The sequence below is a fragment of the Lissotriton vulgaris genome, chromosome 5 (assembly GCF_964263255.1).
Source record: "Lissotriton vulgaris chromosome 5, aLisVul1.2, whole genome shotgun sequence".
Lineage (NCBI taxonomy): Eukaryota > Metazoa > Chordata > Amphibia > Caudata > Salamandridae > Lissotriton > Lissotriton vulgaris.
Genome location: NC_141693.1, coordinates 95,468,639 through 96,045,354, shown reverse-complemented (window position 1 = coordinate 96,045,354; position 576,716 = coordinate 95,468,639). Strand labels below are relative to the sequence as shown.

Sequence of the window (576,716 nt, the reverse complement as noted above, 5' to 3'; positions counted from 1 at the left end):
CCCCCGGAAAGGGAGAGAGGAGACAACCACCACTGTAGATCCGCCCGAATCCCCGGAGTGACAGGGATCAGAGTCTGGTAGTCCAAGGAGGCGGGATCCCAGTGAGACAGGACATGATGCAACAGGGGGTACAGATGCAGTCTGGCCCAAGGAAGCAGATGTAGAGTGGACGCCATCTCCCCCTGACTCCGCAACCAGAGACGGGCAGACACCTGCGACTGGGAAAGAAGCCAAGAAAGGTGGCGAAACAAAGTCAACTGGCGCTCCTGGGAGAGGAACACCATGCCCAGGTCCATCCGGAAGAAAGCCCCCAGGAACTTCAGGGACTGAGAGGGCACCAGGGAGGACTTCCGGTGGATGATAAGGAAGCCAAAGAAACCCAGTAGATGACACACCTGGGCCACATCCGACAGAGCCTGCGAAAAAGAGGGAGAGACAATCAACCAGTCAGCCAGATATGGAAACACCAGCAGCCCCCTGGAATGAAGAATACCCACCAGAGGGGCCAGGAGCTTGGTGAACACCCTGGGCGCAGAGGACAGGCCGAAAGGCAGCACCCGGAACTGGTAGTGATGGGTCTCCACAGCAAAGAGCAGAAAACGCTGGTCGGCAGGATGGACAGGAACATGCAGGTACGCAGCCATCAAATCCAGGGACGCCAGGAAGCCACCCGGAAGGACCAGAGGTAGGATGGACTGGAGGGTCAACATCTTGAAAGGTCGATGGACGACGAAGCGGTTGACACGCTTCAGATCCAGAACAGGACGAAGATCCGAAGTGTTCTTCTTGGAAACCAGAAAGAGGATTGAGTAGCAACCCTCGCCCCTTTCCAGCTGTGGAACCTCCACAATAGCATTTTTCTCCAACAGGAGTCGAACACCTGCCAACAAAGACACTCTTCGCAAAGGAAGATGGGGCAGGGGAGTCCGAACAAAACCCGGAGGAGGAGGAGAGGAAAACTCTATCCGGCAACCTTCCGAAACAGTCTGAACCGCCCAGGCATCCGGAACCGACAACCACTGGGCGCAGAAGCACTGGAGTCGACCACCAACGGGTAAAGGCAGACAGTCATTGTGAAGAGGAGGAAGCAGGGGTGGCAACACCGGCAGCGGCCCGGGGCTTGGCATTTCCAGGGCCCCCCCGGCCACGACCCCTGCCTCGAAAGGGCTGAGAAGCGCCACGAGCAGGAGGCCCAAAAGCGCGACGATAACCAAACCCACGCCCCCGAGCAGGAGGACGGATCGGAGCCACCAGCTTGCGGTTCTCCGCGGACTGCTTGACCATGCCCTCCAGCTGAGGACCGAACACCTTAGAACCTTCAAAAGGCAACTTAAGGAGGACCGACTTCAGTGAAGAGTCCGCCTTCCAGGAACTCATCCAAATATGACGCCGGGCAGCAATGGAAGCACCAGAAGCGGCGGCCGCCGCCCCCAAATTGTCGAAGGAAATGTCCGACAGGTAACGCACCTGCATCTCCATCAAAGACAGAAGAGGAGTGGCATCCTCGCCGTCGTTCAGCAGAACAGACAGAGACTGGAAGTCCTTAAGGAGCGACTGAACCATATAGTTGGAATACGCAGTCGCCCGGACAGAGAAATTAGAAGCAGCATAGAAACGCTTCACTGCCCCTTCAACACGCTTATCCACAGCGTCCGAAGGAAGGGCGTCTTCAGAAACAACCAAACCCTGAGAGGAAAGGCCAGCCATCAAATTGTACACTTTCACAGCCTGAGGGAACTCATCAGCAAAACCCTCAAGAGGGTAACGTCTGGACAGGAAACGAGGAAAAGAAGACTTGTCCACCTCCTTCCATTCGTGAGACAGTACATTGCGCACTGCACCATGCAAAGGCAAAGTATCCGGAGCAGGCTGGACATACTGCGTGAAAAAGTCATCCTCAACAACAGTATCCGCAGGAGGAGAAAAACCCAAGTTGGACCTCACATGGGCAAACAGGTCAGCGAGCTCAGCACCCTGAACAAAACGACCACGGACACCCTCATCCTCACCAGGATCAACGTCATTCTCAGGAGCATCTTGTGGATCTAAAGACACACGAGGCACCTTGGGAGGAGGCCCAGCCGCGTCCCTAGCCAGGAAAGCAGCAGCCACAGCCTCATTAATAATGAGGCGCAGGGCATCAAGAGGAGCCGCAGAAGAAGAAGCATCCGATTCCATAGCGGAAGCAAAAAGTCCAAACAACACTCCCAACAGGCATAAACAAGGACAAAAAACATCCCAACCAGGACCCCAGATATAGCCGAGGACCCGAACACCTGTGGGAGGAGAAAAAAACCAGGCCGGTATAAAAAGCCAAGCCAGCCGCCAAAATCGCCCCCTTAAAAGATGCAGGACACCAAACTCCACAGAAAAGCCCCTGTCCGCTAGAGCAGGGCGAAAAATGGACCGGAGAATGCCCAGGAACGGCCGCTGGAGCAGGCCAACCCAAGCACCATGAAGCACAAACAACAAAAACGGCCGCTAACGCGAGCCGCGTGTAAATAAGTGCCCCCAAACAGAGCCGGCTGCTAACGGGAGCCGCGTGAAAGAAAGAAGCCCCAAAACGGAGCCAGCGCGGGGGAAACGGCAGCGCATCAAGCACAGGCGGCCGCTAGAGCAGGCCGCCGTAAAAACAAAAGAAAACAGCAAGGAGACTTACCAGGACACAGGAAGCCTCCAAACAGCACAGCCAGGAACGCGGTCGTAGATTGCAGAAAAGAAAAAACAGGATGATTCTTCCGGCACTTCCCCCTTTTGTAGTCACGTGATGGTGACGTCATCCTAGGGGGAAGTGCCAACAGCTCAGCTAGGTAGGGGTTCTGTAGAGCAGACTAGCTGCTCATGTATCAGGAATGGGACGGGGAGACCAGGACGAGGAGGTAATGCTCTTCTTATCTCTTTACGTTTCAATTACATCTTGCACTTAACGGTGTACTGAGCATGTACGCACAATACTAATATAAATAACGCCACATTACAGTTATTACCCCGAAAACAGTAATGGGCAGTATGCTAACCTTCTGCTACCAGGTGGCAAGCACGCACTACAATTCCGACCAGCCGTCAATAATTACGCGGCGTCTTGTTATCAGCACACGTTGCCTGTGGATCACTATCCCAGGAGGGTGGATTCACGGGTAGGCGTGACCTCCTTCCCTACCATGATAGCAAGTTCTTTGCAAACGGAATGCCGGAAGGTCCGATCCTAACGCAGTTCCAAATGAGATGTGCAAAATCAGCATGTGGAGCCCCACATTTCAGGCAGGTGTGTTGCCTATCTGGGTCAATGCTGTGAATTCTTTCTGAAGACATATAAACCCTCTGCAGGAATTTAAAATGCAGTAACCTATGACGACTGTTTAAGGAGATTTCTTTGGTTTCTGCACAGCTAAATTCCCAATGCGGGTCTGATACTGGGTGCCCCAGATCCTGCTGCCATGCCTCCCGAATCTTAGCGTCTTTGCTAGGGACTATGGCCACGCATTCCCGGTGCATTTTAGAAACTATCCGTGCACTGTCAGCCACAGTGATCACAGTGGTCAGTGGGCTAAAGCTGGCTAGCTCCTGGGGGAATTCAGCAATGGTGGCTCTGAGGGCAGAGTGGACCCTGTTCAGAATGAAATGGTCCATGAATGTGGCCTCGCTGAATCTATTCTCCTCAGTACCTGAAAAGGCATGGCCCCCAGTAAAAAGGTCCCCAATCTTGCATACCGAGAATTTAGTTAGTGTGCATTGCAGGAGCTTTTCTTGTATTATGGGGATCCATGGGTCATTGAGAATTGGAATGTCTGGTGAGTAAAGTGTGGCTGCCGCAGTAACCCGGACCAGTTTCCGCCATGCCCAACTGGTGGTAGAAACCGCCTGGATGTCACAGGGGTCTCTGGGAAACCCCTTAGGCAATATGGTCGGTAGCACCTCTTGGGAGAACAAGGTCTGCTTCGGGTCTAATATAAGGAAGTCGAGAATCTGGATGATACCAAGCATGCGCGAAGCTGCACTGTGCCAAGTAATACATTTGAAGATTCGGCACTCCATATCCCTCTCTCCCGTAAGGCAGTGGTATGGCATCCCAGCTGACCCTGGGCCTCTTACCGCCCCATGTTAGGCGGATCATTTGAGGATGGAGTGTGAGGAAAAAGCTATTAGGAAGTGGGATCGAAATATAGTTGAAGAGATACAGAAATCTTGGGAGTACAATAGTTTTAATCAAAGCCACCCGACCAGCGAGGGGGAAGGCGAATCCATTTGTCTACCTGTAGCTCGAGGTTATGTGTTGCGAGACCATAATTTAAACGGACAATTTGATCTGTATCCATGTGAATATGGATCCCTAAGTATCGTGTGGAGTCCGCACACCAGGCAAGTTGGAACTCACAGTCCCATTTCTTGGTGCATGGAGTGACTGGGAGTATTACTGACTTGCCCCAATTGATCCCCAGTCCTGAATACCCTCAAAATTGTATTCCTCTGTGTAAGTGGCACTCTTGAAGGTGTCGAACCAGGGGGTCCATTGCTAATATAAACAGCAACGGGGATAGCGGGCAGCCCTGCCTGATGCCCCTAGAAAGGCTAAAGGACCGTGATATTGTACCGTTCAACCTGAGTTGGGCTGTGGGGTTCCGATATAATGGTGATAAATCCCTTTAGCATGCCCATCCTACACATCACTGCCAAAAAGGATGGCCACTCAAGAGAATCAAATGCTTTTTCCGTGTCAAGTAATATAGCCACTGCCGGCACTTCGGGTGATATTCTGTGCAAGACCGCAAATAAAGACCTGAAGTTGAGTGCCGTCAATCCTTGAGGGACAAAGCCCAATTGAGCCGGGGACATTATTCAGTCCAGCAGCAGGGCCAAGCGCATCGCTATCATTTTCACTAGGATGTTATAATCCAAGTTAAGTAGGGAAAGGGGTCTATATGAACCGCATGACAATGGATCTTTGCCAGGTTTAGGGAGTAGTATGATTACCGCTTCAAGCAATGTAGGTGGTAGCTCCCCACACTCCATGGCCTCATGATACACTTCAAGCAAGCGTGGGGCGAACAGATCTTTATATGCCTTAAAAAAGTCACCTGAGAAGCCATCAAGTCCAGGAGCAGTGGAGCAATTTATGGCATCTATGGCGCTGGATATCTCCTCCGCCGAAAATGGTTCAGCGAGGAATTCTTGCATGAATTTTTCGAGCCAAACTAAGGCGATCTTTGATAAATATCCTTGTTGCTCAGAACTGTTGCTATCCCCCATATATGTGTACAAATTAGCGTAATATGACAGAAATTTGTCCCGGATGTCGGAGGTGATAGTGAGGGTTTGATCTGTTGACGAGCGGATCTCAGTGATGTAAGCCCGGGCAGAAGAGGGGCCTCAAGAGGCGGGCCAACGTCCGCCCCGGTCTTTCACCCTCCCCATAGCGGCGGGTGGCATTATATTTGGATAGGTAGGGAGTTTCTCGCACTGCAGCCTCCCTGAAATCGGTTTACAAGGCCAATCGTGTGTTATATCTAGTAGTATCTGGTCACGCCATCTGTTCCCTGTCTAGCACATCTAAACTCCTTTTCACGCTAGCTATCGAGGTTCTAAGATCTTTCAGAATCCCAGCATGCTTTGAAATACAGACGCCATGTATGTAGGCCTTGAAGGACTTCCATAGAGTAGCCCAACTGGTCACGGACCCTGTGTTTATGTCAAAGCAATCTACAATGGCTTCTCTAATCTCCGTTCGAAACAGAGTGTCCAGTAAGGCGCGACAAGGGAATCGCCACTGCCTCTCAACGCCTTCCGGTTGGGGCCTGTGAGGACAGATGTGGAGAAATCCAGTGGCTTTCGTCACCAGGAATCATGCGTGTGCGCACTACAGCTTGTCTTGAGGCCTCATAGAACCAAACCCAGATCGATATCAGGGAAGTGCCTACTTTCACTATGCCCTCTGAGCAGCATAAGACTCCGCCCTGTCAGGCCTACAAATCCACACTTGGCCGTGTCTTGGTTGGTATCAAAGGGCCCACGTCCACTATGCACCCAATGCAGCCCCGTTAGAGCAGAGTTTCCATGAGGCCAGAAGTTCAAGTGCAGCCCTGTCTTGAATGTGCTCATCAGGATTGGTCCAGCCGTGAACAATGGTGCTGTGGCACAGGCACTCCATGGGAGAGCACCCGCCCTGCTCTGTGGCCCACTCTACCGGCCGGATGGCCTCGTCCCAGGCTCACCCGCGGTTCCTGTTGTCGCGGGGCCTCCGGGACTCTAGAACGGCCAGGACACTGCGGCAGTAGCGGGATGCACCCCAATGATGGGTGCCATGACTGCCAATGGGAGGATGAGGGGGGAGGGTCAGAATTCGATCCCACTCACCTCGCATTACTCCTGCACCAGATGGAGCGAGACTCTGCAGCCTCAATGCAGGGGTCGCGGGGGTACCAACTCATGGTGGTCGCGGCAAACCTGGCTACGTTGAGCCGCAAACCAGAGCCTGGCTTCAGCTATGCACCAGGCTCCACCTAGGCCAACTTCTTGGGCGAAAATAGGTCAAGGAGAGCGGCTTTGATGGTGCAGCTGCGGGACTCCAGGTCGGCGATCGTTCGCTCCATGCAGTGGTCACATCTTCAGTAGCCCCCAGGGAATCATTGGGCAGGATGTCCGGAAGTTATCAGGGTGATCTGGTGGTGCTTCAATGCTGTGTAGCCATTTTGGTTGGCGGTTTGGCCATGCCCCTTTCAGAAGTTTTACTTGGATGAAGGCTGAACTCGTGCTTTCGATGGTACTGTGTGCAATGCAGAGTGGAACGAAGGAGGAAACACTTCAAGATGTGGTCACATAGGCATAGGTCATGTGGTTGTCTGGCTGCTAAAGTTTGGATTATTTAAAGTCTATGGAGTAGAAAGAGTGGTACTTCTAGATGGAGTATCTTTGCGTATCCCAGGCAAGATACAACTAGGGGGACGGGAGCCTATAATTTATGTGAGAAACCTAGAAGCCAAAAAGAGTTTGCATTCTTCAGAATATCCTTTTTGTGATGGCTTTCACTTGAGGGACAAGTGATGACCCCTGTAGCCTCACAGGGATCTTAATTCATTAGGAATCACTGAAAGAGGAACATGCTCCTGGTGCGAGTAGTTGGATGGTAGTTCTTTCTCCATGAGTTGGGATTTCATCGTCAGATGAGTTGAGCTTCATGTGGTGCCTTAGATTCAGTTAGCTGATGGTTTAGAGGAAATGGTCTAGTCCCGTGCTGTCTACATCGTTTGGGGTTTTCAGTAACAAGATGATCCATGCCTTGTTGGGGTACTTGTAGCAAGTTAAGGTAACAGGAATGATGAGATTTGGTAAGAACTGAGGCAATCATTGAAGAGGAGTGGAGAGATGACGGAGCCTTTAGGTACACCAGAGTTGGGAAGAAAGGGCAAGTTTTGAAATGGAGAGTAAGATGATAATTGATCTGCAGAGAGATGGCCCGTGATGCACTCTGGGATGGTTGCAGGATTATAAGTTCTTTGAGCCTAGTAAAAAGGTGGTGGGCAGTGCAAAGTGGTAGGGATGTCCAGCAGCAATAGAGAAACATATCCGCCTGACCACAGCTTCAATAGTTCCTCCAAAACATGAACATCTCAGGTCTCACATTCTGATGGATCAAATCATTTCTCATAGACCAAACTCTGTTAATCAAAATTTGGTTCCATTAAATTGAAAGCCAAGAAAATCACTCATAATGCCCCAAATGGCTCAATATTATCACCCCTCCATTTTCACAAACGCTTACACCCTAAAGGACATCATAGTCTGAGATTGAGAGATTCTTCCTGTGGCAAATATAATAACTAGTCTTTCCCGTTTTCAGCTTCTATTTATAGTAAATTCTGGTGGGGTTTTTTCAGTGTTTTCAAGTGAATTCAATACCTTAAAAAGCAGTGGTTATCAGTGGTTACACATTTTTACAAATGAAACTTACCGTAGTACACCATACAATACTTCTTTAGTGAGTCTTTGGTCATGCACTCTCGCTCTTTCCTTCCCATGTAAACTTTTATCTGTGAAAAGGCCCTCTCAACATTGAGACAGGCAATGCCAACATAGCCTGTATACAATTTGCAACTCAGGCCACTGACATAGCTATCCATGCCAATACTGGTGCACCTGAAGATTGTGATTCTCTGTGACAGGTTCTGCAACATATGCAAAAACTACAGTTGATGGACAGAATGTAGAACAATGTCATACATTCACCCCAGTACAGAGATCTGGGCCTAAATCCATCGTTTTTTTGCACTCCACACCACCCCAGTTCAGATATGGCCATATGCAAATCAGTCTGACCCTGTGCCCTGGGCCCAGATCTCTGTACTGGGGTGAATGTATGACATTGTTCTGCATTCTGTCCATCAACTGTGGTTTTTGCATTTGTCACCCCAAGTGGGATGGGTATGCTCAGACGTGAGTCCCATGCTCTCCACACCACTGGATTCAAGCAAGCCGGGCTGAAGATGGCTGGAATGCCAGAAACTGGTCCTCGGAAGCTTGTTTTCGGTCCAGGAAAGGCATGGGTTGGCAGTCGGGCTGGACTGTTCCCATGAGGCACAGAGTCAGACTGATTTGCATATGGCCATGTCTGAACTGGGGTGGTGTGGAGTGCAAAAAACAATGGATTTGGGCCCAGATCCCTGTACTGGGGTGAATGTATGACATTGTTCTGCATTCTGTCCATCAACTGTGGTTTTTGCATTTGTCACCCCGAGTGGGATGGGTATGCTCAGACGTGAGTCCCATGCTCTCCACACCACTGGATTCAAGCAAGCCAGGCTGAAGACGGCTGGAATGCCAGAAACCGGTCCTCGAAGCTTGTTTCCGGTCCAGGAAAGGCATGGCTTGGCAGTTCGGGCTGGACTGTTCCCATGAGGCACAGGGACAGACTGATTTGCATATGGCCATGTCTGAACTGGGGTGGTGTGGAGTGCAAACAAACTATGGATTTGGGCCCAGATCTCTGTACTGGGGTGAATGTATGACATGTTCTGCATTCTGTCCATCAACTGTGGTTTTTGCATTTGTCACCCCGAGTGGGATGGGTATGCTCAGACGTGAGTCCCATGCTCTCCAGACCACTGGATTCAAGCAAGCCGGGCTGAAGATGGCTGGAATGCCAGAAACCGGTCCTCGGAAGCTTGTTTGCGGTCCAGGAAAGGCATGGCTTGACAGTTCGGGCTGGACTGTTCGCATGAGGCACAGGGTCTGACTGATTTGCATATGGCCATGTCTGAACTGGGGTGGTGTGGACTACAAAAAAACGATGGATTTGGGCCCAGATCCCTGTACTGGGGTGAATGTATGACATTGTTCTGCATTCTGTCCATCAACTGTGGTTTTTGCATTTGTCATCCCGAGTGGGATGGGTATGCTCAGACGCGAGTCCCATGCTCTCCACACCACTGGATTCAAGCAAGCCGGGCTGAAGATGGCTGGAATGCCAGAAACCGGTCCTCAGAAGCTTGTTTCTGGTCCAGGAAAGGCATGGCTTGGCAGTTCGGGCTGGACTGTTCCCATGAGGCACAGGGTCAGACTGATTTGCATATGGCCATGTCTGAACTCGGGTGGTGTGGAGTGCAAAAAATTATGGATTTGGGCCCAGATCTCTGTACTGGGGTGAATGTATAACATTGTTCTGCATTCTGTCCATCAACTGTTGTTTTTGCAAGGTTCTGCAACATATGCGTTGAACTGGGCGCATGTGCCCTCAGAGTTATTGAATCTGTCAAAAATGAGGTAGCACTTTTGAAACTCCTGAGAAAATTTCCCTTTACTGAAGAGTTTTATAACTTGTGCAGAGTACCACGTTGACTTCAAATGCCATGGTTGGTGAATGGCTATTTCTCATACATTGGAAAATAAAAGTTCCTGAATTGCTCCTCAACATTTCTTTGCTTACCAAGTGGCAAGCACTATAAAATGGAATATGTTGCAGTTCCAAAGTCACTAAAAGTATCGCCCAGCCTACTCTCAAGGAGATCTTTCGCATCTACACCAATTATGCCAAACACTTGGTAGGCAAGGGTGTTTTCAGACTCTAGTTGTTTTATCATGTCTACTACAGCAGTCATGATTTCCTGTAAAAATCTAAGAATGCAGGAGAGTGTACTTTTTTCAAATCACTATCAAGATGTGACCAAAGATGCTCACATAATCACTCAGCAAAAGTTCTGTAAACGGTTGCCACATGGATAATATAGCATTCATGGCCTCTAGGACTGAGAACCACCAGCTGAGTGACACAATTGGGATGACTCTTTCTTTGATGCCACACAAAGCACAACATGTGCGTTATACTTTCCGTGCATAACAAAACAGTGCACCAGAATGGACTAAAAAGTCAATAGTATTCTTCATTAACTCCGAAGATTGTAAAGAAGCTTTCAACATACCAACTAACAAGTGGCAAGGATCTCTTATAGAGAAGCACTTCAGCTCAGATATCGATTTTGAGTGTCAAACCAAACTTTTTCATATACATAGCTAAATCACTGCAAATACAAACAAAATTACTCAAATCTTTGTTAAAATTTGTAACAACTTTTTGCAGCAGCTTTCCAAGTGACACTGCGTTCTATGTTTTCCAAAAGTCTGGTGTCATGTTTTCATCAGTATCCCAGATGCTTTGTGACTGCCCTCTTTCACATATACCTGTCACTATACCTTGCATTGAATGTTTAAAGCCTGGGGTGTTTGGCAATTCACCTACTATCAATACTGATTCACTAGAAAAGGGGGCTGATCTATCAAGGGTTTTTGCCCATTCTCTGTGGGTAAATGTGATGTTACATATTGGGAAAGACTCTTACAAAACCTAAATGTTTCCTATAAGTGAAAGACTCAAACTTTGCAAAAAATCAAATAATATTTTATAAAATGAATAAACAACACCTAAAATATGCTTCTAACCCCTGTATCTTTAGACCAAAGACCACAAAACTGAAAAAAGGAAGAAGAAACAATATTTTAGTGACAGCCCTAAACAACAAAACTCGAGAAAAATAATGTTAGCACAGTCTTTCTTACTGCTACCTTATATAACACAGTTACATTGTATTGGCCCCTTCAGGAAGAAATAGAAATGACTCTTTCACTCTCCTTTTCCTTTCTTTGAATGGCATTTAGTTTGTGGTTGTGCAGGTTTTTTTCCAGTGTTTATATGTTTACACTGGTGAGGGCTATTTCCCTTCCGGTGGGGTTTTATCAGTTATTATAGGTTTAAACCTAAAACTGGACACACTAATCATAACTAACTGAGATGAACTCAATACTGACAGTTCTGCTCTATATTGCTATTACTCCCTGCTTCCAGTGAACAACAAGTCATCTCTAGAGGAATTTACATGACATCAATTTTTAGGTCCATGTAACAATTCTACATCTTTAAGGTGTTTGAACTGGCTTCTGATTATCTGTTTTATGAGTCTGTCTCTTGATCAAACGGTAACATTAATGGCTGCTCCTTCTTGTCCCATGATCTAATTTCTCCGTTCACTCCACATCGAGAGAAGGATGGGTGGTGTGGAATTCAAGTTGGCTTGTGACGGTGCCCCTGCTACAGCGTCATATGGCTCACTGAATGCACATTGCTGCACACTCTTATGGAGTGTTGCATACAGAGCTCTAAGCATGGAATGTGTAGTGGGGGTTCCCGGTTGGTTTCTGGCTGGCTGCAAAAGGGAAAAAATGCAAATTGGTTTGGGAGTTTGAGGTAACACTTTACCTCTGTTGGAACTTTCATAAGTCGTAGGATCTTAAATGGAAGTGGAGTGTCCCCTTTGCATTCTGCAAGAGAGATGGCAAGGAGAAATAAAAAAAAACATACACTAGGCATACATTTTTTAAGGGAACACCAGACATCCTTGCACTTGTTAGCAATCACCAACACTGGAGTGTGGATATTATCATTTCTTGAGATCACTGTTATGCGTAAAACCCAATTGTCTATTAAAGGAGTGATTTGTGACGCCTATGCTTTTAAAATCAGTTTTATGGCCACAATTAAGGTGTGAGTGACCCACCGCAGTTGCCCAACCAACCAAGAGCCTACAAATCAGTTTGACAGCATGGAAGGAGGCAGAAGGTTTGCCAATGCAAACTAAGGACCCAACTATTATTCTGCCAGTTGCCCAATTCCTATGTGATACATTGAAACATACAGTTAGTGTTTCCTGCAGGAACCAATTTACAGATATATGTCCTGAGGGAAGTAATCGTCCAGTGTCAGGGGCTGTTATAGATATAGAGCCTGCAGGAAGTGATGGTGCAGGGTTGTCAGAGATAAGTACTGCATGAAATAATGGTCCTGGGGTGTTTTAGATGATATGCCCTGCTTCACGTGATGGTGCAGGGTCATGGAATGTTACAGAGAAATTTCATGCAGGAAGTGATATCCCAGGGCTATGGGGTGATAAAGGGGTGCGTCTTGCAGGAAGTAATGTCTAGGGTCATCGGATGTTACAGATATACCGAGCCAGGATGTGCCATAGACATTCGTCTTACGAGAAGTGGTGGACCAGGGCTATAGCATGTTGCAGAGATTAGTCCTGCAGGAAGTGACAGAGATATGTCCTGCAGGATGCGGTGGTTTGGTGTCATGGAGAGCTATAAAGATACTTCTTGGAGAAAGGGATGCTCTGTGGTCATGGGCTGCAGAAGGATTGGGACTTTTTGGTGGATGCTGAGAGGCACATGTGGGGAATGTTACCTTGGGAGGACATTGTTTTCTTGCCTATTTGTGTAGAGGAGGGAGTGATATATGAAATCAATGTCATTGCAGATTTTATTTATTGTCTGCGCGTATTTATTAATCTATATTTTAAGTAATACAGGGGTTGCTTCTACCTTTTCTACTATTACTTCTTTGTATGCTGGATTGTCTGTTGTACATGGGATGCTGCTCTCTGAGAGGCGGCACATCCTGTGAGAATATATGATTTCTCCCACTCAGAGTGATCTGTAATTAGCTTCTTTTCGTCGAACAGGGCATCTCCACCAATGCACACTCTCCCAGACATCTTCCCTTTCTCCCACTCCACAATCATATCAGCTCACCATCTACTTAAACATTGTGTAAGGCCGCATACATGATCATTTAGCTATTATACTCAATAAAGATGCATTTTAATTACTCTGCCTGCTTTCGCCTACATTCTCTGGTTCATGTATGTGCCCTTTCAATTGCAATCCTTGTTCAGCTGCAGTGCTTTAAAAGCTTTTAAAGCGCTGCACATCACATGTCCCAGACCCGTGCTCACCGAACCACTTTTCCCATGAGATTGCATGCCCTGCACATGTAATGACATGCAAAACTCTCAAACTTCTCCTGTACAGCTTTGAGAGGGAACCATGTCATCAAGTTCAGCTCATCCGTGTCTCTGCCAATGAAACTTTCAATCTGCATATCCGGTGACGCTGAAGATTGGTTCGATGGATGTGTTATTTAGTGAGCGCCTTCTCGCCTGGAAACAGAAGCTTGGGCTGAGAAGACCCTCAGAACATCTGACCAGCACCTGGTCACCTGCCACTACATCAGATACTCATGAATAGAACATTTTCTTGACTCAAAGAACTGGCCCATGGTAGGAGCTGTTTAACGCTGTCAAAAACATGGGAGCTGTCGGGATTGCAAGCGGCGCAAATACAGTTGCGCGCCACTAACCTGAGGAATCGGGCCAGCAGGAACGATGAGACGAAAGTCCCCTCGACTTGTCTAAACACCACCCCCAGAGGTGACGTGGGAATCACCTTCTGAGGGAGTATTACGAGAAGCCGGGAGGTGAGAAGGGTTTTGGAAGAGCCGGAGGTTTGAATTGGATGTGGCCTTCTGGGTCGGGGTGATCCACAAGACTCGGTTGAGGGACGGACTGCAGCGTGGAGAGACAATGAACAGGTATAAGTATCTTGTCTTTTCGAGGTCACTTCCCTCCCCTGGCCCTAAGTAATAACACTTACCAGAGATACAACTCTCTCGTCTTTGAATGCTAACAAGCAGTTCTTCACTCCGAGATAACCGGATAGGTGAAGAGAAAGTTATCGTCACTATCTCCAAATGGCGTAGTATCCAATGAGGCTCGACGACTCTCAGTAAACAGAAAAGTATTTGTACCTTGTAGACTCTTGTTCTCAATAACTCTTGAGAACAACCATGTCGTTTATAGGTTACAATAACAATGATCTCAAAGAAGAAGAACTCCGTATTACTGAACGTGAGATCTTCTGGGGAACAAATCAGAATGCGTATGACGCAGGAACTCAGAAAGAAAAGAAAATACGGGGGAAGAAGAACGATCCCGTTCTTCTTTCGTAATACTTGCGACTTATCGGAAGTTATCTCCACTCCTCTGACCGCGCAGGCTTTTCTTCGGCGTAGACTTGGAAATACTCTGGCCACGCAGGCTCTTCTTCGGCGTAGACTTGGAAATACTCTGACCGCGCAGGCTCTTCGTCTGCGCTGGGTTTCTTCTCGGTATATCTCCGGCGGGGACAACACCATCCGCCAATACCTAAACCACCATAACAATTGTCAAGCGCCGATCTGTTGCAGAGGAGGAGCTTATATAGGCTCAGCCTTCTTTCTTGCTCTCCATAGCCACTTTGCCTTCTGGGACATGTAGTCCGTTTGGAGAGATCGCGTTACTTTGCCTTTTCTTCCTTTCCTCGCCGTGTTGGCGAGAGCGATCGCGACAGGAGCTTATTATACCCTTTTGCTGTTTCTTCTTTTCCTCCCCCCCTTTCCCCTTTTTCTCTTATTTCAATAAAATCAAACTAAAAGAAAAAAAAAAAAGCATGGGAGCGATGGCCTTAGATGACACAGACACTATTTCAAGCCTTGGTCTCTTTAAAACCAGTGTTTAAACAAATAATCAGGGACCTTTTATCCAGAAACGATAAACTCACACTGGAGCTGTAGCTTTGCATGATATATGTATTAGTACTCCATATATCACCTAGGAGACATCTAACTCTCTCAGCCCCCTTCTGTCATCAAAAGGAAGTTCTTTCCTTAGAACCAAATAGAAATTCTTCTTTAAAGTTTTGTCTTCACTAAAGACAGTTGCTTTCAACTCCCTCTGTCCATCTGACAGGTAAGAGTATATACTTTGCTATTTTGCGAGTTGACCTTTCCTACTTGATATTAAAGGATGTAATGGTCTCTCCCATATGTACACAACTCTGCACCAGCGAGTCGTGGGGCATTGCATCGAGATATCCCAGGCGATCTCATAAATGTGCTTGAAGTGACAGAATAGACATCAGGGAAGAAGACAGACTATACACCAGGGAAGACAACAGACTATACAACAGGGAAGAAGCCAGACTATACACCAGCGAAATAGAAAGACTACACACCATGGAAGAAGACAGACTATACACCTGAGAAATAGAAAGACTACACACCATGGAAGAAGACAGACTATACACCAGAAAAATAGAAAGACTACACACCATAGAAGAAGATAGATTATACACCAGAGAAATAGAAAGACTACACACCAGGGAAGAAGACAGACTATACACTAGCGAAATAGGCAGACTATACACCAGGGTAGTGGGCAGTCTACAGCTGCCCTGCTAGAGCCAACTCTTCTCAGCTCTCTCTCTCACTTCTGATGCACTAACCTCTCAGGTGGATCACAGTGGGTGGATGCTGGCCCGCATATCTCAGCCTGGTGTGGTCTTGCGCTGCTCTTGCACATTAGCACATAGGTCAGCAAGTGCAAAAGCAATGCACTGGGCATGCGGAAAATCTAACATGCCGCATTCATCTAGGAATGGGCAAGTCAAGGTGATGAGTGGGAAGTCAAAGCAGGAGCAAGGATTCAGGCAAAAAGAACCCAGCAGCCTCCTGACACTAGGGGTAATGCTGTGCAACTCTGACGGCTGAACTTATATGTAATCAGTCATGTAACAGGTGCAATGTATTTGCACTAGGTTCAAATCATGTTCTATAAGTGTTTTCAGCCACAGGTTTAGCCTGCCTAAGACACAAATCCAACAGTAAATACAAGCTATGGAAAAGACAATTGGTCTTGCCTTTTGGCTGCGTCAATGCAGACTTCTCGCCCTGTGAAAGAGTGCATATTATTTTTGTAAATTACTACGCTTTAGAAGGTGATTGGTTTATAGTGGGAATTTGTCATCACATTTCAGTGCAAATTGACATGCCGCTACCTGCTCCATTGTGGAGACCTACAAAAGCATTACATATGCTGTTTATGTAATCCAAGGGTAGTCGCAGTGGATAGTGGATGAAATAGCTCCAAGATCCTGATCATGAAGGCATTTCTGGTGAAACTATCAATAGCACATCACAAAACAATTAAAGGACACATCAGTATGCAACCTGTTCTCAAGCCATGGTCCTGGAGTTCCACTTCTCAACCTTAGTCCTCAAATTTAATCTTGCAAAATTCTGAGTGACACAGCCTGTTCTGATAGTGATTGGACAAAAACCCTTTGCAGTACCTCATTTGGAGAAAAAAACACTAGGTGCAGGGGCCCAAAGTTTTTCTCAGTAGCCTAATACCCAGACATCCAAATGCTTGGGTTGCCAAATCCCAAAGCTGCTAGTCTTGATTCCACCTAATGCCTCTTTCTTCCACTGCCCTTCACTTCCTGCCTTGTTATCTCAGTCTTGTAGGCTTTTCTTCAGCCTTCTTTTCCGGTTTGGCACTGTTTTCCTATACTGCAATTCCCCCTTCTTTTCTCTATTCTGTCTATCTCTCTCTTGCTCAGACAGAACAAGCTGTCTGGTTGCAAAAGATCTTTTGTCAGATGCTATAATTTTACAGCGGCTTCAAGCCCGCCCACTGCCTACCAATTATTGACTTTATTGTCAGTCTCCTTTACTTGCTTCTTTATAAGATTGCTTGCCTTGTCCCTCTTGTGTATATGCCTCATTTGGAGTAGAGTTTCCTTTTAGGGAACTACTTTTTTCTTTTTGCTGAAGTACTCCTCAAGAGTGCGTGTGTTTTCCAGCTATCTCTCTTGTGTGCTTCACCTCCTAGTCCATGTTTCTCTTTGTTTTCTGTCTGCTGCCCTCCACAATGCTTCTCTCTCTCCTCTGTGTTGTTCTCTCCCGTCCATGTGCCTTTCTTGCTCAGGGCTGTTCTCTCTCATCTTTGTGCTTTCTCTCATCTGGCCCGCACTCTGTGTTTCTCTATCTTACCTATGTGCCTATGTGGTGTTCTTTCCCTCTTGCGCTTCCACCACAGCTCTCTTTATGCCACGCTTCCCTTTCTTCCCACCCCCCTCTCCTCTGTTACCCTCCATCCCAACATCCACAGTCTTATTTTAGTAATTAGATATCAAGACTATAAAAAAAATCCTTTTTTTTGCATCCTGTGATGTCTGCTATCTTCAATTGGTAAGTAAAAAATTAAAGCACACGACAAATGTGTCATTCCACTGGTGAACATGCATTCTGACACTGGCAAGAATCAGCGTAATGATGCAACAACCGTCATTTTGTTTTATATTGTCGATACTTCGCAGTGCAAAGCCAATAGGCCCCAATGGAGTGACATAGTGGCTTTTCCAATGCTTGTTTTTCATGGAGGCTGTGATGGGTTTGAAGACACAAGGACAGTCTGCGCAGAGGATGCTATGTGCTCAAAAATGCGAGAAGAGGAAAGAGGACATAGCAACAGAAGACTAAAACCCTGCAAAAATGAGATAATATGTAATTTCAGGTAAAATAAAAAAATGGAACATCGGACAAGGAAAAAGATGTAGGAGTGGAAACATGGTCATGGCCACCTGGAAGCAGCAACATTAAGGTATATGGGTGGTAGCTGGGGGTGTATCATTTTCGATGTGTAATTGTTCTTGACTTATTGTATGTGCTAATGTGTAAACAATATACTGTGGCTGAAAGATCCAACAAAATTTAAGAAAAATGAGGTAAAGGTTGAAGTAAGTTGAATTTATTAAGCAGTAAGAAAATCCCATCCATCAGGACAGAGTAGTCAGGTGCAACTGACTTCTCATCATTCCTAGAATTCTATCACCAAGGTGAAGCTCCATGGAGCTGATTTAAAGAACACAATAACGGGGCGTGGCTTCGGCGCCAGACAGGATGGCTGCCTAGTGCGGGACCTCTCCGATGCCGGGACGAACTTTCTTCCATTTGGATGTTCATTTTACTCCTTCGTCGATGAAGGACGACGAAATGCGCAACCGGAGTCTCTGCTGCTCATTTTGAGACCTTTTTCATACACCGATGAGCCTGCTTCGCAATTATATTTGCGCGACCAATTTTTCCTCAGAAACGGAGAAACGGAGCTCCGCCATTTTACGCGCTCTTCCTGACCGCGCTGCCTATTGAAGTGTCGATGTCTGGGACTCCTCACAAGGCTGGTGCGCCTCTCTATCCTGAGTGTTGGCATTCTTTTTGAGGCTTTTCAGGGTTCTTTCAGCAATTTGCCTCTACTTATGGGAATTTTTACCAGCAACTTCAGATGCTGCAGAATAACGTCTCCTGTCATGGTCCTTGCATGAATGCTTGTGGTCTCTTATGTCAACGGGGGATTATTCTCATTTACCCTCTGGCTACATATCATGCTGTATCACTAGCGCAATGTCAGGGTCACACAATATTTCTTCCTCTTGAGCGAGCCAATGCCATTTTGCGCCCCACCTCTACATAGCTTCCTGTGACCTCTTTATGCTGCCTCTACTTGATTCTACATGCTGGTGAGCCCTCTCGGCCTATGTATTTCTCCTTCTGTGCCACGCTACCAGCAAAATACCACTTTCTACTGGATTGATCTGTGTTTCCCCCGGAATCCAGTATATAGTTTCTTTGTAGTTCTTTTCACTACAGCAAATGACTTTCTCTACCTTTCAGACCTGTTTTTTGAACTATCCTGCTTGCTGCCTTGTCTATCTCAACTGATGATGTGGATGATCAAGCTCTTTTGCTGTTATTTATTACGCCATTTGACTCTTTGACCTCTTGAAGCCATTCCTTACTCCTCACACTTGGAATTTTCTCAAGAATACGACGCTTCCTGAGTTCCTTTGTTGGTTCTCTACCTTACCGGTGATTTCAGTGCTGCACTCTCCTCAGGTAAACGCATTTTATTGCTCACCTCACACAGCTTTCAGGAACTTCTCTCCATCGTGTTCATATGGTCAGACTCCGTAAGCCAAAGTTTATCTTTGTACCTTCCAAATCTCCTTTACCGTCATCTTCAGACCCACTGTGTGTTCCAGTCTCAACACCAAAAATGGCTGGTTCAACGCCCCATCGATCTTCAGTCACACAGTTTGTCTCCAATAAATCCTCACCTCCTGCATCCTCTTCCAAACGCCTCAAGCAAGACTCTCCTCTCCTGGACAAACCTTCATCATCCTCTTCCACAGACTAAACTCTGTTGCGTTGCGCCCATTTATCAAAGAGACAAGTAAGGACATGCAACTTTTGAAGGAGAAATGGTCAGTCATGGATGCCCGAATTACCTTAGTTGAACAACAAACTCCTGAGATCCAGTCTAATTCGCAACATATCTCTTCCTTAGAGAAAACCGTTCTCTCTCTCCAGCAGCACACGGAGGATTTGGAAAATCGAAATAGGAGGAACAACCTTCGTATTTATGGCTTACCGGAATCTTTGGAGGGAGATGACCCGGTGACTTTTTTTTACATCCTTCCTCCCTAAGCTTTTAGACATGTTACCGTCTACTGCCCTCAGTATTCAAAGAGCCCATAGACTTGGCCCTTGTTCAACGACATCTACAAAACCCAGTGGAGTTATTATTCTTTTCCTGAAATTCACAGATTTGCTTGCTGCCCTCTAAGCTGCCAGAGCCAAACGTCAAGTCTCCTGGTTGGGTCAGCGTGTCTTCCTGGCTCAAGATGTTTCCAATGCCACCGCAGCACGATGGAAGGAATTTCTCTCTCTTCGTCCATCTTTGCGCTCCCTTGGAGCACGATATGGCCTGTTTCATCCCTGCATTTTTAGGGCTACACATCAAAATAAAACTTGGTCCTTCCAAGATCCCGGAGAACTGAGGAATTTTATTCTTCTACAAAATGGTAGCGGCATGGACACCTCTGCTTCTGCATCAAATGGCTGATTAGATTGAAATGTTTCTGATATCATATAATTGTTTTCATGTTTTCATGTTTTCTATCTCTGCTGTTTCTCTTCTCTCTTTTATATCTTCTTTGAGACTGTTCTTGTTTCTTACCTGATGGTGGTGGTTTTTTATTTACGTCTGTACTCACCTTATGTAGTATCGCTGTGGCGATTTTTCTGCTTGTATTTTGTTGTCCTGATCTTGTCTTTAATCATTTTTCTCCCTTCCACAGATCTGTTGTTCCTATCCCAATTGTCCTGTGATTTCCCCTCCTGTGGCTCTATGATGTCCCGGTTCGGCTAGGTTCCTGCTCCCTGGCTGGTTCATCTTGTTGAGTGTCGCCATCCCCCCTTCTCCCTTTTGTATTTCCCCTTCAGGTATGTTGTTTACAGTCATCCTTTTGGATTTGTATTGTCTTTTATGGCTATCTTTCTTCCCATGTCTCTTTTCCTTTCCTTTCCCTTTTCTACCTCTTTTCTCTCTCTTTTTCTTAATTACCTCTTCTTTTCTTCTCCTTCCCCCCCCTTCTCTTCATGCTCCACTTTGTTCATGATTGCTAGTTTTCTTTTATATCTTGTATTTAACATGTGTATGCAGTTTATAATTTAGAGTTGTTTCATGGAATGTGAAAGGTTTTAACAATCCCATCAAACAGCAGAGAGTACTCTCTCATTTATCTACTTATAACCCCGATATTGTCCTTCTCAAGGAAACCCATCTTAATGATCTAGAATCTTTAAAATTGAAAAAAAGTTGGGTGGGTACTGTTTTATTTTCCCCATCAACTCATAAAAAAAATGGTAGTTGATCCCTTTTTGGATCGCAAATCCTCTGCCCGGTTTGTCCCACATAAACCTCATAAACAGTTTTTGGACACCATCTCACAAGCTCACCTTTCTGACTCTTGGAGACTTACTCACCCGGACACGTTGGATTTTTCTTTTTTCTCTCTCCCTTATGCCTCTTTTTCTCGTCTTGATTATGTTTTTCTCTCATCTGCTTTAACTCAAAACCTTCTGGCTTCCTCTATTGAACCTATTGTAATTTTAGACCATGCCCCTGTTGTCACGACATTTGATTTACTCCCTCCTCCTCCCAAATCCTCTCGCTGGCATTTCAATTCCTCTCCGTTAACCGACCCTACTTTTTACTCTTCCTTCCGTTCCTTCATTGATGAACTTTTTTCAACTCAATTCGGATCCTCACATCTCCCCTCATATCCTTTGGGATTCATTTAAGGCCACAGCGCGGGGTTTCATTATGGATTTTGTTTCAAAGAAAAAGAAGCAATTTCTTGAAAAACGGAGGTTGCTTTAGCTCATATTAAGACTTTGGAGCATCAATTTTACACCTCTTCTCCAAACCACATGTCCTCTGAACTTCTTCAAGCTAAGATGCATTTAATAAACTTACTACTGATTCGGCCGCCTCCATCCTTTTCCGCAGTAGTGCACGTTACTATGGCGGACGTAATAAATCTGGCAAACTCCTGGCTAACTATCTTAAATCCCGCAAAGAGCGTACTTTTATCGAATCTATTTACTCCCCTACTAATACTGTCCTTCATACGGACAAGGACATTCTTGATCAATTCCATGCTTTTTATGAATCCTTGTACACCCCAGAAGCCCCCCTACGCCGCCCCTTCTTCAATCCTATTTTGATAATCTATCCAAACCCGATACTTCTCAGCTTCCCCACTCGGACATTGAAACAGACTTTTCCCTACGTGAACTTTCCACTGCCTTATCTTCTCTTACTAAAGGCAAAACATCGGGCCCTGACGGTTTTCCTGTTGAATTTTATTTGCTTTTTTCTGATCTCCTATTGCCCAAGCTCCTAGCCCTCTTTCCATCGTTTTGCTCTTCTGGTCTTGCCCAAGGTTCTTTTCAGGATGCCACTATCTGCCTTATTCCCAAAGAGGGCCGATATCCTAAATTTTGTAAAAACTACCGCCCAATTTCATTAGTTAGTGTGGACTACAAACTTTTCGCCAAGTTGCTCGCTCTTCGCCTTGACCCCTTTATGCCGCATCTCATCGGGAAAGAACAGTGTGGTTTTATTAAAGGCCGTCTTACCTCGGACAACTCTAGACTTCTCCTCAATGTTTTAAATAAGGCTTCTTCTCTCTCTATTCCCCTAGCAGCTATTTCTGTGGATGCGGAAAAAGCTTTTGACCGGGTTGATTGGTCTTTTTTACTTGCTTCCTTGAAATGGCACGGTTTTGGTCCTAAATTTATCTCCTTTATTTCTTTGATATATTCTATGCCCAAAGCTTCAGTCCTTGTTAATGGCCAACTTACCTCCCCTTTTACACTTCACCGTGGAGTTCGGCAGGGCTGCCCTCTCTCCCCTCTTCTTTTTGTGTTAGCTCTTGAACCTTTTCTGTCTTCTATTCACAATAATCCCTCTATCTCTGGTTTCCCGTACGGAGAGCAACAGCTCAAACTTTCGGCATATGCTGATGATATTCTTTTATTTATTTCAGACCCGGAAGTCTCTGTTCCTTCTTTATTGGCCGAATTTGAAAAGTTTTCTCTTGTTTCGGGTTATAAAATCAACTCTGACAAAACCGAAATTCTCCCTCTAACTAAATTTTGTTTTCCACATTTTTTCTCTTCCACGGGTTTTGCATGGACTAATACTAACATAAAATATCTTGGTGTTCTTTTTTCCAACTCCATTTCATCCTCTGTTAAATTGAACATGTTCACTGTTATCTCTAGAATTGACCATCTTTTTACTTCTTGGAATCCTTTATTCCTTTCTTGGTGGGGTCGCCTTGACCTTGTCAAAATGATGATTGCTCCTATTCTGATTTATTTGTTCTCTATGCTTCCTGCCCATATTCCCGCTCTTTATTTTAACCGTATTGACTCTCTTTTATCCAAATTTCTTTGGAAAGGGAAAAAAGCTCGTATATCCTTGTCCGCTCGTCGCAAAGGGAAATCAAATGGGGTTGTCAACTTTCCGGACTTCTGTCTATACCATAAATCTGTTTTCTCTGGTTGTCGAATGAGCTCTCTCCTCTTTCCCCCCTCTGGCTACATATTGAGCGCTCCTTGTTATCGCCTTTTGCTTTTCAGGATGTCATTAGGTTTACTTCTCAATCTCCTCATACTACTCCTCCATTGTTTAAACACACTTCTTCTCTCTTGAAGCGCTTACTATCCCCGTTGACTGTGTCCCGTGATTCTTTTCTACTCTCACCCATTTGGTATAATTTGCTTATATTATTAAAAAATAGACCTCTTGCTTGGTCCTCTTGGCGGTCGAAGGGTATTACTTGGGTTCACCAACTCTTCGATGGTTCTTCCCCATGCCCCTTTCCCCAATTTCAAAAGCAGTTTTCTTGCCCTCTGTCTTTTTCCCAGAAATATTATATTTTGATGGAAATCATATTAGATCGTTATTACTCTCTACCACCTTCTGAGTCCCCTCTTTCTCCTTCCCCTCTTCTTGCCATCCTGGCCACTCTTCCTAAGGCTTCTCTTATATATCGTCTCTTTTCTGCTCCTAACCCTTTACGTTCCAAGACTAAATTGGAGCTATCATGGGAAACGGACCTTGGTTGTTCGTGGCCTGTTTCTACTTGGGATCAGACATGGTCTAGAACTCTGAAGATTTCCCGCTCTGCCTCCCTCACCCAATCTATCTTTTTCCTTTATCATAGACTTTATCTCACCCCCCTTTCTCTCTCTCACTTCCTCTCTTCGTCTACTTCTCACTTTTGGACATGTAATATGCCTGACGCTGATCTTCTTCATCTTATCTTTTTCTGTCCCTCTGTAGTACCTTTCTGGAAACAGGTCTGGTCTCTCCTTGCACGCATTTTTACACTCTCTATTCCTTACTCCAACACACTTATGTTTCTGGGGAGCCTTTCTGATTCTTTACACCTTCCGCCATACTCCCGGAGTCTTTTTGACCTCATGATAGCTCTGGCATTCCAACATATTGCCTCTAATTGGAAATCCCTCACCAAACTTTCCATCCGTTGTTGGTGGAATTTATTGTGTAACTTCCATAGACTTGATGTTGCTTATGCCTCCTCTTGTAAACCTCCTCGCAATGTCGAACTATATTGGTTACCTTTTACCTTATATCTCGATCAATCTGCCAAAAAGACCTATACTCCCCTCTCCTCTGAGAACTTTAAACCTCCTTGAATGATTTGTACTCTCGCTTGTAATGTTATTTCTTGAAATTCACAGTTTACGCTATATCATATTGTTTTTTCTAGATATTATGTATTCCTTTATGTTGTTATATATCTGCTTTATATGCCGTTAAGTTTATATAAGCATAACTTCTACTAGCATAGTTACTATTTCCCCACCCTCCCCTGTTTTTCCTCCCCACCTGCATCCCCCCCTTAAAAATTAGAAAATGCGTTTAATCCTTAGGTTCATCAGTAGTCTGTAGATTTTTCTTTGGATGTTTTCCACATATTTGAGTCTGATATGCTACTAGTGTCATATTATTGTCATGTACTTATATCCATAATAAAGCTTTCAAACTTAAAAAAAAAGAACACAATAACACTTAGAAAGAGCCCTACATCTATATACAGTCTAACATACAAGTACACATCATATAGTGTAAAGGACATTCAGCCAGATTCATGAAGGTGAATTGCGCTCGCAAAGGGCCAGATTCTCAGAATCTGGCCCTTTGCGAGCGCAATTTTTGCATTTGGGATTCATCATCCCAAATGCAAAAATCGGTAATAGCGAATTCGCAAATTTGCGAGGAATTACATTTAAGGAATCTCTATTTGAGATTCCTTAAATGCAATTCACCATCCATTTTCAAATTGCGAAATCGCAATTTCGGGCCGCTATTTACCGCGAGGTCAAACCTCGCGGTAAATAGCGAAAACTAAGAAAAATGCTTTTAAAAGCATTTTTCTAAGTTGCATGTTGCACACACACATGTCCTTTGGACATGTGTGTGCGCAACACCAATGTAGATTACCTTTCAGGGGTGCTACAGGGTGTCCTTTGGACACCCCTAGCACCCTTGAAATCGCATCCTTATTTGCGATTAGCAAATTGCTAATCGCAAATAAGGAATAACTCCCCATTCATTCCTATGGGCCTTTTGGCCCATAGGATTGAATGGGGAGTTATTCCTTATTTGCGATTAGCAATTTGCTAATCGCAAATAAGGAATGTGTAGGAATCGCAATTTATTTAGCGATTCCTACATGAATCCCGTGTTGCCAGTCTGTAATAGCGATTCCTTATGAATCGCTATTACAGACTCGCAAAACGGGTCTTTGATGAATCTGGCAGTATATGACACATCTTCCTCCTTTAAAACGCAAAACAATGAGAATAAACTTGTTAATTAAGAATATCATTCCATAACATAGTCACCAAATTTTGCTGGTAATTTGACAGATCTGTTAGGTTTAACTTTAGTATATAGCTTACTTTCAACTTTGGGAAGAAGATTTACAGGATCTTGATCAATCAAACAATTCTTGATGACAACTACTCTATTGAGGTTCCAAATTCTTCCATCCTCTGTCTTGATAGCATTAGAAAAACCTTTTATAACTCTATGCACCTTTTTAAATATGTCAGAGGATTTGCGCCCCAAGGGATCTCTTATCATGTCGCGATCACCTACATGCACATGAGTTTTCTTAACTTTTTTAGTTTCATCAAACCTTGACTTACCTTCGATGATCTTGAGTTCTTCTCTAGACCGCCAATTCTCCTCTCGTTTGTCACAATCATTAACGGTGTGAATAAGGTTAGTAACCCAGAAAGGTGCAATATGCGTATTTGCTGGCAGATGCATCAACGTAGCCTTTTGCTATTCCTTAATAGCAATTTTTAAGGAATCGCTATTTAGGAATAGCAAAAGCCTATGCATGTAGGAATCGCTATTAAAATAGCAATTCCTTAACATTCCTTAATTGCTACTCGCAAATTGCTTGTCGCAATTAAGGAATGCTGTGCCATTCATTCCTATGGGCCTACAGGCCCATAGGAATGTGTTGGAGATTGCATGAGCAATTTGCGAGTACCCGTAGAAACTCCCAAATTGCTCATGCAATTTCAAGTGTGCAAGGGTTTCAAAATGACACCCTGTTGCACCCCTGAAATTGATCTATGCACATATGTTGCACACAAACATGCCCTAAGGGCATGTATGTGTGCAACATGAAACTTTGAAAAATGCACAAAAGTGCTTTTTTCTAAAGTTTTAGCAAATTACCATGAAGTTCAACTTCATGGTACTTTGCTCCCCCTATTAGCGAATTAGCTATTTTTTTGACTTTCATGCATTGCATTTAAGGAATATCAATTTGGGATTCCTTAAATGCAATTGCAATTTAAGGAATCTCAATTTAGAGATTCCTTAAATTGCAATTTTTGCATTTGGGATGATGCATCCCAAATGCAAAAATACCGGGAGCAAAGGGGCAGATTCTGAGAATCTGCCCCTTTGCTCCCGGTATTTACTTTGATGCATATGCCTGTTGGTCGTCTACCTTTGAGCAGCGTAAAAGGTGTACAACCTGTCATACTATGAGGAGTAATCCTGTAGATTGCAACTATTTCCTCAACACCTTTTTTCCAATCAATATTATTTTGTTTTGAGAGAGAAATAGATTCTTTGAGAACTCTAACAAAACGCTCAACCATTCTGTTACTCTCTGGATGATATAAAGCACAGCGTTTATGCCTAATTGAGCATTTACCTAAGAAATCTTCCATTTTTTTGGAAACAAATTGAACGCCATTGTCCGTGAGTAATTACCCAGGAAAACCCTCCCTTGCAAAGACTTCCTTTAAAAAAGTTACAGTATTCTTGGTATCAATACTTTTGATTATTTTAATTTCTGGCCACCTAGAGAATATGTCTATGAGCACAGAGACATATAAATCTCTCTCATTGTTTTTTACCGGTCCTAAAATGTCAAGTGCTAACTCCTCCCAAGGTCCTTTTGGTCTTTCACGTATAACCATGGGTTGTACTCTTAAACTTTAAAGATTTTTCACTCAAAGTACAAGATATACATTCTCTCACTATGCGCTCAATTTCAGTGTCCATTCCAGCCCACCAGTAACTTTGCCTGATTCTCTCTTTCGTTTTTGAAATACCTTGGTGTCCTGATGTGCCAGATCAATTAGTTCAAGATCATTCTCACACTCTTCACGCCAGTTTTTCTCCTTAATACCATTGCTCTCAATTGCACAGACCCATTCTAGCTCATCCACATCTTGATTCTCATCTCCTCCAACATGAGGTGTGACCAATCTTGACAACGTATCAGCCGTACAATTGCATATTCCAGGCAAATACTCCACTTTGAAATCATACCCTTGAAGATCAGTCACCCACCTAGAAATCCTACAGGAGATCGCGTCAAACCCTTTCTTATTGAATCCTTCAACTAACGGTTTATGATCTGTACGAACAATGAATCTAGTTTAACTTTTTAGTATCCCAATGCACCGCTAAACCTCCCTCTTAATCACTGAATAACGGACCTCAGCTCCTCTGAGACTCCTAGAGAAGAAAAGAATCACTTTTGTTTCTCCATTGCACTCTTGTTGCAAAACTCCCCCCAACCCTTTTAAACTTGCAACAGTAACAAGACAAGTATAGCCTTGAGGGTCAAAACTCCTAAGCTTGGGGCATCCTCCAGTAACCTCTTGATCTCAATAAACTCTTTTTCGCACTCTTGACTCCAAATAAAATGTATTCCTTTACAAAGGAGAGTCTGCATGTTGATACATTTTTCCGCAAACCCTTTGACAAACTTGCTGTAATATTAAGCCATTCCTAAGAATTTTATCAAATCCTCTTTATTATCCGGCAAAGCTAAACTATCAATAGAATCAACCAAATCCACACATTTCCCTGAGATGGAGTGTCCAAGATAAACAATTGACGATCTCCTGAATTTCCACTTGTCCAGTCTAACAGTAAAGTTATGCAGATTAAACTTCTCCAAGACTTCTTTAAATCTAAGATCATGCTTCTCATTATCCGTCCCAAAAATCAAGACATCATCTTGGTAAAGTTTTACACCTTTCTGGTTTTTCAAAACTCTTTCTAACGCCCTCTGAAAAACAGAGGCCACCGAGACCAATCCAAAAGGCAAACGTTTAAATCTAAAGGTCCCATAAGGCGTTATGAATAATGTATAATCTCTTGACTCTTCATCAAGCATAATGTGATGATACGCCGATTTTAAATCGACCGTCGAGAATACATTGGCGCCTTCCAAAAACATGAGCATCTCTGAAATCTTGGGAAGCGGGTATTTATCTACAATAACCTGTTTATTTAATTCTCTGAGATCAATGCAGAGACAAAGGGATCCATCAGATTTGCGTGCGGCAACAACCAGAGCCAACCACTGAGTACCTTCAATTTCCTCAATGATCCCATCGGATTTTAATTTTCCTAATTGTACTCTCATTTCCTCTCTCACGGAAAGTGGAACTCCTCTCACCTTACTGGCATAGGGGATGGCTCCCGAGATCAACGTAATTTTATGAGAATAGTCCTTTAACCCCTTGGGTACTCATGATGAGGTCAGCTCGTCATGAGCTCCGGCGCTCCGGTGCTCATGACGAGCTGAGCTCGTCATGACCTCGCCCGTTCCGTGGAACGCTCGCACGCTGGGCTGATTCCCCTGCTGTGCTGAACGTTCCATTGGAACGGTGTGGCCATGACGAGCTCAGCTCGTCAGGAGCACCGGAGCGCCGGAGCTCATGACGAGCTGACCTCGTCATGAGCACCGGGGCGCTGTACGCGCCCCCTGCCCCACCAGCACAGCGGGGGGGGAAACAGCCCCGCACGGAAGGGGTTAAGCATCCTAATTCATCACGAAAAGCCTTAGAATTTTTTTTTAAGACCTGACATGGGCTCATCACTACTTTCTTGTGACTTAATCTTATTGATTTTCCTTTAAAATAATCGGTGGATCACTGTTGGGATCCAGCATTACTCCCTATTCTCCTTGATGTATCCAACTCAAAATACTGTCACCTTTGAGAGACACATACACTTTCCCAGATACACACCTGCCCTTATACTCAATAAGACCATTGAAGTATCCCATGAGTTTTATCGGTTCCCCACCACAGGCATAAGGATTTATGTCAGGTTTGTGAAGTGTAACCTTGTCTTTCAAACAATTAATGAAAAACCTTCTTGAAATACAATTTACCACAAATATTTCATCAAAAGGTCCTTCTTTTTCTGTCTTGCTAGAGATTTGTGAAACAATTTGTCCACAGTCACTATCAGAGTCTGAAAAGTTTTCATTTTCAACAGTTTAAAAACCATGTTAACTCTTTTTTTGAACCCTTTAGCCTTGCAAGAAGCAGTAAAATTGTCAATTTTTTTGCATATAACACACTTTGTAACTGCTTAACTTTAGGATGAATCTTAACTTCCTAAACAGATTCACTTTTATTTTCTTGTTTACTTATGACTTCAACGCACTTAAGAGAGTGTTCAAGTTGTTTGGCGATGTTAACTACCTCATCAAGTGAAGGTTCATCTTTTTGCCAGATTCATCCCTCACCTTATGTATGTTGCAAACCAACATAAACTGATCTCTTATTCTTTCTTCTAAGAGTGAACCAAATTTGCAAGAGGAGCCTAATTTCCTGAGTGCAGTAATATCATTTTCAATTGATTCACCCTCATTTTGGCTGCGCCTCCCAAAGTGGTAACGTTCTAGTGTAGTAGTGTAGTACTGGCCTTTGGGAGATAATGTAAATCTAGTTTCAAAATGCAGATTTCATACTCATTTAGAGATTAATCATCAATCTCGGGCAAGTGATCGAAAACCTCTTGGCCCTCAGATCCTAGGCAGTGTAACAACAGTGCAGGTCTCCTTTCAGCACTTAAATTTGTCCCACATACCTTAGCATAGCGCTCAAACACCTTCCATTTCTGCCACTTAATGGGTGGATCACCCGGATCAGAAAGGAAGAAAGGTGGCTTAGCTACATTTTCCATGGTGACAAATAGGGACACAATATGATATAATAGAATGAAATATGATGAAAGTCCTAGAATGATATTAATATGAGCAAAGTAAATGTATAAATAAATACCTGTATAAATAAACATTAAGAAAGTGGAAATACTCAAGAAAACATCATGTCTGAGGTGACTTAGAATAAACATGTGATAAATAGAATGCATCAGCAAGAGAATAAATATGGACCTTTATACTATATTGCTATAAAATTATAAACACACTCACCTGAAACTCGCACAAAAGAAGTAAATCTAAGTAATGAAATTCAAATAATGAAATAAGTTAGCGAAGCGTTAATTTTGTTTTACGAACTTCTCAGACAGAACTAAACCCAAACGCTTCCGAAATAAAGAATAAAAGTTTCACTCGATAATGGTGAAATCAAAATGGCCTCCATGCTGCGTGAAAGGTCACGTAGTGTGATGACGTCACACGTCTACGGTGTCTCGAAGAAGTCCGTTGCTGAAGTGAAGAGCCAGGATGAGAACAACGCCATGAGTCAACAATCTTCAAGACGTGGAATCCAGGGAAGCCTCGCGGATGTAGAATAAGACGGTGAGTTGATCTTCAAACGTAAGCGGACCACGAGGATCATGTCAATGCTGTTGAGCCAAATGTTAAATGAAGACACATAACCGCCAGTGATGGGAAACTGTGAGGAAACATTGCCACTCACCAGAATAAAACACTGGCAAATGATGTACAGCGCATCCACAGAAAACAGAAAAGATCAATGCTCAAAAATGTCTACACCAGCCAGAAATACAACAGTACAAATGGATGAAGAAAAACTTGGCCAAAATTCAAATCTGAGAGCGACCGGCAAAGCTGAAATCCGAGAGCGACTTCTTCAAATCCTTTATTGTTCAGAGCATGAGTCTTTCAGAAACACGTACAGTACATCCAGGCGAGGCACTATTAATTTATAGTCAAATGTGAGAACATCATATTAGTTCATAAGTTCGTTCCCAATACAAATGTTGACGCGAAAATAATTTCTATGAAATTCTTGTGTGAGGAATTGCTATTTAAATATGAATTTTAGCTAATACCTCAGTAGGATCCGAGGTGAAGCAATCCAAAGTTTCAGAAATCAATTACTAAATATTTTGTGAGCACATATTTATGTACTAGCTCCCAACAAAATGTTCTGAGTAACCAGCCCACATCGAGATCTCCCAACCCTAATAAAAGAAATATTTCATAAGGGCGAGTAATGTGGCGAAAGCTGTTGACTTCTTTAATATTAGCAAACCTCAAAGGAGTAGTAGAATTTCTTACTTGTATCTTGAGTCTCCTTTAGATGTGAAGACAAATCGTTTGAAAAATGTTCCTCAAAATTAATTAATTTTCAAATCTTGACTTTGATGTTGAGATTTTCTTCCTATATGTTGTCCTTCCCTCAAAAATTGTTGTGTGAAGGTAATATATCCAACATGTGGTGATAACGCCCTCGTCGTCAGTGAAAGATCCAACAAAATTTAAGAAAAATGATGTAAAGGTTGAAGTAAGTTGAATTTATTAAGCAGTAAGAAAATCCCATCCATCAGGAAAGAGTAGTCAGGTGCAACTGACTTCTCCCAGAATTCTATCACCAAGGTGAAGCTCCATGGAGCCGCTTAAAAGAACACAATAACACTTAGAAAGAGCCCTACATCTATATACAGTCTAACATACAAGTACACATCATAAAGTTTAAAGGACATTATTACAGTGGCTTTTAGCAAATGTCCAATAGCTGAACATTTTGGAATTTCCTGCTATCATACAGGTAAAACTCTTTCCTTATTCACCCAGGGCTAGATGTAGGTAGAATAGATTTACCGATTTTAAATTACCGAATTTTACCGATTCGGTAATTGAAAATCAGTAAATCTATGGTGTCGACATGTAGGTATTCCAGATGTGCTGGAATACCGAATCGGATGATTTCGGTATTTACCGATTCGGTAAATACCGAATCGGTAATGCCTATTCATTCCTATGGGCTTTGAAGCCCATAGGAATGAATGGGCATTACCGATTCGGTATTTACCGAATCGGTAAATACCGATTTTCACAAGGGTGCAGGGGGTGTCACTTTGACACCCTCTGGCACCCCCAAAACAGGCTCGGGTGCCATGTGGCAGGCATACATGCCCTAAGGGCAGGTCTGCCTGTCACATGGCATAGGTGTGCATGCACACATGTGCATGCACACCGGAATCGGTATTTTACCATTAAATTGGATTTGATGGTAAAATACCGATTCGGTAAGGCTCCTGGGACTCTGAAGAGTTCCACCTACATATGGGTGGCTCAGAATCGGTAAATTTACCGATTTTTTATTTTACCGAATCGGTAAAATTACCGAATCGGTAATTTTACCGATTCGGTAAAATAATGCCCCCTACATGTCTATCACCTATTTACCGATCGGTAACGGCCGAAAATACCAATTTTCGGCCGTTACCGACCGACCTACATCGGGCCCCCAATGTCTAGGCATTATATACATGGTCACAGCATCACCTTCTCACATACTGCTTAAATCATTCGTGCCTTGCTATTTCAAATGAATGAGATAGTGTGACTGTAGATATGAAGAATAAAAGCAGAATCTGTAGTGCACAATTAAATACATCAAAAAGCAGTTAGTATTTGACAGCAAAAAGATATTAGACTCATTTGCAGTAAGCCAGATTATAAAATGTTGTATGCAAAGAGATCCTATCATTCCTGTAATGACCTCTACAAAAATTAACTTGTTGGCATAAATATTTCCATCCTGCTGATCACTGTTCAATTTAAAAAAAAGAATACAAATGAAAATGATTACCTGTGACCTGCATTTCTGGTTGGCCTGGGGATCTGGCAGGAGGCTTTACAACCTCACAAGTCATCTGTAATAACTTACTACAGTTGAGCAGCTATGTCATTTCATTATAACAGAGACTGGAGACATGAGAACTCACTTGTAGAAATGAAATTAGAGATGCATATTTTAACAGGAATTGCAGCTTCTGTATATTAAAAGATTTGCATGCAGTGATTTAAAAATGCATTGCAATCTCATAGAAGGTTGCACTGTGTGTCCTTGCCCTTCCTGGCTAATGGATGCAAATCCTGCTAAACCGTGAACAGAATATAAAGCAGCGAGGATTGGTGTTCACGGTGCCTCAACTAAGGCATGACAAAAATGTATTAGTAGAAGTCTGCTGCAGCTGATCTTGACATTTCAATGGTAAAAGGCAGTCACAAAAACATTCACAGGATGATACTGTTTTCAAAAGGGGGATACAGCCAGGCCTGGGTCTTATATGCAGATGTCAACAGGGGAGACTCATCACAGATGCATAGAGAACAAACTGCCTGTAGGTCGTGAGTGGGTTAGGGGCCTCCCTTCACTCATTTCATCTACGAGTCATAAATATTTATTTAATTAAATTGCATCTGTTCCTCACTGATTAACTCGTTGGGTGCGCGCGTCGGCCAACGGCTGTCGCGCGCACTGCCTCGGTAGTGCTGTGCACGTCCGTTGGCCGACTTAAAACCGCCCACTCAATAAAACTCTCGCACCGTGGTGGAATTTGCGCTGCGGTTGAGGAGCAAAAGGGCTGAGGACCATCCAGCATCCCAGTTTGTCTGACTCAGGCTGACTGGAGGACCAATAGTTGGCATGGGGAGAAGGAAAGATCTCATTGGATCTGCTTTGTATGCTTTCATTTCCATCTCATGCCCCATTAGTATCCAGACTGCCCTGTCTCTTTGCCCCACACACCTGTCAAAAGTACATATCAGTTAGAATAGAAAAGAAAAATCCTCAGGTGTCTCAATGGTAAAATGGGTGGCAAGTCAGAGAAGACCAGAGCAAAATTAGAAACATTTTAGAATGAAGGGCTGCTGGAAAGTGGGTTATTAGTAGTGGTAAATATGCATCTACCACTGTCAATAACTCCACTAACACGGTCTAGGGCTCAGTATAGGTCTCAGTAAATTATTCCCATTATTCCCACTCAACTCTAACTCACTTGGCTGCAAGTAGGGAGGCTTAACTTAGGAGGCAGGTATGTAAAAAATGTAAAAACACAATTTCAGTAAATAATTAAGACACAACACACAATAAAAATCCCACACCAATTTATAAAAACAGGACATATTTATATCTTGAAAATAAAATCTAAACGACAAACATCCATTGTAGGTAAATTGAGATATTAATTTTTAAAGCTGAAGCACTTTCTGGCACTTAGAAACCTATAGCCCCACTCTGGGACAAAGTGAAACATTCAGGCTGACCGTAATGGAGCCCTGCGTGGATAGACTGAGTGGAAGGCCCTAGTCATAATTTTACCATGGGACTTGTCAGAATGCAGGGCCTGGTGGTGCAAATCAGGTTTCCAGCAGCTCTCTATCCTCTAACATCTGCAGATTCCAGCAGTTCTCTTAGTTTCAAGCAGCAGTTCTGAGAGGCTTTGCTTGGGGTCAAGCGGAAGAGCAATCCTGTCCAATGAGGTGTAAGGCAACACCCCAGAGCATGACCACTTCCTCTAAAGTGTGGCATAATCTTCTCTCAGAAAGCACTATTCCTCCAAAATTCAACATGGCTGAAATCTCAGTAGAGCATTAAGAGCTAACTAAACCAGCTCTCAGTATGGCTCATTTCCATAGCTCTCCACCTTCTAAAATCTGCAGTTTCCTTCCTTAAGCCTCCCATCTGGCAGGGTGAGAGGGGATGGGGTAGATGGACCTGGCATTCCTCCTTTGAAACGTCATGCTTTGCAGCCCCTCCCCCTTGCTCTGGCATGTTTTTTGTAGCAGAGCTCTCTCCAGCAGATGGCCTCTCCCTGGGTGAGCAACTTATCACTTCATCAAAGCCGCCTGGCTAATCCTGTTCATTCTGACCAATCAGGGAAGAATGCAGGAAAACCGAATTCAGGCTTACATACAAGAAACTAGTATAACTTATTTTCTGTACTAGTTAGGATAAATTCAACACTAGCATATTGTTGGATTTGGATTTATGGATACCATTCTCCTAAGTCTTTGACTTACATTTTTATTGAACTCCTAGCAATATTTATGCATTCATAAACTATTGTAATGTTATCCTGTGGGGCTAGGTACCTACAATGTGAAAATTGAAATGTGCAACTTCTCAATCATCAGGGCATATAAAACATCTTTTATATGGTCCCTGCTTATAGTTATTTGGGGACAGCTTGGGGAGACCCTGAGGTCCGTGAACATGCAAAGATAGCGTAGATCCTCACTCCACAGTGCTGATAGCACCAAAGTCGATTTTGGGAGGCACATTACTACAATGTAGGAAGTGAAATGTGCACTTTTTCTGTCCCAAGGGCATATAAAACATATTGTAGAAGGACCCTGCTCATGATTACATGAGCCCCCACCCCTGGGACAACTGGGGGGACCCTGAATGTACTGAACATGCAACAAAATTGTAGATTATCACGTTTTCAGTGCCCCTACCGCCAAAGCGAGTTTGCAGTTAATTTACTCTTAAAAACAGTGCTGCAAGTCAGGGCTTCTTTTAAAATGACCTCAGACGCCCAGCAGTGCACACATGCAAGTGCAGAAAGGGCTGCTAGCCTTAAACTGTCCTGCCCTACTATATAATAGGGACTTAGAGATAGCTTTAATCCCCCTGCCCTATTATCTACTAGCGATTTATAGATTAGGTCATGCCAATTGTTAGTGTACCCTAATACGTAGTGTATCCTCCTAATGCAGGTGTGTGTTTTCACTGTGTTTTCAACATAGCCCTGGCACTGGGACAGTCAGTTACCATCAAAAACAGTCAGCAAAAAATGGAGATGCGCAGGGCACACAGGATGTCTTATCAACAAGGGCCCAAAAAGGTGATGCATAAGAGACATTTTCAATAAGAAACATATAGCTTAAGGATCTCTATTTTATAAAAGCAGAGAGGAATGTATGTCTAGAGAAAGCAATATTTTTCCAACTTGTGCGTGGACGGTTGGACAAATTTTTCCTACAGAAATCCGATTTACCAAGACCCAAAATACAGACATATCTTTGTTTCTTTTCTGATCTCCTAATTCAAAATGGTTGAAGTCTTCCGATTTGTTTATATTCCGATCTCATGACTTTGTTGGTGAAATCTTTTGTTTGTTTCTCCTATGGTCTCCTGATTTTAAAATGGCTGAGGGCTTGTTACAGTTGGTAGCAGGTACGCTGTCACAAACGTGATGGATATCATGCCTGCCTTATTAGAAGCGCATTAGGATACAATGAGCTTCTGATAAGGTAGTCGGCATGTCCGTCATCTTTATGACGGATATCCCGCTCACTTTATTCCAATCGCCTTAAGATATAATGCACATGTAATATGGTAGATGGGATATCTGTCACGGTTGTGATAGAGTACCAGTTATTACAAGTGCATTAGTACGTAATGGTTTTTAGGCACATGTGTAACAAAGTACCTGTCTGCCAAATTGTAAATCGGCCTCAAATCTATTGCTTGTTTTCGATCCAGCCTCTAGCATATCTTGAGTGCACCACCATATAGAGGTGTTTTCAGGTCTCTTTAAAGCACACTCAGTTCAAGGCCTGAATGCATGGCTATCACATTCATGCCTATTCAGAACCTACACTTGCTGCATTTTTAGATCTTCAATTTAAAACCCATACATTTGCTTTCAAATCACGATACTAAATTTTAGCTTATTTGTTAATTATACAATGGTGTTGTTTTTCAACTATTTTTATACTCATGTTCACATTAGTACGATCCCACTTTCTGAAATCTGTTACAAAACAATTAGTATTAAAATATGCATTAAACACACAGAGTTTAATATGCTATTTATTGGCTTAATATGCTATTATTTACTGACTGTGAGGCAGGGCCTTGACTCAATAGAGGCGAAGTCTCAAGTGGGTCATGATGTCTCTGTCCTCCCTCAACAATGGTAATAAATTACATATTACAATTTGCACCTCTGCGTATATGGTTTATTCCTTGGCTTTTTTTCTTGTGTATTTGTGGCGGCAATTCCGCCGCAGTGCTAGGGGGTGGTGGGGGCCGCGCGGCTCACCTGCGCTTGTGACGGAACCGCTCCGTCACGCGCCTCGGGTGAGCTGTGCTAGTGACGGAACGGTTCCGTCACGAACGCGCCCGCTCAATAGAACGTGCCGCGCAGGCGCGTTCTCAGCGCTGCGCAGGCGCGGCGAGCGGGCCGTGACGGAACCGTTCCGTCACTAGCACAGCTCACCCGAGGCGCGTGACGGAACGGTTCCGTCATAAGCGCCGAACGGGTTAACTAAAGGTATTAAACGAAAAGCAACATGATTGGGATTACATTTGTGCAATAACATAAAATTACACTGAAGGCACCTCCTGAATATTTTGAGAGTTTTTCTCTGTATAAATTAATTGTTGAATGCATCATGTGATGTAGTAAACAATGTTTTTCTCCTGCCAGTTTTGCCGTACTGTGATAAAAAACAACAACATTTTTTGGCCTTAAAGCTCTTTGCCCAGTTGAATTCTAAGGCTAAAGCAGCAGGGGGGATGGAGATGGAGAGGTTGATCTGCAAAACCCAGGTGCAGATTGATAACATCACAGATGAAAGAGAACAGAGCAGGCTCATTAGGATCATGGAGTTTCAGGTAAATGCAGGTCACCATTTGGCTCAGGTGTGTACTGTGTTTTTGTTGCTGTTTTGTGAGAACGGAGAAGGTAAAGAAGCATTTCCAAAGCTTGAAATGGGTCATTCGTCCAAGCACTTAAGATCTCAGATGCGTTTGGGTCTCACAATAAAGGAAAGAGGTGGCCGTGATGTCATTGTCTAGGACTGAGAGATGTGTCCAGGGAGCAATGCCGTAGCTAGGCCTTTTGCCTTTTGGTGGTCCCAGTGTTTGCCACCCCGCAGCCGCATCTAAGAGGGGGTGCTGGTGATTCCTGCGTTTGCCGGCCCCGTCGGCCGCGGGTAAGAGCTGCTGTCCCCAAAACTCGTGCTGCCTGGGGCAAACCTCCCCCCCACTTGCTATACCACTGCCAAGGGGCGTCTACATGGCACACTGACACTTGTCAGATGATCCGGGGAGGGGAGGGTAGTAAACTGTGTGCCCCATTCTCTGTGTGTCTGAGTGGAAGGATGTGATAGCATGATGGTGTGTGGTGTGGTGTGGACGCTAGGAGATAGGGACAGTTGGAGGGAGGATGGGGGCCCTGACAGGACCTGTTCCTTTCTCCATTGCTGTGTAAGAAAGCCAGTGAGGCTAGTGGGGCTCCCTGAGGAGCGATAGAGGTGTGTGGGGCCGCTGTGGTTTTAGAATCTCCTTCTCAGAGCAGACAACGCACCAGATGTAAAGCCATTTTTCTTGCCTCTAAAGCCTGTGTTGGAAAGGTTGGGGTTGTGTGTTAGAGCCTTTCCCAGTCACCAAGATAAGAGACACTTTCAATAAGAAACATATAGCTTAAGGGTCTCTATTTATAAAAGCAGAAAGGAATGTATGTCTAGAGAAAGCAATATTTTTCCCAACTTGTGCGTGGACGGTTGGACAACTTTTTCCTACTGAATTCTGATTTACCCAGACCCAAAATAGAGACAGATCTTTGTTTCTCTTTGGATGTCCTATTTCATTCCTGGTTGCTGCTCTGACGTGTGCAGGAGTTTCTCAGCAAAACACTCCCACAGTCCTTATATATGTGTTTTTTGGGAAAACTGTGCACACGTGTAAAATAATCATGTCACGAATCTAATAAAACATGTGGGATTCGTTGGTACCCCCACGTCAACCGAGAATCCCTGCTGTATATGACTTTGATTGGAGCGTGGTGGTCGTGTCAGGGGTTGGAGGTCGCACCACTCGTGTATATCAAATGGTGATGACACTTCCTTAATGTAATTTTGTTTGTCAAAGTTAACCCACTATCGTCCTCAACTTTCTACCAAGTATTTGTTCACGGTTCTACTGTAAACATGCAATGTTACTCTTTTTATCCCAGCCCTTCAAAGTTTAGCAAAAAAAAACATGTTTATTGTTTTCCGAGGGCTTCCTGCTAAAGTTGCTAATTATTTGCCTCAGAATGGTAACTATATTGGAAATAACAACTGTCAGTTCAAATTCTTTTTTATGTACATTTTGATCTGAAATATCTGGAATTATCTGTGCGAACTGCCCAACTATCCAGGAACAAACAATGTGCGTTCCAGTTACGCGATTATTCAGTTAGGAGTCGTTCAGTCGGTTGAAGTTGCCAAATGTGTCATCATCTCCATTGAAAGAGAAATGTTTGACAATGCTGTTTTTAAGAGAAATGGTTAATGTTGCTGTATTTTATAATCCTAAAAAGCAATGCCCATATATTGGGATGTTTTTTTTTTTTACAAGTTCCTCTCAGCTCACACACAGCCTTTGTGCAGAGGGCTCCTCATAGCAGGGTAGTCTCCACCCTGGAGTGCCCACAACAGAGGCACAAAGATGTTTTATTTATTTATTTTATGCGTTTTTATATAGCGCCGACTTTACCCGAAGGTGTCAGAGCGCTTCACAATAGGAACAGAACTGATACATGAGGAGAACATTACAAGTGAACAAATTACAAAAGCAAACGTTGAGTTACATGAGGCAAAAGTGTCAATTGTGAGCAAACAAAATACAAGAGATAGAAAATGGTGCATTACAGGAGGAAAAAGTGACATGTGTGCAGGTTACAAAAGCGTACAAAGTACAAGTAGAGGTATAGTACTGCAATATATGGCAGACACTCAAACACAAGAACAAACGTTACGCAATGGTGGCACTTGTGCAAGTATCGTAAGCAAACAAAATGTAAGAGGTAGCAAACCGTGTGTTACAGGGGAAAAGTGGTGTGTGCATGTTACAAACGAGTGCCAAACACAGGTAGAAGGGTAATACTGCAATAAATGGCAGACTCTCAAACCACAAGAACACACTGGGAAGGCACTTCCTTAGCCATAGAGAATAGCATTTTCTATAATGAAAGGTCTTCCTATAGAGAATAGAATTATCTATAATGAAAGGTCTTTCTTCAGAGAATAGAGAGGGCGTGAATTAAATTTGGAAGTGTCTTTGAAGGAGGAGAACTTTGAGGTCAGTTTTGAAGGCCTGGGAGGAGGAGGTGTGTTCTTTCATCTCCTGGCTAGCAACAGCCACTCAGTCACTAGGAAAAGATAAATGTCTGACCTCACCTAAAGGACCGACCGAGTCATACATCTTCTCAACTCATGCTCCTGGTCTCCTGCTTCTGGCAGGAAGAGGAAGCAGGCAGCCTCCCCCCCTCACCTAAGCCAATCACAATGCTTCAGAGGAGTGTTGTGATTGGTCGGGACGCTACCCAGCCAGGGGTTTACGGGGAGGCCATGTTCTCCTTGTAGGCTGCATTGCAGCTTGCATGGAGAACCATAGAGTGCACATGACTGGTTTGGGCGGCCCAAGAGAACCGACCAAACAGTCATTGCACCCTCAGGAGTGGGCACTCCATGCCCTACAGCAGCCCCGCCCACCCGCTCGCCCCTAACAAAACCCTTCTGCTTTCTCACAGTGCGAGAAGCAGAGCCATAAAATTGTAGTTATTACCATTTTATGTTTCTGCTTCTGGCACTGCGATAAAGCAGCGGGCGACGCTCCTCCGCCCTAGTGGAGGAGCCGCCCCTGCTGTGCCCAGTTTGGGATTCTCGAGACTATGCTTTAAAGGACTGCCTTTTCATGGCCTACAGAAGTCTTGGGGTCTTAAGGTTGAAATTATCTGTACACTGAGATTCCCAATCAGGGCCGGACTGGGAACCAAAACCAGCCCTGGCAAAGTGCTCGACCGCCCCCACCTCCCGGAGGGTATGAGGTGCCGCCAAACTCTTTGCCGGGGCCGGATTTCGGCCGATTTTGTTACAGGGCCGTTTTTGCAGCATCGCTGCAAAAACGGCCCTGTAACAAAAACAGCCCCCAGGGGCCCAAAACCGGCCCCTACCCTTGCAGCGCACCGGGGGATTGCCCAGTGCCCGCAACGGCCAGTCTGGGCCTGTTCCCAATTTTAAGTTGTCCCAGACATGGAGCACTATATAAAATAATGTTATTTTTTTCCTACAGATTAAATCCAGAGATTGCTGAATACCTCAGAAACTGTCAACTAGCTATATGCCTAAAACGCTTATGGAAAAATTAATCTTGATTCCTCTTCTTTCTTTCTTCAGAGTGACCCTCTCCTCACCTTCCACCCTCTAGTTCTGAGTATAGCATTCTCTCTTATTCCTGTCTGTCTTAATCTCCCTGATTGTAATTCTGCACATGTCTGACACCTCATTTTATAGATCACAACCTCCCTCTTGAAACCATGCAACCTAACAATATGTAATGTCTGCCAGCCTATTCAGTTCTGGGCAGGGAATCAAACACAGCCTTGGAAAAATGTCCAGACCAGCCAGCTCTCTTCCACCTCTGTCTCTCTTTTTGTGGCTAGTAGAATTTTAAAGTGCTAAATCAGTCAGTCATCATACTTTATTATCGGCCATAGGCCATAAAAGCAATACATGAATAAAACAACATTAGACTGGTCACAGCATGCAAGAGTATGTAGTAATACGTTTTTAGCATAAAACACTGAGGTTAAAACTAGAAGGATATCCGATAAAATACCTTAAAATTGATTTTAAAATATTGGTTAAAGTAAATATTCACAGAGCAGTTCTATTACTAAAAAAATGGGACTTTAGATGCTGGGTTGGGGGACTAAACTTATAAATCTGACCGCTAGCGGACCCCCTTCTCTCTTGGTAAGAAATAAGAGCCGCCTAGGCGCTAGGAACAATTTCGAGTGCCTTAAGCTTAGCACTTCTATGGCACCACATGGAAAATAAAAACCTAGAGGTCACAAATACCAACAAAGGGGAGGAATCATACTTTAAAATACGATACACTTCCTGATAGTTCCTGATGCCTAGGTTTTTACAGAGTTGAATGATCCATTTGGCTCTTACTTTGTGCTAAATGAATGAGCGAGCGTGAATGAAGTTGAGGCTGATATACACTTTTCTCTGGGATTCCTAAGAGTCTGATTCTGGTATTAAAACATCCAATAATTTCTACCTCTTTGAGAATATCGAAAAGGCGCGTCTTCATTAGAGACTTGATTATTGCCCCTTCCACTAGCATATCAACTAACAATTTCCGGTGGATGTGAGCTGTATGGAAAACGACTTGGTGTAAATTCGCCCTAAGGAAATCTTATCAGAATAATGGTATTACTCAATCATTGAATCTGTTTTTTTTAATCTGTTCCATCTCGAAAATTCACTTTCAGTAACTCTATCAGTCACATAAGTAAATTTTTCCTCTTACAGGAAGCTATTTCCCCTTTCTCTAATCTCTGTTAAGTCTTTGTTCTTACAAAGAGAAGAACATCCCAACCCTCTTTTGTTTTCAATTTGTGTTCTGTATTTTAACTCTCTTACACCTCCTACCTCCCTCAGTAACTCTCCTCAATTACCCTTACCTCACTCCTAATCCTTCAAGCCTTTTTCCTTCTGACTTTCTTCTTGTCTCCTGGTCCAGTGTTCTCTGCTGCTTTCCCTTCCTGATTTGGTAATAGGGGCAACAACCTCAACAACACGGTCATTACATCGCGTTACCTTTACAACGCGGTTGTTACAACAACTGCGTTGTTACATCGCAGGACCTTTAAAGCACAAGTCGTTACAACGATCTGCTCTAGATGGCGCTCTAAACTAAGGAATAGTAGAATTTACTATTCCAACACCCTCCTTACTGTTGCACACACTGGAGTTGGAATAGTAAATTCTATTCCTAAGTCCAGTGCGCTATCTAGATCAAGTCGTTGTAACGACTTGCGTTGTAATGGTACTGCGATGTAACAACGTGGTTGTTGTAATGACTGCATTGTAATCGCATGCGTTGTAAATGCATGCGATGTAATGGTATATACTCAGTAATAGCAGACAGTAAAATGCAGATCACAGAGACCCATTTTTTCTTTTAAATGGAAAATCCTCTTATACTTTATTTATACCAAAGGTCCTATTCTAACATTTTAGTTTTGTATGAATTACAATAAAGTTTAGTTTATTCGTTTTTTCCATTAGACCAAGTATTCAACTCTTTGTTCAGTATTTCTTTATTTAAAATAACCAGATTTTCAAAGAAATAAATCATACATCATCACGTCATTAGACCTGTATTCATCATTCTGGGTTTTCACCACCGTAAAACATTGGATTAATTAAAGTTATCACCAATTAAAAAATCACCAGGCCCACTTCTACGTAGTACACAACTTGTAAATCTGAGGCACCAGTAAACTTTTTAAAAAACCCACAATAAATGCACCCACAGTGTTTCATTCTTGGTGCTGACTGGAGAGATGTTACACATGTCTACCAGTTCCGACTCCTATTCAGAACACCGGAAATCAATCTATGAGGGCAAATCTTCAACAAATAGGTTAGTGGGGCCAATATTGATCCAATGTGTCAGAGCCTTGCCAGATTTGGAAGATATTCACTTGAGATAAATGTAAAACAATGAGTCATATGGGAATCATTCACCTAGCCATTGTTTTGTCCGGATATGTTTGGCATGGCTCCATCCCTTGTTGACATACGTTTCACAATGCGGTATCAAAGCTATTCCAAGTATAGTTAAGAGTGCCTCTTGTGCACTACTAAGCATAAGTCATGATTGATTTATTGATTTATTGGGCTTTTGTAAGGTGGAATGTACGCTCCAAAGGAGTGCCTTGGTGTCTGCGTTTCATTGATGCAAGAAACTGCTGGACCATGGACAAACCTAAAAGCAAACCTGCAGGTTCATCAACGCAGTCCAGGCGAGAATTGTGCATCAGTCATGATGGCATTTACTCCTATGGACCGCCGTTTCACCCTTTACCTTTCTGACTTTCACAATAACCCCTTTTCTAAAACTGGTAAGCCACCAAAATGAGAGATTTACATATGAGATTGGGAAATATTATCTTATTAAAAGTGAGAAATCTAAGATAGTTATCTAGCAATATCACTAAGATGTGTCCCAATTTGTGAATCAGCTTAATTTATCAACTGGCCTGAAGTTAAAAGTTCACCAGTGTGCCCTGCTTGTGCCTATATATAGATGACATGGACATGAGATAAACATTTGAATAGATGTGCCCCTCATATATATGCAAACATAGGAGAACACAATATCTGACACATGAGTGTGCAGACAACGGGGAAGTCAACAGTTTAACATAAAATAACATGCTGTTTTGAGGTAAGACTTTAAAAAAATACATGTGTTAGGAATGTGGCCAAAAATGTGCCTCATTCAAAATTTTCCTTGTAGAGGCATACAGGACCCTACCAGTTGTGGCATTCCTTCCGGTGAGAGGAGGTCGGTGTTGGTTATAGCATCTTACTACTCAGTCCTCTGTGCTTAGGGTTAATGTATCCATCTGGCGATCTGGAACTTTTGTCCCTTGATGAATAGAACTAGAAACCTATTACTCTTGTTGGAAAAGTTCATATTAGATTGAATGCCCTCTACAGCACACTTCCAGGTTAACACAGCCAAGGTCCGCATAGATAGGTGCTTGACATTGCTATCTGCTGCACAGTCACATTGCAGGTTCATAAGTTTGCATTACTGTTGTCCGTGCCTGACCATTAGATACTTGCATAAATGTTATTTTGGTCCTTTGCGTTTGTCTCATGGTATTCAACTTGCCAAATCAAATGTTAGGTTCTACTGAATTCCACATTTTAATTTGCTCTGGACTTAGAATTCTTCTTGGAGATCTCTGAACTTCTGGGTCTTGCTGTGTTGTCTCTGCTATGAAATGTACACTTCAGAAAAAAGGGCCAAAGCCTTTAAAGGTTATGAAAACTGCTTGCTTACTTGATGATTTTTCCATTCATTGATGTCCTTTCCATCTATGACATGTCTCCAAGGTTGAATCCTGAGTTCCAATCTGAGTTTCCTAATCCTCATATATCCCCACTATTTTGTTCCCAGGTGTGTTCTTACCCCAGTCTATGTTCAACTTCAAGATCACATTGATGTTAACCGTCCCCCTGCACGACCACCAGCCTGGCTTCAGATCACACTGCAGCATGGAGACTGCTACCTTACACATCATAGACAATGGCCACCTAGCCACAGATGAAGATGACACCTTCCTCCTGATATTGCTGGACATCTCGGCTGCCTTCAAAAGAGTCGAACATCCCATCCTCATATGGACTCTGAAATGTAAAGGACATATACCAGCAATGCCCTCTAATGGTTCTCTTTCTACCTTTCCAGGTCTAAAAAGATCTTTAACACCTTCGGAGTCTCCCTTGCCATCTTCAACCTCTATGTGGAATTGGTTGTTGCTCTTCTCACAGATAACATCAGCAAAATGTACCATAATGCTGTTCATACAGGCCTCTACTTGAAACCCTCCTCTGCTTCAGCTATCCAGTGTCTCAAATACTGTCTGCACATCATCCAGACTAGATCTACTAGATTATTGATGCTCAATCCAACTATGACAGCATTCCTGCTATTTGCTAAGAACAACAAACAAGAACCGATGCAAACCCAGCTCAAGGACATGAACATTGATGGTTTTGTATACTTGCTTTAACTGAATGCCAAGTCACTGGGATTCACCCTGGACACCAACGTCACCCTCAAGGAACACACTGCAGAAAAACAAATTTGGCCTGGTATGAGCTCTCTCTTCTAAAGAAAGTGAAACAGTGTCTTCCTGAAAGCGACTTCAGAACTGCTGTTCAAACCCTCATACTCTCGCATTTGGATGGTGCTAGCGCTCAGCTCATTTACCTACTTGAACTAAACACTGTGCAAAGGAACAGCCGTGGCCACTGCAGGTAAGACAGGTGAGGCCAGGTGAGGGGAGCTGCAAGAGACGACTATGAGGGAATATGAAATAAATCATTAATTTTCCCACATGGTCGTCTCTCGAAATCCACCCTCACCTGGCCCCAAAGCCCCACCACTCTTACCTGCAGCGGCCGCGTCTGCAAAGGAATCCTACACGCCCAGCATGTTTCATCCATGACCTTAAGAAATATAACCACAGCACCTGCTTCCTAATGGACCTCTACTGGCTCTCTTTGCCTCCCCACATTCCCAAAACCAGCTGCGTCTTTAACAAAGGCAACATGATTGTCTTCCGGGCAGTAGGACTTTTCCATCTATTCACCCTGGGTCTAGAACAAACTCCCCATATCCAGTAGAACTGTCTAACGCTGCTCCAGTTCAGTAAAGAGCTGTAGATGAATCTCTTTAATGAACAATACATCACAGTGCATTGACTATCCACAGACCAGCGACCTCTCCTATCAGCCACTGTCTTTATGTTGAGCTTTGACCACGTACAGCGCTCAACTGCCTTTGGGCCAGGTTTGCACTACTGAAATACCACATACATACATAAGTACATACAAACATATGTACAAGTGTGTTGGTGCTATCATTCAGTGCCAATATATAGGAGATGTTTCGGGATCGATTTTGGTATGTAGTCCTGAATCCTTCCAACATAAATTTAATAAGATATCTGGTTCATTTGATCAACTTGGCTCCATGTTGTCTTAATGTCAAACTGATTGCAACAGATGAGTTTGAATGAACGTCAATTCACCAAAATGCCAGGGCGGCAGAGGTAACATCACATGCCATTTAAATTTTACTTTCACCCACACATGCATGCTTACACATACACACTCATTCACACTCTCACTCACTTGAACACGCTCTCACCTGCAAGCAGGCGCACAACATACATTTAAAAGTATTTTTAACTTACCTCAGTTGCTTCCTCCAGCTACCTCCAGCGAATTGAAATTCATTCGTTATTACAGTAAGAGTGAATAATTAAATATTCAGTATTAGTGTAATAACAAATTGACAGAAAATAAGGCAAGTTGGACTCCCAACAGAAGTTTCTAAGGACGAGCTGCCCTTGTATTTCTGGCACTTATTTCACTACCTCTAATGCCAGAGGTTGCAAAGACAATGCCAGGGGTCGCAGCTGTGACCCCAGGCGACCCCCTAAATGATGTCCATGGTTACTCATAGGACTTTCCCGGGAAGGGCAAGGAGTGCCTTCTATTTCTGGCACTGATTTTGCAACTTCTGAGTCCAGAGTACGCAAAGGCAGTGAAGATGAATATCAAGGAGAGAGGTAGGGAGAGTATCTGACACTCTTGTTCCCCGGTCAATTATCAATAAACAAAAGAAGAGTGTCTGGGAGGAAAATGAACCATTCTAGGAGCACAATAACAACCACACTAGGATGTTTAGGAAGGCCCTCACTCACCACCTAGTGATGACATGCTTCATCATCGGGCCCCACCAAAGAGACCGAATGTCTCTTTGGTGTGCTGCAACGCCAGGATTACTGCGGAGCTGGTTGGTGAGTTTAGGGCGTGTTGAGTGAAAATGAACATATAGTGAGTGATGATGAAGCATGTCATCACTAGGTGGTGAGTGAGGGCCTTCCTAAGCATCCTAGTGTGGTTGTTATTGTGCTCCTAGAATGGTTCATTTACGCAAAGGCAGTGCCAGGGGTTGCAGCTGCAACCCATGGCGACCGTTAAATGCCATCCCTGTGAGGCTGCCTCTGCCAATCATGAAATATGTACTTTTTGGTGAAAGTAAATGTTAAATAAGAGACATGGATTTCATTAGTCACATGTTCAACATCTGTTATGCAGCACGGTTCAGTGAAATCGACAATGGACAGTAGACCTGTATACAAAATTATATTTTAATTAATTAATATAACTCTCTTTGTTCTCCTTTACTATTACTAGCTGAGCACACTTGGTGTGGTATTACCCTGTAGTTCTCAGAATATCGCCTTACAAAATGATTGTGTCCTAAACATCGATTGCTTAAATATCGCCCCATTGAAGTTCACAAGATCACATTTTCGTAAATGATTTTAAAACACACCTTTATGTCAGTCGGTATTTCTGTATATGATATTCTGACATTCTACCCGGTACAATTAATTTACAATGTCACCATGATGTCTGTTTCTCTTATGTTTTGATTGTTTACATTTAAGTAAGAAGAGCACGGAGAAAGGAACAAATTGAATCTGCCGGTAAAAGCTTGAAACAAAATTACAAAGGGCGGAAGAAAAACCGGGCCAGATTGTCACAAAAACGCAACTCTTACATGTTTCAGATACAACAGCGCTTCTCATGTGCAGTTTCCCCACCCCCCACGTTTTCCCTGGGATATCGGAGTCGTGTGAAGGGTTTTTTCATAAAACATGCGGTGCCATTATGGTACATTTAACCTTCTATCTCCTGATATGCTTTAATGGCATCTACAAACGGAAGCAATAAACGATGTATGCCTGGAGAATGAGCCATTAGCCTCCATTATTTGACGTGTCATTCCCGTGTTCTTATGTACATTAGCACTAAACCCAAAGGACTCCACAGATGGGTTACAGAAAGGCACCTGCACCTTTCATCTCAAGTGTTCATTTTTATTCTTTTTTTTTTCTTTTAGTGCCTTATTATTTCCATATCAGGTTTGCATAGCGGCGCTAGGAGCCTCTTCCTTTGAGAATGTCGGTGTGTTCTCGGGAGGGCTGACATTTGCATTACATTGTATTGGAATTGCATTTATATTGCATGTATTAGCTCTGACAAGGCACTGGAGCGCTCTATGGCGAGTAGCACCCTGTTCCGGAAGAAAAGGTTACTGGTTACCATTGGGGCATATTATCAAGAACGGCGTTACAATTATTGCCGCTTTAGCGGCAGGAAACTGCTGCTAAAGCGGTGATGATGGGCTTGATGATATGCCCTTGAGAATTCCAATAGAAGCTCATTTTCAGACCAGAACATGGGCTTCCATGGGAATTCACAAGGGCATATTATCAAGCCCATTATCGCCGCTTTAGCAGCAGTTTCCTGCCGCTAAAGCGGTGATAATTTTAACGCCATTTCTTGATTTAGTTTCTGATTAGAGAGTTTAATATTGTGTTCTCAGGAGAAGAGGATCATAGAGAAAGCTTAGTTAAAAATAAGGGGGCATATTAGCAAGGAACCTCGTTAAAATTATCGCTGTTTTATCAGCGGGAAACTGCAGATAAAACGGCGATAATGGGCTTGCTAATATGCGTTATAGAATTCCTATAGAATCCCAGGTTAGATGTGCAGGACATCTAACCTGGGATTCTATAGGAATTCTATAACGCATATTAGCAAGCCCATTATCGGCGTTTTATCAGCAGTTTCCCGCCGTTAAAACGGCGATAATTTTAACAAGGTTCCTTGCTAATATGCCCCATACATTGCAAACAAGTGTTGAGCAGTTTATGGGCTTTGGGTCGAGAAAGGAACAATTACACAAGTTCATATAGAAAAGTAAGCCAGAGGTTGCAACTAATACATCTCGACCAAAATCTCCAATCCATGGTACGACGGGAGTCTCAATGAGGATAGACGAGACGTGCGAATGGCAGAGCGCACCTGGAGATCAGCTCCCTCTGCACTGCACTTAAAAACCCTGAAGAAAAAGAGAAACGCCTATTTCAGGAAAATTAAACGCTCAAAATCAGAGTTATTCAGCCTCCAGCTCGACCAAGCAAAAAACCGTCCGAGGAAACTGTTTGAGCTAATCAGAACACAAGCCAAGGAGCAACCCCAACCACCTAGCACGGTGCGCGAAGCACCCTCCTGTGAAGACTTCTCCGCCTTCTTTATCCAAAAAACTGATAGCATAAAGAGCGATCTCCTCATTGACGCAAGCCTCTACCCCAGACCCCACTGCACAGCATCAGCTGAACCAAAAAACAATGCTTCATGGTCATCCTTTGACACCTACTCCGAAGAAGAAATTAGTAAACTACTCAGCACCTTGAAACCATCCAATCACCTCTCAGACCCCCTTCCAGCTGCCGCGGTAAAATACTTTACCCCTTTGATTCTCCCACTCTGGACTAAAATTATCAACAGCTCACTTCAACAAGGAATCATACCTGACTCCCTCAAAGTTGGACAAGTCACACCCTTACTTAAAAAACCTACAGCCGACCCATCTGATTTGAACAATTACCGTCCCATTACCAATATTCCCACCCTCGCTAAACTGCTGGAAAAATGCGCACAGCTACAATTGACTAAACACATTGATCAGTTTGAGCTACTCAACCCTCATCAATCAGGCTTCCGAGCTGGGCACAGCACAGAAACTGCTATGACTCACATAATTGACGACGCACTTCAAATCCTAGACCAAAACAACACCTGCCTCCTCATCCTGCTTGATCTCTCTTCAGCATTCGACACCGTTAAACATGAGAAGCTACTCGAACTCCTAAACACAAGAATGGGTATATCTGGAACTGTTCTCAAATGGTTCACGTCCTTCCTACACAACAGATCGCAGAAATTCAAGAGCAACAACATGATGTCCTCGCCAATACCTGTATCGCTAGGCGTCCCCCAAGGATCCTCTTTATCCCCGACTCTGTTCAATCTAGTTATGGAACCTCTCACCACGCTACTACAAACATCCAATGTTCTCTTTCACATGTACGCCGACGACACCCAACTCTATCTCAAACTACAATCCCCCAAAGACATTTTGCTCCTGAACTCAACGATCAGAAGCACCCAATCCTGGCTTGCCGATAATCACCTCAAACTCAATGCTCTGAAAACAGAGTTCCTTTTGATCGCACTTCCAGCAAAGATCTCTACCACTCAAACTTGGCTTAAACACTTAACCGCACTCAATGTCCAACCACCATCGTGACTCAGCTAAATCTCTAGGCATAACACTTGACACCAATCTCAACATGCAGCAACATATCAGCAAGGCAACTAAGGGAGCGAACTTCCAAATCAATACCTTGAGGAAACTCAAGCCCTTCCTCCCAGCTAAAGACTTCCAAACTGCAGTACAAGCACTAGTCATCCCTCGAATAGAATATGGCAGCATCGCACTCTGCGGTCTCCCCCTTACCACTACGGCACCCCTAAGAGCTTCCCTAAACGCTGCAGCGAGACTCATCACGGGGTCAAAAAAGCACTCATATTTCCCCTGACCTGAAATCCCTGAACTGGCTGCCTTTTGAAGCCAGAATACACCTGAAAATTGCCTGCATGACACACAAGGCGGTTCACCTTAACTCCCCCAGCTACCTCACTCAGAAGCTTACAATCTCTGGCGGCTCCAGAAACACCAGAGGCACAAACAATCTTCTGCTGAAGCCTAGGAGATTCCGGAAGGAAAAAACTTATAAACGCTCCTTTTCAGGAATGGCACCCAGAATCTGGAACTCACTCCCTCCTGAAATCAGGCTCATCTCCTCCACTATTCGTTTTAAGAAAGAAGTAAAAGCTATCCTCATGGCTAAATACACCTGAACTACCACTTCGGACTCTTAAAGAATCTGCACAGATCTTTTATACCTGTTCGACCTCTCTGCTTATTTGTATTATTTGTTTTATTGCCTTACACCTATTTGTACTGTTAGCTCTACCGACTTACCTGTTTGCTATGATCATGTACCCTCTCTTTGTAAAGCGCTCTGATATCTGCAAAGATCTTGTTCGCGCTATATAAAACTTTCAAATAAATAAATAAATAAGCCATCTCTTCCGCTCTAACTTTTTCTTCTTCTCAGTTCTTTTTCACATCCATCCTTTTATTACCTTGTAGTTGCATCAATGTACTGAGGGATACACACCCATGGGAGGGTTTTGTGGACAAGAAGACTAGGCACATTTATTCGAAGCAAGCACGTGCCCAAAAACAATGCGGAAGAGGCATGTTGTTATGATATTTGGTACGTATGGCTTCCATTGAAAGTCTGTAGCATGAATTGACAGTTACTAAATCTGTTTTTTCACTGCTTTGATGTAGTAAAAGGGGGAAACAGAGTTGTTTACCACTGTTGCAACAAAGCGGAGGGATTAGAGGCTGTGTTGCCAGGGCTCTCAGAGAGACTGTCTCCACAGCGCTGGAGAGCGGGGGGAGTACAGCTTCATGTGGAAGGGGGGATGTAAGGCACAGAGGGTGGTAGGGGTGGGTAGCAACAGACCAGGGCTTTTTAATCTTAGGGAGGGGATGCCATGGTACTTATGCCTCCTCCTTCACTCCTCTACCCCTGCATAGATGATGAAAGCAGGTACAGATGCTTTGTGGACCATACACATTGTCAAATTACAGCTTTACTCTTGTTGTCTATTTGATGTCACTCAGAGCTCCTCAGTAAAGAAATCTCCCCATTTTACCAATCTATAACTCTAAAATTCATTCCAATGGAAAATAGTTTCCATATTATGCAATGAAATCCTATGATACAATGTGGAACAATTCAATAATCTGTGCTTTTTGATGTGTTGCTTTTCGTTGCAAATAAGTGCTCATGGTCATAAACCGCTACATGCAACACCAAAATATTGTGGCCAAAATGGTGATGTACTGCTGTGGGAAGCAATGTAGTTCTTCCTCCATACATCTCGTAGCCTCTTCCTAATGAAGAAGCTTTCACATGTATCAGCTGGTACTTCTCAATGAGTGAATAAAATGAGCCCTAATGAATATAGCTTCTCCCATCGATCATGGAAAATGGATGTGATATTACATTTGGAATGTTGGGGTTGCCTCTCTCTGGTTAGCTTTCTATTCTTTCTCTCAATGATTTTGTCAATACTTGATTTTCTCTGTGGCCCTCTCTACAAGATTGGTGAAATTCCCTTTTTGGTTTGTTTCCGGCCAAAAAAGGAATGACCAAATTTTGTAATAATTCGGGTTGCATATCCATTTGCTGAAAGCAGCAAGAGATGTGGCTGGAAAACGGTAAGGAATTGGGAAAAACTAATCAAGCAGAAATCAAGCCAGTAACACCAATTTATGCTTGTTGTTTACCAGCCCCCTGTTGGCCGTTAGGGGGATAATTCCCACTCCCACATTGTACGGGCCCCAATATTACTCATACCCTTGGCATCAATAGTTATGAGCCTGACATTACTAAGGTGGGGTGAAGAATTCCACTCTTCCGGCAGAGTTCGAGGAGTTTTGCCCACTTTGTGCTCCGCGCGAAGTCTGGTGTCCTGAAAAATTCCACAATGTGACATGGAGCGGAGTTATTTTTCTTGAGTTGCTCGCCATCGGTAAGTGGCGAGCGCTCGTGAGAAAAAATTACTTGCTAGACCTTCTCCCGGCGAGATTTCTCATTGCGGGCGGTCGTGGCAGGTCGCGATTGCTCGTGTTGAGAAATCTGCCATTTGAGTTGAGAAAGTTGCCGCTTGAGTAGAATGGCTACTTAAGCAGCAGAAAACAGCTGCGTTCTATGGCGCGACATGTAGTGCCGTTCGTACTGATTTTAAAGTGTGAGACAAACTCCCGGCGCTAAAAATCAGCGCGACTTAACAAAGTTAGCTGCTGGCGGAATTCTGCAGAGTTCAGCAGAGTTTTTCTTGCACAGAGTAAACAGGGCACAAGTCCTAAAAAAATAAGTAGGGGGCGCTCCAAGCTATGTGGTGTCACCAGAAGTGACCTCACGACAGGAAGCTGGTAGGACTGATTGTTTTTTTGTCGGCCGTCCTGCACAGGTGTCCGAGTCTACGGCAGTGCATGTCCCCTCTTCAGTTTCCTGCCTGTGCCCCAGCCCGGCCCCCTGGAATTGTTACTGTTGCCTGGCAACATTAGCGCTTGGGAGCAAGGGCTGATCATCTTCAAATGCCAGGGTAAGCAAGCTTCTCTCCAAACAGCCGCACAGTGCCGCCACCAGTTCTGAGAGCTCCTCTAACTGTCCAGCTTGCATCCTGATTTGAGACAGACTGACTTGGGAGATCGACGGGGCGGCTGTGCGGGCAAGTAACGCCATAATTGAAAGTCCAGCTTTTGGGCAGGGGGGACGGCGTCCACCCGCGTGGTACCCTGACTCAAGCCCAGGGAGTAAAACTCCCTGAACTCCGCCCATGGTTTAGACATTACCACTCAGGCATGAGGGCCAGTTGTTAAGAGGCCCTATGTCTATTTTGTAATTCTGTCTTGATAGCAGAGCTGTCGCCAGACCTTATGTGATCAACCTAAAAAGAGCTTTCAGTAGTACTACAGAGAGGGGCTTTCGCTCCGCCCACATGTTGGTGGACAGGAATACATATTTTGATTGAGCAAACATTCTGTGCTTCCACAGAAAGTGCTTACCCTCCAAGATCTGTGATCATTGTTCATCAAGTTAGATGAGTCAGAGACCTTTATAAAGACAAGGTATTGTGTTACAAGAGAGCATAACCTTTAAATCAAACTCTTGTCAGTGTAATGCTATATGTCTTCTAGACCCTTAGATAATTATGCGGTTTGTTTTTCTCTGGCAGTAGCACATATAGGGGGAATGACATTAAGGAGGAATGTGTTTGTTACTTAATATACTGTCATTTTATATTATCCATCCTTAAACCCTAAAAGCCCCATATTGCTCCTTAACACTATCCTTACCTGAACGCTTAAAACTTCTTCCTATCCCTTAACTCTACCCTTCCCAGAACCATAAAATTGCTTCACTACATCTTGAAGCTACCTTCTCTGAACCATAAAAACCCCTTACTACCCATTAACAATACCCATCCCTGATCTCCAAAACTCCCTTACTACCCCTTAACACTACCTTTCCCTGAGCCAGAAAAACCCTTTATACTGCTTAACGAGCACTGAATTCTCCTTGCTACCCCTTCATGCTACCCATCCCTGAACTGCAAAAACAGTCACTAAATCTGAATGCTACCCATCCCTAAACCTTAAAGTACCATTACTGGACCTTAACACTACCCTTCCCTGAATCCTAAAAACTATTTATGACTCCCTAACATTACCCTTCCCTGAACCCAGAAATCCCCTTAGTACCCATTAATACTAGCTTTCCTGAACCCTACATGCCTCTTAATGTTGCACTTCCCTGAACCCTACAAAGTTTTTACTGTCCCTTAATCATACCCATACTTGAACCCTAAACAAACCCTCATCACCCCTTAGAGCTACCCACCATGAACCCTAAAAACCCCTACCACCTTTCAAAGCTACCCACCCTAACCCTAAAAACCCCTACTACTCTTTAACGTTACCCTTCCTTGAACTCCACAAACCATTTTGATCCTTTAACGCTTCCCACCGCTAAACCCTAAAGGCACTTAATACCCATAATGCAACCCATTCCTGAACATTAAAAAATAATTACTACCCCTTAATGCAACCCTTACCTGAATTCTACAAAAATTCTTACTACCCCCTAAAATTAGCCTTCCCTGAACCCTATTAACCCCTTAATGTGACCCTTCCCTGAAGCCTACCAATTCATTACTATCCTTTAATGATACACATTGTTGAACCCTGAAGACCATTCTTACACCTAAATGAGATTTTCCTTCAACCCTAAAAGCAAATATGACCCCTTAACGATACCCATCCTGTCACAATTTGCTCCCTGCATTCTTGTGCCCACCACCAGGGGGCTGAATTGTGGGGCTCTCCAGTGTTCTAATAAGATCCAGACCCTCCCCTTCATACACATACTGACTTCCAGCCATTTGGACACTATTTGGGAATTGACATCCATTCGCAATTCATGCCGGGTTTTGTGAAAGCCAGTCTACTCATACTTGAAGACAGCCTGCTCATGTTTGGAACTCCACTACCTAGAATTCCCTGTTTACTGCTCCGTTTCCACCCCTGCAGGCCAAGGATGGGTGGAGGAATTCAGTTCACCTGTGACTGGCTGATGCTAGCCTGCTCACGCCTGATGCCTGTGATTACTGTGAGCTCTTTTAAACCCCAGCTCCCTTCAGTCCAGCATTGGTCACTGTAGCTGTTTACCGGTGAGACCGAGACTTGTTCCAGTGTTTCCTGAGCCTTTGATATCCTTGTTTCCAGTGTTTCCTGAAATTTAGTTTTTGCTTGTTCCTGAACTCCTGCTGTTTTCCTTCTCCTGAACTAGCACTGCCTGCAGTGCTACCCTGATCCAGAGCTTTAGTAATTCCCCTGTTCCTGAACTAGCACTGCCTGCAGTGCTACCTTGATCATGAGCTTTAGTAATTCCAGGTTTCTGAACTAGCACTGCCTGCAGTGCTACCTTGACGCCTGAGCCTTAGCTCAATTCTTGTTCCTGCCCCAGCACTGCTTTCAATGCTACTTTGTTTTCTTGATTCCTGAACCTGGACTATTCTAGTATACCTTTGTAGCCTCCCCTTCTATATATCCTTTTCCAGTCTTTCTTCCCATTTCCTTGATTACAGTTCCTAGTTTGCTGTCTTGCTACTGTTGCCTTGTATGTTTGTTACCTTCTTTCTTCCAAGTGTGCACTGTGATTTCCTTCTTTTCCTGTTAAGCACTCCTCCTTGCTAGCGTCTTGTCTATTGTGCTTGTCTTTAGTTCTACCCCTTTGCTGTCACTGCCTGGTGTGTTTCTGTTTGATCGCTAGGATCCTCCGTGGGCACAGCTGACTACCTAGGTGATGTTTATTGTTCACTGTGAGTATTGTCTTTGAGTTGCATCAGGGGCGGCCTTAGGCATGTGCAAGCTGTGCACCTGCACAGGGCCGCCAAACCCCAGGGGCCGCCACTCCAATATATATCCTTAATATAATAATCCTCAGAGGATGGATTTGGCGGCCTCCGGCTCTGTTCCACTTCCAAACACCCTGACCCCGCCCCCCCCCCTTCACTGGCCTCCGCGCCTGCGATCCTCCTGGTTCCAGCCTAAATCTCCTCTTCCGGGGCCCACTACCTACGCTACCTGCCCAGGGCCGCCATGAGCCTAGTGCCGCCCCTGGTTGCATTTATAACACACCTGTGCGGGATCAAGAACAGGAGAGGTGGGAGGGAGCGAGTCTGACACGTTAAATACAGTTTTCAAAGAAGGTTTTATTTTTAAGTAGGCTTTTCTCCGTTTACTAGTTTGTCTAATGCGAGCAAACTCGTCGGGTTCCGTCCTGACTCCTTTGGGGAAAGAGGAGAGTTCCAGGGCATTTCATCCACGCAGGGGCCGATAGTTCTCCAGACCGGAAGTGGTCAGTGGTCGTCGGGGGCCAAGGTCCTCAACTCCAGTCGTGCGTAGAAAGAAAAGAGACAACAAGGGGTCAGGTTGACTACCTCGCAGGATGATAGGGACCAGGGAGTGAGGGACACCGAGTGAAGGAGTGCGACTAAACGTACGCTCTAGTGTCTATTAGTGCTCGTGAAGGAAAAGGGACAAAGAGGCTACACTTTCTGCGGTGTCACTCGTTTACTGTACTATTCCGATTCACCCAGCCCGCTACTTTGCCCCGTACCTTAGCAAGCCACACTCCTCCCGCGGGAGTGTGGCGGGGCGAGTCGCCGGATCGTTGGCCTCCTGGCTCGTTGTCCACTGCTGGGCTTGTCAGGGCTTCGTCTCTGCAGGGCTCCGGTTCCGCACTTCGTCTCCAGCCTCGTCCATCTTCTCCTTGGGAAACGCCGTCCGCCGCTTTCCATGTTCCGCCTTCTTTTGAGCCTGTGACACTGCCGGTGGGCGGGGCCTTTTCTCCCTCAACGGCAAAGTTAAAGGAGCCGTGTTCGTTTTCGGCTTCGGGTCCCCAGGTTGCTTCTGAGCCTGCGCGAGTCCATTCGTCCAACCAGGCTGAGTCCGGCTGTTTGTCAGAAACAGAAAGGGGAACAGCTGACCACCAGTCTTTTACGATATCTGGACTGCATTCTCCAATATTGTCGGATACGAGTCCCACCCCATCACAACACCATAATGATAAGCTCCACAGACCCTGCCTTTGCATGCATATCCTATAGGTGGGTATTTGCAGTCAGTATCTGTAACAGCAATGGTGGGTAAAAAACTTACTGAGCTTCAGACTTACTGTGTGGAACTCCTCAGTGCTTTACCCCACACTCCCCTTTATTGTTAATGTTGTTTCATATATATGTTTTGCAAATTGGTCCTGGGTGTAGTTTTTCTGAATGCTAAATCACCTCTTGAGTGCCTATCCTTTCTGAGTTCTAGCTACCCTTGTCCACTTGTACCGGCTTCCCCTTTGGATCCCTTTTCCTCCTCTGATTTCATGTGTGATCCTGGGCAGCGCTGTACTCCTCTCTGTGTGCGTTTTCTACCTCGTTCCCAGTCCTTGCCCAAGTCCCTGACTGTCTTCCTGACATAGTCCCAGACAGTTCCTGACACATTCCTGAAGAATAAAGCACTTACTATCCCTTAATGGACACCCCCTGAATCCTAATAACCCCTTACTACCACTTAACTTTACTCTTCCCTGAACGCCATAAACCCTTTGTAGTGCTTAACGCTATTTTTTCATGCACCCATAATACTTCTTGCTATCCCTCCATGCTACCCTTACAAGAACTGTAAACTCATTCACTACCCCTGAATGGTACTCATACATAAACCCTAAAAAAACTTTACTACGCCTTACATCTACTGTTTCCTAAACCCAAACCCTTACTGGTCCATAACACTAGCCATCCATGAACCATAAAAACGACTAACATCTCCTTAACAACACGCTTTTCTGTACCTAATATTCCTGTTGGGCCCACAATGAGGGGGGGGCAGCACATACCACAGACCAGCTTGTTGGTGTGAAAAGGCCGCTTTATTGGAAACAGGTGCACCTTACAAATAAATTCCCTTGGCCTGTGCCGTACAAAACTAAACCTCACTAAATATATACATCCTAAAATACCCCCACCCCCTCCCCATAACATGTTTCCCCCCTGCAACAATTATAAACACCAACTTGCAATTTCCAACTTTCCTAACTACCTGACTATATAACTTCTTGTATCTACCCCAACTGTAAACCAGACCTCATAAAATTCCCCCAGTACTTAGGAAAAACGCCACCACAAAGTGAGGAACCGGAATTGATTTTCAGTTCCAGGAGCCACAAAGAACGACATTGCCAGACTTATGCGAAAAATGTATTTGTAGAGATGCTTCATCAAACACACAGCGCTACCAATATCACTGACTGTTGGGTTTGTGGGCTCTTGCCATCTGTTATGCATAAACATGACCTGTTTCTCTCATTGCCCTTGTCCCATTTAGGAAGTTTTGAAGCATGGTTTAAAATGTTTTCTGCGATGTACAATCATTATTTAGAAAATCCCAAACAGTACACCGAGAAAGACTATAACATGATTTTAGCATATATTGAAAAACATCAGGGATTTGACCCAGAAGGGAATGGGGGATGGGGATCATTGGATCCAGAAGCCTGTATGAATTTATATACGGAGAATGAGAATAGTACCTGGTTAAAAGATGAACTGTATGACTTTGCCAATTTTAATGATTCACAGTATTTCCAACACTTTGTGGTCAGAAATGTTACCAGTGACGCAAATACTAATATACACACAAAAAGCAGTAAATTAGAATTTAGCATGAACTGCATTGCACATTTTTTTTGTATTTGCTTGACTCGACCGACGCCATTTTGTGGCCTCACTCGATCCCTGTGCTAGCAAGCCCTATCCTTGTATTTTACCAAAGCTGCTCCCCTGTGAAATAAGCCAACTGTTGCAAACTGCTGTCTCTGCTCGTTAGGCCTGTCAAGGTTATAGGTAGAAGGAGGAGGCCGGATAAGCACATTCCGAAGGGTGTTGAACGGACTCTCTCGGAGTTAGCAGAAGGGAGTAACCCTCCTGACCTTGCTATAACGAGATGAGCTAAACCAAGAGCGCTTTGTCTCCCATATATGGTCTTTCCCTTTGCACCAACCTGTACCAACTTGTATTTTTCCATCTTGGGTAACGGTTTCGAAATGTAACGGTATATATGTGATAGAATTAGTTGTAGGTAGGTGGCTGTGTTTATAGTGCGCAACATTACTTACTTTTATCTTTTCTACCTCAAATCTGTGGCTCTAGGCAACAAGGGAAAAACGGCCACTAGCGTCCCCACGATTTCTCTGTAAACAGAGAATACAAGAAAATTTATGCTGTCCCCGAGCACAATCACACAATACACAGTATATTATAAAGAAAAAGAAGAAAGTCAAATCCAAGTATTCGTTTTTCAAGATATTCAACAGTCTTTTTTATTTTATTTTTCTTGTTTTATCTTCTTCTTCAAAATTTCATCATTCCATAGTTCATAGACAATATATTGTACAGCGAGCGTAGCCAAAAAACCAAAGCCAACACGTGTTTCGTCACGGGAACAGTCTCCCAATGACTTCCTCAGGGCAATAAAATCGATTTTCTCACAATTATCCCAACATCCATCCAATGTATTATCACTCTTCACAGGGTAATTTAAAATACTCAAACAGGCTCCATAAGTCAAGTTCTCACAGTAGATAAAAAAGTAGATTATCAATGTATCGGGAGAGTGCTCCCATCGTCTCTGCTCCTAATGCGTCCGGTATAAAAACCGGACACATTAGGAGTGAGAACTTGACTTATGGAGCCTGTTTGAGTATTTTAAATTACCCTGTGAAGAGTGATAATACATTGGATGGATGTTGGGATAATTGTGAGAAAACCGATTTTATTGCCCTGAGGAAGTCATTGGGAGACTGTTCCCGTGAGGAAACACGTGTTGGCTTTGGTTTTTTGGCTACGCTCGCTGTACAATATTTTGTCTATGAACTATGGAATGATGAAATTTTGAAGAAGAAGATAAAACAAGAAAAATAAAATAAAAAAGACTGTTGAATATCTTGAAAAACGAATACGTGGATTTGACTTTCTTCTTTTTCTTTATAATATACTGTGTATGGTATATATGTGATGTTCTGACAATGTGTCAGCAGTCTTCTTGGCGGACCTCGTGGGGTTAGGTCGCAAGGAGCTCCTCTGGCAGAGTTTGTTTGTTTTATTAAACGATTGGACCTTCTACACTGCCATCTGACTGATTATTCAGATTGGGATTGGGCTATTTGTAAGTATGGCTCTAGGTGGGTTGTAATAATATTTCCGGTACTTCAGTTTGGCGACTCCGCCGGGACTCCACGTTGGGGTCGTCCCTCTGTACTCAGAAAAAGAACGGGACATTGGAAGGGGTGATTTTGATCGGGGGGGTTGAAGAATAGACCAAACGAATTTGGGGTCTGCTCCGCTCTCCCGATCGCGAGAACCTCAGCTGCTAGTGACCCCACGCCGGAGTCCTTCGGGTGTAACCCGAGAACCAGCCAAAGTTGGCATTAACGGGAATTGGCAGTGAAGAACGTACAATCAGACCTGCGTGCACCAGGTGAGTGTCTTGTCTTGTCTTGTGTTGGACATCTTTCGAATTCTGGATTTGAGACTTGGCATTTGACGGCCTTTGGCCACGGAGAACTTTGAGAAAGGGGGTCTGACGGGGCAGCATTGAAACTGCACGTGCGGACGCCCCTGTTTTGGATTGTGCAAGTCACTAGAAATAGAGACCAGATGCCTGGGTGTGAACTGCGGTTTTCACCAGGCCGGACTGCTCTCGGGAACGCTGGCAGCTGAGATTGGGTAGCGCTCGGACAAATCTGGAGCGGCGCTTGAAAAAGCAGGCTTAGCCAGAATAGTTCGGGAGGTGAACCATGAATGCTGTCGAATTGCCCGTAGATCGGTCCGTGGTTTAAAAACCTGTGTGGCTATCTCTAGGCAGTCTAAGGACGAGACTGTTGTACGGAGGCATTTTTGAGCATTGAAGGTTTTGGAAAAGGGTTCTCCATAGGTGGGAGTCGACGGGCTCCACCTCTTGTTTGCAAATATCTGCGTTTTTGTTTTCGTCTTTTATGCTGGTGTAAATTGAAGGTTTGTTTCTGCGTTGTGAATACTTGATGTGTGTAAGAGTGAAAATTGAATGAAGACATGGCCATGTGTATGAGACTGTGGTGATTAATCATTTTGATTCCTTTTTAGCTCAATTTAGATAGAAAGGGGCAATGCCGTGCTTCAGCAAACTATGCTTTGGCTGTGTTCACCGAGTGAGCACGGGGTTGGATGAAAGCCAGCCAGCCCCTCCGGAGGGAACTCCCAGCCATGATATGTATTGTAAGCACGGGATAGGACTCCTCCTCTTTAATACTTTGTGGCACAAGTATACCAAGGACAATGTAGAACTGCAATGGCCAAAAACGGGGTCTTTTGATGAGAAAAAGATCCAGTATCTGCAAGAGCGCCTATTTGCTAAACGTAGTAGGCAGGCCATGTTTGATACCCTTAATAAATGGCAGTAAGAGGCAAAGCGGAGACGCATCCGATCTGAAAAACTCCGGAAAATACAGCAAGGGCAGACTGTAACTCAGAAAGCCATTGCTCATGACAAAAATAAGACCGAGAAGAATATCGAGTATGCGGACAGACAGTTTAGGTTGCAGGTAGACAAGAGTTATGTGACACGAAATGAGACAGAAGATGAAATAGAGGATTTATTGGACAAAAGGCCTCCCCCACCGTATGCACCGCAACGCATATATCCCGCGGTACCCCTTCAGATGGTGGCTGCGCCCCAAGCCTCTGCACCAGAGGAACATGTGCCTCTCACCTCTTTGGGGACTACCCGTGCCCCACCTACCTCAGTGAGAGATCTGGCTACCCTCATCCCCGATCCCAGACAACCCTCGGGAACACCTCATATGGTGTTAGCCGCTCCGAGCCCCGTATGGACTTCCCAGTCAGCCAGTACCACACCCGGAGATCTGGGGCAAACACTGAAGGGAGAGCCGGGAGGCCTGAGTAATAAGCGCCTATTCACAAGAGGCTCTGTAGGGTATGGTGAAAATGAAGCAGTAGCAGATCAGGCAGCTAAATGGATGCGGAACGATATATACACTGTAGGTGATGTATGGAGCACTATTAAAGATTTGGAACCAGTGATGCAGCAGCATGCCTTATATCAGATGTCTTGCTACCTCATCGGTGCCTGGGAACTATGTTTCCGGGATAGGAGGGCCCCTCAAGTACTGTATACCATCCGAGACTGGACCCATAAGTTTAACATGGATCCACAGGAGGTACATAAGAATGTCGACACATTGGTAAAATATCGAGGCAGAATGTTCATAAAAAGTCCAAATTGGACTTCCCAGCATCCCATGCGAGAAGTACACCCTATTTTTCATCCCGAAATTCCTGAAGCACGCGATGGTGCTGACCAAGTAATAAGAGCTCGAGTAGACGCCCGGTTCCAGGAACAATGGGTGTACACTCCGTGGAAACGAAGTGAGGTTCTTGCCCTTAAATCCTAACTGCCTGATCCCTGCAAGAATCCCACCGCCTATTACAAGGAACTAACCAAAGCTGCCGCCTCACCGGTAATGACACTGGCAGATGTCGAGCTGTTCTTTGGGTTACTAGTTCCGGTTGATATATGGCGGCAGGTGCATGACACCAACCATACTGCGGAACTAGGAGGAACTTGGGACAAATTGAAGGATTGGGATCGAGATCGAAAACCTGGGGATAAGCCTAGAAATTAAATCCCCTCTTTGCCAGCAAAAATAATAGCGTACATGCATACTCTGATTCCTTCACGAAAAGTTGACTGGGACAAATTGACAGCTTGTAGGCAGAAAAAGGATGAAAGTGTGTCCGATTTCTTTACCAGGTTTGAAGGGGTTTTTATTGACTTTAGTGGACAGGATCTGGCCACGGAAGGTGGAATTAGGTTGTTCGTGAATAGATTTGTTACTAATTTGGCACCGGAAATTTCTGCACGATTGCAGGCCGCAGAAAGCACCTGGACTACCTCCACTCCCTCCGTGATTTTGAGCATGGCCCAATATTATGAGCATAGGGAGAACGAAAGCAAGGATAAAGTAGAGAAAAAGGCCAAGGACCTTAAAACACGGGTGCTGCTTCAGCAAGTTGTCCGAGGACAAGGAGGGGGGAGAGGAGCCAGAGGGCCCGTGTCCAGAGGGGCGGGAGCAGGCAGAGGCGCAGGCGGGGCTCCGATGGTAGGGATAAACCAGTGCTCATATTGTAAACAGGAGGGACATTGGAAAGCACAGTGTCCGTTATTACTTGCCCAGAACGGGGCAGTCAGAGGGCGAGTACGCGGACGAGGTGGCCCAGACTGGAGTGATATGCACAGGGAGGAAGCATCAGGCAAGTCTGAACGGAATCACTTTGATGGTCATCAAGGCAGGCAATATTATCAAGATGATTATTCATTTGAGGATCAGGATGGGTATGTCCACCCATAGGACAGCCAGGGACAGAGTAGGGGCCAAGTGTCGATCCCAGTCAATCAACAAGGACCCTATGTGAAGGGGGAATTGATGGGGACTTCTGAGAATTTCCTAATTGACACGGGGGCAATGAATAGTTCAGTTGCTCGATCATTGGTTCCAGGGGCGGCTCTGTCCGGGCAGAATAATGTATCAGTGGGGTTTTCAGGAGTCCCTGTAGTCAGTCCCATCTCTAAGCCAATCTCCTTCACGATCGGTCCCGCTACTGTTGAATCACCTTTTCTGTTAACTTCGCATTGTGGGGAAAATTTGTTGGGCTTGGATATGCTGAAAAGGTTGAATGCCAAAATATACTGCTCCCCTGATGGGGTTTATTTAACGATACAACCCCACACTGACCGCGTGAAACAATGTTTCGCTAAAAATGAACCTCTTCCCCCTGAGTTTAACGGCATTCCCGCTGCTTTAAGGGCAACTGGGGATGCGGACGTGGGTAAGTTAGACATTCCCCCCATCCATAGCACGTTGAAAACTGGTGCAAAATTACCACGCATACCGCAGTATTAGATCTCACCAGTCGGTGAACGGGCTCTGCTTTCGATCATCCAAGATCTCATTGACAAAGGGGTGGTGGAAGAAACAGCTGCTAATATTTGTAATAGCCCGATTCTCCCAATTTTAATGAAGAGTTCTGATTCTGACACACAGGGACACGGTGATGCTTATTGTTTTGTGATTGACCTGAGAGCCGTTAATAAGATTGTCGTACCGCAATACCCTATGGTAACGGACATCACCACTATCCTTATGATGATTCCGCCCACTGCTCAGTATTTTTCGGTCATAGATCTGAAGAATGCTTTCTTCAGTATTCCTATCCATCCCGATAGCAGACAGATCTTCGGATTCTCGTTATCTGGCCGAAGCTTCAGATTCTGTCGTGCACTTCAAGGCTATACTGAAAGTCCGAGCATATATAGCCAGGCCCTTAAGGCTCTGTTGGACGACCTAGCCTTGCCAGAGGGCAATGTGCTTTTGCAATACGTGGATGACCTGTTGATCGCCTCTGACACAGAAGAGGGTTGCAAGGCTGCCACTGTTAAATTATTGCACCATTTGGCAGCGAAGAGGAATAAGGTGTCCTTGTCTAAGTTCCAATACTGTCGACAGGAGGTAACCTACCTAGGTCATCTACTGTCGAAGGAGGGTAGGCAATTAACCCCTGAACGCATTACTACCATCTCTAATATGTCTGTCCCTTGCACTCAGCGCGAAGTTCGTGCTTTCCTTGGCACCACCTCTTACTGTCGCCAATGGATACCTAATTTTTCTCTTCTCGCTAAACCTTTGTTGCATCTGACTATTAAGGACGTGCATGAACCCCTCCCCTGGACGGATGAATGTCAGCACTCTTTTGACTCTTTAAAAACTGCTCTATGTTCTGCTCCTGTCTTGGGTACTCCTGACTACCGTAAACCTTTTGTACTATACGTGCATGAGGTCGACGGTTTCTCGCTCTCAGTGTTAACACAGGAATTTGGTGGTAAGCAAAGACCTTGCGCCTATTTGTCAGCCACATTGGATAATGTCACCAGAGCACTTCCTAGCTGTCTGAGGGCCACTGCAGCTGTTGCGGTGTCCATCCGGCAGTCGGAAGGACTCGTTCTAAATTCCAACCTAACAGTGATGGTGCCGCATGCTGTGGACACATTACTAAACAAAACTAAGACACAGCATCTTACAAGTGCACGCCTCACTGGGTATGAATTGACACTATTTGCTCCGCACATCACGATTACACGATGTGCTACTTTAAATCCAGCTACATTGCTACCACTCCCTACGAGTGAAATTACCAATGATATACATGATTGCATATTTCGAACCGAAGAAGAAACGAAGGGAAGGGTTGACCTTACCGACATTCCTCTATCTGACCCGCAGGGGGAGTTATCTGTGGATGGTCCTGTTTTAAATTAGCAGATGGAACGACAACTGCTGCATACGCAATTACGACTTTGAAGACAGTAGTTGAAACATTTTGAGTGCCCCACCGGTCAGCCCAAGCTGCTGAACTAGTGGCTTTGCTACAAGCCTGTGAATTGAGTGAAGGACTCGAAGTTAACATCTACACAGACAGCCAATACGCCTTTGGCGTGGCCCATAGTTTTGGGCGGCTGTGGAGGGAACGGGGTTTCCTTACTTCTCATAGTCAGAAAATACAGAACGGCCCCCTGGTATTACGGTTGTTGGATGCCCTCACACTACCCAAGAAATTGACCATAATAAAATGCAGTGCACATAAGGCAGTGGTGGATGAAGTAGGAGAAGGGAATGCTTTCGCAGACCAGGTGGCCAAACAGACAGCCAAAGTCCAATGTCTGTTATGTTTGTAATGTCCTCTGCAAGATGGGTGGAGGAATCTGAATGGTTCGACAATACTATGGAAAGTGTGAAAGAATTCCAGAAGGAGGCCACCCCAGCTGAATTAGAGAGATGGGAAAAGGAAGTGGGAAGACTGGACGAGAATAACTGTTGGGTTGATTTGACAGAAAAACAGAGATGGTTGCTACCTAATGCATTGGTGCAGGCCGTTGTAACTATGGCTCATGGTCCTGCCCATGTAGGAGCAAAAGGTATTTGTGGCCTGTTAGACCCAGTATGGAATAACCCTAACATACAAAGGACTGCTGTCCATTTGGTTCAATACTGTATGGTCTGTTTACAACACAATCCGGGGAAGGGAGAGAATGTTCTGAGTGGGAACTTTGCACCTCCGACGTTACCCTTTGAAGTGCTCCAGATGGATTACATCCACATGGAACGCGTCAACAATTTGAAATATGTGCTCGTAGTGGTTTGTGCTTTTAGCAAATGGGTTGAGGCTTACCCCACGAAAGAGAATACTGCCCTGGCTACAGCAAAGGCCCTTCTTAAGGAGTTTATACCACGCTACGGTTTGCCCCGCTTGATTTGGTCAGACAATGGGGGGCATTTCCATGGGGCCCTTGTTAAGCATATTTGTGATGGATTACAGATAAGACAAAAATTCCATGCAGCCCGACACCCCCAGTCAGCAGGGCTAGTGGAGAAATACAATGGGATTTTGAAACTAAAAATGGCTAAGATTCAGGAAAGTACAGGTTTGAGATGGCTTGACACTCTGCCATTGGCCCTCATGTCATTACGAGTTACCCCTCATTCCCGCACTGGTCTTTCTCCTTATGAGATAACATTCGGGCGACCAGCTAATATATGGGGGGTACCCAGACCACGGTCTTTCTCTGATATTGAATATCCTATGCGGATCGATTATCTGTATGCCTTGACTAAAGATCTCCGTTCTATTCACCAGCAGGTAGCATCTGTACTGCAGCCTCTGCCAGAGGGCCCAGGACATCGACTGGAACCCGGCCAGTGGGTCCTGGTCAAGAAGTTCGAACGAGACTCCAGCCTGGCTCCAAGGTGGTCCGAGCCGGATCAGATTTTGCTTACAACCCGGACGGCTGTCAAGGTGGATGGGAGAAAGCACTGGATACATATCTCCCATCTGAAAAGGCTGCCGCTCCCGCTTCCTTATGATCAGCGACGCTCTGGGGGAATTTTGACACAGGAAACCGAGAGAGCCACTGCATTTGTACCCTTTTCCGACGCCTGCGAGATCGAACAAAGGCAAGAGGAGGGAGTGACGAGATCGGATGAACCGGTCTCTGCTGAATCCGCAATTGCTCTGAAACTGGTTATTGATACCCCAGCAAGCGAAAGCTCTAATGAAGGAGAGATACCTTCTGTGCTGTTTTCTGATCAGGAAATTCCGGGTCATGTGCGATACAACCTGCGGCCAAGAAAGCTTCACGGCACCTCAGATTTCACTGTTAGGAGATAAGGAAAGACTTAATTGAACAGACAGGGTTTGCTAGATCGCAGATCTGGGTACTGAGCGAGACACTGGACTGAACCCGTTGAGAGCTGGAATTTTGGTGGTTACCGTGCTCTGTTCAGAAAGAAAGACTATCACTTGTCAACGGCCAGGTTGTACACCAGGATCCCTTTGACCCCAACATTTTGGTTTTCTTGAGATGAACGATAGGAGTCTGCCTGTGAGACTCTGACGGACACAGGGAGAAGAACCCTCTGGCAGGACGGACTGCTAGGCCCGAGTTTAGTTTTGGACTTTTAGCTAGGAATGTACCCTTTTGGTCGTATTGTACTTGAAGAAGAACTTCCCATTGCACTACAATATTTGCCATTTTATGAACCAATGTTTTCTACATGGACCACAAGGGTCAAGAAAGCTTTCGTGTTGGTTATAACTGTTATATTAGCTATTTTTATGAGCCTATTCATATATTTAGAATATAAATACCCCTTGCAGACTCTTCTGCCTTCTACTGCTACCCCACCTGAGCATTTCATGTTCACCTTAGCACCCCACAAAGAACGACATTGCCAGACTTATGCGAAAAATGTATTTGTAGAGATGCTTCATCAAACACACAGCGCTACCAATATCACTGACTGTTGGGTTTGTGGGCTCTTGCCATCTGTTATGCATAAACATGACCTGTTTCTCTCATTACCCTTGTCCCATTTAGGAAATTGTGAAGCATGGTTTAAAATGTTTTCTGCGATGTAAAATCATTATTTAGAAAATCCCACACAGTACACGAGAAAGACTATAACATGATTTTAGCATATATTGAAAAACATCAGGGATTTGACCCAGAAGGGAATGGGGGATGGGGATCGTTGGATCCAGAAGCCTGTATGAATTTATATACGGAGAATGAGAATAGTACCTGGTTAAAAGATGACCTGTATGACTTTGCCAATTTTAATGATTCGCAGTATTTCCAACACTTTGTGGTCAGAAATGTTACCAGTGAACGGATTGTACCCATTCCCATTTTGAATACTTCTTCTGATTTCTGTGTACAGGGGATGGGGCATGTACAGGTTGGTGACAGTGTCTGTAATTATACCTATCGCATGAAAATATTTAGTAGCCCACCATTGTTGACACCTCCAAATGTGTACTTTGTATGTGGGGAAAATGCTTACACTTGGTTGCCCCGAGGTTTGGCAGGCCAGTGTTATCTGTCCTTCTTGTACCCGCCTGTATACATTGCACCATCAGACTACCATAGAACACACCAACTCTATACCGCTATAGAACAGTACCCAATAGGCATCGTAGACAGCTCATAGCCACAGAAGTCGATCAGACTGACACCTCCCTACAACAGTTTACTGACTTTAGTAAGGGATTGGTCCCATTCTGGGGACCAATATTCAATAGCAGAGAAATAAGGCGGTTGTCCAGAATAGTGGAAAATGTCATCAATATCACCACCTATATAATGACCAATATTACAGTAGAGCTTCAGGCGACAAGACTTGTTTCGCTCCAAAACCGGATGGTTTTGGACGTTATCTTGGCTGATCGAGGGGGGGCGTGCCGGGTGATCGGAAGCTCCTGCTGCATATATATTCCAGACTCCGCCCCCACTGTTCATTTGGCTATTCAAAAGCTACACCGCATAGCGGCTGAAATGCATACCAAAAATGGGTCCTGGTCACTGTCTGGGTGGTTCTGGGGGCTTCTGACAACGTGGGGTAGGAAATTGTTGTTGATACTGGCTGGAGCAGCCGGTGTCATTTTCACCTGTTGCATCCTTGTACAATGTGGCCTGGCTTGTTGCTCATATTGTGCCTCCAGGGTGACTGCCATGTGCGTCCCTGCTCCTGTCCCCGCCAAAATTCAGATGCTCCAGCAGGAGATTCATGAACAAAATGGCCATCGATGAGGAGGTTTTCCAAGACTAGGATTCCCTCCTTGTTAGCTACATCACGCTAATAGGAGGGTTTGAGGAACCGGAATTGATTTTCGGTTCCAGGAGCCATATAGCCACTATTTGTAATTAGCGCAATGCATCTAGAATAATAACGAATAAAACGCAAATACTAATATACACACAAAAAGCAGTAAATTAGGATTTAGCATGAACTGCATTGCACGTTTTTTTTGTATTTGCTTGACTCGACCGACGCCATTTTGTGGCCTCACTCGATCCCTGTGCTAGCAAGCCCTATCCTTGTATTTTACCAAAGCTGCTCCCCTGTGAAATAAGCCAACTGTTGCAAACTGCTGTCTCTGCTCGTTAGGCCTGTCAAGGTTATAGGTAGAAGGAGGAGGCCGGATAAGCACATTCCGAGGGGTGCTGCACGGACTCTCTCGGAGTAAGCAGAAGGGAGTAACCCTCCTGACCTTGCTATAACGAGATGAGCTAAACCAAGACCGCTTTGTCTCCCATATATGGTCTTTCCCTTTGCACCAACCTGTACCAACTTGTATTTTTCCATCTTGGGTAACGGTTTCGAAATGTAACCGTATATATGTGATGTTCTGACAATGTGCCAGCAGTCTTCTTGGCGGACCTCGTGGGGTTAGGTCGCAAGGAGCTCCTCTGGCAGAGTTTGTTTGTTTTAATAAACGATTGGACCTTCTACACTGCCAACTGACTGATTATTCAGATTGGGATTGGGCTATTTGTAAGTATGGCTCTAGGTGGGTTGTGATAATATTTTCGGTACTTCAAAAGGCCTGTACAAACACACTAGCACCTGCTCCAGCGACAAAAAACCCCATACAATGTACTCCCCCGATGCATCAGTTCCCAAAAGGACCACCTCGCCATGCCACAGGTTGCAAAATCCAATAATTAGTCACAGCCCCAAAGAAAATGTAAAAGAAATATAAAAGAAAAAGGGGCGGGAGGGAGGGAAATTCAAGAAGCCCCCAGGAAACCTACAACCGGCTGCTGGGTCACTACCTTCTCGCAAGGTTCAATGCGGCGTTCTGCAAGGTTCCTCCCTGTCTCCCCTGCTGTTTAATTTGTACATTTTCCCTCTGGTTTTTCCGTTACAGCAAATGGAGGTCACGGTGTATAACTATGCCGATGACCTCCAGCTTATTTTTGATTTGTCCTCTTCTTCAGACCCCATTCATAATTTCCAATCCATTATGATTTTCATCAGGGACTGGATGAATAACAACCACCTGAAGTTAAACCCAGACAAAACCGAATTGGTCCAGTCCCTGCAACCCCTCATTTTGGCCTTCCGCCTTGGGCTCTCCCCCTATCCCCTCTTCCTCAGTAAAGACTTTAGGGATAAAACTGAATGATCATCTTACATTGCACTCCCAGATTAGTTCTTTTGTTTCTTCTTGCTTTTTGGTTCTCCTCACCATTCGTAAGATCTCCCGTTTTTTCTCCCTTTCTGCTCTTAAACTCATTCTTTTAGCCATGGTCATCTCTCGTATTGACTATGGCAACGCTTTATACTCTGGTATCCCAGCTTATGAATTACCTTGACTTCAGCTGGTTCAAAACCAGGCCGCCCAACTTGTATGTAACCTCCCTAAATCCCTCCATGTTACCCCGTTACTTAAAGCCTTACATTGGCTCCCTATTCGGGAACGCTCCCTCTTCAAGATGGGTTGTATCACCTTTCAGGCCTGGGCAGGGACGGCCCTCGCATTCATCAACTCGGAAATTAAGGCCTATCTCCCCTGCAGAGAGCTGCGCTCTTCCTCCCAATTCCTCCTCTCTGTCCCTCGATTTAGGAGAAAGAAACTGGGAGGCATGAAATTCTCCACCCTCGCCCCTGTATTCTGGAACTCTCTTCCTTTTTCCCTTAGGTCCTCTTCCCACTATTTAGAGTTCTGGAAAGCCCTCAAAACCTTCCTCTTCTCCCAAGCCTTCTCACATTAGCGGCTTACCTCCTGCCCTGACCACGGGTCTGCATCCCTAGCGCCAAGAAACCGCTTGGTAAACGTGCGCTTTATAAATATTTTTAAAATTCAAAAATTAAAATTCAAATACCACCAAAATGGTGGGTAGTTCCCTAAAATGGCTGGCTAAATATGCCCCAAGCCCAAAGATAGCCCACCCAGCCCAAAAGAAGCCCACAAAGCCTAACCAGCCCAACTGAGGTGCTGGCTGCCCTCCCCCCGGCCCAAAATCCCCCGGGAGGAGCAGGCCTCCCAAACCTCCCGCTGGTCGGCCGCCCCTCCCAAAGCCCTATTGGGCCCACAATGAGGGGGGCAGCACATACTACAGACCAGCTTGTTGGTGTAAAAAAGGCCGCTTTATTGGAAACAGGTGCACCTTACTAATAAGTTCCCTTGGCCTGTGCCGTACAAAACTAAACCTCACTAAATATATACATCCTAACATACCCCCACCCCTCCCTTAAACATGCTTCCCCCCTGCAACAATTATAAACACCAACTTGCAATTTACAACTTTCCTAACTACCTGACTACATAACTTCTTGTATCTACCCCAACTGTAAACCAGACCTCATAAAATCCCCCCAGTACTTAGGAAAAAAGCCACTCGAAAGTCGTCCTGACGGCTTTCGACTCCCACTTAGGCAGCCTGTCTCTTTGGATATCTGCATACCCCTATGACCTTATCCAGAGCCTCCTTCAATTGCACAGTGTACAATTCCATCTTATACCGAGAGAGGTGGACCCCGTCCTCCCTAAAAAAGTACACTGCCCCATAGCGCAGTTCCGGATATTCCATCCTACCCAAACCTTCCCTCTCACAAAAACTCCTCATCTCCCTGTTGATCTTCCTGCGTGCCCTAACTATGGCCGCTGACCACTCCGCTCCTCTCCAAGTCCGCCTAGGTATGAACTCTGACCATATAATAGGGCAGCCTGAACACTGGCGCCATACCTCCAACAAATCCCTCTTCATCTGCTTCACCAATGCCAGGCCCTTGCACTGAACTAAATAGTTCTCCCCAGGTGGATAACTAGCACATCCGGACACACTCCCCTCCTGATCACCTTATCCAACGCTGGCAACAGTTCATGCCACCTCATGCCCCCCTTTCCTTGCCAATGACATACAAACAACCCAGGATCCAATCCCAAATTCAAACTCCGGTTCTTATCCCACTCTGCACGTTTCCACCCCCTTCACGAATGAATGTCCCATAATGAGGATAGACAGGACAGCCTCGTCCGGCCCCGCCACCGCACCTGCAAATACACACATGTAAGCCACAGGAAAAAACACCATCAAGCCTGGTCCTCATCCCGACCCCCCACAACCTGATGTATGTCTTATAGCAATCTGACTTCCAACGCCCCAAATGCATGAGCTCCCCCAACCCTCTTGCTGCATCCGTCGCTGCCCCTATGCGCAATGAGTGTGTTCCAAAAACCCTCGGGTCCTCACCTATGGCACGTAGGCCGTGCCGTAGAACCCATAACAGCTGAGCCTCCCTCACCCTGCCCTTGTCAACCCGGCAAAAAACTTCCCCCGTCCCCACTCGCCGTTCGGACGCCATAAGCCCCATCTTAATTTCTATGCAGGTAAGTACTTAATCAATAATAACTCAATCGGAAAGAAAGAAAACAGAGTCCGTGGTGTTAGAGTTCTTAGGGGTTTTATTCCTTAAAAAGGAATCGTTCCGGAACTGGATATCTGATTCCTGGCACCACACAGGGTCCAGGAAGGGATAGAGCAATATTTTATTGACAATACATAGCTTATATACTTAATTCATGTCATAGAAAGCAATAGAGTAGGCGTAACAGCTGAGAGAAACAAGATAACAGTATTCACGTGTTGCTAGTACATAATCAGAAGGCGTGAACTAGGCGTGAACTAGAGGTGTGCGCTAGAAACGTCACAGATAGGTGTCACAAAAGGGGTGGCACAAAACAGAATGTTGCAATGTCAGCAGAAATCTGAAGCTTGGATGCGCGCGCAGCTGCATGACGTGTGATTGACGTGGAAACTGGAGGGTGCAGGGGACTTGACATTTACACTAGCGGAAAGAGACAGAAGTCTGGCATGTCAGATCAATTCGTACTTCTATCATATCTGGTATCTGATGTTTGGGAACCATATTATCTAGAGGGAAAGGTCTCTGGGGCAGAAGCTATTCTATACTGACTGAGAGTGCGTGTATAAGCGCCTAAGTGTCTGCATGAGAAGCGTGGGGGCATGGGCCTTCTCTGGGAGCATGGTAACAGAGGCTATGAATTACTTGCATGGAGACAGTAGGCCAGCCCTCGTGCTCTGCAGCTGGGAGAATGTTTACTTAAACTAGTAAGCAGGAATGTATTCTCGGGAAGCGGAACAGATAATTCGAAGGTTGTAGTCAGTCTTGGCAGGCAGCAGGCTGAGCTAAGCGCCATGGGCCGCACAGGGAGTAGGACAGAGGTCATGAACACAGAGGCTGCCTGGGCTGATGCTTTTCTGAGTCAGAAAGCAACGAAAAAAGGCTCGATGGCAGAAATTCAGGGCCTACTTTGCCAGAGCTGAAAAACGTGTAAAGTACACTACAAAAAGACGTTGGCATGGCATACTTAGGAACGGACTATTTAGCCCATTCAGAGTGGGTCTGAAAGAGGACATGTTAACGGTGGACGCAAATGTATTTGCGTCTTCATAGCTGGCACAGGAGGGAAGTTACATGCACTTTACGCTGGTACATGGAGTCGGTGGGGTACACGCTAGGGAACATTACTTGACCATAAAATTTATATTTCCTCATTCCCTCCTTGTTCCCTACGGACCCTTCATGATATATCGATCCTCATGAATCGATCAGTCTGTTCTTGTAACATTATTCGCTCATCTTTCTTTCTTTCACGTTTTGAGAAAAAACTGGAATGTTCAATGCATGATGTGGCACACAGTCCACAAATCGCTGGCCCACACTGTAGGCACAGACAACAACTGAATACTATGACGAGGGCAATGCCTAGGAAGGATAGGATCTTCCATCCCCAAGCGGTTAACGTTGTCCAGAACCAACCGGACCAAGTCCAGGTGCCTGGATTCTGATGTATCAGATTTGCAATTTTATGAAGACGTGTAATGGCTTGATATACTGTTGGCGCGTTTTCTGGAATGAAAATACAGCAACTTGACCCGATGACCTTACAAGCTCCGCCTCTGTCTGCCAAGATGACGTCAATAACAAGACGATTCTGAAGGACAACAACCCGCATGGCGGACTGCTCTTCTGTTAAGTTACCTAAGGCGGAGGCAGTTTCATTCACTACTGCTTCAAGTGTTCTAGTTAATCTGCGGATTAGCTTACTATTTTGGACGGGGCCTAAGAAGAAAAAGAATCCTTTATTGAAGTCTGTATACTGTTCCCATGCCGTTTCTGTGTAGTCGACAAGCGAGAGACCTCTTCGGAGTCTATTCTTTACTAGATTTGTATTTCTGTGATAATCAGGAGGAGCTAGAAAAACAGGTGGCAGAAGGAATGCAATGTAACAGGTACCATCCCAATCTGGAGGTAAGCGTATGTATGCGGTATGACCACAAACAAAATAGGAATGACGGGTAGCTCTAAAAGAAGACTTGCCTTGATCACTGAATTCGACCACAGTAGTACATTTACTATGACCTAAGTGTACTGAACCTTTCTTACTGACACATAATTCACCAGTGACTGGTAGTACTGACATGGCGGGCAGAACTGGTGCAGCTTCGGACTCGACAGTAAGAATCATAAGGTTAATTGTATAATTACCTAATCCATATACTTCATTTTCTAGATCAGTTCCTATTCTAATGGGGAGTCCCTTCTTGTCAGGATAACAGGATTTAAGCAGAACTAAGTTCAAGTTTCCCCAAACCCAGCTCCCTTTGTAAACAGCAATATCAGGATCTACGGAATTTATTATTCTAAACCAGGCTCCACAGGAGCCATTGTGGGTGAACGGATACGGAAAGAGGGGCAGAGCTCCCTTGTATTTCTGGTAGGGAGGGAGTCGGCCACATATCCAGCAGTTTGTAGCATTATTAGTCTGATGGGAATGATGTAACATACTAATGAATGTGTTGTTGCGCAGCGCGAGTCTGTAAGAAAGTTCATGTGGAGGTAATTTGCTAAAAGAATGTTCAGCAGAAACATTGTAAGCAGATTGTTCACGCTTGAAAATAGGGTAGTACAGAGAAAGCAGTACACCTGTAATAATGATCAGAATACTTAGAAAAAACATAATTAATAATGTCACTATACAGTGACTGCGGAGCGATTTACAATATGTATGCTTCTTGAATTGTCTCTCTCTCTCTCTATCTCGATCTAGGGGATACATGTCAGAAACTATTTAACCGATTCACCTAGGGGAGGACTTAAACAATTAAACTGTCTGACTTGCTAGATCGGAGCTTTAACTTATATTCTTCTTGAGGAGTTTTTTCTCGTTCTGAAGCTGTAAAGTCACTAGATTCGATACAGTCTTTGGGAGGGGTGGACGAGTCTGGATCTGGTTTCAGTTCGTTGTATTTTTTAATGTGGCTCGTGTGGATCCACCCCTTTCTTCCCTCCACTTTCACTGCGGTCCTTGTAGTAAGAAGGACGGTCTTCGGCGCTTTCCAGCGGGGCTCCAGCGGACTTTTCCTGTCAAAGTTCCTTATGAGGATTAGGTCACCAGGACGGACATCATGCGGCTTTACATCGGTGTTGTCAGGGAAAGCTGCGGCAACCTGTGAACGACATGATTGGAGTGCAGACATCAAGGAGGCAAGGTAATCTGTCAACATATTACAATCAACATCAGTAATTTTCTTAGGAATGGGCGTCCCCCACATATTCGGTGGTCTGCCAAAAACCACTTCGTACGGGGATAGTCCTGATCTCGAATGGGCAACCATTCGCATATAGAATAGTGCCACTGGCAGGGCGACTATCCAGTCGACCCCTTTCTCTTGACATATTTTAGCAAGGCGGATCTTTAATGTCTGATTATGCCTCTCTACAAGGCCTGCGGCTTCGGGGTGTCGGACACAATGGAATTTCCACTGATATCCTAGCAGAAGTGAAACCTGCTTCATCAATTCGGATGAGAATGGCTGTCCGTTATCTGAGTACACGACACGAGGCAAGCCGTACCGTGGGAAGAATTCACGAACCAGCTGCCTGGCAGTGGTCGGAGCAGTATAATCTGGGACTGGATACGCTTCGGTCCAACGGGAAAGTGCACAAACAACTACGAGGACATATTTGAATCCTCGACAACGGTCCATCTGGATATAATCCATCTGGAGGACTTCAAAAGGGTGATCAGGAGGATGAAATCCACCTTGCTCTACAGGGACACTTTTACCTGGATTGAACTGACAACAGATCATGCAAGTACGCACTTTCTGTTTTGCTGCTGCTCGTAAGTGTTTATTGTGCCAGAGATTATGTAAACTGTCTAACATCGCTTTCTCTCCTAGATGTGCTGGACTATGTGCTGTATTTATTATGACTTGAACCATAGAGTCGGGGAGAAACCATGTAGATTTTCCCTTCGTCATCCAACCTTGATCTGTCTGGATCCCTCCTAGTTCAGTCCATTTCTTTATTTCATCTGAGGTGGCATGTGTCTGAATATCAATTACATCTAGTGCGGGATCCCTGACTGTCATACAATGTGTCGGTACTATTGTCTTTGTCACATCAGCTGTCTGAGTGTGAGTCAATGCTGTATGTTTTGCTGTCTGGTCTGCCAGGTCGTTACCCTGGGAAACAGAATCTGTAACTTTAGTATGTGCTTTACACTTCATGACTGATATGCCTGAAGGCAGATGTATTGCTTCTAACAGTGCTTGAATGAGGGGACCATGTTGGATCTTGGCACCATGAGAGGTCAAGAAACCTCGTTCTTGCCATAACATTCCGAAGTCGTGTACAACTCCGAACGCATAACGGGAGTCAGTGTATATGTTAACATTTCTGTTCTTGGCTAGTATACAGGCTCGGGTCAGAGCAATAAGCTCTGCCGCTTGAGCGGACAGTGTGTCAATACGATATGTTTCTTTAACTTCAGTTTCAGTGGTCACGGCATACGCGGCCACTAATTCTCCTGTACTTGTTCTCATACATGAACCATCCACATAAAGTGTCAGGTCTGGATTTGTCAATGGAACATCTGTTAAGTCTCGTCGAGGCTTTGTTACTGCATTAATGATCTCTATACAATCATGCGGAACTGAATCTGTCATAATTGAAGGTAACAATGTTGCGGGGTTCAGAATACTGCAGCGTCTGATTTCTATGTGTGGTTGGAATAGCGTCAATTCATAACCTGTCAGTCGTGCTATAGTCAGGTGCTGGGTCTGGGTTCTGTTTAAAAGAACCTCTACAGAATGTGGAACTTGTACTGTTAATTGATGTCCTAAAACAATTGAGTCACTCTGTCTGATTGCTAAAGCGGTCGCTGCTACGGACTTCAAGCACGCAGGGAGTGCCTGGGCTACTGAATCCAATGTACTTGAAAAATAAGCACAAGGCTTATATGAACCTGCTTGATCTTGGGTGAGGACAGACAACGCTGTACCATCACGTTCTGTAACGAAAAGTGTAAAAGGTTTGCTGTAACATGGTGTCGCTAAAACTGGTGCTTGGCATAAAACTTTCTTTAATTCTTCAAAGGCTTGTGTGTGTTCCTGAGTCCAAGGGAGGACAGTCGAAGTTGCTGCCTCCTGTGTTGTTAACTGAATGAGTGGTTTGGCTAGAAATGCATATTGAGGAATCCATTGTCTGCAGTACGAGGTGAGGCCTATAAAAGCCCGCACTTCCTTTTGTGTCTGGGGTCGTGGCATATTTACAATTAACTGAATGCGATCGGGAGTGAGCTGTCTCCCCACTTTGGACAGCAAGTGACCCAAGTACACAACTTGCTGAACACAGAATTGTAGCTTCGAAGGAGACACCTTGTGTCCCTTGTCGGCCAGAAAATGTAAAACTGTCAGTGATGCTTGTTCACATTCGGGCTCACTTCGTGCGGTGATCAGCAGATCATCGACGTATTGCAGTAAAGCGGTGTTGACTGGCATTTGAATACAATCTAGTTGTCTTTTCAGTGCTTGGCTATAGATGCTGGGGCTTTCTGTGAATCCTTGAGGTGCGCGGGAAAATTTGAAACTTCGTCCATTTAAACTGAATCCGAAGAGATATTGGCTCTCTGGATCAATCGGTACACTAAAGAAGGCGTTCTTGAGGTCAATTACAGTAAAGAACGTTGCTTCAGAATCAATAGCAGTCAATAAGGAAGAGATATCGGGAACCACGGGGTACTGTGGAATGATGCATTTATTCAGTTCTCTCAGATCAATCACCAGCCGATATACTGGCGGTGCATTGGGATCAGTACGTTTAAGAATCGGAATGATAGGGGAATTGCAGATATTTGAGTCGGTCTCTACGACCACTCCTTGGGCAATGAGCTCTTCAATGATTTTCAGTAAAGCCACTACAGCATCGGGTGGTAACTTGTATTGTCTGATTCGGGGTAACACAGCACCTGATTTCAGTGTAACACGGTATGGTGTGATATGCATACAACCTACATCAGTTGGGCCTTTTGCCCACAAGTGATCTGGTACATTTTTTAATCTGACATCAAACTGTCGCAGTACATAATGGCCCTTGAAATCCCGCAGGAAGAGTCTAACTCCCTCCGGGGAGCAGCATATTATGGCTCCTAGAGCCTTCAGCGTTTTGATACCTAACAGATTTTCTGGACATGATTTCGTAAGTAACAAGTCTGTAATACGTGATAATGGACCCACAGCCAGGGGAACTGGTTCTGATACTTCATTTACAATAGGCTGTCCTGAAAAACCAAGGGAAACATTCTGCGAGCCTGAGAGGGGTGCCCCTGGGACTTCGTTATGGCTGATTGTTGTGCGGCTTGCCCCTGTATCTATTAAAAACTTTCTATCTTTTCCCAATACTTGACTGTGTACATAAGGACCCTCTTGATCTACAGAAATCTCAATAAGAGGCAAGCCGAATTCCCTCTCTAGGCTGTTTCATGTGTATCGTGGGTAATCGGGGTAAGCAGATTGGGCATACTGATACATCTGTTGGGAAACTTGCTGAGTCGCGGCAATGGGCTGTGGCTGTGGTACCGCTACCGTTTGTGCTGTATGAGATGAAGCATGCGTGTGCTGTGGATTCTGTGAAGTCTGTTGTTGGGCCTGGTCTTGTCTTGGTGGATGCGGTCTTTCTTTAGTTTTACCTGTTGCTATATTGTGTTTCAGAACTGGGCATTCATGTACGTAATGGCCTGGCTGCTTGCAATAGTTGCATGTCCCTTTAACGGGAGCTGTGGCGTGACCTGTCTGGGTCGTACCCTTTCTCTGGCTGTCTGCTGGAACTGTTTGGGCCACTAACATTTTCATTTTCGTGTCTTTCATACGTTTCTGTTCATGGTCCTGTTCTTCTCTAATTCTGTTCTGATGATACTGTAACATTTGCAACATCTGTGATGGCGTATTTGCTTGCCATGTACTCTCGACTTTGTATACACGGTTTTTAACTGCTAACAGGGAATTCTCGACTAACTTTGATACAAAAAGATGCGGGTACGACTCGCTACTTGGTTTAAGACCACTGTTAATAATGAAACATTTCTCGAATCTCGAATAGAAGTCACTAGTATCTTCATCTGGTTTCTGTTTACATGCTGAGATTGCATCCCAGTCTTCTTTTCTAGTTGTCAGTAATCTTGGCAGAACCTGTACTATTAAACCTGGTAATGCTTTAGTTTTATCCCCAAGGCCTACCCCTGGGACACGTTTGTTCTCTTCGTCTTCTATTTCTGCCCATACAATCTTTTTGTCTCCTACCTCCCATTCTTTTTCCTTGAGTTTCTCGTAGATGCCCGTGGGCAGCAGTACTTTTAACATTTTCATGATATCTTCATATGTGTAATCCCCCATCAGTAACATGTCTTTAAGCTCTCTGTGAAAACCTGCAGGGTCTTTATCATGGCACGGTACTAGTTTCTTCATTTCTAACAGTTCTAACTTGGTCAGAGGCGTGTGTACATACACACGTTTCAAGGTATGATCCTCACCCATAACTGGGTGTACTTCTCGCAAGGGGTTCTGACTTTCAAGACCATGCAGACACTCCATATGATACATTTTTCTTTCTGGGGGCGGAGCGGGAACATATTCGGAGCTTACGGAAGTGTTATATCTCTGTCGTTGTTCTAGAATTATTTGTATTAACTTGGTACTTAGACCTCTCCATCTATCCGTGAGTAGTGCTTCTAATGTATCGTGTAAGGGACCTGGATCAGAATGTTTGTTTCTGTATAACGTGAGAAGGTGCTGCATCATGTATACACCTGCTAATTTCTGCTCGTCTGGGGAAAGGTTCAAGAATGTCTGTGCTACGGTGTCATCATTGTACATGTCTGCATTGTCAGCCCATAATATCGCTGACCGGGCTAGTTCTTGCTCATCCATAGAATTGAGTACGTGGTACCCCATTCGGTCTCGGAGTCTTTTATCAGTCTCCTGGAACCGATGTTCAGGAGAATTCGGGTTTGTTAAGCCAGAGAAAAAAACCCTCTTGCTTTCTGGACGAATGCCTTTCCTCAGGTAAGTTCCCTTACCTACATATGCTATCGTATCTGTAGTCCTTTCCGATTCTTCGGGTTCTCCTTCCTCCTCCTCGGAGGCCTTATCTTTCTCTTTTTCGTGTATTTCTATCACTGTTTTTCTTATTTTCTTGTACATACTGGCTATGCAAGTTCCCTTATCATGTTTTCCATCAGATATATTTTGACCCCACTTGTTGAGTGCATTTAATTCATCCTGTTCTGTTTCAGGCCTGTCTCGTTCTCTTATTAGGCAGTTTATAAAAAAACGTAGTATATGTGCTTGAGTGTCAACTTTCTGATGCGCCATGGCATCCTTAATACTTTCAGGGTCTTTCCCAGTCTGAACAAAGTGATATATTCTATCTAGGTGCTCTTTCATTCCTGCAAATAGCAGCAGGTAGTCAGTGGCGGATCGTAACCGTAGTGATGCCATCATCATTCTATCGTTTTTACCGGGTACTGGATCATATCTGCAAACTGCAAGTGGTTCTTTGAGTATGTCGAGACGGGGTGATTTGAACGTGAGAGGACTCTGTATATCCCTAAGGTGTAATCTGTGTGTTAATGGCGGCGTCCGAAGACCCCCCATCGCACTTCCTGAGGCGGAAGCTTGAACATTATCTCTCTGTGGAGTCTGTATCTGTACTTGAATTTGTCTGTGAGTAGGGTCAGGTAGAAGCGGTTTCGGTAGATCAACTTTGAGTACGGGAAGTGGTGGAGGTGGAGGAATAGTCGGTCGAACGGGGAAACCTGGTTGCAGTTGTGGCGCGTTGCCACCTCCGTCACCGTCAGTAGGCGGGACACGGACAGGCAGGTTGGTATAAGCGGGTGCTACATCCTCTAGATAGGAATTCAGGAATATATCTTTAGTGGTCTTGTGATTTACTTTAGTTGGAACCAATGGTGGCGGCAGATTTTTCGGTATTTCTGATGTGGTCTCAGGCGATACCTCGGCCACGAGATACATACCGTTTACGAGATTGTTTCGTGCGCGGTCTACTTGCTCTGTTTTTACTCGGATCCCTTCATTAACTAATTCGTTTTCTTGGGCTTTATCTGATTCTTTGAGTCTGTCTTCTCTACGGAGTGCTCTTTCAGCACGCTTATGTGATTCCTTACGCCAAAATTCTATGGCGTCTTTCTGAGATTGTCTGGCTTTCTTTTTCCATAGTGCTTCCTCTACCTTCATGATGCACTCGGCATCCCACGTTCGGTAACAGGCCATCTGTGTCTCTCGTCTAGATGTTTGGTATAATCGGCCCATAAATCTAGATACAATATGGCGTCTAGGCCATGCTTGTTATACATAAAATTGCCTGGAGTGTCCCTAGGGGGGATAGGAATTTCTTCCTCGAGTATCCCTTTCCTAGTTCCTATCTGCTTTAACTTGTTGAAGAACGGCATCTTGTTTACTTAATAATGAATGCTCAATCCTAACTACTTAACACTGAATTCCGCTAGTTATACAAGAACACAATAATGCACATAAAAAAACGGTCACACTCATACCACGACATTAATCACATGAAAAGACATTTGAGACATATATGACTACCCCTTATACCAGATGTACTGCTAAACAGCACAGATACACTGTCAGAGACAATGCAAAAACTTTAATAACTGATATACTGCTAAACAGTACAGATACACTGTCTAAAAACAGTGCAGACCGGACTTGTGTACCCAAACCCGTCTTGATACGTCCCAGCAATGGTACTCACCGGGAAGCACGGAAACTGAAGGCCTCGGAAAACTCGACTGGACTCGACCGGACTCGACTCGACTCGACACGTGGATACTTCGGAAAACTGGTGGGCCTCTTAACACCTCGGACCTTGCTTCTTTCGGCTAGGCTCTGGTCGGGATCCTCCGCACTCCTCACCGCCTCGTCTGGGCGCTGATTGCAGTCTTCGTCACCTCCGTGGGTCAGAGGGAGATACAGGAAATCCTGCCGGTACGCGTAGTTTCCATCTAACTGATGGCAGGGGACAGAGCTTGCAACGCACCAACCGGCGCGTGGGGTGGGGGAGGGGTCCCTATTCGGGCGCCAAAATGTTGTAAATATTTAATTTACCATCTTAATTTCTATGCAGGTAAGTACTTAATCAATAATAACTCAATCGGAAAGAAAGAAAACAGAGTCCGTGGTGTTAGAGTTCTTAGGGGTTTTATTCCTTAAAAAGGAATCGTTCCGGAACTGGATATCTGATTCCTGGCACCACACAGGGTCCAGGAAGGGATAGAGCAATATTTTATTGACAATACATAGCTTATATACTTAATTCATGTCATAGAAAGCAATAGAGTAGGCGTAACAGCTGAGAGAAACAAGATAACAGTATTCACGTGTTGCTAGTACGTAATCAGAAGGCGTGAACTAGGCGTGAACTAGAGGTGTGCGCTAGAAACGTCACAGATAGGTGTCACAAAAGGGGTGGCACAAAACAGAATGTTGCAATGTCAGCAGAAATCTGAAGCTTGGATGCGCGCGCAGCTGCATGACGTGTGATTGACGTGGAAACTGGAGGGTGCAGGGGACTTGACATTTACACTAGCGGAAAGAGACAGAAGTCTGGCATGTCAGATCAATTCGTACTTCTATCATATCTGGTATCTGATGTTTGGGAACCATATTATCTAGAGGGAAAGGTCTCTGGGGCAGAAGCTATTCTATACTGACTGAGAGTGCGTGTATAAGCGCCTAAGTGTCTGCATGAGAAGCGTGGGGGCATGGGCCTTCTCTGGGAGCATGGTAACAGAGGCTATGAATTACTTGCATGGAGACAGTAGGCCAGCCCTCGTGCTCTGCAGCTGGGAGAATGTTTACTTAAACTAGTAAGCAGGAATGTATTCTCGGGAAGCGGAACAGATAATTCGAAGGTTGTAGTCAGTCTTGGCAGGCAGCAGGCTGAGCTAAGCGCCATGGGCCGCACAGGGAGTAGGACAGAGGTCATGAACACAGAGGCTGCCTGGGCTGATGCTTTTCTGAGTCAGAAAGCAACGAAAAAAGGCTCGATGGCAGAAATTCAGGGCCTACTTTGCCAGAGCTGAAAAACATGTAAAGTACACTACAAAAAGACGTTGGCATGGCATACTTAGGAACGGACTATTTAGCCCATTCAGAGTGGGTCTGAAAGAGGACATGTTAACGGTGGACGCAAATGTATTTGCGTCTTCATAGCTGGCACAGGAGGGAAGTTACATGCACTTTACGCTGGTACATGGAGTCGGTGGGGTACACGCTAGGGAACATTACTTGACCATAAAATTTATATTTCCTCATAAAAAAGGCCGCTTTATTGGAAACAGGTGCACCTTACTAATAAGTTCCCTTGGCCTGTGCCGTACAAAACTAAACCTCACTAAATATATACATCCTAACATACCCCCACCCCTCCCTTAAACATGCTTCCCCCCTGCAACAATTATAAACACCAACTTGCAATTTACAACTTTCCTAACTACCTGACTACATAACTTCTTGTATCTACCCCAACTGTAAACCAGACCTCATAAAATCCCCCCAGTACTTAGGAAAAAAGCCACTCGAAAGTCGTCCTGACGGCTTTCGACTCCCACTTAGGCAGCCTGTCTCTTTGGATATCTGCATACCCCTATGACCTTATCCAGAGCCTCCTTCAATTGCACAGTGTACAATTCCATCTTATACCGAGAGAGGTGGACCCCGTCCTCCCTAAAAAAGTACACTGCCCCATAGCGCAGTTCCGGATATTCCATCCTACCCAAACCTTCCCTCTCACAAAAACTCCTCATCTCCCTGTTGATCTTCCTGCGTGCCCTAACTATGGCCGCTGACCACTCCGCTCCTCTCCAAGTCCGCCTAGGTTTGAACTCTGACCATATAATAGGGCAGCCTGACCACTGGCGCCATGCCTCCAACAAATCCCTCTTCATCTGCTTCACCAATGCCAGGCCCTTGCACTGAACTAAATAGTTCTCCCCAGGTGGATAACTAGCACATCCGGACACACTCCCCTCCTGATCACCTTATCCAACGCTGGCAACAGTTCATGCCACCTCATGCCCCCCTTTCCTTGCCAATGACATACAAACAACCCAGGATCCAATCCCAAATTCAAACTCCGGTTCTTATCCCACTCTGCACGTTTCCGCCCCCTTCACGAATGAATGTCCCATAATGAGGATAGACAGGACAGCCTCGTCCGGCCCCGCCACCGCACCTGCAAATACACACATGTAAGCCACAGGAAAAAACACCATCAAGCCTGGTCCTCATCCCGACCCCCCACAACCTGATGTATGTCTTATAGCAATCTGACTTCCAACGCCCCAAATGCATGAGCTCCCCCAACCCTCTTGCTGCATCCGTCGCTGCCCCTATGCGCAATGAGTGTGTTCCAAAAACCCTCGGGTCCTCACCTATGGCACGTAGGCCGTGCCGTAGAACCCATAACAGCTGAGCCTCCCTCACCCTGCCCTTGTCAACCCGGCAAAAAACTTCCCCCGTCCCCACTCGCCGTTCGGACGCCATAAGCCCCCCCCACCCCGCTGGGCATGTTGGTCGGTCTTAGAACGCCGTAACAGCACCACCACCTCCCGAGCCCTCAGTTCCACCTACCCCCAAAAGACCCCGGGCCCCCCTTGAGCCCCACCAGTTCCGAAACTCGAAAAGCCCCAAAATACATCCACAACATGAGCGTGGAAAACAGAATGGCCTCCCCTCGTTGTGGCAAATTGTCGGCAAAAGCTGTATCAAACCTACGAGCATACCTGCTGTTATGGGCCGGAGCTGACTAACCCTGGCACCCCTCTCCTGCACACAACCTTCCAATAAACGCGTTCCCAGTTCGCCTGCAGGCGGCGCGTAACCCCACCACAACTTACCCATGAAAGCGACTGCTGACAACTTGCCGGCAATCGCCGCTTTCGACATCCCCTTGTCCATCATCCGCAGCATAAACTGCACCACCTATTCGCCCCGAATCCAGCGATCGTCCTGCCGCACTGGCCCACCTTTCAAAAATTCCTGCCATGCTTGCTCGTACGCTCTCCAGGTAGAAACAGCCACTGACGCTCTTACCAGTTGTACGACCCGGTCTCTCCCACTGACCACAGCCCCAACGGCACCGGCGTCTTGTGTTCGTCCACCTCCGTGGCTAGCCCATGGAACCTCTGCCACCGTGAAAGTAGACAAAGCATCCGCAATGTCATTGTCCACCCCTGGCACATGCCGGGCTTGAAACAAAATGTCATGTTCCAAACATCGCAGTATAAACACCCTCATCAACTTGAGTACCTGTGGGTCCCTGGCTGACTGTCTGTTGACGACCTGCACTACCGACATGTTGTTCACTTTGAAAATCACCCGCTTGTGTGCTAGCTCTCGCGCCCACACCGTCACCGCTACCACCAGCGGGAAGAGCTCCAAGAACGCAATGCTCCGCCCCCGCCCTGCCAATGCGCCGGCCATTTCTCCGCACACCACCTCCCCCGCCAGTACAGAACGAAACCGCCCACCCCACCACATCCGACGAGATGGTTACGTCCCATTCCCAGTCCTCGGGCGCCATGGGCACACCTTTGAAGCTCTCCAAGAAGGCCCGCCACATGCGCAGGTCCTCCCTCGTCCCCGCCAACAATCAGAGGTGATGATGCGGCAACGTTAGTCCGGACAGCGCCAGACCCAGCGGTCTGCAAAAAGTACGGCCAGCCCGCACGACATGGCACGCAAAGTTCAAATGCCCCAGAAGAACCTGGACCTCCCGAACCGTCACCTTCTGTCTCCTCAACATGTTGTCCACCAATGCCATCATATGCACCTTCTTGTCCTCGGGCAGGCGTGCTTCCATGGCCACGGAGTCGAGCTCTATTCCCAGAAATGACAGAACTGTACTGGGACCCTGCGTCTTCTCTGGTACCCGGGGCACACCCAGGTAGCCCATGAGTGCCGTAAAACCGTTCAGCTGCTGCAGGCAGTCCGCCGAACCAGGCTATCCCACCAAGAAGAAGTCATCCAGGTAGTGCCTCACCGTCTCATTGCCTGTGTGCCAGGAAAAAGCCCACTGCAAGAAGGTACTGACGCGTTCAAACAAAGCGCACAAGATCGAACACCCCATGGGCAACGCCTTGTCCAACAAATTTGACCCCTTCAAACTGGATCCCCAACAGCTGGGGATCCTCTGGATGTACCGGTAGCAGTCTAAATTCCGACTTAATGTGGCATTTCCGGTCTGTACCCTTGACGTCGCGGGCTGCTGACCCTGATTACCGCCCCCAACTCCCCAGCATTGGACCACTGGGTGTCGTTTCCTGCACTTGGAGCACTAATGCCGGAATCAGCCCTACTGTCTGCCACACGTGCCCTTGTTGTTGTCCCAACAGGCTCCAACTGTGGTGTTCGCGACACCCTCTCCCTGCCCCACCCGCCCACGGGTGGGGCGGGCCAGAAAGGGACGAGGCGCCAGCGGTAGGCCGCTAGCCGTGTAGATTGTCTTACCGAACTTCACCCCCCCATGGTCTGTTGATACAAGTCTAAATCGAGCTCCCCCCACTTAGCCTCCAGGTCCGCCGCCAAGCGTGCTTGAAACTCCTCATCATAGTGTGACCTCGCGTAACCCCCATACATGACCTGCGCCCTCCGAATCACGTCCATATATTTAAAAAGCACGACTGTCCGCTCTGGGTACTTCTCACAGTACACACTGGCGAATATAAAAAACCCAGCCGACCAGTTTTCTATGGTCAAAGGAATCTTTGGTCGCTTAGCCAGCTCCTGTTCCTCGCCCTTCGACCCCTCTTTCGCAGTCAGGTCATGGTGCAAAAGCTTCAAAATATCCACATAGTCCCCTTTCCAAATCTTCTCCTTGGTGGCCAGAGACAGGTGCGCCCCCAGGGGTTTTGTGATGCCCATATAAGGTAGCTTGTGCACCAGTATATCGTGACTCTCCTTCCCTTCATTATCCCCCTTGCTCCCCCCGTCCGGCTTAGCGTCCCCGGCCCCGCCAACACCCAACTCATCTGGGCCCATCCCAGTGTCCCTCACGTATGTTCCTTTATTGAGACGCCCCCCTTTCTTCCCCTCCTTTAGCATCTGTTCCCATTGACACCGTACCCCATTGGGCCCCGCCCGACCCACTCCTTGCTCTGCAACCTTCCTTACCTGGCGTCAAGGTCGGCGCCCGCACTGGATCCCGCCTCCTAACCAGTAGAGCAGGGGGGGCACCACTCTCTCCGCTCTGCACCTCTTTTGGGCCTGCAAAACACTAGGAACAACATTACTCTGCTCCCCCCATCCTGTCCCACCCCTGCTCCTCTCGAATTTCCCCCTGTCCTCATCATAATCCAGCTGGGACCTCCCCTCCTCCAGATCCCAACCTGCGATACCCTCCAAACCTTGCCATCGGCCGCCCTCCATGGGCTACAGCCGGCTGAGTCCTGCCCTCTCCCTACAAGTACGCAGCAGTTCCCCCAATTCCACACTGTCCCTTCTCCTCTCCTCCTGCTCCTCTTCAGGGTCCTGATCAGCACTGACGGACCTCCGCCCCCGTCCCCCAGCGGCCATCTCGACCCTTCGGGGTGGGGCTGGCAGGGACTTACCGCCCCGCCTCCCGTAGGACGCTATCGCCCGGTTCTCGTGGGAGAGCGACCGCATGCATAAGGCAGAGCCGACCCATCCCCTCAGCGGAGTGGAGCCGCATGCTGCTCTCCTGAGCACCTCGCCACACGTTCCTGTCGGGAAAAATAAGTGGAGTCCAGCATGCAGGGGTTAAAAGGTCCCCCCACCCCGCCAGATCCACCCACATCCTCCCATGCCCCCTGCACTCCTCCCCACCCACGATGAATGACCCCCCCGATGCAAAGGGATATCCGGCCATGCCCCTAAATCCCCCGTGTCCCGCCAGCCCCACCTCCCTTCCCCCAGCCGCCCCCCTCCTCCTCCCCCTCGCTCCACACCAGAGACTCTAACTCCCGACGCACGGAAACCCCTCCACCCCTTCCCCCAATAGCCCGCACCCCTTCTCTGCCCCAGACGCTCCCCCGATCTCCCCCATCCCCCCCTACTGGCCCCAGGCCTCCCCAGCCCTCCCACGCCCCCACAGGCCTAGAGATCCGCCAACCCAGAGCCACTCCCTGCCCCCTTCCACAAAGCCTCCACCCACGCCCCACGCTCCTTGCTCGCTGCCTCCCGCCCCCCCAGGGTCTGCGGCCTACTCGCCCCCCCAGATTCTCAACCCCCACTGTGAATATCCTGCAACCTCCCCAGCCCCTCCCTCCCCTACCCCCCTCCTCCTCTTCCCCCCGAGCGGTCAATCAAGAGGGGAGATGCCCCCGTCGCTCTCCTGTGTGGGGCATCCCCCCACCTGCTCTCGCTCTCGTACCTTGTCTCGCCCTTTCGTGCACCGCCTGTCCCTCCTGCACCAATTCTCCCGTTTGTGTCTCCACTCACGTTGCCCCCTCAGCCCCTTCCACGAACTGCGAAGTAGGCCTCGGGCCCCGCCCGCCTCCCCCTCTCTGCTGCATACTCGGCGCTGCCGCTCCTGCCATGCGGCGATGCCTGGGACCATCCCCGCCCTCCGGCCGTGCCCCCCTCCCTCAATCCCCAGCCGCTGCCTCACTCGCGGCCGCTCCACAGCAAGTACCGCCGCCACGGCGCCGCGCAACGCGGCGGCCTCAACTTTACTCTGGGCCACAGGATGTCCGTGCGGCCCGCATCTTCAAGGAGGCTGAGGGCCTCCACCACCCTGGGATCCTCCATAGGCGCCATCCTGCCCGGGGAGACAAACGAGCGAACAGGTACTCTGCCGCACACCATCCGCTATACCACCAGCCCCACAGCCACACAATAGGCCCCAAGGCAAGAAAGCAATATGCCCAAAAGCAATAGGCCCAAATCCAAAAGCCAGAAATTCAAGAAGTCCCCAGGACACCTAAAACCGGCTGCTGGGTGACTACCACCAAAATGGTGGGTAGTTCCCTAAAATTGCCTGCTAAATAGGCCCCAAGCCCAAAGCAGGCCCAACGATAGCCCACCCAACCCAACCCAAAAGAAGCCCATGAAGCCCAACCAGCCCAACTAAGGTGCTGGCTGCCCCCCCCCCACCCCAAACCCCCCCGGGAGGAGCAGGCCCCCTGCTGGTCGGCCGCCCCTCCCAAAGCCCTATACTGCCCTGTAATGCTAACTTTCCCTTAACGCTACAAGCCCCTTAATTCTACTCTTCCCTGAACACTAAAAACTCTTTACTATCCCTTCATGCTACCCACCATTGAACCCTGAAAACCTTAACTCCTATTAACGCTACCTTCCTTAAACTGTAAAAAAAACATTTTAGCCCTTAGCTCTAACCCCAAAAAAAGTCCCCCTCACAGCTACCCACCACTAACCCTAATAGCCCCTTACTACCCCTTAATGCTAAGCTTCCCTAATCTCTAAAGGCATCTAATATTCATTAATGCTACTCATTCTGGAGCACTATGCACTAAACAAATCTGTACTAGCCCTTAACACAACTATTCCCTGAACGCTAAAATAATCCCTTACTGCCCTTTACTGCTACCCTTCTCTAAACCCTTCAAACCCCTTGATACCACCCTTCAGAACCTTACAAATTCATTACTATCATTTAATGCTACTTATCCTTGAACCCTGAAAACTCTAACTAGCCCTTATTGTTACTTTCATTTAACCCTAAAAATCCTAAACTACCCCTCAACAATACCCATCACTGGTCCATAAACCCCTTACTATCCCTTAATGCTACCCTTCCCTAAAATTCATTTGCTGCCACTTAACACTACTCTTCCCTGGACCATATAAACCTCGTTGCCCCTTCTTTCCACCCATCTGTGGACATAAGAAAACCTACTACCCAATTCAATTCAAAACAGTCTTTATTGCGATTATTCATCTTAAAAGACAGGCCAGTCAATTAATTACAACGGGTTTCAACCATAAATACACCATGAATTTACATAAAGCTGGCTTTACAAAATATATCAATATGTATATTACAAAATATATCAATAAAATTAAGAAATAAATACATATATTTACAATTAAAAATCAATTCTTAAAAAGAGATTAAATATATCACACGCACAAGACTTAAGACACATCACAACATACTACCCATTAACACTACTCTTCCGTGAAACCTAAAAACACATACTACCCCTTAATGCTACCCATGCATACCTGTGAACACTGCAACACCCTAACTTCCTCTTACAGGAACTATACCTGAACCCTAAAATACCCTTGATGCTACCCTTCCTTCAACCCTATAAACCCTTATATCACTGAACACTGCCCATCCCTGAACCCTAAAAATTCCCTACTGCATTTTAATGCAACCCTTAATGCAACTCTATAAACTCCTTAATACTACCTTTTCCAGAAACCCTCAAACTCCTTACTGTGACCATCCCTGAACGCAAAAAAAACCCTTACTACCCTTTAATGCTACCCTTTCCAGAACCATAAGAACCACTAAACGCTACCCTTCCTGGAACCCTAAAATTGCCTCACTGCCACTTAACACTAACTTCTCTGAAACATAAAAAACACTTATTATTCATTAACAATACCCATTCCTGAATCCTAAAAAGCCCCTATTACCTCTTAACACCACCATTCCCTGAATTTTAGAGACGCTTTGTACAGTGTAACGCTGCCTTTCCATGAACCCAAAACTCCTTGCTATACCTTTACGCTACCCTTCCCTGAACTGCAAAAAACAGTCACTACCCTGCATCCTACCCATATTTAAACCCTGAAAACTCTTAATGGTCCTTAACACTACCTTTCCCAGAACCCAAAAAACTACTTACAAATGCTAAGACTGCACTTCTTTGAACCCTAAAATCCCCGTACTATCTCTTAATGCTGGCTTTACCTGAACCCTACTACAAATCTCTTAAAGCTACCCCTCCCTGAATCCCACAAAACCCTTACAATCACTTAATACTTACCATCCCTGAAACCTAAAAACTCCTACCTAACCCTAAAAACCCATTACTACCCCTTAACACTACCCTCTCATGAAACCTAAAAACTCCTTACTCACTCTTATCACTAACCTTCTTTGAACCTTTAACACCCCTTCTACACCTTAATGCTACTCTTTCCTGAACCCTAAAAACCCCTTGACGCTACCCTTCCTGAAGTCTAAAACATGCCTAACTACCCTTTAATAATATTTTTCCTTGAACAGTAAAAACACTTTACTACATCTTGCAGCTACACCTACATAAACCCTAAAACCCATACTACCTCCTACTGGTATTTTTATCTGAACAGGAAAAACAAAGTACCCCTTAATGCTACCCATTCTTGAACCTGACAACTTGTTTACTAGTTCTTAATGCTACCTTTCTCTACATCATACAAACCCTTACCCCTTAATGCTACCCATCCCTGAGCCATAAAACCTTCTACCTCTTAATGCTACCTGAACTTTAAAAAACCCTAGTACCACTTAATGCCACCCTTCCCTGAACCATAATAAATATGTACTAACCCTTAATACTAACCTACTCTAACCTTGAAACCTTTTACTACTCCTTAATGCTTCCCTTCCCTAAACCTTAAAAAACCCTTCTTACTACTTACCACTACTCTTTCCTGAGCCCTGCAAACCACTTCCTGGAACCCTAAAGCTGCCTCACTACCCCTTAACACTATCTCCAGTGAACCATAATACCCCCTAATTATCTCTTAAAAATACCCATTCCTTAGAACCCTAACAAGTCCCTATCACACCTTAAGACTACCCTTCCCTGAACCCTAAACACCCTTTGTACCACTTAATGCCACCCTTCCCTAAACCCTAATAAATATGTACAAACCCTTAATACTAACCTACTCTAACCGTGAAACCCTTTACTACTCATTAATGCTACCCTTCCCTAAACCCTTAAAACCCCTTGCTACTACTTACCACTACTCTTTCCTGAGCCCTGCAAACCTCTTCCTGGAACCCTAAAATTGCCTCACTACCCCTTAACACTATCTTCAGTGAACCATAATACCCCCTAATTATCTCTTTAAAATACCCATTCCCTAGAACTCTAACAAGTCAATATCACACCTTAAGACTACCCTTCCCTGAACCCTAAACACCCTTTCCACTGCTTAACGCTGCCCTTCTATGAACCCTAAAATTCCTTGCTATCCCTTCATACTACTTTTCTCTGAACTTCAAAAACAGTCACTACCCCTGAATGCTACTTATCCCTAAATCCTAAAAAAACAAAAGTTGTCCTTAACACTACCCTTCCTTGTATCTTAAAAACTCTTTTTGATCCCTTAATACTATCTTTCAGTGAACCCTAAAATCCCCTTAATTATTGTTTTCTTTGATCTCTACAACCCCTTACAATCCCTCAATGGTACCCATCCATGAACCATAAAAACTGTAACTAATCCTTAACGATAACCTTTTTTGAACACTCAAAAAAGCCATCATTACCTGTTAATGGCACCCTTCCATTTACCATAAAAACTCCTTACTGCCCCATAAAACTAACATTCCCTGAAGCCTATAAGCCTCTAGCTAACCCTTAATGGTACTCTTTCTGAACCCTGCAAATTCCCTTAACGCACACTCATTGTCTCTAACCTGCTGAAAGCAGGGGGGGCCTGTGAGTTCAGAAATTGGAAAGAATTGGTAATCAAATTACAGATTCCCCAAGTTATGGCTCATTTTTACAGTGACCCTCAGAGTTCCTCTTATGATCCCTGTTGTCTCTTTCTCCTCCTCTTGAGGTTCTTCTTTCTCTGTCCTGGTTACCCAGGCTTGTACTCATCTTTCTTTTTAGCTTAGGAACTTTTCTAATGAGGAGTGTTTTCATAAGCTGTTAAAAACCCACCTGTTTAGCATGCATGCTCTGATTCCTTGATTAGGCTCTGCCCGCAGCACAGGGACACGCTCTACAAGTTCGGACATTCTATTCCTCCCAGCAGTTTACACTGTCCCCATGTGACAAACTAGAGGGCGACATGGATGACTTACCTGGTTTTCTGCCCGCTGTCTATGGGAAAACGTGACAGTTTCGACCTGGAAAAGAGAAAACAAACATGAAAATAGAGGATGGACTTAAAAGGACATCAAAGAGAATAGTGGGGTAAAAACAAAACAAGGTCCAATAGGCCCTGCATTTGTGAAAAGATTTTCCCTTAAAATGATGCCAGCAGTAGCATAATAATAAGAAAAGAGATTCCACTAATGAAGGAAATGGTACAGTAACAGGCTGTTACTAGTTGTCCCTGTGACACCTGGTAACAGCCTGTGGTACTGCACCCTTTCTTAAGACCTAATATATGATTTCCATTACCCAGTGGCTTAAGGAACGACCGTAAGCATTCTTTCCTTCATCAGTGGAATTTATTTTCTTATTGCAGAGGTTGCAAAAGCCTAAAACAAAAATGGTTACAAATGCACGTGCTTGTTTCTTAAGCCACTGGGTAATGGAATTCCTATATTAGGTCTTAAGGACAGGGTGCAGTCCGAGAGGCTGTTACTAGGTGTCTCTGGGACACCTAATAACAGCCTATTGGACTGCACCCTGTCCTTAAGACCTAATATTTAAATTCCACTACCCAGTGGCTCAAGGAAGGCGCTCGAGCATTTGCTAGCATTTTGCTATTAGGCTTTTGTAGCCTTTGCAGTATGCTGAGCTTTAACTTCATATATTTAAAGTTAAAGTGTGTCGTGCCGTCAATGCTAGAGAAGTCAATAAATAGAAATTAAAGGTGGGCGTCCGCCATGTTAAAAGGTAATGCCGAAAATTATGTAAAGGCAGTGACCTGCCTTTGTTGTGTATTTATTTACTTTTCTTTGACGACATGGTGCACTTTAACTTTAAACATTTAAAGTTAAAGTGCAGTATACCAAAAAGGCCATAAAAGCCTAACAACAAATGCTCGCAAATGCTGTGAATCCAAAGCATGGCGTTCAGTGACTGGTAGAAAAGTAAATAAATATGGTCATGTAGGAGAAATGTGGCGCGCTGTGCCATTATTTCAATTGATTGAATCCTGAGGCTAAGAGGTGCTTTTGCAGGAGAGTGTGTCCTGCCTGTGCCTGCAACAGCAGGCAGGAGAAAGTCATTTAAGAAAATAATACTCGCAAACTGCACTTTAAACATCCAGAGAAACAACACGTAACTGGGGCTGTCCTCATGGCAGGTTACACCAGGAGAAAAGGAGGGACTACTAAGCCTATTGACAAATCAAATGCCACCATTTACAAAGGACAGTAACAGAGCCAATTAAAAAGATAGATGGAGAAAGGGCGGAGCTCAAAGTCCATACCTGAATACAACATGTCTCAACGAGACAGCGCAAGCTCTGCCTAGGCGAGACCTAAAAAAGGACTTGCGTTCTCTTTACAGGACGTGGCTCCATGATATAAGAAAGAGGATGAGTGTAGAAGGGGAGGAGTCAAAATGGCTGTCGGGAGGCAGAACGAAAACCAGAATTATAGGGAACAGGCTGGAAAGGAAGCTGCCGAATCAGTTGAGAGAACATTTTCGAGATGGAGGTTGTCTGCACAGCGTTGTGCCTCCCAAATCCAAGAGAGACCAGAGAGACGCTAGGCTCTCGCCATGCTCACCAAGGAGCATGGCTATCCCAGGTAAATGGACTCCTACGTGGCTAGAAGCAGCGTTATAGAGTAAGGGGAGGGTGGCAAGGAGACAACAAGGAGGACTAATAATAACTAGGTGAAGTGCCAAGAGAAAAATGCATTCTTTACAGTACATGAGTAAAGAGGCAGGGAAGCCTTGCAAGATAGTAAAACTTACTAACTGCAGGAAAAGGAGTTGAGCTACCAGATGCCTAATTAGCATTCCGAAGTACATTTTTAGTTGGTTTTACCACTTCACTTTAGTTTTTTAAACTTTACCTTTGAAGCAAATCCGCTATGAGAGTAGAAAAGAAAAATATATAAAGGTAGAGAGAAGAGGAAACAGATTTCATAGTATAAGGGTCATCTTGGAGCTGACTATATTAAAGAACCCTCTATTTACCTGTTACCTATTTTCTTTCTTTCTGAGCCACTCCGGTCCATAAGAGGCTTACCTGGAGAAAAGAAGAGAAGAGAGGATGACTAAGAAGATGCACTGAACGACTCATATAAAGGACGTTTGTGAATGAAATACAAGGGAAAATAAATAAAGAAGCAGAAAACAAATGTTTATACCTAGCCTATGGTTTCTTTTTCCCTTAGTGATAACAAAACACTAGGCCAGTCACACCCCAGCATCAGTAATTATGAGGAATAGTTACTAGGGGATATCAGTGGCATTGCTATAGAGCCCCCAGTAGAATTGAGCAAGATGGAAAGGCTTATCTCTTTAAAGAATTAGAAAAATGTTTTTAGGACATCAGTAGAAGCACTTTTTTAGGGCTCGCCTGCTGTGCGCATGCGCACAGCTGGTGAAGCTCTATAGGGGCTTAAACAGCGTTTAACCAAGCACGATTCCACTGGCGATTTCTTGCAGTGCATGTGCTTTTTAGGTCATTGCGCAAGCGCAAGCCCTAAAAAGCGCGTGCACAATGCCACCAGCCGCCTGCCTGCCTGCCTCGCATTACCACATCAAAGGCAGCTTCTCAGCGTGCGCTCATCCCCTAATTATTCACGGCCGGCCGGCCGTACTTTCAGTTTCACGGCCGCCGGCCGTGTCTCCTTTTATGCATCTACTTTGGTTTGCATTTCTCTTCTCGTGTTTCCCTTTGCTCCCCCTTTTCATCTGTAGATAACCTGCACACCTTTTTTTACCTTATTTTGCGATTAATTATATGTTAATCCAAACTTTTTTACAATCGGTGTAACCCTTTCTATGGCCGCGGCGTCTACACGCCAGTACTGGCGTTTCATTTTTGATGGCGGCAGCGGAAATACTGAAGGGAAAAGATAACAGGATTACCAGCTGTTCCTTAAGGTATGAGAAAGCAACAAGGGGAGGGCACCGGGGCATTGACGTTATCACGGTTGGACGCCTTTACTGAGAAGGCTTTTATTTATTTACTTGCAGCTTGGATCAATATCGGCGAGTTTTAATTATCTCTACACTGAAACACCACCTTGTAACATTCAGCAACAAGTAAGTCGCTTTGGAATTTAGGCGCTTTGTTAAAAGATTGCACAAAGATTCCACACAGCATCATTGATGTAATGTGCATATTTTTACAGATCCCTCGGTTCCTTGGTTAATTGACAAGCTGGGTTAGTGCAAGCAGCATGTAACACTTACTGCGAGCCATAGAGGTAAAGACATGCATTTGTCTATCCTAATATGCATGGGGTATACGCTGAGAGTACGTGGTTTTAACCAGGATGTAAGGTCGCACTACACACACATAAGCACACGATGTCCTGCTGAGAGCACTAGTTGCACTTTGGTGGCATGTATAAGTTTAGGTCCTACATGAATGTTCAAACGTTTTTAAAGCTGGTGAGGCCGAGATATAAACTAATATTCAAAGCACAGAAGGCAATATATGAAACAGCACTGTATGCACAGGTGGAGAAATGAAAAGGTGATTCAATAGTTTTAAGGATACAAAGAATATAGATACATATCAGCATTATGTTCATGTTTTGCTTTTTAACAGAATTCCCCTGATGAAGGTGCGAGGCACCGAAATACATTGGGAAGATATGAGAATATGAGAAGACCTTTTCTATGTTGTTTTCGGATCGTATTTGAAACTGAAGCACGTGACTTGTGCAATTTATATGATTTGTAAATTGAAGCACGTATTTTGTATTCTATAAATTGAACAAATTTCTGTTTTTTTAATGAAGCATTGAATTAAGCAACTGGTTTTTGAAAATTGTTTTATTTCATGATACATGGTCAATTGGCATGACCTTTAAGTAAGAGTATGGAATGACTAATTTTTGACACCATTTGATGAAGAATTGAAAGAACAGTGTAATTAATGTGATAGAAGGCTAAAAAATTGAGCATTTGGTTTAAAGTTTATTGCACCTGACAGGGCAAGGTGAACAGTGCATCCCAGCACTACACACATCTGTGTTTAGAAACCTTTGCTCCCCCTCCCACGGAGCCTTGTCCCTCTCCTCATTCTCCACCTCGTCTCTCCTTTCCTCCCGCTGGTCTGGGTGAACTTTCAACGTTACTATCATTAACTCCCTCTGTACCTCTCCTTGCATCCTCCTCTTTACTTCGATTCCTGACGTTTTCTCTCTTCTCCAGCTGTTTGCTTTGCTTCCTTGAGTGAAGGCTTGTCGTGAGCTAATCGTCTTTACTACCCCTCTTTGCTTCCATTCCCGTCATGTTCTAGCCCAGTTTTGCAAAGTTTATGACTCTTTAAATGGCCGATGTAGACGCTGTATGAATATGCGCAACTAACGAGAACGAGTGAACTCGCAGAGGGAGAAAGCAAGGCTCAGACAATATGCGAATGACTGAAAATTGCAGAATATTAATTGTGCAAGACTTGCAGAAGAACTATACATCTAAAACTATGTAATTTACATATGTAGGCTATAACATTTGGCTGAAAAGTTGTTTTCTAAGATTTGTAATATCATAGGTCGACATTTTTTGTATTCAATGTCCCGTCGCCTCTGCTATGAAATCCCACCATGATGCATACCATCTTTGCGTTATCGCTGATAATAAGACAAAATATTAAAAAATAAAAAATTGGTGACCATGTACAGCCATGTCACTAGGCCACAACGCAAATGACAAAGCTATTAATTTAGCTATTTTACAAAATAACGCATAAATAAAAAAAAATTCATTTATAATACCAATAGCTCAAACTTTCCTAATGCGAGCCCTATTGCATTTCCAATGCTTGTTGTAATTCTGCTGCTGTGCTGCATTGTTAATTGGGAGAAATAAAGTAGCGGTGGTCAGTAAACTCTGCCCCTCTGACGGAGTTTGCAGAGTTTTGCCCACTCCGATCTCCATTCGAGTTCCCAAAAAACTCAGCCAACCGCCTCATGGCAGAGTTTTTTCTTGCATGTGGCTCGCCGACTGTAAGTTGGTGAACAAAAAAATCGAGCACTAGACCACATTCCGGCAAGATTTCATGAACGTGGGCAGCTGTGGCAGGTTGCTACCGCTCACGTTGAGAAAGCGTCCACTCGTGTTGTGAAAGCTGCTGCTCGAGTTGGAAATATACTTGAGAGGCAGAAAGAAGCAGTGCCTTCTTCCGTGCCGCGTGGTGCTGTTCGCGCAGATTTTACAGCGTGGGTCAAGCTCCTTGCACTAAAAATCAGTGTCAACAGCACAATGTACCGAAATGTTGTGGAGTTTTAGGTAACTCTGCGAGTTCCGCCCACAACTAAAATAAACACCACTCCACTGCTGGGTTGATTTACCATATGTTGGATGTTTTGCTTTTATACCACAATTTCATCATAGTTTTACTACAACCATTTATCATGACATTACATTATTAAATACATGTGTAAGCATTGTTTCTGTCTCTATTGCTGCAATTATTGGTGTAAAATTAATACCAACTTTTTGTGAGTGCTCTGGTGCTAAAAGTCATGGAATGCAGGACTTTTCTCTTAATGCCATGAAAGGGTTAAATGAACTGAAAACCACTTTTCACACATTTCACCAGTTTTTTTTTACATCTTTCTACATATTCTAAATGACTCCTAAATTAGTATGTCAGTGATTGACAAACTCCATCGACTGTTGGTACATGCCAATTCTAAATGTTTTATAATAATAGTATCTCTTGGTAAGGTGCACTTCCCTTTCTGGTCTGGCTTGATAGCTCAGCTGTCTCGAAGACATCATTTTTAGCAATTCTTTTAAATATGCATCGAGTGGGCTTCAGTTTAGCGCCACCCAGAGGAGTGTTACTCTCTCATTTCAAGCTTTCAGCTGGTGATGTATCAATCTGCCTTTCATTAATTGCTTCCATTGACTGCACAAAAGAGTTTTCTAAACCTGAAAAATAAACTCAACTATGCTGATTGCCACATTCTGTTATTTTTCTTCTATGCACATTCTCTTCAACAATCAGTATGTTTTGCTACTTTTTCTTAGGATTGGCAAAGACAGTAGGGCAGGTTTTAATATGATAACATTTATGCACACATTGCAAGCAAACAGCATTTGTCAATGCCCGTATTTACATTTGTTGGTACGTTAAAGCCAGACCAATTTGCCTGCTGATGAATATCATTTGCACTTTACCTCTTATCAGTTTTCTTTCTGTGGTTCTTTATTGCTATCATCTTCTATCTCGCGTCCTTTGACTGCTGTCTCCTCCCATTGCGTTCTCCTCCTTCATTTTCCTTATCCTGTTCTCCGTTTAGCTCTTTCTTCCTCTATTGGAAGTGTATCTATTTTGAAATACTATCTTGCGCATACTCCTCCCATGTAAACAATGGCTTTCATCGCAGCCATAGTGCTTCACCAATATTTGTACGTTTTCCGGAGTATCTTCTGCCAAATGACAAAACTACTCTTTATACAATGGGAAACCTGTTTTTGAACTTCTTTGCTTGGAAAAGTAAGACACCTAGACCCTTCCTAAACCTTAAAAATATTATTTGAACAGCAGGGAAAACAGCACTAGCGTATTTTTTTAAACAATAATCCTCTCTACCTTTGGGATTGTGGTGATGAACATTTATGCATGTTTATACTTTGGAAACTGTATCAGCCAATTTGCTGGATAAAATGCATTGCGTCGAGAAAGTATGGAAACCCTACACATCTTATGAAGGCTAGTTGAGGGGAGGAGGAGGGCGCAGCACATGCCGCCCTAATAAGGAAAGAGGCTTGAACAGGAAACAGACTTGGGAGATGAATCCCCTGAATCGACCCCACCTTACTGGGGCCCACTAGTTTGAGGCCAACAACCGAATATTTGGTAACTCAAGTGTGAGATAAGAGACCAGAATATTAACAATTTGGGTGCTCATGACGAGCTGAGCTCGGCATGACTGCTGCGGAACGCCCACGCGGGGATAACTCCCCTCCTGTGCAGGGCGTTCCATTGAGTGGGCGGAGTCATGACAAGCTCAGCTCGTCATGAGCACAGCTCCACCGTGCTGCACAATGAGCCAAGCTCGTCACAAGCACCGCGGCGCCGCGCGCGTCCCCCGTCCCCCGTGTTGCGGGGAATTAGCCCCACGGCAAAGGGGTTCATTCTAGTAACTAAAGAGAGGCAAAACTAGATAGAGCAACGTTTCTAAAGCACACATATGCCAAGTACAACACATTATTCAATCCTGCGACCCTTATCCTTAACGTAAACTTAGAACATTGCTCTCCAACTGCCTTCCCTAAAGGTTAAAACTTTATCTTTCTGGTTGAGAATCACACCAGATTCCCCCACCTGCACCTCAATTTAGGTTTTAGTTTTTTCTTTCCCTTTACATTGTTTATTCTCTTCATCTGTCATCTTAATTGTGCATTGTTTTGTGATAGAAAACACAATGGCAACATCTGGTCTTCCATAACTGATTTAGAAGGTAATTACCAGCTTCACATGCCTAGAGCCTGGCAAGGACTGATGGCAGAGTACACAAAACAAAGAAAACATTTTTAAGACAACTGCCAAAGGGCAGAAAGGGCATCAGAGGAGAAAAGAGATCCAATGAGAAAGCTCTGAACACATTAACAAGAAGGTTAAAGCTCAGAAGGAACAGACACTCAAGAAGCAATTCAGCGTTCAGAATAACTAACACTCTGGGTGTGCAAGGCACACAGACAACATTATTAGTAAAGGTGACGTGGGCTAAAGTACCTGGGAGTTCTACAGGGTAAGAATTGATCTCAGTAAGACCCTCACTCACAATTGCTGTTTCACATACTGACTGTAAATATTCACATGTAGGATATACAGCAAGGTCTGTGTCGCTGATACCTTTGGTAATGTTATAGAAATATTAAGACAATGCTCACAGCAGATGAAAACACCATGTAGGTTGTCAGCTGTGCCAATGAATCATGGCGATCACACAGGAACATGCAAAGTGAAAACAGCAAGGGAAGAGAACCAAATATTCAATCACAATATACAAGGATCTAGAGGAGAGTAGATCTTAACAAGAAAGAAGGGAAAACAAAGAGAACATCTAGCAGAAAACAAGCAGGGAAATCATACTAGGGAGCTTGGAACTAAACCTGCTGGGGTGGGAAAGCAGAATATTCGTAACTATAAAAGCAGGAAAAGGAAGAGAAGACTGAGAAAGGGAAACTACACAATAAGTGAAGGTTTCTGGAATCAAGAGATTTTAAATAGTGTAAACTCAAGAAGCTAGAGATACAGCATAATAATGTTTGCTCTGGAAATAGAGGTGCACTATAAATAGTTCAGGTTAAGGAAATAACAGTAGCCCAGGAATCAGAAAACCCAGCAACCAATGTTCAGCAAAATCTCTGGGATAAGGAAGTCTGGAAATAAAGGGTCAACCAAACAGGAAAGCTACTACAATGACCAACCCTGGACTGACGGAAGCAGAGGGTTTGGATTAGCTCATGCTGTTCACATTCATCAGATGTGATCTAGACTCGAGGACACCTGCCAGCCTCGGATGCCTTGGTCTGTAAAAACGGAGACGAAGCAGCGAAGACGAGGAATTAGTGGTTTTGGGGGAAGAGCATAAAGGTTGCCACAAAACCCGCATGTATCAGGAATTTAAGCTAATTGCAGACCGTCTTCCAGGACCCTGTAAATTAGGGTTGTTATATGCTACAATGTCAGGGATTTTAGAAAATGCAGTCTTTGTAAGGAAAATGATCTGGATATCATAAAACCCGGCATGAATCTGCAAATGCAATGCAAAGAAATTTCCATAGTGGCGAAAGGGTTTTTGATCACGCAATTTAGCTGACGCATCTCTGCTAATATGCAGAGATGCACCCGTTCTTGTAAATCTGTCCCTAGGTTGTTTAACATGGCATGGCTGTTTTTCAGTGTATTTTACCTTGCCATGCTCCTCCAGGTGCCACATAACACCCTACAAAGACTCAAGCCACTATGCCGTCCGTGCCACACACTTGTTGGCTTTAGGTGGAATCGTGGCTGTGCTATAGCCCCAGTGCCCATAGGGGGTAACTTCGGTCAACACAGGGCCTGTTCTAAAGCTGATTTCCCACAATTCCTTCGCTTTTTTGCTGATATGAATTGTTTTGTTACCATTTAGGTAGTACTTGAACAGGAATGACCTGGTAACACCAAGAGGACACGTGATGAGGTCGTGCTGGTCAGGCCACAAGCTGACTTATAATGAAAAAGAGCAAGAGCTAAACCAGTGTCTAGAATGGATAAATAAAACTACAGGCAGCCCTTGAAAGACCTGCACTCCACATAAGGAGTACTTTCTCTTTCAAATGGAAGACGTTAAGGTACTCCGCTGAGGTTCAGTCAACACAGGGTAGCTGTGGAGGATCAATATGTGACACCACAACATTGAAAGGCCCACGTATAAAGAATGGCCTGCCATCCTCCTTCCCACCTCTGGCAACTGAATCCAAGGCCACCCTCCAACCAGGCTCAACACAGATCTCCAGACAACTGAAGTGTGCTGTGGATTGCAGGGCTTCCCAACTCCTACAATCAGCCGCACATAACCTCTCCAGGGCATCCAATCTGGGTGTGCAGGTAAAGTGCATAAGGTAAGGTTAAGGATGGGTCCCAGTCGTGTCTTCCCACTCTCAAGACCGGGTAGGGCCTTCCTTCTCTGGCTGGTCTCACTCTTAGGTGCCTCTAATGGGTGGGTTCTTTGTCCCTCCTGAGTGTGCACACCATTGTACCTCCCTGGTGATTTAACAATGCCTCCCTGCAGCCGGCCCTTTGTCGCTCCTGGCTAGGCCTCTTATAGTACCAGGATCTTACAACTCTCTTTGTATTTTAACAGTGCTTTGAATCAGAAGGTCCTCTGCCAGTCTGGGTAGACCTGATGAAGTACTTCATAGGTGTTTAAAATATGCCACCTAACACTCTCCAGGGTGGATTCTCAGAGTATGCCTTTGGTGGTTTAACAGCACTTGCAATGAATGAGTGCTTAGTCTCTTCTGGACGGACACCATATGGTGCACTCTTAATGATTTAACTTCAAATGTTATGTCACCTCTGAGTGAACGCAAATATGTGGGGAGCGCTTGATACACGCTCCACTCCCAGATGCACTGCGTTTGATGGATACGAGATCCACATATTAATCCATTTGATCTTACTCAAAGATCATCCAATGATGTTCACAATGCTTTTCCAAAATTAGTTTTCCAATCCACATATAAAACGTATTGTATTTTAGGAACTAAGCATATTAACGAGCGCCCATCCGGACTTCTTCAGGAAATACGATCCAAATACACTGAGTAGTTCGGGGGAGCACTTCTTTATTTAAAACCCAATGCATTTCGGGCTTCAGTCCAGCCCTTCGTCAGGGGTAACTGTAAAAGTGACAATGGCAAATGTTGCGTCATTTTGAATTATACCAAAAACTACTATATGTGTGTAAAATGGCAAAAGCAGATATTACATCATTTTTAAAAATTCCAAAAGCTCAAATAATAACAGAATCTATGCTGCATCTTCCGCACGTGCCATTTTCTACTCTAACAATCCATGATTATTAAATGGCGGCGAATAAATTGCATGAAACTTCACAAAACCCATTTTTTGTATATTCCTGTTATCTGTATTTATAGCCCACTCTGCAGCGGAATTGAAGACAAACATGATTGAACGGGAAAAAGACTGCGGGACCAACCGAACACATCCTACTTTCCCTCTGATTACAATCTTTACAACTTTCCCTCGTACTACAATTCCTTTGCATAAACTCCCACCCGTCTGCAGAACCTCAACCTCTTTCCCTTCTCCAAAGAACTGATCTAACTTTCCTCCATTTACATGTACGAGCTAGCACTAGCTTTCCTCCACTCTTGACACTTTCATGTATGATTTTTCCCGACGGGTACACACTTATACTTTTCTCTTTATACAATCCTCAGCCTTAATATAACGTACGTTGACATAAGAAACAGAAAACGATCAAGACACCCGCTTCAATGTATACCAGGGCCTGAACAGCTCAGGTGGCCTACAAAGAACTCCTGCATATACTGACTACTCCTGTTTTAAGGGGTTCCTTCCTTACCTTCAAGTATGCAACTTTTGGAGGACACACATGTTCTGGGTGCAACAGTGTTCAGCATTCTTCGAGTGAAACAGCTGGTGAAAGGCCTTTTCCTTAACACTAAAGTAATGTGATTGGTTTCCAATTAAAGAAAACTGGGAGCGAGCGAACGCCTGTGCGTGTTGTGCATTGCACTTGTTTCAGTGCCTTTTCAAGCTGTCTGCCAGTGGAGGAGTCATGTTGACTTGTTCTTTTCCAGTGCAAGAGTAGGAACATAATTACAAATGTTTAGGCATTGATATCCGGGCATTTTTCAGAATGCTGTCCCGACTATTTTAGACAAGACTAAAGCAAGGCTCACATTTGCTGAGTGAATTTCGGTTGTAATAAGTCAGAGCTGAAGCAGCGCAAGCCTCCAAACAGATATGGATCTACGACCAAGGTCAGACATCACATGGCAGCTGTTGAGTTGGTATTTACATATTCAATGTACACAGCAATTGTTTTTCTCTGGGCGCTGTGGGGTCAGTTGAACACTGACCAATAAATGACCATGTTAAGTTGTAATGGGGCCTACGCTGTTGAATAGATGACACTTCAAAGCATGGGTGTGGTGCAAGCCACTGATCACAGAGTAAGGAGACGTGTGGACAATTCCATTCAAATGAGGGATTTGTGAACATGCAAAGTGTTGTGGGAAACTTCAGGAAGGTTGTAAACTTTTTCTGTTTTAGCCCGTTCAGGTACAAAGTGTGGCTTTTTGAAAATGTAGGTGTCAGATATCTTGATTATTTTTTAATTTTTTTCACAAGTGGTTCTTAATTTACATTTTTAGCATCCAACAGCATAGATGGCACAGGTAGGTAATGAATGGCAAAGAAGTTGTTCAGGGGAGTTGAATGACATACAAATAAGGACTGCACCTTTGGAGACATAATCAACTGTACAACAGTGCATTGTGTTCACATCATCCATGTTAAGCGCCATAAACAGCGTATGTCGTGAAGCCCCACTGGCGGAAGCGAGTCTATTGGGGCTCTTTGTCAACACGCCTTTGCTATTTATCTGTGATGGTGCCTAGCCAGGGCTCAAACTTTGTAACTCTGGTTCCGCGGGATTTAACTAGCATCTCCTATGGTGTGGACAGCAAGCCTCCACTATTCCCAGTGTCTGGCCAAACATAGGGGTCAATCAGGATGGTAAGTAGACGGATAATAGAGCCAAGGCCCTGGTAGAGTGTCCGAGGATGAAAGTAAGTAAGGGGAAAGACATATGCCACAAATTATGTGGTGTGTGCCTTGTCGGTCCGAAGCGTGGCGAGGAAGGAGGACTTGTCGCAGGGGGAGGAGGGGGGGATTGAGGAAGTCACATCTTTCAGATATCTTGATTGAACACTAACAAAATGGTTCTGCCGAAGATGGGCAGCGCTCCATGGACTAAAAGTTTGTGTTCATCGGGTAGTTAGTTTGTAAAAAAGATAAGTGTTGGGGCTCTTGCCAGGATGCAGTTTGCACCAGCCCATTCCTCCTGTTAGCGCCGCATAAAAGAGGACCTACTAACCACGAAAGTGTTGAGAGGATATGGCTTAATGGGCAGAGCTGCTGACTTTGGAGCTGAGGAACCAGGTTTGTGTCCTGGCATCGGCTCAACTTCCTGTGATTCTGTACAAATCACTTAATTTCCCTGTCATTAAATATGTCTTCAACTTGTGCTCATTAAAAGCGCCAGTGTTGATGATTAAGTGAGTTGCTGCGCACCGGAAACCACCAGGCCCTTCTATACTGCCACTTGCAGAGGTGGTTCGCTCAAAACTTTTACCATCAATCACCTATGGCAGCGAGGCACATAAAGGCAAGGACGCAGAAATACTCGATGCCACTGTAACTTACTGCATACAGGGTTATCTTTGGGCTTCCGAAATACACCTCACCTGCTCAAATCAGACTTGAGTTTGGCGTCTCGAAGCGAAGAATTGCTAGACAAGGAGCCTTTGTCATCGCATGGGATATAGTGCGAAAAATGCCTTGGGGAACGTTAAACGATCAGCTGTGGAAAGCGCTACAAATGCACATCACATTACCAGCTGCAAAATATCTGCATAGCAGCCTATTTACATTAGGGCTAAACCAACTTTGGGAAACATCGACAACCACCGTAATTTTTAAACAAGCATTGGAAATGCAATAGGTCTCGCATTAGAAAAGTTGGAGCTATTGGTCTTGTAAATGACAAATATTTTATTTATTTGTTGGTTTTTAAAATAGCTAAATTGATAGCTTTGTCATTTACAATGCCAATAGTTATAACTTTTGCGAATGTGACACCTATAGCATTTGGAATGCAACATTGCTAGCCATAAGTGAAGGACTCTAAAGGAGTGCAGGAGTAAGGGACCGTGAGAGAGGCTTACCGGTGGAATGAAGCTGAGAGGAGTTCAGCGCTGTATGCAAAGTATAACAAGTGTCTAAGGGGAAAGGAATTAGACAGTTAATTACGGTCATATTGCCCAAAAAAGGGGCTGCCATTATTGCGGAAAAAACTTACCACGAGGTGGGGCCAAGGGGAGTATTGAAGACGTCTGTGGGGAGAGAGGGGAGAGTGAACTGGGGTATCAATTACCGAGTGTGCAGTGAAAAAAGGGTGCTCTAATAAACGAGCTTACCAGCGGGAACAGTGCCCTTGATGGATAATCTGCGGGAAGGGAAAGTGCACATAAACAATTGACACATAAAAATTGAAGGCGGGTTCAAATAAATAAAGCATGTCTGGAGCCTCGAATATGTCGCGCATCTATAAGGGCTTACCCCACAGGAAGAATTGCAGGTCCGCAATGGGGGTCCTTGCTAGGCGTGAGAGATCTTCACGATACGCCCTCAGCAATGTGTTGTCATAATAAGAAAGCCGCTCGCGGTCACATGGAAGCAAATGACCAATGGGCGCGCGGCAGAAAGTGTCGGCCATTTTGGGTTGGGAGTGTAATGAAACAATATATGGACAGACCAAAGGTGCATGCAGAGCGTCTGCGGCGGCCCTCTTGAGGGAACTGGAGCCAAGGGGTCCACAATATGGATTGAGGGCATACGAGGTCCAGTCTTCGGTACAATTCAGGCCAGTGTGCAGGGGGCGGAGCGGGGAGAGGGGAGAGGTGCGACACGGCAGGCAGAGTAGGAGGAGGAGGGGGGAGGAGAGTAGGGGAGGCACGGCCTAGCGGCCGTGCAATCAAGAAGTGAAGGGGCGGAGCTGGGGAGGGGAGCTGGGGAGGAGAAATGCGACGTGCGGATGAGGGAACTGATGTGCACGCGCTTTTAAGCTCAATGCGCATGCGCATTGAGCTTAAAAGTCACGGGCACTGCAAGGAATCGCCACGATTCCTTGCAAGTTGGTTCAAGAGTGGATAAGCCCCCATAGTCTCGCAAGCTCGATGTGCATGCGCATCGACAGGCGAGACCTAAAAATGCCTGTGTTGTGGGGTTATCAAGGTTGGATCTGCTCCCGCTGTGAGGACTACTTCCTGGACAAAGGACAGAACAGAGGAGGGGGCACTTCAAAAGGAAGTAACACCCACCACACAAATTTCAAATAGAAACAAACTAAATCACATCTTTGTCTGAAAATGAATTCTAAAATGGGGAGCTTGAGTCTCCCAAACTATCAACTGTCAAGCATCCATCTGGGGCTGTAGATCAACTTGAGAAGCTTAGCAAGACTTCTGTCTGTTAGTCTCCAGGCCTGGGAACAAGGACTGCACGACTCCATGCGGAGTGATGGACATCAACCCGGAGAATCATGATCACCTGCCCTGGAGCCTGTTGGCAACCCCATATGACGGCAGGGCCACCATGAAAAGCAAAAGCCCTTGCCCGGTACGAAGAGTGAGGGCTGTCATCCAGGTGCAGTGTGCCCCTGAAGTGCCACAGGTTCTGAGCCGCACACCAGTGCACCGACCAGGGGATTACATGCAGACCATGAAGCTGCCCAAGACCTGTTGCTGGGATGAGAGGAGCTTACTGCATCACCAGACGAACGCCATTTCCAAGTGTACCTTGATGTTTGCAAGGCATGCTTGGTAAGAAAGTGTAGTGGGATCAATGCACATCACATAACCATAGCCGCCCCATGGTGTCTAATTTTCAGGAATGTCTGGAGTGGAGAGGCTGTTGTCAGAGCGGGTGAACCCTGGTCCAATTACTATTACATTGCCAGAATTGGTGAATTTGAAAGGAAGAATCTGAACAGCTCTTTGTGGTTTTCTGTGGCCTCTCCCGTGACAGGCAATAGGCCCAGCCACCCATGTGGCGTACCAGAACTATAAAACGTGTAGGACTATAGAATGGTAGAACATTTATTATCATCAAATGAATTCCGGAGACCAGAAGAGTGCGACAGCCATAACTGTATATTACTTTTGTTAATCTGCAATCAGGGCAAAAAAATTGCAATTAAAAACGCTCACCAATTGTTACTTTTTTTTTTTACTTAGTTTCATCTCAATAGTTTGAGAAAACCATCAGTAATCTACGCAAATGACACCTTCCGTATTTCTGAATTGTGCCTACTTTTCATAAATGCAGTGCTCTCCAGGATCACCGTGGCTTTGGCACTGGTTTCCAAGATAAACTGCGAGTTACTAAAAAAAAGAAGAAAAACACGACAACTTCTTTGAAAACAGGATCAGGAGTCCTCGGCACTTATGGGGTTAAGCACCCAAAGAGCCAAAACACATGTGGCGTTGCAGCTGGAAGGCTCCTTCAGAGTGGGCGTGCCCTCGGATAACCACAGCAACAGGAACTGTTGCACCAGGGCCAGTCAATGTTCCACCGCTGAGCACTGATACCTGTATTAAATGACCGACAGAAAGGGTGTCGCACAGGTCTTTGGTTCATATGTCCAGCCCAAAACAGCTTTGGAACCAGTACGACACTGTTACAATGTATGAGTTTTGGTCTAACATCTTAAAGCGTAACAAATTAAAATATTATAATAAACTAGACTGCATTCCGTTACAATAAAACAAAGTGCTTTAACGTGCCAGTTAACGTGTTTTAAAAAAAAAACAATCCAACTCCTGGGGCCTGAATCAAACAGCAAAAGTCTGTTTATTTAAAACCCGTTCAGTCGGAGGAGGTGCACAAAGCAGAATTCTGTAGCGCGCAGCGAGAAGAGAGCGACCGAGGGCTATCTGATTGGCTTTTGGTAAGAACTGCAGCTGTGTGGGAGGGACCGAGGGGAATAGATGAAGAATGGGAAAGAAAGATGGAGATCAAATGAGGGTGTGGCAGAGGGCGCGGCACGGAGGAAAGAGTGGCATTTTAGAAGCGTCAAAGTGCCCTGCAGTGAAGCTAATTTGCGCTTTAAGGTCACCTCAGTAGTTTCCAAATTAGAAACAGTTGTGTGGCTTTAATCTTCCTACTCAGCAGAAACGCGAAGTGTTAGTTTTGCCAAAAACATACTTTTTTCACACATGGAAATAAAAAAAAAGTCAATGCCAGATGTTCCGTTACTGGTTACATTCACCCTTTTAACAAGTTAGTAACAAGGAGGAGGCAGCGAGTCAAAATGGAGGGCATTGCTGTGGGGAGGGGGGAGGAGAAATGCGACACGACATGGCAGGCAGGGGAGGGGGCGGAGCGGGGGTGTGGGAGGAGTGCGGGAACAGACGGCGAGGGGAGGAGAGTAGGAGGAGGAGAGTAGGGGAGCTGTGGGGAGGGGGGAGGAGAAATGCGACGCGACATGGCAGGCAGGGGAGGGGGCGGAGCGGGGGTGTGGGAGGAGTGCGGGAACAGACGGCGAGGGGAGTAGAGTAGGAGGAGGAGAGTAGGGAAGGCACAGCCTAGCAGCCGTGCAATCAAGAAGTGAGGGGGCGGGAGAGTAGGCAAGGCAGGCGGCTGGGGGCATGTGCACGCGCTTTTAAGCTCAATGCGCATGCGCATTGAGCTTAAAAGTCACGGGCACTGCAAGGAATCGCCACGATTCCTTGCAAGTTGGATAAAGAGTGGATAAGCCACCATAGTCTTGCTTGCTCGATGCGCATGCGCATCGACAGGCGAGACCTAAAAAACAGTGTGGAAACTACTGTCATGGTTGGAGGATAAGGCTACACTTTCACAGAGAGCTCACGGATGGATGACTCTGAATACATACTCGAAGATAGGAATGCAACTGTACTTTAATCTGGGATATGACAAAAATCTAAAAATTGCATTTATGAAATACAGATTCGGCCTGCTTCCTTGTATCCAGCACCTTCCACCATGGCTACGGAAAAAAGCAGGTCTGGTGTGCCAATTATGCGGAACAGCTCAGGAAGATCTACAGCATCCACTATGTTCTTGTAAAGAACTTCTCAAAGAAAGAAATAACTTGTTGAAACAACTATTTAATCAATGAGGAATTCGAACAAGGAGGCAAGCCCTGATTGCATGCTTTCCACCTAGCGATCCGCAACTGAACTGCAGATCAGTAAAATATTTGAGACTGTGCGAAAGCAAAATGCCAGAAATAGAAACATCAGGAACCCCATCAGAAATTACAAGCTAACATTAAGACGGGCCTGCTTTGACATTTTGAATTTTTATTTCTGAAGACAAAAAAAACGAAAAAATCTTTATGCTACTAAAGCCAAAAAACAGTAAATGTATTAAACATGGTTTTAAGATTTTAAAAAGTATTCTTAAGGAATACGTTTTATGCATGTATGTAACAGTTTTATTAATTATATATGTATATATGTTTGTATTGCAACTGTTTTAATTAACTATGCAAATAAAGATTTACATACTTACTTACCAGCTGATATTAGGCACTGTGTTCATCTCCTGTACAACACTATACTACACTTCAACACATAATGAAAGGAAATAATTCACCTCTTTCCTTGCTGTGATCATGTTACCAGATATTTATGATATACAGTTGGGTACTTTATGCCATATATAATAAATGGGAATCTGCAATCTCAGATAAAAAGACTGTCATCGCAGCATGAAAACCAGTCACACATTTCCTTATTACATTTGGGTTGTGATTTATCTTGCCAACTATCATAAGAAAATAAAGTAGCTGACCAACTGTACTAACTTATTACAGTTGAGTTATGCTGTTGCCTTCAGCCAGAGCCAGTTACCAAGGTGAAAGGCAGCCCATCATAACAACTGCAGTTTCAACAAGCAATAGGTCTCGCATTTACGCTTGTTTAAGCTATTGGCATTGTAATGACAATGCCTTTTATTTATACTTTAAAAACGAAAACAAAAATAAAAGGCTTTGTAATTTTCAATGTCAATAACTCAAACTCGCGTAAATGCGAGACCTATTGCATTGCAAATGTTTGTTATTTATTGCTAACAACTTGTATTTATATGTGGCGATTCACAAACACTGCCATTTCTGAGCGTTGCAAACTATAGGTTCATAATCATTTTGACAGAACTGAGTTTACTAGTTACAGGAGGATGGTAAACGGCGTTAGTTGTTTTGGGATTCGAAGTCTAAGACCAGAGGTCGCAGTAGTGAGAGGAGGGAGTCTAATTCACTAATCTATTTTGCTCTCGTTGTCCTTTAAGTAACATGGATAATTGGTTGAATAATTTTGCCGTTTCAGGCTCCTCGCTTCTCAATTTCTGGGGCATCTCTTAAGCATGCTTTGAAACCTAACTTGAAGGGCAGCCTAACTGGAGCTCTGCTAGTTCGATTGGTTTATTTAATCCAAGCGGTACAGTATTACGCGGTCTTCCAGCCTTATCTGCATAGGTAATTAAACAGACTGATCAGATATGGCCGTAAACCCTTGTGTGTAGTCCGCTTTCGTGGTCTATAACCCTTATAGGCTGTCGTACACAGTACGCACGTGGTAACAGGACCGGTTCGACCGCGGCCACGTTCAAGTCAGGCGAAGTGTAACATTAAGAGCAAAGCGTCGACATGAGTGGCGCCGCCTTCACCGTCCAAACACAGAGACGCCCTGGTGCCTGGGCATGCCATGGCCTCCTATGTGACGTTGTCCTGCGCTTGCTTATAGTATTTTTAGAGGATCTCTTGAGACCCGCCCTCAAGCCCGGGGCGCGTGTTTCCGCTCTGGTCACGCCCAATGTGCTGGGCAGCGCGCGGCGGTAGCCAATTGCCGTTCCCTGTGCACAGAGGGGCGTTGTTGGAGCTGCTCCAAGTTGTTACATTGGAGGGGCTGCAGCTTCTGTCCCCACGCGCAGTAGAACGAGCAGCGCGAGCCTCTGTCTACCACTACGCGGGCACTACTCAGCATGCTGCAACTCAGGTCAGACCCGGGCCGTGGGATGGGCAGTGGCTGTCCGAATCAGACCTGGGTGGGGGCAGTTTAGCTACATTGCAGGGAGGGTCACTGCACGGACTCCGATTTCCATGCTGCAGATAAGATCACACCAGGGCAAAGAGAAGGATGCAGTTCAAGGAGGAGGCACTGAAAAGGGCCAGCTCTGCATGACATGCAGCAGTTCGTGTCAGTCTGTGTGGTGGGACAGAGAATAGGAAGGGATTCGCTGTATGGGGAGCAGTGCTTATGTCTAGTACTAGTGCATTGAAGACTACGCGTTCTACTTATGGGTCATTGGAGAAAGGCCAAGGGCCACATGACATTAATAGTACTCTGAGTCTACGCAGGGTACTAGAGATGATGTAGCGTGAAGGTGTTAAGAGCCCAAGGATAACTACCACACACTGTCGTACGTTCACTGTTTCCAGCCCTGGACTTGAATTTGTCAACATACTGCATTGTGGGTGTTGTAGTGTTGGTTTGCTTCCATTGACCTATTTTCACTAACGGAACTGATAGCAGCGGTTTGCGTGTTGAAAGATGAGGCCTGGAAACCTGGTGTGCGAGGATATGGAGTGAGGTGAGTGATATGGAAATGAGCAACGAGTCAAAATGCATGTCGTGTTGGATTCCCCGAGAACAAAATAGTGACATTTGAAGTTGAGGAGGCAGCGTAGCTTTCGGGTGCACCCCATTCCTCTCCCCGCGAAGCACGTGCTTCTTTAGACAGTTCAGTGTTCTAATGTTTTACAAGCGCTGAAGCCCAGCCCTTGTAGCGCGCAGATGAAGCTGGAGGCACTTTCCAGGGGAGAAGCGTGGCCGGCGGCTTGCAGGACAGCTACACGGCTTTTGAAGGCGACTGTGCTAGGCAGGGACAAACTGGAGCCCTTGGTGTCCCCACGTGTCTGCCAGTGCCTGCTTCTAGGAAGGGGTGGGAGGGATTGTGTGCTCTGAACGCTTCCCCCTTCCCTTGCAGAGCTTTGTGGGTGGGGGTATTTGTAATGCCTGCCCCTTCTACTTCCCATAAACCTTTTGTTGGAACATACTCTCTCCGCCCCCACACAGGAGCCCCCAACCCTATTAAACCTTAGGTGCAAGCTGTTAACCTGTCGTTTGATGGGCTCCGTGCGCAGATCTCTTCCGCTACACCTGTTGTTGAAGGGGCTGGTGTGCACGGGTCACGGGGCCCCCTGAGTGTTATCAGACCCTCGCAGAATGTCCGTGGTGGCCTCGCAGTAGCACGTGGGGGCTGCGTATCGCTACAGTATGTGAAACTTTCTTTGTAGATACGTCTTTGAGGAGTTTGGGGGCTAGGAGGGGAGGGAGGTAACGCTTGTGCTGTCGAGTTTCGATATGCAGCTTGTAGCTTGTACTGCAAAACGTTCTTTTCGACAGCCCTTGTCTACCAGACACAGATCGTGCTAAGGCGCGCCGCTACGTATGGAATACTTTATTTATATTTCTAATTTTTTTCCATATCTGGTATTTAACAGAGGTGTAAACTTGAGTGCCATAAAAAACATTTCTCTAACAGGCCGGGCATTTCACTACGGGAATAGGAAGAAGTGCAGCTCTTTGTATGCGGCGGCGGCCGGGGGGGGGCGAGGGGGGGGGGGTTCTATGTATGCGGCGGCCGGGGGCGCTTCTATGTATGCGGCGGCGGGGGGGGGGGGTAGGGGGTGGTGTCTCTGTATGTGTGTGTGCGCGTGCGTGTGTGTAGGTGCGCTCCTGCGTGTGTGCGGCGGGGGGGGGGGTGCGCGCACGTGTCTGTGTGTGTGTGTGGGCCTTCCTGCCTGCGTGTGCATGTGTGTGTCTGTGGCAGGGGACGTGCACGGCGCCGGGCTGGGCGTGCGCGCTCACGAGGTCAAATCTCCGGCAGGAGAAGCTCGTGACAGTCTGCTATCCACATTCCCCCAAAAGTGATTACATAAGTTGTCTCGCCCTAGACAGCAAAAGCTTTCGCTTTTGCTTTCGTCTAGGCCAGACCTAAAAAGGAAAACATGAACCTTCTAAAATGAACAATAGTGAGCAGAAAGCAGTGGGATAACATTAAATGATGTGCTCCCCCCTGCTAAATGTGGTGAGTGTCCCCATAAACGCCTATACCCAACAGAACAACATACACCTTAGGTTAGCTGGGGCCACCTGAAGGGTGGGGGCACACCCTTCATGTGTCCTATGCAACACAGTAAGAGGAGTCATGAAATGGAAACTTTAAACATTTCTGGTCACTGCATTGCTGGGTTTGATTTTGAAACCAATTTCCCCTGAGGGTGCCCTGGTGCTGAACCCTGCGTGCTGTCACTGTGGAGCCTAGACTCTGAAACATCTACTGGGTGTTATAGACAAATGGCCAAGCTTCAGTGCCAGCTCTTCAGTAGGCGTGGCCTTTTTGCCTAAGGTGGGGGCCTAATAGAACATGTGAACTAGAACCCCATGGTTGACAAATTAATAGTCTTACTTGTGAAACAATAAATGAAATCGGCACAGAAATGGGTATTTATTAGCAATGCATTAATCGTAAGCAAGGTACAAGTAAAATTGCCCTGGTATATTTCTAAGCAGCATGCCAAGGAACTTGTAAATCAAGTACATACATGTAGTCATGCAACCCTCTTTTATACTGTAGGTGTCCATATCTCTTTCCATTTCCGCATATCTAAACTTCACCTGCTTTATATGCAAACAGCAAGGTGGGTTGGGGCGAACAGGGTTGTCTGAGGGAGTATGCGACCCATTTCTCTCTTTGAAGTGCTACTTACTACCTCCCCCGCTGATTCTGGAATTAGTGGTGACTCTGTACGGTGCTACGAATCGTGTGTACCTTCAAGAGAAGGCCGCAGTTTCCTTAACCAGGTTGTAGTGATCGAGTCTCTGCAGCACAGGTGGTGTGACCATAAAAATATAGGTTCCCCTAATGCTGCCTTTTGTAAAAGACCTTTGCAGCCGATCCTTGCTCACCAGTGCCTTGGGAAGAAGTGATGTGCTTTGCTGTTCAAGGGAAGTCGGGATCACTGCCTCATTTGAGGATTTCAGTTGTCTCGCCATGATTCAACACATGATTTATTCATTGTTTTCTTGTATGTTACTGACATGAACAATTGGCTTATTGAGACCTGGTTCAATGTTTTTTTCCTTTTTTTTAGATCAGAGCCTACCAGAAAGTACAGCTGTTGGCCTGCTAACAACATCTTGGGGACTGTTGGAACTGGTCAACTTTGAAGGGTCATCTCAGAACTTTTTGCCTTCCTCCTGTATTTTTTCAGATCTGTTTTTGTTGGTTTTAAGACTCTGGGCACTTTACCACTGCTGATCAGTGCTAAAGTGCATGTGTTCTCTCATGTAAACTTGGTAAGATTGGTCTACACCTGTTTGGCATAGTTAATTTACCTGTATGTCCCTTGTACAGTGGCACCCCATATACCCAGGTCCTGCAAATTAAATGCTACTAGTGGGCCTTCAGTGCTGCATGCGCCACCCACCAAAGTAGCCTTTCAAACTTGTATCAGGCCTCTGCCGCTGCAGAGCCTGCATGTGTAGTTTATTGCCGCAGTGATGTGGCATGTCTAAAACTCCCCTTTTACTACATATAAGTCACCCCTAAGGTAGGCACTAGCTAGCCCTATGGGCAGGGTGCTGTGTAGGTAAAAGGTAGGACATGTGCCTTAACGGTGTGGCATGTCCTGGTAGTGACAACAGCCTTTTTCATTTCTCAGTGCTGTGAGGCTGCCCTCTCATAGGTTTGCATTGGGAATCCCATACTATGTGCTTCAGTGGTAATTTCTGATATGAAAGGGGTAGTGTGGCCATGTTTGGTATGTTTGGAATAGTAGTGATAAATCCTGCTTATTGGTGAAAGTGGATTTGTCATTACTATTTTAGAAATGCCACTTTTAGAAGTGGGCATTTCTGTGTGCTTATGAGTCTTTGTGCCCTGCCTGGATGTGTGTTCACAGTCTGGGTTAGACTGACAGGAGAAAGGGGATGTGCATTCACTTTAGACAGTCACAAGGGGGGTTGAGGTGTGTCCTGCCTTTCCTTGGGGACTCAGCGCTAGGCTGAATAGACCTTGCCTGCATTTAGAGTGGCGGGAGGAGTTTACCTTGCACCTGAATAGACCTGGTCTGCATTTAGAATTGTTGGAGGAGTTGCACCTGCACCTGAATAGGGCTGTGCCTGCCATCTACAATGCTGTATCTGCCCCCAGGTAGTGTGTCTGGGACCACGGCTTGGGATGCGAATAGGAGTGTTGTGCACTTCTGGAAAATGTGTGAAGTGCCCCCAGAACAAAGACTTTTGAACTATAAGTACAGGGGCTATGACCCCATGAAAGGAGTCACTGCGTGGATTTCAAACCGGAAGGCTGCTGTACTGCCAGGAGGTAATGCCTTGGGACTTGATTATTCTGGACCGCTGACCTGCTGTCCTTTGGCTGAAATAAGGACTGACACTGTGCACTGAGGACCCTTGTGCTGGCCTGGCTGCCTGCACCTTTTTGGTGTGCCCCAGTGCTATCCCAGGAGTGCTGTTATGCCCATGGTCATTGCAAACTCCAGCGCCTGGAGGAGCACTTCATCTTTTTTTCAATCTCCTGATAAGTCACTGGCGTCCTTTACCGCTAGGGAGGCTGTCTGCTGCACCTCCGTGGGCCCGAATTTGAGGCTGAGCCCTTATACACCATAGCGGAAGAGACCAAAGAAAGGTGAAAGCGGTCGCTCACCAGGAAACCGGATGCGGCAGGATTCCAAGCGTTGCCTGGCAACCGAGCAGAGAAGCCAGGAAAGCGGCCGAAGGAGAATGGCTGCACGTTGCCATCCACCCCTCTCCAAAGGGCAGACTTCTCAGGGACACTTCCAGAGCAGTAAGATGGCAGCTGCACCAGGTCTACGTGCTGCAGCCCCATGGGCTGCAGGAGGGGCCGCTTGAAACTGGAGGGGGTCTTCAGGATCAACGTCCTCAGGCGCTGACGGATGCCTAACACTGTGTGATGGGATCTGTACCGTGTGCTTGCAGGCAGCCCTCTCTGGTAAGTTCTGCCTACGGCGGACCCAGCGAGACCTCCCCGTCCATGGTGGGAGGGCTTGTCTGCCCACGTGTCCCTTTGTTTTTCTTCATGCCTGCATACTGAGAGGGCGGAGCCCGGCATATTGTTGAGGAGTACGGGAAGAGCCTGCAAGAAGGCCCCAAGTATTCTGCTTGGGAGGCAAAAATGCTGCATTGGTATCAGCAGCTGCTCCGCATGATCGCGGGCAGCTACCTGTGGTGACACCTACCTGGTGGTACATATTCTTGGGTGGCATTGCGGGGTGAGCCCGAGATAGGGCCCCCTCTGAGGAACCTGCCACCTTGGGAAAACCTTATTAGGAGTACCGTCATTCCAGTTATTGGCATGCAGATGCTGCTGCGCCCGATCTCCCTGTGAGGAGGACTGTGGAAAATGTAAAATGAGCGCAGGAGCGCTGTAATAGGTTTCTGCTGCATTTCATGCCCTAATGTTGCGGTATGTATTGTTTTATTCCTTAACGTACCCTAATGTAAATGTAAATGTAGTTGAGCTTATATAGCGCACAGCTACCCGCAGTGGGTGTCCCGGCGCTTGCTTAGGGAACCCGTCCTGATATTCCCCTGTGTGATAGCCCCAGCAGGGTATCCACAAGGTGAAAGTCAGGCATCCCGCCGCGAGGGGCCGTTGTGGAGATTAAGCAAGCTATTGCCCAGAGTCGCAGAGTGTGAACCCGTGAGTCGAGAAGGCACCGGATCGAGAATTATCGAGTCCGTGGAATTTTTAGCCCAAGACCCGCCGAGTCCAGGACCGATCTCAGCTTCCGGGTCTGCCGCCTCTAACCCCTGAGCCACACTTCTCCTTCATATTCATGCCCTGATGTGAAGATGTATATTGTGGTAATGCCTTGCAATGACAGGAAAACAAGTGTTCTTTCAGGATCTGCTTAATATGTACAGTGTTGGTGTAGGGGTTTTTTGTAATATGTGCAACCTATAAAGTGTTTACTTGATTGCAGTATGTTAGACCTGGCTTTTTCAGCTGATCTTTCCCTAGACTTTTTGCTTTTTGGCCTCCTGTTCCGACCTGTTTTTTTTGGTTTTATGACTCTGGGCACTTTACAACTGCTGATCAGTGCTAAAGTGCATATGCCCTTCCTGTAAATTGGTATTATGGATTGGTGATTCCATGATTGGCATATTTGACTTACTAGCCAGTCCCTAGTAAAGTGCACTGAGAGTGACCAGGGCCTGTAACTCAAATGCTGCTAGTGGGCCTGCAGCACTGGTTGTGCCACCCACATAAGCAGCCCGTAAATTTAACTCAGGCCTGCCATTGGGGTGCCTGTGGGCAGTCTCCTATTGCCATGTCGACTTGGCAAGTGTACCCACTTGCCAGGCCCATAACCTTCCCTTTTCTTACATGTTAGACCCCCCCTAAGGTAGGCCCAAGTTACCCTGTGGGCAGGGTGCAATGTAAGTGAAAAGTCGACATACCCTGATGTGTGTGACATGTCCTGATAGTGAAATACTGCCAATTTCGTTTTTCACTATTGCAAGGCTATCTGTTCCCATAGGCCAGAATGGGGAGTTTGCTTATAACATTTCATAAACATAACTAGCCATGGGAACAAGATAGGAAAATAAAGTTTGATATTACTGAACTCAGAATGTTCAGATGCATCTTTTAGTGAGGGTGATTTTTACATTCTGTGTTTGAAAATACCACTTTTAGAAAGTAGGTATTTTCTTGCTTAGCCACAGTGCACCTCTGCCAGGATGTGTATTGACTGTCTGGCTTTTGGTTTGACAGGTTCTAGGGAGGTGCAGTGGCTCTGCAGTGTCTGATGAGTCCGGGCTTGGCTGAAGAGAACTGTGTTCTATTTAGAGTAGGGGGAGGAGATTTCCTTTCACCTGAATGGGCCTGGTCTGCATTCCACAATGCTGTCTCCATCTCCTGCCAGGAAGCTGCACCGGTGAGAACAGAACTAGTTCTGGCTGGGCGCAGACACTCTCTGCCTACAGAGAACAAAGGATTTTGTACTAGAAAAAGAGGGGCCCAGACTCCTAAACTTTAGATCACTTCTGGGAAATCAAGAGGAACCTTTGCCAAGGAGAAGAGCCGGAGAAGCTGAGGAGGAATACTGCCCCTGTGCTGTTTGCTGTCTGGGGTTGGCCTGCAGTGGCTATTTGCTGCCAAGGAAAGGGAAAAGGGCTTTGCTGTTTGGTGTGTCCCCTGCTTGAAAGAAGATCTCCAAGGGTTTGAAACTCAGCTTGCCTCCTGTTCTGAAGTCTCAGAGAGACAAATACTTCACCACCAACTCCTCTGAACTTCCTTTCTGGGAGTTCTGAACTGCTAAGAGACACCTGCTGTTGTTTTGGAACTGTGGGTGCTGTTTGCTGCTGGGAGCTGGAAAAGTAACGCAACTTCGAGTAGCGTGCCGCATCAGCACCTATTTCCGACACATCGTCAAAGAAATCGTCGCAGCGCCTGCTAGCGGCTCGAGAACTCGCTACACGCCGCTTCGAGTGCACCGATCTCCAAAGTCCACGGTCACCGCATCGATCTTGATGCATGGCCTGCTGTGCGGCTGAATGAACCCACGCATCGTCTCAGATCGGCACATCGCATTGAGGCGCCAAGTCTGTTGCATTGCTGTGGGTCTCAATAAGAAACCGATGCATCACCTCCTCATGCAGTACGAAACCGACGCATCACCTCCTCTCCGGTAAGGAACCGATGCATCACCTCCCCTGCGTAGCAGTAAGGAACCGACGCATCACCTCCAATGGACCAAGGAACTGATAAATCACCTTCCCTGAGTGTAAGGAACCAACACATCACCTTCCCTGTGACCCTTTTTGTTTGTGTGTGCGACGCATCTTAGGTACTTTGTGTGAAAAGTGTTGCATCTGCAATTTGCTTTGAACTGAACTATTTCTACCATTTGAAAGTCATATTTTTATTACAATATTGTGGATTTTTGTTGTTTGGTCTTGTTTTGGTTTAGATCAAGATTACTTATTTTTCTAAACTGGTGTGGTGTCATTTGTAGTGTTTTCACTGTATTACTGTATGTGTTCACAAATGCTTTATACACTGCCTCTGAGATAAGCCTGTCTGCTTGTGCCAAGCTACCAAGGGGGTGAACAGAGGTTCTTCTAGGAGTGTATTCCCCTTACCCTGACTAGAAGCAAGGGTTCCTATTTGGACAAAGGTACCTACCTCTGCCAAGTAGACACCGCCATTTCTAACACACTACCTATACGGTTATGACCATTGCCTTATGGCAAAGTGATTTATGTTCTAAGTGATGTCAAGACAAGTGTCTAGTGGCACAGTGATTTATGTGATTGCGGGCTGTGTTTATGAACAACACAAATATGGATAATACAAAGGCTATTTTTTAAATAACCTTGTCTGAAGTCGCTTTTTGTGATGTGCCTAGTGTGTTATTGGTCTGTGTGTGCTTGGAGCAAATGCTTTACACAATGCCTCTGGGATAAGCCTGACTGCTCTGCCAAGCTACCAAGCGGGTGAGCAGGAGTTATCTTGTGTGTGTAACTCCCTTGCTGTGACTAGAGTGGTGGGTTCTTCCTGGCTTAGGTGTATACCCTAGCCAACTGGAAACCCCATTTCTAACAGGAACATTCGGAAAGCTTCCCTGGAATGCATTCCACCCATTGCTTATCATTGGTTTTGTGTTTTATAACCCACATTTGCTTGCTTTCTATTTGCTGACTTTATTTGTTTTAGACTGTTCCGCTTGAGTTTGCCCCTTCGGTGGCCCATACCCTGTTTATGGTATTCTTCTACCAATGTTCGATATCTGTAAACAGGCCTTTAAATCATGTTCTAATCTTCTCACATTTGCTGTGCATTCAAATACAGAGGTCAAATGTCAGGCTCTGTCTTCCGAGGGAGCTTGTGTAGTTCGTAATGGCAGTGCGCTACCACACCATGCATACTCTACTCTATTCCATTCCACTCTACCCTGCACCACTCCACACTAAGCCACTTCACTCTATGCCTCTTTACACGACGCCTCTCTACTCTTCTCTGCACCACTCTACTCTTTGCCAATGCACTCTACTCCACTTAACTATGCACCCCTGCACTCCTCAACACTGCATTCTACAGCACTCTGCGCTACTCTGTACCACTCCACTCTACACCACTCTGTTCTGCAACACTTCACTCTATGCTACTGCACTCTACTCTGTACCACTCCACTTTATTCCAGTGCACTCTATGCCAATCCACTCTACACCATTCTAATCTACTCTGCACTACTGAACTCAATGCCACTGCACTTTACTCTAATCTTTGTCACTGCACTCCACTCTAAAGCACGATACACCACTTTACTCAAAACCAATGCACTCTAAGCCAATCTACTCTGCACCACTGCACTCTCCACCACTATACTCTTCTCTGAAACACTCTACTCCATGCCACTGCACTCTACGGCACTCTACATCATTGTACTCTATGTCACTGCACTCTACACCACTTTATTTTACTCTGCACCCCTGTACTTCATGCCACTGCTCACTATGCCTCTCTACTCCACAACACTCTAAAACACTGCACTCTCCACCACTAAACTCTCCACTGCGCTACTCTGAGCCAATGTGCTCAAAGTCAATGCACTCTATGCCACTACACTCTACACCACTACATCTACGCCTCTCTACTCTTCACCACTCAACTCTATGCCAATGCACTCTACTCTACTATGCACCACTGCACTCTACACCACTCCGGTCTAGGCCACTCCACTCTACGGCACTCCACTATATGCCAATATGCTCTGCAAAACTGCACTCTTTGCCACTGCACTCTGCACCAATGCACTCTATCCTGCACCACTTTTCTTTAACCTGCACCACTCTGGGGCACTTCACTCTACTCTAAAACAATCTACTCTACACCACTGCACTCTATGCTACTCCACTCTAAACCATGGAACTCTCCACCAATGAACTATACTCCAATTTACTCAAACCTAATGCACTCTAGGCCACTGCCCTCTACTCCAACTACTCTGCACCACTGCACTCAATGCCACTATACTCTACAACGCTCTACTCTAGTTGTGTAGAGCATCATAGAGTGGGGTAATGTTGTAGAGAGGCATAGAGCATCATAAAGAGGAGTAGAGTGTTTTTGTAACATAGAGTAGAGTACAGTGTCAATGGGCCCGATTCACAGAACTAACTTAAGACAAAATCCTAAACTTACTACCATTTTGGAATTCACAGAAGGCACTTACTCATTTTGGTATTCACAGAAGGCACTTACTCATTTTGGTATTCACAGAAGTTAGGACTCCTAACTTTAGGACTCCTAAATGCTTTCTGTGAATACCAAAAGTCTTAAAGTTAGGATTTTTCTCAGTTTAGGAGTAGTAAAGTTAGGACTCCTAACTTTAGGACTCCTAAACTGAGAAAAATCCTAACTTAACGACTTAAAGTTAGGATTTTTCTTAGTTTAGGAGTAATAAAGTTAGGACTCCTAACTTTAGGACTCCTAAACTGAGAAAAATCCTATTTTTAAGACTTTCGGTATTCACAGAAGGCTTTTAAGAGTCCTAAAGTTAGGACTCCTAACTTCTGTGAATACCGAAATGAGTAAGTGCCTTCTGTGAATATCAAAATGAGTAAGTGCCTTCTGTGAATACCAAAATGGTAGTAAGTTTAGGATTTTGTCTTAAGTTAGTTCTGTGAATCGGGCCCATTGACACTGTACTCTACTCTATGTTACAAAAACACTCTACTCCCCTTTATGTTGCTCTATGCCTCTCTACAACACTACCCCACTCTATGATGCTCTACGCAACTATCCCTAAGCCACTCCATTCCACTTTACTGTATTCTATGACACACTACTGCACTTCACTACTCCATTTTATGTCACTCTACAGTACTCCACCCTACAACACTCTACGCCATTCTACTCTACTCCTCTATAAGCAACACTCTCTATGCCACTCCACTCTATTCTGTCACTCCACTTTAAGACACTCTACTTCACTCTACACACTTCCAACCTATGACACTCTACTTACTCAATGACACTCCACAACACAACATTCTAAGCCACTCACGCCACTCCATAACACTCCATTCTATTCCACAACACTCTACTTTATAACACTCCACTCCACGCCACTCTCCTTCATGCCACTAAGCCATGCTGAAATGCAGCCACACTGGTGTGTAACATGGCTAAAAGATATTGGCAAAACTAATAGCACATGCACAGGCGAGACCTATTGGCTTTGCCAATGCTTGTTTTAACTGCCAGTGCTGAGCACTGACAGGGCCGAACCACGTTAATTGCAAGATAATCACCCTTCAAGATTGATGATGCTTTTCTTGTTGACGGAGGTCAACGGGCCAGGTGTGAATATAGATCTAATCCTACTTTTCACATAAAATGGTCTATTTTTATTTTTTAATGCCAGATAAATGCAGAACTTCATGAACATCAATTTAAAGAATTCAAAAGATTGCAGAGTGGTACATTACTCCAGTTGTCTTCTTCAACTACGTGTCATAAAGTGTCACTTAACATGTCATACATTAGGCATGCACATGTCATGCATCAGCAGGTGGTAAACATAGAAATGCCATACTGAAAGCTAGGCTGCTGTGGGATCGGTATTGGGTTGTTGTGGCTTTTGGGGTGGATCAGATGTTGGTATTTGGTGTGGTGATTTTGCATGTACTGCATTGTTCAAGTGTTTTGGTGTTTTGCTTGCCATGAGTTTGTAGTGGATCTTAGCCAGAGTGTTACTGTTGTGTGAGGAGGGATGTTGTACAAGTGGGTTGTGTTGTGCGGATATTTAGTGTGGTGATTAGTCAGGTGCTGCATTGATCAGGTGTTTTGCTTGTCAGGTGTTTGTTGTGGATCTTAGCCAGGGTTTTGGTGTTGTGTGAGAAGTGTATTCATTGGATGATGTTGTACAAGTGGTTTGTGTTGTGCAGTTATTTGGTGTGGTGATTTGGCAGGTGCTGCATTGGACAGGTGTCTGCTGTTCAAGCGTTTGGCTTGGCAGGTGTATGTTCTGGAGCTTGGCAGGGGTTTGTGTCGAGTGGGAAAGGTGTTCAGTGTAGAATGTGTACAAGTAGTGGTTTGTTTTGAGCAGGTGTTTGGTGCGGTAATTTGGCAGGTGCTGCATTAGACAGGTGTCTGTTGTTGCTGGGGTGTTTGGCTTGGCAGGTGTATGTTCTGGAGCTTGGCAGGGGTTTGTGTATAGTGGGAATGGTGTTCAGTGTAGGATATGTACGATTCGTGATTTGTGTTAGGCACGTGTTTGGTGTGATGATTTGGCAGGTTCTGCACCGTGCAGGAGTCTGCTATTGTTGTTCAGATGTTTTTTGTGGATGATAGCCATGGTTTTGGTGTTGTGTGAGAAGATTATTTATAGTATGGTGTTGTACAAGTGGTATGATTGTGCAGGCATTGGGTGTGTACTGTTGCTGAGGTGTTTGGCTTGGCAGGTGTATGTTCTGGAGCTTGGCAGGGGTCTGTGTAGAGTGTAAAGGTTGTTCATCATAGGATGTGTACAAGTTGTGGTTTGTGTTGGGCAGGTGTTTGGTTTGGGGCAGCAGCTGTTTGTTAAAGGCTGATAGACAAACACTGGGTGTGGTGCAGGTGTTTGGTTCTGGCGCTCTGACTAGAGGGCGAGTGTTTTGTGTTTGCCCCGGGTGGAGGCTAGAGGTGATGCTTCAAGGTTGGTAAAGAGAAGCAGGGGATGCTGCGGGCAGTCCATGCGGCCCCCCTTCTGGTCACCCCCGCCACTGCACGTCTCGCGCTGCTGCTCCCAGGGGCGGGCGCGCGTGGGATCCATCCACGTGATCAGGCTGCTCATTCAATCTGGTCTGGGAAGAGGCTCGGCTGGTGGCGGAAGGAAGCGGAGAGCTCGTCCCCGGAGCTCCCGGGTGGAAGCCGAATGTGGAGCTTCAGGGGGAGGAGCGTTCATGCCCGGGGAACCCCGGGAGCTGCCTCTAGACTCGGAGAGCCACCGGGGGCTGCTGCGCTCTGATCCGGGGAGCTGCGCCCCTTGGAGACTGGGAGCCGCACCGGGCTCCACTGACAGCGGCCGGGGTTCCTTAGCGGGTTCTGGAGCGGCGCCTGGGCGGAGCCCCGGTGCCTCGGGAGCCCCCAGGGGCTGAGTCTGTGTTTCCACCGGGAGCGGGCTGCGCCTGATTCCGCGCCCCCGGCGGGGATGCGCCGCCTTCTCCCTGGGATCGGTCCTCGCCCCACCCGCTGCTGGGGGGCCGCAGCCGGGGAGTGAAGGGGGCCAGGGGGGCCCATGCCTCCGGGAAAGATGCCGGTGCGGAGCACGTACAGCCCCGTGGAGGACAACAGCGACTCCCGGGTGCCGCTGCACAACGAGGAAGCCTTCGAGCACGGGATCCACTTCCAGGCCAAGGTAACGCGGGGTACTCGCAGGGCACCGGGGCAGGAAGGGCGGGCAGAAACAAAGAGGAGGGGGCGTACAAGGGGCAACCGGCGCTGGCGGGGCACAAGCTTCTAAACAGACGAGAGCAAAGGGCCCCCTGGCTGGGAGGGGGGGCAGACAGGACGAGCCATGTCCGTGGGGTTCTCCGAAGTGAGTGGGCCGGAGACGGGGGTTTCTTTGCAGATGAGGGGGCATCAGGAATGGCGGGCATGGGCCACCAGACATAGACTAAGAAGGGAAGTGGATCCCACCTGCAGTCTGTGCTTCGAGTGACGGGGTCTGGGGTGCCTTACTGACTGTGCACGGACACTGACTTGAAAGTCAGCTGAGGACAGGTGCAGGCAAGAGCTAAGGGTACTAGATGAGTACACACCTCACTGAGGATGCAGCGCTTCCTTCTCAGAGCTTTATTTTTCAGATGTTAGTTCAGTAGAACACATTAGAACAAAACAGGACTGCAACTTCCAGAATTAATGTATTGTTAAACCCGAGTCTGGGACACTGTTTCCTTGGGATATGGAGTCCTCTGCGTTTATTTATTTTACGGATGAGACCCCTGCCCCCCTTGCAATGAACTGCATAAAGTAGGTATTGTTGCCTGAGATAACCTATTCTAGCACGGAGTCCTGTGTCGTGGGTTCTTAGTCTGTAGCATTCAGGGGGTCTGTGCAGTGGGCTGGACAAGATGGGCCAGGCCTAAGACCCCACCGGTGACACTGTTACACCATTTTTAGGCCAGAATAGCATTAGACATGGCTCGTGACGTCGCCGAGCATGAGATGCTGTCCATACAGTGAAAGTATGCCATGATGGCCAGGTCCTGGTAACTAACTGGAGGGTAGTGCTTATGAGATGAAAATACAAACCAGGAGCTTTCGGCACTAGGGACAGTTTTCGAGGCACATCCACGGCCCCACCTCAAGGTCACTTGTTAATGGATGGGGCGTGTGGATCTGTGGTTGGGTGTATGTTGTCCAGGCATGCATGAAGGTCAGTTGTTGATGGGAGAACACATGGAACCATGGGGGATGTAGAGAACATGTATGGTGGTTCAAGCACGCACCAAGAGCCTACTTAAAGAGCATATGTGATGTTACTTGGAGGTGGAGAACTGGACATGAAATACAAGTGCTGGATGGAGGGCTGTGTCCTACCGTAGACTCCTGAGCTTGGCTCTCCATGGGCATCATACAAATGGGAGGGAAGAGGGCCCAAGGGGATGTTTAAAGACCCCACACTACTATAGCCCCTTATTACAAACTTTCACAACAAAGAATAGTAGTGGGTCTATCAAGCAGTCGGCTCGAGTATGTGTCTAGAGGTAGGCTGTGAACTACGTCAAAAGTGGAGCATCTTTCCTGTGTGGAAAAATACCCATCAGCTGTCGATCCTGGGCGCCCTGTTCATCATATGGGTTTCCTTCACACCAGGAAGGTAAATTTTAAACCAATTGAGATTGTGAAGATGAAAACCTATTATATGTTTTCAAGTGTCAGGGTAAGGAAGGACAACTCAAGAGCAGTGCATGATGTGAAGTGAAAAGAAGTGTAGACTGTGATGTGATCAGATAAAATTGGGTAATAGAATGGAAAACTAACTTTAATAACCACCTTTCTATTCCCAAAAATAAAAAAGCGTGCGATGCTGGAGGTTTTAACAAATAGCCTCTAGACTTAATATGTGGTCAACATGTTTCTGCAGACTAATTTATGGATCATCATAGGTATCCTGCTGCTTTCTTCAGGACCTTTTGTCGCTACTGCTCATTTTAAAAAGTGAATAGATGAAGAAAATATCACCTGGGTATTTCAGTAGTAAAACATTCTCCTACCAAGGTTGTAGGAGAGAAATGCTCCACCCCACCTGGCCACAGCTCAGGTACATGGAGCCCCGCACGTCCGGACGGTACTCCAGACGTCCTTCTGGGCTGTCTCCATGGGCATCACCAGTGAGTTTCTGGCTGTGCAGAAGCTCTAATGGAATGTTGTATAGAATCTTTTTATAGGGTGCTTTCCACCTCACGGCGGGCTTCAAGGCACTGTTAGCGATGAGGTGGAATGTGTTTTTGGTTGAATATTTTTAAAACTTCAGATGTCCTGATTAAACGGGACAAGAGGGCAGAGACTTTTAGAGGAGGAGGCCTCCGGTACTCAAGGCCTGACACAGGGATGTATGCTTATGCCAAGCAGCTCCTTCGATCGGGATCACAGCTTTTGTACATTTAGTTCAGTGTTTTTATAATTTGTGCCTTAGAAGTAGCGGCTCCAGTCGTAGACGGCCCTCCGAAGAATGAAGAATATAGAAGCTCATTTATTTGTGAATTGGTAGTCCTTGGAAAGGGTTTAAGGCTAAAAAGATGTAATCATGGACATTTTATTTATTTATTTATTTATTTATTGTATTTTTCTGCTTTTAGTTTGAATGAAACTCCCAGTGCAACCTTCAGGACACTTGCAGTTGAGCTAAATAAATCCAATATTTATAGTCGATGGTAGATTAAACAAAAGTATTGATTGTGAAGCGCTGGTAGGTAAAGATCTGGAAGGCTATAGACTGCGACAGCAGGTTGCGAGTGTTTTCCACTAGAACAGCTTGGGCTTACAGCTACTCGTCGGAGTTGCCAAAAATGCCCAGATTTCCTAAACTTGGAGCAGATTCTGGGTTGGGCACCGACCCATGGTGTTTTGGTGAAACGAGGGGAACCCACGGGTCTTAATATAATGATCAAACTTAATAGATTTAAATTCCAGATGGCTGAGTGACATAGACAATCTGTTAGTGATGAGTGCTGGTCTGGTCTCCGCACCGGAGCGGCTTCTCAGCTTATCTTTTACGCGAGGAACAAGTTGTGATACATACCTGTACATAAAGTATCCGCTCTTAAGTCCATGGAACATGCAGGTCAGAGGTCTCTGGTATTAATTAAAGAATAAATGTGATACAGCCAAAGACTGAGGGCTTCATTTAGAGTTTGGTGAGCAGTCCTCAGTCTGCCAGGGTGGTGGAGGTCATTAACTCCGCCACCCTGATGAACTACCATCAGCCATATTTAAAGACCTCCGCCGGCCTGGCTGGGATCACTGTGCTTTCCGAAGGGACCACCACCACTGCAATGCTTCTGAAGGCCCCTTAAAGTTTGCTGAGCAGCACAAACTCTCAAAGCGGGAGTTAGTGTTTGTAAAATGAAAACGATCCTGACACTCTGGAAGTTTTTTCATACGTTGTGGGGGTCATTTTTCTTTTTGTGTGTTTGGCACCGCCAGGCTTTCCCTGGTGTTTCGTACAAGCAAAAAAGTGCATCCGAATGGCCTGTAGAAATAGGGCAGGTAGTCTTATGTATTTTGTACCAATGGCCCAGGTACGTTGGGCTGTCGGTTTAAGGTTTCCAGCAGAGCTACCGTGCCCAAAAAATGCCCACATGGCTAACTCTTAATAGAGGTGACGGACAGGCTACTCTGCCACATTTGTAGCGGATGACCCTGTACGCCAAACTCTAAATAAGGACCTGAGTACCGTAGAGATGAGTCATGTAAAGACAGTGCAGCCTGGTGCATGCTTTGGATTTGGCTTTTTTGGTAAGAGCCTTAAATGCAGCATTGGTGTGTAGACCGATGGTCTGAAGTGGCTGATGCACCTGACCGGCTTAGTTGAGAGGTGGTGGTGCTATGCCAGCAGGGTGTTGCAGCTCCGATGAGGATAAAGAAGCTCACCGTGGGGCTCGGCCACCTACGCCCAAGACATGGACAGAGCAATGGGGGTGCCAGTGATGGTAATGAAAACAGTGATCAACTTACTATCTTCCTTGGGTAGCGTAAGGTGAGCGGAGGGTTGCGAGAGGTGAAGTAGTCCATGTGGTCCAGGAAGGGACTGCATTGTGTCCTGTTAGTGGGAGAGTAGAAGAGTCAGTCGTAGTTAGGTTGGGGCATGGATGCCCGCTGCCGTGCACAGGCAGGGCACATTGAGGGTTTGGTGGGAGTATAAGGAGTCCAGGGCATTGGTAACTTTTGCTTTGCTTTGCCAAAGAGGCAAGAAGTCCCCTGGGCTGGCGCGTGGCTGTCCATTGCCAGTCCGTTGGCAGAGCAGTGGAGTGAAGGAGAGGCGTGTACTGGGGGGGCAATGAGATGGATTTGTAGAAGTCTGAGACATCGATGGCCACTTCCAACCATGAGAAGGACGGTGAAGAGTGTGCAGCATTTTAGGGTTACGTTACGGGTATCTTAGCTGGGCTGTGAGGAGAAACAATAAGGGTGAATGGTCCTAAGATTCTTGTTGCATCTTTTCACTAGTAAGCCATGGGGGCAGCTGGGTGTCCTAGCTGTCCACTTTAGAGCCTTGGGAGGGAGGACATGAAGCTCATGACTGGCTTTTGTTGGGCCGTGGGGTTCTTGGCTGTCCGCACCCAGGCCATGGCTGGATTAATGGCTGTTCACGGCCTGGTCATGGCAGCAGGTAAGGTTCAATGGTGTCTGAAGCATGTGGATTAATGTGTCATGGTTGTCCACTGATGAGGAGACAGATGACCACCGTGTGTATCGGGGTGATCTTTCCTGTGCTAGTATTCGCAGAAAGCGCCGGATGCAAAAGGCTTCCCAATGCCCTGTAGAACTTTTGAGGCCACGGTGGTGTGGAGGCGGATGGATGGTCCACTCATCCTAGGAGTAGAAGCTTTATCTTTAGTTTGAGAATCAATCAATCAATCAGGAGTTTGTTAAAGCGCAACTACTCACCCGTAAGGGTCTCAAGGCGCTAGGGGTGGGGGGGGTTGCAGGTTCCATTCCATCAAGGAGGGGGTCTGTCGAAGAGCCAGGTTTTGAGGTTTCTTGCGAAGATGGGGAGCGATGTTGTCCGTCTGAGGTGGAGCGGAAGGGCGTTCCATGCTTTGGCCGTGAGGAAGGAGAAGGAGCGGCCTCCCGATCTGGTCTTTCTGGTGCGAGGACCTCGGCGTAGGAGAGCTGGGCTGATCATAGGGTCCTTTGGGGTGCGTTGAATTTGAGCCGGCTGTTCAGGTATGCTGGTCTGGTGCCGTGGAGGGCCTTGTGTGCGTGGGTGAGCATCTTAAAGGTGATTCTCGCCTCGACGGGGAGCCACTGGAGTGTGCGCAGGTGCTGGGAGATGTGGCAGTGTTTTGGCAGGTTGAGGACCAGTCTTGCGGCGGCGTTCTGGATGTTCTGTAGCTTGCGGATGAGGTTTTTGTTTATTCCGGCGTAGAGTGCGTTGCCGTAGTCGAGTCTGCTGGTGACCAGGACGTGAGTGACTGTCTTTCGGTGTTTGAGGGGGATCCATTTGAAGGTCTTACGAAGGAGGCGGAGGGTGTGGAAGCAGGAAGATGAGACCGAGTTGATCTGGCGGTCCATTTTGAGCTCGGAGTCCAGGATGATACCCAGGTTGCGTGCATGGTCTGTGGGGGTGAGGCACATCCATTACGCTGCATCTGGCTCTAGATGTTTGAAGCTGGATCCCTGCGCCAGCCATGTCTATTCCCCCTGAGGTGGTATGGGATGGGAGGAAATGGGTGCGCACTCTACAACAACGAGTTGTGCCCATAATATGTCTGATATCGTTGTCGAGGTGCATTACACAGGCTAGAATACCAGAGGATGCACGCAGCCTTCCATTCTTCCAAGGTCGATGAAATAATGTCCCAGTATACTTTCTTTCTATATGGGCAAATAAACGGTCTGGTGCGGCATGAATTCTGGAGGATAAAAACCATTACCACGTGTGCTTCAAGGGAAAGAGACCACGGAAAAGCCTGTCGTTTGTGTGTTTTCAAACTATATACCATACCGCTTCAAGCAGTACATTTATGTTGTGGTTGTCTTCATTTTCTGGTGAGGGCAGTTATCCAGATATTGCTTATGTCTCCGGTACCCCAGTTTTGTTTTTTATTATGAGCAGCTTTTATCCTTGGGGACCTTTTACCAAATGATGCCAAACACGGTGACGCGTCCTTCAGACGACTTTCAAACACAGACCCGTAAACAAAAACGAGATGGAGAATTGCCCAAAAACATAGGATCGACCTTAAAAGGTCTCTTAATTTTAAATCTTTGCATTGCGCATCTTCACAAAATGTACACCAATGTTCTGTAAGGTGTGTCGTATTTTCCTCTTCGATATGTACTCATTCAGCAGCTGAACAACACTAATGCAAGAGCTTTCTTGTGCCTTTTTTATTCTGCATGTGTTAGTTAGGTTTTAGAAATGGTCTTCATATTTCTCAGAACCCCGCTTCTCTTACAATCACTGACTGACTCTATCCTTGCCTTTCAACCCTGTGCAGTGTTGCGCTGCCTTTTGACCAGGTGGGCGGTATTTTGTAGTATCTGCTCTTGTAACCTAGAAATGCAAGAACAACGATGCTGCACACCGTTCTTGGCACAGGAGGAATCATTGTTTCTGACCTATTAGAATTACATTAAAATAAACCTGCATTTATTTCATTAATTCTGAAGACGAAATCCCTTCCCAGGGCCATCAAATTGAGAGGTGGAAAGTTAATATTTATTTATCGAGTTTTAGCGTAAACTTTGTTAAAAGGTATCGGAGCGCTTCACAGAGTTAGCATGGTATCAATTACATGAGATACACATGGAGTACATAAAATGGAGTGCATAGTGACAATATATAAAAGAGGAATACAATAGACAATAGAGTATATGGGGGATATAGTTCGGAGGTAGGTCTGGTGGCACAGCTGCAGCTCCATGAGGTGCATATGGAGTAAATAAAATGTATATAATACAGGGTGACAATATATAAAAGAAGTATGCAATGGACAATAGGATATGTGGGTGATATCGGTCAGAGGTAGTTATGGTAGGGTGTTTCAGTAGGAAGGGCTGAGGAGGCCTAGTTTTTCCCAGAATAGTGATGTTCAGGCTCATTGGATGGTTTGGGGGATGAGCGTCAGAAAATACAGTTTATTTAAGGGGGAGGCTTTAGGTATGTGTTGAGAAGAAGTAGTTTAGCCCCTTCGCTGCGGGGGTTATTCCCCCGCTGTGCTGGGGAGGCGCGCACAGCGCCCACATGCTCATGACGAGCTGAGCTCGTCATGAGCTACAGTGCTCCTGTGCTCATGACGAGCTCAGCTCGTCACAGGTGCATTGGCTCCCTGGAACGTTCAGCACAGCAAGGGAATTATCCCCGCGTGTGAGCCTTCCACGGGCCATGACGTTCTGAGCACGTCATGAGCACCGGAGCACCGTGGCTCATGACGAACTCAGCTCGTCATGAGCATGGAAGAGGTTAAGTTCTTTTCTGAAGTGAAGGAACGAATAATCGTCACGTAAATTCTGTGGCTGCGAATTCCAGATTCTTGGGGCATTCCCGGAGAAGGAGCAAGTGCATTGTTTTTCTTTCTTAAATTTGAGCGGATTCAGGAGTAGAGTGTTAGAGCTTTGAAGAGGTCTCTTTTGGCCAGCTTTTGATAGTTTGTTAGCAAGGTAGAATGGTGTTTCAGTGCAGAGAGCTTTGTGTGTTATGCAGCAGCCTTGAATATATGCATCTTGCCTCGATCTGAAGCCAGTTGAGTGGCTGGAGTGAGGGGTTGATGTGGTCAATGCGACTCTCCCCAGAGAGTGGTCTTCCCGCTGCTTTGTGTGGCTATCGTTGGAATGAGGTGTGATTTCGGGGGAGCCTGTGCTCGTTGGGTTTCCGTAGTCCAGCGAGGACTAATGACTGTATTTGTAAAGTGCATGACGCGCACGGAAGGGTATCCTGGCTCTGAAGCAGAAGCTGTATGGTCTGAAGTTGGGTGAAGAGCCTGGTCTTCAGTTTCTTGCAGTGGTAAAGGACTGAGGTGGTGGCTCTGATGTGCAGGGGCGGGTCGTTCCACGGTTTAGGAATGAGGTAGGAGAAGGCATGTCGCCCACATCTGGTTCTGCATATGTGTGGAGGGTTGGTGGGGTGTGCGAATAGGAGACCAGCAAGCGGAGGCGTCTGGTACGTTTGTGGAAGCTATGCGGTTTTTGAGGTACAGGAGCCAATGTTGTGTAAAGCTTTGTATGTGTGTGTGAGGAGTGTGAAGAGTGCTCGTTTGTGGATTGGAAGCCAGTGGACCTCTTTGTGCTGCAGGATGACTCAGCAAAGGGTGCACTTGATTCATACCAGTTTAATTCGGCAACCAACAGCTGGGCGGTGGTCAATTACCATCTGAAAAGTGTCTCCCCTTACTCTTCAGCAAGAGGGGGCATGGGCGCATTTCTATTTGCATTTGTAGCCTATTTGAGAAAGAGCCTACGTTTTGGTCAGATCCTGTGACTTATGCAGAACAGGGTGGAATATGTGGCATGTGTTGTAGAGCCATGATTGTGAAGAAAACAACAGCCTTGTGCAGTGTCTTGTGTGTTGTTCGTCAGGTTGATGTACCTGGTGCAGTCAACATGACAATCAATCCAGCACAAGTTGAGGACCATCACTTCACCTCCTGAACTGGAAGTCTATATGTCCGTCATCGAGAGTGGAAGTTGTAACATCTGTTGTGGGTGTTGTGATGGTTTACTGTGATTTCATGGTAAATAGAAAGTATTTGTGGGAAATGGTCGAAGAAATCTCCACATTTCCCTCCCTAAAATGTTGATGTGCACCATGCAGCATATAGAACCAATTGTATTGTGATAATGTTGTTTCTGGTAGTGCATAGAGGTCCACATAGTGGCGGCTGGTGCTATTTGAAAATGGTGAGGAGTAAAAGTTGTGCATGAGAATTGTGGCAAGCCAGCGACGAAGCCCAGTGGACAAAAGGGGTGTTTGAGAGCCTTCTTCCCCCAAGAAAAGATTTGAAAAAGGTGTAGCAATGATGCATTTTAAAGGACATTTGAGAAAGCAGGTGGTTAGAAAGCAATAATGAACATATAGCCTTGCAAAATGTAAGCCGGATAAAAACTGTCCCATATTTTATGCATTAAATATGTACGATAGTTAGTGTAGTGTGAAAAGAAAAAGGATTTAATTTTCACTGCTCTTCCACTCTATTCGGCCTCTAATGTATGCAAACAAAACAGCGTGCACTACTATGCAAAATTCTGCTTCCACCCATGGCATCCATTTAGCCTGTCTGTGCCTGGACTGGATGAAACCCCCAGTGGGCCTTTCACAGCTAATATATCTTGTTAGGACCTCGCTCTGCCTCTCACTGACTCCGGCATTGGCAGAGCCGGCCTCTGATTGATGGTACCTTTGTGATAAATAATGCACGGCAGGCACACAACACGCACACCACACGCAGAACACGCGTCTGCCTGGAGCCAGATCAGTGGAGATTTCATTTATATGTGGCTCTAGAAAACCAAATACTGGGGTGTCTGTAGATCATCATTACAGCACTTCCTCTATGTGTGGGCAATTGTATTAAACTTTTTTTTTAAATACGGTGATAATGGGATAAACCAATGATATTTACAAAAGTGCACTTTATCAATTCTGTATCGATTGAGGCTATTAAGGGAAAAGACTATCTGGAAAGATAACACGGATCAGATCAGCACTGACCGCACCACATGAGGTTCCTGTGCTAAAGGGAACTTTTATTGTGTTTGCCCAATTAAAGTACACAATTATGCCAAAGAAATGTCATAGTTGGAATGGCACCAACTGGAAAGATGTGATCCATTCTTGCTACGGTGGGATCGTTTCCCTTTATTTTCATTTTAAGCTCAAACGAGGGCTTCTAAGACCAGGGCCATTTTTAGGTGTTTTGCCGCCCTAGGCGAGAATTGAAAAATGCAGCTCCCTCCCTTTTACTACCATCACTCTCGCCCCCTGTCATCCAGGCTAGAAGAATTAATGCATTAGATATTCTCAAACTCATGTTTTTTGCTGCCCTAGGCGGCCGCCTAGTCTTGCCTAATGGTAGAAACGGCCTTGTCTAAGACTGAGGCATCTGTGCAACTAAACAGAGGCCTATTCTGGTGTGAGCTCGCCTGGGCTTTACTAATCGAAAGCAGACTTTAATATACACTTCCATCCATACCCTCCACCTCAACGCGTGCATTCTTTTCATTCTACTAACGCTCTCTGGCTCAGAGGGGCCTGGTACCTTCCAAGGGTGATGCTGGATCCGGCCCCGTGTGTACCGTATTCATGTTGTAGGTGGTCCCCTGTGGACAAGGCAGTATTGGAGAAGCGGCCAAGCCCATTAGTTAATTAGATTCCATTACAGGCATCACTATACTTGCCCCTGAAGCCAGCCCGGCCAAGGCCCATAAAATCATATATGAGATGCTAAAAAATAAGCGGTAAGCTGCGACAGGAATTTGTCACATTGAGCGGCAGTGACAATCGGAGTGGGTGGGCGCGAAAAGTGAAATGCAATCTGAAGAGACCCACATTGCCTGACAATTATTAATAAAGCAATCAAAACGTCATTGATATATTAGAACCTCGCCATACAAACAGAATCCCCCCAAGACAGAATAGGAGAAAAGATATTTGGAAAAATATATTAATTTTATTTATGACATTCTATCAAAATTCTATGAAAGGCATTTAAGATAATGAAATTCCAACATAAGTAAACACATGAACACTCAAAAGTGCCCAGGGCATGTCATGTTTCGTAGATAACCCCGTGAAGGCCAGCGATTGTAGAGTGCGCCTGCAATGCATGCACAGGTTCATATTGTACACTGAGTGTTTTTCAGGATTTTAGAAATACCATGACATGTCTGTGTTCATAGACCGCTCCTTGTTAGTCAAGGTCCGTGGTGTGCCCAGGTGCAAAGAGCATCTTGTCACAATTAAATTTCCCAGTAAAGAGCGGTTGGTGGAGAAATCCCATTGTGGGATGTGGAGCAAAATATCGCCACTCAGGTTCTCATGCAGTGCTGCACAATGGATGGTAACTCAAGCGCAGAGAATATTTACAAAAAAAGTTACCAACACTTACTAAGTCATCATGTGGGTCTCTTGGGACCAGGCCGGACAACTGCAATGGAGATCAAAGATTATAGATCAGTCTCAGGCGGCGGCCTCACTCTCGTCTTATCCACTCTCTGGCCATGGTGATGAGGGAGCAGTAGCAACTACAAGGAAAGGCTGCAAGGGAGAGAACATGACCAATCACTGCATGGCTTCATATTCGAGCCATTCAGTGATTGGCCATGTTCTCCTGTAAGCCAAACCTGCCTCCTAGACTAAGCCTACTTAGCCAATCCTGGCGCTGCACAGCATAAGAGCCGCATCAGGATTGGCTTGAGAAGGTAAAATTGGTGCTCCTTAGGAGACCAAGGAGGCTGCGGCTATGATTCCAGCTCACTAACGATGTGCTGGTAGGCGAGGCCAGAGGAGCAACAAATACAGGAGAGTGACACCCCCAAAGAGAAACATACTCTGGTTCCACTGATGTTTTTAAATGTTTCATTGGAAGAGTACACAAAGGAAATGGGTGACCTCCTACCCTCTCCTTTCAAGGACTTGATGCTACAACAATTGCTTTTACAAAGACTGCTACTGGCCCTGTGTACGCAAGGAATATGAGCTCCCCACTCCCTGGTTCTGTAACAAAAGACAGCCATAGGTGGGGTGTATTGAGCTCCTTATTGTTGTTGTGGTGTTATCGCCTTTGCCGCGGAGGACATTCTGCCGCGGTGCTGAAAAAAATGAAGCATTCGCGGTTTGAACGGTCCCTGGCCGTCTGACGCACACGACCACCGTGACGTCGGACAGCCCTCGGTCGTCTGACGCATGGAAGGGGTTAAACATCCTTTAGATAAGTACATTAGTGACCAGGTAGTGGGTAACAGCATACGGGGAGGGGGAATTTTGGGTTCAAAAACACTCCTCTATGGTACACCTATCAATTCATCAATAGATATCTCTCATATATATATCTCAAAACAATACCCTTTCAGGCATAGAGTGATGCATAAATTATGCATGAAAGAAGCAGACAACTGGGCAGTTCTCAAGTTGAGGTGGAAATCATCTCCTGTATAGAGCACTCTCAACACCAGGGACACTCTAGATCTGCTCACCTCAAATGTCTGCTTTTCTATGAAAGTCTTTAATGTCTGCTAGCCTCAAATGTCTGCTAGCAGAGATTTGAGGTGAGCAATTCTAGAGTGTTGAGGGAGCTGCTTTCTACCTAAACTGGAGAACTACCCAGTGTACTCTGCTTCTTTTTTTTTTTGCATAATTTGTGTCACTCTATGCCTGCAAGGGTATTGTTCTGAGAGCGAGAGAGATTGCGAGAGATGCGCGCGTGCCGGAAGACTCGTTCCACCACTCCCGCTGCCCCCTCGTGCCCGGGAATCAACAGGAAAAGAAACGAGAGCCGACCCAAACGTGCCTTGATTGGCTTTCTTCAGTGCCGGTTGCATAGGCCCCTCATTGTTTTTGGCAGCTAAACCAAATCAACGATGTTGTACTGTCCACTCCCACTTGGGTGATTATACCCCTCCTCCATCTCAAGGGTGTGTCAACATCTCTCGTTTATCCTGCCAGGCATACAGCATGCTGGTAGTTGGAGTCCTCTAGGGTTGCCGATTGAGTAATTAGGACAAACCCAACACTTAGTGATGTCCCAATAGATATTGGATATCGGGCCCCACACCAGCTCGAGTGCCCAGATGGATACAAACGCTGCTTTCGAACTCCTTCTCAGGCACCCCAATTTGCCTCCTCTCTCCCCTTGCAGGAATCAAACCTTAGTAGTATAAATATATATATATATATATATATATATATATGACCCTGTCCCAGAGCAACTCAACACAACACTCAAAAAGGACTTTTTGAGTGTACTGCACCTCACTGTAGGCCTTGAGCCTGCCCGTCTCCGTTATCTGTTTTATGCAGAGCTGTTAGCTCATATGGTGTGCATTACCACTGCCCCTGTTGCTCCCAAGAGGCAAATATTTTGTCCAAGACAAATGAAAAATTCCACCCACTGTGGATTGCACCACCAAAATTCGAATAATGTCAATATCAATAAAGAATGTCCAGAAATGTTATATCTTTCTTTTGTTTCTTCTTTATTCAATTTTCTTTTAAGCAGCCAACGCGTTTCGTTCAACAGAACTTCATCAGGGCTGTAAAACCATTTAAAAACCTCACTTGTAATAATAGCTAATTAAAATCATGTCATACTTCAGTCATCAATTTCATCATTTTGCAACAGAAGAAAATCTTTTTAACAAAATAAATCTCTAATCCTAAGGACTTACTCTAGACTTGTGGGTTTGTGAACTATATGTCAAAGCACATAGATGTATCATTAATAAAATGCAACAACCTTAACCGAAAACCATATTAGATTATATATATATATATATATATATATATATATATATATATATACATTTCTAAAAACTCTCCATATTGGAGGGAATCCATTTTGTACTCTCATTTTTGCACTATGTCACTATTTACAACATACATTCAGATTGAAAACATATCTTTATATGGTTCATGATATTTAGGGAGGAGACAAGTTACGGTGTTCATTACTTTTCCACATTATATTCCATTTCAAGTGCAATATTTTCTACATATTTCAGATCTTTATAAATATGTAGCCTATACAAACTTTCTTTTTTCTTTTTTCACACTGAGTTTCTTTAGGAACAGCATCGTTAAAACATCATTTTGTCCTCTGGGCATGATTATTGGGGTCCCTCACCTCTCTTCATTGTTAAAAGAATGGGGGGATAGGGGGGGCGCGCAGGTGAGGTTTGGGAAACAGAGAACTTTGTTAAAAGATGAAGTTCTGTTGAACGAAACGCGTTGGCTGCTTAAAAGAAAAAAAAAATATATATATATATATATATATATATTATATTAGAGGCAACTCTTTGTGTGAAATTATGAGCGGCAAGCCTGGCCGCGATGAAAGCCCTGCCGCTGTTGCGGACCCTGGCGATACCGACTGGGCTGTCGCCGCGCTGGGACGAGGTGCTGCGTTGAAGTCTGGTAATTACAACAAAGCTATTTTCATCGTACATAGTTCACCCACTTGGCTGTTTTATTAACTTTAAGTAAAGCATATACTCCCACTCACACGAGGAATACTGAATGGAGCACTACGAAGACCATGATGCTGTAGGTGCCAGCCACGCCCACTGAGGCAGGGACTTTTTAGTAATGAGTGCTCACTGATGGCGTTTGGCTCAGTTGTTGAAGTCAGCCCCATGACGAAGGGCGGGAGCCCGAAATGCGTCGGCGTTTGACTTTGGAGATAAACTTTGTGCTGCTGGCGGTGCATATACTGTGCTGCAGTCTTCAATAAATCAGCAGAAATACTCACTCGTGTGGGCTTCATCATTGGAGGCAACTCTTTGTGTGAAATATATATACCCACACACTTCCCCTTCTTGTTTCATTTTATTTCTCTACCGTGGCACAAAGGGTCATCTTTCCAAGTATGGCTCTCTAGGCTGCTGCAGTCAGGGTGAAGCTGCTTTCATGATCTTTCCTGAACAGAAGGTGCCATCTGTGGTTCACTTCCAGCAGCAAGCCCAGTCTCAGTCGCCTCATCCCCTGTGTGTTGCTCTTTCCGATGGAGCCTGTTTTTAATTGTAACTTGCACACCCTTCAGCTGATGTGTATTTCCTGTCTTCCTGGTACCCATTAAATATTAACGCCAACATCCTCAATGAGTTCAGATGCCGGAGATTGATACTGCTGAGCAGTCAAATCTGAAAAGTTTATACAGATGCTCGGTTTTGTTTTCATGGTTAGTGGACCGTGACAACCTGTCTCTTACCTAGTCTGATTATCGATATAGGCAAAATTTCTAATCCACCAGAGCATGGTTTGGTACCTACCAGACTTTAATGGAAGTTAAAAAAAAAATCACATGCACAGAGTCCAGTGAGAACAGACCGACAGCTTGTCTCTGTTCATGGGACTAATCTCACCAGGGACCTTTCCAAAGACCTGAATTAATAATTTAGACAAATCATAGAACTGACCTGTTTACTTGAGTAAACAGGTCAGTTCTACTCTGTTTACTTGAGTTCTCTGCATTGCATGGAAAGCTATAATTTTACCTCTTTCGTCGCTGGATGTAGAATGCAGGTAGAAACCACAATAAACTTTGAATTACAGAAGATTTCTGCCTTTTCTTGTTTTGTCCTTTTATCAGACTTGTACAACGCTCTTACACCATATAGTGTTCTTCATGTGGCTTTCAACTGCTCGCTGCAGCCCTCTCCAGAAAACATAAGCTTAATAGAAACTAGTAAGCATAATCGGTTAACAAGTGATTTACTCAGTGCTTAATTTGAGCTGGTGGTTTCCGGTGCTCGTCCACCAGCTTTTAATTGTGAACACCAGTTTTTGTGACAGTCTGCCACAAGGTGGCGCTGTCTGGCTAATTTAGCGATGACCACAACAACAGTTAATGATTAATTCAATTTACAATGTAAATAACTATCACCTGCCGCCCAAGCCATTCTTATAGCTTTGGGGGCCTTAAATAGTTAGAACTGTCACACTTGTAGGAGTGTGATTGTTAGTAGTTGTGTTGTTCTATCATTGACAGTATAGCAGGTGCAATGTGGGGTGCAAGCTGCAGGTGGTTCCTGACGAGAGCCCTGGCACACACAACAGCCACTTTGCATTTAGTAAAGCCAGTACTTCATTTGTAAATATATATATATGTATATAACTGTATTTACTAAATGCAAAGTGGCTGTGTGTGCCATTTTGCATTTAGTAAATCTAGTACGTAATTTGTGTATATATATACAAATTAAGGACTGGATTTACTAAATATATATATACTACTGGATTTACTAAATGCAAAGTGGCACACACAGCCACTTTGCATTTAGTAAATCCAGTTTATATATATTTACAAATTAAGTACTGGATTTAGTAAATGCAAAGTGGCTGTGAAATGTTGGTAACAGGATTGGGAAACCTTTCTCGACATCTACGCCCACCAATGAGAAAGTTGTTTCTCCAAAATGCTCCTTCTTGGTTAAACAAAGATACTATACTGTGTTGAACTCTCTTTACTGTCTACCGATCAACTAGAGTCTAGTTCAGTCTTGGAACATTCACAAGCCTGGCACGACTGGGGTGCCAAATTGCCTTGATGCTGCTTCTTTCATACTGTCCTACCAGACGCATGAGGTCAGCCACCTAAAAGTAGACTTCTCTTGCCCGGCCAGACACAAATATTTTGAGTGAAGATTGCCTATATTATACCCAATTGCACTCCCTCCACTTGCTTCTACAGCACAAAATTGACTGTACAAGATTCTGGAAAGACTTAGCCAATTTGACAGCCCCACCCCTCCCCCCACCGATGCCAAGTGCAGACAGTGGTGTCCAATCGAGGTCCAGGAGAGCTGGTTCCACAGACAATTTTTCATAATATCCACACAAGATAACATTTACATAGAATAAATCCAAGTAAATGCTTACATAGTTGGTGGTTGACTTGAAAACCCGGCATGGATCAGGCCTCCTCTAGACTGGATGCTGCATAACCTTAAGTGGATCCCACCCACATCCTCCCACTGTGGAAACGTCACCACTCCCTAGTCTCAAAGCTCCCTGAAGCTGACAAAAAGTTCCTGAACCTTGTGCAAAAAACAAACTAAATTCCTCTCTGCCTTTTTAATTAACAAATGTGTGGTTCTTTTGGTCTTCAGACTTTATTTTTCTACTTTTCTCAGACGTTTCACGGCTCTTTGAGTCCCAGGGTGTACAGTGGATCCAGCTAAGGTGCTCTTGCGAGTGTCATGGGAACACTGGAATCAGGTGCTAACAATGTTTGTACCAAATATTAGCATTCCAAATTGTGCAATTTCAGTTTACATCTGGGCATTTTCCTCCATTCATATTCCGCCATGTTACCCTTAAAAAAATTGGTACGGGAAAGAGGAAAAATGTACAGGAACTGGGTGCGCAAGTCATATTCTGTCGGTCATCTGTCATTCTGATCTCTGAAACTCAGAAAATTGCCTTGTGTGCTATTGTTAATTACTTTAGGTTAGTTCTGTACTGCAATACGTTCGAGTTTAGGATGAGGACGGAGGTACAGCATTATTTTTGACGCTCACAATCTCGCTCCTCTTTTTAGGTCTGTCTCTTGGAAACCTTTTAGTTTTTTAACAGTGGACTTGGAAGCCTCTTCTTGCTTACCATTTGTTGGTTTCATTGTCACTCCCATTTGCTTGTTTTTTATTGGCCAGCTGCTCTAGTCTTCCTTTATTTTCGTTTATTTGCCCTTCCCCTGGAGCATGGACGCATTACTTGTCCTGTCACTGCTCCATTTATTTTTAGGCAATCCTTTTTTGCTTTGTGTTTAATCCCTCTAGCAGAGTGTGTCTTTCTGGGCTGGCACCTTCGTGTACATCTTCCTCTTCTGAGTTCTCCCTTCGTCTCTTGTGTGCCCCCACTTGCCTCTCCCTCGCCTGTCATGTTTGCTCCATGTTCTTACTCCTTCTGTTGCTCTCAGTGTTGCTGCTTTCTCTATCCCACTGCCACCCTCCATAGTCCAACACCTTGCTCCATGTGCCACAGTCTGTTGTCTGTGTGCATACTCCCAGCCTATACACAAACACAAAGGTGGGGGTGGTAAAACAGATCAGCTTTCACATCATAGGTATAGGGTAAGTAAAAATTCAATACGGGTAACGTGTGCTCAAATGGGTAAGCGAACACTATGCCCCCCCAGCTAATGTTGGAATACACATTCAAAGAGAAACTTCTTTATATATTAAAAAGTAAATTGATATGCCCAGAGCACTACACAGTTATTGTTACATGGTCTGCCGGTGTCGCAGGCCCAAGGCTTTATTATCAAGACATCAAGAGGTCAATCTGGTTAGTGTCAAAAGATGAAACTGCCGACACGTGTTTCAACTTTGACGACTTTCTCAAGGCTGAGTAGTATCACTGGAAAGAGCGATCCACCTTCAGACAAGTCTTATTAGAAATCGTAAAAGTCCTTGGAGCCCCAAAGACATGAAGAGACAGCTGTTCAATCAGCTCCCAGTCTAGAAAAAAATATGTTTCCAAATAATCTGTAAGTGACGTTAAAGTGACTACGAGGAGTGGAATAGAAGATGTTGAACCTGTGTGTGCTCTTAATTTAGAGCGTCAATCACGCTTAGTAGGCAAAGCCCTCCAAGCGTCGGAGAGCAGGCTGTCTTGCAGAGGGCTACAATAGGCCCATATCACAGTAATCTCAGTAACGGCACAGTCTATTGTGTCAATTCGCATCCAACCCTCCCTCCCACTCCTGTTGTCTGTATTGCCCACCCCCCAATTCGCCCTGCCTCCATGCTGCATAACGCCCTCTTGCCTCTTAATAAATACAAAAAATGCCGAGAGGCGGTCAGGGTTGGCCGCCTCACTATGCTTTTACCCCCACACCCTCCATTTTCTGTTTTGCTCCGCTTCCACATGCCCGAAATCCAACTTTGTTGCCTTCCTTCCCTTCTTCTTCTTCAAAAAAAATGCTATGCTGTGGCTAGTGCTGGCTGGACCGTTGTGCTTTTTTTAATTGTGTGGTGGGAGGCTGGTACTCCCTACTGTGTTGTTGATTTCCCCCATCCACTCCTTCCGTTGCTGTTCATTTTGTTGCTTTGCCGCAACCCCTCCGATCCTGTATTGTTCAACAGCTTGCCCCCTTCCATTCTTTGTCAGTGTGATGGCTCCCAGTCACTCCCGCCAGCTCATGTTGTGTTGTCCCCCTCCTGATTTGACCTACCTCGCTCCATGCTGCCTATCACCACCCTCCATGTTGCCTTCCGCCTCCAACCCCGCAATAAACCAAAACAAAAAACCCCACTATGATGTGGCCAATGCTGTCTGCGCCTTAGAGCTTTCTTCCCCCACCCTCTGGTGTCCGTGTTGCTACCCCACATACCTTCCCTCCACGCTGCCTCATGTCCCACCAACAATAAAATGCTAGGGCGTGGAAAATGCTGGCCGTGCCTTACAGTAACTATTCTGCTGAATTACTGGCTAAAAGACATTGACTAAACTAATAGCTCTCTTGTGGGTGATACCTATTGGCTATGCCAATGCTGGTTCCTAATAGGGTTTCTTAAATTGAACTTCTCTTTTGTTACCTTCATAAAGCGTGTCGTTAACCTCGTTTCGGGCTGCATGGTTGCTCCACAAATTAAATAAATGCAGAACTTTTCTGTTGTGGAGAGAGGATCGTTAAGTATATTTCCTGCCAGAACAGACTGTGCCCAGACTCACTGTTCAGCCAGTGGAACTTGGCCAATTAAGGCAACTGCAGCACAGAGCGACTTTCATACAAGATAGTGTAGTGTGGGCAGCAGTGCTCCGGTTAAGGATGCTTCAAAACTGAAGACCGTGCTAGGAAGTACTTAAGAGAAGTACTTAAGAGAAGTACTAGAGCAATATGATGCATGGGGATCCCTGTATAAAAAGCAGTCCCTTGTGTCCTTATTAAAGGTGACCTGTGATACACCTAGTCGCTTATAATAAGAAACAGACTTGGCTATCCATCTGTAGTAACTTATTATAGTTAAGCACTAATGTCGCAATGCCTGCTGCCAAAGCCAGCTGCCCAAGGAATGCCAGGCCACGGAGCATAATTAAAGCTGCAGGTTAAAAAAACAAAAGAAAGCCTGACTTTTTCTCCTCCTGCTGTGTTTTTCTAGATGAACAGAGATAAGCAGAAAAGAGATATTGTTGGCAGCATGTTTATTTTTCCACGCTTCGGTATTTATAGGAACGATACGATCTCTCTGCCTGTTTCTATTCTTTCTGCGCAACAGAAGGGTTTCTTTAAACTCTGACTTGTATTAAACTGATCCAGATATTTATTTTTTGCAACAAATATCTGTTAGAAATTGGGGTGCTGGTTGACTGGGGTGTGAGCCCTGGTCAAGCAGCAACCACAATTCTTGCCTAAGTTGGCCTGTGCTCAACCTTCTGGTAACTTTGCACAGAGAAGCTGAGCTTCATTCAGAGGCGACGTGTAAAGCGTTTGTGCAACACTTCAAACAGCAATAAAGTGAAAAACACCACACAAAAGGAATCCCACACCAGATTTGAAAAATAGAGGTATTTTTAATTAATTAAACAAGACCAAAGCGACAAAAATCCAATCAGTGGAACCGGAGATATGCAATTTTAAACATTTTAGGGAAAATTGCGCCAAAAAGCACAAAGTGCCAGCTGTGGATATCTGGTCAAGCCACACTGGGAGAGAGTCACAAATTAAGCCCAACCATGAAGTAGAGTGGGCTGGCTACAGGGACCTAGTTAGGCCAGCTGGACAAAGATCCTTAAATCAAGGATTGCGGAGCAATGTGAGTGTGTCGACAAAGCATCGCACAATTGAAGCGATGCGTCAGTTCTGCAATGCGGCAACTCTGTAATGTGAGGGCTGCGCCATCGTCGAGGACCCCATCGACGAGTGCTTGCGTCATGCAGTTGGGGTGATGTCTGTTCCGAGAAGCTTCAAGGCTGCGATGTGGAGGTCTAGCATCATCGTCCTTGACAAGGGGTGCAAGGGCCTGTGCAGAGGATCCATCACGCCAATGAGGCTGCAGGTGCGATGTGATGCGGGTCTTTATGACGGTGAAGATCCACGCAGTGGTTATGATGTATAGGTTCTTCGCGGAGTAGCGTCATGCAGCAGAGACCATGCATCTGTTCCACTGGATCCAAAGAGGCTGGCAGAACACCTTAGGCCCTCTTCCAAGGATTCAGGACTGTGGGTGGCAGCAGTTGGCAGGAGATACTCGCAGATGGTAGTGTCCAGCTGCTGGGTTTGAGCATGTAGGAGCTTCTGTCCCTGAGACTCAAGTCAGGAGGCCAGCCAACTAGCCGTTGGTGTCACTCTGGGTTCCTGGGGTTTACATGGGCAGTCCCAGTACTTCTCCCCAGGCAAGGGGGTAGCAGGTCAGCACAATAGGGCTGAGATCATTCAGAGCCGCAGTGATCCTTCAGAGTGGCAGTCCTTTTAGTGGCACTGTAGTCATTTGTCCTGGTAGAGTATCCACAGGTGCAGAATGTACTGAAGAGCTGGTGTCTGGGTTCCAATAGTTATACCTTGGCCTCCCGTAAAGTGGAATAAGCTTCTAGAGGTTTCCCTTTGAAGTACCCAGACATCTTGTGTTGCCTGTTTTGGCTCCAGACTAACCATAGGGCGTATGCAGTCCTTTGTGTGGAGGCAGGACACAGCCTAATCAAGTGTAAGGACTGTGCCCAGCTCCACCCTTTGATCCTGCTACTGATGGCCCATCCTGGCACACCTAAGCCTCCTGTTGTGTTTGTCTGTCTAGACAACATTTTCAAAGCCCTTCATTCAACTACACCTAGTCATGTGACCTAGAGAGAGGATGCAGGCACTAAATGGCTAATGAAGGAAAATACCAACTTTCCAAAAGTTGCATTTCCAAAATTGTAATTTAAAATCCAACTTCACCATGAACGAGGATGTTTCATTACAGTTCCAAAGAAACCAAACCTGAAATAGGTACCTGCTTTGATTTGGAAATTATCACTTATTAAATGTAATACATCAACTCCAATATTACCTATGGGAGAGGTAGGCTTTGCAATAGTGAAAAACAAATGTAAGGGTTTTCGACTACCAGGACATGTAAAACTGAAAAGTACATGTCCCAATTTTTAAATACACTGCACCCTGCCCTCCAGTCTGTCCACGGCCTATCCTAGGGGTGACATATTATTAAGAAGGAAACGTTGGGCCTGGTACAAAGTTTATTTTACCAGCTTGAAATTGAGATTTAAAAACTGCACACATAGGCTGCAGTAGCAGACCTGAGACGTGTTTAAAGTGCTACTAAAGTAGTTGGCACAATCAGAGCTGCAGGACCACTCGTAGCATTTAATATAGGGCACAGGTACTACGGGCCCGATTCACAGAATGAATTTAAGACTCAATCCTAAACTTACTACTGTTTCGGTATTCACAGAATGAACTTACTACTTTTGGTATTCACAGAATGAACTTACTCATTTCGGTATTCACAGAAGTTAGGACTTCTAACTTTAGGACTCCTAAACTGAGATAAATCCTAATGTTAAGGCTTTCAGTATTCACAGAAGGCATTTAAGAGTCCTAAAGTTAGGAGTCCTAACTTCTGTGAATACCAAAACAGTAGTAAGTTTAGGATTGAGTCTTAAGTTCATTCTGTGAATCGGGCCCTACAATTAAGTAGGGACTTACAAATAAATTAAATATGCCAATTGGATATAAGTCAATACTACCATCTTTATGGGAGATAGCACAAGCACTTTTAGCTCTGGTCAGTGGTGATAAACTGCACAGAGTCCTCAAGCCAGCAGAAACGAAATCAGCAAAACAGGAGCGTTGAAGGCAAAAAGGTAGGTGTAAAACCACAGCAAGGTTGCCAGGTCTAACAATATCAAACTCTTTTTTTATGTTTATTTTTTACCCCAACATTCTAATGTTATTACTAGTGTTTGAAAACATCCCATCCCTTTCATGTGAAAGAGCAACAAACCAAGGTCTGGTTGGGAAAGGTGATGGTGTGGCCACTTCTAAGGAAAAACATCCCCCCTCCGTACATTATAAGGATATTGCAATTCACCTTGATGTTACATACACTTATAAAGGAACAAAGCCTTCGGCGTTATTCCTCCATATAAACACGGAATCTCCACAGTGATTTGCAATATCCTTCTAATGCACAGCAGGGGTACTTTTCCCCCCCATATATAAGTTGACAAATGAAAAAGGGAGTTCAGTGAAGGATCACATGAGGGTTGGAAAGTGTTCCCTAAACTGAACAGTCTTTATGCACCCCAGTTGTACGAGTGTCCACCACGCTGTCCGCCGGGAGCCCCTGTTCATAGGTAGAAGTCGGCCCGATGAAGGCCACCATGGCTACCTATTGCCGTCGAAAGAATTCTGCTGCAGGAGCTCTTAGGCCGGCTGCAGCTTGGAAGTAACGATGCAATGCTTTGATTGATCTTGAAGCTGCATCCTGGAAGCCCTAATCGATACTGACTGTCCAGATTAATGCACTTGCATTGATTACTGGAAAGAAGGAATGTTTGGTCTATTGGATAAGCTATGAGTTGCGCAAAGCTGCGGTTTTGACTAGGATGGTGAATATTTGCAAGTTACATCTATTAGGAGAGTTCCTCTTCCTACATGGGAGGCAACCACAGGTCATCATTGTGACCTGCAGATTGTGTGAGGTCAGGCATTGACTGGGCCACTAATCAGTGCATTATCACCCATTCTGAGGTCTGAAACTCCGAATGATGCTCAAATAGTGATTGTTTCCCCATTTTGCCCGTCTGCAGGAATGCACAGGGTTTGCTTTCCTGATTTGGGCCAGGTTGCATGTTGTATCCAGTGCTTGATTTCTAAAAGAATGAGCGCTGGTGCCCGAAGCTCAACTCTGAAACCCGCAGCCGGTGCATCGAACACCAAGGCTGCGTAGTCTGGAATCCACCTCAAGCCTCTTCAGACACTCCCTGCCCCTTTATCTCCCTCTTGCAGGTCCCCCCTTTCTCCCTCTGTGACCTTTTTCTTCCTTTTTTTCCCCTTACTGTTTCTCCCTCTCTTGCTCTTGCAAATGTCTGGTGAGAAATAGAAGTGTCAGTGAGCCCCACCAGCTACCACCGGCTCAAATTAAGCACTGCTTGTTTGTATCCGGCACAAATCATGCAGGTGAAAACCCATCCGGCGTGGCATTAGGACAGCAGTTCTAATCCTATTGCAGGCTAAGCAGAAGTTTACGTCCACATAGGGATTTGCGCGCCGTTTGTGTTGCGGATTCTCTCGGCACAGCCCGTGGTGCAGGCTGCGGCGGGGCCGTCCTTCCAGTGAGAATCCGCTCTGTGCCGTAAAGACCTGCCCCTCTGAGCGCTACCCTCCCCGCGCGATGCTGCGAAGCTGCGACGCGGCAGCTGTCAAGATGACCGGCGCTCTCCTTGACATCCGAGTGAAACCAGAAGATATTTCTAAACTCGAATGTCCAGCAGAGTCTGCCCCCCCCCCCTCACCTTCCCTCGAATTCTTCAAAGACGCGCGTGCCTAGAATAGTTGTTGTTGTTTTTTCTGCAGTGCCCTCGACAGCTGCCACATATTCACACGCGCCGCCTTCTATCTATATATGTCCATTACCCACCCAGACTGCCTTGACGACCCCAACATACGTCCCAGCGCTCCTCTCCGTATGATTGCCGAAGATTTTCGAAGTGGAAGAATGTCTTGTGAGCCTCTTTTAGAGGTGTGCCAGCTAACCACTTAACAGGAAGAGCCGAGCCATGTGTCAGGCTCGGCTCTTAGAGCTTGCACACCAGGTTAGTATGTAAAGTATACAGCAAGCATCACATACAATATTATAAAGCCTCTTTAAAATATGTTGCTTCAGTTGTTGCATATTACTTGTTTGGAGAGTTTGCAGCTCTGTGGTACTGGCTGGTGGAGATGGTGTCAGCCTGTAGGGACTTATTGTAGTGTGTGGTTGGTTTTTTTCATAACGATTGAAAGATGCAAAGAAAACCTGCCTCTCTGAAGTGCGATGGATGAAGAACTCCATTAGCCCGGCCTACCTTTTGTGGGCGTTCTTATTGTAAGAAGAGGCTGAGCGAGGGCGCCGTGGTTGTATGAAGACTTTACCGCCACACTGGTCTGGGAGGTGAGTGCATAGTGTGGCTGTGATGGAGCCTGGAATCAGTCAGATCTGTTCCCATCACTCATCTACAGCCCATCAACAACCCTGGTTTTCTGTAAAACAGCTGGAAGACCAACTCAACGATGGCTTGTCACAACCAGAGACGAAAGCTGTGGGCTAGAAAGGAACAGTCCAGCTAATGTGCAATATGGAAAAGGTGTTCCTGGTCCACGTGCACTCAAAGTGCAGATTGGTACATTCCTGGAAACTCCAAGATGGAGTACCTTCAACTAACACATGTTCGCAACGCTCCCGCAACACTGTGCTTCTGGGCCTGCACCCGTTAGTCAAACAGAATGACAGCGTTTCACCAACCACATCCGATGGGAGAGTGGATAGGATGTCGGAGCTCCTTACGCTATGTACTACCTAATAATTATGAGCTGTCCGTCTTCATGTATGTTGGAAATTTTCTTTAATTTGGCATGCTTTTGAGACTGTAATAGTTCTCGTTTTCCTACAAATTCTTCTGGGCTTCAACCCAGATGTGACAAAAGAGTTTGCGTACTGGTCAGATGCACGGTAATGCTAATAGACCACATGTCTGCAGCTGCTGTCTGTTTGTAGCGAATTAGTCTTTTTGTAGCATTTGGTTTGCTTCCCAATTTTAGTTATTTTCAATCTCGCGAAATCCAAATGATTCACATGCACAAGCTGGGATCTTTATAAACTCTATTTATTGCTTTTAAATGTGTGTGTATATATAATATTTTACATTTTTGAATACAATCCTTACCCATCTGGCCGCCATCTGTTATAATGTTATATGGTTTTTGTAGAGGGCACCTCCTCCATGCTGTGGCACCTGCCAGGGTGATCCGAGTCATATGTTATGTGTTGATGTCATGTTACCTGAGTGAGACCGGCTAAAGGACTGCAGGTTTTAAGCGTTGACTGTAGGAAGCTTCCTCTAGTGAAGGGTGCAGTGCTTATTCTTTCTGCTTCTGTCGGCACTTTCTATTGGCATCTCTTGTGGATGCCCTTCTGCTTAAAATAGAAAACTGTACTGTTTTATATCCTGTGGCTGCTGTGATGCCAATCTTCTGTATCCAGAGCCAGATGTGGTGACTGCAGTTTGTGTGTGACCTCATAACTTACACTGCAATTGATACATTTGAGAGAAGATGGATCTCAAATGGCCTACTCGATGGTCTACTGCTAGTTGACTGCTTGGTGTGCCAGGACATCTCTGAACATTAACGCACATTCTCACTATTGGACATTTACCAACCATGGTGCTGTGTAGTGGGATAGTGTCAGAACAGGAAAACAGCACATATTCTACAGGTGAAGAAAGAGAGCGGTGGTTGGGTCACAAAATACAGTATGCAAACAACAAGGAGCTACAGAGGGAAAAGAACCAACCAGGTCGCCTTCCACTCAATAGTCAATATCAATACAAGAAGGCCTGGGCTACAAGGCACCTCTCTCGAGATCAAACATACAAGCGGAGGTAGGGATTCACAGCATTTATTTCCCATATAGGCCTCTCTTTTCCATTACGAGGTAGTAACCACCCGCTTTATTGCCTTCAATTTTTAAATAAAAAACGTTTTTACAGATGGCAGTCACCACACTCTATTACCCCTGACCAACTTACTGGAGTGTTAATGTGAAAGGCGCATAAATATTGAACATCACAATCAGAAAAATCGTGAAAGGGCAAAATGACACCTCACGTGCGCACCACCAATCGAGTTGCTGGTTGGAACTCACCAGCTGTGCCCACTTTTCTCATCATTGGTAGCCATCTTGCCTTGAAAAATAATAAGTGTAGTGCCCAAAACAAACAAAAATGGTGCTGAGAAAGAAGTGTAGTGGATAAATCACATCTCACAAATGCGACCATGTGAGACTAAAATTGAAATAAGTTGCACTTTACTCGATACCAACTTTATTATTCACTGTTCACCTATTCAAATTAAAATCGGTTGCCTATCATACATACCGCTTCATACTGAGCCAACAATTTCAAGGCAATTTCTTCAGGGCAGTAAGGTCGCCTGGCACCAGTACTGGACACTTTTTTTTCTTTTTGCAGGGACTACCAAATGTAAAAACAGGACAAATACACAACCTATCACTCTCATATATTCCTTTCAAGCAGAATGTCTGTGAATCTCTATTTACAACTGTAGCATTTATATTACCATAAGTGAGCTTCAGTTCTTCATAGCAGCTCTATTCTTTATGTCACGCATGAGACAAACTCCATCTGTGGTCCTCTCAGTGGATTAACACTCAACCGTAATGCCAATCTACAAAGTGATAAGATTATTGTTAATCGAATACAAAGAGGATAGCTCACGACACGCTCCTTTCATACAGAGATCACCCCCATATGAGGTACTGTAAACTGGGACCCGCATCGATCTGCGGGTCGCCATTTGGCGTTAACCGGCGGTACACCATCAATGAAATGCTAAATATTAGCGGTCTGCGTGTGGGTGATTTTAACAGTGCTTGATATTTTAGAATGATGTTTTCTGTGTGACCCTTGCACAGGGAATTCGTATCAATGCGGGTCCCAGTTTAAAGTACCTCATATTGGGGTGATCTCTGTATGAAAGAAGCGTGTCGTGAGCTATTCTGTTTGCATTCGATTAACAATAATCTTATCACTTTGTAGATTGGCATTACGGTTGAGTGTTAATCCACTGAGAGGACTCACAGATGGAGTTTTTTGCTAAGAAAAGAGTTAAATGCTGGGTTATGTTGTTTGCGTAAATGTGCATAATATTTCTGTAATTTCGCATAAAGACACTACAGCAAACTATGTGAGCGACACCCACACGTACTAATAAATCTGTGTAAAGAATGGAGTATCTGTCGCATCAGAAACAGCCAGAGTGTTTCACCTACGAACACCTTCTCACAGTTTTGGTCCCAAGTTGCAATGTTGGTTTGATGATGAGAAACCATGTGTGCCCTAGCGATAGTAAGGGGCACAGGAGTATGTATGTCTGAGAGTGGTTCCTAGTGATTGCAGCCTGTTTTGCGGGAATTTGAGATTTACTCCCATAGAATTTGGTATCTTTGGCAGTAACAACTGCAAAAGAGCTTTGAAAACTTGTGACTTTGATCACAGTATCTGCATAAACTTGACAAAGGTCCAACCTCGATGAGCTGATCCATCATCCTTCCTAAGCTGGAGACTGTTTTTTAGGTCTCGGCCTGATCCAGCGCATGCGGTGATCTGGCTGAGACATTTAGAAGCTGCTTGGGAAAGTGCTACTTTCCCAGCGACCAGCTTACTATCACGCGCAAAAGCTTGCGCGCATGATGTGCAAAGCTGTCATCGGGTGCTCTCACTTTCACGGCACAAGCGCGCGCTCTTGCTGCCCTTGATCACAATGGCGATCAATTTCACTTTCGCGGAAAAGCCAATGCTTGTTTTTTTTCTTAAAGGCAAGCGTTATTGTCCGTTTCAGTTTCTCCAGGTGGCTCATTACATTAGCAGACTTGAAATGTTTGCGGCTGTCGTTTTGTCATGAATCTTTAAGATTTGTTTATTGAATATGTCTGGAGGCGCATGTTAACAATGTTTATGGGACATTGTTGGTAGGTGTTTGTGACTTTCTTTTCTCCCGGGCCCTGTGTTTATTTATGATCGTAATTTTCATATACTTAAGAAATGTTGAGCCATGCCGAGGCTCGAACACTGGCTCCCAGGTCTCGCATCCGCAGCTCTAACAGCTAAACCACCGCTTCTCCATCTTGTGATAGCATCTTAGAAATGGGCGAACTGATTACGTGTTTTATTTTACTGCCCTGTTTACTTACTTTTGATACAATGGGGCACCTGCGCGGGTGCCTCAACAAAAGTAAATAAATAAAAGGAAAAAAACGTCTGCCCGCCACTTTTTCCCCTCTTTGTTTACTTTTGGTTTCAATTACTGTAACAGTGCCTTAGCTTGAAAGATCTGAAGCTGAAGCACGAGTGCCGGGATTACTTCAAAAGTAAAGAAAGGAAAAAAATGCACATTTTCTTTTTCCTTACTGATGAAGCAATCCTGGCACTCGTGCTTTAACTTCAGATGTTTAAAGCCAAAGCATGCATGCCGCAATCCGCATTAGGATAGTGGGGTGCTGCGTAATGCTTGTTTTTACTGCTATGGGAAAAACATTCTTATTGACAGGCTTTTCTGGGTGCAGTGTACTTTGCATCTCTACAGCGCAAGCTCAAACGCTGTTATTCAGAGATCCTTAAATACTCTTTGCTGCAGGGTGGAGAGAGACACCACGGGGTCCTGGAGCGAAAAGGGCCTCGGGTGGGCTCGGCTAGGTGAGTAAACAAGTGCATGAAAGCGAAGGGATGAAGGAGTAAACATTTGAACAGTGATCTTTTCGATCAAGCATACTTCTATGTGCTGTAAATGCGTAATTTCAATGAGAAGAAAGGGATTATTTCATTTTATTTTTCATTTATTTCTAGTATATAACATGCTGCCCTGGGGGCTGGGGTCCGGGGTCCGTTTTGGGAAGTGAAGATTACAGAAAACAGGGTCAGGGATGGCGCGGTCAACGCAAGTTTCTTAGCACCCTTGGCTTGTGGGTGTTTTGGATGCACTTTAAGTAACTGTTTAACCCACCACACCAAAAATGTTGCAACACTGTCTGTTGCCCTTTGTCCGGTCAATGTACGGTTAACACAATGCCATGCCAAAACCTTCACAAATGCGTCCAAAAACCCTCACGGTGCTTGCACGAACTGTAAAATGACCATGACGGCAGCATAAAGAAAACTTTACAACAACATGACATTTTCTTTGTGCCAGTTTGAAATCGCTGCACATTCGACTGAAAAAGGACCACCATGGATCTTCAGACGTCCCTCTCATCTGTCATGTGCTTGCATCTACAATCAGCTCAGAAGTTCACACTGGCTAGTATAATGGGCTCCCTTTCGATTACAACTGCCCACATGTGCATTAAATTGTTTTTATCTACATGAAATCACCCACACTAGGACTCATGAAAGTTTTTCCACTGAGACATGAGACCGGCCTGATATGTAACTCTTTTCAGGTCTTATTTCCTCAAACAATATGGTGTGTAAATCGTTTTTGGAAACTGATTCTATGAGTGAAGAAGGTTCTATACATTGAAATTGGTAGTAAAAACATCGACTTTAAGTATTCATTTTTATTATGTTTTCACTATGTTTAGAAACTTCTTGAAATTTTTGGGTAGGGGCAACAGGGCGGAAGCACCTGGGATTAGTAGAGCGCATTAGACCTGCAGAACACTCACTAGAAAGACAACTATTATATGCTTTGTTTGACCCCAATTTCTTCATTTTTTGTTAAAACTTTATTATTTTCAAAAAAAGATGCAGAGAGAATAAACTGGTCAGATTGTGGATATATCTATACATCATTATTTGGAATTCTTTCAGAGCTCAGCAGTTCAGGTATGACAGTAGGTGCCAAAAAAAACCATGGATTTAACATTGGGGCAGGACAATAGAGAAATGAAAACAAGCATTGGCATAGCCAATAGGTCTCGCTTTAGGGACTTCTAAGTATTTACTTATGTAGTACAATATCCTTGGTGCAACAACATCAACTGTTGCATGGCTAAAAACGTATAAGATCCCAAAGGCGAGACCTATTGGCTATGCCAATGCTTGTTTTTTTGTTGGTTGGGTTAGCTCGTGTTTTTTGTCCTGTTGGTGGCAAGTTGAATCCTTCTTTTTGTTTAGCCGAGCCTCACTCACTTGGCATACATCGCATTAAATGCAGTAAGGCAGATGTTATAGATCTGGAAAACGTCCTTCCTGTTTTAGGTGAAGGGAGGCACTGTAGGTCAAGAGATTTGCCCCCTTCACAAATGTTGCCAAGATGGGAAACTAGCATTATAACTCTAGTCTTCTGTCTGCACAGTCAGCAGTTTGCTAGTAGATCCTTTTTACCCACCAATCAAGTGTCCAATGGAGGATCCTTTTGTAGATGAAGAAAGATGATGGCAGGGAGGGCAAAGAGTAATATGGAAAAAATGCATTTTGTATTCTTTACAAGCACTATTTCTCTTTTGTGCATAAAAAAGGGAGTCTTTTGCTCAGCTTGTCTGATGGGAAAGCCACATCTTTTCCAGTGCTCTGTCTCCTCCTCAAGCAAAGATCACCACGTGACTTACTGCCCCCCACTCACTGGATGACATTCTGATCTTTGAAACTGATCTCTTTTAACTGAGATCAAGTTCCACCCTCCCACTTCAGCTCATGTCTTCACTCATACAGCTGGTCCCCTGATCTCCTGCAGCCTCTGACCTGGTTCAGAAATCTGTTTGTACTATTCGGCTCTCCCATCATAGCGGTGTTAACTATTGAACACTAGGAAAATGTGCACTGTCGAGTCAAAACACTAATTCTTCCCTTGTCCTAGACAAACATGGCCACCGCATCATCCTTTTGTTGGGTTTCCTCTTTTTAACTCCTATCCCCATCCCCCACCCCTACCCCCTAGAGACAAGGTACTTAACTTTGCCCCAAGGATCCTCTATAATCTTCCCAAGCAAATCTCTTCCTCAGGTTGCCAGTCACCAAGAGTTACACGGCTCTGTATACGCTACAGAAACAAGTCTTCAAAACCATAAATGGCTCTTCCTCAAACTCCCTCTTGGCTATCCTGTACAGATGTTACACCGGTGCTCAGTGATGCTTAGCCTCGTGGTCACGCCCAGACCTCCCTGCGCAGCTTCAAAATTGAGCACCTTCCATCCACTGGGACTTTCGCATAGTTAAGAGGTGCGCTCGAGGTGCGCTCTTCCATCACTAACTTCTTTCAGGACCGCTCTGAAAGATCACTCCGTATCTGAACCATCCTTATCACATACTGTACTACATTCAACAGATATCAATGCAATGGCTTTTGTAAATATGCTTTTTAGATCGTCTATTTATATTGCTGGTTTACATTAACCACTGATTACCCATCCAAGACGCTCATATACATGTTCCCATCATATCAACTGGCTATGTTCTGTGTAGTGCTTGCCGTGCTCAACATTTGTAATCGCATTTATTATGCTGAAGTGTATCCATAAATAGCTTACGCTCAGGTAATGTTTATGTTTAAAGTATCTTTTAATTTGGCAATGGAAGTCAGTGTTAGATTAATTGACTCATTCTGTATTCGAGTGGGCTCCTCTTTCTACGCTTAGCAACTCTGCAGCAGTTACATTGCTGTTTCCCATCACAATTGCCTGCTAAATCGAGTGTCACTTTCATCCCAGTTTGAACATCTGGGCTAGACTATCTTCCTGTATCTTCATTTAATCCAATCGGAGGTATTTGTGGTGACGTTTCATCCAGTGAGAGATGTATAGATCTTCTTAGAACTATGTGTATTTTACACACACAGGTAACCTTTTCCTGAGTGATATTTAGTTTAAACATCTTACTACATTGTGGCTGCGTCAATATATTCTGTGTGAGGATGAATCTTTTTATATTATTCGCACATGCTTCCTCATGGCACACCTATAGGCATGGTTTCACTGGGATAGCATCTCTGTCATTGAGGTTGAGACTATGGGGGAAACATTTATTGATTGGTAATAACTTTTGGTCTATTTGAGAACACTGCAGGATTTTCCCACCTGAGAGTAAAGTTTCTTACTGACTGATGAATGTGTATGAAAATGTGTATGGGACTGGGGGGCGTGGCTTGGACGGCAATGGGAAGAGTTGCCTAAGTCGAGAGCTCCGCTACACCACGGGACCCAGCCAAGAAAAACGGCGTGATATCACGGGCCAAACTTAGAACCAGCTGGCGCAGGTTCAATCGGAACCCGAGCAGCTCTGAATGAGGTGACCAGAGCAGAAATTAGATCAACCAAACGTCAAAAAAAGAAAGATAGAAGCATCCTACCCGAAAAGACCCGAGCCAACAAGATGGTGGCGGCGAGATGAGATCACCGACTACAGCACCCTAAGAAAGCGAAGACCGAGGACTTGGCAAGAACCGAGTACAACAAGGTCAGTGCCTGCGCTCCCCCGGCTCATTGGACCCCCCTAAGCGACAACAGATCACCTGCTAGAAACGATCGACACCCTCCCGGTCTCTGCCACTGCACCGGGGATAACGAAAGCGATACCGCCCAATACGGAGGCAGCCATCTTAGCAGACTAACGGGGGGTGGAGGACAAGGAAAAAACATAATAAACAAAAAGAAAGATCGAAACCTTGAGGCGCAAGGCTAAGCAGGAAAAGCAACCGAACAACCCTGTACCCTCAGCACCTGAGCCAGCAAATACGGACAAGGCGGGGAAATAGCCCAGATCCCCGCTACCGCTGCAGAGCAAAAGCGAAATCGCTGACTTAATACCAAGGGGGCAGCCATCTTTCTTTTTAACGCAGAAGAAGGGCGGAGGCAAAGTGGGAGGAACAGAATTGAAAGCCACCCGACCGGGGGTAAGAAGAGACACAAAGCTAACACGTAATAGCCAATAAAGCCGGGCGGACAACGAATTACCGAGGGAAAGCTCAGAGATCCCTACAACTAATACGGGGGAAGGAGATGTCACCAAGGCAGCTGCTGTTGCCTCAGACCGAGCGATCACCGCCAAGGCAAACACCATTTTAACAGAGAAAAGAAGGAGCGAAGTACAATCTTACACCAGGTGGTCTCGATACTCGTGCGGAGAAAGGGAGAACTAAGAACCCGGCGAGAGAGGGGTTAAGACAAACGCGTGAAGGCAGAAAGTGGCAAAGAGCAAAGCGAGAAGGCACAGAGAAGACCAACAAGCAAAATTGAACTGCCCATTAAAACTAAACGAATGACAACACAGCAAAGAACTTAGAGAGTGCGAAAAGAGAGATCAAAACACCAGAAGCACATCAAACACACCACATAAGCAAGACAAACGGCAAGGCAACAGGGGTTAAGAGCAGAAAGGAGTGAATGACCAACAGTAAAGTGGAAAAAAAAGAAGAGCGACAATTCACGAACTACAATACCAACACCAGAAGCAATTACGACGGAGAAAAGGTATACGATAAACACTGCACAACAGACCAAATAGAACATCAGATACAACAATCAGCAAAGAAAAGAGCCTAAGCCCAAGAGCTAATCTAAGGTCAAATGAAGAGAGTGAAACCAGTCAAAAAGAGAAAGCAACTTTGCTAACACCGCTGGGCAATAACAAGAGATTCAAGCTCATACAAGTCAAAAGAGGACTAGGAAAAATGGCAGGGATTGATGGAAAGCCGACACAACAACCGAAGAAAACCAAACCTGAAGGTATCCCAGATTCCCCCTTCAAACAGAAATCGGACATTAGCAGCACGCTAGACAGCATACTCAAAAAACTTGCCGAAGTCCACGACTTGGCCAAATCAATGAAAAACACTACTGATGCCATACAACTCGAACTAGCAGCAGTCAGAGCAGGCATCCACACAGCAAACACTAGAATATCAAAAATAGAGCAAAGAGTCCGTGACATAGAAGATAGGTCACAGCTCACGGACTAGGCAATTGGTAACATTGCCAAAGCAACAATAGACCTATGCAAGCAGGCAGCAGAATTTGAAGATCGACAAAGAAAGGGGAACATTAGAATTCTGGGTATACCAGAGGGAGAAGAGGACAAAGCTGGCTCATGCGTAGCAATGCTACAAAACCTCATGCCCAAACTAACAAATCTCAAATTCTAAAATCCCTTCGAGCTAGACAATGCCTACAGAGTACCGGCCGTCAAACAAACCAACAGATCAGGACCAAGACCGATAATATGCAAACCACTGCGCTCGTACCAAACAGAGGCCATCTTCGGGGTAGCGAGAAAGAACCCGAACCTGCAATAGAATGGCAACAAGATCATCCTTATGCAGGACTACTCGAAAACAGTAGACATCAGGAAAGGATTCCTGACACAAAGAGATAAGCTAAGGAAAGAAAACATCAACTACTCCTTCACCGGCCCAGCAAGATTCAGGGTAAACAACAAGGGAACCATGATAACCTTCGAAGACCTAGCTGAACTATCACAAAACCTAGCTTTGCCCACATTACAAGAAATGGAAACGACAGCCACGTCGAGTAAAAGAAGAGCATCACTGGACCTCCACAATGAAAGGGAAATGACTAGAACCAGACTAGAATACCCGACTGTCACCAACAAAAAAGAAAACTTCCCGCAGACTAGCGCAAGGCTACACCTCGCGAAAGAGACAATGTTATGGAACACAAGGCAATAGATCGTCTAAAGGGTCAAGAGCACAAGTGCTCAACCATAACCTGCAATGCAGCCTACCTCATAGATGGACTAGACGAACTACCTCAACGAAAAAAAAAAACCAAAAACCCAAAGAAAACCTACCACAAGAACTTGCAAGCTGAAATACCGCCTACAACAGCTCCTACCTCACAGAAAGATAAGAAGAAGCTCAAGATCAAAACCTGAGAGGGAGAGCCTACTCGCACCAACCAAGAACTAAATATATCCTTTAAACATCTATGCAATAGAACTGCTATGATCGGGGGGGCTACCCTTCAAAAACGTACGCTAAATAACTAAGACTAATCAGAGTATTAACCGAAGAAGGGCCTTATGTATGCCCACCAATCTAATGTAATAAGAGAAATATAACTAGACTATACTAAAGTATGGAGCTGTCCCGGGGGATGGTGGGGCGGGAGGGACCTTGCTGTTGCACGCCTACAGTACGACACATAAGCAGGGGGGAGGGGTGGGAGGGGAGGGGAGGGGCGGGAGGGAGAGGGGGAAAACATTTTGTCCTGTACGCCATGTTCATCTTGTTTGTCAAGTTTGTCCAGTAAGTCAAATCCAGGTCCTTATCATAGCCTTGGACAGGAAACAAGGATCAATATGCAGACTATCATCAACTCACACAGATAGACCGCACACAATCAATGATCTCTGTAATTATAAGCTGGTAAGACCGCGACATGAACACAGTCACAATGAATAATAAAACCACACTGCTGACTGACCTAAAGATTATCTCTCTCAATGTCAAGGGCCTGAACCACCCAATCAAAAGGAAAAAAATATTAGATTACCTAGCAAAGACTAAGGCAATATTATCCTTATGCAAGAAACAAAACTCTCTATGGATACGCGAATAAGCTTAAAGCGAGATGGATAGGCCAGCTAGCCTGCTCACCAGCTGTAGGCAAAAAAGAGGAGTAATCACCATAGTTAACTCTAAGTCTAAGATAACCATTGAGAGCGCTGAGCATGACAACGAAGACAGGCTTCTGTGCACCCAACTCAAAAGGGCAGATTAAACAATATTTGTAACTAACACATATGCACCAAACAGAGATGACATAACCTACTGGAAGGTGGTGACAAGAAAACTGGAGGCAAACCAGATGAACGACATGAGCATTGTAGCCGGTGATTTCAACCTAGTCCTAGACCATACCCTTGACAGACAATCAGGCTCCCAAACAAGACCTCTAGCCTCCTACAACGTTCTTAAAAACATATGTAACAGGTTTGACCTGCAAGACTCATGACGCCTACAATACCCAGACACTAGGGACTACACTTTCTACTCCAATCCACACAACTCATACAGCAGAATTGACTACATCCTTATCTCAGGATCACACACACACCTGATAGAGCATACAGATATTGCAGCAAGAACGATCTCAGACCACTCTTGCATTAGTCTACACCTAGCGGACCGGCATAACGACCACACCACCCACAGATGGCGGTTCAACAACATAACAATGCAAAACAAGAAGACAAAAACAAAATTGAGAAAGCAATCGAGGACTACATAAAAGAAAACGACACACCAGACATTGATCCTAATTGCCTATGGGACGCCCTCAATCCGACCATCAGAGGGACTCTGATAGAAGTCAAGGCCAGAAGAGACAGGGAAGCTAGAGGGCAGCTAGACAACTTAGAAACAGACATTAAACAACTGAAAACTCAGAGATCCTAATAGAACTTACAGGAAAGAAATACGAATTAAACAGGATTCTTAGCGAAAGAGCAGGTCTGTGGATAAGGAAATACAAACAAGTCAACCTCTGCGAAGCTAACAAGGCAGGAAAAATACTAGCATCATACCTCAAACACAAACAAAGACAACACTGCATCTCCACAATCACAGATCCGAACAACAAGACACACACCTGGCACAAAGAAATCCTACACACGTTCATGGAATTCTACAAAGACCTCTACACAAGAGATGACAGCATTGAACTGGAGGGCAGCTCAGCCTACCTAGACAGACTAAACCTACCCAAGATAACGGAAGAGGAAGCCAAAATACTAGGCCAAGATATAAAAGTGACTGAGATGGCCTTAGCTATAAAATCACTAAAAGACAACAAAGCTCCAGGCCCAGATGGATACACAGCACCCTTCTACAAAACGTTCCAAGAACATCTCCTCCCAGCCTAAACCAAAACCTTCAATTATTGCGCCAAGGAAGGGATAGTAACCGAAACCATGTCACAAGCCAACATAATTGTCATACCCAAAGAAGGTAAAAACCCACAATGGCCCAAAAACTACTGCCCCATATCACTAATAAACCTAGACTGTTTAGTCTTGTGGCTAGTACTTTGGCATATAACTTGCAAACTACTACCTCAACTGATTGGAAATACACAAGTAGGCTACATGAAAACACACATGTCCCACGACAACACAAGACTCATATGCCAAGTCATAGAACACTCTTCAAATTCGCTCGACCCTGCTGTAGCAATCACTCTAGACGCAGAAAGGTGTTCAACAGAGTATCCTGGCACTTCCTCGAGAAGTGCATGCAGGCATATAACCAAGGAGACGATTACACGAAGAAAGTCATGGCACTGTTCAAAAACCCCAAAGCACAGATAGCCACTAATGGAGGGTCCTCGACCCAATTCAACCTTGATGGGACAAGGCAAGGTTGCCCGTTATCCCCGCTACTGTTCCTACTAGCACTCAAACCCCTGATTAGAGACACTCTGGCTAACCGCGACATAACAGGCGTAACAATCAACAATACCACAGCCAAACTTGCTGCCTACACGGATGATCTACTCATAATAACGGACAACCCAGACCATTCCATACCGGCACTCATGCAAACAATTGAAACATACGCCAGCCACTCAGGCTACAAACTCAATAGAGACAAATCAGAATGCATGCCCCTCAACATACACACAACCAGAGAAGGGATGGAGTCCTCGGGCCTAGCATGGCAACCCGAGGCTGTCAAATACCTGGGCATCCAATTTAGTAGAAGCCTAAGAAGTACCCTAGAACTGAATGAGAAAACAACGCTGGGAAAGATAAAGGAGCTACTAGACACTTGGTCACCCAAGTTCATCACATGGTGCGGCGAATAGACACTGTAAAGATGATGGTAACTCCTATAGTTAACTATCTGGCAGATATGCTACCCCTGGCTCTTACAGAAGATTTCCACAGGAAGATAGACCAAATGCTTAACAAATGTATATGGAGAGGAAAAAAAGCCAGAATAGGTCTCCAAAAACGGAGACTAGGGAAGAAAATGGGGGGACTCAACGTTGCGGATCTGAGAACATTTCAACTAACCTTCATAGCCAGACAGGGGATGCACTGGTTGCTCCCGAAACAGCAATACACGCCGACAAGTCTCTCCATAGAGAAAGCCATTCTAAACAACACAGACCCACTGACACTCCTCACATCCAACAAACAAGCACTCAAAAACAACCCGATCCTCAGGATCAAAAAGTACGCCCTGCTCTAGGTAGATCGGAAACTCGAAGTCAGCATCAAGAATGCGCAGTCGGAAACACTCTGGTCAAACCCCAAGATTAAATACAGAGGAAAACCACTCGACATAGTCATGGAGGAAACTAGGAATCCTGTACCCAGCTCATCTGGAAGCAGAAGGGAAACTACACACTTAACAGTTTGAAAACAAGACATGACCTCCCTGACATAGAACTATACAATTTCCTGGCAATCAAAACAGCCTTAACAAAGTAAAAACTACACAAACAGGGACCATCAATCTTTCAGTTTATGGAATGTATAAATGAGACCGGGCACCAAGTCTCGCTCCTATACAAACTTCTCTGACCTGTCTCTACCAAACTTAATGCTAAAAACAGCGACTACTGGGAAACCCAAATAGGATCCAAACTTACAGAGCAGGAACTACAAATGCTCTGGGCATCCTCATCGAAAAATATGATATCCCCAGTGCTGGCACAGACTAAATTCTGGATACTCCACCAAGCACACTGGACACCAGCCCGCCTCGTTTCGATAGGCCTAAGGGATAACGATACCTGCTGGAACTGCAGCACAGAAAGGGGGGACCTAGAGCACCTCATCTTTTGCTGCACTAAGGTCAAAAACCTCTGGAAGAAGGTGCTTGACTTCACAAACAGAACTTTAGGTTGCAGTTTAAAACAAACATTTGCCACAACTGTCACAGCACACATTACATCAGACATCACCACTCAAGAGGAAAGATACCTCCTAGACTTCCTCCTCACATCAGCAGTCAAAACAGTACTAACCAAATGGAAGGACACCTCCAAAGCCACCTTCAAGGGGTGGCTGAACTGGGTGACCTTCCTTAGAGGAGCCGATAATACTGCACTCAGACACACACCCTGGAGGCACCCCTACAGAGGAATGTGGTCAAAACTAGACAAATTTCTAAACACCTACAAACCCCCATAGCCAACGACCAATCCAGCTCAACTCAACCTCAAAGATTGAGCCAGGGCTCTGTCACAAAAACAACCGCCACTCACATTTATGTTTTATTTACTAACCAAACACTCGCCAATCGCAACAGACTATGTGTTTTATGTTGTACGTGGGCCAGTCTATCTGGGGCGAGCAAACAAAGACTGATAAATGAACCACTCCTGCCCTACATGACCATCGACGTTATGTTATTCGTATGTATTTTATTGTATGTAACTTGTAAATACCAATAAAAACACTTTAAAAAATGTGTATGGGATGAGGCTGTAGGGCAAATGTCTTTCCTCTCGTGAATGCCCCATAGGAGTGTTAACAGGCGCATACGGAAGCAATCAATGCCACACAGTAAGGTCTAGGTTTAGTGCATGGAGAATCCGTGTTAGCTCATTAAAGCTAGGCACATTTGAAAGAGGAAAACCATGCTACCTCGAAAACTCCTTTGACTTTATTACAGTCCTGGTTTAGTTTCTATGTGAAATGAGGCAACAGAATTGTGGAAAATCATCAGTGGTTGAAGGAGGTGGGCATAAAGCCGACTTTAAATATATAAATAATAGATCTCTTTGACAGCTGTGCTTTGGAAACCCAAACCTCAAACCAGCTCAACAGAATTACATCAGATGTGGTCAGAATAAGGGCTAGGCTCAGTGCAAAACTATTTCTGATGTTAATAAATCTGTTTGAATAGTTTTGAACCAGATCACATACCTCGTTCAGGGAAAGAATAATTGTGTGGTTGAGGTGAGCACACTCCACTCGGAGGGAATCCGAGCACAAGTCCAGGCACTTGAATTGTGAACTTCCTCACCCATCACAAATTGGTCTGCACCTTTTTAAAAGCCACTTATCACTTTGGGTAACCAAAAGAGTTATGACGCCCTTTTAGAGGAAGTAGAATTCACATTACATAAATCTGCATGAAGACTACAAAAAGACTTAGTCACACACTATGTTTCTAGCCAACTTGGCATTGCCAAATCCATGGCCTTGGAGACCCAGCAATAAAAGGTCTTGGCATGGGCTACAGATGACTGATTCAGACAGTCAGTCGTACCAGTGGGCTCAAAAGTTAGAGTTTTGAGCCGAGGACAACGTTAGAGGTGTCGCCCTGTGATCAGAGTCATCTGGGAATGAATAACAGCTGTGTCCATCCAGTATCTGTGCCAGCACAACATTGCATAAGCCACTAGCTGTGAGAATCACAAGTAGGGGCAACACTACATAATTAAACAAGCATTTACAATGCAATGGTTTCGCCTTTGGAAAAGTTTGAGCTATTGGCATTGTAAATGACAAAGTTTGTATTTATGTGTTGGTTTAAGAAATAGAGAAGTAAATGGCATTGTTATTTACATTGCCATTTGCTTAATTTCTCTCAAATGTGAGACTTATTGTATCCTACGGACGAGTTTAGCAGACAGCAATTACTACCACACACACACCTAGAGCCACACACACACACAATGCGGCCACACATACACAGACACCCAGAGAAACACACACACACATACACACCCAGAGTCCCCCCCACACACACACACCTAGAGCCACATACACACACCCAGAGCCACACACATACAGACACACATCCAGAGCCACACAAACACACACCCCGAGAGCCATACACACACTCAAAGTCACACATAGACCCAGAGCTACACACACCTAAAGATACACAAACACACACACCCAGAGCCACACAGACATCTAGAGCCACACATACACTTAGAGCCACATACACACACTCAGAGCTAGCCACACATACACACCCATAGCCAGCCACACACACACACACTAAGACTCACACACTCACCCAGAGCCACACACACACATACACTCAGAGCCACACACACACACCCAGAGCCACACACATATACACACCGAGAGCCACACACACACACACACCCAGAGCCACACACACACATACACCCAGAGCCATACAAACACACATACTCAGAGCTACACACTTACACCTAGAGCCGCACACACACTCAGAGCCACACACACACACTCAGAGCCAGCCACACACACACACCCAGAGCTAGCTACACACACACACACTAAGAGCCACACACACACACACCTAGAGACACACACACACACACCCAGAGACAGCCACACACATACTAAGACCCACACATACCCCCAGAGCTATACACACACACACCCATAGCCACACACACACACACCAGAGCCACACACACCCATAGCCACAGACACACACTAGAGCCACACACACACACACTCACTCAGAGCCACACAGACACACACATCTAGAGCCACAAAAACACACACACACATACCTAGAGCCACACATACAACCTGAGTCACACACACATACCCAGAGCCACTCATACACATACCCCGAGCCAGCCACAAACACACACCTAGAGCCATACACACCCAGAGCTACACATACACTCAGAGCCACACACACACTCAGAGCCACACACACACTCAGAGCCACACACACACCAGAGCCACACACACACCAGAGCCACACACACACATACACACCCAGAGCCACACACATACACACACCCACTGCTTCACACACATACACACCCAGAGCCACACTTACACCTAGAGCAACGCAAACACACATACCCAGAGCCACACACACACTCAGAGCCACACACACACCCAGAGCTACACACACACACACACACACACACACCCATAGCCACACACACCAGAGCCACACACACCCATAGCCACACACACACACACATGAGACTCAAGCGAGGGGAGAGCTTCTGGTATGTGTTCGCCGGGAGCCCTTCCTCGTGCCCTCAGTATGCAGCCAACCAGAAGAACTACTGGAAGCAGATCGCGTGCGCTTTGAAGAAACAGAAGAACCTGTGTCAAGACCCCAAGGCGGTCTTAAAGTCAAAGGAGTGCAAAAAGGGGCCCAAGGAGGCGCTCCTCAGCTTCTCCAGCTCCAGCCTTATAGAAGCTGATCCTGGGAAGGAGAAAGTAATTCACCCCGGTAAAAAGCCCTCCCGCCCTTCTAACGCGACTGCTGAGGTGAAGCAGGACGCTGAGACGAGCAGCAAAGAATGCGTGGAAGACGAGAGCGTCGACCAGAAAAAGGTCGCGGAGGAGTACTGCGGGGAGTCGTGGGGCTCGCTCTGCGCATTCTTCTTCTCCATGGTGCAGGATAAAAAGTGCTGAAGAAGTACTAACTTTTCCATAGGCGCCTGTTGGCCCCTGTGTGACGTTTGTGATACTTTCTGCTGCTTGGGTCTCGTTTTTTTTAGACAACTGAATGATGCATTCTGGGACTTGTAATTTCACTTTTAATATCGCATTTATAGACTCAAAATATCCAGCGAGCAAATAATGTAGACTTAAAATCAGGGCAGACATACGATGCCACGTGTGCTATAGGGCGATGTAACAGCTATACTTCTTCACTGGGGAAGTATACTGTGGTTTACTAGCAACTGTGTATTTACTACACAGTACCGTGTGCTATGCGCAGGGTGCTCGATGTAAATACTGTAATTATAAAAACAGAGCTGTGTATTTAAACATCTCTAACAGTCTTGTAAAAAACGTGTTTCTTTTCTATGTTGATATACCGTAAATTTTATTCTGTACATATTTTTTATCTGTGAACACTGGTGCAAAGTGCACAGCCAAATACTTGCTTAGTGTTCTTTGAGCGATTTTTAAAACGGAACAAATTTAATACCTTCAGTGCTATGCACTTGTGTAGTGTCTATGATTTTAATTGGTCAATTAGAATAAACGCTTTTGAGACTCTTTGAAATAAATGCATCGGTGCATTCGTCTTTGGGCGTGGGGTATATGTGGAATGTGTAAATGCTAAATTACAAATGGTTGCGTGGACAAGCGTCACTGGGAGCTCAGTGCTGCATTTTTTAACGAGACCCTGCACGTTGAGATCCGAGCTACCGCGGGCACTTTAGTTTCGTTTGAAGACCAATTAGGGAGAGAGTTGCAGCATTCTCACTGCATGTAGTACACCACGGTTCAAATGAATGACCTCTGCTTCTCATGCTCACAGGCAGCTCAGCTGAAAGACGGTCTGGTTGACCAATGCCATTTAAAAGCGTACCCGTACTTAAGAGCATTTCTCGCAGAAAAAAACAACAAATTAAATGTAGTGTTCCTAAATGGTAATTACATTCGCCTCGAGGGTAGGGGCAACATAAAAGCCACTCACACTTAACATTGTATTCGCTTTATTAACATGAGAATCACTTATAAAGTCCCTGTCTCCGGGCGTTCAGCGCGCACTTCTCTCCCACACAGGGTCAAATTGCAGCTTCCGAGTTCCTCACAGCCCTCTGTAGGCAGCCAGGGCTCCATGTTTTAGCCCATTTATTGGGGCGGCCACTTCCTTCATAAACCGCACGTTATGCCGTCATGCACCAGCACATATCCTTTTACCACCTCCTTAGTTCTGGTTACAGGGAGCACCCCACTGGCAGGGACCCACTCACACTGGGACATCAACAATTAGCGCCACAGACTGCCTGATGTGGGCGTGGCGAAAACAGACAACAGCAACAAGACACAGAAATACGTGATACAAACATGAACAAGTAGACGTCACCAACAGCAGAGCTGACGCTCCCCCCTGGGTCGGTAGGTACTCACACGGGTCAGCGTGAGAGGCACAGCCTTGCAAGCGCTATGTTACACAGTCTAACTAACTACAAAACAAAGCGCTATGTTACAAAGTCCAACTAAATACAAAACAAAGCGCTATGTTACATGGTCTAACTAAATACAAAAGTAAGCGCTATGTTACACAATCTAATTAAATAGAAAACAAAGCGCTATGTTACACAGTCTAGCCAAATAAGAAACAAAGCGCTATGTTACAAAGTTGGGATCTCTCTGGGGGCAGTGGATAAATAGAGGTTCGGATGGGGGCATCCTTTAGAAGGGTTTCTAGCACCGGGAAGGGGCGTGAGATAGAGCCTCGAATCGAGATGCGACATGACTGGGGGGTAAGACCTGGGCCATGGGTGAGGGGAATAATACTTAAAAGAAATCTCAGCCTGTGGAGGAGAAAAACTGTAAGAGTTGGGAGGGTAGAGGAAAGGGCGCATGGCAGAGCTTGTCACTTGAGGCCGTGGTATATGGTTCCAGAAAATCGGGGTTCACCGTAGAGATTTTTGCTTTCGGCAGAAAGGGTAAGACACGCCAGGCCTGGGGTGGCCAGAAACCCTTTCTGATGTTTCATAGTTCTAGAGGGAAAGGTGCTCTGGGAAGAGCAGGGAGTGCACGGACGCAGCCCCTGGTGGCTTGGTTCCCTCGCTGGCTCTGCTGGGGGAATGGGATATGTGCAGATGTGGGTATGAAAAGGTGGCATTATCCACGCGGCCACGGAATATACGTGCAGTGGGATTTATTGAGCTGTCTTGTGACATATCGGGTGTTACATAGTTGTGGAGGGGGGCGGATTGTGGTTCGGGGGAGGGTGCTGCCGAGTTCCTAGACTCGGGCTTGTGCTTTCTATTAGAAACTGCAGCTTTCCAAGGGTTCCAGGTCCGTATGCTGGTGTTTTTAGCAGTGCTCGTCATACAGGGGAAAGTGCCAATTCTGAAGCCCCACACACACTCATGCCCGATGTGCCTACCTTCACTTCCAGCAGTTACCCGAGTGGGGAAGCTTGTTTTCCATGCGCAGCGCAGACTTCCAGCGCTCGCCGTGGCTCCTCTTCTCGCGCTGGGCGGCGGGGGGGGGGGGGGGGGCGGGCACTTCCGGCCGGCCGCGCTGGGATTGGCCGGCCGGCTGAAGAAACCCCCGGGCGGGACGGGATACCAATATTTGTTTGTGAGGACAGGGGGGGGCGGGCGGGAGTTCCTAGACTCGGGCTTGTGCTTTCTATTAGAAACTGCAGCTTTCCAAGGGTTCCAGGTCCGTATGCTGGTGTTTTTAGCAGTGCTCGTCATACAGGGGAAAGTGCCGATTCTGAAGCCCCACACACACTCATGCCCGATGTGCCTACCTTCACTTCCAGCAGTTACCCGAGTGGGGAAGCTTGTTTTCCATGCGCAGCGCAGACTTCCAGCGCTCGCCGTGGCTCCTCTTCTCGCGCTGGGCGGCGGGGGGGGGGGGGGGGGGCGGGCACTTCCGGCCGGCCGCGCTGGGATTGGCCGGCCGGCTGAAGAAACCCCCGGGCGGGACGGGATACCAATATTTGTTTGTGAGGACAGGGGGGGGCGGGCGGGAGTTCCTAGACTCGGGCTTGTGCTTTCTATTAGAAACTGCAGCTTTCCAAGGGTTCCAGGTCCGTATGCTGGTGTTTTTAGCAGTGCTCGTCATACAGGGGAAAGTGCCAATTCTGAAGCCCCACACACACTCATGCCCGATGTGCCTACCTTCACTTCCAGCAGTTACCCGAGTGGGGAAGCTTGTTTTCCATGCGCAGCGCAGACTTCCAGCGCTCGCCGTGGCGCCTCTTCTCGCGCTGGGCGGCGGGGGGGGGGGTGGGGGTGGGCACTTCCGGCCGGCCGCGCTGGGATTGGCCGGCCGGCTGAAGAAACCCCCGGGCGGGACGGGATACCAATATTTGTTTGTGAGGACAGGGGGGGGCGGGAGAGGACGAGGGGGGCGGGCGGGAGAGGACGAGGGGGGCGGGAAAGGACACGGACGTCGGGAGGGAGGAGGGAAACGTGGGGACGGCGGGAGGAGGGACACAAGGCAGGACAGCAGCAAACACGGCCCGGCCGGACCAGACACGGGGGCGTTCCCGGCGTCGCGTGACGTCGGCAAAAGCCAAAGAATCTCGGGAACGCCCCCGTGTCTGGTCCAGCATTGACGGACGCCTCTCTGTTCCAATGGCTAGCCTCCATTTATGGAGCTAGCCAATGAAGCAGAGAGGCGTCTTCAAGTCACCCATACTAGAAACTACAGATTTCGCTGGAGGAGGAGCCTGACGGCTCCGCCCCCCAGCGAAACCTAAAAATAAAGTAATTGAAGCATGTTGTTAAACTGGTCGGTTTATTGGTACGAATACCAAAATCTCACTTATTAGAAAAACTAGCAGCCCGTCCCGACGTTGTCCGGTAGCAATTAGGCTTCAGGGCCCCCGCCTGCCCCGACGTCAGTGGGTCCCCCGAGCCTTCCTCCATATATTGCAGTATTATACCTCTGTTTACTTTGTACGCTTTTGTAACCTGCACACGTAACCTTTTCCTCCTGTAATGCACCATTTGGCTCACTTTTTTAATGCTCCGTTTGCTTCCTCTTGCTACCTGCACACGTAGCTTTTTCCTCCTGTAATGCACCGTTTGGCTCACATTTGTAATGCTCCATTTGCTTCCTCTTGCTCACGATGTATGCTTTTGTAACCTGCACACGTAACTTTTTCCTCCTGTAATGCACCGTTTGGCTCACTTTTGTAATGCTCCATTTGCTACCTCTTGCTCATGATGTACGCTTTTGTAACCTGCACACGCAACTTTTTCCTCCTGTAATGCACCGTTTGGCTCCCTTTTGTAATGCTCCATTTGCTTCCTCTTGCTCACGATGTACGCTTTTGTAACCTGCACACATAACTTTTACCTCCTGTAATGCACCGTTTGGCTCACTTTTGTAATGCTCCGTTTGCTTCCTTTTGCTCACGATTTTCATTTTTGCTTCATTTTTCCGCCGCTTACCGCTCCTAAATAAATAACCTACCTCATCCGCTGCTTACCGCTCCTCCCCGCCTGTCCACCGCTCCTCACCGCCTGTCCGCCGCTCCTCCCCGCACCATGTCCGCCGGTCTTCCTCTCGCTCCTGGACGCTGCTCCTCACCGCGCTCCTCACGTCGGGCAGGCACGTCGCGGCCGGCGCTTCTTCCAAGGGACTACTTTTTTTTTTCAGTACATTTTTTAAATAACGTATATTTATTACGTTTATATTGCCTATGTCCATCTGCACACCCTGACGATTACAACGATGTATAGGGTGTGTGGATTGGCGCTGTGGTTCCCGAGTTTACCCGCCTCAAAGGTTCAAAGTTCTTCCTTTATAATAGTAATATAGGTAGGCTTTAAGTTAAAGGAACATATTTACTAGGATCCATAATCTAAAATCCAACTAGTATTCACTACTTACGGTTAACCATGAATCTCTGGAACTAGCCCGTCAACTGCATATGACCTACATGCGGTTCATTTCACACACTCTACCGCGATGAGAGAATCTATGACCTAGCTGGTGGCATCACATTTTACTACACCAGTGAGTACATTAATACCTTAAGTGCAGTTGCAAAGGTTAAGGAGTAGTTGCTGCAAATGTCCTTGTAACGAATATACAGAAAATAAAGTTTGCTGCAGCTGCTTGTAATGCACATCCCAACAGACCCTAGTTGTAGCTGAAACACTGCATTAACACGAACACTATACAGACGTCCCTGAAAGGGGTTGTAGGTCAGAATATTGAGGACCAACATAACATATTGTCCTTTAAAAAGTATTGTGGTCAAAATATGGGTAACCAAACTATTGTGAGGATAAGTATATTTGTAAGCCCAAACTTAGTGTAATCAACTCCTCATCCATGTACCTTGGAGAGTATGTAAGTTCATGGTACATATATGTGTACTTACCTATAAGTAGTTAACTTCATGATATTGTGGTAGCCTGCATTTATGTGAATTACAATTGTTTTAACAATATTTTGTCCTTCATATTCTGGAACTATACATTGCATAGGATGTAAACACACACCACTATATTTGCCCTTTCTGCAACAGGCATATGTGGTATAGAGCAGTCTTTTGCAAACTTAGTATGATGGTGATATGACGAATTATACATATTGAGACAAGCTTGATGTCCATTCTGGAGTAAACTAATGAGAAAAAGACCTGTTTGCAACTTCAGTGATGCAATTGATAATCAAGTAGTATGGGAAGTCCCCCCATAGCACCCTGTCTGATGTCACCTGTGCTTACAGAGACTATAGAGAATGCATATCCTCATGGGCATTAAATGCATTTGAAAAACCACAGTAAAACTGACAATGTAAAGATGACCTCTCGGTGGATGCCGATAGAGACGCCTGAATCTCCAGTATCCTAAACAAATGTGTAAAAGAGCAATAACTTGTGGCTTCGGATGATGAGGAGCAGGAATGGCTCGACACTGCTCACCTTGACCAAGAGTGAGGTGGTGTTAACAGCCCCCTTCGCCTTTTCCTAAGGGGAATTTACCAAACGTAGGTGAGCTGTCACACACTCCTGCCTCTTTAAGGTCTGACTTGTCAGTGGAGCTGTGGCGAGACAGTTCTGTGAGCATCACTAGAGAGGGGCTTTGGCTCCACCCAAATGTTGGGAGTCAGCAGTACATGTTTTGGGCAGAAGTTGTGTGATTCCACAAAACATGTTTAGCCCTCCAGACAGCTGAAATCGTTTTGTGTATATATCCAGCTGCCTAATCTTAGACTTTCAGAGGCACACGCATGACCTTGTAAAGCTAACTAGATAATTCATGGCGGTCTCCGACAGCAGCACAGATGGGAGGTAGGGCTGTCTTTATACTATATGGATGTTGAGGTCTTGCTTCATAGTGCAACTGTCACCTGACCTTTTAACCTACAACCATATCATTCTACAGGTCTTTGTTTGGATAGAAATACATTTCACTTCCCATCCTATTTACTTATAATACTTCACATTACCATGCAACAATTCTTTGGAGGCATTGGCCTTGCCAATGCTTGTTTCCAAATTAGGGCAGGAGATGCACAACTGGTTACCAGCTCACTTACTCCTCTGTGCCCCATGACATTGTATGGGCATAGAGGATCTTTTTCATAATCCACCAACATGCATATTTTGCAAATTTGAGCAAAAAAAATTAGTTTCTAGCTCAAGCGAATCAAAAGTTACAAAAAAACACAGCAATGAGTTGCTGTACAGTGAAAGACCATTTGCGGAGGTTGATTAGTCATTTGTATGCAAGTAACTGCTGTATTTCAGTGTTAAAGTGTTTATTAATAAAGTGAAAACTTGGCTAAGACCGTGTTAACCCCTTAAGTGCTGCTGACGGCCAATGGTCGTCAGCAGCGCTACCTCCCCAGTGCTGCGCACGACCATTGAACGTCCATTCAGCACTAGTTCTAATGGACAGCGCAGCACTGGGGAGGAATGTGTAATAGCAGCTATGAGGTTAACGTGGGCAAAATGATAAAATAATGACGTAACACTGTCACAAAATGTGACACATTATGCAGCATAATTAGCCTTTGCTTGCCACAAAATTTAGTCAACACTGCCACATAATTTAATTCTTTCCTTTAACATAATTCGGCTGGCCCTGCCTATGGTCAACCTTAAAAGGGCCGTGATCTTCAAATAACAGAAAAGAAAAACCCGGAATGCTTCAGTGGTAGCATTTAAGATTTGGAACAAGCTACTTTCAGTCTAAAACTAGACCAGAATGTGGAACATTCAGAAATAACTTTAAAGTCTATCTGAATTCGAAGTTCTCAAGGTGTAATGCAAAAGGCATGTTTTGGGTATTTGTAAAGCGTGCTATCGTCCGCGAGGGGATCCTGGCACTGAGAAGGTATGTCTTAGAATGGTCTCTGCGATACTAGCAGATTTGACTGTATCTATCACCTTTCATTGCTTGGCAATTTAATACCACAATATAACTTGCCAGTGTGTCTCAGCCACGCTTGGCACATGCTGCGAGCAACAAAGATGCATGCATTTTGTGGGTTCGTGTTGAAACGTGAACTATTTTTATGAGGTTCTTGTGGTTTGAGCGAGTCAGACCAAATTTGGACTGGTTGACCACTTCTTCCACAACGCGGCACGCCTCTGGCGACTCCTGTTTTTTATTTTCTTCTGTGTTTTCTAATGTTACACTAGAATGAAATGCAGATGTTATATTCTTTTATAATACGGCATTAGCCGTCTAATGGATCACAATTCATGAAGAAATAGAACATCTTAATTTCTTCATCCAGGGTTACAGTTTGGCCATTTAGGAATCCATGCAAAAACTCTGGCGTTCTGATCCCATATCCGCTAGTAGACCTGCATATAGTGCACCCGCTGTAGGGAAGTGGGTATGTGTGGACCTTTTCCAACAGTATACCCCCTAATAAAGTGTGAATGGCTCGGTGGGATGCTTTCTGTCATACTCCTCAGCCATGTGTGGAATTTTGAAAACTGTAGTGCGGTCACACTTGTGAGGGCGCTGCAGAGTGGCCTGTGCCCCCGGACACATTGGCAGTCCTACCCACCCATTTATCAATGTGTAGAGTTGACTCCTGGGGTTTAATGGGTGACCTGCATGTCCCTATGTGGGTAGGGAAGAGTCTAACCCCACTCTTTCCCCCTTTGCAGTTTCATCTCTAATGGAGAATTGTAGAGTTCTAGCTTTTTTGTTGTAGGTATCTTAGTGCATTTCTGTGGTGCAACATTGATAGTTTGAGACCTGACGTGGTGGCTAGGTGGACATTAGCTCTCACTTGGATTACAATGATGTACTAGAAAGGAGCTTGTCGGTTGCTCCTCGGCGTAGCCATGGTCACAGCACCCTTCACCCTTAATGCAGTTGATAGGTTTTGCACTCGACAGGTTGATATGGCTGCTGTTTCCCATAAATGGTTATGCAGCATCTCGCTTCGTCTGTAGTTTGAATTGTTTGCTCGGCAATGACTTTCTGTAGTCAAAAGTGTCCTCTGTCCACAAATACTCACTATCTTCACCTTAAAACTAAGAGCTCATGATACAAAAAACGTCTCAGGTAGATTGTTTGTGATACAATCTTTTCACCATGAATTTTTGCACGCTTGATCACATACTATGTACAGTTTCGCTTGTGAGGCTTCCCTCATTAAAAAGTAATTTGGAATTCACAGACTAATTTGATAACTACTCCTGGAACGCTGTGACAGTACTACTAAAATTACATTTTTTTTAATTTTGCCCCAAATGTAGGTGCTAACCTACCAAATTAAATTGCTGACTTTTTAAAGAAATCGTCTAAGTAGTAGTGTGGGGCAGGAGACGAAGAAAGGAGTTGTAAGATGAAGACTGTTTCGCAGGGATCGTATCTAAACTTATAGACATTTTATAGTAACATAACTAACACATATTATGAATTAAGACCGAACGCTAATGGAAATGAAAGACTTCTACCCAAAGGAGGAACAGCAGACCATCCGTGGAACATAACTGAGTAATGTACAGGGATTGAAAATATCCGAAGGGAACAACATTGAATTTACAGTAACCAGCTTCATACCCCGCCACATATGTATAGATTTCAAGTTCTTGTTGACTTTTTGTAGGGAGAGATCATGTGTTGCAAGGGCTGTTTTGGATGTGGTGCACAAGTTACCCCAGATGTTTAGGTCTGGGAGTTGTTATATACAGAGTAAAGAGAGTTAGAAAGCTTATTTTGTCTTGGAAAGGTTTTTCTATGCAGAACAGAAAGAATGAATGCGTTTTACAGTGGGTGGTTGGAGCGTTGGAGTAGCACTAGAGACAATAGTCTGCTGCAAATTTAGAACCAGACCAGTTGAACATTCTTTTAATGTGTTTAACTGAAGAAGCATTATGCATAAGTTGGATTAGCGATCAGTATGAAAAGCTCCTGTTCGAAGACCGGGGGTGTTTAATTGAGAGTAAGCGCACCTGTTTTGTGTTAATATGCCAAATGGCACATTCCTGCTTAAAGTTTTTAAAAAGGCTATAAGGATAATAGATATCCCTGACACGTTTTGAATGTGCGGCCCATTCAAGAGAATGTCAAATGTAAGATTTTAAATGAAATGCGAGATGCCCCATTGTATTGGCAGACAAAGGACACGCTGTCATGCTGCCCCTGGGCACTCTGGAAAGAAACCTGCTTTTTGTGGTCGTCTGTGTAAAGGCACGCATCTTGATGACGCTTTAAGCACTACTTTACATTGAGTTGTGGTGTCTCTTGTTACTCACAGTGTGAAAAACTGGTTTACCAGGTGCCAGCTAGTAAAAGGAAAATTCACTTGAGTTGAACAAACATATCAACTCTTTTTAAGCTGTTCAATCTCTCTAAAAAGGTAAATAAAGTGAGTATTATAAAAACAGGTGAGCTGTTGGGATACAGAATGAAAATTGGCACGCCCTGCCAATGGAGTTTTGAAAAAAAAATTTTTTTGTTTTATTGGAATCTCTGACATTAAGAAATAAAAACTGCATATTAAAGTGCTTTCTGAATTCCATGACAAAATGCTTCTGGGCCCTCTGCCCACCATTTCGAGGCTAAGGGTGGAAAAGGGTCTTCTAATGGTGGGCGGGTCCGAACTGGGTGTTATTGCTAATAGAAAACAGCTTCTTATGAGAAACTGGCATACCGCCAAAAATTATAATCCGTAGTTTTGCGTTTGATGGACAACCCACAAGGTGTGATATTGCATTGAAATCATTGTCCAATTTGTGTGATCAGATGGGCACTGGAAAAAAAGTTCAAAACCTATTTACTGTTAGGTGACTGTGGCTGTAAACTGTAGTCTTCAGTTTCTTTAAAACAATGCAAAAAAAAATCAAAAGGCATTTAATAATATTGTGTCTTGTGTCTAGAGGAGATGGGGGTGCGGGTGGTATCCCACTAAGGCAATGGCTAAGATTCTTCAAAAACCTTCTTTATCCAGACTTTCCCTCAGATTCCAAATCTCTAGGCATGGACTGCAAAAAGAACAATTACAATTCTAAAGTCTTGCACAGGTGGCAGTCGTCTGATCTTTTTACTAGTAGTTCACCTCCTCTGTGTACATCAGCCGGCTCGGGGCGGACGGTATTCATGGGACGCTTTAAAAGAGACTGCCGATAACAGGCCGCGGCGCCCTAGGTGTTTATATCAGTCAAGAAGAATGAGGTCTTCTTTGGCCCCCGGTATCTGGCTCATCCGATCCATTTCCACAGGCGACTGACATATATTCCTGATGAAGGCTCAATAGCAGCCGAAATGCATTGGATTATGGATATGTTATAAGGATGTGAATCAATATAATTCGTTTGGATTTGAAAATGAAATACATTTATGAGAATGAAGGAATTCTTGAAAATAAGAAAAATAAACGAATGTGAACTCCATAACATTGTGATTAATTGGAACTCATTATCAATTGAGGATACACCTTTGGGGGAATAAGAGCTATGACTAGGGGACGTCTCCCAGATGGGACACGCTGTTGAATTTTAAAAATGCAAGTTGTGCATTTCAATGCACAACATGAATGGCACCGCGCGTTGCCTGCCACGTTGTACATTGAAATGCAGGGGGGTACCATAGGTTCGTCCCATGTGCACCTCCCACCCCCAGAATCACCGGGGGCCCGCTACAGGCCCCCAATGTTGAAGACCATATACCTTTCCGTGGCGGCAACCGCATGCATTCTAATATGGAGGCCGGTACCACCACCATATTAACAACTTTTCAGCCGGGTCGACTCATCGACCGGGCAGAAAACCGAGGACGGTCTTTCAGTCCGCCGGGGTCCCCCCCTCCATAGTAATGTGGCGGGGGAATATGTATGCGGGCATGGGGAAATTGTCAGGCGGATCGCCACCGCCATGCGGGCGGTGGCGATCCGCCCGACATACTAATGGGCCCCTAAGTAGGCGTGGGCGGAAAATCCGTTCCGCTCGCGGATTTTGCGGATTTTCGGGAAATCCGCAATCCGCGAGATTTGCGAATTTCCCGCAAAATCCGCGAGCAGCGGATTTTGCTCGCACTGCTCGCACTGTTCGCGTGAGTTCGCGCCCCGCGAATAAGTGCAAAATTGCAGAAATACGATTTTAGCAAAACTGAAAGTAACTACTTACCAGGTTCAAAAGTTCAGGCTCATCATTAGTAGCCATTTCCTGGAGTGCTTCCTGAGGGGCCCCTCCAGAGTTCAGTTGCCAGTTGAAACTAGTATGTGACCCTGCTCTGAACCTCAGAATAGTTACACATATGCCACAAAGGTCCTGAATTACAGCTAAGGGAGACAAGCAGGAGCCAGGCTGGAAGTTAAAATCCATTAATCAGCCCCTAATTCATTATTGTCAGTTGGGGCAGGGCAGGTGTTGTAACTAATTTTGCAACAATGAAAGCACTTAGCAAGTGCAAAAGATCACTAATCAGGGCGCACTAAGGAAGCAGGTGCCAGCTAAAAAAATATTCTGTGACACATGAATCAGCCCCAAATTAATTCAGGTCACTTGAGGCAGGGAAGGTGTGCTTTGCTTTGCCGAAAATAATGTACACTGGACAACCAGAGGGTGTGGTGATGAAACAGAGGGTGGCATGGGTGGGCCAGAGGGTGGCATGAGTAGTCAGAGAGTGGCAGTGGTGACAGAGAGTGGCAGTGATGAAGAAGAGTGTCCCAAACAGGCTGGACACGTAGAAACAACAAGTTCGCGAAACTTGCGACCCGACAGGTAAGTTCGCAATTTGCGAAAGTGTACAAAACCCTCGCGAACTGGCAGAAACACGGGCGAACACAAAAAAAAAAAAATCCGCAAATTCGCGGGAATTCGCGGATTTTGCGGATTGCGAATCCGCAAATCCGCAAAATTCGCGAACGCGAGATCCGCAAAATTCGCTCATGCTTACCCCTAAGTTACAGCACACCATTCAGAGGGATCCTCCTAGACCGGTGGTTCTTAACCTGTGGTCCAGGGCCCCCCGGGGTCTGCAAAGCCTGCTCAGGGGGGTCTGGGACTGCTTAGACAATTACATTAGATTAATAAAGCAGATATAAATAAAGAAGTAAAATGTAAAACGAAAAAACAATTAAGACATTCTGTAAAATGTGAAGGAGTCTGAAATTAGAGGCAAAAAATGATGTTAATTTGCTCAGATTGATTTGTGAGAGCCGTGGAAGTGCATCAAACAAACATAGCGTGTCACTGCTTTTATTGCATAATTATTGATTTGCCACATAATCCATATTCTGCAGCTTTTAACAAAGAAATTTCGTTTTTAGCCAAAGTGGATAAAAAAATTACTAAAAGCATGGCAACATGTGTTCACGCGGAGTGGAAGGCGATTTGTAAAGGTTACCTATTCACTTTTCAGTTGCTTAATTCAGTATTTGGTTGTTAAACTGGTACTAACGAGGGAAAACCTTTGCCCAGGCATTATTAACATGTGAAAAAATTACAAAATAATAAAGTAATACTAGCAAAAAATATGCTGCAAAATATTGCTATTTTTGCCACATAATTTTGTCAACCCTGCCCATTGCTTAATTTGAGGCGGTGCTTGGCACTGGCACTTAATTGCCAACACCAGAACTTGTGACAGCCACCTGAGGTTCCGTGACGGTTCCGTGACGACTTGAACCCGTGTTTTCAAGTTTGTCGGAAATACATAAAATTAGTATCAGCGAACCGCAAATGATCCATTTAGTATATCCTAGTGTTTTCGCTACGCTACGAGCAAGAGCACTCCTTCCACTGACACATTTCTGATATACACACGGCATCCATCTTAGATCGTGGCCGCCATTTTTGTGGTTCCTTGCCCTCACATATGCAATAGCCTCTGATCATTTCATTCACTTCACTTTGATTAAAGACACGTAGCCTTAGCCGGAGATTCACCTCTTACATGACACGTGCACCTTAAACCAGATCACGCTGAAGCTGCATGACTCGACAAAGGCTGCCTCCTCTGCCCGAGGCCAGCCCACCTGAACTGGTTTTCCTGTCCATTGTACCTGATCATGATTAGGCGGCCGAAGCCGGTAGCCTTGCCCATTTACAACCCACAAACATCTCTTATCCCGTTTTCTATCTTCTGCACCTGGCTCTGCTCCTTTTCCTTCTGGGCCTTTATTAGGGGGAGGTAACGAACTTTACGATGAGGCGGTCCGGGTCTTGAATGCAATATTGACAAGGGATTGTGATGGACTGGTGGGAACCCCTCTTCGTGATGTTTGGTATCAGATATTATCGACAGTTCCTGTGTAACGCCAAATATTTATTGTTTAGAGACACAAAAGGTTTGGGAATGTACCGACATGTGAAATATTTGCCTAGAGCACAATTTTTGGTATATAAGGAGCAACCCTCAATGTACAAATCGAACAGTCTCCTAGATTCTGCCCGTGTGTAGATTCTGTGACTTCTGTGTCCCTGCAGTAATAAACCTTTGGTCTTTGACGCCACCATCGAGAAGCCTGTGTTTCTGTTCATTTGTGCACCAAGGCAGGTGGGACTCCGGGGTCTTTGGGTGTTGTACCCTGACACCTCTGGACGGAACCAAAAAGTCCAGAACTCCAATTGGCGCCCAACGTGGGGCGACGTCATTCGGTACCGGTCCAAAAGCCTGAAGAGTTCGAGAAGCTTCGTGTGAAGATTCCTGAGGGAGGCGCCCCACTTCATCGATCCCGGCATATCGCAAAAGTGGCCCTGAAGTTCTCTTCCACGAGGGTTCCCGTTCAGGACGGCTGCAGTGGGCCGTTGCCTTGACCGTCGCCCTGTCTTGGACCCGAAGTGGTGCAGTCCTTAGTACAGCGAAACGTGACGGGTTTCTCCTTGGTGACGTCTTCAGTGACTCAGTTAAGTATTTAGTGATAGCTAGCTGGTTACTTTTGTGAGGATTGTTAAAAATCCTTGATCGGTTCTTGGTTTGGTTTGGTTTCGTAAGATTATCACTAGTTGTTCTGGTTACGATAATCTATTTGGTTCAGTTTTGGGTATCGATACATCAGTTCGTTTTTGGTAGGCCTAAGTTCTTGGTTCAAGTGCACAATTTGTTCCGTGTTTGTTTGTTTTGTGTTCCGGACTGAGAATGGTAAGTCGGAAAATGTTGTCTTGTTTTAGTTGCAACAGTGACTCACAATTAGAGGATTCCTGTCTGGTTCCTCCGATTGGGACTCCCCTATATGACCTATATTGTAAGTATGGTGTGGGTCCTATAACTTATAATGAGATATGGGTCCGTTATTGTAAGAAGGATGGTGTCCTTAGCTGGCCACTGCATGGTAGTTTTGAACAAGAGATTCTCGACAATTTAGAAGCGAAATTGTTTAGGAAGAAAGCCCGGCCGGCAATGTTTGACTCTTTTCGTTATTGGCGGAAAGAATCCAAACAGAGAGAAATGAAAAGGTTGAAAAAAGAGCAAAAAGAACTAGAAGAGTTAACTCTAGAGCAAGCGACTAAGCAGTTGCAGGCTGACGAGTGTGAGAAAGCCATAGATGTAGCCATTAGAGAGCGTAACTTAGCGATTGACAAGTGCTATCCTGCCTTGCCATCGAAAATGGCTAAGATACTGGAGGATTCCGAAAACGATCCTCTGCTATCTTATCTGTTACGGTCGCCTCCACCGTACGCACAAGGTGCTGCGGCTCCACTTATACCGGATGTTCAATTGCCGGTTGCTGGACAACCTGGTGTTCTTGTTCCTCAGAATCAAGTTCCTATACCTCCTGTGGTGAATGTAAATGTTCCTACAGCTCCTCCTCTTCCCGCACTGCCCGCTCCTATACCTACCACTGTACCTATTGGTCCTCAAACTATTTTCCTCGATACTCCTACTGTTTCGTCATCTATTCCTACCTCTACTGCGTTCTCTATGTCTGCGAGTGTACTAACTCCACTTTCTGTTCGTCGAAGAATTACTGATTCTGTTACTAATATGCTGTCGCCTATATATAAAACCTTGATTAAGACTCCTACTCCTGACTCTGTTCAGAGACGGAGTCAGCTTCCAAGTACTGAGGAACGGGGAGTTTTAGACTCCACAGCTCTCAGATGGATTACAAAAGTTAGAAGATATAGTACGAAAGATGTGTTAGAGACATTTATGCAATGGGGAGAGCCAACGCAGCGATACGTCTTCGACGAGATATGCTCGTTGTTGCGTGAGGAAATAGAAGAAGACGATGTCGAATCAGATTTGGAAGATTTAATTAAAATTCAAAAAGAGTTTGCTGCTGGAATGATAGTGGGCGATAATATAAAGGAAGCGATGGAACTCATTTTGAGTTTTAGGATTGATCCATCTCTTCGTTCCCCGAGAGATTTAGAGAAAGGTAGAATGAAGCCAAGTCGCCAATATCCTATGAGGGAAGTTCCTCCAATTTGGCGCGAGGCAGTACAACGTGATGATAATGCGGGTATTGCAGCTGCTCCAGCACAGTTCCAAAGAGTATGGATACATATTCCGTGGAAGCAAGCAGAAGTGTTAGCAGTGAAACAGGCCTTGCCAGATCCACGTAAGAATCCAGCCGGATATTACAAGGAATTGACACAGACAGTTGAGGCTTGTATAATGAACTTAGCCGACATTGATATGTTGTTTGGTAATGTAGTTCCACAACCAGTGTGGGCTAAAATTCGTAGAGAGGATCATCAGGCTGCTTTAGGTGGTGATTGGGCAGCTATCACTGCAGCAGATGCTCAACAAACAGGTGGTGCGAAACCCGAACCCCTAATTGCTAATCTTCCTGGCAGAATAATAGATTTAATGAAGACTCTGATGCCAGCATTGCGTGTTAATTGGGATAAATTATCCGCATGCAAGCAGAAGAAAGACGAAAGTGTCTCCGACTTCTTCACGAGGTTCGAAGAGACTTTTGTAGACCATAGTGGTCAGGATATGAGCACTGAAGGAGGACAGAGATTGTTTGTCGATAAATTTGTGCATAATTTGTTACCCGAATTATGCAATAAATTGAAAGACTCAGAAAGTGCGTGGGCTGTATCTACGACAGCGCAAATACTTGCGACTGCACAGTACTATGAAAATAGGGATAAAGAGGAAAAGGAGAAATCAGAGAAGAAAACGAAAGATTTAAAGACTAAAGTTCTTTTACAGCAGGCGTATCCGCCTCGCACGAATCAGACTAATATGCAACAGAATTCGTATCAAAAGACAGATTATAATTCGACCAGGCCTCAATACCAGTGGAATCAGTGTGCGTACTGTAAGAAAGAGGGTCACTATAAAAATGATTGTCAGATTTTAGCGCAAAATAATGCGGCAGCAGCTCAGAGAGGTCGTGGTGGTTTTGCACAGAATTCTAGAGGTCGGGGACGAGGTGCTATGCCTCCACAAACGAATGATCGTCCTTCTAATCACTTTGATCAACAAAATGTACAGTCAGCTCAACAGAATAGATCTCAGCAATATCTTGTTGAGGATTATTGTGAAGTTGAAGAGGGATTTCAACAAAATGGGTACTAGGACAGCCATGGACAGAGAGAGGGAGTAGTATCAGTTCCAGTGGATCAGAGTGGGCCTTATGTCGCAGTAGCAACATCAGGTGTAGTCGAACCGTTTCTGTTGGATACTGGTGCCGCAAAAAGTTCTATCATGCATGCGAAACTCCCTGGCGCACCTTTGTCTGGCTCAACAAATGTTTCCGTAGGTTTTTCAGGCGCCCCTGTGTACAACCCGATATCTGGTCCTTTGTCTATTTCTGTTGGACCGTGTCAATTGAAAGCACCCTTAATTTTGACGACAGGTTGTAATGAAAATCTGCTTGGTTTAGATTTGTTAAAACGACTATATGCGACATTGTACTGTTCTCCGGAAGGAGTACAGCTTACTTTGGGTAAAAGACTCACCTCTCCGATGTACTTGTCAATGGACAAACTCCCGCCGGAGCTACGTTCACTCCCTGATTCTCTTTGGGCGACTGGTCCCAATGATGTAGGTCTACTAGAGATTCCACTGTATGTAGTAACTTTGAAAGCGAATGTGAAATTTCCAAGAATTCCTCAATATAAAATATCGAATGAAGGTGAGCGTGCACTCTTATTGATTGTGCAAGATTTGATTAAAAAAGGTGTGGTTGAAGAAACGCGAGGAAATGTTTGTAATAGTCCTGTATTGCCGATTTTGAAACGAACAGATCCTACAAAGCCTCCAGTCTATAGGTTTGTCATAGACCTTAGAGAAGTTAATAAGATTGTAATTCCGCAGTTTCCTGTAGTGCCAGACATTACTGCCTTGCTAACATTGATTCCCGCTACAGCCAATTGGTTCTCAGTCATCGACTTGAAGAATGCCTTTTTCAGCATTCCGATAGCCGAGGAAAGCAGAGATATTTTTGGCTTCTGTTTAGGAGGTCGCAGTTTCAGATTTAAACGCGCTCCACAAGGCTACTGTGAAAGTCCATCTATTTACAGTCAAGCTTTAAAAAGCCAGTTAGATTCTTTTGTCCTTCCTCCAGGTTCTGCCCTAGTACAGTACGTAGACGATCTTTTGGTGGCTGCCGATGACAAGGAAACTTGCAAGGCAGCTACAATTTCACTATTGCATCATTTGTCTAATTTGAATCATAAGGTGTCACCTTCCAAAATGCAATATTGCTGCCAAGAAGTAACCTACTTAGGTCATCTCTTGTCAAAGGAGGGAAGGAAGTTGACCCCAGAAAGAATAAAAGCAATTACGCAGATGAGTGTTCCACGCACACAGAGGGAAGTACGTGCCTTTCTAGGTATTACCTCTTACTGTAGGCAATGGATCCCAAATTTTTCACTTTTAGCAAAGCCATTGGTAGCTTTGACTGGGAAAAATGTTCCGAGTCCGGTGCCATGGTCTGATGAATGTCAAAAGAGTTTTGCTGAATTACGAAAAGCTTTGTGTTCAGCTCCTGTATTGGGCACACCTGATTACAGTAAGCCATTCACGCTCTACGTTCACGAAAGAGAAGGTTGCGCGTTGAGTGTCTTGACACAGAAGTTTGGTGATAAACAACGCCCTTGTGCGTATTTCTCATCAACATTAGATCCGGTAGCTAGAGCATTGCCTAGTTGTTTGAGGGCTACAGCGGCAGCTGCAGCTTCCATTCGACAATCTGCTGGTTTGGTGATGAACAATATGCTAGTGGTCATGGTTCCTCATGCAGTGGACACACTCATGAACCGAACGAAGACACAACACCTTACTAGTGCGAGATTATCTGGTTACGAGCTGACGTTATTAGCGAGTCATATTCAGATCAAAAGATGCAATGTATTGAACCCAGCAACATTGTTGCCGACTGATCAAGAGTCGAGTGATTCTGAGCCACATGACTGTTATTTCAAAACGGAGGAAGAGACAAAAGGTCGTATCGACTTGAGAGATACTCCTCTATCCGACCCAGATGGTACGCTGTATGTGGACGGGTCATGTTTTAAATTGGAGAATGGTGATGTGACTGCTGCCTACGCGGTAACGACTTTGAAGACGATTGTGGAGACTGCAAGAGTGAGTCAGAATTCTGCCCAAGCTGCAGAGTTAATAGCTCTTACGAGAGCGTGTGTTTTAGCTGAGGGAAAGAGAGTGAATGTGTTTACAGATAGTCAGTACGCATTTGGCGTGGCCCATAGTTTTGGCCGGTTGTGGAGAGAAAGGGGTTTCATTACGTCCCATGGGACTAAGATTCAACATGGTCAGCTAGTTAACGACTTGTTAGAATCTCTAACCTTACCGACTGAAGTTGCGATTGTGAAGTGCAGTGCTCATAAAGCAATCACGGATGATGTTGGTCGGGGAAATGCCTTTGCTGATGAAACCGCTAAACAGACAGCTAGAGACATGATGAGTAGAATGTATGTTGCTACGTCTGCAAGATGGATTGCTGAGTCTGGAATGTGTGAGGACACAATGGAAAGTGTGAAAGAGATTCAGAAAGAAGCGACTGAGGAAGAGAAACGCGTATGGAGAGAAAGTACGGGCAAATTGGACTCGAATGGATGTTGGATCGATTTGACAGAACAGCAGCGTTGGATGTTGCCTGATGCGTATGTGCTTGCAGTAGTGACGATGGCGCATGGAGTGGCGCACATAAGTTCTAAAGGGATATGTAAGATGTTAGCTCCGGTTTGGAAGAATGAGGGAATCAGTAAGTGTGCAGAGAGAGTGGTGAAAAATTGTATGGTGTGCTTGATGCATAATCCTGGCAAGGGAACTCCAACTCCAGCTGGTCATTTTGCTCCTCCTTCCTGTCCCTTTGAAGTAATACAGTTAGACTTCATTCACATGGAACGCTGCAACAATTTAAAATACGTCCTGGTGGTAGTTTGTGCTTTTTCCAGGTGGATAGAAGCATACCCACTAAAGGACAACACTGCTTTATCAACTGCCAAAATTCTTCTCAAAGAATTTTTCCCTAGGTATGGAATGCCACGGATTGTATGGTCAGATAACGGAAGTGAGTTTATAGGGAAAGTTATGCAGAGTGTGTGTGCTGGTCTAGGATTGAAACAAAAATTTCATAGTGCGAACCATCCCCAGTCTGCTGGTTTAGTCGAGGGTTACAATGGCACCCTCAAGCTTAAAATAGCCAAAATTCAAGCATCCACAGGTTTGGCTTGGCCAGACGCACTTCCTTTGGCCTTGTTATCAACGAGAGCAACAGTGCATTCTAGAATAGGGCTTTCTCCATATGAGATTGTATTTGGCCGCCCGGCAAATGTCTGGGGTGTGCCAAGGCCTAAACAATTCTGCTCCATTGAATATCCTATGTTGATAGACTATCTTTATGACTTGACTGCTAAATTAAGTCTTATTCATCAACAGGTTTTTGATGCTTTGCCAAAGCCTCCGGAGAGTCCAGGGCATCAACTGAAACCGGGTGACTTCATAGTGGTCCGGAACTTCGCGAGGACAAAGAATCTTCAGCCTCGCTACATCGGCCCCTTCCAAATCCTGCTGGCAACGAGGACAGCTGTACGTGTTGCTGGCCGGAAGAACTGGATCCACGCTTCTCACGTAAAGCGTGTTCCACTGCCGCTGCCCTACGACGACTGGGTGAAGAAGGGAATTGGTGCCTCCGAATCTGAAATAACTCCAAAATTTGTCCCTTTCAGCGATGCCGATTTGATTTCTGACACTTTGAAACGTGACTCTCCTCTTGAAAAGACTACTTTGAACATTGAACATTTGTCTCCAGCATCAGAAGAAACTTTGCCATCTGCGAACGTAAACTCTGCAACAGCTGCTAGTGATACACTATTTTCCGATCAAACAGTACCAGCAAGGAAAAGATACAACCTTAGAAGCCATAAAACGAACTAATAAAGCAGGCAACTGCATATTGTGATTTTGATATTTATATACATTGGACTTTTTTGCTTTTCAGCCAGGAAGTTTGCTATTGTTTATTGTTTTTAATAAATTGCCTTGCCGTCTGGGTAGCCGTAGGGTCGTGGCTGTGTGCCTAGTTTGAATTTGCAGGGGTCTGACACAAGGTCGATCTTTCTGTTAGTACTGGGAACTCCCAGGGCTGACAGAGGCATTTTCATCTACGTACACATCATCAGTGGTCGCGAGCGGATTGTAGAAGATGGAACTTCCTGCGCTGCAACGAGAAAATGTGATTTACGTTCGCAGAAACAGACTAAATAGAATTCTTCATAGCAAATGTTTCTTGATGCAATGTGCCATTACATTTTTGATTGTTTTAGCAACACTGGTGGGTGGAATTGTCTTTAGCATAAATTTGATTTTTGTGCCAGTATCTACAGTACCTCCCCTTGATCCTGCTATTTCTACTGTTTCTTCTATACACTCTTTTCACTCGTTTCCGGAACATGAGCAAGCTCGACGCTCAGAATTCATTAATAATACTTTTGTACAGCTCTTGCACCAACACCAACTGGTAGTTAACACGACAGACTGTTGGGTGTGTGGCTTGATACCCCACACTATGGATAAAGGTATTCCCTATCTGGTTTTGCCTTTCAGCTACAATGGATCATTTCAGGCCCTTCAAACCATCTTTGCTTATGCTCTTGAGACCTATCCTCCACGCCCACCACGCTCCACTAAATATAACTCTGCCAACAAAGCTTTAGTCCAGGGAATTATTGACATGATCAAAGACGTCAATAATACTCCATCTTACCCTAGAGACGAATTGCGAGTATATTTAAGTTGGAATACTTCAGAGTATCGCCTTAGTTTAGGAGAAAGCAAGCGTAAAAGCTCAACTCCAATCTGGGTCGTACCTCACCGAGGTCAGGTCTGTTTGCAAGGTAATGGGAGAAATCCGAGAGCTCAGCTAGGGAGGAGTGAGTGCGTAGAGACTTATGTGTTTCCGGCTAACTCTTCCCCTGCCTTCCTTACTGCCAGGGGTACCTACTTCATCTGTCGAGACAGAGCTTATACATGGTTGCCTGCTGACTTTTCAGGTTCATGTTATATTGCTCGATTGTTGCCTCCGACATACACTGCTTCACCGGATTACCACAGAATAAGAGTAGCTAGAGGTGTTTTCAGTAAGGAAGATACCGCTGGTCAGGAAGCTGGAGACTTCTTCAAAGGCTTCCTTCCGTTCTGGGGGCCTATGGCCAATAGTAGAAACATACGTCAGCTAACACGGGTAGTTGAATCTACTATTACCGAAACTGCTGGTGCCCTTAGCAATCTGACAGCTGAGCTTCAAGCGGATAGGCTCATGACATTGCAGAACCGTATGGTTCTAGATGTTATACTTGCAGATCGAGGTGGGGTATGCAGAATGATCCAATCGAGCTGCTGTGTCTTTATTCCTAATAATGCTCCAACAGTTTACGAGGCGATCTCTAAGTTGCACAAGATTTCGGACTCCATACATGTAGATGAGGGAAACTGGTCCTTTATGGAGTGGGTTTGGACTCTGATCTCAGCGTGGGGATGGAAGGTTCTAATGGTCATTGGTGTCATCTTAATATTACTATTCTCATGTTGTCTGATTATCCAGTGTGGTCCTGCTCTGTGTAGTCTTTGTGCTACAACCTGTTTTAGGAAACCACCTGCATTTGGAGAAAAGACACGAGAAAGGATGATGATACAACAACATGTCACTGACCTGATGAGCATAGAACTAGATTCAGACATAGATTGAGTAATTGCCTATGTAAGGGCAAAAGGAGGGTCTGAGGTTCCGTGACGGTTCCGTGACGACTTGAACCCGTGTTTTCAAGTTTGTCGGAAATACATAAAATTAGTATCAGCGAACCGCAAATGATCCATTTAGTATATCCTAGTGTTTTCGCTACGCTACGAGCAAGAGCACTCCTTCCACTGACACATTTCTGATATACACACGGCATCCATCTTAGATCGTGGCCGCCATTTTTGTGGTTCCTTGCCCTCACATATGCAATAGCCTCTGATCATTTCATTCACTTCACTTTGATTAAAGACACGTAGCCTTAGCCGGAGATTCACCTCTTACATGACACGTGCACCTTAAACCAGATCACGCTGAAGCTGCATGACTCGACAAAGGCTGCCTCCTCTGCCCGAGGCCAGCCCACCTGAACTGGTTTTCCTGTCCATTGTACCTGATCATGATTAGGCGGCCGAAGCCGGTAGCCTTGCCCATTTACAACCCACAAACATCTCTTATCCCGTTTTCTATCTTCTGCACCTGGCTCTGCTCCTTTTCCTTCTGGGCCTTTATTAGGGGGAGGTAACGAACTTTACGATGAGGCGGTCCGGGTCTTGAATGCAATATTGACAAGGGATTGTGATGGACTGGTGGGAACCCCTCTTCGTGATGTTTGGTATCAGATATTATCGACAGTTCCTGTGTAACGCCAAATATTTATTGTTTAGAGACACAAAAGGTTTGGGAATGTACCGACATGTGAAATATTTGCCTAGAGCACAATTTTTGGTATATAAGGAGCAACCCTCAATGTACAAATCGAACAGTCTCCTAGATTCTGCCCGTGTGTAGATTCTGTGACTTCTGTGTCCCTGCAGTAATAAACCTTTGGTCTTTGACGCCACCATCGAGAAGCCTGTGTTTCTGTTCATTTGTGCACCAAGGCAGGTGGGACTCCGGGGTCTTTGGGTGTTGTACCCTGACACCTCTGGACGGAACCAAAAAGTCCAGAACTCCACACCTGCTGTTCGTGTAATTTAGAGATGAATAGGACAACAGTTGATTTAATCATGGAAAAGAACTTCTGCATGTCGCTTATACCATTCTTTGAGCTTTCAGGGCCTCTAACAGTCTGAAATGCCTCAGTTGTAGCAGTGTGATGGTTAGTGGTTGTGTAGGTACTTACTTTGGCACGTGCTATGGGTGGTGCGAGCTGCAGCGGCCCCCTGACAAGGGCCCTGAATTTTCTTTTCATATTAAGGATGACGGCTCCTTCACTCTGGGGCAGACATAATTCTGCCATCTGACTGACACAGGAGTCCGCTGGACACCCTTTCTGTGAGGTACTGGCCTGTATCTTAGCAGAGGGCTTTTCTTTTTGGCTAGGGACTTTGTTTCCTAATGCCTGTTTCTTATATATCTTTTTCCTTTTATGGAAAGAAATCATTGTTTTCAGTTTGTTTTTTCTACATTTTTTTTCTACGCTTGGAGGAGGAGAGTACATGGTGTTTTTTATTTTTATTTTATTTTTAAATGATCTCATTAATTGCGCTAGTCACATCTCTTGAAAGCTTACCAAGTTCTTGGGTTGTTGCCAGTGGGTTTGCATATGAATATAGACAACGCATACTGTTTTTCCCATGAGTATGCAAGCCAGAACAGCTGCTGGATTTTCAGTGCATTCTACATGTCTTCTAATCAGAATATGACCCAGTTGAATTTGTTGCAGGATAGTATCTGTAATTGATTTTTTACTTTTTTTATTTCAGTACATTGGCTGCTTGGATGTGCCCCGTCCGAGCAGTCGGGTGGAGATTGTGGCTGCGATGAGAAGGATTAGGGTAAGTCTTCCTTGTTTATATTTTTTGTGTGGCATCTCTCAAAAATAGCAGTGCAGGGAATGACTTTATATGTGTTCATCAAAAAACTATTTTCTCCACATTTGTTCGTTCGTTGTGTCAATTTGTCTGCAAGACGCAGAATGGAACACCTTCTTCATATGAGCCAGTAACGGTGCAATATCGTCATTAACTCCAAAAGGATCCTACGGCCCTGTAACAAAAGAGGCCCTCGGGGCCCAAAACCGGCCCCCACCCGTGCGGCCCACCGGGGGATTGCCCGGTGCCGGCTAAGGCCAGTCCGGCCCTGATCGTTTTCATTGATTTTTACTTACAAAAGTGGAGATCAGGAAATGGAGATGCTACTGACGCATGCAAATTAGTACGCACTCCTTGGTGACCTTAGACTTGGGTACGTGTCTTGGAGCCATGGGTAAGTTACATAGTAGACATGGATCCAATGTACACATTTTAAAACACAGACGCTATTTAAAACCTGCAAAAAAAAAAAAAATGTCCTGTGTTAGACAGTAAGCAGCGTTTGCAGTAATCTGCCCATAGCAGACAGGTCTCTTCATTTGGCAGGTGACTCCTTCCTCCGCTCTGGTCTGGTCATCCAGGCACCTCCGCTCTGCCGGACTCTCACTAGCACACAACCCATGTATACACAGAAGCAGATGGCTACCCTCTTGGGTTATTAATGCACTATACAAATCAATATAACATAACGTATCAGGAGGTCGTGCCTGCTCGTAGATCACTCCTAAATCCTGGAACGACCTCCTACAACACATCAGAGCCTCGTCCTCTCTTCTTGAATTCTGCAAGAAGCTGAAAAACTGGCTATTCCAGTAAGACCTCCCGGGGCTAGCCTCACCCACCAGAGAGAGCTGAGATACTCTCACGGGTGAGCGAGAGTTATAAAAATGCAGATCATATAACAAACCTGCATGCTGGGATGTTTGACCCAAATCATGCCATGTTGAAAACAGAACTATAAGCCCCAGAATGCAACAGGCTCTTTGTGCAAAAGCCGGGCCTGATTGAAAAGTGTTATACCCAGCAGCTTATTATGCACTGTGAGTACTTGATGTCTCCAGCATTGTTGTTCTCGGGTAAATTAAGCATTTTTCCACAAATGCAGGGAGTGGCAAAGTAAGTGCAAAAGTTACTGATAATCTTGAGCATATTTTGCAGGACAATTGTCTCTGCAGTCAATGTGCTGCTGCCGGTATTTAAGTATTATCTCGCTGAGCCATTCTGGAAGCCTTAAGCGGTGGTGCTCCCAATTTTTTTTACGAGCTCCTAAGAATGTACAGGTAGGCTGTGTATGTTTCAAAATTTCATCCACTAGATAACGGCGCATCTATTATAGCTACACAGCTTCACATAGGATTAAGAAAATAATGCAGTTCTTTTGGTGAAAATTAACTTTGAAACATGAATACTCCATTTTGCCAAGATAGATATGCAAATTCCTTGAATGTATTCATTTTAAGCAGTGTAAACATTGGTTCTAATTGTGGTTTCTGTATAGCTTTGAAAAAACGCTTACTGCTGTTTTCAAGAACATTCACCTCCTGGCTCTAAGGGGTTTGGCATCTACAAGACAAATTAACTTATTTAAAGGGGGCGTCAGGCTCTTGTGTACAGTCAGTTCTTATTTAGGGCCTTCAGCAGGCTCATGAAGTGGGGTGTTCTTCTGTCTGTGGTTTGCAGGAGAATAACTGTTGAACTCCAGGTGTCTCCCCGGCAGCCTTCATACACACAACTTGCACATAGAATGGAAAACATTGTTAGGGATTGAAATGTGAAGCAAGTGTTGCACAATTCAAGAAAGCCACCAATATAATCCTATTTCTAATTTCCTATTGTAGACTTTTGTGCGATCACTACTCAACAGTGATAAAAATGATGCAGCTAATTTGGTGAAATAAGTCATTACAATTTAGTAGTGACACCCCAATGCTCGTTATCTAAACCTGCTCACAATGTGAAAGGAAGCTCACAGAAGAATTACACAATATTTTGTGTACTGCTAAAGTTCATTGTACCAAACAAGAAAATCTCGGTGCATATTACCACATGTTCTGAAATTGAGCCATTTTTGAAAGGTACTTTTCTTTAAATACTTATGTATTTGTAGAATATTAGTAGCTGCAAACTAATTTGATGTCTCTATTTATTTCTTTGAGAGTTTTATATAGCGCTAGCTCGGCCGAAGGCATCAGTGAGCTTTATTTACAGCAGTAAATGTTCACATCAAAGATAACAAATCTATACAGAGCAGTTGAGTCTAGCATGAGCCCCACACTATTCAACCACCAGGTTTATTGGCAAGTTCACTTTGACAAAGAAATATAGTTTGTAACACAGAAATATTTTGTGCCTTCAGTGCTTGGGGGTGGAATAGGTTTGCGCACTTGTCATCTGATGCACGAATCGTCTAGTTGTTTCTTAATTGGACACAAAGCCATAACCTTTCGATCACAAGGAGTATATGGTTTTTTTAGCGCAAATATTGATCTCTTGCTTGTCAACAAATGTGGTTTGGGTTTAAGGCCTAGGTAGATCAGAATGTTTGGTTTCGTATAATATTAAAGTTTGATTTTTTGGTGTTACTTCAATTTCTAAGGTTTTTGCTAGAAAGGATATGTACAGAAGTGCGTGTGCGTCCTATAGTTTCAAGCCAGAACCATCGGTTTTACTGCACGTATTGTTCTAATCCATTCGACTAGGGGGCACACCTCATGATTATTATATTGTAAATCACATGGCTACCCGAAGGGTTTCCAAGCGCTAAGATGTGTAGGGGTGCTGTGCAGAGGAGGCAAGATTTGTGTATCATGGTCATATATGGCTGTTGGACGTTGGGATGTATGGAAATTAGTGACGCCTTGCAAAGATTGAATAAAAAAAGAAATCATCTCACACTTCTATTGCATATTTTAAGATAGAAAGCGTTGGTTTAATGAGACTGAACTTATCTAGTTGTGAATAATCAATTTATTTGAAAACAGTTTAATAAAGACGTTGATTTTTTTGTTGTTGTTGGGTAAAGTAAATTTTACTTTCCATAATTCTTTGGCAAAGCAGTTGCAATGTTTAACCCTATTCAAAGTTGTGCTGTCGTTGTTTATTGTACTTTTTGTTCTGTGCAGAACAACCAGTCTCCGTCCATGCATTTGGCTTGGCCTCTAGCCGCTGTATGTGGTGGCACAAACATTGAGGCACCCTTTGAATGAAGATGGTGGTGACGAAAGCGACTGGTAACACAGGATCCTAATGATTCGTTCACAGGGGCTTAGGTTCAGGCGAAGGTGTTTGGGGTGCTACACTCCCTAATAAATGTATTCTGTAGTTGGATACAGTCCGTTATGGTGAGGTGTTTGCCAGAGTTCACTTGGAATTTTTTCATACTAGACAAAACACACACACTCCCTCTTCTCTGTTTTAAAGATGTTAAATGGTTATTATACAAATTATTGAGTTTTAACCACATGGCTGCTGCGGGGATTTTTGCCCTGTGCTGCAAATTTGTTATTTCCATTATTCATGACGAGCTCAGCTCGTCATCAGCACACGACACCCGTGGGTGATGACGAGCTGAGCTCGTCATCAGCAGCGAAAGGGTTAAGTACCCGTCACAATTCACACTCCTCTCCCTTCCTACCATGGCTGGACTGGGAACAGCAACGAGCCCTGGCAGATTTCTGCTCCACCTGCCCGGCGAGTGGGGCAAGGTGTTGGTTGAGTTGGGGTGGCAGGGGTGGTGCTCCCCCTTTTGTTACAGGTAACCAATATTGCGGTAAAAAAAACCAGCCCCCACGGCCACAAAATCGTTCACCACGACTCTGGCCCACCAGAGAAACAACCAGTGCCCTCCACGGCCAGTCCAGCTCCACTTCCTTCTCCTTCAGTCCCCCCCCCCCCCCCCACCCCCTCCCTCCTGCCTTGCGTCCCAATGTATTTTGACCATCATGATTGTTGGGAAATCTGAAACTCACCTCTCCCCCCAATCTTACTGACCAAGCTACACCCCTGTTTGTTCATATGATAAACGTTATCCAAAGGTTGTAGAGTGGCCATCAATATTTTGTTTGTACCTGGCAAGGCCTTGGACTTGCATTTTCTTTGGGTGCCTCTTTCCTTCAGATGGAGGCCCTCCCTCACGCAGCCTTGATATGACTTGAAGACCTGACCTGGGACTGTGCTAATCCGTCAACAAAGCACTTCCCCTCAAAGGATCTCAACAAAGCACTTCCCCTCAAAGGAACTCTTGCCAAATGATCGAGCCTCTTCCCTCTCTTAATGGGATTAGCCCGGAGTAATTTGCCTGAGTTTGAAACCTCGCTGTGAACACTTAGCAGTGTGATTGCAAAATTTATAAAAGTTAACCACCTTGAAAAAATCGGTTGGAAATGACTCTTTTTGCAGGGCTACCACAAACTGTTTGCCTTCCTCCTCCTATTTTTGCGACCACCTTTTTGTTGGATTTGTGACTTTGGGCACCTTGCCAATGCTAACTAGCGCTAATGTTCATGTGCTGTCTCCCTAAAACATGGTATAATTGGTTTACACCGGTGTGGCATATCTGATTTACATGGAAGTCCCTTGTTAAGTCGTATACCATACACCCAGGGCCTGTAAGTTAAATGCTACTAGTCCGCTGCAGCAGTTATTGTGCCACCTACATTATTAGCTGTTCAAACCTGTCTCAGGCCTGCAATTGCAGGGCTTAGGTGTGCAGTTTATTGCCACTCCGACTTGGTATTTAAGACTACTTGCCAAGCCTTAAGCTCCCCTTTTATTACTCATAAGTCACTCCTAAGATAGGCCAAAGTAGCCCACCTGATACCAGCCGCTACTACTAATTTACATACACAGGAAAACTTGTGATTTAACACTTTCAGTTGTGCAAAAAGTTGAAGGGACAGAATCGGTGACAGAGAATCTATAACGCTACGCATATCTTGTGTAAAGCATTTACAGGGATCGGAATGGACGGACCCGCGTTAAGAGTATTATACATGTTCTTAGAAATGACCTCCTCCCTGCAGGTGGTCCAACTTCCATCGGGTAGTACAACTATATTAGAATATTACTGGTAAATGACTGGTTCCTCGGATCCCTTCTGGTGAATACTAATCACTTAATACTCTTAGCAGTCTAATGATGCCCCGCAAGGCCAGCTGCCAACCCTTCTGAAGCACAGCTTAATTACTGAGTCCAAACTGCTTAGTCTGACCTCCTAAATACAGCGTTCGTTTAATTAAGGAGAATGCCCGAAGTCTATTTAATGAGCGTTAAAACCGAGGGTACTCTTGTGTTGTGTGCTATGATACTTACCATCTCTGTTCTGGTTTACACCAGTACACGTCCGAGTAAAGGTATAAAATGCTCATAGAAATCTGGATCCAAATATTGTGTGAATTAATAAAGTAAACTTGCGAGAAACTTCCTGGGGTGTCCTAACAGCAGACCCTTGTTGAGTAAATAGAGAAGGATAACTACCCTGGATCATTGGGATAACTCGGGGCACGCTCCTTCTAGTTGTCCCACTAATTTGGTCATTCATGCTTTCTCGATTATACTTTACCCTTGACTTGGGAAACTTTCTTCACTTCCCCCAACCCCTCCATCCAAGTGTCTAGCACGACACGGATTTAAAACGTTATTACATTTGTTGAGTTCTGTGCAGTACCTTGAAGCATTCTCTAACTGATATAGCTCCTAGTAACAGAACAAACTCACCACCCAAACAAGTCCCACTCTCCTGCAGCGTGTGGCCTGATGGATAGCAAGTTCATCATGCATTTAAGTGGCAATAAGTCTCCCTTGAAGTGCACAAAACCATATTCAGGTGTCTTAAACAAGCCCTATACTCCTAACACTGTGCTTTACCCCATGTGTCCAAGGCATCTTAATTGCAACACCATACCCCTGGAGTAGTGTTGGCCAAGATAACTAGATGACTGCTGTGTGAAGATGAGGCACCATTCCTGGTGCTGCTTGGCATGGAAGCTTGTCCACTCCTTCATGGTGTGTTGCATCCATAATTAAGGCTTCCTGTTTTCCGTTTTTACTGATTTTTACAGATTAATACAGACAGATAACATTTCTTGTCTGTATTTATTTTTAAATGTGGATAAAAACGGAAACTGGGTTGCTTGATGAGTAATTCCAATAATGACTGCCAGGCCAATAGCTGTGTAGATTGATAGGTAAGGCGGTTAAAAAAAGAAAGGAATTTTAGTAAAGAGGATTTAACAGCAGTAGATATGCACAAGGTTGATCCTGAAATTTACATATTTTAATATAAGTGCATTGATTTATCTTCTGTGGATGTTCACAACATTGAAACCCGGCAGGCATTCAAGCATGAATGCATATTTATCGGTTAAATAAATGAGGAAATATACTAAATTCAGCTTCAGTTCTCCACAAAACCCTAAATAAATATGGATAAATGCAGAACAAATTGGCAAAAAAAAGATAAATACAGATGGAAATGTCAAAAAATAAATACCATAAGACTGGGAGCCCTATTCATAATATTGTCTTGATATCCCTATAAATTGGGTTAAACTTATAGCTCAATTAAGTGCACTGTGGACATCCGTACTGTATTCTTATCAGTTTAACACCCAAGTTTGCTGTAAGTGGGGTTCAGTGAGCTCCACATCTCCTTAAAAGCTATCTAAGTAATCTGTTTCTTTAACTAGCCCTTTAGCAGCAGACGACACGCTCCGCCCCTTCCTCCGCATCACCCCCACAACTGGCGTTCATCACCATAGACTATAGTGGATCTGTGCCGTCATCAAGAGAGCCGCTGGTCTCCCGCCTAAGTGTTTTGCTATGCAGATTTCTAGAATTCACTGTCGCCCAGGAGGGTATCCTGGCGTTGAGCAGGTGTGAGTCTAGCCAAACCTACGGTCTAGTGGGACTACTCGGAACGCCAGGTCTTCAGCTTCCTGTGGAATTTTAGGAAGTGAGGTGAGGCTCTCATGTGCAGTGGCAGGTCCTTCCACACTTAAGAAGCGATGTAGGAAAAGGGTTGACCGTCAAATCTGATGGAATGTGTGCAACTAGGAATCTTCATGAGCTGAGATCACAGTAGGTTTTATGAAAGCAGGTGCCCTTGTTTAGGTTTGCTGGGCCAATGTTATGCAGTGCCTTGAAAGTGTAGGTCAGGAGCTTGAATTGTGCTTCTTTATGAATGTGGACCCAGTGGAGCGCCTTCAGTTTTGGTGTGATTTGAGTGCGGTGTGGGAGGTTAACCGTGATTCTGGCTGTTGAGTTCTGAATGGCCTGCATCCTTCTGGTGGGATTTTGTTGATCCAGGCATAGAGGGTGTTCCCATTGGTCAGCTTGCTTGTGACCAGGGCACAGATGACTATTTTCCGGGTGCTCTTTGGGAGCCTTTTGAAAATCTTATTCCGCATCTTCGGGGTATGTAAGCATTAGGTGATGACTGCATTGACTTGGCAATGTGCAATTGTAGCATCTGTAGCGCTCTGTGAGTGGGAGTAGCACTGTTTTGCTTTTCTCCTTGTGGGTTCCCACGTCCTTTTCTGAACTAGATTAAATGTTTGCTAATGTAAGTGGTTCCTACTTGTAAACCTTTCCCTTGGACGCTGGTCTCCTCATTTTGCCATTATCTTATCATTGTTTTTAACTTTATCCTTGCACATTGTCCTCAAGAAGGTTTATCTGGGGGCTAGTACTTTGGTAACTCAACGACCATGGAACCAGGAAGTGTCCATGGCCCATCACTCGTGCATTTCAAGCATTGGCATAGTCTCTCATGTATTGGCAACAACGCTCATGACCCACATGTGCCTAACATCTGCATTTATGGGTATCCTGATAGTTGACTTTCTTCTTTCCTGTAGAGGGGTGTGGAATTTTATAAACCATCTATGTTTTCCAAGGGACGGGATGCATCATGAATCTAATTACCCAATAAAAAATATTTTGTGTATTCCGATGCTATGCAGCGAGGGGACGTAGTATGGCAGTGCAGTTACATCAGAGCTCTGATAATAGGCTCTCTCCTTCTGCCACGGCTCATATTTTGTTTATTCCTACGGAGTTTGGGTTCTTACAAGGCTTTGATTGGCCACCTTTCCATAAATCTCATTTCAGGGACTGGATTTAAGTGGTAAGCTATAGTACCAGGGTTGGCATGCACTGTGAGACGACGCACACTCGCATAGGTACATATTTACGGGTATTTATTTACTAACTTCTCTTAAATTTCTGCCCATTCTGGAAAGGTTTGGAAATGTACTTCTGACAAGTGCAGGACAAAAAAGTTCCCTATTGTGTGAATAAAAATAGTGCATATAGGAAGTGAATTTGCAATCGCTCGGAGTGTAGGCCGTAATGTGCAGCCCAAAAGGTAACCTTTGATGTTGGCGTGCATCTGCAGTGTCACTGCTGTCCTAGCCTCTTCCTCTTTTTCCTCCTGCTCCTATAACTAGATTCTTGTCCGAGCCATCCGTGGATCCCTGTACAAAATCATGTCTCCATCAATGATCTAGAAAACCCGAGATGGACCTCCTTTTATGGAGTGCTACTTGCTGTGATCTAGTCTGGGCTGGGCGTCCCTGCAGATTAAAAAATGTCTGTTTGACATGGTCTTCTTGGCTCAGTGATAGGTCACTCGTCACTGTGGCAATTGTAGCGGTATCTTACTGGCCACTGTAGGCCATATGATTGCAAAGCCAAAGCTGCTGCTGGTCACTAATGAGGACTTTGCTTTTTCTACAAAATAGTTGTTGTCGGACACTTGCATAGCTTCGTGTGGGCAGCTGATGCTCGCCTTGCATCGGACCAGGCGTTCTCCCTGAGGCGGTCATGCTTGATAACCAGTTGGCAATGTTAGTCGATTTGCTCTGGCTGGTTATGACTTGAGCCTTTCCTGGCTGCTCATAGAAGGTTGTGCTTATAGAATAGTTCTCCTGATGTGTTCCACTGCCCACCTCTTGCTGTATGTAGGGTGTTGATTTGAAGGAGCGAGGAGGTGTGGGGCTCAGCCTGATGTGCACAATCCCCTTGTCCTGGTTTGCCGCGTTTAATCGGGCTATATTGGGCAGGTTTTAGATGGCCTTGTTTTTTCAAGAACTGATATTTATTGGTGTAGAAAGCAAAATAACCACTCGCCATCAACACAAAACCCACATTTCTGTCACTTTTTCAATAAAATCGTCTTCCAGGTACTCTTTGCTAAAAGTGTTTATTTTTTTCTGGTGACAACATAAGATAGATGCTCAATTGTGGTGCACAGTGTGTATTACCTTGAAGGTTGTATGAACATCTTTTGAATGAAATGTGAATAGTATTTTTTCGCAGAGGTTGACTGTAGATCTACGTGCTCTGGGGGTTGCTTGCATGTATGATAGCCGTTGGGCTAAAATTGTCCACAAATGGTATCTACTTGAGTTGGTTTTAGCACAGCTAAATTGGATGTCTGTTTTTCTGTTTTCCCCACCCTAGCTCTGCTGGAATCTTTCTAATGTAGCATGTTTGGACCAATGGACAGCTGGATAGTTAATTAAAAGATTCTGTTTATTTTTCATGTGCACATTGGTTTAGTAAATGTGCCTTGCTGTAGGTTTCTGGTGTGGTGTTGTTTTCCATGCGGTTCTAGCAGCCTACTTGTATTTGCTGCAGTTGTAGAGTGTTCTTCTAGGCTCTACCTGTCGAAATCCACAGCTTGGGAGCACTCTCTCTCTCTCTCTCTCCCTTAAATTGTAGTGCAAAAAAAACAGCAGCTGTTTCTTATAACCTTTCCACTAGTGTTTAATTTGAGCCAGGGGAAATGGGGGGGGGGGGGGAGGGCTGTGGATTATAATTTATTTCTCTTCATTAGACTTTCATCCAGAGCAAGTGAGAGAAAAACACAAAAGGGGGGAATGGAAGAGAACGATGGAAAAATAGTGACAAAGAGAGAAAGCCGGGACGAGAGACCCAGCAAAAGTGAGAAAAAGGGACATGGAGTGGATGGTGGTGGGTGAAAGAGGCATGAGGTGGACTCCAGATTATACAGCCTCAATATTTGCAGCACAGGCTCCAGGCTCCTGAGTGGCCCGAGAGTTATTGTTTTACAATGGAAGCATTGCTTTCCACTAATACCTTTTGATTTTTTGCCTTTTGACTGAGCAACCGATGCAAAAATTGATGACTGAACACAATATCTTGTTTGGAAGGTTGAATTGTGAAGTTAGTGTCGTTTCGAGTGCAGTTGTCTTTCAGCTTTAATGCTGTTCAATGTCAACTTTTGTTCTACCCAATGAGGCAGTAAATCCTACTGCCTTAAGAGAATTTTCTTTACGATTTCCAAAATTAAGTACCTACCACTAACGAATGGCATTTTCTGAATCTGTCTCACTGCAGACCTATAAATTCGTTTTTATATTTCTGACACATTTTCGGTCCCTACTGAATGCAACATGTCTTAGATCGGACTTGATTCACAAAATGCTAATTTGACAATGTGTAATGTTACTATAGTACTCAACACCCCAATTCCACCTCCCCCCCCCACCCGTTAGAAGTAAGTATGTGAGTTTCACAGAGAATCCCAGGGCTATCCTTGAAATCAGTGATGATTAGAACTACTCAAAGTTTTCAAAATGGGCTTGCATTTTCTCTTGGTTGAGAATCTGCATTCTTAAAAAAGATAAATATGTACATTTTCACTAGTCACTCGTTTTCCAATCCAGGTAAAAAAAAAATTATGTTTAGAAAGCACTTCCGTTCACACCCATTATTTATAGTCCATAAACCCTGCTTTTAAGAAGAGTAAATTGGTGAGCATTTGCAGAAGCTACACATCTTGTGAGTTGGGAGTTTTCGCTCCTTGTAATCCTCAATTTCCTGCTCCTGATAGTCACGGATGCGAAATGCATCATATTGTCTGGTAACCATAGTTTTAAGTTGAAGTTGGAATGTTTATGAGAATTGGGGTGATTTAAATTTTTTTTTTTAAAGCAAATTGCTCTTTTTATCCCTTCAGTAACATGTGGGCAAACAAAATGCACTCGTGGTGTTTGTTCACTTTTGTTTTTGGCAAGTACTCTTTTTGAGCTTCACCCACACCTCATGGGAAATTGCGGCCTGAAAAACAATATTTGCTGAACGTGTCGCTAAGGAGCAGACAGGGCGACAACCTCAGACGAGACCTTATCAGCCTCTTAATACCGTCTGATCCATTTTCCACCGAGAAGTGTCTGAGCAGCACACTGAATCCGTGGACATACAACCGTTTAATCTAGTAATTAACGCCTCTTCTTGTCTGTTATGACAGCTGAGACTTACCGCATAACACCCTAGATCGCTGCCTGCGCTCCATCTTTAGTGTAATTGGCCCAGAAGACTCATGGGCCACCTGCTGGTGGGACTGTATGGGAAAAGGTTATTTGCCCACCTGAGAAAAGCAGATACATGTGACTACAATATCTTGTAGAGAGAGAACTGCACAAACCATATAGTATCTGTCCATGCGGACGCCATTACTTATTGACCTTTAAACTCTTGCTTAAAGGTATTTTACCTTGCAGATTTGGAAAGGGGGAGATGGCTAGTTCCAACAAAGACCATTTAACACAACCCTTTATGTAAAGGTTCTGTTATGTCAACTGGTCAGAGGATAGTTACATGACTTGAATGAATGAATGAATGAATTTAAATTTATATAGCGCGTACCTACCCTAAGGCTTTCTAGCGCTTTCAGTTTCTAATGCTCATAGTTTTCCTTTGCAGGAGAAATATTTAAAATCTGTTCCAAGTTGGTTTTCATGTAGTTTGCTAAGCAGCTTCCTTCTGTAATTGTTTTTTGATGAGTGTTACAAACTGGTATGCAGTTTACTCAGTTTCTTTTAATATTGCATCAACATGTCACCATTTTCTAATGACCTTCACAGAGGTAAAAGCAATGGTTAAAGATATGTTTGTACCTTGTATGTGGGCTGCTAACTGCATTGAATTTTGTTCACAAGTAGGATTATGTATTTGTGGAAAATAGTTCCATTTGTATACGCTCTGTAAGAATAGCTTAGAATAGAGTGAACAAAATATACCTGGGAGACTAAACCATGTACCCAGATTTAAAAGTCTGCTTTTATGAAAGGTAATCTAGTGTTAGCTTTCACTTCCACTACAGTGTGTCCCTCTCGCCAGTTCATGCGCCTGTTAAATATTTCTAGGGTGCGGGGTGAATACCCGTCATTGTGTGACCACATACTCTAACCTACCAATAAAGTGAACTCTTTCATAAAGTTTCTTCTCACAGTAGAAATATCTAAAGCCCTTGGTTTTCTCATCAACATGGTCTTGTTTTCCTTAACAAATTTCTGTGTGAGAATATAGGGTGTGTTTTAATTTTTTTTTTTTCAGTGGAACACTTTTGCTTGTTGAGAGAAATGTCTGAATATTGCTGTGATAAGTACTGATGGAGTCCTGGGGGTGCCTGTAATCCTTGCTAAGACCTGACGCGACTTGCTGAGAGTGGTTACATCAATTCTGAATTACTGAGCAGACACTGTTCCCTCAAGCATTGTTTTACCAGTCACGCAGGTTTTAAATGTTACAAAATGTAATTTCTTCTTAAACTGTTTTTGAACAATTACCCTTCCTCAAGTTACAAAGTGTCAAACAACATCACTGATGAGTGGCAAGAAAGAACATCTGACAATTATGGCTACTTATCACATCGTCAAAGGTACTTACTTGGTGGTACTTACTGAGGTGACGAGAGAAAAGTAGGCTTATTTTGGCCTATTGCGAAAGGTGCTGCTGGCTGGAAGCCTGAGAGTTTGGTTTCCTAAGTCAGAACTTAACGAACATGAGGCATAGAATTCTTTAAAAGGGCAGCAAGCAAAGTATTTTTTTCTCCAAATAAGTCATTTATGAATTGACAAATCCCACACTGGTGAAAAGTGGCTTGAAATATGTTCTTAAAGCAAGAGTTAACTTAAAAATCAGTCAGTCATAAGCTTTTATTCGATACGCAGAGATATCTTATAAGCACATACATAGTACAATCAATACAAATATACAAAAAGTTTTATGCCATAAGAAGTCAGTGGAAATGTTAGAATATTTAAAAGTGATAAAAAGGTGTAAGGTCCATTAATAAATTAGCTAAAACAAGTATTAAACAGCTACTGACAATCTCTTAGATCGAATGAGCCAAAACTGTTTTAAAAATTTAGCTATTCCACAGACTATGGGAGGGGAAGTGTCCGTACTTAGGATTCGCAAGGCTACTAAGTGACTGCGTGTGCCCATGTTACGGCAGAGTGGTTTCAGCCAAAAACTCCTAGGCCTTGCATAGTCCGGGCATTCGAATAAGACGTGCGCAATAGACTCAATCTTACTCGGGCAACATGCACAGTTGGGAGAAGTGCGATCCGCTGTAGACCATTTCGATACCAGGGCACCTAACGGAAGGGAACCAACTCTAAATTTAAAATAAAGAGCACGGTCAAAGGGGAGAGTGATCAGGTCGAGATAAGGTTCAATGGCCACAGTGTCTTTAATTTGTAAAAAGGTGGCAGTGGACCTGCAGTGATTGGAACTGGAGATTAGACGCTCTGCAGTCCATTTCCAAAAAAGCGCCTTGACAACTTCTTTTGGGGGCGCTGAGCGGGATGACCAACAATCCCCTAGTCCAATGTTCTCCAACAGCTTTTTAGTGTCCTTTAACCATTTTATCTTGGCCCAACCCCCCTGGCTCATTATGTCTCTCAGGGCATCAGCATAGGATTTTAATTCTTCGCACCTCCAGATCCGTGTCCACAACAGGAGCGGGCGAAGCTGGGCCTGATCTTTAATGTTTTTACATCCCGTGTCCATCCTCACAGGTACTGACGGTGTACTCAGAGGAACAGCAATGAAGGATTTCAGTAGCTTGCTCTCAGCCGTAACTAGGGCATCCAGACGGCAATGGCCCCACAGTTCTGCCCCATACAAGGCTGATGACACTACTTTGGCCTTGTAGATGTCGAGTACTGGGGTAAGTGATCTCCTGGCTGAGGCCCTGTATTCCCTCATGAGAGCTCCTCCTACTCTCCTGTGGTTAAGGACCATCTTTTCAATGTGATTTGCCCAAGTCATCCTGTCTGTAATCCGAACGCCAAGGTATTCGAATTCGGCTACTTTCTCCAGGGGAATAGAGTTGAGTGTAGGCGGGCGGCCCAATTTTTTAGGTGGGTTAACAACTAGGTATTTTGTTTTGTCCACATTTATTATTAGCCCTTTTGCAACACAGAACTCCTGAAATCGTGTTAGAAGTTTCTGTAGTCCTTGTGGGGTCTTCGAAATCAGGAGAGTGTCGTCCGCAAAAAGCAGGGTTGGGATACGGACACCTCCAAGACAGGGGGCGTCGGCTGGTTCTTGTTGAAGGTGTTTTACCACCCCGTTCAGATATAACGAGAATAGGGTGGGTGCCAAGACGCAACCCTGTCTTACGCCCCTAGACACTGGTATTTTTTCCGTGAGCTCTCCGTTACTACCCCAGCGGACCTGTGCAAAAGTTTGGGCGTGAAGGCTTATAAGAAGGGACAAGATGTAAGGTGGTAGCCCCAACTCACAAAGGACCCTCCATAGCTCTTCCCGGGGAACTAGGTCAAAGGCAGTCTTCAAGTCTATAAAGGCTAAGTAAAGACTACCCTTGCCTAGTTCCACCACCTTCCACCCCAAAAGGGACAACCTAAACACCTGCTCTATAGTCCCCATACCAGCCCGGAAACCTGCCTGAAAGTCTGATAGGATTTTATTCTCCTCCACCCAATGGAGGATCCTACCAAGGATAGCTTTGCCAGCTATCTTTTGGGTGGAGTCTATCAGACTTATTGGGCGATAGTTACCCGGGGTTTCCCTACACCCTTTTTTATAAATGGGGACAACCACCGCCCCCTTCCAGGATTCTGGTACAACTCCTCCCCTCATGATATCATTTAGGAGAGCTGCTATAATCCTTCCCCATTCCGCCGGGTAAGCCCTCATCAAATCATCCGGAAGGCCGTCCGGGCCCGGTGCCTTACGTGGTGCCACCCAGCCTATAACACCCTCAATCTCTAAGGGAGTGAAGAGGTCATAGGCATGAGGTTCGATTGCTAGTGGGAAATCCATCCCCACAGACAGTTCCCCGTCTGGTGGGAGGTATAAAGACCCAAAGTGTTTTGCCCAACTTTGAGGCGGGATGCTGCAGGGTCTCACAACTGCATCGGATTTGCTCCGTTTTCTTATGAGATTCCAAAACACACCAGAATCCCTAATTTTGCTAGCCTGGAGTAGGTCTTCCCAGTAGTTTTCTTCCCACTCCCTTCTAGCCAAACTAAGGGTCTTTTTGTAAGCCTTCCTAGCTTCCTGGATCGCACTTTGGGATTTAGATTTAACTGACTCAACTAGCTTTGCCTTATGAATCCTGCATGCTTGGGTATACCACCCCTCAACAGATTTTTTAGCTCCTGTATTGCCTGACTTTTTAGAATTCAGGGTAAAGACGTTGGTTAGGGCTTCAGTCAGGGAGAGAAATAACCCACTCACTTTACCCACCCCTTCTAGCGAGGATTCCAGAGATGTTAGTGCGTGGTTTAAATGGGATTGGATTTCCCCAACCTTCGCCTCGGATAGGACCAGTTTCGCCCATTTGATTCTTCTACCACATGGGGAGACTTCAGATTCATCGAGTGGTACGAGTGCCTCTTTAATGTTGGCCTTCCTTAGGGGTTGCCACCATTGTTCCATTTCTAGGGAGAGAGGGTTGTGGTCGCTTTCTGTCGAAGGGACCACCTGCATGTCCCTTACGTAGGGCCATAAGCACATGTCTATTAGGACATAATCCAGTCTAGAGGTGTGCCCTGGTCTGTTGTAGGTATGTGCACCCCCCCTATCCGAGGAAGTCCTCCCATTCGCTGCCCTTAAAAAGGTAATCTAGTGTTAGCTTTCACTTCCACTACAGTGTGTCCCTCTCGCCAGTTCATGCGCCTGTTAAATATTTCTAGGGTGCGGGGTGAATACCCGTCATTGTGTGACCACATACTCTAACCTACCAATAAAGTGAACTCTTTCATAAAGTTTCTTCTCACAGTAGAAATATCTAAAGCCCTTGGTTTTCTCATCAACATGGTCTTGTTTTCCTTAACAAATTTCTGTGTGAGAATATAGGGTGTGTTTTAATTTTTTTTTTTTCAGTGGAACACTTTTGCTTGTTGAGAGAAATGTCTGAATATTGCTGTGATAAGTACTGATGGAGTCCTGGGGGTGCCTGTAATCCTTGCTAAGACCTGACGCGACTTGCTGAGAGTGGTTACATCAATTCTGAATTACTGAGCAGACACTGTTCCCTCAAGCATTGTTTTACCAGTCACGCAGGTTTTAAATGTTACAAAATGTAATTTCTTCTTAAACTGTTTTTGAACAATTACCCTTCCTCAAGTTACAAAGTGTCAAACAACATCACTGATGAGTGGCAAGAAAGAACATCTGACAATTATGGCTACTTATCACATCGTCAAAGGTACTTACTTGGTGGTACTTACTGAGGTGACGAGAGAAAAGTAGGCTTATTTTGGCCTATTGCGAAAGGTGCTGCTGGCTGGAAGCCTGAGAGTTTGGTTTCCTAAGTCAGAACTTAACGAACATGAGGCATAGAATTCTTTAAAAGGGCAGCAAGCAAAGTATTTTTTTCTCCAAATAAGTCATTTATGAATTGACAAATCCCACACTGGTGAAAAGTGGCTTGAAATATGTTCTTAAAGCAAGAGTTAACTTAAAAATGCTACTGGTGCTACTCAGAATTCTACGCTGTACCTGCTGGGGATGTAAAAATACATCAGAAAATTAGTTTTAATCATTGTCTCGGACTAGTTTGATATGTTTCACAATCCATATATTCCTTTTCTTCTACCCAAAAAGCCTTCATATCAGTTTGTAAAGGTGAACTTTACCTGGCACACCTGTAGGCACATGATGCATTTCATGACCCTATGTTGTTTCTTAAATCATTGTCTATATTGCAGGGTTGTTCTCAAAGACTTTGCTGATCTGCGGAATGGGCTTACAATGTATTAGTTGGCATTGATGCACCAAACACAGGACTCTGAAGGAAGGCCAGAGTGAGGATCTGCTAAGTTTCAAATAAAGGTTCAGGAGTAACACATGTACTGGTGTTCTGGTGGGAGCAGGTGGCGATCTTCAGCAAAGGAATGCCCGACACTGACTCTGAAAGGTTTTCCAATTGGATAAAAAGAGCTAATAGTTCTGATGTGTTTTGGGTACAGTGGGTCTTGGAAGGCTGTACGTCCATGTGCATCTAGACATGGCCTGTGAAGGTGACATCAGGTGAGATGTGAGGATGCCGTCACTGGTACCATGGGAGTAGGCGGAAGAGCCAGATTTGTGAAAATGGGGAGCATGAAGGAAACTTGGCTAGTCTCAAGAATTCCACACCTGCCTCTCCTAATGTACGGAACAACGTGTCCCTAGAAGTCCCTAACTGAGACAGGAAAGGTTCAAGAATAAGGAGACGCAGTTTAGATCGACGCTGCACCTTTCTTCCTAGGGAGATGGTAGCCACAATCCTGACACCCAAAAATGACTCCTAAAACGGAGTGTTGTCATTATCAGACCTGCAACATTGCATGGATGTGCTTGAACCCGCATTTTTGTCTTTGGGTTCTCTCCAGACGTGCTCCTGTACCTCTAGATCCAAAAGTGAACAGAGGCCATACTACGGAGTGGTATTTTCGGTTCAGCAGGAAGGTGAAGTGGAGATGGCTCTTTTCCCATCAGTGGAAAGGAAGACTGTCTGCATGGCCCATTTTTTCTCCAATCTTGATTTCTGTGCACTTATGAGTGCTGGATTATGACTATCTGGACCTTTGCCCGGTGTTAACACGCAGCGTAGTAATAAAGGAACGTTTGGGCTGGTCGGGAAAACAAGGGAGTGTTTGAAGCGTGCCGCTCATTGTAGCTTCTCCATTTGGAGTTATTATGGAACATAGGACAACTGAGTCTGCTGGCTGGTATTGACTGACTCAACCTGGGCTTGACGGATGTCTGGTGATCTGTCTCCTTTAAGTAAATTACTGAAACTGGTAGACATAGCACCACTTAACTGCTTACAGATGCAATGGCGCAGTTGGCGGCCCTTCTACCCGCACCTACCATTTTATTTGCTCTTTGTCTCCCTTGAAGGATCTCTGAACCTTAATGTTCAGTTTTCATGGGTGCTGTAGGTGTCTATGCACAGATGCTCCTAGTTTGTCTCTGAATCAGCAACCCAGCCCTAGAGTTCTTTTCAAGGGTTTTTATCGCAACGATAAAACCTCAGCAGTTTTCTGGTGGCACCGACGCATGGATGTCTGTTGTGTAGCAGTCTACTGTGTCTCGTTGGAAAATCAGTCCGAGGCTCAGCTGGACTTATTGTTTTCTTTTGCACTGAGGCCAGCTCAATGTCAAAGCATTGGCAGATCTGCTGCCTATGCCTTTCAATCAAGGAAAAAGCATTCTACTAGTTTTCAGAATTGCATCATGTTAGAAATTAAGTATATTTCCTCTATGGCATTGGGACAAAAAATTCTCATATTTCACGATTTTGTACATCCCCACATTGAGATTATTTTGAAACAGTCTGTGCGAGTAAGTGGAATATTTGTTGAAGTGCATGGTATCTCTCTTCAAGTAATAATGAGACTATTCCTTGCTAGGTCCAGTTACGTCTCAACAACTTAAACCAGAGCTCAACCTAGGGTAGCTGTAGCACAGAGTAGATCGGCTTACATTAGGAGAAATGTGTGAAGCATTTATCAGTATTAAGACAGTTGAAAAGCAGAAAACACAGCGCTATAAAAAGCCCACTACAATTTAGAAAAATAGAGAAAATCTTAATAAACAAATGCACCAAAACAACAAAAATCAATGTAAGGAACCACTGATATGATTTTTTTTAAAGTTTTAGATGTTTCTAGCACCAAACACCTGCAGGTATCTGATGGCACCTGAGTGGGTCAAGGGCAAAGGTTAAGGCCGACCATGATGAGGTGTGGGCCGGGTGCAGCGACCAGGCTTGGTCAGGTGGAAAGTTTTCCTTCTGACTTTGTCTTTTTCTTTGAAAAAAATCTTTGTCGGTGATGCTCTTGGTGGGTCTCTGTGTCAGCTGGGTCTGAAGAGGAGGGCATCAACGTCAACTGGCTGAAGCACAGGACCTTGGTAGGAGGATCAGCTATGGCAGGAAGCACAAGGCTTTTGACAATAGTAAAATGCTGAACAGGTGCAGTCTGAAGATCAGACTAAGGAAGCTGGTCATGGTGAAGTCCTCTGTGGTCTGACTTAGAAACTATTCTGGATCTCAGGATCCTTTTAGTGGGATGAACCAGCAAATAGAATCCGATCATCAGTTCTATGTCGGCGGCCGTCTGGTGGTAGTTTGTGGTTATTTTTGTGAAAAGTTCAGAAAGTGTCTAGTGCATCAATTGTTGATGGGGAGAGAGTCCACTCTAACACCAGCTGGACATTTTGGGCACCACTTGGGGGATAGGACTTAATCTCTCAGAAGCCAACTGTAGGGTCCAGAGCAAATCTGGTCAGCTGGTTGCAGCAGAGTCTTTGGCTTCTTGCAGCTTTTGTGTTCGTACAGCTTAACAGGAGGTTAGCCAACTATCCCCTGGAATCCACTCTTACGTCTTAGTTACAAGTGGGAGCAGGACCGGCCCTTGTGGTTCTCCACCAGTTACAAAAGCTGCAGTTCTTCCTGAAGTCCAAAACGGTTTAGCAGGTGCAGTCCTTTTTTGTCTTTTACAGGTCCAGAGCTGTTCTGAAGAAGGTACCCTGAATGCCACTTTTCGTCCTGCCTCTAGGTTGTGAGTTTAACTCGCTAAACAATAAGGAAAACGTTACCAGGGGCAACACTACCCACTTTGAAATAATTTCCTGCCAGTTAGGCCCTAAATAATCCAACAGTGCCCTGCTCTGCAAAAATACAACATGGTAGAATTTTTCTTTCCATGGTCAGAGCTCTGTGCACACCCCTTGGTGTGTCTAGGGAAATGAGGAACTTCCTTTGCAAAACCAGCTCTGGCACAAAGGTTCCTCCACTGGGATTGGTGTCACTCTGGCTTCCTGGACAATGGCTTGGGCAGGCCTAGAAGTGAGTGACATCAGCCTGTGATAGGAGCTGACCCATTGAAGCTTGTACAGTTGGTGGGCACATCCCCCAAGCAATCCTGCCAGGAGACGGTTATACTGTCTCCTAGCCCCAGCCCATTTGTTTCCTTTTTTGGGCGCAATTCACACCTCCCAACAAGGCTGTGAGGTGATCTTTGGGGATTCTCTGTAAGGACTACTAGAGGCTTTATACAAGACAGTGCCATTTTTCTATAGGTTGCATTTTAAAGAAACTGTAATCAAAATCAAACTTTACTATCAGATTGGATTTTAACCCCTTCACTGCGGCGGCTATTTCGCCGCAGTGCTAAGGGGTGGAGAGGCCGCGCGGCGGGCGCATGCTGGTGACTGAACCGCTCCGTCACCAGCCGCGGTTGCGCTGTGCTCATGACGGAATGGTTCTGTCACGGCCTCGCCCGCTCAATAGAACGTTCAGCGCAGGCGTAGAATCCGCGCCGCGCAGGCGTTCCGAGCGGGCCGTGACGGAACCGCTCCGTCATCAGCACAGCACGATCGCGGCTGATGACGGAGTGGTTCCGTCACCAGCAGGGGAGGGGTTAAATTCCTATTAAGTCATTGGAACAGTCTTTAAGCTATTCCCAAACTGAAGATATGCATTACAAGGTGTTATAATGTAATGTGATGCTTTTCTATGGGATAGCTAGCCTTGCCACAGTAAAAAATGACTTTCGGGATTGTTCACTGCCAGGACATGTAAACTATCACTGCACATGTTCTTCTTTTTAAATACTATCTACCCGGCCATTGGGTTGATTATGACCTAACTTAGGGGTGAATTGTAGGCATTAAAAATGCAGATCTAGGCCTGACAAATGTTTATTTTACCATGTCAGATTTGCAGTTTCAACACTGCACACTCAGGCTGCAGGGGCAGGTCTGAAGACAAGACATGCTTTGCGTTGTCACATTCAGGTGGCACAATCGGTGCTGCCATTCACTATTGCCATTTAACTTACAGGCCCAAAGTACACAGAGTACCATCTACTAAGGTATTACAGGTAGTTAAATATGCAAATCTGGGATGGCCAATACCATTTATTTTAGGGCCAGAGCACATTGTGGCGTTTGCTAATTGCGCCATGCAGTTAATTAGCGCGCTAGTAATCACAGGAGCCGGCAGATTAGTTTTAAACGCACTGTTTAGCTGAGGCCACGCCCCTTTATATCCGCGAACGACTGACGTCACGCGCCAGCGTTCGCTCGTCCCGATTGCGTGGGTAGGCTGGAACGCCACCTCGCGCGTCTGAACACTACACACATATACTGGACAGCAGCTCCCCTAAATCTATGCATCAGCAATACAATGTAGCAAATAGTAGTGGGTGACCGCACAAAGAGGGCCTTTTGTTTATAGTCTGCAATTTATATTTTCATTAAAAGACTGTTGCTTGAAATGACCTCGAGGTTTATGAGCAAGTCTTCGTTTTTGAAGTTATGTGGAATTAAACCGCTCTGATGGCTGTCTTTATTCATGCTCTGTTGTTACACATCTTACTCTTTCAGTGATTTTCCTTTCTTTCACTCTGCTACATCTTCTCATGAAACAAATGCAGCTGAAATGTCCTTCTCAGTCTTCTCGATAAGTCTGTAATATAATTTGAGTTCATGAAACCATGTATCAAAGACATGCTCCTTGTATAATTGGATAAAATCCAGCAGTTTGATCTATGATATGCATAATTGCAGCATAAATCATTCGGCACTAAACCAAATTATTTGGAAGCCATTCCTTTTTTCATCGATTGAGGGAAATTTTACTCTTTAATATTCTGTGGTTATAACCACGTGTCCAACCTCTTGATAAATGCATCGTTTTACCAGACTTGTAGTTTTGTACCTGCCAAGCAACATTACGGACTAACAAGGCCTCTGTAGACGCTGGAAGGGGGCTGCTCTGAGTCCCACCCAAAACATTATTTATTAACTTTAGAAGAGGTTTATAGATTGCAGTACTGCATCCTTGCAGAAATTCTGCTTTCATACGTTTTCATTTAACAACCTAATGCATTTTGGGAGTAGTAGTCCAAATGAACGTACACTTGAAAAACGTGATTTGCAGAAGAGGAAAGGTCTGGACTGAATCTATGTGTCCTTGTGACAAGTCCTCTTGTAACCTTATTCAAAGGTCTGCAACCTCTTCACGGGTAGACAATATCTGTCTTATTGTTGAGTCTGCAATGGCCTCCTAGTCCAATGAAAATATAACATTTATGAATGTTTGTGAGGGCATTAGCGTGAAACAATTACCATCCACCCAAATTAAAGATCTCAGTGAGTTGAAATTAAATCTATGATAGACTTCCACAGTGCAAATAGTTGCTATTAGAACATGCTGCTGGGAACAGCAGGAGATTCGAGAATTTCTTCTAGGGCTTTAGTTTGAAAAAGCTTACTTGATCTCCCTGATTTTAGCCACTCTATTTGCCAGACGATGTTGAATTCATGGGCATAGTTGTGACATCATAATGTTGTATTTGTGAAGAGTTCAGCAGAAGAAGTGCAGAGTCACAATCTGACTATTGGTGCATTGTTCTATCACAAGCTTCTGAGATGTGGGAAGCAGGCGTCTTGTACCGGCTGGGGGCCTCTCTCTGAGCATTCTGATTGGTCAGTTCATGGACTGCTTTTGAACACCTACTTAGCCTCGTTGGCACTTAAACCATGTTTGCTTCGGACTGTTTATAGTGCCCATGGTGACCAGCTGGCTTCCTCGTAATATTTGGTCTACAGAATCCTTTGGCTAGTTTTGCCTATATGTACTCAGCTACGTTTTGAGGACATGCTAAAATCTTTCCTGGGAATGCATTCCGCCCATGGTTGTGTGTTTTGTCCCTCATTTGCTTGTTTTCTATTTGCAGACGTTTGTTTTTCCCATCATCTTGTCTTTGTCCCTCCCATGGAGCAAAGCCTGTTTACCACTTCTCTAATAGGCTCATTCTAGTCTTGCATAAGTGTTAAGTGTTCTGTTTCTTTTCTTTGTCGTGAAGCACTCTGTGAGAGTGCATATGTTTTCCAGCTGTCTGTCTGGTGTGCTTCTCTGTCCACCCCATCGTTCCACATTGTGCTATCACCTGTGTGCTTCTCTCCCAACCTCCCAGTTTCTAGATATTGTCCTCTTGCCATTGCTCTCCCCCACCCAGCGTGCCACCTTGTCCTCTCCACCCGTGCCCTTTTCTCTCGCCCACTTTCCATGTTGTTTCACCCCCCACCTACTTCCTGCCTCCAAGCCCAAACCCACTCCCCAGTTTTTTTTATTTTTAAATCACTTGTGATACTATTATTTACCAACCCATCTCGATTAGTGAATTAAAAGAAAAACATTCCCACTTCTTTTTGTGAACATGCGTGTTGGCTCGTGCCTACAAAATGATGCGGTGGCTGTATATAACACTTCCAAAAAATAGCCATGCTGCAAAGGATTTGTGCTGCTGTACAGTATGGCTAGTTCTCATTAGGATAGCCAATCAGTCTCATTGGCTTTTTTCATTTATTTAGTCCTTTGTTTTATCATGCTTGTCCCGATTTCCGAACGTGTATATTGGGTTGCTATTTCCTGTGCATTCACGGTGTATGCTCCTGTATTATGTTTTGTTGTTCTGTCGGAGCCACTAGACATGACATGGTGCAGGAGGACCCCAAAGGTGCAGAAGTGATCCCTGTCTCCCCCCCTCCTCCAAGACTGCTGCTATTACGGTCATCGCAATGCATAGAGTTGCGGCATAGGGTGCAGTGCCTTTGTTGCTCCCTTTGTTGCTCCTTGCCTGTGTCGTGTGCAGCCTCCACCCCGTAGTCATCTGTTCCATTTTGTTTCTCATGTCACTCCTTGGAGTAGGAGGCCCTGAAACACTGGTACCCCACAGCTGAACCCTTGTCCCTCTTCCATCCCTGCAAGGTTCTCCTCTTACTCTGAAGTGGCAATGGGAAGTCTGGCGCGGTGTACATACCCTCGGATAACTGTATACATTTTCATCTTTCAGTGTGTGACCCTGTTTATATGGGAATGTTAGAAATGGGGGTCTCTAGTTGGCAAGGGTTGGCACCTAGTCAGGATAAGGGAGTTACACTCCTAAAATAACCCCTGCTCGCCCCTTGGTAGCTTGGCACGAGCAGTCAGGCTTATCTTGGAGGCAGTGTGTAAAGCATTTTCACATAACCAACAGTAACACAGTGTAAGCACTACAAAAGGACACCACACCAGTTTAGAAAAATATCCAATATTTTTATATACTTAAGACAACCCCAAGAATGATAAAAATCCACAATACAGTACTTAAAATCTTCAGTCATCAGAATAGACTTGAAATAAAGTCCATTGAAGTAGACCGCTCCATCTGGAGCTATCACGGCGTCGTGAACAACAAATCCAAACAGTTGTGGCTGACCGCGGGCCAGCTATGGTGTCGGGAAGACTCACAAAACAGTACTTCTAGAAATGCAGGTTGTCTGCGACCTCTCATTGCGCTCCGAAAGCATGGTGTCTGCAGATGTCGGTTCCGGAGGTCGGTGCAGGAGTCGTCGGCCCCTTGAAGTCACACGTGTTGCAGATCGAACTACTCAGCGTTGAAGTCCGGAGCGCCAGCGTCGGGTGCTGCGGTGCGAAGTGCAGCGATGGAGCATGCGGTGCCCTCATGTCGCGGTGCAGGCAGCGGCTCGGTGACTGTCGTTCAGTGGTGTCGGTGAGACCAGGGCTGCGGTGCCTAGTGATGCGGTGCTCGTCGCGGTGTTGGCAGGTCACAGTTCCAGCAGCGTCATCGTCGTTGCTGACGCGCTGTCGTCTGGTGATGAACGTGCCTTTAGGACACGGAGTTGGCAGCGATGCTGTAGATGGCGATGGGTTGCTTTTCTTTTGTTGCAGCACAAAACTCACAGTCCCCTGTGCTGATGGCAGAAGAACTTGAAGTCTTTGCTGTTCTCGAGACTTCTTCAACATGGGGCAAGCTCTAACTCAAGCCCTTGGAGAAACTCAATAAAGAAGTTTGTAGAAAGTTCAGTCCAGTCCTTTCAATGCGCAAGACAGAAGCAGCCACTGCAGGCCAACACAGCAAAGCACCTAGCAAAGTTGTTGTTCCTCCTCACAGCTTCTCCAGCTCTTTTTCTTGGTCCAAAAGAGTTCTAAAGTTTAGGGGTTTGGGCCCCACTTTTTATAGCCCAAAATCCTTGGTTCTCTGGGGGCAGAGAGTGTCTGTGCCCATCCAGTCTGTCCTCTCTGGTGCAGCTTTCTGACAGGAGGTGAAGACAGCATTGTCAGGGGCAGACCAGGACCAATCAGGTGAAAGGAAATCTCCTCTGGTTACTCTAAATGCAGCCCAGGTCTATTCAGCCCATCCCTGACCCATCTAGACTCTCTAGAGCCACTGCTCCTCCCCAGACCCTGTCCTCCCAAAGCCAGACAGTCAATCCACAAACCCAGCAGAGGCACATTGGATGGCTGAGCAAGAAAATACCTACTTTCTAAAAGTATTATTTTCAAACACAGAATGCAAAAATCACCTTCACTGAGAGAAGCATCTTTAGATTCTGAGTTCAGGCATACTAAACTTTATTTTCCTACCTTGTTCCCAGGGGTAGTTATGTTTATAAAATGTTATAAGCAAGCTTCCCATTCTGTCCATTGGGAATAGGTAGCATTACAGCAGTGAAAAACGAAATTGGAAGTAATTTACTTTCCGAACATGCCACACCCATCAGGCCATGTTCTACCTTTCACATACACGGCGCCCTGCCCACAGGGGTACCTTGGGCCTACCGTAGGGGTGACTGATATATAAGAAAAGGCAAGGTTAGGTCCTGGCAAGTTGGTACACTTGCTAAGTCGACATGGCAGTACCAGACTGCACACAGGCTCTGCAATGGCAGGTAAGAGTTGCATTTACAGGCTGCTTGTGTGGGTGGCACAACCAGTGTTGCAAACCCACTAGCAGCATTTGATTTACAGGCCCTGGGCACACACAGTGCACTGTACTAGGGACTGACTAGTAAATCAAACAAACCAATCCTGAAAACACCAATCCATAACCCAATTTACCACAGGAGCACTTGCACTTTAACACTGAATGGCAGTTAGAAAGTGCGCAGAGAAACTAAACCACTGAAAACAGAGTCAAAACTGGGAGGTCAGAAAGCAAAAAGACGGGGGAAACAAGCAAAAAGATGCCAAGTCTAACATATGGGCACCCTAAACGATGGCCAGTTTTCCACTATGGCCCCCAATGCTTACCCAGCAGCCTGATCCTGCCGGTCCCTGGCCCAGGGTCTGCCCTTCAGGATTGGACCTTGGGAACCAGACCACACATCGTAGAGCAGTGAGTACTGGGCCGACCCAAAAAAACATTGTTACCTTCCTAACCCGAAGGCTGGACCTCTAGATAAATGTATCTGAGTCTTGGACTCACTGTTGCCAGTGAGGCAACACCTCTCCCAGCCGCAGGCCGCTGCCTGCTCATCCATTGTAAGGCAACCTTTTAAAATGTGCACAGCTTTGACAGCTTTGACCCCCAGGGATCACGGGGTTGTGCATCCTTCGCGACCGGGCTGCCGCATTTAACATCTCGCTCCAAGTTACCCACAGGCAAGGACGCTCGCCGATCTGGCTTTTACCTCCTGAAGGTTGCTGCAGTGGATGTTTCAGTGCCTCTCCAACAGGTGGGAACCTTGGAGCTTTGATTTATATGCGGCCTCCCAGCCGCGGGAGATGCACCCCCCGGTAATTTGGGGCCACGGAGCTCCGTATCACGGAGTCTCAATGTGGAGGCATCCATGGAGGATTGACAAGCCGGAGGTGCGAGTGGAGGCCCATTGGTGGGCTTGAAACAGCTCAGACAGCGGCACATAACTGAAGAACACACTACAAGACCCACAAACCAACGCAGACTCATTCGAGTCGCCCATTGGAGGGCTCATATTTTTAAGTGGGAGGTGTGGCTTCTATGCCAAAATGACTGTTGCGCCGCTGAAGAGTGCAATGAGCACGAAGCGCGTCCGGCGTGAATCGACAGGCATGCTGTAAACTGGATCCACTCGCAGATCTGGCCTGGTATCGTTACATTGTATTTGGGATTTTGAGACAGTTGCGCTGCATTGCTTTTTATTCATTTGAGCCTCATCATTGTGTTCGTGCCCCAGTTTCACTTTCTGTCCTTCCATTTTGTTGTGCTCGTGGCCCGTGTCTCCTCCCCGCTCCCGCCTCCCAGCTGCCCCTCCCACCCACTAGTAGAGTAAGCTCGCTCCTCCCTGTGCTCCTTGTGACCAGCTGGACTCGCTCCGTGGCGGTCGCTCCTCCTCACTCCCTGCCTCACCTCCCTACCTTACCTGCACCCCTCCTGCTGATCTGAGATTGCATTGGCCATTGTTGCGCCTGACATCGCCTGCAGCTCCAGCGCCTCGACGCTGACATAGCGCCCATTGCCTGCCTCTGTGAGAGCACCTCAACGGTGACACAGCGCCTGGTATCGTTACATTGTATTTTTGATTTTGAGACAGTTGCGCTGCATTGCTTTTTATTCATTTGAGCCTCATCATTGTGTTCGTGCCCCAGTTTCACTTTCTGTCCTTCCATTTTGTTGTGCTCGTGGCCCGTGTCTCCTCCCCGCTCCCGCCTCCCAGCTGCCCCTCCCACCCACTAGTAGAGTAAGCTCGCTCCTCCCTGTGCTCCTTGTGACCAGCTGGACTCGCTCCGTGGCGGTCGCTCCTCCTCACTCCCTGCCTCACCTCCCTACCTTACCTGCACCCCTCCTGCTGATCTGAGATTGCATTGGCCATTGTTGCGCCTGACATCGCCTGCAGCTCCAGCGCCTCGACGCTGACATAGCGCCCATTGCCTGCCTCTGTGAGAGCACCTCAACGGTGACACAGCGCCTGGTATCGTTACATTGTATTTTTGATTTTGAGACAGTTGCGCTGCATTGCTTTTTATTCATTTGAGCCTCATCATTGTGTTCGTGCCCCAGTTTCACTTTCTGTCCTTCCATTTTGTTGTGCTCGTGGCCCGTGTCTCCTCCCCGCTCCCGCCTCCCAGCTGACCCTCCCACGCTCCGCCCCCCTCCACTCTCCATTTAAGACAGATGGACCTACGCGCAGCGTCCACGCGCTGCGGTCGCGCCGAAGGTGCGCCAAAGGTAAGCCCGTCTACTCCCGTCCGCGCCTGGACCGCGCCCAGCGCCAAACCCCCTGGTCCCCACAAAACCCACTCCCCCGCATTACATACGACGCCGCAACCCTCTCAGCACTCAACACCGACCGACCCCTTAACTGCTTCCAAGCCGCCCCAGGACACACCCACGGACCATTCACCTGCTAGTCCTGCAAGTATGCCTGCGTCCGGACCCTCACCAAATCCACAAACACCATTCAGATCCCCGACTCCAACCTCCTGAAATGTATCCTTCTCAACATCCGTTCAATCCACAGACACACCATCCAACTTTGGAATCTACTTGACACCACAGCTCCGGACATCGCCTTTCTCACAGAAACCTGGATGAACGCCTCATCAACGCCCGACATCGCCATAGCCGTCCCTGACGACTACAAGATTATCCGTAAGGACCGCACCAACCAAATAGAAAGAGGCATTGCCATTGTTCATAAAAACACCATCCGCATCACGACCAGTTCCGACGACAACCTCGCAACAGCCGAACACCTCCACTTCCAGATCCACACTGACCCTAAGACCACACTCAGAGGCACCCTCATCTACAGACCTCCAGGACCTCGCACACAATTTTGCGAAGACATCATTGACTTCATCAGCCCACACGCCCTCCCCTCCGAGGAATATATTCTACTAGGCGACCTCGACTTCCACATGGAAAAGAACAACGACAACAACACTTCTACCCTTTTGGACAACCTCGCAAATCTTGGACTTAAACAACTTGTCGACACCCCCACCCACTGTGCAGGACACACGCTCGACCCAATCTTCTCATCTAGCAAATACATCTCCTTCAATCACACCACAGCTCTCCATTGGACAGACCACAGCTGCGTGCACTTCAACTACCGTAAAACTACGACCCATAACAACCCACAACCAATTCCCCGCAGAAACTGGAACAAAATCACCACCGACCAGCTTCTTTCATCGCTCGACCAAAACCCTCCTGCCAATTCATCAGACACAAACCAAGCAGCCACCAACCTTGCCAAATGGATCACCCGCAGCGCTGACAAATCAGCACCCATGAAAAACAATCCAACCAAACAAGGCCACAAAAAAGCCCCCTGGTTCAATGATGATCTTAAGAAATCCAAGAAGACATGCCGAACCCTCGAGAAAGCTTGGAAAAAAGACCCATCCACCGAAAAGCTAACCACTTTCAAGAACACCACCTGTAAACACCACCAACTGATCCGTTCCACCAAGAAATCAGCATTCAAGGATCGAATCGACAACAACGCCCACAGCAGCAAGGAACTATTCAACATCGTAAAAGAATTTACCAACCCCTCAGCCGGCACCAACGACATCACTCCCTCCCAAGACCTCTGCGACTCCCTAGCATCTTTCTTTCACAACAAAATTGCCGACATACACAACCGCTTCGTAAGCCAGCCAAGCGATCAGTCCACCCCACCCACCTCTGAACCTAAACGCTCCCCCAACATCCTCTGCACCTGGAACCCAGTCACCACTGAAGACACTATCCGCCTGATGAACTCCATCCACTCAGGATCGCCTACCGACCCATGTCCCCACTACATTTTCAACAAAGCAGACTCCATCTTCGCACCCCATCTCCGAGACGTCATCAACTGCTCCTTCAACTCCGCTACCTTCCCTGAGAGCTGGAAACACGCCGAACTCGGCGCCCTCTTGAAGAAACCCACAGCAGACCCCACTGAACTTAAGAACTACCGCCCTATCTCGCTCCTCCCATTCCCTGCCAAAGTCATTGAGAAAGCTGTCAACAGTCAACTCGCCGCCTTCCTCGAATCCAACAAATGCCTCGACCCATCTCACTCCGGAGTCCGAGCCAAACACAGCACCGAAACCGCCCTCATCGCAGCAACAGACGACATCCGAGCGCTGCTGGACAACGGAGAAACTGTCGCCCTCATCCTACTTGACCTCTCCGCAGCCTTCGATACAGTCTGTCACAGCACCCTTATACAACGCCTAAGCAACATCGGAATACAAGGAAAAGCTTTGGAATGGATCATCTCGTTCCTCTCCGGAAGAACCCAGAGAGTCCACCTTCCATGTTGCTTCGGTCATTTGAAGGAGAGACTGTTCTACTACTGACTCCATGTGCTGCCATTTTGGATAGGGGTGTTATGCAAAATGGTGCGCCCTGTTAAATACTGTTTGGACTGGCTGTGTTGCAGTTGCTTATAGTAGACCAGTTGTCTGGTGTGGGTGAAGGAGGCTTGTTTTGCCCAGGGCTATGATTTGCCTGCTCTGTGTCTTGAAGAGGTTATATTTCTATACACTGGTGGGTAGCACAATTACCTTTATAGTTAAATGTAGCTTGAAATAAATATTATAAGCCTAATGTACCATTGCTTTAAAATTAACTTCCTGGTAATGATTTAAAATGGCGCACAGCTCTTAGAAGAAGAAGATTCACATAGTAACTAAGTGGCACTTGTGATAATGGGCGCTTAAAATCCAGGACACTTCTGACTCCAGCGTTTACGCCCCATCCTATCAGAATATTTCACTCCATCACTCGACAACCGGCCTGAGCCAATAATATGATTTCCAGAGTGTCAGAAGTCCATGAGCATCATATAATCTTTATTTAATGAGGACAGCTGTTTGATGTGAAAAGAAGTCCCTCTGACAGAAGCTCTGGGATTTGTATCGGTCGCTGACATCTCCCCGCTCATTTAAAATCCGGATCCAGCTTATTTCCTGCCATTGACCCAGTTTAGCTAGTTTCAGGCAGATTTCGTATTTCATGTGGGTTATTGATTGCATGTGAAGTACGTTAAAAACAAACATTGGCAAAGCCAATAAGCCTAACCTGGTCATGTTGCTATGCTTAAGTTATTTACATTATGTCATAAAAGTATATGCTTGCCATCACCAAGTGAAGACCTCAAATTGCAGTAAGCTACAGCATCACAAATTCTCTTTAGAAACTTTATGGCAACAACATTAAAGAGGAGACTAAAGCGCCATCTAAGGTGTTTGCAGAAGTGAACACACATTACATAGACTTTTATAGATTTCACCTCATAGGCAGACGCTGTCTGTTGCAAGACATATTGAGGGTTTTCCAGGAACATACAGGGGCTTAGAGCCCACCCAGTCCCTAATAATGGTTTTCTGTCACTCATTTGCCTGATTCTTATTCATGGCCCATCTTTTCAATCTCGTGTTTAGTCCTCTCTCGGAACATTGCTTCTTTACCATTACTTTTGATTGGCCGGCTGCTTAGCTTCCACTGCTTGCTTTCCAGCACTACTTTTTCTTTTCGGTCAAACACTCCAAGCGGACATGTTTTTATCCCAGAAGTGTCCATCATGTACTTATTTCCTCTGCACTCTGTGTTGCTGGCGCTTGTGTGCTTCTACCTGGCCTCTTCCACGTTGCGCTTGGTTACGTGTCCTCCCCTACTGCTTTCTCATCCATTTACTTCCCCCTGTCTACTCTGCGTTGTTCACTCACCCTTTGCCTTTCCTCCCCACCCTCTTCCATGTTGCTTCTTCACACCCGCGCCCTCCTCTCTCGCCTGTTGCTTTTCCTCCCCACCCCATAGTCTTCCATTGTCTGCGTGCTTCTTCCACACCCATTCTATGTTGCGCTCATCCATTGCTTCTCATCCACCCACCTGCCCCCGGTGTTGCTCCTGACCCCCAATGTTGTGTCCTCACCCTGAATGTTGTGTCCTCACCCTCAATGTTGTGTCCTCAGCCTCAATGTTGCGTCGTCATCCATGTTTTGCCTCTACATCCACATTGCTTCCCCCACCTGCTATTTTTCCTTTTTAACGCTTTTGTGTGTTTTCTTTTTTTCTTTTTTTCAGACTCTACTAGGTTCGGTAAATAAAATGTGCCTGAATATTTTTTCGCACACACTCCTGCGTGATGGAGACACCTACAAAATGTACAAAATGATGCAGGCTACCATATGGCCGGCTGTATGGTTATCTGGATGATTTTCAGGAAACCACTGGCAAAGTCAATAGGTCCCATAGGTGAACTCTATTGCCTTTGCCAGCACTTGCATTAAGATGATCTATAAAAATCAAATTGAAAAACACACTATGAAAAAGGTTTGGCACTGATGATAAAGGACCAAAGTTTCACCTCCATGATACCACGGGACCTAGCAACCTGGAGTACCGCTGTACCTCAATGGAGGACCATGCTGAGTAGCAGGAATACTGCTGTACCCGTTTTATGAAAAATTTAGTTTTTGGCTTGAAGGGGGAACTCTGATTCTTAACCTCCCCATGAGGACAGGTAGATCATGGTGCCCTAACCGGTCCTCATGACCTATAATGGTGGCCACAAACCTTTTCTTCACGTTTGGCCAGCCAGTTTAATCGTACGGTCCGGTGGGACTGAAAAGGCCGATGGTAGAAAAAGCTCTTTGCCAGTCCGAAGCTCTCATTTAACCCCTTCCACGCTCATGACGAGCTGGGCTCGTCATGGCGTAGCCTCCTCGCACGCTGATGACGAGCCCAGCTCGTCACGTAAAGTGCGGTTTTAAAAAACTCAGCACAGGAGCGGAATTGCGCTAGCGCGCATGCGGTTAAAAAATATGTATTTAAATTTACAGTATTGCAGCAGACCTGTGGGACAAGCCACCCTGATATTCCTTTTTTTTAACTCATTTTTGACCACCCAGAGAACCTCCTTCAAAGGCTAATTTCTCAAATGTATGAACAGATTTACACCAAATACGAAAAAGGTACACTTTCTGGGCAAAGATCTACATTTCCGTCAATTTTGGTGCAAGTTTATCTAGCAGTTTTTTTCTGAATCACTACCCAAAATTTCCTATGCTTAGTAGCATTATAAAACAAAGTTTTGGGCCCTCCGTCCCCTATTTTCTTATTCCCTGCTTTGCAAATCACCCCAAATCTTTCCAGGAAGGATTTGAGGCAGATGAACAATTAAAAAAAAAATGTTTCAAGAAGATTCACTAAACGGCATCAAAGTTATTAGCAAAACAAAATACGCTCTTCCAATGGAAACTCTGACCTAAATATAGCTACACAGTGGTGACTGCCACTGTGTAATAGATATAGCTAGAATATGCATATATTATATAATATATATTTAAAGTTAATTCTTTAATCTTTTGCTAGTTCTAATACCGTCTGGTAAAGAAATCGAGACTTTAAAAGCTATTGCATTGTACCATCTACATTGAATGTTCATCCTAACAATTTTTGTATTTTGTTTTAAATTTCTTCATAAGCTTACATTATGTTTACCATGCTATCCGTAGAGGGTAGCAAATTCAAAGTAGAGTGATCTTGTGAAGTGTCTACAATTCTACAACTGAAATCCCCTTCAGCTGACCGCATGAAGGAAAACCTGGACATGTTCCAGTTCCAGAATAATGCACTCAACCCAAAGTGGCTGAAAGCATCAACATGTGTTACATCTTTTCATGTGAATTAATGTCAACTGGCTGCTGGGGAGTCATTAACCAGCTTCAACCTCTAAAACACTGCCTTAAATGCACTATTCATAAGCAAATCAGTTATTGATGAGTATTGCAGCTACTAAGTGAAACTGCATCAACAAAGTGGCAGGAGACTCCAGAAAGACGAAATTGCTTTTCTGAACTTGATACATCATGTGGACATTGTTAATTTTCGAACTCCTGCATTACAGAGAAGCAAGCACTAAAGTTGTATATGGAAACTTGATATTGCTAGTGCAATTATGGGCAGGGAAATATAGCTAGAGAATGGATTTGAAGTTCTGAACCGTAAACATAGGGGATAAATTCAAGTGGTTTTAATCTCTCTTGGGCTTCTCCTGTGTAAACGTCTTAAGGCGGCACCTGCTGGACTGTTAAGCCTTTACTGGGGAAGCTCTCCATCAGAGCTCGAAGTCTTATCACTAATGATGCCTACAGTTTTGGACGAAGATATTAACCTGTTTGAGGAAGTGCTGGGCCATGAATAATTTGTCAGGAGTGTCCATCATACATACTGAGGATGAAGAATCCACATCAAATTTGCAAGATGCTCTCACAAGACAAATTGGTATCTGAAAAAAAATCAGTTTGTTTAGTAAGTGGTTGTTGTGTAGATTTAGCAAATATCGAGGCCTTCATGCAATGGAGAAACTTACCTTAAAATATGGAAATCCACATAAACAACCCTAGAATGAAATATGGATAGGGATAAAACAAATATCACAGATATGTCTAGTAATTGCATTTTAGTATTTTCAATTTAGTTTGAAATCTCACTGACACATTAGTCTAGATACATAGCAGTGTAAGTCGCCTCATTCATAAGTCACCTATGCCACTGAGAGCGTGGGGAATGTCAAGAGAATGGTTCGAATTTAAGGTTTATTAGGAGTACCCCCACTTAACGCAGCAGGACCTACTATTTATTTTCTTATTTATTTGTTTGATGTTGCCAAGCATCCTGTGCAAGATGACAGAGAAGCAGAGCACTTTCCATAGGAAACAGACCGTAAAAAATCGGATGAAATCATACATAGCACAAAGTCAATATCCGAATAATGGCAGGGTTAATATAGAGAAAGAAATTGTTTTAAAGAAACAAAAGAAGGACAGTGTGGCAGAAGTAGTCTTAGAGTGGGAGAAATAGACTTTCCAGGAACCTCACAGTGGTGCTGAAGTGTCCACTTCTCCAGGTATCAAACTTCAACAAATTTGAGAATAGCGTTCGAGGACCTAGAGAGTCAAGGCCATCACAATTAAATGGGGATGAAGTGAAGCATTGATCAAGGAGAAAGCATTTACGTTCACTTTGAAGATGGGTGAAAAGGCAATTGGGTGAACTGATGGTGGAATAACATTCCAAACTCTGAACACTTATCCAAAGAATTGCTTATTCAGTGCAATTTAATGTAACCATTGAAATTTGTATTGAGGACTGTTGTTTCATGCAGTAGAGCGAGCATCGTAGTTGGTGAGAACCTTTAGAAATCTTCAACTTGGTCGTCTGATAAAGAGGGTTATGCAAGTGTAAAAGTTTGTGCATTACACATGCCTGTTTATAAATTGCTCTGTCAGGATAGAGTGAGAAATACAGAGGTGATGTTATCACAGTGGCAGTCCCCGAGATCGGTCATGTGGCGACTTGCAGAGAAGCTGAATGGAGCAAGGTGACATTTCGGTTACTTGCAAGAATTGTATTATCATCATCGATGCGCAATGGTTCCAATACTTGGATCGTCTCGTTCAGGCTTTGTTCTCGAAAGAGGGGTTCGATTCCACTAAGCAGTGAAAGCTGATGATTAGCATCGCTGGACATGATGTTGGTGTATTTCTGAAGGTTTAGGCATGATTCTAGTGTACTGCATATATTTAAGTTTATCAATGGAGGACAGATTGCAGCCTAGAATCATTGGGAGCAAACATGGATACTCTGATTTGGATGGAAGCCGTTTATGAGATTAGGAGTTGTTTAATGTTGGTGTCATGGCGTTTGAGATGGTGCACTGTCATCCAAACGTGAATTTTCAAGAGTCCAAGCTACGAAAGAGAGGACCTCGGGGGCGATGACTTTCAGAAAGCTGTGTGTCATCAGTGTCCTGTGGTATGAGAGGCCAGAGTCTCGCATAATTTTGCCCAAAAGGTCCAAGGGAGAGGATAAAGTGCAGGGGCTAGGCCTGACCCTTCAGGTACACCTTCTGGAACTGGCGCGGTGGAGAAGATGAATTGCTAATAAAGTTGGTAGTTTAGAGTGGAAGTGAACCAATTGGGGAGCTTGTCTTTGAAGCCCGTGTGTTCCTTTACAGTTTGCATAAAGTTGAAGTGTTTGACGGTTTCAAAAGCTGATTTCAGGTCCAGTAAGATCATCAGGCAGGAGTTCTTTGTCTACAATAAGCACAGCATCTTTGCTGATTTGTAAAGTGGTGGTTTCACTACTACATCCAGACCTAAAATCAGATTGGAAGATGTCAAGGAGCTTATTGTTTTTGAGAAATAGTTTTAGTTGTTGAGCTAGGAAGGGTATTCCCAAGATCCGACTGATGTATTTAGGTTGTCTGGCTTGAAAGACTGTTTCTTTAGAAGGGATATATCTTTGAAAACATTACGAAAAAGCCCTTGAGAGAATGAGAGGTGAACCAGAAGGAAACAAGGGTGCTGTATTTCTATTTTGTGATGTTTACTCGTAGGTCACCAAAAGCATGATTGGAAGACGTGATTTTGGAGATGTCTTCGAGGGGTTGAAACTACAGAACCATTTTGAAGCAGGCCCATTTATTAGAGAGTTTTCTGTGTAGCAGAAGGGGAAAATGAAGGGACTTGAGTCATGTTTTGGTACTTTGTCCTTTGAATTGAAGAAGAGACTGAATGAATGTTTCTTTTCTCGGATTGGGGTGAAGGACTGGTCACAGATTTGACTATCTCGAAAAGCTTCCTAGGGCTGTTATTGGTCAATTGGATTTCTGATTTTGATCAACGAGGATTTTCTGACATATTTATATGATTTTCTAACTGCACTGAAGTGATCCAGGTTTGTCAGGGAAGGATTGGTGACACATGGTCTTTAAGGCAATATCAGAACAGCATTTGGGAAGGAACTTGATATATATTCAGCCCAGTTCATGGCATAAGTAAGTGAGGCGAAAAAGGACTTACTCCTAGAAATTAAGGAGCAAGACAGAAGTTATGAATGAACTTGAGTCTTGCTATTGAATTTCAAGGAGTAAGTTACTCTTTGTGCAGCTACTAATTCACGCTCAGGAGTTGCAGTCGTTCAACTGACGCAGAATGCAAATTTCTGACAGATGATGGTTATTGGTGAATGCATGTAATGAAATTGATATATATCACTGCTTTGTAGTGAGTTGAGGAGCCCCCTGAAACTTTTAAAAACTTGTTGTTCCTTACAAAGAAGTGTAAAGCTGGCCAGGAAACCTAGCTGAGGTGCGGAATGCATGGATCATATTGAATAGCAACAGTTAGTTCTAAAAGAATGTAAGCTCACTTGCTTGCATAATTTTTGTGGTGCTGTTTCTGTGACCTGAAAATACAATGACTAGTGCCTCACAGCCGCCACCCCCCAAATTATTGTCTTTCATTGCAGATTTGTGTATGTTGATTGAGGAGTTGTACCACGTCTATTACATTTTTAAGGATGTGGCGGTGCGAAATAAGGGTGTAGGGAGAGAGATGGGCTGAGCATAATTAGAGGAGAAGGAAGTTGATCTGGTGATAAATACAGTGTTTTAGTAACCGCGGTAACCTAAAACAAGCAACCTGACTGGATCAGTTTTTGCGGTCCATGAATGCTGTCTTGTTTTCATCGGCAACCTTTGCTTGCATTGTAAGTACGGGCCTGTTCATAATTTTCCACTGTGGCGTTATTTGAACTCAGTTGTCTAAGAAAGCTTGCTACAAGCATTAAACTAGATAATAATGCAAACTTTGCCCTAATCCTGGGCTAGGATTCTGCATTGTCTTGTGAAACCTGACTGTCAGAAGATGAAAAAATGAATGTGGCTGTGTGTTGGTGATGCATGCAATATGTACAGGGCGGGAACTGTGCTGAAACTTTAGAAGGAGCTGCCCTAACATAGCTCCAGGAAGGTGGATCCATATCAGAACATCAAGATATCCACAAAATGAATTCACATAAAGTGAATCTAAATGGAACTCATTCGCACAATCAGTGGCTAGCTTCAAATTCTTCTATGAAACTGGTCGTCTTTGACCCGAGTTGTGCAACTCTGCCTTCGATTAGTTTACTATAAATATAGAGAGAGTGAAGATCTTTCCACCAATTTAGGTCCCAGCGCTGCAGGAAATCCATTGCATTTTTACAGTTTCAGAATGTGTGCGTTTCCCAACTCTTTCTCTTTGGATAAAGAGATCTATAAAGCATCTGTTTTTGAAGTAAGCGAAACATTAGAAAACTTGTGGTAGACCACAGGCAGTGTTACAGATACGAGTCATGGATTTACATGAGAAATAGAGCAACCGATATTTGCACTAGGACAAACCATGTCCACACTGACTTCAGCTTCTATATAAACAGAATCACAGAATGTCGTCGCCAGTTTTCCATTTTGAAAGAAGGGACTATCCTTGAAGCAAATTTAATTATTTGTCGGCTTTCCTGTTTTCAGTTTCTATTTTTGGTAAATTCTGGTGGGGTGTTTTCAGTTTTTTCCATACCTTAAAAAAACTGTGGTTATCAGTGGTTACACATTTTTGTGCCATTAAAAACATAGAAACAGTGTTTTTCCGGTGTTTATGGAATTTTAGTTTAATTTTAATTATTGCTTGCTTTCAGCACTGATAGTGCATGTGCACAGAGTATATGAGATCCAAATAAATGTTTACTGCGCCAGAATCGACTACAAAGTCAATAGCATTCTTCATTAACTCTGAAGATTGTAAAGATTCTTTCTTTCAGCATCCCATCTAGCAAGGGACAATGATCTCTTAGAGGGATGCACTTCAGCTCAGGTATTGATTTTGACAGACCATCATACAACTTTTTCACATACGTAGCTGAATTACTGGAAATACAAACTATATCACTCTAATCTTTATTGAGCTTGGTAGGAACTTTTTTCAGCAACATTCCAAGAGACACTGCTTTCCGTTTTTTCCAAACATCTGGTGTCATGTTTTCACCACTATCTCAGGTGCTTGGTGACAACATTCTTTTCATATATACCTGTCAATACATCTTGCACTGAATGTTTAAAGCTTGGGGTGCTTGACAGTTCACTTGCAATCAATACTGACTCACTAGAAAAGGGGGCGGATGTATCAAAGGACTTTACCCATTCTCTGTCTGTGGGTAAATGTGATGGTACATATTAGGAAAGATTCTTATGAAACCTATCATTTTACCCATTAGTAAAATCAAATGTAGCCATAATTCCAAATATGATTTTGATATTCCCCCGATTCTCTACAGTTTATAAAATAACTAAATAAGACCTAAAACATGCTTCTAAAGACTGCATCTTTAGACCAAAGACCAAATTTTTAGACCAAAGACCACAAAACTGAAAAAGCAGAAGGAAGAAGAAATTTTTTTTAGTGACATCCCTAAACAACAAAACTCAAGCAGAGTAATGTTAGCCCAGTCTTTCTTGATGCTACCTTGAATAACAAAGTTACATTGTATTGACCTCTTCAGGAAGAAATAAAAATGACTCTTTCGCTCATCTTTTCCTTTCTTTGAATGGCACTTAGTTTGTGGTTGCAAAGGTGTTTTTTCAGTGTTTATATGTTTACACCGGTGTTTGCTATTTTCCTTTGGGGGGGGTTTTACCAGTTAATATAGGTTTAAACCTAAACCCAGATAGCCTAATTATTTGCAACATTGAGTATCCACCATGAGCAAGAATTATTAATGAGTAAAAGTGATTTATAAGCAACACTTTGTTGTATATTGTGAGACTCATTTCTAGGCGCTAGTTGTGACATTTGGAGTTGCTTTCTGTTGGTCTCCTCGGGTCAAAGGACTGGACCTCAATCTCTATTACCCAATACTCACTTTTGGCACTTAACTCACCCAGGATAGTGATGCATAGCAGTCCAAGACGTGCTCAAAGAGGGGGTGATGAGGAGGCACCGGGACTATTATAAAGCACTACAGGCACCCCATTAATGTATCAATACAGGAGAAAAGTAACTATACATGCCTTGAGAATTAAAAAATAAAATCAGATCTCTGGCTCTGTAGATGGGGCCGCAATTGCGAGTCTAGTGGTGTGAACATTTCACATGGGGCCAGTGCTATTCAGTGGTGTTTGCACAACCTGTGAAACTCTGGCAGGTCAAAGGGCAACACCCACATCTCTGTCTCTCTTTTCTTTTTTTAAGTTTGATTTTATTAGAGAAAAAGAAGAAAAATCAGAAGGGAAAGGGAGGGAGGGGTGAAGAAACAGGAAATGGGATATAAAAAACAGTATACATCGTACAGGAAAAGCAAACGCCATTGCAAGGGAAGAGTATACAATGAGGAAATTTCACTGAGGAATGTACAATAACAGAGGTGTCAATGAGAAAAATGTTTACAGCAAGCATAATAATTTCAAATCAAGAAAATAAACAATCTAATGATATACAATAACATAATAAGAAAAAATATACTTATGATGGGAAAAAAGGCAAAGGGGTATTCAGGGTGGTTTACGTACTTCAGTTGAAGCAGGATCTGGGGAAGCATCATTGGAAGTGGGTGTGGAAAGATAATTTACCAGGGGAACTGTCTCTCTTTTCTTAACATTTAAAAACAACCACCAGCTCTGTTTGCTACAATTCAACGTAAAATGTATTACTACGAACACACAGATTTGTGTTCGAGGCGAGGATTTCTTTTACAATGTTTTGTGCTCTGGTGCTAGCAGTTTTACAAAATTATATTAAGGGGTGGCTTTAGGGGGGTGCGACTGGTGCAGCCGCACCTGGTGCTGACCTCAGAGGGCACTGAATTTAAAGAGAACTTCTGGGTTTAAAAGCACCTGCTGCAGAGTTCCTTGTGTGTTCAGCAGTTTTAAAACACCAATAAAAATGGCAAGATAACTGGTGAATATTGTTCTTGCTGTAGATCTGAGTTTTGTCTAGTGGTGGTTTTGACTCATCATAAAGTGGTTCAGAGGGTTAATGCACTTGCTACAAAGAATGTGTATCATGCAGATCACAGAACTGAGTCTTAGTGAACTAAGAATAGCACAATAGCAAAAAAAAAGTATGTGAGAGAGAGAGTCTATGGAGAGATGAGGGGAAGTGTTGGAGGATGATAGTGAGGGAATCCATGGAGAAGGAGGTCATTGTGGCCTGGTGTGCCAAAAAAGATTGTCACACCGGGCACCACCAGCGCTAACGCCCGGCCTGATCTTAATATCTCTTCCTTTAAGGTTAGTCTTACCGCAGTGCCTGGCCTCCCAAAAGAGTTTGAAGTGTCTCCCAAATTCTTCTAAATAGTGCTTGCTTTTAGGGGTGTTTGAGTACCTTCCAGGAACTGGGCTGAATCTACTTGCACCCAGTAGCCTCTTGACTAGTCCTTTGTAGATTGTGGTTGGCTATGGGGCAGTTCACCAGAAACCCTCCTGTTGAGTGCATAGGAAGTTTCAACTCCTATATCTTGGGAGCTGCTTGTTGCTGGTGACATTTTATGGTGCTTTTGGTGCCAACCGCTCCTAAGGCATGCATTCTAGACAACACTACCATAAGTACAAAGCTGGGGAAAACTGATTGGTGGGTCAAATGTGAATATCTCCAGAATCTCTTTACTCATTTTGAAGCGGTCAATGAATCTGGGTGCGGGCGGCCTCCTCCAGCTTCCTCTCCAACTCTCTGGGTTGGAGATGAAGCCAATGGCAATCTCTAGACCTCTGGAGGTGATTGGAAGGTGTGTTCCGGCGCCTGTTGGAAGGGGTAAAGGATGGAGCTATATCATCAAGGACTTTTTGAACATTCCCTTCTGAAAAAAGACTGTGGCTATATACTTTTGTTCCATTCTCTTTTATAAAAGGATCAAAATATTGGCAAATGGATTTGCTGCCCTTTTTTTCATCAGTGCCAATTTTCTCAATTCTAGCGTTCGAGCCAAAGTGATTTTTCTATCCTATCATTGGAGTACATTTGTGGAAGTGAGATCTCTCAGGAAATTCAGGACTGAAAGAATGTAACTTTTTCCACGGTTAATCGTAAATTCATTGAATAACTTCACTATCTTTTCCAGTCTTTTGTAAAATGCCATACGTCATCAGAGCACTTTGACACCTGTAGACCTACATTGCTACAGAATCCTCAAAAAAATTCTTTGCAGAACATGCTCGCGAGTCCCTGGTTCGAGTCTGTCATTTCACTCTTCGTTGCACCTCCTTGAGGACATCAGACGTCCATCATGACGTGAACCACGTGGTATTGGGAATCCTGGGCAAGTAGAGAGAGCAGATTCCTTGAACGACCGATCAGTCTCGAGCCATGAACCATCTATGTTGGCATCACCCAAGTCTATGACGTCCCTTTTTGCCAGGGGGGTTGGGAGGAATTGCAAAAAATGTACCAAGCAGCATGAAACCTCGTTGGCGCGTGTATGGCATGGCCCCTGCTCGATCACATTTTCACTTTTTTCACAATTTTGTGCTCCGGCGGATCATGCACGTCAACCGAGAGAGTTTATTCTGCACAGAACAGCCCTTAATAAAAGAAGCAAGTAGGTCGCAGATGGTTCCCCCCTCTGTTTACGTGATTATCATATAGGCGAGCATGATTCGATTAATACTTTGATTCCATCCTTAATCCAATAATCATTATGGAAAGCTTTAAAATCGTGTAAATCTGCTCTGTGTTCCCAAGAAAATTGGATTGAGCAGATGGCACGAGTTTGCCATAAACGTATGAAATGGCCTGGTCAGAGCAGATTGAAGGCCAACAACATGGGTGTGTTAATGAAAAACATGATCCCTTCGCTTGTTTAAAGCCCTTTCTCATATACATGCTTTACAGTCGTGGAAAAATCATAAAAAACTGAAAATCTCCTGCATGTAGGTGTGCCCGTGTCAAGGTAGACACAGTACATGAGCTGCAGTTATCAACTGTATGTTCAGTGCAATAACCTGTCCACCTACAATGTTTTTGTGGCCGTTTACACAGTGCATGCCGTAAATATGGGACATGGCTCTTCTCTGTGCGACATACATAGTGCATTCGTGGCATCCTCTAGCAATGTACTGTGTGCACACTATATAGTGTGCTCAATGCACAAGGTAAAGCCATAGGAAGCCCTTGTCGCCACCACACAATGCACAGCACACACACAGCAGAAGCGTCATCCATTCACAATGCATACTGCCACTCTTTGTCGTCCATATGCGCACCTTGCTAATGTATGTATGCACGTTGGTTCTGATGCAGAATACCCTTTTATGGCCAGCGCAGCAGTATAATGCTGAGCAGTAGAATCATCTGCTCTATACCCTACACCCTCCTTCTGAGCAAGTACAGCCTTGTGCCGCATCATAATGCACAGATGGAGACACTTATGTATAGTGTGTTCTCATAATGCACAATTCATCTGTACTGCTTCTCTGCATCCCTTTGTTCTAGGGTATCGGCCAACGTGCGCAGAGCAGCCCTGAGAGTGTAAGTGAAGCCTCATGTTACTTTAAAAGCAACAAGTTGCAAAATGCACGGTAAACGGTTCAGTCTTTCCACCATAGTTCAACATAAAAACAGAAAAAAATGAAAAGTGCACTGAAATGTGCTTGTGCAAGCATGGACCTGTGTTTGAGCTGCCTGGAGAGCAGGCGGAGACGTGCACATGCGGCAGAACCTGCACTGTGAGCCAGATTACTTGTGTGGGAGGCCCAGCATGGACTCCTTTAACACCTGGGCCGGAGGATGAGGTTGGAGACTTCATTTGGGAGCTGATGGGTGATGTCCATGGAGTTTGACCGAACTCATCCCACTGCATGGGGAGTAGAGCGTCTGGTCAGTTCCTCATGCCAGTTTCGTTGATATCTTTGCAAATCTCCAAATGGTGACCCTCCTGGTTTGCAATAATCCGAGCACTATTGAGAGGGGAACCAGCTGTTTTTCTGATATTTTTTTCTGCTTACTTTAGCCCGATATCACTTTGCTTTAAGCTTGTTGAGGGTAGGGCTGGAATAGGTGCAGAAATGTGAATTTGCATGAAAGCAGAGGACAACTTCACATTGGTTTATGTAAAGGTCTGTGCTCTTTTTTTACGTTTCCCAGGGCTACAGGTCCCAGAGGTCTTCCATAGGATCATTGAATCCTCACTGGGCTCTGCATACCACTCCTTCTCTGCACCTGTAACAGTTTGTTGCCATTTGCCATCTTCTCAGCCCGAGCTGCTTTGTTTGGGTGCAAGTGTGGGTAGGGAAGGGGTACTGGCTTCTGCTCAACACTCCAAGTGTCATGGAGTGGTGAGGTGCCCTGGTTCTGCAAGTCTTTCCATCATCAGTGGTTTATGTGAAAGTTCTGTTTGCTATATTACTTGCCATCACCCGCTGTCCCTTTCTTGTACTTGGCGGGTGAGTACAACTGGTAGAAAGGGCTGGGGAGTGTGATATACATTTTTTCTTCCATCACTTTTCCAGTCCTCCTTGTTAGTTTTCCTGTAAACGTGGACTATGCCAGCCTTGGGCCAGATATTTTTATATGTAAATTGGACCATGGATGGCCTGCCCACCTCGGAAGGGAGCCGCTCTGAGATTGGGAGTGTGGGAAAGCTCCTTATTAAGTCCGCTGCCTGCCCTGGTTACGTTGAACCATGATGCTGTGAATATCAAATAATGGAGCATTCACGCGGGGTTTGCCAGTGTTGAACCGCAGGACGCCGGCTCCCACAGGGAAGTACAGACGACACATTCAGTCGTCCCTACTAGCAACGAGCCGTGTCCGCGATTCTGTCACCATTGAGTGCGCTTCGAAGACTGATCCTTTGTTTATGGAGTTGTCTGTCGTGAGAGAAGCCAGTCTGATTAGCTCTAACCTCTATCTGATTAAATTAATTGGCAGTTTTGAATATGGACTGGAATTTCTCTGATGTTTTAGAATTTAATTCATTCCCTATTTTTTTGTATCAACAACGAAAAGTGTTTGTGGTAAGAATTCTAAACAAAGGATCATTTTAGTAAACATTTAATTAACCAATTACAGCAGATATTTACCGATAGTAAACCTCAGATTTGGAAATTTTATAATTAATCTACACTTTAATATTCAACTTCCATCTATTTCTAAATTTAAATCAATGTGCATTCTTGATCAAATATCTTTCTAGATTTGTTACTTTCATCAGTATATAGGTATATATGCGTATACATAAATAATGCACATAGATAGACGTTCATGTCTCTATTTTTATTACTGAATTTTTATTATTCACACTTAGAACTTGCTCTCTATCAACAAGGATTTTGTCTGACGTAGAGCACCTGCAAACTTTAAGTCCATAGTCTGTCCGAACATGTTGAATCATTGCTTAATTTCTAGTTAACCACTAGCTGTGTGAATAATATCCATTTCTGACATTTGTATGTTATTTGAACACCAGTGGCTATCATGAAATCTGGCATGGATCCGCCACTGTGGACCAAGCATCCGTGAATGTTTCTGGCTTTCACTATATTGGATGTGCGCAGGGGAGGTCGGGTGGGAGCAGTGGGGGAAGGGCATTGGTGAGAAGGTTTAGAGGAGTTCACCAGGATGGGGGATGGAGTTACACACCTTTTGTATTTAAGGACCAGAATATTTTGACAGATTTTGTTGAAAATATGAAGGGCAAGATGGAATTTGTCAGGTGGGTTGCCCATGAGTTTAAGGTTACAACGGGGTATTATGTAACTGAATGTGTGGTTTGACCCGTGGTGCCTACAACAATGTTAGGTGAACCATTCGTAGGCGTTTTGAAGCTGGTCTGGGCCTTTCCAACTATTACATGTGCCACGTGGAATGAGTGACAGTAGGGATTGGTGAGCAATGTACAGCTCATACCTTTTTACCAATCCATGACAACCTACCTAGTATAATTTACCTTTTGCTTATAGAAGCATCTTTTTGGTCTTTAGTGCTACACAATTGTTGATTATTTTATTGGAATGTTTTGATTAATATTCCTTGTTGAATGTGCTTGTGAAGTGTGACCTAGCGTAAATGAGGCCTATAGTGTTAGAATCCGAAAGGTGGGACAAAAATTGCCCAAATGTACACTTGAGCTTGGGCCATTTCGTGGCAGAGCTCGCTCACACAGCTTTGTGATTATGGTCCATTGTGTTTAGGATCATAGCCAACGATTATGGAGAACCATGGATACACCCTTATACCGTCTATGACATTAGGGGCCTCTTTTTTTTCATGGCATTGGCTTGTGCAAGACATTTTATTTCTTAACCATTTTAATGCTACATTGCAGTACCTTTGAAACCCTGTACATAGTCACAGTTTAATGATAAAAGCAATATAAAATTATTGGTGGTCACAGGCTTTTTGGAAGTTTGTGCTAACCCACACACTTGCACATTTATGGAAATTCACAAGTGCCTGTCTGAGCCCTTCTTGCCTTGGAACGGTTGCAGATGTATTACCGACACACAGGAGTGAATCTCTTTCCAGGGTGGACAGGGACCACCCACTGAATTCAAGAGGTGTAGGGGAAGGAAGAGGGTCTCATGGGATGCAGGGTCGAGATGTTTGCCAAATGCTCCCATATGTCATAGTGCTGCAAGGACTTCACCACCTCGAAAATGTTTATTTGATTAAAAAACGTTAAATGTGACTATTCACCATGATGCTAAATGTACCTCTGCAGAAGTTCTATCCAGTGGCAGGAGTAAAGGTAGAGGAAGAGGAGTCCTAAAGAAAATCTGCAACTTGTGTAAATTTCCGTGCCAGAATACTTCTGAATTTGCAAAATCTGAGAAATCTATGCATATACTGGGCATTTCCATAAAAAAATAGATATATTTGAGTAGCCCAAAGTTTTAATAAATCCACCTTCTAAGCTAGCTCTTGTTTTGCTTTTAAATAAATCCTAACGGCTTCAATGCACATAACATTTATGGTTTGATTATTCACAATTAGAGGGGGTGAATCTTCATACTTTTGAAAAATATTTGGGCATCAAAAGTAAAAGCGTAAAACTTTGCTCCTGATATTCTAAGAACAGCACAGGCAATGACTCCTCTACACTAAGGTGTACGCCGCCTGCTCCCGTCTCTCTTGCGTACATCAACTGGCTACCCGAAAAGCTTACTTGCAAGTGTTTCTTGGAAAGAGGTATGTATGGACATTTTCAACAGCTAAATTAATGTGGGTGAGTACAACTCACTACCTCAAGAGTACCTCCACTTGCTCCAAAAGAGATACATGTTGTAGAAATCCCTAATATATGATTAATATTAACAAAGAAGGGGGTCCACAGTTGGAATATTAGACTACTAGTTCTCCCGGCTTGAGGCCGACTATCAAAATCTGCAAAGTGGGCAACTAAAGTCAGTAGTAATGAGGGGGAGTTCATTTTCAAGAATCATTCATTATGGGGCAAAAGCCTTTATTATGAGCGAGGCTAACAGCACAACATTTTGAAACAATTTTTGATTTGTGCTACATCCTGATTAAATTATACAGGTGGGGAAGATGCCCAAGCTCGGAGTGTCCAAGATGTGGCAACGCCAAGGCCAATATTGTGCACATGTTCACTACGTGTCTTACATTAACTCTATTTTTAGAAAAGTTTGGGGAGTTTTTATTATTTAGCATGGATACTTGAATGAAGGGGACCCCTTTTAATACTCTTAGGTTTGGATAGCCAGACTGCTTCAAGTTCAGTTATTAGTTTTCCTTGATTTGTGGCTATGACTATTGGCAGACATCCCATAGCAAGGGAATGGCTAAGCCCAGATCCACCATTATTTCACCAGTGGATGGCATGGTATCTCGCATGCTATCATAGAGAAATGAGCCTCTTTAAATGTGGAAAGAGGACTAGGAAGTGAGCTCGCTGCTATTTAATCATTCTGTCTCCTTGATTGTTCATTATGTATTGGAGTGATAAACGCACTATATGTGTTTTTGCTATTATTGAAAAATGGCCCTCTCTGAAGGGTCACCCAAAACTTTTTGCCTTTCTACTCCTCTTTTTAGGTCTTGGACTTGCGTCGCACTGCGCAGCAGTGTGGGCGGAGCTCCGAGATTTAATGTTTCTTAGTAGGGGGCTTGAACCCGCCCCTCTTCTCCCTTGGCTGGCTTCCTAAACGGAGGCCAGCCATTGGAGGAGAGGGGCATCACTCGGTTCAAGCCCCGTCTTTTCCAGATTCGAGGGCTTGTTTTTCCTCTTCTTTCTTGTTTTCGTTCTCTCCTCTTCCCATTGGCTGGAATTTTACCTTCCAGCCAATGGGAAGAGGAGAGAACGAAAACCACGCCCCCGAATTGGAAAATGTTGGTGCTTTGCTGAAGCCATTTCAGCCCGACCGCCGCCGGAAGAAGTCCTCCTCAGGTTCCTACTTGCTGTCCTGTCCCCCTCGGTGTTCGTGCTTGCTGTCCTGCCCCCCCAGCCCCCTCGTTGTTTGTGCTTGCAGTCCTGCCCCGAATTACTTGTTGAACCACGGTCATGGATAGCCCCTTCCGAAACCCGTGCCCCCTATCCTTTAGCATAGCGCTTCGAAGTGGCATAGGAATGCTGTAAGCTGGGACTAGTTTCGGGAAGGCGCAGTGCTGCGGGGTTTGTAAGGCCGTGCTGCTCCAGGCAAGACTGGTCCTGCTCCGGAGCGATCCGCCACCTTGGCGCTGTGTGAAAGGTAACAAGGGCTGGTTATTAATGCAGCGTCCGCGGCGCTCAGACAAGCGCCCGTCTGCCTGCAGCTCCTCCGACGCAAAGGTCGTCCATCTCCAGCCTGCTCGCCGATGACACTGCTCTTCAAGTGGACACGAGCGCGTGGAAGGATCCCAACTGCGCTAGGCAACGCAAGTTTAGTTTTAGCCTTTTATTACTACTAATGCGAGTAACTGGCAAAACGATGCTCGTAATTTCTCACGTAACCATGCGTTTGAGTGCGCCCTTAGCTCTAAATTGCAACATTACGCGGCACATTTGCAGTGTTTCGTAACCTTCCGGTAGCTTCGAGGTGCTAAGTGCAGTATTGTAACCACTTTAAACGTTTCTTAGTCACCAGTCACTGCCGTGTAAACAGTGTAACATTAAAACGCGTACACTCATGACGTTGTGATCGTTGCAGATATATTTTACATCTTATACGATCTGTGTGGCGCAAGAAACTACCCATACGTTATTAAAAGTGCGTTCCTGACACAATGGAAGACTGGCTGCTGAAGTAAAGGCCTAGCGGTACCAGAGCAGAGCCTGCGCTCTTGAGCAGTGAACTGCACTTTGAATGGCTGAGGAGGAGTGCTCCCGCTGGGATACACTCCGGAGCTGGAGGTAATGCCGCGATGAGAGAGGAGCCCGCCGCCTGCCCTCAGCCCCTGCGCCCAGAGTCCGCAGGGAGGTAGGAGCCACCGGAGAGGGGAACGGGGCACCTCCAGCCGCCCGCGGGCACCATAGCAGAGGAGAGGAACAAGAGAGCCCTGCAAGAGCTCATCCAGAGGCCGGGGAACAATGTGTGTGCCGACTACCAAGCCCCCGGTAAGTCACCCATTCCCAGCGTGCCCGGCCAGGGTGTCCTGACTGTGTGATCTGCTGCTCCTGCCTGGGCGTGTCCTGCGGATGGCTGAGCTGCCACTGTCTGGGGGGGTCCCGCTGCACCTGCCCGGGTGTGTGCCCTGCTCTGCCCGGCCTTGTGTCCTGCCAATGCCCCTGCTGGTGTGTGTGTCCTGGCACAACCCCTGTGGGTGCTTCTGGGGAGCGGGCACCCTGCCTCCTCTTCTTCAGTCTTTCCTGGTGTTTGCGGCTTGTTCCCTTTATCTCAGGGTGTACTGCTGCCTCGACCTTTTCCTCCTCTATCCTGTCTTGTCCGTCCTGTGGCTCACTGTCTGTCTGTCCTGTCACCTCCTCCCTGATGTCTACCTGTAAGTGTAAACCCTCCTCTGACTTGCTTCCTCATAATTCTCTCCTCTTTGGCAGTGTGTTTTGTCCTGCCTGCTTGTTCCTGACTCCAGACATTGGGGTTCTCATGCATGCCTCCTCATGCGTGCTGTCTGTGCCCTCATGCCCGCTGTCTGTGCCCTCATGCCCGCTGTCTGTGCCCTCAAGCCCGCTGTCTGTGCCCTCATGCCCACTGTCTGTGCCCTCATGCCCACTGTCTGTGCCCTCATGCCCGCTGTCTGTGCCCTCATGCCCGCTGTCTGTGCCCTCATGCCCGCTGTCTGTGCCCTCATGCCCGCTGTCTGTGCCCTCATGCCCGCTGTCTGTGCCCTCATGCCCGCTGTCTGTGCCCTCAAGCCCACTGTCTGTGCGCTCATGCCCACTGTCTGTGCCCTCATGCCCGCTGTCTGTGCCCTCATGCCCGCTGTCTGTGCCCTCATGCCCGCTGTCTGTGCCCTCATGCCCGCTGTCTGTGCCCTCATGCTTTGTCTGTGCCTTCATGCCTCCTGTCTGTGCCTTCATGCCTCCTGTCTGTGTCCTCATGCCTCCTGTCTGTGTCCTCATGCCTCCTGTCTGTGCCCTCTGCCTGTGCCCTCTTGCTTCCAGTCTGTGCCGCCATGCCTCCAGTCTGTGCCGCCATGCCTCCAGTCTGTGCCGCCATGCCTCCAGTCTGTGCCGCCATGCCTCCAGTCTGTGCCGCCATGCCTCCTGTCTGTGCCGCCATGCCTCCTGTCTGTGCCGCCATGCCTCCTGTCTGTGCCGCCATGCCTCCTGTCTGTGCCGCCATGCCTCCTGTCTGTGCCGCCATGCCTCCTGTCTGTGCCGCCATGCCTCCTGTCTGTGCCGCCATGCCTCCTGTCTGTGCCGCCATGCCTCCTGTCTGTGCCGCCATGCCTCCTGTCTGTGCCGCCATGCCTCCTGTCTGTGCCGCCATGCCTCCTGTCTGTGCCGCCATGCCTCCTGTCTGTGCTCTCATGCTTCTTGTTTTGCCCTCATGCCTCCTGTCTGTGCCCTCATGCCTCCTGTCGCTTCCCTCATCCTTGAAGCCTCATGTGTGGACACTCATGCCTGATGTCACTGTTGTCACTCATTGTCTACGCCGAATCTTCTGTCTGCTCTCTCCTGCACCCCCTCGTCTTTTAGTCCGTGAGCTCCCTGACCGCTCCTCCTCCCTCGTCCTGTCTGTGTTAACCAGCCCCCCACCCACCATGTGTGCATCTAGTGTCTCCTGTCTGCATGTCTCGGTGCCCGGGTGCATCGGGACACATGGCAAAGCTGCAGCAGGGAGCGGCGCCGCTGCATTTCTTGGGCGTACCTTGCCCCCCAAGCAGAGAGTGTGAGTGGGAAGAGCCTGGTACCAGCCAGGACAGCCACGGCCTCCCTTTAATGGTGCCGCTCCCAGTTGCCAATAATGCCCTCTCCGCATCTTCCTGGGGTCTGAGGTGGCAGCAGCGGCTGCCTGCGCAGTTCCGAGATGACAATGACATCAGCGCTGTGCCAGCCCCTCCCGGGCTCCCAGATGCGCCCCTCCCATGTCTCTCCCACCACACTCGCTGCTTTTACCAATGTTTCAGCAGTCACCTTTGTTTGGGAACATTTTTGATTCTTTCGGTTTGGGCCTCCCACGTTCTATTGTATCTGTGGTATAAGTTTATGTTCATTTGTCCTGACCTTTGACCTATATTTTTTACCCTTTAGGCTCCGACCTTTGAATTTGACTACTTGTGCTTCTAACCAACCAATGCCATTTGCTTTCTGTTATCTGGTTCTGATTTGTGACAGGTGCCTACGTTGTCCTAGTCGCGACTGCTCTGTGTGTGTGGCTCTGTGTATATGTGTGTGTGGCTCTGTATGTATGTGTGTGTGGCTCTGTGTGTATGTGTGTGGGGCTCTGTGTGTGTGGCTCTGTGTGTATGTGTGTGTGGCTCTGTGTGTATGTGTGTGTGGCTCTGTGTGTATGTGTGTGTGGCTCTGTGTGTATGTGTGTGGGGCTCTGTGTGTATGTGTGTGGGGCTCTGTGTGTATGTGTGTGGGGCTCTGTGTGTGTGTGGCTCTGTGTGTGTGGGGGGCTCTGTGTGTGTGTGGCTCTGTGTGTGTGTGGCTCTGTGTGTGTGGGGGGCTTTGTGTGTGTGTGGGGCTCTGTGTGTATGTGTGTGGGTCTCTGTGCGTATGTGTGTGGGGCTCTGTGTGTGTGGGGCTCTGTGTGTGTGTGGCTCTGTGTGTGTGTGGCTCTGTGTGTGTGGGGGCTTTGTGTGTGTGTGGGGCTCTGTGTGTGTGTGTGTGTGGGGCGCTCTGTGTGTGTGTGGGGGGCTCCGTGTGTGTGTGTGTGGGGGGCTCTGTGTGTGTGTGTGTGGGGGGGGGGCTCTGTGTGTGTGTGGGGGGCTCTGTGTGTGTGTGTGTGTGTGGGGGGGGCTCTTTGTGTGTGGCTGTGTGTGTGTGTGGCTCGCTGTGTGTGTGTGTGTGGGGCACGCTGTGTGTGTGTGTGGGGGGCTCGCTGTGTGTGTGCGTGCGTGGGGGGGCTCGCTGTGTGTGTGTGTGGGGGGGCTCGCTGTGTGTGTGTGTGTGGGGCTCTGTGTGTGTGTGTGTGGGGCTCTGTGTGTGTGTGTGGGGGGCTCTGTGTGTGTGTGTGGGGGGCTCTGTGTGTGTGGGGGGCTCTGTGTGTGTGTGGGGCTCTGTGTGTGTGTGTGGGGCTCTGTGTGTGTGTGGGGGGCTCTGTGTGTGTGTGTGTGTGTAGGGGGCTCTGTGTGTGTGTGTGGGGGGCTCTGTGTGTGTGTGTGTGTGGGGGGCTCTGTGTGTGTGTGGGGGGCTCTGTGTGTGTGGGGCTCTGTGTGTGTGGGGCTCTGTGTGTGTGGGGCTCTGTGTGTGTGGGGCTCTGTGTGTGGGGGGCTCTGTGTGTGGGGGGCTCTGTGTGGGGGGGCTGTGTGTGTGTGGGGGGCTCTGTGTGTGTGTGTGTGGGGGGCTCTGTGTGTGTGTGGGGGGCTCTGTGTGTGTGTGTGTGTGTGTGTGTGTGTAGGGGGCTCTGTGTGTGTGTGTGGGGGGCTCTGTGTGTGTGTGTGGGGCTCTGTGTGTGTGTGTGGGGCTCTGTGTGTGTGGGGCTCTGTGTGTGTGGGGCTCTGTGTGTGTGGGGCTCTGTGTGTGGGGGGCTCTGTGTGTGTGGGGCTCTGTGTGTGTGGGGCTCTGTGTGTGGGGGGCTCTGTGTGTGGGGGGCTCTGTGTGTGGGGGGCTCTGTGTGTGGGGGGCTCTGTGTGTGGGGGGGCTGTGTGTGTGGGGGGGGGCTCTGTGTGTGTGTGTGGGGGGCTCTGTGTGTGTGTGTGGGGCTCTGTGTGTGTGTGTGGGGCTCTGTGTGTGTGTGTGGGGTTCTGTGTGTGTGTGTGGGGCTCTGTGTGTGTGTGGGGGGCTCTGTGTGTGTGGGGGGAGGGCTGTGTGTGTGTGTGGGGGGGCTCTGTGTGTGTGTGGGGGGCTCTGTGTGTGTGTTGGGGCTCTGTGTGTGTGTGTGGGGGCTCTGTGTGTGTGTGGGGGCTCTGTGTGTGTGGGGGGGGGGGCTCTGTGTGTGTGGGGGGGGGCTCTGTGTACGTGTGGGGGCTCTCTGTGTGTGTGGGGGCTCTGTGTGTGTGTGGGGGCTCTGTGTGTGTGCCGCTACGGTTAATGGGAAGAGACGATTGGAGCAGGGATCACCAGATTGCAGGATGGAGGACCGAATCGCGCCGGTCTGACCGGCGTGATTCGGCCCTCCAGACGACTGCGGTAGTTCCACTGTGAACTCAAGGTGCCTCATTGCAGGCTTCCACCACCATGCGGAAATATTCCCTTAATTCATCCCCTTCCATCCGGGATCATCCTGCAATCTGGTGATCCCTGCTCCAATCGTCTCTTCCCATTCACCGTAGCGGCCACCGCTGCCAACGAATCCCGCGATACCGAGGCTCCTGAGCCCGGCACCTCCACTTTCTTATAATAACCCTCAGCATTTTCTCGAGGCACGACGGTTGCCTCCTCGTATTTTCACCCAAGGCTTGCATATTCATGCAATACATTGGTTGTCCTGATGATGATCCTTGATTCTTACTGGATCGAAACGCCGTCGACAGTTGATGTAGTCTAAACACCAGTTCACTATTATGTGCTAAAATTGCATTTTTTCTACATGAGCGAAGCTAATTGATTCTATCTTAATTCTAGCTGCTCACTTTTTGTAAATTGCCTGAGAAACTTCCTACCCGTGTGTATTGTAAATTGTTTGTCTAGCCTTGCTGGATACAGGATTGTGTCCCACTGCTTATATGTTGTTCTGAAATTCTGCTCATCGCATTATCGATTAAAATTTGAGGTCCGGCTGGACTTCCTGTTCATTATAGCGCAGATTGTGGCCTATAAGTATTCAAGAGTGTATCTCCCTTCTGCCAAGGACCGTTATTAGTGAGCCTGTAGCACTGATTGTGCCATCCACACAAGTTGCCTTTCAAATCTGTCTCAAGCATGCCCATGCAAGTTCTATGTATGGAGTTTTCTACCACTTCATCTTGGCATTGAAAACTCTTTGCCATGCCATAAACATCTCTTTTACTAAACATAAGTCACCTTAAAGTAGGCCCAAGGTAACCGGTAGGGCAGGGTGCTGTGTAAGTAAAAGGAAGGAAATGTTCTTTTAGGTTTTGCATGTCCTGGTAGTGACAAACAGCTAAAGTAGTTTATTATTGTGAGACCTGTCCTCTCATAGGTTAACATTACGAAATCCTGAATACACTTTTAAGCTGTAATTTCTGATTAGAAAGGAATAGCGGTGACATCCTTTATATCTTTGGAATAGTAATGATAAATCCTCTTCACTGGTAAAGTTGGAATTAACATAACTGTTTTAGAAATGCCACTTCTAGAAAGTGTAGAGAACAAGCTCTGTCTCCGGTTAGAGAAGCGTTCCCAAGTTGCACACCTTGAAAGGATTTAAAAAAAATTCTGCATGAATTGTTCATGAGGTTTTTGTTTATTTTATTTCATCTTGATACTATAATTTTCATAGTTTACATTGCTTGAATGATTGTATTATCATTTCTGCCCAATGTATTTCAGGCTTAACCCTTCTTCAGGGGCCTTTGTATCTGAAAACATAATTAGGGACATTCAAAACTTTACAGAATAGACTGTTGCAGATATACATACTTTTTTAAAAATGGTTGTGACAAGAACCGTATCGAAACAAGAGAAATTAGTTGACCTGTTGGCTCAGATGAAGGCGTTCGTAAATGAACCACTTAATGGTCAAGCGAATTTTTGCTTCTCAAGTGATACGAGTCCATGAAAAAGTGATCACGAATAACGAACGGTTGAAACTTATGCATCTCCTGTATGCTGGAAGCAGAATCAGTGCATCGACCCTGTTTCGGGTGCAGAAATTGGCGCATCGCAGTTGGGGCCCAGCAGCTTTGACCACTGCATCGCCATCACCACAGGTCGAGCGACGCATCTCTTCGACAAGCTTGGAGAAACCCGCTGCATCAGATTTGGAATCAATGTGTCACGGCTATGACGCACCTCTTCAGTACCCGGTCCTCACTCAATCACAGTCATCTTGAACTGTGACTTTGCGCCGGTCCATCGCGCCCTCAAATAACCTTTAAAGTGCTAAAGCTTCTAAGCGCTATTTTTACACCTATTCTTTTAAAATTCATATCTCAACTTGTACCTATTGAATTTTTGTCATGGAGTCTCTGTCGTTCATTGTGGTACTGTGTGTGTGTGTGTGTGTGTGTGTGTGTTGCACAAATACTTTACACATTGCCTCTTTAGATAAGCCTGACTGCTCTGTGCCAAGCTGACGGAGAATAAGCACGTTTTCTTTTAGTGTGTATTTAGCTTTCCCTCAATATAGTGGTGGTTACTGCTTGGACAGGGTGAATACCTCTGCAAAACCTGGGGCATAGCCCAGGCCCCCACAGCCCCCGCATTGGGAGGGTGTGGGGGGCCCAAGCGCCAGGGTGCCCCCTCAGCACAGCACTCTGGCTGCAGAGCCCCTGATTGAACCCGGAGAGGGCCCCCTCATTGTGCCTTGCAGGGAGGCCCCATCAGGGTAGTTATGCCAGTGTGTAGCCAAACAGAAACTCAATTTCTAACAGCAATGTCTTGATTATACCTCCCATGAGGGCAACATATTAAAACTAATTTCCCAAAAACAAACAAGCACAAAGCAGTACACATGCTTCGAAATTGATCTTTTACGTACAATTATTTTCTCCATATTTTGTTTGTATTCTTACTATGTTTGGCATGGCTGGAATTATATGGACTTTAATTAAAATGTATGTGCTTATTTGTGGGTGAGGGATATATGGTTTGTTAAGGTATGGGACCGTCTCCGGAACAATTCTTTCAGGATGGTGAACCGCAGGTTAAGTAAGCGAAGCACATGGTTTCTCTCAGAGAACATTTGTTACCAAGAACATTTTCTGAAATGAAGCATCTTTTTCCTCAAATATGTCGTTTTTTGGAGTAAACTTTCACAATTTAGCACTGGCTTTGCTTTAACAAAACTTGTTTCTGGGTAAGTTCACCTCCCTGTGTTCAAATGCAACAAGCAGACCTTCCAAAACATGGTTTAATTATGTAAACCCCCCTGGAGTTTACAGGTCAGATTTTACTGCCTCGATGTAACCGAGCTAATTTGCATCATTGTTCTGGGAAGTTGAAATATTATACAAATGCTAGCTATTAATGACGCGCCGTTTCCACGGATAACGGCATTGCGCCCTGCAGCCCAGATTAATCATTTGCCAGGCCCTGTTATGTGGCTGCGATTCTGCCCTTTGTGCTTGCTTGCACAGGCTGATAACCATCAGCTGCAGGCACAGGCCAGCTCGTGCCTGCTTCTGTTCCTAGAACGTTGGGATGAATTATGCATCGCAGGGCACCAGGGACATTTTGATTTTAAATAGTTTTGCTCTTAACCAAGTTAATCACTGTCGTGTGACGAAGTCCCTGTGGGCTTTCCCTAGCTCAGCACCTCCCGGTTGTACAGGATGGGACATCTTTCTACCCGAGAGCCTGAACCGATACCTTACTTTACCCTTCCAAGCTCCTGCTGAGGACATAGCATCTACCTCCTATGTCCACACTGGGAAAGGACCGCTGGGCTCCCACCAGTTCATGCAGACAGTGGAAGCTCCAGCGGTTCCTTGGGCCGGAGGGTACCACTTTCACACTCTTAGTGTGAGCCAGTGCTGATTGTAAGAAAAACTTAAGTGCATGTACCCTGAATATTTCTGAGGAGCCCGGCAGTAGCGGCTGGCGTCCATGGGTAGGGGGGGGGGACCGGGCAGGCGTGTGCAAAAATAAATAAATACATTTAAAAAAACTTACCAGGCAAACACGATATCCTCTGCTCTAGACCTCCACGGGAACTGGAAGCTGGAGCTTGGAACTTCCTTGACCAATCAGGATTCTGCTGTCATTGTGTGAGAGCAGCGGCCTGATTGGAGGGAGTGGCCCTACTCTGCGCTCCACAGTGCCCTGAAGGCCTGCACTGACTCTAACCCAGCTGGGTTAGAGATGTTTAAAGTGTGTATGTGTGGCTGGCCGGCTGACCAAAAAGACATTGGCACTTTAAATGTAAGTGCATTGAAAGCCCACCTTTCGCCCTGCTGCTGTCACTCAGCAGCGACCCGCCTCCGTCTTGATGCTTAGCTTGGGACGAGGCAGAAAAATAAAGTGATAATAAATTACCTTTTTATTTTTCAATGGGACGTGGGAGGGATTTTAAGTGGGGGTGACGCTCTTCCGCTCCAACGAAAGAGCTGCCCCTGTAGCCCAGGCTCTGCGGAATCAGTGGTGTAGCAAGGTCAGGTGGTAACCGGTGCAGAAAATGTCTGGTCACCCCCGGCTTGACAAATTGTCAAAAATGTGTTTAAAACACATATGTTTTCCATTTTGTCACCCCCCTCAGTGATGACACTTGTCACCCCGGCTTGCCAAAAAGGCAAAATATGGGGTTAAAACACATATTTTTGCCAGTTTGTCACCCCCCTCAGTGATGACAACTGGGGCGGCCCGCTCCCACCGCACCCCCTGCCTATGCCACTGTGCCAAATGCCATGTTGCCAAAGCTACCTACTCTTGATTCCACCTCGAGCTTCTTTCTTCCACCAAAGGACACTTCCCGTCTCTTTATCTCACTCTTGCAGGTTCTTTTCCTTTCATGTTTTCTCCCTTTGGCTATTTTCTCATATCTTCTTCTTACACATTTTAATAACACTATGCTATATTTATCTCTCATTTACCGGGTAAACATTTGATGCTGAAAAATACGTCCAGCACCCTAAAAACGTGTGCCGCCTCTGACCACATGAAAACAGAAGCACAAAAAGAAACACTACTTGGTGCTTCCTATGCTTGGTGCTGTATTTGCATTTATATAGCGCTTTATACCACTGACAAGGCACTGAATCTCATTTGTGGATGGGTAGCATGCTACTCTGGGTGTGCTTGGATGAAGAGTATGGGTTTCTGATCTGGCCTGTGTCGTATAAGTCACCAGTGTTTCCCTGCATAGGTGTGTGAATGCACTGTGACCTGTCTGTGCCATTCATGTATGGAAGAGGCTGCTCATGCCCTGCTGCTATGAACATGTAGCTGCACTTATGTGTGAAGTGAAGCAAAGGAGAGTGAGAAATAGCTGCACATGTGGCTGCAAAAAGCATCCACGGGGTGATTTGGTGTGGTTCCCAGCTCACCTCAAACAGTTGCTCCAAATAAAGCATACCTGGAGAATGGTCTCAAAGCCCATTTAACCAGGCTGGGTACAGGTAAAACTGCCTGGAACTAAGGAAACCAATATCTCCTAAGGTTTAAAAACGTTTGAGGATCCTACCATGTCCCAACCACATCAACTAAAGTTGACTCGAGGATGCAAGTCAAAGGTCATCTCAAGATGCCCAAAGCCAGGTTAAAGATGCTCCTTGCAGGCAAAGGTTAGGCTATGTGCTTATATAGTGCAGCGTGCACCCTTCATAGGGTATCTTGGCACTGAACAACCAAAAACTCATATCGTCGTGAAAAGACAATTTAGAGAAACAGTAATGCGTTAGAAAAGGGCAACTTATCCCAGCACAGAGATATAAACAGCCAGATCTTCAGCAGCCTGGAATTATAAGGCCAGATATCATCAAGGAATGAGATCACAGCTTATCAAAAACAATAAAAAAAAATAAGATTCAGTCTGACTGCTGAATGTGCTTTAGCTTCGAAAAGCACAGAACACTTGTGTCATTCTCTTTTCTCCAGCAGTAGGCTCACGCACAGTCTCTCTCCAGCAGCAGCCCAGTTTAGGAACTGCTCCCAGTCAGGGCCGGACAGGGAGCACAAGCAGCCTTGGCAATACAGCTGCACCGAACCCGGGGTTCGGGGGAGTGGTGCTAGTGAGAAGCACTACTGGCCCGCTTTAGCACTACAGCAGTTGGCCGCTTTAGCACTGCTGCCATTTTTAGGTTTTGGCTATAGCGCGCTGAAAGCGTGTTCTCGCCGAGAACTATTGTCGGCGTCTCAGCAGTCTGAGAACGCCGAAGTGAGACAAGACCTGGCCGCGCGCAGCGTTTCCCCATAGAATAACGTTGTGCGCGCGGCCAGGTCTTGTCTGTACAGCATGCATGCAGAGCGGATCGCGTCGTGCGCCTCTCTGGAATGCAGGGGGAGTCTGCAGAGAGGCGCGCGGCGCTGATAAGCGTCGAAGCTTGTTGTTTCCTGTTGTGCAGCTGGCAGATGCCAGCATGCACGCAAGACCTCCCTTTAGAAAATTTCACTCTCGCCGCATCTGCTTTGGACCAGAACACGTGGAGGCTACTGGCGACCGCATCACCGGGACAGCCCCAGAAATCCTCTTGCTAGCCAAGTGACACGTCTCGAGTGTGGGGGCAGGCAGGCGGGGACTTCTGGGCATCTGGGCAGCATCTTTGCATACTCAGCAGTCAAAATATAGTGCTGGGTGGCGAGAGATGGAAGGGGGATGACCTGCCTCGGCACATGTGTGGAGCCAAAGGAGTCAAATGTGGCGCGACTGGTTACAGTGGTGTTAGCGTCCCCCGTGCACATAATACAGCGCCCACTACCCAAACTGGGACTGCACAGGAGTCAGTACAAAGGGTAGCAGCAGCTATAGGGCAAGCTCCGTTCGACGGCACTGAAGGGGTACGGGCAAAAATACAACAGCATTGCATGCTTATATCGCATGTGCAGCAGCACTGTAAGCCCCCCACCAACAGTATCTCCCAGACCGCAGTAAAAGTGCAGGCTTCTTTAATATACAACCGGTTTAACGTCCGAAGCAGAAATACACGTTATCAAATTGGTACTTTCAGTGGTTAATGTTGCAGTGTGTAATCAATCATAATGGATTAATCCTATCCTTGGAGTGCTCAAATACACTTTGGGAAAGCTTTCTTCAGGGAACTACACTTACAAGTCCACATTTGCTTTCAACCTCTGTGTGCAGTATGACGACCTTCCTAGTTTAGCTTCCTCTGCGGTTCTGTTCTCTTTGACAGTGAGTTATCACAGCTACCACATTCACATAGCATTGTCAGTCTCTGACTTGGAGACAGTCACAGAAGCATGCAGGATTTACAAAACGAAGGACCGCAGCCCCACTCGTAATGCAGTGCTTCTTTCAGACCATGTCCCATCTAGGCGCCCCAAGCCTGCCCAAATGTAGGGACAACGTCCGCCTCTTCTGGTTGATATATATTGAATTAATAATGTACTGTTGTTGTGGTCATCTCTAAATTGGCCAGACAGCGACGCCAGACAGCGCCACCATGTGGCAGACTGTCACAAGCACCAGTGCTGACAATTAAGTGTTGCGTTGAGCACCGGAAACCACTGGCTCAAATTAAGCAGGGTTGGCAAGACTAAGTCAGAGGGGTCTCTAGAAATACCACAGGCACAAGTGGATGTAAGATTTCGATGCGTTAACAAGACCGACCACATCCCTCTTCTGGTTCTTGCTTGTTCGCCCATTTCTCTTGTACTTACCTTTCACTTTAATCACGCATTGTCTGTCTCCCATTCTCTATCCTTTCATACCCTGTATAGTCTAGTTTTTTCTTTCCTCGGTTACACTACCTGTCTCTTTCCGTTTTGGGCACTATGTGCTTCTTTTCCAAAACATTCTGTGCTGGACTAGTTGCATATTACATCTAATTTAACCACTCTCAGGTAGTGGAGCCGAATCCACCGCAAGTACACTTTAGCACCGTTTAACCACAACTGACATAATAGCTGACACTGCAAGAGTGCAATGGTCCACAACAGTTAATTAAATTTGTAGTTGCCAACATTTGAAAACAAGCATTTGCAATGTAATAGGTCTTGCATTTACGCGACTTTGAGCTATTGGCATTGTAAATGACAATGACTTTTATTTATGTTTTGGTTTTTAAAACATAAATAAAAGACCTTGTCATTTACAATGTCAAGACCTTAAACTCGCGTTCATTTACAATGCTAATAGCTCTAACTTTTGCAATGCCGAGACCGTTGCATTGTAAATGCTTGTTGTTACACAGCGCGGATATTGCAGCACTGCTGCAAAACCGGCCCCCAGTAACAAAACCGGTCTCCACCCTTCTGGCCCACCGGGAAAACCCACGGTGCCCGCTATGGCCAGTCCGGCCCTCCTCCCAATGCTGTTAAGAGTGTAGCGCCTGCACTTGTTTACCACAGCAATCTGCAGTGGCAGCCGATACAAATAAAAAGTGGTGGGTGGGGGGATTGGGCACGAGAGGGGAGCTTTGGAGGGGAGAGTGGGAGCAGAGTGCGGGGGGGGGGGGGTTTATAAATAAATAAAATTTACCTGATGCTACCAGCCGCCTCATGCCTCGGTGCTTCTCTGCTCTCCTGCTCCTAGCAGTCCCTGGGATACATCACAGATTCCCCATCCAATCCAGATGCTGCTCTCATTCTATACCTAGCATGAGAACAGTGTGGGGATTGGCCTGAGCGGGCTGGTTTGATGCTCGCTCAGGCACAGGGAGTCTGTGCTGTTAAGTGCACGTCTGTTCAACTGGCCTAAGACGGCTAGCCAAAGAAGACATCCGCACTTGCAGCAGCGCGTACAACTCCTCTTCCTAGCCTTCCAGTGTCGATCAGGATAGCCCAGCCCTGTCCTCGAATCGTAATACCGGGCATAGCACGAAAAATAAAATGATAATATGTTTTATTGTAATTTTATTTTTCCTTTATTCACTGCTCAGAAAGCAGTGGGACGGCCCTCCTCCACCTTAACTGAGGAGCCGCCACTGGGAATCCGTTCAGCACTCGATCAGATCAGATCCATACCTGGAGAAGGATTGTCAGATGACTGCTCAGCAGCCTATGCTAGATTGCTCTCCGTGCTCTGTCTGCTGTGGTCTAAAGGGTGACAAATGAGTGTTTCCCTTCTTGGCACACAGTGCTTTTGCAGTGTCACTTTTTAGGTCAGGATTGACTGTGCAGCTATCGCCAGCCTTATGTGATCAACAGAAAAAGAGCTTTAGGAAGTTTCACTGAAAGAGGGACTTGGGCTCCACCCACATGTCGATCCTTCTCTGAGTTTTGATTGATAAAAGCTGTGTGCCTCCACTGAAAACAGTGCTTGTATTCTACATTTTGCCTTGTGGGAGTGGCTTTGCTCAGTACAAAAGGCCTGAGTAGATTACAGTGAAAAGCCAATATCAAGGCCTATCTGTTTATTTTTAAACAATAACAAACCATAGGTCTGTTTTATTTACTGTGAACAACATAAGTTTAAAACCGTTTGCATGTAAGGATGGATTGTTGCACTGTGCTTAGGCCTGTAGGCAGGTATTTATTTACGTGGAATCTTTCTCGCTATTATGGTAGGTAATGAGGCTGTGATTAAGGCTAATCTGTTTATTATGAAATGTTACGGCAAAGGAAGGTGTCCTAATTTTTAAAAAATTGTAAAACCCACATGCTCAAGGCAAATATGGTGGATGATTTGCACAATGATAATCCTTGTTAGACCCACCGTAATGAACAGAAAGAAGTCCATTTGATGTTGGTAACTTCAGGTGTATTTATTGAAGGTTGAAGTTACAGGTAATTTGAAGTTACAGGTAAGAAAGTATATAAATAACGAGCCCCACCAGGAGCAGCCTGTATGCTGCTCAGCCCATGGACCAACTGACTCAAACCATTCAAACATTCTAACTCCCAACATTCTACATTGCAAGCATCCTGGCTGAGCAGCATACTACACCCACTTAGAAGAGATTGTATATTGTTTTACCGAATGTTAATGACCGGATGCATTATAGGAAACACTGAGGCTGAACACAGTTGACATGAACTGGTTATGGTGAAAAGCTAATAGTAAAAGCTCTAAGATCAAACCATCCATCAGGGAAAGTCATGCTAGATGCCATGCATCTGGTCTGTTTATTATGAAAACTTGCAAGAAAGTCATTTAGCCTGACTTATTTTGTTGGTTTGGCCCATTTATGAGGGTTTATATATTGTTTTGCCGATTATAATTTTGTCTGTGTGTATATATATATATATATATAATCACAGCTTCTAACATCCACGAACCGTCTGTTCGTAAGGAAAGCAGCACACGCAGGGGGTAGTTCCACAAAGATTTATTAGGGAACTTTACAGCATACGACGCGTTTCGCCAGAGGGCTTTGTCAAAATATGCACAGAGCGAAGGCGCTCAACTCATTTAAAACAAATCTTACTTCCGTGATTAACAATAGAAAGCAAAAGGGGACTATGTACAAGGTGGATAATGGATCGGCCATCTTTGGATGGTAAAATACAATTGTATCACATACATAAACGAAGCATGTACAAGGTGAATGTATCCACAAAGCAAATCGCAAGCCCCACAATGATGAGGGGACTGCAAAAGTTATCACGCCCATGATGGGCACCAATAGTCCAATAGTCCTTCTTTTACATAGACGCCCTGGATGGGCATGTCCTCGAACAGGTGAAAGTACTGTAACAAGAGTGCAAGCACGCTAAATTAAACACTGAGCAATGTGTAAAAACCAATATCAGAGCATATAGATACATGATCATGGTATGCCAAACCCGGGTAAGAATACTCCTAATACAAAGGCTTACAGTATCACATCTCCTAATATAGTGTGTGAAAGCACCCGTAATGTGGCTGAGCATAGCAACCTCAAATAATGCCCAGGATGGGCATGCAGTACTGCACCTGTACAGAGGAATAAATTAACAAGGGATGTAAGAGCTAACAATCAACACAAAAGTATATGATGAAATATCCTGAAACCAGATGTGCAAAATGCATGTACGGACAAGAAAAGATGCTCATCAAGAATACAGTACTAATGCCATTATGGGTGTCCATCATAAAAGTAATGCAGAAGAATCAACCCAAATGAACCGAAAGTTCTTCGTGCATGTTGAGGCCATTCGGGTGTTTGCTCTGCAAATCGATTATGTATCTGGACTCAAGCCTTCTGAGCTTGAGAAGGCGGTCACCACCTCTGATGTTGGCTGCTACACTATCGAGACAGATGTATGATAACAGATCCCTGTTACTATTATGTTTCTTTTCGAAGTGTCTCGCTACGGGGTAGGTGACATCTTTTTTGGCAATGGCACGCATGTGCTCTAATATTCTCAATTTTACCGCATTGGTGGTACTGCCGATATAATTCAGGCCACAAGGGCAGGTGAGACAGTAGATGACATATGCAGTTGAGCACGTAAGGAATTTAGTGATCTTTTTTGGGTGCGGGAAGACCTGGAACTTTATAAGCAAGCGTCCGCTTGCTGTGTTTACAGGCCTTACACCGGCCACAAGGATAAAAACCATTCAACACAGGAAGTTTGGATTTACTATCAGGAGCAGTATAGTGACTAGATACTAACTGGTCTCTGAGTGATCTGGCCTTCCTGAATGTAACAAGAGGATTACTCGGCAAGTCAGCTTTGATGATATTATCGGACATAAGAATATTCCAATTCTTTTTGAGTATCTTTTTAATTTGCCCAGCATTACGTGAGAAAGTGGTAATTAGACGGAATGCCCCATTGTTAGATTTGACAGTTTTCTTGGGTTCTAACAAGGCTTTTCTCTGCATCTTGTTAGCTCTGTCAAGGGCGCGAGCTAACACTTTCTCACTGTAGCCTCTTATACGAAATCTCTGAAGACTGGCCTCCGCCGCCTTCTTGAAGTCATCAGGGCTGGAGTTATTGCGCCTGAGCCTCAAAAGTTCGCCATAAGGGATACTTTCAACCAATGGGCGTGGATTGGTGGCAAAAAGGGTGGAGTTGCCAGTCGTCTCTTTCCTGAATAGTTTGGTTTGCACCATTCCTTTGTCATCTATATATACTGTTAGATCAAGGTAGTTGACTGAGGTCCTACTTATGTGACCTGAGAATTTTAAATTCCTGTCATTGTTATTGAGTACGTCTATGAACTCACTGGCAGTTTCTGTGGGGCTATCAAGGATGATGAACAAATCGTCAATGTAACGATGCCATCCTATGATGCTGTTATTCCACTCTGGATTAGTTATTTTCCAAGGGGCCTGCTCCTCCCACCAACCTACAAAGAGGTTGGCAAAACTTGGAGCGGAGCAAGACCCCATGGCAACTCCAGAGATCTGCCTGTATAACTGTTTGCTGAAAAGAAAGATGTTATTTTTCAAACCAAAATTCATAAAGTCAAGCAACATCTTATTGTGTTATGTACATCTTATGTGACCAAGAGCCCGTGAGCTCGAAACGCGTCGATTGTTTATGCCCAAATAAACAACCCTTGAAGTACCTGATGGTGTGGCTTGTCTTCCTTGATCGTGATCGTGAGGATTCTGTTGATATATATATATATATATATATATATATATATATGTATATGTGTGTGTATGTATATTCACTAAAAAAACAAAGGTTAAAGTAACTTTATGGTTACTTATGGTTAGGTGAATATGTCGGTGACAACATTAACATTTCACAGAAATTCACCTGTTCTAGTTAGCATAGCTAACTATAACGTGGACCCACTCCATGAATGCATTTGTCACCCCGAGTCGGACGGGTATGCTCAGACGTGAGTCCCGTGCTCTCAACACCACTGGAGTCAAGCTATCCTGGCTGATGACGGCTGATAGCCAGAAACCGGTCCTAGGATGCTTGATTCCAGTCCAGGGAAGACATGGCTTGGCAGTTCGGGCTGGACTGTTCCCATGAGGCACAGGGTCAAGGCTGATTTGCATATGGCCATGTCTGAACTGGGGTGGTGTGGAGTGCAAAAAAACGATGGATTTAGGCTCAGATCTCTGTACTGGGGTGAATGTATGACATTGTTCTGCATTCTGTCCATCAACTGTTGTTTTTGCATTTGTCACCCCGAGTGGGACAGGTATGCTCAGACGTGAGTCCCGTGCTCTCCACACCACTGGAGTCAAGCTATCCTGGCTGATGACGACTGATAGCCAGAAACCGGTCCTAGGATGCTTGATTCCGGTCCAGGGAAGACATGGCTTGGCAGTTCGGGCTGGACTGTTCACATGAGGCACAGGGTCAAGGCTGATTTGCATATGGCCATGTCTGAACTGGGGTGGTGTGGAGTGCAAAGAACCAATGGATTTAGGCCCAGATCTCTGTACTGGGGTGAATGTATGACATTGTTCTGCATTCTGTCCATCAACTGTTGTTTTTGCATAAGACCTCACATATACATCACTTATGACAAGTTCCATGACATCATTGATGACATCATCCAATGAGTGTGTTAGTTTGTTTTATAGTTTAAATAGTGGCGGGTTACTGCTATATTACTTTTCTTTTGGAGTTTCTACAGCCTATATCCAGCTAATCGGTCTAAGTGTTTTAAATACGCTTGTGCACCGTAGATGTGTAGAAGTATTGAACATTATATAAATCTTTTTATTGAGGAGTAACTCTGTGTGCAGGTGACACTTGACGGCTTGTGTTCATTATATTCCAGACATGTTTTTTGGTTTTGCAGAAAAAAGTTTCCAGCAGGGCAAAGATTCACCCTAGGTATTGTAATCCACCTTGAGTTATTAAGCTGAACCATCCCACCATGACAATATCTACTTAACATAGAAGACTCTGTGCATAAGGTACTAATCTATGTACCTGTGCTTGTTTTTCACCATAGTATGAAGGCTGCAGGTTGTATAATCTTTAGCACCTTCAGACCTTGGTTATTTTAAGTGAATAGTCGCTCATCGGACAAGTTTTGTATATAATGTACACTGTTCTTAGTAGATACTTTGTGATACTCTGTGGTGTATTTGTCATGAGTTTCGCTGTTTACAAACAGTGTGGTACAGAGAAAACTCTCTCCACAGAGTAAACAGTATAAACCGTATTCACTCAATTTCTCAATGTAGGTTCAGTGACTGTCAGGGGTTTGATACAGATAAAGACTGCCCGTAGTAGGACATTATGTAACAGGGCTTGAATATCTGGAGGGAGTTGGTTTTCCCTGAACAGTTGTATACAGATTGAGCACCATGTGCAGTATAGGCTACCCTTTCATATGTGGTTCACAGTCAACGTGAACTCTGCTACCCATAAATTGAATGGTATAGGGTCAATGTTGAACATAACACAAGCTTGCTTTACCTATGGGGGTTGTACGTATGATCGCAGTAAAGATGCCTCATATTATTCTGAGCAATTTTTTCTTACTTTCATAGTTCTAATGCCGTACCTGTTTATAGAGCAATGTGTACAAGAAAAGCTTGGATGATGTCATCCGTTATACGCAAATGGTGTCATGGAACATGTCATGAGCGATGTAATGTGTGAGGTCATAAGTGGTTCATGGCAGGGGTGCAATGTATAGTTGGCTCTGCTAACTATAACTGTTGAATTGTTATGTTTTTTCTTTTTGTTCAAAACTTTAATGTCACTGACAAATTCACCTAATTTGAACGTTCCTTTCACCTTCATTTTTATCAGTGAATTTTCAGGGTTTTTAAACATAAAGAATATATTTCATTACCATACATAAAACAAACCCACCCCCGCCTTTCACTACCTTTGGCCATGTGTAGCGGGGGGGGGTTAGCCACAGTGAATTGTGTTTTTTACTGGAGAAGGGGCCCCTCTCCCCAATCCAAATTGAGCTAATTAGGCCCTGGGGAGCCCAGTAACTTATGTCTTTTAAAGAATGTGGGGCAAGTGGCCCCCTCCCTGAGCGTTAGTAGATCCTGGGGACCCCAGAGTCTTTTATTATATAAAAGGAGCTGGGGACCACTCCCCAGAGCAATTACTAAAATTAAAGGGGAAGAGTGCCTGCGCGGCCCCCACCCCAACCTTTGTTAGGCCATGTGGCCCCTATCCCCCAAAGCAATTACTAAAATAAAGAGGAGGGGGCCACCCAGCCCTCTCCCCATGCTGCTATTGGCCCCACATTTTTAAAAGCTTGGTGCCACCCAGGGCACCCACCATACACATGTTGGGGTCTGCGGGGGTAGCCCCAAGACTCCGTGGCCCCAGCTGACCCTGCATGCAGCAGAGCCAGGATTGCTCCCACCTGGAAGGAGTAGTGACTAATACTGCTCCTTCTGGGTGTGATCAATAATTTGATCTGGTGCCCTGCCCGCATCAGTGTGGGCAGGAAATCAGATCAAAAGTCTGCTCTCAGCTGGCGTAAGCTATTTTAAAGCTCCTTCCTGCTAGGAGCAGACTTTGTGTTTGCTGCCGCCTGCAGTTTGGCAGGAGATTAAAAAACACTCCAGCCAGGTGGGAGCAAACATAGGTGTGGGCAGGGAAACTATGTCGGGGGGGGGGCACATGGGCCCCTCACTTAAAGTAAGGCTTTAATCCCTTAGGGAGAGAGTCTATGTGGCCTGCTCTCCCCTCATTTAATGATTTTGGCATAGGGCTGGGCTTCAAGGAGCCTTGAAAAAACCAAACTAAGAGAGGGCATAGCATGCCTCCATCCCGTTATTAAAACAAAGTGGCCATGGCTGCCTTTTTCTTATGGCTCCTGTGGGATCACTGCAATTTTTGCATCCCCCCTCTTTCTCCCCTCCCATCCCCATGTTTTTGGCTCCTGGGAGAGTCTCTTTAGGTGTCCCCCATGGGGCCAAGGAGGTCCGGGTATCCCTACCCTGCCCCCACATATGTATATATATATATATTTTACATGTTCTGACAGGGCACCACGTCCCAGAGTCCTGTAATGGTTGCCAGCAACATTTCTCTAATGCTCCCATTGGAGTCTGATTCCCTGTGGGCGGGATGGCCCAAGGGAAAATTAATTCCCTGGGCCTTCCTGCGGAAGGCTCCCTAAACTCTTGCAGACCCACCAATCATGATATATATGATTAAATTCTGAATGGATTTACACCAAATCACAAAAGGCACAATCTGCGGACCAAGATCTGGCTTCTTTCCAAATGTGGTGTAATTCCATTCAGCAGTTTTTGCTGTAGCTCTTCTTAAATTAGTCTATGGAAAATGCATAGGGATTTTGCATTTTGGGACCCTCTTTTTTTCTCAACCCCGCATGGACAGATCACCCTGTAAGTTTCCATGCTCAAACTAGGCAAAAGAATTAGCGCCTTTTGGAAAGGTTTGTGGAGATTCGTCTAACTCAACTTTTCTAAGAAACAGCTAATCTAACTATAACTACCGAGTGGCGACCACCACTGTATGCCTGAATGTTGCCTTGAGGACCAATCTATGGTCAATAGAGTAGGCCTGAGTTGGTGACTGCGATAAGCCAATAATAAAGCCTGTGGCAAAAGTTATGTCAGACTTCATGGGTCTGAACTGTCGATAATGAAAAAACTGCCTCAGTTGAAGTAGGGCTGTCCTATTTATTGTGAAAAACATATGTTCAAGTCAGTAGGTCTTAAAGGGCGGATTAATATTACATGACCTAAACCTTACCAGAAAGTCTGCCCACTTCTGTGTTTCATTTTCTATTTATTAATTTTTTATTGCAAGCAGGTCTCCAAGGATTGGCATTCCCATCTATAAGTACCTGGACTGAGTTCAGTTCACCATCTCTTGTGGGAAATTCCAGGGTATTGTAGCCCAATAAAAACACACGGAGCATATCAACTGGTGTGGTGTCCGTGCTTTCTGTGTTACAAAATGTCCCATAATTGGGCCAGGGATGCAATGGTAATACTCAGCTTTGTTCTTTAGAATAGTACACACAAGCACTAAGAAAAAACATATATGTTAAAAAGTGTTTGTCAGCACCCTCACCCCTGTGCTTAGTACATGAGTAATAGCCACACAGAATATAATTCAAGCATGCTGCTAGCAGCAAGACAACTTTGACCAGTTCTAACATGATTAGAATGTTCCTAAAAACGTAGGATCCTAAAGACTACTTCTATGTTCTAGAAAATGACAGCATGGAGCATCTAACTAGTCTCTAGAGTTTCTTTAGGCTCAGCGCAATGCATACTTGTTCAAAGCGGGTAAACTATGGTTATCAGACTTTGACTGAGAGAAAGTGTTTCCTCAGAAGGAAAACACACATCAGCTGGGCTCAACTCCTCTGCTCTCTGTATAGGCTGTCAGCCTAAGAATGGATACAGCAGAAGTTTGGCAGGACCTCTAGTGATAACCTGGTGCTACACCTCTCTAATTCAGTAGTACATTCATGTGATTTATACAGGGTTGACCACTGACTTTTTTTTTTACTACACTGGGGAATTTCACTTTAATCCGAGATATAACCGGTTTGAACCAGCATGATGAAACTGCTTAGACTACATGTTTATTTTACACATCTATAGTCCGACCTTGAAATGTAACAATCATGTAGCTTAAGCAGACTTGTGTTTCCTTATGTGTTAGCAAAGTCATTGTTTAGATGAATTGACACTTCCAATTGTTCTGCAAAAGATAATGACCTGCTGAATGTGGAACAAAGGCAGACAGGCTAACTTAACATGCTCAAAATGGAGTCTGGCTTTGGATTTTTGACAAAGCCTTTACAAATTCTTTCAGCTTCATTGTGCACCCCATATTTCTGTTAGTGATGCTACATTTGCATTGTACATTTGAGAGTCCTACATTGTCATGCAGCACTCCCTAAAGTATTTCTCCCTAAAGTATTTCTTGTAGCTCTATAGCAAATGTTTACCTGAATGGTACTCATTTTATCAGCCTTAGGGTGATGAGAGGCTGAGTGAGATTTGGATCTGAGACCATGGAGTCAAACAGATCCCAGCAATAGATAGATTGGTCCACTGAAGGTTGAGACCCTTCTGTTATGCTAGGCTTACATTGCACATTTCCTTTGAACTGAGTATTCTCCATTTTCAATATAGATTTACGCCCAACTACTATACAAACACAAGACGTCAACAAGGCTGGCAAAATTCATATACATTTAAATGCAGAATGTCGTATTAAGCTTGTTTTCCAATTGGGATTCACTTACATGAAACATTTACTTGGAGTTCACTAAGATTCCATTACTCATTTGAAGGTTACTATAGATAGATATATATATATATATATATATATATATATATATATATATATATATATATATATATATATATATATATATATATATATATATATATATATATATATATATATATATATATATATATATATATATAATTTTCTATGATTACTGCATTCTCGTCACACCTTGATTTAGAGATTACCACATTTATATTACTTGTTTCGTTTGTACTGTTGGGTAGCCGCCATTGCTGAATAAATTATACATCCAATTTAGCTAAATTATGCAGCAAAGGAAAGGCAATGTATGCAAAAGAGAAATGTAGTTATGTAGCCTAGTGTGCGATTAAATGCAAATGAGGCCACATTCTGTGACCTTATCTAGTTCTTTTGACATTGTGTCACACATTAATTTGGAAAGGATGCCCAGGCTTAAAAAGTTATTAGATTCCTTAATTAAGAAAACTGTGCACATCAGCAGATATTGTGCTAAATGCTATTGACAGTAATTGCTGATGTCCTGTGTCACACATGAATGCCATTGTGTTAACATTGCGCTTCCTACCTTTGAGGCTACGGTGGTGTGTTTACAACATGTACAATGTTACATTCATAAAAAACACACACACACACACACACACACACACACACACACACACACACACACACACACACACACACACACACACACACACACACACACACACACACACACACACACACACACACACACACACACACACACACACACACACACACACACACACACACACACACACACACACACACACACACACACACACACACACACACACACACACACACACACACACACACACACACACACACACACACACACACACACACACACACACACACACACACACACACACACACACACACACACACACACACACACACACACACACACACACACACACGTATACAGTAATAAAAGGGGGGGGCATATATTAATCTGTGCCTCTCGGTTGCATCTTTATCTGGCCATTAGTGCCACGTTTTCTCTGAGAACACAACACAGTCCCAAGCACCATCTCTTAATATTAAGAAATTGATGGTGTGTCTCACTAGAGCAGTGCTTCCCAAAGGTTTTACGACTCGATTTTTACAGGAAAAAGGCTCCCGACCCGGCTAGCCTTAATGGACAGGAGGCGGGTTATTTATTGTTTTAATTTAACTGAAGCACCGTGTGGTAGCACACTGTCATTTACAGAAAGCACATTTTCCATTTAAAAGGCCACTAAATTTGAACAAACCTGCAGTTTTACTGATAAAACTGTATTACACTCAAATGAGACTGTGGTGTAAACTGTTTTCAGTGAATATTTATCATTTGAGCATCACTAAGTAAAGTGTATTGATTTGTTTTGTTCCTATTAAAATCTTTGTTTCCATTACACTTCAAATTTACCAAATAAAGTGCTTAAGTTTTTCTTCATGAACTGCTGAATGCGTACAGTTTATTTACAGGTCAAAACAATACCCTTTCAGGCTTAGAGTTCCACAAAAATGGTTTAGTTTTATGAGGACATGCCATGGAAGAGTGACTTTGTACCTCAGTTGAACATTTTTGCCTAATTGTACTGAATAAGCCATTAGGATATTGTCTTGCCAGACTGCTGGCTCATTTGGGCATAATGATATGCTATCATATAATGTGGTCTGCCTAATGTACTGCCAATATTCAGTTAATTATGAATTATTCAATTAGGGATACACTTTAGGTGCATTGACATATGGCATTTTAGAATAAAACACATTAAAATTGTTACCTAGTTAGAAGAATCCAAGATGACGTCTTTGTTTACAGGCTATGATTTAGTCCTTTATCTCTGTCAATCTCTTTCGCACTGTATATACTGAACACAAGCACTTTGTAACTATAGCATGAACAAGACCCGTAATTGTCGAAATACATGGGGGATTTAGCCGAAACTTTTTCTGCACTGCAAAACTGGAGTGCAAGTTTCTGTACTTAAAAAAAGAAGTAAACTTGCACTCAGGTTTTGCTGTGCAGTGCTGTGCTCTACCGATAAACGTGCCACCTGAATGTGGGCAGGGAGGTTTGGAGTCCATTTGGGTTATATATAGCTATATATATATTTATATTTTCCTGTTTTTTTGGGCCTTCATTAGCCTGTAGTCAGGCCATATAGCTCGTCATATTGCATCTTTCCTCCCTCACCCTTCTTATGGGATTTTGAATATCTTGAAATGAAGATGGTTAGCCCCTTCAAAACCCATGAACTCAAAATCTATTTGCCCATAGGAAGCTAAAGTATCTGTCTAAAATAGGAGTTGTCCACTTGATTCGTTTCTCAATTGGCCATTGTAAGAATTGTGACAATTTCCCTGGCTAGTAGAGGGAACCACTGTAAGCTGGTCCTATTAGGAACAATATACTCATGGCTTTTGATTTGCAGTTACACGAACAATCTCATTCTGCATATGTTGCAACCATCTCATGGTATTCTTTGGCCAGCCAATATACAACGAATTGTGGTAATCCAAAAGATTATCATAAAAATGAATTTTAATGACTTGTCTCATTACTAACAACCGTTTTTAACCAGCTGCAAGTCTTTACCACTGTTATAACGGCAACATTTGGATACAAACAAAACTCAGGGCGCTCCTCTTACTATCAGGGAAAAGTATTAGCTATATACATAATCGGGGATGGTGCATCTAGGGGAAGGGCGTGTATCCGACACCCTTATCTTTCTGTAACACACAGAAATAAAACAGTACCAATTGCCCCTGAGCACACAATTATTAATATATAAGTCCAGATATCCTGATGCTTGAATTAGTCTGCAAACCACAAAAAATTAAGTAAAGAAAAAGTCCTTGGATTGTCCTTCAGATTTTAATTCCAAATGTTCCAATATTGATCAGAATCCAATGCATAATCTTCAGTACATCAATTCAGGTCAAGATGCCTTCCTCAGGGCTTCAAATTATAGATATATAATTCTCTCACAACTTCCGTTCTTCTAACACGTGTTTCGTCGTGTGTGCATTTCACACATAGACAACACGTGTTTCGTCGTGTGTGCATTTCACACATAGACTTCCTCAGGGCTGAAAACACAATATACAGAAGCCCTGTATTAAAATCATTCATATTAATAGCTTTCGGGAAATATAGGTATAGTCCCCATCACCACCGAAACTATTTCGTGCAAAAGATGTGTGGGCTCAAGGTCGGAAAAAGATAGGAAAGAAGAATTACACCATAAAAGATCACCAACAAAAAGGTGCGTACCCTAAAGCCAATAACACAAGAGAGATTGAGGTCTCATATTCACCTTCAAATTATAGATATATAATTCTCTCACAACTTCCGTTCTTCTATCCAGCAGAATTGCGAATGTCTGAATAATATAAGAGACAGACATCACTACAATATCCTCTATACTTGTTATACTTCTCCCTATGTTCCTAGCAGAGGTCTACATATTGAGAGTTACTCCACAAGTTTAAATAGTATATCCACTGAAGGGAACTCAATCATTCTAACCTTAATCTCATTTATGCAAATTAACCAGTGATGGCCTCGTCTTAGGTCTGCCTGTGTGAAACCACATTGCGGTACAAACTAGTGACTCACCCAATGTCTCGTGGTGATCACTCCACAAGAAATACCTTATCGTCTCTGTCACAATCGTTCTGTAATAAATATCCATATAACAGAACAAACATAAGAAAATCTGCAAATCACATATTGTAAACTCAAAATTAGCGTAAGGACTACACTCACCGGTTCCAGCAATGTAAATCTCTTTATGCTGGGGCGCTAGAAATTAGAAACGTACATATTCACTATACACGTAAAAATGACTTAGAAATTATATCAATTGCAAACTGCGCGTTTGTGCTCACCTATATCATGCAAAATAACCGCCCGGTCCCCAGGCTAATCCGTATAATTCAATATGTCTGTTGAGCTAATCAACTTCAAGTATTAAAGGACCTTTGGGGAAACGGTAAATAAAAAGCAAAAACAGTTGTCAGTGATGGAGTTCTAAGTATCGTTTACAGATACTCTCACAACCTACACCCCCGCGTATATATCTTACCGAGGGTTGTCATAGCAGGCGGAACATCAGTTAAGTCCCCACCTAAAAACACGAAGGAAACCATTAGGTACTGGTTTCATGAGCGATTATCTCATTATTTTAAGCCAAAATCAGAAAGCGGGCGCTGAGCACAGAATCACTCACCCGTCGTGCAGCGGCAAGTGTCCTCGCTGAACTCCGGCGTTTGCTGTAAGCGCCATCTTGGAATGTCTAGATATAGTATCTACTGCAGTCGCCATCTTGTAATGGTGTGCTAGTAATAATGTTTTACTTACTATCTTTACTGCCACTGCGAACCAATATGTACCCATAGCTTAATGTTTAAATGTTATACACCCTCCGTGTTAAATAATTTAAATCTGGCGTCAGGCGGCTTATACCAGATAACGTATCGCCGCAATATTCTACTCATTCTCAAAGGAATAATAAAGTGCTATTAGAGTTTATCACTATCACCTCCAATCTGTAGTTACTTAACACTGCTGAATATGGTTAGTGCAGAACAGAGTTACCATATATAACTCACTTAAGTCTAAATAATACTACTGTCACTCCATTGGATGACATAAGAGCCAATAAACTTGTGTGGAAATCACTGACGCGTTCCATAGACAAGACCCACAGAAGTAAAGTACAGTCACCCTGTGTGGCTGGGTGTGTTGTATGTAATTCCTCAGAAATAAAGAAGGAAGAGGTGTACAGATAGATTACACACCAACGGAGAGAAAGACAGCCCAATATTTCGTGTATAAGAGCATAGTCTATAACCCTGTACATATCCTGTGTGTAAGAGCACGATTTGTAACTCTCACATAATACAATATTTGTACACAAAGTTCGGAGGAAAAAAGAGAAGAACCAAAAGGCAGTATATGTATATACGGTTGACAAAATCGTACATCAAATACATCACAAAGATACATCATTTCTCAACCGTAATTACTGATACGTAGAAACAGACACTGTTCAATATTACTTCTCTTTACATATCATATACACATTGTTTCATGAGAGCCAAGGTCATCATCATAGACATCTTTAATCCTGACCCAAGTAGTATTGATACTCATTATCAATGTTCAAACCCCTACTTACAGCCCGAAGCTTCATAATCCAGATTACTTCCCTTCTTCTAAGCTTAAGTTGTCTGTTGCCACCCCTGGGGTCGGCTGTGACATGATCTATTGCATGATAGCTAAATTGGTGTTGTTCCTGTTTATCATGATGCTGTACACTATGGGCTGCAATCGGGTATCTGGTATCACCATTTTTCCATGCACGGAAATGCTCTAACATTCTATCTCTCAGTCTTCTAATGGTGCTACCCACATATATCTGACCACATGAGCAGGCAATGACATATACAACATGAGTGGTGTCACAGTTAATGAATACATCTATGGCATATGTCTCTGAGCCATTGTAACTGAAACGAAGTACTTTCTTCTCTGCCCATCTACATGAGTTACAACGCCCACATTTATGAAAGCCCTTCCTAAAGTCATCAAACCAAACTTCTCTCCTCGTTTTGATGGGATAACTTGGGCTTAAATCGTTGGCTAGTGTCCTGCCCTTCCTGTACGCAATTGAAGGTTTCGTGGTTATGAATGGCAGTAAATCTTTATCCGCCTTCAATAAGTGCCAGTGTCTGTTGATGATAGAGTAAAGCGTATTCGATTCTGTATTGTATTGTGTGATCAGCCTCACTTTATCTGGACGATCACTAGTAACCACTTTACTCGCTAAGGTCTGCTGTCTTTGTAGGTTCTTGGCCCTCCTTCTTGCTCTGAAGATGAGGATTTTGAGCATAACCTACAAGATATGTCAAATAGATTTATGGCAAGAGGTTATAACAGAGATGTAATCAGCAAAGCCAGGAGGAGGGCCAAGAACCTACAAAGACAGCAGACCTTAGCGAGTAAAGTGGTTACTAGTGATCGTCCAGATAAAGTGAGGCTGATCACACAATACAATACAGAATGGAATACGCTTTACTCTATCATCAACAGACACTGGCACTTATTGAAGGCGGATAAAGATTTACTGCCATTCATAACCATGAAACCTTCAATTGCGTACAGGAAGGGCAGGACACTAGCCAACGATTTAAGCCCAAGTTATCCCATCAAAACCAGGAGAGAAGTTTGGTTTGATGACTTTAGGAAGGGCTTTCATAAATGTGGGCGTTGTAACTCATGTAGATGGGCAGAGAAGAAAGTACTTCGTTTCAGTTACAATGGCTCAGAGACATATGCCATAGATGTATTCATCAACTGTGACACCACTCATGTTGTATATGTCATTGCCTGCTCATGTGGTCAGATATATGTGGGTAGCACCATTAGAAGACTGAGAGATAGAATGTTAGAGCATTTCCGTGCATGGAAAAATGGTGATACCAGATACCCGATTGCAGCCCATAGTGTACAGCATCATGATAAACAGGAACAACACCAATTTAGCTATCATGCAATAGATCATGTCACAGCCGACCCCAGGGGTGGCAACAGACAACTTAAGTTTAGAAGAAGGGAAGTAATCTGGATTATGAAGCTTCGGGCTGTAAGTAGGGGTTTGAACATTGATAATGAGTATCAATACTACTTGGGTCAGGATTAAAGATGTCTATGATGATGACCTTGGCTCTCATGAAACAATGTGTATATGATATGTAAAGAGAAGTAATATTGAACAGTGTCTGTTTCTACGTATCAGTAATTACGGTTGAGAAATGATGTATCTTTGTGATGTATTTGATGTACGATTTTGTCAACCGTATATACATATACTGCCTTTTGGTTCTTCTCTTTTTTCCTCCGAACTTTGTGTACAAATATTGTATTATGTGAGAGTTACAAATCGTGCTCTTACACACAGGATATGTACAGGGTTATAGACTATGCTCTTATACACGAAATATTGGGCTGTCTTTCCCTCCGTTGGTGTGTAATCTATCTGTACACCTCTTCCTTCTTTATTTCTGAGGAATTACATACAACACACCCAGCCACACAGGGTGACTGTACTTTACTTCTGTGGGTCTTGTCTATGGAACGCGTCGGTGATTTCCACACAAGTTTATTGGCTCTTATGTCATCCAATGGAGTGACAGTAGTATTATTTAGACTTAAGTGAGTTATATATGGTAACTCTGTTCTGCACTAACCATATTCAGCAGTGTTAAGTAACTACAGATTGGAGGTGATAGTGATAAACTCTAATAGCACTTTATTATTCCTTCGAGAATGAGTAGAATATTGCGGCGATACGTTATCTGGTATAAGCCGCCTGACGCCAGATTTAAATTATTTAACACGGAGGGTGTATAACATTTAAACATTAAGCTATGGGTACATATTGGTTCGCAGTGGCAGTAAAGATAGTAAGTAAAACATTATTACTAGCACACCATTACAAGATGGCGACTGCAGTAGATACTATATCTAGACATTCCAAGATGGCGCTTACAGCAAACGCCGGAGTTCAGCGAGGACACTTGCCGCTGCACGACGGGTGAGTGATTCTGTGCTCAGCGCCCGCTTTCTGATTTTGGCTTAAAATAATGAGATAATCGCTCATGAAACCAGTACCTAATGGTTTCCTTCGTGTTTTTAGGTGGGGACTTAACTGATGTTCCGCCTGCTATGACAACCCTCGGTAAGATATATACGCGGGGGTGTAGGTTGTGAGAGTATCTGTAAACGATACTTAGAACTCCATCACTGACAACTGTTTTTGCTTTTTATTTACCGTTTCCCCAAAGGTCCTTTAATACTTGAAGTTGATTAGCTCAACAGACATATTGAATTATACGGATTAGCCTGGGGACTGGGCGGTTATTTTGCATGATATAGGTGAGCACAAACGCGCAGTTTGCAATTGATATAATTTCTAAGTCATTTTTACGTGTATAGTGAATATGTACGTTTCTAATTTCTAGCGCCCCAGCATTAAGAGATTTACATTGCTGGAACCGGTGAGTGTAGTCCTTACGCTAATTTTGAGTTTACAATATGTGATTTGCAGATTTTCTTATGTTTGTTCTGTTATATGGATATTTATTACAGAACGATTGTGACAGAGACGATAAGGTATTTCTTGTGGAGTGATCACCACGAGACATTGGGTGAGTCACTAGTTTGTACCGCAATGTGGTTTCACACAGGCAGACCTAAGACGAGGCCATCACTGGTTAATTTGCATAAATGAGATTAAGGTTAGAATGATTGAGTTCCCTTCAGTGGATATACTATTTAAACTTGTGGAGTAACTCTCAATATGTAGAGCTTTGCTAGGAACATAGGGAGAAGTATAACAAGTATAGAGGATATTGTAGTGATGTCTGTCTCTTATATTATTCAGACATTCGCAATTCTGCTGGATAGAAGAACGGAAGTTGTGAGAGAATTATATATCTATAATTTGAAGGTGAATATGAGACCTCAATCTCTCTTGTGTTATTGGCTTTAGGGTACGCACCTTTTTGTTGGTGATCTTTTATGGTGTAATTCTTCTTTCCTATCTTTTTCCGACCTTGAGCCCACACATCTTTTGCACGAAATAGTTTCGGTGGTGATGGGGACTATACCTATATTTCCCGAAAGCTATTAATATGAATGATTTTAATACAGGGCTTCTGTATATTGTGTTTTCAGCCCTGAGGAAGTCTATGTGTGAAATGCACACACGACGAAACACGTGTTAGAAGAACGGAAGTTGTGAGAGAATTATATATCTATAATTTGAAGCCCTGAGGAAGGCATCTTGACCTGAATTGATGTACTGAAGATTATGCATTGGATTCTGATCAATATTGGAACATTTGGAATTAAAATCTGAAGGACAATCCAAGGACTTTTTCTTTACTTAATTTTTTGTGGTTTGCAGACTAATTCAAGCATCAGGATATCTGGACTTATATATTAATAATTGTGTGCTCAGGGGCAATTGGCACTGTTATAACGGGTTTGTCTTTGTGCCAAAAAATTTAGTTATTTGGCTCTACCACTTCTCCACAGAAATGGTGCCAAGAAGAGACTCTTTATGAACGTGACCAGGACAATGCACTACACCGTCTTTGCCAATAAACATGCCTTCAAATGTTGAAGGGGATCATTGGAAGGAGACCCCAGACTCTAGAGTGGCCATTTCTAAACCCCAGGCTACAAAGTGCAGGACTTTACTTAAGACCAGGAACTGCTCCTTCAGTGGGCAATAGGCGGGTCGATGCTCATATCAACTACATAGAGTTTCTAGGCGGATGATTCTGCTGAGATGGTCCCATGTTTTTCAGGCTCTTCATCAAAACAAACCATATAGGAAAGATAGCAAAAATGTTTACATTGAGTTTAGGAGGCAAAATTCAAGCGATCTCACCATCGCCCATGGAGACTTTCTGATGAACTGTTTCAGACGTACATGTTAATCTCCCTCTCTGTTGTTGTCTCTCTTTCTGAATATCTTCATTCAGAATAACTTGTGTTAGATCATTCAGCCCCAGGGGTTGTTTCACTTTGTCTGGACAAACATGCCTTGATTACATAGGCTTGGTAAGTCTGTTACACATGTTGACTATTTGACTGTAAGTGCATTTGGAAGCTGTTCAAGATCGAGGAATGTGTTTTAGATTATCTATGAACTTTCCTTCCAATGGGTTTTTGGTATAAAGTGTTAGGAATTTGACTTTAGTCAGATGATATATTCTTACATTTACTTAACCCACATTTACGCTCCCTCCAAATTTGTGTGTCTGTAGACTGGCAGCACAACAGCTGCACGTGACCTTTATGTCTAGCCATGTTTGGTGCCAAGAGCATAAGTTTGCTCTAGGAAAAGGATGGGCGCTCCATGTTAAAGCGCCAAGGTGTCAATAACATCCCTCGTAAATGAGAACACAAATATGAAAACACTTTCCCCATTGCACTGAGCCAGGGAAAAAGCATAAGTTTATAAAATAATATTAGTATTTATGCATTTAATGAAGGTCTCAGCTTGATTCAAAGATGGTCCTGAGAGCTATACCGTCCGGCCCTTAGGGAGCCCTCCCACAACCTACTCCCCCACCACTTAGGATACTGCTACTTGTAAAGGCCATTATTACTCCCAGTCAACTCCCCATATTCACACTAGATTTACATTTAAACCTTCAAGTCCCAAACTAAGAAACTTTGCAATCGAAAATCCGAAATATTGCAAATTCTCCTTAAAACGTAATTCTGCGGAGATACGCCCTCATTGGGGCACAGAGTAGCACTTTTCTTCTTGGCCCAGGTATTAATTTAAAGCGGCGCCTCCTGATCTGCAGCTATTCTGATTCAATGCGCCTCATCTCCAGCAGAGCCCACTGGACGTGCAACCATTAAAGTCAAAGGAGGTCTTTAAATTCACAGTGATTAACTAATGACATAAACTAGTTATGATAGTTGAACAGCACTGTTTTTGTAGGGGAGCAGTAATTTTCTATCTTTACAGGAGGATTATTTGTAAAGAGGGAATATATTTCCTTTTGAATGAACTGGTATTGTTTATTTCTCACAGCTTGCACTTCATGAAAGAAAGATACATTTTTGCATCAATGGCACATCTCCTTATGACACCTTGTAATTGATTAAATAGCCAAAGAGATACACAGAAAGTGATTGTTCATTCTGAGGCTCTAGTTAGTGCCAGCACATCAGAGCCCATTGTGTATTTATTGGCCTCTGCCAATTCCAGAGAGAAGCCAATCATATGCAAACCTCTCTTGGCCACTCCTCACAACGTAATAGAGCTACCCGAACTGCTAGCCAGGTGTCTCCTGGGAGGGGGCACAAACTTCCCCAGACGCGTTCTGCCCGATTTGCACCATAGCTATTACAATTCAAAAATTGGTTCTGCTGGTGATACCAAGCAGATTACGGAGCAATCGGCCCCTATACTTCACCGACATTATCTAAGATTCAGATTCATTTTGTTAATATAGAAATTTAAATATACACAGCAGCCATTTCAAACATATTATGAAATAACATTTGGATAAGAAACCTATCTGATTATGTTTATGGGTAATGTCTGTCAAGGCAGTTAAACAACTGCATGTTGTTTCTTTCTGTGGTTTAAACTTTTCTGTCTTCAGTTGACCATACTAGGCAGTACTGAATTGGTCTATTATTGCAATTTTCTCCTGAGAAGCTGGACAGCATAGAATTATTTTCTTGCATTTACTAAACTAAAATCTTTTTCTTTTTTTCAGTACGAATTTAAAGCCAAGAATATCAAGAAAAAGAAAGTGAGCATCATTGTGTCTGTGGAAGGTGTGAAAGTTGTCTTAAGGAAGAAACAAAAGGTACACCTGTTTTCCATATTCTTGACCTGGAGTTTTGGACTCAGTTTGATCAGTTTCTAATTCATGCAATGCCAGGAAGCTAGCTCACTCGGAGTTTGCACATGTTGGGAGAAAAAAGGTCATTTTCATTCTTTCAATACACCAATGAGTTCCCACATATTTATTGGGCTTCTTTTATTCGTAGCGATAATGGTAAGCGCGCTATCCTTAGAAATAGACAATCATTTTCCCCAACCGCGCTGTTTGCAACAGTTGATTATATGCACAACGTTAAAAAGACTGATTTATTTTGGGGCACATTCATATTCCTGGATTCATAAGAAACCCATTGGTAGCTTTTATTCTGTTAGAGTTGGGCATGCAGTGAGTTGGGCATGCAGTGTTTTTGTAGGTATAATACCGGTTATGCACTTCACACACCTTTCTGTAGTCCCAAACTCGTTTAGCCTTCTTGCGCTCTTTCACAATCCTTCCTTTCTCTTGTCTGCTTCCTCCTCTGTTCTCTCATTTCCCCCACCCAACTCTAGCGCACTGCATTTTACTGACACTTTTCTAAGTCTGTCTCCCTTTCTGTTACTTCTATTTCCCTTTTGTCTCCAGCGTTCCCTGCATGATCATCCGTTCCACGTACCCTTCCGTCCTGCCGCTGCTCCCTCCCATTGCATGGGGCTCTCCCCACTATGGGCAGGTTCTTGTACCACTCTACTCTGGTGGTACCTGAGCTCACTGAAGCTTCCTGGCCATACCACTAGTTGTAGGGTTTCTTCTCCGACAGCAGTCAGAGTGAACATAACTCATGCCTCCGCCATGCACAGTGTTGTCATCCATGATGTCATGAACGATGATATGAATGATCTTATAGAACATATCTTGAGTGATGTAATATGTGCGGTCTTAAGCAATGCATGGAAACAGCGCAACTTATAGTTGCTTCATTTAACTAAAAGTAATACATTTCAGGGATTGTTTTTGTTGTTGAAAAGGTGACATTTAAATAGACATGTTAATCTAACTACAACATCACTTAAACCTTCGTGTTATCATTTTTTTTAATGTAACGTAAGATACCATACCTACCTACAATATTACTTTGGTTGATTTTTCAAGGAAATTTCTCAGATTTCTAGTTTTTGTGAATGAAAAGTTTTTTCTTACATACGTAACTTTACCCACTCCCGCCCCACTTGACCTTCAGCTATGTGCACTGCACCGTGAGGGTTGGCTGCAGGGCCTGGCCTGCATCCCGGCACTGCACCCAGTCCTGCATGAGCAGCCTCCCCACATTGCACAGTCTTTAACTGCGTGCAGTGTGGGGTTGGCTGCAAGGGCAAAATGTGGCCAGGTCCTGCACCCAACTCCACACTGTGCAAAGCCTTTGGCCATATGCGGCACAGTCCCTGTGTCGAACCCCAGCAAGTGGCCACCCCCCACAGCTCACGGCCTTTGACTGTGTGAAGCATGGATTAGCCACGAGAGCCAACTCACCTCAGACACTAATGCCCCCTTTTTATAAAAAAACAAATCTTTTTATATTCCACAGGACTCTCATAGGGGCCAGGGCAGGATTTACAGGAGAAAGGGAATCCCACTAAAATCTGACAACCCCTAAAAATGTTTTGTAAAAAGTTTTCATCAGGAGGTCATGGTACACCTACACAGTGTTGTCATCAGTAATGTCATTTCCGATGTTGCAGTCATGTCAATGATGTCTTAGAATGTGTCATAGGTGATGTAATATGAGAAGTAATTAGCATTGCATGGTGAGGGGACGAGTCATAGTTACTTTAGGACACAAGTTATAGTTACTTGAGAGAACTCTAACTGGTGAATTTCAGTGGGTTTGCTCATTAAAATGGTATATTTTAACTGACATTTTCACTTATCTGACATCCCTTTAATATGTGTTTTTTTGAGTGACTTTCTAAGGTTTTTTAAATGTAATGTAAGATGCCCATCACTGTGCGTTGCGTGGAGTTGGGCACAGGAGACTGTTCTTTTTCTTTCAATACTGCAGCACTCCCCGGCATAAAAAAAAGATTTGTTGTGCCCCTGCCTCTTCTAGCAGCACCAGGACGAAAATATGTAATTTAAAAAAAACAGTGGGGCCAATAATTTTATTATGAAGTGGATGCCCCCGTGCCCTCATGTGGCAACCCCAACATGCCCAAATGTTGGAAGCCATGGGGAACCCCGGGCCGCCGTGACCCACTGTTGGCTCCCTAACTAGCGCCTATTCTGGGTGATGCAGTGAGCCAGCAATTTATTGTGTTAAACTGGGTGCCCAGTTGCCTGCCTACCTGGGGCACCCACAACATATCCAAATGTTGAGTGCAGCAGCGCCTTCCGGCTCTCCAGCCAACCCGTATCCCTGGTGAGGCGGGAGCTGGCTTTATTACTTCTATTTTCTGTGCTCCTGTGTAGGTGGGAGTAGTTATGTTCCCTTCCCATGAGACTGCAGGCAGGGAATAAAGATATATGAGGAGATGTATACACATGGACACTGCATTAATATTCATGCCTTATGGTATCGGTTCCCTGGGGCATCTAAGAGTCTGAGGGAGTGCCTCCCTTAAAATCAAAATCGACCCTGGGATTGGGACCCTGGATCCTTCTTAAAGCTTGGGGAGGAGTGGGGCATATGCAGCCCTCCCCTAAATATGTATAAGCCCATCTGAACCCAGAAGGCCTGGGGATGGGGGGCTCCACATCTCCCCTCCCAATAAATAAAAAACTCCAGACCCTGGCCCAACCGAGGGGCTTATTTTTAAAAAGCAAAGTAGGCTATTCTTTTGTAAGCAGGACCGCTGGATCTGCTGTCCCTTAAACAAAAAAAAATGGCGGCCTAAGTGGACCCCCTCATACTCAAAACCTAAGGGGGCTGGATTTCCCTACCTTGCCCACCTATATTGCTTTTTTACATTTTTTTCAGTACATTTGAATGAGTCTCTAAGTATTAAAGATGTGGCTGCTGCCACATCTTTGTTGATATGGTGGCAACCAATCAGATCTTATCTTTTAAATTTGTTAGTGACTCTTCTGTGTCATGAAATATAACATTTTCCACATCTTTATTTCTCAAACTGCTGAGCGAATTAACAGAAAGTCCCAAAAAGCCTGCTTTCTGGGCCAACATCAATCAGCCTGCTAAATTTGGTGCAATTGCGATGAGACGTTTTTGAAGTATAGGTTTTCAATTTTCCTATGGAAAATTGTAGAAAACGCTTTTTGGGATTAGTCTTTTTCTTAGCCCCAGCTTGATGGATCATCTCACTTTCCAGGAAAGAGCTGAGGTGGATGAATGTGTTCTAACTATAACTACCCAGTGGTGACTGCCACTGAGTTATACATATCTATTTCTATCTATCGAGCGAGCTATATATCTAATATATATATATATATATATATATATATATATATATATATATATATATATATATATATAGCTCGCTCGATAGATTGGCTATTCTGGTTGTTAAATGTATTATTAAAAATATTAAACAAGCTTTAGACATCATCATGGAATGCAATTTTGTCAGTATATTAGGCTAATATAGAATTGTTCATTTTTTAAAGTATAATACTTAAAATAATGTGTCTCCCTTGGCCAAGTTTAACATGTTTGACTTTTGTTGAAGTTTATTTTATAATGCAGACAACAGATATGGGGTATCGGGGCGATATGAAATTCAGAGGCAATTACTTTTTTGTTTCATTCTGTTTACAGAGGAAGGAATGGACCTGGGATGAGAGCAAGATGTTGGTGATGCATGACCCTGTGTACAGGTGGGTGTTCTCAGTCTTTCCCTTGTTTCAGTGGGCAGTTTCAGTTCAGTCTATCCACAATACGTAAGCATCCTTATCAATTCAAAATGTTAATTTCTGTAAATGTATTTAACTTTATGACAATTGTGGAAGATCCGTCATGTGAGTCACTCTAGGTGCCCATTGGAAAAAGCATAAATAGAAGTTGTACCCATTCGTGTCTTTGTCCTCGATGACATTGGGCATTATGTCCTGCATTTCAATGTCCTCGCTTCAGTTGTATTGCTATTTTTGGTTTACATTGGAGGACTTCTGTACAATGTCTTAATACTGGGTATGTAAGTCTCGCTAATGCTTTGAAGGCCTGTTTCTCTATATTTCAATTGTATTCATATAATGTTTACTACTCCTGATGAGGTGTTGAAGCGCTTTTCAGTGAGCAGCCTCTACTCCTGAATCCAAAATTGGTTAGTGGTGGATTAGTATAGGGAAATATACGTTGGTATTTCGAGCAGTGGACATGTGAGTCTGTTAGTTGGATTTAATAGGATAAAGGAGCGAAAGGTCTAGAAAGTGTTATTTGGGAGATCATAGTAGTAGTATGACATTTGGGATCAATCAAAGGAGGGATATAGAGATGGAAGAGTCTAGAAAGAATTAATTTGGGAGATCATAGTAGTAAAAGGATGTTTGCGATGATTCAAAGGCCGAATATTGGAAAGTAGAGTGTAGAAGGGGGTGTTAGGGAAATTATAGTAGTACATGTTTGGGATGACCCAAAGTGAAATAGAGGATATATTGAGAGGTATATAATGAGATATAGAATAGTGCATTGGGGAGAGGTATTTCTACAGTGAGAGTAAAGTAAAAAAAAAAGATACATAACTACATAGAAAGGTATACATGTATATGGAAAATAATAAAGGGATATAAAGCTGTATTATATAAAGTCCCATAGTGCATATATGGATAAATAGTTGGAAACACAGACTTTGAAGTGTTGCTGTCCATAAAGCTAATTTATTTGTGTATTTGTATTACTATTTCTTTTTTTTTGGGGGGGGGGGGGGATTTTATGTATTTTTTGTCTAGTATAATTTATTTTTATTGTATATTTTCCTCAATATTTAAATAGTGAAGCGCTTAAAGATAATATTATGATTATATTTACACAGTGATGGATAAAACAAAATTGGAGACCCAAAATCATATAATCAAATAACTTTTATGTAGTGACCTAAATACATGTTGGGCATAAACAAAAACTATATATATATATATATATATATATATATGTCCCGACGTTGTCCGGGTATGCATTGCTGCCACCAGTAGTATATTGTTTTGTAGGATTTCGTTTTGATAGCATTTGTAATCTGTGAAACGCTCCGATTCACAGTGCACTGCTGATGCACTTAAGAGTGCGCGTTCAGTAGTGTGTGCACCCGAGCTTCCCTACTTTATTTTTCCTTGCAATATTATATAGCGCCAACTCGACACCATGGCATGAGCACAATTTGCATTACAGAAGAAGAACACATTCATTTGTGGTAGGCACGGGGAGACAAATCGATTTGCCTGGAATCACAGAATGTTGAGCTGATGCCGAAATTCGAACGTAGCTCTAAAGTTCGCAAATCTAGAACTTGTGGCGGGAGGTGTGTCTAAAAGTGTATGTCGGTGCTGGCCATCAATGAGAGAGACCTGTGCATTTTTCAAATCGGTGGTGAAATAATATGAGTATGTTGCTGGAGATGTGGGCCGCTGTGCCTCCAATGTACTTACCGGGGGAGGGTAAACACCCATTATTCCGCAACTTTCTTTCCGCATACCATCACTCCGCATACTTTCATTACGAAAGTACCATGACTCCGCAATGCCATTATAATGCATGGCATTACATTTTATCTGCTTTTACCAGGCATACATTTACAACGAAATTCGTTGTAAATGCATGAATGGTAAAAGCATGTTTTTTTTTGTTAATGCTTGGATAAGGTAAGTATGGATATAGGAGTATATTTTTTGGGGTACTGAGGTATATGTTTTGGAGTGTTTGGGTATTTAAAGGGTTCAGATATAGTTTTGGGTTATGGGGTACAGGGATAGTTTTAGTGTTTAGGGATAGGTATGGGTTTTGGGGTACAGGGGTATTTTTAGGGTTCAGTGCTAGACTTTGGTTTTGGGATATATGGGTATTTTTTGGGTTTAGGAGTAGGTTTGGGTTTTGGGGTACAGGGGTATTTTAAGGGTTCAGGACTAGGTTTGGGTTTTGGGGTACAGTGGTATTTTTAGGGTTCAGGGCTAGGTTTGGGTTTTGGGGTACAGGAGTATTTTAGGGTTCAGGGCTAGGTTCGGGTTTTGGGGGTACAGGGATATTTTAGGATTATAGGGTAGGTTTGGGTTTTGGGGTAGAGAGGTATTTTTAGGGTTCACGGCTAGGTTTGGGTTTTGGGGTACAGGGGTATTTTTAGGGTTAGGGGTAGCTTTGGGTGTTGGGGTACAGGGGTATTTATAGGGTTCAGGGCTAGGTTTGGGTTTTGGGGTACAGGTGTATTTTTAGGGTTTAGGGATAGGTTTGGGTTTTGGGGTACAGGGTATATTTATAGGGTTAAGATGGGTTAGTGTTTAAGGGTGTTGGGGCATTTTAAGGAGTAAGGGTGGGTTATGATTATGGGGTGCAGGGGTATTTAAAGTGAGCAGGGTGGAATTAGTTTTTAGGGTGTAAAGGGGAGCGCGGGGCAACCACACCCGAGCTGGAATGTATAGAACCTGGCAAGGAAAAAACAATGAAATATTGGGCACAACGCTCGCTTTCTTTTTCCGTAATCCCGCTCCCCGCACACACCAACATTCTCAGCACAGGCCCACAGCACACGATATGAGACATGGCATGAAGGGCGGAACGTACCACACGCCCCCAGCGTTTGTCACGCCCCCAGCACACGCCCCCAGCACAACGCAGACACACCCACAAGGGACTACTTTGCTGGCACGGTTCTTTTACCTTTTAAATGTATATGGTGGGCGTCTGCATATCCTATGTCCTTCTGCTGCAACTTCCCTTTCCAACGCTGTATTGGGTGTTGTGATTGGTGCTGTGGTTCCTGAGATTACCCGCTTCAAAGGTTTGGGCTCTCTTTATTATATTAGTATGGATATATATTTATATATATATATATTTTTTATTTTTATTTTTTTTTAACCATAAGTAATGCATACATTTGTTAAGCAGACCGATAAGAATATCAATATATTTTTAAAACATAAGTAGTACATTTGGCATGGATTTAGGCTGATGCATAGCACAGAATCTGTACTTCTTGCCGTTACAGAACAACTCCGTAGCACCTTAGATTTAAATTAAATTTAATTTAAAGCCATTTGTAAAGCGCCTGGTTACTCAAGAACAGAGTGTCCCTGCTGAAAACTGCATTGACGCTAAAGGAAGGAGCCCAGAGGGCCAACTCAAGGGGATAGGAAGGAAAGGGCTTAAGTGCGTGGGAATAGGAAAGTTTTAAGTTTTCCCCGAAACCTGGTTTCAGAGGGCTCCATACGGATCTAAAGTGGGAGTTCGTTCCAGCACTTAGAAGCCAGAAATCTAAACGAGCCGCCGCCCATCCTGGCTCTGGTGACTTTGGGGATTTTGAACAACATTGCTCCAGAGGATCTTAAATTTCTGGTGGGGCGGTGTGATGTAAGAAGGCCTTTTAGATACTCTGGCCCCGTGCCTTGAGCGATGCGATGGGCAAAGCATAATGCTTTGAATTTAATTCGCTCCTCAATGGGGAGCCAGTGGAGTTTAGACAGGGCAGCTTTCCCTGAGGCTCTGCGAGGAAGCTTGAGCACAAGACGTGCCGCGGCATTCTGGACACACTGGACACACTGGAGTTGAAGTCCCTTTTTGCTGAAGCCTAGCAACAGGACGTTCCCATAGTCCAAATGGGGGTTACTAGGGCATGAACAATGGTCTTCCTGGAGTCCATAGGGAGGAGGTCTAGTACCTTTCGGAGAACCTTCAATACACTGAAGCATCTGGCCGAGATTTTACTGACATGAGGCAAGTATGAGAGATTAGAGTCGAGCGTTATGCCCAAGTTGCGTACCGAGACCGCAGGACAAGGCAGTCTACCTAATTCCGCAGGCCACCACATGTGGGACCATGCGGAAGAAGATTTTCCTACCACCAATAGCTCGGTTTTATCGCCATTAAGGCGAAGGCAGTTCTTATTCATCCACGCTGCCACAGAGGAGAGACAGTGGGAAAAATTAGTGGCATCCTCTCTGTGGTCAGGTGTGAGCTTAAACATCAGCTGGGTGTCATCAGCGTAGCTGACAATGCCCACCCCGTAAGTCTCCACTATGCGAGCCAGAGGTTCCATGTAGATATTAAATAAAGTAGGGCCCTGAGGAACCCCATGGCTCGCCTTCCTAAGGGAAGACTTAAAGGGGGGACAGTGCATCTGAAAGTTCCTGTTAACCAAGAAGGACTCCATCCATGCAAGTGCATGCCCTGTTACTCCCATGTCAGATAGCCGAGACAGCAGCGTTGAGTGCAGCACGGTGTCGAAGGCTGCACTCAGATCTAAAAGTACCAACGCTGCTGTCTCTCCATCATCCACTATATGCCTCAAACTTTCGGTGGAGAAAAGCAGGGCGGACTCAGTGGAGTGCCTTGCTCTGAAACCAGATTGTGTAGGGTGCAGGAGAGAGTGTTCTTTTAGATAGCTCATAAGCTGTCTATTAACTACCTTTTCCACAAGTTTAGCGCAAAAGGGGAGGAGGGAGATAGAACGAAGGTTTTGAAATTCGGTGATATGAATGTTGGCCTTCTTTTTAAGGGGGATTACTTGAGCAGTTTTCCAAGCATCCAAGACCTGGCATTCTTGAAAGGAGAGTGACACCATAAGGCTGATGTAGTCGATTAATGTGGTCTCCATGACTCCCTTACATCTAGTCGGTGGACACACATCGCTCGGAGAGCCCGCTTGTATGCTATTTGCGATGCTCAGTAGCTCTTGTTTCTCAGGAGTATTAAAACACGTGAGACCGGAAGTCCCCGTGTTGCTGGTCTTAGCTATTACGAGTTTACTCGTACTGGCATCATCCACTGTAAAAGTGGCATAGATATTATCTATCTTATTTACGAAGAAGTCAGCCATAGAGTCACATAGTTGTTTCGAGTGAGTGTCTTGAGCTTCCAACCTCATTGGGATTGTAAGTTCCTTATAGATGGAAAAGAGTTCTTTTGTGGGGTTGTCTGCTGAGTCAATTCTGCTTTTAAGATGGCAACTTTTTTCAAATCTCACTAGTTTATGGTATTTATTTAATTCACACTTATATAAGAGTTTGTCCTCAGGTTTGTAAGATTTCCTCCAGCTCCGTTCTAGCGTTTTGCATCTTGCTCTGGCCAGATGAGGCAGATATGCAGTTCTGATTATGCTCGGCTTAAGCTCCACATTTGATATGGTGTCCCATAAAATCCTGCTCCAGTACCTCCAGGATATTAGCATTGCCGGATCTGCACTGTCTTGGTTAGCCTCCTTCCATTCAGAGTGATATTTCCAGGTTATCTCTTGGATGTTATGACCCATCCGTCAAATCATCATTCAGACAGCTGTTTTATCTCAGTTAGATTATTGCAATATTCTGTACTTGGGAGTCAAAAAGTCAATCAGTGGTTTGAAGACTCCAGTGGGCTCAGAATGTCATGGGTCGTCTGTTGTTTGTCCACCCTAAGCGTGGAAGGGTATACTCAGATGTGAGTCCCTTGCTCATTGCACCATCAGGATTCAAGCAAGCCGGGCCGAAGACGGCTGAAATGCCAGAAACCGGTCCCCGGTAGCTTGTTTCCTTCCCAGTGTAAGAATTGGCTTTTGTAGTTTGGTTTGCCCTGTTCCCATCATGCACTGGGACAGGAACAGACTAATTTGCATACAGCCAGGTTCTGAAACTGGGATGGTGCAGTGAGCTAAAAAACGGTGTTGGATCTAGCCCTGATCTCTTGACTGGGTGAGAGTATTCTGTTTAATTCAGAGACTCTGTCCCTCACCACCCCTTGTTGTAAATATTTTTGTCCACCCTAAGCGTGGAAGGGTATACTCAGATGTGAGTCCCTTGCTCATTGCACCATCAGGATTCAAGCAAGCCGGGCCGAAGACGGCTGAAATGCCAGAAACCGGTCCCCGGTAGCTTGTTTCCTTCCCAGTGTAAGAATTGGCTTTTGTAGTTTGGTTTGCCCTGTTCCCATCATGCACTGGGACAGGAACAGACTAATTTGCATACAGCCAGGTTCTGAAACTGGGATGGTGCAGTGAGCTAAAAAACGGTGTTGGATCTAGCCCTGATCTCTTGACTGGGTGAGAGTATTCTGTTTAATTCAGAGACTCTGTCCCTCACCACCCCTTGTTGTAAATATTTTTGTCCACCCTAAGCGTGGAAGGGTATACTCAGATGTGAGTCCCTTGCTCATTGCACCATCAGGATTCAAGCAAGCCGGGCCGAAGACGGCTGAAATGCCAGAAACCGGTCCCCGGTAGCTTGTTTCCTTCCCAGTGTAAGAATTGGCTTTTGTAGTTTGGTTTGCCCTGTTCCCATCATGCACTGGGACAGGAACAGACTAATTTGCATACAGCCAGGTTCTGAAACTGGGATGGTGCAGTGAGCTAAAAAACGGTGTTGGATCTAGCCCTGATCTCTTGACTGGGTGAGAGTATTCTGTTTAATTCAGAGACTCTGTCCCTCACCACCCCTTGTTGTAAATATTTTTGTCCACCCTAAGCGTGGAAGGGTATACTCAGATGTGAGTCCCTTGCTCATTGCACCATCAGGATTCAAGCAAGCCGGGCCGAAGACGGCTGAAATGCCAGAAACCGGTCCCCGGTAGCTTGTTTCCTTCCCAGTGTAAGAATTGGCTTTTGTAGTTTGGTTTGCCCTGTTCCCATCATGCACTGGGACAGGAACAGACTAATTTGCATACAGCCAGGTTCTGAAACTGGGATGGTGCAGTGAGCTAAAAAACGGTGTTGGATCTAGCCCTGATCTCTTGACTGGGTGAGAGTATTCTGTTTAATTCAGAGACTCTGTCCCTCACCACCCCTTGTTGTAAATATTTTTGTCCACCCTAAGCGTGGAAGGGTATACTCAGATGTGAGTCCCTTGCTCATTGCACCATCAGGATTCAAGCAAGCCGGGCCGAAGACGGCTGAAATGCCAGAAACCGGTCCCCGGTAGCTTGTTTCCTTCCCAGTGTAAGAATTGGCTTTTGTAGTTTGGTTTGCCCTGTTCCCATCATGCACTGGGACAGGAACAGACTAATTTGCATACAGCCAGGTTCTGAAACTGGGATGGTGCAGTGAGCTAAAAAACGGTGTTGGATCTAGCCCTGATCTCTTGACTGGGTGAGAGTATTCTGTTTAATTCAGAGACTCTGTCCCTCACCACCCCTTGTTGTAAATATTTTTGTCCACCCTAAGCGTGGAAGGGTATACTCAGATGTGAGTCCCTTGCTCATTGCACCATCAGGATTCAAGCAAGCCGGGCCGAAGACGGCTGAAATGCCAGAAACCGGTCCCCGGTAGCTTGTTTCCTTCCCAGTGTAAGAATTGGCTTTTGTAGTTTGGTTTGCCCTGTTCCCATCATGCACTGGGACAGGAACAGACTAATTTGCATACAGCCAGGTTCTGAAACTGGGATGGTGCAGTGAGCTAAAAAACGGTGTTGGATCTAGCCCTGATCTCTTGACTGGGTGAGAGTATTCTGTTTAATTCAGAGACTCTGTCCCTCACCACCCCTTGTTGTAAATAATTCTGTACTTGGGAGTCAAAAAGTCAATCAGTGGTTTGAAGACTCCAGTGGGCTCAGAATGTCATGGGTCGTCTGTTGTTTCTTTTCCAAAATGGCTCAGGTCTCCTTCGTAAACTGCATTGGCTCCCTTTGGAGAAGCGTGTGCACTTAAAGACCCTGTCTACCGCTCATAAGATCTCACCTTTCCAGGGCGGCCCCCATTTTATCTAACCTGCCTCGTCCTTCTTGCCCCCTAATCTCAGCTGACCTTAACCTGGCCACTGTCCCTCGTGTCAAGAGAGTAAGAGTTGGAGACCGCTCGTTTTGTGCAAAAGCCCTATCTCTCGTGAATATATCTTTATTATTTTCCATATACATTGTTTGTAGTTATGTATCTATTTATTTTTTAGTTCACTCTCACTGTGGAAATAACTTGCATCTGGGTAATCCAGAGCCACTTGCCATTCAGGAAGACTCTAAAGACCTGGCTTTCCTCCTTTTAGGATTGTTTTCTTTTGGGTTTCCTCTATTCCTGACATTGCTGCAGTTGATTTTTACTTCTGGACTAGCGCTGGGTAGCCCCATCTCTGAGGCAGCTATGCGGTTTATACATTTTATAACATAACATATATTTGTGCAAAGAGATGCACATATCAAAATACATACATATAATCAAATTATACATGTTTACATACACAGGCATATGCTGTACATTTGTGTTTGGAATATGGTGGTCATGTAGGTAAGAGCCAGCTGTTGAGTAGTTTTCTGAAGATAAAATAGTTATCAGTGGATCTTATGTTTGGGGGTAATTAATTCCATAGTTTGGCTGCTTGAACAGAGAAAGATGTGCCACCTATTTTTTTTAGGTCGAGCTTAGGCTGCGCGAATGCACTGTCTGCAAGACCTGTTGTTATCTCCTCTTTTGACTTTTGGAATGCCCTTGAATTGCCATTCATTCGTTGTTGTGCCATTTAGAAATACAGCTTTTTATTGCTGCATTCGGTCTGATTCTCCCACCTTTGCGTGCTTGGATCACGCCCAGGTCATTTCACTCATTGCTTGCTTGCGTAGGCCATCCCAATAAGTCAGCTGTTGCTCCTGGTCACCCCGATCTGCCTTTTTATTTTGTAGGCTTATCAACATTGTTTTAGGCTTTCGGGCCTTTTCACAGAGCAATGGTCTGTTCGGCACCTTCAAAATGGCAATTTCTGTCCGAAAGCTGTTGAGCTATGCTAATAGCGATAACTCAAAAATATGTGAGACCTATTGCATTTCTAATGCTTGTTCTTGTATGCTGGGGTTTTGAGGCAAGGTGCCAATCTGGAGCAGAGGTTCCTTTGTTGTATGCATTGTATGATTTTATTCCTGATGAAAAGTGGTCCTGTTCCATGTATTGCTTTGTGGTTGATGTAAGAAGGTTGAAGGTGGATTTTCTGGTAATCAGTAACCAATGTAGGCCATCAAGGCAGGGGAGATGTGGGTTTGTGGCTTTACATGTAGGAGAAGTCTCTAAGCAAAGGTCTGAATTTGTTTTAGTCTTTTCATAGTCAACAAAAATGATCCGTGGAAGAGGCCATTGGCATGATCGAGTTTAGACCACACAAGAGAGATAGTAGCGTGTACTTTGTGTGGAAATCCTAGGCGGGGTAAGATGTGACTCAGAGTTTTCATAGTAATGGAGCTGGATCTTGCTAACTTATCCACTTGCAAAAAGGACATCTGATGGACATAATGCAGAACAATGTCATACATTCACCCCAGTACAGAGATCGGGGCCTAAATCCATCGTTTTTTTGCTCACCATGCCATTCCAGTTTGGACCCAGCCATATGCAAATCAGTCTTGACCCTGTGCCCAATGGGAACAGTCCAGTCCTAACTGCCAGGCCAGGTCCCTCCCTGGACTGGAATCAAATATCTTAGGACCTGTTGCGGGCCTTCAGCCCTCATCTCAGTCCATCACCACCCCCTTTTGTACCGCTTTTGGCCGCCATAAGTGTGACAGGGTATGCTCAGACGTGAGTCCCTTGCTCACTTTGCCACTGGATTCAAGCAAGCCGGGCTGAAGACGGCTGGAATGCCAGAAACCGGTCCTCGGAAGCTAGTTTCCGGTCCAGGGAAGACATGGCTTGGCAGTTCGGGCTGGACTGTTCCCATGAGGCACAGGGTCAGACTGATTTGCATATAGCCATGTCTGAACTGGGGTGGCAGAGTGGGCTAAAGAACGGTGATGGATTAAACCCAGATCTTTTGACACGGTGTGAGTGTTTGATTGATTCAGATGCGGAGTCCATCACCACCACCCCCTTTTGTACCGCTTCAGCCCTCATCTGCCAGGATAGGGTGACTCCAGTGGCATGGAGAGCACGGGACCCACGTCTGGGCATACAGGGCGTACAGATCAGTTGACTGGGGGTGAGTGCTTGCAATGTTCAACACTCCGTCCAACATCCCCTTTGGTTTTGCTTTGTTCGCCCTAAGTTGGCAGCGTATGCCCAGATGTGGGTCCCTTGCTCACTTTGCCACTGGATTCAAGATAGCCTGGCTGATGACTGCTGATTAGCCCGAAACCGATCACAGGATGCTTGTTTCCGGTCCAGGAAAGACTTGGCTTGGCAGTTCGGGCTGGACTGTTCCCATGAGGCGCAGGGTCAGACTGATTTGCATTTGGCCATGTCTGAACTGGAATGGCGGAGTGAGCTAAAGAATGATGATGGATTAAACCCAGATCAGTGGGGGAGTGCTTGCAATGTTAAACACTCCGCCCATCATCCCCTTTGGTTTAACTTATCCACTCAGGCATTCATCGATAGCTTGGAGTCCATGGTTTTTCCAAGATTTATGGTATTTCCAAGGTTTCTTACTTCGTATATGAAGCCCTTAGTGCATTGGTTTCTCATTTCTTTTGTGCAAAGAATATTTTATGGTACTGAAATTGGATATTTTCGGAGTTTACCATTGGAATTGTCCTCCTTTGAGTATTCACATGTGGATAAACTCGTTTCTCCAAGGAGTCTTGTTTCAATAGTACATTGCTGCACACGTTTAAGTGAGTGCTTTACTGGTTTCCTCAATTAAAATGGAAACACTTGTATATTTGCATACCTTGCCATCCTTTAACACAGGATGTCTCCAATTCCACCCATCTTATGAAGATTTGGTATTTGACTGTGATGCTTTTAGGATCCAGTCCGTTGTATTATAACCACTTCTTTAAGAGAACACATTATCATATGATACAGGCAGCTTGTTGTAAACTTGAACCCAAAGCTGTCTGGAAAAAGCTGGGTCCAGATAGCTAAAATGGGTAAAAGCACAAAACAAATGCTACTCTGAATCTCTGACCTCTGCTATGGTGTGATTGATATGGACTCTTGAAGTTTCATTTGGTTTGCGGAGTCCATTAGATTGGTTAATATTGAATGATACTGAGGCGATGTGGTGAAATCACACACTTTCAATATTGAATTCATATTATGTTACAATCTTTTGGGTCATTATAGTGTTGTGGCCCAAAGACAAATTGAATTATTAACAGTATTGAAATAGTTTTAGCAATTGCATATGCACCTAATTCTTAATATTGTTTCTTTCTGTAGAATTTTTTATGTCTCGCATGATTCGCAAGACCTCAAAATATTTAGCTACATAGCGAGAGATGGGCCGAGCAACACATTTCGATGCAATGTCTTCAAATCCAAGAAAAAGGTAAGTGCCCTGTTATGTACAGTCAAGTTATCCTATGATGTTTCTAAAATCTTTCTTCTCACAGTTTGGACATGTGGTTTTGATAAGCTAGTGTCTTTAAAAGATGGTTTGGGAGATCAATGAAAAGTAATCTCCTTAGTTTTACTATCAAGCTATGCAGTTCTTTTCTTTGATTTTTTTAAATTCCATGTTTATGCTATACAGATGACTATTTGTATTTATTTGGACACTGAAGTAAACTCAAATAGACAAAGTATTGACATACTGCGTCTACATCTGGTATGTTCATCAGGGCAGAGCTTCCACCACATGACAGTATTTTGCAAGGAACATATTCTGGAAGTGAAACTGGTGACATTAAAATTTACCTTTTTGTCCTTGTCCTAGAGCATATTTTATTCAGTAGTAGGGTACGCAGAGTAAAACAGGAATTAATTCCAGTAGTTTAGTTATATGAGCTGATGGGGTGTTGAATTTTACCCTTCCATTGTCTGCAGTAGCATGTCCACTTTCTTGCATTATGCGCTTGTGAGACAGTCTTCAGGGTCACATTTTACTCCATAATGTACGTGGCTCTGATTATAATACATTGCTTTTAAATACAGCGTTTTGGAAGAAAAACAAAATTAAGATGTAGTCTACTACGATGTTTGAACAGAAGAATGATGTTCTTGTTCATTAGTCTTTTTTTTTTACCATGTTCAATGTCTGTTAGCCTCTTAACCTTAATCATACTTTTCCAAATTTCTTAATTCCCAGTTTTTCATATAAATTGATCTGTTAATTTCTTCTGTCTTTGTTAATAGTGAAGTGTAAGTTCAACTTTTTACCATTTGATAAATGAGATTTAAGGAATTCAAATCATATTTACGAATTTCAGTAATGGGGTCCATCCTAAATGTGCACATTTTTAATATTGTCCTAATTATTCTACCAAGAGTATCGCACCAGATTGTCTGATATACCATTTGCTTATCTGATATACCATTTGCTTTTATGCACCGTGGGACCTAGACCTAAGGCTAATGATGTGCTCACCAATACCAACCCCTTTAAAAGTTTACGAAATTTTACCCCAAGTGAGAAGCAATGTACTTGAGTGCAGGATGTTTAAACAGAAAAGACAAAATTTGTTGAGCTGTAAAAAAAGAAAAAAAGTACTTCACAGTGTCGAAAATCAAGGGTTGGAACTTGTTGGTGATCCCAGCTCCACTTTATATACTTATGTTTTGTCACATTGAACTGCTTTGATGACCAGACGTAGCGTTTTGAAAAGGTTTCTAAACCAGATTGAAAACTACATAGCTACATGCGCCTTGAGACCCTTATGGGTTAGTAGTCGCGCATTACAAGCCACTTAATTGATTGACATATACCCCAGCCTTGTTGCTTCATCTTCAAGAAATATTAGACAAAACTATGTACCTGAACTGTGAATAGCCACTAGATGAATACCTCGCTTCTGCAGACCATGACACTTACTGATGTAATGTCCAGTTCAGTGGAAAGTATTGACTTTGTGTCGGAGACTTGTATATCCAGTAAATTTTCAGTTGACGATCATTTAATTAAGTTTCTGGTGTTAAGTTTCCTTCTCCTGTGGTGAATCTACTTAGGGCCATTTGTTGCTCCGTTCAGAGGTCAGCTCCCATAGAGCCATTTTGTAATACATGAAAAATGTTGACTTGTTCATGTTCATATGGTAGTGACCTGTGACAACTGAATTTTGTTGTCATAGAAATTAAACCTTGTGCTGGTGACTGTAGGAGTCACACGCGGTGGAGTATCAAACATTGCATATTATATGTGCATATCATTTTTTTATAAGATTAATAGGACTATTGTTCCCTAGAATGACTTCAAAAATATAAATATTTGGTTGGCAATCCTGTCCTTCCAGTGCATGTTGTTTTCTGAGCCTTATCACAGACACAGCCTTTTCTTTAAGACATTGTTCACTTTTCGCTTTCTGAAATTTTGATAGATAGCAGCAATGAGGTCCATGGTTTTGACCATTAATGCCTTATGTTTTACAGAGCCAGGCCATGAGAATTGTTCGGACGGTAGGGCAGGCCTTTGAGGTGTGTCACAAGATGAGCCTACAGTACGCCCAGCAGAATGCAGATGAGCAAGCGGATGGTGCAAGTGATAAATCTTTGGAGGAGCAGCCATTAAAAGGTGACTTGACCTCTTGGAGAACATGAAGGCTGGATGTTTGGTGAAAAGATTAAGGTTACACTGGAAATGTAATAGTTACAGATGAACAATGACACTTTAGAACTTTTTGAGTACACTGTCAATAGCAGAAATCATTTTACATGAACAGAAAGCCACTCAGTTAATATAATGTTCTTTTAAGTTTCTAATTATGAATCTTTAATTTGCTCTGTATCAATTACCTGTTTCAGTTCATTCTGTCGACAAAATTCATGTGTCTAGGAAAAACTCTGCGAGAGACTCACTTGGAATATCCAACTAGACCAAGTCATTGAAAGAGTGATTGATATGTAGGTTGTGAGCAACACTGTATGATTCTCAAGAAATAACTTAAAATAATAACTTTTTAACTATGACTGAAGTAGAAAAAATCTTGAACATATGATGCAAAAAACAAGATAGTCGCCTGCCAAGTTTGGTATGGCCTATGTGGACTCTATCATTCTGACCTTTTTTGTATTGGATTTCTTTCCGTTTTCCCGGCTTACCAATCTCTAGTATTGCAGAAGCTTTTTGTATCAAACATATTTTCAGGTGATGGAGGCTGTCCTCACCTCTCTAGTGACTTTGCAGTCAGTTGGCACCAGCTACTTTTTAGGTTGTTTGTGTCCTGCATGGCCCACGTCATCTTCTATCCTGCAGCCCTTCTGTAAACAACTTATCGCCTGTTACAGTGACCATACACCTCTCTTTCTCCAAGTCTCTCTCGCTTTAGTTGCAGATAAAAAGGTTCTGTTTTCTGAATGTGAGGAGCTGTAGCTAACCAGCTCCTTTCCACGTCATTGGTGGTGAGCTGGCAACCCATCTCCTCAGTCATTGTACACCCAGAGACCATCCTTATGCCTGCAGACTTACCATTGGCACCTCATGGGTAATTCTGCACGTGCTAAGGTCCATCTCTGCTTGGAGAATGCCATAGTTGCTGACCTCCAATGTTGCTCTCATGAGAACACTTGGTCTAGCTGATGGCTTTTGATTCATAAGCTACACTATTAAATCTCTATTGAAACTTTCTCTATGGCTGTTCTGCTGTCTACCTGTAGAGGCAGTATCCCTCGGATAATCCCCGCTTCTCTGGCTGCCTTCTTATTGCTTGTGAGATTTCCTTGCTTCAGTTGGTGTGTGGTTAGTTCATGATTGCCCGCTGTGGCTCTTTCTTAGCTGCAAGAGTATAAAGAAGGGGATGGTCCTGGACTATGAATTGGTACCAAACTTATATCATTACTCAATAGTGCGATTAGATCTGCATATGTTGATTAAAGCAACACGTGGGAGATATATTTAAGAACTATTGGTTGTATGCACATTAATTGCAATCATAGACAGTACCCAAAATATAGCGAAATCAATTTGTTAAAGAAAACATTGATTATAACAACACTCTGATTTCTCGTTATATCAAAATTCACGTATTTATTTACAGTATCATAAAACAGTTCTAAACGGCGCAAAGGACTGTCAAAGTATAGTCCGTGAAAAAGGGAAAGGGGGTGCTCTTAGTGAGGAAAGGGGAAAGAAGGAGTGTAATATACAATTGTACTATTTACAAAAACCAAAGCGGGACAGCTTCCGCTATCATAACAACCTGTCCACACTAATTGAAAGGGAGAGGAACTTAAACTAGACTGGGTACAGGCATTCAAAATGATAAGCATCGACGTTTTGACCCTAATGCTCTTGGGGTATTTGGAACCTCAGCTGCGGGTCTTCTTCAGGACAAAGTGATGGGATGGGGGCGGAAGGGAGGGGAAGGCTTGGCCGTATTCCAACGGGTGATCTGGGTTGAACACCACTAGTACTGCTCAGGGTGGACCTCCGTCCAAACTTATAGGGGGTTGGTCACCTAGTATCTTCTTGGTTGTTTAATGGTTCAACTTAAAAATCAATCGGATTGATCTTGCATGTAGGGCCCCTAGAAAGTAGCTGGTAGGGAAGTCCTACCGGTGCCCCCACGGGCCTGCCGGTGGATGTAGCAAACAAGATTGCCAATATTGCCTCTGTTGTGTAAAGGAAGGTATTTACATCGATTGTTAATATCGAGTCCTCAAGTAACTTTCGGAAGACTTGGGCAAAAAGTTAATTGCCAGGGCAACGTCCTTCGCCGGTGTCTGTTTAGTATCGAGACCGCGTCCGCGCTAGACCAGCTCTTTACTAGACCCTGTTCAGTGACACTTTTGAGACACTGTCTATTATGATCAGACTGCAGATATTCCTTTATTAACTTTGACTTCTATTTATTGTCTTCAGCCCATTGTGCTGTACTCCACACCGGTATGCACCTGTTACAACGCAATTTTTACTCCGCACTACCACTACAACGCAGGCATTACAACGCATACCGTTACAACGCATTGCGCTGGGGGGCGCTCTAGGATAAGAGGTAAGTTTAATTTACTATCCAACACCTTCCCTAGGGTCCACGGGGACTGGAGTTAGAATAGTAAATTATACTTACCACTATCCAGCACCCCAAAGCGCTATGCGTTGTAGCGGTATGCGTTGTAAATACCGCGTTGTAATGGTATGCGGAGTAAAAGTATGCGTTGTAACGACATACATCCCTCCACACCCATTGCTGGGCTTCTGTGTAGCCTCCTTTTGGAAGTAAATCCAGTGTATTTATTGTATACTTTAACCCTTGATGATAGGAGTATTGGTTTCAGCATTGATCGTTTGGCTGCAGGTTTTGTGCAAATTCTCAATGGTTATGTCCTATGGTTTTGTGTTAGAATTTTTTTTAATGATGCATCTGCTGCTACATTTTGCACCACTGCTAGCTTACGGATCGGTGAGGTGCATATGTTTTTACCTATACCATTTTGAAGCAACAATTATGACATAAGGTCAATATTGGCATCAGAGCACAGGGTGCAGAATAGGTCATAATGAATCAATCGCATGGTAGAATTCAAACACCTGCTGGACTAGGAATTTCAATGTTTTGACGCAGTTCACAACATCTGAGAAGAAGAATGAAAAGAGATATAGGCTATGGGAGCATTCCACTAAAGGTTTGTCACTGTTTATTCCACTCCAGGTACACTAACCAAGCATAAGAAAGACTAAAACAGGAGCTCTAGGTGCAGTATTTTTTTTGAGGGCCTAGGAATGTTCACTCAATCAAATTATTTTTTTAAAGGGTCCCAAATCTCCTCCAAGGTTTGTAACTGATCAATCGGTTAGTGTGTCAGTTGTTCATGTACCTCTGTTGTCGCCATGCGCTCTAGCCATTCCTCTAGGGTGGGTGATGTTGGTTTTGACCGGTTCAGATGAAGGCCATTTTTTTCTGATGTAAGTGCTGTAGCCATTCATTGTTTTGTTGAATGGTTTTTAAATAGTTCTGCTTTTATCAATTCCTTGCCCTCTTTTGCACTGCAGTTACAGACAAATAGGTAACATTTGACCTTCCCACGTTCTGTGCACCCTTTCCAGCCTTGTTGCTTTTGTTCATTTTACCTTTGTATTTTTTATGTGTTCATTGTACCAAGGACCAACACATCATGAGTTGATCTTGCTTGTATGTCATGGCCCTTCTGCCATTGGCATATAGATATTTCAAGGCCGTCGCAAAGATGTGTCAAGCCTCTCTTACATGTGGCCTGCCTAAATGAAGATTCAGTTCTTAAGGAGGAGGAGAGGGCTTTATTTTCCTCCATTCACACTCTTGGAATTAGTCTAGGAGCCTATGCGTGTTTGAGAATAATTTTTTAAATGTACATCTTCTATTACATGTCTTCATCAAAGGCAAATCCTACAGCTATTTTTAAGTGTGTATTGATGGCTCAGCACAGTCTTCCCCAACTATTCAACAGAAAAGCAGTCAGTAGTTGAATGGCCAGAAGGCAGGGCAGGTGGGCAGCCAGAGGAGCAACAGGAATTGGAGGAAATGGACTGGAGATGGAGGTGGTAGAGACTGACCAAGACTTGCAAAGGACCAATGGCAAGGAAGGAATACGTTCTGAAAAAGAAGAAAGATGGGTAAAAGACAAGCCCAATGATTGGAAAGGTATGGAAAAATGTCAGGCTCTGAGGGAAGGTTAGGGATGTTATAAGCAAAGCGCCTCTGTCAGTCTTCTTGTTGGCCGCCTTTCTTCTGGCCTCCATCTTGTTCCTCTCATCTCTCGCTTTCTTTCAGTCCCATTCTGATCAGTGATACTGTAGGAGGCTGGCTTAGTATATGGTGCTCACTTATCTAAGTGTAGCACCCTGCACTAATCCAGACAACCCTTAGGGTGATTTTAGTGGTCTTAGACAACCTTAGAAAGCTAAGTGGTAGCTATGGAGAGCAGCCTTTAGGCTTAGTCCAGAAGGACTGTAAAGCAGCTTGTTTTACCGGTACTTAATCTGATGGTGTAGGTTAAGTGAAAAAAAATCACACAGTGTAGTTATAAAAATAGGTATTTATTATAAACCCTCACTAACACATTGCAGTAGCTCCTACCCGAAGACATAACAACAATACTTTGATAATAAAACATGTAAGTAGCACAAATACACAGTGGGGGGTGGGGGGACTCAGCGGGAGACCAAACCATATACTAAAATAGTGGAATGCGAACCACGACCTAAGTCGAGACCGAACCCAGAAGATTGACAGTCGGGGACCCAAGGAACCACCCAAGGTGTGTACTCAGGAATGCCATGGAGGCCGTGTGCAGAGTGGGAAACGACCGCAGACTCAATACAAGTCAATGGGTAAGTTGCAGTTGTAGGTTTTAAGCAGGACCCTCCCCAGTGGGCCCTGAAGACACCCCTGGGAAGATGAAAGGTTGGAGAGTCACCTCACCCGTGGATACCCCAGGAACCAGGATACCTATACCAGGGAAGCTGGGTGCAAAGGTGCGAGGTGATGTCAGAAACCACCGTAGACCACAATGGAGGACTTCAGTGAAGATGCACTGGCGAAGAAGGTGAAAGAGTTTGGTGGAACCCAAAGGTGGATTCAAGATGAGAAGTACCTTCAAGCAGAGGGGACTGATTCTATGCCACTCAGGAGTGGCCAGGAGGTAGGAAGACGGATGCCCACTGATGTTGGAGCTGCAGGTGAGTTGATGGTGTCCTTGAAGTTGCAGCTGTGTGGACCAGGCGACGCTGTGGAAGACTAGGAGCTGTTCATGAGCTGTCCCATGTCTGATGTCCAGAGCCAGGGGATCAGTGTCCGGCAGGGGCTCCAACAGGCCTTTGCAACAGCAACCAATGTAGTAGTCAAAAAAGGGGCTGTGTCGGGACCAGCAAGGTCCAAGTGACTCCCCATGGGCAGTAAGTCAGAGCAGGCCCTGAGCAAGCAGGGGAGACCACTGGAGCCAAAGCAAACCTTCGAGGACCCACGGGCCGAAGGCACAGAGTCTCAAGAGGACCTCGAGCAGCTCACCACGGGATAAAGGCCACAGTGCAGAGGATGCAGTGCAGGTGAAGATCTTGGCTGCAGGAGATGTTTGAGGCTGGAGCTTCTTGGAGTCCGAAGATCTCTGTTGAAGAGAGTCAAAAAGCCTCAGCAACAGCAAGTTGACGCGGTGCACAGGGGTACAGCTCCAGCAATTCTGCCGAGGGATATTGGTTTCAAACTTGCTGTGAAGACAGTGCAAGCCTTGAGGTAGTTGTTGAACCACCAGCTGTGTTGCTGAACCTTTCGGAGTCTGTAGGAGCTCAGGAACCGCAGACCAGTCTGCTTTGTTGTGGTGCCTGCAGATGCAGGGAAGTGACTCCTTCACTTCAAGGGAGATTCCTTTGTTTGTCATAGATGTCCACAGGCCTGTAAAATAACCTGTATGCAGCACAGGGACAGATGACACAGAAGACTGGCAGGACGACAAGACCAGGAGCAGTACGAGTCTTCACAGTTGCAGTCTTCGTTCCCAAAGCGAAGTCAAAAGTGCACAGATGGTTGAAGATTAAGTGGTTTCGGATCTGAATTTTGTCTCGCAACGAATCTAAGGAACCAGCCACAGATAAGCCCTTAAGTACCCTAACAAAAGGGTTGGGATGATACAAGGGACCCTCCCACAGGAGAGGCTGGACAGTGTGGAGGATACTACCATATCCTTTGCCCGGTTTCGCGCCAGAGTGGGAGCCAACAGCTCCCTGAACTAGTTCCAACTTGAGTGTGCAAGGAGGTCACCAAATGTGCTCTGCAAAGCAGTCTGGTGGTGCTGGCAAGCACCCCCACCCAGCCCAATACATTAAGTCCTGTCTGGGAGGTGGTCACATCTCCCTGTGATAGAAAACCTATTGTCCTGCCTGCCCCTGCTTGAGCCTGGTTCAGCCACAGGAGGGCAGAATCGTGTCTCTAGTCAGCAGCAGCCATAGTTTGCTGTCTGGGTCTAGAATACTGGTACCAGGAGCACTGAGGGCCTCCTAGAGGAGCTTACAGTGCAGGTTATTATACGTCCAACACTGTTTGATACCAAACATTACCGGGTTTGTTTCAGCCAGTTTAGAGTTAGTCATCACGTAATGACGCATGGCCACTCTATTTATCGTAATGGCTGATTAACTTACAACCCAGGAAAGTAGACTCTGTAGATTGTAGGGGTGTCCTGCTCATGCTGGGGGGGCCTCAGACTTCTTACCTAGCTCCCTGCCTTCAGGTTTGAAAGGCCTGCCTTGGGTGTGACTTATATGTTTTAGGGTGACTGACTCCGGAATCTGGGGATCACTGTTCGATCCCCGGGGCTGGTGGCAGATTAGCCCAGCACCATGTGACTCTGGGCAATAGCTTGCATAATCTTCCCGATGGCCCCCAGCGCCTAGAAACCCTAACGGGTGATGGTTTGCGCTTTACAAATGTGGATTATTATTATTATTATTATAAGTGCAGTGACCTCAGATATAAGGAAAGGTATATCTGTTGTAAGTGGTGCTAGCACCAGTTTACACAGGCTGCAATGGCAGGCCTGTAGTTACAATGTAAGTGGTCTCCCATGGGTGGCATAATACATGCTTCAGGCCATGGGGGACCCCTGGTGTTCCTATGCCTTGGGTACCTTAGTACCATATACTATATGTGGTATACCCAAGTTCTCACCATGTACAATTTAGGGGAGAATCACAGAGACTGGGGTCCTGATTACCAGGATCCCAGTCAGACTAGTCAGAAAAACATAATGACACCAGCAAAAAGTGGGGGTGACCATGAAAGCAGATCCTACTTTCCCACAGATACCCATTGATGGGATGGACTGAATGAAGGTGGGAGATGAGAAGAACAAGATGGGGGACAAGGGAAGCGCGGCCAACAAGGAGACTGAAAGAAATTTGATGTAGAGAGGGAAATCGGGGCATCGGAGGTGCACCACATGGAGGGTAAGGGCCGACTCTGGAAAAGAGGCAAGAAATCAAAATACAAGGAGGAAAGCGGCCGAGATGCGAAGAAGAGACTGCATTTCTCAAGAATATTAAACACACAAGGTAGTACCTTGTGCAATGTTGCATAACATTTTTATTTTTTTTATTTGAAGGCTACGTTCATTTCTCTGTTTTGACATTGGCATGAAGTAAATCCTATATGTAATTGTTTCCTGTGAATGTTTACTATTTGCAATTGCTAAGTGTAAAAAGGAGAATGGGGATGTCATAGGAATGTATACAAATACGTCTATGAACAGGATACATTTCGTATTGTTTTATCTTTAAATGTTGCCATGGATGATTATTCCACAGTTTCCTTGATTTGTTTTAATATATTTTTTTCTTTGCATTTCTTAAAGTTCGTCAGTTGATGGGAGCAGACATTGAAGACTCAAACCACGTTGACGTTGAGTGCAATACCGTGTGCTTGTCTGACAAGGGAAACCTACAGCCTTCGTCTTCCATTTCTGACCTGGACATCCTGAAAACGGTGCAGCTGCTGAAAGAGAGGACCGGCCCGGTAAGGACCGACACTGCGCATGCTCCCAGACTAGTGGGCACTACACTTCTTTGGCCCTCATTGGGAGTCTCCCCGAGCAGTATCACCCACAGGAATAACGCTTTGGTTGATTCTGAATTACCCAGTGTTCCCACGCTTGGGATTACCGGAAGTGGGAACATATCGGTAGCAGAAACACACCCAGTATAACCAGCGTTCTCACCTGCTCGAAGCAAGTGTAAAATATCTGATTCAATCGATTAGCAATCAGGAAATCTGCAATTTTGCCCTGGTCAGTCCGTGGCCTGCAGGTTATTCCCCATTCTGGGGCTGGTGATTATGGTGCATAGATTGGCTGGAATGGTTCATTCCATCCCTGGCTTCCCCAAGTACAGTTCCTGGCCGTTTCATAAGTGAGGGTCTTTGAGTTATCAAGGTTGAACTAATCCTCTTTTATCCCATAAACGGTGAGGTTCAGTGCTGAAGGATTAAGCTGTAATAATAATACAGAGGCTTGGGTGGTAGAATCTACCTCTTCACTGCCCACCCGCTAACCAGATTTTGCGAGTGAACCTGTACATTCTGCCCCTGCGTCCTTATCTGCCTAAACTTCAGAGCAGTTTAAAAAAACAGAATTTTCAAAACACGAAATCGCTTGCCAAGTATTTGTTCACTTAACAAACACGGTTGCTTACTTTGGGGTTTTAAAGGCCATTCTTCGCTGACAACCTAAAGCAAAGACCTCGACGGTTCCTGCTACCTGGGTTTCTGTTCCTTTCTTTCATGAGAACCGGAGAGCTTTTGCTTGTTCACATCCTTTGTAAATAGGATTGAGGGCTGGCTTATGGAAGGAAACATTTTGTCCCACTTTCAGGCTGGATTCAGAAACAATGTTGGGGCCATTGACCAAGTCTTCAGATTTTGTGCAGTTTTCTGGAAAACAGTGTCAATAGCCAGAGGGAGCCTTTACCTGGCTTTTATTGACCTCAAAACGGCTTTTGATGTAATACCCCGTGTTAAACTTTGGAATGTCCTACTGGATATGGGTTTCCCATCCTATCTGCTAAATCTTATCATTAAACTCCATGAGGGTACTTATGCGAAGATACGCTGGGGGGCGCAGGGGCAACTCACTAAGAGTATACCTGTTAACAGAGGGGTGCGGCAGGGGTGTGTGATGGCTCCTACTTTATTTTCCCTCTTTATAAATGGGGTGGTGAAACATCTGCAAGATACACCGGCCGATGCCCCCATTGTGGCTGGGGAGAAAACGCCATCCCTCCTCTTTGCCGACGACACCCTCCTCTTATCAAAAACCCCCACAGGTCTCCAAACCCTTCTTGATCAGTTCAGTGTTTTTTGTCAGGAACGGGGACTTACAATAAACACAACCAAAACTAAACTAATGGTTATGACCGCCAAGAGGAAATATAGGAATATCCACTTGACCTTGAATGGATCTCCTTTAGAGGTGGTCGATGAGTTTGACTACCTTGGTGTTAGGATTAATAATCATTTGAAATGGGAACCCCATATATGTAAAATGATTTTAAATCTTAAAAGGGTTTCCAGCACTATTTTAAAAAACCAACGTCTCTCTGTAAGCAGGCCAGTTGCCCCTGCCTTATCAGTCTATGAGGGAAAAGCAATTGCCTCAGCTGTTTATGGCTCGGAATTGTGGGGCAATGAGAATACCAACGACCACGTCCGATCAGAGAACAAGTTTATGAGGGACTTGGTGTCGCTTCCATCCTCTACCCCACTTAAACCTTTATTCTTAGACCTGGGTAGAAAGTCCATTCGAGACATCCTCCAGCTCCGTCCCCTCTTATATTGGGTTCGTTTGAGGAGGACCCCCGAACTAGCTAACTATGCCCTTGTGTTAGATGAAATGCTAAAATTAAACACTACAGGCAAAATCAAGTGGCTAAATGCTTTAAAAAAGCTTGTAGTAAGTGTGGGTTTAAGCGACGCTTGGGTATCCCAATCACCTCCACCAAAACAAGTGGTGAAAAAATTATATTGGGATTGGATAGAGGCCAAGGCGCTACAGAACCCAAACTGGGGACATTTGACCGAGACTTTTTTGACCCATAAATGCACCCTAAAATTGGAATTGTTTTTGGATTTTATTCAGATTCCTCGGGAAAGGACTTTATATCTTAAATTTAGACATGGAACATTGCCCCTCAAAACCTTTACATCTAGATGGAACAATAGGAGGGAAGAGGATACAATGTGTCCAGGGTGTATAAATCCCGAAGAATCATTGGGCCACTTTTTCTTTGCCTGTAAGGCATACATCTTACCTAGGAAGAAATGGTTAAAACCAGTACTAAAGAATCTTGGTGTTAGAGATTACAAATCAGCTTTGCGTATTCTTATCTCCGACACCTCTTCTATGGTTACTATTTGTGGGGTTGCAAAGTTCTTATCATGTGCCTGGATCATTAGGACTAAGATTTAAAAAAATGCTCATCAAGTCAATTTTTGCACATAACTCTTAATGTATTTTTGTAAATAATGAACTGTTTTTATAATTATGTGTGTACTTTATGTTTGTACTTTTTATGATACATGTGTCGAATAAAAGTATAATGACTTGACTTGAATCTGCAATTTTGCCCTGGTCAGTCCGTGGCCTGCAGGTTATTCCCCATTCTGGGGCTGGTGATTATGGTGCATAGATTGGCTGGAATGGTTCATTCCATCCCTGGCTTCCCCAAGTACAGTTCCTGGCCGTTTCATAAGTGAGGGTCTTTGAGTTATCAAGGTTGAACTAATCCTCTTTTATCCCATAAACGGTGAGGTTCAGTGCTGAAGGATTAAGCTGTAATAATAATACAGAGGCTTGGGTGGTAGAATCTACCTCTTCACTGCCCACCCGCTAACCAGATTTTGAGAGTGAACCTGTACATTCTGCCCCTGCGTCCTTATCTGCCTAAACTTCAGAGCAGTTTAAAAAAACAGAATTTTCAAAACACGAAATCGCTTGCCAAGTATTTGTTCACTTAACAAACACGGTTGCTTACTTTGGGGTTTTAAAGGTCATTCTTCGCTGAAGCAAAGACCTCGACGGTTCCTGCTACCTGGGTTTCTGTTCCTTTCTTTCATGAGAACCGGAGAGCTTTTGCTTGTTCACATCCTTTGCTTCCACATTTGTGCTTTTGTGGTTCACCTGACTATAAATAATGGCAAGATTTGCATCCTGAGTGACAGAACGCGCCCACATACCCTGGCATCATGGCGCCTGTTGTGTCTCTTCATTCATTTGGGAAGTAGCAGGCACCAGGTGCAGGAAGTGGTAGTTCATACTGTCCTACCTTACACCTGTAGATGTAATATACTTACATTCACTAGAATTTATCAACAAGTGTGCACTGTGAGAAAGAAGCCCCTTAGCATAACTGAACACACTACAGAATGTTACACGCTCATTGCTGACATCTGTCGGCTGAGGTTCCTAGATGAATTCATATCATCAGGAACACAATTGTGGTCCTGGCCAATTGTTTATCAGAACTACAGATTTTTTAGGGATTGTAGTCCTCATTCATCTTAATTGAACAAATTGGACTAAATTTCTTAATAACATCGTTTTGTTGAAAACTATATTATGGTGACCGTGAGGACAGGGGCAAGCTTGGTAAATATTTCAGTCCATGGGTTTCATTCCGTGCAGGGTCAACTCCGCGTTTTGTCCTTAAAAGATATAGGATTGAGTACCTTTAAATTTGGTCATACAGCTCTTAACAGCACTCGGAAATAGCAAATCAGCAATTGCCTTATAAAAATGGACTATTAATCAAAGATAAATTATTGAACATACTATCCCGCTTGCATATCTGTGACATATCAGAACTGGACAATTGTGGCACAATTATATAATTGTGACGCGTTGCATGCTTATGCAGCACATAGAAAGTTACTCCACCTAAAACACTATTTTAAAAAAATATATTTTTATTGCTATTTTACAATACAGTATATAGCACAAATAACATGAAAGGACAGTTCGCTTGCTAGGAGCAAAAGGATCGCTGATTATTTTTTTCAAAGACGACTGAAGTGTCCAGTGCATTTTACTGTCCACAGGCAGAGATACCGACCACACCACCCTGCTTCCCATGACCCCCCACCCCCGCGTGAATCCCCACCGCTCCTCTTTTCTCCTAATAACATACTGAAGTCCAAACCATTCTCTAGTGATGTATTGACGGTAACTAGTGTGCAAGTTTTCCAAAGGACAGCTGCACCCTCAAAAGCCACACCCCATCCTTTGTAAATGATGCCAGATTCTGTCGTCTTCTAGTGTCTAATAATTACTTCAAAGGGCGAATAATAATGCCTTTTGATGTATAATTTACACCTATTAAGTAAGACTGTGATGTCACTTTAGCATTCTGGGACGCGTGCTTGATAGAACCAAGAACTCGCGTGTGACTTGCATCAAGATAATTCTCAGTTGATGGCATGCTAATCTATATATAATGACTTGGTTTTTATGTACTTATTAATACTGCAGTTTTGCCATTTCAAAGTGCTGTGAATAAGATGTGCCATTAAATACTAATGGGATTCTCCCAGAGAACGTTTCAGGACCTGGGAATCTAAACAGGATAAACAATACTTTGTCTTGGTGTATCTCAACAGCCCTCCCCGGGTACACAGGAGTGGAGAAATCAATTCCAACGGCCATACCTCGAACATAAATTCTTGTGCAGAGAGAAGGGCCAAAGGAAACAGTGTTTCGAAGAAAAAACCTTTCTTCATATAATCTTCATGAACAAGCAATATTTAACCAATCATTATGACAAATAGACAGTTGTCAGAAAGAAAGTAAAAAGCAAGGGTTCATGTGCAATGTGAAAGTGAAAGGAGAAATCAGGAAAAATGAGAAACACAAAAACCTTGTTTTATATACTCAACGGTGTCTGGATTAAGTTATTAGTTGACCGAACCAATGTTGAGTCTGTATACATTGACATTCCAATATCTTATTACTTGGAAGACCTCTTGGATATTAAACAAGGGTAAAAAGGTAGTAATGCAGGTCAAAGAAGGAATTGGAATTGTCGATGTTTCGACTGGTCTTCAGAGATAAGGGTATTTTCTACCTCCTCATGCCGGTCTTCATCAGGACAAAAGGACAACTGTTGTGTTAGCCTGGACATTCCATTATGCCAGGGATCAGCCTGGCTGGAGAGATTGTACAGTGTGTAGCTTGCTCACCAACCCTACATGTATGCCCTCTTGGAAGGCACTGCATTAGTCCAATTTTACCAAGAAAAGGATTTGGAAGGTTGTGGCCTGAATCTCTGTATTATGAAAAAATATTAACCATTGCAGACGAATGAGGCTAAAAACACCTGCTGCTGTTCTGATATTTCTCTTTCGGTACCACCTGCAGTGAAGCCGTGGGGAAGATTCTGGAGCGATTTACTTTAGCTTGGAGATCTCTGAATTGCAACAATAGAGGGTCTAAGGGAGAGGAGTGCTAAGGAGGGCGCAGGGAGGGAGCAGAACCCATCTAAGATGCTGGGCACGAAGTTGCTGGGCAAGCCCCAATTGTAAGAAATAGACCTGCATGCCTTCTAAGAACATATGATGTCCTTCTCTGGATGTTTGTCGTGTTATCATGTACATATTGAAAATTCCTGGGCACTTTGCCTGGGCAAATGAATGAGCTGAAGATAGGAATGATATGATCAATTTGCATTCCGATTTGGGCAGTCTGGCTGTTAAAGTGCTCCACGGAGGCAGAAGTTGTCACTTTATAAAAGGCATCAGAAAGTGATGGGTACCATTGTGTCAAGATGCATGTAAATATCTCAGAATCCAAGCAGGGTAGCTGCTTGATCCGGTGCATGGTTACACCCTATTTAGTGCATCATCCAAAATGTCTTCTCTGTGTCGGTGTTATTCTATTTATCCCAGACGTTTGGTAAGAAGCAAGAATTGTGACACTGGTCAGTAGTTGTGTAGGTTCTTCTGCATCTAGGGTTTTGCAGATTTGTGTCCGACAGCTGTCTTTTAAGCTGTGTGGGAAGATGACTGTGGAAAGGAGACATATTTAGTGAGGGTCAGGGTTTCCTTTGTGTCTGCTTAAGTGTGGATGCTGGTCTGTTAAAATGAATGGGTTGACCTTTCCTAGAATGGTTAGCGTCTCCTTGACTGAGATGGGGTTAAATCAAAGTTGGTTTGGCTGGGTACCTGGGGTGGGATTAACTGTTCATTGTTTTCAGAGGGTTTCACTTTGAAATGTTTCTCTCTTTTTTGTCTTTGAAGTTAAATATGGATGTGCGTTGCATATGTGATTGGTTTGAGCGCTGAGACTTCTCTAAAAGTGACCGTTTTTTTCCCAATTTGGCTTCTTTTAGACTCTATGTATTGCACTTTCTATTTTCCTAGTTTGGGGTGAGTTGGATTTGACAGTGCAATTTGAGCATTTAAAAACTTTATAGGGGTATCCCCAAGTGTTTGTGCACCTGTCCGCATTTTTAGGCTTGTTGAGCCTGATTGGCTGTGTTCCAGTGCTGGCAAAACATGCAGTGGGAGACCGAGCACACAGTGATTGGAGGAATACTTGCAGTGTTTCTAACCACTGACAATCGCTCAGAGTAGCGGCCCAACCCATCATTCATTTTCTCACCATGCCTCCTCAGTTTGGACCCAGCCTATGAATATCAGTCTTGACCCTTCTCCAATAAGGACAGTCCAGCTCGAACTGCCAGGCCAGGTCCTCCCTGAACCAGAAAACAGGCAATCCAAGACCGGCTCCATCCTGATTAGGGCTCATCTGAACGATGGGTTGGAATGCTGCCACGAGTGATTGACAGTGGTTAGCAAGATGGCAAGCAGTCCTTCTGCCACCTTATGTGTGTTTCCAGAGGCATCCTATGTCCAGTGGGTTTTGGAAATTGAGATTGTCACTGGCATCTCTGCTCCTTGGTTCTCGTGCGCTGCAGTACTTGTCTGAGTTATGCGTCTCCACATCTTTCAGTACTTTCATGTCAGAAGCCTATTAAAGTAAGAAGAAACGAGATTTAAATGTAGTTATTCCTGTTTCCTCCACCTTTCATGTCACTCCTTTTGATGTACAGAGAATAAACTAAAATGATGATGTAATGCCTGACGTAAGAGCAGTGATGCTTCAAATGGGGAAGGAATATTGGGAAGGATTTATTTATTTGTAAAACATTGTTTGCCTTCTTTCCGGAGCTCTCAAGACAAGGACTTGTAGTGTCCTCCCTTGTGTGTGTTCTTTACTTTTAGAACTTTTATAGTCTCAAAAGCCTCTTTACAATATTTGGGGTCTCTCCATAAATCTCTCTGCTGGCTGGGAGTTGTTCTCTGGTCGACCAGATCTGCAAATCTTTACTTCAGTCTTTTATTCAGCATACTTGATGCTAATATTTAAATTGTGGTTGCTGAATCATTTCTTTACTAAACGTATTAACAGACACTGCCCTGCCCTAACTCGGGGACCCGCTGTCCTCTATTTGAAGACTCTGGTATTGTGGCCCCAGGAACCTTCTCTGTTAAAATCCATGTCTACTTGCTGTTGTGCTGCATAGGATTCTCCTTTTAGAGATGCTCAAATGCTTTGGTAGGTTTTCTTGTGGTTCGGTGCATAAACGCATTAGGAAGTGGATTATGAATGTTTTGGGGAGTCCTTATGCTCTGTGAATCCAAAATAGCTACCCAGGAACATGTTCAGTCTTTTGAACTCTTGCAGTATTAGAACACATTAATCCCATGAATGTGTTGCCTTCTATCACGTTTAAGAGCTTTTTCTGCATGGAGGGGTATTGCTTCTGTTTATAGCAAGTTATGATTGTGAGCCTTTCACTGTGATTTTCTTAACCCCCCCCCAAAAATGCAGTAGTGCAACATTTTAGGACCTATCCCTTTTTTTTGTATTTAAGATACAGCCACTAATATTTCTAAAGTTCTTGTTCCTGGTCATATGCGTTGACGTAAGACTGACAACATTCATCCAGACAATCCAGATCAAAAATCTTCTGTGAGAAACTACAACATGGAGTTTTGTTCTAAGCTGCTCTAATGGTTGAGCTTTAGGTTTCCTTAAATGTGAGATTGTGTTGTATTTTGAGATGGCTATTAGGGTCTGTTTTTGTGTCCTGCTTTGGGTAGTATGAAGCAATTGAGCTATGACCCTATCTGCGTAAAGAATCCTTGTTGAATGGTCGTGATATAAACAACTCTTTTCTAGTTGTAGAACACAGGGGTAGTGACATGATGTTGGTAGCTGGTATCAACTGGATGGCCACAGTTATGTTTTTGTACTATTGTGGTTAAACCTATCCAAACTAAAAAAATGTGATCTATACTCAAATATTTCATCATATGGGTGGAGTTGTAGAGAATGGTGGTGGCAAGAGGTACTTGTCACTGAAGATCTTTAAATGCTTTATACAGGTTATTTAAAAAATGATGTCCGGAGCACCCATTATGTAGCCACATTTAAATCTCCTGTATAAGAATATTGTAGACATGAATTTATAAGTGCTTTTAGTTGGTCACATTATAGGTGAACAAAATATATTCCATTATAAAAATCTTAATGTAAGCATGGTGAAGTACATGCAGATACAAACTTAGTAGCTGCTTTGGCACATGAATCCTGCTAATTTCTGTCCACATGTTAGTGGGACTTCTTTTTCATAGTTAGCCTTTAAAAGTTAATGCCTCTTAGTGATTTTTATCTTGTCTGTACCCAATAACTTCTGGTAACAGTATCCTCTTTCTAAAAATAATTTGGCCTTGGTAAGCAGTTCTATCTCGAAAGCTTTTTCTGCACTGCATTGTGCCCTATCCAGTTCTCCATATGGAGCGATATTAATTTCTCTAGTAGGGTGTGGAGTGCAGTGCAATATTGGTTGATATTGGTTTCCTGAATAGTCTAATTTAAAGTCTAGCCTGTTCAACACACATGTCTATATCCAAAAAAGTATTGCTCTTGTTGCTGTAATCCAAAGCAAGTCTGATAGTCATATCATTTGCATTCAGATAATTATGAAAGGCTTGTAAACCCTCAGTAGTTTAATTCCATATTAACAAGGGGTCACCTATATAGCTACCCCACTGTATAATGTTTTCCAGGGAGGTAATTTGGAGCTCTTGACCAAGTGGTAAACAGGTCGGGCTTAAGAGGGAGCCCATTGCAGTGCCCCTGATCTGGCGATTAGGTTCTTGGCACAAAAAGTACTTGGGTGTTAGAAAAACCTTTGTATTTACCAACAACATAGCTGAGTGACTGCTAAAGGTTGCTTATTTGATTGACCAAATATTTCATAGATCTAAGGCCCTGTTTGCTTGCCATCCATCGTGACCTAAGAGTGAAAATCGAACCATTAGAAATCATATAATTGACATAAAAGATCTCTGATGTGGGAGTTAAGAAGGTAAGGTTGCTACCATGGAGGCTTGTTCAACGTTCACATATTCTTAACTGTACTGAGATTAATCCCATATATTGTAACTTTACCAGAGGGATCCTGCTACCGTTGTGAATTTTAGGTAAGAAATATGTTATAGGTTTCATAGTATTATCTACATTCAAATACCTATATGTATCCTCATCAATGAGATTAAGATAGCTATAGCATCATAAAATGGTTTTCAGGTCTGGCCTCTTAAAGGCTGTTGTGCTGTAGGGCAATGCAACTATCCCCACATGTTGGTTGTTGTAGGGCTTCTTGTATACACCTGTCAACATTCAAAGCCACTACATCGTTACCCTTGCCAGCTTGCCAAATGAGTATACTACAACCATTCCTCAGATTCAGAAATGCTTGACTTTCATTTCTATTCAGATTATTTTTGGATCTACATTTGTGTATATTGTTAAAATCATTGAGTATCAAATTGAAGGAAACGTTGATAACATTATCATGAGGTATCACTGGAGTAGTATTGTTTAATTTAAAAGTGGTTTGCATCCCATATCCAGTATCGCCTACAGTTGAATGTCTCAGTGTGAGGAAAGTGGATCATTATATTGTGTAGTTGTGCAATCTCACTGTGTAATAAACTGAAAGTTGGCTTCGGTCCAGTCAGGCTTGTTTGCAAAACCTTAGCTCATACATGGGTAGCAGTGGCTTTTTAGCAGTCGGGCTTTTGCAAATGAACAAGTGTAAAGCATTTAGAAGTACCAAAGCTGAAAAAAGAAAGAAATGTAATACAAAGAAAAACTGACACCAATTTATAAAATAGTCCATATTATAATGAATTTGTAGACCTCAAAAAGAACTAAATCCACCACAGGGTACCAAGGACATAAATTAAGCAAATAATAAATCACTGATTTTTATTCAAATCACAAACTAGCATTGGCTACTACCAACGTTAGTGGTTACTTGAAAAATTTTGGAAAGTTGTGTTCAGTTACTCTGGCCCGCTTTGGCTGACCAACTCCAGCAGGAACAAGTTACAATGGCAAATAAGGCTTGGCAGCACAGTTACCTTGCTGTCATAGCAGCCTCCAGTCCCAGATCTACGGATGAGCCGTCTTAGACCTCAATGTGGCTCCAATACAACCGACATAGGATGCCGAGGGTTCTGATCAGGTGAAGGGGTCTTTATAGAGCAACCACTTGTTCCACAAACACAGTGGGAAGACTGTAACCACTTCAGAGGTTAAGGTCCCTCGAAGTCCGCTTTAAGTCCAGCCAAAAACCAGTTGCTACTGGTCTCCGGTTTCAGAGAAACCAGCGGTTCTCTTTAACTGAAGCTAGTGTCCGTCTTGGCTGACAGACTGCACTCTGGTGACTCTCCTGGGTGCACATTTTGAGCATCAAAACTATCTCCCAGGTTGGGATTCAGAGGTCAGTAGCGATCAAGCTATTGTGGCTACCAACTTGTGAAGGCAGTGTTCTTCAGCTTTTGTGGCCTGGGAGCTGTACCAGGAAGTCAACAAAGCTGACTCTTGTTGTCACTTTTTCTTCAGCTTGTGGGTCAGGTGCAATCTTTCCGTGAGCAAGGCACCACAGGCACAGTCCTCTCTTTGCCGGCCCAAGGATCTTTGGTGCAGCCTCTCCTTGCCGGGGTCAGGGAACAGCAGGGTAGTCCTGCCTCATTCCTCTCTCCAGTGCAGATGTGATCTGAGGTCTGGGTGCCAGGGGTGCCACTTTTTTGCCCAGATCTTACCCTTGGGATGCAAATACTACTAAATAATCAGCTACCAGGTCCCCCTCCGCCTTTTGATGACTTCCTGCATAGTGTGGAATCTAGCTATCCCAAAATGCAATATTTTTCCACTGCCAAGATGGCAGAACTCCTCACTTGGTGTGTGGAGCTTGGTGACCCGGTCTAGAGGTAGGATATCTGAGGGCTATACACACACTGGAAAACTTGTTTGGCATCTGTTTCCCCCTCTTTTTCCCTGACACCAACCTGAACAAAAGAGCTGCCCTTGTTGTGTCCCTGTTTTGTGTGTCCGGGAGAGGTAACACCACTTCCAATGGCAGGCCTTTTGTGTTCAATCTTGAGTCATTCACAGTCACCCCCTCCTCCCCCTCTTCCCCCCTCCCCTTCTCCCCCACCCTCCCTAGCCCCCCCCCCCAGGAGGGCAGACGGCTGCCTCATGGCCGGCAACAGTAAACAGTCACTGGAAAAATTGGGCAACAGAGTGGCACATTTCTAAAGGTGCTTTTAACTGAAAAGTTGCATTAAATTCGACTAAAGGCACAGAGCCAGTTTTATTGTAACGATTCCTTGAAGTGACAACACGTAGTCTCATTCAGAAGCTAGCGCAGCTGAGTTGTCAGTGTGTAACCCTGTACTCGCCAATGGAGCTACTAAACTTTCTACAGTAAAATAATAATTAGGGTTTTTACTGTTGGGGCATATAAAAACTAATGTCCAACGTACTATTATATAGCACCTTGCCTGATGGCTTGATACGCCTGCATTGGATGTGACATTTATTAACAAGCATTGGCAATGCCAGTAGTTTCTGGCTTTAGAAGAATGCTGTATGGTAATGTGGAGCTATTTTGGGAATGGATAAGTATTTGTTTGGAATCAAAGATCTGTGGATTAATATTAGTGGAGATTAAAAGGTCAGATTATAGTTGCACTGTCAAGCCAGACCTAAACATCCATGTAGGTTAATGATTGCCTTCCTCCTAATTGTGCTGCTGTCAGACAAAACCGCCAAAAATGATCTAGTTATCTAGACCCTTTAATAGCTTTACAATGTCTTTTGTATACCCCAGAAAGTTCAAGTGCATATAGCTGGATAAATAACAAAATGACCACAGCTGTGCGGAGAGCATGCACTTTTTTGTGGAAGCACATAACTTCTGCCAAACACGTGTACTCCTGGCTCCTAACATGTGGCGGTAGCCAAAACTCCTCTCTGATGATACATAATTGTCTGGCGACAGCTGCACTGTGAAGCCAGACCATAAAAAGGAAGGTCATTAGTTTAAATAGCAAAGGTGAGTTAGCAGTTTGAAAACAGCTCTGCCTGCCAGCAATGGCAGGCTGGGAGCTTTGCTGTGCTTTGTCACATTAATGGTGGCACAATTAGTGCTGCAGTCCATGAGGGACACTTTAACGTACAGGCCCTGGTCCCATATGCTAGGGACTTATAAACGTAGGGCTTATAAAAGTTAACATGCCAACTGTGGATAAACCAATCCGGCATACATGTTTAAAGGGTCTGAGCACTGCACTTAGTTCTGGTTAGCAGTCCTCAATGTACTCTCAGAGTTGAAAAAAATCCAGAGCATCCGTCCAAAACTGTAGGGTGATCCTTCTAAAAGAGGCACTTCCTTACACTTGGTATATGAGACACCATGACGGGGTTCATTCACATAGCTGACTTATCCAATGGCTTTAATATCCTGTTTTATCTTCAAAGAGATGGTTACAATCTTAGTTATCACTAGAGATTTGGTGGGTTAATTGGTGAAGTTTTCCTTCAAATTAAGTCTAGTTGCCAACATAGGATGTCTACTTTCAACTCCCGTTTATCAGACGTATAGTAGATTTGTAGAGGAGACCTTTACGGAGAACAGAAATTTCATCAGATGTATGTTCCCTATTTGATAAGCTGGTTAAAAAGTTTATTTATTCTGATCTACTGTGCAATGATGTAGGAGGTGCTCTTCATGTCACCGAAATCAAGCTAGCCTTGCTTATGAGGTGTGATAGCCCGAAACCGGTTCCAGGATGCTTGTTTCTAGTCCAGGGAGGACCTGGCCGGGCAGTTCGGCTGAGCTGTTACCATGGGGAACAGGGTCAAGACTTATTAGCGTATGGCTGGGTTTAAACTGGAATGGCATGGGGAGCTAACAAATGCTGGATTTAGGCCCAGATCTCAGTTCTGGGGTGAATGTTTGACATTGTTCAGCTTTCTGTCCATCTTTTGCATATTCCTATCTGCATCATCAGACTTGTCTGCATAAGTGTACATCCTGCCGGTATTGTAACCTTTTTATCGCACATGAATTTGACAGCTTTTTAATTTCTCATCTCACTATGCGTTCATTATGCCCTCTGAAATGTCATAATTCTTATTTTTGACTTCTTACCGATTCAAATTCTTAATCTCTGTTCTGACTTCCTCAATTTCCATTAGTAATTTCCTCATATGATATTATATATGTTCTATCAACATGCCAGTAAGATCTCTAGAATATCCCCTAAGCTTCCGCTACCATTTTGCTGTGCATCCTCATTAGTATCATTAACTGACGGAAAGATGCTGATGTGTAATGGAAAGATGCTGATGTGTAATTCTCTCTAGATTCACTGTTGTGGACATGTTCCAATTCAATGAACAAACCTCTTGGTTTTGACTTTGCGGCTTTGCCACTCTTGTTGACCCGTTCCTGGGGTGCCACATACATTATTGGTTAGCTCTTTCCTGTTGTGTGTGTTTAGCAATAATGTGATATATGGGCACATACAAAGCATTGCAAGTACATTCTTAGAGTGAGGGTCTAATAATAAGGTACTGAATCAGAGAAGAATAAACAACACTACGAGATTAACTTTTACAGGCTAAACCTAAAGAAGCCCCACTAACCTATGGACAGGACTGAACAGGGTTCATTTGCCAAAGAAGCTACTAATTTTGTATCGGATGGACTATGCTTATACTTTGTCATAATAGAATGTGTTCTGTTGACGATGTGTCAAATAAAAGGACTTCTTTGACTTATAATTTCAAGTTTTGAGTTATTCTTATTTCAGAAGTTTTAAAAGCGGATATATATAGGGTGCCCCTAAGGTCAATTAAAAAATAAAATTATGCATCACACTAGTGGGTAACAGGTGCCTCAGAGTTTACATTTAGGCGATGGGCCATATTACCTACCTACCACATATTAGACATAATTTATACTGGTATTGACCTGTATGAGGATATATCTCTTCTTGTTGAGGCAAAGCAATAAAATCTCCCATGTTCATTGGGAAAGTGAGGTCACGGTATGGAGAGGGTATATGGTAGCAAAGTATAGGGTAAGCTAGAGTCATGTGGTATTCGGTTTGTTGAAATTGCGCTTTGAGGTGTTGACACTTTTTGAGTCTAAATGACCATTGGATGTTTCAGACTGGTGCCTCTAGTTTTCTTGAGTCTATTTTCTGTGATGAGTTTCTCCTGTTTGGTGTGAAGTCATTTATGGTGGCAGGACTCAAAGAATGGTTTTGGTTAAAGGTCAAGGCTGTGCTCCAGGAAGAGGCCATTAAAGAAGATGACTTCAGAACTTCTCTTCGAAGTTGTGGTTGAGTGGGATATAGCGGATTCTGTGTTTGTATCTTAGGGGTGACTATAGACCTACCTGTGTCCCTGAAAGGAAAATGTTTTTGTTGAGGGCTTCTGTCTCTGATCTGTTGTGCCTGTTAATGTGACACAGACTTTACTAATTGTTCGGGTTAGTGGCGCTTTAAGATTTTTCAGATAACGCCTTTCTGCAGATGGTGTAGTTGGCCATTGGTTTGGTCTCTGTAGGCGTCAGGTTTTCACTTGTCCGTTTGGACCATGCCTTTTTTAGGTCGAGCCTAGCGCAGCGCGCATGCGCTACTCTGACAGGCTTCTTATGATCACTCCAAACTTCCCCAAGACTTCTCTGTGTGTGTCTGGCAACTCCCACACATTCCATTGGCCTTTGAGTGTGGCTATCAATAATGAAAGCATGCAAATGGCCAAAGACGGGTGCAAGTCCCGCCTTATCTCTAAACGTTCACTCCCATGGCGTTTGGGTCTTGGGAGCGAGCTCCGGCGCGCAAGGTGGCAGCTGCATTTGTCCCTTGTTGTGGTGGATCATGTTACTAATTAACACAGCGCAGTAGCTTTCACTTTCGCAGCAGCGCTTGTTTTCTGTTTCCATGATTTTTGTCCTTGTGCATATATTGCAAACGCACGCGTTTCATTAAGAAATCGCATGGAGTAAACAAATGTATTATTTATTTATGAGTTATTCAAATAATGTGCTTGAGTACCGCGATGCTTACAATGGTGCCTGTTTTTATGTATTTTTTTTGGGGGGGGCGAGCAGCCCCAGGTGGAACTGTGGGCTTGCTACAGGGCAGGGGCATCTCTTTTCCTCCTCGTGCTAGAGGCGCGCAATGCCTATTTGCGGAGGCTGCAGACAACTGCTATGGGGCATGCAGCGTTCTCCTCCTGAGTGCAAGGGCGGCAAACTTTCACTAGGGGGCAGGCAGCGATCTCCCTGGCAGTCTTTGCTTTAACCTACAGCCGCGGTCTCTGCTACAGCATGGGAGACGGGGAGCTGTACATGCCACTAAATACATCTGGTGAGTTTGTGCGGGTCAATGTGGTTACAGTTCAGGTTTGTTTTTACTTTTCCATTTGACATTCTTCTAGTCTCAGCCGTTCCGGGCAGAGGCATGAGCCTGGAGCTTCACTCCCGGACCCCGCTTGCCTGCTGGTTCTGCTGTTGCAGGCAATGTGTGACAGCGCGGTGGGCCTCTATCACTGTCTCTGTGTTTTTAACTGCCTAGGTTGAGGGGTACTGCAGGCTCTGCGATATACAGGGTGCCAGGCCAGCTTATATTTACAAAGGTGTTTTAAACTCTGTCGGGGACTGCCTCTTTGCAAGTCACTGTCACCATGATGACTGAGTGGGTTGAATCGAGCGACTGCTGGGTGGCGCTGCAGTCACTACTGCTCCCAAAGCAGGGCAGTCTCCCTGATTCTGAGGGACAGCAGGCACTGGAGATTCCGGGGCGGGTTTTATTCAATGCCGGTGCGGCCTCTGTCTGTTCCCCTGCTGGTGGGGTGCTGTAGTAGACTGTTGCCAGAAAACCTGTACGCCGGAGCGCCTCTCGTAGTGCCTCTGACTACATGTGGGCCTCGTGGTGTTTTGCAAGACCTCATTCCGTGGGCGATCCTCTCTCCTCCTCTAACCGAGGAGATGGTGGCAGGTGAGGGCAGCTTACTGGTGCCTCATTAGGTAGGGGGCATGGCATGTTGTGGGCCCCATCATATCGTGAAGGGCCAAAGTGCGTCGGTCATCAGTGTTGTGTCGATAACGCTGTAGGTGTTTCTTGTGCTGCCCGCCATCTAACGCAGCCTCTCAGAAGACAGACAGCAGCTGTTGTGGGGAGTTGATGGAGGCAAACAGGCACTAATTCCTCCCTTAGGCGAGGAAAAGGTTCACCCTCTTCTTGGGGCAATGTGACTTCTTCACCGAACAGGCAATCGCTGCAGTACCGATGTATATATCCTCCTACTGCATGGCAGTTAGCAGTCGGGCAGCACGATGGGGACCTGTCTCAGCGCCTACTTTTAAAAACTGCAGGTTACTGAGCACTGGCAGGACCAGGCCTGCTTAAAGCTCTGCCCCGGAGTATCCGTAACGCTAAGTTTCATCAATTAAACAGGCATGTTGTCAAACTGGATCTTCCGCTCCCGTTGGACGAAACTGCAAAGTAGGACAAAATCTTTTATTATTAATTTCAAATAAACATGCTCACTCTATCCTTCATAGTTTAAAAGAACTTCTACTGTCTTTTTTTAATCTTAAAACTCACCCTGTGGCAGGTTTTCTGCCAACTCCTATGCGTGGCCTTGTTTTGCTGCGCCATAGGTGCCTCACTAATAAACTGGCTTCTTAGGTCGAGCCTAGAGTCAGACTAGCTCTTGCCAAACACTTATAAGGTCCCAAAGGCGAGACCTATTGGCTCTGCCAATGCTTGTCTGGTCCCTTCCCTTGTGTGGGATGGTCATCCTGGCTCATGCTGCCCACAGCTGGGGTGGTGGCACGCTTGGTCGCGGTTGGAGGAGTGTGGGCATGGATACCTTCCCCTGTAATCATGTAATCCAAAAATAAAAATAAACCTAGTTTCTTTTGGACAAGCACATAAATTATGTTATTTTCGAAGCACACAATCCTTGTGATCCATAATTTAGGAAACATGCTGTCAACGGAGATGTCCCGGGTAATTTCAGACTGTTGCCATCTCTGGCATTGAGCAGTGCTTTTAAACTTATTTTCAAATCCTGGCGAACATTATCATTAAATATTAAATGAATTTGAAGGGAAGCTCTGGGGGTGAGTGGGGGTCTTGATTATGTTAAAAAGTGGAGGAGTGCAAGTCGGTCGGTCTCCGGGGATATCTGGAAACGAGTTTGTGCTTTTTTTTAAATGTTAATTGTGTCAGAGTTGTGTGTGTACAGGGTATTTGCATGTGTGCGGCTGGCGCCGAGCCATCTGCGAGCTGTCGCCGTCTCATTTCGAGACGGCTGAGCCCTGGGGCCGCCACCGACCCTGGGCGTGCTTCCGGTCTGCAGAGCTCCCAGGACGCTGCTCGACATTAGTATGCAGAACAATGTTGTTGTGAGCTTTACTGGGTCCAGGAACAGGGGGGATTCTCGACTGACGATCAACTTTAACATTAACAGTCTTAACATCCAGGAATGCTCAATCGAATTGACTCGGTGCTTTTCACAGCGTCAACATTATTACAAACGCTGGCAGAGCAAGTAGGTCTGTCCTTGGCAACCCAGCAATATTTTTAGATTTATTTATTTCCTCTTTGTGCAAAGAAGTCATGCAAACTGCATAAAATAAATTTAAAGTAATAAAAATTCTGCAGTCAAAACTTTGAGCACATGTTTTGAGCAGTTTGAAAAAAACAAAATTAGAAAGTGACTCAATTCAGGAAATTTGATTTTGGGTAGTTATAACCATACAAGTACATATAAGAACTCATTTAAACAAGGACTCATCTTAATAAGCAGTGGAAAATCAACTAGAGCAGCGTGAAGAACTGAATATGACCGTGTTTGATTATATCCGGTACTTGAATAACAAGGCATTAACGCACTTTTTACTATGAATGCTTTGGGACATTAAAACCACAGTGAATGAATATAAGAACATTTGTCATACTATTTACATAATTCAAGATGTATTATAAAGTGCAATGTGCAGGGCATGGAACACAAAGAGAAAGTGATATGGACACTCTGTATAAGGAAAAAAAAAAACAAGTTGACTACACAGATGGGTTAACCTCTTCACCACGGTAGACATTCCGCCGCGGTGCTGAAAAAATGTTGTATGCGCAGTTTGGACGGCCCCTGGTCGTCCCATGCCCACCGTGATGTCGGACGGCCGGGTGGCCGTCCAGACACATCGAAGAGGTAAAATCAATCACAAACAGGTCCACAAAAACCTCAATATTTTGGGTCCGCAAGTGGATAGAGGCCTCTCTTTGGAGCCAATGAATGTGTACAGGTCATCGAGTGATAGCAGCTTTATTCCTTCCCAAGGAAGTGCGTTCAATAGTTAATTCTTCTACGATGCACTATTCATGAATGAGACTTTTTAGGAGCATCATAAACACAAAATAACTGAACATAAATGAAAATAAGGCTTCATTTTTTCATAACTTCCTCCTCAACCTCCATGCAGTTTCTTTAAACTTTGAAATCGAGTATGTAAGGCGTGGGTTGGCATCGGTTTTGCAAATGCCAAATGCACTTTTGTGATCACTTATCACAAGAAGTGTTCTTCTGTCTCAGGGAAAACGTTGCAGGTAGGAAGCCTATATAATACTGTAAGTGGATTGGTCCACTTTTCAGTAAAAGCCACTATGTGAAGTGTCCCTAGTCTAAATTTAACGTAAAGCGCCCTTCTGCTTGTGAATCTTATTTGATCGAAAAATTGTTTGTATTCAAACTGTGCTTCCACAAGTAAGAAGTGTTTGTCAAAGTTCACTCTCTCCAGTGATCTGCGTGATGAGAACAAATTCCCAGTATCTATTTTTTTAATACTAACTTTGCATTTTGGGGAGCGCGTGATGGATCTTCCCAGTAATTATTTAAGCCTTCCCTCCTGCACCAAGTAATTACATGAGTCACCCATGCCAACATACTAGCCTCGATGGAGGAGGCCAACTCCCGAAGAGCAGTGCGATGATGAGCCAGTTCCTCGGTCATCCAGATCCTTATCCAACATACGATTGGTCTTAAGTTGGCTAAACTAGCAATGGGGTTCAGGGCAAGGGCTAACTAGACTGGTGTGTTGGCAGAACTCAGTGGCATGGCAATAATTATTTAAGGAATCTGTTTTCTCTTGTTTGCATGATGTCAGCCTTGCGGTAACCCTAGAGTTAATCTCCTTACAAGGCAGCGCTGAACGCCTTTGATGTATATATCTGGAGTATGGGGCTTATTGGTGATTTGCTTTTTTTTGGATGTTTGTTAACTGCTGATGATCTGTGGGACAATAGTAGTTTTCTTTTTCCTAATTGGGAACCCCAGGTAATTTGATCAAATAGGCATATTCCTAGATATTCAAATTCGTGAATTCTTTCTAGGTTGAAGTTAGCGGTTAGAATTATTTTCGCATGGAAGCCGTTATTAGGGTTAAGTGCCATAAATTTCGATTTCCCTTTATTTATTTCCAAACCATAGTTGCTAAAAAAAACTCGTATGATCTTTTGAATAACACACTGAGGCCCATCGGGGTCTTAGATATTAATAATACATCATCTGCAAAAAATAAAGCAGGCACTTTACTTCTTGCGATGGGGGGTGAATCGTTTTCTGCAGTCTAACAAACACTGTAATGATACATGGGTATTTAAGAAGAAAAGTTTTGGTGCAAGAACTCACCCCTGGCGCACACCTCTACTAACTTCCATTTTTTCAGAAAAATTGGCATGCTGTCCCCAGCGCGCTTGGGCAAAATGGTTTGTGTGAAGTTTTATTATAACAGCAAGACGGTCAGTTGGAATGCTCTGTCTCCGTAGAACCTCCCACAGTTTTATTTGTGCAACCAAATCAAAGGCAGATCCCGTGTCAATGAATGCCACGTAAAGACCTGCTGACATAAGGTCGAGTGTTCTCCATTTCAAAATAGCGAAGCGGAATACCTGGTCAATCGTGCTCAACCGAGGCCTGAAGCCCACTGGCACGTGGGAAAGAATGATGGTCTCATCAATCTATTTATTAGGTTTGTCGAGTACCTTCTTACCGAAAATATTCTGCAAGCTGTCAAGGAGACTTATTGAGTGGTAGTTTCCTGGATAAAAGGGAGCACCCTTTTTGTATACGGGAATGATCTCTGCACTCCGCCATGTGTCTGGGATTGGGCCACCGGTAAAAAGTGACTCACTGCAAAAGTAAATATTGACACAGTCATGTAAAAAAAAAATCATAAACAATACATGAGTATGTAACCAGAGGAATGTTTGTTCAGCTCTCTGCATCCATTAGTCTCTTCAGCTGTCATTCGTGTTTTGCTTAATCCCAACACTAAGTGTATCATGGGGCAGTTGGTCAGCCTGCTTCAGCTATTAGCTCTCTTCCACTGTGGGTGATTGCAGTTTGCCTGATTGCATGTGTACAGCACCCTCTGTACTTACATGCACGCTCATCGCTGGGGACCCCAAGGACATCTTTCAGTTCTTCCCATTTCCTTCCATTCTTTCCGTTTCTTTATCGCTTTTAGGTCTCACCTGCGACAGCTTATGTACTCGCGCTTGCAAGAGATGTGATTTTCTACAAACAGCTTGAAGCCCACTCCCTGCTTACCCTTCATTGGCTTCATTGTTACTGATATTTGCTGCCTCGCAATTGGCCCTTCCTCTTCTTTAGTGTGGTGCATGGACCGAGTACGGATTGCTTCATCTTGATTAGGGTCCTTCTACAGCTATGATTAAGATTCCCTTTTTTTCCAATGTACCGTCTTGTTGCTTCTTTCCTCCTACCTGCCTTGTCCTTGCACCTTCTTCACGTTCACCCTCCTGTTGCTTCTACCATCTCCCCTCCTGCTGTCCATCTTGCTTTGTCCCTCCCATCCCCCACTGTCCTTGTTGCTTATTCCCTCTGCCCCCATCGTCTGTTTTGCTTATTCCCACCCAACGCCAACCCTCTTGTTTGCCGTGTTGCTTATTCCCTACCAACCCCCAACATCCCATTATCTGTTGTTTGTCACCCCACCTGCCATAAGAAAACAAAAGCACTATGACCTGGCAAGCGCTTCCCCTCCCCCCCGTCTTGTTGCCTGTTCCTGCCACCTTCCCTCCTCTTGTCCGTGTGCCTTTTACATCGCATCTTCCCTCCCGTTATCTGTGTTGCCACCCCCACTCTAAGGAACAAAAAAGTGCTATGACGCGGCCAGCACGGTCTGTGACATAGCACTATTTTTCTAATATTTCGCTATGCTGCTGTATAACCTGGTTAAAAGACATTGGCAAAGCCAATAAATCTTGCGTTGGTGAGGCTTATTGGCTTTGTCAGTGCTTGTTTCGGTATTTTTAGACCTCGTTGTGTGTTTAGACCATGTTCTCAGATTTCAATAATTCAACTCCAGGAATACATTTTCTTTGCACAAATAAAATAAGGTTTCTATACCAGGCCTATGTGCACCTGCTTGCTGAGAAGCTTATGTACAGTGTAATTACACAAGCGCTGACAAAGCAGTAGAGAGCACTCTAGAGCATGAATGTTTCTACCCCAGTAGGTGGTGCTAACATTGCCAGGCTGTTTGGCAGCGGCGGCGGCCATAAGCAAAGGGTAGTGGGGCGTATGGGGTCACTCGGGGGTGGGGTGGTAATACAATATAAATTAAAATAAAACTTACCTTCAGCCGCCGGCCGCCTCCAGCGTTGTGATGCTTCTCCTCCTCTTACTGGGTGACGTCCCAGCAGCCTCTGGGACGGACTCCCATCCAATCCCCGTACTGCAGAGCAGCGCGGGCATTGGTCTGAGCAGGCAGGAATGACGCCCTGCTCAGACCAATGAGTCTGTGAGGTTTCTCCAGCCCGGCTGCTCAATGCGACCGCTCCCCAGGTCCTGGTGGGGGAAGTGTAGCTTGACCCTGGCGGACCTACTGCGGCGGCGACCAAAGCACTAGGGCTGTGGCTCGCCGAGGCATGCGCCCTCCAGTTTGTCCCTGTGTTCGACTGCAGCTGAGGCGGTTGCAGCCCGACGTACTGACCGACCCAGCCGAGTGAGGTCAAGGGAAGGTGGCGGAGCGATGTGCCCGCACCAGGCTCGAGGTACCCGGCTGTGAGGCGATCAGCGCTACCAGAGGCGAATTCCCACACCGGCATCGCTCACTCTCTGACTGACCAAGTGCATAGGTGAGGGGAATCGGGAGTGACCCTGTCCAGCCGGATGGTTGGCCGCCCCAAGAAGCGGACACGGCATGGCCACGCAAGGTCCCGGCCCTCATACCTGCCCTGGCGCGAATGAACTCCCCGCTCGCTGCCAGCCACTCCTGGAAGGAAGCATTGCCGATAGTGGGAACCTGATAACGGCTCAGATGCCCTCCAAGCCCCGTAGAAGAGAAGGTGTCGTGGGGTTCGTGGCGCGAAGGGGAGATGTGTCCCGAATGCCAGAGATCCGCGGGAGCCCACCCGCATCAGTGCCAGAAGACGATCTGAAAGCAGGACGACGTAGAGTGGAGTTGCTAACCACTCCCCGGCCTCGCGAGGAACACAAGCTGTGCCCATCCCCCACCCTCGCGAGTAAGAGTGCAACCAGGCAAGCGGTCAGGGGATCCCAGCTCAGGCGATATTAGGCAAAGGCCCCACACAGCCCTGGGGTGAAGGTGCAAGCTACAGCGAAGGAGTGGAGGCCAGCCATCCGTAGAGCTTTGTCGAGGGGTGATAGTTCCTGGACCTAAGCCTGCATGTTTGCACTCTCTCTCTCCCTGCATCGAGAGCAGCTGGAGGCACCAGCGCCCCGCCCGCACGCAGAAACCCGGCTGCGCCAGCTTGAGGCTCGTGTCCAGCGCAGCCAGGCAAAATGACGCTGAACAGTGCTGGTCAGTGAGGACCATGCACACCACCCGGCACTCACCTCTGCACTCTCCTGTGAGCTAACCACATGCAACAAGGCGCCATGGCATGGTGTGGCGGGAAGCGCTCTAAGGCACGGCAGTACGGCCGCTGCAGATCACCGTCGTGGCAGGCATGAATCTCCTGCAGCGCCATCTGGTGTCCGTGGGCAGCTGCGCGTCTGCTCAAAGAGAGAGTGAAAAGAGCACCTGCAGGTGTCACCGTGTTACGAGGGAGAGCACTGTCCTGAGCCCTGCCGCATTGAGAGAGACTCTGCATCTGAGTTCCCACCCGCACCGAAGCCCAGCACCGGCAGCGAAGGTAATGGCCCACAATAAACTTAAAGACTGCTGGTGCCTGTGAAAAGCGCTACACTGCCACCTACTGTCCATTGGAAAGTACTGCACAGAAAAAGACTGACATGTTAAGAGGAAAATAACAGCAAGCAGCAGCCCCATAGCTACCCGGCAGTAGCCTATACTGCACCTGAATATCCTCCCTAAGCAGAGGAGTCTGTCATATCTCCCCAAAGGCCCTGTGGAAAACTCCAGCAAAGGTGAAAGACACCGCCCGGACACCTTGAGCCCCACTGAATAGCCAAGCAAGCACCACATGCTCCAGGTCAGCTACCCACTGTTCGCTGCAAGAGGGAGGGACCGATATCCCCAGCACAGACTCCCCAAGAAGCACAGATACCCCAGCGAAGAGAAGCAGCAAGAGGACAAGCAAGGTCCAGAGAAGGAGATAGGACCGAGAAGCACGGCCCATGAAGGCACAAGGAGAACATGCACTGTGCACACACCGCCAGCAAGGACAATGTGTCACAAGTCCCGAGTGCCGAACAGCCACCACTACAAGTAACCCCAAACACAAGCAGCAACGCCAACGACCGCTACCACCAGCAAGGATAGAAGATCCACAAGACACCGTCTCAAGGTGGCTATCCCTACAAAAGGGAAAAGAAAAGACTGGTGCAGAGCATGCACCACACGTGGCTGCCCAACGCCAGCACCAGAGAAGAGATCGCACTACCCGATCCTACTAGTGAACAGGCACAACCGCAAGCGGCACCACAGGCACCCTAAGTGCCATAAAGAAAGTGTCCAGAAGAAGACGAAGCGCACTGCTCCAGATGTGCGCAGAAGCCAGCGCCAGCGACCTGACGCACGAGCGAGCGCCCAGGAGATGGACATCTCCACAAAGAAGCACTGCTGAACGCAGGTAGGAGAGCATCCACGTCTCCACCGCCCGAGCGAAACCCCGCAGTGGGCCAAAGGCATCCCAGAGTGTACTCCCTCACACTGCCTCAAGACTGAGTCAGCTGTGACCTACGACAGGCAAGTGAGGAGTTGCACACCTCACATGGCAGGCCGCCACAGCAACAGATGCTCCGATAGCACAGTGACACTTGACCGGATGCCACAGCGCACAGCAACAAAGGAACCTGTCATGCAGAGTGACCAATCCGGACACGCGCACAGGAAGAAAGGAAGAAGCAGCCACCAAGACGGCGCAGCCTCCAGGCGCAAGAGGTACATGCAAGTCTGACTGACAAGACAGCCTGCAACAAGTCCGCAAAAGAAGAGAAAAGACCGTCCTAGGAACGACGCGACCAGTGAGACGTCCATGTGGAGCAAACATGAGACAGGTATCCGGATGCCACAGCCAAGGAAAAACCTGCTCGGAAGAAGAAGAGCGTGGCACGATAACATTCAGCAAGGGAGGAAAGAAGAGTGGCATGACGCCACAGGGCAGACAACCATCACAGGCGCTCAAGATGGAACAGAGAAGAGCGACAGGACCAAGGACTCGCACCAGCACTGAGGAAGGTGCTCATCCACACAAGCCAGCCATCGGGGTACAGAGACGTCACTTGAGACAGCTCCGCGGGAGGACCTACCGTAAGCCGCTAGCAGTGCCATCTGTGTTCTGGCCCCACGCTTCGCAGTTTGACTGTCCTCTCACCTGTGACCGGCTGCTGTATCGATAGCACTACACTTCGCAGTGCACCTGCCTGCAGACAACAGAGCAGTGCCACGAAGTCCCTCAACCCCTCCTCACTCCCGAAGGTCATCCCGACAGAAGATCGCCGGCTGTCTGCCCCATAAGAAACGAAAATCCTGTTACCACCTTCCAGGTGCATCATCACTAAGGAGCTTCGCACCCCCCGAGTGAATCCACACACACCCCGAACAACCGTAGCTCAAAGAGGCGAATCACCCAGGAACAGTCTGTGCACCCCAGTCAACCTACAGCCTGCCGAATTCGAGCACACCCGGCCATTGGAAGATCCGCCCTTGGGGACTACACAAGACTTGGCCGTGGCCCTGTTGGGAGTTCTGCAGCGACCCCTAAGCGTGGCCTGCGAGATGGCCCGCACAGCCCACGCAGTCATGTGGCAGTCCAGGGGACAAGGGCCTCAGCGGAGTTCCCGTGGAAAGGGAGGCTGCAGCTCCACGTCAGGCGCTGGAAAAACGAAGGTCACGGCGGAAGACTGGTCACCCACATGATCGCAAGAGGAAGGAGCAGAACCCGAGTCCAAACGGCAAGCACGCCCAGACAACAACACCGCCCTAAGAGGCTACATGAGCGACTTGGCTGTGAGGCCGTTGGCAGTCCCCCAGCGACGCCTTCGCGCGGCTCACACAAAGCCCCGCATGGTCCACACGGTCCCATGGCAGCCAGCAGGATAAGCCCTCCAAGAGGCTCCAGTGGCAGAGGCGAGAGAGGCAAGTCGAATGTCGCTCAGCAGTCAGGAGTAAGGAGAGTCACCAAGCACGCCACCTCCGAAGGAAGGCCTCACTCACAAAGATCGTCTCCGACACCAAAGTGGATTTCACTGCAGCTCCAAATGCACCAACACTGAAACTCTGTACACAGACTTCAACACCACTAGACCAGACCGATTTGAACTACACCACTGAGGTGGAGTTGAGCGTCTTCACCTTGCGTCCTAGAACTTTAACACTACTCAGCAGACGGCCTGAAGAGACTCATTTGGTGGTGTTTTTTGCTCATTCGTTTTGTTACAGGTTGGACTTTTGTTTGTTTCTTTTTGTTAAAATTTGGGAGGGATGTAGTATCCGGCTGTTTACAGTCTAGTGTTTGGCATGTGATGTAAGACCTCCCCGATCGGCTCAGACGCCGATGAGAAGTACCGACGGAGAGAGCGTTGCTTCCCCTTTACCCTGAGCCGTGGCCATGTGGGGTGAGGTCCATACATCTTCCGAGTGGGAAAACCCTAACTTGGAAAGGTGAAGCTACCGATGTGGACACCTAGTGGATACAGGTTATCTTCGTTTCGGTTTTGAAATTTATTCAAAGTTTTGAGCACAAATTTTTTTGTTTCAAGAGCACTTGTTCGTAGTAGCAAACATTTTATTGTGGTCCTGATGAAAGCAATGACAATCTGCGTCATAAATTGCTGAAACATGTTGACCCTGGAATACATCTAGACGATCCAAAAATACTTTGGTTGTCTCTGACTACTTTTTAACATTGGTAGAGAGGGTAGCAATAGAATAAAGATTACGTCCAGTACTCCCTCATCCAATTTTATTTCACACACTTTCTCTTTTGTTTTCTCACCATTTTTTGCACTGCGACATCAGTCCCTTTTTTCAACACTCAAGCATCCTCCTAGTGGAGAAGTAAGACCACGGAAAATCTATCTGATCATGTGAGGGTTTTTAACAACCTTAGCCCTCCATGTGAAAGATAATAGATAACACCAAGAGTGGTCTTAAGAGGAACCCAAATGATGAAGGGCGGTTCTGTGTGGTGACTGATGGGCATCCTTATCTGATCACTTGGTGGGTTCAATGTAAGGCTAACCTATATTTCCAACGTACACACATGGCATGGCATTAGAGTCCTCTGTAGGTGCATATCCGGCATTCTTGTTCTTGTTAATCCTAGACCCTCTGATATTTTTTGTCTTTTAAGTACATGTAGGGGCCGCATCAGAGCTTGGTCTTTAAAATCCCCTTTGACCCTCCTTAAATGTTTGTTGTTCATGTAAGACACTCTACACCCACCCACCACAGGCGTCACCAGTCAGGTGACCCTGTTAATAAAAGGGGCCGGGCGCACGTGCCGGGGCCCAGATACTGCACCGGAATACTGTGTGTTTGTGTCCCTCATTTATCAGTATGTATGGGGGCCTGAGGCCCCAACCTTACAGTCACCTCCAAAAAGACCTCACAGTTCTTCTCCTTTTCGATTGTCATTTCGGGTTACCGACCGGAATTTTTTCTCTCTCAGAACCTGCGCTGCTGCTTCTCGTGAGGGTACTCGTCGTTCTCACTCTAGAGAAGTAATCCCTTAATTTATCCAACGGTTACTGTTATAGGTTGCTTCTATTTTAAAGTGCTCCTAACCCCCATTACCTAGTCCGCACTGCATAAAATAACCAAGAAATAAATAAAGTAGATTTTGCAGCTGTGCACAAAATACTTCGCATGCAAACGAAACTGTACCAGCAACGGAGATGCCTCCACAACAATTTTGTTAACCCCTCCACAGAGGAGCTGAATGAAGAGAGGCTGTTTTGATCTCCTGGACTTTTTTATTTAGAAATAAATCCTTCTTTTTATGGAGCCGGCTGGCATCAAATAGCCACCAGTTAAAAGTAAAAGATGAACACACAAAAACGGTTTGCACTAATGTAGTCCTTAACGTACATAAACTTTCAGAATTGTTGCAGGCTTTCTTATGCTCGGACTCCCTCCAGTGGCTGAATTTCCTAATGCAACCAATTTAGACTGCGTTTTAGCAAAAAGTACAATATTGATTTACTGCTCTCGACGGTAATCTGTGCTTTCCTTTAATCTGTTATAATCAACTAAAGTGAGCTATGTCACAAAACTCGCCGCACAGTGACCACAACAGCTTAGCCACAAGTGTCGTCAAATAAAATAATATGGTACCTTTGTATAACTTGTTTGGAGCGCACTGGTATGTAGAGTGGGTGGGTGTCCGATTGTTGCATGTGTATAATAAGTAGGAAGGGTGAAATAACCAAACCAAAAATCTGTCAAATGTTTTATAAAGGAGAACAACTGTGGGCGCCATCTTGTAATGGTTCTTCCATATGGCGAAATGGTTTATATTGCTACTGAAATATGTACATTTTGGTGTCCTGAAGGGTGGTGCTGAAAGAGCAATGGTAGGAAAAGGCATCATTATACCTTTGGTTCAGAAAGAGACGGACTTAAGATAGCATTCCTTGTAGTGCTTCCACTGTAGTGGACAACATGTTAGGCAGATATGAACATTGTGCACAAGCAGAATGGCATTGCTCCTTGTGGGAGCCAGTGGCTAAAGTAGGCTTACCTGTTGTCCCTAACTATGTGTGTGGGTGGAAGCAAAGAATGAATGACAGTTGAACAGACCAGTGAATGAAGAGGGCTCACACAAATATCCTATATGGGTATAACATACTTTTTTCTCTTAAAAACAATAGTTTGTCAAGAAGTTTAAAGATGTTTCAATGCCCGGACTAGAAGAAAAAAATAAAAACCACACAGGCTTGTACTTGCAAGTACTCCTTTGATCATAATCCTTCTTTTCAGGTAATGCCTCCCACCCCTTCAGTAAGTAACTTGCATCTTCCTGTGCTCTGGATTCTCTTTTGCGGTCGGCATGAGCCACTGCTTGCAGTCTACACAGAGTGCGCTTTATGGCAGCCCCTTTCAACCACTGGCTTAGTGTTTTCAGCCTTAGGCTTGACACATTATAAAACGTGCCTTGAGACCCTCACAGGTGAGTAGCGTGCTTACAATTTCCTGATTGATTGATTGATTGATTGGATCAGCCCAGAGTAGTGTCTCGCCGTCATGCTAATGGCTATTTGGGTGTATTATCCTGCTTGCCAGGGAGTGCTTTAATTAGATTGCTTGAGGGTGTGTCTTACCTCTGAAGCTACACTCATTCATCACACTTTTTTTTCTCATATCTCCATTCTAAATGGAAATCAATTCCATTATTATGCTTACTATACAATACAATACATTTCCAAAGCGCACTGCTTCCTCACAAGGTGTCCCTCTGCTAGCGGAGGGATCGCCACCATGTCAGAATACGATAACCAGAGTGAGGAAGAAATTAAAGCTGAGTCGAAGTGAAGAGTTTTTAGTCCTTTACTAAAAGTCATTTCAGAAGGACAACTACTCAAAGCCAGAGACCGTGCATTCCAAAGTCTGGCTGTCAAGTAGGTGAAGGAAATACCTCCTCTTCTGGTCTTATATATGCAGGTAATTTGAAACCACTTGATGTTGTTAGAACATAATGAGTGGACATTAAAGGACAAATTAAACCTATGCCTAAGATATAAAAGGTCCCTTTAGGTTAAATATTCTAACGGCATGAGTGAGGGCCTCGAACTAGATCATTCTGTTGATCAGTAGCCAATGAAGCCAGCGCAAATGACTTCCGATCGAAACTGAGGGAGGGATTTTAAGGATCAAATGGGCAGCAGCGTTTCGAATAATTTGGAGATGCTGCATAAGAAAAATAGGAAGACTGAGGTCCAACTAGTAGAGTAATCCAGTTTGGAAGTGATCAAAGCATGCACAATTGTTTTTTGGTGTTCCAAGGCAAGAAGATGCAGCATACATCTCCAGAATCTCAGGGTCAGAAAACAAGAACCAGACTGTACTCCGAAGGTGAGCTCAGAATCAAATTTGGTCCCAAGGTTCCTTACCGCTGCGGAGAGGTTGCGGGAGAGTGTATCTCAGATGGCCACCAGGTGTTATGATCGGGGATAGATTTAGCACCAAAAAAAAGAATCTCGGTTTTGCCTGAGTTCAAATTTTTTTTAAATTGGCATTCACTGAGTCCATAACAGATCAGTGGCAGGACTTGAAAGAACCGAGAGGGAGGGTTTTCATGAATAGGGCCAGAAGAAGTTGAGTGCCGTCCACATAGGAAACTATTCTTACTCCCAAGGACTCAACAATATTGGTCAGAGGTGACATATATACATTAAAAAGGGTATTTGATATTTATTAATTTATATAGTGCCCAAATCGCCCCGTTAGGAGTATCTCAGATCTTAGGAAGGTATGCTACAGCCAAACGAAAAGGCCTCAGAAAAGATAGGTTTTTAAAAGCTTACTGAAATGAGGAAGGCTCTCACAGTCACAAAGCTGGCTGGGAAGTTCGCTCCAGAAAGTCGGGGCAAGGTAAGGCTAAGAACCAAACCCTGAGGAACTCCTGAATCAAGAGTTTTGCTGCAGAGGTGACGGGGAGGGAAAAAACTGCCGGACTATGGTCGCTGATTAATGATTTAAACCATAACAGGGTGTGATCAGTAATACCCATCACTTTCCGCCTCTCAAGCAAAGTAGCATGAGAGACCATATCAAACACCGTAAAAAGATCCAACAGCATTACCATAACCGGGAAGTTTAAATCAAAATTAGCTTTGATATCTTCGGAGACCTCAAGAAGAGCGGTCTCTGTGCTATACCCAGAGCGAAAACCGGATTAAGAGTCATGAAGTAGATGGTTTTCTTCTAAAAAATGGTGTAATCTCTCCATTTACATTTTTTTTTACACCAGCTTTGCTTTAATGGGGAGGAGAGAAATTGACCTAAAATTACTCTGAATCTTTGGGTCATCAGAGGGCTTCTTGAGTAGAGGGAGTAAGCGTGTCTGCTTACACCCAGACGGAGCAACAACCTGAGCAAGGGAAACAGTAGGTACACTGTTCATAATGGGATTGACTCTGAAATTGCCATTTTAAGAATGGCTGGAGACACAGGTTGAGTGGAGATCCCCACTTACATTTGACAAGTTCCTTGGAAGATTCTTCAAGGGAGATGGGGGCAAAACAGGACAGCAGAAGAGGGAACTCAGAGGTAATAGAAGGTTTTGGGAAAAGATGATAAATAGCTTGAATCTTATTATGAAACATATCTGAGAGGCCTTTGCAAAGCCCCATCGAGATATTTGTAGTCGCCTTAGGGAGAAAAAGGTACTAACCACCTTAAACAGTTGCCTTGGATAATTATCTGCCTCAGAAATAGACCGGGCAATAAGCTTTTCGAGCCACATGAGTTGCTCCTTGGTATTTCTTGAGGGCAGACTGATGAATCACTTTGGCATCCTCAACACAATTGGTTTCCCATCACCTTTCAAGCCTCGAACAGCTGGATTTTTGTAAAAAAAAAATACAAATTGAGCTCTGGGGCAATAGAGTAGGTGCAGTAGAGTAGGAGTAGGTATTGCCTAGGCACCAATCAAGAGGGGCATTATGCTTAAAACAGTTCTATATAGTGAGTGGAAAAAAGAGTGGTTGAGCCACTCTCTAGTGGGGCACCACATTCCCCTTTATCACTCATGTCATGGGTGGGAGTTTGGTGTCAAACGCAAGGGGGAGATTCCAAATAACCCTCAAAGCCCTGACATTCGGTATGGGCTCAGAGATATTTTTATTTTTTATTTTATTTCACATGAGAGAGGAAGCTTCATTACAAAGTCTGAAGACCACTGGTATAGAGAAAGATTTCTTTAAAATAAAAAGGCAGAGAGATGGATTGAGGCAAAGAAGGAAGGAGAAATCGCGTTCAATAAAGGGTAAGTATATGACTGAGGGAGAGTGTTTTGGAAAAAGACTGGCGGAGGCCACGGACACATGGAGAGATAGGAGACTCAGGGAAGGCATGATAATGAGCCCAGCGAGAATCTGAATGCATTGTTTATCCAATATTGCCATCTAGTGGTAAAATGTAATTTCACATCATGATTTCTCATTTTTGTGCCAGATCTCCAGCTTTGAACAATAGCTGTGAGAAATGGAGTTAGCGGATTAACTTTGTTTAACGTGTGGAATGGGGTTACTCAATTACTTTAACATTTGTCATTAACACCTAAAACATTTCCTTCCACATTTATCATAAGGCTGAATGAGTTTTTACATATTGCTTTTTTCCCCTGCGGTGTGCGAAATTTGTGCAGTTTCTGTAAATACGTGGGTTTTGGGGCCTACGAAAAGTTATGCGTAATTACGCAAAAATGAAAATCGGTCATTTAGTGCTATATACTAGCACAAAATGCATCCTCGCGTTAATTTCTGATGCGAGGACGCATTTTGCTGAATAAAAGAAAGGAAAACACGTAAGCAACAGCGGCTCCCTTTCTAGTTATTGTGGTAAAACACGCGGAATTATGTAATCATCAATTCAAAACATGTTCTTGGAAGAATATTTAAGTTGTTTAGCACCTTTCTGCAGCTCTAATGTATTCAAGAAGTGTTTGGTGGCAGCTCCACGCGCCTGTTTCCCATCATGCTTCCTGTGGTCACGTTAATGTTTGTCCCCTACTGCCACCACTGTTGCGTGACAACGATGTGTGCCTTCACGTATTTCAAGGACTTGAAGCGTCGCTTGCAGCGGTTTTACCCTGGGTTATAAATGGCAGAAGAGACTTTGCCATTCTTCAAGGCAGCTAATTCGACTCCTTCTCGTAGCCTTCCGGGGATATTTTTGCGTCTGTTTTGTTCGATATTATTTCTGAACACTTCTGCGGGGAATGAGATTTTGATATCAATTTATGATTATGATAAATTTAATAAAGAATCCCATTCATCTGGTTTGGACCGCTTGTATCTGTCATTGAGGAAAAGACAACCCCACATAGGTTAGACAAACCCCATTAACTGACGCCACTCTGAAGAACCACTTACAACCGATAAAGTTTTTAAGAGTTTATATAAGGTTGAATTTGAATGCGATACAATCCACTCAGGATAAAATCTCAAAGTATACAAAATACAAAATCAATTACAATATCAGCCGCTTAAGCTTCGGTGTGAAGTGGTTCCTTCTGCGTCATCTGCAGTAAGATAAAAAATATCATCAAGTTAATCTGTCCCTACTCTATGCTATGTGACAATCCTACTTCGCAAGTTTCTTCCCTAAAAAGGTGTCAGCAGTTTGACTTCCAAAGAAGTTCAAACTCTCTTTAGCCTCTAAAGGAAATCTTTAAGTTTCAGAAGCAGTACCCTATCTGCCTACCCATCCGCTCTCTAAGGGTCCTCGGCCTACTGCTCCCTTGCGCTTCTGATGTCTCAGCGCATCTGCTCAAGGCATCTACCCTTCGCCCTTGCTCTGAGCAATTCGTCCCGCTGTTCCTAATCTCCCAATTGCTAATTGCTACCTCCTCCCCGGGGTGCTGTCCCTAAAATACACAATCACAGTGTGGGTGGAACGCCCCTTGACGCCCACCACAGACTTTCCCCGATGATGTCAACTTCCTGCTTCTTCCATTGGTCCACTCCTCGCGTCGTCCGTTAAGTTGACCCTTCTCCTTTGGATGTCATCTTCATCATTTCATCGTCGACATTTATCGATCCTTTCAGATCATGTAACATATGAATTTAGACAAGGCCTTAACTCTATGTCTCTTAACTTGACCCTGCTAGGTCCTGTGAATGGTCTTGTCAAAACATAGTCTACATTCAAAGTGTCTCTCCTCACGTTCGAGCAATAAGCTCCGTCCGGCATTGTCACCTTAAATTTAACAAGTGCTAGACTTCTCGGCTCTCACGTCCACATCAAACTATTTACGACCTTCACAAGCTCTCTAAATTACATTCATGTGACTATGTTCCTTCGAACTCTTGACCAGTTAGGTTACAAACACAAATGACCTAAACTCTTCCAGCATTCCTACAGAAACCCTCTATACAGTATAACCTTTGGCATACATTTATATATTCGAACTTCAGCAAAAGCCCTAGTTATACTTAAATACATTCTACATCAAATATATGAAATACATAGAATACGACTGCATAGAATATAACTTATGCATTTTCCTTGGTTACATCTTTATGTGAGTTCTCTTATACATTTATCCACGTTTCTCCGTTTAAAGTTACACATGTTTAAAGTTACACACGTACACGAATTCTACTGTGCACGTTCGATATTTCCTAAGCATTTCTACACATTTCTATATATTTCCATCATGTATACGGGTCTTCTAAATCTAATGCATTTTAACGTGTGAATACATTTACATTTCCTATACCATGTTATCACATTCATTGGCCTTTATGCTATAATCGCCAACTTTATATTACGATATGCGTTTCATTCCTACGTTTATAACATATACGTCTAGATATGGTTACTATATACTATATATTCAAATTGCGCTCTCTCAGTTCCCCCTTTGATGACTTTTAGGAGTCATCACTAAAAGCAATTTGAATATCTCTTATACCGAACTAGTTACATCAGTTCCTCTTTTTATCGATTCAAGTGTTCTCAAACTTTTATACTGTTGATCTTGTAGAACAGCTAGTCTCCTTTCTTGGTCTCTCATCGATCTTTGTAACTGGTTCGACCTATACCACTTATACAATTTTACTAATCCTAATAATGTAATTATACAAATTACTACTATTAATACAGGCTTTAAAATGTACCAAACTATACTTTTGCCTAGATTAGCAAACCAACTTCCAACCTTTCCCACTCCATTTCCTACTTTTTCCCAAACATTTACTTTTGATAAATCTTCAATTTCTTGATGAATCTGTGTAATGTTCTGTATGACTTTTTCAAGAGGTTTTGAATTATCAGGAATATAAGTACAACATTCCTGAACTTTCAAAGCTTTACAAACTCCGCCTTCTTTTGCTAATATTACATCTAAAGCAAGTCTGTTCTGTAAAACCATTGCTCTAATCGACTGCATCTCACCCTCTACTAACATTAATGATCTTGCAGTGCTGGCAGACAATCTATCCACGACTGTCGCTAACCTTCTAATCTTAACATCGTTAAGAATCAAACCTAACAATGGAAACATCGCTCCAAATACATCTCCTACTACTTCTGCATCTCCTACTTCCCTTTTCGTTCTCCTCGAAGCCTTTCCTTCTATTATCGCCAAATCCTTTGCATGATATATTTTGGGGAAGACAATTGCCAAGTAACACGAACCATACCAATTGTCTGGAAGTTTTACATAGGCATTTCTCCCACATACAAAATATACATTCGGAATAGCTTGCATCCCTTTCATAAAATCCTTCGTGTAGTACTCCAGTCTAAAAGAGTGCTCACAACTAACTTCACCTACAAATTCACTCTCATAATACGTTTTGCTTCGAGTTAAACATAACTTTCCTTTCTGCGTTTTATCCAATGCTATTGGACCATTGCTACCTTTCTTTTTATGTGCCTTCTCTTCTTCTGTCCAGTCTATTTTCCATTGCCCTGACATTTTTAGAATCTTCTGCCGTCTGCATCGATCATCTACTTGTGCTATAAACCTTTTCTCTACTTCCGATACTTTGCAAGTCAGATTATTTCTACGTGCATATGATGTATCTAATGTATCCCAAGGAAGAAAGAATTTAGCCAGTCTATCTTCCTTTTTGTAGTAGTCCCACTTATTCATTTGCTTATAATTCGGAACTTCAGGCAGTACCGAATCATAATTTGAAAAGTAGTACTCAAACCCTTCTCTACCGTAGAATATACTAAGCAGTATACTACATGTGATCCCATAAGTCAATGGGAGATGGTGATATCTAATGCCTTCGTCTACAGAAGCCGGCAATTGCATACAAACGTAGCAATCTTTGGCCTCCATGGCATCGATATATTCATACAATAATTTGGCATATGCATTCGACCTAAAGTTTCCCTGTGACTCGTCTATATGTAATCTACGAGCTTCATCTGCAAGTAACGCCTTTTCACGTGTAACAGTGCTCTCCTCCTTCTTTCCCACAAGAGCAGGTTTCAAAGTCGTTACAATTTTTACATTTGCTATTCTTTTATCGTTTTCATGTCCTGTCATGTAAGATATCGTTACTACTATGATTATGAGAAATATCACTATTGCTATAAGTGCACCTACTATACATCTAGCTCTTCTGTTTGGGTTGCCATTCTCCATGTTATCAAAACAGCGTACCTCGTTCTCCAGCGAAAGTTCTCTTTCCAGTCTTTGGTTGCTTGTTTGCTTTCACAGTCTTTTAAAGTGCTTTTTATCAACAGGTATCTTTTACAACAATGTCTTTTTCTTTTCTTAGCAGCAGACAACCCTAGCCCTTCTCCGTCCTCTAAATGTAATCCCTAATTTTATTCTTCTTTCCACTCGGCGCTAGGTTATCTTCTTCTTTATAACATAAGTACAAAAGTCTTTTATGCATCAACAATTATTTTCGGACCTGCAGCTTTCACAACAATAATTAACAGTTCAAAACGAATTACTTTTTCTTCTTCCTCTGTCATTTGCTGACCAACTGTTGGAAATTGTAGTCTTTTTAGCACTAAATCTTGAATTTTACTCAAACGTGGGGGTCTGGGAAGTGTGAAAGTCAGTAACCCCTCAGTCTCGAGCCCAGGCGCCAACATCCATATTTCCACTGTCACAACTGGATCGAGAGTGGTTACTTTCACACTCTTCACTCTCCCAGATTTCTGTCCCCAATACATCTGCTAGATAAGTCCACTCTGGGGTGGCGTACCTTCTGCAGGGCACACGTACCCTTCTTGATCTTCGTGGACTCTCAGTTCCGGAGTCTGTCGTCTCTTCCTCCTGATCCGATTCCTCAGCGATCGGGGCAAGAGTTCTTTCCTTTTTCCTTTCCGAACTTGGCCTTTTCCTTCTCTCCGGCCAACTGACTTCGTTACTCTTTGTCTTTCCGCTCCTTGTTCTAGGAACTGTCTCTTGGTCACTCTCAATTTGTTCGATATCTGTGTCGGATTCCCAATTACTTTCTTCTCCTGAGGCAACTTCGGTCCCACTCGTGTCCTGACCTTCGTCGCCCTGTTCCAACACAGTTTCAGTTTCTTCGATCACCTCCACAGCTTGGCTTTCCCCCTCTATGGCTTCTCCGCTTCCCGCCGGATTCTCATCCGAGAGAGGAGCTGTGTCTTCTGGAGGTGTTGGCACTCTTCGGGTGTGTGAGGCATGTATCCAGTTTGGCAGCCCTCCACACTTCACTGCGGTATTCGTTACAAGTATGACTTGAAACGGCCCTCGCCAACGCACGTCTAAGCAGTTCTTCCTGACATGTTTCTTCACCAGGACCCAGTCTCCTGGACTCAGGTCATGGCACAAGTCTTGTACTGATGGAACCTCTGCAGCCTGGACCTGGAGGGACACAGAATTAACGGCATCAGATAGTCCCTTGCAGTAGTCCAAGATCAAATCGTCTGTGATGTTCACTAGCGCTGCAGTCGGAACCGATGGCAATCTCATAGCTCTCCCCATTAGCACTTCATGTGGAGAGAGGCCTGTTCTTCTATCAGGTGTGCTACGTATACTCATGAGAACTACTGGAAGTGCGTCTGGCCAACTCAGGGATGTCGATGAACAAACTTTTGCCAGTCTGGACTTGATAGTACTGTTAATTTGTTCTACGATCCCTGAAGCTTCTGGTCGATAGCTGCAGTGTAACTTCTGATCAATATTTAAAGCTGAACACAGCATCTTCACCACTTCGCTATTGAAATGAGTTCCTCTGTCCGATTCCAAAGAGGATGGCACCCCAAACCTCGGTATCAACTCTCTAAGTAACAATTTTGCTACTGTAAGTGTATCGCACCTACGTGTAGGGTAAGCCTCAACCCATCTAGAAAAGATGCAAACAATCACTAGCACGTATCTAAGTCTGTTGCATGGAGGCATTTCTATGAAGTCAATCTGCATCCTATTGAAAGGCCCCCCAGACCTTCCTATGTGACTCAAAGTAACTGGTGTTCTCTTACCCACATTTAGTTGCTGACAGATCGTACATCGCTGACACACTGCTTCTGCCGCTACTCTAAATTTAGGGTTAAACCATGTTTGTCTGAATACTCTCACCATAGCATCTCTTCCTATGTGAGCTGATCCATGCAATTTCCTTGCCATTGGACTAATGAGTTCATTTGGTAATACTGCCCTTCCGTCGGCAGACACCCAGAAATTCATCTCACTTTTTTCGCACCCTGCTGTTTCCCAGCCCTTTTTCTCATCATCTGGTGCGTTTTCCTGTACTGCTCTCAATTCATCCCACGTATCTACAGTGTCTAACAACATGGTCAATTCAGTCATTTCCTGGATTCCCCCCACTTTTGCATCAGTGTGAGAATATCCCTGCTCTGCGCAGTAACGCGCTACCTCATCTGCATATTTATTTCCTAGTGATACAAAATCCGTATTTTTGGTATGTGCTACACATTTGACCACAGCTATGGCCAAAGGTTTTTGCAAAGCTTCTAACAGAAGTTTCACGAATTCTCCATTCCTAATAGGAGAACCCGAGGAGGTCATGTAACCTCTTTGAGACCACAACTGCCCGTAATCATGAACTACGCCGAATCCATACTGGCTATCGGTGTATATGGTGACTCGAAGTCTATCGCCTGCTAAGCAAGCACGAGTCAAAGCCACAATTTCAGCTACCTGTGCGGAGTGTACTCCTTCCAGGCAAGCGGCTTCTATAACTCTGGTGATCGTGCATACTGCATAAGCTGCTCTCAGCTGACCGACATCGTTTCTTACGCATGAACCATCGACGAAGAAAATTTCGTCTGGGTCTGTCAATGGCTCATCTACGATATCAGGTCTCGGTTTGGTACATAGTTCAGTCACATCGAGGCAGTCATGTTCTGTACAATTGTCGTCGTCCACTTCATTCGGAAGTGGCATCAATGTTGCAGGATTCAAGACAGAGCATCTCTTTAGGGTCACATTCTCGGCAGCCAGTATGACCTGCTCGTAGCGTGTGAGCCTGCTATTCGTCAGATGCTGAGTCTTCGTCCTTGTCATTAACAGTTCTACAGAATGTGGTACATACACCTCTAACGGATGACCCATAACTACGCTTTCAGATCTTTCAATGCTGACACCCGTTGCAGCTACGGATTTGAGACATCCGGGCAACGCTGCGGCTACTGGATCTAATGTAGCCGAAAAGTACGCCACTGGCCTGCGCGCATCTCCATGGACCTGTGCTAATACCGCTAAAGCGCATCCCTCTCTCTCGCAGCAGTAAAGCAAAAAAGGTTTCTTATAATCTGGCATTCCTAAAGCCGGGGCGCGACATAAGTCCTCCCTCAGCTGCAAAAACGCCATCAAACAATCCTTGTCCCATGGTACCGGATCACTTACTCCTTTGTGCGTCAGTTGTAATAGCGGTTTTGCCTTCAGTGAGAAGTTTGCTATCCACTGTCGACAATAACCAACCATGCCTAGAAACATCCTGACCTCTCTTTGTGTCGTAGGCGCATTCATTTTCATAATCGCCTCTATTCTGTCTGGAGACACCTTCCGCTTTCCCTTTTCAATCCTATGGCCCAAGTATTGCACCTCAGTCTTACAATATTGCAACTTACTTGGAGACACCTTGTGTCCGTTCTCAGCCAAGTGATTTAACAAGGTGATGGTGTCTTCTTTGCAAGCTTCCTCAGTTTCTGACGCAACCAGGAGGTCGTCTATGTACTGGACCAGAACTGAATTCTTGGGCAGTACTAGACTCTCGAGATTTCGTTTCAATAACTGGTTAAAGATCGACGGGCTTTCTGTATACCCCTGAGGGATCCGACACCATGTTAAGACGCGATCTTCCAGCTTGAAAGCGAAAAGATATTGGCTCTCTTCGTCTAACGGTATCGAAAAGAAAGCCTGGCACAAATCTATCACGGTAAACCATTCGGCTTGGAACGGTATCTGAAACAATATGACGGATGGATTCGGTACCACTGGACAACATGAGACAACAATGTTATTAATCTTTCGAAGATCCTGCACTATTCTGTATTTTCCACTAGGTTTCTGCAAACCCATGATCGGGGAGTTACATGGACTTCCCACGATCTCCTTCAGTATTCCCTGCTTAATCATGGATTCGATCACAGGCTTAATCCCTGCAATCGTCTCTGGCGTTAGCTTATACTGTGGTGTTCTTGGATACTCAGCATGGGGTCTAACCAAGATTTTTACCGGTTCCACTCCTTTGATCAATCCTATTTCTTCCCCAGTAAAATCCCATACCTCAGCTGAGACTTTCTCTCTCAAGTCTTGCGGAAGCTCCTCCACTGTTAAGGTAGGATAAAGTTCCACACATTCCCTTGAGTTTACAACTTTAAAATCAGCGTCCTCATCATTGGTCTGCACTTCTACTCCTTCTGGTGTGCAATGTATCGTGCAATTCAGTTTGCACAGCAAATCTCTCCCTAATAAGCACACAGGACTAGAATCGCAAATCACAAACTGATGTTCGTCACTGTAATTCCCTATCCTTACCGACACTGGTTCGGTCAAGGGATTTGTCATCCTTTTGTTCGCGACTCCCACCACCTGAACCGTTTCTCCTGATATTGGCAGACCCGGGACTACTGCAGATCTTAACGTGGATCGAGTGGCCCCTGTATCCACCAAAAAGGTCGTAGGACATCCCGCTATCTCCGCTTCTACGTATGGTCCTCTCTGATCTACTTCCAAGGCGGCTCCTAGAGTACAGTCTTCCTCCCTACTCGCCCGCTGCCCTGTAAGAGGATCAACGTAGTAACATTCCTCTCCTCCTACAAACAATGGCATCTGTCTGTAGGTTTTCCCTCCGTTTGAGATGCGAGGTGGTTGAGGAAACGGGGCTCGAGGAGTCTGAGTCCCCCCTTTGACAAACTTGCCCTTCGGGACTGTGGCTCCTTTGACCACGTTGTTCTGAACCTCTTCCTCCTCCTGCTCTAATTCCCCTGACTCAACATTGTAAGGACACTCGCGTCGCCAGTGTCCCACCTCATTACACTGATGGCATCTCGTCGTCTTTTTCAGTGTCGCGATATCCATTCTCGGTCTCGGTCTTTCTTCCTCGTCTCTGCTCTGATTATTCTGTTTCTTTGTCTGCGTTCCTGTTCCCTGCTGCCGCGGTTTATCCTTTCCAGCAGCTTGCATTTGCACTAACATTAACTTTTCCTTAAGCTTCTTTGCCTTCGAGTCTATCTCGTCACTACAGTACCTTGCATACCTCAGAATCTCGTCTAAAGGTTTGTTCTGCCAACAGATCAGGTGCTGTTGGATCATTAGGCATATTTCCGGTCTTAATCCTAAGACAAACTTTGAAACGAACTGTCCTATGTCCTTGGGATCCATCACATCTAACCCGCTGTATTGCTTGAATGCTTTCAGCAATCTTTCGTAAAACTCATGCACTGTCTCTTTCGGCTCCTGAGTAGTTCGATCTATCTTTACCCAGTCTATGTCTTGCACCGGCACTTTCTCTTTTAGCCATGTTATTACTCTCTCGTACTTTTCCATGACTCTATCAGATGGACCATTCGTCCGGGTATCTCTTGATGGCTCAGAAGTGGGCCATTCAACACTAAGCTTGCACGCCGTCCACAAGTCTCCGGGTACTACGATATCGAACAGTGTGTTCAAATCGATCCACAGTACCTTCGAGATCTTCACGAATCTCTCTACCTGCTTATACCACTCGACAGGATTATCCCTAAGCTTTGGGAAGGAATTGGTGAATGCCGCCAAATCCCCCCTACTCCAAGGCACATGAACGTAACTTCCATTCGCGATTTCTCGCAAAGGGAAGGCTTCCATTCGCATCAAACCTGTGTCCTGGGAGCCCTCAAGTACACTCCGTCTAACGGAGCCCTTTCTGGACCATCTTTCCTCCCATCTATCTAGATCTCTCCATATTCTGATACTTACGATCAATTCCCTTATATGTACTTTCAGCGCGATCGTTCTGCGATCATCCAAATCCTGATCTGTGCAAGTTAGCCTGTGGTTACTCTGTAAAGCCTTAGTTCGTGACAGGTCTACCATGTACCTGTTTGCTAAATTAGATAAGTTCTCATGAACTGACCTCGCTCTTCGAGTAATATCTTTGGATAGAAACAGTATCTCATCTGGTGTATACGAGTTTAATCTCTCTAGTGGCACTGTACCATCAATCAATTCATCCAGATCTGCCTTCAAACTCATCACGTCAAGCCGTTTTGCTTTTATTTCAGCTTTCAGCATTTCAGTTCTATGTTCCTCTCTCATATCCCTCTCACCTCCACTATGCGCCCTACGCCTGAGCACAGGTGAGTTATGAGGAGTCTTCCTTCCATCTCTTCGTTCCCACCCTTCTAGATCCCAAGCCTTTCCATCTCCACGTGGGGTATGGTGGAATAATGCTCCTTCCCCCAACCCTACGTTCCGATTTTTCGGCTCGGTTTCTCCAGATGTGAGATAGGATCCACCGTTCGGTTCTAACCCATTATAACTTGCTTGTTGTCTGGTGTCACTTAACAAAATGAAAGGCCCTCGCCGGTCTTCCGTGTTCCCGTGATCTCTTTCGTGATCACCGGATACATGGCGAGATGTTTCGCGACTCCCTAAATTCCCATGACTCCTTCCACTGTCCCCGGATGTATGTCGAGACGCTTCGCGACTCTCCATATTTCCGTGACTCCAATGTCTTGCATTCTCACCTGGGGCATGGTGTGTGCACCTAAAGGTATTCTGGTACTCCTGTGTCCTACGTTCCCCTTCACTGAAGGTGACGCGAGGCACTTCGCCACACCCTGCACTCCTGTCTTCGCACATTAGCCTATTGCTGTTATCAGTAGGATAAGTATCTCTTCTGCTCTCTTGGCTTCCTCCCTCCCACTCGGGGCTGCTTTCGCCAGCTCCACAATGAGAGAGAATCCTGTTATCCTGCTCTCTCCACTCGGATCCCGTTTCTAAACTTTTATTCCGAGCCTCTTCGGCCGCGTCCCATTCTCTCAGGTATTCCCTTAATTCCTTATGGGTTTTTGGTTTGGGACCCCTCAAATCCATCAGCCCTCTTCGACCTCCCTGTTCTACTCTGGGACCTGTTGCAGAATTGAATGGGGTACTCCGACTTATTGGTGCTCGTATCTGCCTGTGGGAATTCATTGTGGCATTCCTATTGTCCTCTTCTGCTCTTTCATTATCCCAGCGTGCCTGTTCCTCCTGCTGGACCCCTTCCGGGTTGTAGATTGACACAATAGGGCCTATGGTGACCGGGACTTGCAAAGCGTCCGGCATTTGGTATGACCTAGCGCATTGCGTCTCCGGCACCTTCTGAACCACAAATCTTCCCACTACTCTCTGTTCCGGACTAGTTTGGGGTATCTCTACAGTCTTAGTAGCGTCCCACTCTGTTACTGGGATCGACCTATATTCCCCCCACCTAGTTCCGTCTACTTGCGGTAATATGGGACTTGCAAGTTCACCGCTATATGGAGGTGGTTTATCTGTTAACAGCCTCTCTATCAGATCCTCCTCCGACTCGCTTTCCTCATCCTCTTGTTCTAGAGGTTTCCTTTCTCCCGTAGCCTCTATCATGGTGAACAGTTTGTCCGCTTCTATCTTTTGTACCCTCCATTTCTTAGCTTCCTCGTCCCATTTAGCATCCTGCACTGCTTTTACCGATCTTCTCACTCTTTCTTGGCGCCTCTTTACGCCCCTTTCGTGTGCTGTTCTAAACCACACACCAAGAGCTTCGAATTGTGTTGGCCTCGGTAGAGGTCTCATTGAAAGCATCGTCGCCTTCAGTTGGTTCAACACTTCTAATTTAAACGTTCCAAATCTTGGAAACGCTAGTTCTTTTTGCCCTTCAGTTAGCCTGTGCCACTCGGAAATCCATAATATCGAGTGTAGGCCTACATTTACTGCCATATGATATGCAGGTGTGCCTTCTGGTGGAGCTTCTTCTCCGGCATATAAATTTCTCCTTTTCTTTTTAAAGATTTTTCCTAAACCCTTAAAGCACTTCATTTTGATAACGTACGATATTTCTTACTTATTTGCGTCTTGATAACAACCACCAATCCCTGTACGACTCTCGCTAATCAGCCTATCTCAGCACAGTTCTACACTAACCGACCAATCTCAGCGCGGCTCTACGCTGACGTCACTTGTCTCTTCTTTAGCAGCTTCTCTCGTTTCTCGACTCGTCTCACGATCTCATATGCGTTTTCATTCATACACTGAAAAATGACTACTTCCGTCCAAGCGATCACTTTTCTCTGACTGTACGGCCACAGTCTAACTGTAATTGCTACCTCAACTGGCACAGCGTCTTTCCTCTTACGGTCGGACACTTGCCTTAACTGATAGGTTACTTACACACAGTAAACGTACGACCAGCGTCCGCTACTCATTCACTCACACATACGCTCCCCCTATCATCGGTCTGTCGGGAAATCAATGGTACCTCATGACCCCCTTTCAATGGTAGACAAATTACTCTGGGTGTTCGATACACCCGAACCACTTAAGTCCTCTGGACATAAGATTTCATCCAGTTGCGCGCGCTCACAACTTTCCCTCAATCACACTACAGGCATTCAACTCCGCTTGACATTACAACACAGGAACAACATAAAACACCGCAATCTTGCAACGCATGACCCTTATACTCACTCTCGACCGACTCTGCTGCTTTTCTCTCGACGCACCGTCAGCACCGTCTTCGGCTGCAATTCTTCTTCTGGTCGACGATGACTAGGGACCTTGGGGTAAACTAACCTGGCCTAGGTCGTCTTCCTCAAGAAGATAACCATCAAATTCTGCTACCAACTGCGGGGAATGAGATTTTGATATCAATTTATGATTATGATAAATTTAATAAAGAATCCCATTCATCTGGTTTGGACCGCTTGTATCTGTCATTGAGGAAAAGACAACCCCACATAGGTTAGACAAACCCCATTAACTGACGCCACTCTGAAGAACCACTTACAACCGATAAAGTTTTTAAGAGTTTATATAAGGTTGAATTTGAATGCGATACAATCCACTCAGGATAAAATCTCAAAGTATACAAAATACAAAATCAATTACAATATCAGCCGCTTAAGCTTCGGTGTGAAGTGGTTCCTTCTGCGTCATCTGCAGTAAGATAAAAAATATCATCAAGTTAATCTGTCCCTACTCTATGCTATGTGACAATCCTACTTCGCAAGTTTCTTCCCTAAAAAGGTGTCAGCAGTTTGACTTCCAAAGAAGTTCAAACTCTCTTTAGCCTCTAAAGGAAATCTTTAAGTTTCAGAAGCAGTACCCTATCTGCCTACCCATCCGCTCTCTAAGGGTCCTCGGCCTACTGCTCCCTTGCGCTTCTGATGTCTCAGCGCATCTGCTCAAGGCATCTACCCTTCGCCCTTGCTCTGAGCAATTCGTCCCGCTGTTCCTAATCTCCCAATTGCTAATTGCTACCTCCTCCCCGGGGTGCTGTCCCTAAAATACACAATCACAGTGTGGGTGGAACGCCCCTTGACGCCCACCACAGACTTTCCCCGATGATGTCAACTTCCTGCTTCTTCCATTGGTCCACTCCTCGCGTCGTCCGTTAAGTTGACCCTTCTCCTTTGGATGTCATCTTCATCATTTCATCGTCGACATTTATCGATCCTTTCAGATCATGTAACATATGAATTTAGACAAGGCCTTAACTCTGTCTCTTAACTTGACCCTGCTAGGTCCTGTGAATGGTCTTGTCAAAACATAGTCTACATTCAAAGTGTCTCTCCTCACGTTCGAGCAATAAGCTCCGTCCGGCATTGTCACCTTAAATCTAACAAGTGCTAGACTTCTCGGCTCTCACGTCCACATCAAACTATTTACGACCTTCACAAGCTCTCTAAATTACATTCATGTGACTATGTTCCTTCGAACTCTTGACCAGTTAGGTTACAAACACAAATGACCTAAACTCTTCCAGCATTCCTACAGAAACCCTCTATACAGTATAACCTTTGGCATACATTTATATATTCGAACTTCAGCAAAAGCCCTAGTTATACTTAAATACATTCTACATCAAATATATGAAATACATAGAATACGACTGCATAGAATATAACTTATGCATTTTCCTTGGTTACATCTTTATGTGAGTTCTCTTATACATTTATCCACGTTTCTCCGTTTAAAGTTACACATGTTTAAAGTTACACACGTACACGAATTCTACTGTGCACGTTCGATATTTCCTAAGCATTTCTACACATTTCTATATATTTCCATCATGTATACGGGTCTTCTAAATCTAATGCATTTTAACGTGTGAATACATTTACATTTCCTATACCATGTTATCACATTCATTGGCCTTTATGCTATAATCGCCAACTTTATATTACGATATGCGTTTCATTCCTACGTTTATAACATATACGTCTAGATATGGTTACTATATACTATATATTCAAATTGCGCTCTCTCAGTTCCTCTATCTGGCACAACTTTATATGATACGTGTTCACATGACGTAGATTAAAGAGCTCCTCTGATTTTACGACGTTCATGTCCTTTCTTCATGCGAATCGTCATTGACTCGTTTCTTCTTAGCACGCCAATAGTATTGATAATGTTCTTTTATGCACAGGTCCTAAAGCACTGCTCCTTTTGCGTTTTTCGTAGGACAGCCCTTACTTTGCAGACTAATAGGTCTGCCACTTCTAGGTGGCCTTTTCAGCTGTGGCCTTTACATGTGAAATAAACTTCAACACTGCCTGGCCGGATAACTGAATTGCCTAATTAAGCAGTTTAGCAGTACAGCGTTCTAACTTTTGTCTTCATAACGCCTGCATATTGTTTCATAGAAGTTACTTGCTGGTCTCCCTTCTGTAGATTTAAAAGGGGGGGGGGGGGAGAGGGGGGTGTTTGAATGAGCAGGCAGCATTTGGCATCAAATGATGGGGGTCTAACACGGCCTTCTAGAATGTATACGTACATCACATGCACAGATGTGGATACTATAGACGTGCGCAAAAGGGGCTCATCACTTGTGCTGTGTCTATACCGGATCTGTCTGAAGGCACTTACATGAAAACCAGAATCTCTGGAGCCCTCGTGAGTGTGTAAACCATTGGTGGCCGGCACTGGGTTGGGGGGGGGGGGGGGGGGGGGGCGGAGGGGTTTAAAAAAGAATAAAACACATTTAACTGATAGCTGCATCTCTCCTCCATCTCTCCCCTGGGGCCGGAATTTGATGCACTCAGGCTCCCCTGAGCCATGTGATTGGTCTGAGCGCCGGTGTACGGCGCTCTGTAAGGGAATGGAAGCTGGACATGATCTCCACGCAGACTGTAATGCAGCCTGGGTGGAGAACATTCAAAGGGTGCATGAATGTTTGTCCGAATCAAGAGTGCCGGCTAAACATTCATGCGCACTTGGAGTGGGCAAACCACTCCTCCCCCTGCTTCTCTGTCATCTGAGCAGCTCCGCCCCACCCGCAAACCTGCTGCAGCAGGAAAACATAAAATGATAATCTCGAGTTAATACCGTTTTGTTTACTTTCTTTCGCTGCTTTAAAGCAGTGAAGCAACGCTCCTCAGCCTTCGCGGAAAAGCCGCAGCTGGCATGAACACCGCCCTCACTGACCCACATCCTTGAACGGGCCCTCGTCGCTTTCTGTGTCCCCCCCCCCCAACCCCCTCCACCTTTATGGAAATTATCTCGTAAAATAGTGGTAAACTGCACTCACACCTGCCTCTGCTTAGGCCATGGACTATTGGCAGGTCTGGAAATACGGACTCTGCTTTTTGTAAAGTCCACATGAGGGCAGTAAATTACTGCACTTGAAAATATTATTGTAGTGCATCCACCCCCTTCAAGCTAAGCTTCCGTTATTGCGCCTGCGCCCAACCATGGAAACGTATGAATGCTTACTTTAAAGGCAATATGCTCGCGACATTACTTTCAAATGTTACTCTAATTAGTTTGCATCATTAACTACAAGTGATCAAAGTTTACTGTTCGGCTTTATACATTCCACTGCTATGTTTTATAAACCTATTTCTATCTATCTATCTATCTATCTATCTATCTATCTATCTATCTATCTATCTATCTATCTATCTTATATTTTCAAATGAAACCTCGATCAGGCATATGCCTTTACCAATCATGCTATTACAACGAAATTCGTTGTAAAGGCATGCGTTTTAAAGGGATATGCGTTGTAGAAGTTTGCGTTGTAGTGGAAATGCATTGTAACGGCACTTGCGTTGTTTGAACCTCTTTTCAATTGCACAGGTTGTGCTGTCATACATTTGTATGTACCTAGTAATAGTTGCTTTGCAGTGTCACATTTGTTTTCTAGAACATTGATTTGTGTTGATACATCCCTGAAACAGTACACAGAAGACATATACAAGGGTGTGAGGGTGAAGCACCTTTGGGCCTGGCACTGTCGGGCTATTACCGCTCTTTTTTCAATGTCTTAAAATGTCACCCCTTTTGGAACCCTGCTAAGAACTCAGTCTCTCCATTGATAGGATCTCAAAATAAACCCAGCGATAAGAAAAAGGCTACATCGTGGGAATGGGAGATCTAATTGCAGTGAATTATTAGCCAACTTGTGGTGCAACTTTATTTCCTTACAGAGACTGGTAATATAAAAACCCCACCAGACGTCTGGTGTCTTGACTCTATCCAGATTGCCATTGCAGTCCTCTGTTCATGCATTAAGCAGTTATGTATGTGCACACTGTTTGTATTGTTACACAATGGTTGCTATACATTGATCTTCAGTCCATTGTGTGGCTTGGACTAACTCCAGGGTTTTTGCTTCCTAGGATCTGGACCACGACTCTCTGTATACGATTGTATCCCAACAACTCCAGCCGGCAGGCAGCCCCAGCTCCTGCTCTTCGTTGACCCCGCTGGCTTCTCGACACCGCCTGAAGCTGATCCAGCACCAGCTACTACAGCAGCAGCAGCAAACCCAGGTTGCCGTGGCACAGGTAACATTCACTTGTACAACAAGTGCACACATGATGTCAAAAGATGTAGTTTCCAATTTATAGAGTTTCATAGAACTTTGACGTCTAGACCGATTGATACCCGAAAATGTACTTTTCTGATTTAACCCCACCTCCCAAGCTAATGTAGACGTGTATGTTGAGAAAAATCTCAATAGTCCAAAATCTCCAGACAAGCAATTATATTATCCATGAACCTCCCACAAACCAGTGCCATCCCACCACCCCACACTGAACTACGCCTCACCACGTAATACCATGCAACACCTTCTCCCACCATTTCCAAACACTCCACGTTAACGCCCACATATATCGTATGACTCCCCATCCCCCAGGTCTCCCATTCCGCTGCACTGGTGAACGCCACACCATAACTCACCACACACAACTGCCAACCATTCTAATACAACACAAAATAATACTGCCATCATATCACCCGCTGCAGCTCAAAACCGTAGAGAATTATTGCAGAAATGTCTCTGTGGGGTAGGAAAGGACAATCCTGATGGCTGGGAAAAGTACACAGATTCCCAGCACTTTTTGGAAAAAGGCATCTTACCTGCTGTATCACTTCCATATACTGATAAATCGCGTTCTCATGGTTATGCTGTTATTTGGAGCCATCCCTAGATAAAGACCATAAGGCTGCAGTCTTGATTTATGGAAGTTCTAGTACTGCGGATGGGATGACCTTCAAGAGTCCATTTATCTACTGTGAACTGTCAAATTCTTGTCTGGTGTCATCTTAATGCGTGTAGACTTTTATGAGAGGCTTCTAATGTTATCTCGGTATCTCAGAATATGTCTAGTCACTCATCCTAATGTGTGCCAAAAATGCAAACAAAGTACCACTTTGGTCAATGGTGTTCACCTAGAGGTAAGTGGAAAAAAATCTGGGTCCGTGTTACTAATGGGACGGACTTTCCCAGTTTGCGCCGCGACGCACCTTTAAACTGGGGCGTCAGAAGCATATGGGGAAAATGCACTCTGTTATGATAGATGTGCTGCTCTAAGGGCAGTCTCGACCTCGCACTGCTCTGGGGCCGGTGCATTCAGGCGATATACGGAGTGGCTGCGTCAAAGATTCTTCATGTTTCACAGTGCAGGTAGAAATCCACCTGCACTTTGAAGAAGGATGGGTGATCCTCTTGCAGGCGGGTGCAGTGAGTGACAGCACCTGCCTGCATGGCGATGTTGGGGGAGTAGAGGGGTCAGAGGGATCCTGTTTAGCCCTCAAGCGCATACTTTCAGTGTGAGTCCTAAGCGCAGGTTTGACTCTGTGCCCCGCATCTGTGATAAGGTGCAGGCACAGAGGCAAAGGGATTCACATATTGTGGGAATGCACTCTCACAGTAGTGCTGCAGCTACATGTGCACCAGCACTATCAGTATTACAGAAGGGGTCGCACAAGTGTCCGCGGCCACTTGTAATACCAAAGGGCTACAGGGGTGCACAAAGTGGGCGCACATGCCTGCTGCACCCCAGGACTCTTTCTGTAATACGGCCCCTGAAGCTCATATGTCACAAGCACAGAAAGACTGAAACCCATCTCCATATATTCACAAGGTTTGCTCACAAGTGACAAGACAATGTATCCTACCTATGCACCCTTGAGAATTTTGGTGGTGGTAACCTTGAACCAGATTTCACGCGAGAAGGATGCAATCACACAGAATGAGAGCAAGAACAATTGGAGAAAGAAATACTCACCAACTGGGACTGGCACTCTCCTTATTAAGACTAGTCTACAAACTCATGAGCTGAAGGTCTTGATACATAATCTCAGTGAGGCCAGCCTCTAGTTGTGAACAACCATCACTACACTGAAAAACACCTATCCACGCCATATTGCTATCGGAAACTAAGTGCAGAACTTGAGCTGTACATAAATATTGTATACATACCTTATTTAAAATGTTTCTCTTACTTCCTTGTCAAAGTGGTAGTAACTTCACCATGTGGCAATTATGGCAAAGTGCCCGTTTTACACAACAGAAGACCAACTAGAGAATGAAACCTCCACACACTGCTCCACCATCTCAACACACACACACACACACACATACACACACACATCATTACTCAGCCGCTCCCCATGATTGCATCCCCTGCATTCCTTGCCTTCAAAGTTGTTTTTTTTTTTTTGCTGAAGCGTGCAGGCAGGAATTGAAATAGTTCCAGTTACCAGACTGCTTACATGACACCGTTTTCCCTTAGTTATTTTTCAGGAGCTCGAAGGTCTAGACCTGCAAATCGGGTTTTTGGCTACCAGCCTTATACGGGGGCATCTAGCGTTGCAAGAGCTGGACCACCCATTACTCCGCACCTGCCCTTCCCCGGCTTCACCTAGAATCAACGCGGACTCTGATGCCTCTTGCCAAAGATGTTCACTCTTCCTGCTCATGCCAGGGGCAAAGTGGAAAAGTCAGAAATTTCCTACTGTGATGTGAGGGACTGAATGGCATATATGAACAATTCAGTGCCCATATTTAAAGCCTGCCCTTGAGGACACACTTTGCCAATGGATGAGAGGGAAGCTTCCTCTCACATCTCACCTTCCCTGAAAGCCCCCCGCATTGAATAAGTAGCTCAAGAATTACCAGCCCCTTCACTGAGGCTTTTGAGAGGAATACATTCAGGTAAATGAGCTCCGCAGCCTGGTCAGCAGGTGCCATAACTTGAAGATCTGCCACATCGGAGCAGGGACTGATTGCAGCCACCTTTGACCATAACTCCTTGGACGCTCATGACGAGCTCAGCTCGTCATGATGTACACCTCCATACACTCATGACGAGCTGAGCTCGTCATGAACAATGGAAAACTCAATAAACCAGCACAGGAGGAAAATAACACTAGCATCGATGGTGTTAAGCACCTCCTTCTTGCTGTTATTGAGTCAAGCCAATGTCACAGAAGAAGCCAATGACTGGTGGCAGATAGTTTCAAATTGGCATCCAGGGGCCAAGAGAGGAGTAGGTCACCCTATTTCAAGTATGGCCATGTCAATCTCCCATATGTTTCGTCATGTAATAGTTGGGCATTAGCCACTCTCTTAAAAAAAAAAAAAGGGGAAAAAAAAGCACCTTGTACAGAATGGGCATCACAATTTGACTAGCAAATATTCGTATGAGAGGGAAGTTCCTGTTGCAGCCTCTTCTGTGTCAATGTTTGAAATCTGGGTTGGTGTTGATGTTCTAGAAAAATCACACAGAAGGGAGCCCCTGAGAGGATGCCTAGGCAGGAGAGCAGGGGAAATGACAGAACAATCCAATAGGAGAAACCCACTGCCTGAAATGTATTTAAGTAAAAAAGCTATACATCATGGATGAAGCCAAAAAACAGCAGTGTCGCTTTCCCCCAACGGAGAAGTACAGTTTGCTCAAAACCAAAAAAATAAATATTAGAACAAATATATCAAATTTATTACAACATTCCTCAAGATACAAAAAATATGAATAATATACAGTTGATAAATCTGTTACGTACAATATACAGTCTAAGAAACCCCAGGCGCAGCACTCATTTTTCAGGACCAACTCTTACTCACAGCCCAATTCAAACTCATTCATATACCAAAATCACACACGCTCCACTGCATTGGAACACATCGGTCTCCCCCATAGCATTTTTCACAATATAGTAAATACAATCGAGCACAGTTTACTATATAGTATGTATGAACAAGCATTCACCCTTTAACTTTGTTCCTTCATAGGGTGAAAATAAGTGAACATTATTCATACAATATCCTAGAAGCCTCACGAAAGGCTTCAACTAAATAGTGTAGAAGGAGATATGATGACCAGAGGACTCCAGCACCAATGCTCGTTTCGGTGCCCAACCAACATGTAGGTCATACCTTCTTCAGGGCGCAGTAGAAAATGGATGCAGGGCAAAACAGAGCGCCTGGGTAACCTATTATGAAACAATAATACAGCTAAGGGTATCATAGTTGGGGTAAGGCGCCACACTACCAACCACGGGGGTGTGGAGGAGCACAATATGCAGTGGCAAGATATGCCGGGGCAGAGACATGCATGGAATAAAACAAGATCAACCTTATATGCCATATCTTGAGTTCCAGAATAGAATTGTGGTGGACCAACATGCAGCCCAGGGTGAGATGTTGGAAAGACCCAAACCAACACACAAACACCCTCGGATCCAAAGAGACCTGAAGAATTCTAAATATAATATACCTGAGGTAGTTATAATTCAGTCAACAGTTTTAATGATTGTCCAATAACGTCCAAATGGAGAGTAAGATTAAAAAGTGGAACAAATATGGGGAAAGATGTCGGATATCCAGAAGGTATGGCAAATGCCATCCAGTGAAGGGCCCGGGATATGTTTTGTCATGCAATAGTTAGGCATTATCCAGTCTCTAAAAAAAGGAAAAAAAGCAACTTGTACAGAATGGGCATCATATAGGGATTTCACAATTTTACTGGCAAATGTTTGTATGAGAGGGCAGTTCCCATTATGGCCTCTTCTGTGTCAAATATTTGAAATCTGGCTTGGTATTGGTGTTCGATAATGTTTGATTCTCGGTGTCTGGAAGCTGCTGCAGCTCCTGGTTTATATACTACATTTGCAAGTTAATGTGGTCTTAGTTGTTGTTAAAAGTTGTGCTGTTGTGAATGTTTAAGTTCAAAGATACTGTGTCTTTGACATTCAAACTTCCAACACTGAGCACTGATATACCTATGTGAAATGTTCTTCTAACTGTAATTACCAAAAAAGTGAAATTTTAGTAAATTCCTTAATTGTGGATTACGTAAGATTGCACTCCAGTTAAAATACAATTAGTCCCGGATAGCAGTAAATTCGCATCCCTTAATCGAACCTGGAGAGAGCACTAACGTTCTTGTACATTTTTAATAATCAATTATTTTCTTTTCTATTGGACTATTGTCCACCAGATGCAAAGTCACCTATCTCTGTAATAACGGAGAAGGCATCGCGACTCATTCATTGCCTCAACTATCTACTCTTACCTGGATCACATGAACCTTTCGCTCCAGTCACTCCCAAGTGGATTGGGAAAATCCTTGTTAGGTGATCTGGATACTTTGCATTATAGTAACTGGAGTATCTCGGTTCCCCTGAGGGTACAACAGATGACACAATTCTTGTGCAGACACTTCAGGTAATAAAAAAATGCAGAAACAAGGTCTCTTACATGCTTTACTTCGATGACCTCATTTGCAGAATAGGAAGTGAAAATTAATTTACTGCGTAGTGTTAATACATTCAATGCCCTAGAATTGGGCATCTACACATAAGTAGTTTTGGGGACTGAAAAAAATCTGGTCGGCCAAGAAATGTTTTATTCAGTCTGAGTTCTGGCAGCATAAGACACTTTCAAAGAACTCTTAAGGGCTCTCAGTAGCCTAAAGACTCCAGTGGAGGACTCCAAATCCCTCTAGAAATACCTGTGATGGACTGTGTGACTCTTCTGTTGACAAACGTTCATGGTATTGGATATAGAGGGTATAACCGGACTTGTCAGAATCTGTTGAGGGGTCCTGGTCCCTAACTTCATGGGTGCTTTGTCTGCCCTTCTTTGGTACATTCTCCACAAGGAAAGCAATGCCTATGAACACGAGGATGCGCCAGTATATGGTGCCATCTTGTAATGGCTGGCGTTAATTGCCTCTTCAGGAATAGATCGTAGAACACTGCTAGGCCCCCCTTTTGTGTATCTAAATACATTTATCATTGGCAGTGTGGGGCGCCGCAAACCACGCGGTATGGGGCAAACCGCTCTGGCTGCACCCCACAAATGCGACAGGCATGCTCTGGCTGCTCCCTACACGCGACAACTATTGGTGAAACTTTCCTAGGTCTGCCGAAGGCCATACACTGGGTGGCCAGCCACATATTTGTCCCACATGTGAGTTGACTGTCTCTTTACTCCGAGCCAACTGGTTAGGAATTGTAAATGTCCCACTTCCTGGTGCTCACAGGACAAGATAAACACTTCTAAGGAGTATTCGAGCTGCTCTTCACCTCAAGTGGCTTGGAACAGAGTGCATCCTCACTAATTCATCCCTGTATGAGCTGTGAAAGTGATGCTGGTGTGTGTCTTGGAGAGATGAGCTCCTGCACAATGCCGCTGCAGGGACCCGCTGTGTTTAGGGGTGCCACTGAGGAATAGTGACACCTGCAATTAAATAACCCTAAATAATCTGGACGCCTGCCCTGGAAATATGCCCTTGGTGTTCATTTCTTTGATTTAGCCTTTTTCAAATAGCTCCCACATTGACAGATCCAGAGACACAGCCACAGGGAAGAGTATGATTTACCCAAGATCTAACAGTCCGGTAAAGCTGGAGACCCCAGATTGTAAGCGATACAGCTGTTCGAAAGGTTGTTTACTACTATATTTCGTTGCAGTGTAGATAGTGAAAGTGGGAACTGCCCCTCTTCTACAGAGAATATCCACACATTTTTTTCTTTTTATAAACACCAACATACTAGTAGATTTTAAATGGATTGTAAATATTCCTAATCTCAGAAAAATGGGAGGTAAGGAATAAGTTTAAAATATGATTGTTCAAGAGCACACGATTTTGGCAAAATTTAGAGGCTGGAATCAAAAGCTAAGTCTTCCATGGTTCCCAACCTGCCTGCTTGACCACAACTGGAATGACAATGATTCTGATGGATACACCAATTGTCTGCCGTTCCCATGGAAATGGAAATTGTAAATATATTGTGGGCGCTGCCTAGCTCTAGAAATCAGTATTTATTTCTGGCAGTATAGATACAACTGGGATTAGATGTTAAGATTTGTAGTCATATATGCCTACCGCAGTGATTTATTGTTAGCCATCCAATCAAGGTGTTTTTTGTTAGTAGCACTTTCTACCTCTATTGAGGCATTTTCGAAACTTCACTTCTCCTAATGTTTTCATGGATGGAAAAGACATAAGGAGATTGCGAGTACTGCTCTTGGGGCCGGTGGCTGTAGGTGGTTACTGAGTAGGATCTGAGGTGGATATTATCTTTACCATTGATGTTCTAGATTTTACGACGTTTCATCCATTGGGATGAGAGATTCGTTTTGTAAACTTGTCTCTGCAAAGGTGCTAATAGACAGCAGTCCTGGCTTACTCCAGGAGGTGGTGGAAGGATTGGAAATCCTATGCAGCAGGTCAGGAATCACACTCTGAACCTGGCCGAGTTCAAGCTTTTAAAATGGCTGCCTCAATGCAGAGTAGGCTTCGGGGGTGAAGTTCTAAAAATGTGCATCACGGCTTATAGTCCTCCAACTCCTCAACAAACGTCTCTGGATCCACAAAATATCTATATACATGCAACATGTCCTGCAAGGTGATAGTGGGAAGTTGGACTCTCTTGACATGCATGAAACTGGAAGTGTCTCCTGCCTCTTTTTTCCAGCATGAAGCTCTGGTGTTGGATATGCTGCTAGCTTCAACAACCACCACTCCTGCATCTGATTCACTCCATGAGCTTCCCCTCCAGAGGTCTTGAGTCTGGTGATGACAGTTCATGGAGAGTCCTGCTGTTAAAAGTGCAAATCATGCAAAAATGCGGTGCACACCTGTAAACGTTTGCCTTTGTAACTAGCCTTGCTGCTTTCTGTTCGCTCTGCCTCTTCCCAGCCTCTGAACTTGTGATTGGTTGATTTATTTGCACGCAGCTTGCCCTTGATTTTCAACATGTTTCTAGGTCAATTGCACTTCTTTTTGCTAAGTAACTAGAAGTACAGACCACATGGGGAAAGCGTGCACACATATGCAATTAAAAAAGAGTGGCTGGGAACAGTGCTTATGGGTAGCCGTACATTCACTCCTCTCCTCCCTAATGGGCAGACCAATGAATATAACTGCTCGGAGTGTTGGCCCAGGAGCGGCTCCTCCTTGAGAGCGGGGGCGCATCGCCCCCACAAAAAAATGACCCCAGAGTTGACAATAAAACTTCTTTCTTACCATTGTATTCTCCAGCAACCCGTCCCGAACAGTGTCTCAGGACGGACCGGGTAGGGCAATTGCTACTGAGTGGCAGCAGGGAGTTGTGCACTTATGTTTAAAGTGCGCATGTACCTTTGGCCAGCCGTCTTGGGACGACCAGCCCGACATCCACATTTTAAACTTCTCTAACCTAACTGTTTTACACAGCAGGGTTAGAGAAAGCACAGATCACCGGCGCTCTTAGGAGTGCCGAAAGAGGCCACTCCTTCTGATTCTGATTCTTCCCTCATGCTGTTTAACAGTATGAGCACAGAACCAGGATTGGGTAGTGCGGTTTCCTCTGTCCCGGAGCTTCGAGGGGTGATGCGGACCACCTTGTGTGGCAAACCAGGAAGGTACGTGAAATTGTTTAGGTTGAGCATTCGAGACCTCTTGTATATACTTTAGTATATACTTATTATATACTTATATGTGTATGTACTTTGTGGGCTCTGGAGATCAGCCCTAGGACGTGTCTGCTTCCGCTTAGGGACTTTTTTCTGTTCAACTGCCTCTATTTACCTGTCTTGATAGAAAACGACCAGCAGAGTTCAGTAAAATACCAGAATTGCTTTTTCCTGAGTGACTTTTTTATTTTTATTTTTCTGACAACTGCCTCTATTTAACTTTCTTGATAGAAAACGACCAGCAGAGGTCAGAAAAATAACAGAATCACTTTAGCATTCTCTAGATTCTAGTCCATTGTAATTTTCTTCCACGAGCACCTGTAGACAATAATATTTTTTTCAAATCTTGTATTTTCAGTGAAATGACCACCGAAGGCCCTGATTTTATATTAAAAACAGAGCTTTGGACTATAAAATTTCCTGCTGAAAGGCAATATTTCTCTCCATGTGTTCCCATACATGTCACCCAGTTTGGTGCTTACTTTCCCTCCATGTCAACGCCTTCCATCCGCCTGACGTCATGCGGGGCGTGTGCGTCAGACGGCTGGGGGCCGTCCGATTTCGGCACGCGCAACATCTGCCCGCACGGCGGGGAAATTTGCGCCGCAGCGAACGGGTTAAAGAACAGTAGATGTTTTAGCCCCAGTCTAATGTGCTGCATAGTTAAATACATATAAGGGCCCAAAGGCGAGACAGATTGCATTGCAAATGATTGTTTTTATTTTTATTTTTTAGTTCCACTGGCTCACCACTCTAAATCCTTCCGGCCGCCACTGGGTGTGCCATATATTGAGAGGAGATATACTAAGAGGAGTTATGTCAGAATATGACTAAACTCCGCATTGGTAGGAATGAAGGCCGACCCAGACAAGGTCACAAAGAGAGCATACGGAGATAGAGCAAAGCGATAAGGTATAGGTTTGCACGCGAATCTATGGTAGGCCGAGTTTATATTCCGAGCATACACATATTTGTTGTTTTAGTGTGCACTTCTACTAAGTTTCTGACGCCCAGATAAATCGAATTTGCATGTCGCACAATAGCTGCAGGAACATTCGTTCTATTAGATTTTATTTTTGTGAAAAACAGTCACGTAAACAAAAAACACGACACGCAGCTGTTTCTACTGTGGTTTTGTTTTTCTCTTCTCAAACACTGGCTAATGGCCGCTAGGAGGCGCTCGGGGTCCATGACATTACTGTATTTGATGTCACACAGGGCAGATGCCAATTTCGAAAAAAACTCCGATATTGAAATCCGTCCAGGTTATGTCATCTGTTGTCGCCCAGCAATAATGTAAAATTGGAGCGTTATTCTTTGAATAAACGAGAGTTAACTTGAAACTAACTTTGATGTACTCATACTATATCTGGTAACAGAGTAAATTACGATCGTCAGTATAGCATAGCAAGACAAACAGAAGCCCTTATTTGGAACTTAAAAACATTCTTAAAGTAAGATAAGCGACCTCAGGCGTGTATGGCGTTCTCATTTTTTTGGAGCTAATATGGGATGTTGAAATATATATACTTTTTGCATGGTTTTTGCAAGTCTTACTTATGCGTTTTTATTATCCTGCTTAAAATGTCTTTGTTTGCCTCTTCACATTTAAGTTTTCGCACCTTTTTTCCTGGGTGATGACCGTAAGATTCGAGTTTATGGCTGTAATGTTCTCTCTTTCCCTCTTCAAGTACACGCTGAGCCAGTGGAAGGTGAGTAACTCTCGTTTATTTAATTGTATAAATCACTACAGAGCTTAGGGCGCCGAGCGTCTAACTATCACCGCTCCGGTCGCCAACTGCCGCTTTTCTCCTTCGCGCCTTTCACCCCCGACACACTGCGCATGCGTGCGCCTCCTGCTCTAGTCTATGGCGTGACGCGTCATCGCGCACACGCTCATAGACTAGAGCGCATACCACATATCTCCCCCCTTTAATATAAACAACAAAACATTCCCCCCAGCAGGTTAAGAGTCCCTCACAGGCGTATGAGTCTATGGTGGGGCACCTAGGGAGGTGGCACCAAAAGCTAGTGTCCCTCCATCACAAAGTCTCTATAGCGAGAGGGCACAGTGACTGCCCTTCCGCTGCGGGTGTGTCTTACCGGCATGTTCTCTCTTCCTTCTGTCTCTCCTTGGGACCTCTCATCTTCTCTCCCATCAGCTCTCTGCTCTGCATTCACCGGTGCGCCATCTCCGTCAGTAGGCACTGCTCCCGGGCCATCCATCTCAGTGTCCTCACCTACACTTTCCCCACAGTCTCCTGTGTTGTGCCCCACTTGGGGTCTTGCTTCCTGTAAGTCCATCCGTCTCTCGTCCTCTTCAGACTTGGGCCATACTATTATTTTATTGACTCTGGCCATGCGGTCTTGCGACCAGACCTTGCCGTCACTGAGAAGAGCCGCCCTGCCTCGTACCTCCTGAACTTGTAGGGGCCGGCTGAACTTGCTTTCGCCTTTCTTTTGTAGGGTAGGGAGTTTAACCCTGACCCATTCCCCTTCTTCCAGCACGGTTTCCTTTGTGTTGCGTCGCTTGTCATAGTGTGCTGCGTAGATCTTCTGGGCCTTCTCCAGATTGTGCTGCACCACCGCTGGGGACCACTTGCTGGTGATGGTCTTCTCCCTCCATGCAACGTTGTCCCGGGTGAAGGGATGCCGTCCTCTTAGCACTTGGAACGGACTGTACCCCACCACTGAGGGCGTGATCCGGTAGGCCCATAGCATGCTCATTACTTCCACTTCCCAGTCCTTTCCTTGTGATATGGCTGCCTGAATGGAGCCCATGAGCACCCGATTGAACCTTTCGACCTGGCCGTTGCATGCCGGATGATAAACGGCCGTGTGTTTCACCTCAATCCCATTCCTTTTCATATATCGACCCCACTTGTCTGATACAAATTGTGGTCCGTTGTCACTGAGAATGGACTTGGGTATACCCTCTCGTAGGAACACCGATGTCAGGAATCTCAATATAGTGTCAGTGTCCATTGACTCTTGTATGTCCACTTCAGGCCATTTGGAATACTTGTCCATTATCACACATATGTATTTATTCACCCCTCTACTGTCTAGGACGGGTCCCAGAATGTCTATAGCCACATCCTCCCAGGGGCCTTGCGGGGTGTCAAACTTCCCCAATGCAGGTCTGAGTGGGCGGAGCACCTTGTCCGCTCCTTGACACTGCCCGCACTCCCGCACTTGTCTCTCTATGTGGGCATCCATTCCTGGCCACCAGTACATCTGCTTGACCAACGCCTTGGTCTTCACTATGCCCAAATGTCCCTCGTGCAGTAACTTCAACAGCCTGGGTATCAGTGTCACTGGGGGCACAACACGTTCTCCTCTGTACAAGAATATTCCCGAATCGCTCAGGGACAATTCCTCTCTCATCTCATAGAATCGTCGCACTCCCTCCGTGAGCTTCTTTTTGTCCGGCCAGCCCGACGTGAGGTGTCTCCTTACTTCCACCTTCTCCTCATCTAGCTCGTAGGCCGCCTTCCATTCCTGTGCACTAATCGACATCTCGTGATCCTCCATGCTGGCCACCATCTCCTCTTTGTCTGGGGCCTCCTCCGGCGCTTCCTCCATCGCAGCAGCCCGGCTGAGAAAATCAGCCACCTTGTTTTGCGTGCCTGGAAGATATTCTACGTCGTAGGTGTAATCCAGCAGCTTCAAGGTCATTTTGGCGATTCTTGGGGTCGCTGTGTCATGGCCCGAGGACGTCAACACTTTGATAAGCGGCTTGTGATCCGTTTGAAGCTTGAATCTTGTGCCCCATATGAACTGCCGAAACTTGTTTAGGGCCCACGTGACCGCCAGCATCTCCTTTTCGATTACGCTGTACCTTTGTTCCGTCGGAGAGAGCGCACGGGACGCAAAACTGATCGTTTCCTTGGATCCATCATCTCTTTCCTGCGCCAACACCGCCCCTAAGCCCTTGTCGCTTGCATCTGTCGTCACTATGGTCTTGCCGGTGGGGACGTACCCTTGCAGTGGGATGGCTTGGCTGATGCAGTCTTTTACTGTCTCAAATTCGGATTGAGCCTCTGCGTCCCATTCGAATTTTGCATTGTTTCTGATTAGTTGTCTCATCCTGTAGGTCCGAGTGGCAAAATGTCTGACAAACTTGCTGTAATACTCGGCCATTCCAAGGAATGACCGCACTTCCTCTTTGGTTGCTGGGGCTTTGGCATCCCTTATCGCCTTCACATTTTGTTCTTTCGGCGAGATGCCGTATGTTCCTATTTCGTGTCCTAAGTAGGTCACTGAGTGAGTCCCAATTCTACATTTGCTCCATTCCGCTGTTAAGCCCTTCCCTTGCAACACTCCTAGGACTCGATGCAGTTTCTTGTCGTGCTCTCCCTTGTCGGAGCCCATCACTAAAATGTCATCTTGAAAATACTGCACCCCCGAGATGTCCTTAAACAGCCTGTGCATGAGCTTCTGGAAAACGGCCGCGACGGATGCCAAGCCAAAGGGCATTCTCCGGAATTGGTAGCATCCGAAGGGTGTTATGAAGGATGTGTACTTCCTACTTGACGGATGCAGTTCTATTTGGTAATATGCTGACGTGAGGTCTATTGTGGAAAAGTGGGTTATGCCTTTCGTTCTCACCAGCATCTCCTTGATCCTGGGGAGCGGGAATCTCTCCACGATGAGGTTTTTGTTGAGCTCTCTGAGGTCCACACAGAGCCGGACCTTACCATTCAGTTTCTTGACCACCACCAAGGGCGATAGCCATTCCGCACTGTCCACTGGCTCGATGATGCCTTGTTCTTCCAACATCAGCAATTCCTGTTGCACCGCTTCACTCGTGGATATGGGTATGTTCCGGACCTTGTGGACAACTGGTACTGCCCCCTCCTTAAGGACTATTTTATGTACGAATTTGTCCAGTTTGCCGACCGTGCCCTCAAAGACCTTGGGGTATGCCGCTTTCCAGTCCTCATCTTTCGAGAGGGGCCATTCATCTGTTAACAGTATTTGCTCTTTCCCTCCTGGATTGAGTATGATGCCGAGATCTCCTGCATCTCTCCATCCCAACACCGATGGGCCCTTCTCCGCTACGTATAGGGTGCACGTGGCCGACCGTCCTCTGAATTCGAACACGAAGTCCCGGCACCCCACCAGGGGGATGGAATCCTCTGTATACGAGATGGGTCTGATGTCCGGCGGCATTAGATCGGGCCCCACAACCGGTGCGAAGTCCTCTTCCCATATCGATCTTTGCACGATGGTCCAGGGGGACCCTGAATCGACGGCCACATGTACCTTCACACCCCCGATGAGCATGTCCGTGCGGGGCTTATCTCTTCGCTTCCCTGCTACATCCAGTACCTGGTCCTCTATGCACAGAACCAAATCATCTTCTTCCGGGTCTTCTTCCTCACTCAAGTTCGCTGTGGCAGAGTCGATACACTTGACGGTGGACTTCGACCCTTTCTTCCGACACACCTTTTCGAAATGGCCGGTCAGACCACAGAACGAGCACCGGGCGCGGAACGCGGGACAACGTCTGTCCTGCGCCGAGTGCGCTGCACTGCCGCATCTGTAACACGCAAATTTGTTACCAGGACTGGAGCGGGCCATCTGTTTTCCAGTTCCTCTTGTGTCCTTCCTCTGGTCTCCATAAGTGCTTTTGGGCTTGCTGGACTGTGGTGCCTCGTCAATCTTGTTGATCATCTGCCTCGGCCCACTTTCCCTTTTTGCCGCGTCGGCACCTCGCTTAGACATTTCTGCCTTCTTGACCATCGCCACCACTTCTTTAAGGGACGTCTCGTTCATCGCCCATAACTTGTCCTGGACCGCTCTGCTGGTGGTGTGCATCGCGATTTGGTCTTTAATGTATTCATCCTGCAGGGCCCCATACCGACACGTGATAGCTAGGCGTCGGAGTGCCGCCACGTAGTCATCAATGGATTCTCCCGCCTCTTGTTTTCTCTGTTGGAAATTATAGCGGTCTATGGAGACACAAACTGCCGGGCGGTAGTGGCTGTCCAGGTCGTCCAGTGCATTTATAAAGACATCTGTCTCCGCTGCGCCTCTCTCCTTGGGTACCAGATTCTTGAACACCCTTACCCCTTCTGGGCCTAAGTTGTGGAGCAACAGTCTCTTTTTCCTTTCCGGCGTGTATTCCCCTTCACTTTCATCTCCGAGGGCCTCTATGTAGTTGAGAAAGTACTCTTTCCAGTCCTTCCATTTTAATTGGGGTTCTCCCGGCCTGGGTAGGAAAGGGACGGGTGCCATCAGGGCTGAAGCTTGATTCGCCATTCTGACGTCGCCTCTAGGGTCTCCCTCCTGGGCCCTTCGTTGGGTAGGCTCACCGGATGCTCCTGCGCTCTCTGCCGTGTCGCCTTGGCCCCTTGGACTACCTGGGGTATTGTCCCTCGCACTTTGCGCGGTTTGCTCGGTCTTCCCCCCGTCCTCTAGCTTGGGGGTGTCTCCCTTGGTTGCCAGGGTGCTGGCTGAGGGCCCCTGGTGTCTTGGGCAGCACTAACCTGACTATGGAGTCGGTGTTAGGGTCTGTACCGTGCTGCTGCGCTGCTGCCACGCCCTTAGCTCTTCCTGTAGGTGTCCTGCCTTGCTGGCTCGTGCGTGGGGTTTGCAGGGGGTGATTGTTGTTGTCTTCTGCGCCTGGTGGTGTTCAGATGCCAGCCTCGTCGCCACTGTAATGTTCTCTCTTTCCCTCTTCAAGTACACGCTGAGCCAGTGGAAGGTGAGTAACTCTCGTTTATTTAATTGTATAAATCACTACAGAGCTTAGGGCGCCGAGCGTCTAACTATCACCGCTCCGGTCGCCAACTGCCGCTTTTCTCCTTCGCGCCTTTCACCCCCGACACACTGCGCATGCGTGCGCCTCCTGCTCTAGTCTATGGCGTGACGCGTCATCGCGCACACGCTCATAGACTAGAGCGCATACCACAATGGCGCATGTTAATATGTTACTGATAGCTGCCGATTGGTCCTGGTTGTGTGTGACATCCGCAGCCTGCCCTGGATCTTTGGCTCACCCTGCTGTGAAGCCTGGGAACTTTAGTTTCACTTTTGGCATTGTAGGTACACGAATCCCGGCCTGAAAATAGTTTCATGAGGAAGAGGCGGTTCTGGCGGAAGATGTCACAAATGAATTGAATCCTCTTGTTGATACTTAAGAAGCCTGCATTGACTCTTGTCGTGGGATTGACTATCACTATCCTCTTTCGGACTTCTGCAGCTCTGAACTTTTAAAAAGACATCTGATACGGCATTCCAAAACACTTTAATACTTGGAATTTTTTTTACCGTGCTTGCGTCATCAGGCACAGACTCATTTCATTCTTTTTTTCATAGTCTGAGGCATCTGCCTTTATTAGAAGTGCTTCATAGGGTCGTAGTGTTATTTGCCGTTTCACGAATTGCAATTTTTTTACTGATTCAATTTAGGTGAAGCTGGCAATCTTAAAACTCTATTTTCATTGTTTGATTTTCGAATTCCCTATTCCTCAGTGCTTTCCCTTCTCTGGTGCTCATCAGATAAAAAAATTAAATAGGTGGGAACGGCAGCTCGTGCAAGAGACACTTAAGTCCCAAATCACAAACTTTGTCCCGCGCTACTCATTCAGGAAAAACGATGTAAGCATGACATACATAAGGATTTCTAACAGCTGTGCAGTTCTGTCAATGGAAGAACAGGTTGATGTGATATTTACAGTGTATCACACTGTTATGGAGTTAACAGTCTAGTAGTTGGGGTGGGAGGAGCTAGGTGGGCAGAGGGGAAGAGGTGGGGTCCAGACAGGAAAGGGTCAGATAGTGTAGGGACGGGGACCGAGCCTGTTGTGAAATAAAGAGCTCGTTAAGATTCAGTCTGTGTCCGTGTGTATACTTAGAAGGGGACACGACAGCTGGCGACGAGGGTGGGATGCAACTATAAACCCACCAGAACGAGCCCCGTCCCGCAGCGTAGAGCGCCCAGAGCTCCGCTGTGACCGTGGTCCCGAGGCGCCACGGAAGAGCCCCGACGTGACGAAGGGAAGTCTGAGTGTGACCAGGCGGTCCTCAGAGCGTGGGAAGGAGAACAGACGGTGCGCCGAACGAGGGCGCCGAAAAATAGGACAGATCGCGCTGGACGCGCGAAGCCCGCCAGGATCGTAGGCAGGGCGCCAGAGGAAAGGTGCCGGTCGCGCTGGAGGCGCGAGACCCGCCCGACGACGCGACGAACCGTGAGTGAAAGTCGGGAGCCCACTCCGACAGTGCCCCAACTCACCGTGTGACATTGTGCAGGAAGCTGACGCGCGAAGCATAGCGCCAGGTCGGCGCGCGCGTAACAAGGAAGCAGCGCCCCCCCCCACCGCGTGAACTTACCTAAAAGCGGCAACCGGCAGCCACCTGCAGGCGCGAGCTCAGTGGTACAGCGACGCATGAATGCCCTGAGAGAGAGCAAGAGAGAGCCACGTGTCTTGCCGAAGGGAGCGGCCATTTTAAGGTCAGGCAGCTCTAAGGACAGGCTCCATCAGAATTGAGGGCGGCCATCTTTGGGTCAGGCGGACCATTCAAATAAGCACTGGCAGCCCCAAATTGTTACAGTAGAGAGTGGACAGTGAGCAATCAGTGCCACGTGAGCGCAGCAAGGGACCAACAAGCATTGGCACCTACCGTAAAAAGTAAAGGGAGCGGACACCAGCAGCTGCGATCAAGGTCAAGCATCAGGACTGAAACCTCACCACCAAGATGTCCGACCCTCCCGCGCAAGCCGCGCAAGACGCTCCCGCCAAAAAGGAGATCAAAGGCACGCACCTGCGAGCGCCAGAACCCCTAACAATCACGACAGGGAGCAGCATGGGCCTCAAATGGCAGGAATGGCTGGAGGACTTTGAGGATTACGTTGTAGGCTCTAGAATCGAGACAGACGAGGACAAAATAATAACCCTTCGCAATCTAGGAGGGCGCGAGATCAGTAAGATAGTGCGAGAGATCCCAACCGCCGACAGTGACACCTACATCAAAGTAAAAGACATACTGAACAACCGTTTCCTGCACAAAAGAAATGTTGATTATGAGCGACACAAGTTCCACCAACAGCGCCAGGACAAGGATGAGCCACTAACGTCCTTCATACACCGACTGAGGTGCCAGTCCCAGTACTGTGACTTCGCAAACTTCTCGCCGGATGCGGCCATCAAGTCCCAAATATTCTCAGGATGCCATTCAGAATCACTGAGGCGAAGACTACTAAGGAAGCCACAAGAGTTGGCGGAAATCGAGGAGAACTCACGAATATATGACCAAGCCGAAGAGAATGCGGCGGACATCGAAGTGAAGCCCAGCACTAGCCGAGAACACGCCAACCGTGTCTCCGACCGACGACATGGACGACAGGACTACAGAAGCAACCCGCGTGACAGATCACGCCGATCCAGATTCTCACCCAGACGCCGAACAGACCACCGGCCAAGAGATTCCGAGAGGAGAGACCGACGACCCGAACGCACAAGACGGTGCTACAGGTGCGGGTATGACTACCCTCACATCGACTCATGCCCTGCCATGGGCCAACGCTGCCGAAAATGCGGACGATCCAATCATTTCGAGGCCATGTGCAGTGACTACCACCGAGAGAAACGTGGCGGCAATGACCGACGCGCCAGCCAGCAAAGATCTTCAAGGACAGAGACCACACGGCACCACGTCAGAGCCATTCAGGGTGAACCCGACCGATCCCCGGCGTCATCTCACTCCAGTCGCGAATCCAGACGTTCCAGATGGGATCGCCGATCTCCCTCGAGAGAGTCCAGGTCTTCCTCATCCAGGCGATCGGTCTACACCACCGAGTATGTCAACATTGCTGACAACGATCAGCTCAAACGCTACCCACGGCTTGATATCATGGTGGGCAACCATGCAGCGAAATTCGTCATGGACAGTGGCGCATCCCTTAACTACATCTCCGTTGCTGAACACGAGCGCATGGTTCCTAAACCTCATCTGCGCTTTGCACCCGTCCGGGTATACACCTGGATGTCAAGAAAACCACTCCTGTGCCTAGGAAAGTTCGACACCACCCTCACGCACGGCGGCATCACCATCCCAGCCGTCATACACGTCATCAAAGGACCCGATGCCGACTGCTTACTAAGCCTTCCGACTGCCGAGCGCCTGCGCCTCGTGCACATCCTCTTCAATGTGAACGACAGCTCCAACCACGCCGCAAAATTTCCATCTCTGTTCCAGGGCCTGGGCAAACTAAAAGGTCGGCAAGTACATCTACATATCAACGAGCGTGTCACACCGATTGCTCAACATCCGCGGCGAGTGCCGTTTCATCTGCAATCCGCAGTGGCTCAAGAGCTGCAAGACCTCCTGGATGCTGACATCATTGAACGCACCGAAGGACCCACTCCCTGGGCGTCACCGGTGGTCATCGTGCCAAAAAAGGGAACCACCGGCAAAGTCCGCCTCTGTGTAGACATGCGCCTGCCGAACACGGCAATCGAGAGGGAAAGACACCCCGGCCCACACCTGAGCGACATGATTGCGGCACTCAACGGAGCGACGGTCTTTTCCAAGCTGGACCTCAACAAGGGCTACCACCAGCTGGAGCTGGATGACAGCTCTCGCCCCATTACCACTTTTGCCACGCATCTTGGCCTCTTCCGATATAAGCGCCTCAGCTTTGGCGTCTCCTCGGCACCCGAAATTTTCCAAGAAACAATACGCCTGATCATCCACCATATCCCAAATTCACTCAACTACAGTGATGACATTCTGGTGTACGGCACAAACCTCCGAGAACATGACATTGCCCTTGATCGTGTCTGCCAGGCTCTGATGGACGCAAACCTGACTCTTAATAAGGACAAATGCGAGTTCCACCAGTCAACTCTGAAATTCTTCGGGCACATTTTTTCGTCCAACGGCATGAAACCCGATCCAGACAAGGTAGCTGTACTCAACAACACCAAAAGCCCAGCTGATGTAAACGATCTACGCTCCTTTCTCGGGATGGCGAGCTATTGTGCTCGGTACATTCGCGACTACGCCACCATAAGTCACCCACTGCGGCTCCTCACGAAGGCCAACCAGCCCTTCAACTGGACCCCGGACTGCGAGCGCGCCTTCAGAGACATCAAACAGGCGGTGGAATCGTCTGACTGTTTGTCCTACTTCAACCCCAGACGGAAGACAGAGATCACCGTTGATGCCAGTCCGGTGGGCTTAGGGGCGATCCTGGCTCAGTACGACGACGATTCGGAACAACGGAGGATCATCGCCTACGCCAGCCGCAGCCTCACCGATCCGGAAAGGAAGTATTCCCAGCCTGAAAAGGAGAGCCTGGCGGTCGTGTGGGCGTGCGAGCATTTCCACATCTTCATCTATGGGAAGCACTTCACGCTCATTACTGACCACCAGGCACTCGTGACCATCTACGGGAATCCAAAAAGCAAGATGCCCCCCAGGATCGAGCGGTGGGGCCTCCGACTGCAGGAGTACACGTTTACCATCATTCACAAACCGGGGAAGGGAGAAAACCCGGCTGATTACATGTCCCGCCACCCCCGGGACTCTGCAGTGACAACTTCATCCATAGCAGAGGAATACATTCATTTCGTGTCAAGTCATGCCCGCCCTCCAGCCGTACCAATGCACACCATCCGGGAAGCAACCAACAAGGACGCTGTTCTACAGACCGTGATGAAACGCATACTATCCAACAAGTGGAGACATAATCCGCAAGATGAAGAAGAGAATCCAGATGTTAGGAGTGAGCTCCGGGCTTTCCGACACATCTCTGATGAACTCTCAATAACCGAAGATGGCCTCCTTCTAAGGGACCACCGGATAGTCATCCCAGCCATCCTGAGACAAGGAGTAGTCGACCTAGCACATGAGGGTCATCGAGGGGTCGTATGCACCAAGAGAGCACTTGGAGAGCGTGTCTGGTTCCCCGCTCTAGACCAGATAGTCGAGAACACTCTGAAGGATTGTCATCCCTATCAGCTAACCAGCCCCAGCCCTCCGCCTGCACCACTTCAGATGACCCCACTACCTGACGGAGTGTGGCAAGAAGTCGCAATGGATTTCTACGGGCCTCTACAGTCAGGGAAGTATGTGGTCGTCATCGTGGATGAATATTCCCGATTCCCAGTGGCTCAGTTTATCTCCTCCACCAACGCCACCTGTACTCTCAAAGTACTGGAGGAGGTTTTCGCAACCTGGGGTGTTCCCAGAATCGTCAAAACGGACAATGGACCCCCGTTCAACGGGCATGAATTCAGTGACTTCGCGAAACAGATGGACTTCCAGCACCGCAGGGTCACCCCACTCTGGCCGCAAGCCAACGGGACCGTTGAACGATTCATGTCTACCATCAAGAAAACCTTCCAACAGGCCACTGCCGAAAAAAGGGATCTGCAAGCGGCACTGAATGAAGTCCTCTGTGCTTACAGAACCACTCCTCACTCCACGACGGGCGTCTGCCCTGCCACTCTCATGCTTGGGAGGACACCGAGAACTCGGATCCCAACCTGGGAGGGAGCGCTAAAGAAACCTCTATCAGACCACCAGATCAAGGACATGGCTGCCACAGATCAGTACCACAAGGAGAAGATGAAAGACCATGCTGATCTCAAACGGAGGGCACGGTCACCCTCCCTCAAGGAAGGTGAAAGGGTCTTTGTTAAACAAGAGCAGCGCCAGAAAACTGACTGTCGTTTCAAAGACGAGCCCCTCACGATCGTGCAGCAAAAGGGCACCATGGTGACCGCTAAATCAGAGAATAGGCGAGTCACCCGAAATGCATCCCACTTTAAGAAGTGCCCTCCTGAAAGACATGACTGCACACCTGCAGCTTCCACACTGGAGAACCCCAGTGTCCCAGAGGCTGGTGCACCTGACTCTGCACCTCCCGTGGCGCAGGAACCAGTGGTAGAGAACATTGTGTCTACACCGGCTCGACCCCGACGCCAAGTGCAGCCTCCAAAGAGATTGATCGTAGAAATGGACTAAGTTCCACTTTCGCTGTTGTTTGTTAAGAAGGGGGGAGATGTTATGGAGTTAACAGTCTAGTAGTTGGGGTGGGAGGAGCTAGGTGGGCAGAGGGGAAGAGGTGGGGTCCAGACAGGAAAGGGTCAGATAGTGTAGGGACGGGGACCGAGCCTGTTGTGAAATAAAGAGCTTGTTAAGATTCAGTCTGTGTCCGTGTGTATACTTAGAAGGGGACACGACACACACCAATCAGTTGGACTTTTTTTTTAGGTTTAGCTACAAACACCTTTAACCTTCTGGGAACCACGTGTTCTAAATTCTTTAAAAAACTACAAGAAGCATAGAGCGGGGGAGGGCTTTCTGGCAGCCTTATTCAGCCATTGGGGTTCTTGTATTTCTCATGGTTTACCATTGCTTGGATGCGCTGTCTATCAAGGCTATTCGACTCCCATTTGGTTTTGGCAATGAGACAGTTGGTAGTTGTTTTGTTAGACTGCAGATGAGACATGACATGCAGGTGGTAATTGAGACCCAGTATGTCATATTAATTGTATTTGCTTTGCTGACAAAACATTTTAATTGCGGATCTATGGTTTTTTTGTTGGGTCTTGCCTGCTGACTGCTTTAGCTGTCTGCTGTCGAAAAACGTATTGTGGGCAATACCAATATTTACAGTGGGGTTTGAGTCAGCCCATTGCTTACCTCTCATTTGCTTTCATGTCAATTTCATTGTATCTGATGGGTTGGCTTGTTCTTGTGTTTTCCCTTCCCGAATAAACCCTTCGCCATCTTTTTGAATAAATAAATGTCTTGTAGCCTTCCACTGCTTACATTTATAGAATTGTTATTGTCTTTTGCTTTTAGAACTTTGTGGCCGCAAATTATTTTTCCTGCTCTTGCCTTAGCGTCCTGACGCACATGAGTGTTGGTGTGATGACCCATGTACGTTTATACATCATCATGCTTTTTTTCCTGCCTTATGCTGTTGGACATCTGTAATAACCATTTTGTTTTATGATGTTCAACGTTATTAGCTAAACATATTGGTAAACCCAATTGATTTGCATTGGAAAAACCCAATTTTATGTTTTTGTGCCTTTACTAATGCGTGTTTAGAATACAGTGATTGGATTTATTAGGCTGTCATAAAGCCACAATGCTATTCAATATTCACCCTGCTGCTTCATTTGCCTGAATTTCCTGTTGTAATAGCATGTTGGATTTCTGCCTTTTTTTTGTTTACAAATTGAAGACATTAATGCGCAGAGGGTTTCATAAAGATGCAAAATACGTCCTGCCCCTTTGGCAATAGCAAAAACAACAGTTGATGGACAGAATGCAGAACAATGTCATACATTCACCCCAGTACAGAGATCTGGGCCTAAAACCATCGTTTTTTGCTCACCATGCTATTCCAGTTTGAACCGAGCCATACGCAAATCAGTCTGACCCTGCGCCCAATGGGAACAGTCCAGTCTGAACTGCCAGGCCAGGTCCTCCCTGGACTGGTAACAAGCATCCTAGGACTAGTTTCGATGTTTGGCAATAGCATCAACTATACAATATTATCCTGTGTAAGTCTTTTAAGTTCATCATTTACAATGCAAACTACATCTTTGACTCCTTTTCATAATACTCTTATTTGAGGGTACAACCGGACTCTAATACTCCCGGCTTCCATATGGTTTTTGCCTTTGCATCTTTATGGGACTTTCTTTCTGGAGCAACATATTTGCTTAACTATTACCAAATATTTCCCATAATCACAAGCCAGATTTATTGGCTTAGCTAGTGCTTATTTGCTGTTTTTGCTTGCGTACTTAACATAAAAGTAGCCTTTATAATTCTCTTTTCAACTACCTGTCTGAGCAAGAAATGCTGCCAACTTGTTCCTCATCACATAGTTACACTTTAGAAACGTTGCTGACAGGAACAGTGCACCAGAGTACCAGGCAGACCCTGAGAGAACATCCCATTTTTGTGGAACATGAAGGATCCTTACTCCATGGGCGATACTTAACTGGGATTTCGGCTAAATTGACGTGGTTTGGGGAGCATGTCTCCGCATATGCATCCGGTGCATCTCAACACAATTTGTCTACTCTTCAGACAATGACAAGACCTGTCATCTTGATAGTAACTCCTTCTTCTACCATGGTTTAAGATCTTTATTCTCTTAAGGACTGTACTTCACATGTTGCATGTTTTTTGCAGATCTGAAAACCAGGGTCTACATTCACCAGAGATGGTACTTGAATGACATTCACATCTTTGTGTATCTTTCAGAGTTGGCCTCAATATTCGATGTAATGTAAAATGCTTTCCCTACTGATGCAGAACACAAATGCAAATTCATATCCAGAGTATGTAATTAAGTACTATGTGTCCTAAAATATCGAATTGTGTTCTACCTACAGGTACAGTTGCTGAAAGACCAGCTGGCTGCGGAAACGTCTGCGCGTATTGAGGCTCAGGCCCGCGTACGTCAGCTGCTGTTGACCAACCGAGACTTGTTGCAACACATTTCCGTGCTAGTAAAGCAACTGAAAGAGATGGAAATTAAAGCTGAGATCAAGCAGGCAGGTAAGACTGAGCTGTGCCTAGTACAGCTACAAGACTGAATCTTAAATTGTGTAGAGAATGAGGGTTGTAGAGTAGTGAACAGAAACCCCAGAATACTAGAAGTTATCATGTGTAAGTCCATCTCTCATTTATTCATTTAATTCTCATGTTATTACTGCAAGGCCCTCAAATGGCCAAGTGAAGCTACAAATCAGTGTAAGTACAGTTATATATTGCATAATATGCTGTAAATGAAGTAATTGGAATCCAAATTCTTGATAGAAGAGGTTGGGGATTCATGTGTTTGTGGGATGGTAGAAAATTGGGTTCTTGTTGGACATGTAATGGGAGTGAGTTGTAGAGAGTGTAGTGTTGATGGCGCAGTGAGCTCCATCAACCCATAAACATTTCAGTTTTGTTGTGATTGTTGAAAGACTATGTTGGGAGGCCGACCATAAGTGTGACGTCATACCGTGCATAATAAAAGATTTAGGAAGGTGATCAGTCGTTTTGGGTTTGAGAACCAACAATGGGTTTCCATTCATGCCTTTATCTGCCATGAAGTTAGTGAAGGGATTTTAGAGTAGGGGTGATGTGACCTTAAGGTCGTAGTTGAGGTGGGTAGAGTAGTTTTCAGCTCTTTGTAATTTGTTCAAAGTTATAGACTCCATGCAAATTATCGACACAACAGAGAACATTTGCTCTAAATTTTATTAACGGGTGGATCACATTTAGTCAACCAGGGTGGAGTACAACTCTTTTTGCTGCTTCTCGTTGGAGGTTCTGCTCCGTATCGGTCCAGTGAGCACTTTGTTGCCTATCAAAGTACTTTGATTTAGCAAAAACCATAACTAGACTCTGTCACAAGTCATCCAGCCTGCAGAGACCATATGTTGGAAAATACATTAGTACCTTATATGCATTTATGGCTGTATGTTTGGAAAACATAGGGAATAAAGATTTAGAGGCAACGTCTGGCTAAGACTCTTTATTAGAAATGTCACAGTTAAATGGGATAAATCAAATATTTAAATCCTGTTCAAAATTTGTTTAAACAAGATTGTATTCCCTAATTTTTTCCCTCAGGATTTGACTAAAGTATTCAAGTGTTTTTCAGGTTTTAGTTTAATTCATTCCATATCTTTGGAGAGGAGCCAAGCTTTCAGCAATGCATAATCTCAGAGAAAATGTGACCCCTCTACTTTGTTCAGTGAATGTCTTCTTTTAAGGTCCTGGTCATGATTGGGTCTCAAAAACTGGGTTCAATTTACACACCTGTGAATTTATGATTGTGTGTTTTTTTGCAAATTAGAAGGTGCAGAGTTTGAGTCCAATTACGTGAACACACTGGAATGCGCTACAAAGTGTTAATAGAACATGTTAACACTTATTCTAAGGTGCGCAAACCAGGCTTTTAGGCAGCATGGTCCTGTAATTAGAGCCTGCTTTTGCATGCCACGTTTCGATTGAGCAAACATCTCTAATTTGATCCCAAAATGAACCTTGTTTTGGGCGCAAGTAGAGGTTTGCTTCCAACATGGGATTAACACCTGTATCACAATCAGAAGCAAACTGTAACTCTAATGATATATTTTTAATTTCAAGCCTCCATCACTCATTCGTGCGCTGGGAGTTCCTTGAACATTTACTTTGTCATACAAAGGATAATTTGCTGGGGTTCTGTTCTTAATTTGGCACCATCCCAATTCTCTGCAGAGCTCGCTTCCATCTGGGAGCTGCAAGACAACACCATGGCAACATTCTCCCACATTTCTCCTACATCAAAGGATGGGCACCAGCCATGCATTAGAAATTCTTTACTTCTGTTGCTGGCACCCACATACTTACAGCTGTAGAGTGTGGTCAGCTGAAAATTGCTGCCCCAAAGTCCAACAAGGAAGGAGCTGTGTAGGCATGCCTTCATAGTGGCTATCTGGAAAAACATTGCCACCAACTCCAGCTCTGTTTCTCATACCCAGGACAACTCTGAAAAATAAAGACAGTCAGGAAGGGGACTGCCTGATAAATATATACACGCATTATGAGAATTCCCCAGTTCCCCTTTAAATACATTAAAGGGTGTGCTAAGCACTCCTGTGCCTAACTGGTTCCAGAATATTTAAGTGGATTTAAATGCCCTTTGGCATCCTCACTTGTTACACGTCTGTGTGTCCTGCGGTTTGACCGCTGCTACACTCGGTGATTTGACATTTAATTGGCTCTTACTTTCTGTTTTAACTTCTTTTTCTCAGATGACAAGAAGTGTTCCCAGAATGTCACCATAGCCCAGTCAATCTCTCTGAACCTGAAGAACCTCTACAGCCTGGACTTGAAGCTCCCGGTGACTTCCACTCCTGCGAGCCTCCCGAACGGCTCCCTTAATGCTGGTTCACTGAGGGGGGACAGCATCGGTGAGTCGTACCTGAATCTCATGAACCTGGACAAAGGCAATAACCGAGCCAGTGCCAAGGACGACTGCCACACCTGGCCATCCAAAGACCGGCGAAACGGCTATGTTCGAAAGGTGGAGGGCTCGGAAGCCCCTGAACACATCACAAGCAACGGAAGTGGGCCACCAAAGGTGGACGACCTGAGCCCTTCTGCTGAAGAAAGGTAGGAATCTGTCCTATTCTTTTCTACAAATTAATAGGTATGCAGTGATAACTTTGTTAAAACAAGTGCTCCTTCGAACTCCTTTGTGATGTAGTCATGCTGGTGTAGTAGGTACACTAAGCAGTCTAGATTTCGAGATCTCACATTCCTGTAAAGTTGGCAGGGATAGTTTATGTGAAGAAGATTGCTTGAAGCCCTAGAACATCTGTGTTAGAGGTTGTGTCTGAACCTTGGCTCCTAAACAGCCTCTGATTTGTAACTGAGGAGCTCCCAGAAGGGCAACAAATGGAAATTACAGTAAGTGAACTGAGCTCTCTTACTTTCTGTCCCTGCTGTTCATTTCGTGGCCCCTAAGACAAGGGAACACCAGGGATCTGAAAGGGCAAGGCAGGTGGCAGCAGCTCCTTCTACTAATTGACTTTCATGAAGTTGAATACTTAAAGAACAGTAAGGCAATAATTCATGTGAATTCTTGTTTGATCAGTGCCTGCCCTTTCATTTCCATAAGTTTTATTACAGAAGGGACAGGATTACATAATTGTACATCTCAACAGTTTAATCCCATGTATCACTTCTAACAGCACCCCTATGTGTTCGAGTCTGCGTGTACAGGAAGTTATAATACTAAGAAAAGAGAACCAAGCAATTATTTTACAAAGCACTCTCTTGCTGGAGTTATAATAGGTTGAGGTTAATTTTCTTTATTGAAAACCCATAATTTAAATGTGTGAGAGTGGTTGCGAGGTGGTGGGACATGACTAACTTTTACCATGAGTTTTGTGCAGCACTTAAGGTGTTAATGTGGCTAGCACATATATTTCCATTTTTGTTCTATGATTGAAGAATTCTGAGGCACACACTCATGCATATTTGTTCTCCAACAATAGGACGCGGACTTACTTACTTACTGCATGTTATGCCAGCTGGCATGTAGGGCGTCAAAGAAGGACCTCCAGGTCTGTCTGTCTTGGGCAAGTTTCTGTAGGTGCTCCATTTGTGGTTCAGGGCTTCCTTTTCTGTTATATGGTTCACTTCCAGGTGTTCTTTGGCCTGCCTGCCTTCTGTTTACGTTCTGAGGTCAAGTGGAGAGCTATTCTTGTAATGGAGTTTTCTTATCTTCTGATGAGGGTTTCCTATCCATCTCAATCATCTTCTCATGATGATGGCGCTGATGCTCTCTGGCTTGCATCTAGTGAGCAGTTTCTGGTTGAAGATGGGATGTGGCCTGAAAACGTGCAAAATGTCTTTCAGGTTACTGGCGTGGAAGGCTGACAGTTTGGCGACTAGCGTCATCCACTATCATCCTGGTCCATACACGAGTGCGGAGAGAACTCGGCTCTGGTAAAGCCTCAGCTTGGAGTTGGTGCTGCACTCAGATGTCCGTGTCATTTACTAGGACACAGACATCCAATAGTAAATGTTTGCTGGCAAGCCCCATTCTCTTCTGTGAACAGTCCTGTCTAGCCCTGCATGGTACTACCACCTTCAACAGTCTCCTTCCTGCTTGTGAAAGAGAAAGCAGACTCTTTTCCCCTCTGGATGTGGTTTTCTTATATGTACTTTGGGTTTTCAGACCATTGTCCAGCTGTGACTTGTGTCTAAAACCCACGCCCATCCACAAGTGAGTTCCAGTGGTTGCTCCCAACCACTCTATGCATCCTACCAGGTCCTACTCAAGGCCACATGCCTGATGACTTTATCCATTTTCTTTTTAATGAAACAAATTGACAAACTTGTGAATTCATGAAAATGGCACCAGTTCCCAAAATGAAAATGATGTCTCTGTGCTTTTGATTTGTGGTGGAATTCTCAAGTTTAGTGTGCAATTTTCCCATGGGCAATTTTCCGACTGTGTCAACACTCTCACCCCGCTCAAGACACCATCCAACAGCCACACCCGCAAGAAAGCCACTTGGTTCACTGAAGACCTCCAGGCCTCCAAGCATGCATGCCGGAAACTGGAGAAAAACTGGCTCCGCGACGGATCACCAAACAACTATACGGCCCTCAAGAACCCCATCCGCAGACACCATCAACTCATCAGAACCGCCAAGAAGACCACTTTCAAGGACCGCCTGGATAACAACACACACAACAGCTAAGAGCTCTTCAACATCGTGAAGGAACTCTCCAACCCCAGCTCCAACACCAACGACATCCCCCCTTCACAGGACTTATGCGACTCACTGGCCACCTACTTCCACTGCAAGTTCGCAGGCATCCACGACCGCTTCAACGCCACGACCGCCCCGCCAACCACCGAGACCTCCACCCCACGCCCACCAGCCGCCTGATCGCATGGGCCAACGTCCACGACGATGACACCATCAAAATCATGAACTCCGTCCACTCCGGATCCCTGTCTGACCCTTGCCCACACCACATCTTCAACAAAGCCAGCAGAATCATCGCCTCCCATCTCCGGAAAACTATCAACATCTCCTTCGAGACAGCAACCTTCCCGGAGAGCTGGAAGTACGCCGAGATCAACGCCCTACTTAAGAAGCCCAAGGCGGACCCCAAGGACCTCCAGAACATCCGTCCCATCTCCCTGCTCCCGTTCCCGGCGAAGGTCACTGATAAAATCGCTAACAAACAACTGACCCTCTACCTCGAGGACACCAACAACCTGGACTCATCCCAGTCTGGCTTTCGCAGCAACCAAAGCACCGAAACCGCCCTCATCGCCGCCACAGACGACATCAGGACCCTGCTCGACAATGGAGAAACAGCGGCCCTCATCCTCCTGGACCTGTCAGCCGCCTTCGACACGGTCTGCCACCACACACTATGAACATGCCTACACGACGCCGGGATCCAAGAGAAGGCCCAGGACTGGACCACATCCTTCCTCTCCGGCAGAACTCAGAGCGTCCGCCTCCCACCCTTCCGCTCCACCACCACTGAGATCATCTGCGACGTACCCCGGGGCTCTTCCCTCGGCAAAACGCTGTTCAACATCTACATGGCACCCCACGCTGCCCGACAGCATGACCTCAACATCATCTCCTATGCCGACGACACTCAGCTGATCATCTCCCTCACCAAAGACATTCACACCGCCAAAACCAACCTCCATGAAGGACTGAAGGCCGTCGCTGAATGGATGAGGAACAGCCGACTGAAGCTGAACTCTGACAAGACGGAGGTCCTCATCCTCTGCTTCGCCCCTTCAGCCTGGGACGACTCCTGGTGGCCGACCCCACTGGGAACAGCCCCGACTCCCACTGACCACGCACGCAACCTGGGGGTCATCCTCGACTCCACCCTCTCCATGACTAAACATGTCAACGCCGTCTCCTCATCCTGCTTCAAAATCCTACGAATGCTCCGCAGGATCTTCAAGTGGATTCCCACCGAAACGAGAAGAACAGTCACCCAGTCCCTCGTCTCCAGCAGGCTGGACTACGGAAACGCCCTCTACGCAGGAACATCAACCAAGCTCAGGAGACGTCTGCAACGCATCCAGAACGCCTCGGCACGACTGATCCTTGACATCCCCCGCCGCAGCCACATCACACGCCACCTGAGAGACTTACACTGGCTCCCCATCAACAAGAGGATAACCTTCAAGCTCCTCATCCACGCACACAAGGCCCTTCACAATGCCGGCCCAGCTTACCTCAACCGAGGACTGAGCCTCCACGCCCTACCCGCAAGCTCCGCTCCGCCTGCTTCGCCCTAGCCACAGTCCCCCGCATCAGAAGAATGACTGCCGGCGGCAGATCCTTCTCCCACCTCACCTTCAAGACCTGGAAAACCCTCCCCACCAACTTACGGCAGACCGAAGACCTACTGGCCTTCAGAAGACTCCTCAAGACCTGGCTCTTCGATCAGTAGCAGCAACCCCTCCCCACCTCCTTCCCCCACACCCCCAGCGCCTTGAGACTCTCACGGGTATGTAGCGCGCTTAACAAATGTCCTGATTGATTGATTGATTGATGGGTACATGTCTATTCGCCTTTTGTGACCAGAATTGGTCCTTGTGTCCCCCCTTTTTCTTTCTGATTTTTGTTTTCAGTGGCTAAAACTCATGGGGTTGGATGCATTCACAAAATCCAAGCTGGAAGAAAATGAATTGAGCCTTTGTTTAGCTAACACGTTTCATGAAAAGTTGAAGTGTGATTGACGGGTTGCAAGTTGTGAGCTCGCTAGTTTAAAAGCCATGCTAATTCAAATTTGTATCTCTTTGATGAAAGCCTGGCATCTTTTACAAATGCAAATGCTTCAAGAACTACAACATGTCAGCTGTTGTTGTCAAATCTGGGCCCCGCGACCCACAACCCTACCCAAAAGCTTTTTATATAACCAAGAGTGGTTTGCTTTTCTAATAAAGTGTTGGAATAGATGCTTAAGTTGGAAGTGGTTGGTGGCGGCTGCCCAAAGTGTGCCCTGAGGCCGGTTCTGATCTTAACTGCCTGAGTTGCAACTTTCCCTCGGACTATGTATCCATCTAACCAGCCACAACCACCACCTAGTCACTGGAAAACTGCAAGCTACTTGAAGGGGGCCAACCGTAACTCTAAAATGTAAGTGTATGGAAATGCGGCAGCCTGTGGGTGACTCGTTTTCCTAAAATGGCTTACGTTCTGGGAGGGAGAGAGGGAGGGTGGGTGAGTGAGCTGCTTGGCCTGATGAACCTGGTTGTGAAAGAGGTGTATGGGTTGGATAAGTGAGTGGAGGAGCTCTTGTGGCGTAGGATCGATGGATCTTTGTATCATCCCACAGAGACCTGTCTGTATCGTAAACAAATGCAAAGGGTTTTGTGCTCCTTCCACTGGAGGACATTGTGCTGTGGGCCGTGGGAAGGATGATTTATTTTATTTTATTTTATTTTCAAAGTTTTATATAGCGCGAACAAGATCTTCGCAGATATCAGAGCGCTGGACTGACTGGAAGTTCTTTAAGTTTGTGATCCCCATAGTTGTAGAAACACAGTTCATGGAATTCAAGCCCAGGCTCTTTTCAAGTTGAAGTTAGTGATGAGGAAGCACACTCACGGATCACTTAATAAAAGCAAAGTTGCACCGATTTGCCAAGTTAATTCAGTGATGATCGAAAACATCCTTTCTGTGCACCACGCCATTCAGAAGAGATGATCTCTGCACTCAATGACCTGTTGAGCTGAAACCGGTGACCCAAAGGGTGGGAGGTTGGAGTTCTTTGTCGGTGGTACTCTAGAAGCATTATATTAAAGGTGCCTCTCTTGAAGGACAATGATTCTGTGTACACGCGAGTCCTTGTTGAAGCAAGGACCTCATCCAAGCCAGTGGTTGCGTTTCAATAGTAATGCTTTGCAGATAAGTTTAATATTGCAACTAAATCATTTATTTTGCTGTCACCAGTGAGCCTCTTTGGCTTGTCACCTCTTGTATGTCTGCTTTTCTTGCTGGAAGCGCCACGCCGTTATGTTGGCTTCATCCTGTTTAATTTGTACGGCATGAGTGAGCTAGAGTCTCTCTGAAAAATTGATGTGCCCAGAAGCCCTTAAACAATTAACGGGAAAATGGCAGCCAGCCAGACAGACCCATGCAACCAGCTGGACCCAGGAGTACCATCATATCTAAGAGATTGTCTTTCAGGCTTTATTTTGGAGATTCCATTTTCCATCTAGATTTGGAAATAACCCTTCATCTGCATCTGTTTCTCTGCCTGCTGCTGCAGCCAGGATGTTTCTTCAGTTAGATTCCAGAGGCAGCCGAGGTCTCCAGATAACACTGTTGTGTGTCAGTTTCAACTGGTCTCTCTAAGTATGTAGTAGAACAAAGTAGCCATTACTAAAGGAATGAGTCATGTTTGCTACAAATAAAATGTTTTCAAAGCTAAGGCTCTGCTTTCTGAATGTCGTGGAAAGATGTTTCATGGGCACCCGATAGCTACCAAATAGATTACTCATGCATTTCCTCAAATATGGATATTTCACCTATGCTAAGGACCCTAGGCGGGTCCACTCAGTCTTTGATCCTTCTGAGGTTCATAAAATGAGTACCATTGGGTCGGGTAACAATAAACATCTGTTATTCATCGCCAAGATACCCTTGTGTGAACGAGCGTGTTACACATGTTCCCAAACATTAGTAATAATATAGAGCTTGCATCCACAGTCTTGCGGGTACATAGCACTTGAAACAGGTGACTACTGACAGCCAACTCAGTGTAACTCTTATTATTCAATATGAGAGACTAAAACAGGGGTCTCCAAACCGGTCCTGGAGTGCTGGATCCATGCCAGATTTTTTGGATATCCCCATTGAGATGCATGTAGTTATTTTAAAAATCTGGCATGGATCCGGCCCTCAAGGACCGGTTTGGAGACCCCTGGACTAAAACAATGGGTCTAAAGTCCTTGACCTGCCTGATGCTTTTAATTTTCGGCTTTGAGTACATGGAGGTCTTGTTTGTGCTGCATCATCTACTACCAGGTGTTGATAAGAGTAACAAAACCATGAGCAGGCAAGCGGCTCTACAGAAATGCATGATGGAATCGAATGACTGTGTAAGGGATTTTTATTATTTACCATTGAGAACCTTGGTGGGGAAGTAATGTTTGGTGCATCACAGAGGCCGCTGTCTTCTTTTCTTTTTTTATCTATCTATCTATCTATCTATCTATCTATCTATCTATCTATCTATCTATCTATCTATCTATCTATCTATCTATCCATCCTCGAGGCATATGAGCTGTAGATCGTAGACTTTTGCAAAGATCGTCATCTGGTGTTCCTCATCAATGGTTGGGCGTGACACTGAGGTGATGTTGCTAATTTACCAATGAGTACACCATGCACAAACCTTCTGAAGCAAACCCCTCCAAATTTCTTCCAAACATTTCTCCTCTCTACATGCATAGTGACCAGGACCCTCTGGTCCAGCTATTACCTCCGCAGCGCCATGGCCACATTCTAAAGTTTCAAACAAGGAAGCAAGTCAGGGATGTCCAGAGGCTTTCATCTTGTATCTGAACAAAACTTTACAATCTTCATGACTATTCTGAAGAGTTAGGTTTGCACAAGCTCCTCACATTAAAACAGACACTCCCTTGCACTACACTCTTTCAGGGGTTCATCTCCCCATGCTGAACTACACTCCTGCCTGCCTTCCAGAGTGTCTCGAGGCAACTGAATGATGGTCCCAATGAGGCACCATCAGTACTAGTTGACTGAAGGTTTCGAACCAAAGTTCCTCTTTCCTCCCATATACTACCAGACCTCTTACATGTGATGGGTACAACATTTAGGTTTGTTCCCCGGAGTGGGGAAAGGTGGCGTGGTGGCACTCATCTTCACAATTAAAACATGAAATGGTCATGTTTATGCATTAGTAGCTTCGACATAGACTGTTGCACAACCCAAGTGTAAAACAACAAGCGCGTGTACCAGACTCCTGCTGAGCTGTTGCAGGATGGGCCCTTGTTTTACCCTTTGGGTACAGGGCACTCAGGATACTTTTGTAAAACTTCAGGCAAATCCATAATGATACTGCAGACCTTCTAGGAGATTTTTCTCAACAAACTGTTGCTTTCCAAGGCCCCCTGACTAAAAAAGCTATAGACTGAAATCACAGGACGAAATTGTCAAAGTCCATCAAAATTATAGGACAAAGCGACAGAATATTAGTAGTCTTTCAAAACTTAGTTTGCATGTCTGTTTTATGTTACTGTTCTAGGTGCATATCAAATAACAACTAGAGAGAAAAGGCATGAGCAGGCACTCCTGTAACCCAATCAATATATTAACAACAACTAAGGAGTGACTAAGTGCAAACGAATAAAGAATATATAAACAAACAAGCATTTACAATGCAATGGTCCCGGCATTATTAAAGGTAGAGCTATTGGCATTGCTCATGACATTTTTTTTCATTTAAAAAAAAAAAAAAAAAATGTTATTGTCATTTACAATGGCAATAGGTGAGCATTAGAGAGTAGTAGAGTATTCGCGGACACAGAGCCATACACCGAGCCCCACACACACACACACACACACAGAGCCCCACACACACACACACAGAGCCCCACACACACACACACACAGCCCCCCCCGCACACACACACAGAGCCCCACACACACACAGAGCCCCCCCCCCCCCACACACACACAGAGGCCCACACACAGAGCCCCGCACACACACACACAGAGCGGTCGTGACTAGGACAACGCAGGCCCTTGTCACAAATCAGAACGAGATAACAGAAAGCAAATGGCATTGGTTGGTTAGAAGCACAAGTTCAAAGTCAAATTCAAAGGTCGGAGCCTTAAGGGTAAAACCATAGGTCAAAGGTCAGGACAAATGAACATAAACTTATACCACAGATAAAATAGAACGTGGGAGGCCCAAACCGAAAGAATCAAAATCCAAAAATGTTCCCAAACAAAGGTGACTGCTGAAACATTGGTAAAGGCAGCGAGTGTGGTGGGAGAGACATGGGAGGGGCGCGTCTGGGAGCCCGAGAGGGGCTGGCACAGCGCTGATGTCATTGTCATCTTGGAGATGCGCGGGCAGCCAATGCCGCCACCTCAGACCCCAGGAAGATGCGGAGAGGTCATTATTGGCAACTGGGAGTGGCACCATTAAAGGGAGACCGTGGCTGTCCTGGCTGGTAACAGGCTCTACCAACACACACCCTCCGCTCGGGGGGGTGGGGCATGGTCCGCCCAAGACGTGCAGCGGCGCCGCTCCTTGCTGCAGCAGTGCCATGTGTCCTGATGCACCCGGGCACCGAGACATGCAGACAGGAGACACTAGATGCACACATGGTGGGTGGGGGGCAGGTGACACATGGTGGGCTGGTTAACAAGTGACAGCAGTGACATCAGGCGTGAGTGTCCATACGTGAGGCTTCAAGGATGAGGGAAGAGACAGGAGGCATGAGGGCACAGACAGGAGGAATGAAGTCAACAAGAGGCATGAGGGCACAGACAGGAGGCATGAGGGCACAGACAAGATACTGAATACTGGTGGGCATACTTGTTCAAAGAACTAACTGTTTACAAACTCCAAGGTTTGATACTTTTTACTGGACTACCCAAATACGTATGTCCCAGAAACCTAGAAAAGCCAACTGTTATATTATTTATCACACAGTAGCAGTACTTTATACATTTGTTCGGACTCGGTGGGAGTGATTAGTTTACAGAAGAAAATAAATCGAAAGCGGAAAAATGAAAACACAAACACATTACTTGTTTACATTTTTATTTGCTAAAAAAGTAAAGGACATAAAAAACAAAAGAAAAAATCGTTCCTGGAACCTTACCGATTTAAACAAAAAAGTAATAGAAAATACAGCGCATTGAAGTAAGAAAATCAGTATAATCAGTACTCACTCTAGCAGTTATTTGATAGTGCAATGCTCGCTTTAGGTTTGTGTACTTATGCTCAGTTCAAAGACATTTACTTCAAGATGTCATTTGAACCAAATATTAGTTTTGACGGTTCCAAAAATGGAACACAAAAGCAGATACAATTAGTAAAATTTTAACGATTATTTTACAAGAAAAGGTAAAGTGCTCGAAAGCTAGTGGCCACTAAAGTTCAGAATAAGTACATCAAGAATCACGGACAACTGTCATATCACAAATGACTGCATCTTTTTGCGTCTTTAAGGCGCTTAAGCAACACCGCTTGAGCTCTAACAGCGACGGTTGTTATACACAATAAACTTTGACAGGATAGTGTTAATTACAAGTTTATCCTTGAACTGCGGCACCAACAATAATATAACTGCATAGTTTATTAGAGGTTATGGATGTCTATTCAAACTTTGTGTACACTGAAAATAAAGTGGTACATTTCCAGCTGTCGTTCTATCAAGTTCGTGATGGCGCAAAGATGCTAGGACATAACACATAGGCGCTGTTAAGTGCGAACATTTTATGCAAAGGCACATCTTGGATTACATGATTTTACTGGCGATACTGTGATTTGCTAAAATATTCGTTCATTCCGAAAGGAAGGAAAATGTGGATGTTAGTTAACAGACTGCGCACTAAAAGTATTTTCACTAAACAATAAAATATCCTGCACTGGAGAGCATGTAGGCGCTGTGGCGTTTATAACCACCACCTTATGTAGGGTATGCGGCGGGTGGGTGGATTTACATAATAAACTGGCGTTTCTGCGGGGTTTTTTAGCAAAAATGTAGCTTTTAATTTTAATTTATTTCTTCTCGCTGAATGAAGTTAGACATGGTGTTGTGGGTAACGCATTCCAGTCCGTGAGCCAGCCAGCACTCGGTTGGTTGGTAAGTTCGCCTTCCTCCAAACATCTCCCCGTCACTTTCTGATTTGTAAAGTCATTAACAGGAGTGTGGGAAAGGCTGGTGCCCTCAGAGAATGTACTGCAGCAGTATATGGAGATGTGGGATGTATAGACAGGCACCCCTATGGCACGGAAGACAGTTAACAGGAACAATTTCCATTTGGAGGGTCTTGGGATATAGGTTTTTCGGAGGTCGGGCACTTTGAAATTAAGAGGAAAAAAAGTTTTGCGCATTAGGATGGAAAATTTGCTGGTACGACGATCCTTTTAACACAAAATAAGATACACCTTTTACATGGGTCGTTCCGACTGGTTTGGGATCAGGGCGTGGAGTCAAAAGAGCTTTTTGGGGAGTTGCATTTATATAGCGCTTACTACCCTGACGAGTAGTTGAAGAGCTTTTATCAATGCATTATGCAAAAGGTCGTTTCCGATTTTCCAAGCGGGAGATCGCAACAGATGGGAACTGTTTTAGGAGGATGGTTCAAGTTCGTCATCAGAGTGAGCAGAGAGGGCATCACTTGGAAAACCGTGTCTGGAAGGTAGCAATGCCAAGGCCTGAGGGAATAAAGTACTGCAGTGGGAACTTGCACAGGGCGCAGGAGCATAAGCCCGCTCCTCCAGGCAGGTGGAAGGGCGAGCACAGCTGCTCCTCCAGGGATACTGAGAAGTACTTGTTGGGGCGCAGGGACTCTGCGCAGCTCACGCCTCTTGGGGCCAGGAACACGGACCTGGCGCCTGCGAAGAGGGGCAGCCCGGCCAGCAGCACCCTGGGCCCGCTGAGCTCACTCAGGACCCGCCGCATCTCCTGCAGGGAGCCGCCCAGCAGCAGGATGTAGTTGCGGGTCAGCAGCAGCGATAATTATAGTAATTTCCCTTGCTCTTCTGCCAGATGACCCTACTGAGGCAGACGCTAATTGGCTCTCACCCTACAAGAGGGCTGGCTGCTCAAGGATGTAGGATTACTACCAACTAAATACCGCTTTTATGGCCCAACAAATGTCGAGCAATATAAGGACTGCTTTTGCTGAACTCGGAATGACTTGGATTCACCAGGACACACTTGCGACTTGTCCGTGGTGAGTGGTCCTTGCCTGCATGCTTCTGGCGCCTGCAAACCACCTCCCATGCAAACCAGCTTCCCTCGGAGATCTTAGTCACAGGAAATGTGGCCTGCGGGTGTTGAATGGGAGATTATGTAACGCTCCCCACACTTCCCTTTCATTCCTCACCGCCAGCGTTAAGCACTTACGAAACATAACCAGCACATATTTCCTGACCATTTTGGATTCGCTGATAAGGCATTTTGTTTCTGAGCACACACACTTTGTAGGTTTTGTGGAAGCCAGGATAGGAAGAGAAGCAATCTGAAAGAATGAGACCGGCCACTCCAGCAGGGGACGGCAGAACTACATTAACACGGCAAGCTCTGTAAAACATGAACACAGGCATCTACATTAACACGGCAGTACTGTAAAAGTTGGCAACGTGAAATGATTGTGGCAGGAAAAACGGGCAGGGGCACGAAGAACGGCACAAACAGGGGGGCAGAGGCTTACCTCATGTCCTCGGTAGACGCTGCTGCACGCTGAAACGGTGGCGCTGCAGGCTAGTGCTTCTTGCCTTGCATGCTCTCGGGAGGGAAGACACACTCGAGCTGCAGAGGTAAGGGCAGCAGAAGGGAACTTGGAAGGGGGATCGCAGAGATGCAGACTCCTCAACAAGGGAACCAAAAAGGCGGCCACAAAGCTTACAAAAATTTCGGATTCGGGGGCGTGTTTTGCTGTCCTGAGTGACGGACGACGTCATGAGCTAAAGAACAGCAAAACTTACGCCCCCGAATCCGAAAGAGACGGGGCTTGTTTGGAGTGACTCCCTTCTCTTCCAATGGATGGCCTCCGTTTAGGAAGCCAGCCAATGGAAGCGAATGGAGCAGAGAGGCGGGTTTAAACTGCCCTACTCCAAAACATAAGATCTCCGGACCGGAAGCTGCGCTCAACCTAAAAATCTCTTTTTAGTGTCTTTTTCTTTATATATATCTCTCTTACTATCCCCCTCAAGGACAAAGAAACCCCTAAAGAAAAATATTCCTAAGGGGAACCAATGTCCCTGTGTGATTTCCAGAAGGAAAGGAAAATCTTATCTTTTTTTGTAAAAGGACCCTCACTCACCACTAATTGGTGACATGCTTTATCATTGGGTCCCCGCTGGGGTGGCCGAATGCCCCCCCTGTGCTGCAACACCTGTTTTACAGCGGAGCGGGATGTGGTGAGTGCAACAGTGCCCAAATTAAGGTGTGAGTGTAACTGTGGGTGCAAAATTAAAAAATACAAGGTTGTTGCCTATACAAAAATCTGTAATACAGGCCATCCTGTATTAGGTTAAAAACAAAATGGTGGACAGCTAGGTTCTGTCTTAGGAAACCTGTGTCCTTTAAAACAAACAACTGGTCAACATGTTCCTGCTGCTACAACGGCAAATTCGCTCAACATTCATCAGGACCTAAATTATGTCCTCCGGTGGTGTATGCGCGCTAAGGCGCACCCTCCCGTGAGGCTCTAAATGTGAAAAATTATTTTGAAGTTTAAACCATATAGTGTTAACCACGGTTAGTAGCCGTGGTTGCTCACTGCGATTTGCAGGGGCACAAAAAACGTTACGAGAGCAAAAAACTCTCCCCGTGGGTCGAGACAGCGTGGATGCCTTCACGCGTTGTCTATTTGAGCACTCCACGCATTGTATCTGCACTCTGGGCTGCTGTCTCCCTGGAAGCTGAAGATCGCAGGACGAAATTGTCAAAGTCCATAAAAATTATAGGACAAAGCGACAGAATATTAGTAGTCTTTCAAAACTTAGTTTGCATATCTGTTTTATGTTACTGTACTAGGTGCTACAGAATCTGGATTCTCAATGAGGCGCGTCTTGTAAAGTCGCACGTAGCTTCATTTAGTGTTTGGAGACAATGACGATGCAAGGCTAATGTTAGATCCTCAACGCTACAAATCAAAGGCTTGACCTTGGCTTTTCTATTTGTACCTCTTGTTTTTGAGCCTGGTGCTACCTTGCAACCTGAGGTGTTGATCTTACAGCTTGTGCAAAGTTCCTTGTGGCTTTCTCGATGATGTTGACGTTGTTGCACTTCTAATATACTACTTGACCAATCTTTCTTATCCTTTGTTACCTGGTAAACATCAAGTAATGTAGGCAGTCAGAACATTTGTTTGAAGTTACTTGCGTAGGATTTAAGTTTGGCCCTATAGTTCAAGGATCAAATTTCACTGTTCAAATGATCTAACGGAGAGGATATTGGTCAGGTTTAAAGTTAGCCAGCTGTGGGACCGTTCCCAGTATATTAATATTTATGACGTATGGGGTTTCTGTTACAAGGGTTCTTTATAAAGGGCTCCTCAAGCAAAAAGACTAAAAGCAACCCAGTTTGTAGATGGCAAATGTATAAACTAAATCACCTAAGCCATGTAATATGGCTGTCGTTCTAAGCAACTAAACAGGTTAGTTCTGTGTGTGCTACCATTATTGTTGTGGGGGCCTGGAATCACGCTTAAAGTTGACAATGAGGTTAAGGTTCTTAATAATTTATAGCTGTAAACATCAGCAAACGTTGATTCTCTCTTTGTAAATTATGGGTACTAACAACTTGCATGATCACCTCCCACATCTGCTCTAAGGTGGATAATCTTCCTCCCAAGAGGCATTGTGGGTAGTGTGATGGTGCTCCTAAACTGCCCAGAGGAAAGTTATTTACCTTAAAACAAAAGTTGCATTGCTGCACTGAAACCTTCTCGGGTCCGAGCCTGTAGTGAATGCGCACATAGGAACTGTTTCGACCGGATAAAATGAGTACATAGCATCTTCTGACCCCCAAGGTAAGAAACTATAAATGTGCATCTTATGGCCTACAGGCTTTGTAAAGGTTGTAGAAGCACCATTTGTACTTGTTCAAGCACAAGTGGGCTCTGCCAGCTCAAGTGTTGCGTGTCTGTGGGGAGCTTGGGGCTCTGAGGGATGCCTGAGCTCTTGAGGCTATGAGCTGAGGCTGCATGCATGTGAAAAAAATGCAGGAGTTGTGCTGTGGAGCCGAATAGACTCCATGCAGGATGTGTGCTGTGGAGCCGAATAGTATCCATGCAGGATGTGTGCTGTGGAGCCGAATAGTATCCATGCAAGATGTGTGCTGTGGAGACGAATAGAATCAATGCAGGATGTGTGCTGTGGAGCGGAATAGTATCCATGAAGGATGTGTGCTGTGGAGCCGAATAGTGTCCATGCAGGATGTGTGCTGTGGAGCGGAATAGTATCCATGAAGGATGTGTGCTGTGGAGCCGAATAGTGTCCATGCAGGATGTGTGCTGTGGAGCCGAATAGTATCCATGAAGGATGTGTGCTGTGGAGCGGAATAGTATCCATGCAGGATTTGTGCTGTGGAGCCGAATAGAATCCATGCAGGATGTGTGCTGTGGAGCCGAATAGTATCCATGCTGGGTGTGTGCTGTGGAGCCGAATAGTATCCATGCTGGGTGTGTGTTGTGGAGCCGAATAGAATCAATGCAGGATGTCTGCTGTAGAGCTGAATAGAATCCATGCTGGATTTGTGCTGTAGTGCTCAAAATAATCCATGCAGGATGTGTGCTTGGGAGCCGAAAACAATCCATGCAGGATGTGCGTTGTAAATCTGAATAGGATTAATGCTGGATGTGTGTGCTGTAGAGCCCAATAAAATCCATACAAGAAGTGTGCTGTGAAGCCGAATAGACTCCATGCAGGATGTGTGCTGTAGAGCCGAATAGGATCCATGCAGGATGTGTGATGTAGAGCCGAATAGAATCCATGCAGTATGTGTGCTGTAGAGCCGAATAGAATCCAAGCAGGAAGTGTGCTGTGGAGCCGAATAGAATCTAAGCAGGAAGTGTGCTGTGGAGCCGAATAGAATCCAAGCAGGAAGTGTGCTGTGGAGCCGAATAGAATCCATGCGGGATGTGTGCTGTGGAGCCGAATAGAATCTATGCAGGATGTGTGCTGTAGAGCCGAATAGAATCCAAGCAGGAAGTGTGCTGTGGAGCCGAATAGAATCCAAGCAGGAAGTGTGCTGTGGAGCTGAATAGAATCCATGCAGGATGTGTGCTCTGGAGCCGAATAGAATATATGCAGGATGTGTGCTGTGGAGCTGAATAGAATCCATGCAGGATGTGTGCTATAGAGTCGAATAGTATCCATGCAGGATGTGTGCTGTAGAGCTGAATAGAATATATGCAGGATGTGTGCTGTGGAGCTGAATAGAATCCATGCAGGATGTGTGCTATAGAGTCGAATAGTATCCATGCAGGAAGTGTGCTTTGGAGCCGAATAGAATCCATGCAGGATGTGTGCTGTAGAGCTGAGTAGAATCCATGCAGGATGTGTGCTGTGGAGCCGAATAGAATCCAAGCAGGATGTGTGCTGTGGAGCTGAATAGAATCCAAGCAGGAAGTGTGCTGTGGAGCCGAATAGAATCCATGCAGGAAGTGTGCTGTGGAGCTGAATAGAATCCAAGCAGGAAGTGTGCTGTGGAGCCGAATAGAATCCATGCAGGATGTGTGCTGTGAAGCTGAATAGAATCTATGCAGGATGTGTGCTGTGGAGCCGAATAGAATCTAAGCAGGATGTGTGCTGTAGAGCCAAATAGAATCCATGCAGGATGTGTGCTGTAGAGCCGAATAGAATCCATGCAGCATGTGTGCTGTGGAGCTGAATAGAGTCCATGCAGGATGTGTGCTGTGGAGCCGAATAGACTCCATGCAGGATGTGTGCTGTAGAGCCGAATAGACTCCATGCAGGATGTGTGTTGTGGAGCCGAATAGAATCTAAGCAGGATGTGTGCTGTAGAGCCAAATAGAATCCATGCAGGATGTGTGCTGTAGAGCCGAATAGAATCCATGCAGGGTGTGTGCTGTGGAACCGAATAGAATCCATGCAGGGTGTGTGCTGTGGAGCTGAATAGAATCTATGCAGGATGTGTGCTGTGGAGCCGAATAAAATCTAAGCAGGAAGTGTGCTATAGAGCCAAATAGAATCCATGCAGGATGTGTGCTGTGGAGCCGAATAGACTCCATGCAGGATGTGTGCTGTAGAGCCGAATAGACTCCATGCAGGATGTGTGCTGCGGAGCCGAATAGAATCTAAGCAGGATGTGTGCTGTAGAGCCAAATAGAATCCATGCAGGATGTGTGCTGTAGAGCCGAATAGAATCCATGCAGGGTGTGTGCTGTGGAACCGAATAGAATCCATGCAGGGTGTGTGCTGAGGAGCCGAATACAATCCATGCAGGGTGTGTGCTGTAGAGCCGAATAGAATCCATGCAGGGTGTGTGCTGCAAAGCCGAATAGAATCCATGCGGGGTGTGTGCTGTGGAGCCGAATAGAATCCATGCAGGGTGTGTGCTGTGGAGCCGAATAGAATCCATGCAGGGTGTGTGCTGTGGAGCCGAATAGAATCCATGCAGGTTGTGTGCTGAGGAGCCGAATACAATCCATGCAGGGTGTGTGCTGTAGAGCCGAATAGAATCCATGCAGGGTGTGTGCTGCAAAGCCGAATAGAATCCATGCGGGGTGTGTGCTGTGGAGCCGAATAGAATCCATGCAGGGTGTGTGCTGTGGAGCCGAATAGAATCCATGCAGGAAGTCTGCTGTGGAGCCGAATAGAATCCAAGCAGGAAGTGTACTGTGGAGCCGAATAGAATCAACCTTCTTAGACCTTCAGCATCTGGTTATTGGGACATTCTAACCTGCATAGGTAGAGGGTTCTCCAATGTCGGTCATGGAGGGCTGGATTCCGGCCTCATTTCTAACATATCTGCATTTAGATGAATGTAATTATCTGAAAAATCTGGCATGGATTCTGCCCTCCAGGACCGACATTGGACAACCCTGTAAGACCGAATCATAGTGCGTGAGCTTCATGAGGGTGTTTGAAAAGGGGCGGGCACGAGACCGTCTTGACAGAGCGAGGAAAGAAGTGGCTTCACTGAGATCTTCCCCAAAGATGCACTTTATTTCCACATGCACTAAAGACGTCTTTTTGTGACAGGGTTGTTGCAGGTACTTGGGCCAACTGACTCTTGGGGGTTTGTTTCCATGAAGTAAAGATCCCGCTTGAGCATTACACTTCATAAATTAAATGCACCAATGCGAACTGCAATATTGTACTTGGAATGATAAAATGCCTTTCTTATTTTTCAGCTCGGTCAGGAGAGCATTCTAGTGAGCCTTTTTTCTAAAAACTGTTAGGAAATGGAAGCATACTTTGTCACTTTTCTTTTTTGGCATGGGGGCAATTGAGCTAATCTTGTGCTTAAAATAATGCTGGAGAAACAGACCTGGGTGGTGGCTCTATTTAGAAGAGTCCCTTGGGTGTTTAGGTGCGCCCTGTGCCAGGAGCATCTCTCACCCTGTAAACGTCACTGTCAACCTCGCTTTAGCAACACTAAGAGTTGAGTCTGGCCTCAGACTCTTGTCAACAACTGTTTGTGGCCCCTTGGCCAGCAGTCTTCAAAAAAACAACTTCTTTCCCAAGTTTTGGATTTAGAACAGAACTCAGGTGTTTAAAAAGCCGTTCCAGAGTTTCTAAAGCTAAAGGTTATATTATAAAAGGACAGAAATCTGTCTGGCCAAAGTATGCTTTAGGCATTAATATGGTATGTCATGGTCACAGGACAAGTTTTACCAAAGTTAAAATATTTCCAGTGTAGAAAGACTTTCAATTTTGCCCTTATCTGGTGAGTACGAAGTCCTGTGATTTTCTGCATGTTTCAGTATTCTGTCTCCTTTGGTGCCTCATACAGCACCTCGCGTTGTACCTTGTGTAGGAGGCATTCACAACCTGAGGGTTCAATTTACATAAATGTCCTTTTCTGTTTTTCAAGGTTGCAGAGCATCATCCCAAGGCTGAACCCACCTCCACCAGTCATCAGAAAACGCTCCACCAAGACGCTGCTTGGCCAGGAGACGGAACCCAAGCCCGCGGAGGAACATACAGTGTTACCACGATCCACCCTCTCAAGCCTCACGGACATCACAGCCGGTTCACTCACAGCCTCCGACTTCGACTGCACCTCTCGAAGCTCAGCCGTAAAATCCAACCGTGTCTCTTGCCTGGAGAACGCAGACCTTTCCCCAATAAGGGAGCGTGCAAACCTGTCCTTTGACAAAGAACTGACTGTCGAGAACGACACGTTCTATTCCATGACTGGTAGCTACGACAACTTGAAAGGTACGTCTGGCTTTGGAATGGACACCAAGGTGAGCGAGCGTCTCTTCAAGCGCTTGGAACAAGTAGGCGCGACCACCGACTACACGCTACCTTTTTCATCTGTAGCCAATGAGACTTGCCTACACATCAGCTTCTCGGAAGATGAGCTGCCGAACGAGTCTGATGACGCCATAGGACGCCAACACCAGCTCCTCGTAACTAGAAATAGAAAATAGGTACATGCTGAATTGTAGTGCACCCTATATTAACCTGGGTTTTATGTTGCCTTTTATTGATATTTTTTACAAACACTATTAAATACAGAAGTCTTTGCTCATTGGATGGAATGTTCACCAAACTTCTGTGCATCAGCAGAGTATTGAAGTAGCGTTGGATGCAGTACAATTAATTGGGATACGTTTGTGAGGTCTTATTTTAGGGTTTCAACCAACTGGTTTGGGTTTAATGAAGTAAAGGCTCCACGAACTGACCAGCTTTTGCTTCAAAATCCTAAAGAAAGACAAGTTTAAAACTAAAGGGAAATAGCCTTTGTTTCCTGGGCAGGCGTGATTGCCAAAAACCTGATCTGCCGTTCCTGATTCTGTCACCAATTTTGTGAACAATTTAAATTTCTCCTCAGTTGCTCTAAACAATTTCCTAGTCTGCACTTGACAGGGGTGTAATTTCATGCCAGTGTTACTTCTACAGCCCCCTGAGATGGCCATTAGTGTGGGTCCTGGGATGAAATGTCCTCAAAGCCCCTCACATGCCTTTTAACTCCTCAGCTGTTCCCTTAATGTAGGAGGCCGCCCTCGCTGTGCTCATTGTAGGGTCATCGGAGATTGATGTTGCTTTTCCAGAAGACTTGACAGCCTGTTGTTTTCTGTGTCGCTTGCCAACATTCTGTCTGCGTCGCTGTGTGTGCCCTGAATGCATCATGATGCCAGTTTGTACAATCAAGTCTTCCAGGTTAGGTCAGTTCATGAGTCCTGTCAAATTCTCAATTTTTCAAATATATCTCCAAAATTTGCAAATGTTGCCCTTAAAGGAAACATTTGTTACAATGTTTTCCGTGCAATAGTTCTAGGTTGTGGGCTAACTGAGACTGGTGGCTTATGATTGTAACTCATAGAAAGCTACTGGACCCAGATTGTCGAATTCAGATTTTGCGTTTTAGTCTGGGAAAACTTTCCGCCAGCTGAGCAGGAGGGCTGTAGGTGCATGTTTCCACACATTGCATCAGTATTTCCTTATTGCAGTATTGGAACTGTCATCATGGTCTGAATACCGCATTTGAGGTGCCTCACAAGTGCAAAAGAGACATGAGCTCCCAGTAACTAGCACAAAAACATCAGTTTGCCTCTGCTGCTCAGTCCGGAAGCCGGTGCAAATGTTGCTGCTAAATTACTGAGCAATCTGCGTAATTCTACCCCAGTACTTCCAGTTTTTGCAAGAAGATGCACACACAGTTCCCTTTAAAATGTACCCTACTGTGAATGATGTCACAGTGGGTCTAAAAACCCAAGCACACGCCATCAAACGAAGGAGCACACTTGAATGCTTATTCAGAGTGGTAGGACTGAGTTAAGAGAATTTTGTTTTGCTCTACACTGTAAGGACCCTTAAAACGGAATGCAAAAAAATGAGTTAATACATTTCGATTTGCATGACATGAAATCATCAAAATACTTCATTCAGTGTTTTTCAATCATAAAAGCACACAGACAAATACATCTAGAGAATAAAACACACAAAAGCTAGGCTTAAGAGCAGGGCCCTAGCTCATGTTATTAAAATACTCCAATGGTCAATAAAAGTATGCTTTTACATTTGTATGATAAATTGTGATATCAAACCATCCCGTAATTTTTTGATAAATAAATACTTTTTAATTAATTAAAATTGATAAAAGGAAATGGCAGTTAAAATGCATCATGTAGCACTGTATAGGCATTGGGACACAGACAAAAAGGGGCATAGTAAATAAACAAATTCTGTTAGCTACTCCAACGCCCTACGCCTAATAGACCAACTCCAATAAAGATACTTGGACACTATACTGACAATTATCTGAGCGGTTTCTGGGTGAAGAAGCGGTATAGCGACCTCTGGTTGATGGCGACAAAGTTGCTTGCATAGTGCAATGATCCGTGGTATACTTGGGCAGGTGTAACCAGGACAAAATAAAATAAAATGCACCAGTGAGTCCTCTGACTGCTGGCAGACTGGGCATACAGTGCTTACAGAGGTTAGGCCATTCCATTATAGCCTTATAGCCCGCCGTAGAGGGCTATACCGGCTATTAAAGGCCCTCTCCAGCGTTAAAGGCCCGTGCCGAAGGCGCGGGCCTTTAACAAGGGAGAGGGACTTTAATAGCGGTATAGCCCATCTACGAAGGGCTATAAGGCTATTAGAACATTCTGTCACTAGAGGACAGAATGTTCTAACAAAAAAAAAAAAAAAAACAAAGCCTTTTGGAATCCCCTCAGGTTCCCTGAAGCCTTTGTTCACAGCCAGAGCTGTGAACAAAGAAACATTGGAATGTTGGAGCTCCAGGCTTATACCAGCCATTATAAGCCCAGAGCACTCCATTGTTTTCAATGGAGCTCCCAACATTCCAATGTTCTAATTGTCAATAAAGGTATTAATGGTCAAGTTCCATAACAGAACTTGAGAAAGGATACCTTTGCAGCCAATGGGACAATAGGATCCAGAAAAGGCTTGAATACAAATTCAGGTTTAATATCTAGGAAAAGGTAAGTAAGCATCCACTGGGGCACATTTTTGGAATCCACTAAGATGGAAATGCTCCCAAAATGCATTCTTGAGTGTGGTCTTGGATAGGTAGACTGTGGATGCCGAGGAGGACCAGCAATCTCCGAGCCTGATATGTCCTTCTTCCGGACCTCGCATAGCCACTTGATGTTGCCATCACTGTCCAGAGAAGCTACTCCCTCCAGGGCTCCAGGATAATCATCCACGCCTACAGAGTACTTCAGCCTTCTCCAATAGAGTAACAGCCTTAATTGGGCCTTATGTATCCTTGAGTTGAGACCCATGTCCCGTCTTAATGGTATTACGGGGTATTCTTTGGGAGGTTTGTTGGAGATCTCAAGAATGTGTTCTCTGCCACAAGTTTGGTCAGAGTCGAGATGCCCCATGCAAGGTACTGGCCTTAGCTCTATTCGCCTTAAGCGTGGGGGAAATATGCCTGGTGCGAGATGTCGTGTCACATTTTAAAATGGCAGCAGAGCGATGGACTACATTTAAACTTCTCTTCTCATCCTGGGGTGCCCATGACATAGATCTGGATAACCTAATTCCCAAATAATCAAACTCCCAAACCCTGTCCAAGGAGGAACCTCCAACATTTTTGAACACCTAAATGTTTTGCCGGGGCTAAGGGCCATAAACTTAGTCTTAGAATGAATATTACTATCCCTAGTTCAGTAGTGATATGACATCTTAAAATGAATGCCATAAACGCTGTTTAGTCAATCGGGGGTCAGCGTGTGCTGTGAATCAGTTTCACAGAGACCTCATGAACATGGACCATGAAGGGACAGATCGCAGCAGACAGCTGGCGGGCAAAAAGCATTGGCAAAGGGCCTCTTCAGTCAACCACGTACATGAGCAGTTGCCTTCCCCGCTCACTGCTTCTCAGTGCGACAGAGTCTTGGGTACTTTGGTTGTTGCCTGGGGCTCGAGTCGGCTGCACTGTTGTTGTTCAGTCTAGGCCTGTTTGCATTTCCTTCTCTGCCTGGGTTGGCGCATAGTCTGGGAAGGAACACAGCTCGTTTGGACAAGACAAAGGCAGTGGTAAACCAACCACATGTCTGCACTCCATGTTTACGAATTAGGTTTGTTTTTCCCCCATAACTGAATAGGAGGCTTGGCGGGACCACCAAAGCGGGGAGTACATTGTGGCAGCCATACTTCCTTGGTGCACACCACATTGAGGTGCATTGGGTGTTGTTTGTGTAGATAATGTGTGATAATGTGCTCACCCTGCAGCTATTCTGCTTGGGATATGACCCAAAGCACTGTGATGTGCGCTGGCAGACGCCGCTGGTGATGGCCTGGTGGGTCTTCAATGCGCTAGCACAAGGGGCAGCATACTTTGTGTTCATGTCTCAGTAGGCAATAGTGTAAAATGCGTGCAAGTACAGTTTTGTGCGTAGGTTTACAGTAGCACCGTAGTTTAAATTACCCTCTGCTGCTGTATAATTAAACGATACCCACCTCCAGTGGTCTTTGAGGAAACCTAGCGCTGCTCTTGAATTCCGCGCTGTGAGAGCTTCTTGCGGGACTAGTGTCTTGTGGCCTGTCTTCTCGGCTCTAGAGTCGCACAGAGCAGGAGGCAGTGTCTTATTTGATCAAAGTCTCTGTTACCTTTAAAGATTCAGATGCTTAGGCAGAAATGTAATCTTGTACAGGCCTCCTGCTGGCTTGAGGCGGGGGTACCTGCGGCTGCCTTCCGCCGTGTTTTTGCACCGCTCAGCATTTTCTGCAGCAGATCTGCCATGTAGCCTTGTTCACATCATACATCACGGCGTGGCGAGGAACGAAATGTTAGGATTAAGCTGTGAAATGATGCTGCCGCCAGTACAATAACTTGTGAATATGTTGTTCGATCGGGTGTTTTATGTGGCTCCGGTTTGTGTCTTTATGGCAAGCTTAGAACGGCCCAGGCTGCAAAAAACTGAAAAGGAAACAAAACTCACAGAATGCAGTCGCATCAAGAGTGTGTGCGTTGTGCTCTAGAGGACATAAGCAAGATGGTAAGCAGATGGTGTGCAACCGAAGGATGCACAGACCTGCCTCAATATACCCTACACAGCTGCTCAAGCGCCTGGATACCCTCACGGCTGATTACCGCGCAAAACAAATAGACATAACATAACATCACCACTGACAGAAGGCAATGCTCATCTCTATAGCTGTCGCAGTGCCCAGAGGCACTATTTTCTCTAGCCTTTCATCTCATTGCCCTAACCCTGATATTCATGAGCAATAGCCTTTGTAGGCCTGCTCAGCGCCAAGACCTTTTCATTTGACACAAATTATACATGTAACATATTTACTTGAAGTTGCTTCCTGCCAACCCTCTTCATTCATTAGTCTATAGTATGTCATTCTCAATTTGTGTGCAGCCACCACAACATAATGCCTGGCATTTGGGTCAGCCCACATCAGCTATCGGTTCCTTTCTGAACGTGTGATGCCATTCAACCCAAACACAGTGTTGTCATCCACACAGAAAGTAGTCCCTTTCAATGGCAGTGACTGGTGGGGCAATACTTTTTTTTATTTATTTATTTAAAGTTCCTATGTTAAAAATGTTTTTTGCAATACAAGTTTACAAAAGCATTACAAAGAAATATTGGCTAAGCCAAAAGGCTTGAAGCCAACGCCAGAACTGTTCGCTGTACCAAAGCGTAATGAAAGTTCCTTCAATTGTACCTTCCTAAGCCTCTTTGGTTTCTGAATCAAACAGCTAGCACCACCTGGTAGGCAATTGACCCCAAACTGAATACCTAAACCCCCTAACCATGGCTCTTTCCACCGCCGGTGTGCCTGTGTCATTGGTGTTCACATTTACCTTTTCAGTTGACTCAACAAAAAGTGGTTACTGCTCAAACACAAGTGTGGACTTTTAGGTCTGAGGTAAGCCAAGAGCTTTTGTTTTTAATACAAAGAGGTATATTTTACATACTTGTATACAGGAGCTCCAAGTCTGCCCTCCTCACCCATTGGTCTGCAGTGGCCCTTCACCTTTTGCTTCCAGCCACCCAGCATAATGATTTCAGTTCACAATGAAAATGCCTTTACCACAACAGCAGTTGCCCTGTTCTCTTATCTACAGCACCTCACCAGCTGAATGTCAAGGTGATGAAATTGATGTTAGAAAATATGCTGGTTAATGGTAAATAATTTCTAGATATGGTCATAAAACACAAAGGAACCGCTAAGGTGATCTGGTTTATGGGGACATATTTCCCACACAGAGCTTCATTTGCGTTAAAAACAAAAACAAAAGTAAAAAAAATACTGACGGGTCCACATCCTACACTTGTCTCTTCCTCTCTCCATACCGCATTTTTGAGGATTCATTTTCATCTGTGTTTTTGCCCTTTGACACCAATTTCTGATCTTCCTCTTATTTCGTGCCCACCCCTTGCAACCACCGGCACAAATTAAGCACTGGGTTTCTAGTGTTCCATCAGCCATGTTTTGCAAAGCAAACACCGCTTCCTCCTTTTGTAGTGTAACGGTCTTCATGCCTAATGAATGCATTTACAGGAGTAAGATAATCTTCCTGAGAACTACCATAATCCTCTTGTTTTGATGGCAATGGATCAATTAAATCTCTAGAAAGGATTAAGGTGAATTAGACTCAATTAGATTATGCTTCTTAAGGTTGACTCCTTGTGTGGCAGACTTTATAAAGTGTGACTACGCATTTGTTAAGCTAATTATATTGCCAGTTAAGTTTGCTTCAATTGTTTGGTGCAGTGCTGTTTCTGACAATGGAACTTGCAGTGTTCTTGTCAAAATAAGTCCTACCTGCTCCTCAATCACTGTTTTGAGAAATTCACTGCTTTACTCAACCAAACAAAATGGAGACTATTTGCTTTCTCAGAAGCCCAGTAGCGTTCATCTCCACGACTATAGTTTTTGCCTCTGATACCCGTACTTGTACCACCTCCCCCCTAAACAACAAACCTACATTCTTCCACCCACACAGGCCACCAAAGAGTAATGCATGCCTGTGCACTATGCACATGTCTGCATCATGTTGTTTATATCTATATATACTTTTAAATACATCTGTGGCTTTGTTTATTGTTTGGTAACATGTATGGATGCCTTTAAATAAAGCTGCTGGGCATCATCACTTTTGAAGGGCACTCACTACACTTTGAGTAGTTAAGTGTAGGACTCGTGTGCCTCAAGCTTGGAGAAATAAAATGTATTTAGTGGCTTTAGAAGCCGGTGTCCCTGAGCAGAAAATGTGGAATTGTTCCGGTACAACACAAAAAAGATGATTAACAGAATGCTGAACATTGTCAAACATTAACCTCCAGTCACAGATCTGAGTTAAATCCATAGTTTTTTTGCTCACCATGCCTCCCCAGTTTAGACCCAATCATATGCAAATCAGTCTTGACCCTGCTCCTCATGGGAACAGTCCAGCCTTAACTCCTAAGCCAGGTCCTCCCTGGACCAGAAACAAGCATCCTGGGACCGGTTTCGGCGTATCGCCCCTCATTATTGTCTTGCCATTATTTTCCTAGTTCCAAACATATATTATTTAATATTCCCATGAAACATACAGAATGCAATACAACATATATGTTCAGTGTTGAGCTAAAAATAAGGTCTAGGCGAAATTCGAATAAATTATGGGAAATGCTCAAAAAGATGCTCAAAATTCTCTATTACTCGGTCACAAAAAAGAACCACTCCCTTCAAATAATACTGCCATATAAAAGTCACCTCCAACATCATACCTAGAAAAAAATAACACAGTGGTTCCCCATTCTGTATTAAGAATATTTACCGGCATTTGTTGCTTAAGTTTCTTAAGTTCATATAGTTCTAGACCATTTTAAAATAATAATTTACGTAGTCAAAACCTTAAGGATTATTTAAATGAAGAAATTCATAACACACCAAACTATTAACTGAGTAGCTGAGAATTTCCAATTGAAATTCAATAAATGAAATAACTGATTGTTAAGAGCATGTAGTGCAGATATCTGTGTAAAATGTGTGGAGAAAGTTCTGACCTCAACAGAGCTGATTTGAATAGTCTTAATTCCAAGGCCAATAGCATGACCTTGAATTGCACAATAATGTTATTTAATTTGAAATTGAGGATTCTGTGGTATTGTGCACTACATCAACAGGGTCTGTAGCAAGTAGAAGCCGTGCAGTGGCTATTTGAAAGTAAAATGTATAATTGGGCAACAAGTTTGTTTCTATTTTGTAAAATGTCAATATATCCTTAAGGACAACCACAAATGAGGCCCATCATTGTCTAGATGTATGTGCGATACAGAAAATCTCAAATTAGTCACCCTCTTCCCCTGGGAGCTCCATAGCTATACTAAGATTTTACTCTATTAAATGACACTTGGACTTCGGTGCCCTGACATTGTGTAAGCATAAAGTGACAAGTTGTCACCCACTTCACTACATAGGGATTTCAAGTCTGGAAGCTTGCGATCTTAAGGGTTCTTGTGCGGCACTTGATGAGGAGGAAGGAAGGTTTCTTGCTGTCAGTAATGGCAGGCAGCTCATGTCATAGCAGAGAATGGGAGTTTCAGGAGTTGTTAGCAAACCTTCAAGATGCTCTGGAGTTGCCCACAGCAAGATTGGTTGACATCCTGTGCGAAATGGCATCGCGATGAAAAAGAACCTTTAAAAATAATCAGAAAGCTCTTTATATTATCCTGACATGTGTAATGTTTTTTAAATTGAGAATATCTGTAGAAATTGAAAAACCTGTGATGTGTTCCAAACTGTAGCTATGTATGTGCAAAGCTGTGCAAATTAATGCAGCCAAAAAACATGTTAGAGTAGCTCTACAAATAAATGCCTATTCACACGTGTATTTCTACAGAGCAATTGAATTCAAGTTTATTACAACAGTTTAGCAAAATTGGCATGACAGCAGCTTTTAATGGCTTACAGAGTGAATGAAACAATTGCAGTACACAAGGGAACAACCCCTACCAATCACCAGGCGTCTTTAATGTGATTTTACTTTACTGCGCTAATGTAACCCTTGCATACTGGTTTTGGTTAAAATGTTTAGTTAAAAGTAAGTACACATGGAAAAATATTATGACATAATCCCTATATGCAGGTGTGCCGAGTGTTAAATGCTATTTAGTACCATTGTTGAGGGATAGGACAGGGGTCCTTCCTTCGAGACTTCCCCTTATACGAGTAAAGCCTCTTCCCCACACTCAATGGTAATAAAGGTATATTACACGGATGTATGACGTTACAACGCATGATTTACCATGCATGCTGTTACGTCAGTTTTACAATGCAAACCTTTACAACGCATAGTGCTTAGGGGTGCTGGATAGTGAATAGTTTAATTTACTATTCCAACTCCAGTCCCCGTGGATACTAGGGAAGGTGTTGGATAGTAAATTAAATCTATTCCATATCCTAGAGCGCCCCCCAGCGTTGTAATGGTTTTCATCGTAAAACCTGCGTTGTAATAGCACTGCGTTGTAAAAGTTTCGTTGTAAAGGATGTTTCCCATATTACACTCCACACATCTGCATATTTAGAATTTATAGTATACAAAAGGAGCACAGGAAACAGATGCAATCCTTGCCTGACATAATTAAGTATTATGGTAACATCTTTTTCAAAGTATGTTAACCAATGATTTTATATTGGTCATTCAGAGTCTTTGGTCTCATCAAGATGGGGCTCATAACTTTGCCGATGCAACATCAAGACACCGCAAAATTGAAACAAGTAGTTATTTTGCAGGAAGTACAACAGGACGTAGGGCAACAATCAAAGGATGTGTCTTTAAGTTGCACATAAGAGACCACTGTGTAACTTATTATGAATAAGGTTGTACAGACTAAATACTGTAAACTGCAAACACTCCGCTGCACACCTGTCTTGCCTCGCCCGCTGGCTCCCTGCACTCCCTTGAAACACACTTGTAAAGCACACGGATACTAAAGGTGTATCCTAGAATGGAGACTGGAGTAGTCCAGTGGAATAATGAATAAATACATTTTATTTGCTTGGTTAGTTAAAATATTAGTTTATAAAACAATAACCAGTATTTTAATATATAACATGGAATAATTATAAGACATTGTTACTGAAAACAAACATGGTAAAAGGTGTGACGCCATTTGCATGTAGTCAATTCAATAGAATACATCGTACAATTACAAATTGCCAAATTCACTATGAATGTTCATATAACATATTAAAATATTTTTTTTGATGCACACTCGCCCTCTGTGTACAGAAAACAATAAAATGTTAGTAGCAAATGTATATCCTTATTATGGCCACAGAAACAATATATTTAAATTCCTGTGTTTTATTTGTGAAATGTATTCATTTCATCAGTCAGGTTGCATATCCCGGTCAGACCATAGTTTTACTGCAGCCTGACAATGTTGGGGATTTAATCTTCTTGATCAATGGATTTAGAACAGTTTCTGTCCTACAAAACAGATATCCTGAAACATATGATATGTTGCATGGTTTCAGGAGATTTGCCACAGAATTTGCAGTCACTACCCCTTATTGGATGTTGCCAACTTTGGTCCACATCACAGAATTTGAAAACTTGTATTCCGTGCTTAATTTGAGCCGGTGGGGCCCATCAGCACTCATTTTTGGGGACCAGCACTTATTTTTCCTCATTAGATATTAACCGCAAACAAGAGAGAGAGAAACGGACAAATGGGAAAGGAGGAGGAAGAGACTGATGAAAAATGTGTCACAATGGGAAAAACAGGAAGATGTAAGAGTAAGATAAGGGCAAGGGTGTTCCTAGATTTGAATTAAAGAGGACTGAGGTGATTTCAAAATTATGCCGGCTTGGTATTCGTGCAGACATTCATTAGCGCAGGCCGCGGGCTCCTGAGCAGAGATTTTGGATTAGGCACTAATTCTTTTAAAAACGAACTACTGAGTGTATCACATTCTACAAAGCAGGTTACCCTACTCTAAGTGACTACCCTCCGACTCTTTCTAGTCTTTTGTGCATGACAACCAGAAGCCAACTTGGGGTGGGCCTCAATGTTTGGGTGGACTGCACAAAGTAACTGATTTCTGGATTGACCTTGGGGCCCCTGCATATACTGATTTATGTAAGGGGCGGATTACTTTAAACTGAATCTGCTTCTGTTTAGAGGGGGGAAACCCAGAACAAGGGTGTTGTGATGGATGCTCTCATAGTTCCAAACATGATTCAGTGTATATTATCCATGTGAGTGCACATAGACTGCGATACTGGTTCGAAAAATGCATACATCTCTTAAAGCTACCCTGATGATTTATATTTCATTATGTTGGTTTAGAATCACTTTTATCTGCTATGGGGTGTGTATGAACAACACTGATTGCAAACTGATATATATGCAACATATGAAATTTGTTAATTCAGTATTTTTCTGTTTTTTAAAGAAAATATTAAGGTAATAAGACTGTATTATACGATTCAAAACATCTGAAATCTTCCACAGCTGCTTGTAGATCTAGTTTGCCCCGTGCCTTTTACTGGATGTAGTCATTAAAGGGGCAAAACCTACTTATATCTACATTTCTTGTCCTCAACAACGTGACACTGATCTTATGATGATTTGTCTATATCTTAGGCTCGCTATGTCAATTTTAAAATATGTTGTGGGGTGAAGAAAGTCCAAGGCTTGAGTAGCAAAATGTGTAAAATAGGTCTCCTTCTAATAAACTAAAGACTTTCAAATGAGCAAGCAACAGCTTATATTGTATACTAGCAGGACAACTGTGTGCATATTAAGGTTCCTTATTGTATTCAGTAGGTCAGCCTTTAGGTGGGTGGCTCCAGTTCAATCTAAAAGTCTCCCAATAAAACCATCACATTACCCGAGGGGTACCTGCAGATTAAGGTTGCATTTGCAAAATCATGAACTTTGTTTGTTAAAACCTAAGAGGAATGCAGTTGATGGAGCTGAAAACAAGCTGTTGGATTTACCTGCAGGGATTACATTTGAATATTTCTATATCTGATAATGTAAAATATACAAAATATGTTTGCTAGGTTCCTAATGAATTGTTTTATTTTCTTTGTGTTCCTAACAATTACTGACATATTTCTTACTGAATGCACATCAGTGAAAACATCATGTGGATAGTTGTGCAGTCACTAAGTAATATGTTAGTAATTATCAGGAACAGAAAGAAAAACAAATTTTGAAACCTAGCAAAAATTGTTTGTATATTTTACATTATCAGATATAGAATATATTACAATGTAGTTCCCATGCCCCTGCTTGTAAATTCAGCAGCTTCTGTATTAATAATACTCTATATCCTTAGCGTGCTTTCCACACAAGAAAGAAAACATAATTGCTAGTGGCACTGACCACCTGGCCAAATAGAATAGATGGCAAACGAAGTATGGAAGAAACTGAAAATTAAGATTTATACAGAGGAATATGGGCAGGAATACATAAGGTGATTTTTCCATGAGGAGTAGTGTGTTGATTTGATCTAAGTTGAAAATTGGAAGGTTTTTGTATGTGCTTGATGGTAAGAGGATGTGTTGTTTAAAATGACAAGCTGGGAAGTATTTGAAATTCTAGTGGTTAAGCTATTCTGCTTTTAGGCCATGTAGGGGTGGGTGCTGTTTTTAGCACTCTAGTTTGCCAGTTGTGCAGTTAGCAGTTTAGCTGCTGGACTCCAATGCCTGTGTGTACTATTTTACGGATTGTAATGCAGCCAGCAGTGTGTGGGAACATATTCATAAAAGCACATGGGGAACAAAGTAAGAGGTTAGCGCCTTAAGCTTACTATTACATTTGAGGCAAATGCCTGCCACTCCTGTGAGTCTCTGAGGATCCCATTACTAGTGAATGGATGGGAGCTCCCTATCATGACAATAGAGATTGATGGTACCACCTCCGGGTATGAGCTGAAGTGGAGGCTTTCCTAAAACAACAATATTTCATGAGCTCCGCTATATTCCTACTAACACTGCTACGTTATCTCTGGCTGTCGGTAAAGCTGGTAACCGCAGCTAAAGAGTAAGCATACACACTTTAGTGTTGTCAGTTTGCTTGATAATACCTGGGTATTCCTAAGTAATTTTCTATAAAAATAAATATGTAGCCACTCTTGCACAGAATGGCAAACCTAGTTTGAGAACTTGTTGATTCCAAATTTTACATACTAACTTGATGTATAGGCAGCCCGACGAGAGAGATTGTTATTTATTTTAAATATACTGGCAGCACTGAACTACTGAAGTAAGGTCATCTTTCAGTGGAGTTGACCCCAAAAGTTGTAGGTTCACTCACTATTTCTCTTGAAGGAGCTGGTCACTGTGATTAGAGCATATTAGTATCTCTCAAAGCGTTTCATTGAACGTAAGTAGCTCTCAGTACAGAAAAGGTTTTTCCACTGAAAGACAGAAATGTGAAGACCTCTTAAAAGTAAAAAAAAAAGTATTGCATTTGGTCTACAGAATTCTGCTTGTTGCTTCTCATTTGTCGTGCATTGTAACCTGAAATCTAAAAGTGATACCTTGCAGTAACATGATCACATATAGAAAGTACTCCAGGTTTGAATGATGGACTGATGCCCACAGAGCTTTCCACTTCATGTAGTAGAGAATGTTACTTTGCCTTAGCCATGCAAAGCCACTTTTTCCCCATAGGACATGACCACTGATATGTTTGTGAATCCCTTCCTGTTTACTTCTAGGAAGAGGTAGGTGATTTCACTGTGAAAAGAATTGCTTCTTCCTTATAGAGAGACCGGATGTACAGAAACTGTAAATGTATGACACTGGCTCATTTATATAAGTTGGGTATTTCATTGCCGTGAACAAAGAGGAAAGAGAGGTAAACTGTGAGACTTAAACATGAAGGGGTTGAATTCCTGATTTATTTAATCACAACTTTGAAGAATTTTGCATAAATATGGAGAAAAAAATTTAAAGCAATGATTAAGAATTGTCAATCTGCTTTGTAAATAGTCTGTTTTTGTCTCATACATGCATTTGTTGCTCAGAAATGTCAAATACACTGCACTCATATTTTTTTACAAATGGAATAAAGTGCTTAACTTTGTAAATAAAATGGAATCATTTGTATTATTCCCTAGTTCTTGTATGGACATCTCTTACCCTTCGTTCCATTCTTGAGGGGACTTGAAAACTCATCACAAAATATATGGTGATTAAAAAACGGATTATATCACTGGTTTGCTGATTGTAACATCCTAAACTGGATTCAGGAAAAATCAAGTTTTACGTAAAAACTTTTTGTCCCTGCTTAGACTCTTAAAACCGATTTAGTGGAAACAGTAGTTATGTAAATGATGACTTTTTCACCATAATGTATCTTGGCACAAGGAAGGAAAAAGGTTAGAAGACCCCAAAAAAGCCAAAGGTTATTAATTGAGCAGTAAAGTTGTAAGCCTTTTTCTAAAGTTTAATGAAGCAAGATGTTACTTAATTCCAGCAGCAGGGAGTTTCTTGCACTTGGAGATAAGAAAAGAAAAATGTCCTCAAAGAGTAAATTTCCAGATACTAGGGGTTTGACGTATGAAGAGTTTGGAACAAGCAGATTTTGTTGGAGCAATAGCGTTGAATTCTCGGTTTGAGAAATTAAAGAGACTGCTTCACACACAGCAATTGACCATACAGAGTATTTTCAATTTAACTCTATCCTCTATGAGAAGTCAGTGTAGTTGGTGGATGTGGGGAAATGCACTAGAAAATATTGGAACTGAATTCACTTGTCTGTCTCCTTGATTCTGAACCTATTGAGTTTGATGCAAATGGAATTTGATCATGCTTAGTTTGAATGCCTTACAGTAGTTAAAACTCAGTCCTACGAGTGCTTTAATCATTACTCTAGACTTTGCATGAACGAGAATGGTGTAATTTGTGGAGGTTCACTGCAGTGTCCTGATCGCACATGATGCCTTTGGAATCCACCTTTACCTGAAGACTCCTCACTTTTTGGGCAGGAAAGATAAAGGAACCTAGTTAGCCACAAATGAGAGGGTCCACAGGTTTTTCTTATTAGACACGTGCCACAGGTAAAGCAATAATACCACGTTAATTTCAGGGGACAAACCATCCAGGTCACGCCTGGAAGAATGTGTCCCAGGAAAAAGGCCTGAAATTACAGACTGACTTGTGAAAATCAGCATTCAAACACCAATTTCAGTATTTTGTTACCTCTTCGAAAGGGTGCTATCAGGATTTAGTTGTAATCCCTTGATAATATCCTAACTTGGTATTATTGATTTGCATAAATATTGTATGATTGACATTGCATTATGCCATTTAGGCAAATTCTGCAACACAATGCTTTATGCTGCCAATGTATCCTATTTCCATTCCCAGATTTTTTGTGTAATCATATTTAGTTTATATCCTGAGACAACCAGTCAGTAAAATGTAATAGTAGGTGTTTCTTCTCCTTTGCTTGCCGCAGTTTGAGGTAACGTCTTGCATGTGGAATAAACCCAAAACTACACCTCTTTATAATTGTTTCAAGTGAGCATTAGATGATGATTGCATGGGATTTACGTTTATAATGTGTGGCCAGAGAAACTCTGGTCCCATCCCTAATATGGCACACACTTGTTTGCGTTCCCTTATTTCAAGAAAACAATTTCCATTCAATGTTCGTTGTATTTCACAATCCCTCACCTACCATTTCAAACAGAATAACATGATTTGCTACCTGACTGTTTATGCACATTTATCTTTCATGTTTTTTATTGATACTTTGCAAACATTACTATTTTCCAATCTAATATTTACTCATATTATTGCTTCTAGTGTCTATTCCCTGATGAAGGGCATGCCATTAATGCCCGAAATGCATTGGACACCCTTAAGATAATGCCTGATTTTGCATGTTGAATATAATCATGAAGAAATTTGAATTAAGCTGTTAAAAAACCATCACCAAAATCCATGAAATAAATGAAATGAATTACAACGAACATTGAATGGAAGTTGTTTTCTTGAAATAAGGGAACGCAAACAAGTGTGTGCCATATTAGGGATGGGACCAGAGTTTCTCTGGCCTCACATTATAAACATTCAAACCGACGTCGTTGGACCCTCGACGCCTCCTTATTGAGCACCACCAAAACCAATATAAACATTAACAAACCAACAATAACCAAACTCGAATCAAAACAAGCGGTGCATCAATCCAATCACCACTGCATGGGATTTACGCCTTACCTTGCATGCCCTGCACTTTGTCAATAGATTTGTGTTTGGTATTTGATATAACATCATCCTGGATCAAAGGATCGGTGGAACACTTCACAAAGAGCAATTATATTGTTGCAGGAGCATCTCAAACATGAGGTGCGGTGTATAGAATATTCGTGCTTGTGGTCTGTGTTTCAGCCTTCAGCCCCATATTCCAAGGTGATCAATTTAGAGCACATCTCCTCTCATTTAGGACAATGGGTTAATTTTCAATAGGTCAGGCATTAGCCGAGAACATTTAATTTGACTAAAATTGCATGTATAATATATGCAAATATATGTACATATAAGGGCTTTGAGTTAGCCCTCTTCATCCATTGGTCATTTGTCATGCATATTTTCCTTTTGTCCCCTACTGCACGCTGCAAACGGCAATGAGTGGGCCAAATTCAGTTGTTGGCTTACTTCACTGCGAGTGATATCATTCTTCTCTTTCGCAAGGATCACTTCCACACACAAAGTAGTTCCCTTCAGTGCCAGGGAGTGCCTACCCAATGTGTGATTTATGAGACCCTAAAAATTGTTTTTGTTTTTAGACCATGTTTTGTAGTTTCACCACTTCAAAAAAATTTCAGCTACAAGAAATTATGCAGTTTTGATCAAACATGAATTTGTCCCATTTAAAACGAACCATATGTTCGAAGATTACACATACAGGAAATAGTTTAAAAAGCGATGAAGAAAAATATAACCACAGTTACATTAGTGTGTATGCACTTGTATGGGTCACTAGAACAACATTAATTACTTAAAATGTAAGTTCACCTCTGACTGCTACTTGTGTCATTAACAGCTGAAACTCATCACTTAAAAGATCTATCAAATTCCAAGCATTTGAAGTTAAATACCAAAAGAGGAATAGGGCAGGAGTCTATGCCTGGGCGGAACTTTAATTATGCAGGAACAATAGGGAATCAACTGGAAATAAACTCTAAATTACACTTTTGAGTTGAATTCACATGAAATTACATGATTTATGCACACCCCTACAGGAGACATATGATGCCAAAGAAGTTTGGTGCAATCCATCAAAGCCAATACTTTCAGAAGGCGAAGCGGGACCCAAACCACACAAAATGTGTGATTGTTCACCAAGTTGGTAATAGTCTAGGTTCTAGGACAAAATCTAGGAAGCCCATTCACCAGAGCAGTACCCTTCCTGCTCAGTCACTTAACATCTGGTGACTATCTGGAAATGTTGGCAAATAATCCATATGTGATTATTACACTTGGGGTAGTGGAGCAAGAGCCAGCACCATTTTGGAGAGCACAATAATCATGGTGATAGACGTAGGACACAACACATCATTCTTTGGACACAGGATGTGCAGCAAATAGGGTAGTACAGATGTAACCACAGGAGCAATGCAGCATGACTTGGATGACAACATCTAAATCTACCAAAACGTGTCAAATTTGATTGTTTAGCTCTATTTTACCTTTATTTGGAATACAAAGGAACAGCCACAAATCAGATTAAAAATAAGCAAGCAGTTGTGAGACTCGAGGAGTGTGCTTTCCTAAATGGGGAAGGTCCCCACCTGACCACGATGAACATTTAGGAGAACACACTCCTTTTGGGAGAGTCTAGTGAAAAATAGTTCTGAGAATCTGGCCATGGGAACATGTCTGGAGAGGAGAATAAATGCAGCATATGAAAACTATGCAGGTATGGTCTAAATAAGACTTTTTCTGTTCCGTTCCCCAAAAATCCAAGAAAAATAAAGTGTGTGCGTGTGTGTGTGTGTGCGTGTGTGTGTGTGTGTGTGTGTGTGTGTGTGTGTGTAAAATGTACATGGGTAGCACAATTCCACCCAGTTCATAAGAGAATTTTACAGCATGTAAGGTCCATAAGAAACAAGGATACAAGTTATCCAGTGATCCAACATTATGAAGAGGAACAACAGAGCAATGAGGAAGGTTTGAATTGTTTTTGATTGATTACATCCCAAAGGGGGAGAAGGCACTGAGGACATTAAAAATATGGTACATTTTACAACTAGATGCCAACCCTGCACCCCTACCTAGAGGTTTGAATGTGGAAGAAGAGGTGTACAAATCCATGTATTTACTTTAGCCTTATGAAGGAGTCCAATTCAGGTTAAAAAGAGATAGAAGAGGGTACGAATAGAGACGATAAATAGCCCACTTGGGCTGGCCTGCTCATGAGACTTGACAGGAGCTGGTATGCTGAAAATTGGGATTAATATACATTTAATTTAATCGAGTAAGAAATTTGAATCGTGGGTGGAAGATAATTGGGGAAATTAATTCTAGGACCTTCAAACTGTTAAAGAATTAACTAGTACTCAGATATTCCCTCATGTATCGGAAAGTGATGAAGGGAAGCATAATCTTTTAATTGGTGTAATTGGTTTTGTCTTAAAGTGCAATAACATATGAGATGGTATATTAAATTATTGGTAAAGTGAGATCAGAAATGGACTGGCTATAGTCTGTTTCCTATGTATTCATTCATGTGGTGGGAGAATATAACTGTAAGAAAATGGTGCTTTGCTATGTGATCAAAGCTACAAACGTAGCCGAAACGCATCAGCGTGGCAGAAACAAAGACAATGTTTTATACTTACTGTGTGTATATATATATATATATATATATATATATATATATATATATATATATATATATATATATATATGTGTGAAAGCTCTCTCCCTCCCGATCCCGGGTGGAAATAAGGACAGCACACACGGGAATTCTCCTTAGAAGCAACTTTACTCGCACAGACGCGTTTCGGAAGCCACGCTTCCTTCCTCAATGTTTGTTACACCGCAACGCGCGATTAGGCGCCATTTTATTTCAAAATACACAAACCACTCACGATGGTAAGCATAGAGAGAGGACTGACGCGTGAGCGCCATCTTGCTAGTGCATATAATTCTACAGTAGCATGACTGTGATTAAACAACACTCATTCATCTAGTGATTGCTAATATTCATAATCATTTAAAGACCTCACACATTTAAAACGAGGAATTTACAAAGTAATATTGCCGTGGATCGGCAAATAACCCTCTAAATGATAATGGTTTCTGCAATGTGAGTCTTTCTGTGACTAATGGTTATTAAGTGCTTTAGAATGAACTGAGAGATTTTGATTGTTCAGATAAATATTGCACCACGTACTTAATTCTTTTGGTAGTTTCAGGATTACTGTTTAATATTTTGCAACTTTTTTAATATTTTGGAATTAATCATTCAACACTGACTGGTAAAAACTAATATACGGGGCTAATGGGAATTCAAATGGCAACCTTCGTGTTGCCACAGGCCGATCCACGGCAAGATTTCAGTCCATTGACCATTGTATTAATGAGAGGGTTATTGCCGATCCACGGCAATATTACTTTGTAAATTCCTCGTTTTAAATGTGTGAGGTCTTTAAATGATTATGAATATTAGCAATCACTAGATGAATGAGTGTTGTTTAATCACAGTCATGCTACTGTAGAATTATATGCACTAGCAAGATGGCGCTCACGCGTCAGTCCTCTCTCTATGCTTACCATCGTGAGTTGTTTGTGTATTTTGAAATAAAATGGCGCCTAATCGCGCGTTGCGGTGTAACAAACATTGAGGAAGGAAGCGTGGCTTCCAAAACGCGTCTGTGCGAGTAAAGTTGCTTCTAAGGAGAATTCCCGTGTGTGCTGTCCTTATTTCCACCCGGGATCGGGAGGGAGAGAGCTTTCACATTTTGAAGCGCGAAGCTCTGACGCGCTTGAACTAGCACCCGCTGTAAGAGTGCCCCGGACTTTGGAGCAGTGAGCCAGGATATATATATATATATATATATATATATATATATATATATATATATATATATATATATATATATATATATATATATATATATATATTACCTAGGATTTATTCCCTATGGGATTTTTGAAAATTCTATGTCTAATAACTTTGGCGTTTGTGGACGGAATCGGCTGAAATTTTCAGGAAAATGGCACATTTTGTTTCTGAGCAGCCCTTGAAAATTTGGGGGGGTTTTGTCGAGGGGGGGCCGAGAAAAAAGGGGGGTCCCAAAACGCGTTTTTCCCATGTTAATTTCCATAGGGCGGTTGGACTCACTTTTAGCTCGAACGGCTGAATGGATTTGCACGAAACTTGGCAAAATTGTAGGGACTGTTAGCCCGATGTGCCTTTGCTAGGTCTCAATATATGTGCTCCAGTAGTTTTTGAGAAATTAACGTTCAAAACAAGATATATATCTGTAACAGCGCTCCGGGCTGCGCTCCGGTTCGCTTACTTTTCGCGAAACGGAACTTTGCGCGCAGAAAGCTGATTGGCTCTCCGGTGTCTGTAAACATTCTAAACAGTCCGGAGCGGCCGCCATCTTATCTCTCGGTAGGATCGAGAGAGAAGAAGAGGTGAAAAACGAAGGGTGAATTTAATGAAAGGGGGCAAGGTATACCCCTCTTGACCCCCTAGGAATGTTGTTGGGGTTATTAAAGGGTCCCGTGGGGAAAATAAAAAAAAAATGAATTTTCACGGTAGAAGCGCTTCACGGGCCGCGAACTCAGAAAGCTGATTGGCTCTCCGGTGTCTGTCAACATTCTAAACAGTCCGGAGCGGCCGCCATCTTATCTCTCGGTAGGATCGAGAGAGAAGAAGAGGTGAAAAACGAAGGGGGAATTTAATGAAAGGGGGCAAGGTATACCCCTCTTGACCCCCTAGGAATGTTGTTGGGGTTATTAAAGGGTCCCGTGGGGAAAATAAAAAAAAATGAATTTTCACGGTAGAAGCGCTTCACGGGCCGCGAACTGGGCCGCAAACTGGTAGCGAAACGGGAATTCGCCATTTTGTGCTTCGTTTTAATTAAATTACTAGGTATAAGGGGGTGCGGGAGACGTATCCTAATCCCCTATGTTTCCTGAGGGTGGCTGAGGAGGCTCATATATGTTGATACATGTCTTCCAGCGGCTGTGCGTGAGCTTTTTTTTTTTTTTTTGCTGCGTGACGTCTGTTAACGTTCGATTCGATGGAAATCAGGAAGTGTTGACCGCCAATTTGTCACTGCGATAAAATATTTTGTTATAAATGAATCCTTATTGATAAACATTGTCTGCGCCATCTTGCCTTTTTTTCCAATGCCACAATTTTGTCGTGCACGGCAGCCATTTTAGATGCCAGGCCGGTCCCAGGCTATCACCTAGCCCTGCGGATGTAGTTTATGGCCCCAGCTGTAGAGAATCCAGACATGCCAACCCTCCCGATTCAGGCGTGAGACTACTGATTTCAGTGCTAGTCTCTCGCCTCCCGATTTCTGCAAGCAAAAACCCGGGGGCATATTACCAACAACTAGCGATAATTTTTGTCTCTAACTTGTTTAGAGACAAAAATTATCGCCGCACATCGGCGATTTTTATCGCAGATAAACCTTGCTATTAGCAAGGTTTATCGCAAATGCGATAAAAAACGGCTGCAATGCATGAATATCGCAGAAAAGTCAGCGATATTCATGTATTATCGAGCAAATGCTCTTAGCCATGTTATCCACCTCCCATTGGATAACATGGCTAAGAACTGCTCAGGGCACTATCACTGACATGCAAAGCGGGGCCCACGATGGTTGCTATCTCCTTTTAGCTGTCACTAACTGGTGTTAGCGACAGCTTGGTAATAGGGAGATAATTTTATCTCCGCTTTCTTGGCTTTTAAAGCCAAAAAAGCGGAGATAAACCCCCTTGATAATATGCCCCATGATTCCTCGGGGGTTTCAGCTGACAGGGCTTGGTATTGTGTTACGTGGTAATTCTTCCAGGAAACGTCAGAGGGTCGATGCAGGGGTTCTAGAAGGGGTGATAAACCATTTAAGCCTCATGAACAAGCGCATGGTCTTTTAAAGATCTGTGAAGTACTGGGGGCGGCGGTGTGTGTGTGTCCTCTTTCAGGAGCGGGCGGGGGGGGGGGGTGGGGAATGCCAGCAACTTCCAGGCCAGGCAGTGTTCAACACTTGCATCACCCTTTCTCTGCCTGCTATTGCGCTCCATGCTTCGGAAAGGTAAGAAAAAGAACGTGCATTTGAGTTTGAAATGTCCGATCCTGTAGCAGTACACTTGCAAAGCCCACACATGACAATAACCCGATTCAAGGCCCCATTCACCCGTTTAAAAAAAAATATATAACACTCCAACAAAGTAGGATTATAAAACTTTATTAACTTTTAAATATAACGAACGGAACAAAAACTGTAAAAACATTTAAACATTTTTCACAAAAAAAGCAACAATGGTCAGAAGCTGTCTTTTGTGCGAATAGTCCCAAGGCAACACAACGTGCTGAGTTCTGGACGGCACCCAGGTGATGTCACTGGTTTTGGTATCCTACAATGCTGCTCCGAAAATTGGCGTGGGGTGTCCCGGGTGGTGCGGGGGGAGGCCTCGTCAGTAGCGGTCTGTTGTGCGAATAGTCCCAAGGCAGCAGAACGCGCTGAGATGTTGATGGCACCCAGGTGATGTCCAGTAAACTGCCGCACTGGTTTTGGTATCCTACAATGCTGCTCCGAAAATTGGCGTGGGGCGGCCCGGGGGGGGGGCGTGGGGGAGGCGGCGTGAATGGGCCTCCCCAGGTGGCGGCCATCCAGCTGAGTTGCGCCCGCTCTTGCGGCTACAGCGTCTCGCTCACCATGTTGTTGAGTTGCTCCCACTCTTGCAGTGCAGCGATAGGCGGCTGCCACATGACTCTTAAAATGGCGGACGGCTCTTCGGTTTTGGGCCAGGTCCACTAAAATGGCCCTGGGACACCTTGGAACTCGGACGCTTGCCTGCTAGGGCTTGGGCTCCATTCTCGAAAAGCGTCCCCTCAGCCGTGAAGATTCTACGAAAGTCTTGGGGGCCCTCGACTCCTGCAGGCTTCCGGTGGGAAGCGGCTGCCATGATTGCTCGCGGAATGACCACGACGGAGCCACGAGATGGTGGTGCTCTCATGCTGACGCCAGCTTCAGTCTGAATCATCCAGAAACAAGGTGGGGCTTTCATCGTTTGGGAAAAAAAAATGTTCTAAACCAATGAAAAGTGTTATTTTTAGGTCATATGACCAAGCCTTCCATCTTTAGGAAACCAAAAGTAAAATGAACCAATGAAAAGTTTTATAAACAAGTCACATGACCTGTTATGCGGCATAGGGCTACAAAAAGCGTAGAAAATCCGTTGGCACGTGAGGCGGCGTCAGTAGCGGACCGATGTGCGAATAGGCCGAAGGCAGCACAACACGCCGAAATCCGGATGGCACCGAGGTGGTGTCCAGCAAATTGCCGTACTGGTGTGGCCATCCTACAATGCTGCGCCGAAAGTCGGCGTGGGGCGCCCCGTTGGCCTGTGAGGTCGCGTCAGTCAGTGGGGGCTGTGCGTCTCCCCCAAGATGGAGGCTCCTCAGCTGCAGTGCGGCGCCCCTTAGCGTTTCACTCGCCGTCCAACTGAGTTGCGTCCGCACTTGCGGCTACAGTAGGCCGAAGGCAGCACAACGCGCCGAGATCCGGATGGCACCGAGGTGGTGTCCAGCAAGTTGCCGCACTGGTGTGGCCATCCTACAATGCTGCGCCGAAAGACGGCGTGTCCAGCTGAGTTGCGGTCACTCTTGCGGTACAGTGACTCGAACGCGCCGAGATCCGGATGGCACCGAGGTGGTGTCCAGCAAATTGCCGCACTGGTGTGGCCATCCTACAATGCTGCGCCGAAAGTCGGCGTGGGGTGCCCCGTTGGCTTATGAGGTGATGTCAGTAGTGGACCGATGTGTGAATAGGTCGGAACCAGCACAAGGCGCCAAGATCCGAATGGCAAGTCCTGGATGTTGAGTGCCATAGTTGAGAGTTCTGAGCAGTGCTTGTAAGACTGTCTGAAGCTTATTTGCACCTGCTGCAGCTTCACTATTGCCCTGGTGTGGCCAAAGGTCGCACATGACATAGGCGGCCGGCTCCCGAGGTCCGGCGGAACTTTTTTCCTTTTCCTTTCTGCTTCTTGTCCTACAATCCGTTTCATCTGAAGACACGACCAGGTCCCTGAATGTGTGCAGGGGGACGCTATTGATTGAATGAAAATGGCGGCTTGACACAAAGCTGACTCAAGCGTTGCTGTTGATGCTATACAGACAAAAATTGGTTTTCAGTTTGTACATTCTTCAGGATTTTTTTTTCCATCCAAGGCTGATTGAGAGTTTGTAGAAAAACGGCTTCAGATTTTCCACATACTACTCTTCAACATTCTTCCTAAATGTAACAATGTGAGACTCACTAGGAGAACGGCTGTTTATGTTTCCTTTCAAAATGCTGCCAACAATATTTTCTGAATAGAAGACACCATCTTGTAGCATAAAGGGCCGGAAGGGGTTCTGGTCTGGCCGATGGTTGGTGGAGACATTTTGACTATATCTTGGACCTGCCCGGCCTCGCCCAAAATGGCGCCGGTATAAATGGGACTCGTAACTCATTGTTGTGTACTAGTTGAACAACCTTGATATCACGAGATATGAATGCAGTTTTGATGCTCATGGCGGGCGGGGACGAGAATTGATTGAATATTTCGACATCCCTATTGATATTAAGTTCTGATGTGTTATTGATTACTGTACTATTAAAAGTTCAAATTAACGTCACCCATGGTACTTGCACGCAAATGTATATCTAGATAACTTTTTTGTAAGTGGCCCTGTCGTATTTTAATTACAAAATGTACGTCCACCGATTCCGCAACTGTTAGACACCTTAGTTCTTGCAACCTAATGGCTCATTCGTTACGTTCCTCTATAATGTAAATGTCTCCTCATCATATACGATTCCAGTTTGCTCCGTGGCCTGCCCACGTGGTTATAGGCCCGTATTTGTATACTGACATTTTCACAATAAAGGTTTTTAAAACAAAACATGGTAGTAGCATTTACATTGGTAAAGTTTTTACTTTTAGTCACTGTTTTCGAATCAGTAAAAGGCAAGTGAAATAAAGTAGTCCAATTACATGACGGATAAAAGGTATAATATGTAGGAACGCAGTAAAGATAAATGGTCAAGGGCAGTTGTGTTTTCCACTTCTGCAACATAAAGTGATCGATAAGAATCTGATAATCAGGCGTATCGGCGACTAAGACAGCAGGCCGAGTCTCTTTTACTCAACGGTTCCGTCATGGAACGAAGAAACGCCCTTTTTCTCGAAAAAGGAATATATTTTACTTGCAGGACAGTTGTAAATTTTCCGGGAAAGTACATTAGCCTGGAATATTATAACATATATGTTTTTTAAAAAAAGTTCGAAATCAATAAAAAGCGTATTTTTTAGGTCATATGACCAAGCTTTTCATTATTAAAATAACAAAAGTAAAATGAACCAATAAAAAGTTTTATTAACAAGTCACATGACCTATTATGCTTACGTTGCGCGCTGCGCGCCGCGCCCCGGATTACTTCCGGGTGCGCTAACGCGGCGTGTCATATAACGCATTACGCGACAACGTAGGTCAAGAATATAGTCAAAATGTCTCCACCAACCAGCGTTCGGAACACAACCCCTTTCAGCAGTCCAAAAAGTTCTGTAAAATGACAACAGAGGGGACAGGCAACAAGAACCATCAGTCAAAGAGGGGAGGGCAAGTTCTTCTCTACCGGGTCATGTTGGGGCGCTACCGGAACTGATCGAATTGGTAGTCTACAGTGTTTCTGGATGTTTCAGACTAAAGCTGACGTCAGCATGAGAGCACTACCATCTCGTAGGTCCGTCGTGGCCATTCCACGAGCAAACATGGCAGCCGCTCCCCACCAGAAGCCTGCGGGAGTCGGGGGCCCCCAAGACTTTTGTAGAATCTTCACGGCTGAGGGGACGCTTTCGAGAATGGGACCCAAGCCCTATCAGGGAAGCGTCCGAGTTCCAAGGTGTCCCAGGGCCATTTTAGTGGACCACGCCCAAATCTGAAGAGCCGGCCGCCATTTTGAGAGTCCTGTGGCAGTCGCTTATCGTTGCATCGCAAGAGCGGGAGCAACTCAACTACATGGTGAGCGAGACGCTGTAGTCGCAAGAGCGGGCGGTAAACAGCTGAATGGCGGAAGAGGCACAGTGTAGCAAAAGCGAGCGGAATGGCAACTAAAACGGTAAAGGGGCGCCCCACTACAGCGTGTCTTCAGGTCAAACGGATTGTGGGACAAGGTCCAGAATAGAAGAGTCATCAAAAGGCAAAAAGTTCCGCCGGACCCCGGGAGCCGGCCGCCTATGTCGGGGGAGATCTCAGGCTACACCGGTGCTATAAGACTTGGGGAGGGGGTCGGAGCCAAGCGTCTTCTCCGAGTCCATGGCCATCACACCGCCCCTCGGGGGCCTCCGTCAAGCTGTTTAGGAAGGTAACATATCACATTGTTTTCAAATGCAGTCAGGTCCACAAACGACACTCACTTACTTTGAGAATAGTGAAGCTGCAGTAGGTGGAAATAAGCTTCAGACAGTGTTACAAGCGCTGCTCAGAACTCTGAACTATGGCACCCAACATCCAGAACTTATGCCATTTGAGAATGGCAGTGACATTGAAGCAACTCAGGGACCAAAACCATTAACGTACTTTCACGTATGAAAATCTTACTTGGGGAGGGGGCAGGAGCGAAGCGCCCCCTCCCAGTCCGCGCCACCACACCGTATGTTGAAAATCTGAAGCCATCGTTCTACAAAATCAACCAACCTTGGATGGAAAAATCTAGAAAAATGTACAAACTGAAAACCAGTTTTGGTCTGCATAGCATCAGTAGCAACGCTTGCTATCAGAGTGCATGAGTTTCATGCTCGATCGATTGAGCTAGCCGGATCGGGCAATAAAAAGTATAAAATAGTTATGTAAATAGTTATTTAATAAAATGTTTTACCCTGTTTCTTTGCTGGTGTGTTGTCTATATTTTTAATATTTGCATAGGGTTTGTCGTTATTTTGGGCGGGGTGGGTGACTGAGCCGAGCTGTCTTGCAGCCCTCATGGTGTGGAGCTCAGTTCATCTCACTATTTTCATATTTCTCATGAAGGGTTGTTCCTAATATTTCTATTTTAGCGAGGTCAAAAAGAGATCCAATTAGTGGCCTACTGATTTTGCTCGATTACTTTTATTTTTTTACACGATTTTTCACTATCTGCAAAGACTAAACAGAGTATTGCGACTTTGTGCTTGTTTGTAAATAGAGAATGATCCAAAGAGAACCAATTCTAAAACAGTAAATGCTTGGATAACAATCAATCAAATGGAGAGACAAGCAGGCACGACGGATTACAACGGGGGTAAAGGTCTGCGTTAACTACCGTTCACTATCTGCAAAGAGAGAGTACTACTAAGAGAAAAGAGGGGAGGGGGGGGTGCAGCGTTCAAAGCACATCAGCGTGCATAAATACGAAAATGTTTTTATCTATCACGTACTTGACATTTTAAAGCTTTTCATATTTGCTATTAAAAAACATTGAAATTCACTGAAAAAACCATAGGTTATAGTCGATATATAGTTAGGAATTTGCATTTACAAAACCTTGAAAATTCAATGAAAAAACCATTGGTTTTAGGCCATATATAGTTAGGGATTTGCATTTACAAAACCTTATTTTACTCGCATAAAACCATTGAAATTCCATATATAGTTAGATGCGCTAACTATATATCGCGCACCCGCAATCCACTGCTGATGATGTCACATATTACATCATTCATGACATGGTCAGTGACATCACTGATGACATCACTGATCACAACATCCAGTGACTGTATGTTTCTGTAAAGTTAAAATATGTCTTACATATTGAAGAATGAGTGGATGTATAAATGTCTGGATGAAGGATTTAGTAGGTGCATGACTGATTGTATGAGGGAGTGATTAAATGTGTCTCACTGAGTGCATGGATTAGTGATTAAACTGTATTCATTTGTGCATCATTATATCTGTTGTTCTGTAAACTGCTGCATGTGTTGATCAGTAGCTATATGAATAACTATATGGGTTATTGATTGGTTGCTCAAGTATTTGTATGGGAGACTGAGTATGTGTGTGAGTGGCTGGGAGGTGTGTGACTCTGTGCATAGATGTGTGAGCAGTTGATTCAGTAGATGTATGGGTTCAAAAGTGCATGAGGAAACAGCTGTATGGGCGGTTGACTCTGTGCATGAGTGTATTGGTGAGTGAATGGATATCTCAGTGCTACATGTCAAAGTAAGTACATATGTAAAACACAGTACATGTGAGAGTTAACATATATAAATAACTGTGCATTAGAGCCAGTGAATGTGTGAGTGGCTGTATGGATCATTGTGAACTTGTATCAGGGATTGTATAAAAGAGTAAATATGTGTTAGTATATGTTTGAATAAGTAAGGTGTGTATAACTGTATAGTTGAGGATATGGAGGTGTGATTGATTCAGTGCATGACTGACTAGGTGTGTGAGTAACTCCATGGATGAGTGACAGTCTGTGAGTGTCTGTTTACTCTGAGTGTATCTAAGGTTATATTAGAGTCTGAAGAGGTTCATCGTATTAACACATGAATGATGTCATCTGTGATGTTGTCAGTGATGTCATTTGAGTTGTCATCAGTGATGTCATCAGTGATGTCATTTGAGATGTCATCAGTGATGTCATTTGAGTTGTCATCAGTGATGTCATCAGTGATGTCACTGACCATGTCATGAATGATGTAATATGTGACATCATCAGCAGTGGATTGCGGGTGCGCGATATATAGTTAGCGCATCTAACTATATATGGAATTTCAATGGTTTTATGCGAGTAAAATAAGGTTTTGTAAATGCAAATCCCTAACTATATATGGCCTAAAACCAATGGTTTTTTCATTGAACTTTCAAGGTTTTGTAAATGCAAATTCCTAACTATATATCGACTATAACCTATGGTTTTTTCAGTGAATATATATATATATATATATATATATATATATATATATATAATTACTCGACCCACCACTCTTCGATTAGCACAAGGACTGGAGCATGGACCACCGATTCAGTGCTGGTAAAAGTTTCTTTATGGAATGGAGGCACGCTCTTTCTTTGGACTTACCTGCCAGTCACACGTTTGTATTGGATGTTATCTCAAACCTACAGACCCCTTCGCTGGAACATGGCATTCTGGGACATGCAGTTCGGTCACCTGGTGGCCACTGCACGTTGGGCAGCCCACTCCGGCCGGAGTGAGAGGAATAGGGAGAACAGCCAATCAAGACTGGGCCGGACATTCAAAGTAGCCCAAGGGGAGGAGGCGTGTCCATTTCTACAACTGTGGGCATTGAGAAAGGCCTCGCGGCCGAAATGCATTTGCCTGTTGTAAAAGAGAATAAAGCTGCTCCTTCGGATTTCCCCATGGTGGCTTCTGTATTCTTTTCCACAAAAGAAGTGTGCTGATATCCATTACCGTGTGAGCCAGTGACACGGTCTAGAAGCAACCCGCAGCGCAAGTTTTTCCGGAACCATTGGCAGCGGCAGCTCCGGCTGGTGTGAGAGTGTTTTCTGCGGTAGCAGTTTTTTCCGGTGGACACCTGGTGACCCCAGAAGGCGAACGCAACCTGGGCGTTTAAGGTAGCTGCGGCTTGGGGACTCGAGGGAGCACGTTTAACTCCACAATTAAAATGGAATGGAGGCACGCTCTTTCTTTGGACTTACCTGCCAGTCACACATTTGTATTGGATGTTATCTCAAACCTACAGACCCCTTCGCTGGAACATGGCATTCTGGGACATGCAGTTCGGTCACCTGGTGGCCACTGCACGTTGGGCAGCCCACTCTGGCCGGAGTGAGAGGAATAGGGAGAACAGCCAAGCAAGACTGGGCCGGACATTCAAAGTAGCCCAAGGGGAGGAGGCGTGTCCATTTCTACAACTGTGGGCATTGAGAAAGGCCTCGCGGCCGAAATGCATTTGCCTGTTGTAAAAGAGAATAAAGCTGCTCCTTCGGATTTCCCCATGGTGGCTTCTGTATTCTTTTCCACAAAAGAAGTGTGCTGATATCCATTACCGTGTGAGCCAGTGACACGGTCTAGAAGCAACCCGCAGCGCAAGTTTTTCCGGAACCATTGGCAGCGGCAGCTCCGGCTGGTGTGAGAGTGTTTTCTGCGGTAGCAGTTTTTTCCGGTGGACACCTGGTGACCCCAGAAGGCGAACGCAACCTGGGCGTTTAAGGTAGCTGCGGCTTGGGGACTCGAGGGAGCACGTTTAACTCCACAATTAAAATGGAATGGAGGCACGCTCTTTCTTTGCACTTACCTGCCAGTCACACGTTTGTATTGGATGTTATCTCAAACCTACAGACCCCTTCGCTGGAACATGGCATTCTGGGACATGCAATTCGGTCACCTGGTGGCCACTGCACGTTGGGCAGCCCCCTCCGGCCGGAGTGAGAGGAATAGGGAGAACAGCCAATCAAGACTGGGCCGGACATTCAAAGTAGCCCAAGGGGAGGAGGCGTGTCCATTTCTACAACTGTGGGCATTGAGAAAGGCCTCGCGGCCGAAATGCATTTGCCTGTTGTAAAAGAGAATAAAGCTGCTCCTTCGGATTTCCCCATGGTGGCTTCTGTATTCTTTTCCACAAAAGAAGTGTGCTGATATATATATATATATATATATATATATATATATATTAGTACTCGACCCACCACTCTTCGATTAGCACAAGGACTGGAGCATGGACCACCGATTCAGTGCTGGTAAAAGTTTCTTTGTTTTCTGCTCAGCAAACAGCAGCCATTACGCATTTCAACCCCGAAGGGCCTTGATCCCATGACGCGCTACACAGCTTTCGATTTGATTTTTCTACCATTTTATAGAAATTTCTAAAGTGACAAGTGCAACAAATTTTTTGTAGTCATAGACATAGAAAAAATATTTCATGTTTACTAACAATGTATCACCGTTTTTACCCCACTTTTAAAATCGAGTTGATTATTCTAACTCTGATTAAATCACGAGGTGCAGTGTTTGTCCTTTGGTTTTACGTCCATGTATAAATACCTTTAAACACTTTGGGCTCATCACGCTAGGAAGTATTTGCCATTGGAACTTACCTTGGGGGCGGAGCTACGTGTCCAGCATCAGGATGGGGCAGGATATTTAAATCGAGATTGGCTCCTGCATCCGGAGTACACCCCTGGTGCTGAGGAAGGCGATACAGACACCAAAATGCTTTCTCCACTTTGAGTGTATACTTCTGCAGAATAAAGGTGCCTCCACTGTTTCCCCTGTTGTGGCCTCTCTTCTTCTGACGGAGGAGTCTGACTGAGGAGGTCCTGTGTGAGTGTGTGTGTGTGTGTGTGTATATATATATATATATATATATATATATATATATATATATATATATATATATATATATATATTTATTTATATATATATTTATATATATATATATATATATATATAATTTTTTTTTTTTTTGCAAAATGAAGCATAAGCACATATGCATAGACATATATATCACAAAATCTTCTGGATACCATATTAGATATAGATAGTTTTGTTACGTTTGAATACGCATGCAGTGTCATAAATTTTTTTTTTTAATTGATGGCTAAATATATTGTTATATTTTTATAGAAAGCATAAAACGTATACATGTATACCTACCTATAATCATATTAACATACCCTTATAAATATATAACCTACTGGCGGTCGTTAGTAGGTAGTTATAGTTACAGCCTAGTTTCCATAGGAAAAGCATATATTGATTTGCCAATATCTTGGGTGCCGTTTGACAAATCTTTGTGAAATTTTCAAAACTAATGGGGCGCTCCGGTCAGTTCCTGTCTTGAACGTTTTGGGGTGATTCTTCAAGCAGGGGCTGAGAAAAAAGACGGGTCCCAACACACGTTTTTCCCTTGTTAATTTCCATAGAAAAATTTGGAACAGGCTACAGCCCGAACTGCTGAACGGAATTACACCAAATTTAGCAAAAAGGTAGGGCTTGGGTCAGAAAGAGACCTTTTTGTTAAATGATGTAAATCCGTTCAGTAGTTTAAAGAAAAAGAAAAATATCGATATCTGAGCACTAAGGAGGGTTCGCGAACCCACCCGAGCACGAGCTTCACTCTGATTGGCTGCTAACACTCCAAACCAGGAAGTGTTGGCAGCCATCTTGTGACTCAGTAGAACCATGTCACAAGAAAACAGTGAGAAAGGTTAAAAAAGAAGAAAAAGGGACAGGGTACAAACACCCTGACCCCTAGGCCTTCTCAGGTGGTCCCACAAGGACCCCCAGGCCCAAAAAAAGCCAGCATTGCAGGGAATCTTGCTCTCGCTTCAATGAAGCAAAGCAGATTGCTTTTGGGCAAGGGGAGCTGCCTGCTTGCAGCTCCCTTTGCCCAGAAGCAATGCCGGCTCCTACAGCCTCAATGCCCCACGATCCCCAACGGAGAGGCCAGGCCCCAGGGGATGGGGTCCCCAGTGCCAGAAGTGGCCAATAAAAATAAATAAATAATGTAATTAAAAAAACATGGAAAGACCGGCCCCGGGGGATAGGATCCCCGGGGCCATAATTGGCCAGAGGTGGGGGGGCCATGTAGCCCCCCTCCAAAAAAAAAAAGTCTGCCCATGCCCCGGGGGATGGGGTTCCCGGGGACAAAATTGGCCTGGGAGGGGTGCCACGCGGCCCCCTTCCCGTTTTTTTTATAAGTAATAATGGGTCAGGCCCTGGGGGATGGGGTCCCCAGGGCCCCAAAAATGTAAAAGAAGGTCGGCCACGCAGCCCCCTTTGTTAAAAAAAGTAAAAATAAAAAAGCAGTCGAGATGCTCGAGGCCACGCCCCCTTTCTCCACCACTCTTCAAACGGGCCCCCCTGGCGCGTTCTAAGTTGGGGGGATTGAGTCCCCTTGAACACGGAGGGTCCCTGGTGGCCAACTAGCCCACCAGGTACCTCTAGTAAACGCCACACAGCAATGCACTGCTAATGATGTCACATATTTCATCATTTATGACATGGTCAGTGACTTCACTGATGACATCACTGATGACATCATCCATGTGAAAATCTGATGCACTTCCTCACACCCTATTATAACCTTTGATACACCCACTGTAAAATACAGACTACCATTTTCGAAACCATAGACACACCAATACCAGTTACTACATACACACTCACGGTTTCCTAGGTCTACACACACATCCACTCATCAGCATTGCATTACGGGGGCGCAAGTTATAGTTAGCTGAACAACTATAATGGCGGAATTTCTCTGGTTTGTATGAGTGAAATGTCCAAATAACTGTACGTCCCAGAAACATGTTTTTTTCAGTGAATTTCTAAGGTTTTTTAAATGCTAATTTCTAACTAGAACGTGCCTGAACCCTATGTTTTTTTCAGTGAATTTCAAAGTTTTTTTTATGCTAATTTCTAACTATACCATAGCAGTCTCGTTTTCAGAGTGGTTTAGAAAGGGTGGCCTCCAAACACCTTTTAAAAATCTCACTGTGTGGGATTTACTGAAGGTAACAGCAGGGGTAGTCAAGCACCAAGGTCAACCTTGGGGGCCAACTACCCCTTTCATTACCTCCTGTAAGTCCCACACAGCAAGATTGCTAACTTGTTATATCAGGCCCCACCCGCTCCCTGCACCACTGTGCAAATGCACTCCCTGGCACGTTGTAAGTTAAGAGATTAAGTCCCCTTGAATTCTAAGGGTCCCTGGGGGCCAACTAGCCCACCAGGTACCTCCAGTAAGCCCCACAGAGCTGCATTGCAGAGAGGTGTTCCGAGGCCACGCCGCTTTTTACACCACGCTGCAAACGCGGCTTCTGGTGCACTGCTGCTCGAAGGATGAAGTCCACTTGTGTCCTGAGGTACTCAGGACACAAGAGGACTTCATCGCCCTACCAGCAGTTCATGGCTTTCATGAATACATTGGGAGCTGGCAAAAAAACAAATGAAGAGATAGTAAACTAACAATGATCGCCCCCCAACACAAACCTCAGAAATTGCCTTTTCTCTCATGCAACTGTGAAATGAAATTATGCACCTTGGAGGCCCAAAGGAGAATATCCAGTCATGAGTCTAAAGCTTCTGCAGGTTGTTGGGTAGGTAATCCTTTAAAATTTCCCTTTTTTGAGGTATTTGATCTGCAACCTTAGATCTATGATCTGTCTAAGACTGCCTTCTTTCTTGTGTCACAGGAAATACTTAGAATATTATAATGACCCCACTTGATGGAGTGGGGCCATTTGAATAACACCCTTTGCTAGAGACGACCTCTTTATCACTGTATTTGTGTGGGGTAGAGAGAGCAGGTCTCAGGCGTAGCTCTCACTTTTGCTGTCAGCCCCTGAACAGCCAGATTCTCTCTGGCCTTGTGCTTCTTTGTTCCTTCTTCCAGACTCTGGCTTTCATGCCATTTTACTCAGCCGTCTGTGTCTTTCTCACTTCCTGTGCCTGTTCTTCCTCTTTTGACTTTGCCTGTGTGCCTTTCTTGTCCTTATTGCCTGTGCCTCGTTTCCCTCTGTTTCTGCCTTGCCTTTTTTCTTCTTTTCCCTCTGTATCCCCTTTGACTCATTTATCCCTCCTTTTTTCTCTGCCTGCTCTGCAACCACCTGTTTCCTGCCTTATGCTAGTCCCACTGACACCCAGAGCCTGTCCCTCCTCCCAGGACCAGCTTAATGGAGGTTGCAGTGTGGGTGCACCGCAGTCATGCCAAAGGCGTGCACCAAAGGCACGCCCCTCTGCACTCGTCCATGCGTGGACAGCACTCTAAGTTAGAAACTCAAGTTCTCCTACGTTTGGACTGCAGATACCATAACAAATGTGGCCTAAACCTCCCCACGATCCATGGTAGGTCTGTACTCCTGCATCCACTGCTCCTTCTCCTGCACCCTCAGATCACCCACCATCACACCATCCTGTAGTGTAGTTCCTATATTCCCAATAGGCTCTGCGCATTGGAATAACATAAACGGCGGTTTAGACGTAGGACTGAGGTCGACTAGGTCTCTACTGAATATGTTAGACTTAATTAGGTATGCCAGCTAGCTCAGAGGTCACTAGAAACTTTCTCGAATGAACAGGAAGGAGTTAACTTTCCTGATTAGACAAGAAGGAATTAGCTTCTGACAACCGCATAAACATTACAACTTTGCTCCCTCCAGAATAAGGAGTATATCTCCAGAGTCATGTGAAAACAATAGATAGCTAGCTATTTCACTCAGTCAATCGTTCATGCTTAGTTTCACCAGAGTGCAGAGAAATAGAGAGACGGGCGTTTTCAATAAAAGGTGTTATTTATTGAGCAGTCTTCGTTCTCATGCAAGAGAAGTGAATTGCCACAATTGCAATACTTGTCATAAAGTAAAGTGCGTACAGTAAAAGGAGTATTATGAAATAATACTGTAAAAGCATTGATATGGTTTCTGAGCCATATGATACTTAAAACGGATAAAATATATACAATTATATACAATGATAAAAGTTGACTAAACATACTCAACTGGTGCTTCTAAGATACGCCTACACCAGTGTACCTTACCTAAGCCTAGTATGTGGGAAGGAATAAGGGAGTTGCAGTTTAAGTTAAGTTAGTTTTGCCAAGAATCTGAATCAAGAATTCTCTAAGGGTCTAATCAGCTCCGAACCTTGGTTTTAGAATGAAGGAGGTCTTGTATCTCGTTCTCAGGACTCGATCTTCCAGTAACCCGCAAGGGTAACTGGAAACACTGGAGCTGGATTTTCTCGGCAGGAGAAAAGACAGCGTCTTTCTCAGTGCGTCAAATGGGAGGGATGGCTTCCTTCGGCACTCGCATCAGCTGGGCTTCGGGTAAGTAAATAGCCGCTTTGCTCCAAACCACCATGTGTTGTTGCTTAAGGCAAATGCTGGTATATTTATACCTGGAAGGTGCCGTGTTTGACATAAGGTTGGACATAAGACGTCAATAAGAACTGTCACTAAGAACTGGCAGTTCTTTCAGGACTCGCTGGAGTTCTAGGACAAATCAAAACAAAAGCAGGGGGAATTCCCGGGTTGCTGGAGGTTTGGTTTGTTTAAAGAACTCGTACTTTCTAAGGAAGTAGCCTTGCCGTATTTGGACTGCATTGGCTATTACTAAATATGGATATGATTCTTATGCCTTTATAAGGATATGATTTGTTATAACCACATAAGGGCATAAATCTGGAATATTTAATTAGGGTCCTAGATACGTTCACCACACCCACTCCACGTATAATGTCCATCATTACTAAATACTAAGCAATATATAAACATATAAGTATGCATGTGTTTTCCAGCCCACCCCAAAATACATCAAATGCATTTGAAATGGTATAGATACACGAAAATGAGTATTATACTGTACGCTTTAAAGCAGTGGTATCATTCAGATAAAATTTTGTTCATTTAGAATGTTGACTGAATGAATCATGAAATTTACATTCATGAAATGGCTCTTAATACAGAAGAAAAGGTCGAGACCATTTCATCACATATTCATACAAGATTGTAAATGTACTAGAGGCTGATTTCAAAATATTGTCTCCAGAGTCTCTAAAAATAGAAGTTCTGTTCTCTAAGAATAGTTCTACTTTAAGCAGAGTATCATGTGCCAAAAAAAAGTAAATATTTTGGAAATTGGGGGAGAAAGAAAAATAATTTCGGTTTCATAGGAAAAAATAGTTCCAAACGTTTTCAGCAGTGCTGTTTATCCAAAACTGAAGGCCGAATTCAGAGTTCAGGGAACACTGTGTGCTCGCTTTTTCAAATATTATTCTCATTGTTAGGAGAGAACATTACCTCAGCTAGACCAGCAAAAAATTTGTCTACAACAATAGGTGAAAGTTGGGCCAAAGCTGAAAAATCAGAAATAGTGCATATATGCGATGCATTGCCATCCTCGGTGTTTAGGTTTAAAGTATTTTATTAAGGCACAAAAACACGGGGAGGGGAGCAGGAGGTCAGGCAAACATACAGTACAAAAAGCGGAACGTTGCAGCGAGTCAGAAGAAAAGTAGGGAGGCAGGAAGCCCCAGGGGGTAACAGATAAAGACATAAGGCAATAAGGCATTGTGAACGACCCCCCCGTGGGCCCCCACTCCCTAGGCAAGGCCGGGCCAGAATAGCACCCCGTAACACAGTAAAAGAAAAGCATACCGTTCCACCAGCCCCCCGACCCCAGAAAGGAAGAAGGAAGAAAGGCAAAGGAGGAAAAGAAAGAAAACAATACCCCAACATCTTCGTCCGAAAGTCAGCATTAGAAGCATATAACCCCTCTTCCCACCCCCAACCCCCGGCCCCCGATCCGCACTTTTACTCCGCCGCAGGCGCCGGCGGCGAGAGCCTAAGGAGGCGCAAGTACCGTGGACACGTGAGCTCGTGAAATTCCGTGGACAGCAGTGCCAAAAAGGGGTGCCAGAGCTCCTCAAACTGGTCAACATTCCCAGCCACCGTTAGCGACATCTTTTCCATGCCCAGTACCTGCCAGAGCCTATGCAGCCAACCAGTGATAGAGGGGGCAGTGGGAGTGCGCCAAAGTACAAGTATGTTCTGAACGGCGGAGCCTATCGCAATCGCAATCTGCCTGCCCCTGCGGGATTTCAGCGGGTACATCAAGTCATTGGGGAGGCCCAGCAAGACATACGCGGGGAAGCGCGGAAGCTCAATCTCAAAATGCCTATCCACCTCATCTAAGACTTCCGTCCAATAGGCCGACAGCACCGGGCACTCCCAGAGAATGTGTGTGAGGGTGCCCTCCTGTCCGCAGCCGCGCCAGCAACCCTTATCGCCGATTTTGCGCATCTCATAGAGCCGCTCCGGGGTGTAGTACCAATAGGTGGACACTTTAGTGAAGGTTTCCGTCAGCCCAGTGTGGTACGCAGAGTGCCTCGCCCGATACGCAATCCCGTCCCACTCCTTGTGGCTCAGGGTCCTGCCCAGTTCCCTGTGCCAGCGCTCCCTCCCTGGGTTATGGTAGTGAAACGGCGGGGGTTGGAGAAACTTATACAAATCAGTGATAAGCTTGGCGTCCGAGGTCCGGGTTACCAACCATCGCTCATAGGGCGTAATCGAACGGGCAGCGACGTCACGCACTGGGGGTTGAAGAGCCCAGTGGCGGACTTGCATGTAACGCAGTCTGTCCCCTTCCGTCAGGCCAAACTCCTGTCGGAGCTGCTGGAAGGGGAGCACGCCCTCCGGCCCGTAGATCTGGAAAAGCGCCCTGCAACCCGCGCTCACCCAGTGGGAAAAGGCACCCGGCTCCAGACCCGGAGTGAAGTCTGGATTGCCAGCAATGGGGGTGAACGGCGATGGAAAAGTGGTAAGCTCCCGAAGCTCACACACCGCGTCCCACACTCTTAGCGGGACCCGGGTGATAAAAGAGGCGTAGAGATTAGGCGGGCGGTGAGCGCGCCGCAGGAACGGGACCTCCTGGAGGGTACGGCCTGCAACTGCCTGGTCTTGAAAGAGCCAGTGTTTGTCCGATTCCCATCGGCTCCACTCCACTAAATACCGGAGCTGCGCCGCCTGAAAGTACTTCCGGAGGTCCGGGACTCCGAGACCCCCCGCCTCCGGGGCAAGCATGGAGAGGACCCGCTTCATGCGAGGCTTACGGCCCTGCCACACAAAGCGGGAGATGTCTGCCTGCGTCTGCCGTATCCAACCCACGGGGGGCTGGAGAGGTAGAGCGCGAAAAAGATACAGGATCTGAGGCAGTATCGTCATCTTCACCGCCGCGATACGGCCCAGCCACGAGAGTAGGCCCTTGTTCCATCGGCCGAGTTCCTCTTTGATCTTTTTGCCCAGAGAGGAATAGTTAGCTGCGACCATGGCAGGCAGGGAGGGAGCAAGCAAAATTCCCAGGTAAGGCACCGTGGAGGAGGACCACTGCAAAGGAAAGAGACTCTGAAGGTCCCGCCTGGTGTCGGCAGAGAGCGACACATCCAGTGCAGCCGACTTAGTCATATTCATTTTAAAGCCCGCCACGCGGGCAAAAGCAGTCAGTTCCTGGACGCAGGCAGGGAGTGACCGCCTGGGGTCATCTAGGGTCAGCAAGACATCGTCCGCGTATAAGCTGACAGTATGCGTGTATTGCCCCATCTTCACCCCAATAGCGTCCGGGTTATCGCGAATCCTCTGTGCAAACGGCTCCATATAAAGGGCAAAGAGAAGCGGCGAGAGGGGGCAACCCTGTCTCGTGCCGCGCTCAATTGCAAAGCTGCTGGAGCTGTGTCCGTTGACACGCACTGACGCTGACGGTCTCCTATAGCAGTTAAAGACCATAGTGCGGAACTTCTCGCCGATCCCCAGTTTCCCAAGGACCAGCTCGAGATATGGCCAATGAACCCTATCAAAGGCCTTCTCCGCGTCGACCGATAGCAGCATCCGCTCCCCCGGGACGCGTGAGGCCTTTTCCAGCACGTGCGTCACCCTCTTTGTGTTGTCGACCGTCTGCCTACCGGGTACAAAACCGGCCTGGTCCGCCTCCACCAAACCTGGTAGGTGTAGACCCAGCCTGGCCGCTAAGATTCCGGTGTAGAGCTTGAGGTCCACATTTAGGAACGAGATGGGCCGGTACGAGCCGCACAGGGTCCGGTCCTTCCCCGGCTTGGGGATAACCGACACAGTCACTGAGAGAAGGTCCGGTGGGATGGCTCCCGGTTCGGAGAAAGAATTGAACAAGCGAGCCAGGAGAGGCGCGACAGTGGGACAGAAGGTCTTGTAAAACAAGGCCGTATAGCCATCCGGGCCCGGAGCTTTACCATGCTTCAGCCGTGCAATCGCGGAGATGACCTCCTCCACGTGAATGTCCCTCTCTAGGTGGTCCGCCTGGGAGGGGTCCAAGGCCGGGAGGGTCACAGATTCCAAATAGGTCTCAGCCTCTCCCGGTGGGGAAGGCTCTGCAGCGTACAGCGCCTCGTAAAAGGAACGAAAGGAATCTGCCACCTCTGCGTCACCGGAAACCGGGATCCCATCCACTCTCACCAGCTCCTTCACTACATTGCGTTGCTGCGCAGCCCTGAGCCTATGGGCCAGGAGCTTACCGCACCTGTCTCCGCCGGTGTAAAAGGCATGTTTCAGGCGCAGCGCTGCATACTCCGCCCGATCTAGATCCAACGCAGAGAGGAGTTTCCGTGCCGCCTTCAGCTGCTTCCAAACACGAGGGGCCCCCGTTCGGCGGTGAACCTGCTCAAGCTCCCTAACCTGCGCCGTCAGTTCTTCCCTCTTGCGTTGGCGTTCCTTGTTTTCCGCCGAGGAAATGGAGATAAACTCCCCCCTGACGACCGTTTTCAAAGCCGCCCACTGCGTAGCCAGGGACGTGTCAGAGTTGTTATTGTGGGTCAGGTAGTCCTGGATGACCTCCTCCACTCGCTTCACAACCGATTTCTTATGGAGAAGCGTGTCCCGAAGCCGCCACATCCCTCTAGAGGGGGGGGCCGCCGGCCAAGCAAAGATTCCGGAAACCGGTGCGTGGTCGGACAGGGACAAGACCCCGATGTCTGCCGCCGTGGCGGCCGAACAAAGCGGTCCGCTCACCAAGAGGTAATCCAACCGTGAATAAGTGCGGTGCGCGTGGGAGAAATATGAGTAGTCCCTATCGGTGGGGTGCTTGGTGCGCCAGAGGTCATGCAGGTCCATCTCCGCAATCTGGTCCTGTACCGCCCTAGAAAGCTCCCCCGTCTGCGGAAAGCGCTGGGCAGATCTATCCAAGGTGGAGTCGAAGACCATATTCAGGTCTCCTCCCAAGATGACATGGCGATCGGGCGAGGCAGTAACGTCCACCAACACTGATTCCAGGAAGCGATCCTGGTGGTCATTTGGGCTGTATACCGAACCAACCGTAAAGGCGACACCTCCCAAACGCATGCGATACACTAGAAGCCTCCCCTTCTGCTCAGCATGTTTATGCAACACCTCCCCCCTGAAGGAGCTGGCTAGAAGAATGGCCACCCCAGCAGTCTTGATCGCAGCAGAAGAAAAGAGTTGCGTGGGGAACTTGGCAGAGCGCAACCTATGGCAATCTTTGGAAAGTAAATGGGTTTCCTGCAGGAGGCAGATATCCGCCTGCGACCCCTCCAACAGGGAAAGGATCGCCCTACGCTTCACGGGGTTATTCAGACCCTTAACATTAAGGGTCACTACTTTTAGGGGCGGCATCGCCTCCAGGGAAACAACGCGCTATGCAGCGAGCGAGGGATCAGCGTAGGGGGCGCGCGGGGCAGGGGCGCAGGGAAGGCCAGAGGCGGCATCGTACATGTTCGGACAGCTTCGGACGGGACCCCCCCCACACCAAACCAACAGTTAAACCCCCCCAGAACCAACCCATGGCAACCAGCCAAAACAGCCAAAACAAAAAACAGAAAACAACACCCCATAGTCTCAGTCTAGCCCAAGTGGGCGAGTCTGCAGAAAACAGTCAAGTGGACGTCCAGCCACACACCTCCCCCCTCGGCCCCCCAGCCCCCAACCCAGCATCGTTAAAGCTAAGAGTCTCTCCCCCCGGAGAAAAGTTAGGCCGTTAGGGCCACACCAGTAGCTTCAGGCAATTTCCTGGCCGCAGTCCTCAGGGCCTCCGCCATGTCTGCTCTGATGGTGGGTGAGTCTGGGTGACTCGCTGTCGCTGACGATTGGCGCCTCCTCGACCTCCGCCGGCCCCGCCGCTCGGGGCGCCGCCATGCGGGTGTAGCCCCTTCCTCCTCCGTAGCAGTAAGGCCCAGTACTCCACAGACATCTTGTAAAGAGCGCAGCTGATGCAGCACCCCATTCCATCGAAAGATAAGACGGAAGGGGTGACCCCAGGAATAGGCTGTCTCATGCTCTCGCAGAAAATCCGTAGCAATGCGGAAAGACCTGCGCTTCTGCAGTGTGATGGCGGACAGGTCCTGATAGAGCGCCACAGGTCTTTCTCGGAAGGTCAGTGGTTGCTTCCTGCGGGCCTCCGTCATGATGCGCTCCTTTAGGGGGAAATCCGGCAGGAATGCCAGGATATCAGGCGGGGGTGCCGATGACTGGCGTTGGCGGCCCACCCTGTGTGCTCTGTCAATGCGGATCGGGAAATCCGCTCCTTCCTCCAAGATGTCGCGGAACAGGTCCTGTAGATAGGCCACTAGGTCCGCACCTTCATCCGCGGATGGAACACCTCGCACCCGGATGTTATTCCGCCTGGACCTGTTCTCGAGGTCCTCCGAGTGGGCCTGGAGCTCGACGCATTGCTCCCGGAGGCGGAGGACGTCCTGCTGGAGATGAGTTATCTCTTCATCGCGACGTTGGGCCGCCATCTCCACAGTGTCGACCCGCTCGCCCAGGCCTTCGACTTCTCTGCGCACTTCCCGGACCTCTCCAGCCACTTCGGTCTTAAGAGTTTGAAATTCCTCCTTGAGGGAGCTGAATAAGTCCTCCATGAAGGACCTCGTGACTGGTGGCTCGCCCACGGTTGTGTCCGTTGATGTCCGGGAGGCCCCCGGGGACGGCTGCGTCCTGTCGCGTAGTTGCTGGGATCTGCCGAGCATTTCCGGCAAAGTGCGATCTCCTCTCACCGCGCCACGTCTCCCAGTCATCCTGGCCTCCGGTGAAGCCCAGGGTCAGTTGCTGTAGGCGAGCGCCACCGCTCGCGGGCACCAGATGTGAGGCCCTCGTCGGAGACAGGGGTAGTGCGTCACAGGCGACAAAATGGCGGCCCGGGCCTGGGCAAGACGACCCCCAGGCCAGAACGGCAGGCAGCAACGTCCAGAGTGTAGGCCTCCAGCCTCGTGCTCCCAGGGAGGGCAGCAGATGAGTCGGTACCAGGACGAACCGAGGCTCCTGTGTGAGAAGGGCGCGGGCAAGGGTCACTGGGCTCAGCTACACAAAGACAAGATGGCGGGAGGGTGGGACCCAAGAAGGCAGCCCGGGCCAGCAAGTCCGTGGGCGACCCTCTAATAGCAGCGGGTCCGGAAAGTGCGAAACCGATGTCTCCCTTCACCACCAGTTGATTGACCGGCTCGGGCACTGCTCGAACTCCGCCATCCAGTGCCTCCAGGTGCGGAGTTCGCAAGTCGTCACCCCTCGAAACCCAGGGTAGGGGGGAGGTCGCCGGCGTCGGGCCGGGGTTCGTCGCCTAGCAATGGTGCCTGCCACCAGGGCACCGGCCAGGAAGCCTCCACACTCCGCGGAGTCCGTCTAGTCCGCTCCCTCGGGATCTCCGGCTTACAGCTTTTCAGCACTCGGCCCAGCCGAGGCGCGCGGACAGCGCCGCAGTACGCTCCGCCTCCAGGCTCTTCTCCTCGGGGCGACCCGGGCTCCTCTCCTCGGAGTGATCTCCGAATAAACTTTTCGGGGACTTCCCCCGGGGCCACAGAAGCCAAAGTGGCACCAAAATGTGCCCCACGAACTCCGGCACAGTCCTCTCACCCGCAGTGCAGCCGCGGGGGGAGAGAAGCGCAGGAATCGGGGCTCGGGCTGAGCTGGGCCGGAGGAGCTACGGGAGGAAGCGTCCGCTCACCCCGCCATCTTGGCCACGCCCCCATCCTCGGTGTTTAGATCAGCAATGTTCACAGAAGGTTGTACCTGTGTGGTGCCACTTTCATCTCGTACTTCACCGCCACCTAATCGTAATGGTGAAGTCTCAACGAATGCGGTCATCGGAATCAGTAGCCGTGGGGGATAACACGTTGCATGAGTCGTTACCGGACAAAGCAAAGCGTCGATATCCATTGGTACTGCTGATGGTAGTGTAAGACAGACGTCCAACACGCATTCTTCTCCGCATAGCAGACATCGAAGCACAGGTAAGATGTAATTTTGCCAGATTGGTCTGAATGAAAGAAACCAGGTAGTATTCAGATCTCTTAGCCGGGCCAATCCGAGGACCTTAGTGATATGGTCTCGGTATCGTATTACTAGGATCGTTTCTTCCATCATAGCCTGAGTTTTTTCTGTGACTTGGCTTGCCATATCGGAGCGGAAGGAACAAAAATAAAATTCCTGGTACGAGTCCCAAAATAAGAGGCAGGCCACCGAAAAGAGAATGCACAAAATTCGGGAAGATGCCCAGAACTGTTTCAAAGGGTGCTAACAGTCCCGAAAAAATTGTCTTAAATACATGTGCGATGCCACTGGTATCTGACATGTTTAAGATTTGGCTTAACATTTCTACGAAATGCACGGGGCAATTTTTCGATAATAGGGTATGTATCTCTGCCGCTGTCCTTGCAACTTGCAGGTCATACGTCTCTTTGGACGAGGTTAAAGGCACAGTTGTTTGTAAAAGAATAGACTTCATTCTGCTTAAAGTATCAATTCGAATAGAAGAGATATTCACAGAAGGCCATATTGCTGCCTCCATGTCTAGATTGCTGTCATAGCAAACTCTGCTTTGCTTCATTGAAGCGAGAGCGGGGAATCCTGCTCCCTTTCATTGCCTCCAGTAAGTCCCACACAGCAAGATTGCTAACTTGTTACATCAGGGCCCAACCCCTCCCTGCACCACTGTGCAAATGCACTCCCTGGCACGTTGTAAGTTAAGGGATTAAGTCCCCTTGAATTCTAAGAGTCCCTGGGGGCTAACTAGCCCATAAGGTACCTCCAGTAAGCCCCCCAGAGCTGCATTGCAGAGATATGTTCCGAGGCCAAGCCGCTTTTTAAACCACGCTGCAAACGCGGCTTCTGGCGCACTGCTGCTCGAAGGATGAAGTCCACTTGTGTCCTGAGGTACTCAGGACACAAGAGGACCTCATCGCCCTACCAGCAGTGCATCAGAAGACGCGTTTGCAGAGGGGAGTAAAAAGGGGTGTTGCCTCTGAACACCTCTCTGCAACGCAGTTCTGTGGCGTGTACTGGAGGTACCTGGTGGGCTATTTTGCCCCCGGGGACCCTCAGGATTCAAGGGGACTTAATCCCCCGATTTACAACGCACCACAGGGCACGTTTGCACACTTTTTGTATCAGGCCCTCCCCCTCCCTGAACCTCTGTGCAAACACGCCCCCTGGTGCGTTGTAAGCAGGGGGATTAAGTCCCCTTGAATCCTGAGGGTCCCTGGGAGCCAACTAGCCCACCAGGTACCTCCAGTAAGCGCCAGAGCTGCGTTGCAGAGAGGTGTAAAAAGAGGTGTGGCCTGGGACAACCTCTCAACGCACCATGTTCGGAAGGAAGAAGGGCTTCACTCAAAGTCACTATGTCTTTTGAGAACACAGTAAAAGGAGGGGGAAGAGCCTGCAGCCCCCATACCCTCCTAACCAAAGTAATTGCCATTGGAAAGCCTACCTTCCATGTCAGGAATTTCAAGAGACAACATTGTGAAAGCTCAAATATTGAGAAAAGTCAGCATCAGATTCAGGTTCCACTGTGGCACCCTGAACAGGGTCCGTGAAAACCTGTGCTGAAAACCCATTAAAGAATCTCTTTAAAACCAGAAGCATGAAAATAGCCCCGGGCAAAGGTTAAAATACAAGCCGCTAGAAAACTGGGACTGGGCGAAATGTGAATTACAATGTAAGCTGTTACTTTTGATGCAAAGTTATAGAGAATTACACTATTATGACTGTCCACATAATTGAGTAATCTGGTACAAAATCCTGCCTCAGGAGCATAGGAGCAACAAATTTAGCGAGAGGCTGCCTGCCGCTGCTGTTTTTTTCTGTTCCATTTAACTGTATTTTCTTCCTCTGGTCCATTTTGGATGCAAGGGCGCTTTTTGTGCTGAAAAAATAGTGCTAACTGCAGGTTTACAGTCCTCACAATTCTGCATAATTTCAACTAATTTTGATTGTTCTAAATTAAATCCTTTTTATAGCACTAGAACAGGGTATAGGGTGGGACACTTAACTGCACTCAGTCTAATGAGTCTTGGTCACGTAATAACTAGGGGTGCCAAGAACCTGAGGCCATATACCCCTAGGCCTCCAAAATTAGTGCCAAGGCACTATATACAATTCACAGAGATAGTTCGGCACACCAGGGGCGAATTAATGGGATGTGGTATGGTGTACAGGATTTTGTCAATTGGAACAGTTTTCTCCAGCAATAAAAATTAGACCTGTCTCCAGATGCTGTGTTGGCAGCTATCCTTTTGTTTTTGTGGTTGTAGGTTTTAGAGAGAAGAATATGTTCCAGCGCAGAGGAATATCAAATGCGCATACGTACTGGTGATGAAAGTGTTCACCTTCGCCAGGTTGGTCTTGCGTGTTGTCTCCTCGGTGTCGTCTCGTAAAGTGGTTCGAGCTGTACACCATACCACATCCCATTAATTCGCCCTGAAGAAGTCCTCTGGACGAAACGCGTTGGCTACTTTATGAAGACTGAAAATAAAGAAAGAAAAGAACACATAATGGCTTATTGATATTTTTTGACTTCTCTGATACTGTTCATTGAATATTCTGTGGTGTGCCGAACTATCTCTCTAAATTAAATCCTTTCTCTGCAAGGGAGATCGCAAATTGTATGATTTCCTCAATGTCATATTGTAGGAGGTTAGAGAACTACACATTTGGCAAAAGCCAACCTGCTTACAGCGTTCTTGTGGAAGGATGCTTGATGCACAAAAGAACATCAAGCAGCTCTCCTAGAAAGTCATAGGAGGTAGAAGTTACCCTTTTAAGTTTCAAGCAAAAAAGGTGGATGACAACGTATGCCTGTGTAAAATCCTCTCCACCTCACTTTGCAGCACCTCCAAATTCAGAATTTATTTTTCTAAAAAGACTATCTCCCACATTTGGATTCCCCACCAGAAGAGTGGTTGTTACACAAGTTTTCGTCTTTGCAACGCACACAAAGATGCATTTTTTCTTCACACAGTACATATGAAGTGATGATGTCTTGGTTGTTAACATAAAACTTAGTGGTAATGTTGTTCTTTAAGCCTTCATCGACCTCGTTGACCTTGTAATGTTGGGAGAAACCCTTTAATAGTGTAGGCTAAGGCTCTCAATTCCAGCACAATTTTAAGCAGACGTTCATGGAAGACCAACATGGGTTGATCCTAATATGTCCCTAGTTAGCATTTGAAACAGCAACAGCAATTTCAGGTGCCACTGTAACTTGCTGCAATTATGGTGATAGTGTTCGTAAGAGAGGCCATCCTCGGAATCCTCAATCAGAGGTTGAAGAAGGCGTAAAGTACCTCTTCAGTTGCTTGATACCAGATTCCTTGCCTCTCATAGAACCCAGTGAAGCTGTCAAACTTTACAGCATGCTTCAAGCTCAAGAAAAATGCAAAAGGCCACCAGGCCCAGCAAAGAGATGGCTGACCTAGCCAACCAAGAAGGCATATGAGCGAGATCTTCCACCTTCAGCAGAATGCTCAGAAATCTGTGCAGCAGCGGGGGTGTTCTCAGGACCAGAGTGTCTAGAGCTGTACTGCGCATAAAAATAGATGTGTCTGAAGAACTCAGTGAGGACTTCTGGGAGCTTATGGAGGAACCCAGATCCTGCCAGTTGTGATTACAATAGTCTTTTAGTGCTGTTTGAAACAAGGTTTTCAAGAAGCCTATCATTGCAGGACAGACACTGTTGCATACCTTTTGCAATGCACCTGAGCCACAGCTAAAGCCATGGCTTTCATGAATACATTGGGAGCTGGCAAAAAAACAAACGAAGGAACAGTAAACTAACAATGCTCGCCCCCCAACCCAAACCTCAGAAATTGCCTTTGCTCTCATGCTCTCATTTCCCTTGTGCCACAGGAAATACTTAGAATAATATAATGGCCCCACTTGATTCAGTGGGGCCCTTTGAATAACACCCTTTGCTCAAGACAACCTATTAATCACAGTATTTGTGTGGGGTAGTGAGAGCAGATCTCAGGCGCAGCTCTCACTTTTGCTGTCGGCCCCTGAACAGCCAGATTCTCTCCGGCCTTGTGCTTCTTTGTTCCTTCTTCCAGACTCTGGCTTCCATGCCATTTTACTCTGCCGTCTGTGCCTTTCTCACTTCCTGTGCTTGTTCTTCCTACTTTGACTTTGCCTGTGTGCCTTTCTTGTCCTTATTGCCTGTGCCCCGTTTCCCTCTGTTTCTACCTTGCCTTTTTTCTTCTTTTCCCTCTGTATCACCTTGGACTCATTTATCCCTCCTTTTTTCTCTGCCTGCTCTGCCACCACCTGTTTCCTGCCTCATGCTAGCCCCACTGCCACCCAGCGCCTCCCAGGATCAACTTAATGGAGGCTGCAGTGTGGGTGGACTGCAGTTGATGGAGCAAGGATTCACATACGAAGCGACTTGCTCTTACTCACGAACCTCAAATAACGTTAATGAAGTGGTCAACCTGTTTGTATTACTAATTTCGCACATCTTACTATTCCATTGGGTATCCGAGACAAGCTTGCTTATGTGTTTTCTAATCCTAATACGCTTGCAAATAAAATGGCTACTGCTACGCAGGAATTTCTACTGCGCATGCGTCTGTCATACCCACGTGACATGACGTACTCACAGTTGTGGAGGGAAGTCTGTCGCATCTGCGCACTAGTGTTAATATGGCTGTTCTGTGTTCTCACATGCGAGAGGCTTGCACTGCTGCTTTTGCTAAGCTGTTTGTTCTGCTTAATCCTAATGCTATAGTTTATTATAAAGTAATGGGTATAGTGTAGAAATTCATGGTATACAGTGTAATCATTTATTGCTGCGTTCTAAATTGTTTCCTTTTACTTTTCATGCATCGTATTCTTTGGGCCTGGGAGGTGCTTATTACTCCTCTTGGAAGTCTTTTCCGCGCATGACAGTCTGCAGCGAGAAGTTGAAAACATTTGACATTAAATGGGAATCAAGAAAGCCACAGCCAAGATGCGCCTGGGAAGCTAACCCCTCACCTGCTACGAGAAGCTGGACTGTACTAAAATTATTACATTGTAGTTAATGTTAAATTCACCATTGTTACATGGAAGGAATATGTCATGAGAACCTGAAATGTAATGGGCGTAAATGAAATTTGAATAAGGAGAAAGAGAAAGTCTAAAATGTAGGTGGTGTGATGACCGGTCCTCCTCTTTTGTCCAATCAAAATTGGGGATCCTAACACTTGCAACATTGGGGGGGGGGGGGGGGGGGTGGTACACTGACCTGGAAAACAGTATAACTAGCGTAGGTTTTGCTAGAGAAATTGTCCGACTTGTCTGAATAGCTGACCTGTCACTGACCCAACAGACTCAATAGGTGACTAAGAGCAGAGGGCTGCGGAGCACTCTGACGGGAGGTTAGAGAACCCAATCAGGGTTTTGGAAAGTGAAAGTGCTGGTGAAGCACTTTTGTTGGTGAAAGCGGTAACCCAATCAGGGTTTTGGCAGATTCCTTGCAGAGAGGGAGTAGCGCAAGCGTTGCAACCGAAACTGCGGGTGCTGGTCTTAACCTTTGTGGCCCGGTCCTGATCCAAACTCTTGGGGTATCCTGTCCTGATTGTCCATGAGCTGCACCTGCTTGCCTACTGGCACTGAAGTCTTTGGGGTTTCTTCTGTCCTTTCCAACTGACCCGTGACCAGGGTTGGTCTTCACACTATTCTAGGTAAATATAAATCTGTGTGGGTAATTGTCTTTCTAAATTGCGTCCTTTTTCTTACCTTCCCTGAAATTTGCAAAGCTTTGATTGCATATGTTTTTTTTCTTTCCCGTCCCTCAGTAAATGAGAATTTCATGTATTACTGTCTATTAGCGTGTTCCAATTTTCGACCCACCTGTAGTCAATGCTAAATGTTTCTATAATAGTATATGTTCCTTTTCTTACCCTCCCTTTTTAAGGAGATAAGCTGAATCTATAGTGTGTTCCAATTCTTACCTTCCCTATAGTTATGTGCTCAATTGAACCCAGATTTACATTGTGTTCTCTTTTTCCAAACTGTCAATGAATTGCGAAGGTTCTTGGGTTTAGTATGTTCCCTTTCTTTACCCTGCTTTAATAAAGTTGCGAAAGTCTGTTTTCTAACTTTAGCATGTTCCTTGTTTTAACCTTCCCTTTACTTCAAGTTCGCTAAATGGTTGGAATAACTTATCTTTTACATAGCTATACACTGTTTCTGATCTTGGTTATTGATAGTCTAATTGCTTTTAATCTGTGGCTCATGACTTCTGATGATGATTAGATAAAGAGTTTGAACCTACCCTGAGGCTGTGGTTATTATATAAATGTAAATGTTATGATATTTTTGAGTGCCTTTCTTTATTAAACTCCCTGATTCATCGTGTTTAGGTATCTAGTGACAAAGATTGGTAAATTACTGGTATAGGAATTAGTGTAAACACAAACTGGTAGTAGAGCGTGGGTTATCTACCTGTCTGAGGTAACAAAAATGGATATCTTTTGAATTATGGGCCTAGGCGAGTATTGGTAAGAACCTAGTCAGGTGACCTGCGCCCTCTATCAGTTTATTTCTTGGTAGCAGCAATATGGTTAGGGATTAGTTAAAGTTAGGTAGTCAGTTAGTAGGTTAAAGTTCATATTTCATTGATCGATCAAATGTGGAATTGTTGTAATGTTTATTTGATGCTGCTATATTGAATGTATTAACCAAAATCGTTCGTACCTGTATATGTTTTGTCTGGAAAATAAATAAAGTAAATAGAAGCCACATCGCGGCGAGGTCACTTTCCAGAGGAAGTTAGTGCATGGTTGGGCAGAACCGGAAGCACTATTTAGGGTTTTCTGTATGAATGTATTAATAAAATGATAGCAAGGAGTTCGCTAGCAAAACCTTTGTTGTGATATAACCTAGCGAGGGTCACACAGAAGAAGTAGCAGGTTCATCTGAGCTTGAATGATAGCAAAGGGGTTCGCTGGTGAAACTTTAGCTTCAATATATATCCCGGAGTGGATGAGTTTGGAGGAGTTGCAGGTTCTCTAATGCTTGTGTGAAGGGTAGGCGGAAGGGTTCTACTCTTAGTGTATGAAAAGTAAATGGAAGGGATTTACTTGCAGTGAAATATTTCTTTCCTATCTAGTCACTCGGGTACAGCGGCGAATGTGTTTCTGTTGTTAAATAATAAAAACTGTACTTTAAAACAAAAGAATCTAGATTTCGAATTACCGTGTGAAGGAGGGAGTCCACTCAGTGCCGCGCTGGTATTGGTCAAGACAGCGGGTGTGTAGCTGAGATATCATTGTAAAGGAGGGGTGAGCGCAGGAGCGTGAGAACTCGTCTCACGGGAAAGGCCACGCACCCATTGGTTGAAATTATTTGAAACCGCATTGTTGGTTGGTTGTCGAGACATAAAAGACGCGCTAGTATTGGAAGCATTTAGTAAACAGATATAAGTATTTTTGCAGGATTTGAATTGTTACGAAGTATATGTCATCCAGAATATCCACCTGATCCAAGATACTTAGGGTTCGCTAAGGATCAGATGTTAAGAGGCAGACCTAACAATATGTACGGAAGTAAGAGAAAATTGTCTCTTGTGGATAAAGTCAGAAATTACTTTAAAAAAGAGAAGCCTATTAAGACTGGAGAAGGAGTTATTATTCCACCACCGAATACTCAAGCATCATTCATGATGTTTGACCGGGGAAACCATTCCTGTGTATGGTTAGAGAACTGGGTGGAATACACAAAAGATGATGGAATTCTGGCATTTCCCTTAGAAGGCACCTTTAATGGAAGAATTTTGTTTAATATAAGGACTCGAATGAATGATTTACATCCCAGACCTAGATTAACACAATATGAAGCATTAGAAGAATGGGAGATTGAGGCTTTTGAGCGAGACAGACCTAGGATTGACAAAGGACTGAGTAAATTTTACTGAAATGTTCCACGAGATTCAAAAGAAAAACAATGAATCAATGGAGACAGAATATGCTAGTAGAAGGGCTTTACCAAGTACTACCGTTGAGGAGCCTGTGGGAGGTAAGAGGACTGAGAAAGCTAAATATTTAATGACTAGCGGCGATACCGATGATTATTAATGAAAAATCCACCACCCTATAATGAAGAAACAAAAATAGTAAATCCAAATAACCTGTTTTTTAAGCCACCTTATAATGAGGAGTTGTAGTTCTAAAAATCCTTAAACTCCCTCTCAGGGGTCTTACCAATAAGTAGTCCATTCAAAAGCAGCAAAGAAATCAACAGAGAATCTGATATATGAAAATACATCTTTATTACAATTAATTGTGAAGCTACGTCGCCCAGTCACACCTAAAGCAACTGAATGAGGCAGCCTGCTGAATGGTCTCTGCACAGACCTTTTATACCATTTATTATGCCCTTGGCACACATTTTCTCTTTGAAGTACATTATTGTTGGTCACTCCCAGGACGTGCACACAAAGCACTGTATGATGACAAACCCACTTTCAAGATAAGTCCAGGCCATAAACAATGTCCACATAATGCATACATTCTCTAGCTGACAAGGCCGGATAAACCCAAAACAGTAAGATCACAGCCCATGTCATAAATAGCTCGTGGAGGCAGGAACAGGAACAGATGGAAGTAAGATAGGCACGTTTGTGTGTAGTAAATCTTTACAATGTCCTGTGCTCTGATCTATAATCTTTATCAGCTAAAGGGCAGGAACTGGCTTGGCAAGGTTAGCCTCAAGCAACAGGGTCAGCTTTCGCCAGGTCATGCAGGAGTCAGCACAAACCCATGCTAAGGTTATGTCCTTAAATACTTGTTCTGCCACAGTGAGGGCCTACTGTAAGGGTAATCCACAAAATGGCTGCTATGCACAAGATGGAACCCGAGGGTTCATAACAAAACCTTCAAATACACAGTGAATCCATTGGTGTAACATGACGAAAACACTCACACTTGCTGAACTCACTGTTTATGGTCTGCTGTTACCAAATTCATAACAGAATCATGCTATTTAAAACACAGGTTCAGAATTTTCAGTACCACAGGCCATCCTTTTGCCCTTACATAGGCAATCACTCAGTCTATATTTGCAACTGTGCCCAAAGTCCGTTATAAGCCTCTTTGGAAGGCTTCTATTGTCCACCAAATCCGCTTCCAGTGTCTTCTTCCACGTTGGGCCTCTCGATTTCAGGCCTTTTCATGAGAAAAAGTACTGCTTAGTTGGAGTGCCCTCCTGGCAAACACCCACAGCTCACTTGAAAGTCTCAATGTCTCAAAACAATGCACCAGTGTCTCTTCTTTGTGGCAGACACTACAAATGATGTGCTCTTCATTGATCATGGGCACAAAACATCTCGTGCAGATCAAGCACTACTGAGAAACAACCGCTCAAGATCAGCAGCACTTTCAGACTCCAACACTCATTATTTAGTGTCCGAGGACGCTCAAGCTGCTCTCTCATAGGCACCAGAATGTAGTGCCTTTTTCCAAACGTGGATCCTTGGGTGCACTGCCTTTCCGCTGGAGCAAAGCAAAAGAGGTGTGTGTGTGGCCAAAACTCGGGCCAAGGGCTCAAGGGACTGTACGCTGTCAGAGGTTTCCAGCACATAACAGGTAGAAAGCTCAAACAAACAGAAGCTCTCATTCTGTGGGAAACAAGGAACCAGCTCCTCTTTTTTTTCTGCAACGCCTTCCGATGAAGCAAACGCCTTGCTTGGGTCGTACCATTGACGGCACGCTGATGATCGCTGTCAAGCCTCGCGACTTTCTGGTTGCAGGAATTGTAGAGCCAAGAAATCTGTCATTCATCTGTAGCTGTCACTGATGGGGAGTGGGCTTAGTCTCGATCACAGGTCTGCAGGGTATCAATCTTCCTTTGACTCTGGAAGATCCCACAGAACCTAGTGATATAGGAAGTGTAACACAATTGTTAGTTTCCTTCAAATCAAGCACAAAAACAGTTCATGGGTTTTAACAAGGGGACTGCAAGCAGGTGGCCTGCAATCTGCAAGGGAGTGGCAATACGCCATAGGAATCTAAATGGATGTCCCCACACAGTGGCATTGTCTAATGGGGTAAATACATATTTTCCTCAATGTTTAAGCCTAGGTGTTCCTAAATTCCTTATCTAGAACATCTCAAATAGAGAAAAACATAATACAGATTATCAAGTGTACTATGCAATACAAAGGCTAATGGTCAAATGTGCAGACAAAAGGACAAGAACTAGAGAGTCCTGGTATTTGCATCATTAGAACACGTCTGATCCCACCAAAAATTAGAGCAGCCGGAACAGAAGAGAACTGAAAAATTAAAATAGACATTGAAAATTTGTCATATTACAAAAGGTAAACTTAAGATATCTCCTATTGAGATGGAAAATGTGTCTTACTATAATATTGGGTCAGTTAACCAGCCTATCACTACCCCGACAGTCAGTCTAAAAGTCTAAAAAAAACATTTTACATGACATGGGGGGTCCCTGATACATCACTCCAGTCTAGAAGTGTGCACATAAACAATACACCCATAATAATAAATGGGCTGACTGGTGAAAGGAATATGGAAAAGGGAAATGGAACTAGGACACAACTAAAATCCCCAAAAATTAAGCATGATGCGACATCGGTCAGGGGAGAAGCAACAAAAGAAAAATCTATAGGAAGAACAAGAGTTTCCTTGGGTGCCTCAGGCATGTGACACAGCACCAAGAGTACGGGGGATACACAAAAGACCAACGTTACACAAATTTTAACTCTACCGCTGGCAACCACACCATATACGGTAATCCTAACTAATGTTCCTGTTCTCTCTTCCGGGAGAGAAAAAAATGAAACCTGGTTTCCTTTCAAGGGACAAAGCCATATGCTATTTGGGAAACAGAACATGATTAAGTAATGCAATATAGAAATTAGGCCACCTTGAGTCACAGATCTATAATTCCATCCTTAGGTCCAATCAAGGATACATGAATGTAGGGCTGCCTATTCCTTTAAGGGAATGTGCAGTAAGTGACTAACAGCAGATGACACACTTTGATTCTGTATATCTTTTTAGTTTTCTTCAATATCATTATAGCCAAATTTAGGCATGCACTGGTAAAAGTGCTGCCTGTCTTCCCCACAGTATGAAAACCATATCTGTGAAATTTATCATTATACCAAATCCAGCCAACTGTTGTGCAACAATACGTATCATCATACGGATCCCTTCACAACACTGGGGAACTTGTAATAGTAACAACATAAAACAAAACATACACAAAATAAAAAAATGCACATGCCAAGCCATCAGATATACTTGCTGTATATCAAGCACAAAAAAGCAGCACAGACAAAACAATAGCATATGTGAATAAGCGGTGACACACAGCACCATGGCACATGTACTTTATGCACTGTAAATCTGCAGCCCAAAACCCAATATTTGGGCTTGTCTAAATTTGTCAGGTCTAAAATCCCTACCCTCCATTTGACAGTAGAGCACCAGGTAGTGAGAGTCTGCTGTCAAACATAACTTTACTGTCTCTCTTCTAACATACAGGACCAACTAAAATATTTGACGATAGGGCCAAATACACAAATGAAAACATAAACATTTTTTTAAAGAAATTACGCAAAAACACATCTTCTTTCAACTAACCAAACTCACGTGTCTTGTCAGCCTTAGAACAATCCATGAATAATCTGCAGGCAGAAGAAGAAAAATACACAACACAAAAAAAGGACACATTTTAACATATACACAAATATTTTCATTACTTAACTGTTACTCTCTTGTCAGTTCACCTCGCAACATCAAGCCACCTTATTTTTACCGTTCTAAAAGAAATGGTTACACTGACACTCCATATTAATTTGGCACCTATAATTTCCACTGTGAGAAATAATTCCTAATTAGCAAATCGTTTTTTTTCCACTTAGGCCTGTAGCCTTCAAAATTTTGGGAAAGGGCTGCATCTTACTTTCTATCTAAGACTTAATGCAACACTTCGTTTTTTGTGAAATAAACGCAACTAGCAAACATTATTTTACTTAGCGTGGAGGCACAAATGTATCCGTTCTGCAGAGCATTTAACACAATGTTTTGGGACTTTTCAAAGAAACCCCTTTTTATTTTCCCTCTTAAATTAAGTTCTTTCATTTTATTGATGTTTTCACGGAGAAACCAGAAACCCCACCTTTAGAGGCCCGTTCAGAGAGGTCATTCTGCATTCCTCGGAGGCAAAGTCCTAATTAAAGGTCACAAATGTCAACATGACAACCTTCTCCATTGTTTACAGGGAAACTAAAAGATAACATCTCGGCAGCGCGACTCGAGCAGCCTCTGCAATTCTCTCAGCCCTCAGCTTCTGCCACACTGACGCTGTCAAAGCCAGAAGGCCTAACTAATTCCTCTTAACCTGCAATAATTCACTCTATTTTGAAAATTAATTTCTCTTTTTTAGGCGCTAAAAGTATCTCTATTCCCAGATTATTAAACTACATTTATTGTGAATAATTCACAAAACCTAATGACACACATACCAGTTTTTTTGAGTAAATGCTTGTTGCAATCCTATGGTACACATTTCATCAGTCTTAAATGAACAAACTTTTCCGTAGGCCTAGCTGAAGCTAGAACCTTCAACCCTGATATTAAAACAAGCGTTTGTACTGGCACATTAACCCACTGAATCATAAGAAGGCACAACCTGCAAATATATATCAAAACCTAAATGTATGCATTTGCTTAAGCCTGAGACACTTTAAAAAGTACTCTGAATGAAAGCAAAATGCAGTTTAAACAGTGCTTTTACTCAAAATCGACTTTCATATTTTGGGCATTAAAAAATGAATATCCTACAATTTTCTTGCATAATATGCATTACTAGAATGTCTATTACATAACCCATGAGTCAGGCATTTGAAAATAATAACTTATACTTTATAAAAATGAGCTTGCTTGCGCCTATGCCAAGGGGAAATTATACACACGAATGCTTGTCATTTTAGTGATGCAACATAACTTAAATCAAATTTTAATGCTAGGAGGTCATAATATGAGTGTTAAGCTTTATAAATATTAAAACACGATTTTTGTAGAACTTATTTTTAATAATTATTTTTCATAATTAATAAAAAAAATTCTTCTAATAAAACCAATTATTCCTTTTTGTGATTGTTCTACATATAAGAGCCCACTGCATCCCTTGCCTATCATTTAGATGCATTAACTCACAAACCTGAGCGCATATGCCTAACTTAAAAACGCGTCACATTCCTGCGTCACATTTTTGCGCCACATTTATTTAAAAGGACGGTTATGGAAAATTCCACCCGTGTTTAACTGGAAAAAGTGCTGGCTGAATGAACATTCCTATCAAATATACTGCAGCTGAAATGTTTGCCTGTGAACATCTAATACAGTGCATCTAAGGAAAATGCTGAAAATTTATTTATTTTTGCAAAAATAGCTAATTTCGTTTTTTTTTTGGGGGGGGGCCTTATTTATATCTATTGAATATGACCCACACACACACATTGAGCTAATTTCAGACATAAACAGAAAGTGTTGAAACATTCAGGACACACAATACAGCGCTTTTAGGCATTGGTTTCATGAATTGCACGAACGCTATTCACATACCGAAGTTACACTAATGAGAAAAAGCCACATAAACATTTAAACATACATTAAACCCACAAATCAACACTCAGGACAAAAACAGGACAGCCCAGACTGTACTCAAACCAAACCATTTGTAAATAGTAGCTGTAAGTCATATTTACAAGAAACACTTCTCAATAGTGTTCCAAAAGACCGCATAAACAGCCCAACAGACCGCCGTATCTGCAGGAAACCAAAAATACACTCAATTCACTAGCTTTAGCTGGTAGAACACCAAAAATCGTTCTGCATATCTCCATTCATAAAATTGCACAGAGCAAAGGATCCTTGTTTTGCATTATGTCATATTTTAATTCCCTGGGGATACAAAATCACCAAGGAAGAAATATGTTTGTAAATATAACCTATTTAGATATTCCCTTTAGGGGAAGCCGGCTAATCCAAACGTATACAAAGTTGGCCAACACAAATCTCCACATTTGCTAAGATCAGGCATCTTATAGCTCACTAATCTAGCTTCAAACTTCAAGGGGCTATCTCTATTGATACACTCGTAAATATACAAGACCCTCGGTTATTGAAAATTGCAATCTTCAAATAGAACTAAGGACCAAACAAACTAAGCAAAGAACCACAGAACCAAAGAACAAAGGACTGGGAGCGACCCACTTATACCTCAACTAAAGCAGATGGAGAAAAAAATCCCTTCATTACCTGCCTACACAAATTGCAATTCGCATATACACCTATACAAACCTTGTCCAAATTCTAACTGCCAAGTTCTAACTGCACTAATAGTCTCCTTTTTTTTTTTTTTAAACTTACGCCAAAAAGGTTCCTCAGTCAGGAGTGACATCTTTTGGAGAGTTTAAGTCAGAAAAATCAAAAATATAGTGTGCCGCAGAGACAAAGAATCCCCCAGAACCTCTGTGCACAGAGTACCTCTTTTAGTAGATTTCTGTCTTGCCTTCCCCAGTAGATTTCTGTCCTCTGACAAGATTACTCCTCCAGATAGTCACTTCTTGATGAGGCCCATCGTTGGTCGCGCCATTTGTAGTTCTAAAAATCCTTAAACTCCTTCTCAGGGGTCTTACCAATAAGTAGTCCCTTCAAAAGCAGCAAAAAAATCAACAGAGAATCTGAAATATGAAAAGACATCTTTATTACAATTAATTGTGAGGCTACGTCGCCCAGTCACACCTAAAGCAACTGAATGAGGCAGCCTGCTGAATGGTCTCCGCACAGACCTTTTATACCATTTATTATGCCCTAGGCACACATTTTCTCTTTGAAGTACATTATTGTTGGTCACTCCCAGGACGTGCACACAAAGCACTGTATGATGACAAACCCACTTTCAAGATAAGTCCAGGCCATAAACAATGTCCACATAATGCGTACATTCTCTAGCTGACAAGGCCAGATAAACCCAAAACAGTAAGATCACAGCCCATGTCATAAATAGCTCGTGGAGGCAGGAACAGATGGAAGTAAGATAGGCACGTTTGTGTGTAGTAAATCTTTACAATGTCCTGTGCTCTGATCTATAATCTTGATCAGCTAAAGGGCAGGAACTGGCTTGGCAAGGTTAGCCTCAAGCAACAGGGTCAGCTTTCGCCAGGTCATGCAGGAGTCAGCACAAACCCATGCTAAGGTTATGTCCTTAAATACTTGTTCTGCCACAGTGAGGGCCTACTGTAAGGGCAATCCACAAAATGGCTGCTATGCACAAGATGGAACCCGAGGGTTCATAACAAAACCTTCAAATACACAGTGAATCCATTGGTGTAACATGACGAAAACACTCGCACTTGCTGAACTCACTGTTTATGGTCTGCTGTTACCAAATTCATAACAGAATCATGCTATTTAAAACGCAGGTTCAGAATTTTCAGTACCACAGAGTCAAGCACATCGAACCCGACTGCCCCGTTTTTAAAGGCACCTTCAATTCCGCAAGTGATACATGAGACCTCCATCGAAAGGGTATTACAAGAAAAAGAAAGAGAAGCTTTAAATAAACAGAGAAGTGAATTAATTCAGAAAATTTCCCAATTAAATACCAGTCCTGAGGCTTTGACAATTCCAGTGACTATTGGCTCAGTTGTTCCTTTGTACGAAGATAAACAAGCTAGTCCTAAAGCCCCAGTTATAACTGCATCAGAAGTACAGCCAAGAAAAGAACCACTGATAGTAGATGATCAGGCAAGTGAATGTGAATCAGTGATATCCTTAATGGATTTACTGATAAGGGAACCTGAAGGTGGTTCAATGAGGAACACCACTCCTTTAACTTCGAGAGAAGTACAGATGGAGACTTCCTCAGGTACGAGAAGTGGCACTGTAGTAACTCCTGAAGAGATAGACAGATGGACACGAGAAATAGAGAGACCAAAGACACAGCCTAAGCCATTAGACATATATAAGTTTAGGATTGAAATAGAAGAAATGATGGCTGGGAATGTGGGATTGGAAAGATTAAATACCCTTTGTGAAGATGAATTACTATTTATCTGTAAAAGCATCACTAGAAATACAAAGGTGTTTCACAAAAAATTTATGGACACGGCAGCTAGCATGGGAATTGACATTGGTAAATCTAAAGTATTGCAGAAACCCTACCGAGTAGAATTTTCTGACAAAGATTTAGAAAACATGAATGTGTCGGGGGGGAAAAAGGTGCAGATAAGAGAGATTATGACTTTAATGCAAAAATGGGTAGAACTAGAGAAATGGAAAGCAAGATGGGCAAAGAAAAAGAAAGAAATTCGATCAAGTCAAATGACTTCAGAATATGTTTTAAAAGAAGCAGAAAAGGTAGAAAAATGTTGTCCCATGCGAGAGGTACCAGGTGGAGGCTATGTGCATGTTCCATGGTCCAGACAGGATATTTTGTCATTTACAAATGATTTCCCAAAACTTCGAGACAAACCTGTAGAATGGTACAGACAGGTCGAGAGATTTGTAATAGTGTCAAAGTGTCTTTTGAAAGACTTAAATGGCTTATTTGACATCGTAGTTCCCATAGATTTGTGGACAGAATGCAAAGTAGCTGTTGATTGGCCTAGTGAGGAGTACCCAAGAGACCCAAAGACAGGAGCACATTCTGAGAATGTAATGAAAAAATACAATCAGGTAATACTCTACCTAAAAGGCCTGCAAAAGAGACAGACTGGATGAAAATAGATAGAACCACTCAGAACAAGGATGAATTAGTGCATTCATATTATGAACATCTACTACAGACCTTTAAACAATACAGTGGATTAGACAACATTGGCATGAAAGACATGACACATTTTATTTATCGATTTGTGCTGGGATTGAGACCAGAAATTTCACAATGGATTAAAGACAATAAAATGTGTTGGCAAGCTAAGCCCATAGATGAGGTCCTGAAATATACAAAATATTGTGAAGATGAGCTAGAAAACAAACGGAAAGAATTGAAAGAAAAGGTTATGTGGGCACAAGTAAAATTAGCAGAGCACCAAGAACAACAGTTAAATCAGATGACTACTGATCAGAATAAGGGCGATGGAAGTGGGGGAAGGCCCAGGGGAAAATTCAATAGGGAAGAGGCGAAAAAGAAATTTCCCTGTCACGGATGTGGCAAGTTGGGGCACTGGAAAGACGAGTGTAAAGCTGTACAGAGTGATAATGTGCAAAATAATGATTTAAATCCACAGAAGCAGCTTGACGTGCCACGGAAGACCCAGCAGCAGGTAAAACAGAACCAGATACCCCCAGCGCCTATGCCAAAATATAGGAGCAAAGCACAACAGAATGTAGAGACTTCGAATTAGGAAGGAAGGGAAAAGAAAGATGCCTCACCCTCACAATTTCTTTTGAATGACACATTCTTTTGTGAAGAACCTTTCTGATGGTGCCTGAGGGGGGAGGATGAGGAGTGCGTGCTTGGCGCCTCCTTGCCGGTAGACCAGTCAGGGCCATACATTGAAGGAAAGCTTGAAGGGAATGATGTCACCTTTCTGTTGGACACTGGTGCTACCCGTACTGTGAGAACAGCAGACGTTCCAAACCTACCCCTCTCTAGAGAAACGATCCAAGTAGTGGGTGTTTCTAATAAACAAATTAGTTCCCCAGTCACAGAACCAATGGAAGTAAAAATAGGGAATTTTAAAGAAATGCATAGATTCGTAGTCTGTGACTCAAGTCCTGTAAACCTGCTAGGACGAGATTTGTTGTGCAAAATGAATTGCACCATCTTTTGCACTCCAAATGGCGTGGAAATTCAAACTCCAGACGAAGATGGCATTTATAAACTAATATTAGCAAGACCAGAGACAGAAGTTTCAAGAATGACAATAAAAGACTTACCAGAAGAACTGCAACAGATAGTAAAACCAGAGGTATGGGACTTTACTGGAAAGGATGTAGGATTAATGGCAAATGTTGATCCAATAAAAGTGACCATAAAAGAAGACGCAGTTTACCCAAAAACACGACCGTACAAAAAGAATGTAGAAATAAAGGCAGGAGTTGCAGTAGAAATAAAGCGGTTGTTGGAAGCAGGCATTTTGCAAGAAGTAATGAGCAGTCCATGTAACTCCCCTATAATGGTATAAAGAAACCCAAAGGTAAGTACAGAGTAGTACAGGACCTGAGAAAAGTTAACAAGATTGTTGTCCCTTGCTGTCCAGTTGTGCCAAATCCTGCAGTGATTCTGTATCAGATACCGTGGGAAGCTGGATGGTTTACTGTCATAGACCTATGCCATGCATTTTTCTCAATCTCATTGCACCCAGATAGCACATTTCTTTTCTCATTTGAATTCGACAGTCATGTCTATGTTTGGAATCGTGTCCCTCAGGGGTACACAGAAAGCTCCTAATTTTTTAATCAGATTTTGAAAAAGTGCCTGGAGTCGTTAGTACTACCTGGACGGTCAGGCTTGGTTCAGTACATAGACGACCTTTTGGTGGCTTCAAAATCACGAAAAGACTGTGTTGTTGATACCATTGCTTGACTGAATTATCTGAGTGAAGGAGGACATAAAGTGTCCCCAGAGAAATTGCAATTTCGTGCTGCCTCCGTGAAATATCTGGGACATCAGATAGAGAGAGGTGTCAGGAGAGTTACCACAGAAAGAATCAGGATAATTAAAAACATGGGTTTGCCAAAGACACAAAAAGAGGTCAGAATGTTTCTTGGAGTCGTAGGATATTGCAGGCAATGGATTGTGGAATTTGCAGTCCTTGCAAAGCCTCTGATACAAATGACAAAGAAAAGAGCCAAAGACCCAGTAGAGTGGGATGACGAAAGCATGACTGCCTTTGTAAATTTGAGAAACTGCCTGTTTACAGCTCCAGCATTGGGAATGCCTGACTATTCAAAAGATTTTGCACATTTCTGTGACACACGAGACAATTGTGCACTTTCAGTTTTGACTCAGATTCATGGATTAGTGCGACGACCTGTGGCATATTTTTCATCCGCATTAGACCCAGTGGCCGCCGCATTACCCGGATGTCTGAAAGCAGTAGCTGCAACTTGCATGAGTCTTGAGCAGAGTGAATCCATCATTATGGGACATCCTATAACCGTATATTTTCCACATGCAGTTGTAATCTTGCTAACTAGGACTAAGACTCAGTATCTCACACCTAGTCGGCTGACTAAGTATGAGAGGATTCTTGTAGGTGCAGGAAATGTAACCATTGCTAGGTGTAACATTTTAAACCCAGCAACCTTACTGCCTAATTCATATAGTGCAGAACTTAAGGAAGAAGTTGAACATGACTGCATTGATCTGACTGAATACAGTACCAAACCACGACCAGACATAAGAGAGGAGCTTCTAATTGATTCAGATTATGAGCTCTTTAATGATGGCTCATGCATGAGACATGAGGAAGGAAGTTTAAGTGCTGCCTACACAGTGTGTACCTTGGGAGGTCCAGTGGAAGCATCCTATTTACCTGGAGTCAAGTCTGCACAAATTGCCGAATTGGTTGCCCTGGCAAAGGCCTGTAAATTTGGGAAAAATTGGAAAGTGACCATATTCACTGACAGCCAGTATGGTTACGGGGTTGTGCATGACTACGGCCAATTATGGATGCAAAGGGAGTTTCTGACTTCCGCAGGCACCCCCATCAGAAATGGTCAATATTTGAAAGATTTACTGGAAGCAATCCAGTTGCCAAAAGAAGTGGCCATGGTCAAGTGTGCTGCTCACAAATCTGGCAATGACAGAGTGACAGCTGGCAATCGATATGCTGACCAGTTAGCCCAACATAGTGCCAATTACAAAATGGCTGTAAATAAAAAGGTTGAAGTGGGCGGAAACAGCTGCCAACTTAGGTTACTGGATTTTGTGGATACATGGGAAGAAGTGAGAGATTTGCAGAATGCAGCAGAACATAAAGAAAAGGAACAATGGAGGAAATTAGGGTGTAAGAGAAGTGTTGAAGATGGTGTCATTGTTTACCTTGACAAAACCGTAGTGTTACCCAACTGTCTGCTTGCTCCTATGGCTAGGTTGATTCATGGAGATTCACATCTGGGGAGAGATGCTATGATACGTCTGTTCAGACGAACATGGTTTAATGCGAAATTCAGGAACATAGCAGAGGCACTCTGCCAGAGGTGTTTGATTTGTCAGCAAATGAACCCAGGGAAGAGAACAGTGGTATTGCCAGGGAAAATTGGAAAGGGAGAGGGTCCTTCTATTCGATTGCAGATTGATTTCAATCAGTCGCCCCTTTGTCGAGGACTAAAATATGTACTTGTCATTGTCTGCCTATTTTCAAAATGGGTGGAAGCTTACCCCACACGTAAGAACAATAGCATCACCATGGCTAAGCTTCTACTTAGAGAGCTTATCCCACCGTTCGGATTTCCAGTAACGATTGAATCAGACAGAGGAAAACATTTTAACAGTGAAATAATGGGTCTAATTTGTGAAGCATTCAAAATTAAGCAAAAACTGCACTGTGCATATCTGTGGAGAAGTGTGGCTCACTGGTTAGAGCAGGCAGACCCTGAAGCAGAGGTCAGACCCGGGACCATGGTTCAATTCCCGACGCGGCAGGGTCTTGAGCTCAAATGTCCACGGACTCGATAATTCTCGCTTCGGTGCCTGACCTAATCATGGGTTCACACCCTGCAACTCTGGGCATTAAGCTTGCTTAATCTCCACAATGGCCCCCCGCGGCGGGATGCCTGGCTTTCACCTTGGGGATGCCCTGTAGGGGCTATCTCACAGGGAAAAGCCAGGACGGGTTCCCAAGGCAAGCGCTTAGAGACCCCTGGGTGATAAGCGCTATATAAATCCAATATACAATACAATACAATATCGCCCACAAGCATCTGGAGTGGTAGAACAATTGAATGGCACTATAAAGTCAAGATTGGGAAAGATGTATGAGTCAACTTGATTAGTGTGCCCAGATGCTCTGCCACTTGTTCTGATGGGAATTAGAAGTATTCCAGATCGGAACACAGGCTTACGTCCGCATGAAATACTGATGGGAAGAGCAATGCGGCTAGCATGGGTGCCAGGACACAGGCTGCTAAACATATTTGATGATTTAGTACTGGAATACTGCAAAGATTTGGCTGACCAAGTGCGTTCTATCTGTCGCCAGGTTAGGGAAGACGCTGTCGCCAGACCAGCAACTCCAGCTCATGACTTGAACCCAGGGGATTGGGTTGTCCTTAAGAAAAATACTGGAAAATCTCGCCTCACACCCAGGTGGAGTAAACCATGTCAAGTGATTCTGATCACCACCACAGCAGTAAAGTGTGCAGGAGTTCCACACTGGATCCATGTCAGTCACACGAAGAAGGTGACGGAAGCTGATGAAACTGAAGCTAAAGGTTGCGCAGCTGAAGGGTCCCAAGATATCGATCCTGAAGTAGCTGAAGAAGAACAACCGAGCACCAGTCAAGATAATTGGATTCCAGTAATCGACATACCTGCAGAATATGTTCGAACAAGGAGTCAAACTTATTTAGACAGACAGAGTGATAGCGAGGATGAGACGGGTGTAGAGCAAGATACTCAGGTTATTGAAATCCATGTCAAAAGGGATTCTCAGGAGGACCAGATAGGGAAAGATCAAGTAATCGATACTCCACTCAAAACTTCTGAATCTGAAAAGGGACAGGTAGTAAACAAGGCGCAAGCTCAAGCAGAAGAAAATCAAAGGTTCGAAGAGCTTGAGCAGGACCAGGTAGGGATAGACGATTGTGTTCAGGACGAAGAAAGTGAAACAGATAAAAGTCAAATCCAACAGATTCCTGAACAAGGCTAGTTTAGTGACCAGGCAGAAGAAACAGAAATAAGACCTGGAACTAGTCAGATAGAGAGGGAAGAAGACACAGAAATCGCTGTGCTACAACTGAGCGAAAATAAAAGAGCATTTGAAGAGGGCCAAAGCACAGTGCCAGTTAAAAGACTCAGAAAAGGAGACAAATAGCCTAGATATGTCAAAAGACTGAGATTGCGTTTAAAGAAAATTAATGAGGAACCTGAACAAGTGGATGAAGTAACAAGTCAAACTGATCCACCTGTGATACAACCCAGGGGAAGAAGTCCACGACTAAAAAGACTGAACAACAAATACAAAGGCCCTGAGTGGACGTACATAGTATTGGAAAAATTTGAGAACCTAGAGATAAGTGACAAGAATGATGAAGAATTGATTGTTGATCAAACTACTGAAGAAGTGAGACCCACCTGAGAGTTGCACAGGGTAAAGACTGTGTAAAAGCTTTAAAGAGGGATTGAGACTCCTTTAAACCAAATGGCTGATTCAACTGTTAATGGAAGACCGAAAAGAAATGGTTTAAAAACACGCTGCAAAGTATGTTTATGTAGTGTAGCAATAGTACTTATACTTTGGATAGGACTAACCATAGCTATTCCTTACATGATGAGTAAAGATACTAATCTGTACCCTACTAAGCAATTGGCAATGGACATAGAAGAGCTGCAAACGAGAGATACACCACAATTATTTATTTATTTATTTAAAGATTTGTAAAGCTCCTGGTGACCCGGAGGCGTCCCCGCGCTGTGAGAGCTTGAAATTGGCCAAGAGGGGAAAAAAACGTATTTAGGGAAAAGCAGAGTTTTGAGCTGCTTGCGAAAACGCAAGTAGCAGGGTTCCAACCGCACACTGCGGGGGAGCGAATTCCAGCGTGTAGCTGCCTTTACAGAGAAGCGACAGCCTCCAGTACGTACCCTCCTAAACTTGGGGACATTTGAGAGTCGCTCATTGTCCGAGCGCAGAGATCTCGAGGCTTTGTACGGGGTAACCATATCTCCTAGGATCGAAGGGCCTTGTCCGTTGAGGAGCTTGTGAGCGATGCACATTGCCTTAAACTCGATCCTCTCTCGCACTGGCAACCAGTGGAGAGCCTTAAGCGCTGGTCTGGCAGAGGTTCTGGAGGGAAGACCCATCAGCATCCGGGCAGCCGCATTTTGGGTTCGTTGTAGCTTGCCCAGAGTAGCTTCAGGGGCTCCTATGTAAATGTAAATGTATTTGAGCTTATATAGCGCACAGCTACCCACAAAGGGTTTCTCGGCGCTTGCTTAGGGAACCCGTCCTGGTATTCCCCTGTGAGATAACCCCGGCATGGTATACACAAGGTGAAAGCCAGGGATCCCGCCGCGAGGGGCCGTTGTGGAGATTAAGCAAGCTATTGCCCAGAGTCGCAGAGTGTGAACCCGTGAGCCGAGAAGGCACCGGAGCGAGAATTATCGAGTCCGTGGAATTTTTGAGCCCAAGACCCGCCGAGGCGGGGAATTGAACCCTGGTCCAGGGCCGATCTCAGCTTCCGGGTCTGCCGCCTCTAACCCCTGAGCCACACTTCTCCACTCCTCCTAAGTAGACAGCATTGCTGTAGTCCAATCGTGCAAGTACCAATCCTTGAACCAGGAGCTTCCTAGATTGAAGGGGAAGCAGAGGAAGGATCTTGCGGACTGACCGCATAAGTCCAAAGCAGGTACCAGCTGTTTTAGTTGCCTGGGTTTTCATTGATAAGTCCGGTTCGAGCCAGACCCCAAGACTCTTAATTTCTGTCTTGGGGGCGGGCACCTCACCCATAGTATCGGGCCAAACAGATGATGGAATTGCTGACCACTTCTTGCCCATCAGCATAATTTCTGTTTTGGACCCATTAAGTTTGAGTGAGGACTCGCACATCCAGAGATGGATTTTCTGGAGGCAGTGCAGGAGATTATCTGGGCATTGATCAAGATGTGAGAGGGAGACGACCAATTGTGTGTCGTCCACATAACTCACAATCTTGATGCCGAAGGGGGCAACTACATCTTCCAGAGGGGCCATATAGGCATTAAAAAGAGTAGGACTAAGTGAGGAACCCTGGGGAACCCCACTTGTCAAAGGAAGAGAGTCAGAACGGGAGTTGCCATCCCAGACCTGGAACGAGCGGCCCGACAGGAATGACTCTATCCAGGCCAACGCAGTGCCCCCGAGTCCTGCCCTGGCCAGCCGATGGACCAGGACACGGTGATTCACCGTGTCAAAGGCTGCACTAAGGTCCAGGAGGATCACTGCCACTGACCCCCCCGAATCCAGAATGCACCTTGCCTCCTCGATGACGGCGAGGAGGGCAGTGTCCGTACCTTGGCCTGGGCGGAACCCCGTTTGGGAACGTCGCAGCAGATTGTTGGATTCCAGAAACTGGGACAACTGGACGTTAACCAGTTTTTCAGCAATTTTGCTGATGCCCGGAAGGAGCGAGATCGGCCTGTAGTTGGCCAGATCAGCGGGGTCCAATTGGGGTTTTTTGAGAAGGGCTTTAACTACCGCCCCCTTCCAACTTGGAGGGACGGAGCCTTGGGACAGTGAGGCATTGATCAACTCCAGAACTGGAGGAACAATCGCGGAGGCGACTGCTTTCAAAAACCTCATGGGAGCAGGGTCACAGGGAGAGCCACTTTTCATCTTGGCCAGAGTCTTTTCAACTTCGTCTGATGAGACCGCCCTAAAAGCATTAAGCTGCGGGCGAGGGTCAACTACTGTACAAGTGTCAGGCGTCACGGTGCCCTAGCAGGGTAGCTGGCTTGGCTGCGGGAGTGAAGTTAAGATGTGGGAGATTTTAGAGTCAAAGTATTTTGCACGTTCATTACTCCTGTCCGGTAGGGCCCTGGTCAATGAAGGGGGTTGTGGTACCTTTAGGAGTTCTTTGACGATGAGATAGGATAAAAAATGCCACAAACTCCACGAGAGAATCCTATCGTCATAGTAAGAGGCTTTAGAAAGTTTCAGAGCAGATATGTATGCTCTCACAGTCCTCCGGTAGGAGTCTTTACTAGAGTAGAGCCAGTCCTTCCTCCACAGTCGCTCCGCTTTTTTACATTCCTTGCGGAGGGCTTTGAGTTCCGGGCTGAACCAGGGGGCCGAGCCTGTCTTTCCGCTCTTGTCTTCACAGGTTTTTATAGGTATGATAGAGTCGAGTGAGTCGGAAATCCACTTCCTGAAATTGCTATCAGCTACGGCAAGGTCCCCAGAGGGGGCGTGGGTCGTCGATTCCAGAGCTCTGGCCCAGTCCTCGGTTGAGAGTCTGGACCATGCCCTGTCCTGGATGTATGTGACGGGCTTGTGGGGCTTCCTGAATTCTCCTGGCCAGAAAAGAGGAACCAAAAAATGGTCTGTCCAGGGGAGGGGGCAAGGAGGTTTGGCCTGGAGGGTACGGACATTTGTAAAAACTGGGTCTAGCAGGTGGCCCTTAATATGGGTGGCTCTGGTATTGAGATAATTATTTCACGCCTGCACTCTGTAATTCTTTCTTTTTTTACAAAAAGTTGTTGCGTGCTCCAGGGTGTACCCTCCTTCAGGGTACAAGTAATCAATAGAAATGCGTGACCCTTGATTGAGTAACGTCCCCTGGTCACAGCCTGAGCCCCATGGTGAGGGTTGTAGTTTTTCACAAAAGGTTTCTGAAAGCAGGTTCCAGATATTTCAACACATCTTTATTTTCATTTAATTTCTCAAAGTTGATTCTTCATATTAAACAATCCAGACTTCAAAATACATTAATGATTTGTCCAATGCATTTCGGCTAGGTCATAGCCTTCGTCAGGGACATGTTCCGTTCGCGTTAACTCCTATTCCCAAACGCCATTCCAAAGAAGTGTTGTTTACTTGTGCTGTTTAATATGAAGAATCAACTTTGAGAAATTAAATGAAAATAAAGATGTGTTGAAATATCTGGAACCTGCTTTCAGAAACCTTTTGTGAAAAACTACAACCCTCACCATGGGGCTCAGGCTGTGACCAGGGGACGTTACTCAATCAAGGGTCATGCATTTCTATTGGCTCTGGTATTGGCCAGTTGGAGGCCATAGGCAGCCAAGTCTAGTATCAAGTCAGCAGCCCCTGTGTCTAGGGGATTATCAAAGTGAATATTGAGGTCCCCTAGCACAGTAAAGTTAGGTGTAGAGTGGGCAAGTGCTGAAATAGATTCTAGCAGGGCGCTAGCAAAGGGACCAAAATGGCCGGGGGGGCAATACACCAGAAGACCTGCCAGAGAGGTTGTCGGGGCCAGATGGATGGTAAAATGGCAGCTCTCTGAGTCCGTGATATGAGCATCGCGAATTCTGCATGAGAAATGATCTCTGTGCAAAATGGCCAGGCCGCCCCCTCTACCAGAGGGACGTACTTGGGACTGGATAAGAAAACCCGGGGCCAGAGCCAAGACCACATCCAAGTCCGAGTGTGTTGTGAGCCAAGTTTCCGTAAGAAACAGGATGTCTAGCTCATGGCCCCCGAGCAGGTGGTTAATAAGCAGGGCGTGCTTGGGGAGCGACCTACAGTTCAGTTCTGCTAATTTCAGGCCGGAGTATGAAATTGGTGCCTGAATCAGTTGTAAATGGACCGGGTGGCAGAGTACGCAATTTATAAAATGTCCATCTGAATCGTTTACATAATTACACTGTGTGTTCTTTGTAGGTCTGAGACTTAATAAGGCACGACGCGAGTAACTCACCCTATCGGTGTCCGCGCCCGGCATAGATTCTGGCCCTAAGCCCGTTTGTGCGCGGACGGGCACAGATGGGCATGACTCAGGCTTGACTCCGGCGCGAATCCGGCGCGCCCGCTGAACGCGTCCGCTGCACGGAGTCATGCCTGAACGTTTTTATAGCCGAGACTAGAGCGCCGAATAAAGGTAACCCTACCCAAGATGGCCGCCGTCAATTCGGCCGACCTGAATGAATGGCCCTAGAATCGGCCACCAATTTCTAAGTCACCCAGAGGAAATAAACTGCCCCAAATGACGAGAGAAAGATCGTGTGTCAGCCCTAAATAGTGTAGGTGTGCTGTGTTGGCTCCGGTCTAAAAACGGGGAAGGGGTCGGACACAAGTAGTGTGGCTCACTGGTTAGAGGCGGCAGACCCGAGAGCAGAGGACGGCCCGGGACTAGGGTTCGATTCCCGGCGCGGCAGGTTTCTGGACCAGGGTCAGCGGACTTGACAATTCTCTCGCCTCGGTGCCCACTCTGATCAGCGATCACACTCGGCAACTCTGGGCATTAGCTTGCCTCATCTTCACTAACGGCCCCACCAGACCGCCGGGGATGCCTGGTCTCACCCTGGAGATACCCATTAAGGGACCATCTCTCAGGGAAGCCAGGAAGGGTTTCGCAGCGGTCGAAGCGCCTTGGGACCCTCCGGGTAAGTAGTGCGCTATATAAATGCCTATACATTTACATTTACACACAAGGGAAAAGCAGTAATACAATATTAAAAGTACAAGATAAAAAGTTTAACAGCCGTCCGGCTGAGTGTAGGTGTAGTAATAAAGCTCTCGCGAGCAGCGCTTCACTTCGGCTTCTATAGCCGAGACTAGAGCGCCGAATAAAGGTAGCCCTACCCAAGATGGTCGCCGTCAATTCGGCCGACTTGAATGAATGGCCCTAGAATCGGCCACCAATCACAAAGAGTAGACACTCAAGAGAGAGCACTTAGCCTTAGACAAACTAAAATAGACTTAGATGCACCAGATGAGGAAGGACTGCATTATAATAGAATCAAAAACAGAACTCATTTAAATGTGTTTGCAAACCTATTAGTACACTATGTAGAAGCAATGGAGATAGAAGACTGCTAGGTCTGTATGAAGCTGCCTACTTTGGTAGCTGAGGGTGTAACGTACCACCACTTGCCGCTAACATATGGAATCTCCTGTAGTATTTTAACCAGCTTATTTTATTAGAAAGGACCTTTACAGTATTATTATTCTAACTTAGATGTGATATTTTCCGAACTTCCTGTACGTAGAAACCTAAACCCTGTTCATACTACTAGAGATGTAGCACTCTATATGAGTGAATATTTTCTAACAGTAGGGAAAATAGATATTGATGACGCGCACAGAAACAATTTAACATGTCTATTACACGAAAAAGAAAGATATTTCTAAACATGGTAGAGAAAAGAACAGAGAGAGTTTCCAAAGAAAACCCCTAATTGGGCTGAAAGTATAGGGAGAACCTCAAATGGTGGAGCTAATGCTGCTATGTTACTGGATTTCGAAAAGAAGGGGAAACTCTGTCTTCACAGAGAAAAGACTAGTTATTATTACAATGTATTTATTGGTTCCAGTGAATGTGGGCACAATTACAAGATAATTGGGGGCAGGGGTTTCAAAGATGGGTCAGAACCTGTGTTTCCCAGAATTTATTATATATGTGGAAACAAGGCTTATTTAAAATTACCAGATCATTGGTATGGAAGCTGTTATTTTGGTATTGTCTTCCCAAAGATATACCATGTGGATAAAATCACTGGAAGCAATGAAGAAACTAACGGATTAGTACGTAGCAAAAGAGAAAGTGTTGGAGAAATAGTAGGTGATATATTTAGTGCATTGATATCTACAGTGGGAGTGGCTCTGAATACACACAGAATTTGCAAATTGTCAACAGTAGTGGATCGGTTATCAACTGACACTGCTGGAGGTTTCCTGATGGTCAATACCTAATTGGTTGCGATCAGATCTATGGTTTTACAAAATCGACTTGCTCTTGACACGTTATTGGCGAAAGAGGGCAGAGTCTGTAGAATGTTGAAAGCGCAACATTGTTGCACTTACATTCCAGACAAAAGTGTTGCAATAAAGAGGTATGTAAAAAAAATACTAATTTGGAAAGAGAGCTTAAACCACTGGAGGTTGATAGTGCCTGGAAGAGACTGACTGATGGTCTCTCCTCTGTAGGTAGTTGGTTTTCTAATCTAGGTAAAAGTCTTGTGAGTAAAATACAGATGCCAATGGCGGGAATAGGTTTATTAGTTTTAGGGATAATAATTTGCTGCAAATGTCCAAAACATAAAAAGAAATATTCTGTAAATCAGCGAGGAGTGAAGAGAAATATTGAAGAACTTGAATTAGAAGAGTTAAATAGTCAGATTTATAAAAAGATAAAAAATTCTCATCCGATTAAAAATAACGAGAAAAAGCAGAATAGAAAGTTTGAAGAGATTGAAATGGGTGAAATGTGAAATGTGAAAAGTTGGCATCTGTTTCATTAATTAGTGATGATATAAAAGATCATCAAAGAGGGCATTGATAAGGCAAGAATTCGCAAAAGAAGCGACTTGCTTATACTCATGAACCTCGAATAACATTAACGAAGTAACCAACCTGTTTGTTTTACTAATTTCGCACATCTTCCAATTACATTGTGTATCCGAGAGAAGCTTGCTTATGTGTTTTCTAATCCTAATACGCTTGCAAATTAAATTGCTGCTGCTACGTGGTAATTTCTACTGTGCATGCGTCTGTCATACCCACGTGACATGACGTACTCGCAGTTGTGGAGGGAAGTCTGTAGCATCTGCGCACTAGTGTTAATATGGCTGTTCTGTGTTCTCACATGCGAGAGGCTTGCACTGCTGCTTTTGTTAGGCTGTTCGTTCTGCTTAATCCTAATGCTATAGTTTATTATAAAGTAATGGTATAGTGTAGAAATTCATTGTATACAGTGTAATCATTTATTTCTGTGTTCTAAATTGTTTCCTTTTACTTTTCATGTATCGTATTCTTTGGGCCTGAGAGGTGCTTATTACTCCATCTTGGAAGTCTTTTCCACGCATGACAGTCTGCAGCGAGAAGTTGAAAACATTTGACATTGAATGGTAGCCAAGAAAGCCATGATGCGCCTGGGAAGCTAACCCCTCACCTGCTACGAGAAGCTGGACTGTACTAAAATTATTACATTGTATTTAATGTTAAATTCACCATTATTAGATGGAAGGAATATGTCATGAGAACCTGAAATTTAATGGGATAAAACAAAATTTGAATAAGGAGAAAGAGAAAGTCTAAAATGTAGGTGGTGTGATGACCGGTCCTCCTCTTTTGTCCAATCAAAATTGGGGATCCTTACACTTGCAACATTGGGGGGTGGTACACTGACCTGGTAAACAGTATAACTAGCGTAGGTTTAGCTAGAGAAATTGTCCGGCTTGTCTGAATAGCTGACCTGTCACTGACCCAACGCAATCAATAGGTGACTAAGAGCAGAGGGCTGCGGAGCACTCTGACGGGAGGTTCGAGATCCCAATCGGGTTTTGGGAAGTGAAAGTGCTGGTGAAGCACTTTTGTTGGTGAAAGCGGTAACCCAATCAGGGTTTTGGCAGATTCCTTGCAGAGAGGGAGTAGCGCAAGCGTAGCAACCGAAACTGCGGGTGCTGGTCTTAACCTTTGGTGGCCCGGTCCTGATCCAAATTATGGGGTTATCCTGTCCTGATTGTCCATGAGCTGCACCTGCTTGCCTACTGGCACTGAAGTCTATGGGGTTTCTCCTGTCGTTTCCAACTGACCCGTGCGCCAGGTTTGGTCTTTACACTATTCTAGGTAAATATAAATCTGTGTGGGTAATTGTCTTTCTAAATTGCGTCCTTTTTCTTACCTTCCTGAAATTTGCAAAGCTTTGATTGCATATGTTTCTTTTCTTTCCCGTCCCTCGGTAAATGAGAATTTCATGTATTACTGTCTATTAGCGTGTTCCAATTTTCGACCCACCTGTAGTCAATGCTAAATGTTTCTATAATAGTATATGTTCCTATCTTACCCTCCCTTTTTAAGGAGATAAGCTGAATTTATAGTGTGTTCCAATTCTTACCTTCCCTATAGATATGTGCTGAATTGAACCTAGATTTATATTGTGTTCTCTTTTACCAAACTGTCAATGAATTGCGAAGGTTCTTGGGTTTAGTATGTTCCCTTTCTTTACCCTCCTTTAATCAAGTTGCGATAGTCTGTTTTCTAAATTTAGCATGTTCCTTGTTTTTACCTTCCCTTTACTTCAAGTTCACTAAATGGTTGGAATAACCTATCTTTTACATAGCTATACACTGTTTCTGATCTTGGTTATTCATAGTTTAATTGCTTTTAATCTGTGGCTCATGACTTCTGATGATGATTAGATAAAGAGTTTGAACCTACCCTGAGTCTGTGGTTATTATATAAATGTAAATGTTATGATATTTTTGAGTGCCTTTCTTTATTAAACTCCCTGATTCATCGTGTTTAGGTATCTAGTGACAAGGATTGGTAAATTACTGGTATAGGAATTAGTGTAGTAGAGTGTGGGTTACCTGTCTTTGGTAACAAAAATGGATATCTTTTGAATTATGGGCCCAGGCGAGTATTGGTAAGATCCTAGTCGGGTGACCTGCGCGCTCTATCACAGTCATGCCAAAGGCGCGCACCAAAGGCAAGCCCATCTGCACTCGTCCATGCGTGGACAGCACCCTGAGTAGAAACCCAAATTCTCCTACCTTTGGACTGCAGATACCATAACCAATGTGGCCTAAACCTCCCCACGATCCATGGTAGGTCTGTTTTCCTGCATCCACTTCTCCTTCTCCTGCACCCTCAGATCGCCCACCAACACACCATCCAACACTAAATGAACCAACCAATACAACGCACCTATTTTTACATCAACTTGCATTCCTCCTCCTCATCACACATATGCTCTGTAAACACAACAACGAGATCTGAGACCTCATCACCACCTTCACCCTCAACGTGGTCTTCTTAACGAAACCTGTCTCACCACTGTGTCTACTTCCGACACAGCCACAGCAACACCCGACCGATACAAGATCACACACCTAGACCACACCAACAAATCCAGAGGAGGAATCACCGTATCCACAAAGAAAACATCCACTGCACCACCAAGACACAAGGCCCCATCCAGAGCATGGAACCCCTCAACTTCAATCTCAATACAGATACCACAATCCCAAGCACCCTTGCTTTCATACTACTTGCACCATGTCCTCTTGCCATTGACTCCAAAGACTACATCTTCCCTGAGATCTGAATTTCCACCTAGTCAACCTCACTGACAGCAGCCTCCTTTACAGCATCAACAAAATTGGACTCGCCCAACTTGTTACTGATCCTACCCCTGGTGCTGGACCCCATCTTCACTTCCAGCAATAGGGTTAAGTACACCCGCATCACCGAACTGACCTGGACTGACCACTTCTTCATACACTTCAACATCTCCATCCTCCACTCCTCCACTGCTGAGCCACCCAGTGCCCCGCATGTCCGCATGTAGAGCAAAGTATTAGAGAGCCAATGGGCTGATGCCCTCATCTCATTATGTCCCAAAACTGCATCAAACCTGGGCCAAGCTGGCAAAAACTTTAAATCCTGGATGACCAACTGCTCCAACATCATCGCTCTCATCAAAACCAGCAGACACAGGGGATCCACCAAGCAGGCATGTTGGTAGAGCAACGAACTCAGAACAGCAAAATGCTACTGCAAAAATTTGAAAAGAAGATGGTGCACAAGCAAGAACACCTCAGACAGAACTACCTTCAAGGCCTCTCTCAACCTATACCACCAGCCACTGAGAGACAAAAGAGGAAAGACTTCGCTTAACACATCAAGTCTAGCTCCGACCACCGCAAAGAGTTCTTCATCATCATCAAACCCAAAGCCACAGAAAAATATCACCCTCTCCCAAGAACTATGGGACAGACTCACCTACTTTTTCCACAACAAGACCACCACCATCTATAAGAATTTTGAAAGCTAACGCAAGAACTCGGACTTAATTTCTTCACCTTCACGCATTCACTGAAACAAACACAGAATACCGACTGACTGCATGGCACCAGTTTACCCTTTAGGACACCACCACCATCATGAGGTCCTTTTGCTCTGGTACCCCGTTGGTCACTTGCCTGCACCACATTTTAAACCTCGGAAGCAACAGGATCAGCAGCGAGCTTACCATTCTCAAAAAATGTAGAAGTCAAACCACTCCCCAAGAAACCATTTGCCTACCTGAGTGAACTCATGTTGTCAAACTCAAGACCTACAAGACAGAAGAATTCATGTTTGGGAAAGGCAAGGACACACATTGGAACAACGAATGCTCATAAAGGTTTTCAAATGGCCGTCATACACCAAAAAAAACGTAAATGCATGCTATCATCACCAGCAAACTCTACTACGGCAACACCCTCCATGTAGGAAAAACAGCCCAATTCATGAAGAAACTCCAGACCCCTCTGTAAACTCCACTAGCTACCAGCCATGAAGAGATGCCAGTACAAACTACTCACCCATGCATTCAAGACATTACTCAACAAAGGACCGGCGTACCTCAACCAATGCGTGACCTTTCACCAGTCCACCAGGAATCCCTTGCCCTAGCTGCCATCCGTTGCATCTGCCAGACATACAGCGGAGGCCGCGCTTTCTCCAATCTGGGGGCCAAGACCTGGAATGACCTCCCCCTGCACCATTGCTCCAGCGATTCTGGAAGGACCTCAAGACATGGATGTTCAACCAATAGGAGAACAAGCTGCTCTATCCAACAGAGCCTTGAGACCCTCACGGGTGGAGTAACCGCACTCAGCAAATCCTGATTGATTGAAGAACTAACGCCTCATCCCCTTTCTCTGCCAAAGTCCTGGAAACAGCCATCAACCAACTGATGAAATATCTGGAGCAGAACCTTCTTCTAAATAACTACCAATCTAAATTCCGCGACGTTCACAGCACCGAGACACCCTTGATTGGGGCTACGGGTGACATCAGAGCCCTCCTCGACCAGGGGGAAACAGCAGCTCCTCCTCCTTGACCTCTGAGCTACCTTCTACATGTCTCAACACACTCTGATCAGAAGACTGCATCACATTGGTATCCAAGGTAATGCCCTCAAATCAATTGCGTTCCTCTTCACCGGAAGAACGCAGAAGGTCTGGCTACCTCCATTCACCTTCGAACCCAAGAGCATCATCTGCGGTTTCCTTCAAGGATCCGTCCTCAGACCCACCCTCTTCAATACCTGCATGACTCCTTTGACCAACATCGTCCGATCCCACAAACGAAACATCTTATCCTAGGCAGCTCACACTCCGCTAATCCTCTTGCTCTAAGATGATCTGCCAACACAAGAACCGACTTTCGCAGGGGCATGAAGAGCGTCACCAACTGGAGAAAGGGCAACTGCCTGAAGCTCAACACAGACAAAATGGAAATGCTAATCTTCGGCAACACCACCACCCCTTAGAACGACTTCTGGTGGCCCTCAGAACCAGGGCTGTCACTGAAACTGACCAACCACACCAGAAACCTCGGCATAGTCCCGGACAGCAAACTAACCATGAAGTCCATGATCAACGCAATCTCCTCTGCCTTGCTTTCAAAAAGCTCCCACTGAACACCAGATATACTGTCACTCAGGCCCTGATCACAATAAGAATACGGCACCACACTGTACTCTGGGATCACCACACACCTTATGCAGAGACTCGAGAGCATACAGAACTCCAATGCCAGACTCATCCTCGACCCCCTGCCCCCCACTTAATGGATTAGCATCACCCCCAACTTCGGAAACTCCACTGATTCCCTATACAGAAAAGATGCCAAATCAAGCTGAGGATCCATGCCTACAAAGCATTGCATAACCAAAGACCAACCTATATCATCGACCAACTGTACTTCTACCGTCCTAGCAGACAACTACCCTCCACCTTCCTCTCACTCACCACGCCCGTCGGATCCACTGAAGCAACAGTGGAGGATGCTCCTCCTACCAAAAAACCTGAAATGACCTTCCTCTGCAGCTACGCGGACCTCCACCTCTCTAATGGAATTCCAGCCAGCACTTACAACCTGGCAGTTCAAATGAGTCATAATACACACTACATAGAAGAGGGTCCTAGGGCTAGTTTAAAGACTCACAACTAGATACAAGCCCCTATTAATGACCATAATACATACAAAGTATCTAGGAGTCAGACAGAGAAAGAGGAACTCGATTCATCGAAGACCCTTGACATGACAGAAGAAAGTATTGTGAATTTATTCTTTAAATAACACCACATGATATAATATGAAAAAAGCACGTGATCGATTAACTGGGACAGACAGACCCAAGGGTAGGTGAAAATATTCCCATCAGTTGTCGATCTGTACCGCCACTTTTACATCATGTGGGTTATCCTTACCCAGGAGTTAGTGCAATCACAGTCACAGGGATGAGAACAGACTGTGAGAGCCGAAGAACCTTTGTCCAGTAGGCAGTGCAAGTGTTAATGGGCAATTGAAAAAAGCAGTGCAAGTGTGTGAATAGTAATAGGATAAAATTGGATCAGGCTGAGTAGAAGTGTAAGTTTTAATGATTTCTCTCAGCTATCCAAGAGTAAAAGCAAGTGAGATAGACAGATTTAACAAAATATCTGTTCAGCAAATAGTGGTCAACATGTTTCTGCATAGATGGAAAGTACCAATGCATTCATAAGGACCTAGCTGTTGCTACTGCTTTTGAATTAGTGAGGAATATAAATAAAAAATGGAATTATATCACCTGCATTTCAGGTTCAGAGCCCCACAACAATCTAAAATATCGTCATGTCAATGGGAAAAAAATAAAAGGAGACACAAATTATTGAGAACTATCAAAATACACACATCAGTAGTTTGTATTTCATAACGAAGATTTGGTTAAATCAATTTGTGTGTATATCAACACATGTATATATCAACACTTTGCCACTCACCCAGTATGTGTGGGGATAGCGCCTCACCTCACCTGGCTGCAGCTCAGGTAATGAGGAGCACCGCTCTGTTTAGAAAAAGAAATATATCCGTAAATATTCCGCTGCTCGTCCTATGTGGAACTAGAGACCATCCTGTCAGAAAAATACCCAAACGGGAGTTTTTAGATTGAATTAGCAACCCCACGGGTTAATGTTCTTTGCATGGGGTTTCATCTGTATATTAATCAACCCGACTTCACTATATTGTTAGCAGGGACCTAGTCTATTATTCTTTGTGGACAAGTCTCGCTACCATTTGGACAAATACACAGATTAAACACTGTATGTGTTGCCTATCAGATCTCAAATATAGGCTAAAACTGGGCAGAAAGAAGCCAAATTATCCATTTGGGACAACAGTTTAAAATATGCCCATCAAATCGCAAAGGTCGCGGTTGTTATTTCGCGGCGATCACTTGTCACAAGCAGATCTTATACTTTACTCGATGTCTGGCAGGGCTCCGCTCAGCAGAGAAACCCCGTCGCCACACCTTACCTCTCCGTCTGTGTCTCCTGGCGTTTCTCTGCGCTAACTGGGGAGGCACCGAACTGTTGACGAGAGGACTATTTGTTTGCGGAAATGCCTTTCCGCACACGTGATCAAGGATGGGATTCTGGACGTTGTAATCAATGTGATGTCAAATAGAAATGCTCCAGAAATATGCTATCGGCCAGAGAAAGAGAACCAGGAGTATTCCATAATGCATTCTATATGCGCAAATAGTAAGAATTATTATGCACGGAACTGCTAACGAGAGGACCATTTGTTTGCGGAAAAGCCTTTCCACACCCGTGATCGCGGATGGGATTCTGGACGTTGTAGTCAATGCGATCTCAGGTAGAAACGCTCTCAAAATATGCTATCCGGGAGTATTCCATATTGATTTCTATCAGCGCAATTTATGAGCATTATTAGGAGTAAAAGGGCGTTCAATCTGACAACAATAGTTTGATTAATTTTTAGTCTGAACATCCGGGGTCAGAGAATCAACAATTCAAGATCAAGACATCATGTATTTTGAAGGCGAACAATTTAAAGCACGATGTTGTATAACTGTTAGTAAAATCTTAATGGACAGGATTGGTTCATAATGTGTATACCGATTGCAAGGCCAGTAGTTTGTTTAAACGGTTCCTTCTACACATTAGTGTCTGCTGCAGGCCTGTTTGTAAATACTAGCAGACGAGTGTAGGTTCATTGTGTGTAACAGTACCTTTTAAACATTAGTGTTCGCTGCAGAACTGTTTGTAAATATTTACAGGGCAGTGTCGGTTCATGGTGTATGCACTAGTGTTCGCTGTAGACCAGTGTACACTTATTTACAAGGCCAGTAATATGTTTGAACCGCTCCATCTACAATGGTCAATGAGCTCATCTATAGCGACATCCAGGGTATTGGTTCATTCAAGCCCTCTTTGTCGCGATTAAGCTTGTAAACCCACTTCTGTTCCTTTTTGAATAAAAATGTACTCACATCAGGGCAATGTTCCGGAATGGTGGGTTGTTCCAGCACAGTCCAGGTAAAGTCATTTGGACCGTGGCCTGCCTCTTGAAAGTGCGATGTTAGGCGAGTTGCTTGCGACACCGTACTGTACTTTTATGTTCACAGATACGGGTTCTTACTTTTCTTGTTGTCATGCCTACATACCTTTTTTGGCATGGGCAAGTGATGAGATAGATGGTATTCTCGCTATTACAGTTCGTAAATTTTCGCTGCTGCCAGGGTCTGCTTGTCCCAATATTGACCGTGGTGGACTTGGTTGTTTGCGGACAAACAGAACAATTACCACAGGGATGATGTCCTTCTACTGGGGGGAGATTTCACAGTGTTCCCACTTGTCTGCTGATTGTATTTTTTGGTCTGGTATGTACCAACTGGTCTTTTATATTCTGGCCTCTTTTGAAGGCAAAAAGTGGCAAAGGCAAATTGTCACCACCGGTGTTTAGAATGGACCAGTGTTTCTTAACAATCTTTTGGACCTGGTTTGACTTAGTGTGGAAGGTGTTGACAAAAGTTACCCTGTCAGTCTTCTCTGTTACATCAAGAAGGGCTTCACGATTATTGTTGGATGCCCTTTTCTTGGATTGGCGTATAATCTTATTAGGATACTTCTTCTCCCGCAATTTTTCAGTCAGTTTAGCCGAATGTACCTCAAATGCCTCTTTCGTATAGCAGTTCCTTTTGACCCTCAGAAATTGACCAAAGGGCAAGTTGTTTCTAAGTGCTCTAGGGTGACAACTCTCATAACTTAAAAGTGTATTCCGTGACATGGGCTTCCTGTATAGTTCTGAAGCCAGACATTCTGCAGTAGCCAAGATGGTAAGGTCTAGGAAGGGTAGATGGGTTTTGCTGGATTCAACCGTAAACTTCAGATAGATGTTACGTGAGTTTAACCACTGGTGAAACTCCATGAGGTCTGATTGTGAACCACGCCACACCACAAAGATGTCATCTATGTATCGCTTCCAAACTAGGAGCAATACATAGTAGGGGTTGTTATGGGTGAGGACCTCAGTCTGTTCAAATACATGAACGTAGAGATTCGCGAGGCTGGGAGCGAAGACACTACCCATACTAGTACCAGATGTTTGAAGGTAGGTAGTGTCTTCAAATTTAAAATAATTCTCCTTCATCGCCAATTCTGCCAGGGTCATGATGAATGGCACAGGTGTTACAGACTGCAAATCTCTATCTTGTAAGAGATTGTTGATGACTTCAAGAGTCTCTGTCTGGGGAATCGATGTATAAAGCGATTCCACATCGAATGAGACGAGAAGATCAGTTGCAATGTCAAACTCGATGTCGGGAAGGATCTGTAGGATATCTTTCATATCCTTAAAATAGGTAGGCATTTCCCTTACCATCGGATTCAGAAAATGATCAAATGAGTCACCTGAACTATTATGACCCTCAAGCACCTGCATATCCTCTCAGGTGATTAATCATACTATTTAAATCCACTGATTGATTAGGAGTTTGTTGGATTAGACAGATTACAGGCTTCACAGAAAAAGTAGGTAATTCGACCTTATAATATGCAAGACTAACTGAACAGTCTAACTAAATATATACTCTTTGTACAAAGAAAGAGGGCTGCCCTTCTGACTAGCTGGAGTGGGTATGGAGTGTTTGGATAGTAGGATGCTGATGTAATAAAGGGTGCCTGTATTCAGCGACCTACGTTTCCACCCTTGTAAGGAAGACCAAAAAACTGCTGAAAGGATTTTGCTGAAGTGGCTGGTGAGATCTCTGATTCTTATGACTGTAGCCCTGAATTTCCAATACTGCAAGTGAAATTTCTATGAGGGAAGCTAACCAAAACTACAAAAATCCAATCTGGGAATCTGGAAATGTTGAATTTCAAAGATTTCAGGTAAAATAGCGCCAAAAAGCACAAAGCGTCAACAATGGATATCTAGTTGGGCACGACTGGGACAAAGTCACAAGTTCAGCCCAACTGCGTTGGAGTGTGGGTCCGCTATAGGGACCTGGGTAGACCCGCTGAACAAAGAACCTTAAGTCCTGGTTGCGGGGTGTTGTGTTAGTCAGAGGGGAAGTGGTGAGCAGTTGAAGTGATGGGTCAGTTCTGAGATGTAGCGAGGCTGCAGTGTGAGGCCCTGTTGCATCGTCGCTGAGGAATCCATCAACAGAGCTTGCAATGTGAAGTCCAGGCATTGAGAAAACATCACTGCGCCGAGGCAATATGCTGGTTATGTAGAGATGTGAGGCTGCAATGCAAAGACCAACATCTTCGAGTTGCCGTCAACAAGAGATACAAGGATCGGGGTCAGAGATGAGGCACGCCACCAGCGATGTATCATATCTGAAGATGCGAGGGTGATGTGGACCTTCTACGACACACTGTCCATGCAGCAACTGTGATGCGTTTTTTCTGCTCGAGGATGCTCCTCTCAGCAGAGAAAATTAGCCTGTTCTGCTGGTAAGCCCCTTATGCCTGCTTCCAAGGGTCCAAGACTGGGGTGTGACTGCTTGGCAGATTAGACTCGCAGATGGCAGAATTGAGGTGCAGATGCAAGGTTTTTGGAAGCTTATTATGTCCCTGAGGCTTTATTTCAGGAGGCCAGTCAACTAGCCATTGGAGGCACTCTGTGTCCTGGGTTCAAGAGATGCAGGTCTTGTTCTTTTCACCCAGGCAATAGTGAACCAGGTCAGCACAGCAGAGTAGCAGTTCAGCAGCATTGTGGTGCTGGCAGAGTATCCACTGGTCAAGAAGTGTACTGAAGTGTTAGTGTCTGAGGTCCTTCTTTTAACACAGTTGTGCCTTTGCAGTGGGAAGAAACATCTAGAGACATGCCTTTGAAGTGCACAGATGGCCTGCCCTTTAGTCCTGGTTCCATACTAACTACAGGGGGTAGGCAACCCTTTGGGTGAGTATAGGACACATCCTTTCAGGTGTAAGTGAGGCTGGATCCAGCTTCTCCCTCCGATCTTGTCAGGTTAGCCCACTTAGTCACAACTACGCTCCCTTTGTGTGTGCCTGTCTAGGTGGAATACACAAAGCCCAACTGCACCCAGTCATGTGACCAGAGATAGGCAGAAGGCACCAAATGGCTAAGGCAAGAAAATGGCAACTTTCTAAAAGTGGCATTTTCAGAACTGTCTTTTTTAAATCAAATTTTAGGATTTTAAATTTGGATTCCAGAGACACCAAACATGAAACAGTCATATCTTCCCACTTGGAAATTGTCATTAAAAGATTTAATAATAAGGTAATCCCAATGTTATCCTATGGGATTATAGGCCTTAGAGTTTTTCACTATTGGGGACATGCAAATTTAAAAGTGCATGTTCTGCCTTTTAAATCCATTGCACTCTGGCTGTCCAGGTCCCACCCTAGGGGTGACTTATGTATATTAAAAAGGAAGGTTAGAGCCTGTCAAGAGGTTTAACTTGCCAAATCGACATCAGAGATTAAAATTGCACATACAGGCTCTGCAATGACAGGCTTAAGACATGTTAACATGACTACTTAAGTTGGAGCCACAATCTGTGCAGCAGGCTTACCAGTACCATTTAATTTACAGGTCCCGGGCACATGTAATGCACTTTACTAGGAACTTATAAGCAAATTACATATGCCAATTAGGTTTAAACCAATTCTTGCATGTTTTGAAAAGAAATCACATGCACTTTAGCACTTGTTAGCCGTGGTAAAGTGCACAGAGCCCCAAAGCCCCAAAAAACTAATTTAGCAAAAAGGGGAGGAGAAAGGAAAAAAAGTTTGTCTGTGACCCTGCAGAAAGGGCCATTTCTAACAATGTGACTATTGTTTTGGTAGCTTTCAGCATAAGGCTGCTAGACGCAAACACCTTCATCCACCATACTAAAACTTTAGGAATCCATGTCATGCGCAGGAGGAGTATCCCATACATCTAAACATATTGGCCTTCAGTTTTGTGGATGGTGCCTGAACTACCAAACTTTATGACAATGGATGAGAAAACAACAGTAGGGGTTAGAAGGAACTCCCCTATTCCTTCTGATAGCCCACAGAAATGCAACAGGATCAGAGTTTGGTCTAATCCAAGGTTCCTGTTGAATTCCCAAGTGACCCCTGTTGAAAAGTACAAGAAACTCTGAGTCTTTCTGGTCAGCAAGGATCTCTTCATGATTATCAGCTTGAAGGTCTTCCACATCGATAGTAATTTCCTAAGTTTCCATCTTCTTGAGTATGAACACAATAATGCATATTTGGAGTCATAGGGCTTTTGCAAGAAGGGAATTCTGATTCTGGAGAGCTAACCTTTCTGCGTGCCTTTTGTAAATCCACAAGCAGGACAGACTCTGAAGGTATGGGTGGGAGGGAGTTATCAATCTCACCATAATTGTCTATTCCTAGGATGGACAGGTAGAAAATCCAGTGCATTTCACTCCGAACAGAAGAAGTGCATGGAATCTCACAAAGTGTTCTAGTTTAAAAAATGTTGGACTGTGATACCTCACATTTAATGAAATGCTCTACCTTTTGGCCCTACTTTGTATCACAGTCATCAGTGTCAGAGAAAGTTTGTGATCCTGAACCCAACACCAGTAGTAGGAGTTGTAGTCTAAGGCACTTCCTTAGCTAATGTCAAAGCTCGGGAGCGACGGCTGCCTATGGGACCCACTCAGGCCCCGGTGAACAAAGTACATTTCCTGGTCGCAAGCAGCAAGATGCTTCGATGTCTAGCCCGCAGGATGCGCCAATCTTCTCCACACAGTGAAGGCAATGTGTCAGTCCTGAATACGGGTACCAGAGTTGAGAGGCATCGAGTGATGCACCAGACGCTGCCATACAGTCGAGCGGATATGGCGACCTCACTAAGCTTCAGCATTGGCGACACACCGTCTGATGAGTAGATCTCTGAAGGCAAACTGCTGGTTGTGATGCGATGTGCCGATTTTACTCTCACAACCGGGTCAATGTGCCAGCTCTGCGACACGCAGGCAGATGTCGATTTGGCAGCACCCCAGCTTCAGCACCCGCTTCTGAGGTCCAGAACTGGAGAGGCACCTCAGGCAAGGATATCACTCTCAGATGGCAGAGTCCAGCAGCACCAGCAGAATTGTAAGAAGTCATTTGTGTCCCTTAGACCTAAAAAAAAGGAGGCAAGTCCTTGGGGATCACTTTGGAGGAAAGGAAGAGTTCAACTCTCCATCAGCAGAGTCTTAAAGTAGAAGGAAGCAGGGCAACAAGCAGAAAAGCAGTACTTCCAGAAAAAACAGTCCAGTTGAGTGCTTTGAGCAGCACAACAATTCTTCTTATAGAGGTCCAGTTCAATATCCAGCAGTGTCTGATTTGTGGGGGGTCAGAGACCCAGTACTTATACCCAAAAGTGCCATTGATTTAAGGGTTGACCTCTCTGGAGCATACACAAATCCCTTTCAACCCATTCCAGTCTGACAGCCAGTGGAGGGTAATCAGTCCGTTGTGTGAGGTCAGGCCACTACCCTTTGAAGTGTACGTTGTAGCCCCTTACATTCCTCCCTGACCAGGAAGACCAATCAGAATGCAGATGAGCCTCACCCGCTTGTGTTTTTAGCTGTCGAGAGGGTATGCACAAAGTATAACTGTCACCCAGCCCAGATATGTATTGGAGACAGGCTGCAAAGCACACAGAGTTATAAGCACAGATAAATGTCCCCTTTCTAAAAGTGGCATTTCTAAAAGATTTATGTGAAATCCAAAATTTACCAGTAAGGATCATTCTAAACATACCAAAAATGAAAAACCTATTCCTTTCTGATCAGCGATTACCACTTAAAAGTGTACAAGGGACTGCCTAATGCTGACGTATAAGAGGAGTAGGCCTCAAAGTAGTGAAAAAAGAAATGGGCTGTTTGTTCATGCAGGACATCGAAAACCTAAAAGTACATGTCCTATCTTTTTACTTACACAGCACCCTGCCCATAGGACTACTTAGGGCCTACATTAAAGGTGATCTTTGTGCAATAAAAGGGGAGCTTAAGACGTGGCAAGTATTTTAAAAATGCCAAGTCGAAGTGGCAATTAACTGCACATACAGGCCCTGCAACAGCAGGCCGGAGACATAGCAAGGGGGATACTTAGGTGGGTGGCACAAAACAGTTCTGCAGGACCTCTAATAGCATTTAATTTGCAGGCCCTGGGCACATTTAGTGCCTTTTAGTAGGGACTTATCAGTGAATTAAATCTGCCAAATGGGTATAAGCCAAAGCTAACGTGTTTTAGGGAGAGAGTACATGCACTTTACCACTGGTTAGCAGTGGTAAAGTGCCCATAAGCTAAAGTCAACAGAAACAAGGTCAGAAACATAGGATGAGGATGGCAAAAAGTTTGAGATGACCATTTAGAGAGGGCCATTTTCCAACAGTAGAACGTGTACTTTTAAGTTTTACATGTCCAGTAGCGACAAACAGCTAAATTAGTTCTTCACTACTGTGAAGCCGACTCCTCTCCTAGGCTTGGATTGTGAATTCCTTTAAATACTTGTAAGCTGTAATTCCTGATCAGAAAGTAGTAGCTGCATCAGGTTTCATATCTTTGGAATGTTAATGATAGACCCTCCTTACTGGTGAAGTTGGAGTTAACATTACTATTTTGTAAATGTCACTTTTAAAGCGTGTTTAGATAGAAATGGGTGACCCAGTTTACCCTCGTGGGCTTCGGTGAATAATTGTCAGGTAATGGCGCCTACAAGGGATGCATTTGTAAGTATATTTAGGCAGAATTCTCAAACTATTTGCAGGATATTTCATGTGAAGATCCAAGGCCCCTTAATCAGGGAGTCAGCAGTTCAAAAGAGTGAGTTCTCGCAGATAAGTTGTGTAATATGTACGCCGAATCGTCTCCAATGAGTATGGACATCACTGTTACTGCAGCACTGCCTTTTCAACTAACATGATCATTTAAAATTGTTTGTTGCTTGCCAACGCCACCACCCTTGAGCGTACAAATTCTGCATCTTAACTGTGAGAACTCACTCTTTTGAACTGTTTGACTCACTGATTAAGGGGTCTTGGATCTTCACATGGAATATCCTGTCCTGATGATGGTCGCATGGATTTATTTCAGAAGAGACCAACACATTGACACCCTAACACATTTTCCTTTTAGTTTGTGTTAAGATTCAATCTGTGAGATTGTGTTCCTAGGTTTAGGACAGTCTCCATACTGTATACTATTTGAAATTGGTTATTGTGCATTGATAACTTGCAAAACCTAACTGTGAAGGTTTTTTTGATTCTGTTATCAATGTTTTTGAAGGTCTGTTTTGTTTTGAATCCCTAATTAAAATATCATTCTTTGAGTGAAATATAATAAATTAAGAAATAGACCTCGCTATATTGATTGTTTTTTTTCTTTAAATAATACAAACTATTGTGCTCTTAATTGGCTTCTCAGTGCCATTATTAGACATCTTCCAAGTAATTAGAGAATTCTACCTAAATATACTTCAAAATACATCCCTCGTAGGTACCATTACCTGACAACTTTTAGAAAGTGGGCATTTCTATGCCCCTACTGACCTATGTGCCTTGCAGCCTGTCTCCAATACACATCTGGGGTGTGACAGCTGCACTTTCTGCATTTCCACTAGACAGCCACAAACACAGGAAGGTTAGGTGTGTTTGAGGTACCCATCTCTGTACATCTGTATTCTGATTTTTATTTTTTATTTTAGACGTTTTCTATAGCGCTGGCCAGACCCGAGGGTATCGGAGCGCTTTACAGTGGATATGGAGGAGACAGGTATAGACCAATAAAGCAAAATAGATTCATTCATGTTTAAAGATTAAAATTGTCTGGCGCCTGAGGGGTGACTTTGAGGTAGCGACTTTGAGGTAGTCAGAGGTTCAGGATGTGCTGTCGAGGTCGAGCGGTCCGGAGGCGTTTTCGATTCATAGTATTCTGGATGTATAGTCAAGGTTATTGTTGGACCTCATTCTTAGCGATGAAGAGCCCAGGTTGCGGGTAGAGAGAGGGGACATGTGAGGGAGTGGGTACGTGTTGACAGGTCGCTGCCAGGCATAGGCGTGTTGGTTACCTAATTGAGTTCGGGAATGCATGGTTGAGCTAGAGGATTTTTAGTCGACTCTTGAATTCTGGAAAGGAAGGGCTAGTTCTGATGTCCACAGGGATGGAGTTCCAGATTTTAGGAGCGTTGCCTGCAAAAGAGCGGGCTGCAGTTGTTTGTTTCCGGGTTTTCAGGGGGATGAGTAGGAGGGAGTTTGAGCTTCTGAGACTTCTGGATTGACCAGCTTTCTTGAGCTTAGAGGCTAAGTATTCTGGTTTCCCTGTGTGTAAGGCTTTGTGTGTAAGGCAGGCCGTTCTGAAGATAGCGCGCATTTCCACTGGTAGCCATTTTAGATCTCTGAGTGCGGGAGATATGTGGTCGAATTTCTTTGCACCGCAGACCATTCTGGCAGCTGCATTGAGGGTAGTTTTGAGTGGCGCGTGGTGGGAGAGAGCTGTTCCGGAGAGGGTTGCGATCCCATAGTCCAGTCTGGACAGCACCAGTGAGTGGGTGGCTTGTTTGAGATCTCTCTGCGGAATGTGCGGTTTGATTTTGTTGAGGAGGAAGGCGCTCTTAGCGGAGTTCTTGATGTGGTTCGTCATTGATAGTTTGTGGTCGAGGGTAATTCCAAGTGATTTTACCGAGTTAGTCAGGGTGAGGTTTCCGTTGAGGGCATCGATAGCTTTCACCCATTCAATGATTTGCGGGTTATCCTCCTTGTTAGAGATGAGGAGGATCTCGGTTTTTCCTTGATTGAGTTTAAGGTGGTTCATCGCTAGCCAGTCTTGGACTTCTCAGAGAGTGTTGTTGAGCCTTAGAATGTCATTAAAGGAGGAAGTTTCAATGTAGATCTGTGTGTCGTCTGCAAAGAGATGGAAAAGGATGTTGGCTTTTTTCAGTATGGTGGTGAGGGGTACCATATATATGTTGAACAGTTGCAGAGAGAGAACAGATCCTTGGGGGACACCTCTGGTCATGGGGAGAGGGTTGGATGTGAAGGATTTGATTTTAACTTTTTGGAAGCGATTCTGAAAGAAGGAGGAGAACCATTGAAGGACGACATCGTCCGCACCTACTCGTTCTTTGAGGGCCTTGATGAGCAGCTTGTGGTCTACTGTGTCAAAGGCCACTGACAGGTCTAGGCAGCAGTGATCTGAGTCAAGTGAGTTGCGGATGTCATCCACTATGTTCAGGATTGCGGTTTCGGTGCTATAGCCTTTTCTGAAGCCTGATTGGTTATGGTCTAGAAGATTGATATTATCGATCTGGTTGTTTAGTTGGCGTAGCACACATTTTTCTAGGAATTTGGCTAGCAAGGGCAGACTGGAGACTGGTCTAAAGTTGTTCAGGTCGTTAGTGTCTAGGCCTGGTTTCTTCAGAAGAGGTGTAACCTGGCCGACTTTGAGGCAATCAGGGATGATGCCAGTTCTTAAGGAGCTGTTGATGATTTCACACCAGAGTGGAACAAGGGTGAGCTTCAGGTCTTTGGCCATTCGGGAGGGGATGGGATCAAGGTTGTGTGATGAGGGTTTGGAGGATGAGATTAGATTGAGGATCTCGGCTTCGTGGATGTGGTCGAAGGAGGACCAAGCGAATGTGGTAGGATCGCTAGAGGTGGTTTCGGTTGTTGTTAGGTTGTTATTGCCATGCGGATGGGGGTTGATGTCGAGAGATAGTTCAATCTTGGCGATTTTTTCATTAAAGAAGGTGGCGAAGTTATCACAAAGGGTTTTGGAGGGCTGGGGATGGATAGTAGATGGCTTGGATGTTTGTTTTTTGATGATATCAAAGAGTTCTATTGGTCTGTTTTTTGCTTTGTCCAGCGCATTGCAGAAGAAGTTTGTTTTTTCGCTATTGATGTGCTTCTTGTACCTTCTTCTTACTGCTCTGAGTTCCTCGCAATGGCTGGAGGAGGGGTTCTTTCTCCACTGACGTTCTGTGGCTCTGAGAGGTCTTCTTTCTTCGTTGATGTCCTTGTTAAACTAGGTTCTAGATGGGATGTTCCTATGTTTTTTCTGACGTCGTGGCGCCAATTGGTCTAGGATGGCGGACGTGGTAGTGTTGTAGTGTGAGGTGAGTTCAGTAGTTGAGAGGCCTTCCGAGGAGATTGGCAGGGAGAAGTCTATTCTTTCTTCTAGTTCAGCTGTGTTGATCTGTGATAGGTTCCTGGACCATGTAGGGGGGACAGTGAATGGTGGTTGGCACAGGATCAGTTGCGTAGGGTGGAATAGGATTAGGTGATGGTCTGACCAATCTACCGGAAGGATGTGGTCTATAGAAATTGCATCATGTTGGGCGATGATGGCGTCCAGGATTGCCCCTTTGTTGTGGGTCTCTTTTGAGTGTTGGGTAAGGTTGTTGGAATGTAGAAGTTCCTTTAGGGATTGTATTGTGGCACTGTTCTTATTGTTCCTGTGGAGGTTAAGTTTGCATAGAATGAGGCTGTTGGACTCTTTGAGAGAGCAATGGGCGATCAGGTCTGATAGTTGTTCAGTGAACATGGAATTGTTACCAGGGGGATGATATAGTAAGTGGCATTGCAGTAGATTGTTGTTGGTGGTTTTGATGTTGGTAGTTTTGATGTTGGTAGTAAGGCATTCGAAGGAGTTGTAATTAAAGGTAACGGTTTCGACCACTGATAGGTTGTTGTTGTGGATAATTGCCACTCCTCCGCCTTTTTGGTCCTTCCTATCTTTATTGATGATGGAGAAGCCTGGAGGGACGAGCATGTCTAGGATAGGTGGGGAGGAGTCGTTTAGCCAGGTCTCGGTGATGAAGGCTACGTCTATGTTATGGTTGAAGATGGATACTGCTAGCTCTGTAGAATGTTTTGTGGCCGATCTGCAGTTTATGAGCAAGCAGTTGGTCCGGCGAGAGTCTTTTTTTAGTGGTACGGTAAGGATGGTGATGCGGGAGGCTGGGGGTCTAGAGGGTTTTGGGAGGGGATGGTCATTTCTGAAACCGGTGATTACCTGGATAGTGGATTAAGGGTGGTGGGGGTTGTGTAAGAGGCGGCCAGCTCGAGCGCCTCTTCCGAGGACATGGCTTTCGCTGCTCTGTTAGGTCTCCGGGCCTGGGACGAGGAGGGGGAGTGTGTGTTGGTTGAGAATGATGATTTGGTAGGCCTGGGGTGAGTGGGGGTGTAGGAGAAGGTGGTGGAGTGGGTGTTTGGGGAGGGTTGTGGAGTGTCGAGAGGTTGGTAAGGATAAGATTCAGGCCTTGTATTATAATGTTGATTTGGTTTTCGATACGGGTGAGGCGAAAGTGTGACCCTTCCTGAGTGGGGGGGTGTTGCTTTTGGGTATTGTCTCCTAGGCGGGGGGAAGAGATGATGTGGTTGTGTTGGCTTTTGGCGTTAATTAGGCTGTCTGATTGGGTTGTGGAGTCTGATTGGGTTGTGGTCTGGGGTGGAGGAGTGGGGGGGATTGAGGGGGGTTGAGGGGAAGTGGGGATTGGGGATTGAGGGACTTGAGGCTGGTCTTGCGGTCACCTGGTGCTGCTGAGGGGTGTTCAGCATTAGGGGTGATTCTGGAGTTATGGGCTGTGGTGGGGGGCGGGCCGTGTCTCTGGTCACCTGAAAGACCTCCACTGGCTACCCGTCAATAAGAGGATCACTTTCCGACTGCTAACCCACGCACACAAATCACTCTACGACATCGGACCAGAATGCCTCAACTCACGACTGTCCTTCTACACCCCCTCCCGCCAACTACGTTCTTCCAGCCAAGCCCTCGCCACCGTACCTCGCATCAACAAGACCACCATGGGAGGCAGATCCTTCTCATACCTGGCAGCTAAAACATGGAACTCACTCCCCACTTACCTTCGCCTTACCCAGAACCACCTAGCATTCAGAAAGCAACTTAAAACGTGAATATTTGACAAGTAATCCTTCTCCCCTCCCTTAGCGCCTTGAGACCCTCTGGGTATGTAGTGCGCTATATAAATTCTTTGACTTGACTTGACTTGGTTTCGGAGGGATTGGAGAGGGTTAAGGATTGCACAGGGGTGACTGTGTTTCCGGGTGGTGGTGTCGGGAGAGTGTTCAGTGTTGGGGGCTGGTGGGCATCAAGCGTGACAGAGTTGGTGTGTAGAAAGGGAAATAGGAGGTCAAAAGCCTCCAGATTGGCGTTGTTGGCTTGAATCAAGACTGTGCCGTTGGAGTATATGGTCACAGAAGTGATCCCGTAATGGGGCAGGTGATTCGGGGAGTAGAATGAGAGCTTACAGCTATGGATCGTCTTAGTAGTTTTGGTGATTTGGCATTTTTCTCTCAGGCTGGAGATCCAATAGCCTGGTCTGGCTGTGTGGAAGATGAGGTCCATTTTTATTTGACCTTTCGAGGGACAGTGGTAGACATCCGCAAAGAGGGATTCAGGAATTGTCTTATCAATTTGTGTTTGAGGGATTTTTTGGCATTATGTGTGAGGCTGGGGGAGGGGGGGTGATAGAGAAGGAGTTTGGTCCATGACGTTTTATGAGGGGGGAGGAAAGGGGGTTGGAGTCTGTTGTCATGGTGGGAGGCATTAAGGCTGGGGTGACCGAGGGAGTGATCCGTGTGGAGCTGGATAAAATCTAGTAGCCCGTTGGGTGGCAGGAAAGATTATGGGCTGTGTGTAGGCGGTGGGAGTGGTGGGCGAAGGGAGAGGGGTAGAATGAGTCCGCTTGTTACTGTAGGTGGGTAAATCTAACAGCTCGGTGGACGTGGCTAGTTTGGGGGTGGGGTAGAGGAGGTGGAGGGGGCGTTAGAGGATGGGAGCTGCTGTGAGTCCGAGAAAGAGAGGGGTGGTCTTAGGGAGTTAAGAGTTCCGGTATGGTGGTGGAGACCAAGTAAAGAGATTTGTGGATTGGGGGTCGGAATTGTGACAGGGGGCGGCTTACCTGGGATTCGCTCTGAGCTAGGATCTGTGTATCCAGGCAGCAGTTCTTGTTGACCCAGTCTTTTTAGGTCAAGAGGAAGGAGCTGTAGTCAGGGGGAAGGGGACGTTATTGATTCCAGGGAGCTGTTCTCTTGCGCCTGAGTCTGCCCCAAAGTGATTGTGGGCATGGGTTTCACTTCGGGCTGTCCTGGCGGTCCGCCATTTTGTGGTCAAGCGGAAAATGATTTCAAATGGACTGTGTTATTCAGCATAAATCAATCCAAATCAGACATCAACACTGAACAAATTCTATTGAGAAAGGAGGCCTATCTGATACTCAAATTTAATAGTACTCAAACGGGGTTGAATTCACTTTCTGAAATTTCGCGTCTTTAAATCCACAGCGCGATCTATTCCCGAATGACTGCAACACCCACAATGCCGAGTGTAGTGTTCACTGTGATGTAGGAGCCCCACATGGCCACTTGGCTGCCAATGTGTTCGCATTTCCTGGTCTGACTACGCAAGAGTGAGGTTGAGTGTTAGCGAGGTCCCAAATAATGTCATGAAAACCGTAGCTTTTTTCGCCCCAAACTAAGGATTTCCTTATCTTGAATCTAGCGCGACTGAAACACGCTTTTGCGAACAACGTGGAGGAGCTTAATCTTGGTACCCGCGATTGACTAAAGCTTCCCATTGTGAAAGACAAGGAGAAACGGCATTGCGACCGACGATCTCCGCTCCACCTTGAAACAACAACAGGTATGTTTCTCTTCACTCCCTCGCCAAAAACCAATGCGTACATGTTGTAAAACTAATTCAATACTGAGCACAATCATTGTGCCTTACAGATATCACCGGAATTGTACCACGAGTATACTAACCACAGAGTGAATCTATTCATAGCCTCACCGTCGTAACGGATTGAGGTAGGAAATTTGAGTCTTTCTGTCGCGGAGCCAGTCACACTGTGCTGCCTCAGGTGGTTTAGTAAGCATGCTAATTTTTTACACAACAGGTCATCTGTTACATTGAAATATCGTGGCTTACAGTCCCTCGTGAATAATTGGACCGCGAGACCGCGCCGCCCATTTATGAAGGTAACTAGTCCAGCGACTTCCAGCACCCACAGGGGGCCTTGAATGTATTAGTTTCCAGTTATTGAAACGAACTTCCTTTATATTTCTATTCATATAGATCATCTACAATGAAAGAGCCCTGAGGAGAATCTGCGATTTTTGACAGATTCGAAACGCGTCGGCAAACGGCAAACAGGCACCATAAATTATTAGCTCTTGAATTGATTATTCATTATCCTTGAGTTAATTGCCAAACAATAAGAAAAATGTAATTCTTGTTGCCATTTTTTCACCTTGTGGGTACGATAGTGGTTTGAAATTTCGCAAAGAGTAATTATTTGTGGATATATAATCACTATATTCTTTTGTAAAAGAAGTTTGTGTATAAATGTTTGCTTATTTGTATATATGTCAATTGTATAATAGTTGTAAATATGTGTAAATGTTTTTTGTAAAGTGTTCTTCTCACCTATGAAAAATATATAAAAATTATTGAAAAAGTTCAAAAGGGTTCAAATAAAATTACCCATACAAACAGATGATTCATTTTTGTTTGTATTCTCAAAACTTTGAGAGAATAAATCATTGGGAGGGCCAGCAATCCTCTTTTTTGCACGTATAAATTCGGTCCAGCTGCCCCCTCGTCCCAGGACCAGACTCAGTTTTTTCATAAATATTGTGTGATCAGTCCAGCAGCTCTCGTACTCCTGCGGATCAGGAAATGGATGTCCTGGTGTCGTGGAGGACTGGTGGAGGTGTCGTTCACCAATGGAGGCAGCGGGTTGCCGGCAGAGACAGATGTGGCGAAGCTCCTTGTCGTCAGCACGAGTCAGGCTTTACCTGCCCGGGGGTCCGGTGAGTACTCTTTTCTTTAGTTCTTCGTTTGGTTAGGAGGCTAGGCGGCATGTTCTTTTCTGCTGGGAGATGATCCTTTAGGTGGAGCTCGGTTTCGGAGCTGTTTCTCTCCCGGGAAGGGAGGGAGGGAGGGAGGGAGGGAGGGAGGGAGGCGCTGATACTTACACTTCAATAGGTAGTGTCCTGTTCTCTCAAAAAGGGCTGATTGCCCTCTACTGATAGTCTGGAGCCAGTGCTCGAAAGAAAGGATCTGTGTTCACTTCAGTGACCCTTCTTTGGAGTCTCCCCCATTATAAGGCACATTTGGGTATAAGTACTGGGTCTCTGATCCCACCACAATCAGACACTTCTGGATCTACCTCCGATAGCAGCTGTACCTGGTTGGGTATAGCTGACCCCCCGGGCACCGATGTGTGCTGAATCAGCTCTAAGTTTGCCTGTTATTCACCTACTAAATCGTTCTTAACGTGTATTTCAAAATAAAGCAATTATTCCATTGGTTCTGAACATTTCATTTATTCCTCATGAAATTGTTTTCTTTTTCAAAACATTATTTCCGTTATTTCACATCAAAATCCAATGCATTTCGGCAGTATGGTCTGCCTTCATCAGGGAAATAATAGATCTGCAAATTAAAAAATACACATTTTCAATTTTGCATGCTGTATTATATATTACATCATTCTTTTACTTAACTCTTTGAGTTTTACTCTAATTTCATCTTAACTTCATTAGCGGACTTTCTATTCCGAATCTATGAGAACCTCTGCTTTCTATTGGGGCTTATCAAGTGTATAACTAAGTCTCACTCCACTTGCTTGGTCAATTGCATACGTTAAGCTCTATTACTAACCGCAGTTAACTGCCATCTGTTGAGCGGGTTTCACATTAGAAGCTACAAGCCTCGCGTTACGCGCTGGCAATGGTGTTTTCTAAACGCGTACGCGTGTAGCCAGACTGTGCGCTAGTTGTTATTCTTTCGGATATGAGGGAGGGTAATGCTCGTATTCTACGCGCTTTAAACTATCTAAGTCAGGTACGGCTTGGCTTACCACGGCGTTCCTGTTCCTCGCGCCATTCCTCAACGGACTGGTTCTGCTTCCTTTCGGTGTTACGCCCTTGCGCCTGCGCATTATGGAGTTCTCGCTGACCCGTTTTTTTAGATGTTCAATATCACGCTAACTTTATTGTTCTGTTCTAGGGGATCAGTGCCAGGACACGTTACTACTATGTATATTGGCTGCTATTGCGCTTGCACAATGTTAATGAAAACTAATAAGGTTATGTACATTGGTTATTCCTATGACCATTACGTGATTATCAGTTAAAGCGCGTAGAATACGAGCATTACCCTCCCTCATATCCGAAAGAATAACAACTAGCGCACAGTCTGGCTACACGCGTACGCGTTTAGAAAACACCATTGCCAGCGCGTAACGCGAGGCTTGTAGCTTCTAATGTGAAACCCGCTCAACAGATGGCAGTTAACTGCGGTTAGTAATAGAGCTTAACGTATGCAATTGACCAAGCAAGTGGAGTGAGACTTAGTTATACACTTGATAAGCCCCAATAGAAAGCAGAGGTTCTCATAGATTCGGAATAGAAAGTCCGCTAATGAAGTTAAGATGAAATTAGAGTAAAACTCAAAGAGTTAAGTAGAAGAATGATGTAATATATAACACAGCATGCAAAATTGAAAATGTGTATTTTTTAATTTGCAGATCTATTATTTCCCTGATGAAGGCAGACCATACTGCCGAAATGCATTGGATTTTGATGTGAAATAACGGAAATAATGTTTTGAAAAAGAAAACAATTTCATGAGGAATAAATGAAATGTTCAGAACCAATGGAATATTTGCTTTATTTTGAAATACACGTTAAGAACGATTTAGTAGGTGAATAACAGGCAAACTTAGAGCTGATTCAGCACACATCGGTGCCCGGGGGGTCAGCTATACCCAACCAGGTACAGCTGCTATCGGAGGTTGTAATAATATCTCTCCAGACGGGGAGAGAGCCCCGGAGGCACGAAAACATCGAAAAATCTTCAGTAGAAAAAGCGGTGCTCTACCCTACACTTCCAGTATATTACTTCTGGATCTACAACTGAACGTTTGTCAGAAGAACTGTTGGGCTTCCCAAAGGACTCCTTGCTGGACAGATGACTTAGAAGGCCTATTTTTCTCTTGGGCTGCCTGCTGCTCCCTGACTTTGCTGAAGGAGAGCTGAACTCTGCTTCTACATCCAAGTGTTCTTCAAAGGTTTGTTGTCTTGCCTCCTGTTGCTTGAGACTCAGGGATATCAAAGCCTCTGCCCCTGCTCCTGTTCTTGGTTTGCTAAAAATGGACCTAGATACTTGCATCACAGAAATCGGCGCACCTCCTCTCTGCTTATAGCAAAACTGGTGCATCGACCCGGTTACGAGAGTAGAATCCGCGCATCGATCTTGGAACCAACACATCACCTCGAGATCCCTGATGCATTTGAACCTCGCATTGCCACCGCTGTAGCTTGGAGAGATCGACACATCCCCTCAACTTTGCTTAGAAACCTGGTGCATTGCATCTCAGAACCAAAGCATCACTGCTCAGTGGCTGGCTCGCAGAACTGACGCATCACCACCACTGTGGGATCGACATTGTTACATCACTCGTGGGATCAAGATCTCATTTTTGTGACCAGGATAAGGAACTTTGTTCACTGGGGCCTGCATGAATCCTTTCCCCAGCCTGCACTCCATCGCAGACGTCCCAGACTTTTGACTTTGCCCCGTTCTAGTGTGACCCCAAGTAACGCCAAATGCGCTATTTGCTTCTAAGTACTATTTTATTGCCTACAAATTCATACCTCAGATTCTGCATATTGGATTTTTGTCGCTGGGGCCCTGTTTTATTTATAAAAACATACTTTATTGTTCTAAAGTGTTGTGGAGTCTTTTTGTAGTGTTTTCACTGTTTTACTGTTCACATGTTGCACAAATACTTTACACATTGACTCTTCAGTTAAGACTAACTGCTCTGTGCCAAGCTACCAGAGGGTGAGAAGAGAATAATTTAGGTTATGTATTGACCTGCCCTGACTAGGATTGTGGTTCTTGCTTGGACAGGATGTATACTTGGCCAAACGGAAAACCCACATTTAACACATCCTCAATAATTTGTAACTGTACTTTCATACTTTTCCGAAACCATAAAACAATAGCTGGAACTGACTTATTATTGGATGATGAGCATTCATAATTTAGTTCACCAATATCTGTCCCATATCAGCAGCAGCACTACAACTGAGTAAACAGGTGCTTGTTGTAGTGCCTTAAAGTACATGAATGGGTGCTTGTACTTTTGTCTTCTTGCTTTTCATCATGGCTACAATGAACCTTAACTCTTTAACAGTGTTGATGCAGCCATGTAAACACTTTAGTTTTCGATGGCGTAACCGGGTCAATGGAGATAGTTCATTGTATATCGCCTCAGGCATAATGTTGATCAACGCACCACTTTCGATTAAAAAGAGTGTGGAACAACCGTTTATTTTGAATGTAATTTGAGGGCAATGTTTTTTTGACTTAGGTGCTTTTTCGTGTGGATTTCTATTTGACTTTCATTTTTCTTCACATGGGTCCAGTTTGACATGTGCATGGTTTTCTGAGTTAATCATTGACATCGCACAACCATCATTATCTTCATTTTCACTTAATGTTGATAATGACAAACCTTTTGACAAATTTAGATGATGATCAACTTTTTTTAGTGTCAATTTGCCTAAACTGGTGGTCCTGCTTGGCCTTGTGGGCGTGCATAGAAAGTCTCTGCTGGAACGTTTGGATGTCTATTTTGTCTTCTTGCCATGACACACTTACTTATTCCTTCGCCCTTCAAACCCCTACAAAATGATTCTCCTTTCCACAGCCTTTGCATATTTGACAAATGGTGTGAGATTTACCTTCATGTGGAAACGAAAAGCCACACTTGAAGCACAACTTCTTTTTCTCTTGAGGCATCATTTTGTGCCCTTTAACCTTATGCTTTGGTTTACTTTTCATGTTCATGATGGACTCACTCTGGGCACCTCTGGCCTCCATGTCAGCAGCTTGTTGATCAGCATGCTCTTCAGCTCTGGCTGCCATGACAACTTGCTCCATGCTAAGAGTTTCTCTCAGCATTTGTCGTCTGAATGAATCTGACAGACATCTGTCAATAATTCTAAGGCGTTTAGCTTGCTTATCATTGAATTAATTGAACTTACAGTGTTTCAGCGTATCCAGTCTCTCAAAAAATTCATCAATTGTTTCATTGACTTTTTGCCACTCTTGACTGAAAATGAACCTTTCGTAATAAACATTCGGCAGTGGATTGAATTTTAGATTCAAGGCTTCTTTGATTTGAAGGTATGCACCTTCGTCAGCTCGCTGCATTTTCTTTGACTTCTTTCACAACTTCACCAGCAAACTTCTTTAGGTATTTGAAAATCTTCTTGTTATCTGTTTCTTCCAGTGCAGCAATGAAATCATCAAATGTCTCTAACCAAGCAGTCCATTTTTCAACAATATTCAGCAATGAGTTGTGGTGGTGGTCTTAGGAAAGCAGCAGCATTGTAACCAGTCATGGAATTGACTGACTCTGAGAGTGAAGTTCTCTCCAATACAGTTTGTTGTTTGCTGGGATCTGCTCCAGACAAACCATCACTAAGGCATGTGGCGTGCTGGCCTCAAAATCATCTCGGACAGTTTATGGACATGTGGCGTATTTCTTTGTGGCCATTGGAGAAGTAAATTTTCACTCTTCCGAAGGCCTCTCACGGCCTTTCAGTCAGTCTGACGGAATTCACCTGCCTCTTAACCCCTTCCATGCTCATGACGAGCTCAGCTCGTCATAAGGCACACTGGAGCTGTGCTTATGACAAGGTGATCTCGTCATGAAATAATACCGTTCAAGCTTTTCCAGCACAGGACGGGAAAAGCCATAGCAGCCAAGGTGTTAAGCACAACACATGTGCTTCTTCTTGGGTTGTGGTGCCTTGTGCTGATGTTGGATGGTTCTGGTAAACAGATGATTGTTTGTAGTATCTGAATCACTTCGCTTTTGGGCGCCTCTTTGTACTGTCTTACACCTGGTTTATCTGCGTATATCTGCTTCTAACAATAGCCTTCTCTTGGATCTGGCTTTCTCATTCTGCACATGGTTATCACTGCCTTGCATTGCTTCTGATCGCACCATTATTTTGCAATCTACTGGCGCTCTTAAAAATGTGGGTGTGTAGACTTTTCAGTGAAGCTTTCACTATCATTACAGTTTTGCTGGACCACTGCCAAAGAGTCTGGGAAAGCACTGTCGATTTACGGGTTACATATGCCCTATCTCATTGCCAGTTATAGCATCCTCCCCAGTCGGGGTAGCCGCCAATAACAAAGCCACACATGGAGCTTGGTATTACAAGTGTTTATTCTGCTGTATGTAACTGCAAACTCCACATTCTAAACCTGTATTCATTTCAGTACATTTGAACTCTTACATCACACTTCTACAGAGTCCATTGAGAGCCAAAAGGGTTCCATCATTGCCAACTCACACAGCTCTACAACTTGGGCTAAATTTTAGCCAATAGGCCACATCTCTCCTACGCCATATCTCCTCCTTGAAAGCCACAGATCCTTGCAACAAAATGTCATACATTTTACAATAAATTTTATTTTCTTTGTCTTAAAGTTTTTGACTATTGCTCTAACAACACAGTGAGTGCTTCAAAGTTTGCATCACAGAGTATGAAGTGAGTGACTGTGTAGGTGGGTCAGCCTTAGAATTCTTGTCGAGTAGTGCGACATGAACCAGTTTGGGCTTGAGTTTCTGTGTAGTATTCACTGGGGCTCAACCTCGGGGGGTTACTTGCGGTGTTACAATCTCAAAAATATCTAGATTCTTGACTTGAGAGTTGGGTCCTAGGCTGAGTCGGGTCTACTATGTCTTTTTTGACCTTTCTCATCATCCTTATTCAACTTAGCGGTTACAAAGTTTTTTTTTTAATCGGGTATCTGTCCATGCATCTATCCAGGGCCGGACTGGGAGGCAAAACCGGCCCCGGCAAAGTGAGGCACTGCTGCGGCACCTCCAACCCCACTCGGGGGTGGGGGTGGGGTTGGAGGTACCGCCGAGCTCTTTGGTTTTTGGCCGATTTTGTTACAGGGCCGATTTTGCTGCAAAACGGCCCTGTAACAAAAACGGGATTGCCCGGCGCCCGCTATGGCCAGTCCGGCCCTGCATCCTTCCGTCTGTCCATCCATCTGTATTGTGGCTGGTTTACCAAAAACATCTGTTAAGCTGCACCTGTAGAAGTGCTTGTTGAATGAGTGCAAATGCACTATTCTTTGGAGCAATCATTGGCAGTAGTAGGCTTGGAGAACTTTAGCATTCTCAGGTTTTCCGACATCCTAGTGGCCATCAAACAACCAAAAGGTGATCTGGTGAATGCTTTCATATAGCCTAACTGCTGGTAATTGCTCGGGGTAGTATTGCAACCCATTGGTTTTCGCCGACCGTGCCACTCTTAACAGAGGGTCAGGTTATGCAATACTGACCCTGTTCCTCATGGAAACAGTCCATCCCAAACCTTGTTCATCTCTACCATCCACCCTGCGGCCTACTGCTTTTTAGTTGGGAACATTCAGGTTGACAGACCACTTGAACATCTCAGACTAAGCTTCGCTCCTGAGTCTTAAATATGGCTTTGAAGATCAAGGGGCGATTCAAGCCCAGTGTGTGAAGGAATGAAGGGAAACAATTTCCACTCAGAAACCCTTATCACTGGAATGTATTTTTGTGTGATTGGTCTTGTGTATTTTGACGTTTTTTTTTTTTTAAAACCTCTGAAATATTTTTCTCTGAGAAACAAACTCGCCTGGCCCTTTAACAATTATGCAGAGTGCTTGGGCATTGTGCATCGCATCCTTTTTGCAGCGCATGCATTGATGCATTACCATAATTGCTGGATAAAAATAGACTAGTTAATCATGGATTTTCATTTATGAAATATTCATTTCATTTCTGAGTTGAGAAAGAAATTCAGATGTTGCCCGGTAAGCTTTTGATACCTGGACCACTTGGCTTGCTGGAGCAGAAACGAATGCATTTCTCTCTGGAGGAGGGGGCTGCCGTGTAGAGTTGTGCATAAATGCTAGGAGAGAACATATTTAAGCTCATTAATATATTGTTCGGCTACGGTAATAGGTGGTGCATTATCCTGCTCTGGTCCACCTAGCTCCCTTAATATTGTTTGCTTTCCCTCCATGGAAGAGATATCCGCATTTCCAGTGCAGTGTTTTTTCAAGCCCCAGCCAAAATGATAGGTTGCCACTTGGTTGTTCCCTTCCCCCAATCAACGAAGCGTCATAAAGAGGTATGATATAGAAGCAACCTATGATGACATTAAAGTAGCGTGATCTTGCTGTTCTTTGATGGTGGCGGGCAGTTTAGGTTGGAGGGAGCGTAGATTAGGAACCAACTCTCAAACTATGTTTTCCTAATTTCACACTAGGTTTGGGAAATGTTCACTTTGTACCAGTGGCGGTAGCAAGGTGGAAGGGGGGTGGATCTCCAACCCCACCCGCGCTTTCCTGCAGCAAATACAGGAATTGCCAGTGGGACGGCAAACACAGGAATTGCCAGCAGCCCCCCCCCCCATCTTCCCCCCCCCCCCCCCCCCCCCCATCTCTTATAAGTGGCTGCTGTGGGCGGCAAAAGCAAGGACCGCCACGGCGGCGAAAGCTCTAGCTACGCCACTTCTTTGTGCTTGGAAAATCTCAAACCTAATTCTTAAACTGGATTGCCGAAATATTTCATGTGCAACATGCTGTTCAGAATGAGGGAACTATGCCCATATTGGGAATTGTTCATAAAGTCAAGTTTAGATGTAGGGCTTGGTTTGAGGACATTCCTTGATGGTACCTAATGGGGAACACCAGAAACCTTGTATGTGAGCAATCAACAATTTTCACGTAGGCTCCTTGCCTAGAAGCACATGTGAATTTATGGGTCCACGGCTTTACTACAAGTACTGACTCAAAATGTGTGTGCTCATCAAATGTGTGACATCAATTTTATTCTCAATTAATTTCTGCTTTCTAACTTTGTGTTATGGTCCTCTGGTTTTTGTGAATCAAGTGACTCTTTGTTGACTCGGTGTGTACATTATTTTCCTTGGGATACTTCTGTTCAACTCCTTCTAACTCCACCCCTAACTTCTCACCCCTAACGAGGTCCCCTTACCTCCTCCCTTGTCTCTGCTTTTTCTCCATGCTTCCCTGCTACGACTGCATTTCCTTTTGTTTCTCTGGCCCCATTAATACTCACTATTTTCTTTGTGATACTACATTTCCACATCTGCTCTCCATCCTTTTCTTTACAAATGTTTTTATTCCTGTTTGCTTACGCCTTCTCTTGCCCCTGTGAACAACTTCCTTGACAAACTGATGACAACATACATTCTATATTTGTGGTTTTCATGCTAAAATCTGTTTCTAGGGATGTAAAACTTTTAGTTCTTTTTTCTACTGGCTTAATTAATTAATTACTTTTCGAGTTTATCTCAATTTGGCTGATCTCTACCAGTTTCTCAGGAATGAGTCTGAAATCGACAAAAAACATAATTCCAGATGTATTCCTGTCAATGACAAGAGCAAGTGGATGTTAAGGATGGAGATTGGAGATTGGAAGGGAGCACTGTGGTCGTGTAGAAGACTTGGTTTCTTCACAGGGCAAAATGTATTCCTCTAAAGCAAAAAGTATTACAAGTGCTAGTACAAGTTCAGGATTGATAATTCCAAAAAGTCAAATTTGCGTTCAATGAAGGAATAATGGTGTGGGAACAAATTCCTGCCTTACTGTACTTCTCTTCTGGGATACTTGCCCTTTGTGCGTTTAAATAGTTTTGTGCACTTCTAAGGAAGATGACAAATTTCTAGTAACATATTTATTCTGATTAAAGCTGTACTCAATATTCCATTTCTTTTTCTTGCGATGTTTCCTGTGATTAGCTTTTTTTGTAACGTTGTCATCTTTTGACCTGTGGATGGAGTAGCCCCTCACTTCATTATCCCCTTTTCTCTTTCAACTCTGCCTTTTTTACTACTTATTCTTTTCCTCTCCACCATTATTTTGAACTGCTGTTTTATTCCTCTGCCTTACCATTACTGCTTCCTAATTACTTTGCTGGAATGTTGTGTCTAGAGCCAGTCTTGTTCAACCATGGCACCTGCACTGAGTTTGTGCGCTTTTCCTGGGATCTGTGTTTTGCCGTATTTATGTGTTGACTGCTCTTCTCCACTTTTAACATGCACCACATACCCTTTGGACCCTTCCAAACTGCCAGTTGCTTCACCCCTCTCTTCCACCTTTTTTTCCAGTGGTTTACTGGGGGTGTTTACATCCGCTTCATGCCACAAACTTGCCCTCTTCTTGAGGAAATATAAATTTTTTGGTCAAGGTATGTTCCCTAACGTGTACCCCACCGTCTCCATGTACCAGCTTAAAGTGCATGTAACTTCCCTCCTGTGCCAGCTATGAAGACGCAAATACATTTGCGTCCAACGTTAACATGTCCTCTTTCAGACCCGCCATGAACGGGTTGAATATTCAGTTTCTAAATATGCTATGCCAACGTCTTTTTGTGGTATACTTTACACGTTTTCCAGCCCAGGCGAAGTAGGCCCTGAATTCTGCCATCAAGCCTTTTCTGCCTTCTGACTCTGAGATGCCTCAGCCTGGGCCGGCCTCTGTACCCGTGACCTCTGCCTTACTTCCTGCGCGGCTCACCGCGCTTAGCTCAGCCTGCTGCCTGCCAAGACTGAATTCAACCTTCGAATAATCGTTCCGCTCCTCGACAATACATTCCTGCCTACTAGTTTAAGTAAACATCCCCCCAGCTGCAGAGCAAGGGCCCGGCCTCACTGTCTCCGTGCAAGTAATTCATAGCCTCTGTTACCAGGGAAGGCCCATGGCCCCACGCTCTCATGCAGACATTTAGACGCTTATACACGCACTCACAGTCAGTATAGAATAGTCTCTGCCCCAGAGACCTTTTCCGTCCAGATAACTTAGTTCCTAAACATCAGATACCAGATATGATAGAAGCACAAGTTGATCTGACATGCCAGACTTCTGTCTCTTTCCGTCAGTGTAAATGTCAAGTCCCCTGCACCCTCCAGCTTCACGTCAATCACACGTCATGCAGCTGCGCGCGCATCCAGGCCTCAGATTTCTGCTGACATTGCAAGATTCTGCTTTTTGTTGCCACCCCTTTATGACACTTACATGTGACGTTTCTAGCACACACCTCTATGTTCACGCCTAGTTCATGCCTCCTAATTACGTATCACTACCACGTGTGTGTTTTATCTTGTTTCTCTCAGCTGTTACGCCTACTGCATTGGTTTCTATAATCCGTTTTAAGTATATAAGCTATGTATTGTCAATAAAATATGGCTCTATCCCTTCCTACACCCCAGTGGTGGTAGGAACATGATATCCGGTCTGACCATTCCTTTTTAAGGAATAAAACCCCTAAGAACTCTAACACCACGGACTCTGCGTCTTTCTTTCCGATTGAGTTATTATTGATTAAGTACTTACCTGCATAGAATTTAGGACGGTAAATCAAATATTTACCACATTATTTTGGCGCCCGAATAGGGACCCCTCCCCCACCCCACGCGCCGGTTGGTGCGTTGCAAGCTCTGTCCCCTGCCATCAGTTAGACGGAACTACGCGTACTGGCAGGATTTCCTGTATCTCCCTCTGGCCCACGGAGGTGACGAAGACTGCGATCAGCACCCAGACGAGGCGGTGAGGAGTGCGGAGGATCCCGACCAGAGCCTAGCCGAAAGAAGCAAAGTCCGAGGTGTCAAGAGGCCCACCAGTTTTCGGAAGTATCCACGTGTCGAGTCCAGTCGAGTCCGGTCCAGTCCAGTCAAGTTTTCCGAGGCCTTCTGTTTCCGTGCTTCCCGGTGAGTACCATTGCTGGGACGTATCTAGACGGGTGCATTATTATGTATCCGGTAAAGACGGGTTTGGGTACACAAATTCGGTCTGCACTGTTTTAGACAGTGTATCTGTACTGTTTAGCAGTACATCCGTTATTCAAGTTCTTGCACTGTTCTCAGCAGTGTATCTGTGCTGTTTAGCAGTACATCCAGTATAGGGGGTAGTCGTATATGTTTTTAAATGTTTTTTCATGTGATTAATGTTGTGGTATGAGTGACTGTTTTTAACTGTACATTATTGTGTTCTTGTGTAACTAGCTGTGTTCAGAGTTAAGTAGCAAGGATTGAGTATCAAGTACTAAGTAAACAAGATGCCGTTTTTCAATAAGTTAAAGCAGATAGGAACTAGGAAAGGGATACTAGAGGAAGAAATTCCTATCCCCCCTAGGGACACGCCTGGAAATTTCATGTACCATAAACATGGCATAGACGCCATACTGTATCTAGATTTGTGGGCCGATTATACTAAGCACCTAGAAGAAAGGCACTGGTGGCCCATTACAGGAACATGGGATGCCGAGTGCATCCTTAAGGTAGAAGAAGCTCTATGGAGAAAGAAAGCCAGACAATCCCAGAAAGATGCCATAGAACTGTGGCGTAAAGAATCACATAAACGTGCCGAAAAAGAACTCCGTAGAGAAGACAGACTTAGAGAGGCGCCGGATAAAGTCCGAGAAAATGAATTAGTTATTGAAGGGATTCGAGTAAAATCAGAACAAGTAGACCGCGCACGAAACAACCTCGTAAATGGCATGTATCTTGTGGCCGAGGGTTCGCCTGAGGCCACTTCAGAAATGCCGAAAAATCTGCCGCCACCATTGGTTCCAACTAAAGTAACTCACAGGACCACTAAAGACATATTTCTGAATTCCTATCTAGAGGACGTAGCACCCGCTTACACCAATCCACCTGCCCGCGTCCCGCCTACTGACGGTGACGGAGGTGGCAACCCGCCTCCAGACCATATCCCGCCATTACCGCAACAAGGTTCCCCCGTCCGACAGTCTGTCGTTCCTCCACCTCCACCACTTCCCACACCCAAAATTAAGATACCAAATCCGTTTGCGCTTGACCCTACTAAAAGACAAGTTCAAGTACAGATACAGACTCCACAGAGAGATAATGCTCAAGCCTCAGCCTCAGGAGGTGCGACCGGGGGTTACCAGACCCCGCCAGCAACACACAGATTACACCTTAGGGACATGCAGAAGCACTTTTCACTCCAATCACCCCGTCTCGACATACTCAAAGAACCGCTTCAAGTTTGCAGATACGATCCAGTACCCGGTAAAGACGATAGGATGTTTATAGCATCACTACGCTTACGACAAGCTACAGATTACCTAATGTTTTTCTCAGGAATGAAAGAGCACCTAGATAGAATATATAATTTTGTCCAGACTGGGGAAGACCCTGAAAGTATTAAGGAGGCCATGGCACATCAGAAAGTTGACACTCAAGCATATATACTACGTTTTTTCATAAATTGCTTAATAAGAGAACGAGACAGGCCTGAGACAGAACAGGATGAAATGGAGCCACTAAACAAGTGGGGTCAAAATATATCCGAAGGAAGACATGATAAAGGGAGTTGTATAGCCAGTATGTACAAGAAAATAAGAAAAGCAGTAATAGAGATACACGAAAAAGAGAAAGAAAAAGCTTCCTCTGAGGAGGAGGAAGGATCTGAGGAACCAGAAAAGACTACAGATACGATAGCGTATGTAGGTAAGGGAACTTACCTTAGGAAAGCAAGAGAGTTTTTCTCTCTGGCATATCAAAACCGAATTCTCCTGAACATCAGTTTCAAGACACTGATAAAATGCTTCGAGAACGGATGGGGTACCATGTACTCAATTCTATGGACGAACAAGAACTAGCCCGGTCAGCAGTACTATGGGCTGACAATCCTAATATATACAATGATGACACAGTAGCACAGACATTTCTGAACCTTTCCCCAGACGAGCAGAAATTAGCAGGTGTATACATGATTCAGCACCTCCTCACGTTATACAGAAATCAACATTCTGATCCAGGTCCCTTACACGATACATTAGAAGCACTACTCATGGATAGATGGAGAGGCCTAAGCACCAAGTTAATTCAAATAATTCTAGAACAACGGCACAGATATAACACTTTCTTAAGTTCACAATATGTTCCCGCTCTGCCCCCAGAAAGAAAAATGTATCATATGGAGCGTCTGCATGGTATTGAGAGTCAGAACCCATTACGAGAAGTACACCCAGTCATGGGTACCGATAATACCCTGAAACGTGTGTATGTACACACACCTCTGACCAAGTTAGAACTATTGGAAATGAAAAAACTAGTACCCTGTCACGATAAAGACCCTGCAGGTTTTCACAGAGAACTTAAAGATATGTTACTAATGGGAGATTACACATATGCAGATATCATGAAAATGTTAAAGGTACTGCTGCCCACAGGCATCTACGAGAAACTGAAGGAAAGAGAATGGGAGGTGGGAGAGAAAAAGATTATATGGGCAGAAATAGAAGACGAGGAGAAACTTCGTACCCCAGGGCTAGGCCTTGGGGAGAAAACTAAAGCATTACCAGGTTTAATAGTGCAGGTCCTGCCAAGATTACTGACAACTAGAAAGGAAGACTGGGACGCAATTTCGGCCTGTAAACAGAAACACGATGAAGATACTAGTGACTTCTATTCAAGATTCGAGAAATGTTTCATTATTAATAGTGGCCTTAAACCAAGTAGCGAGTCGTACCCGCATCTTTTTGTATCAAAATTAGTCGAGAATTCCCTGCCATTAGTTAAGAACCGCGTATACAAAGTTGAAAGTACTTGGCAAGCAAATACGCCATCCCAGATGTTACAGATGTTACAATACCATCAGAACAGAATTAGAGAAGAACAGGATCATGAACAGAAACGCATGAAAGACACAAAAATGAAAATGTTAGTGGCCCAGTCGGTTCCAGCTGACGGCCAGAGAAAGGGTACGACTCAGACCCAGAATTCAGCAGCTCCTGTAAAAGGGACATGCAACTATTGCAAGCAGCCAGGTCACTACGTACATGAATGCCCGGTCCTGAAACATAATATAGCAACAGGTAAAACTAAAGAAAGACCGCGTCCGCCTAGACAAGACCATGTCCAGCAACAGACTTCACAGAATACACAGCCTATGCATGTTTCACCACATACAGCACAGACAGTAGCGGTACCACAGTCACAGTCACAGTCACAGTCACAGTCACAGCCACAGCCCATTGCCGCGACTCAGCAAGTTTCGCAACAGATGTACCAGTATGCCCAATCTGATTACCCCGATTATCCGCGATACACATGAAACAGCCTAGAGAGGGAGGGTGGCTTGCCTCTTATTGAGATTCCTGTAGATCAAGAGGGTCCTTATGTACACAGTCAAGTATTGGGAAAAGACAGAAAGTTTTTAATTGACACAGGGGCAAGTCGCACAACAATCAGCCATGATGAAGTCCCAGGGGCACCCCTCTCAGGCTCACAGAATGTTTCCCTTGGTTTTTCAGGACAGCCTATTGTAAATGAGGTATCGAAACCCGTCCCCCTGGCTGTGGGTCCATTGTCACGTGTTACAGACTTGTTACTTACGAAATCATGTCCAGAAAACTTGTTAGGAATAAAGACATTGAAGGCTCTAGGAGCTGTGATATGTTGTTCTCCGGAAGGAGTTAGACTTTTCTTGAGAGACTTTAAGGGTCATTATGTGTTACGAGAGTTTGATGTCAGATTGAAAAATGTACCGGATCACTTGTGGGCACAAGGCCCAACTGACATAGGTTGTATGCACATTACACCATACCGTGTTACACTCAAACCAGGTGTTGTTCTACCCAGAATCAGACAATACAAGTTACCACCCGATGCTGTAGTGGCTTTACTGGAAATCATTGAAGAGCTCATTGCCCAAGGAGTGGTCGAAGAGACCGACTCCAATATCTGTAATTCCCCTATCATTCCGATTCTTAAACGTACGGATCCCAATGCACTGCCAGTATATCGGCTGGTGATTGATTTACGAGAACTGAATAAATGTATTGTACCACAGTACCCTGTGGTTCCCAACATCTCATCCCTATTGACTGCTATTGATTCAGAAGCAACGTTCTTTACTGTAATTGACCTCAAGAACGCCTTCTTCAGTGTGCCCATTGACCCAGAGAGCCAATATCTCTTCGGATTCAGTTTAAATGGACGAAGTTTCAAATTTTCACGCGCACCTCAAGGATTCACAGAAAGCCCCAGCATCTATAGTCAAGCACTGAAAAGACAACTTGATTGAATTCAAATGCCAGTTAACACCGCTTTACTGCAATACGTCGATGATCTGCTGATCACTGCACGAAGTGAACCCGAATGTGAGCAAGCATCACTTACAGTTTTACATTTTCTGGCCGACAAGGGACACAAGGTGTCTCCTTCGAAGCTACAATTCTGTGTTCAGCAAGTTGTGTACTTGGGTCACTTGCTGTCCAAAGTGGGGAGACAGCTCACTCCCGATCGCATTCAGTTAATTGTAAATATGCCACAACCCCAGACACAAAAGGAAGTGCGGGCCTTTATAGGCCTCACCTCGTACTGCAGACAATGGATTCCCCAGTATGCATTTCTAGCCAAACCACTCATTCAGTTAACAACACAGGAGGCAGCGACTCCGACTGTCCTTCCCTGGACTCAGGAACATACACAGGCTTTTGAAGAATTAAAGAAAGCTTTATGCCAAGCACCAGTTCTAGCGACACCATGTTACAGCAAACCTTTCACACTTTTTGTTACAGAACGTGATGGTACAGCATTGTCTGTCCTCACTCAAGACCAAGCAGGTTCACATAAGCCTTGCGCTTATTTTTCAAGTACATTGGATTCAGTAGCCCAGGCACTCCCTGCGTGCTTGAAGTCAGTAGCAGCAACAGCGCTAGCAATCAGACAGAGCGACTCAATTGTTTTAGGACATCCATTAACAGTACAAGTTCCACATTCTGTAGAGGTTCTTTTAAACAGAACCCAGACTCAACACTTGACTATAGCACGACTGACAGGTTATGAATTGACGCTATTCCAGCCACACATAGAAATCAGACGCTGCAGCATTCTAAACCCTGCAACATTGTTACCTTCGAGTATGACAGATCCAGCCCCGCATGATTGTATAGAGATCATTAATGCAGTGACAAAGCCTCGACGAGACTTAACAGATGTCCCACTGACAAATCCAGACCTGACACTTTACGTGGACGGTTCATGCATGAGAACAAGTACAGGAGAATTAGTGGCCGCGTATGCAGTGACCACTGAAACTGAAGTTAAAGAAACACATCATATTGACACACTGTCTGCTCAAGCGGCGGAGCTCATCGCTCTGACCCGAGCCTGTATACTAGCCAAGAACAGAAATGTCAACATATACACTGATTCCCGTTATGCGTTCGGAGTTGTACATGACTTCGGAGTGTTATGGCAAGAACGAGGTTTCTTGACCTCTCATGGTGCCAAGATCCAACACGGTCCCCTCTTTCAAGCACTGTTAGAAGCAATACATCTGCCCTCGGGCATATCCGTCATGAAGTGTAAAGCACATACTAAAGTTACGGATTCTGTTTCCCAGGGTAACGACCTGGCAGACCAGACAGCAAAACATACAGCATTGACTCACACCCAGACTACTGATGTGACAAAGACAATAGTACCGACACAGTGTATGACAGTTAGAGATCCCACCCTAGATGTAATCGATATTCAGACACATGCCACTCCAGATGAAATAAAGTAATGGACTGAACTAGGAGGGATTCAGACAGACCAAGGATGGGTCACGAAGGGAAAATCTACATGGTTTCTCCCTGACTCAATGGTTCAAGTCATGATAAATACAGCACATAGTCCAGCACACCTAGGAGAAAAAGCGATGCTAGACAGTTTACAGAATCTCTGGTACAACAAACACTTACGAGCAGCAGCAAAACAGAAAGTGCGTACTTGCATGATCTGTTGTCAGTTCAATCCAGGTAAAAGCGTCCCTGTAGAGCAAGGTGGATTTCATCCTCCCGATCACCCTTTTGAAGTCCTCCAGATGGATTATATCCAGATGGACCGTTGTCGAGGATTCAAATATGTCCTTGTAGTTGTTTGCGCACTTTCCCGTTGGACCGAAGCATATCCAGTCTCAGATTACACTGCCCCGACCACTGCCAGGCAGCTGGTTCGAAAATTTTTCCCACGGTACGGCTTGCCTCGTGTCGTGTACTCAGATAACGGACAGCCATTCTCATCCGAGCTCATGAAACAGGTTTCCCTTCTGCTAGGATATCAGTGGAGATTCCATTGTGTCCGACATCCCGAAGCCGCTGGCCTTGTAGAAAGGCATAACCAGACACTAAAGACACGCCTTGCTAAAGTTTGTAAAGAGAAAGGGGTCGACTGGATAGTCGCCCTGCCAGTTGCATTGTTCTACATGAGAATGGTCGCCCATTCGAGATCAGGACTATCCCCGTATGAAGTGGTTTTTGGCAGACCACCGAATATGTGGGGGACGCCCATGCCTAAGAAAATAACTGATGTCGATTGTAATATGCTGACAGATTACCTTGCCTCCTTGATGTCTGCACTCCAATCATGTCATTCACAGGTTGCTGCAGCCTTCCCTGACAACACTGATGTAAAGCCACACGATGTCCGACCAGGGGATACAGTCCTAATTAGGAACTTCGACAGGAAAAGCCCGCTGGAGCCCCGCTGGAAAGAGCCGAAGATCGTCCTTCTTACCACGAGGACCGCTATCAAGGTGGAAGGCAGAAAGGGGTGGATCCACACGAGTCATATTAAAAAGTGTAACGAACTGCTGCCAGAAACAGACTCGTCCACCCCCTCCAAAGACTGCATCGAACCTAGTGACTTTAAAGTTCCCGAACGAGAGAAAACTCCCCAAGAGGAGTACAGAATGAAACTTCGATCTAGCAAGTCAGACAGTTATATTGTTTAAGTCCTCCCCTAGGTGAATCGGTTAAATAGTTTCTGACATGTATCCCCTAGATCGAGATAGAGAGAGAAAGAGACAATTCAAGAAACGTGCATACTGCAAATCACTCCGCAGTCACTGTATAGTGACGTTATTGGTTATGTTTTTTCTACGTTTTCTGATTATTGTTGCTGGCATACTATTGCCAATATACTACCCTATCTTCAAGCATGAACAATCTGCTTACAATGTTTCTGCTGAACATTCTTTTAGTACATTACCACCTCACGAACTGTCTTACAGACTTGCGCTGCGCAACAACACATTCATCAGTATGTTACATCACTCCCATCAGACTAGCAATGCTACAAACTGTTGGATATGTGGCCGACTCCCTCCCTATCAGAAATACAAGGGAGCTCTGCCTCTCTTTCCGTACCCGTTCACTCACAATGGCTCCTGTGGTGCATGGATTAGATTGATCAATTCTTTAGATCCTGATATTGCTGTTACCATCGAGGGGGGCTGGATTTGGGGAAACCTGAATTTAGTTCTGCTCGACGACTGTTATCCTGACAGAAATGGACAACCCGTTAGAACAGGAACTGATCTAGAAAACGAAGTATATGGATTAGGTAATTATACAGTTAACCTTATGATTCTTACTATTGAGTCCGAAGCTGCACCCATTCTCCCCGCTATGTCAGTATTACCAGTCACTGGTCATTTTTGTGTTAGAAAGAAGGGTTCAGTACACTTAGGTCATAGTAAATGTACTACTGTGGTCGAATTCACTGATGAGGGTAGGTCCTCATTTCGAGCTACACGTCATTCTTACTTTGTTTGTGGCCATACCGCATACATACGCTTACCTCCAGATTGGGATGGTACCTGTTACATTGCCTTCCTTCTGCCCCCTGTTTTCCTAGCTCCTCCTGATTATCATAGAAATACAAATCTAGCAAAGAATAGATTACGAAGAGACCTCCCGATTGTCGACTATACTGAAACGGCATGGGAACAATACACAGATTTCAATAAAGGATTCTTTTTCTTCACAGGTCCCGTCCAAAACAGTAAATTAATACGTAGATTAACTAGAACACTTGAAGCAGTAGTACATGAAACTGCCTCCGCCCTAGGTAACTTAACAGAGGAGCAGTCTGCCATGCGGATTGTTGTCCTTCAAAATCGTCTTGTTATTGACGTCATCTTGGCAGATAGAGGTGGAGCTTGTAAGGTCATCGGGTCAAGTTGCTGTGTTTTCATTCCAGAAAACGCGCCAACTGTATACAAAGCTATTACACGTCTTCATAAGATTGCAAGTCTGATACATCAGAATCCAGGCACCTGGACTTGGTCCGGTTGGTTCTGAACAACGTTGACCGCTTGGGGATGGAAGATCCTATCCTTCCTGGGCATTGCCCTTGTCATAGTATTCAGTTGCTGCCTGTGCCTACAGTGTGGGCCAGCGATTTGTGGACTGTGCGCCACATCGTGCGTTGAACATTCCAGTTTTCTCTCAAACCGCCAAAGGAAGAAAGACGAGCAAATGATGTTACAAGAACAGACTGATCGATTCATGAGGATCGATATATCATGAAGGGTCCGTAGGGAACAAGGAGGGAATGAGGAAATATAAATTTTTTGGTCAAGGTATGTTCCCTAACGTGTACCCCACCGTCTCCATGTACCAGCTTAAAGTGCATGTAACTTCCCTCCTGTGCCAGCTATGAAGACGCAAATACATTTGCGTCCAACGTTAACATGTCCTCTTTCAGACCCGCCATGAACGGGTTGAATATTCAGTTTCTAAATATGCTATGCCAACATCTTTTTGTGGTATACTTTACACGTTTTCCAGCCCAGGCGAAGTAGGCCCTGAATTCTGCCATCAAGCCTTTTCTGCCTTCTGACTCTGAGATGCCTCAGCCTGGGCCGGCCTCTGTACCCGTGACCTCTGCCTTACTTCCTGCGCGGCTCACCGCGCTTAGCTCAGCCTGCTGCCTGCCAAGACTGAATTCAACCTTCGAATTATCTGTTCCGCTCCTCGACAATACATTCCTGCCTACTAGTTTAAGTAAACATCCCCCCAGCTGCAGAGCAAGGGCCCGGCCTCACTGTCTCCGTGCAAGTAATTCATAGCCTCTGTTACCAGGGAAGGCCCATGGCCCCACGCTCTCATGCAGACATTTAGACGCTTATACACGCACTCACAGTCAGTATAGAATAGTCTCTGCCCCGGAGACCTTTTCCGTCCAGATAACTTAGTTCCTAAACATCAGATACCAGATATGATAGAAGCACAAGTTGATCTGACATGCCAGACTTCTGTCTCTTTCCGTCAGTGTAAATGTCAAGTCCCCTGCACCCTCCAGCTTCACGTCAATCACACGTCATGCAGCTGCGCGCGCATCCAGGCCTCAGATTTCTGCTGACATTGCAAGATTCTGCTTTTTGTTGCCACCCCTTTATGGCACTTACATGTGACGTTTCTAGCACACACCTCTATGTTCACGCCTAGTTCATGCCTCCTAATTACGTATCACTACCACGTGTGTGTTTTATCTTGTTTCTCTCAGCTGTTACGCCTACTGTATTGGTTTCTATAATCCGTTTTAAGTATATAAGCTATGTATTGTCAATAAAATATGGCTCTATCCCTTCCTACACCCCAGTGGTGGTAGGAACATGATATCCGGTCTGACCATTCCTTTTTAAGGAATAAAACCCCTAAGAACTCTAACACCACGGACTCTGCGTCTTTCTTTCCGATTGAGTTATTATTGATTAAGTACTTACCTGCATAGAAATTAGGACGGTAAATCAAATATTTACCACATTCTTCTGCGTGGTTTCCTACAGGTAAAAAAGTTATTGAATGGGCTCATTCTACCTTTGATTAGGTTTAATCCATATTCTCAGTTTCACATGTTTGTTGTTGTTGTATTGATTCATCAATACAACGTTTCAATAAATCAGGATTAATAAATCACAGCTAATTACCCAGCAGAGTATCCAGGCACTTGCAGATCCCCGAGGCTTATTCAAACAGCCAGGTCTCGATGGCCATTTGGAATTCCAGAAGTGAAGTGATGGTCCGGAGGTGTGGGGAGGCTATTCCAAGTCATTGCTGCGATGTGGGAGAAGGAGCATCCTCCACTTCTGCTTCAATAGATGCGGGAGAACGGTCAAGTGAAAGGGAGGCAGAGCGTAGTCTTCACGAAGGTTATTGCTGAGGAAAATGTAAGCAGGTCCTCCGTTGTGTAGAGCTTTGTGTGCGTGGGTCAGCAGCTTGAATTGGCATCTTTTTTGTACCGGGAGCCAGTGGAGTTACCTGAGGTGGAGTGTGATTTGGGTTTGTCAGGGAAGAATGAGGATCAGTCTGGCTGCGGTGCTCTGTATGGTCTAAAGTCTCTGTAGGAGTGTGCAGTGATTCCTACATCAGCTGGTGATAACGGCCTTTGTCACGGTGCATCTCATGTGTAGGAGTAGCCACTTGAAGTGCTTACATAGCATGCACATAGAGAGGAAGCAGGTAGAGGAGACGGCTTGATCTGTGATTTCATGGTGAGCTTGTTGTCCGTGACGATTCTGAGATTTCTGGCATGGTCGAAAGGAGTGGGTGTGGGAGCTAGGACTGATGGGCACCAGGAGTTGTCCATTAGTTGCTGCTGTTGCCAAAGATCAGTACTTCCAACTTTTCTGTTCAGCTGCAGGCAGTTGTCCTTCATCCAGTCGGTGACGTTTGTCTATGGAAGTTGGTTCTGGTGGTAGTGGGGTCTTCAGTGAGTGAGAGGATGAGTTGAGTGTCACCTGCGTAGGAAATTGTGTTGAAAATGTGGGATCTGACGATGTTGGCTAGCAGGCTCATACATGCGTTAAAGAGCATGGGGCTGAGGGATGAGCCCTGGGGGACACCACAGGTGATCTCCTTGGGTTCAGAGGTGAAAGTGGGAAATGCATCTTATGGGTTCTTCTGGTGAGGAAGGAGGTGATCCATCTCAGTGCATCCCGTGGATGCCCATGTGGTGAAGTCTTTTGATCAGCGCCATGTGGGATATGGTGTCGAAGGCTGCCGAGAGTTTGAGGAGGATCAAGGAGTCAAGGAGAGTTCCGATGTCCTCGTTGGCTGCAATCAGGGTGGTTTCGGTGCTGTGTTTGCTGCGGAAGCCGAATTGGGAGGCATCCAGTAGCTGGTTCTGCTCCAGGTGTGTCATGGGATGATTGTTGATGATCTTTTGGAGTACCTTCACTGGGTATGGGAAGCGGAAGGTTGGCTGGTAGTTTTTGACTTTGCTGGGGTCGGTGGATGTTTTTTTGAGTAGGGATCTGACTTTGGCATGTTTTCAGAGATCTGGAAATTTTGCAGTGGTGATGGTGGTGTTGAGTAGGGTGTTGAGTTCCTTGCCAGTCCTTTGGTTTCCGAGGCTGAAGATGTGCGGGCATGGGTCTGTGGGAACTCCCGAGTGGATGGATTTCATGGTGGAGGTGATGTCCTAGGTCGAGAGGATGTTCCAGGTGGTTAGTGTGTGGTTTGTGTCTGTTACGGAGGTGGCGTATCTCTTGGGGAAGTCCATAGGTGTCGGTTGGGGTTTGCAATTTCTGTATATGGTTGCGATCTTGTTGTGTAAGAAGTGAGCAATGTTGTCGCACAGCTACTGTGAGGGTATGATGGTGTTTTCACTTGCAGCCGGGTTGTAGAATTCCTTAACAATATTTAAAAGTCCATGGTGGTGTTGATGCTGGTTTCCATACATGCAACGAGGGCTGTCTTCTTTGTTGCCCTCAGCAGGCTGTGGCAGATGTTTGAAGGCTGCCCTGTAGGAGGTGTCCTTGATCTCGCGCCATCTCCACTCCAACTGTTTGCTGTCTTGTTTCGCTGGTCTGAGTTCATGGGTGTACCAGCTGGCCTTTTTGGAGGATTTTCTCTAGATGTTGCTCTTGATGGAGTCAATACTGTCTGCACAATTGGTGATCCCGGCGTTTAAGTTTTTCACTCCCTGTTTGAGGTTGATGGCGGGAGGAGGGTTGGTGGTGTTGTCGCCATTCACAAACTGTTCTCTAAGATTTTGTTCCACTTCTGGTGGGAGATGTTGGTCATCTTGGGGATGGCGATTCGGGCCTGGGGATGCTGAAGTAGGCTCGAGTGATCGGTCTATGTGAGTTCTGTGATGTGGCTGAATTTAATGCGGTAGCTGCAGATTTAATTTGGGTCCAACTTGTATCCTGTGGTGTGTATATAGGGTCATGTATGACCTGGGTCAATCAGAGCTGCTCATATTGTCAAGTAAGTGTGTGGTGTTTTTGTTCTTCGGGATGTCTCAGCTCTGATGAATACAAAACCGCTCCCTCCATGGTTCTGATGCAGTGAAAGATGCCACAGATTTCCAAGTTTATGGCTGTGGTATGTGCCTTGTAACCTTCCTTTCCAGGCTTCCTGTTGATGTCTGTCCAAGCCAATATAGGTAATCTAGAGTGTTAAAGGGTGAGATGTTCCTCTTTTTTTTGGGGGGGGGATCAATGCACCAGCTTAATTTGCAGGGGTGCTGTATCTTAAGCAAGAAAAACACATGTGAGAGACAGGAACTGAATCAAGATTGTTTAGAATTTATTCCAAAGAAACCATTTCAACAAGAAATGCAAAGATACACTTTGATATAATTATGCAGTCTTAGCAAAGACTGGGCTTTTAAAGACACATTTTTTAGAATGAAGAACAAACTCATGCAATGCCAATATATTTTAATTCAATGGCAAAGTAGAAAAGCGAGAAAGGGAAATATTCAAAATACAATAAGCATTATAGCCTCAGCCAAAGATGCTGGATAGATGGCTGAGGGGGCACATACACATGCGTCATGACCCAGGGGATCACTTGTGTCAGGTAGTCCGACGACTGGACTGAGGAGCAGATCATTTATATTCTTTTAATGAGGAACAATTGACCACAGATCACAACGTTATCAGGTACTTTGCACTCAGAACATGATCCACTTTGGTCACTTCTCTGAAATATTTTATAAGAAAGTAGAATACAAAATGTTAGACGTCACTTGTAATTTCTAAAGCTGTGGAAAGTGCCAGTTGCCCCCCACTCCTACTCTTGTCCAATTTAGTTTTTCTAAATGACAGACAGATGTACACGAAGAGGTATGAGAACTACTGCCTCTCCTCTCGACGCTCAATACAGTGTGGACAATTTTAACACAACCCTATCTATGGGCTGGCAGGGACAATTGAGACTCTTATGCTTCAGATGTGGACAGAATGGGCTTGGTCCACTATATGGTAAAAACAGACCCTGCTTCAAGAGTACAAGCTAAGCATCTTGCAAGTAGTCCAGCATGTTGTTGTCTTCAGAGAACTCCTCTCTGGAATGTATAATGTGGAACATCTGAGTTAATGATTTACAAAAGCTCAGTTATCAATGAAACAGGTAGTATTAACAAACCACCAATCTGTGTGCACAAATGAAAGTACAACCAAGATTTAACTCAAAGCTGGTTTGTACACGGTGCGTTGTGTTGTTTCCCACAGTTCACTGTATTTGTGGGGATTGGAAGAAAAGTTAGGGGTATCTTGTACAAATAAGGTTTTGGAGAAACACCATTTCACTGCTCATAACATAGACACCCATGCTGCTGTAGCTAAAAGGTCATGATATATAGAGCATACTGGTAGAAGCCATTTAAAGATGCATTGGCAAAATCAATAAGTCAGACATTCATTTGCCAACACATATAAACACAGGCATTCACAAATGCTGTTTAACACATTAAAGCCTGCTCTGTTGGCTTGGCCAATGCTGGGAGCATAAAAAGTAGCACAAAAGGATTGCTTTCTATAGCGAATGTAGCCAATCCTCTGTGATGCAATCCAATCTCTGCCAGCTCTGATTGCAACAACCCAAGTTCAGTTACCCACTATCTCCCTTTGTTTTCAATCATGTCTGCTTCTTAGAGTAGGGACAAATAGTCCTTGAGGCCCATTCCTGACATATTACTGCTGGCTTTTTATAACATTAAGGGCAACTGACCTGCCCAAAAGCTTATGTAATAATGCAGTAGCTATGCATCCTGTTGGCAATGCTGCATCTTTCGAAATAGACATTACAGTTGCAGGCGGGGAGCCATATTTAACTATGTAGCACCCCATTATGACCTTACCAACCCTGTTTAAGAATGACAGGCAGTATTGACTGACATTTCCCTCTCCTCTTGGCACGCCAATCTGTTCTCTGCTTATGCCTCGATCTCATGTCATCCACAGCATTTCATACTAATGTATTAAGTTCTTATGTAAATATGTGTTTGATAAATGAACAAGTCTCCCTATCTGAGGACTACTTTTGCTTCTCTGTCCTTATTGCTAGCAATAGTTTAACTGCCACTTGCATGTGAAAACAAGACATTACTGGGAAAAGGGACAACGGAGAGGGGAGGAACGTCTCTCTATCATATCCTTAAGGCTCTATCGCTGGAAACTGAGAACAAAACAAGCACTGGCGATGTCAAAATGTAGCTTTTAAAAGAATGTTGTACGGTATTATGAAGCATTACATGTAAACAGAATGGGAATTGATATGAATTTGTAGGGAAGCAAAGAACTGTAAAATAATATTGGCTAAGGTTAAAATGTCAAGTGAAAATTGAACTTTCAATTTGCCCTAATTATCCATGTAGGTTAATGCATGCCTAATTCCCATCTGTGCTGCTGCCGGGGAAAAACCCTGTAGGTTTTCTAGTTATCTGAGATACTTTAATAGCTTTACAATGTTGTGTGTGTGTGCCCCTACAAGTTCAAGCTCAGGCAGCTGAATAAATGGAATGATCATAGTAGTGTGAAGGGAAGCCCTTTTTTGTGTGGAAGAAAACCACTTCTACCTATTCAAAACATGTACTCCTGTCTCGCACCACGTGGGTGGAGCCACAGCCCCTCTCTAGTGTTCTTCATATAATTCTATGGCAACAGCTGCACTATCAAGCAAGACCATGCCTAGGATGCTTGGGGTACAGGACTCAAGATTGAAAGTGAGGGGGGGGGGGTGCTAAAACATGGCTTAGTAAGACGTGCTTTCTCTGAGAGTCGCGGCCAGAGCTGTAATCCTGCTTGAATCCTGCCAGCATACGATCACGGAAATGATGTATGCTTCCTAAACTCTAACCTGAACACAGATCAATTAAATCCCCTTGTAGATGGTGTGATTACCGAATCTGAAGCCACTGGGTGCGGTCCCACTCCCAGGCCAAGTCATTGGCTGACAAGGAAGATGGCCGATATGCGGCCCTGAAGGCTGACTGAGACGGACGGACCCGGAGGATTGGGGGATCGCTCTAGGAAATGGAGTTCAATAAACAGAAGGAACTGAACGTTTATTTAAGTATTTATTTACTTATAACGAGCTTGCGAGAGGAAAGGAAAACAGCTGTGAGGGAGGTGTGGAGTCAGGAATCGGGAAGGGTGCAGACGTCATATAAATACAGATACCAACATTCCAATGTGCGTCATACAATGAACCAATCACAGTGGCGGGAGGAGAGCTGTGCAGAAAGACTAGACCTGCAACATCTCCCTTATTTCCTTTACAAACATGAGGTACAAAAGACTTAATGTAATTCGTAATCTTTGAAGCCCACAGGTAACTTGTATATTCTGCCATACCTGGTACAAGTTCCTTCCCAACCCCCGTGGCATTGTGTGTCATTATCTCTAACTAAATTGGGAGCAATGAATTCGGGAACAGAATCACCATCAGTGATTGATTGTCCCTCGCCTACACTGTCATCACAAAACTCTTCATCAACATTGGTAACAGCATTTCTGCCAGAGTTTTCCAACACACCATCCCTACTACAATCAACAGGTTGACCACAAGCATTTCCACAAAGAACTGGTAAATGACGATCAACTTCTCCTGAGTAAGTATCGGCCATGAAAATTCCCTATCAAATGACTCCTTGTCATTGGCACCCTTGAACCACAACTCAACTTGACTTTTCTTCAATCTTATAGCATCACTCTAATTGCGCCATCCCAGAAATTTGAGACATATGGCACTTTCAGAAACATTAACAATTTCTTCAGGGTCAAAGTACTTAGACTCCCCTTTAAGTTGGCCATCATGTCTTTTAATAAGAGCCCACTCTCCCTTGCAGAATTCTTTTTTAATGGCCTTGTGTACCTTGTCATGATAAGCCTTGGCTTTAACTTGGCAATCAACTATCTTTTGCTTGACCTGAAGTTGATCATCACTTATGGACACTGTATCAGGTAAGTATGACTCAAACCCTTCAATTTTTGGAACCATCTCATTATCACATCTTCTTCCTCTCATTAAAAAAAACGGGGAAAAACCTGTCACACTGTTGGTAGTAGAATTGCACACAAAAACACTCTCCTGAATGAATTTCTTCACCTGAAGTTTTGAAGCCAATGCCAATTGGATGCCGTCTTTGATGAAGCGCATCACTCTTTCAATCTGCCCATTCGACTTTGGTGAGTACAATGGAGTCTTCTCCTGATGAATGCCATGCATATTCTAAAAGTCTGTCATTTTGTTAGAAGTCAGCTGCTTCCCATTGTCTGATACCAGTATGCGTGGGCTTCCTTCAATGGAGAAACAATTGTCCAAAAAGTCAATGACTGAATCCGAGTCAATAGTTTGGACAAATTTATGGTATATCCATTTGCTGTAGTAGTCACTCACAACAATTAGGAATCAAGATTCCTGCTCCAAAATCTGAAATGGTCCAGCCATGTCAATATCAATCTTATATCACGATGAATTTGGAATAGATACAAGTTGCATCTCCTGCACCCTAGGCTTCCAGTGGTTATCAGATCTAAGACATACATTGCATTTCTCTACAAACAAATTTACATCAAGGTCCATCTGGGGCCACCAATACTGTTCTTTTAGTCTTTTCTTAGTCATGGTGGCACCTAAGTGAGTATTATGAGCTGTAGCTAATAATCTGTTTCTAACTTTATATGGGGGAAACAATAAGTCACCCCTCATAAGAAACCCTTCAACAATACTTAACTCATCAAATACTTAAAAGAAAGTTTTGAATTCTGAAGACAAATTGCGAGCCGGAGGCCAATTTTTAGACATGAAACTTTCAACTTTCATCTATACAGCATCTGAATCTATGGCTTTTAACCATTTTTTTCTAAAATTGCATTGCCAGTCTTCTGAAAGCTGGCAATAGATGAGACTACACACTCTGTTTCATCCTCATTCTGAATCTCAGAATTGTCAGTGGGCAACCTGGAAAGAAAATCACCTCGGATGTTGCCCTTACCTGAAATATGTCTTATAGAGACATTGTATTCTTGCAACTTAGCCAGTAACCTCACCAACCTGGTCGAAGCTTTTCCATTGCCTCTCCCATACCTGTCAAACATGAAAGTGAAAGGCTTGTGGTCGGATACCAATTCAACATTTTTCCCCCACAAATACATTTTAAGTTTATCCGCTGCCCAAACACATGCGAGAGCTTCCCTCTCAATGGTGCTGTAGTTTTTCTCAGACTCGGACAACCTTCGTGAAATGAAAGCCTCAATGTGAACACACTTATTAACTTTTTGGGTAAACACTGCACCTATGCCCACTGAGCTGGCATCTACAGTAATTATGTTGGCTCCTTTAGAATCAAACGGTTTCAAAGTGGGTGCATTTACAATAGACTTTTTAATTTCTGAAAATGAATCATCATGTTGAACATCCCATATAAATTGTTGACCTTTGCGCAAAAGAGATCTCAAAGGCTCGACTAAATTGGTATAGTTTCTATAAATCTAGAATAATACTTGCTGAGTCCTAAAAATGACCTCAACGAATCCCTATCTCCAGGTTTAGGAGCATCAGAAATTGCCTTAACTAAATTCATTTTCGGTTTGATACCTTCATTGCTAAGAACATTGCCTAAATACTCCAATTCGGTTTTCTGAAATTCGCATTTGCTCTTAGATACAGTCATACACCTCTCTTGCAACTTACCAAGTACAGAATCCAAAATAGTATTGTGTTCGCTAACAGACTCTGCATGGATGAGAATGTCATCCTGAAACTTCTGCACGCCTACCATTTCCCCGAACATATTTTCCATTAGCTTTTGGAAAACGCTAGCTGAAGACGCTAAACCAAATGGTAATCGTATGTATCTAAAAGCTCCAAGGGGAATGATAAACGTGGTCAATTCTTTAGATTCCTTGTCAAGTTTGACCTGGTGGTACGCTGACCTGAGATCGATAAGTGAAAAATATCTAGAACCTGCCGTAGCAGCCAAAATTTCCTGAATCTTGGGAAGGGGAAAACAATCCACCAAAATGTTTTTGTTAAGTGATCTCAGATCAGCGCAAAAACGGACTTCACCACTTTTCTCTTTTATCAACACAATACCCGAAATCCATTCAGCAGAATCTGCTGGTTCAAAAACTTCTTCACTGACAAGTTTGTCTAGTAATAGTTTCAAATCATTCTTGACTGTTAAAGGTAGAGACCTAACTTTGTGTCTAACTGACACAGCATCTTTTTAAGTTGTATTGTTTTATTTCTATCTAGGACCTTAATTCGATATTCCTGATTCATGCCCTTATGTGGTTATAATTATTAGTAGTATCCTTATAAAGGCATAAGAATCATATCCATATTTAGTAATAGCCCATGCAGTCCAAAACACGGCAAGGCTACTCCCATAGACTCCTAGAAAGCACAACGCGTTCTTTAAACAAACCAAGCCTCCAGCAGCCCGGGAATTCCCCCTGCTTCTGTTTTGATTTGCACAAGAACTCCTGGAGTCCAGAAAGAACTGTTAGTTCTTAGTGGCGTCTTATGTCCAACCTTACGTCAAACCCAGCACCTTTTAGGTATAAATATACCAACGTTGACTTAAACAAACACACGGTGGTGGGGAGCAGAGCAAAGTTCTACTTGTCCGAGAGCCCAGCTGTTGCCAGAGCCAAAGGAAAACGCCCCTCCCTTCGACGCACTGAGAGAGATGCTGTCTTTTTCTACAGCCGAGAAAATCCAGCTCCGGTGTTCCCAAGTCACCCTAGCGGGTTGCTGGGAGATCGAGTCCTGAGAAGTGAGATACAAGACCTCCTGCATTCTATAACCAAGGTACGGAGCTGATTAAAACCTTAGAGAGAATTCTTGATTCCGATACTTGGCAAAAACCTAACTTAACTTAAAACTGCACCGTACTTACTCCTTCCCACGTATTAGGCTTAGGTCAGGTACACCGGGTTAGGCGTATCTTAGAAGCACCAGTTGAGTTCGCTAGTCAATGTTTTTATGAATGTATATATTTTATCCATTTTAAAGTATCACATGGCTAAGAAACCATATCCATGCTTTACAGTATTATTTCATAATACTTCTTTTACTGTACGCACTTTACTTTATAATAAGTATTGCAATTGTGGCAATTAATTTCTCTTGCATGAGAAAGAAGACTGCTCAATAAAATAACACCTTTTATTGAAAACGCCCGTCTCTCTATTTCTCTGCACACTGGTGAAATTAAGCATGCACGATTGACTGAGTCAAATAGCGGTCTATTGTTTTCACATGACTGTAGAGATATACTCTTTATTCTGAGGGAGCAAAGTTGTCATGTTTATGCGGTTGTCAGAAACTAATGCCTTCTTGTCTAAATCAGGACGGTTAACCCTTTCCTGAACATTCGAGAAAGTTTCTAGTGACCTCTGAGCTAGCTGGCAAAACTAATTAAGTCTAACGTAGACAGTAGAGACCTAGATGACCTCAGTCCTACGTCTACACTGCTGTTTATGTTATTCCAATGCGCAGAGCCTCTTGGGAAAAAAGGAACTACACTACATGGCGCCCAATGTTTGGTAAGGCGATAATCTAACGCAAGACACTAGAGTAACTCAGTCGTGCTTTTCACACCCCTTTCTCCCGTAAAAACTCCAATAGACGTCTGCAGTGGGTGAAAGGTTAATATCCGCCGGAACTTAGTAGGATGAGAATCCTATGTATTAGTTTTTGGTTTGGTCAACGTTGAAGGATACAGTGTTCCAAAATATTGTGCACGTAATCTTTGTTTCCTTCAAACTTGATCTGCAACAAAAAACTTTCTTTCAGTAAAATGGGGGAAAATGAAGAAGACAGAGATAGAGAAGCATTAGCAACTCAACTTTTACCGGATGACACAACCATCCAAGAAAATGACCCGGGTGCTATAATCATTCCGGTCAATATAAGAAGAACTATAACTCTTAAACTTATAGAAAATGGACTATCACCAAGAGGTGGTACGGTCATATTCGTGATAGAGGCACATGAGTTCCGGCAACAGAGGTGTTCTATTCACGGATACATTTTCCAGCAGCACACGCTGTGACAAAAGATTTCCACTATTACAAAATAGAGGAACCTCCGGATGTATACACTCCTTTCGAGGACGTTGAAATCCCACTAACTTACCAAGAGCACCTGCTATAGTTTAATGGCGCCCTAAAACATCACCAGGCATGGTCCATTAGGTAGACCAGGAGCCACGTGGCCGGTTCTAGCCAGCTACACACCACACCCAGACATTGATAAAATGTCGGACCGGGAACTTTTAGCTCAGCTAAAACTTTTAATTAAAATACATAGACAATTGGTCCAATATGTCATGCGGACTTCAACAGTCCAATCAGCAATTCACATCACGCAACTGACCTCTCATCAGGGGAATACAAACAAAATTACACCACAGAACATACAATCATGTCTTGGTAAAACACCCATAAACCGGGAACAAATTCCGTTCTAATTTGCTTAGAAAATAACTCAAATAGAGGCAGTATTTCCTAATACTACACCTCATGAAAAACACAGAATTCTGACTATCTGTCTCCAAATGGGGGTCGCACCACATGTGGAGGACTGTGACACTTGGGGCACGGTCTTTGCTTCCATCTACACAAAAACACATGGTGTTCCATCTATGGCGGTCATACCAGATTTACTAAGACAAATTCAAAACGAATACGGTCCAGAACCTGCTTTAACTCTGGGTATGAAATTACTAAAAGACTTTAAGCCGGTCTCGGCTATATTATTGGCCAACATAAGAGGAGAAGCAGCATGTGTGGCAAACCGCCTGAATTTAAAGGAGACAGATATAACAGACCAACCATTTGAACTTGCCAGAATCATAGAAAAATCCTATGAAGAGCTAGGAAGAGACAGTTTGGGTGGGAAACCAATAAAACCCCAACTAACTGAAAATCCTGAAAAAACATTTATTAAAAATAATCTAAATACTCCAAAAAAGAGTTGGGATGGTAATAAACAATCCACTCCTAAGGAAAAACGATTCCAGTCCAGAGGAAGGTCTCCTCAACGGAGAGAAAGATCTCTGGCCGAGGAGACAAGTCTCTCCAAAGGGAACCCTCTGAGAAAAGATACAACCTTAGAGATAGGGATAAATTGAGAAAACCTGATAGATATCAAGATATTGATACATGTCCCTCTCGCTCTTTTCAGACTTCCTCACGGAAATCAGAAAGAAGAGGACGATCAGAACACAAGGACGAGCACGTCAAGTCCAAAGACAAAGAACCTGCTCATCAAAGTAAAAAATCACAATTTCCCAGAAAGAAGGTAGCAAGTATTAAAATTAAACATGCCGAGGATTCTGAGGACACAACTGAAAAACGGAGAGTGGGCCCAGACAATGCTAGACAGCGCAGCAGAATTGACCATAGCTCGCAAGATCCTGATGAATCTTCTGGAGACAGTGGACACGAATGAATACATTCAGGTGGAAACTGCAGACACACGAGTTAGCGTGCCCCATAAACTATATGAAATAACATTACGTATAGAGGGAGATAAAACTAGGAAAATAAAAGGTCTCTTTTGGGAGAATCTTTCTAAAGGCTATGACATCCTGTTAGCTGAAAAAGACTGGCCACCAGAGTTTGTCAGGGAGTGCCCTCATGGCGAAGAAATGATTATGCCTGTCTTCTCGAATCACATCCTGATTCATAAAAAATACACATTTGCAAGAAAATGGGCAGTGGCCCAAGCCCCTGCATTATACAATAATCATGGAGGATGGGATGAGGACTCTCCTCACCACAAAATCCAGTTAAAAAAATCAACCCACTGCACCAAGGCAGTACCCAGTTAAACAAGAAGCTAAAAAGCAAGTCAGGGAGCTCTTAGATCAACTTGAATATCAAGGGGTGATTGAAACATGCACCTCACAAATGAACAATCCTTTGTTTCCTGTCTCCAAGCCAGACAATTCATATCACCTAGTTTTGGACTACAGACATTTAAACTCCTGCTGCAAAACTTTTGCAGTACAAAACTCTCACAGTGCAGCACTAATGAAAAACATTGTGCGCAAAAAATATAAAACAACATTAGATATCTCTAATGGATTCTTCTGTCAAAACATTGCACCTGAAAGCAGGTATTTGACCGCTTTCTCAATAATGGGGTCGCAAAAACAATTTTGCTGACTCCCACAGGGATTCAAGAATAACCCAGGATTATTCTCAGCAAGGGTAACAGAATTACTACAAATATATGATGATGAGGCATTATCATATGTCGATGACATCTATCTTACAGACGATGACCTGGAGCCTCACTTAAAAAGAGTGAACACCATAATTCTTGGGTTTGCATCAGAGGGTTACAAATTCAACTTTAAACAGTCAAGAATTGCCCATCTAACAGTCCTATTTTTAGGATATGAATTATCAAGTGAAGGCAAAAGCTGGCAGACAACTTCCTAGAGTAGTGTGCAGGACTCCAAGCACCAAAAACGCTGAAAATGTACAATCAATACTAGGCTTCCTGAATTTCGGTAGAACATACATTCTAAATTATGCAAAGAGGATTAAACCTCTCTATGAATTAATAAAACCTGATTTCAAACCAATACATTGGACTCAGAAACACACAGAAATTTTGAGATCATTACAGACAGACATGTTAGCTAAAACAAATTGCAAACTCGCGAAAACGTACGCAACCTTGTAATCTGAGTCATCCCAGGAAGATGCGGATTCACATACCTGACCTCTAATGAGGGAGAAACGGTACCTATAGCTTACAAATCACATTTGTACACTCAAGCTGAAATGAAATTCAGTTCTACAGAATTTGTTTTGACTGCAGTTCAAACTGCTGTAGCAAAAGAAAGAGCCCTGGCACAAGGTAAACGATTAATAATCGTTACAACAGTACCTGCCCTAGAAGCAGTAACAAGGGCAAGCATTCCGAATGCTAAAGCTCTACATCCAAGATGGATACAATGGGTTAATTCTCTTGCTGCAACAGACATAGTATACAAATTCGATCCTAATTTAAAAACACAAGAATTTCTCCAATATGAATACGAATGTCCTCTGCCGACCGAAATCCTGCCTCTGGAACATTATGGCTGTATAATATAAACAGACGGATCAGCACAACCCGCAGTTGGGGTTAAACAAGCATATAGTGCTGCGTGCGTGATCGTTAAAGGTCATTGGCACGAAGGAAAATTTAGACCACTGGTCATTAAAACCCAATCTCTAGGAGATTGTACAGCTCAGCGAGGTGAACTTCTGGCATTTAAGATGGCGCTTGAAAATACCGATCACGAATTCCCCACACTAATAGTGTGTGATTCATATTATTGCATTCAATCTTACAATGAATACTTGCAGAACTGGGTTCAAAACGGCTTCAAAGATGCAAAAGGTGCCACAATAAAGCATAAAACGCTTTGGGAACAAGTAGTTCTTTTACAGAAAAACTACAAAAGACTCATGTGATACATACACTGAGTCATCAACGTGATGGCGTTCACGTTGCAGGGAATTCATTGGCTAACAGAGCACAGCGGCAGCGGTTCAACCGGCTTCCGTAGCCACAAAAAAGAGTTCTAAAAAACACATAGATGGAGAAACCATGCTGGCGGTAAAAGTGTCATTAAAAGGCGATTATGCAGCATTACCTCTCAACTATCCACTCAGTAATACATACATAATTGATGCAAACTCCGTTCCTTTTGCTCAAATCCCTGGAGTGGGGGATAGAGTAATTCCAAACACGAACCGGAGAGTTTTCTTGATTGAAGACGCACACATGGGACTGGGTCCGAAGCACCAAGAAATCTTGAAATCTCTAATAGAATTACAATCAGAATACTGGTGGCCGGGGATGAGCTTGCAAATTTACAAATTTGCAATGGATTGTCCAGACTGCAATAAGAGATCGCAGTTGTGAACCGGACCAGACTATTGCTAGGACACCTTTATTAGAAAGCATCAGGCTATCTATACGCAGAAATCCAGCCGGAGAAATGCGTCCCAATAATTTTTTAAGACTGAATTCACTTAAAAATGCGCTCCGCTGATGCCAGAACTGTTATAAAAGATTTGCGAGTCTTTATCGGCACATACGCAATTGGCATGCTACATTCTGACCAGGGTCCTGCGTTTAGCTCTCGAGCTTACAGAGAGGCCATGACCAGCATGGGCATTGCATTGCAGTACTCTTCTCCCTTCCATCCTGAGGGAAATGCGGTAGTGGAAAGAAAAAACTGTGACATACAGCAATCTATAACAGCAAGAGTATTGGGTTCGGGTGATGGGTGGGTCAAACATCTAATAAGTGTCCAACGTAGTCTTAATAACATGTCAAGAAATCCTCTAGGAGGTATCAGTCCGTATGAACTTTTGTTTGGTACTAGAATGATTATCCAGGATCTGGATCGTCAAACTTCAGTGGTAGAAGTAAAAAAACTTTTGATATCAAAGATCGTTTGGCTGTTTTACAGGACTTGAATGAAACAAGAAAGAGTCTAAGTAACATAAAGTTTAAGTCAACAACCACTGAAGAACCACCTGTCCCAGCAAGACCTGTCTGGATTCCAAAGATTGGGGATCTGGTCAGAGAAAAGATCGCTGTGAAGAAGGAATTTGGGCCTTCTTACAGAAAAGCAGTACCTGTCTTAGCTGTCAGGGGAACAAGATCAGTAGTACTACCGCCACTTGCTGGTAAAAAGGAAAACAGAATTGTTTCCATCGACCTGGTGAAACCACAAACATGTGGCCGATAATACATTGCAGGCCCAGTGGATTACCAAGAAATAGCAGAAGACCAAACTTTGCTACAATACAAGAGGTTCAAACTGAGAGACTTATCACATTCGATAAACCTGCAGTAAATAAAAAGGACTATGCAACAAAGCCATGGAACTCGTGCCTCTTGAAACCCAAATTGCAACAATTCCTGATGATACACCAATCTACAACGATGTAGCCTCAGACTGTACAAATGTAACAAAAGAAAATGCAAAGATCAATGGAAATCCGGAAGCAATCTCACCAATTGACAGAACTACATCTGGCTATTTTATCAACTTTGATGACTTTTCCGATGATCCAAGTGAACATGGAGACAATCCAGCAACAAAAACTTTCAAAGAAATAATAACTGAGCTTTTTCACCAACTAAAAGAAACATATCTGATTTCACCATGGATTGAATTTTGGACTGTGTTTGGTATACTTTTACTCCTGCTTTGGCTCATCATGGTTTTATACTTGGGTAGATTCATTGATGGAAAATATAGTAAAATGGACACAGCAAGTCAGAACATCAACTTGGTCCTAAAGTCTCAAAGATCCTCTCACATCGAGAAAAAAGAACTATCATCAGTGAACATCACAGCCAATCCAATACCTGGGGGTATAGCATGGGACAGAACTGACTATGAAATTTATGGCCCGATTGAGCTCTTGAAGTATCCACACCAGTTTAAGGTTTCCTTAAGTGATTTTGTGATACCAAGTTCTTTTTCTGATGAATGGGACTTTGAAAATATTAATAATGTGATGTCAGATTTAGTAATGTCAGCTAAATGTACAGAACATGATTATTTACAGGGTTCATCAAATTATGAAGAGTTATACTGTTACAATCACTATGGTCATCACTATTTTCATAAATCTACACAACCTAGAAATGTTTTTACTTATAATCAATGGAAACATTGTCCAACTCCACCAGAAGGAAGTTCGAAGACATTTTATGAGAAATTTCCATACTTCTCAGGGTTTAACAACAGTGATCCAGAAACGTTTTATTTTAAAATGTTAAATAAGACAGGAATGAAAACAATGTTGACAGATACTAAACTGATTTATTCTGAAAAGTTTTATGACAAAATGTCTACATTTGGTTTTGAATTTTGGAAAAATAACATTGAAACAAAAATCATCTGGGGAACAAAAGACTGGCAGGTACAAGGTCTAGAATCATTATTTAGAGCCTGCATGATCCCAGAACAAATTATATTCCTGAATGATACCATTCTACAAACTACTTGTCTTGGTTTAGCTAAGATAAAAGACTTAAGTAAACCGTCTATTCCGAAGCCCATACCTGATAGTAATAGTACTACGGATGTGGAAATAGACGTATCCCATATTTTTCACCAAAACAGAACAAATCCTGATTGGAAAAAATGGTTGATCTGGCCCACAGACACAAATAACTGTCAAGATAGATTCCTGAACAAAAGACAGGGGTTCAAACTGACCAGGCCAGAACCAAGATATTCCCAGAGACAACATCCAGAGATAGTTACAACATACAGTGTAGGGAAATGATGCCTTGAGTGGCTACAGAAATCCACACTGGCTGAAATTAAGCAACACTTGACTTTACTTAAAGAAGGTGCTGACTTGCGAGATTTCATAATTGGACCTCGCAAACAGTGTCAAAAACATTTCATAGCGGCCGGTATATACGCAGCAAACAACGAAGCTTGGAAAGTAATGCAAATTGAAACAGCAGAAAAAGATACGAGAAATTGATGGTATAAATTTGGAAAAATCACTTTCTGTAGTGGACAATGGGTTAACGACTCTGTCTTCCAGAATATATTCACTGGACAGTATTGTATAATCTGCCTTTGATATAATAGAGCAAGACTTGCTAATGTTACAACATGGTCAGACCCAATTGCGTTCTATTGTACAGCTAGGCTGGACATTGCAAAACCTACGTTCAGGCTATGTGCCATGGCGTCTAATCAACATAACGTCATTATTTTCTATCTTTAACCTTACTGATAAAACAAATCAGTTTGGCACAAAAAGGCGCAGATTATACGATTCTGAGAATTGAAAAACTTGAGAGATTACCATTGACAATGTCAGAGAGACCCGTCATTGAATGGATAATACACGGAACAATTACAATTCCGATAACAACTTTCTAGTTTAAATATTGTCAAGAATATATACCAGCAGGCCAGTATGAAAGGTTGGTTAAAGGATACATCAAATCAACCTGGGATTTACCTTACACACACAAAAGTTATAGTGAAGGGAAAAAGGAGGTATTCCTTAGTGGCAATAATTGTAAAAAATCACTAAGCGGTACACTTCTGTGTCAAGGTATTAACTTGCATGGAGCTTGCCAAGGGTCTTCAAATAACCTTTCATGTCACCTGCAAGGCACTCCTGCAACACAGATAGAACCATTCTTCAGACAGCTTTCCAACGGGAGCTACGTTTTAATGAATTGCCACAGCTGTTGTGGAATGGTGCCAGGAGAATGCTATCTCGTAACTGTTACTTCCAGGGTCGTTTGCTGTATGCAAGTATTGTATCCAAACAGCAATCCAGACATGGAGGCGGCAATATGGCCTTATGTGAATATCTCTTCGATTCGAATTGATACTTTAAGCAGAATGAAGTCTATTCTTTTACAGACTACTGTGCCGCTGACGTCGTCCACAGAAACATATGATCTGCAAGTTGCAAGGACAACATCAGAGATACATACCCTTTTATCGACAAATTGCCCCGTGCATTTCGTAGAAATGTTAAGTCAAATTTTAAACATGTCTGATACCAGTGGCATCACACATGTATTTCAGACATTTTTCTCGGGACTGTTAACACCATTTGAAACAGTTCTGAGCATCTTCCCGAATTTTGTCCATTCTGTCTTTGGCGGCCTACCTTTAATTTTGGGACTCGTAGCAGGATTTTTTTTTTCCTTCTGCTCCGATATGGCAAGCCAGTCCACAGACAAGACTCCAGCAACGATGGAAGAAACGATCCTAGCAATACGATATCGAGACCGTATCACTAAGGTCCTCAGATTAGCCCGGCTAAGAGATCTGAGTACAACTTAGTTTCTTTCATTCAGACCAATCTGGCAGGATTGCATCTTACCTGTGCTTCGATGTCTGCTATGCGGAGAAGAATGCATGTTGGACGTCTGTCTTACACTACCATCAACTGTACCAATGGATATCGACACTTTGCTTTGTCCAGTAACGACTCATGCAACGTGTTGTCCCTAGCGGCTACCTATTCTGATGACGGCATTCGTTGAGACTTCACCATTACGAGTAGGTGGCGGTGAAGTACGAGAGGAAAGCAGCACCAAACAGGTACAACCTTCTGTGAGCATTGATGATCCAAACATCGATGATGGCAATCACGCACAGAACTGCACAGTTTCAGTATTTTGAAACTTGGTAAACTTTCACCTGATGTTGTAGACCAATTTTTTGCAATCCTGTCTGATATGATGTTCTCCCCTGAACAACGAGAATAACTTTTAAAAACAACAAGCACACAGCGTTCCCTGAACTCTGAATTTGGCCTTCAGTTCTGTTAAACAAAGCAACTGAAAACATTTGGAACTATCTTTTCCCCTGAAAGCGAAATCATTTTTCATTCAAATCAATATTATTTACCCTTTTTTCCGGCACACAGTACTTTGCTTAAAGTAGAACTATTCTTAGAGAACAGAGCTTCTATTTTTAGAGACATTAGAGACAATATTTTACCTCAGCCTCTAGCACATGTATATTATCGTATAAATATGTGATGAAATGGTCTCCACCTTCTTTTCTGTATACAGAGCCATTTCATGTGTAATTTTCACAGTTCATTCAGCTGATATATATGTATTTAACTGAATGATAACCCTGCTTGAAAAAACATACAGTACCAATACTCATTTTCGTGTATAAACCATACACCATTTCAAATGCAATTATGTATTTTGGGGTGGGTTGGAAAACACACATGCATTGCATGTTTAATATTGCTTATGGTTTAGTAATGATGGACATTAATACGTGGAGTGGATGTTGTATTTCTATCTAGGACCCTAATTCGATATTCCCGATTCATGCCCTTATGTGGTTATAACTAATAGTATCCTTATAAAGGCATAAGAATCATATCCATATTTAGTAATAGCCCATACAGTCCAAAACACGGCAAGGCTACTCCCATAGACTCCTAGAAAGTACAACGCGTTCTTTAAACAAACCAAGCCTCCAGTAGCCTGGGAATTCCCCCTGCTTCTGTTTTGATTTGCACAAGAACTCCTGGAGTCCAGAAAGAACTGTTAGTTCTTAGTGATGTCTTATGTCCAACCTTACGTCAAACCCGGCACCTTTCAGGTATAAATATACCAACGTTGCCTTAAGCAAACACACAGTGGTGGGGAGCAGAGCGGTGTTCTACTTGTCCGAGAGCCCAGCTGTTGCCAGAGCAAAAGGAAAACGCCCCTCCCTTCGACGCACTGAGAGAGACGCTGTCTTTTTCTACAGCCGAGAAAATCCAGCTCCGGTGTTCCCAAGTCACCCTCGCGGGTTGCTGGGAGATCGAGTCCTGAGAAGCGAGATACAAGACCTCCTGCATTCTATAACCAAGGTACGGAGCTGATTAAAACCTTAGAGAGAATTCTTGATTCCGATATTTGGCAAAAACCTAGCTTAACTTAAAACTGCAACTTACTTACTCCTTCCCACGTATTAGGCTTAGGTCAGGTACACCGGGGTAGGCGTATCTTAGAAGCACCAGTTGAGTTCATTAGTCAATATTTTTATGTATGTATATATATTTTATCCATTTTAAAGTATCATATGGCTAAGAAACCATATCCATGCTATTACAGTATTATTTCATAATACTACTTTTACTGTACGCACTTTACTTTATAATAAGTATTGCAATTGTGGCAATTCATTTCTCTTGCATGAGCAAGAAGACTGCTCAATAAAATAACACCTTTTATTGAAAACGTCCATCTCTCTATTTCTCGGCACACTGGTGAAATTAAGCATGCACGATTGACTGAGTGAAATAGCGGTCTATTGTTTTCAGACGACTCTAGAGATATACTCTTTATTCTGAGGAAGCAAAGTTGGCATGTTTATGCGGTTGTCAGAAACTAATCCCGTCTTGTCTAAATCAGGACGGTTAACCCTTTCCTGAACATCCAAGAACGTTTCTAGTGACCTCTGAGCTAGCTGGCAAAACTAATTAAGTCTAACATAGTCAGTAGAGCCCTAGATGACCTCAGTCCTACGTCTACACTGCTGTTTATGTTATTCCAATGATCAGAGCCTATTGAGAATGTAGGAACTACACTACAGTATCTTATGTACAAAACCTTTTACACATCCTATCCGGGCCTCGAAAAGAGTTTCATATTTACTTAAAATAGAGGAAATACTTTAGTTTTTGCATGTAATTGATGAAACATCAATACTTGATATAAAACCCTTGTCAAGTACTATGGGGTCTTCGGCACCAGGCTTTAAAATTATCTTTAATTTCGCTAGATCTCTCCATCCCACAATGCCCCTGCCACGTTCAGCGACATATATTTTATTTTATTTTTTATATTTGTCATTCACAAAATATACACTAGAATTAGTGCTTGATGCTTTTGCCAATTCTCTTGAACTCTCTAATGACCTTTCAATACCTTTGGCAATATCAATTGCTTCAGACAGGGTAGGTCTTTTGCACACTAGAAGATGTTCTTGAATTTTACGTTCATAACAGTGGAAAACCAAATGATCACGTATATACTCATCTACTCTATCTTGATAATCGCATTTAGTTGCCAAAACTCTTAAGCTTGCTATGTACTCCTCTACATTCTCATGCTCAGCTTGCTTTCTCATCACAAACCGGTGTCTGCCCACCATAATATTTTCCTCCTCATGGAATTGCCTTTCAAGCACTTGACAGCTTCTTTAAATTCCTCTAAAGGAATAAATTGACCAGTTGCTGGTTCATAATCTTGCAGACTATAGAAAATTTCTTGACCTGCCACACCTAAAAGTCCAACAAGTATTGCTTTCTTCCTTTCAGCATCAAATTTCTTACCATTTATGGCAATTAAATCGTTTTCAAATGTCCTGTACCAATTGCGCCACTTCATAACCGGTTTACCAGGTTCATTAAGAAAAGTTGCTGGAGCGCTGAAATTTGACTCACTGGACATAACTTCCTGCTTTGGATCCGAAGTCTCTTTTTTTATAAATAAATCAATTTTGACAGATTAAATAAACAATGCACCTTTAAAAACTGAAGATAGTATGTTGTGCACTTCATTAATAAATTCTGTGAAAAGCACTGTTTCCTTCTTTACCTTCCAGTCGTATATGCCGCTGTGAAGAAAATGAAAACAAAATGGCGTCACGTAAGCTATGTCGACGACGCCCAGACGTAAGCACTTGAATCACCGGCTGACACCCAGCTGAGAAGACTAAGAATGACCGTTTAACTGAATCACAGCTGAGAAGAACGAAGAATGATAGTTTAACTGGAACAACTTTCAACAGCTACTGCACTCCTATACAGAATCCAGTCACTTGCTGTGAAGAAATACGAAACTGAGTATTACACAATGTCAATTTCTGCCACGAAATAATGTAATAAGTAACTTGCCTTAAGGTTTCTTTGTGGAAGTTGTACACGAAAAATCACAGATTTGAGTACGCTTCGTCAGCTCATCAACACGACGTAAGAAGTATCTTACTCAAGAATATGCGGTTGATCCGAGAAACAATGGAACAATCTAATTAATATTTGTAGCCAAATACTTAAAAAAACAATCACAATAGCAGCACTTGCCTTGAAGATTTGACTAAGCCGCTCCGACAAGAATCCCTGCGCAAACCCATCACTCGAATTCACATCCCATCCTCGTCGCCATGTATGTTGTGAAATGGAGTTCAATAAACAGAAGGAACTGAATGTTTATTTAAGTATTTATTTACTTATAACGAGCTTGCGAGAGGAAAGGAAAACAGCTGTGAGGGACGTGTGGAGTCAGAAATCGGGAAGGGTGCAGACGTCACAAAAATACAGATACCAACATTCCCATGTGCGTCATACAATGAACCAATCACAGTGGAGGGGGGAGAGCTGTGCAGAAAAACTATACCTGCAACACTGTGTGACTAGAACGGACGTGTGCTGCTCGTACACCCCCCTCCTCCCACTATCGGAGACAGAAAGGAGCTGGAGGCTTGGGGATCGGAATCCAACGAGGTGCTGCATTGACAACCTCAGGCTGCAGAGTTCTCCTGGTATGCGGGTCCTCCCATTGGGAAGGAACAATCCGGGGGGCGCAGATTAAATCACTCTGTCTGAACGGGTGGAAGCAGGTGCCCTGCACGCCGTCCCTGCTCCCCCATGCCCTCGGCTGAACACACCACAGCTGGGCCTGGACTGAGGCGACGCAGGGACTCAACACTGATCGACTGGGCCTGGAGCGACGGGACAGATTCCCTTCGTATATCCCCGATCTGCTCTATGGGAGCAAATATGGAGGAGTGGCCTACCTGCTGAGTATGCCCTTCTCGTGCTGAAGCTAACAGATGCCCCTTGTGCGGACTGCCTGAAGGGGTGGGTGTGGCTGTTACACATTGTTGCAGTGAGGTTGCGGACCTCGGGCCTCCTGGTAGTGCGGATTGCTGGAGTCATGCTCGATGTTGCCTGGCGTTGCCTCTTCCTCCCTCACCTGGATGAGGGAGCTGCAGTGGAGGAGGCTTACTTAATTCTCCACAGCAATTTACAGTTTATGTTTATACTCCTTGAATTGTTCACAACCAGCATCGGCTCCCATCAAAATGCTTCCACAGTCTCCTTCAACATCCACCAAATACTCGTCATCCACCTGTACTACATCAGCACTGGAAGATTATGGTTATGTTTGAATCCCCAAATGCTCTTGTGGTACTCATTAATACATCACCTACTTCCTCCTCCTCCCCATTTCCACCTACGAAAACTAAATTATGGCCCATGTTACACAAACCGTCATAACAAACCATGCTTAGAGAGGTCCTCAACAACCTCATGCATTCTTGCTTCTGCCTAACACTTTCCCTCTATTTAACTTTGCTAGCAACTTCCTAATTGAAATTAAATACTACCATTAACCCCCAACCAGGCATAAATGAAACTCACAACCGGTACTCGCTTGCATAACAAAAGGATCCTTTCATGTGGTGCTGTGTGATGTGTGCAAACAGAACAATTGCTGGACAGAATGCAGAACAATTACATACATTCACCCCAGTACAGAGATCAGGGCTAAATCCATCTTTTTTTTGCTCACCATGCCATTCCAGTTTGAACCCAGCCATATGCAAATCAGTCTTGACCCTGTGCCCCATGGGAACAGTTCAGCCCAAACTGCCTGGCCAGGTCCTCCCTGGACTGTTAAAAAGCATCCTAGGACCGGTTTTGGGGTTTCACCAGCCAGGATAGCTTGACTCCAGTGGCATGAAGAGCACAGGACCCACGTCTGGGCATACCCGTCCCACTCAGGGTGACAAATGCAAAAAGAATAATTGATGGCCAGAAGGCTGAACAATGTCATACGTTCACCCCAGTACAGAGATCTGGGCCTAAATCCATCATTTTTCTGTTCACCATGCCATTCCAGTTCGAACCCAGCCATATGCAAATCAGTCTTGACCCTGTGCCCCATGGGAACAGTCCAGCCCAAACTGCCTGGCCAGGTCCTCCCTGGACTGTTAACAAGCATCCTAGGACCGGTTTTGGGGTTTCACCAGCCTGGATAGCTTGACTCCAGTGGCATGGAGAGCACGGGACCTACGTCTGGGCATACCCATCCCACTCAGGGTGACAAATGCAAAAAGAACAATTGATGGACAGAAGGCAGAACAATGTCATACATTCACCCAGTACAGAGATCTGGGCCTAAATCCATCGTTTTTTTGCTCCCCATGCGATTCCAGTTTGAACCCAGCCATGATGATGGCTGAAAGCCCGAAACCAGTCCAAGGATGCGTGTTTCCGTTCCAGGAAGGACCTGGCTTGGCAGTTCGGACTGGACTATTCCCACAAGGAACAGGGTCAAGACTGAATTGCATATGGCTGCGTCCACACTGGGGTGGTGTGGTGAGCAAAAGAATTATGGATTTAACCCAGATCCTTGTGACTAGGGGTGAATGTTTGCATTGTCCGGCATTCCATCCAGCAACTGTTTCTTTTGCAAATGTCGCCCTAAGTGGGAAGGGAATGCCCAGACGTGGGTCCCATGCTCACTACACCACTGGATTCGAATTAGCCTGGCTGATGAAGGGTGATACCCTGAAACCTGTCCCAGCATGCTTGTTTCCTTTCCGGGGAGTACCTGACTTGGCAGTTCAGGCTGGACTGTTGCCACAAGGAACAGGGTGAACTCTGATTTGCATATGGCTGGGTCCAAACTGGGGTGGTGTGGTGAGCAAAATAATGACCGATTTAACCCAGATCCTTGTGACTGGGGGTGAATGATTGCATTGTTCAGCATTCCATCCACCAGCTGTTTTGTTTTGTGCTGTGTGATGTATCATGACATGTCCACACTAAGACCTTGATTACTAGTGGCCATGAGGGTCCTCTGCTATTTATTGTACCCAATTAACCTAATATCATGAGTTGCGGTACTTAACATTTAGATAAATAGCCTCTATTACAAGCTAAACCCTCAAAAATGGGGTACAACATGCAGCGGTTTGTGCTTCCCACACCAGAACGTTCTGGTATTTACCAGGCCTTTGCCTCATTGCATTTGGTCAAGACCTGCCAACATTTATCAGGGGAAAAATCCGAAGGTACAGTCATTATCACATCTGTTAATTACTGGATGCAATTAACATCACACTGTTTGTAACTGAGATTTTTTCATAAATAATTGTTCAGACAGGGATTGTTAATGACGCAGTGATTATCGAGGCCCTGAATCTCATCCCACCAACAGCTAACCTTACTGCAAGGCTATACCTCTTGTATTTATTTTAAAATGTTCCATGGTGCCTCTCCGCCACCATGATTAAGAATTGTTTTTAGAAATTATGCCATTTTATCAATATTTATCTGAAACATTGCACTTCATGTACCCTGCAAACAGTCCTTTTACTTTGTGCTCCATACTTGACTTGCTGTAAATTCCCGTGAGACATTGGGGACATTAATGCAGCCTGCATGGAGAACGGGGAAAGTGCTCATGACGGCGGCCCGAGAGGGCAGTCTAAGCAGTCATTGCACACTTAGGAGTGGGCAAACCACTCCACCCCTGCCCTGCTCGGCGAGCAGAGCTTCCCCCCTGTCAAAGCAGCACAAAACGCATAAAATGATAATAACTGGACGTTATTATCATTTTAAATTTTCTCTTCTCGCACTGCTTGGAAGAAGTGGGGCGACGCTCCTCCGCCATAGCGGAGGAGCCGCCACTGTGCGCTAGTGCAGGGAGAGAGCTGAGAGTGCCATATCTTAGTAAATATCAAGCTTGTCAGCTCCCTCCTGGTCACATTTCTTACTATCCTGCATTGTGTGAACTTTTGATAAACATGCCCCTTAACCCCTTAAGTGCTGATGACGGAACCGCTCCGTCATCAGCTGCAGTGGCGTTGTGCTGATGACAGAGCGGTTCCGCCATGGCCCGCTCGCAGCTCATGCGTGGCGCGAATTCCGCGCCTGCGCCTAGCGTTCTATTGAGCGGGCGGGGCCATGACGGAACCGCTCCGTCATAAGCACAGCGCAACCAACGCTGGTGACGGAGCGGTTTCGTCACCAGCATGCGCCCGCCGCTCTTCCGCCCCGGCCCCTTAGCACTGCGGCGGAATAGCCGCCGCAGTGAAGGGGTTAAGGTATTTATTGGAGTGCTTCAGGAAACCTATAACTGATCGATTTCATGAAGGGAACTCAGGGTTCTTTGTTACTTGGTTGATTGGTAAACAAAAATATAAATCCACTCAATGTTGATTTCACACTTTTTATTCTACAGATGTGTGATCTGGGTCCAATGACTCTAGGACAAGGTAAGATATTCACCCCTTGTTTCACAATGAGCGATCACGGGTGTCACGCACGGCGACATTCATTGGAACAAGCCCGGAAATTAAGAAATGGACTTTTCTTCGTGTAATTAACTAAATGTTTCTACCTAATCGAACCGTGTGCTACATGCCTTTAATTACAGATTGCAGAAGCACTGAAGGTCGGAGCGCAGACTTATCTGCCCCAAACACACGGCCCAGCGTCCGCGAGCCATCCTTTGTTCGCCTCCTGGTGGCAGGCAGCCGGGAGGAGAGACGCCTTCCCTGCGACCTGATTTAATTTTTAATGACACTTCTGCTTCAGCATCTCTTGCAGCACCAGTCCGGCCACCCACCATGTCCCCGTTGTTCTCAGGCAGTCCCTGGACATTGCGTGCTGCTCTGTTTGTGAATAAATAAGCCACAAAAAAAGGGAACATTTTTATAGCATTTTGTTCATTTTTGTTTTTACCAAGCGGTCCATTTGTTGTCCTCATTAGCCACCATTAAAGGAACACAGACGAAGCTAATCACTCCTAGTAGATTTCAGCTTAAATGTCTTCCGAAAAAAAGAAACGTGCTCCTCAAAAACAAAAACACTCTGCAACTTCCTGGAAGTTCGAACGATGGCAAAACAGAAAGTCTTATATTATGTTTTTTCCTATAGATGGCAAAACCACATCTCCCATGCACCCTAACAAACCTATATAGTAGGACTATTGGGGCTCAGTGGGAGCCTGGTGGGCAGCCCACCTGGTCATGAGAAGAACAGCGCGCTGCATTCAGAGATTGTCGACAGAGCATCCACTGAGCGTGGAGGTGGACCTTTCAGCAAAGCTGATTGCCAGAGGGACACAACCTTGCTGCAGAAAGCACCCCTCCCTTGGGACTGAACCCCTGTAGGCATTGGACACAATGGCAAGAGGAGGCCCTAGTGCTTCAGCCCTACCACCTGGTCTCTAAAGGTGGAGCCAGCTGGCTGCTGAGCCTGTTGTCTTGAACCAAACTCTGTGCTCTGAAGATTTTCTTCCACGAGGCTTGGCCGTAAGTAGAACCTCTGCTCTGACGCAAGTGGCGTAGAAATTCACGCTGTCTTGTAAGTTGTCCTGGAGCAGGGGCTTGTGGTGAATCTCTCCATGGTCTCTCTTTTCGGTTTCTGGGGGTAAAGTGACACTAAAAGATGCTTCTTCGCAAACACCCTTCCAAATGCACCGATGACTTGGAAAAACGCGCGAGGTTCCGGTTCGGAGGGTGGGTTTGCACGAAGTCTTTTGCCTACCTCTTTAACCACCGATGACTAAAGTTCAAGTTAGCGTTTAGATGAAGCAGGAACTCTACAAAGCTTCCAGGAACAGTATGGTGCAGCAAGCTTTATTCATAAGTGAACCTCGCTCAATATATGGTGCTGAAGAAGGATGCTATCAAGGTGAAGAGCATTCCCCGCAGAGGCCAGCTCATGACTATTGTAAGGGTGGTCTTCACACAGTTAGAAAAGTGGAGAGGGTAGACAGAGTCAGGCCTCTTGCTCACCACATTCACTAGGTCACAATTAGTTCTAAATCCACTGGCTTGCAAGACCCTGGCTTTCAGGTCGAGGTTGTCCTCTTGCCCTAAACTTTCATTGTGGGTTAAAACCGTCACTGATTGGTCAGATATTTTCATCCTCATCGATAAGGTTGCCTGGCTGCGACAGTGAGTAGAGCCCAAGAGGCAGCGACTCTCTGATAGAGGCGAGGATGGCATCTGCGAAAAGACTAACAGTACGCTGGGTTGGTCATTTGTGTTGTGATCACTGCAGATCATTAATTTTTGATCCCATGTGGGGAATAGGTAAGTAATTTATTTTATTTTATTTAGACAATTGTCCATAAAACATTCTTAAACACAAATGCCAGTTAAGATCATAAAAACGTCCCATCCTAACCACCCAACACCCCCAACCCACTACAATCCATCATTAAAACTCTGTTTAGCAGACTGTAAAAACCAAGCAATTCTAACAGCCGCACCTAAGTAATGCATTTCTGTCAACAGCTCCACAGCTTTCCTCCTATGGACGACACCGTATTTACAAAAACAGAGGTCTTAAAAAAGTAATTCGATTTATGAGATAAAAGACACAGTCCATCAGTATATGCAGTAGGGAACATTTAACTTTCAGGGGACAGGGGCAGAGACCACTGTTATCCTGGACTCTGGTCCAGTATAGGCGGGATGAAAAAATTGGATTGCAACCCACCCTGATCCTCAATATTTGATTTCGCAACCCTGGGTCTGGTAGCTTCGATAAATAAGGAAAAAGAGTGTCCTGGCTCAATGTAGGGATTGAGAAACTGATGGATGGTTTCTTGCACAGATAAGATAGGTCATTCAGTTCGGACACCAAAGCAACAGATTCTTTCAACCCGTGCTTGCCTGGGAAGGGGGACCAAGATGTAATTGTACCACTATCTAATGGAGGTTCCATAGAGTAATTCATCTATTTCTTACAGCCTTTGCTCAAATTCTGTAGCTGCATTGAATCCCTTCCCAGCTCAATTTGGAGGCTTTAGACACCTCATCATCCTCCACAAATGTATTGAAATATCTTAGGGTCCGAGTAAAGGCCATCAAGCTCCAAGAGACCAAATTGCACTCTCTCCCTATGACCTGAACCATAGTGCCTAGGAGGTGTGAATTTCATTAGGTTGAGTATTTTGCAGCGCTTAAAACAGAAATGAATGCAAATTTCAGTGTGACAGTCACACTGTCCGCATTGTAACAGACCCTTAAGTGTGACGGCCGGATGCAGTCAGAGACAGTGTGCCAAAGCACAGCCAATGCCCTGTTTGAAGCTACAGGTCCACCTTTCAATATGCAGGTGGCAACCCAGCCTGATTTTCAAAGGAGCACATAGATTCCCCGGCAGGTGTGTGCAGTCAGTGTCTCTACCCACCAAAAAGGGGATGCCTTGGCTGTTCCTGTTTAGTGTCTACTTGCTAAGGTGGTAGCATGACCAGGAGGCAGGTAGGTCAGCTGTAAGTGTTTATTATCAATAACGTTTGCAGATGACATGCATGCACTATGATCTTGTTCCAGCTCCCAATCTTCCTGACTTCTCTTTTCCTGCCCTGTTCCTTACACTGCGACTGGTTGAGTGACCACTTGTTCAGAGTAGTCCGTGACCCCTGGACTGCAACCTACCATTAGTGTTCTAGCTCCCCACTTGACACACTTGGTCCATCTTCCCCACTCTATATAGTCCACAGCCAATGTACCTCCAGAAGGTCTCTTTACCTCTTCACCCACATCTGTAATTTAGCACCTGTGCCAAGTGGCACAGGTGCAAATACAAAGGACTTCCTCATTTGTGTGGGGCCATTCCCCCATGCAAATAAGGGCATGCCTCTTCTGGCTGTGTACATTTAGTGTTAGTGCTATTCTGCAAGGTGGACTTTGTCCTTCTCCTGTGTCTCCAAAATGGGTTGGTTAAGATCTGCAGTCTCTGCCTCCATTACCAGTTGCTGATACCTTTTCTAATGCCACACATTTGAAGCCATTTGTATCCAGCTGCCTGCTATCCAGCTTGAAAAAGTATGCCCTTGAGGCACTATCAGGCACAGGCCTAGCCCCTGTTATGCTCTGGGAGGGTGTAGGCAACTGAAGTGCATCAATATTTCCTGCTTGCAGGCTCAGATGCCCCATTGTTGAATGAGGGAGCGCATGGCATTCAGGATCAGCTCTTCCATAATGTCCAGGGTGGAACCGGGTGCCACCAGAGGAGGACCCTGTGGCAGCAGCAGGATGCTGAAGCGGGCAGTAGCACCATTTAAAGTCAAGTAAGCCCTGCTAGCGCCCAGCACCCTTATTGTTCTTCGCTTACGCTAGGTTTTACTGTGTTATTGTCTGTAGGACTGCATTGTTATTGCCCGCATGTTTTAATACTTATAAATTTTTTTGCATTGTTCTTTTAAATACCTGTATTGCTGCTTCTTGCCTTTGCACTCTTCTGCTCCCTAGTTGTACATCAGGGCCGACCCCGTTCCGCTGCGGCTGACGTGCCGTTTGTGCAGAGGGTGGACCCTTTACTCCAGCTTCAGTTAGCTACACTTCCAGGGAGGACGCGGTCTAGTCGTCCTCCGCAAAGCATTATTTAATCACCTGATGGTGTGAGAGCACAGCGGACGCGCGCAGCGGGCGTGCCGCTGGCTTTGGCGTGCCTAAGGCAAGCCCGTCTGCACCCGTCCGCGCCTGGACCGCGCCCAGTGCTGGAACCTCTGGTCCAATGCCCTCCCATATCATGAGTTACTCCACCGAGAGAGTTATAATATTTTAACAAAACAAAGGAGAGCTGCTGTTTGGTAGACCTTGGGGGTAGCATTGCTAGTTGTGTATACAGATTCTTATTTCCGCAAGCACAAGGGATCACCGGCTTGCAATCCCCCCAAAACTTCCAGAGCTACAAATCTACCAAATTTGATAAGAGACCTATGCTCTACGGTGGCCTCGTCAATGCTAGATCATTGGCAAAGCACAGATATGCAGTAGCACACACAAAAGAAAATGTGGGTTTGGACGTCCTATTTATAAAAGAAACCTGGGCAGACACTGCCTCAGATCCTGATTTTATTACCGCTACTCCTTCGGGATTTTGAGCAATTAGAGTAGACAGGCCACTAAAAAGAGGCGGTGGAGTGGCCATTATTTTTAGAGGACACTTTCCAGTCACCTATTATCCTATTTCTACTCCCTCCTATGAGGCCCTCCACTTCACATTTGAACTTAGCTCTAAGTTGACCTTCAAAAGCATTATATTGTATCAACCACCAGGCTCTAGAAATGTTTTTTAACAAATCTTGATATGTTAATGATAATGTTATGGTGATTTGTATAGCGCATGGCTGCCCCAGCCAAGGGGCGTCCCGGCGCTGCGAACAGACAGTTTACAGAGAGATAGAGGCGCAGAAAATGGGACAGTTATTGAAAGAGATGAGTTTTGACAGCCTTTCTGAAGGCTAAGAGATCCTGAATCCCACGGATAGCTTCGGGCAGACTATTCCATAACTTGGCAGCTAGGAAGCTGAAGGATCCTCCTTGAACCCACTCTTTTAAATAAGGATTTTACTATTCTTGGAGATTTCAATTTTTATCTAAAAGATAAAGACAATAATGAGACTGCGATGCTTTTAGACAGGATATATGAAGTTAGCACGCATACTTTTACCACGCATACCATTACCACGCAATTTTTACAACGCAGGACCCTTTACAACGAATGCCTTTACAACGCATTACACTACAACGCAGATACTATTACAACGCATACCATTACAACGTAAGTATAGGTAAGTATATAATATTTTTAAATAATGTAATTAATAATTATTTAAATATTTTAATTAATTATATTAATTTTTATTTAAGAATTTATAAATATATATGTTAAAAATACCCCTATACCCCAAAACCCAAACCTAGCCCTGAACCCTAAAAATACCCCTGTACCCCAAAACCCAAACCCAGCCCTGAACCCTAAAAATACCCCTGTACCCCAAAACCCAAACCTAGCCCTGAACCCTGAAAATACCCCTGTACCCCCAAACCCAAACCTAGCCCTGAACCCTAAAAACACCCCTGTACCCCAACACCCAAACCCAGCCCTGAACCCTAAAAATACCCCTGTACCCCAAAACCCAAACCCAGCCCTGAACCCTAAAAATACCCCTGTACCCCAAAACCCAAACCTAGCCCTGAACCCTATAAATACCCCTGTATCTCCAAACCCAAACCCAGCCCTGAACCCTAAAAATACCCCTGTACCCCCAAACCCAAACCTAGCCCTGAACCCTAAAATACCCCTGTACCCCAAAACCCAAACCTAGCCCTGAACCCTAAAAATACCCCTGTACCCCAAAACCCAAACCTAGCCCTGAACCCAAAAAATACCCCTGTACCCCAAAACCCAAACCCAGCCCTGAACCCTAAAAATACCCTTGTACCCCAAAACCCAAACCCAGCCCTGAACCCTAAAAATACCCCTGTACCCCAAAACCCAAACCTAGCCCTGAACCCTAAAAATACCCCTGACCCCAAAACCTAAACCCAGCCCTGAACCCTAAAAATACCCCTGTACCCCAAAACCCAAACCTAGCCCTGAACCCTATAAATACCCAGGTACCCCAAAACCCAAACCCAGCCCTGAACCCTAAAAATACCCCTGTACCCCAAAACCCAAACATACCCCTGTACCCAAAAACCCATACCTATCCCTGAACCCTAAAAATACCCCTGTACCCCAAAACCCAAACCTAGCCCTGAACCCTAAAAATACCCCTGTACCCCAAAACCCAAACCCAGCCCTGAACCCTAAAAATACCCCTGTACCCCAAAACCCAAACCCAGCCCTGAACCCTAAAAATACCCCTGTACCCCTAAACCCAAACCCAGCCCTGCACCCTAAAAATACCCCTGTACCCCAAAACCCAAACCTAGCCCTGAACCCTAAAAATACCCCTGTACCCCAAAACCCAAACCCAGCCCTGAACCCTAAAAATATCCCTGTACCCCAAAACCCAAACCCAGCCCTGAACCCTAAAAATACCCCTGTACCCCAAAACCCAAACCCAGTCCTGAACCCTAAAAATACCCCTGTACCCCTAAACCCAAACCCAGCCCTGCACCCTAAAAATACCCCTGTACCCCAAAACCCAAACCTAGCCCTGAACCCTAAAAATACCCCTGTACCCCAAAACCCAAACCCAGCCCTGAACCCTAAAAATATCCCTGTACCCCAAAACCCAAACCCAGCCCTAAACCCTATATATAAAAATACTATAATTAATTCATTTAATTTATTTTAAATATTTTTGATAATTAAAAAAAGGTTAAATTAAATGATATACTTACCTATACTTACGTTGTAATGGCATGCGTTGTAATAGTATCTGCGTTGTAATGTCTTGCGTTGTAAAGGTATGCGTTGTAAACGATCCTGCGTTGTAATGGTATGCGTTGTTACAGTATGCGTGGTAAAAGATGCGTGGTAACAGTTACATACCTTTTAGACACCCTAGGAGCCGTAGGGTTAACCCAACTAGTGCAATCCTCCACCCATGAGGCTGGGCATACGCTGGATGGCATTTTTACCTTAGCTCATGGGCTTAACGTGAAAGAAATCCTTCCACTAACATGGTCTGACCACTCATTAATCAAGCTTAGTCTTCCATGCACCATTCCTGGTCAGGCTAGCATCACTAAGCCTCCTGTCTCTTCTTGTAAAGCATGGAGTAAAGTGGATAAAACAATCCTTCGCACCCATCTAGAAGTCTCACCACCTCAAATTCAGGGCCACGTGGACTTAGCGGTCACCAAATACACCAATTGGGTTTCGGTTGCAGTTACTGCCTCTATACCCACAAAAATATTGTCCAGAAACAGAATTACCCCTTCTGCCCCCTGGTTTTCTGAAACACTTCGGAAAGAAAAACAAAAGTGACGCCGAATGGAACGTCGTTGGCGAACCAACTATTACGAGTCAGATAAGGAAGTATATAGGATGGCCTTAATGAATTACAAAAATGTACTTATATCTGAGAAAAGAAACTACTTCACTCAACAGATTGAGATAGTTAAGACTCCCCTAGGGAATTGTTTTAGGTAATAAATAAACTTACCTTACCCAACAAGATAGGAAAGAAGGGCAACCAAAACTTTTGCAATGATATCTCTGCAACTTTTAAATCTAAAGCTCTGGACATTTTTAAAGCTTTTAAGGATGGATCAGGGTCTGGTCCCTTAGCCCAAACAAACGGTCCAGACCTTGATAAAAGCACTCTGCTTAAATTCTCCCCAGTTTCTTCGGATGTAGTAGAAAAGTCCCTAAAGTCCCTAGTAGTTGGGTATCTCCATTTTTTTGAAAATGTTTGTTTCTATTTTTGAATATGTGTTTCAAGCGTTACATTACACTGAAATTAGGTCTGTCACTCTGTCACAAGGATGGTGTCATCAGTGATGTCATGAGTGATGTCACTGACCATGTCATGAGTGATGTAATATGTGACGTCATCAGCAGTGCATTACAGGCGCGCAAGTTATAGTGAGTCCAACTAACTATAACGTGGGAATTTCAATGGTTTTATGTCAGTAAAATTTCCAGCTAACTATAAATGGTGTGAAATCTATGGTTTTGTCAGTGAATTTAATAGGTTTTTTAAATGCTAATTCCTAACTATAACTGGTGTGAAACCTATGGTTTTTTCAGTGAATATATATATATATACACATATATATATATATATACACATATACAAATACATAGATATATACATAAACACAAACACATATAAATGGCAATTTTTTTTAATTAGCTTTTAAGGTGGTTTATGGGTTTTATGGTGGCAAGGATCATTTTAGAATTTAGGGTGGGTTTGGATCTTTGGGTGGCAAGGGTATTTTTATGGTTTAGGGTGGGAATGGGTTTTTAGGTGGCAAGGGCAATTTTAAGGTTTAGGGTAGGTATGGGTTTTTAGGTGGCAAGGTTCATTTTAGGATTTAGGGTGTGTTTGGGTTTTTGGGTGCCAAGGGTAATTTTAGGGTTTGGGGTAGATATGGGTTTTTGGGCGGCAAGGATAATATTTGGGTTTAGGGTGGGTTTGAGTTTTTGGGTGGAAAGGGAATTTTTAGGGTTTAGGGTTGGGTTGGATTTTTGGGTGGCAGGGGTAATTTTAGGGTTTAGGGTGGGTGTGGGTTTTTGGTGGCACTGGTAATTTAGGGTTTAGGGTGGGCATCATTTTTAGGGTGGCAAAGGAAATTTGTAGTAAAGGCATATTTGTTGTAAAATACTGCGTGGTAAAGGTAAAACGTGGTAACGCAACCCATGCTGTAACGGCCGCGTTGTAAATGCATGCGTGGTTCTATAATACAGCCTTCAATCATACATCTTCTTTGTCATCCATCTTTTCTCTTTTTGTTCCTGTTTTTCAATTTTTCTCTTTCTCCTTCTTTCCCGCTTTAACGTTTTTCTCTCTTCCACTGGCTCAAAGTCTGTTGGGGAAAATTAGGGCCCTGTCCCCAAAAAGTAATGCCGATTGTATGATTTTACAATGCTTGCCTTTTTTCACACATGTTTTTACCACGCAACAGTTATCACTCATTCCTTTACCACACCTGCCTTTACCAGGCATGGTAAGTATATTTAAGAGAAGTAAAACCTTTATTTATAGAATGGTGATGAAAAGATTTTAAAGATGTTTTGTATTAATTGAATATGAATTATTATCACTATCCAATTGACAAGTATTTAGAATAGAATGAACATCGAATTCATGGATGTGGCTCTTTATATAGAAAACAATGCCCTTTATACAAAAATAATATAGAAAGTCAACTGCAGCCAGTGCTCTATTACTTGCAAATGGTGGGCATCCAGAAACCCTCAAATGGAGCACTCCTCAAAGTCTGGATCTTTTCATTGGATGAGGATTTCTGGATGGAACCAGACCTAATGATGCCGATATTCTGCAAGAAGAGATATTCCAAAAAATGTGCTTCTTCATGCTTCTGAAAAGAGAGGATCTATTTTTTCAATCACATAGAATTCGGGAAAGTGGGGATATTTGCAGGTTTTTTATGAATTACACTACCAGTCATCAAAAGGTGTTAGAACCACTGTCAAAGAATTGGAATATTTTAATGCACTATGGTATCAAAGAAAACATGGGATCCCACCTACAAATAGCCTACAGGAGAACAGCAAATTTAAGAGACTTACTAACATCAAGCTCCCTATAAATAAGGAGACAAAAAACTATGAGGTTAAATAAAGCGAATTTGTGGTTCTGGAAGTGCAAAAGCTGCAAAGCATGCACAATTGCACATGATATGAAGTACACCACACTGCAGGGTAAAAAGTATGGATAACAGAGAAAATGACCTGTAACTATGAGTTTGAGGTTTGTTCTGGAAGGCAGCTGTAGGAAACAATATGTGTTAAGTACGACCAAAAAGGTGAAAACACTATTCTGCAACACTTGAGAGTGATAAAGAACCATGACTACAGCGATCCTATAGCTAAACATGTTTGGGGCAAATATCAAGGCGATCCTAACTGTCTAAAATATTGTGGCATTAACATGTGAAAATGCACCCAGGAGAAAGCGATCGGAAATATCGTTTAAGAAGACAAGAATCCTCTCTTATAGTATTGTTGGGAAATCAACATCCTTGGGGGACACAATTTAGATAAAGAATTGCATGTACATTTATGAAACTAAGAAATGGAGAAGTAAAGAAGAAAATCTGATTACACTAGAGGAAAAAAGCATATAAAAATCTGATGCCCGCATAGTTACGGATGTGGGGAATAGGGATTTTGTTCCTCGAACATTAATAAAATCATATGCCAAGGGTAATCATATGCCAAGGGTAATTTTAGGGTTTGGGGTAGATATGGGTTTTTGGGCGGCAAGGATAATATTTGGGTTTAGGGTGGGTTTGAGTTTTTGGGTGGAAAGGGAATTTTTAGGGTTTAGGGTTGGGTTGGATTTTTGGGTGGCAGGGGTAATTTTAGGGTTTAGGGTGGGTGTGAGTTTTTGGTGGCACTGGTAATTTAGGGTTTAGGGTGGGCATCATTTTTTGGGTGGCAAAGGAAATTTGTAGTAAAGGCATATTTGTTGTAAAATACTGCGTGGTAAAGGTAAAACGTGGTAACGCAACCCATGCTGTAACGGCCGCGTTGTAAATGCATGCGTGGTTCTATAATACAGCCTTCAATCATACATCTTCTTTGTCATCCATCTTTTCTCTTTTTGTTCCTGTTTTTCAATTTTTCTCTTTCTCCTTCTTTCCCGCTTTAACGTTTTTCTCTCTTCCACTGGCTCAAAGTCTGTTGGGGAAAATGGGGGCCCTGTCCCCAAAAAGTAATGCCGATTGTATGATTTTACAATGCTTGCCTTTTTCCACACATGTTTTTACCACGCAACAGTTATCACTCATTCCTTTACCACACCTGCCTTTACCAGGCATGGTAAGTATATTTAAGATAAGTAAAACCTTTATTTATAGAATGGTGATGAAAAGATTTTAAAGATGTTTTTGTATTAATTGAATATGAATTATTATCACTATCCAATTGACAAGTATTTAGAATAGAATGAACATCGAATTCATGGATGTGGCTCTTTATATAGAAAACAATGCCCTTTATACAAAAATAATATAGAAAGGCAACTGCAGCCAGTGCTCTATTACTTGCAAATGGTGGGCATCCAGAAACCCTCAAATGGAGCACTCCTCAAAGTCTGGATCTTTTCATTGGATGAGGATTTCTGGATGGAACCAGACCTAATGATGCCGATATTCTGCAAGAAGAGATATTCCAAAAAATGTGCTTCTTCATGCTTCTGAAAAGAGAGGATCTATTTTTTCAATCACATAGAATTCGGGAAAGTGGGGATATTTGCAGGTTTTTTATGAATTACACTACCAGTCATCAAAAGGTGTTAGAACCACTGTCAAAGAATTGGAATATTTTAATGCACTATGGTATCAAAGAAAACATGGGATCCCACCTACAAATAGCCTACAGGAGAACAGCAAATTTAAGAGACTTACTAACATCAAGCTCCCTATAAATAAGGAGACAAAAAACTATGAGGTTAAATAAAGCGAATTTGTGGTTCTGGAAGTGCAAAAGCTGCAAAGCATGCACAATTGCACATGATATGAAGTACACCACACTGCAGGGTAAAAAGTATGGATAACAGAGAAAATGACCTGTAACTATGAGTTTGAGGTTTGTTCTGGAATGCAGCTGTAGGAAACAATATGTGTTAAGTACGACCAAAAAGGTGAAAACACTATTCTGCAACACTTGAGAGTGATAAAGAACCATGACTACAGCGATCCTATAGTTAAACATGTTTGGGGCAAATATCAAGGCGATCCTAACTGTCTAAAATATTGTGGCATTAACATGTGAAAATGCACCCAGGAGAAAGCGATCGGAAATATCGTTTAAGAAGACAAGAATCCTCTCTTATAGTATTGTTGGGAAATCAACATCCTTGGGGGACACAATTTAGATAAAGAATTGCATGTACATTTATGAAACTAAGAAATGGAGAAGTAAAGAAGAAAATCTGATTACACTAGAGGAAAAAAGCATATAAAAATCTGATGCCCGCATAGTTACGGATGTGGGGAATAGGGATTTTGTTCCTCGAACATTAATAAAATCATATGCCCAAAAGAAGACTGTATGAAATCCCATGAAATTCAATCACAGTGTTTTTTCCTGTGAATTTATTTTTGAGGTAGTTGTATTCATGATAATTTTTTTGATAGGTTTGCATGGGATTTTTTTTATTTTAACTGACACTTAAGACATGTTTATATATATATATATATACTTCAGACACACTTTACTAGATTACCAGTTCTGGAGCTCATGAACTTTGAACAAGATAAGGTACCACCATCAAGCCATCAAGACATTCTGAAGAAACAACATCCCATTAAAGAAAATTAAAATAGTTAATTGCCCTAGGGCGGCCGTGCTTATACTATCACCCCTTTTTTGACAAATAGAGGCGGGTCTCATTTAATGGATACATAACGACAATGCACTGGCAATTAATGGGGAAATGCAATTATGTAACATATGAGCTATATGAAACAATTTAACTTTAAGGCTGACTGAGTTCAATTCAACACCTTTGGATGTTACTGATAATTTGAACAATGCACAGTCACTTTTTTTTTTAAAGGAATTTCAATAATGACTAACCAAATGATATGTAATAGATTTTGTTGGCGCGCAATTAGTTATTAGTGACTGTTACTAATGCTTCGAACAACAGTATACAGAATATTCATGATCTGAGCTTTGTCAACACTGAATAGTTCGTAGAGGGACAAAATGATGGATGCACACTTCCATTTGTGCTGTGTACTGTCTATGTGACATGCAATCTAGTTGTTAAAGTGTGAAAAGTAACAAAGGACTAAGAGTTCAACACTTTATCTGTGACGTGGAGGAAGTGGAAACATGGTACAGGAGAAAGCGACAGCTATGTCATTGCATCCGTCTCCAATGTAAGTTTGTTTAATCAACAATAAAAGTGGAGAGATTTTGATTCTCTGAAGTGCCGCTGTGGTTCCTGTGGTCAGACTGATTGAAATATATACATTACCCATTGGCAGTCATCACTGAGTAGTAATAGTTAGGTCAGCGTTTCCATAGGAAATGCGTTTTTTGTGTTGCTAATATTTTTTGCACCATTTGACGAATCTCCACAAAACGATTAAAAAAATGCTCTTTTTTCCTTAGTTTGTGAATGGAAAGTTTGGGGGTGAATCATTAAATGGGGGCTGCGAAAAAAGTTGGTGTGGGTCCCAGAATGCAAATTTCATGCATTCCATAGATTTCTTTAAGAAGCACAAACGCAAACACTGCTGAACGGATTTAGACATAATTTGTAAGGAAACTTGATCTTGGACCACAGATTGCACTTTTTTTTTAGTTAGTGTAAATCCGTTCAGTTGTGTATGAGAAATTAAGGTTAAAAATTATTATACATATGGATGGCTGGGTCTGTGAGAGTGAAAAATGGAGCATTTTGTTTGACTCAGGAAGCTTTATTTTCTCCTTGGTCCCTCTGACTCCTATCGGAGTCCGTCTCCCGCTGCAGTGAGCACTCTGATTGGGTGCGAGATACATGCAAAAAATGTTGCTGGCAGCCATTACAGGACTCCGGGATTTAGTTCCTTGTCCTAATGTAGCAAGATAAAATGATAAAAGAGGTCAAGGTAGGGATATCCTGCCCTCCTAGGCTCCATGGGGGGATCTAGATGAACCCCATGGGCTCAAAATTGAAAAAATAAACTGCACTTTTTGCTGCGATCCAGCAGGACTCCTGCATTTTCCCCCCTCAAAAAATGGCGGCCTAGGGCTACATTCTTTGACCCCAGGGGCCCTATATTTTTTGGGGCGCTATATTTTTTTGGGTTCCACGGACCCTATCCCCGGGGCCTAATTTACTTATTTTGTGTGGGTGTGCAGCGCCCCTCCCCAAGCCGTATTTATCCTCGGGGACACCATCCCGCGTGACCCACTGTAAAGCCTGTGCAGTCCCCCTCCCTGTGCTGTTTACAGTCCCTGTCACTATCCCCCAATTGTCCAATTTAAATATCCAAGCCGTATTTGGCTCAGGAACCCTATTCCCCAGGGCGAAATATTTTCTTATGGGTAGGGGGCCTTGTGGAATCCCTGCACGCACAGGCGGGGCAGAGAAACATGTGTTTAATCCCATCTGGCTGGAGCATTTTTGAATCTTCAGCCAAATGGGAGCAAACACAAAGTCTGCTCCCATCGAGTGGGAGCTTTAAAAATGATCCTGCCGGCTGGGAGCAGACTTGTATTCTGTTTCCCTGCCCCGACAGAAGCAGGAAGGGAAACAGAACAAGAGATTCCTCCCACCAAGAGGGAGCAGCATAAACAGCTGGTCTCTCTGGGCGGGAGTAATGCCGGCTCTCCGACCATGCGGAAAGGTGGCTGGGGCTAACGAGGGGCCGGTGATCCACCGTGACCCCCAATGTGCTGTTTGTGGGTGCCCCAGGTTTGCACCGGGGGCACTCATCAATATTAGAGGAAGATCTCAGGGGTTGGGATCTCAAGGGCCATAATAGGCTTGGGGAGGGGGCAGCATGGCCCCCCTCCCCTTTAAAGAAAATACGGCTCTGGCGGATGGGGTCTCCAGGGCCCAAAGAGGCATGGGGAGGGGCCAATTCAGCCCCCCCATAAAAAGCACATAGCTTGGAGGATGGGGTCTGCAGGTCCTAAAAAGTCTTGTTTAAAAAGAATTATATTTGGCACCAGGCTATGGGGTCGCTGGGCCTAATTAGGCTAAGGGAGGGAGACAGCACGCCCCCTCCCACTATTAATTATTTTGCCATGGGGGATGGGTTCCCCCTAGCCTCATAAGGTGGGGGGCCACATGCCCTCCTTCCCTTTATTAATAAATTTGACCCTGGAGATGGGGTCTCTGTAGCCAAAAAGACTTTGGGAGGGACCCACAAGCCCCCTCCTCTTTTTATTTGGATTTGACCCCAGTGGGTGGGGGCTGCTTGGCCTGATAAAGACTGGGGAGAGGGGCCAGATGGTCCCCTTCCCATTTTTTATTAGCTTGGCACCAGGGGGTGGGATCTCCGGGGCCAAAAAGGGATCGTAGATTTTTTTTTTTCACAACCATTTTTATTGAGCAAAGCAGGCAATAAAATCGTGGCACCCCACAGATCGGAGATCACCACCAACAGTTAGGACACAGTGTACAGGACATGTAGTAATGGTCGATCAGGTACCGAAAATAGGCTCAAATATGAATAAACCCACAACCCACCCTACCCCGTCAACTCCCAGAACTCCCTAATTCCCAGGACCACCCCCTCTTCCCCCCCTCCCCACGCACGTGTACAAGTAGCAGCAAGTAAAGGTTTAGGTGTAGTGTGACGGGTGTGCCACAGAATCGGGCCAACAACTTTAGCACAATCATATGTCCTCTTCACGTTCCACTGGGGGATCCAGCGATAGTCCTCTAGTCGGCCCACCGCTTCCAGATTTTGTAGTGTTTGCGGGGGCAACCCCTTGCCTCAAAGATCGGCTTCTCAAGTCCCATATAGAAGTCCAACCCTGCCTTCCACGCAGACAAGGGGGGGCCCTCACTCCCTTCCACGCCCGGGCCAGATCCCGTTTGGCAACAACAAGCCCCAAGAGCAGCAGGTGACGTTTATAGATGTTCCCACCAATGCCCTCCATAACATGCAGCAACCCCAGGCGGTGAGTGCGGGGAAGATCCCAACCCAGGACCTCGGACAGGCAGCTCCACACACCCCTCCAAAAGCCAGACAATCGAGCACACGACCACACGGTATGCAACAGGGATCCAGGCATGGCTCCACAGCGCAGGCACTCCGGGGATTCAATCAACCCAGCTTTCCCCAACCGTTCGCGGGTGTAATTGGCTCTATGAAGGTATTTGAATTGGATAATCCGGAGTCGCACAGCGATAGCGGTCCCACGCGGGGATTCCAAGGCCTCCCTCCAATCGTCCTCATCCAGGGGGCCCACATCCACTTCCCATGCCGCCCGAAGAGGGAGTAAGGTAGAGGAGCAGTGAGTGACTAGTGTCTGGTAAATACGGGAGACCTTTCTATCCCCCAGGTCCCCCATAAAGACCTTTGCCTAAACCGGGCTAAACTCAGGGAGAGAGTCCAGATGGGCAATGCTCGGGGTGAGGGCGTGGCGCAATTGTAAGTAGCGGAAGAACTGGGACTGAGGCATTTGAAACTCCGTGCGGAGCTCTTGAAACGATTTAAGGGTAGTGCCGGACATTACCTGGCCCAGTAGCGAAATGCCAATTGCCTCCCAACCCTCAAACCCGTCTAGGGCCGAAAGCTCCGGGAGCAGGCCATTATGCCATAACGGCATCTCCGCCGTCAATTTGCCCCACCAGCCCATGCGGCGTAGGGTCTGTCTCCACACCGCAAAAACCACTCTTGTGACCGACGGCAGTGCTCGTCGCAAGCGGGCTGAGTATAGAATGGTGTGTAGCGTGTTATCACCCATAAGCGATCGCTCCAAGGCATAGGCCGGGTCCCCCCTGTCACTGTACCACCATTCGTTAAGGATGAGCAGCTGAGAAGCCTGATAGTAAGACAACAGATCGGAGGTGGCCAGGCCACCACAATAGGTAGACAGGAAACATGTCTTCAGCGCCACTCTGGCCGCACCACCAGCCCATAGAAAGCGGCCCAGCGCCGAATTAACTTGGCGAAACTACTGTGGGCCAATAGGGTAGGGGTAGTTTTGTAGCTGATACAGCAGACGTGGGAGCGCAACCATTTTGAAGATAGCGGATCTTCCAAAAATAGTAAGGGGCATCCTGGACCACGTTTTGATGTCGGCCTGGACCCGTTCCCACACCGGCAGAATGCTGCGGTCCCAGGCAACGGTGCGCGACTCAGAGAGAAATACACCGAGGTACTTCAGCCCATCCGTCACCACTCGCAGTTCCGCTGCCCATGGGTCCGCCACGACCCCGCCGCCCAGCACCCATAAGGTCGATTTGTGCAGATTAAGCCGAAGGCCGGAGACCTCGCCAAAGACGCGCATGACATCTAGGACTCGGGGCCCAGAGTGCTGCAGGTCCGTGAGGAAAAAGAGGATATCATCTGCATATAATGCAATTCTATCTACCAGCTCTCCACTCCACACAAAACCGCGTATCTGTGCATCAGTACGCACCCAAGATGCCAGGGGCTCCATAGCCAGGGCGAATAGGTATGGGGACAACTGGCAACCTTGTCGGGTCCCCCGACCAATCCGAAATCGCCCGGACGCGGCACCAGCCACCCGAACCGAGGCTGTGACATTGGTATATAGCAACTTCAGGTATGACAGGAACACCGGGCCCAGATTAAGACGGGGCAAGAGTGTAAACAGGTACGCCCAACTCACAGAGTCAAAGGCCCTGTCCATCTCCGCCAGCAAGAGTGCCCCCTGTTCGTCCCGGGCCCCCATGGCATCCACCGCCGCCTGTGCCCGTCGGATGTTATGGCGAGTGGCTCTGCGGGGCATGAACCCGGCCTGGTCGGGATGGACCAGGTCCGTAATATAGGGAAGAAGGCGGTTCGCCAGGGCCTTCGCCAAGATTTTGGCCTCGATATTCAATAGCGATATGGGCCGGTACGAGTCATGCCTGTCAGGGCCCTGCCCGGCTTCAGAAACACCACGATTTCAGCATGGCGCCAATCCGGTGATAGCTCCCCCCGAACCCGTGCCGCCTCAAGCGCGCGTCTGTACTGAGACCCCAACTGGAGGTGAAACTTCTTGTAAAACTCACACGGGTAGCCGCTCGGACCCGGCGCCTTCCCGGTGTTGAGCTGCCCCAGCGCCTCCCCGAGTTCTTCAGCAGAGAGCGGAGCGTCCAGTGCCGTTCTGGCTTCATCGGAGACGGCCTTCGGTGACAGATCATCTAGGAATGCGGATATCACATCTGCCTCCAGGGAATCTCGAGGGGCATACTGTTCCTCGAAGTAATGGGCAAAGCTATCCGCTAGGTGGGCCGGGTCTGTTACCACCGAGCCGTCCTCTGCCGTGAGGCCCGGCAACGTGAGCGGCTGAAAAGTAGACTGACACAGCCTGTGGAGCATCGTGCAGGACTTGTCGCCCCACTGATAAATCCTACTGCGTGTGGCAAGCCACGCCTGTCTGGCCTCATCATGCAAGACTGAAGCATAGGATTGCTGCGCCTGTAGGAGCAGCCGTACCACAGTCTCATCACCCCCTTCCCGCCCACGCTGTTCCAGGGTCTCCACCTGAGCGGCCGCAGCGGTAATGGCCTCCCGATGCTTCCGGCGGGCGGCAGCGCACCAAGCGATGTCCACCCCCCGTATCGTGGGCTTCAGCGCCTCCCATACCACCACCGCGTCAATGTCCCCCACAAGGTTATCGCTCCAATAGTGATCAATCGCCTCCCGCAAGTGATGGACATAATCAGGTTGTTGTAGATGCCATGAGGACATTCGCCAATGGAACGGCTGCCGCTTTGTGGGGAGGTCTATTGTGGCCACAACTGGGGAGTGGTCGGACAGACCCCTGGGCAAGATAGCAGCGTTTCACACACGACTCAGACAGGCACCAGGCATAAAGATATAATCAAGTCTCGAAAAGGAGCCATGTACAGCCGACACATACGTGAACTCACGCACAACCGGATGCACATGGCGCCATACATCCACCCAGCCCAAGCTGTCCGCTGTCGCACGCAGCCTAGTATGCGGGGCAGAGGGAGAAGGATCCACAGCCACTGGCAATCGCCTCCGGCGGTCCGAGCACACATCCATCACCTCATTCCAATCGCCCCCAACCACCGTCAACACATCCGGGATTTCATCCCATATCGCAAACAGTCTCTCCGACAGGGCCCACTGCATAGGGGGAGGTGCATAAACACTACCGAAAACCACAGGTTCAGCACCCATCATTCCTTTTATAAAGACAAATCGGCCCTGGGGGTCCACCCACTGCTTCTCATGAACATAAGCCACCCTGCGATGAACCCCTCTGGATCCCCTTGTAAAGCCGGCATGGTAGACCTGCTGGAAGCCAAACCTCTCAAGGCTAAGGACCTTGGAGCCCAACATATGAGTTTCTTGGAGCAAAAGCACGTCTACCGCCTCCCTTTTCCCCCAGCGCAATACAGCTCCACGCTTGATTTTATCGAGCATCCCCCTCACATTCCATGTTACAACACCTATGGACTTATTGGGAAGCATAGTAGTCTGATCAACCATTGTCCAGGTGATTCCCCCCACCAGGCCCCCTGCGCCACCCCAACACACCCCACCGCTCACCCAGTCCAGCAGTAATACACACGTGCGATCCTTCACACCCACCCCAAAGCCCCGAATCCGAACCCGCCACTCCCACCCAATCCCAGTCCTGAATCCCCCCCAACAACAAACCAACTCTCCCCACTTCCCCGTCCCAACTCCCCCCACCCCTATACCTCATAGAACACTGAAGTATCTGTCGCGGCATGGATAGACCCGGATCCAAAACCGAGGACCCCGGGCCAACCATACCAAAGGATCCCAACATCCCGACCTCAACACTCACACCCCCCCAGACAACTCCCACAACTCGTGAGGGTCAGAGGCCCCTTGGAAGTCGCCTCCCGAGCCCCAACAGCGTCACCACATATAGCCACAAAGAGCCTCAAAGCTGGCAGTCTGGCAGCGGCGGTTCCCCCACATAAACAGCCCCACTACATGATCCGTTGCAAAGCAGGGCAACACATTACCGGGAAAGACAAGGGCCCAAGCCCCATCAGGGTTCAACTGCCAGCGCCCGAGTGTTCAGAGTCCATTGTTCCACTGGTCTGCGTCGCACTGGCGGAGGCGGATCTCTTGCGTGATCGGGACCTCTGATGTCGTCCTTTTCGGGCCTGGCGGTTTGTCCGTTCTTGCGATGATCCCCTTGACCCGCCCGGATCCAGCCCCGGCTGGGCATGCGGCCTGATCCTCACCGTTTCGTCTGTCCACCGAAAGACCTCCTCTGGCGAGTCAAAGAAATGGGTCCGGGACTGGTACACCACCCGTAGGTGAGCCGGGTACAGCAGAGAGTACTGGAGTTTCAGGCCCCGCAGCTTGGCCTTGGCGGCTACAAACGATTGTCTTTGTTGTTGCACAAGCCTAGTATAATCGGGAAAGATCATGATGGTGTGATTTTCATAAGAAAGTGGGCCTTTGATCCTTGCTTCCCGCAGTATGACATCGCGGTCATGGTAATTCAAAAGTCTAGCAAGGACAGGCCGAGGACGCTCACCCTCCGGCGGCCGCTGTGTCAGGGCCCTGTGTGCACGCTCAATCGCAAAACAAGAGGACAGGGCCCCCGACGGGAGCCTGCCCTCCAGCCACTGGGACAAAAACTGCTCCATGTCGTCCTTCTCACACCTCTCCGGAAAACCTATAAAGCGAAGGTTGTTCCTGCGTGCACGCCCTTAGGCATCCTCCACTCGAGATGCGAGAGCCTTTTGGACACGCTCCATCTCCGCCATTTTCTGTTTCAGCGTGCCGATGTCCGTCTCTGCCACCGAGATTCTGGATTCCGTGTCGTAATCCGCTCCACCGCATTGCGAAGGTCTTGGCGCAGCAGTGTCACATCTGCACCCACACCCCCAATCTTTGCATCTAGCATGTCTCTGGACTGGGTGATCGCCGCCAGGAGCGCCGCGTTGTCCGGCCCAGCCCCGCTGCCACCGCCGGGCGCCCCCGAACCGCCAATGGGCCCGGTGAATTTGTCAATGGGACCCTGCTTAGGCGGGCCTCCGCCACCACCTCTGGTCATGGCCGCGTGCAGTCCCACCTTCACTACACCTCGGGTAGCTGCCTCGGGTTATTGTCTCCGGAGCCCTCAGCCAAGCCGGACAGCACACCCCGGGAACGGGGCAATCACCCTCCACGGCGGGCCCCGGTGGATCTGCAGGAGCGGTCTCACAGCGTTGGACTCAGGAGGCTCGGAGCCCTGGGCCAGGGCACATCTACACGTCCGAAAGTCTCTCCGGGATGATAAGCGTCAACCACCGCGCCCAGGTCCAGGCCGGTCTCAAGGTCGCGAAACTCGAGGCCCCGGTCCCACAAGGGCGTAATAGGCCTCCGCCACACTGTGCCGCCCGGAGGGGCTCTCCAACATACGACACTAGACCCCAGGGCACCTCTGCAACTCTTCTGCTCTCGGTGCTGCAATCGCCGGATGGGGACCCGTCCAGCCGACTCGATTTCCGGCAACCTGCCACCGACCACCTCCCGGCCTCCTGAAAATTGAGGTCCCAGCTCCACCGCCAACCGCCAGGCCGCACTCCGTCGCCGGCGTCACCGGTCCCCGAAAAAACTTGAAATGGGAGGTCAGCACACCGGAGAGGTCCAGGCACCTCCAGGAACAGGCGCCACTCCCGTGGTATTGTTAGCGGACTCGGGGGCCAGGATAAATGAGCAAATTGTGTCCGGGCCGGCGGGAGCTCTACAAAGCTGCGACCGCCATCTTCGCCCGCCAAGCCACGCCCCCTTCACCTTGGATTTTTGCCCCACGATGTGGCCCCTGGGACCCAAGAAAGCTCAGGAAGGCGCAGCTACCCTTCCATTTTATTGTATTTGGCCCCTGGGGATGTGGTCCATGGGGCTTATTGAGGCTCAGAGAGGGGTTCTACATACCCTCCTGCCCTGTAATTGTATTCGGCCGAAGGAGATATGTTCCCTGTGGCCAATTAAGGGTTGGGGAGGGAGTTGCATGGCACCCTTTAATTTAAAAATTTTGGCCCCAGGGGATGGGGTCTCTGGGCCCGAAAGGCCAACCCTACAGTGCGCATGCCAAAGGTGGTGCGCATTGTGGGGTTCACAGCCTGCTGGGGGTTTGGCCACAGGGCCTAGCAGTAGGTCAAGCCCTATTTCCAACCTCCCCCATTACACAAGGTCAAAGGCTGTGCACAGCTTTGGGTTGGCTGCCTGCAGGGAGTTGCAAGCAAAGTCTGGCTACAACACAGGCCCTGTGACTCACATCACGTCACACACGAGCAAAGGCCATGCTCAGCATGGGGTTGGCTGCCTCCAGGTGGCTTTCTGCAGGGAGTTGGATGCAGAGCCTGGCTGAAAGCCAGCCCTGCAGCCAACCCCAAGCCGCACAGAACAAAAGGCAATGTGAGGTTGGCTGCCTGCAGGGGGTTGTCTGCCTCCGGGTGGGTTGGCTACGTTTTAATGTGCCTTTTCAGAATTTGCTGATAAGAGAAGACAATAGAGACATTAAATATGATACATTTTTTTAGAGTGATTCAACAAAGCAAGAATGATACTAATACTAATTAAGGTTTTTTGTGTATTCTGAGTAGTGAGGACCATACTTTTGGTGGATAATACAATGAGAGAGGAGTAAAAGTTCAGAGAAAGAGGGAAGAACAGAAGGTTGCATTAGAACAGATGAAAGAGGAGTAGTAATTCAGGTTGTCAGGTTTACATGCCAGAATGAGAATCAGAAAAAGAGAGAAGAGGTAAGTTATGCATGGTAAGGTGTATTTCTTTGAATGGAGGTAAGGTAGAATTTGTAGGAGAGAGTGTGGGTGATAGAATTTATGTAGTTAGGCAAGATTATATGCAAGGTGGAGAAACTATTTTGAGGGGAAATGATGATTTCGTACGAAAACTGCTTATTTCAATTTGGTTGGTTCATGTTTTTTTTAGAAGAAAAAAATAAATTCAACACATAACAAACATAGGCATTTTCTTTATTTGAATCAATACTAACAACTGATCATTCATCAAATAATATCTCGAAATGGAGTACAGAGCACATTTAAGAAATAGCTTCCTTCTTACTGAATGATGTGCTTGAGAGCATTACAATTACATCACTCACTTCGATAGATCTTCTTAAACAAATCCCAATGAAAAGCAGATTACAACTATAACCCCCTTCCCAATAAAGTGTTGCAAGTACTGATCTATACTACTATTATAAAGAGAGAACTCTCACCTTTGAGCCAGGTAAACTCGGGAACCACTGCGCCAATCTACACACCCGATACACCGTTGAAATTGGCAGGGTGTGTAGATGGTCTTAGGCGTTAAAAATGTAAAAAAAAAACCTTATATAAAAAGTTAATTTTTAAAAAAAATAGTTCCCCAAAGTAGCGCCGGCCGCGACGTGCGTCGTCACGTCAGGAGCAGGGGAGGAGCAGCGTCCTAGGAGTGGCGGACATGGCGCGCGGGGGAGGAGCTTTAACGTGAGGCCAGCGGCGGAGCAGAGAGGCGGACATGGCGTGGGGGAGGAGCGGCGGCGGACAGGTGGTGAGTACCAGAGCGGCGGAGCTGGACCGGCGGTGAGGAGCAGAGGCTGAGGTAAGGAGCCGGGGTCGGGGCAGGTGGGGGACGGGGCGGGCGGAGGCACCGGCTGCTGACCACTGACACAGGGCAGGCGGGGGTAGGGGAAGCCAGCATTTCAGGCTTGCGTTCACTCCCGCCCCGGCCCCCGCCCGCCACGACATTGTTCGGGACACAGACAATGTCGTGGCGGGCGGGGGCCGGGGCGGGAGAGCACGCAAGCCTGAAATGCTGCCCGCAGCCCTCTTCTGCCCCGGGCAACGCCGGGGCGGGCTGCTAGTATGCTATAAAATTCAACAAATGATGAAAATATACACATTTTCTGAGAGCCCATCCATACTAAAAAACTGATCACTCACAAAATGATATCTACAGATGAAATAAAACACACCTGTAAGAGAAATCTTCCGCTCATTGATTAAAGTGCATGAGTGCGTTATAGTAACAGCATTTAAATACTTGATTCTATGCCCCCCTTCCTAATAATTAAAGTGCTGTGAAATGAAGTGTTAAAACGTACAATTCATTAGAGGGCTTCAAATCCCCTACTAAAAAAGGCTACTCAATAAATCTCACCTCCAAGATAGCTCCTGAATATGATTTTGCAACTTTACATTCAATATTGTTCAATGGATTATGCTCATAATACTAAACTGTTTTCCAAATTGCTAAAAACCATAGTAAGCTCCAGATCTGCTGTGCATATGCATCCTTGGAAACTTTAAACCTCATCATTTATGTATACAAATGTTCTAAGGTTGGAAAATGTTTTGTTTTCCAGCATTGTAGTATCAGAGACCGAGCAATAGACATAGAAATGCATATAAAATATTGAACACGCTTGCTCAACCAACTAGTACAACATGAATAGCAACATAATACTAAACTTGCTTTTGGCGCAATTACTATATGGACACACTTGCTTAACCACTTCGATGCTCGTGATGGAACCATGCTGTCATGAGTCACAGCATGGTTCCGTCAGGACCACGCCCGTGATTGGAATGTCCAGCACCTGGCTGGAATTCCTGCCGCAGGCAAGGTGTTACCTCTTGAAATAACTGATTCCATAATTGATAAAGTGCTGAGCATGTGAAGAAGATCTGTACCCAGCCCCCCTGAATCTTTTATTTGACACCAAAACACTGGTCAAGAATTACCTGAAACATCCTGTGAATAGCATGTGGGGCATAATATGCTAACCATCTTGACAAGAAAGACAATATTTTAAAATTAGCTGCTCTTAGGTATTTACAACCCATCTCTGAGATGGATTGCCATTCACCTATTATTATCTTGCATTTGGTAGTTTTATAAATGTTATCTATTAGTTCTGAAATCACGGACAAACTACAATCTCTCATGCAACACCCTGTACCAATTCCCAACACCTATCAGTTTGTTTTTACCCAGGAGATTCACTACCGTATATGCGTCGTTACTGATCTCACGATAATCTGCTGTCAAGAAGCTGAATATTTGCGTAAAGCATATTAGTAGCGGGCGGATCTCTTCCTCATGATGTAAGATGATTTCCTCCCATGTAATCTGTGTTTGGCCGATCATAAAATCCCCAATCTTTGTAAACCCCCTTATCTTCCAGGTTTCCAAAGTTAAATTAGGGATAGATAGTGAGCCCTAAGAATTTAGAATCCTGCATTACATTAAATGCATGGCACAGTGGTACATACCAGGAATTAAAAAAATAACTTAATACAGCCTTTGATTGCATGAAGTACATTTTACTGCAAGGTTCCAGCCTGAGCCCTACACTTTTTAATCTTTATGTGGCGCCTATGGCTACAATAACCGAGCAATATGGGTGGAAGTGGTGACTTACGCAGATGATACTCAGCTAGTTGTGGCTCTGGCACAGCCAGCTGAGCACGCAGCTGGCAATTTTGGGACCTGTCTCCAAGACCTTGCTGTTTGGATTGGCGACAATTGTCTCAGACTGAACAGTGACAAAACTGAGGTGCTGATTGTGGGCAAAACTCCGTCAGTCTGGACCTCAGCCTGGTGGCCCCAGACGCTGGGTCCTCTACCCGTGCCTAAGGATCAAGTTAAGAATCTTGGAATCTGGATCGATTCCAAAATATTCTATGAGTATCACACCAGACGTGTGGCCATTACTTGTTTTGGCATTCTGCGTAGTCTTAGAAAGACGTTGGATTCACTCCCTGTTACAGCTAGGAACGCCCTAGTCCATGCTGTGGTTACCTCCAGGTTTAACTACGGGAATGTCCTCTATTTGGGAGCAAATGTGAAATTCCTCCAGAGACTACAATACATCCAGAATGCTGTCGCCCGCCTGGTGTTCATGCTGCCTAAAAGAGCCGCCTCAAAAAAAGCCCTGGAATCGCTGCACTGGCCAATCAGGGAGCGTGTCCAGTTTAAAGCCCTCTGTGTCAGTTACAGGATTGCGCAGGGGAAAGACCCTCGCTTCCTTTGCAATCTATTAACATATTATACACCGACTCGACTTCTGAGTTCGTAGGGGGCTGGCCTGATGCAGGTTCCTAAAATCAGAAGAGCTAGAATGGGAGGGAGATCCTTCCAATTTTTGGCTGCCCGTCGGTGGAATGCCCTACCCCACAGGCTAAGTTTGGAAGCCTCAGAGGTGGTTTTCCGTACAAAACTAAACACCTATTTATTCCCTAGGGGTTAGGTCCACTTGGGGCGGGTTGGGGAGGCTTTAACAGTTTGGTTGGTTTGGGGTCAATGACTAGCGTGGGGACACACTGGCTAGTGTAACCAGGCGCTGTATAAACTCAGATTATTATTATTATTATTACCTGGTCTTTTTCAGAAGCTTTGCTGTTTTTATAAAAGTGGGTAAATCATTGCAGACTCTTTGAACATGTGAATTAATAGAAAGTTGACAACTTCGATTTCTTGAGAAAGTCAAACAATATTGTTCAATAATAATGCCTGATATTAAGTCTGTAAGTGGGGTAGCGTAATTCCTCCCTGTGCTTTATCTAGTTGTAGGACTGGGAACTTGACCATAGAATGCTTATTATTCCATACAAATTTCTTTAAACCACTTCTTTAAGATATGAATCATTAATTTGTATTGGAATATTCCAAAAAAGGAATCAAAACAGCAGTAAAATGGACATTTTCATTAAAATCATCCAGCCAATCGACGAAAATGGAAGTAAAGTCCATCTATTCAATAACGTTGTAACTTTATTAAACATGGCAAAATAATTAAGTTGAAATAGTTCTGTAAAGCTGTCCGTTACAATTATTCTCAAGCATCCAATTGGGCGCTGAAGATCTTAAGGGAGATCACTGGCTTTCGCATTAAGCTATAGGAGCTTAGTGTCTGATTGATTAATTTCAAAGCCCTTCATATTCTTGCATTTCATTCATAGCTCCTTGAATATTAGCATGTTCGGCTTTAAATGCAGGATGATGTCATTGGTGAAACGTTTTCACCATCCCATCTAGTGTGCGAGGCAATTGAGTCCTTGTTACAGAGTCTCATTGCCAAAGGCTCAATAAAAAAGGTAAAAGGATTGGGGAACCCTGATGGGTGCCTCTTTTAATTATCGTGAAGCCGGGTTGGTTCATGTTATTTAGATTTAGTATTCTCTAAAGTTTGTCATATGGATGAATTAAATCATGAACATAGTTTGAGGAGAGTGAGACATGGGTGCATATTATCAAGAAACAGTGTTAAAATTATCGGGGCTTTAGCGGCAGGAAACTGCTGCTGAAGCGGTGATAATGGGCTTGATAATATGCTCTTGTGATTTCTCATAGAAGCCCATGCTCTGGTGTGAACATGGGCTTCTATTGGAATTCTCAAGGGCATACTATCAAGCCCATTATCGCCTCTTTAGCGGCGGTTTCCTGAAGTTAAAGCGGCGATAATTGTAACGCCGTTCTTGATAATATGCCCCATAGTTTTGGACAAGTAGTTCTTGATATGCTAGGCACCAAATTAATGGCAAATTTACAAACACCGGTTATACTCTTTCTAAGTTTAACCTGAACATGTGACCTCTCATATTTCCATTCCCCATCTGACGAAAAGGAGATACCTAGATATCAAAAGGTCTCCACATTTTGTATTTTGTTACCTTCGATGGAGAATGGTTTCAGACTTTTATATTTCGGGCCGCACACCATTGTGAAGGTTTTGGTCTTGTTTATCAGCAACATCCTCTTGTTGATAAAGGTGGCGAACCCATCAATTAACTTCTGGAGGCCCACAGGTGTTCTTGATAACAGCATGGCGTTGTCTGCATAAAGCAGAACTGGTGCTGCCTTGCCTTCCACTAAAGGGGAATCCTCCTGGATAATTTTAAGGGCCGCATCCACATTTTTAATAAATAAAGTACAAAGCAATGGAGCCAACACACAACCTTGACGGATACCACGTTTTACTTTAAAATTGGGGGTACATTCTTCCAAGTGGCTGTACCGAACTTTAGTTGATAGATTTTCGTACAGCCTAGCTAAAAAATAAATAATAGGTTTAGGTGCACCAAGGTTAAGTAAAACAGGCCATAAAACACCATGATTAACCAAATCAAATGCGCTGCTTAAATCTACAAAACATAAGAAAAGCTGGCCCTGTTTGGCTTTAGTATATTTCCATATTAAAAGCTCCAAATTAATACTCTGTTCCAATCTACCTAAGCCTTTTCTAAAAACATATTGGGATTGAGCCAAGATATCCGAAACCCACTCCTCCAATCTTATCAATAGGACTCTACTCATTATTTTGACCGAGGAGTCAAGTAAGGAGATGGGTCGGTAGGTTTTTGCTTCTGATTTTTCTCCCTTTTTATAGATAGTGATAATGAGCGATTCCCCCCATGAGGAGGGACAACCCTCAGTAGCTGCAGCGTTAAAAACCCTAGTAAGTATGGGCCCCCATAATTCTGGTGTAGATTTATATACATCTATGGGGACACCATCGGCACCTGGTGCCCCCCCCCCCCTTACTGTTGCTTATACCTGTCATTACTTCATCCAGAGTAATATCTAGCTGGATAGTAGGCCAATTGCTTAGGGTAGATAATTTTAACGGTGGGATTTGACTTGGGTTAAAAATGCTAGAAAAGTGGTCCACCTATTCTTCGCAGCTCACATGAGCCATAAGTTCTGGGACTGTTTCATTTTTAAAAAGTTTGCAATTCACTGTGTCTCAGAACAATTTATTTTTAGAGGTTGCTGCAGCAAGGGTAAGGTTATCTAACGCCTCCTGTTGTAACTCCTTCTTACATCGTTTTAAGTTGGAATTATATTCATTTCTAAGGCCGTGGACTACTGCACTATCCCTTGGTTTATTCGATAATGCTAATTTCAAGTTAGTCAAGGAGACCGTGCAAGAATGATCAAACCAACTCCTTGCCTGTTTTAGTTTCTTAGATGTGGCCATAGTAAAAAGCTTAGAAATACGTTTGTTGATCGTGGTAAAGTTGGCCAGGGTCTCTGTTGATTCGGTCCTGACCTTGCTGCTTACTGTTGCTGCCCAGAGGATCGAGAATCTCTGCCTGCCGTCGCTGGATTGTGCCCCGTGCTGAGGGGAGGAATCTGCATCTTGCCGGACCCGCTGCGCGGGTCCCGCTGCGCCAGGAGTCACTGCGGGGAGTGGAGCAGAAGAAGAAGTAAGCCCTCGTGAACCGGCAGGGCTGCGAGCAGCCTAGCAGGGACTCCATTGCCCAGGAGTCCCTGCGTGTCACACCTGTGGCCGCTCTCCCTGCCGGCCACGCCCCCCGCCTTCGTACAAGCAGCCCGTGTTTGTGAGACTGCGGCAAACCTTGCTGCTTACTGTTGCTGCCCTGAGGATCGAGAATCACTGCCTGCCGTCGCTGGATTGTGCCCCGTGCTGAGGGGAGGAATCTGCATCTTGCCGGACCCGCTGCGCGGGTCCCGCTGCGCCAGGAGTCACTGCGGGGAGTGGAGCAGAAGAAGAAGTAAGCCCTCGTGAACCGGCAGGGCTGCGAGCAGCCTAGCAGGGACTCCATTGCCCAGGAGTCCCTGCGTGTCACACCTGTGGTCGCTCTCCCTGCCGGTCACGCCCCCCGCCTTCGTAAAAGCAGCCCGTGTTTGTGAGACTGCGGGAAACCTTGCTGCTTACTGTTGCTGCCCAGAGGATCGAGAATCTCTGCCTGCCGTCGCTGGATTGTGCCCCGTGCTGAGGGGAGGATTCTGCATCTTGCCGGACCCGCTGCCCAGGAGTCCCTGCGTGTCACACCTGTGGCCGCTCTCCCTGCCGGCCACGCCCCCAGCCCTGTCCCAGCCCTATTTAACTGGGCGGAGTTACCGCTGCGCGGGAGCGCGCGGGAGCGACCGAAGCGAAGACCGGGCAAAGAGCGGGCCGTTCGAGGTCTGCGAGGACTGGACTGGCCCACCCTCTTTCGCCCTTTTCCCTACATTTGATCTACTGGGTCTAAATAGGCAAACCATTCTATTATCCTTATTCTAGTGCCAGGCTAGGTGGTTGCCCTTGTTGTTGCTAAGTTATGTGCACCAGGTTAACTCGGAGTAAGGCCGTCAAGGGTGGCCCACCAATTAATGGCCCTATGGATGACTTCATTACCCGTACCAATCTAGCCATAGACCAAGAAATTTCCAAACTTCAGACTCGTGTCTCCCTGAATTCGGCAGTCGCCAGAAGACTGTCCCAGGTCATTGCACTCTCAAAAAAATCCTCCCTGGGCCACATAGCTACTGCGGTTACCCCGGAGCGCCCAGCCATTCCCCATTGTGTAGTCACGCAGGTAGATGTTCATCAGATCCCGATTCTACCCTCCCTTTCCCCAGCCCTAGAGCCACCAACTCAGACAGGCGAAGCGAACCTACCTGTGGTTACTCCCGAGCAGGATGCTAGTTCTAATTCCCCCACCCCGGTAATTTCAAACACACCTAGGTGTAATAATATTAATGGCAAACTACCCAAAAGGAAACGCAATTCCCGGTCTGCTTACTCTCGTAAGAAGGCTAAAATTGCGGTAGCACAACAACTGAAATTGGCTAGTGTTCCGGTACCCAATGTAATAGGAGGGTGTATCCCCAGGGAACAACCACAACGAGAGGGAGCCAAAGAGGGGACAGCCTCTGCCCTTACTACTATAACTGCAGAGGATGAGGGCTTACATGTAGAGGGTCTGGAAGGGAAGGATGGGGAATTCATAGGTTTAGTTTCGGAAACTCTTAAGAAACTTCTTTCTTCCCTCGATCTCAGACTCTCACGTATTGAAAATAACCTGCTAGAGATGGAAAAGAGCATTATTGCCTTGGCCACTCTTGGCCTGAGAAGTCTAGAAAATCAGGGCCTTCCTGTAGCTAACTCATTATCACAAGACCCAATATCACAAGCCCCACAACTTTCCCCTCCAGTACCAGCTTTTGTACGTCCAGTTCCCAAACCGCGGACCGTGGGTGTGGATCAAATTACCACGGCACCCAAACCTAAGGCTCCCAAGCGCCCCATTCCTCAACCATCAGTAAATCCAAATGCAGGTGTTTCTCTTAGACCTCTGACCAGTGAAGCGGCTTATCAACTGACCCAGGGCCCTCCAGTTAAGAATAATTTTAGAGGGGGCTATATTGATCTTCCTCCAGAGGCCAATGGTTACGTGGTTGTGTTGACGGGCGTCCCCCAGATCGGAAATGGTCAATATGAGAACCACTGGTCTCTGAAGAATAAGATAATGCATTGGCTTAATGTGAATAGACCAATTCCGAATGGTCGGAGAAGCAGAGTTCTGATGGTACGTAGAGTTCCCTGGGTGGGCCCCACAAGGAAAACCAGTCCCGGGGACTATATAGTGGTTGTGAGAAGGTGGCCTGATATGCAGTGCTCACTATTCTAGTGAACACTATGTATCAGTCCACCGACCCTTATTGATGATTGGTTGTAAGTCAACCTTATAGACCAGCTATCCTAGTAGCGTGGATACGAGCAGTCTAAGGCTAAAGACTCGAGAGGGCGTGTTAAGCCAGCTGTTATACCACACATATACCCATTGAACACCAAGTGAAAGGACACCACACAAGTGTTATGAAAATAAACAGTGTATTTATTAAAATCACAACAGCCCTGTACTCTTTATGAGGACAGGGTACTAAGCACAAAACAAAACTCTTACGAAAATACTTAAGTTAGCACAGTATATACAAATGCCCGAGGGGCACGGAAAACCATATACTCGGAAAGTGGAATGCGAAATTACTAGCAGGTAAGTACAGTACTAATAGGCTTTGAAATCGCTAGGACTTGACTATAGAATCATTAGATTACTTCTAGGAGACCCAGGGGACTCGGGTACAGAGTGTGCACTCTCACGCGTGATGCGGGACAAAGTCTATGGTAGCTAGTAAAGACAAAGTTAGTGTTCTCGGGCGAACCCGACCTGGTAGGAGGAAAACGAAAGTGAATTCTGACCCTTGGATAGTGAGGCTATGCTGGGGCACCGAAATGCCGAAGTTACCTAGCCCAGGGACTGCAGCTGCATAGGTCTCAAAAGACTTCGGGAATCCTCGTAGACGGACCAGGAGCCTGGAAGAAAGATGCTGGCAGGCGACCAGTGAAGAGAGTTCGAAGTGATCCAAGCCTGGATCTTGAAGCTGGACGATACCTGAAAGCAGAGGGGACCAAGTTCGTGACTACTAGCCAGTAGTCAGGTGGCACCAGGAGGGCACCGGATGGTAGTCACCTTGACTAGGTGAGTGGGTGACGCTGTGCTCTGCAGATCTCACGGACCAGGAGGCGTTGTCGGCGATCAGGATGGAGGAGGGAGCTGTCCCACGATGGATGAAGCTGTCGGCGTCGCTGGACCCAGGATTGGGCAACAAAGCCTTGGCAAATTCAAGCCCACGCGGAGGACCTAAAATGGCTTCTTGAGTGGACCAGGAGGGTCCGGGGTGCTTCTCTTTTGGAGGGAAGCAAGGGCCAGTCTGGAGCAACCAGACCAGCAGCAGTGATGTCGTCGGGCGTCGTTAAGAAGGCCACAAGCCAGCGGGCTAGTAGCCAAACAACGCGGTGAGCAGCAAAAAGCAGAAAGGCCCCACGCAGATCGTGGAGATGCTGGGAGGCTGTACTTCGGTGCTGGAGCTGCTCAGGGTCGGGGCTTCTCGGACCCCAAAGCACTCACCAGAGGGTCACTCGGCGGGCTCGCTGTAAAGAAGTCGTGCAGTCTTGGCGATAGCCGGTCCCTCAAGGTCTCGTCGCACTCACGGTTCTCAGCTTGGCTGTAGAGGTGAGTAGAGGTCAGAGGTGCCAGGGAAGCCAGGTCTCGTCGAGCTGTGTCGTCGGATTCCTGAGGAAGGACTTGCAGCAGACCACAGTGTTCTTAAGATGGTGCCTGCGGATGCAGGGTGACTACTCCTTAGTCACAAGGGAGAATCTTGAAGAAGAAATCTTGATGTCCTTTCGCAGAAAGTCGTGTCTTGATTCCAAAGATGATCTAATTTGAACTGGGGGCCCGCTCCTATCTTTATACTAAGAAAAGGGGCTGACCCGGTGACTAGGTCCTGCCTATGGGTGGGACTAGGAGGGGGGTGGTTACACCCCTCTCCCATGCCGGACTTTCCCCAGGCCAGGGGCTGGTGTGCCCCTGGAACTGGTTCTGACCGGCCTATGCGTAGTGAGCACCGGGGTGCCACTCAGCAGTCACCTTCCTGTAAAGCCCTGCCTACCCAGGATACACAAAACCCTGTCTGGGATGGTGCTAGCACCGCCCTGGACAGGAAACCCTTTGTCCAAGCTCTCCTCTCTGGAATGACTCCCAGCAGCAGGAGGTCAGACTCGTGTCTGTGGTGGCAGCATCCATTTTGTGGAGCTGAGGCTTCGTTTAACTTTAACCGGGGTTCACAGTTACATACATGTCGTGTCCCTCTAGAAGGGTGGAATGCTAACCCCGTCGCCAGAATTGGCGAGGGGTTAGTATTCCAATTCGTATGACACCTTACTCGACATGTTTTGATAAAGCAATACCAAAGATAGCATTTAACCGCGAGGATTATAATGCACTTAAGAGTATATGGTATGCGTTATCATGGAACAGCTATTAGGACTTGATTCCGCAAGCTGCAGACGGGCTCAGCTCATGCCAGAGCACCATCTCACACGATTCCAAGCACTCTGCCTTCAGGATTGTCAAGGCCTGCCATAGGAGTGACTGATAGGAATCTGTGTGTCCATTATTAGGGTTAGATATAGGTATACTATATCTACAGCAAAGGGTGATTACACGACTTTGCCCCAGCTGTCATGCAGCCAGTTGTGTCAAATTTAGTAGGCCAGCCAGGGGTGGCATAATACATGCTTCAGCCCCTGGTAGGCCCTGGGTACACCTATGCCCTGAGTTACAGGGTCTGATAAGGTGGCCCAGTACCAATTGGAAATGTACCTAAGGTACATGGACTCCATTTTACAGAGAGAGCAGTAGGCCTGGGGTCCTGATTGGCAGGGTCCCAGGTCGACTATGTCAAAAACCAGCTAAAACACAGGGCAAAAAGTTGGGGGCAACCATAGTCAGGGGGTACCTTCCTACACAACCATCCCCCCTCCCCCCCCCAAACAAAAGGAGATAAGGCTATCCTTGTCCAGGTAAGCCTCTATTACCTAAGTGGCCATATAAGGAAGGACCAGCTCTGGCTTGGTTTCCCCTGTGTCATGGTCCACTAAGCAACCCCTCACCCTAAGGGTGTCTTAGGGTCTCCACCATAGGGAATCTCTGTCTTTGGTGTGTCTTGGGAAAGAAAAAGGCTGATGCTGGGATGGAGGGCTGAAGTGAGGCTCCTCTACCTTTGGGCTCAACTTCCTCCAATCACCTTCCATCATGTGTGCCTTTCTTTCCTTAGCTGAGAGGCACTGTGCTCTCAGGGTCAGCCTCTGGCTACCTAAAGCTGGAGGCTGAGTCCCTCTGTTTGGTTTACTGGAGGGACAGGTCAGGTTTGGGGTTTTTAGGCCCCATGTTTGGCAGTGCCCAACAGTGTCCAGCTGTGGGAGGTCCCTAACTACTTTTAAGGGGGATCCCTCAGGAGTCTGATTTATTTTCACTTGGCTAGGTTTACCAGCTTCAGTGATCCTAATCTGTTGATTAAGGAGTTCTGATGGACAGGGGGTCCCTTGGGGTCCACCACTGGCCTCCCTGACCTCTTCAGCCCTGGGCTGACTGAGGCAGAGTAGAGAGGGGCAGGTTACCTGCTCCAGACTGGGTCCCACCTTGGAAGGGTCCACTGACATCAGGGGCTCTGCCAGGCTAGGCCTGACTACCTCTGGGGCAGTTCCTTCACAAGGGGTCAGATCAGTTCCCTGAGGAGGCTGATCCTTGCCTAAAGTCTGGTGGGAGGGAGATTTCTCTTCCTCCTCAATGCTCTCTGTCTGAGTGGAGTGATCCATTGTTTCAGGCTTCACAACACTATCTGTTTGAGTGGAGGCTGAGACCATTACAGCCTTGCCAACCTTTTCAGGAGGGCACTCAGTTTGTGTTTGGGCTGTGACTGTCACAGCCCTCCCATCCTGTTCTGGGAAGTCTGTCTGAGCCTGGGCAGTGGCTACCACTGCCCTTCCAACCTTTTCAGGGAAGACTGGTGCTTGGACTGGGGCTGTAGCTATTACTGCCCCACTAACCTTTCTGGGTAGGCCTATCATCCTGGAGTGAGTTTCTTGCTCCACCTCAGCCCATGCTGAGAGTTCCAGGTCATTCCCCAGTAAGCAATCTACAGGTAGGTTATCTGTCACTGCCACTCTCATGGGCCCTGTGACATTACCCCAGCTGAGCTTGACTACTGCCATGGGATGCCTTCTTTTCACTCCATGAATGTCTGTCACCTGATAAGTAAAACCAGGGGTCAGTTGAGCAGAGGGGACCAGATGGTCAATCACCATGGTGATGCTGGCCCCTGTGTCTCTGAATGCCTCACCTTTCTGACCATTGACTAGGAGCTCTTGTCTATACTTTCCCAAAATGTGGGGACCAGTAGTGAAGTTGGCAAACCCCATGCCAGTCTCACAGACAAGAGTGGTGTCAGGGGATCCGGCTAGGCCATAATCCACCTGATTGCCCAAAGTAATGCCCACCACATTCTTGGGGGCACTCCCACCACCTGGGGGATTACCACTAGTGGTAACAGGAGGTCTGGGAGGATTACCTGGGGGTATGTTTTCCTTATTGCTATTTTTAGGGCAACTGACATCACTTTTGTAATGGCCCACCTGTTTACAGGTATGGCAATAAGGTTTCTTCTGTTCTGAAGGAGTGTTCTGGGACCCACCACCCTTGTTAGAGTTTTGGGGCCCTTGGGAAGTCTTCTCTGTGGATTTATCCCCACCCTTCTCTTGAGGCTTGGTTGATTCCTTCTTTTGGTCACCACCCTGGTTCTTAGGCCTGACCCTGGTTCTGACCCATTTGTCTGCCCTCTTACCCAATTCCTGTGGAGAGGTCACATCAGAGTCTACCAGGTGCTGGTGTAATAACTGGGTCTGACAATTACTTAAGATTTGCTCCCTCATAATTAGATTGTACAATCCTTTAAAATCAGTAACCTTACTACCCAGTAGCCAGCCTTCAAAAGCCTTAGTGGCACAATCAACAAAGTCAGTCCAATCCTGAGACTGAGTTTTCTGGGTGTCTCTGAACATCATCCTGTACTGTTCAGTGGTTAAACCAAACCTATCAACCAGTGTATTCTTCAGGACTTGGTAATTGTTAGCATCTTCAACTCAAGTAGTGAGGAGCTTATCTCTACCTTTACCTTCAAAGGAGAGCCACAAGATAGCTGCCCACTGACTCTGGGGAACACCCTGCACAGTGCAGGCCCTCTCCAAAGCAGTAATCCATTTGTGGATGTCATCCCCTTGTTTAAAGGGGGGTACTATCTTATTCAGGTGCTTTGTATAAAAACTCCTTTCCCTATTGCTAGGTATATTGCTGCCACCAGTGGGTTTTGACCCACACAATTCTTGCTCTCTAGCAAAGGCAAGTCTTTCTTTGGCCAGGGCAAGTTCTTCCCTTTCAATCCTAAGATTGACTTCCCTTTCCTTAGCTTCATAGATTCTCTTCTGAGGGGAGGTCATCCTCCTCAGAGCAGAGTTCTGAGCGCCATTGGTTTGAATGGATCTGTTAGAGCCTCTTGATAGAGACCTAACTCGTCCACTCCCAATGTTAAGCTGGCCTGAGAGGGGTCCCAGGGTTCCCCTAGTACCATTCTCATGCCTGCTTAAGTTGGACCTGGTTAGTCTGCTGACTTCTACCTGTCCCTTGTCTGCCTCATCCCCTGAGAGATCCTCATCCTCATCCCCTTCATCAGTCTCAACTGTGAGGTGGATTAGGTCAGGATCACTTCGGGTTCCCTCTAGGGGAGGCATGTTCCCATCTGGATTAGAAGGGTCTGTGTTACCAGCCATCCTGGCATCATAGGTCTCCAAGAGACCAATCAGAAAGGGAATTGTAGGGTTAGAACCCTATTTTAACTTCCAGGATGTGCAGATTTGCCTCATCTCCTGGAAGCTAAGAGCAGCATATCTGGAAGTGGCCTGTGGAAGGTCCACAACCACAAGAGGGGTCTCTGAAGACTCTCCGTGGTTAGACATGCTTCTAGTGTGGTGTAAGTGATGCACCTACCTACACTATTTGTTTGCCTACTGATCCCTTGCTAAGAGTTGCAGCCAAGGTGTGCTAAGCCTTGAGGTGCTACAACAGCTGGTTCAGTAGAACTCAGAGTATTCTAAGCTAAGTTATATGTACCTGAAGTACTTATGTGATCTTTCAACAAGATATTCTTAGGATACATGTGGTAAAACAACAGCAAGCTCAAATCCCAACCGCTGCTCACCAATGTGAGAAGGTGGCCTGATATGCAGTGCTCACTATT

General features: G+C 44.9%; 1 protein-coding gene across 1 annotated transcript; it reads left to right on the top strand.

Annotated features, from left to right (window-relative positions):
- The first annotated feature begins 126,943 nt into the window (after positions 1 to 126,943).
- On the top strand, positions 126,944 to 396,956 carry LOC147710286 (carboxyl-terminal PDZ ligand of neuronal nitric oxide synthase protein-like). The gene is made up of 11 exons (XM_086920962.1): positions 126,944 to 127,505; positions 194,420 to 194,491; positions 277,129 to 277,221; positions 280,946 to 281,004; positions 292,370 to 292,478; positions 294,515 to 294,656; positions 302,402 to 302,562; positions 351,408 to 351,575; positions 375,358 to 375,523; positions 377,755 to 378,115; positions 396,291 to 396,956. Exons 1-11 carry the CDS (start codon positions 127,386 to 127,388, stop codon positions 396,850 to 396,852), a joined length of 2,013 nt encoding a protein of 670 aa, XP_086777088.1. The 5' UTR covers positions 126,944 to 127,385; the 3' UTR covers positions 396,853 to 396,956.
- The last annotated feature ends 179,760 nt before the right edge of the window (positions 396,957 to 576,716 follow it).

Coding starts and splice junctions, on each gene's coding strand:
- LOC147710286 (XM_086920962.1), top strand. CDS start 127,386: ATGCCTCCGGGAAAGATGCCGGTGCGGAGCACGTACAGCCCCGTGGAG. Junction 294,657..302,401: donor GGAGGAGCAGCCATTAAAAG/GTGACTTGACCT, acceptor CATTTCTTAAAG/TTCGTCAGTTGATGGGAGCA. Junction 351,576..375,357: donor CCCAGGTTGCCGTGGCACAG/GTAACATTCACT, acceptor TTCTACCTACAG/GTACAGTTGCTGAAAGACCA.